We start from the raw sequence: 441,386 nt of genomic DNA, 5'->3' as shown, positions 1-441,386 counted from the left end.
AACCCTTTTGTGAGCTGTAGATCGACTTCCCCCCTCCCCTTAACCGGAGCGTGCGTCTGGAGTCCGTGGTAATTAATTACAGCTGGGATTAGCATCCCTTGAGTGAGCTCGTACGCGGAGTTTTGTGGTCGGGGCGGGAGAAGGCCGGCCGGGTTCGCAACCCGGAAACTAAAAGGGCGGGATTAAGGGGGCGCTGGGAAATAACACAAGTACACACGAGCTGCCCTCTTCATCTGCACGGACCACGAAACCTCGCTGTTAATTGTTCATTACCGCTATCCCGCCGGACGTTAACGTCTGCATGCGGGATACACACAGAATGCCTGAACGCACAATGCATTTCCTTCTTTTGTGTACGTGGGGAAAATACTCCTTTTAATCCTTACAAAGAAAAAACATTTTTCTGCAGCACTTATACAAGATTGGAAACCAATTGCCAAGAAAACGTTTAGTAATACTGCAAGAAATATGTTGTAACTTTGTAAAACACATTATGTTTTTTTTTTTTCATATGTGAAGTACGAAAATTGGGGAACAATTTTAATATTTTTAATGATGTTTCATTCAAGCACAATTTTTTAAATTGTGGAAAAAATATTCGAATATTCAATAATTGGACTTTATTTTTTTTATAATGCTTATTAATGCCGGGGTAATAATCCGAACCCAGTATTACTAGGAACATTATTTCGTAGTATACAATTTTTTTAAATGTAAATTTACAAATATACAAATATCTGTAATTCTACATGAATATTTCTGTCCCATTTACAAAAAAAATTACATTGCACAGACCTTAACCGATTGCGAGCTTCACAACGTGTAAAACTTTAGCTATTCGGGTATAGGTATACTGTTCCAGTAACTACGGTTGCAGTTTTATTTGTCAAGCTTCAAGCTGTGCAGTTAGTTAACTTGGTGCCGCTTGCCAAGGAAATCTTTCCAGTCGACGACAAAGGACTCAAAACACAATAAATATAGTTAAAAAAACTAAAGAAACATGCTTTTAAAGATTATCAAACTAAAAAGTAAAAAATAATTTTAAAATTTAATTTATGACAATAGTATATAAGCAATACTAGTATAAATGAGAAAAAAGCTTGAGGCGCTTTGTGCCATAATTTTTTTATATTAAGCGCCCCATGCTTTTTTCTCATTTATACTAGTATTGCTTATATACTATTGTCATAAATTAAATTTTAAAATTATTTTTTACTTTTTAGTTTGATAATCTTTAAAAGCATGTTTCTTTAGTTTTTTTAACTATATTTATTTTTAACTTTTTAGTTTGATATTCTTTAAAAGCATGTTTTTTTAGTTTTTTAAACTATATTTATTTTTAACTTTTTAGTTTGATATTCTTTAAAAGCATGTTTTTTTAGTTTTTTAAACTATATTTATGTATAATTATCATAGGGAAATGAGTTACCGACACTACCTATTACCATCTGAGATAATTATTTGGAGTTGCAACGTCACAAAGAAATGGTAAAGTCTCTCCGAATCATTTACAGTTAGATATATGGATATAATCTTAGAATTTACCGGGGAAAAAAAAAAAACACATTTTTTTTTTAGGCGTGGTTAAGCAAGCTGAAAGGCTAGCACAGAGGAAGGAACAATTGAAACTGGTAAAAGTATGTGCTTTGCAAGAAAAGAAAACTTAGTCGAAAGAGTTACAGACGGACAGACAAACAGTTACAGACGGACAGACAAACAGTTACAGACGGACAGACAAACATACAGGTGAAGCTAATATAAAGCATGTAATAAATAAGGTTTTCTAAGTGACATAGTTAATTCTCATAAATTTTTTCCACATGTTTATTGTGTTTATGATCAAGATGTAAACATTCGTCTATTGTTATGTTCTCGGTTGTCATAGATGTAAGGAACACATAGATATAAAGTGATCAAGAATCTTCATTCTCATCACATGGATAGGATTAGAATTTTGATCTAGAAAATCAGGATTTTTTTTAAATAATCCCTATTATTTTCAGAATAAGTGATTTATTTTTCTTCTTTCTTTTTAAACAGTGTTTCGTTTTCTTCTGTGTCACACGAAAGAGCCGATATGGCTGGAGCATGTAATGATTTACATTGTATTAAGGGTAACCTCACTTGCTAGGCGCCATTTTATGTATATTTCCTGTGTCAATAAACCACTTACTTACTTCGCAAACACAATGTCGTAACTACCCACATGAATACGCCGCTGGTTCAATGAATTTCAAGGCTTGATTTAATTGTGCCGTGTTTTCTTGATCTCTGTAATGCAAGTCCCTTAAGTGCTTTCAAGGATTTGTACTGGGCGTTTCACGTCTGAAAATTATTCTGAAAACACGGGTTTTAGCCGTATTTACTTTACTAAAATACCTATTAAAAACAAAATGCGGAAACAGAACTGCTCACCCACTTCAGCGTATTCTTAATTGTTTTTCTCAAACTGACATCAATCTGGTATCTTGAGAAGTTTTCAAAATAAGCGTGCATTCTTCTTAATCAATTAAATGTAGCCTAGGTATTTTCTCAATGGCAGCAGCTACTGAAGAAATCTATAACACCATCAAATAAAAAAAAAACACCATCAGGTCTGGCTTGCAGGTCATTTAACCGTGAGACGAAGTCTTAGAAAAAGTTCCTAGTTATACGGCACACGTACAACCTAAAGTCAAATTCTTCCCACACTTTGGTTAACACGTCCGGAGTAATTGAAGCAATCAACAGCCTCTTGAAGTCTGTGACTCAACTCTGGCAAATCATTAGGTAGCGGGGGAACGTAGACACGATCTTTTATAAAGCCCCAAAGGAAAAAAAAAAAAAGTATGGCGTTATGTCAGGTGAACGTGGAAAAGAGCTCTGTCGTCTCGAACATTACGACCAATCCATCGGTCAGGGATTTCGCCGTTCAGCCACTCTCGTACAAAGAGATTCCAATGGAGAGAGTTTCCATCCTGTAGCCAAGTAAAGTTTTACAGTTTCGCCTTCTACTAATTGGGAAAACAAACATTCATTCGCGCTGCCAGCGATAAAATAACAAAGCAGCACTCGCACATTCTCTTATCTAAAACTGTCGGAGTTACTCTTAAAATTGTGACTTTGAACCAGCACAACCAGCACCCTACAACGGTTACAGTTGATGCTATTAAATTTTATAACTTGGACATTCTTTAATGGACACACTGATTTTTGTTTGACGCCGCGTGCTGCCAAATCATTAATATTTTTTTTTTTCCCGCGAGTCTGTTGTTTGCAAAGCAGAAGAGAGCGAGAGAGTTAGAAAAGAGGGGGTGCACTAGAAGATTTTTTTTCCTTTGTGCCGTCACGCACGCGATGACAGCTGTCACTGCGCGCCGGACTGTAGCGACGAGATGTCAGCGGCGGTGACACGACAGCACGCACTGTGGCCTCCAGGTCATGAAGGTACCAACTCGAATTCAGCCAGTCGCCGACGATACCGCACTACGGTCAGGCTCATCTGAACGTTTTGTATCAACTCCCATGCACGGTATTTTTTTTTATTATTGGAACAAAAATATTCATGTAAAATTATATATATTTGTAAATTGGTACTGACAGTGTTTGGCTTATTTGATTAATTATTTTTGGTGTCCTTCTATATGGTAACTTACTCTAGGCGCTAACGCAAGAGCGGCTTACGTGTATAATTTATGTTATTTTGAAACTTCTGTATTTGATAATGCTCATTAAGAATATTTTTTTCTCATAATTTTTTTTTTTTTTACCGCTGGTCCAGTTTACGAGTGAAGAATGTGTCAATATTTAAGCATTTCGATAGCTTAGTTTTCATTTCATGTTCGCGCACGTACCATAATTTTTGTGGTTTGATGGCTGGGTGGAGCCTACCGTAACTTTGGCGACTGCTGTGCTACAACTTTGGGACTGATGCGACAATTTTCGGTGTGTTGTTTCGGCGCGCATGCGCGAAGAGCCGATATTCGCTCAGGCTGAGGGACACCTCGGAGCAGCCGCTACCACCACAAGCCAGAGACTCCACATCTGTGGCTGAACGAGCTGCCAGGGGCTTTGATGTGGACCGCGAGGCCCGACGAGTTCGAGTCTCCCTGTCAGAGCCAATGACTGCCAAGCAAGGCCGGCGCCAACGTTGTCCTTACGTCTGTGAACTTTTTTGCGATTCATCCCACAACCTTTAGTTGACCACAAGGCTAGTAACTTAAACGTAACACTCCTTTAACTTTTGGTTCAGCGAGCAGACAATACATACAGTACTTTCGAGGGAGAATCCCTGATAACCGCTGGCGAGACTGACTTTCGTTTACGTGATCCGTTACGTCTCGTATGGATTTTGAACAAGTGTATACTCGCGCAAGGTATACTCGCGCCTCTTCCTCGCCTGCGCGCGCAGCTCTCCGGCTCGCCCGAGCGTTTGACGGCAGTTAAGGGGCCCGCCTCGTCAGGGGTGTATGTATGTTAGTGAGGCGGGATTATAAGTGCGAAGCTCGATGGTATTTCTAGCGCGGTATCGCCTCTAAGCGCAAGGCTCTGAACTGGCGCGCAGTCTTCTCGTCGTCACAGGATAACTGTGAAATTTGAGAAGTGACCTTAACATTATATGGCCGATAAATGAAGATAAAGGTGTAATGAAAGTCCCTTAAGTGCTTTTAATAATCTGTACTGGTTTGTTTTACGGCAAAAAAATAACTCTGAAAACATGCGTTTTAGCCATTTTAACTCTTCTAGAAATACAGTTTAAAAACATGATCCAAAATTAAAAGTATTTTTCGGGCCTCAGCGAACTCTTAAATGCTTTTCGTAAACATACACCACTCGGATATCTTGAGTAGTTTTGAAATCGCGTTGTTTTTCCAGAAGCTCTGCGCACCGTCTGTGTGACCAGGTAGGCGGAGCCCTTAAAGCATTGCTAGTGTAACTGGGACTCGGCCGACACAACTGAGCTCTGGACGTGACCTTGCGGTGTGTGACGTCAGAAAATTACTCGTTAAAACTTGAAGCAATCATTACACAAACTCTTACTCTTGTCCGAGCGCGAGTGCACTGCGCTCGAATAGTTTTAACTGTTGTTACCATGTCTTCGCGAAGTAACTTGCGGGAATTTCGCCTCTGCGCATGACGGGCATTTACTCAAGTTCGTCAACTGCGAAGTAACTTCGACATTTTCTGTCAGTTACCAGAAAATCGCCGTCGTAGGATGGCAAGGCCCGGACATGTTTTGCAATGCTGCACTCGCCAACGCAAGCTCAACTTCAGTTATTTTGCGACGAGTTCGCGAGGCACAATAATTATTTCAATCAAGACCATACGGTACTCCCCCACAGTATAATCAAAGAGAACATTCTTTTACATACTCTAAGCATTTGGTTTAGTTTGAGCCACTTGTATTTATGCTGCGCGCATTTCATCTGAGATTTTTTTTACTACTGCTGCACTTTGTCAAATATAATTTTGTGTGATAAAATTTGTATGTGGAAACAGAACAAAGCGGTGGTAGTCACTTGTGAAAACCCTAAATAATATCGCTCCCTGTTACCTTTAAACCGTAACCCAAGTAGTTTTTGCAGAAAATATTGTATTGTTGCTATTTTTTATTTTTCACTTCTTTCTACTCACATCCTTAACTTCTGAATGAAAAAATCTGTTCACTACGTAAATATTCGTGCATTCAATTTGGAACAGTTTATCCTCCGTTTAAGTAAATTCGGTAAAATGTTTATTTTTTTCTATAAAACTAAACCTAATTCATTTTCACCATACAAGGGTTGTAATATTTTTTTAACGGCAAATATAATTTTGTAGTTTTAATGTATTCATTGTTATTAATAAATTTTGTGACTTAAGCTTGATTATATTCGGAGATATTAGTTTTCTTATATAACAACACATTACAAATTTTCTCGCCTTTATAAATAATTATAACACACCAACTTACCTCCTTTTTACCCCGTTAACTTTAAATTTCTAATAAATGAAAGACACAAAACATATATATGTGTGGGTGTAGTAAATGCTTAGTATAGTTACATTCGGCGATATGGAATTTCGGAAAATCAAATACGATTTTGGACATTTTTGTAATTTTATATTATACTTGACTTAACATTTTAGTAGATAGCATTGAAGATGTTTTTTTTATCATGCAACCATTAATAACCTTTTTTTCCGTGCTCTTAATCGAAAAAGTTATGAAAATATTTTTAAAAAACAATAGTTTATTTTTATTTTTTTAATAAAGATTCAGAAAAATAATATATTGTGGCACTTCGAACCAACAAAAAATTGGAAACAAGAGTTTTATTTTAGTTTTATACAAAAAAATTTATTTAATGTATATTGTCGGCAGTGACAAAGGCGTTGTTCGTCCGGGGGGCAGCACGTGACGTGACGTGACGAGTGTCACATGGGCCGCTATTCGCCCTGGCGAGATGTGACAAGTGAAGGCGGCTCCTTGTCAACCCGAGTTCCAGAAACACACACACACACACACACACATACGTATGCACGCACATGGTCGACCCCACCCCCACTTGCGCTGAAGTATAAAGAGCGAGCGGGATGTGAGGGGAGAGAGAAAAAAAAAACCGATGCCCTATGCGATGATGGTGAAGGATAGGGGGTGAGATTCGGAGAGCTAAAGGATGGAGTATTTGAGGGAAGGAGAAAACTATCAGGAGTTCTTAAATGGCCCGCAGCAACCCTCCTACAAACCAACAAACCCCGCCTCCCCCCCCTCCCCGCCATCAACCCAACCCATGCACACATACTAGTACGCGCGTCATCCGTTTGCCTTTGAGAAGCCCCTACCCCCCCCCCCTTTACGCCTTCAGGACTTTCACCTCCCTCCCCACACTCCAGCCTCCGGAGTTGTTAAGTGTATGCATCTGTTCCACCCTCCTTTTCCTTCTGCCTATTTACCCCGCTGGAAACTTTTTTTTTAATCTCCCTTCCCCCCTTTGCCGCCAAGAAGTTATGGAAAATGTTGTGGCGCCTTAAGGCGGAATGAAAAATGTGTGAGGATGGTAAAGTAGGTGGGGGGAGGAAGGTACCGGCTGCTTGCTGCATCGACCTAATGCGCCCGTCTTTGTCTCGTCTTCAATCCCACGGCACCCATAAACACACGTCAGTCAACCCTGATCCGAAACTAGCTTCCTAGTCCATTAATTTTTTGGTATCCTGGAATACTGCACCAGCGTTCTGATCTCAAGTTTGTAATGTCCCGATCCGGGTAATTTTTTTTTATATCTACGTTCCATACTATTAAACTTGCACACTTTTTGAATGGCTCGACTTTCACAAAATAAAAATAAAAAAAATAATATATATCGCATACTTTTTGCATAATTATCTGGCAAAGTTGCGTTTTCAACGTTTTTTGTGCAGTATGGATAAGGAGAGTGATGTGGATTATAAAACTGTAACTTTTAGGTTTAACGTTAATTTTACAGGTTGCTATGTGATAAGGTTAAATTTCTTTCAGAAAAACATTATTTATTTTTATCTAGACCTTTTTTTTAAATCAACACAATTATTATGATTTTTAAAAGCAAAATAAAATTTAATTATTTTTTTTTTTTAAGATTTTAAACTATACTACACAGTAGCCATTAGTATTGCCTTACCCAGTCATTTTCGGTTATTTATTCCATTCTACGAGTTTAACCGTGTTAAATGATAAAAAAATTAAAAATGGCCTGTAACGGGACATACACACATAAATGGCTACCACCCACGAAGATACTTAATATCATAGTTCTGAAATACTAGACAATTCATACACAGGCCTTATGACCTGCCAAATGTGCTTTAGTTTCTGGTACCAGGTTGAACTCCACATACTTTTACACGAATAACTGTTTTTCTATTGAAAAAAAAAATTTGGTTTTGAGTGTTTGCTTGATAAGCGATAAATATACTTATTAAGAAAGATTTGCTGCTGATTCTTATTTGCGACTTCATCAACTTTATATTTGTTTTCTTAAAATCTTTAATTTTTTATTATCCCATTTGTGGGCGAACAAGGTAAATTTTTTGAGTTCGGATTCATACCCGGGCATTTATGCTGTGTGTTTTCCCAGAACCTCCAATAGTTTTAAGTTATTTGTAAACCGTTCCCTGAATAGCTTTCCAGTATTAACTGCGTACATTAATAATCACAATAAAACAAAATAATGTCCAGCTACTGAATATTCGATTATCTTTTCCATGGTTTAAAAAAAAAAACCTTCCTTGAATGAAACATTAATTAAAATTTAAAATTATTCCCCAATTTTTTGTAATAAATACTGAGTATTATCTTTAAAAACTTATTTTATATGTGCAAAAATACAATATATTTCTTGTAGAATTACAAAATATTTCTTTGCAACTAGTTTTCATAGGAATGTATTTTTTGTAAAAGCACAGATTTTTTCCCCTGTTTGTACGTGACACACATCCCACGACTCCGATGACTTGGCACTCCGTGAGGAGAGAGAGAGATATATATAAAACACACAATAAAAGAAAAGTGTTTGTTATTTCCTTCCCTCTCCAGAGATCGTCCTCTTTCATCACCGGGGAGAGGCATTTCCTGCCCAGTTTTACCCCCGCGGCGCCCTTTCAGCTCCCCTCTCTGCTCTCTTGATGTCTTCCTCGTCTCCCTCCAACGTGGTTATAACCTCTCTCTCTATCTCTCTCCTCTGACGGGGTTTCCGAAGAAGTCTGGAGGCGTGCCAGGGCTCGCGCTGGCGCCTACCGGGAAGGTAACCTCTCTCCCCCCCATGGCAGCGGCTCCTCCAGCATCCAGCATCCAGCGGGATGAATGGTGTTTTGGGGCTGCAGCGCCGCGGCAGGAGGCGGTTTTGGAACGCAACCCAACCTCGAAGGGCCGACGGCCCGACGCGGCGCGCACGAGGAAAGGGATCGATACACAATACTGCACATACGCGCGCGTGTGAATACCGGAGTTGATGAAGGGCACGAGCCGGTCTCTCTCTCTCTCTCTCTCTCTCTCTCTCTCTCTCTCTCTCTCTCTCTCTCTCTCTCTCTCTCTCTCTCTCTCTCTCTCTCTCTCTTTGTTTGTGAGGCATTTAGCCTTCTGTCGGCAAGCCCTGGACAACCTCCATCAACAACAACAAAAAATATATGTTACGGGTATTCGGGCGTTTAACCGTGTACATCCAGGTCTACCAACGCTTACTGGGTAGTGTTAGAAAAAAAAATTCCAACTGATTGTTAAACATTAATTTCATTGATGCCTTAACTAACTAACCTAACTTAACCTTAACTGACGTGCTCAAAAATGATGCAACACTAAAATTATTTACCCTACAACTTTTTATATTGTTAAGTTAACCCGGGTAATCCTAGGTTTACTTCTTCTAACATGTGGCAAGATAAATGTAATGTTTGATCGTTTGTATTTGTTTGTTGTGTGGATGATAACCGCATGTTCACAATAAGCAATGGTCATCGAGAGAAACAAAGTGCCCAGGAAGAATTTTTTTTGGCCCCCTCCCCGTTATTTATTTTCTTTCTCAAACTCCGTAAATTAAAAAAAAAGCCAAAACATTGAAAACATTACCGTTTCCATAACTGAAAATTTTTCACGCATTGAATAACTTGTAAGGTTCCCAATTAATTTTATTGGCATTAGACTTGTAATTGCGTCCTACTATCAGGGTAAACTCATGCATCACAATCTCAAAACTCAAACACCCCCCTCCCCCCCATACATGGGAGTAGCCAGATTTTGTAGAATATGGGGGCCGAAGTTAGTTATAAGAACGTATTTTCGTCTAAACATGTTTCAGGGGTTTGCAGCGGGAGATTATGCTTGAAAACTTATTCAAACCTGAAATTCTTAGATACAAATGTCCACTTACGAAAGGGAGGTCTTCGCAGATGTGGCACTGCTTATGGTTGTTAATTCCTAATACGTGTTCAACGACATGGCTACTCTCTCATTCTGGATAAAAGAGTTGCATTGTCATTGATAAACTTTGTGGCCGTGGCACCCCCCCCCCCCTTGCCACTCCCTGACTACGTCACTGCCCCCTTCCCCTCCTCGCGGCGGCCATGACAGTAATGTGACCTTTGACTATGGGAGACCTAAGATGCACATTATGTTCTTGCTATTCCCGATTACACCCGAACAATTCACCTTCGGCCAACTTCGGGATTTGTTTTATTTTTGCGCAGGAAAAATTAATTCAAATATTAAAAGTGGTCGGTTAGGTTAGCTACATTAAAACACTATGGATGGTTAGTTAGGTTAGTATAGCTACATTAAAATAAACAGAGAACCCGAGGTTGGCCGAAAGTGAATATTCGGGTGTGTTCGGGCAGGGACAGAACTTGATGGACATCTTAGGCTTCCCTTTGACTATCTGATATTGTCCTACGCGCCGCACTGTCGCGCTATTGTAAACCCAGCATGATGGTCAACTTTTTGGTACGACATGTATACCACACACACGCGGGTTGAGCCTAAACTGACCGAACATCTTCGGCTGCAGGTTCAAAAATTACTTATATATATATTAATAATAAAACTGCTCGAGGTAAAACGTCTGCACGTTGGATGATAATGAGGTGCCTTGAACACAACCTCGTGTGTCTCTGATGTGTCGAATCTACTTCCTTGTGTTGTGCATGCGCTTATGTAAAACTGTTTGACTCACTCTTCAATTGTGGCCTTGAACCAAAAATTTTTACAACGCATACAGTTGATACTGTTAAAATTTATATAACTGGGACATTCTGTTATGGACATACAGTACGATATTTGGTATTTAAAAAAAATCTGTCAAAACCTTAATTAAAAAAAGCTATTTCTTGTACAGAGAGCTGCGTGCGAGACGTAATTTGGAGAGTTTTTTGGACGTGACGTCTAATAAATCGATGAACGTCGGCTGCACGCACGAAAAAGAGTCCCGTTACGCATATTGTTCCGTTACGCTGTGTCCCGTTACTCACATTGTTCCGTTACGCTGTGTCCCGTTACGCTCATTGTACGCTTGCGCCACTTCTATCTCTCTTCCACTCGATTGGCCTATGCGTCCGAGGAGAAGAAAGACAGCGGCAGCACAAAACTTACATCTACACGTGAACTGTTTCGTCGACTGTTTATAAAGTGAAGTGAAAAGTTAATGTGGCTTTCATTGCTTATTACAACAACAATTTTGGCAATAAAGGTTAATTATTCTTGCCTTTTTAAAATCTGATTACTAGTATCTATAATTTCAAGTATTTATTCTTTTATTATTAAAATAAAAATGATTCAATTTTATTCATAAAAGTATGCAATCATTTCATCAATGTTTTGTTATGACGTTGTCACGTTAAACTATCGTCCGTAAACCGACTTTACAGACAACCAATTTTTTTTTGTTCGGGCTATCAGTCCCGATGATGAAGCGTCGGAATGAATTCCTTCCAACCTATTGCGCATTTAGCCGGCCATTTGAAATCGGGATTGCGAAAAGTCCTCCCCCCCCCCGGCCTGGCGTGCACACCAACTGGCACTGCGATAATTAGGTTAGAATGATAATTAAGGCAGTTACCCGCTAATTGCCCAGCTCTGGCGAGCACGACAATCGACGCGGGAAGAGCGAACGCCACGCATCGGCACCGATTTCCGTTTGTGGTGGGGGGGGGGGGGGGGTTAAAAATGCGAGGGAGTCTTTCAGTACCCGCCTGAGATACGTAACACGTAACCTCGGTAACGAGCAAATACGCGTAACCTCACGTTCGGGAAATTAAGTTCACGGGCTAATTATTTTAAACCACCGTAAAGGAACAGTGGCAAAATATGGCTAGAAAAAAAATATCATTACTTGCGCTGTTTCCGTTTCGAGACACAGCGTGTACTTTCACTTGTAACAAACGTGGTGAAGGTTAATCTTAACGTTACACGTGTAATTTCAGTTTTGTTGGATAAGCTACACATAAAGTCGTAGTACTGCCGCATTAAAAAAAAAGTTTTAATTCAAACATTAAATAATTTTTTTCTACCTGATGTGTGAATTGGTTACATGTTTTCTAAGCGACAGTTCTGTGGTGTTATGGAAGAGAGGGTTAAGTCAAAAACATTAAATTTTAAGAGAGGTTGAAGAAAGTCTAATATTATTTTCACGATCAAATATTAGTCGTTATTTTATTAATTATTGATATCTTATACAGGCAACACAAAACTACAAACCATATAAAATGTCAAAACGGCATATCCTTCAAATAATCCTTGACTTTATTCCACCTCTCTTAAAATTTGATGTTTTTGACTTAACCCTCTCTTCCATAACACCACAGAGTTAATCGTTGTATTAGTTATGTTTTCTTAAGGCTTCATGTGTGAATTTTAAATAACACAAGTTTCATTTCGTAGTAAATGCAAATGCTGGTGTTTTGTATCTTGGATTAAGTAATGTTATATTTGCGAATCGTTACCAAAACTGAGTATTGTAAATGTCGCGTGCTTAAATGTTTACATTCGCGTGTTTTCCGATAGCACACGTAGGCACGAGCATGTAGCGTGACTGCCTAGTAACGAAGGAAACAATTAACAGACCACAGGAAGAATTTCCTCAGTAATAACATCCATGGGAACCATCAAAGAAAAAAAACTTTCAAAGTACTACGTGCTCCGCTTTTTAAACCGGCGGCCATCGCATTTGCATTGCAAAAATAATCAGATAGTTTCTTTCCATAACGAGCAAAAAATATTGCGTGAAATTAATTCAGGAGCGTCCCACAAACAAATAAAAGGGTTTCCTCGTGATCTCAGTTAGAAAAATTCAACATACGAAAACACCGATCACACTCACTACTATCAATGAACTCTATTCGCTAGTATATCGACACACGTGAGTCTTCCATGGCTTAACCGAGAGTTCAATCGGGAAGTTCTAAATTCAAAGTTCACGTTTAATCAACTCGATCCACTCATTAAGTGACGTGTGAAAATCAATTCGATAAATATTAAAATTTTAAGTTAACATCTGTTGGCGTTTACCGTTATATTACTACAAGTTTATGATTGTCAGTTGTTTTATAGGCTCCTTGTAACACAAACCTGGAACACAGTAATATTCTTCAGTCCAAGCAACACACGACATTATATTTTAGGTTCCAGGTATAAATGGCGTATCTCAAATATGTCAAGTCTTTGAATTCATCTAGATGATGCAGAAATATCAATGAACTTAAGTCCGAAAATGTGTATTGTGTATACGAGTATATACATAATCTATGTAATTATGCCAGCAGAATAAAATATGTAAAATAATACTATCATAAAACAAGTTTAGGCAAAACTTTAATGTTTTAAAATTTCGATTTGTTTAGTTTATATATAAATCAAAACAAATGGAAATTAAATGTTTTGTGAAACTTTAATATTGTGACATTCTTTCTTCTAAAGAAAATAATACAAGCATTTATAATGTTTTCTGTTACTCTTAGTTTATGGTTTGGCACTCCACATTATATTTTTAATCAATCGTTCTTAAATATTTTAGTAAATTTTAAAATTAGGTTATTTATATTACAGAAATATTTACTAGGCAAATACATCACGATCAAACCATTTAAACCGTTCAGATTACTTACGGTAGTGATTGCGAGTTAAGGTATGCTTTAAGATAATGGTTTGAAAAGGTTCCGTCTAAAATATGCAATAGTTTTCGAAACGTTATTCGCTATCTTATAATGCTGACACAGATTAATATTATTACTTTCAAAAAAATAATTGTATACTTAAATTCGATTATGTAAACTTCTCGTAAATTGTTTTAGAATTTCGAAATGCTATGACTCATGTGTGACGATAAACTGATCGAAACCGTGTCTGTACCTGCCCTTAAATAGAGGCCAGTCTTTTACTATAACTAGGAATCAGTGTTCTTCATTAAAACTTCACGTTAAAACTAAGTCATGTGTGATGAATCAAAAGAATTTTTTTTTCCTTGTACACATGAAAGTGAGAAAACAAAATTGTCGATTGATATGGTCGTAGCATTGAATAATTCTTACTTCATTGTATCTTTGAGTGGTCAGAACACTCCGAATCCTGAAGTATCCCTAAGTTAGGGAATTGGCAAGTCGTTTCCGTGGGCAGGCGAGTTTTCTCGGAGTACTCCGGTTTCCTCACAAATAATTCCGCCAATGCTTCATTCTCATCTCGTCACCCTTAACCGTCTCTAGTAACCACTATTGACGATATATTAAACCATAATTCATTATTCATTCATTTACCTCCACTCTGACGATTTTTAAACTTTTAATAAACAAAATTGTTTAACCTTGAAAATGAAAATTTTATTTTTAACATTTTAGCACTCGGTATAAGGCGTTTGGTAGGAGTAATTTCGGGCATGGAACGGAAATGTGTAACCACAGCCCTTCTATCTGTGGCGGATGATGCGATCCAATGTTCACAAAGCTAAAGGAAAACTTTATAGTATTATCTGTTTGATGAAGTTTAACAAGATGAGCAGTGTTCTAATAATTTCTTGTAGAAATTCAAGTCCAAAGCCGGGGTTTGAAATTTTTTCCAAATATTTGTTCATTTTATCGGAGCCATTTCATTATAAAGTTTAAAATTTCGGTCTGCTAATAAAATTATTCAATAGTTGACGTAACTTCTCCGACAGCGAATTCTAACGGCGGGTGCGGGAACTACGTGTGATTTTCGTCAAGAAATGTAGTTTAAAAACCCTATTTACATATAAATTTATTATTCGCGGTATCATAAATAGAATTCTACGTTAAATTTCGTGTCCGAGTTTCGTATTATTAGTGTATTCGCAACATGAAAACACGCGAATTCGCTCGTTACTGAGGTTAGATGATACACATCACTGGCAAGCACTGAAAAACTCGCACAACTGTTTTTTTAATTTGGCATACTTGTTGAATTGCTAGCAATAACTGTATTTAAAATCAAATCAAGCCTATACTGCTTTGTATTAAATAATTAGGTTAAGATGTCAGGGGCGAATGCAACCAGCAATGCACGGCAGCTGTGCGGTGATATATAGCGGATAGGGGTACTGAATCATGGATGCTCTCACATATAGAAAGTAAGGAAAAACATAGGCGTCACTTCCACGTTGGTAAAAGTTCCTTATTGGATAGTCTCTTTCGGGGATATTGGGTATTAGGTCTCCGTGTACGTACCAAACTCAGTCAATAAATACTGGGAACAAAACCATCAAATAATACGTAAGAAAAGAAGCATTTTGTTTGCTGAGGGGACTACAATGATCGAGCGTTACGAAAATTCCGACCGCATGAGGGGAATAGTTAGGTTCGTGGTGGGGGAACTGGTAGAGGAGGATAATTCGTCAGTGGCAATGCCACTCCAACTCATCCACTAGTGGTCAAATGGGAAGACGGCAAAAGGGGGGATAGGTACATAGCGTAACATGCTATTATGCTAGTTGTAACGGCCGGAAGGGGAGACGCCAGACGGCAAGTGAGAGGTATAAATGACATAGCAGTGATGCTACGGAATTCTCGTAACTCTGCTTGTATTTGTCTACTCATATTTTTTTATTATTTGAGATCATACCCGCATCCTTACTATTCTCAATTATTGTCTCTTGTTCAATTTAAAAATACTAATAATTTATCTCTATCTATACCTAATAAGCAAGTATGTAGTAGTGGATATATCCTAAATACTAATGTTCATAACTAAAATAATTATGTGAAATATTTAATGTCTTTGTTTTGTCTAATTAGATTTTATATATACACGCTCATAATTTTATTTTTACTGCCATGCAGGGCGGAGTTTTCGTTGATAATTTATTTTCTTGCATATGCCAATTATTTCCTCAATAGTGAAACCCAAAAACAAGGGCTTGTTTAATGGAAAAAGCTCTCTATAAAAAAATTGAAAGTGGTTTTATTGAAATATGTGTAAATCATACGAAATATATGAAGTAAAATAATTTAGGATACCGACCGCTTTAGCGGTTTTATCTTCGCAACGCGGAATCAGCGCAGCGCTCAGCAGAAATGTCGGTTTTAACGGCGTAGAATAGGGGGAGGATCGCCCTTTGCTCCTACTTTGTGTATTAGAAATGATCCGGTCCATTAGTCAGGCAGTAACTCTCTCGCAGGGAGCGTCCACCCCTCCTGCGATGCTGGGGGGTGGTACGAAGGGGTTGTAAAAAGGGGTTGGGGATGCCCTGGAGGAGGGGCAGGGGGGGGATCAAGAGGAAAACCGCCGCTAATCTCTTGAGGGCTTGCTAGTCCTCGACCCATCGCCGAAGATGAACAGCCCGCGGCGCGCGCGCGCACACACACACACATGCACACCACCCCCATCCACCCCTCTACACAACTCTTCATCCCTCTTGCTCCCGTCCGCGTGAACCCGCCTCTTGGCCTAAATATTATGTTCGCCTAATCCAGAAGGAAGAAAAAAAAAAGTACTGCCCGAGAGCCCACTTCACTTACTTCCAGCGCGCGCCTCTCTCTTCCCCTCTGCACAGAACCTCCATCAGCTCTTTCCCCATTATATTCACAGCCCATGATAGCATCAGTCTCGTCTTTTACCACCCCTTTTTCTCCTTCCTCTTTTCCTCCGCACGCCTAATCCTCTTTCCTTCCGCTGTGTTTCCTACCCCCCCCCCCCCCCCCCCCCCATTTGCCACGATTTATCCCTCGTGTGTAGTACATAAATCCGGCCAAAGTTCACGCCAACATATACATGTCCAAGGAAAGCTTTGTACAGCTCAATAAGATAGCATCTACGCATTTTTTTTAAGCCCTAGAAACTTACACCTTTTTTTTAGAGTGAGGTTAATTTTTATTTAATTTTTTTTGATGAGTCTTTTTGCTTATTCAAAGCAACTTAAATACAATGTTGGTATTTTTAGTGTACAAACATCCTCGAGTTCACTGAATAATCTATTTTTTCAGTTCTTTGTTTTTGCATAATTTGTAAGTATTTTGTACTCGTGTGATAATATATAACTGTATTCAATATATTTTAACATGAAAGAACGTAGTTCCATGAAATATTTTTATTTTTTAATTCACAATTAAGTGAATTCGTAGGTCAGTCAATTTATCTGTCTACCTATGTCGAACGCGTTTCGATAGAATTATTCACCAGCACGACAATCAATACTGACCCTACCTACGACTGAATTGTTAACCAGTTTAATTATCGATTATATCATGTTTCCGTAGAAAAAATAATACCTTATTTTCAGTGCAATTTTAATTTCATTTCGACTTAAAAACTTCAATTTATAATTGGTCATGTATAACAGTTTATGTGACATCTGTCATAGGCTTAAACTGTGGCGTAAATTCAAATAATCATCAATACTTTCATTATGGTAGTCTTCCGCGCCCCCCGTTACAGTAAATCAGTAAATGTACGTACTTCTCAACAAAGGATTCATTTCAAATGATCTAAGCTGTTGTTTTTTTTTTCGTATTGAAGATAACTGATAAATATGTCAACTTTTTATTGTGGTTTGGTTGAAGAACTATATAAAACTTAGTATCTGTACATGAACTAACTGGCAAACTAGTGGTCAATTTTGTAGAAATATTTTTTACGTAGGTCAATATAAAAAAAAATTATTTTCTGTTAATATTTTTATTTGAACTTTGCAGAATCGACGCTGGATTCAGACTTCCAAGTTCTGGGCCCATGTTGCGGAAAGGTTGAAACATGCTAAGCATGAGTGTGTGTGTGTGTGTGTGTGTGTGTGTGTGTGTTCATTTATTTTTTTTGCGGTATTGGATTACCCGTATAGATTTTTGTGAGCTCGTGTTCAAATTAAGGGTAATCCTATCTTTAGTCAAGTCAAGAAGTTATCCGTAAATTTAATGGATGTTTTGAAACCGTCGTACTTTGTTGATTTAAGGTGAAAATTTATTGTTAACTGTGCAGATGCGGGTTGTGACCAGTTAGCCGAGAATTGGGGGGGGGGGGGGGTTGGTGGAGGGGATTTCGGTCGGCATTGCTGCTGCCCTTGGAGGATTGGGAGTTGAGTTCTCCGCCCATGAGGCCGCGCGGGAGTAAGGCAAAAGGGGGTGTAAGAAGGGAAGGAGGGTTGAAGAGGGGGTAGAGGGGGTCAGGTCGAGTGTAAATAGAGTGGGCGTTGTTATCGCACCCGCGGGAGCGCCACATCTCATCGCGAAATATGAACACGTCTTGGGGGGGGGGGGGGGGCGGAAGGGCCGATGGGGGGGCCCGAGGCCCAGCACTCTCCTCCGCCTCCTTTCTTGACCCTTCTGTTGCCACACTCGGCGCCTGCTCCCTGGCCCTTAACATCAGCTAACACAGCGCCCGTTCTGTATCTTCATCATCCCTTCCTCCTTCCCCATATCTCTGCCCCCCCCCCCCCTCTCTCTCTCGAACTGCGGGCTTGCTCCATTGTTGCAAAAACCTTGTTTTATGGCGTGTAACACCTTGGCTCTCATTTGGTAGTCGAGTGATTACGTGAATGGAACGGAAATGTGTAGGCAACAGTGCTGCCATCTGTGGCATCTGTTTGCGAACCAAAGATCACAAAGACAAAGGGAAACTTCATTGTACCAACTTTTTGGTGAAATTTGACCAGATGGGCAGCACTTGAATAGAATTCATTGTCGAAGATCAGCTCCGAAGCTTAGGGTTAACTGTCTTTTCTAGTGTTTTTTTTTTTTTTTTTTCGCTTTAATCGGAGTCTTCCCATTATATAGTTTAAAATTTCGGATTGTGGAAACCGCGAGTGATTCTCGTACAGAAATGTAGTTAAAAATTACAATTTTCGTATTTTTATCACGCTCAGCAATACTTTAGAGAATTTTACGTTAAATTTTGTGTCCAAGTTTCATATCATTAGGTGTATTTGCAACATGAGAAGATATGAATGTGCTCATTACCGAGGTTAGATGTTACACATCACTGGAGAATACTGTTACTTATTTTTCATTCGTGACTATTTCGTGTATGGTAATCTAGTATATATGCAGTCTCGGATAACTATGAAACAATCATCTAATGCGCGCAAGGTGTTGTAACCATTAATATACTAATATAAATTTTTGTTAATGCTTTCAGTTTCATAGATTTATTCAGGAAATACTTATCTCCACTAGTAATTGTTTAAAGGAAAAAAATACTACTGTATGCAGTCTCTCCAAAACCGTGCACCTACTTGTATGTACTAAGTTAATCTGTGAAGTTGCTGATGAAAATCGTTTTAAATTACCGTTTCAAAAAAAATCTCACCTGAGCCTTGCACTGTAATACTTTTTTATCAATAAAATATTTAATTTTTTTTTCTAATTACATTGCCACTGTAAATTAATCCTGTTCTTTGTATAGAGAATAATAAATCTAACTTATCGAGCACTGTGTGCCTTAAGATTACTGTATCTACTTGGGTTTTTTTTTTTTAGTTTTCCTTTAGGAACCTCCGATTCATCTAGATATCGACTCGACTTGACATGTAAATGAATTCATGGGTGTAACTTTAAACTTTGGCATACTTAAAGACAGTCAGTGTATGATTAAGTTTTACACTCGTGTATCTTAAAGACGACACCCGAATTATTGTTTTTAAGAAAGCAGTAGGCGTATTGTAGACAGCTTAGGTAGAAATTGGGTGTTATCTGTTTTCGTTCACTACTCGCCCAAAGCAAGTATTACAGGAGGCTGTTTTTTTTTTCTGTGGGCAAACAGTTTTGCGGGTTTTGATGTTGTTTCATTTATGAAGGAAACGGAATCTTACCATTATTAGGGATGAATAATTTCTGCCAATACATTTTTTTTTTTACATTTAAGTTAACAATACACCGCCGAGAAAGACACGACGCCTGAGGTACGGTCATTTTCTGTGAAAGTTTCATTCGAGTACAGTGCTCACAATTCCTCGGCAGTATTTGATCTTGAGATACCGGCAGTATTATTATGTAAGTTTACGTTAGTTTATTTCACATTACGACTATTTTCGTTATGATAAGACAGTTTAAAGTTACAGCGGTTTAAGTCAATTTTCCAAATACTTGTACATGTACTTACATGTACGTAAGTCAATCTGTTGAACGCGAAATTAGCAGTTGAAATAGAGCTCTGACTTACTGCACGTTTTCTGTAAACAGATTGACTTATCTAGATTTTGATTCTGTATCTAAGCTCTTGGTTTGAAAAGGTGAATTATTCCACTGATTCTAACTCGTCGAATTTAATAATTGGGTTGATTACAGTATACTTAATATGTTATAACACTTAAAAATTCTTTCACTTAAATAAAAATCTTTTCATCATTCAATACTACACTTTTCAGATAAGTAAATGTTAATGGATCTTACATAAATGATGTTACAAAACCCATTTTTAACGCGAAATAGAGACAGATTGTACACATGGACCTAAAAAGCGTTACTAAGAGTATTTAGGCATGTTTAAACATCCGCTTAATGAAGCCACCAGTAGAGTCTGCTACCCATGGTAGATGTACGATGTGCATTAAGCTGACCTTGAGTAGGTGAGTCACAATATTTGAGGATAAAGTGAGCCTTAATTGACGTAACTCATGTCTCACCGAGGTTCGTGGAAGTAATTTAGTGCGTGGTTGTCCAGACGTCGTACGCGTAAAATGCGCCGACAACTAGACACTGTATAACCCGTGGTTTGGAGGCAATTAACATCATCAGAGACGAACCAACCACAGAGGAATTAAATTACAGCTACAGTTTTCACGTTTCTTTTGAAATAAATATTTTTTTCGCGTTCGTATTACGTGGCTCATGTTAAAATGTTTGTGAGAGTACTGGCTATCCCTCTTGCTGAACACACGCAAAAATAATTAATATACTGCCTAATTTTATCACACTCCGTTCCGCATGCTTATATATTTTTTCAACATCATGGTTTGATCGAAGTTCGCACCTCCTGTTCCATAAAAGAAACGTAAGGCAGAAATTGTTGGTATGATACTTTGGTACAAATAATAAATACGAATGTGTAGGGCTATATAAAATTTGAGTTCGATTAACTAACATAGATGAATCGGTAAAATATGTATGTGATTTTAAAATAACAATTTAAATTAAAAGAATTGCATAGCTTCCGTGAAAGATTATTCAAAATCACGTTATTTGTGAAAAATCACTATACGCGTATAATATTCAGTTTTTTGCAATAAATGCATCGTGACATACACAGGACACAGGAATGACCCCAATATTTTTAGTATACCCATGTATGTGCACTTGAAAATACATACTTTTTTTCTAACAACACCTCGAATTCAATGAAAATTATTTCGCAAAATTTTATTTCTAAGTAATTCATAATTTTTTTTGAGGAAGCAGTCATTTCTGTACATTATCCATCGTTAAACTGCGATAATCGACACTCCTTAAAAAAATTATTTTTAGACTTAGTGTTTTAAACGTAGCATTGAAAACTCAACTAACGTATAGCACACTAGTGTTTTGGTTGAAACACATTAATGGGAAGTTCCTTATTAACAAAGCCGATTAAAATTATTTTCACTACACCACGGGAATTATTTCTAAATAATACTTATGTTTCTATCGGCTGTGGTTGTTAGTGAAAGTAACCTTGCTTTGTAAATTATTATAATTAGTATTATAGTTATATAATTTTTTCCGATTTTGAAAATGTAGCAGTGCATCACGTTTTCACCAAAATTATATCTGGAACGTTAATTAATTATCTGAAGCCTTAAATTCCTTATTCGTACTTTCTTTTTTCTACAAAAACGGTAACTTGTATGATTAACAAAGCATTTGTTCGTTGCTTCAAACGATTATTTGGTCATGTTTCTATACTTAATAGCATGGTGAGAGTACCCATGTTAACTATATAGATATTTTACTGATTATATCTAACTTTTTCTTCTAACGTGGGCTTGATTATATTTTTTTCCCGTATGAATCAGCATTAATAAGACAACTGAAAACTTAATAGGCAATACAGAATCAATATTACTGAATAAATAGGTTGATATGCGACTGAGTTGTAAATGAAACTTACGCCGAAAAGTTAGATTTAATACCACATTTACAAAAAAATATTTCAGTTATATTTTATATGAAGCAAAATTGTATTTTCCCAACGATATTAATAATTACATCTTCATTTTATATATAGTAATCTACATTTGTTAGCTCTAAATTTATATTTAATTAAGAAACAACACTGTTATGTAAAAAATTAAATCTTCGAGAAGTATTTTTCCGTAAAAAGTTAACAACAGTACGAATTAATTTTTAAAACATAATAAAATACTTTTCAAACAAAAAAATAACTAACCACGTGTTAACAATCGCATTTCCATATTTAAAATTATTGTGATTTTTCAAGTTTGTTTAGTTTATTTATATTAGTATTCTTTAGAATTACCTTCCACTAGACATTCAGAAAAAAAATAAGCGTCTCTTTATTCAAAGTTTGCTCATAATATATCAGTTATGTATACAGTTGCCGTCTGCTATATTTTTATTTTGTTGCGCTCTGTTTTCTTCTCCGGCTATTTTTTCGCTTTCCGCAAACCTGCTATTGCCCTGGGGATGTTAAAGCGCATTAAACCAGTGGAAAGAAAAAAGTTTTTTTTTTGCTAGAATCCTTATACTTTCTTTCAAGTGGAAGACACTTGGCACAAAACTTCTGAAAACTCTCCCAATTCTTTTATACCTATATTTCCTGTTATCTTATCTCTTGATACTTCTGGATAGAAAGGTGCCAACTTTCCTGAAAATATTGTGAATCGCAAGATGCGGTTCAACAGACACGCATTGTGATAAAAAGCAAAGTGTGGAATTTCAGTGGAATTATTCTCTAAGAAAATTTGTTTCGGGAACACATTGGGGAAGAAAACTTAAACTCTCATAAACACTTTTTTTTTTAATGGATAGTTGTAGGGTAATGTTCTGTGGCCTTGATATCATTTTTATATCCATTTCTGTTGTGGCTGTTGGACGATGGCAACCTTAGATATAAGTGAGAAAGTTACGATTTCAGATCTGTGACCCCGCTTCGCCCGACACGACGCAAAGCCTCTGACCAATCAGAGCGAAACGTGCGGGCACGACCCCGCAGAGAAACCAGAGCATGCCATGAATCATCACTAACTTTCCCAGTGATTTTATGAGCATCGTCTGTGTATTTCGTGCTGAATCGTTGGCGGGGTTCAGGCCCGGACTTTTCGTGGATTCGTTCGACGACAAGTTGAAATCGAAACACTTGTGAGTTTTTGCGACTTTTTAAACTGAGTCATGGCAGATACCTGTAAAATTCTCGTTAATATTTAGAGAGAGGTTGGAATACTTAATAGTTAACATTTAAAGTACGTTCTCATTTGATCACGTATATGAACCCGGAAATTTCACGGAACCTTTTGGTGTCCAGTTAAAATTCACAGTTATATGTATACCCTACTCACACATACTTTCCTATTGGCTGATTTCTTACTGTAGAACCCCCTCTACTTTGGAGTAGGTCGATGCGATGATGGTTGGTAGCTGTCTGGCCCACAGTTGTAGAGGGTAGTGTCCAAACCATTGTGAACCAGTCATCAAAACAATTCAAAAAATAAGTATACATGTTTGGAGTCTACCTTGCAACCAAGAGAATCCGCGAAATTTCATGTCTCTAATCATGAACAGTTTCGACATTTTTGGAGGCCAAAAAACCAGTAACATGACCACATTTTTAAAATGATCTAATCGCATGCAATCCGGATTGAAAGTAATATTGTGGCAGCATGCAATTAATAGTTCGCACCATCTAATTTGCTTAAAAATGCGTGGAGTTTATCCTGGAATCAAACAATATGTTATTAGGCTATATTCGTCTGAAATTTCTCCGTGGTGGCTCACAGTATATGCATCTTTCGGTCTGACTGGGTAAAAACCAGTCATTTAACAGTCCACATCTTTTGAGAGACTGAGAACCAGGATCATTGGCCAGTAGAAGATTACAGTCGCCAGGGAGTTCTTATGTGAGAAGGAGCGAGTCTTTGGCCGACCAAACCTCTAGCTCACACCAACTCACTGTACTGTACTCCAGCCGGCCACACCTTTCCAAGACACCAGTCCGAGTCTCAGCCAGCGCCAAGAAACCAGTCCGAGACCCAGCCAGGGCCTATACACTAGTCCAAGTCTCAGCCAGGCCCAATACACCAGTCCAAATCTCAGCCAGCGCCAAGACACCAGCCCGAGACCCAGCCAGGGCCAAGACACTAGTCCAAGTCTCAGCCAGGCCCAAGACACCAGTCCAAATCTCAGCCAGCGCCAAGACACCAGCCCGAGACCCAGCCAGGGCCAAGACACTAGTCCAAGTCTCAGCCAGGCCCAAGACACCAGTCCAAATCTCAGCCAGCGCCAAGACACCAGCCCGAGACCCAGCCAGGGCCAAGACACTAGTCCAAGTCTCAGCCAGGCCCAAGACACCAGTCCAAATCTCAGCCAGCGCCAAGACACCAGCCCGAGACCCAGCCAGGCCCAAGACACCAGTCCAAGTCTCAGCCAGGCCCAAGACACCAGTCCAAATCTCAGCCAGGGCCAAGACACCAGTCCGAGAACAAGCCAGGGCCAAGAAAAACTCCTACGGCATTAAAAATATCACCTTAAATCTACGAAGAGTATTGGTAACAATATATCCAGGGAGCTTTAAAAATTTACGGGAGATGAGTTTGATTATTTTATAAATGAATTCAAAATTTTCAAGTATAACCAAATCACTATCTTCTCTCCACAAGCATGTATATATCCCTTTACAACTATTTACAAAATTACACGGAACTAAGAAGTTGGAATCAGATAACCTTGGATCCACAATAAACCACTATTTTTCTTCTTCTTTAAAACATTATTCGTTTAAAATCACGTAAATTTACCACAATTTCTATTAGTGTATCATAAACGAACGAGTGTCATCATTTCAAAAATATGGACGAAAAGTATTTGAGTAAAGAGTATCTGCAGTGAGAGTCATAATTTGAGTAAGTTAGCGGATGTTTACGGATAGTTTTGTAACACTTGTAGGCTGTATTCCAATATCTTGAGAACAGCTTTATGCCGGGGGAAAAAATATTCACGCTGTCCTCTCTTTTTAATGCTCCGCATGAAAATAAAATAGATAATCACGAATGTCCTGTAGGCAGTCTATAATGCGTGCAATGTTGTTACGAACTCAATTCTATTGAGCACATGCATACGAATCGCACTGGCAATATGGTTGCCACCAGGGTGGTGGCACAGCAAGGAAGATTATTGCATGACCAAAAAAAATTAACACGCTGTGTAGTTTTTCAAGAGGTTCTTCATTAAAAACAATATGGGTTCTTTTTTTATAATTTCATATATATGTCAGAAATAATTTTCATTTGCACAATATTAAGATAAATTTAATTTTTAATAAACATTTCCTGTGTATTAGATTTTGTAATATTCGTCATTTTTCAACGGGCGCCTGAAACGCTGTACAACTAACTAGTATTCACATAACAGATATAAAATATAAAATCCTTTCTTGTGTGTTTCTAATGTATGTGTTTCTAAGTTATTTGTTTCTAAGTTGTGTGTTTCTTAATAATGAAAGAAACCCCAATGTAAAAATTATTCCAATTGGCGTTCCCCCTGAAAGGTAGGCGTTGGCGGTTGTAGCATGCACCGCTACCTACATACCTACATATCAGGCGTGAGAGACTGTCAGATGACGATGCTTGGCGTGGTAATTTGACGAGGTTTCCAGCACAATGCTTCCTGGCAAAAATTTGTTCCTCTTAACACGGCCGGCACCCTAGTAAGCTTTGACGAGATGGTCACGAAAAATCGGGCATGACGTGTGATCATGGTGGATGCGCGCGAAATCATTGACCGGAGACGGGAGAAGTCGGGAAAATGTAATGCCAGCTGCAGACTGTCGAGGGTGGGGAGGGGAGGTGGAAGCAAAAGGGCAGTGAGGCATATTGGGAGAGAAGTACTGCCCGCAAATTTAACACAATTACTCAAACGGGATTACTGGCGAGCCCACCCTATAGAAGGGGAGAGGGGGAGCGGTTCCTGGGGAGGCCCGTCAAATCATGCTCTCATCCCCCCCCCAACCCCATTTCCCCCCTCCTCTTTCGGTCCCGATGCCCCCCACTGTCCCTTCTCCCATTTTCGCGGCCTATCCCGCGGCTGACAGGAATGCGACTGTGGGATCCCGCGTGAATCCAGCGCCTCTCCTGTTAATGTCAAGAACTTCGTTACCGTTCTACCCGAAGGGCTGGTTTGTTCCCCCGCCCGACGCTCCAAAAAAAAAACTCTTTTGAGGGTCATGTTTCCGAGTACCATTGGGGAAAGCGGGGAGAAATGCATCTCAAAACCAATCACTGCATATCATCGAGGGTTCAACATGTACGGGTACGGTTTGGAGACAGTGGTATGTTGCCAAAAGCCAAAAGCCAAAAGCCAAAATTCATCAATTTTACAGTCAGATAAGTAAGACCAATCAATAATTGTTAAAATTGTATTTTCTTGCGGATGAATTTACTACTCAAAATAAATAACATTATTTAATTTATCGTAACCAATCAATCTATGAAATATAAATCTATTATTGTAGCTGTTTACATTCTTACAAAACGTACTCTGCATAACTAAGCAAAATATTTCCTTCCTAAATTTTACAACGAAAATAGTCTCTGAAATGTCAATAATCCACTCATTCATTTTTGTAATTATTGTATTTTATACAAGTTTAAACACTGTATATTCATCTGTGTGCGCATCCGCGATTACTCACTCGCTAGGTATGGTGTCCAAACACACACTCGCCAATCCAACTGCACCTTATCGATGTTATTCTACTTCACCGCCGAACCCTCACTTTAAAAAAATTCATCTCGCAACGAAACTCACATTTTCTTTCACAGGTATAAAAATCACTTTCTCGTTTAAAAAATATTGAGTGGTCTGACTAGAAAGTTCAGCAAGATTCTACTATAACATGACCTCGGCGAGATTTTATTTTTCTTGAAAATTGGCATAGTAGTCTTAATCTCCTGACACCTTCCAGATGCTTCTTTTTTGCAATGGAAATCTCGCACTTACAAAAATTCGCACAGCTGACACCCACCCCAGATGATGCTAGAAAGTTCCCACTTGGTAAAGGTAGGAGGGTTGTCTATCAGCAAAGCATGTTAGCCCGGCGCAGATTACACCCTTCTCCCGCCTCTAATTAGCAGGTTCGGTATGTAGGCCAATGGTTTGCGGTAAAAATTATTTACAAATTAATTAGGCTAAGTAATCATCTTCCAAACACACTTAAAATTTCCTTTCTAAAAGTATCTCATTTGTGGGACTGGTAAAAACAAAAAAAAATTACTTTTCGATAGCTGGAAGCACACGGTAAGTTGAGAAATATGCTGGGGTGTGTATCGGAACCACGCTCTGCTACCAGTAGTTCTGATAAAACAGAACTTACATTACAAATAATTTTAAAAAAAAATGATATTGTAAATATACAAACAAGTAATTCAATAAATTTTACTTACAATACAATATATTTTTATATATGCCCCTTTATAAAAATAATTGATAAATGCGGGTATTTTACTTTTTGTAAAATGACATTTTCTAATTAATTTCAAAACTTTTAAGTTTTTAACTTCTTGAAACGTGCCTTGGGTTTCAAGTTCTAGCTCTGCTGTGTAGTTTCTGATTCCGTTTCACTTTCTGGTCTCAACTCGCTTCCCTTCTCGTGATTCTTGTGGAAGGTGTCAGGAAAGCAGGAAGATGATAAAAGGAAGGGGGGAAGAAGGCTCGGCACCTGAATGTCTGTAATTGGATCTCCGGGAGGTGGATGCGAAAGAAGACGTCACAGGAGCCTGATCACAGAGACTCCCTTGACGTCGTTAGCAGAGAAGAACGGGCATCCGGCGCCGGTCATTAAGGTGACGACACGGGGTGTAACGGGAAAGGAAAATACACGTGAATGTTTGCTTGACTTCGTTTGCCGTCTATGCACCGGTGTACATCACATTTGCTGGGGAAAGGTTCCAGCAAGCAGCAGTTCCAACATGCAGCAGACAATACCTTAACATTCGAGTCAAACCACATTATCTTCCGGAAATAACTTTCGACGCGGACAAGGGGAAAAATATATTATATGAATATCAACAAACGTCGCCATTTTTAAATGGTTTCAGTAAATTAGGCAAAACAATGTTATTAACCTTAAAGGTATTTGTCAGGGGCAGTTTTTGTCTTTATATGTAACTTTATGAAAACATTTAAGTTTTTATAAAGATGTAAGTTGTCATAGGAATAAACATTTCGGGCTCCACTGGTGAATAACAAACGGTCTGTTTAGTCTCTTAATTATTTGCCCTTAAATTCCGCAGGAATTTGGAATTGTTCTGTTTCTGAAACTTTGCTGTACATTCAGATTTCGTTATTCTTGAGAACTTGAACAGTGAAGATACGCTTAATAGAACGTACGATAATATCAAGTCTTGTTTTTATGAAGATTTAAAAGAAATACTACCTATTGTAGCCGTTACCATGGTGCGTCTTTCGAAAAATGTTTTTAAAGATTTTCGTTTAATGGTCCATCGACAACAAAACCATAGACTCAAAAGTTTATATGTATACATATATATCGAAATATTTCACAAATCACTTCCAAACTGATACATAAAATTTAATAGTGGAAAATCTCGGTCGAATTCGTTAATGAGTAATAGCCGACAAAAAAGATAAAAATGAGGAACTTTTTTTTTTGAAAACAGAAAAATCACTGTAACTCCCATAATATGCAAAATATTACATCCGTTTGAACGTATAATAACTCTTAGAAGTAATACCAAAATATAACGTCTGAATACGTTTTTGATACGACCAACCATAGCTACAAGGGGTTTAAAAAGCAAAGGTTGGAGGACAAAAAAGTCATAACTCCCTTCATAAGAACAACATCGAATTCGTGAAAATGTTGTATTAATCTTATACTTTTTATCTAAAACGTTTGTCTGAAACAATTTTTGATTAGACGAACCATTGCTGCAAGAGGTTAAAAAATGAGAGATATATTTAAAAATATATATATCATAAATCTCTTCGTAGGCACAACAATGAATTCTTACAAATTTTGTATTAATATTATAATTTTAATCTAAAACTTTTGTCTCAGACATTTTTTTAATAAGAAGAAATATTGCTGCAAGGTTTAAAAAATGGAAATTTAAAAATACATAAAATCCGTTCCTTTTAAAGTATTGAATCCATTTCTTTTTATTGTAAAACCTAAAAATATTATCTACAACTTTTGTCCAAAATTATTTTTTATGTGACCGACCATTACTGCAATGGGTGGAAGAGACTGGGATTGAAGACAAAAAAAATTGTAACACCATTAATATGCAAACTATTAAATCCGTTCCAATTGTTTGTAAAGCGTATAAATATTATCTAAACCTCTCTGCTGAAATAATTTCCCATTCGACCAACCATAATTGAAAGAGGCGGAAAAACAAGGTTTGGAAGTTAAAAAAAAAAATTATAACTCCCTTAGTAAGGACACAGTCATATCCGTTCAAATTGTTTGTAAATCTTATAATTTTTATCTAAAACTTTTTTCTGAAACAAGTTTTGTTAATACGAACCATTATTACAAGGGGTTGAAAAAATCTGTGGTTGGAATAAAAAAATAAATAAAACTTACCCGGTACACTATCGAATCCTTTCTTATTTTTGTTTAACTGTCTAATAATTGACTAAAATAATTCTTAGATCATTTTTGACTACCCAACTATTACTTCAAGGGGTGGGAAAAAAATTTGGAAGTAAAAAAAATAATAACTTTTTTTATATATAAATATATACTGTTACGAACGTGAGCAAGGCCGGGACACGTGCAGGTGCAGAGCTGGTTGGCGGCTGCCGCAACATGATATGCACCGCGCGCACCTGGAAGATAACAAGGATTGTCGCTTTCCCCCCTCCTTACCACCACTCCCCGCGCGGCGCCCTGCCTTTGACACGTAACTGAAACCTGACAGCTGCGAAGATATGCGAGCCGCCGACACGTGTTTCGAGAGATTTCTGCCGTCGTGTCGGCGCGGAATGACGCGACTGGCCCCGGCCGCGCTCGTGAGTTCCAGAAATGGCGGCTGATATATAAAAAGAGGACGTCGGCCTCAGAGGGGAGTTCAGAGAGTCAGTTCAGAGTTCAGGCGGGAGCTTTCCCGCGGCGGAGTTTCCGGGGCGATAGTGCCGCGGGTGCGGCAGAGTGGCGAAGTCCTTAGACGAAGGTTCCAGGGCAGTGTGTTCAGTTCCGGGCGATAGTGTCGCGGGTGCAGCGGAGTTCCGAGCGAAGTTCCGAGCGAGGCGTCGAGCGTATCCTCGGCGAAGGCAAGTGCGTCGCCGGCGGCGGAGTGCGGCCACGGAGTCCCGCGGCGGAGATCCACGAGGGGTGCTGCGGCGAGAGTTGTGCCAGAGATGCGGCCCAGTGAGTTGTGCGGTGTGTGAAAATGAGTGACTGAGGAAGCAACATCATTTTTAAGTGCATTTGATTATTTGCCATTTTAGAAGATTATTTGTAAGTGACATCAATAAAACTGTGTGGTAGTAAAATCTATTAATTGGGCTATCCTTTACGAATCCGCGGTAAATCGTAACAATACTAACATTTCCGTTATCATTTATTGTATGAATCCTAAATTTCATCTAAAACTTTGGCTCAAATAGTTTTTGATGAATTGTCTCATTACCGTATAAACATGAGTTGAAATTTTATAAATATTCAAAACCTTCTTAGTATCAATTTCGTTTGAATTTATTTAAACCATCTTGAATTTATTTTAAACCGTCTTAATATTATCTTAAACCTTGGTGCAAAGAAAAAAAAATTATACGACCACGTCATTGGTGTAAAAGATGAAAAATAATGCTTGACATCCTATTCTTTGTTTTGAATTTTTTTCATCTTCTCCACGATTTTATGTTGTTTTTTTTATGTTAATGGAACTTTATCCGGTGTTTTTACCGCAGTTTATAGTTATTAACATGTTTTCCTGAAGGCATGAAGTACATTAACAGTTTAAATTAATCAAAATCCTTCAATAATTTGCTTGAATTCGATTGTAGAATAAAAGTATTTTGCTGTCTGGCTTACAGAAAAACGTTATAGCGCCGGTCTTTTGACACGTTTAGGTATTTTAAAAGCAATTGATAATTTTTGTGTGTTATTACTGCTTATAAACGCGTAACAGGCGAAGTGGACTGTGTTTATAACGACTCTGTTCGTCCTGTTGTAGCGAGGCGTACACCCGTTTCTAGAATACCTCCTCCTTGGAGTTATAGACATCGTTATAGGGCTGATTATGGCTGAGAAAGTGGTAGGATATCGCCTAGAACACGCAAATTAAACAACCAGTAGAAGTCAGTAAAAGAGAAATTACAAGCAGTATCCAAACCTGGGCTAAGTGTAACTTTGCCATAAAGTCGGTAATAAATAAACAAATAAATAAATAAACAACGCTCATAAAGAAGGTTGCCGAACTGTATTGGCAAGGCGATCGTTCTGTTTAGAGTTCGCAGCAGGGACTTGGATAATGACCTGTTGCGGTCCGCTAAAATGTATTATTGACAGCGCGCCCGTTGGGGGTGGTATTAATCTCCATTATCCCGTTCATTTAGGTTGTGGGTCCAACTGCCGTTTTGATGCACCCACGGCAGACTGGGTAATGGTTGCCTGGTCAGGTGTGGTGCAATTATTAGTGTAACACGTAGATGTGTTTGAGCTCTGTTTGCTGTTTCTTCACGTGCCCCTGCCTTATTCTACAGAATAATCCCGGGTTTATAAACTACGCAAGACACGCAACATCACGCAACCAACGCAAGAAAATCACTGACGTCAACAATCTGACAACTGTAAACTGTTAAAACATTAGAAAAATAATTTCTTCCCCCGGCTTCTTATGTTAATACATGTTTATCATGAAAACATGCGAAATTGTCAATAATTTGATTTTAAATTTTATTTATTTCGTTGTTTGAAAGTGAAAACGTGAAAACGTCACGAATATAACGATATCAACCTCGTTGGATCCTACACTCATAACGTTTGCATCTTTAATAATTTTCGGAACTCTTCTATTCAAATAAGGAAGTGAAGTGGTCGGTGCGCGTCACTTGAATTTCGCGCCGCGCGGCGGACTTCGGCGCTCCTTCCCTTCCTACTTTCCCCCTCCTCTCTGCGTCCAGTGCTGTGTCTGACTTCCCCTCGTGAGGTGTCCGCGCATGCGCGTGGCGCCCTCTTGCTTAATTAAAACTAGGTGTAATGCCTTGAAGGCTCTTCTTGTTCGTTAGCAGTCAGTCGGTGCTGGTCGTGAATTAAGCATGTAGTCTGATACTTGCTTTAGAGAGAGTGTGTGACAGCGGGGAGAATGCACGTAAGTGTTGTAAGGTGGTGACCCTTACAGTAATGTAATCGGTATTTGGTAATAGCTGCACTATAAATTCTTATTTCGGCCGTCACCGTCTAAATTCTATTTGGCACTTATTGTTTTCCTTGATCGTTTTTTGTATTAGTACCATGCATAGTTTGTTTGACGTCTCTCCCCGTCTGGTCTACAGTCTTCGTTAGGACTTGTTTTTACGTAATGTATTTAATGTATTAATTTGTGAATTTTCCTTTTATATCATGCTTTATCATGCTTTACAGTAAGCTTATACCGCCTAGTGTGGGTTAGGCCGCGGTCGCCTGCATGTTCATTTGACGTTTTTTGTATTCTCTAATGAGGCATGTCATTATCCTTGTGTGTAAGCGTTAATACTTAATTGTAAAATTTCTTTCCATCAAGTATCTATCAAGTTAATATTATGTATTCTATCAAGCATTTAATTCTAAAGAAAATATAGATATGCGTTCACGTATTTTGCCGTGGCATGTGTACTAGCACTATCAGTATTAAGCAAGTATTAATTATATGTGAAAGATGTATTTGTATGATAACCACGTGAGGCCTTTGCCCATGATTAAACGAACTAAGTTAATGTAACTATTTGCTACTTCAACCTTTGCATCCATCCTTGGCTATAATTGTTAAATTACCCCTTTTTGAACACTATTTACTCAGCATAATTTATTCAGTATTTTTAAGGATAGTGTTACACGCAGTTGAAGGTTCACGTGAATGTACTTCACCTGTTTACACTGTCCCATGAAGCTCATGGAAGCCTTCAACTGCGCAACTCTGCTTTCTTATGCTGACTATTAAAGTTTTTGTTTGTCTCTTTTGTCTTGCATGCACCATGGGGTCACCGGTCACGGGATGGGTGTATCGTCTGCGCCGTGACGAGCTGGTTCAAATCCTCTCCGAGGAGGGCGTTTCCTTCGAGGAGGGCGCTACTGTTGCTGTTTTGAGGAGCCTACTCGTCCAGCATGTTCATAACTCCTGGGAATCGGCTGATGAGGTACCGTCTCGGCACTTCCCACCCCCTTCTGGCCCCGCCGTGAACTCAAAATTTAATACAAAAATATTTTTTTCTAACCTTAAGCTTCTTCCTCGGCTTGATAGCTGCGAGCCACGAGCTGTTTTGGATTTTTTAAGTGCGGCATCACGTCTTGAAGGGCTGAAATTAGTTAGTGAGGCAGAATTGTTAAAGGCCCTGCTGAGTCTCTGTGGAGCCGCATTTTTGCTATTACTTACCGACGCAATTACTCAGAATCTTTCTTTTGCTCAGTTCAAGAGCTCAGTTTTGCAATTTGCCTGTCCTCCACGTGTGCTTGAGAGCTGTAAACGGGACTTAGTATTTAGGTTTCAATTGCCTAACGAGCCCACTCTTCAGTTTATTAATTCCGTGGCCAATTATGCGGCCGTTCTTAATTTAAACCTCACAGAAACTGAGTTAGTACAAACTATATTAGGGAATGTCTCTCCGCTTGTGCTTCAACATAGCGCCATGCTTAGTCCTCCCACTACTTTGAATGCTTTACGCAAGTGGAGCTCTGAAGTGGAGAATCGCTTGCTCGCTGTTAGAAAATATAAGGAGGAATTCCCCATTTCATCTACATCGCGGTTTTATAAGCCTAAAAACTTAGAATTTAAGCCTGCTGTGAATGTTTATTCTCAGTCTGCTCGTGCTACGCGCGCGCCGCAGCTCGTTGACTGTGCGGTTAGTGTAACCGAGCCCCTTGTCGGCTCCGGCCGCGCTACCGACAGGCGCCCCCCTCCCACTAATGCGCCCGGCCGTAAGGCCAGCCGGTCTAGGTGTGCCAACTGCGGAAAGTTCGGTCACGCGGTGTCTGAGTGCACGCAGCCCGCTGTGAGCCGCGACTTACGCAAATGCTTTAGGTGCAACCGCGCAGGGCACTATAGGGATCAGTGTCCGGGAAACGGGCCCCGATCAGGGCGTATGAGCGGTCGCCGCGATCGTCGTCAGAGAAAAGCCGCCTTTCATAAATTTCACAATTTTGTTCATGTTAATTTGTTTAGTGATATTGTCCCGGCTTTAGTGGATTTCGGAGCCACTCGTTCTTTGTTGAGTGCTGATTTTTTTGATTCCTTATGTAATAAATTTCCTGCATTGCGGAGCCGTGTGACTACGTGCCCTGACGTCATTATTTGTGTAGCTAACGGAGAAGTAGTACGCGCTAACATGACAGTTGAGCTTCACATTAAAATTGCCGGATTTTCCTGGAACTGGCATTTTTACGTTATTCCTGGTTTGTGTCATTCACTTATCCTTGGTCTGGATTTTCTGGGGAAAACTCGTTGTTTGATTGACGTGGCTAATCAGCATCTTGTTTTTGGCTTTCACCCTTCATTAAAAATTAAATTAATTCCGCAGAATGCCGCCCCTGAAGTCATGTCTTGTCCTGACATGAGTGACGTCACCTTCAGAGACTCTCTGATTTCGGACGTTTTCAGTCGTTATCCTGACGTAATAAACAGTCGTATAGGTAGGAGTGATGTATTGCCCTACAAGTTTTATTTAAAGGATCGCACGCCTGTTAAGGCCAAGGGCCACAGAGTATCACCCCTTAAACTACAAAAAATGAAGATTATTGTTGATCGCCTCATGGAAGCTGGGGTCATTGCCCCATCTATTTCTGATTTTAGCTCGCCTAATTTTCTAGTTCCTAAAAAGGAGGCTGGAGAATTTCGCTTGGTTCACAACTTCAAATCTTTAAATGATAAGGTCATTCAGGACTCTTACGAATTACCGACGGTAGAGAGCGCTCTACAACACCTAGGAGAGGCAGCCATTTTTTCCGTCATCGATTTGAACGCCAGTTTCCATCAAATCCTCCTGCATCCTGATTGCCGTAAATACACCGCATTTTCTACCCCTTGGGGACAATTTCAGTTCAATAGGGTGCCCATGGGAGTTTCATTTGGTAGTCAGGCCATGAGCCGCGTGCTGGACCATATTCTTTCTGATTTGAAGTATAAATTTGTCTTTAACTATATTGATGATATTATTGTTTATAGCGCTAGCTTAGAAGAGCACAAACAACATCTAACTCAAGTGTTTGACCGTCTTCGAGCGGCTGGGTTAACTGTTAATCCTGACAAACTTAGTTTGGCCCAGGACCATGTTAAGTTCCTTGGTTACATTATTTCTAAGGGAAAGCTCATTATGGACCCTGACAAGGTTTTACCCATAGTTAATTTTCCGCCCCCTAAAAACGTCAAAGGAATTCAGAGATTCCTAGGCATGACAGGTTACTATGCACGCTTTATACCGGACTATGCTGCGGTCTGTGGTCCGTTGAATAAGCTGCGCAAGAAAAACACAGCCTTTGAATGGGGTGACGCGCAACAGAAAGCCTTTGATAATCTTAAGGCCCTTGTCTCTTCTCCTCCCGTTTTGATCCTTCCGGATTTTCAGCGTAGGTTCGCACTTCAGGTTGATGCGTCTAGCATTGCTCTAGGAGCCGTCCTAGGTCACCTCGAAAATGATAGATTACGCCCCATAGCTTATGCTAGCCGATCGTTGACAGACGGAGAAAGGCGTCTCGGCGTGTATGAGAAGGAGGCGCTTGCATGCTTGTTCGGCGTTGAGAAGTTCGCCTCGTACCTGGACTGTCAGGAATTTGACCTGTACACTGACAATCAGGCACTTAGCTGGTTATTTAACCACCCTAACCAGCTAGGGAAATTAGGGCGCTGGGTGTTACGGCTGTCCCGCTTTAACTTTAAGCTACACCATCTTAAGGGTAGTGACAATGTGGTCGCTGACACGTTGTCACGGATGTTTCCCCCTGAGGAGTTTGACACCAGTGCCTTGCCAGTATCTTGTTCTGAGCCGATTAGTGCCGCGGTGTGCAAGGTATTCCCAGAGTCTTTTCTTAGTATCCGTGATTGTCAGAAGGATGACCCGCTGTGCGTTCACATACGCAGGGATTTGCATCATGGCACTGTTACGCCCTACGTAGAGGAACAAGGTGTAATTTACACAGGGAAGTCTGGCAAGCAGAGGAAGGCAGTGGTTCCTGCCTCCCTTCGTCCGATGGTTCTTAAGTACTTTCATGACTCATTGTTGGGTGCTCACTTGGGTATCGAAAAAACGTTCCGCCGCATCAGCGCGCATCTGGCATGGCCCGAACTACGTGCAGACGTGCGTCACCACGTGAGGTCCTGTGTTGACTGCCAGGTTTCTAAACCCCCGCAATGTGCCAAGGTTGGCCTGTATTGTGCGGATCCCCCGGTTGCTCCATGGCACGTTCTGCATATGGATATTTTTGGCCCCCTTACACACTCCAAAAAGGGAAATATTTGCATTCTAGTGGTTCTGGACATCTTTTCCAAATTTGTGTTACTACTTCCCTTAAAAAATATGAAGGCGACTAGTATTGTTAAAGCCTTAAGAGAGCAAGTGTGGAAATTTTTTGGTGCTCCTGCTATGATAACCTGTGATAATGCCCGTTACTTCCGGTCTGTATTATTTAAGGATATGTGTTTTGAATGGGCTATTAAACCCATTTACAGTAGTCCCTATTGCCCCCAGGGTAATCAGTCTGAACGTGTAAACAAGGTGCTTAAAGCCACTCTTACTGCTTATTACAGGGATGATCAGTCGTTGTGGGACAGTGACCTTGAATTCATCAACGTGGCGTTTAATTCTGCTGTCCATTTGGCGACAGGGTTTCCCCCTTCCATCCCCTTCATGGGCCGTGAGTTGACCCATCCTTTGCTTAACTCCTGGGGACTGCCACCTCTGGAACTCGCCTCTGACAGTGATTCCCTGGAGGCCATGCTTGACGATGTGAGTTGTAATCTTAAGAAGGCCCGCGAGGCTGTAGCCGCCTCTTATAATGCTACGCGGAGACCACATGGTTTTGCTGTTAATGACTTGGTACTCTTAAAGAATTTTAAATTGCCAAAACTGGCTGATAATGTTAATTCAAAATTGATTTCTGCTTTTGTTGGGCCATTTGTGATTGATAAATTTTTGGGAGACAACACGGTCCTATTGCGTAACCCTTCTGGTTCTAGAAAATATAAAAAGGCCCATGTGGGTCAATTAAAGAAATTTCATCAATAACCATTTTTCCTTTTTTTGGACTTAGTTTTTTTTTTGTTGTTGTTTGGGTGTTCGTATTTCCTTCTCTTTCTTTTTTTTCCTTTCCTCCCACCGATGCTCCCGCCACGCCCAGAAGAGGACTTCGCGCCGCAGCGCACCCGACGCTCCTCTCCCTGCCCGAGATAGCATGACCGCAGCCGCCCGCCGGGTTCGTCGTGTCTGCAAGGTCACTTGCTTGCTGGGACGTTGGTCGCCGTCACGTCACCGATGAGGAGCGGTGGCATGGAGTCGCCGCCGTCTCCTGCCCGTGAGGGGCCGTGACGCGTGCGGAGACTGACTCTTCTGCAGCGGCCGCTTCGGACGGCCCTGCCTGCCAGGCGCCGAGCGTGGGCAGGCGGTGGGGACGCCCGCCGTTCTTGCCCTGGGTTCACGCTGGGTGAAGGCTTGCTACTCTGGGATGAAGAAGATGTTGTCCGATATTGAATTTATTAGGGACGTCCCGTACTCTAAACTTTCTCTTCAGCGCTGAAGAGTCTTTATTTCAGTGGAAACGCTGAAGAGTCTTTATTTCAGTGGAAACGCTGAAGACTCCTTATTTCTGTGGATACACTGAGACTCCTTACTAGGTGTCCTACACGGAAAATTATGCCAGTCATGAACTCACTTCAAGAAATTGTTATTTAGAAACATTGGTTGTATTTGTATACACATAGACATGTGTTGAACTCACTTCAAGACATTGTTATTTAGAAACATTGTTTGTATTCGTATACACAGAGAAATGTGTTGAACTCACTTCAAGAAATCGTCAGTTAGATATCAAGAAATTGTTATTTAGAAACATTTGTTTGTATTTGTACACACATAGAATTGTGTTGACTTGACATTTGAGTTACTTCAAGAGTTGTGACCGGACCTGCAGTTCCTCGTGTCCTTGTGACTTGGTTGGCGAGGCTCGCGGTTGCGTTCGTCAAGGGTGGGGGAGTTGAAGTGGTCGGTGCGCGTCACTTGAATTTCGCGCCGCGCGGCGGACTTCGGCGCTCCTTCCCTTCCTACTTTCCCCCTCCTCTCTGCGTCCAGTGCTGTGTCTGACTTCCCCTCGTGAGGTGTCCGCGCATGCGGGTGGCGCCCTCTTGCTTAATTAAAACTAGGTGTAATGCCTTGAAGGCTCTTCTTGTTCGTTAGCAGTCAGTCGGTGCTGGTCGTGAATTAAGCATGTAGTCTGATACTTGCTTTAGAGAGAGTGTGTGACAGCGGGGAGAATGCACGTAAGTGTTGTAAGGTGGTGACCCTTACAGTAATGTAATCGGTATTTGGTAATAGCTGCACTATAAATTCTTATTTCGGCCGTCACCGTCTAAATTCTATTTGGCACTTATTGTTTTCCTTGATCGTTTTTTGTATTAGTACCATGCATAGTTTGTTTGACGTCTCTCCCCGTCTGGTCTACAGTCTTCGTTAGGACTTGTTTTTACGTAATGTATTTAATGTATTAATTTGTGAATTTTCCTTTTATATCATGCTTTATCATGCTTTACAGTAAGCTTATACCGCCTAGTGTGGGTTAGGCCGCGGTCGCCTGCATGTTCATTTGACGTTTTTTGTATTCTCTAATGAGGCATGTCATTATCCTTGTGTGTAAGCGTTAATACTTAATTGTAAAATTTCTTTCCATCAAGTATCTATCAAGTTAATATTATGTATTCTATCAAGCATTTAATTCTAAAGAAAATATAGATATGCGTTCACGTATTTTGCCGTGGCATGTGTACTAGCACTATCAGTATTAAGCAAGTATTAATTATATGTGAAAGATGTATTTGTATGATAACCACGTGAGGCCTTTGCCCATGATTAAACGAACTAAGTTAATGTAACTATTTGCTACTTCAACCTTTGCATCCATCCTTGGCTATAATTGTTAAATTACCCCTTTTTGAACACTATTTACTCAGCATAATTTATTCAGTATTTTTAAGGATAGTGTTACACGCAGTTGAAGGTTCACGTGAATGTACTTCACCTGTTTACACTGTCCCATGAAGCTCATGGAAGCCTTCAGAAGGAGAAAACGCAAGCTGTAATGCAAGAAGTGGAAATTTGGGGATGCTTGCGTTGTGTTTTTGCGTTTTCCGTAGTTTACGAACGAGCATTTAGATAATTTATTATTGAACCTTTCGCATCTTGAGTTTCTTGCTTTGTTACGTTTCTTGCCTTTTTTTTGAACCTTGCTTAAGAAACGCTGTTTCTTAAACACAATTAATTAAAGTCAAAAATCACTATCATATATACAACGCTTTTTTTTGTAACATCTTATCTCTCGGTATACAGCATTTGTTTGGAGTAATTTCGTGAATGCGACGGAAGCGAAGGAACGGAAATGTGTAATAGATGGTGCTGCTATCTGTGGTGGATGACGCCAACCAAAGTTCGCAAAGCCAAAGGCAAACATTAGAGTATTAACTTTTTAATGCAGTTTAACAAAATGGACAGTAATTTAACAAAATTTATTGTCAAAAATCAGATCCAAAGCCGGGGTTTTATAATTTTTTCAAGTTTTTTTTTTTTTTCACTTATATCGGAGCCGTTTGATTATATAGTTTAAAATTTCAGTATGAAAATGGATAGTCAACGTAGCTGTTCTGGCAGCGAATCCTAGCGAGGGGTGCGGAAACTACGTGTGATTCGCGTCCAGAAATTTAGTTTGAAAACACAATTAGCGTATGTTTATCATGCTCGGCATTATTTTAAAGAATCCTACGTGAAATTTTTTGTGTCTCAGTTTCATAAATTACAAGTGAATTTTCTCGTTACCGGTGAGTACTAAAAGACTCGCTCGCTTATTTTTTATTTTTTTGAATGATATATTTCTGCGGTTCCCGCTGGTCTGAGTTGGTGGTGCTGCGTCCTCAAACTAGGCAAGAGACTATTGGATCCCGTCTCTCCGTCTGACATGGCCTTATCATCCTGTGAAGTGGTGAGATGTCTGGCGGCCTCAGCGAACCCTCAACCCATCACACATTTCCCCCTCAGCTTCTCGTTAATTGGTTCCCTCCCCAACCCCCCCCCCCCTTTTACCCTTCGCGCTGTCCTTGACCTCGAGAGCTGAGAGCTGTCAATCGCAGTAGCGCCCGGAACACGCCGGAGGCTCTGTTCCAGTCAGCAGCGAATGTTCTGGAAACACAGTGAAGTAGGTTACAATATCATTGCTTGATAACGCATTCCCATCCCCCCCACTCCGAAAATGTTTACAGCCTACAGGTGTACATATATTTATAAGTACCTATTTCTTACGGAAATATTTTGTAAACTTCTATAAATTAATGGAACATGTTTATATTCTCCAATATTACAAAATGATCGATTAAACATTTTTTTCTTCTCATTTTCCATGCAACAATTATTAATGTTTTAACTCAGTGAATCCAGCATTGAATAGCTTAAAACGAATTACACATTTCCTATGTCAACTATTATTCAATTTGTTTCACCTTAAATTTTTTTTTTAAATCCCTTGCACTAATAACGTGATCTTAATAAAAAAAATTCTTTTAACCAATTTTCAAGATAATATTAAGATGGTTTAGAATAAATTCAAACGGATTTGATACTAAGAGGGTTTTTTAATTTTAACCCATGTTTTACTATAATAATTCGTGTCAATAATTGTTTCAACCAAAGTTTTAGATAAAGTTTAGGATTCATACATTAAATTATAACAGATTTGAGAGTATGCTTTCAAACCTTATTTCCACCCCTTGCAGTAATGGTTGGTTAGATAAAAAAAAATTCAAAAAAGGTTTTGATAATATTTAGAAAGTTAAACAAAAATAATAATGTATTCGATAGCGTATATAGTAGTGACATTTTGTTTATTTTCTTATTCCCATCCCGGGTTTTTCTTACCCATTGCAATAATTGTTTGTATTATCAAAAATCGTTACAAAAGTTTTAGATACAAATTATAAGATTGACAAGAAATTTTGTAAACGAATTTTATGGTTTTCTTACAATGGGAGTTATGAATTTATTTTCGTATTTTGAACCCTTTTAATCCAGTCTTTGAAGAGGTTGGTTGTATCAAAAATTGTACAAATGTTGTAGGTAATATTTGTGGGGTTTGCAAACAATTTGAACGGATTTATAGTGTGCCTACTAATGGAGATTTTTTTTTGTCATTCAATCCCTGTCTATTCCATCTCTTTCAGTAATGGTAGATCGTATAAAAAATTATTTCAGACAAAGGTTGTAGATTCATAGTTTTGCAATAAATTAGAACGAATTTGATAGTGTAGCTACATGGTACAGAAATTATTACCTTTTTGAAATTCTACCCCTGGTTTTTTTAATCCCGTTTCTGCAATGGTTCGTTTTATCACAAATTGTTTTAGGCAATATTAGTACACTGTAAGAATTTTTTGTTAAAGGGCATTAAACATGAATTGGAAGTTATTTACCTATAAAACTGTATACGATATTAACCATACAAATATGTATACGTCATATACATTTGGCTTTGCTTACTAAACAAATTTATGCGAGATAGCTCACGATAAATTTCCCATTTAAATTGTATTACTTAATAACTCCATTTTTAGGAGTGTGGCAAGAATTTTTGAATGTACGTTGATTGGTTATCATCAGGACGTAGTATTGGGTTCTACGGCCCCATTTCCATTCGCAGAGTTTAGAGCCGCGTGTTTTACTTTAGTTTTTTTGACGTCATACGTCTTATAAATCGATGAACGCCGGCTGCACGCACTAAAAATTGTCACGTTCCACCTGAGCCGAGCGTGCAAGAACCGGCCAACCACCGTGCGAGAAAATCTTCTATAATATCAAACAGGTTAAGGCGGGCTTTTTAACTAGGTAATTGTTCGTGATTATATTTAAACAAATAATTTAAATTAAATTTTCAAAAACTGTAAATAATATTTGAAAATTAAAAAGTATGCAATTTTTCATGAATGTTTTCTTATGACGTTATCACGTAAAATTATCGTCCGTAAACCGACTTTACACTCAACTCCCTTTTTTTTTATTAATGATAGCCGTTTAGGAGTTGTTCTTGATATAGAGCTTTTTTTTTCCGGTGAGATGTCGTAGTTTCTGAGTTGTTGTCGGTATACGCGGCGGGCTGTTTGGGAAGTTCTGTCTCTTCGGGCCAGCACATGCAGAGGAACAACGCCATGTGTTCGTCGTTAAGAGACCCTTTAGTGCGTGTCAAGAGAGGGGCATCTTATCACTAATGGCATGATCCCCCGGGCACAAGGCATGTGTGTCACCCCTTCTGCTCCCTTCCTTCTCCACCGCCTGTTACCCACGCAATGAGTAGGTCCATAAGGGACCCCGCTTACTGCTCAAGACAACCGAGCGTGGTCTGTCTTCGAAAAGCATTTAGTAATCCGCTGGGTGCGAATAATTAGTTCGGTTTCCGGGTTTAAGTTTTTGAACTGTAGTTTTAGAAGAGTTTAAATAGCTATAAAAAAAAGCGTGTTCTCAGTGAAAATTTAGGCTCGAAACAACCGGTGCATGTTCTTGAAAGCACTTAAGGGACTTGCAATACACTTAATATCTCCATTTATTCGCAATATAATGTTATGGTTATCTATGAACTTCTAGAAGAAGACTGTGCACCAGTCCAGGTGGAGATACTGTACTAGAAGCACCAACGAGCGTTGCACTTATCATCCTGTCTCACTAACCCAGATACACCTCTGACTAGGCGGGTCCTTTAATGGGGAGATATATGAACCGAAATACATGAGATTGGCTTCAACACTTTTCAGGGCATAAAAATTTTATTTTTATTTTTTTGATATTAAAATTTTTTTCTTCGTTCAAATAACTTTTGTTTTACTGTGTAGTCAAAAATGTTTCTATGGGTCGGGCGTTTGTGCATTATTGACCGCAGTGAAAGTTTGGAAGATCCTGGGGTTGGTAACCAGTGACGCATGCGTCACGGCAATGGGGGAGGGGCGACAGTTTTCTCCGCCCATCCAGCTGCCAGCAAGGGGATCTGGCAACACTGGTCAGGGATTCAAACAAGGAGATGACGAGACCTGTCAATCAGGAGGGGCGCAGCTGTGGCCTGCGCGATGCGTCCAGTTTTCAATACCGCTAACCGTGTTTCGGGTTATTGGATTATGTCATTTGGTCCCTTTTTCGCGTCGCACTTCGCTCCGATTCCTCAATTACATATAACGCGAACAGCGCGTGATGGGGGAGGAAGACAAAACGGTGATCAGACGAGACTAAACTGCGCACCAAGGGGGGAGAGGATTTCTGGCCCCCTTCAGAAGTTGAGAAAACAAATAAATCAGAAAAAAATAATATCAAGAAAAAACTAATTATAAATGACACATTGCATCATCTGCAAGAAATCATATGAAATTCAATCTTACATTTACTCATACGATTTAAACTCTTACCGTTCGGCCTTTTTGTTATTATTAACAATTGTATAGCATCATTAACATTCCTTTCTTCCATGAAAATGTTTGAATTACAAAAAAAAACGTACCCCTCCCCCCTCAATTTTCCGTTTTCAGCTGAATATGCCCTTCCTGCGTACAACACAAAACTTTCAGATTGATTCGTAGCTCCAAGTGATTTAAAACTGTTTCACGCTGGATTACGATAGCGCAAAGGACAAGACGCTACAGTGAAAAATCTTGTCATTGCGAACGTGCGATCTTTACCCCAGCGCCCAGCGTCGCTAAAATGTGAGCGCGTCTTTTATAACTCTGCAGAGATGTGTAACATAAAACCTTGGTACTTAACAAATTAATGTGTTTCTCATTTTGCAAATAAACTTATAATACGAAATTCAGACACAAAAGTTAACGTAAAATTCTTTAAAATAATGCCAAGGGTGAAAATTATATACGGAAATTGTGTTTTCAACAACATTTTTAGTCGCGAATCACACGTAGTTTCCGCACCCGCTGCTAGTCACTGTATTAAGACTTTTTTTGGTTACCTAGACCATTTATTTCTGCAGATGTGTAAATGGTTGTTGTTTCAATTCCAATACATCTTAATTTAAGTGCCACAAGCTATAACCAAATATTTTAGTAGGCAAACATTTATTTCACAAATAAACCTATGTTCGTCGGTGTGTTTTGAAAAATCATTAAAAATATAAGCTCATGTGTTTTAACTGTAGAGTAAACATTTTCAATAGCAAGAGATAAATTCGGTCAATGTAGGTATTAAAACACCGAATTAAATGCGTGAAAAATAAACATCACGTTACATTATCACGTCAGCTATTTTATTCATACATAAATCTCCACCTAATAAATGTTAGCATTTAACATGATCCCACTAAAAGTATTCTCTCTCTGTCTCTCTCTCACTCACTCTCTCTCTCTCTCTCTCTCTCTCTCTCTCTCTGTCTGTCTCTCTTGATCCCCCTACAATGGCTTCGGCATGTATCTTTTTTTTCATTATTCTGTGCGAAAACCCTACGAACCAGGTACATAATGTTATAGGGATTTATCGCAGCTCTACGAGTGATAATTCCGCTGACAAATGTTTTCATCTGGCGTAATAGCTCCATGTCGCGTACCTATAGAAGCGGGGGTCGAGGGGTTTGGACTAACGACTGTCGGGCTGTCGTGGGCTGTCTCACCGAAATGTCCGGGAATGTATCACGGCTTGTAATTGGCTGGAATGTCTCTCCTTCCCTCCTACCCTCTTTTCCAACACCTAGCCACACTCGTCCAGTCGTAAAAATCGTACTCCTCCGGCCAAAGGCCGAGCTACATTCGAAGTAACCAAACCTGACATATTGATTCTGATCCTAAGATATTTCACTTTTTACAGAAATTTACCTAAAATATGTATTTTATTTTTTTAATGTTTTTATTTGCGTAACTTAACGTAGGTGTGTATTGTATATTCACGTATTTTAATTTACGAGAGTTTTCAAAAATAACTAGTCGACTACTACATAGTTCTGTGTTCGGAAATTACCTTTAAGTTTTAATCTCACGTGCTCATTGATCTGTAGCTTTTAGGAAGGAGATTGGCTACGCATAGAATCGTGCTTTAGAAAATTCGTCAGCTTGTTACGCTACTGTGCGTTGGTACCTCTTATTGCTATATATGGTTGCAGCAAAAACTATTGAAAAAAAAAAATTATATTATTGGAATTGTAACTGTTGTTTAGATTGTACCAAGACCTTAACTTCCTTCCCAAAGAGATAATTCTGAATAGTTTTTTTTTGTTGCTAAAAATTGAACTTCCTCATTGTATAAATTATATAATCAAGCAATCGATGGAGATCGAATACATTCTTGACGATATAATATAATTGTATGTCATGAATATACAAATTGAATTATTTATAATAGCTTCATCTAACATCCTTTAAAATTAAGTCATCATCGTGTATTTGTAAGTACATTAGATTATTAGAGGTCCCCGAGATTAATAACGTTTAGCAAAGTTAAGCTTTTTGTTTCAACCCGCATGTATCGAATGTTGTAAACTACACGTATAAATAAATGTAAAGCGTGTGACGATAGTATAACGCAATCCCTATCTAAATATTACCTTTCTTACTTTTTTATTTGTTATGCAATTTGAAGTAAGATAATTCACATAAACAAGGAAAACAGTGCTTTATTATCTCATATTGTTACGAGGACGCTAGCGAAGAGGCTAGCCTGCGGGGAGAAGCGCGATGCAGGTACCGCCCGTCTCTCTACTACCGCTACACAGCTATCCGATTAGCAGCGGTACCTTTCTACCTCTCTCGATGGTTCGGTACTTTCCCAGAACCCCAACTGAGTGAAGTGGAGTAAAGAAGACACCATGTCTTCCCGCGACTCCGAGTGTTTTAGTCAGGGATTCTGACGAAGCGACACTTCCGAGGGGCTACGAGATTTTTTTTTCCAGAGGAGATGAGATTTATATAAACGGGAAGGAAGACCTGTGAGAGCAGTGAAGTGAAGAGGGTGAGTGACCACCTTGGTGAGCGATAGCGGGCGACGAGCCACGGGTTTCGAAGTTCGGAGCATCGGGGACGATGTCGTGACGCGTGGAGCGAACGATCAGTGCGAAGCAGTGTGGCAAGTCACGCCTAGTGAAAAAAAATAAAGTGTTAAAATACTATTTTTATTTAGCATCGTGCTATGTTTGTTGATTGATTTTGCTTTATGTGAAGTAAGTCTATCCACACGTCTTTGTCCCTGCAGTTAGCTTAATTTTTGTCATAGTCAACTTGGCAATTTTTCCACTTGAGTTTTACATTTGAAATACAAGCTTGAGTGTATGTGTGTGCCTACGTTTTTAAAATGGGATATATTTTGTACTTTCGTTGCTCTTAACTGTCATCTATGCTAATTAAATTAAAAAAGGGTACGAGTTTTTTTTTTTTTTTTGTAAAAAGCAAACTTCAAAATTACTAGACCGTTTTCAAAAATTACTTCACTCCTATAAAGCTAAAATATTCCATATGAACACAGACTATGTTTTACTTGAAACAATATAGGTAATATGTATCAACATACAGCAAATCCAAATTGACTTCCATTTTATATTAGAAGGGTATACAATGTAATAAATCTCTAACGAACGTCCGCTGTGTTTCCCCATGCCCGTACGTGAAATGCCATTCTATTACCAGCCTGTCGAATTGAAACAAGCCAAGAGGGCATCGTGAAGAACAGCGATATATACTATGATTATGTCATGGAGTTTCGATGGGTCGAACACTTCTCAATATAAAGGGGGGGGGGGGGTGGCTGTAAGGTCGGTTTACGGACGATAATTTTACGTGATAACGTCATAAGAAAACATTGATGAAAAATTGCATACTTTTTAATTTTCAAATATTATTTACAGTTTTTGCAAATTTAATTTAAATAATTTGTTTAAATATTATCACGAACAATTAGTTAAAAAGCCCGCCTTAAGCTGTTTCATATTATAGAAGATTTTCTCGCACGGTGGTTGGCCGGTTCTTGAACGCTCGGCTCAGGCGGAACGTGACAATTTTTCGTGCGTGCAGCCGGCGTTCATCGATTTATAAGACGTTATCACGTCAAAAAAAATTATTGTTACTTTCAAAAGAAAACTTGCACGTATACAAAAACTAGTTACTTCACAAAATCAGTGTGCAAAATTCAACACTCCTGTGTTTCTGTTTCATGCACGCGCGGATGCATCGCCCTGTTGCGTTGTTTTTCCGCTCGGTTGCCGCTGTTGGTGAGCCTGTAATAACTGCTGCCACAGTGGCCAGTGTTTGTTCGCATTCGCCGTGCTGTGAGCGGAGTTGTTGATAATTAACTAACGACCCCCCGTGCTGTGCGAGGGTAACGCAGTTCCTGGCGCGCGCTCCTGTGGCTTGTGGCTCTCGACAGCGGGGAAAGTGCGTGGTAAAGTTCCGACTAAATGTACACACACGTCGGTCCGGCTCGCTTCGGAGCCACGGGTCGAGTTTACCTTCGTATTTCAATCACGTGTGCGAGTCTTGTGTCCTGTAGGAGTATCCGAGCTGTTTGTTGAGGCACACCCCCCCCCCCCCCCCCCCCCCTCTTTCAACCTACCCGGACACACATACGGCGCGCGGAGCTTCTGAAGGGGAAAAAAACACTCTCTATTTTAAAACTTCTCAAGATTTTTCAAGCGGTATCTGTTCACGAAAAAAAAAAAATGGCGTGTGGCTGTGTCATGGACACGGCCGTGTGTTGTACGTGAATACGTGTACGTAACAGGTAATATTTTCTATAAAAAAATATAAAATACGCTATATTTATTATATTCACTGTAACTATTTAACACTAATGTTTTATCCATTCAATCGATAGATTTCGACGAGAGCTGAAGATTGAAAGTCAAACGAACGTCGTAGCTACTTCGAGTCAAAAGTTATACTAAATGGAAACCTGGAAACGCAGAAAAATGACCTCTAAATGGCGGCGCTTCCCCCTACACCGCGCTCGATGCGTCTTAGTCCTCACTTAGCGTAACGAATTATTTGATCCTTTAGCTATCCAGTGGTGTAACTAAATTTTGTATGAAAATGATAGATATGTAGCTGCAATATCAAACTCTATCCCCCGATTTTGTTATCATTCGTTTTTTTTTATTATTTGCCTCCCGCCATTGAAGCAATTTTAAAGACGTATTTACGTCAAAAATGTGAGTGAGTATTTTAGTACTCGCAAGATATGTGCAACATCTAACCTCGGTAACGAGCAAATTCGTGTGTTTTCATGTTGCAAATAATACAAAAATCGAACACAAAATTTAAAATAATTCCGAGCGTGGTAAATGTAAGTAGGTAAATCGAGTTTTCAACTTAACTTCTGGACGCGAATCACGCATAGCTTCCGCACCCGCCGCTAGAATGCGCTGCCGGAGCAGCCACGTCGACTATCGAATCAAGCGATTCGCAGAGCGAAATGTTAAACTGCTTCGGTAAAAGTTAAAAAAATATATATACTAATCCCCGGCTTTGGGCCTGATTTTAGACAAGTATTTTAATTAAAATACTGCCTATCTTGTTAAAATTTATTAAAATGTTAATACTTTAAAGTAACTCTTTGGTTTTGTGTACTTTGGTTCGCACCATCCGCCACAGATGGCAGCGCCGTGGTTACACATTTCCGTTCCATTAAATAAATCACGCCTAACAAATGCCGCATACCGTGAGCTAAGATGTTAAAAAAACGCTGCAGAAGTTATAGATGCAGCGGGGGCAACGGAAGACTACCATACTGGAAAACTACCATAATGACAGTATTCCGCCTGGCATCTTTGAAAAAGGCGGAAAAGTACCATAACTGAAAACTGCCATAATTTCAAAGGACGAGGCGGAATTCTGCAATATTTTCTTATACACTCCATGGAATTAATAAAGCTGCTTTTCTCTCGACGTAGTGTCAAGAATATATCACTAGGTAGGTAGGTAGTTGTTTCTGAGGTTAACTTAAAAGGTTATAGATAGCGCTTCTGACGGTGACTAGTTTCAGTCATAAAACCACTCAACAGATCGCGCACTAATAGAAAAAAATGTTTCCAAAATTGGGTTATAGGAAGCAGCACTGTATACTTATAACCACGATCTGTAAAAATAAAAATATGGTAGTTTTCCATTACGGCACATTTCCTCCTGTTTTGACGGGGGCCGACGGAAGACTGCCATACTGGTAGACTACAATACTGGAAGACTGCCATACTGGAGGACTGCCATAATTTCAAACATAATAATTTAAAACAACAAAATTATAAGAAAAGTGAAATCTCTTGTAGGATATTTTTTGTAAAAAATATTTTTTGGGCGAAAATAAACATACACAACCATTAAATGAACTTTTAAAACTGTAACAGTTAAAACATGTTTTATACTATTACACATCCAAAATAAAAACACGGAATTTTAATTTTTGTTACAATTAAAATTACAAATAATTAAATAGCGATGTCACTGCGATGTGCACAAATATTAAATAAAAACTTTCTGTAATTCTGTACTAAAAGAAGTTCATGTTAAATAATCCCGATGATTTAATTACGTTTCTGAGGGTTTCATTGTATGAAATTAAAAAAAAACCTGAGGTAAGCTATTACCAAGAATTCTTATCTCAGGAGTACTGCAAGTTCCAATAAAATATAGTTGTATTCAAATAATGTGAATATTTGTAAATAAGTAATCAAATCTAACAAAACTAGTGTAATCTAAATAAATTCTTAGTCGATTTAAGGTCAGTACTATCATTACCTAAAATTCCGGCGATGTCAGGATGAAATGTATCTTTTCATTTGACATCTCCAACACTATCATTGATTTAGTACTTAAATTAATATTTTGCAAATGCATATTAGCAAACAGTTGTTTGAATAGGTTTCCAGTATTAGCTGCGCATGGTAAAACAAAACAAAAAGTTATACAACAAGGTTAAATTTTTTGTGGCTCTAAAACCAAATCAATAATACAATAACTTCATACTTGTAAGCAGACACATATTTTAACTAAACACACTGTTTTATTTTATTTCAAAATAACTTTACCTTCGACAGTACAAGCTCTTTGCATATTTTTTTACTAGTCTATAGTTCTATATAATTATTGTACAGCGGGACTGTAAGTTTGTTTGCAGAAAATCAACTGAAAAATTGCCAGACTAGTAATACAAATTATATTTCACTATTATGAAATTACACAATTCAGAAGACTGCAAGTATCCGCTCTACCACTCTGGTTCTGGGGTAGAGCGCCTGCCTTGTGACTTGTAGGACCCGGGTTCGCGCCCCGGCTCCTCCAAGGCGGATTGCCCAGACGAAATGGTGGCATTTTCTCTGGTAGGAATACAATCCCTTGTAACAAGTCAGGCTACCAAAGAAACGGTGGGTGGAACAGAAAAACAACCTTCCAGGTGGCTTCCAAATGGGGAGCCCGTTTCTTTTCTTGGGCTCCCCATGCGGTGGCCATTCCGGGGGTTTCTCCGGGGGAACGGAGTTTTGCAAAAATATTTTTTTTTTAGTTTTGTAGCGTTTTATTTTTTAGTAACTGTAAATAAAGCTAAAACAATCATTTTAAAATGTTTTGCTTTTGTACATAAAATATTTGAATTAAGTGTATCAGTCAGTGAGTTGGTGTATGCCGGATGTTGTGAGTTCAACCATTTAATGTATATATTTTTTGAAGTATTATTGACAGTTAAATTTTAGTCATAAACTATTGACCAATACCTTGTTTATTTACAGGCACATGCACAGGCACGTAGTTTTCAATGAGGAAGATCGTCTTTAACACACACAGTATTATGTATGTGTGTGTGTGTGCGAGTGCGCGCCAGTATGACATTCAGATATAAATAAAATATTCTATTTATTTCAATACTTGATAATTTTGATACTTTCCAACCCAATCTTATTATTAAAAAATTATCAATGTTAGGCCTCGTCAAGCAATGCATGGTATATATGTTTTAATTATCTTACAAACAGACGCTTTTCAGTCAAATTTTAAAATGCAATTTCATGGTATTAGGTGTTCCGTAAAGTATTAGTTTATCTCAACTACTCTTTAATATTTAATAAATGATATTACAACTGTAATCATAATTGATCAAGAAAAGATGCTGATGAAAAAAAAAAAAGAAATAAGTTTGTGAAACAATTCAGCAAGATATTTCAGTTGTCCAAATCTGGTTTTCAAGTTAACAAACGTCTCTGAATTACGATAGCATTTATTGTGTAACATTTAGTAAAAAAAACTACTTCAAATAATTAGAATTATCACATAGTAAGAAATGACATTAAACGTGGTATCCACTTTTAATACCTTCGAGTTATATTGGTTGCTAAGTTTTTATTTTTCACCAACATGTAGATAATACTATTTATTAGCTGCACTTGAAGATGTTAGGTCTTATTAAATTTATAACTTTCTCTGCATCAATAGCTGATTGTATACTTTGTTTTTCAAATTGATTAGCTATGTAGTAGAATAACTAATTTTGATGTATACAGAAAAAATTCTTAAATTAATATTTTAAATTTTTAGGCATTTAAATTCCTTTTAAATATTTCCATTTTTTATGTGCTAGAGTTCAATCTGTTATACACATTTTATTATATAATTACGTTTTATTACAATTTTTGATTACTCAAGACATAATATCTCGGTTTGGATTAAGAATTTCCACCTGCAATTATAGAATTAGTGACACTTTTAAAACCATCAGTAACTATCAAATTTTAAAAAATTATTTCTCTTTTTGAATAATCTAGAAACATTCATTGGTAAAAAACTTAAGCAAACGTTATTTTAAAATTTTATTATCTACATAGTTTCTGTTTAGAATTCTTGTTATAACCAATAAGTTACTATTAACTTTATCAATGTTTATCTATCTGTGTGTTGTGTTGTTTCGTGTTTTGTCGTAAAGTTATTTATATGTATCATTGTATGTCTTGTGTTAATGTGTTTTGGTTGTTATTCTATGTTCTTATATGGTACCTATTTTTTTTGTATGTGTCATAGCTATATCGTTTATAAGTGTCGTAAGGCACACAAAAACCGAATTTCAATTTGATATGAGAGTTTTAAAGAAGCAGGCTAATATGCTACGCATAGTAATATTTTTTATTTCGTAATAGAAATAATTGAAAGACTGCAAACCTGTCTAAAGCCCACCAACATTCGAAGTACGAGCCTATGTCTCCCTTAGAGTGCTTGTGCTGCTTTACCTGTGCCAACAAACAACACTACACAAAAATATTTCCCTCAAATTTCAGCATCTTAAATATACATTGTGTTTACTTTAATTTAATATGGACATATCTGAGATTTTTGTGTTCTATCACCCTAATAATGAAAACGTTACATAAGAAAACCCTTGAATATTTGCATTGGATTTGCACTCAATAAATATACATCTACAATTAATTCAATTATTCTAGTGTGCAAAAATGTAAATTCTATGAAGCTAGTTACATTACGATTTTATGAGTAAGGCCGTTTTCCTCATTCCGTGGAATGTATAAGAAATGTGGTCAGAATTCCCCTCCGTCCATTTTTGTTATGGCAGTCTTCCATTATGGTACTTTTCCGTCGCCTTCGTCAAAACAGGAGGCGACAGAAAAGTACCATAAGTAATGGAAAACTGCCATATGTAATTTTTTTTAAATCACCGTAATAAGTATACAGTGCTGCTCCCTAAAATATATTTTTGGAAAAATTTCTTCTCGTACGCGATCTGGAAATGATTTGTTATTTCAACTATCACCGTCAGAAGCGCTATTTGTAAGATTTAAAGTTAATCTGAGAAACAGCTAGAGGGTTGACAGCGCTATCTACCGAGTATTCTATGCACTACTTCGAGAGCAATGCCGCTGTACTCTTTCCATGGAGAGTAGTATAGGATAGTATGTCCGGGGACTGGCTTCTGGCTGTGAATTGCGATTGTCGGTCCGCCATCTTGGATTGTGACGTCACGGCGACCATTTTTGACAAGGCAAATTTCAAGGTCAAGGTCAAATTTCAAGGTCAAGGTCAAAGTTCAAGGTCAAGGTCGAAGTTCAATGTCGAAGTTCAGGGTCAAGGTCAGAGTTCAAGGTCCAGGTCAAATTTCAAGGTCAAGGTCAAAGGTGTGGTGACCAGATAATTATACTAACATGTCATCAGCACACTCTAGCAGACGAAAACAAGATGGTGATCTGCAGCGGGTGATTTCAAGATGGTGGCCGTCATGTAACATGTAACAGTGGTTTTAAGGATTTTTGTATTATTTAATTCGATTAGTTACTTTTTTTAATGATTTTTAAATTTTTTCCCGAATCTCTAGCATTAAAATTACGTATTTTCAAGATGGCGGACATGACGTCATACTAGGTGAAGATATATATACTTTGACATAAGTGGTGGGAGTCAGTATGCCAGCAGCCACCACGGGGGGAAGGATCGGTCGTCATTTTTTTTTTGCCCTCGTTGGGTTCGAACCGAGGACTCCGAGCTCTGTGTCGTAAATGTATGTTTTTTAAATATTTTTTATTAAATTGTTATTAATTTAATTTTTTTATAAATTTAAAAAAAATTCTATTAAAATCGGATAATAAATAAATATTTTCAAGATGGCGGGCATAACGGAAATTGCAACGGTGACGTCATAATTCAAAATGGCGGAAAAAACAACTCCGGAATGTTCGAGAAAACATAATGACGTCATCCAAAATGGCGGATCCAAAATGGCCGTCGAGGTCAAGGTCAAGTCCTGATAGAGGCTTAACTGAGGCTTGAGTTAAGGATGCTTAAGCCTCTATCAGGACATTTCTAGCCGCTGGGATTTTTAAGTACTAAAACGGGAAATTTTTCCTCAAAACGGAAATTTTTGAGTCATTTTGAGTCATTTTTGAGGAATTTTTGAGTCAAAAATGGTCGCCGTGACGTCACAATCCAAGATGGCGGACCGACAATCGCAATCCACAGCCAGAAGCCAGTCCCCGGACATACTATCCTATACTACTATGGAGTGTATAAGAAAGTATTGCAGAATTCCGTCTCGTCCTTTGAAATTATGTCAGTTTACCGGTATGGTACATTTCTGCCTTTTTCGAAGAGACCGGGCGGAATACGGTCTTTATGGGAGTCTTCCAGTACGGTAGTCTTCCGCGCCCCCGCGCAGCGGCGTCACGCCCGCAGCACTAAATTTTAACACTTTCTGTGTACAGTATTTGACGGGGGATGTGTCGAAGACCCTTAACAGAGTTCAGCACAGGGCACGGTATCCGGGGTTCTCTTCCGTCGGCCTTCCAAAGCACAACACGCTTTCGCGCCGCGAAGTTCGGCGCAGGAGACCACCGCAGGCAGTACGCGCCGTTTGGCGAGATGCTCGTTAGGCAACGGGGCCTCTGCGGGTGGAAATTAAGCTCTTTGGTAGCCCCTGTCCGCTGAAACCCGGCGGCAATGCCGTCGTTTTTGCGACCGACACACATGTTCCCCCGCGCGCTGCGCTTGTTTCGACCGGGATCTCTCGCTCCTTGCAGAAGACACCCCTTGTTGAATATTGCTCGTGCTATCGCTTAAAAGCTATAGCTAGAGATGACGATTTATATGAAACTAGTAACTCTTCCCGAAACGGCCTTTAGTCGTGGACGTTAATCCCAAGGGGGCAGGCATTCCAAGTCTCCCCCTCCCTTCCACAGAATTAAAAAACCCCCTTCTGAGGGGTCCCGCATGCTCTTGAAAAATCGTTACTGTAAAAAGGGAATGATAAACGTTATATCGCGGGCCCCTGGGAATCCAAAAGATTGTCGCCCATGCCTCTAGTTAATTCCATGCAGATTACTTCTTAGGGTATCTCGACGAACTGTACCAACTTCAATTTCGTTACGTAACCTATGAATGGTTTGTTCTTTGCAGTAATAAATATATATGTTAAAATGTTTAATTGAAAAAATCTAGTTGTGGTGCACTGATAATATTCCACATGCTTTCTACCTTCAAGTCAGTGGGGTTTGGATGAATCTGCCAACAGTCATATTATTACTTAAGTGTTTGAATTTGTCAGGCAGTTCTTAGCTTTGTGTGAATAAACTGTACCGGACTTAGCGAAATGTAAAAAATAATAACAACAATTGTTAGAATAAAAGGAATTTGCATTTATAAGCATTTTAAGTTTGATAACAAGTATATTAAAATTAAATAGTTTTAATATTTGGATATTATGTTTGGATTTTTTTAGAGTTTTTTTTTTTTGTTCAAGCTCCAAGCAAAGTTTTTAAGTCGTTAGAAAATATAGCAACAAAATTATAATGTATTTTCCAGACCATATTAAATGAACTATGTCCATAATAAATATTAATAGCCTATAACTAAGCCGAGTCAATACAAGTAAATTTGAACTATTTAAAACGAGCAAAGTAATTCTGTTTCGACCTTACGTATTGCAAACGTAAAATTATAGTACTCGAAGCCAGTAGGAATTCATCATTTGGAAAAGTGAATACCGCCAGATAACCCCATACCAGTGGCGTAGCCAGGATTTGTGTATGGGGGGTGTTAAGAAGCATGGCCTCACCCCCCCGTATTAAAGCGGGGGGTCCGGGGGTCCTCCCCCGGGAAAATTTGGAATTTAAGGTGTAAAATGGAATTTAAGGTGTAAAATAGTGCTATTTTAGCAGTTTTCGGTACTTAAATTTAAATATTGTAACGGTAAATTTCTTTTTATTAATTTAATATGAAATTTGTTTGAGTGATGAATAAGAAATTAATTAAAGATTTGGTGCTAAGGGGGGGGTTTGAACCCCTAAAAACCCCCCCTGGCTACGCCCCTGCCCCATACACATGTTATCTTTATTTTGCAATCATGATAAGCAAAGTTTTCAGACGTAACATAATTGGGATGGATGTATGGAAGTCGTCTTCACCCACTTTGTCCATCGGATCATGTTCAGCCACAGTAGAGACAATTGCGCATCGTTCATAGAGCGCGCCGCTTCGAATTTGCGTCGTTGCCGAAATCGTCTTACTCAATTGGCGCCTGGCACAGGGTTTTACAATGATTTGTCAAATCTCTACTTTCGGCTGTCTCTTGTACGGACTGAGGCAGACATACTTTCTTTTATGTCTGTAAAGTGAAATTCTCTTGCCGGCAAAATGTTTTTATGTTTTAAATAAGTTACGGATTTCTGTCCAGGACCTTTATAAAGAAGCAGAATAATATTCAACGCATAATTATATATTTATTATTGAACAGAATAATGTTCCACCCACAATCATTGAAAAACCTGTTGTAACAGATTTCATTAAAATATTTTGAGGTTGCATCCCTATTTCCCATAAATTTATTATTTTGGACGTGATGTTACCGCCAATTATACCAATGCATCTATTTTACGTCGATGACAAGTTGGTTCAGTATTTTAAATAATACTTTTTTGTTATTTGCAGAAAACCAGTTGTTCAACTAAAACTTCAACGAGGTACATTCAGCGCTGGAAGAACTTAGACCATGAGTAGTGTTAAATGTTTCCAAGCCATATTTTCGTGGTGAACCTGCAGCAGAAATATGTCGGTTGAATTCGGACACGCCCTAAATTGGCCTGCGGACTCGACGCGCCGTCGCAGAAATGTGCGGTTCCTGCAGAGGCTGGGTCACACTGGACGTGCTGATGCATGATGCTCGTGAACGCAACCTCATGAAGGAGCAGCCCCTGGTAAGCAAGGGTAGTTGGGGGTGAGGAGGCCTGTGGAAGCGTTAAAAAAAAAAATACTCTTCATAATGATCCTAACATCAACCCCCGGGGGAGCGGGGCAAACACACAGCCGGTTCATTTTATCGCGTGTGTTTTCCGTCTCTAAAGCAAGAACCGTTGGGGAGGGGGGGGGGGGGTAGTTGTGTTTTTGGATTAAGAAGACTGTGGAAAGGGAAGTTTTAAAGCAGGAGGAGAGAAAATGGAAGAAACGAAGGAAGGGGCGCTGAACCCCCCCCCCCCCCCTTTCTAACGCTCCCATAACACTCAACAGTGACTTAACGCCTAGCAAACTCCCCCCCGTTCATTACCACCGCCCGCTAGCGCGAGCGAACAATGGTGGCTGACGTGGTAACTGTGTGACTCGCGGAAGAAGCCCCTGTGCGTACAGTCGCGTGCCAAATAAAAATGACGTCGAATTTAATTATTTTCGCTCTCAACTATACCCGATTTACAAACGGGCCAACCTGGCATTTACCCAGAGTGCCAGTTTTTGAGGGGCGGGAGATTTGAGGTGCAAAAAAAAATAAACAGAAATTTTTTTATAGACGATATAAGTTTTTTAACGCTTAAAAATAACGGGCTCTAAACCAAATACTTAATAAATATATTAAAAACTCGTTTTATTATATACAGTATACTATAACTCGAGTTTGTTATGGTAGTTATAACTGCCGTATAAATATGCAACAACCATTTATTAAATTTAAATAAGAAAAACAATTAACTATGGATTTAAAAAAAATTATGTTTAGTTGTATGGTGGATTATTTTAAACCTGATAATTTCCTCGGAACATGTGTAAAAGAGCCATAATGGAAATCTACCATAAGGTAAAAGTACCAGGGGAATCATACCATACTTTTTACATGTCTTGGTTTTAAGGATACAGTGCTGCTCCCTATAACAAATTTTGGAAACATTTGTTACTTCTCGTGCGCGATCTGTTGAATTGACATATGACTGTAACTACAGAAAGCCACCGTCATAAGTGCTACCTGTAGTCTTTGAGAGCGATATCGCTGTACTCATTCCATGGAGTTATTAAAGTAGTACTAGCGCATGAGCTTATCTAGAACTGCTTATGATTGATACTATTAAAATATAATTTTTGTATATTAAGCGCCCCATGCTTTTTTCTCATTTATACTAGTATTGCTTATATACTATTGTCATAAATTAAATTTTAAAATTATTTTTTACTTTTTAGTTTGATAATCTTTAAAAGCATGTTTTTTAGTTTTTTAAACTATATTTATTTTTAACTTTTTAGTTTGATATTCTTTAAAAGCATGTTTTTTTAGTTTTTTAAACTATATTTATGTATAATTATCATAGGGAAATGAGTTACCGACACTACCTATTACCATCTGAGATAATTATTTGGTGTTGCAACGTCACAAAGAAATGGTAAAGTCTCTCCGAATCATTTACAGTTAGATATATGGATATAATCTTAGAATTTACCGGGAAAAAAAAAAAAATTTTTTTTTCGGCGTGGTTAAGCAAGCTGAAAGGCTAGCACAGAGGAAGGAACAATTGAAACTGGTAAAAGTATGTGCTTTGCAAGAAAAGAAAACTTAGTCGAAAGAGTTACAGACGGACAGACAAACATACAGGTGAAGCTAATATAAAGCATGTAAAAAGGGACATTATTTTATGGACATGCTCTATAAAAGAGCCTACTTTTCGTAGAATGGCCTAATGCTCACTTATTTATACAAAAAAAATCATTTTGAACGTTAATTTACTTGCAATTTTCTTGTGCTTCTAAAATATATTTTGGGTCTCTACATTTTACTTTACTTTTTATGAGACATCACGCATTCTAAGTAGACTGGCATAACAGTAGTGTAGGATAGCCGGTCCGAGATCAGGATTCAGGATGTGGATTGTGATTGTCGGTCCGCCATCTTGGATTTGTGACGTCACGGCGGCAAAAATTCCTCAAAATTCCTTAAAATGACTCAAAATGACTCAAAAATTCCCGTTTTAAGAAAAAATTTCCGGTTTTCGAGGGAAAAATTCCCGTTTCGAGGGAAAATTTCCCGTTTTAGTCCTTAAAAATCCCAGCGGCTAGAAATGTCCTGATAGAGGCTTAAGCATCCTTAACTCAAGCCTCAGTTAAGCCTCTATCAGGACTTGACCTTGACCTCGACGGCCATCTTTATCCGGGGACTGGCTTCTGGCTGTGGAGCCGGGTGCCGGTCAGCCATATTGGATTGTGTCGTCACGGCGGCCATCTTAGATGGTTGTGACCTTGACCTTTGACCCTGACCTTGGCAGAAGAGATTGATTCCACATCATGGAAAGATCCAAACATATTGGTTGACCGGCTAAGACTGTTGGTGGCATCTGTTCGTAGAGGAAACTACTCGCATATCGAGGAAGTATCGTCCATACTTAACGAACTGCGAAAAGCTGGCTACATACAATAATCATTTGTTTAACTGTCATGTGTGTACTATTGAAAAATAAATTAATTATTTATATTTTTAAAAAGTATGATTTATTTCTTGTATCCTGATGTCCAAATAAGCATGTGTTTCCGCTACTATATGTGCGATCATTCCGTTTTTTTCCTGTGTGTACCGTGTGTACGTTCCGATTTCCTGTGTGTACATTACGTTTTCCTGTGTGTACATTAAGTTTTCCTGTGTGTACATTCCGTTTTCCTGTGTGTACATACGGTTTTCCTGTGTGTACATACGGTTTTCCTGTGTGTACATTCAGTTTTCCTGTGTGTACATACTGTTTTCCTGTGTGTACATACTGTTTTCCTGTGTGTACTGTGTGTACATTTCGTTTTCCTGTGTGTACATTCCGTTTTCCTGTGTGTACTGTGTGTACATTTCGGTTTCCTGTGTGTACTGTGTGTACGTTCCGTTTTCTGTGTGTGTACTGTGTGTGTGCGTTCCGTTTCCTGTGTGTACTGTGTGTACGTTTCGTTTCCTGTGTGTACTGTGTGTACGTTCCGTTTCCTGTGTGTGTACTGTGTGTGCGTTCCATTTTCTGTTTGTACTGTGTGTACGTTCCGTTTTCTGTGTGTGTACTGTGTATGTGCGTTCCGTTTCCTGTGTGTACTGTGTGTATGTTCCGTTTCCTGTGTATACTGTGTGTACGTTCCGTTTCCTGTGTGTACTGTGTGTACGTTCCGTTTCCTGTGTGTACTGTGTGTACGTTCCGTTTCCTGTGTGTGTACTGTGTGTGTGCGTTCCGTTTCCTGTGTGTACTGTGTGTACGTTCCGTTTCCTGTGTGTACTGTGTGTACGTTCAGTTTCCTGTGTGTACTGTGTGTACGTTCCGTTTCCTGTGTGTACTGTGTGTACGTTCAGTTTCCTGTGTGTACTGTGTGTACGTTCCGTTTCCTGTGTGTACTGTTTGTACGTTCCGTTTCCTGTGTGTACTGTGTGTACGTTCAGTTTCCTGTGTGTACTGTGTGTACGTTCCGTTTCCTGTGTGTACTGTGTGTACGTTTAGTTTCCTGTGTGTACTGTGTGTACGTTCCGTTTCCTGTGTGTACTGTGTGTACGTTCCGTTTCCTGTGTGTACTGTGTGTACGTTCCGTTTCCTGTGTGTACTGTGTGTACGTTCCGTTTCCTGTGTGTACTGTGTGTACGTTCCGTTTCCTGTGTGTACTGTGTGTACGTTCCGTTTCCTGTGTGTGTACTGTGTGTACGTTCCGTTTCCTGTGTGTGTACTGTGTGTGCGTTCCGTTTCCTGTTTGTACTGTGTGTACGTTCCGTTTCCTGTGTGTACTGTGTGTACGTTCCGTTTCCTGTGTGTGTACTGTGTGTGTGCGTTCCGTTTCCTGTGTGTACTGTGTGTACGTTCCGTTTCCTGTGTGTATACTGTGTGTACGTTCCGTTTCCTGTGTGTACTGTGTACATTGCGTGTTGGAGCCGAGTAGACTTGTATCCATGTAGCTTCATAGACATGTAGTTTCGTAGCCATGCGGTCTTTTAGTCATGCAGTCTCGCAGCCATGTATAACTCGGAACCAGCTAGATCCTTTTAGACTCTTAGCCTTGTAGCCACGTAGTCTCTTAGACTCGTAGCAATGTAGCCCAATATCATTGGAGCTGTTGAAAGAAAAGGCAGTTGGAGCATTTGGAGCTGTTGGAGCTGTTTGGAGCATTTGGAGCTGTTGGAGCTAAGAAGTAGTCGTTGCACGTCTATGCAGGGCTAAATGTTTATATGATTGCTGGCTTTCTCAAGTGATTCTGTAGTAGGGTAGAAATTGTGTAATAAATATTATGTTTGTAAAAGACTTTGCGGTGTTTTATTTCTCGAACCTTACACTTTTCTGGTACTTTTTTAAAATTAAAGTTATTTTGTATCGGCCAGGGATCGAACCAAGGACCTTAGTCGATCTAATCAATCAGTATATAGATTACAAATTTATTTAATGAATTTTGAACTTTTTTCCGAATCTCTAGCATTACAATTACGAATTTCCAATATGGTGGTCTTGATGTCTGATAGGATGATGGTAGTAGAGGATTTAAAGTCTCTTTAAGAATTTTGAACGTGGTTTTTTGAAATTATTATTTTTTACATAAATTAAACATTATTGCATCGATCGGGTATCGAACCGAGGACAGGAGCGGATCGAATCAATATGTAAATTAATGAGTGATTTATTTCATGAATTTTGGAACTTTTCCCGAATTCCTAGCTAAATAATCACGGATTTTGAAGATGGTGGCCAAATTTCAAGATGGCGGGTGACACAGCAATAATAAATGATTACTGCACTCTAGCGGATAAGAATTCAACTAACATGGCGTCAGCGCACTCTCACCGACGATACAATGATGATGGCTTCCAGCATCGAAGACAAGATGGCGGACATGACGTCATACTAGGTGACGATATATATACTTTTGAAAAAAAGTGGTGGGAGTCAGTATGCCAGCAGCCACCACGGAGGGAAGGATCGGTCGCCATATTTATTTTTTTGTCCTCATCGGGTTCGAACCGAGGACTCCGAACTCCGTGTCATAAATGTATGTTTTTTTAATGTTTTTCATTAAAATTTTATTAAGTGAATTTTTTTATAAATTTGAAATTTTTTTCATTAAAATCGGATAATTAATTTAAAGATGGCGTTCGTAACGGAAATTTCAATGGTGACGTCATCATCCAATATGGCGGAAAACATCGCCGGAATGTTCGAGAAAACACAATGACGTCATCCAAAATGGCGGATCCAAGATGGCCGTCGGGGTCAAGGTCAAGGTCAAAGGTCAAGGTAACAACCATCCAAGATGGCCGCCGTGACGACACAATCCAATATGGCTGACCGGCACCCGGCTCCACAGCCAGAAGCCAGTCCCCGGATAAAGATGGCCGTCGAGGTCAAGGTCAAGTCCTGATAGAGGCTTAACTGAGGCTTTAGTTAAGGATGCTTAAGCCTCTATCAGGACATTTCTAGCCGCTGGGATTTTTAAGGACTAAAATGGGAAATTTTCCCTCGAAACGGGAATTTTTCCCTCGAAAACCGGAAATTTTTTCTTAAAACGGGAATTTTTGAGTCATTTTGAGTCATTTTAAGGAATTTTGAGGAATTTTTGCCGCCGTGACGTCACAAATCCAAGATGGCGGACCGACAATCATAATCCACATTCTGAATCCTGATCTCGGACCGTCTATCCTACACTACTCATAACCTTTGGTCTACCAAAATTATTCAATTTAAAAAAAATTAAAAATTACACGACAAAAATTTAAACTTACGAAACCTTTGTATATTTGACTTTACATTTAGTATTACAGATCAGGTACAGATGACAGAACTCGTCTACATTAGATCCCACGCTCGCTTGTATGCGTTTGAGTGTTCCGTGTCACCGTGGAGTTGGGAATTGCCAGGCGAGACGGCATGCTGGGACGTAGTTGAAGTCACTTTCCACCTCATCCAACTCACCATCGCCAATGATACAACTCCCAAAAGCATTGCGGGAATGAAGATTTAACCGTGCCTGATGATGGTCAATGATCGTAGGATTCCCCTTTGCCGAGTACACGGTCATCCGGTCATTTAAAACAGTTTTCCACGGCGCGAACACAGCATCACAGCCAATGTTTTTGGTGTGCTACAGACACGAGGCACGCAATCAGCTGGACCTAACACGGCTTCACGCAGGCATGGTTGCCCCATCATTGAGTGTCCCCAGTTATAGAGCTAGAAACGATGCGAAACACCCGTGACAAAAAAAAAATAGGAAGGGGATCGCAGACACACGAGAAATAATTTTCTGTACTTTTATAAAAATTCCTTTTAAAACCCGTTGTCAAGAAAAATTTTATAACACTGCAAGGAAGTTATTGTAACTTTTTACAACACATTGTTTCGGATAATTTTTGCATTTATGAAATACCTTCCCGTGATAATGCTGAGTATTTTTTTACGAGAATCGATGCATATTTTTTTATTTCAATTAATGCTTTATTTTTTTTAAAACCATGGAAAATATAATCGAATATTTAACAATTCGACTTTATTTTGTTTTACTGTGCTTATTATGTGCGCAGTTAATACTGGAAAGCTATTGAGGGAACGGTTTACAAATCGCTTTTAACTATTGGAGGGTACTGGGACAACACAAAGCATAAATGTCCGGGTAAGAATTCGAAACCAGTATTACTACGAAAACTATTTTGTAGTTTTCCTCTGAATTTACAATTTTACGTGAATATTTCGGTACCATTTACAAAAAAAAAGGTTCAGTGCAGGCAGCATACAAGATAAGTGCCCTCCCCCCTCCCCAAACCCTACCCCCAATCACTTTTCCCGGCTACATGGCGTTTGAATTATGAGACGTCGGCGGCAAAGTAGGGTTGTACGTCATCGTCTTCCTCCGAGGCGCTATCTAGAGGCGTCACTCGCTCGTGATGACGCAGACTGCGGCGGCAAGGGGCGGTGTTAGGTAATGGAGCATACGTGGCACATCGCAAGCGCGCCAGGAGTCACGGTGAGACGTCTCGTGGCTCCATTTCCCCGATGTATCCTGCCCGAGATCCGTGGAGCCGCGTGCCCTAGTTCACTTGAGAGTAGAGACGTCGCGCTCTCACAAACTACATTTGCGCCAAGATGTGCCCTATAGAAATGAGATTCATAATTTCTGTCCCACTGCGATTCATCGTAGCATCATCGGTTATAAGCAGAGAAGCCTATGATGTACATTCTGTATTGCACTGACCCGAACAAGCCCGAACATCTACCTTCGGCCAACTACGGGATAATTTTTTTATTACTTTACAAAATTGTGGATGGTTGGTTATGTTAGGTTAGTACAGCTACATTAAAAATACTGTCAAATCATTTTAATGGTTGTTTAGGAATTGGCCGAAGGTAGACATTCGGGTTTGTTCGGGTCTGTGCAATACAGAATGTACATCATAGGCTTTCCTTATAAGTAAGCGGGAACATAACCTCACTTAAATAAATACACTTTTTTATACATTAATAATTTACCTGTGCTGATTTGGCACTTACAAACGTACAATATTTTAGGCAATTGGAAGTGCGCATATTCCTGCCAAATATTATAAGATCTTTCTTAAAAACGTGTAAATAAATAATTTTAACGTTATAGTTTGTATGTAAAACACACAAAATATGTATTTTCCCACTAAATATGCAGCTACACACCCCATTTGAGTACAGGCGAAATCCCCAAGTGCAACTCACTCACTCACTGATCCATACAAATTTCCCACCACGCTGGTAGGTCTTTGTTCGTAACAGACGGAAAATTAAATTTTAAAAAAAATCAAAATTTCGACGCACCTTCAAGGTCGGTGTAGGCTCTTGTCAGGAGGTCCACTGTAGCGAAACGGTAAGAGCTATCAGAACACAGACTGCACGATATTGTTGGTTTTTCTTAGGTCTATAATGTCAGTACTGTGACGTTTTGTCGTATCTCCATCGGTTATACCTCAGATACAACAATTGTTTTACAGTAAGAGAAATTTTTGCACAATTTTAAATAACGAAACGAAACTACCATAACTTTTTGTCGTACCTATCTTGATGGTTTTACCTTAGTTTTAGTGTAAATTTCCACACTTTCTTATATATTTTTCCATACCTATTTTGTAATGAATCACAGTAAATTTACGGACTCTCCAACGAAGCATTCACCTGATATAAATAAAGAAGAGTTGTTCGTAATTTCAAACAACTGAATCTTCGTAGAAACCACACCGCATTTAGACTTCCGAATTGTATGTTCCGTTCTTAACAAAGGTGGACAGATGAAGAGTGTTCTTACGGTAGACTTCACAATTTTTTGGGAGTTTTGTTAGTGTCCCTTGAATATTATTTTGGATTCATGTTCAAGGTAAGTTAAGTCAGTGTCCGTAAATTTACAAAGATCCCTGGATCATTTGTGACCAGCGTCCTTCCTAAATTGGAAGTGAAGATATTTAAACAGTGCATGACATACTATAGGCTAACCATTAAATTTTACACGCTAGTGGTGGTTTACCAAAATGTGCAACCGCCCAAAAATTTTATCGAGTGGTTCGGAGCCGCTGTTAAACTTGAAACTGTTCTCCGAAGAGGAAAATACTGGAGTGGATCACGTTAAAACTGGACCTGGGAGTTGTTTCGCTACGCGATACGGAACGAAGCAGGCTGGGAGAAGGGGACTTTTCCACGGAACAGACTCACCGCTTCGTCTGATTCAACACTTTCATCTCTCGTTCGTCCATCTGTTTTAATTTCATTAGCTCGATTATTCTCGTCTCCTGTTAATTCTTTTTTTTTCTCTCTCTGTCTTTTTTTTCCCCATCCCGACTGTCGCCTTCTTCGTTTTATATCCACCCTCCGCGCGTAACTCAATTTCCACCCTGGCTCGCTGTATTCATCCGCTGCGCCCCACCCCCCGCCCCTATCTTCACCCTCTGGCCTCGCCGAGTGAAATTTCCAGCGTCCAGCCTTTTCCTTCGGCCTACCCAACCTTCCTGTAGTCAAATTTGGTTAAAAAGTTAGGTTCTGGAAGGGCGTGCATACTCAACCGACATTACACGCATATATGCTTACTTGGCGTAGTAAAAAAACTAACTTTAATTTTGCATGCAAATAACTAATATAAATAAAATAATGAAATGACGGGAGTGATATTTTTAATACAGTTGATAAAGTATAAATTCAAACAAATAAAAATTTTAAATGAATACTCATCATTCAATATAAATATAAACACGTGTATACAATTAATTATTTAATTTAGTAAAATAATCTAGATAAATTGTAGATACTAAAGAAAATCAATAAATATGCAGATAGTTTAATCTAATTTAATATTTTAATTATTTATTACTAGAATATAACGTCACTTATATATACACTTAAAAAAAGTATATAAACATAATTTTCATTACTAATATTTACAATATATAATAAATTGAATATCAATCACTAGAGTATAAGATTTAGAAGTACATATATATTTTTTTATTTGTATCTATCCTTTTCATCTCCTGTGAAAATTTACTTGCGTGGTGCATCGTAAAAATTTACTCCTAACATTTTTTTTCATAACGCGCCTAATGAATTACATCTTCAAATATTTTTTTGTAATTTTACAAATGAGTCCTTTGGAAACTAGTTGTTAGTTAATAGTGTGTAATACTACAAAAAAGATATTGTAACTTTGTGCAACACATGGCTATGGTTTTTTTCTTCATAACTGAAATACGTTTTTCCAGATAATACTGAGTAATTCTTACGAAAACTGTTCGGTCCAGTGCCTTTCAATTCTAGTACCTTTCAGTATAGTGCCATTCGTTTTAGAACATTTCGGTCTAGAGCCTGTTCTGCCTAGTGCCTTTCGGTTAAACTACTTTCTGTCTAGTGTCTTTCAGTCTAATGCCTTTCGACTTTTAGTCGTTTAGTTTAGTCGAAAGATTAGACTAGTGCCTTGGGGTCTAGAACCTTTCGGTCTAGAGCCTGTTTGGTCTAGTGTCTTTCAATTCTAGTACCTTTCAGTAGCCTATAGTTCCTTTCGTTTTAGAACCTTTCGGTCTAGAGCCTGTTCGGTCTAGAGCCTGTTCGGTCTGGTGCCTTTCTGTTAAACTACTTTCTGTCTAGTGTCTTTCAGTCTAGTGACTTAAAACTTAACGATATTCTGTCTAGTGTTTTTCTGTCTTGTGCCTTTCGGTTAAACTACTTTCTGTCTAGTGTCTTTCAATCTAGTGCCTTACAACTTAACGATATTCGGTCTAGTGCCTTTCGGCTAAACGACTTTCGGCCTATTGCCACGTCGCCCTTCAAACGAGACGGTAAATTTGGGAGTGAAGCCCACAACAAGTAGAAAAAAATCTCCCAAGGAGTAGGAGTTTAGGAGCTAAGCCACAATGAGTGCATACTTAGGTAATATTGCTCGTCATCACAGAAGTATTTTCGAACTAAACACACAATATAGTTGACGTACAAAAAGGATGCTCTGACATCAAGCAAACCTGCTGATCGCATGTTCTCAAGTTCTATCCTTTCTCTTCGTTTTTACCTTGGTAACCGAAAACACCCGATTGGGTCAAGGGGGGAAGCGGTTTTTTGGACGAACCGTCACAAGGCTGTCATGCAATCCCTAAAAGTGAAGAGAAAAAATGTTTTTTACGCTCCGTATCCTGGATTCATTCCAAAACTCTTTTATTAAGTCCTTCTACTTTCCGCCCCTATCCGACATGCAGCCCTGCTGTGTTTACCTTAACCTGGTACTCTCTCAGAGTGAGTGTTGAGTGACGGGCCAGAGTGAGTGACTAGCAGGAAATTAGCCTTTTCCTTTGTTAGCAAGCAGTTTGAGCTTTCGAGGAGGAGTTACGACTAACACAAGCAATACCACTAATCTATAAATGGAAAGTTTGGATGTTTGTTACTCAATCACGTCTTTAAAACAATACGGAATTCAATAATTTAAACAGAGGTAGCCCATATACTGTATTAACACATAGGAGTTATGCTATTAGCCCTTTTTCCCAAGAATAAATCACCTAGTCTCTCACGAAAAATTCACATCATGTTAGAAAAGTAAAGTACTTCTCCCTGATATTAAAATACCGACTTTTTTGCTTAAATAGAACATCCTTAAATTATTCGTTTAAGTTTTTATTAGGAAAAAGAACCCACAGCAGGACAGAAACATCTTCTCCAGATCACCTTAATTACGAAATCTACACCTAATTCATTGAAAATACATAAAAAAATTTGTTTTATAGTAAAAAATAACCATTAAGCTGAGACATGGTGTGTGAATAAATGATAAACATTCAAACAGTGGGAGTCCTTTCTTCGTCCGCCTAGCAAAACAAAACGTTTAGTAATGCTGTTGTTTAGACGGTTGAACCCAGCAATTGTACTAAACAAATAATCTCGACAATACAGCAACGGATTTACGAACCCATGGTGTGTGACCAAAATAATATTTAAAATCAGGCTTATTTGTACTCTACCACATTAGATAATCCAACCCTGAATAGTTTTGTAATAATGGAACATATAATTGCGTATACTGCTCTACTTCCCACAATACTTGTGCGAGCGAAGCCACGGGAGGTAAGCCAGTTCAAAAATAAAATAGGGCTTCGGCACATTTTTTACATGAGAGTGGTTATCATTTGTAACATTATATTCCTAAAAATATGCTTTAAAATATAAATCAAATAAGTTTCAAGGTACTTTACAAAAAATTATATATTTCTGATTTTAAATGGGTTTTTTTCACGAGAGATTTTTACGATAGTCATAAAAATTTTAATGGCGTAGATAAAACTGAGGTCTTTTTTGAACGTAGGTATGATTTTATTTCAATGATTGGTTGGTAATATGATAGATTGCAATGCTAATAACTATTACAGTTACTGTTAAGTCTATTTTAAAAAATCCCTTCCATTTTTTTTTATAATTTACTTGCCTTCTAATCTGGCATTGATACCTTTTAGTATCGTCTGTAAGGGAGGAAGGAGGCTCGAAGGATTGCGGCCAGTGGGTGGAGGGAAAATAAATCACTGAGGCTTCGCTTCAGTTCGTGTAAAAGGAGGCTGGCTGTGCAGGTATTGGAGAGGTTATGACTGACACGCGTGACAGCTCAAACAAGACAGGCCAGACAGTCAGACGCAACAAACTGTAAGAACTGGCGGACGATGAAGGGAACGTTGCCATGAGGATGATGATGATGATGATGATGATGATATTATGACGAAACGACATGCAGCGAGTGTAACGCGATCATGTGTCGAATGCCGAATCGCTAGTCGAGTTAACGGCAAACGCCAATTACTCTCTCTCTCTCTGTCCTCTTTCTCTCTCTCTCTCTCTCTCTCTCTTTGCCAGTTTCTGCTGCTTCCGTTTTCCCTACACGCTTCTATCCTTCCCCCCCCCCCTCCCGGGCCATTCTCAGTCCCTTTCTCCATCATCCTGCTACTTAATCCAACTCTCTTGAATTCCACGGGCCACACTTTTGACGAGCAGAAACTGTTGAAACTTCTGCCGGAAGTTTTTAATTACACGTCCTGGCACTTTTTTTTATGTCCGTAAGCAGAGAGTATAATGAAAAATAAAATAAAAATTGCTAGCCCGAAAAACGGATCCATAAAATGAGCGTGTGTACTGAAAGGAATAATTAGCTCGGTTCTCCGTGGCGTAGGCCGCCGGTGAATTGGCTTCACTCTGCCCCCCCGCCACAGGTTAATGTAATGAGTTACAAGTTTCACCTCGGCAACGTTTGTAAATTTTTAATATGAAAAAATTTTTTTCAGCGTAAGAGTGCGTGCGAATTTCCCCAGGCTTTGCAAGCAATTGAAAGACAATGAACGCTCGAAATTGGTGATAAAACCAATTTTCCTGCAGTAAATTATTTTGCAATATATCCTGATTAGGTAGCATTTAATTTTTTTTTTAGATTTTATTTGATAGATGTTTGTGAAAATTGTATTAATCTAATAGAAAATTAGGTGACATCAATAATATTAACAAATTTCATTGTGATTCCTAAAACAGTGTTCTCCATTGAAACTGACCAGGGTCTCTGTGTGATAGAAATTTTTATTCACTGTATTATAGGTGTAAAAATATGTAACTTAGCAGCCAAGAAATTTCAGCTACCTTCCCTCCGTAGTTATGTCTGTCAGAAATGAAAATGTGTAAAAACAAAACACCGATAAGGAAGTTTATCAGAGCTGAACCAGCAAACTTTAAGCTTTCATTCAAATATTTGTATTGGCAAAGACTGTGGGGAAACAGCATTGGAAAAATACCGGTTTTATGTTCTATGCTGATATTTACACATTATTATTTAAACAGTGAATATGCTGATGTATGTCTGCGCATTGATTAAAACATAATTATTCCACTATATCCACGCACCTCTTCTCTGTGCGTGTCAGCACACCACGGCGCGCGAACTCCTGTCCACCACTACTCTCTCACATGCGTCGCGTCACAAACAATACACTCGATTTCATTAAACTTTCAGCTACTTCGTTTTCCATTTCAAAGCAACCTAACACAACACTAATACAACAAAAAAAATTGGTTGTCTGTAAAGTAAGTTTACGGACGTTAGTTTAACTTGACGTCATAATAAAACATTGATGAAATGATTGCATACTTAATGAATAAAATTGAATCATTTTTATTATAATAATAAAAGAATAAATAATTGAAATTATACTAGTAATCAGATTTTTAAAATGCAAGAATAATTAACCTTTATTGCAGAAATTGTTGTTGTAATAAGCAATGAAAACCACATTAACTTTTTACTTCACTTTATAAACAGTCGAGTGGAAGAGAGATAGATGCGGCGCAAGCGTAAAATGAGCGTAACGGGACACAGTGTAACGGAACAATGTGCGTAACGGGACACTTTTTCGTGCGTGCAGCCGGCGTTCATCGATTTATTAGACGTTGTCACGTCAAAAAAGGTGCCCAAGACGAAATGATAAAAACCTACTACTAAAATGTTTGTTTTCATTTCTTTTTATACGTACTCATCGCCGAACTGACCTCGGAAGTTCAAGTTCACCAGCTCTGGTCAGACAGATCCGCTCCTGACGTCACAGGTCACGTGAACCAATCAAATGCAATAGTATCCGCATCTGCACCGTCAGTTACGACACATCAGACAGGCGTTACTCACTCACACGCGGTAGTAACCAGCAGACTGGTGTACAGCACAGTGGTATACGTTCGAGCGATCAGCACATACTGTTGACGGTTCGGCTAGCACGGTGCTGCGATTACGGCGCGGCAGGTTTTTACGTTCGCAGAGATGGCCTATGTCCACGTGGTGTCCGGAGAGGCGAATGGAGTCGCAGCAGAAGCGTTGCCCATTTGACGGCGCACACTTCCACGACAGGATGAGCCGAATGGGAAGACCTTCGCGCGCTTCGAACAGCGGCCGTCTGAAACAGGGATCATCTACACCACCAAATGGTGATGTACACCAGGCAGCTGGCGTATGGCCAGCTCTTACCTTCTGCTTGTCTTGTCGTCCGCTTCCCGCGGGAGCTTTTGAGCTCAGCCAGCGGAGTGCGGAGTTGCGCCTAAATGCGCGCGAAATTCAAATTCGCGCGCCACTGTTCGCACCTGTTTGCGTTTCCGGACACATGTTCCTATAACGAAAATTGCTTTTGACGTGACAACGTCTAAGAAATCGATGAACGCCGGCTGCACGCACGAAAAAGTGTCCCGTTACGCTGTGTCCCGTTACGCCCAATGCACGCTTGCGCCGCATCTATCTCTCTTCCACTCGATTGGAACAACCATCGATTTGACTCTTTCGAGGCACATTAAACTTGAAACACTCCCATTCGTTTCCTACTTTTCCTATCATCGTCCTATCCTTAATTGGAAGAATTTAAATAGCAAACATGAATAAAATTTATAGTTAAAATAATCTCTTCGTTAAAGTAATAAACATGTTTGAATTAATGAGTGTAAATAAAAGTGCATTTATCAATTAAATTGTAGATTTCATTTCACTCCTTTGTATCCATACAAAATAGTGATAATTCAATAAAAATGATTCAATTTTATTCATAAAAGTATGCAATCATTTCATCAGTGTTTTGTTATGACGTTGTCACGTTAAACTATCGTCCGTAAACCAACTTTACAGACAACCAATTTTTTTTTTTTAAATTCCCTGCCACAGATTAAATTTAAACCCAAAGATTTTCGGCCATGTAAAATTTTTATTTTTGTTCGGCATCTAGGTCATCCGTGGTGGAAACACGCGAGATACAAAACAAGGAAACTGCGGGAGTAAACCGTCCCCAGTACATGCCTGGAGGGTTTTCGGGTGTAACGGGTGTAAATTTAGGTCGTTGAGCGGAAGCTCGTTAGACCAGCGAAGAAGGAAGATCAACCCCGCCACTCAACATCGGTCTCCCGGAAGATGACGTCATCGGCAGACCACTTAGCCAGGAGGGGCCGCTGGTTGGTACTCTGTTCAAATGTGAAGCTGTGTTCCTGACCGCACCGACCAATCACGCTGGCGCGAGGAGACAATGCAACCATCGCCATCCGGAGGATCTAAGATGCACATAAAGTACTGCCATTCCCGATTACACCCGAATAATTCACCTTCGGCCAACTTCGGGATTTGTTTTATTTTTGCGCAGGAAAAATGAATTCAAATATTTAAAGTGGTCGGTTAGGTTAGCTACATTAAAACACTTTAAAACACTATGGACGGTTAGTTAGGTTAGTATAGCTACATTAAAATAAACAGAGAAATATAAATATATATAAATAAACCCAAAGTTGGCCAAAGGTGAATTGTTCGGGTGTAATCGGGAATGGCAGAACTTTATGTGCATCTTAGGCTTCCCTCGCCATCCAGACGATTATGCGGCTAGTATTAAACCCACGAGAAGTTTTGGAAAGGAAAAAGAGCAAAATGGGGGGTGGATTTTGCCCAGGCACGTAGGTATAAGTAGTTGGTCTCACGTCACTCTAAGAGAGGTATAAACCAACGTTGGTAGCAAGTTGAGCATAATTGAGTAATCAGCCAGTACCTTTATTTTAAACACGACTACCTAATGTAAAAACTGCGAATGTTGTGTAAATACAATAGTACTTCCATTCGACGAGAGTTTGTACTGACATAAAGTTCAACATTTTGCCAGGATGAATAGAAAGGCTACCCAACGTCAACTTTAAATTAAGGAATACAATATAATAATTAATTAACATAATATAGGAATATATTAAGAGTGTGAAAAAATAATTTTAAAGGAATTGCTGCTTGTGAGTAATTTATAACTATGTTGTTTAGCCAGTCAATATTTGATAACTTTCGATTGCTTTTTTCATAGCGTCATCCCCAGAAGGTATAGAAGGACTCACCAAGACGATTGAAAACAAAAAAGTTCATCAAATATATCTTGAATTTGTGTTGATAACGATAACCACGTAAAAATAATTTATTTTGGTGTCTCTAGTGCTACACCCTCTGTCCCTTTTTCTAAGTCGTTATCTTTGTGGGCAACACAACGTGTGAAACACAACGTGCTGAAACCAAGATCGCCTAATCGGCCCTTGCTCGATTGAGCCACTCATGGGAACCATTTCCGTGCGATGTGTGCTCAAACGGTACACTTGTTGGTAAAACCAAACCTATGATGTTTATTGCGTCTACGAATGGACGTAGAAAGGAAAGTCCCGAGTTATCTACGGGTGTATCTATACACAAGAGTGATTTTACTCTGTGTTAATACGTATTTAAACTCATATGGCACTAAAAAATAAAAGCAGTCTTCTATTTTTTGTGTTGTGATATGATTTATAACTGAACGCGATGCAATTACGAATTTTGAGTAGAGGTTACTATTCTTTTAGCATTCTACAAAAAAAAATGGTGCATGCCAACATGCATTTATTATAATATACTTCTAGATATTTGCATAAACCTCTGGAATATGTAATTATTATTTTAGTAACGTACAGAGCAATCATGTAATAATATGGAAATCTCCAGGTTTTGGTAGGCTATATCTCTTAACTCTTTGCATGTTTTGCCTAGCGGGCGCAGAGAAAAACCACCCCTTGGCCGAAAGTATACCAGCGCGGTTAAAGTGGTAGCTTTTGAAAAAAAAAATAAATCTTCGTATAACGGCTTCGAGAGTGATATTCATGCCATGGTATATTTTTAAGTTGTTTTTTTTTTCTCAGGCATAATTCATCCAGCAGTGCGGAGTAGTTGTATTTTCCTCTCCGGTTCTCAGGCAGCCAGACCCCCCAGCTGTTTACGCGGTATGTAAACAGCGGGTCGAGCCCAGAAATAGTCCGCGCGGTAGAGGCGGGCTGACGTAGCGGCCGAGGGCAGAGATGCGGTACGTCCACTATCTGCCCGTGTTGACGCCCGGGAGTACTCCCGAAACACCGGCGGTGATATTTCCACGCCGCGCTCGCCTGGTCTTGGTTTCAACAAGTGCTTCTCGGAGAGAAATAAACTCCGTATTTTTACCATTTTTTATGACGTGACAACGTCCAATAAATCGATGGACGCCGGCTGCACGCACGAAAAAGTGTCCCGTTGCGCACATTGTTCCGTTACGCTGTGTCCCGTTACGATAATTGTACGCTTGCGCCGCATCTATCTCTCTTCCACTCGACTGTTTATAAAGTGAAGTGAAAAGTTAATGTGGTTTTCATTGCTTATTACAAAAACAATTTCAGCAATAAAGGTTAATAATTATTCTTGCATTTTAAAAATATGATTACTGGTATAATTTTAAGTATTTATTCTTTTATTATTAAAATAAAAATTATTCAAATTTATTCATAAATTATGCAATCATTTCATCAATGTTTTTTATGACGTTGTCACGTTAAACTATCGTCCGCAAACCGACTTTACAGACAACCAATTTTTTTTTTTATTCCAGTAGGTGTAAGTGTACATGGAATGGCTGTTCGTGCATTACCAGTGGCGGATTCGAGAATTTTTTTTCAGGGGTTATTAGAAAGAAAAAAACGTGTATTTAAAAAAAACTTGGTCAGCAAAAAAGGGTGTTGGACTGTTGCATGATCAGTATCGACATTAGACACTTCCTGTGTAGCTTGTTGTTCCTGGCTTTGTGGCAGCTCATCCTTCGTCACCAAAAATAACATGCCGACTTCACTAACATATCACAAATTTTTCATAACTTCAGGGGGAGGGGAATATTTTCCCAACCTTCTCCCCCCGCCCCCTTACTTGCACCCAACACTGTACATTATACTACATGGATACTGAGTGAGACCTGAGATAAGCAAACTTGTGCAAATATATGCTAAAGCATGCGAAATAAGTTTAAAGTATGAGCAATTAGGAGAACCTATGGAAAGGCTGTACAAGTAGGTAAGCGAAATTAATCATTATAATATTGAAGTATGCGGAAATGTGAGTAAAAGAGAGAAAGCGTATCAATATGTGCGAAAGTGTGCAAAAATATGTTAAATATATGCGAAAGTAAGCTAATGTAGGTCTATGCAGAAATATGCGAAAGCATTAAAAGTTGAGAAAGTATGCGAAAGTAAGTTATTGTATGTAGAAGTATGGGAGAACATGCGAAAGAAAGCATTAGTGTCGGAAAAGCTTGAAAACTGTGCGAAAGTGAGCAAAAGTATGCAAAAGAGTACCAAAAGTGTGCAAATTATGGAAAAGTATGTGAAAAAATTAGTTTGTCTGGTAGTATATACGGAAGTATGTAAAAAGCAAGCCAAAGTATGCAAAATCGTGTGGAATTGTACAAAAGCGTGCAACGGTGTGAAAAAATTGCACAAATGTGCACGGAAGCGTGCAAAAGTATGCAAAGTATGAATGTGAATGGGAAATAAGAACGTATAGGAAAAATGTAAGATAATGCAAGAAAACTATGGGAAAGAAAGCAAAAGTATACAAAGGTATTAAATAATACATAATGAATTTAAAAGTTTGACGGGAAAAAAATCAACAAATTGTAAAATTTTTAAAATACTATTATAATTATCATTGATATACAAAATAATAATTTTAATGTTAACAACCCGGGTAGTGTTGATTTGGCAACAAGGGTGCGCAATTGGCTCTGTACCGCAATCTAAGCGTGATATGACTACAGACTTGTGCTCTCTCTTTTTGACGTGACAACGTCTAATAAATCGATGAACGCCGGCTGCACGCACGAAAAAGTGTCCCGTTATGCACATTGTCCCGTTACGCTGTGTCCCGTTACGCTAATTGTACGCTTGCGCCGCATCTATCTCTCTTCCACTCGATTGGAACAATCATCAATTTGACTTTTTCGAGGCACATTAAAATTTAAACACTCCCATTCGTTTCCTACTTTTCCTATCATCGTCCTATCCTTAACAGAATAACACAGATTGGAAGAAGTTAAATAGCAGACATGTATAAAAGTTATAGTTAAAATAATCTCTTCGTTAAAGTAATAAACATGTTTGAATTAATAAGTGCAAATAAAAGTAAATTTATCAATTAAATTGTAGAGATCATTTCACTCCTTCTTTGTATCCATACAAAATAGTGATACTTCAAAACAAATGATTCTATTTTATTCATAAAAGTATGCAATCATTTCACCAATGTTTTGTTATGACGTTGTCACTTTAAATTATCGTCCGTAAACCGACTTTACAGACAACCAATTTTTTTTTCTCTCTGGCAAGCTAGAATGAATGGAACTAGTGGCGCTGGTTGGTGTCGCTAGGCCCAGAAGTAAGGCTGATCCAGGGCACGCCCTTGCCAACATCAGTGTGGCGACCACCTGTCTGCAGCACGCACCTTGCCCTTTTCCCTTCGGCGCGCGCGTCATCAAGCGTGATGGATGTGCGTCAACCTCACAACACACCCTTCCCTTCTCACCTCTCCTCAGACACATGTTCGCGTCACGTGACGGCGCCTGTTTGAACTCTCGGCCCCCTGGCGTGCCGCGGCGAGTCAGCAAGGGCGTGGTCCTCGAACAGAGGGAGGGTCTACTAGAGACTTTCGCCCTTACGGGGGTCCCACCTCCACCAGGAATACGTGCGCAGAACTCAAGACATCAGAGTGCTGTATGTTTACGACAAGCATTTGTGAATACGAGCTCACTCAGCAGTATTCATATTTATATTTAAACACGCAAATACACTTCATTTTTTTTTTTCTATATTTTTCAAAGGTGCAAAAAATATATATAAATCTTACGCAAATTTGTGGCACAACTGTGAGAACTGTTTGAATAAATTTACAGGGATGACGCGTGAGATGATTCCACGCCACGAGTTTTGAGATCTCCTTTCTTCTTGTGCAACCTCCCCGCTACTTCACTTCCGCTTCGGGTCCGCCTTCTACTCTTTGCCTCGTCCTACTTTTCGCAACTTGCCGCAATTTCCTCCCTCGTCGCGCTTCCGCAGCCCCCCCCCCCCCCCTCAAAACACGGCCACGGGGTTCGCCCGCCAGTAGTTTCTGTCCGGGAGTACCAACTCCTTCGGTCGGACTCCCCGCGGTCATGTTCGGCGCATTAGCTTCGCCGCTGTTCCGTCTTGTCGGGAAGTTACATACTCTCTCTCTCTCTCTCTCTCTCTCTCCGGTGGTCAACTTTGCCGCTTCTCTCTCCCGCCTCCAACTCATGTCTGTTTGTTTTCAACAGTTAACTGTCCATGTATACATGTGTGTGTGTGTGTACCATCTTAGCTCTCGGTATACGGCATTTGGTGGGAAGAACTTCCGTGAACGCGACGGAAGTAAAGGAACGGAAATGTGTAAAAAAAAAAAAACATGGTGCTGCCATCTTTGGCCAATGGCGCGAACTAAAAGTTCACAAAGCCAAAGGGGAAAATCCATAGTGTTAACTGTTCGATGAATGTTAACAGGATGGGCAGTACTTTAATAAAAATTCCTGTCGAAAATCAAGTTCGAAGCCGGGGTTAGTACTTTTTTATCCCCAAGTATTTTTCGCTTCTATTGGAGCCGTTTTAGTATACGCCGAAGCTCTTCCGGCAGTAAATTCTAGCGGAGGGTGCAGAAAATACGTGTGATTCGCGTACAAAAATGTAGTTGAAAACACAATTTGCGTATATTTATCACGCTCGGCAATATTTTAAAGAATTTTACGTTAAGCTTCATGTTCGAGTTTCGTATTAAGTGTATTCGCAACATTAGAACACATGAATTTGCTCGTTCACGTGGTTTGATGCTTCGTATCTCTGACGAGTACTATACTCGCTAGCATTTTTTCCTTCAATTTTTATTAATTACGTCTTGTATCACTTCGCGTTTCCCTTGAGGGAAGCAGAGTTCACAGCTTAGGCCTGGTTTATAAACTACGCAAGACGTAGAATGTTTGGCAACCACAGTTTTGAAGTGGCGGTTTATAAACTACGCAAGTGTACCTTCTTGCGTTTTGACGGCCATATTTGAAGAAAAGTGTTCCGAAGAATTTTAAAGAAGTAGACGTTATGTGTATAAAAACCTGCGATGTTCATTTTTATCATGGGTAGACATCATGTTTACACTTGTTAAACTTCCACACAGAGATAGAAAATAACACTTTTAAATCAAATTATCGACAACTTATTTTGTTTTCGTGATAAACACGAATTTTAGAAAAGAAGCCCGGGGGTAATATTTGTTTTCAACTGTTTTACAATTTAAAGTTACAGGGTTTGTGACGTCTTGCGAATAGCGTGTTTCGTAAACGACTAGGTTTTTTTTTTTTTGTTTTGTTTTTACGTGTTACGCTGTTGCGTTGTTGCGGTCTTTGCAAAGTTTATAAACCCAGAATTAGCTTATCCGCCCCCTGGCCAGCTCTGGGTGGATTCATTCGCCCCCAGTGGCGTAGTGAAGATTTGTGTGTGGGGGGTGTTAAGAATCATGCCCCTCCCCGTATTAAAGCGGGGGGGGGGGGGGGGGTCCGGGGGTCCTCCCCCGGGAAAATGTGGAGTTTAAGGTGTATAATAGTGTTATTTTAGCAGTTTTCGGTTCTTAAATTTAAATATTGTAATGGTAAAAAATTTATTAATTTTAATATGAAATTTGTTTGATTGATGAATAATAAATTAATTAAAGAGTTGGTGCTAAGGAAGAAGTTTGAACCCCTAACCACCCCCCCTGGCTTCGCCCCTGTTCGCCCCGCCATGCTATCATCCGTACGTCCTGTCCATTTATGCATGCATGCTTTCGTCCAATAAACTCCCGTAAAATTTTCAGTTTGTAAATATATTCCTTCATTTACTATTAATTTCTCAGTTTATCTTACAAATCATCAATCTCCAATTATTATATTTATTTTTTTCGTTCCGTTAATCCTTCCTCAAGAAACGCATGCATAAAATCCATTAAATTCGTTAATCGATAAATTCATCATCCATTCTCCATCCTAACAGTTTTTGAAGTTTTGATAAAAATCTGAGTTGTATTTATAATGAAATAATCCATAAATTTGGCTTCGTCCTTACGCACCTGCTCAATCAAATGATGCAATCCTAGAAATTATTTTCTTTTTGAATTGACTTTAAGAACCCTTTTCTTTTTTTACGTTCACATACTGCGAGAGCCAGCAGAATATTATCATCGTCGGAATCATCACTCGAATCCCATGGTATGGTTCTCTCCAATGTCGCGAACTAGACTATCCTGTGTAGCCAGCTGGCATAGCATAGCATAGCTTTCCGTGTGACTGTGACTTTACTCGCCAAAGGGAAAACGAGATATGATTCTTGATAAGGTCCACATCCTGTAGAAGAACGTATAGAATAGTGATGTGTCGTTCGTGAACGATTCGTTAACAATGAACGAATCTTTTGAGGGAACGAAATCATGTGAATCGTCCGCGATGTAACGAGTCGGATCTTTCGAGAGTCGACTCCTTGAAAGCTTAACACTAGTCAGAAGAACGAAACGCCGAAATAACGAGACGAGAACCGTTCACGCGGCCATTCTGATTCGTTCCTTGGATTCGTTCGTGAAATGAATCATGACGTCGGGCGTGAAGAGTAATCGGTAATCTCTGCGTGAGCGTGTGTATACGCAAGAGCAAACGATACTTGGATAAAGTAAAATAGGGTAACGTGAAAAGTATCTACACCTGACAATTTCAACGGTTAAGTAGTAGTTTAAAATTTATTTTTTTACATACACAAATGCAAACTTTGGAAATAAAAAAACTAAAAAAAACATGCGAAATAAAAATAATAGGAAATGTAACAACATAAAAATGCATTCACATTGCTCGTACTAGCTTTTTAGAGCGGTCCTAAAACCAGGTTGTTTAGATGTTGTTTTTATCTTTATTAAATTATATCATATTAAGAAAAATAATATGAAAAAAAGTTTATTTAACATTGGTTTTTATTTCCGACAAAATTATATTAAAATTGTCATCAGCTGTCGAACTTATATGAATACTATTAAAGTAATTTTGCACACACTCGTTAGTATGTCATTATCTCATTTAAAGGTGCCTGATATGTATAACTCAGTGTATCCAGCTCCTGGTCGGTGAATTAAAGGTACAAATTTTGATTTTCGGCCGAATTGGGAATTTTCCACTTTAAAAAATTTTTGCACCCAGGACCAGGATAGGAGGTTGCGATTTCCTTTCACGGGAAACAATGGAAAACCATAGCACAATCAACCTGCCACAAGCATTACTTGGGGCAATCATACTTGGACACGTTATAAAGGAATCATCATGAACGCGAGGTTTTAATACCTAGGGGGTTTTTCATACCTAAAGTTTTTTTAATACAAGGTTTTTTCATACCAAGGGGTTTTAACATACCTATTCTTTTTTTTCATAAAGGGGGAAATTAACTATGTTTTTTTTTATACCTAGAGGATGTTTCATGCCAAGATATTTTTAAAAAAGAAAGGGGGTGTTCATCTCTAGAGTTTTTTAAACCTGTGGGGTTTTCATATCTAGGGTCAGAGTTCACACCTACATTTTTTTCATACTTAGGGGGATTTCACACACAGGATTTTTTTTTCTTATCTACTGTTTTTTTTCACACATGAGGGGGGAGGGGGGTATTCACCTAGGGTTTTATTTCACACCTGAGGGATTTGACACCTAGGATTTTATTGGGGTTTGTGTGTCAAACCTACGTAGATGTTTTATACCTAGGGAAGGATGGTAGATCATACCTATGTTTTTTACATGAATTCGATTAACGTCTAATGTTTTTTACAGGAGGTTATGATAGAATCTTGGCAACACAAAAATAGGATACTTTTAAATGTCTACTACAGCCAAACTAAACATTCGAGGCTAGTAATTATACCTTTGTAAAGCCCACTCTGACGGCAACAGGAAAAGCTGGTGCCAATGCTCCCCCCAGTGTCCAATGACGTAACTACGCAGCAGCGATAGCCAAAATTCATAGTAAACACAGCTAGCATTCAGTCGCAAGAAATCTAGCAATGAAAGTACTTGGTCGATTTGCTCCAAACAACTTTTATTCTTTCCTTTAGTGTGTAAACAAAATTTTGAAGGGAAAAAAAACCTCTTCAATATTTCATGCACAATATTTTTTTTATGTAAGCAGCAAGGAATAATGCCCAAAACAATAGAGAAAAAAAATCAAAGAAACGAGTGACACTCATTTCCAACCAGCTATCTATACTTACAGATGCAGAGAGATGGCAGCTCTATTGATTAAGAAAGAAGCCCAGAAAAATGCAACAGAATCGGCCCAGGTAGAACAAAGAGGAGAGCGAGCAACTACAAAATACGAGACCTCAAGCGCTGAAGCCGCCAACATTGGCCCAAATCAACAATAATGCATAGAATATAAAATCAATGGATATGGACAAACCAGAGGAATCACAAAATTACATCATCGCACCCGATCTTCATATTTTTTAAATTTTATCCATCGAATTCGCTCCAACTTTTTCATATCTGGCATGAGTGCCATAGCTAAGTTTTTTTATACATTTCGCCTTCATCTTATTTCTTTAAGGTAAAATTTTCATATGTTAACACTAATGTCATCTTCACACAACACTGTAAGCAGTTCTGCTAAGCAATAATGTTTTGCTACAATGAAAATAAAAAATAAAACAACCCTTATTTCATACAATAAACTTATATTTACAACAATAAATGGCACACGTTTATAACAAACTGTAGTTTTAAACAAAACAGGAACTGTACAAGTAGTAAAATTTTATATATATATTACTATTTGACATTTAAAAATAAATGATACATAATCATGTTTGTAACACAAATATTTCATGTCACTTGCCCTACATAGAACAATATATTGTGTTCTTAAAAGGTACAAATTGACATGTGTTTAATTAGGTAAGTTTGAAGTACAAGTTATATTTAAGAGGTTGGTCTGCAATTTATGCTTGTCGTAAATAATAGATTGTAAGCATATTGACAATCTAGTAAGCATATTGCAAAATTCACGTGATGTTCCAGCAAACAGCTGTAACATAATCAAGAAACTACCAAAATACTACGTACAAGTTTTACATTAAGTTTGTGACAAAACAACAGTAACTAGGCTAATGCCAAGAATTATCTGGTAGGCCAACATTTAAGGTGAAACACATCAAACACACATTATAACTTTATAACCTATTTGTACAATAATTACATTTGTACATTATGAAAGGAATATATGTACATACAATACACACACATAAATGAAATAAGAAATTTAAGTGTACGTAACAGTTGTTTTGTATTTACTTTTCACTATCACCAATACCTAGAGACAATTTTATGGTTTAATTTTTAGGCCGATTTCATTTTTAACAAAGGGGATTTTGGTGATATTATTTTTATTTTTTATAACCTCTGTTTATTCATTAAGACAGAAAATTTTTTAATAAATATGACTCTTACTTATTCACTGATACTTACTTCACCAAAACAGTGTCATTTTGACCGATACATGATGCACAATGTAATAATTTGTAAGAAACATATCTCACTCCTGGAAAAAATAAAAATAAACCAGCAGTGTATGTGCATTTGAAATAGTACCAATGTTGTAATGTAAAATTTATTTATATTTTGCCAATGTCATTATGTAAAAATTAGTTATATATAAGTTTAAATATAAAAAAAACATTTTTTCCAATCTATTTAGTACATACATTTTGGTATTAAGTCCATGCTAAATAATTTTCATTCAGTGAATTTAATATATTACAAGATTATGTTTTTGGAATCTGAGTGTCATTTTGATTCAATATGCTGATTAATTTGAAAGTTTCATGATTTTTTTTGTTTCATTTTGTGCTTTCAGGTGTATTAACTGCGTTACATGCTTTTCAGTGTTATTTCGGCTTTATCACAATTCAACAAATATTTATTTACGTATCATACTGATCATTCAATAATGATAAGCCTCAAAAACTTCCATTTATGTGCAACTGCATGCATTAGCAGATAAATAAAAAAAGAAACTAAAAGCACTTTTTTTTTAAAAACAACAATGGACTTTCAAACACTAATTACATCAGTCTGACAAAAAAACGTAAGCTAACGTTAGAGGAATATTCTGTATGTATAAACATTCAACACGCGTACAGATTTTTACATAGTGCATGATAAACGCACACTTTACAAGTCTTTGAAAGATTGCACGGACCAGCCAAGGATAAGCCGATCGAACCCACACGAGAAGAAGTTGCAGGAAAGACTGGAGCTGTCCTCCGCCCATGCGACAGAGGAAACCATTCGGCGATGCCCCTGAATAAAAAAAAAAAAAAATCATGAAAACAGCTTCAGCACACTCCGAATTCAGAGAATACTCATTATTTCGATGTGCAGGCATCTGAAATTGAATAGAACACAATAAATGTGGTTTCATAGTGGTATTTCTATGATACCACTTTATAAATATGTTACTATTTGCAATGTTCCAGTGTTATTGCCGAAATACCGCGCGTGAGTAAGCCTTGTGCTGCTATCTGGTGATCCTAACAAGAACAAGCAACATTGGCTGCTTTAATTTTTCCTTAAAAAGTTACACAATAGATTCTAATTTATTTTTAATATATTTCTCTGTGCCTCAAAGGGTTAAGTTTTGCGATGCTGGAACAGGCAGGGCCACGCACCTGGCGACTGGTCCTGGGCAGGCGCGCTATCCTCTGGCCGCCGAGGTCGAACAGCCTCACTTGGCGGTTGTCGTGCGGGATGGCGACGACGCCGCCCGGCGACACCGCCAGCCGGTTGGCCGCCGAGTCGGAGCGGATGGTGGCGAGCGGGGAGCGCATGTTGCGCAGGTCCCACACCTTGACGCTGCGGTCGTCCGAGCCGGACACCACCTTGTCCTCCCGCGTGAACACGGCACACGTCACCGTGCTGTCGGGGCGGGAGAGAAACGAGTTCACTTGCAGACTTCAAACTGCTCGGCGTCCGATTAGTGCCAAGGTGCCTTCACAGGGCAATTAAAATTTCACATATCTTTAAACACAGTGTACTACAGAACTACTAATCTAAACTAATCAAAATTCCTAAATGTTTGAACGACTACATCTTTAATAGCAGTGTTTAAGACTTAAAAACACCATTAAATGAAATATTGTGTACAAGTTTTTGTTAAAATATGACAAAATCAACATAAAAAAATGTTGAACGAAAGAATTTTCCTACCCATTAATAAGCAAAATTCAAATTTGATTCCAACACAAGACTGATACTTGCACAGACTAAAAAAATACAACATACAGGACCAGATAATCTTAAGTTGAAACTCACACCCCACTTTTGTTACATCAAAAAAGTGGTGTAACACAGCACCGATTATTTAATTCACTATATATTGTCTCATTAACATAATATATTAATAGTTTCAATAAATGCTCATAATGCATGAAGGTTATATCAATGTTAATAGTAATCCTATAATTATTCAGCATTGATTTGTATTTTTCGCATTAGAGTGCCATTATAAGATGAAATTCAATTTTGAAGTAGCCAAAAACAGCATAAAAAAAAGAAGGCTTTTATTCAGACCAATAAGGTCCCCAGCTGTAACTGGAATAAGCAACTTACTCCGTGTGCCCTTGGAACACGGATACAGAGTGGATTGGCTCTCGAAAGTCCCACAGCCTAAACGTAGTGTCCCGCGAGGAAGTCACCACGAGACGCTGCAAGGGATGGGACGATATGTGGGTTAGTTCGTGATCATGACCTAGAAACAAACAGAAGCAGGGTTGAGACAGAATGACAGGATAAAATTTTCCTGTTTTTTTACAGGTTTTCTTAACAAGAAAACAAAGAACTTCCGAACATTTAAAAGGTTGCCTACGAATTTAGCTAACATTACATTTCAGATTAAAATTTATAAGTAATGTCATTGTTTTCCTTAATTTTTTAATTTATCACTAAGACTTTTGACAACTTTCCAATTCCCTGAGGTCTATTAAAAATCTTCAATAAACCATTTTAAGTTTTATTCAAAGTCAGGTGTGCCATCTTTAGGCTCCTATTCTAATTTTTTGTTGAATATGGCTCTCCAATTCCTTCAATAGTGACATTGGTAAATGCAACATGATTCAAGGGGGTTGGAAACAGGGAATCGACAAGGGAGCGGGAGAGCAAGATGAAGACGGCTCGGCTCAGAGAGCTGGAAGAGGTGAGCCGTGAACGCACCGCTGAGCGACTGCACCAGCTCGCCCGTCTCGGCGTCGTGCAGCCCCGCCGTGCGGTCCCAGGAGGCCGTGATGGCCTGGTCGCCCCCCGGCAGCCAGTCCGCGGCCATGACGACCGCCGCGTGGCCCTTCAGCTCGCAGACCGGGGTGCGCAGGGAGGGGGCGCCCCCCTCCGGCCCGCTGTCCACCTCCTCCCCCTTCTCGCCGGCGTCCAGCTCCTCCTCCGACGAGTGGCCCTTCTGCGCCGACATCACAGCCCAGTCCTTAGCTCTGCGCACAACATCTAAGAGCACTGGAACACCACGCCAAGCGTGACCTTTGAATATATATACTGTATAGAAGTCTACATTTTTCAGGGGCGTACGATGAGCAGCTCGGGAACGTCACCGCTGCAGTGCGCTGCCATAACGTCCTGTATCGTCTTAGGTTGTTATTTACACGTTAGAGCGCAGCAGTCGCCCGCTGTCAATCCCCCGCAACCCCTCACCCATCATTCCCTGCAGCTCAAGGTAGTTCAACGGGAGGGGGAAGGGGTGTTTGAAGGAGTTCGACACTTGTCCGCTAGGGACCACCACAAGTCGATGCCCTAGAGATGGTGGCGATTGCGGCGGTGAATTAACCAACTACCTCAAAACCGAATTAGAAATTTTAACCTGGGCTCGCGACTTCTATACAGTATATATATTCAAAGGCGTGACACTGGCTAACACACCAAATGCCTCACAACCTTTATACGGTAAGCACCAAACCGAAGCTTGGGAAGCTTCTCTAAGATATAACTAGGACTTTGCGAATCATCCAAATTTTTGAATATGAATAATAAACTACATATTCATGTTCGATTTAACCTCCAATACTAACACTATTCGAAATGACAAATATTCGTTCCCTCACAAATATTCGACAAGGCATACCTCATGAGTTTATCGTAAACCAATGTTTATCATTGAGGTTAAGTCATTTGTGTAATATAAATATGTACCCTTTTTTTAATGTTTTATTGGGAAATCATTTTCAAAAACATGAATGATAAGCAACATTTTAAACATGCAACAAGTATTCAAAGTTTTTTTCACTACTGTCTCCCTAACAGTAACGGAAAAATTACGAGAAGATTTGGAAAAAAAAAGTCATATTTGTCTAAAACGGATACATTCAGAACAATCAAAATAAATTAAGCATTTATAGTTTAAAATTGAGTCCATAAGAGTTGCACAATAAATCAATATGAATTCATTTTTCTGATCCATGCACTTTGGTACAATTTTTTTGACAGGAAATAATGACATTCCTTAAATTTTATACATTAAAAGATTTCATTTTTTTATTTTTATAATTTGAAATAAGTTTTATTTAAATGCTACTTAATTCCATGATATAACTTGCATTTCAGTGCTACATGGTGCATTAACCCGCATTTCGGTGTTATGTGGTGTTTTGACATGGTTTTAGGTGTTATTTTGATTTTATCGCAATTCACCATGTATAATCTTGTCCCTGGTAATGGTGTATCAGGTCGGCACGGATAATTCAGAAGCCGGGTTATTCGCGACCACTGTGATGGCAAGGAAACGGCGAGAGGGACCCACCTGCTGGTCCCAGGTGACCACGGCCTGCCACACGTGGGCCGTCTGGTCGCCGCTCGCCGTCAGCACCAGGTCCCGGCTGGGGTGGAACCGGATCGAGTTCACCGACCCGCCGTGGCCTTGGTACCGCAGCAGGCAGCGCCCGCTCTCGATGCTCCAAATGCACGCCGTGTGGTCTGCGAACCAATCAACATTTATTATTTTTTGTTTGAACTAGGTTTTTTTTTTACCACATCAAATATTTTGGTTCTCGGCATGTTCAAATGAAAGCCACACAAAACATCCCGCTTTCTTGTCACTCATGTTGAACCAGAAAAGTTATAACATCAAAGAACTTAAAGACCAGCAAATCTGCACATCTGACTGGGACTTCGCCACAGAAAAGGTATTTCCCCACAGGAGGAAGATTCTCCATAGAACGGGTGTTTCCCAAGGGGATTTAGAGTACAGTCAAGGATTTACCACCAAATAGGATTTTTTTTTCTAATAATAAATTTATTATTTTTTTTTTACACTTTTGGCTACAATTTACTAATTAATTTAATTTGAGGAGTAGATGTGTTTAATTTACAACTTATTAAGATAATTTAACTGATAAGATGTTGATTAGTATAAAAAAATTATTTGTTCCTGTGAATCACAAGAAACCTTGAGCACACTATTGTTGTTATTAGAGTGGAATTAGACCTTTCATTAAAATGTATTAAAATATTATATTTAAAAATACATTAAAAAAACATTTGGTTTCTTAAAAAAAAAAAAAACACTTTTTTAAACCATTGTGGTTTAAATCTGCAAACCCTGCTGCAAACCGAGACAACCCCTCATTTCGCATTCCCACTTCCGTGCCGAACTTCCAGATGCTTGACAACACGCTGAGAACAGGACTGCAGCAACGCTCCTTCTTACAGAAAACAGTGCAACGGCAATACCAGTGAAACTCATGGCCCTAAAAAAATGAAGGTGAAGAAATATTAAGTAGTGCCTCACGTGACATCCTTGACGCTAATGGAAGAACTTACCAATGCATATAACATTGTCATGAGAAAATTAGGAAAATTCATTACATACCTACATATTTAGAGATATTCTTCCAAGTGTATTATTTTCTTTATCGTTGTCTAAACCTAACCTAATCATGAGAGATGGGCCAATCACATCATAAAAATACCATAAAATCTTCAGTATTCTGAACTGACATTCAAGGAAAAATATATTAGGAAAGGAAATTCAGGAATCCAAACACTAGCACCTCTGTCAATGACAAGGACTACATTATTTATCTCCACAGAAGCTATCAAATAAATTTTTGTGTCTGCCAGCACCTACAGTGCTCTCAGAATGTTGTTGAGCACTTCAGGGAACATTTTTGACAAAAAAAAGTTAAATCCTATACATGTGTTGTTACACACAAAATGTATTTTTTTAATATTAAAAATAAATATTTCATATGAATATGTGTTTTTATTGCTAAATTATTTTATTCCTGACTCTTGAAATCTGTATTGGGATATGAGCCATTCAAATTTGGATTCAAACAATTACTATTAAATATTTTTTTAGACACAAAAATAGTATTTTTCAGGAGATTTAAGTGCACGCAATGTACTAAGCTGCCAGAATAAATTATACCTAAAAGTTTTTCAAGACTCTGAAACAAACAACTTTTGTGTCTTGCTTTTTTTAACCGTGGTTCCACGCGGACTAATGTGTTTCGCTATGTAGAAGAAGCCACTTTGCTGAAATTTGCTGTACAAAGAAAAATGCCTGCCCCTAAGTAAGTCTTTCGCAAACACCACAGCTTAAAAAAAAATATCTAAATGCTAAAAGTTAGTGACCATAACTGCATACGCAATCTGAATCGCACCTGTGTTTCCGTACCATGTGCGTCTCTGCCTGAGGACGGGAGCAGATAGCAGTTCCCGAAACGTCGCTTGTTTCTGTTTTAGAAAACTGTTGTGTTTGTTTTGTCTTTTCGTTTGGTCGTGTTTTTATCTCGTTTTGACCGTTGTGCTCAATTTTTTGGGTTCAATATTTTTTGTGCTGTCATCATTTGTGGGGGTTTTTTCGTTTCTCTTTTTGTTTTTTGTTTTTTGGAAACTATTGTGTTTGTTTCATCTTTTCGTTTTGCTGTGTTTTTGTCTTGTTTCAACTGTTGTGTTGAATTTTTTGGGTTCGGAATTTTTGTGCTGTCATCATTTGTAGGGTTTTTTTCGTTCTGTTAGTCCATTTTTCTTTGTTTTTTCCTTGTTTGTTGACCATATTCCTGTTGTGGAATATTGTGTGGTGTTAAATCCTGACAACAGCAATTTTTGCTTAATTTGTGTTTTTGTCATTTGTGTTTTTTTGTAGTTTTCTTCTGCAGACATACATGTGCTAAGCAATGGCGTATGTCCAAAAGCCTACATCATCCAATCTGTAAAATATGCATAAATTACAAGATTGTCAATAAATTTTACAAACAATGAAATTATAATTTTTGTCCTACTATCAGGGTGAACACAAGCAAAAAAAAAATTCAAAAATTAACCGGGCCCCAGAGTTCTTCCCCCTTCCCCTGCCCCGTCCTATCGACATGTCGACGAGACGTGCTCACCGGCGGACGCAGTGCCGATGTACGGCTGGCCGGGACGGGCCACGCTGACCTCCCAGATGCCGTCCCGGTGGCCGGAGAACTCTCGCACCAGCGAGCAGCTCACCGTCGGACCCTTGAAGCTCGACACTATCTTGCTGGTCTGCGCTTTCAGCTTGTGAGCCGTCTTCACTTTCTGTGACGCGTTTGCTGCAACCGAGGATCCTTCATCAGGTACAGGGCCGGCGCGTCCACGTAGGCGAACTAGGCAACCGCCCAGGGCGCCAAGTATCTGGGGGCGGCGCAGCGCGACACACAACAGCTGATATAATATGTTTAACGATTATTGAAACTAGATGAAAATGGATTTTTGTAACAGTTTGGAATGTTTATATTGATATAAGTAATTATTTAAAGTCCACGGTGACCTATTTTTGATTTGTAATAAGTAAAAAAGTAAAAAAAAAAAACACAAGCCTGCTTACATTTGATTGCTGACAAAATCTTAGGCTTACGTGATGTATTGTGAGGCAAGGAAATTTTTTTTGGGGGTATCCGGTCGGGTTGGGGGAGGGGGGGGTGCAATTGAAGTTTTTCGTCTAGGGCGCCAATTTACCTTGCACCGGCCCTGATCAGGTATATTCATAAGATACACATTACTTCTCTAAACATCAATGACTACATACCCGTCCAATAATTCTAAGCCCCAAAAATATTGCTATAGCCATAAACATCAAATTAGACTGTTTATTCCACTCAAAAATTTTTCAAACTAATGTTGATTGTAAATATACTAAATACACATTCTGTAAGAAAAATTTCAATAGTTCAAGGATACCAATTCCTCAACTGGAAAGGAGATAAAACGCTAATATAGTTTTAGTTTTATGTACTAAGTATAACTAAATAAATAGATATAATATTTTTTAACTATCTTTTGAAAGAGTTTATTTCAGGATGTAAACATTTAACTCCACACGAAGATGACCAATGAATATTAAAAATTTGAGATATTTTAATTTACTCATATTAAGACCATTTTAAGGCACAAATAGGCCTACATTTGTCTATGGAGGGCTGTGAAATGGTTAATTTTATTTAAATAAGTCAGAATATATAGAATAGCAATCATGCTTAATGTTTATACTCTGAAAACATAACATTTTTTTGATGACTAAACTATTGCTTCCACTTACTTTTCACTTTGGGAAATCCCTTAGATGAAGTATTGTCAAAATCAGTAAAGTCATAGCTTTGCTTGTCCCCTAGGTTTGATTCTCGTTCCAAACGCTCGTTCAAGTTTTCGATTTTCTCTTGTACTGCACAAAAATCACAAAAAACTACAAGACTATTGATGTAAACTGTGTGCTAAGACTGTAAAGTACAAAAAATAACTTACATTCCAATTTGACAGTAAGTAACATAAAGCAAGTGACAATATTAATCCATGTATGGAAACAGACAAATTATTTACTTACAATTCACATTCTCCGAATACAATAACTCAAACTCCTTTTCAATTTGGGCAAAGAGATCTTGTAAACGTGACCTAAAATTTAAAAAAAAATCAAATTTTAATGGTGCAGTTATAAAAAAACACTTCAATATGTAAACAATGACTTAAGATTCTGCCTCAACAACCAAGTAAACTATTGCAATTTAATGTCACCATTTTTGCTTACTTAAATAAGTATTTTCTTTTATAGTTTGTTGCAAATTTTGTTGCCAGATGCACACTATGTTTTATATGCTATTTTAAGACAGGCAAGTAAGTTGTTTGAGTCACTCACTGAAAATTTGTTTTGCATTTTTCCACAACTGAGTAATGCACACAAAATTTCAAAATTCCTTGTCATAATGATCTATAATTTACAAAATAACAAAAATTCAAGGTGGCGTGTGGGGCTAAAGCACAAGTTGCAGGGGCCGGCCTGTGTACAAGTATCGGCCAAAACAAAGTAACCCTCACACATTATAATACCACAGAATCTTCAAAACTTATCTGAACCTGCTTGAGTTCAGCAACCCACCATCTATATCCCGTGATATTTTGAATAATTTATTTTTGTTAACATGTATTTATTTAATTACTACAAGTTATTTGGAGTACATACGTATTGAACATCTTATGTTAAAACACATACAACACAATTTGATTAAGCTCTAATAATTTGTGGCATGGTATTAGGTATTGCCTAAGCAATTTCACCTTCACACGAATCTTAATTCGCAACCGTATTTTTCAAAACGTCCGCTTTCATGACATGGGGGGAAAAAACCTCAAATCGTTCTCTTGGCCCATATGAGAGTTACGGACAGTTTTTTTTTTTTTTTAATTAGGTTCATTTGCTCCTAACTCTTACAATTAACTCCTAGGGAGCAAAAGGGACGATGAGTACATCAAACCTTATGATCTGCTTCAAGGTTAGCACATCATGGTTGTACCTAGAGTTTTGGCAGTCCTATCCCCAGAGCCAGATGCCAAACACTTGATTATTAAATAGCATGGCCAAGCCACAACATAGATTCATCACGATATTCACAAACGTCTCAAAAAAAAAATTTCACAAAAAAAAAATAATTACTAATACATAGTTTAAATGATAGATGCACATCTGCGGGAAACCAGAATAAAATGACTGAAAACCAAGAAAAGTAAGTCATAATATAGTTTCAATTTTGGACTGAAATAAATTTATTTAAGTTAGAATGAATTCTTAAGAAGTGAAAAAAAAATTATAACAGCACCAAAAACATAAAAAATTATGGAAATTAAGAATGTATATGTATATATCATATTGCCACTATATTAATAGCTATTCTTGAGTATTTGACAGCCTTTAGTCTGCATGATGTGACTTCTCTCAAATTTTATAGTTCTCTAAAGTAGTACCAATGGTCCAAGTATCCTCCTGCAACTGTTGTTGTCAAATGTGTTTGTAAACAACTCTGTGTGGTTGTCAAGGTTCGTAAACAAACATAATGTTATTGCTCTACAAGTTATATTTAGAAAAATGGGTGCCACTGGTACTAGTTTTGATAACTGTTTATTTTGAGACAAGTTATGTGGCACAGACTTTACCACAAACACTAAGTAACACCAAATTTGCACAGAATTAACTTGAACTATTCAAATTATGTATGCTACAACACTGTAAAATGCTTACTATACATCAATCTCAGATCTCAAAAAATGTACAATTCTTCACAAACACTTACATAGGACAAGTTACGTTACCTTATGGCGGGTGGTAAATTGTTTTCCATGTCAAGATCTGGCCTGAAATTTGAGCATTGGAGATTTTGAATTTCATCTATGTTGCTCTGAGCTCGAGGAATACTAATTTTTTTAGTTTTAGGCTTGGTAGTTAGATTCTGTAAATCCTGTGGCATTTCACTGTAAAACACAACAAAAAAAAAGTGACAAAAATTTAAAAACAATTTCTTTTCGATAAGCTCTGAGTTTTTTTTATTCCTATAAAAAAGTTGCACAATGTGTTTATAGAGACTGCAATACAGATAATTTGCACACACTTTACACTCAATAATATATTTCTCAAAACATTTTTGTCTAAAAAAATTAATAACAATGCTATGCAAATATATAATACTAACTTACTTAAACCCTAGAATTTCTTCATCACATAGTAAAATTTGATTCGTCGAAAGGCATTATTGGTTAAATAATCAGTAGCATAGTGCGTAGTTTAAATTTGAAGCCATCGTGGTTAGAGCAAGCCACAAGTATTGCATGAAGCACTGTTACAGCGCTTTGGTTGCTGAATATGCACAGTCTGTATTACCTTAGCTGCACGTACAACTCAGTTCTAAGTATTTGTTACCACAACCAAATTTAAAAAAAAATTACAATTCACTCATTAATATAAAGCAATAGAAAAAATGTATCACTGTTAATTTTTTTTAGAGATCTTCTTTAAATACAATAAAACAAAGTCACAATCCAAGTCTGTTCACTTACTTCTTTTACACTACACCATGGATTTTGATGTGGTTTTCACCATCATTTAGAGAATATCTTCTGAAAGTTTTAAATGTTAAGTTTGAAAATAGTAGAGAAAACTCGATGTTTTGTAACCAAGTCGTAAAAAGACACCTTTGGAGTGCTTAATGACTTACACTGACTTATACATGACTGATGTATTAAATTAATGTATACTACAGAATTGTAGGTCTTAAAAATGCCTACCGAAAAGTCCTTCATGGCATATGTCTATCTTATAAGGATAACTCACAGTAGCAATTTTTATCTTTCAAAATTGGTTCAAAAATAATTAGTTATATGGTAAGCTATTTTCACTGGCATTGTATTAGAGTATTTACCAGCATGTGGATAGCATATTATATGCAGACTTTTAGTTTAAAAAAGTGTAAGTACCTAGTGTGATTCTAATGTGAATTTATAACTTTGGGTAAAAAAAAATGTATAATTGCGGTGTGTCTTGAGTATGTGTGTAAATAACTCTCTTGTGTTGGTTTTTAATAAGTATGTTACGAATATGTATGAACTGTTTAGTTGAAATATCTGAGCAGTGCGTGAAAAGCACTATGAATGGCATGCAATGTGCCATGACAAAACTACAGCCATCGTTTGTGCTTTGAAAGTTGCACTTCAAAGCCCAGCATGTTACGTTCTTCAGCTCCCGCACGAATTTCTCGCTGACTGTAACATGCGTGCTAGTTTTTACAAAAGAAAAACAAATGGTAGCTTGCTGCCTTTTTTTCTATTCTGGAATAGGAAAGTAAAAAAAAAAATACAATAGCTGGGAAGGGATATACACGGCTGTCTTTTGATATAAGGAGGGGTCGTAAAGCAGTAGAGGTGAGAGGGAGAAAAGTAGGTGCAATAATGCCACCGCCTAACTTCCTCCTACAGTAATAAAGTAGCACAGAAAACAGACAAAAAGAGGACAGAGGGTTAACACCAGTACCCTATTTCTTACACACCAATAAGCTGAGACAGGGAACTTCTACTGTAGACAGATATATGGTGCGACTCACACATGAGGGCGACCTTTATGGAGAGAAAATTGTATTTTTATGACCCAAATTAAAGCTGCGACCCATATGCAGGGACGATTCTTCTGCGGGTAAATACAGTAATCCTTAATACGTAATTCATGTGAAATATTTAATATGTATAGATGACCTAAAGCAACCAACCTTTCATTTAATTTATAATTTGCCTAATATCACAGAAGCCACTCTTATGCATAATTACCTACAAGTGCTACAGAAGATGTTCAAGGTTGTCAAGATTGTCAAGGTTGAAGGATTGGGGCAAGCTAGAGGACCAGCTGCAGAGGGATAATTTTTTACAGAGAGGTACTCTTTTCTTTTTGCGGTCTGAGAGAGAGAGAAATGAACTTGAGGAGAAGGTGGTAGCTATCAACAGGCGAAAGGGGTGTGTGGGTATAAGAGATGATTCAGATATGTGAGTTTAAGGCGAAATCTGACATATTAAAATACAAATTGTTGGCTCCAGCAATAAAAAATATATTGAAAAATTTGTAGATTTCTCTTACTTGGGTCTCAATTATTTATCTGCCAGTTTATTTTAAAGTAAATTAAATATCAACCTATAAGTGTGTTTAAAGTGTATGTCTAAAATGTATTTTTATTTTAAATCGGTTTAAAATTTTAGTTCAGATCATTAAATTATTATAAGAATGCCAAATAACAAAATTCTTAATCAAATAGAATTTCCATAAATTAGAAGTGACATTACCTTCTCAAATAGCAAAATATGTAAAACTTATTTACCACAAGCACTCAAATTTTCGATTACAGTAACACCGCCCTTGTTGACGTTTATCATACACAGTGCTTCTACTTGCAGGGTCGCATAAATATTATGAACATTTTACCCAACTGTTAAAAAATGACATTTTGGTACTATACTCGATAACCAGTGAACTTTAAATCTCTTTACTCTATGAATCAGTGAATGGGTTCTTTGGCAGTAATTTTTTTTTGTCATTGTACAATTTTATTATTATAAATATTATTTGTAGCTGTAGAAGATATTTAAATTTCAATGCTGTATGTGGTAACAGGTAGAATATTTACTTATTATCAAAAGTATATGCTATATGGAACAGTATAATTTTGGGACCACGTTTTTGAACAAATAACTTTATATACCGACTCTACGCAATTATTAACTCTAAAATCTAAGTTTTGACTTTTTAAATTTTTTTTTCTCCTAAATTTTAATTCGCCATTCTTGTGTGCGTATCTTAATTGCGTAGTGAGTGCATTGACAATTATGTTATTTTACGTGTGATATTTTGACACTTGTGTAAGAGACGTGCTTTGAAAATGCTTTCATTTCAATAGATTTTGATAAGCTAAATGAAATTGTTTTTATTTTGAAATGTTACCATGTATTTAATTTCGTATTTTTTTTAAATAATATTTTTTTGTAATTGTAAATGCCTAATAGTTACTCGTATATGAGCAGGGAGATTGTGAGACGAAATAAGTAAAGAAGAAACTGACCCGTTGATATCACTTGAGAAATAGTAGCAGTTTGACTTATAAGTAAGATAGTGATTATTTGAGTTATGTAATTGATTGGTGTATTATTTTACCTTAGTAGATGTTAAAGGCCCTGAATTTTGTAACAAGTGTGATAAATATTCAAAATAAAATGTATCAGCATGTCAAGGGCGTCGCCAACCGATGGCCTAAGGGGGGGGGGGGGGGGGCAAGTTGTGGTAAAAGTATGTATTTTTTTTTGCATTTGGCTACATTTTTTTGAATCTCTAGGGCTCTAGGGGGGGGGGGCAACTGCCCCCCATCCCCCCCCCCCGGTGACGCCCTTACAGCATGTAGAAACTACCACGTTTGTTGAAGAGTTGAAAAACGACAAGTTGTTTTTCGTATCTTATGAAGGTTGTAGAGTCACGACTTTTAGAAAATAAGTCGAATAATAATGAGGTTACGTAAGCTTCATTAATATGTAAAATCTGTGTCAAAATTGTAATATCGGTGTTATTAATGTAGCTGTACTAACTTCTCAAACCTGGGAATGCTAACTTTATTACCACCCCTACATTTGTATGGGTCAAGTGCAGTAATATGGGGGTTTTAAATGGGGAACATTCACACACCTGTTTTTGCACAAAATGTGTATCTTAATGAAATTAGCTTTATTACTTATTAACCTGCAATTGGGCTTTCACCCGGTGGCAGGAACTCCCACTCACTCCCCTCTCCCCCCCCCCCCTCCATCAGCTTTCTCCTCAGCTCCCTCCCATCCCTGACCTCCACCATTTCCTCCCCCAGCCCATTCCACTCCCTCCCCGTCCTCACCAGGAAGGTGTTCCGCCCTCTCTCTGTCCGCCTCCACACCCTCTGGAGCTTACATCTGTGGTCTCTTCGTCCTCTGTACTCCCCTCTATGTACTTTGCTTCCCAATTGCCCCCATCCCCCTTCCCCCTTCAGCACCTTGAACATCCTGACCAACCTTTCCACTCTTCTTCTCCTCTGTAACGTTTCCCACCCCAACTCCTTAATCATTTCCGTTGGGCTATGCAGTTTCCCATCCTGCCCCTCCCTCCTTCTCCACATTCCCATCACCCACCTAGCCGCTCTGCGCTGTACCCCTTCCAGCTCGTTCACCTCAGTCACCAGGTAGGGGTCCCAGACCGCCGCCGCATACTCCAACATTGGCCTGACCAATGTGGAGTATGCCTTCTCCTTTGTCCTCCTCCCAGCTCCCTGCAGGGTCCTACCAAGCAACCCCAGCGCCTGCCTTCCCCTCCTGACCACCCCCTCTATGTGCTCCGCCCATCCTAGGTCATTTTTCAGTGTCACCCCCAGGTACTTATATCCTGCTGCCTCTCTTATCTCCTGCCCCTTCCAGTAATATACATTTCGTGTGACTTTCCTCCTCTTTGTAAATCTGACAACTTTTGTCTTACCAACATTCAAGGACATTCCATTTTTCTCCGTCCATTGCTCCAACCTTATCAAGTCCTCTGCTAAACATCCCCCTTCCCCCACAACCTCATACACTACACAGTCATCTGCAAATAGCCTCCATCTGGCTTTCATGCCCTCCCCCAGATCGTTTATCATAATTGTGAACAACAGAGGCCCCAGCACACTCCCCTGTGGCACCCCCGACGTCACTTCCCCCTCCTCGGAGCTTTCCTCACCCACTCTCACTCTTTGTCTTCTATTCCTCAGGAAATCACCCACCCAGTTTACCACCCTTCCATCCCTCACCAGCAACTCAACCTTTTCCATTAACCTCCTATGGGGGACCTTATCAAACGCCTTTTCAAAATCTATAAAGATTGCATCTATCTGCTTCCCCCCGTCCACCGCTTCCACCAGGTCTTCCAACAGCCCAGCCATCTGGGTCTCGCATGAAAACCCCATCCTGAATCCATGCTGCCTGTTATCCACCCACCCCAGATCTTCCATTTCCCCCTTTACGTACCTTCCTACCAACCTCTCCATCACTTTTCCTACACAGGACGTCAAACTGACCGGCCTGTAACTTCCTGGCTCCGCCTTATCATTTCCCCCCTTGTAGATGGGAACTACCACTGCCTCCTTCCATTCCATTGGTAGTTTCCCCTCCTCCAGAGACTGCTTGAAAACCTCCAACAGGTACTTCCCAATCTCCCTATCACCCAACTTCAAATGACTATTCCCTATACCATCTGGCCCAGCTGCCTTTCTCCCTTTCAACCTCCTGATCACCTTAATTACATCTGTCAGTCGCAGCTCAAAGGCCTTCCTGCCCATTAAACTGTCGTCCTCTTTACCCTCCCATGCCTCCCCCTTTGTAAATACTGCCAGATATTGCTCCTGCAGTAAGTCTGCCTTTTCCCTGTCCTCTGTATATTCCTGCCCCCCTCCTCCTCTGAGAACCCCTATTCCCTCCTCACCCTTCACTCTTCTTATGTATCTGTAGAGCTCCGTCCCATTTACCGTCCCCCCTTCCCCCATCAGCTGTTCCATGTAAGCATCCCTTGCTTCCCGCGATTTCCTCCCTAGTTCCTTCCCAAGCGCCTTCATTTCCGCCTCTATCTCCTCTCCCCCAAGCTTCCTTGCCCTCGCATGCAGCCTCCTACATTTCCTTTTCAACACTTTCAACTCCCTTCCATAGTAGGGAGGGTCACCTCCTTGGCCTACCCTCCTCTGAGGTACAAAACGTGTAGCCATCTGCAGCAGAATATTTCTTAAGGCAGCCAGGGGCGTAGCCAGGGGGGGGTTTTAGGGGTTCGAACCCCCCCCTTAGCACCAAATCTTTAATTAATTTCTTATTCATCACTCAAACAAAATTTCATATTAAAATTAATAACATTTTTACCATTACAATATTTAAATTTAAGTACTGAAAATTGCTAAAATAGCACTATTTTACACCTTAAAATCCAAATTTTCCCGGGGGAGAACCCCCGGACCCCCCGCTTTAATACGGTGGGAAGGGGGGGGGGGCATGCTTCTTAACACCCCCCATACGCTAATCCTGGCTACGCCACTGAAGGCAGCCCATCTACCTTCGAGGTCCTCTATATCTACCCATCTACTGTATTCCCCCTTCAGGAATGCCTCTGCCCCCACTCTATCAGCCTTACCCCAACAGTTTACCACGTTTCCCCTCCTTACCCTTTTCTCCCTCCAGCCCACGTCTAACTCCACTACTGGGATCCTGTGGTCACTGATGCCCTCCATTACCACACTTCCCCTGACCGCCTCCATTGGTCTCACAAGTACCACATCCAACAGGTTCCCGTCATCCTGCTCTCCTCTCCTGGCACCTTTTCTGGTGCTTTCAGTCACCACCTGCTCCAGTCCTCTGTTTGCCAGTTGAGATGCCCATCTCTGTTCCCTTGACCCCATCCCCTCCGGCCCCTTTTCCCATGCCACCCCTGGCATGTTCAGATCCCCCGCCACTATCACCCACTTGCCTTCCCCTAGCATGTCCAACCTGTCCTGCACCTCCCGTATGGCTTCATCCCCTTGCCCTGGTGGCCGGTACACCGCAATCAGCCGTACATTTTTCTCTCCTACCTGGAACTGCATCTCCAATAACTCCGCTCTCCCCCCAACCCATACAACCCTACCACAGAGTCCCTCTCGCATGCACACCATTACCCCTCCTCCATTCCTGTTTCTGTCCCTTCTAAATATTTCAAAGTGTGCTCTCTTCAGTTCCCCATCTCTAATTTCCTCGTCCAACCATGTCTCCACCGCTACAATGATATCCGCCCCATAGGCTTCCACCCTGCCCCAGAACTCCTCCACCTTCTTATATATACTTCTACAGTTTATAACTGCGACTTTTACATATTGGCATTTTCCCCCTTGCGCCTCTGTCCCTTCCGCCCTGATACGAGTGCCCCTTCCCCTTAGAACCCCGATTTCCAGCACTCTTGCAGCCCTATCCAACTCCACCCCCCTCTTTCCTCCTTCCTCGCTCCCCGTCCAACCAATCTGAGTTTTGTTGACTTTAGCTGTCACCTCCTCCCTAGCATTGCTATCAGCACTATATTCACAATCACCCCCCTTCTCTCCACCTTCCTCACTATCTAGTTGCTATCTTCTTCCCTGCTGCTCAAACCTTGCCCTTTCCAAATGGCCAGAAGTCTCCCTTCCTAGCAGGTCTCCTAGCATCCATTTTCCCCTCTCTGTTAGGTGAACCTGATCCCTGCCCACACAGTCCTGCCCCACCCATTTCCTGCTATCTACCAACATGGCTCCCAAGTCCCTACACACCCTCTCATACACCTCGCTGACCGCCGCAGCCTTGACATAGTTTATACCCCTCCTTACTAGTACCCCACTGACCACAACTCTGGCTACAGGGAACTTCTCCTTCACCTTGCCCACTAGCCCCCTCATATCCTCCTCTACTTCCCTCCCCACCACTCTACCAGCCACATCATTTCCCCCTACATGAACAACCACCACCTTAACTTTACTGCTTCCTTTCATGCTGCCTACCCCCTCCTCAAGTTCCTAATCTTTGCACCCCCAAACGCAGCTTTATATATACTTCCTTTCCCCACCCCCTGCAATTCTACCCCCTTCACAATAGAGCTGCCCAGGAAAATCACTTCGGGCTCCTGTCTAACTATTGTACCCCTTTTCGTATCCCTGCCCTCTTCATGCCTGTTCACATCTACGTTGCTTGTACCCACAGCCTTACTGCCGGCCTCCTCCCGCACCCTCCTTGCTACCCCTTCATTCTGCTACCTGACACCTGTTTCCTGAACTTCCCCAGTACATGCCTCTGCATATGTGGCCTTAACAGCTTGAGTCCTTACTTTCTCCCTCCCTTCCAGCTCCTCCACCCTCCTGCGCAGCCTATCTACCTCCACATCTGCCTCCTTTCTCATCTGCCTTTCCTTCTCAACTTCCTCCTTTGTCCTCTTCAGCTCGCACTCCAGCCTTTCGACCCTTACTAACACACTTCTCAACCCATCCTCCCTTTTTACTTCTTCCTCTACCCTCTCTAATCTATGTTTTATTTCCATCTCCTTCCTGTACAACACCTCACCTAATCCTTCTTCCAAATCGACTTCCCTCCTTGTCCCACTCAGACCCTCAACAATCTTTCCTCCCAGAATATCACCAATGAAATTGAGTGCCCAGTCCTTACCCACATCTACATTCCCTCCTTCCCTCTGAGTTCCTGACACCCCACCTACCATCTCCTGGCTACCACTGCTTCTTGCCATTGCCACTACACTTCCTGAACCCTTGTTATCCTTGTCACAATCCTTACACATCCACTCCTGCCCCAGACTACCCAGCTCCCCCTCCTCTAGTCCTGCACACTCCGTATGGACCCAGCCTTCGCATTTGTCACACCGTACACCACCCTCTCCATCTTTCCACACCTTTTTACAACCCACACATTTAAGCTTCGACTTACATTTCACCCTACCCATTTTGTCACAATTCACTATTCTACACTAACCTATTACCCAAATAACTTAAATAATATATAATCCTACTGTAATAACCAACAGATAATCCTACACCTTAGATCTTATTTCTACTCTAATTAAACGGCCACGTGGCGACCGCAAATCAACACAACACTACTACTTCCTTATGCAAAAGATTAAACACTAAAACCCTTAATTCTTATCTACATTGATACAAAATATATAATGTTACGCTGCTATCTTAGTATACTCCCTTCTCAACTCCTTTGTACTCCTATAATTCCACCATTTCCGCAGAGCTCAATTCCACATCACATTACTTGCCCGCCATCTTGCCTTAACTTCATTTACTATCAATAATACTCTCATGTATATTACTTTTCAATCAAAAATTTTGGCCATTCTACCATTTAAATAATTTATTATGAACAGATACTTTCCTCATCAATACTACAATCACAACAACTCATTAATTTTATACTCTATATTGAATTAATTTTATGATACAAAGAGAAACAAGTTTTCTTTCTCATGACTACACTCTTTACCACACATTACCAATTGACATCTTACTACCTACTTATTGAAACACTTACTATCAAGATAACCCATTTTACTTTTTGTGTTATATTTATATTCAAATTTTATTACTTCATTCCTACTTGTGATAAAATTGCTATTTTCGCTCCTAAACTCACACTATCATTCATATTTTATTTTCCTGATGATATTAAATTTAACTTAAAAGAAGTCAGTTCTTTCTACTAAATTTTCTTAATGCCAAAAATACACAGGCACTGCTTAACCATATCAAGATGTACAGTACAGCTGACCCACAAACCTATTACTATTCACCTTAATTTTCAGAAGCCAGGATTCCACTTCCTTCGCTTGTAAAACACTAATTGCAGTATTTCCATGCATTCATTTTTTTTTTAGCAAAACAATAGGTACATGGTATTAAGCCTAGATAACGATAAAATTTATTTTATTTTATCCCATTTAGTTCCAGTAAGCCACAATATTCAACAAATGCCACTGAATGTCCAGTAGTGTTCTGCTTATCCTAACTAAATGCAACTGGACCATGTCTGGATCACCGAAAGTCCGGATGAAATGGAATTTGCCTTCGAAAGTCCGGATGAAATGGAATTTGCCTTCGAAAGTCCGGATGAAATGGAATTTGCCTTCGAAAGTCCGGATGAAATGGAATTTGCCTTAAAATGCAAGTGAAATAAGTTTTAAATGGGTAAAACTGTATATAAATAAAAATCTGTGTTTTTTTAATACTGCTGTCTGTGTAGACTTAAGATTTAACCTTTAAAATGAAGTGGATTAACAAAACAATTTGATGAATTGAATTTAAATTTTTGACGTGACGTCTAATAAATCGATGAACGCCGGCTGCACTCACTAAAAGGTGTCCCGTTACACTGTGTCCCGTTACGCTTGCGCCGCATCTATCTCTCTTCCACTCTATTGGAACAACCATCGATTTGACTTTTTCGAGACACATTAAACTTGAAACACTCCCATTCGTTTCCTACTTTTCCTATCATCGTCCTATCCTTAACAGAATAACACAGATTGGAAGAAGTTAATTAAGCAAACACGTATAAAAGTTATAGTTAAAATAATCTCTTCGTTAAAGTGACAAACATATTTGAATTAATGAGTGCAAATAAAAGTAAATTTATCAATTAAATTGTAGATTTCATTTCACTCCTTTGTATCCATGCAAAATCGTGATAATTCAATAAAAATGATTCAATTTTATTCGTAAAAGTATGCAATAATTTCATTAATGTTTTGTTATGACGTCACGTTTAACTATCGTCCGTAAACCGACTTAACAGACAACCTTTTTTATTATTATTATTATTATTAAATCACATTGGGGTTTTTCGGAATGTCGGAACGAGCGGGGGTTCTGTTCCAGGGGGACCATGAACAGGTCGGTGAACTGGGACGGCGACGCCCGCCAGGCGGTCCTCGCCGGCCGCGACATCCTGGAGCGCACGGGGCAGAGCCTGGCCCGCTCGCAGCGCACCGCCGCGGAGACGGAGGAGATGGGCACGACGGTGGTGGCCGAGCTGGGCGAGCAGCGGGAAGCGCTCCTCAGGAGCAAGCAGCGCCTGTCGGAGACCAACGAGGGGCTGTCGCGCTCGCGCGCCGTCCTCCGCAAGATGGTGTGCCACGTGGTCACCAACAAGCTTATCCTCGTCGCCATCGTGCTGCTGGAGCTGTTCATCCTCGCCGCCGTCGTCTACCTCAAGTTCTTCAGCAAGAAGAAGTGATCTGTGTTGAAGAATAATCTGACTGTGTATAATTTGTACATTACAAGTTGCAAATAAAAATTTTGTATTTTATTGTTATCAAGGGGCTTTCTTATTTTATTTTACATGAGATTGCTAAGGAATTACCCACATTTCCAAGCCTCCCTGAAGGAAAAAAAAAAAATTCCAGTAACAGGGGCACAAATGCCGATTAGTCTGGCTTCACATGTCATTTCAGTTTAATTTAAGTTTCACCTAAATGAGGAGGGGGGAAAGGTGACAAAAACAAAATACCGGTGGCCTGCCTGATGCTTGGTGACAGTTACAGGTCTTTAATTTGACACATTCGGAACCACAGCCATTCCAGACTAGCCATTCTGCCTGATTATTGAATGTCCATATAGTTTTAATGAAAATGCCAAATGTATGAATACAGTACTGAAATCGGACAGTGAAAAAATTTGAGCGAACTGCAAATGCCGGCAGCCAAGGTCAACAACTGTAACCCATCTGAAAAACTCTAATGCTAGCGACTTGATTGGTGTCAGATTACAGAATGCCTATTTTACATCTGCTTAGTTTGCTCATTGTCATTGTTAATCTGTTTTTTTTTTTTATTATTTAGCTGTTATATCATTATTCTGTTTTATTGCTGGAATGCATAAATACATACAGGTGAACAAATCCTAACCTATGTGATTTAAATCTATGAGCTCTGATCAGAACCCACTCTTAGATCCTATGCACATGACCTTGAAATGTAAATTCCTACCTTTTCTTGCAGTCTAATCTGGTGTCTGGCATGGGTCAGGTGAGACAACTTTGTAAAATGGTCAGTAACAGATATTTGTTCCATGGCAGTGCAAAACCCATTTTTTACAAAGCATAGACACAAAGTAAAGGATGTGATCATTGACAAAAGCAGCACGGAAGCAAGACGGGGAGGGACTGCCTTTGCTAGCAGCCACAGGGAAGAGGAGAGAAATGAAGTACGAGGGGATCCTGCAAAAAACTGCATTAGCACCGTCTCTGCAGATTCCAAAGAGTTATCTCTCATCTGTTACACTGTAGTTTAGGAGCCAGAATAGGCATAAGTCAAACAGTATAGACTAGTGATGTCAGTTATATATTTTCCCTGGTTCTCAGTTCTGGCTATTAAAAATTGGTTCTAGGTTAATGCCCACACAATGTTCAATCACACAAAAGATACAATATCTCCTGATGGATGGTATGTTTATTTGTTCAACATGATTGTAAGTGATCTCTGTTCACAAAGAGGTTAATTAAATTATAAAAAAAAAAAAATTGTTAAAACCATTTTAACAGTTGCAGCACACCAAAGTAGCCAACTATAAATCATGGTAGTTTATTTTCAATTAAAGATTTTTTAAAGTACATATACTGAGTGTTATTTTTCCACAGGTTCATTACAAGTCGAAAAAAGAGGGAAAAAGGGTCGTGATGTCGGCACAAAAAACTCTTGTTTACGTTGGACACATCCCTCTGGTGTTAAGTTTCCAAGATTTACAGTCTACTGTATTTTTACCCCTGAAAGTTTTGGCTGCTAAGCTTTCATTTGGCGGTACCAGGGATTACGTTTAACCTGGACCAACCCCACCACTAGTTCAGATGCAGAGCGTGTAGTTTTCCAAATGAGCGATTCCCACATCCGAGTGAAGGGTAAGTATGACATCGGGGAACAGGAGCAAAGAATCACAAAAGCAGCACTTCAGATAGCAGGAATTAGGCAATGAAAATAAAACTATCTTGGATAACAAAATTTAACAGAGATACTGTACGTTCATTAGTAAATTCGCAACAGTATTTGTTCTACATATTTTCTCTCTGTTAGGCAGTTTTTTCAGATACAATGTTAAGATTTCGGAAGCTGTAGGAACCTAACTTCATAATTATTTCATCATAATTTGGTTGTTACGAGTTCTAGTACGTATATGATGAGTCGTGCCCATTACTGGGTGTCATGAGCACAGGCAATGCCGCGGCGTGACAGCCATGACGTACCTATTGTTGCCAAGGCAGGATGATTCTGCGGTGGCTTCTCTTTGCCTTCCACTCAATGAAGGTGAAAGGGACATCACAAACACCCAGTCCTGAACCAACGGAGGTGTGGTAAGTCCCTCCGCAGTTGAGAATTTAACCCGGTTCCCTTGGCCCACCAGCCAGATGCTAGCCACTAGATCAAGTGAATGGGCAGTACATACATGTTCAGCACAAAATTTTCTACCATTGCCAGATCTCGTAGCTATGAGTCCACTGTCTAGTTTTTTATAATGCTAAGGAACACACACTTTACCAGTGCTGAATGGGAAACATTTTTTCACATTCAACAAATTATTGGATGTTCAATGGCATGCCTTCATATGGGCAATGTCATCATAATATGCATACTTATTGTAGTAAACTGGAATAGTAGATTTACTTTTGGGACAGTTATTTTTAATGTACTGTAGTTACAATTATTTACTGCAGCTATGGTTTATTATTGAGTACAGGTCAATACAGGTAGTACACTTTATTAACAGCAGTGACAGTGGTACAACTTTCATTAAGTAATGAATCACGGACACAGGCAGATCGAATTATAATAACCATATAATTAACTTATTTCATTTTTATACTTCAGTATTAAATAATATCATTCCCGAAAAATTTGTTTTCAAAAATAATTATTTTAAAGCATGAGTAGTATTTCCAGCAGCCATTACCCTCATAAACACGTTTTTTTGCACCATGTTTTCCTGTCCCTTTAATAAATTGTAAAATAATTGGGGTTTCCAAAGTTACTAATTCAATGAAATTTACTCGGTTCCAATCTCTTGCTGATGCATTGAGCACATCTCTGTAAGTGCTGTCCCAAGACCTCATAAAATAAATTATTTTTCAGGAAAGGGACATGCTGTGGTCAGGAAGATGTTTTTATTAGTAGTACATATGTATACCACTTAACTCATGTACATCACAACAAAACTACACCATTTAAGAAAATAATTTTCTGCTCAGCTAAGTACTGTTGCAACAATCGACAGGTCTCCAGATCATGCATTCTTCGACTGTTGCTGACACAAAATGTGAAATACTAGCCACTTCCATTTAATAATGAGGACCATTGAAATATGCCACAGAACTTCAATTTTCACTATTTATTATTTTTGGCATTGATATTATTACAATTGAACACATACATCAAATAAATAATAACAGTAATGAAGAAAATAACTATCCATACAAATAAGGATTATTCAAAAAAACAGTCAGAACTCATATTTTACTGCAATAAACACATTCAAATCTTATCAACAAAAAAAATGCAGAATAACACATGATGTCAAATAAATTTTTCTCACTGCAAGTACACTTACTTGCCTACGTAGTTTAGATCATCGGCTGACTGTCAGTAACCTTTATAAAGACATAAAATAATTCTGATAAAACATGATCCGCAAAATGTGCACTTTGTTTAAAATAAAGCATTTATTAACATTTGATTAAAATTACATAGTTCATATAGACCCCACTGTATTTTGAAACTTAACCTAATACGCGTGTAGTGGTTCTACACTTCAATACCATAAAAAAAAATAAAAATTACTAATGAAATGCAATTATTTCTTGAGACAAACCCCCACAGTTAAGGAAACAAACTAAGTGAATCTGTAAGTGTCTTCCCTCTATGACTCCAGTTATCCTCGAGTGCTTCGAAGCACACGAAACACTACGTCCTCTTGGCAGGCCGAGCTTCACGATTTGGCAAGGCGCAAAACGTGCAAGATGACCTCGTCCACCGTCTGGTTGTTCAAGAGCGTCTTCACGGCAGAGTCGTCAATGACCACCGTGAAGAGCAGTTTGGCGTTCTCGCGCAGCCGGTCCGTGTAGCCCAGGTCATCCGACCCCATCGGCTGGTGGCCGCAGCGCTTGATGACGGCCTCCAAGAGACGATCAACCGGTGCATTGGGCCATCTGCGGCAAGAAAGCAAGGCTATGGCAGCAACTCTACACGGCACAACTGCTGATGTTTCACATAAAAACACATGACATACCAAATTTCTGAATTTATTTGATCATAATATGGGGTTTTCTCACAGTTAACGGTGACTTACATTAGCCAAACTCATGTTATTAGCCAAAATGTAGAAACAGAAGCGGCTAGGCATGTTTCAAATAAGGTAATATGTTGATTGTCTTAGGCGCATCTCGTAAATAAGCAAGTTTTTTCCCAACTAAACAAAAGCTGAAAATGTTATTCAAAAATGTTTCTACTGACATCTCTATGATTTAAAGTCAACTGTATTTTACATAGTTGTATGGTTATCGGTGTGAATTTTTTTTTGCCAATTTACCATGAGTCCATGAAACAATCTAGCAATTTTTTTTTTCCCCCAGCTAAATGTCTTGACTGCAGTAACTCATTGGAGATGGTAACTAATTCGGGGAAAAAAGATCCACCTTTTCGTAAAAAAGATTCAAATGGATTGCACAGTATTTTGCAGTACGCAAAAATTTTCTGGATCAATATGTAGAGTAGCAGGTTGTGGAAAATAAGGTGAATAGGAACTGAAATGAAAGATTGGTTGATTGTTAAGGTTAGGTTAGATTATGTTAGCTGCATAATTAAAATTAAAAAATTATTTCATAATTGAAATAATTTAACAAACATTTTCCATATAATTATTGTAGCTGATTTAACCAACCTTTCACATAGTATTAATTGTCTAATTTTCCAGAAGTTGTTACCTAATGTGGGAAAAAAATTATATCTGGATTCTAATTCTCATTTCAACAATTCTAATTTGATATTCGTATTACAAATAATTTTATATTCATATTTGATTTCAACAAAAAAACTTATATTCACACAGGTCTAGTTGTAACATGTCTACATACAGCTAAAAAGCCAAGGTGGTAGACAGCACACATTAACCATATAAACACAGCCAAGAATGAAAAACAACTATAACAAAACAATAAAAACATAAAGTAGTGAATTAAACCAAAATAAAATATAACAACTTTTAACAACTTCGGACCACTACAAAAGACAAACACCAGACAATAAACATAAGATTAAAAAATTAATAAATAGTTAAAAATAAAAAAAGAAAACAAAATGTCATGAGGCTTATATCAGCTGATTTCAACAAATGCACACCGGAATTGGTACATTCTCGGTCTAAGAGGCACGCAGCCAACAAAGACGGAAGGTCAGTGGATACAATTCAGAGAAACTGGAGAATGAATCATAAGTGGCCGAAAGTAAGTAACCATCCAAACATTCACCTAGGGTGATCTCGGATAGGCCAGGGATCCAATCCCAGGCTAACCCAAATACGTGTCCAACATTGTGCGGATGTGTAAGTAGGGTGCGCGAGTCTTGGTAGTTGTTTAGCGTTAGAGACGCTGTTACTAGCAGCTGCAAGTTTTCCAGTTGGTGAGGAAGAGGCAGTCGTTGGACCACGCGGCTCACCCGAATCCCTTGAGCGTGGCCTCGTCGACCAGCAGGGTGAGCAGCTCGCGCACCGAGTCTGCCAGGGCCTCGTCGCCCAGCACGCCCGCCTCTCCCGCCTGGGCGCCGGGCCCCTCGCCCTTGGCCACGCCCCGGGCGGGCCCCGCGCCGGCCGCCGCCAGCAGCTGCTGCTGCTGCAGCTTCTTCTTCTCCGCCTCGGCCAGGATCTCCTCCAGCATGTCGCGGTGCTTGGTGCGCATGTGGCGCAGCAGGCAGTCCTGCCGGATGAAGGCCCGGCCGCACTCCTCGCACGAGCGCGGCGGCTCCTGCGGCCCAGGCCAGGTTCGTCACACTTCCCAGACATCGCCCACAACCACCGTGACACACAGCAGAGAAGGTGAGGGAGGGCATTTTTCAGAACTTGGTCTCTTTTATTGACCCTGTGGGATAAAAGGTTAAATAACTTCTCACAGATGACTCAGGCAGTGGCGTAGCCAGGATTTGTGTATGGGGGGTGTTAAGAAGCATGCCCCCCCCCCCCCCCGTATTAAAGCGGGGGGTCCGGGGGCCGTCCCCCGGGAAAATTTGAATTATAAGGTGTAAAATAGTGCTATTTTAGCAGTTTTTTGTTCTTAAATTTAAATATTTAAATGGTAAAAATTTTATTAATTTTAATATGAAATTAGTTTGAGTGATGAATAAGAAATTAATTAAAGATTTGGTGCTAACGGGGGGGTTTGAATCCCTAAACCCCCTTCCCCCCCCCCCCCCCCCCACCCGGCTACGCCCGACTCAGGGCAGTAATCAAAGACATATGGGCAAGGTAGCGAACAAGCACTGCCTTGACGGGATACAACCAACAACCGTAACCTAAATCGTGGGCCGTATTCCAGAACGCGTCCACACCGAACCGCTGAGTTCACTAAATTTGACAGTCCGCACTCTTTCACGGTGTGCACTACGACGATAGTAATGCATTAGTCCCGGCTCAAGTTCGGGCCACGTTTAATTTTTCTCTCTATTTAAAGTTGTAATATTTATTGTGTAAATCACTCATACTGATGACAGTGGCAATAGAAAAGTTCTCAAGAATACCGCTCAACCATAAAGAAACCTGTTTTTAAGAAAATACCTTTTTGTTCATAATTTACTCCGCAAAAAGGTTTTATCTAATGCTGCATCATTTTCGAGATACTTCTCCTGAGAAAGTTGTGAAAACATAACATTTGTAAAATGAGAGCCTATTTTTGTAAGAATTTGTTTAAAATATGAAAAATATTAGAAAAAAATATTTTAACTTTAAAGCATCAGAAATGGTGTTATTTAGAGTTTTATCATGACCCGTAATCTTTCTTTTTATTTCATTATTGCCATGCAAGACTAAAGATCATTTATTGTTCTTCAAATTAATGAACAATTGTTTAACTGATGAAAGACATTTCTTTTGGTACTTAGTATACAACATAATTTGTAAAGAATAAACATTTTAAGAACTGTGAGTCAATCTTACCTTGGTGTGAGTCAAAAGATGGATTTTCAAGGAAGACTTCATAGCAAATGACTTCTCACAAATAGAAATGGGGCACTTGTGAGCTGGAACAAAAGAAAACCAAATGAATGTTAATTGCCATCAGAGCAAAGTTTTCTTTTCCCTCAAGGTACAGTAACCAGACACTGTTGAAGCAGACGAACCTTTAACGCCAGAATGCAGTACGTCATGACGAGCTAGATCTTCCTTGCGCACAAATGTCCGCTTGCATTTGGTGCATTCGAAAGGCTTGGCTCCCTCATGAACAAACTTGACGTGCAAGATCAGGCGGGCCCGTCGGTTGAATGCTTTCTGGCAGTGTCCACAAGTAAAACCATTCTCACCTGAAAAAGGAACATTTCATTTGTCTGGTTCTTAAATTACATAGCATGGTTGGTAAAGCTGATATTGTGGCCCATTCCTGATCATTTAAGATGATTACATCATAAAAGGACAATGGGGATCGAGTAATCAAATCTCACTTCTCACCAAAGCCATCCGGGTTGATTCTCGGCAGAGTGAAACCTGCCATCTGAAAACTTGTTGCGGATATTTCCGTCAGCTGGTAGGTTTTCTCCTCCACCCACTTATTCCATCAATGCATTACTCTCATCATTCCCACTCGTCCTCTATTGTCTCTAAATTACCCTAGTGTCGACAAGATGTAAAATCCAAATTCATTCGTTCATACATCATAAAAGCAATGGCCAAAATTTTTAGTCAAGTGCACTAAAGAAAGGTTTAAAACTGTGTTTGTATAAATCAACACAACAAATGCCAACAATAAATTGACAGAGACCTGGAAAATTGGCGATCACAATGAACTAGAAAAATAATGCAAATTCTGATACTTTGAAGTTAAAATGTGCTCTTTTAATTATTTTCATATTTTACACAAATTCCTACAATAAATAAGATACCATTTTACTTTTTTTACATTTTCACGTCTTTCTCGAAAACAGTAACTTTTGGCAAAATTAAACATTTTTTTATTTTTTATCCTGTTTTAGAAGAAGCCGTGTAAATCACTCAAACTAACAAACATAGCATCAGAAGAGCTCTTGTAAAAACCAGAAAGAAGCTAGTGTTAAAGTGCTCACTATGCTTTCATTTGAAGACTAAATTTATCATTGACAGTTAGAATTTTCTGCACAGTAAGTATTAAATGCAGCAAGCTGTGACATTTAAAATAGAATTTCTGTTAAGTTATTGTATATTAGCAGCAGGGTATGACTTTTTTTATTCTAAGTCATCAAACAAAAATTCATATAAAATAAAATGACCTAGTTTTTAGCTGTTAATTTTCTATAAGTATATAAAAAAAACACCATTACTTTCTCAGGTCTCTACCAACTGCCTATAACTAAGCACCTTTTAAACAATGGCTGTGCAAATTATCCTCAAATTTGGTTCAAAGTATCTTGCTGTATCTCAGAATATTAACCTAAGTAGGTACTACGACTAAAATATTTGTAGTACAAGTGTTCTCCTGTGTTACCAGCACTCCATACTCATCAGAACGCATCTTGGTTGGTAGAGAGGAAAAAAACAAGGGGGGAAGATAACCATGTCTCTAGTTGGAAGAAAAACTTAATAGGATATGCAGCTGCTAGAAATCCATTTCTATAAATTCCAACTGCTAGGCCCCAAAAATTTATAACTTAATATGTTAAGTGAGGAAACAATAATACAAAATAAATACAAGTGTATCATGAAATTGTAGAATCCATAATTTACAGTTTTTATTAATTTATTTAAGTGTATATAAAAGCTGATAGTAAAAGCTTAGCACGGTATTTTCCTTTTATCTTCACTTGAAAGTTTTTTGGTTCTCTTGTGAAACCGACAGAACTTTTTTTTTGTAGGTCAGGCAGAAAAAACTAAGTCCATAAAACAAAAACATGTTTAGCGATACTGCTGATGTTAGTTATGGTCCCTAAACAATCCCTTCTGGGATATGGGATAGGGAGGGTCCTAATTGAGGGATGCCTCTCCCCCCTCTTCAAATCACAGTAATTAAGCCGACAAAGAAGTACCGGCAAAACCAGTATTATGTTGCTCATGCACCAGTAACCTGAAATGCGGTACACAAAACAAACATTCCCCTTGGTATTTTCCAAGCAGCTGCATTATTGTGTAACCGATAACTGATATAGGTTTTTTTTTAATGATTGCCAATATTGAAAAATGTACTGATAATTAGAGATGGTGATTTATAGCATTTAAAATAATAACATTAAGCATTTTGAATTTGAAATTTAGCATTTGTAGCATTTTTAAAGACCAGATTTAGCCAATTGTCTCATTTTACATTACTGAAGAAAAGTATATTTTTAAAAAGCATTAAATAATACACATATTAATTATTAACAACCACACAAATAAAGATCTAGCACAACTACAAAGATAGCATATCTTGACAGGTTTCCAAACAAATTTTTAGCACTTATTAGTGCAATAAATTGAATACTTAAAATTACAATAAATATTTTTTAGCCATGTTCATGGCCATAGTTGATGTAGAGTGCACAAATAATGTTATTGAAACTCGTTTTTTCAAATTTTTTTTTTTCTTTCAATTTTTGGCTTCTTTTGGTTTTCGATCATGCCAGAAACCGTTGCTTGCCGTTTTACCAACTTTACTTCTTCATCCGATTTCTCGGTAAATCATTTTTTTGCAGCCTGATGTTCCTCACATTTAATGTGCTTTTCAAGTACATCTTTTTTTTTCCACTCCAGACGGCGATTACATAAATTGCACATTAAATATTTGTATCACTTTCGTAGAACTGTTCACTTTTGTATTCATTTATGCGATCGCGAATGAAAATTACGTTTCATCCCATTTTTACCACGAGAAATAACAGTATACAACACATTCACGAGTATGCACGTATTTGTAAACACACCACCTTCCACAGACTACACAAGAACGCGGCTTTCACGTGAAATACAGCCAGAAAATGGGATATACATTTGTTAGCGGGGCGAAACAGAGATATCACAATATGGTGGCCTAAAAACTTGTACTCTGCAAGATGACGGACAATCTTCCAGCTAGTTGTTCTTTGCTTTGTTTACAATCGTGAGGCGCGGATGGCCATTCTTCATTCAATATTTACGAACAATAGTTGTGAATGACGTGACAATAAGATGCTTGTGCTGAATACGCCATAAAATGATGGTTTATTTTGATACTGAACTGAAACGAAATACAATCGGTAAATAAATTGTGTAGAGTGAAGACGAATCTAAGTTTTTTACCTTGATTTCGCACTTATCTCGGAATAGTCTAGATTTCGTATTTTATAGCGGAAAAAATATAATTTAGCATATTTTTGAATCTGTTTCGCGAAAACAAAAAAATCACCATCCCTACTGATAATACATACGTATTTTACTAAATGTAACATGCAAATAGGACTGCCAACTTGAAGCTGTAACAACACGAAGGAAGAAGTCGCACCAGTGTGGTGGAAAATGTGAGCTCGCAGCTGAGACGCCTGGATGAAGCTCTTCCCGCAGTACTGGCAGGAGTGAGGCTTCACGCCAGTGTGGGTCCTGATGTGGCGGTTCAGCGTCTCCTTCGCCGAGAACTTGGCGAAACACTGCAAACAGCGGAGGGGCACAGCTCGAAACCAACGGCGACACCCACAAATGCTACTTCACACACACTCTCTCTCTCTCTCTCTCTCTCTCTCTCTCTCTCTCTCTCTCTCTACAGCACAAACCTTCCTTCACAACTTGAAAACAACAACAACAACAACAAAAAAAAAAATTCCATCTTACACCAGGAGCATACGCAAAATTTCATCTCGAGGAAGCTAGAACCCCTTTGCTACATAGTCAAAGATATAAAGATGCATGTAGCAAAACTTTTGTGTTTGTGCCAAACAGCAACACTAACATTTGACAGCAAGCCAATCCAAAATGACGTATTTTCCAGTATTTTAACATAAATTGGAGAAGAAACTTTTTTACTTTTTCAGGTAGTGTAATTATGTAATATTAACCGTACTTTGAGAAAATTGAAAAAATGATGATGATGTCATGAAGTGTTTACAAAATAATGTGTGATTTTATACTTGTTGCACATGTCAAATATTAATATGTCAAAGATTGTTGACTTTCGAGTCGAGTAAAGCCAGCTACTTATTAACTTGGCTAAAGTTTTGGAGTCTCGGCCCATACTTGAAAAATACTATTCAAGTATTAAATAAAATTATTTTTTTTCCTAATTACTCATGGAAGAAATAAATTTAATTGATGTGATATCTTAAAAAGCCAACCCAAACTTAATTAAAGAACTAGTATGTAATTGGTCAAGACCATATCATAACAGAGCTATACACTTGTTACTACAAATTGACAGTGAGGGAGAAAGGGGATAGATGCAACAGAAAATTTCAGTATAAATGTCTAAATAAATAAAAATAAAAAATCTCCAGTTCAGTTTAAAGAAAACAGCTGCAAATAACACTACTAGGAAAAATTCAAGTAGCTAGGACATGAAAAAAGAGAGGAAGGGTTTAAGACATAGAAATGAATACACATATCAAAACCAAGTTCCCTCACACCACCACAGACCACAGACCACAGTAAAAAAAAAATAGAACCATTTAATTTCAATGAAGGTAAACAGGTTACTTTTTAAACATGGTGTGCATTCATTTCATAAAAAAGTATTTATTTTAAAAAAGAACATGCAGTCTGTTTGAATAAAAAAAATCTATAAGAGCAGCATCATTTCAACAGTATAATTCTTAAAAGTTTTTTATAGTTGATACACAACATACCGCTGTTTTAGAAGTATTCAATATTCAGTCCACTATTCCTAGGCAAGCAGAAAAAAGAATAGGATTAGATTAGCAGTTTGAAAAAATTCTTATAAGCAGGTAATATTTAATTGTAACACATTCACAGGCTAAGAAATTGTACAGTACAATAGTCAACAAGTAATTTGAGCATAATGGGAAGACAAAGACACTACAAAATAACTAATGACTAAGAAACATTTCTTATTTACAGCATTTCAACAACTTCTTTCAGATCACTCATGGACTCCTGTTAGTTACCAAACAAATCCACAAATATTGCCAAATGTCCTGCAAAGGCAGAAATGTCAACATTAAGCTCATAAATGTACAACAGCGCTATATTTTTAATAGACAACAAGTAGTGGTGGATTGATAGCAAATGCAAGCCAAAGATTACACTAACCACATATTACGTACAAAGATTCTTTAAAAAGAGTTTTAAAATTGTATAACATATAACAAAATTCATCACACAATATTATTTGCAAAAACTTTAAATCCTCATTCTTATTTTCCCAAAACCGACATGGACAAAATCACCGTCCAAACACAACAAAAATTATAGATATTATGAAAGAATTCAAATTTAAATTATGTTACATCAACAGTAAAAAAAACAAGGAGATGTTTCTCAATAACTTAAGTCTGATACAATGCATTTTCGACTGTCAAAAATGTTTTCCAAGTGGAAGAAATTTATTCAGACGCCAATTACCGAAAGATTAGGAACTAGATATTCACACCAAGATTAGTAAGGGTAAAATCTCAATTTTTTTTTAATCCAATTTTCGAATTCAAATCCCAAAGAGTACCTCAAATCCAAATCTATGCCTCAAGGATCAAAAACAAAATTATATAAAATTAATTAAAAATATTAACTATGGTGTTCAAACATTCAACCCTCTAAATGTTTGTTTCACAAAATAAGTTTCCAGATATTTTATTTCTACATTACATGTTAAAAATTGTGCAATATTTTGGGGAATGGTAACAGGATAGGTATGAATAAAAAAAAATGAACTAGTAAACTTCAGAGGTTATCGTTTTGAATATTTTAATTTACTTAATTTCCACTGATTTTTTAAAACGTTTTACTTGATTATTAAATTTTTGAATATTAAGGATTTGATGGTATTTGAGGATTTCATTGGCCCATCCCTAACCAAGATGTACGTTCCTAAAATATCAGTACAGCATGCTGTTTACGTGTTTCAAATTAATTGTTATACCAAAATTAAATTCAAACCTGAAATAAACACACCACTGGTAAACTATTTTGTCAGTTAAAAATTCCAGTAAAAGCCCAGTGAACTGCAACTAGAGAAACACATACATACCTATTAGCAAAAAAATTGCATAGCAGAATATTTATTTTTCTTGTTTTTTAAAAAGAATCTTACAAAAAAAAATAATTTGAAAATGCTTCTTTTTTACCATAAAGTTTGCCTGTCCGACATTCTCATCAAGAGCATTTTAATTATTTTTACAGTAATTTAAGTATTCTGGTTAAATAACTTAAATGACTTTTATTGATGATAATGATAATGAATTAATGAGTAATGACCCTATTGAATTTTACCACATGAAGTTAGACATCACAACTTGAGACAGTTCACTTCTCTTTTATTCATTGGATCGGGGATACCAAATCACTTGCACTTTTTTCCCAAGCACTTCCACCATGACACTTATCAAGCCTTCAATTTAGGGAGGGGCAGTTTGAATGCTATGAAATACTCCCAAACACATTGAAAACCAACACATACCCCCACCCCCTCACAAAAATGAAGAAGCAATTTTAACACATTTTTGACACCTTGAAAAAAATTGTAGGAATTACAAAATATTTACAAAAAAAATAAATTGGACTTACTTCAAAGGTCAGTTGCAGTCTAATATCCCTTCGGTTTTTGAAGTGAAACATCTTTGCTGAAGGAGCTACAATTTTCGAGCGATACGAAAATTCTGATCGCATGAATAGTTAGGTACGTGGTGGGGGAACCAGTAGAGGAAGAGAGTGTCTCAACAGCGACGCCACTCCAATGCATGCACCAGCGTTCGAATGAGAAGACAGCAAGGAGGGAGGGGGAGGTACGTAGAGTAGCATGCTATATGGTAGTTGTAACGGCCGGAAGGGGAGAGGTAGAAATGACGCAGCAGTGATGCTACGGAATTCTCGTAATGCTGCTTGTGTTTGTCTATTAAGTTTTCTTTTTTAATTTGAGATTATACCTGGATCCTTGCTTTTCTAAATTATTATATCTAGTTCAATAAAAAATTACTAGTAATATATTCCCAACTATACCTAACAAGCAAGAAGTTTCACTTCTGTCATGCGAGGACTCCACCGACACACCTTTTTTAGTTATAGGGGTTTTACAGAAGACTAGGGGGAGGGGGGAATAATTATTATCCCCAATGCCCCTCTCATAGGACTGCCACTGCACTTACCAAATAGTACAGAAACAGTAAATTAATACACATCACACAAAGCCATAGACATTACACACATACACACATGTTCCCTTGTGGTGTGTGCACTCCACGGAACCTGACGTAAAGCTAGGTCACTCACCTCCTTGCATTCGTACGGCCGCTCACCAGTGTGCATACGCCTGTGCTTCTTCATGGCACCGCTCGACGGGAAACGTTTAGGGCAGAAATCACAGTGATACGGCCGCTCTCCTAGCAACAGAAAAACAAACCACGAGTGGAAGCAGCATCACCAACGAAAACAAATTACACAACCCATAAGCTTTGTTGGTCAATACTTGTAAAAAAAAAGTGAGTGTACTTATGTATGCTCGTTATTAGTTATACATACTTACTTTCATTTTGCACGCAAATAATCAATATAAATAAAATATTAAAAGGACTGAAGTGATATAAATATGGTCGGTAAAGTATAAATTCAATCAAATTATAATATTTGAAAAAATATTCGGTATTAAATATTAATATAAATGCATGTGCCAAATTAATTATTTAATTTAGTAAAATAATTGAGACGAATTTTAAATAATAATATAAATAAATAAATATGATGAATGTTTATGCTAATTTATTAATTGTAAATATTTGTTAGATAATAATGTAATATTTAATAGTTGATAATGCAAATAAATTATAGATACGGAAACAAACTCACGAATACTCCCATGAAAACGGCCAGGAGACTATTGACACTCCCTGCCAGAGACAAAGGAAGCTTACAAGCAACCCGGCATTGTTATACATACGGTAACATAACCTCACTTATATAAATAAAATACACTTGAAAATTTTTATAAACACAATTTCTATCACTAATATTCACAATAAATAAATAAATGTATAACAACCCAGATTACAGCCTTCCTCATGCAATCCAGTAATAATCATTTGTTAAAAATTTTTTGTCATATTTCAGGTTAGGTTTTCAAATTATGTAAAGCTTTTTGTTTTCAAAGTTATTGTGAAAATATTTCACCGGGTTTATTGTTTTTATTTTTAAAATTCATAAATTTATAATTCAAGTTTTTTTTTTTTTGCTGGCTTCTTTGTGTGGGAAGGCGTGCTGACATAATTCTCCTTCGTTTATCCACGACCGAGGCTTTGTTTCACACGCTAGGCGTGTGAGTCACTGTCACGGGAGTGCGAGAAAGAGACAAAATCGCTGCGTCGTGGGAACAGAAGTAAACATTTCGTGAAAGCCTCTGTTGCCATGCGCCGTGATTGGCTGAAGATTACGTCAGCGAGCCCAGAACACTGCCCGCACAAAGGGAAGGAAGGCTGTAAAATTCAGTCATTGTCCGAACACCGGACCAGGTAGTCATTGTCCGAGCACCGGGACGAGAGGTCATGGCCGGGCGATGGCTTAGTGTTTTATATATGTATATATTTTTAGGTATATTTAATTTTTATTTATTCTGTTCGAAATATAGTGTGATTTTTCAATGAATTAAAAAAAACAGGCAATACATTGAACATTGTGTATAAATTTCTTCTTTTTTCATGACCTGCAACCTCTATGTTCTACTCATCACCTAATTTGAGCTAGCCGGACGTGGCGAGTGGTGACAAAAATGTTTTTAATAATATGGACCAGTACTCAATATCAACCACTAAAGTATATGATTTAAAAGCACATACATATATAATTTTTATTTGTATGCCTGTGAAAATTTTGTTGCATGGTGCACGTCTTAAATTCGATATCATAATTTTATGACATGCCCAAACAAGTATAACTTCATAATCCCTAAAGTGTCTATTGCCTGTTTGCGAAAGCAGAGTATCTGGTGGAAAACGCAGAATGCAAGCCATATTCCACGAAACTAACCCTATTTAGTTTCAAATAGGGATTGATGCACTCAATTATTTCCTTCACGGGTGTTGCGGGAGCAAATGATGGAAAGTCGAGGTACCACAGCGGATGCTCCCCGGAGATGAGACGCCGAGCTGGAACTGACCTGTGTGCGTGCGCATGTGGATGTGGAGCAGGGTGGAGCCGTGGAACACCTTGTCGCAGTGCACGCAGGTGAACTTCTTCTTCTGCTTCACCTGGCCCGCGTGGGCGCGAAGGTGCTCTCGCAGGTTGTCCTTCCGGCTGAACATCCGCCCACACACCTACACCCACACAGACACAGCTCCTTGACACGAGTTTGCATTTAAATACTTCAAACATGGGCGTCGCAACCGGGGGGGACAAGGGGGACACGTCCCCCCCCCCCCAATAATAAAAGTCTTCAATTTCGTCCCCTCCAATAATATATTTAGTTTAGTAGTTTCTCCTGATGTTTAAATTAAATATTTTGTGTGGATATAGCACCAGCAGATATGTTAACTGTGTTTTTACAAATTTGTTCTCTGAAAATAATTTTCATAAAAAATAAATTATAATTTGCAACCAACTATAATTACAATATTTAGGAAAGAAAAATGCCTAAAAACCACCTTTTTGCAACTTCAAACACCAAATTTTCCCGGGGGAGGACCCCTGAATCCCACCGCTTTTTTTTCAGGGGATGGATATTCTTCAAACAACTAAATCAATTAAAGTCCCCCCCAAAAAAATATATCCTTGCGACGCCCATGCTTCAAACATAAATAGTAATAAAAATAAATATCTGAATGGTTTTAGTTTTTGTATTATAAACCATCAATAAAATTTAAAACATGTGTGTATCGTAAAATGAGTTATGACAAAAGAGTTACACAAATCTGAATCTGATTAGTGGTTGCCTTTCGTTATGTTGTATGCCTACATAACCTACTATTTTGTTTCAAATTTTTATATCTATTACTTACTGTCTTACTTTCAATTAAGGTATTATGTACTGTGAATTTGCCGCGGCAGTCTCGCTGGGACGTGAAAACGAGTTGGCAGGAGTCGGCCAGTGCCATAAACTGCATGGTCCGCGACGCGGTGAGGAATCACCAAGGAAATGGTTGAGATAAGCCTGGGTCCGCGAAATACACACAGAGTCTACGTATTATTAGTATTTTTTTGGCAATGATATTTTGTAAATAATTCTATGTAAAACTGATTTGTTCCATAGCCACAATTAAAGAGTATGAAATACAATAAACAAATAAACATAAATGAACATAAAGTGCTTGGTGTCAAAATAGTCAAGTTGGCAGGAATAAAAAAAAAATGAATAAAGGCGGAGTTCAAGTCAGCGCCCTCAATTTTTCATGAAACCTTTTTGACATTGCCATAGCGTTCCCTTTCTGGACTGGACTAGCACTGGACATTTTAGGCTTTTTGGATTCCTTTCGACGCAAACTTTTCTCAGACTTGCGTTTGCTATAATTACGAGCATATATATATACACACACAAGAGTCATATGAGATGACATCTTTAATTATAAATTTAATATAGATTTACACTTATATTCAGTGAATATTTATATGTATTTGGCTCACTTTGGATCCTAGTAGTGCTCCGAAAGTTCTTCACAATGAATGACACCCGAATCAATGCTCTAAGTAAATGTGTTTCCACACTACACCAATTTATATCTTTACACACAGCTAATTCGTAACAATCAAGCGCATGCGCCTACACTTGTACCGTGACATCACGGGCAAAACAAATACTGCGCGACAAACATGTACAGACATGATCTATCTGTTGTGGGCTCAACCACTGTTTACGCATTATTAGTCTCGTAGTTATTAATAATTCAAATCTAACTGTATTTTGTCACGCAAGAAAATTTGATCGACTATCACTGTTTCAAGAGAATAGACATTTTCACATCAAAAAATGTAATTTCTCTTAATTAACCACTAGTCAACAGTTAGGTAATAAGATATGGAAAAGCATTAAACAAATAATGAATATTAAACCAACCATACCAGTTACAGCGTTCACTTTTTTAGGAAAAAAAAATCACTATAAGGACGACTGAACCAAAATTCAAACCTGGGTCCTTTGGAATGGAGTCCAGATTTTGACAACTGTGCCTCCTTGCTCCGTGTCAGGAAATTAAGAATTAAATTTTTAATTCAAAAACCAATTAAGGTTGAATGAATATACTTAAATACCACGCATCAAAAATTGTAAAAAAATGAAAAGCTAGTCTTGACCCAGCATTAGTCACATAAGCAATATTTTCACAGCAGTATCAAAATTCTTCTTGGCCACACATGTGGTACATGCAGTAGGTAATTTAAAACAGCATTACAGTGAAAGTGATAATAGCCATGTGCTGATACTCGATACTGAAATCATTTACACTTGTAATTAAAGAACACGAATGTGCTTAGCAACCAACCTGACAAGGGTGTGAAGGTTTAGGGTTTCCATCACAGCCAGTTTGAATAACGTGACGCTCCAGGTGGTATTTCCGGCTGAACTGTCTGTTGCACCGAGAGCATGAATAAGGCTTTAAACCTGCGTGCACACAGAAAAAAAACTGATATCACACAAAACTAATAAAACACATTCAGAACACGTTCAAAAGGTAAATTAATTGGTTACACAAGCAGTTCTACACTTACCTATCACCACAAATATGTCAAATGTGAGTGATTGAAAGGAGATATAATTTTATAATTCTTTCTGCAGAGTGTCACAATTGCAGTCATAATAGCTTGCACAAACATTAACTGTTTTACACTGAATAGCCATTTGTTAAAGAGCTTTTTTAACAGTTCAGGGATAGGAGTGGCCCTTGGCTTTAAAAAAAGGTAAAATGTAGACTAAATCTTTAAAAAAGTAGACTTTGTAGACCATCAAATCTCTATAAAATATACTTTAAAAATCAAGCCTCAATCATCAAGAACGACAAAAATTAAAAATGCTAAGAGAAGATTTCTTTATATACCCCTACCAATTTGCCGGTTAAGACTAGAAATAATGTACATGCACTTTAAAAAAATAGATGTCAGATAATTTATTAATTTAATAAACACTAAAAATATATTTTATTTTAAAATAATTACAAATTTTTTTTGTGGAGTTTAAGCTTTGATTTTCATTCATTTCACTGAACATTTCATTTTTGGCTTTGGATGGGGATTGGCTGCCCTCCCCCCTCCCGGGCCCATCCGAAGAAACACCATTATTAATCTTAATTTCACAAGCACTAAGAAAACGGAACGGGAACATACAAAAAATAAAGATCGTGTAAAATATATTTCAAATACTTACAACAATGGATATTCCTGTGTCTACATTAAATATATTAATTTCATCCCATTTGTTTGTGTTATTGCTGCTGCATTGTTAATTTCATCCCATTTGTTTGTGTTATTGCTGCTGCTTAAAGTAAATTCAAAATATCAAGTTGTTAAATGTTAGGCCTATAACTATTTTTACTCAAGTTTTGAGGTTGACATTAACTACTAAAGTTAAAACAAAAATAATATAGTTAATGCTGTAAAAAATTGAAAATTGTTATTACAGCAAGCGTTGACTTGAAGAATAACTCCGTGTAGTTTTTTGTAAAATTTTACTTTCCCCTCAATTACACTTTCCTCTGAATTGCACAGTTTTCAGTTTTCCCCTCGAAAAGTTTAATTCAGGGGTTCCACTGTAGTTATAAACTTACAGTAAGAGAAAAATCGTGCTTAAGGTCAGCTAATGCCTATCTCCATCAACTGTTACCATCACTGGTTAGAAGGGATCTTCTCTAACCAGACTTATAATCCCTCCAACACATTATGTCATGTGAGATACACTGCCTGTTAATAATTAATACCACAACCAGGACCTCAACCAGAGGGTAAACTACTATATTACAACAAATGCAAATTCTCTGTAATGTAACTTGATACAAACAAATTTATTTAGATTTATATTGATTTCCATACAGTTATTGGTATGAAAGGTCAAGCATGCTCTGCATTCTGCAGTAATGTAGTATTTTGCAAATTAGTAATGAGCAAATTTATGAATATTTTAAAAAAATTTCAGTTTAAGAACAAAAAAGAGACAATGTAGACTGATTTCAGAAAAATAGAGACTGATAGAGGCTTTTTTTTAAAAAAGATACTTTTAGCTAGAAAAGAGACTCACTCTGATGCCTGCAGTAACACATAACTACACAAGTTAAAAACTAAATCATATGTATTAGAATAACACTATCTTATGAACCATAATCGTTAGTGGTACCACACTCAAAATAAAAATTTTGGAAAGATGGATTTAATACATTATGTAAATGAAATGTATATTATTTTTCTCCTGAGCATATGATTATAATTATTTTTAGCTCTGAATTAAATGTTTCTACTTTTTCCTTCAAAGGATAACTGGTTAAAAAATAACTGAATAATGGAAAAAGCTAGTGAAATTATAGTGACATCTAATTCAAAAGATATATATTTAAAATTTAAACAAATAATATGAATATTTTCAAATGAATCAGTTTGTACTTAAAAAGTAATAGGTAATAGGTTTTATGTAAGCCATACAGTACCAAGCATGCTATGTATGCATGATTCTAATATATTTCAACTGTCGTGCAGATTTTTCTTCCATCAATTTTTTTAAGTATTTTTTGTATACATACTACCACTTAAAACCTTTCACTGAATAATGGAATGGAATTTTTTTTACTTCAAGAAAACTATATAATTAATATTTCTGAAATACTTTTTAGTACTTAAAGTTTACTTGAAAATTAGCCTAGCTGCATCATGTGATGGTCGATTAAGGGCCCTGCCTAACAGGGCATATGTAGTGTGCAGAGCTTCAGAAAAAACACTAGATCTGGAAAACTGATCAAGATATTAGAGTGGTGTCTGTTTACGAAAATCATTTAAAAATACGCTGAGAAGTGATGAATAGTTTTTTTTCTTTTTCTTTCTTTCCAGAATACCCATAGATTAGGGTGACCAAACGTCCCGTAAAAACGGGATTGTCCCGTTTTTTAACGATCGTACACGGGGTCCCGAAAAAGTCTCCCGGGACGCCTAAATGTCCCGTGACTTGATGTAAGTTTTTGGACATACGCCATTGCTAAGAACTTTTTCTGTTTGAAGAAAAACTAATAAATAAAATAAATAAATAAAAATACTCAAAAAAAGACAAAAAACACACAAAATTAAGCAAACAATTGCTGTTGTCAACAAGGATATGAACACCACAAAATATTCCGAAACAGGAATATGGTCAGTAAACAAACAAAGAAAAATGTACTAAGAGAACGAAAAAATCCCCACAAATGATGACAACACAAAAATATTGAAACCCAAAATAATTCAGCACAACAGTTGAAGCGAGACAAAAAACATGACAAAACGAAAAGACAAACAAATACAATAGTTTTACCTAAACAGAAACAAGCGACGTTTCGGGAACTGCTATCTGCTCCCGTCCTCAGGCAGAGACGCACATGGTATGGAAACACAGGTGCGACTGAGAAGGGGCTGGAAAATGAGGGTATTTATCAGAGAAAGGGCTACATCTTGCTCAGCCAATGACAGACGAGCTGTCTCCCCATTGGCTGTGCACCATGTAGTTAAAGCGGATTGGTTATGGTGGGTTGAGTATTGGCTATTGTTTTGTGCTGCAGGGATGTTTCTCTCTTTATCAAAGGGATCCACATATTTTTTAATTCAATGCTCTGCTGGCTGAAAATATTTTTATTGCTAATAATGAAGGCTGATTCTTTGATTTTCCTTTTTATTTTATCGGATTCCTGTATGAGTGGTGTGGAGTCTTCCCAGAGAATTTTGTGGCTATTTTCCCATGTATGTTCAGCAAGTCTGGATTTTAGGGTTTCACCCTTCTTGCAGTTGTTTTTGTGTTCTTTGATTCGGGTGGATAGAGCTCTGCCAGTTTCACCTATGTACATGTGGCCACATTCACAGGAAATTTGATACACACAGTTGTGGGTTTGTAATTTTTCTGTGGCTGGTTTCACCTTGGTAACAATACTTTTAATAGTAGATTTAGAACGGAATGCTGTTTGAAGTCCATATTTATTTCCTAGGCGTCTTATTTTTTCTGAAAGCCCTTGAACATACGGAATAACTAGGGTTCCTGCAGGTTTCTCAGTTTCTGTGGATTTGAGTGTTTTGTTGGATTTCAAATGCTGTTTGATGGTGTTGACAGGGTAACCATTGGCTATGAGTTCTTTTTTTATATGATTGTGTTCAACCGCAATGGATTTCTCATCAGAACAAATAATCTCAGCTCGGTTGGTTAAGTGTGAATTATGCCAGTTTTTGTTGTTTTGGGATGGTTGGATGCAAAATTAAGGTATTGGCCTGTGTGCGTAGGTTTCCTGTATACTTTTGTTTCCAGGCTGTTGTTTTTTCTGCTGACTAGTACATCCAGGAAAGAAATGCTACCTTTGGTTTCTTTTTCATATGTGAATTTTATTGATGGCCTCAGAGAGTTGAGGTGGTTCACAAATTCCTCCAAAGTTTCAGGTCCATGTTGCCAGATAGTGAAGGTATCATCCACATAACGGAGCCAGATTTTAGGAGGGCTATTACTTTTGCTAAGTGCTTCTTGCTCAAAGTTTTCCATAAATATATTGGCCATAAATGGTGAAAGAGAAGAGCCCATTGCCATGCCATCGGTCTGTTTGTAGAAAATATCCTTGAACTGGAAATATGTTGTGGTGACACAGAGGGTAATCATTTCCATGATGGATGGGATTGGTATTATAGTTCTGTCCTTTAGGGTTGGATCAGCTTCCAATTTGGCCTTGACAATGCTGAGTGTTTCGGCTACTGGCACATTAGTGATTACGTTGGGTTGATGATACACTTTTGTCGCGCCTCTCCTCGGGCCGTCTTCCCCTCTCCTCGACAGTTGAATTTTTGAAGATATGCTAGTATGTGTTTGCGATCCCTGCCCATAATGGTAATACTAAAAGAATCTTTTCGCTTATGAACATTCAATGGACGGATGAAAGGAACAAGATGGGAGTGGATACCCTTTCTGCAATCTTGCAGGTACTCTACAATTTAAAAATGGACTGTTCTAGTTTTTACAACTTTATATTGGGAAAAAAAGAGGTTTTAAAATTGGCTGGAACGAAAGAAAAATATCCCCAATTGAAATACTAAAGATTTTTAACATAACTTTGACTAACAATTTTAGTTATCTTGTTAAATTATGTTTTGAAGTATGTCAATAATAAATAAGTATTCACTGCAAAATTGTTGTTTTTATTTATTATACACCTCACAATTTAAATTAAATTACATATTCATAGGTAAATTGAAAAAGATTTATAGGTCTCAAATTACCAAAAAAGAGCATGTTTCAATAATGATTACGTCTCGATGCAGGCCCCTCGGACTCCCCTTTAGCTGGAGGGTATCGCCCCCAAACCCTCCTTGGATGTGTCCCGTTTTTTCAAGTTTATGATTTGGTCACCCTAATATAGATCCTTTGAAACATTCAAGTGACATGCATTACACCTTAATCTTCAATTATCAACCATATAATGTTATGGGTACCGCTCAAATCACATAGTCCTATGCATGACGAGAAGACTGCACGGCGTTCAGAGCCCTGTGCTTAAGAGTCAACACTGTACTAGAAGCACCAGCTATGGTCATACTTATGACCCTGCTTCAACAACACAAAAACATCCTAGATTAGGTAACCAAAAATAATCTAATCCTCAAGCTAAAGGTCATGGGTAACAGATTGCTTTACGAAGCGCACACACAATAACCTGCGTCGCCCCTTACCTGTGTGGGTGTAAATGTGCCGAGCTAGAGTTCCCTTGTCGGGGCAGCGGGCACCACATTCCGGACACTCGTACGTGTCCCCTTCGAAGTGGATGACTCTGCGGTGCCTCTCAAGGCTGGACTTCAACTTGAAGAACTTGGCGCAGTCGACGCACTCAAACTCTCCCCCCTGCCACGGAACAGACCCACCATCAGTACAGAGAGAAACAAACAATTCTACACAATACATGGCCCTGGCTCTCATTTGAAGGGACAAAAAAAAATACCATAATAGGTCTTTAATCCAGCAAGGTTCGGCACACACAGTAATCGGGCACCAATCGAGCCGCACACATTCAAATTTCTTACGTGTGGAGATCGGTTATTGACCTCGACCACTGTGCTGCCAGCATCTATAGTTCTCAGAGTTTATCCTCACTATTTTCCTTTTAATGCAATTTCCTGTTTGCAAGTGGGTTACCTTTCACACTTAGCATTCCCATTTAAACAATGTTGACTAACGATATCAAAGTCGACCCCGCAATACTTCGACTCCCCCAATTCTGTGAAGTGTTGACCTTTTCAGGAATTAAAGGGGGTCAATGTAGAGGGGATGTTTTGTTTAGTCAACTTCTGCTACTTTTGACCACCGATGTTTACTTCAACTTGCTTTCACCTGTGCTCCTAACAATTTTTGACAATGTTGAGTAGTGTGGAAATACTTCAATATTTTCACGTAGACTAATCAAACATTAGGTTTTTACTGTTGAAATGTAGAGGAACACAAAATAGTGTTTAAATATTAGAGCATTTTTTACTAAAAACTGTGTAGTCTTTTCAAATACTTATTAATTTTATTTTAAAAGTATATTAGATAATAACTTGACTTCCTCAATTGTCACATGACACATGAAATATTGAGTAACTAACATCAAACTCATAAATTTTGTAAACCAGTGATCCAGGATCGTGTTGAACTGGGAGTCAAGGTAAGAACAAGAAACATCAGCATGGGATTTGATGAAATGTCTATATTTAGGTATGTTGACATGTTTAAAATTCACATTTGATAATCTGGCAAACTCGCTAATATGTCATGGCTGTGGTCCCAGACATGCTTGATTAAAGACTTTTCCCTGAAGTGTCTAAATTTTATCTAATTATTTACAAGAACAGCAGGCAGCTTGGTTCCATCTATGTACTCAACAGTGAGTATGTGAAACTAACTCATGTCGAATTCCCCACACCTGCAGAGGAGATTCACCAGTAAACTTAGCTCAAAAATGATACAAATAAAGCAGTTTGTAGGACAGCTGTAGTTTTTCAATTAAGCTGTGAACATTTGTCAAAAAAAAAAGCACAGAAGACTTAGAAATGGTTCATAAGTGTTGCAGTTCGTAAACAAGATGAACAGTTCACCTAACCTCTTTTCAACTTGCACGGCAAACAAATTATTCCCAATCAATGGCTCTCACAATTTTCCTGGCACCAAAAATAAATTCCCAGCCAATCAAGGTTTTTCCCTTTTTATCCAGTCTGGTGGCCACCAGTCTTGGGCAAGGTTACAAAATTAAAAAAAAAGAAGCCTCTAATTTACTATTAGAGTGATTTACTTACAACGTGTGCAGTCTCCAGATCCTCTCCACAGCAATGACACTTAACAGGTCCAGAGGCAGTAGTCTCATCAATCAGCTCATTAACCTTGCTCAGCATTACTCCTGGAGATAAGACCACATAATTAAAATCTTAAAAAATATTTTACTAATTTCATTCTTGTACACTGTATGTTTACTATAACATGGTTCATATAAAAATCAAAAGTTTTTAAGGACCCCTTAATTAATCGCCTTCACCACTCTCGAAAAGTAGAAAACCATTTGTAATATCACAAAATCTCTTAAGGAAAAAACAATGTTAAATAGTTAATGTACATAAAATAATTTTGTTGTTTGGATGAATTTTTACAGATTAACCCCACATCCCCTTTCCAATTGTTCAAAATTATCTCTGGAACATAGATCAAACCCAAACCCATCATTTAATTTGATCATAAAACTACATTTTTAGTAAAGGTGGTACACAAAAAAGTGAGAAATGTACTCAATTTTTTATACATAAAATGTAATCACATGACCTGAAATTCTCCAACTGTACTGGGTATGTGCCAAGCAATTTTTGCTGCCACTTAGAAACAAAAAAAATTAAAATACCAGCATGTATCCCTTACTTTCAGCTATCTGTCTTTATTATGGAGATTTTAAGGATTCTTAGTGAAATTTAAGGACTTTTTAAAAGCCCTAATCCAATTAAAGAAAAATTAAGGCCTTTTTTTTTTAGGATATTAAGGAGGTATAAAAACCCTGCATTAAGTAATCACAAAATAAATTGTTTTAAACTCAAGATTTCCTTTGAAAATTTTTTATCACTTAGCCACGCAATATAAAGATATGGGTAGCAGTCTTCTCGGAACAACGATGCATTTAACCCCAGGGTATGACAATGTGAACCACAGTATGAGAAAGAAGGGATAACATTACCTTTCATTTGGTCTCGCAGTGACATGTCTGCCTCCTCTGGATCATCCTCAGTCACCTCCGAAGATGCACCAGTGTCAACAGCAGGCATTTCCTGTTTAACTTGTTTCACTTCATTGGCTACTTGGCGATTCTTCTGACAGAACCTTAAATGCCTCTTGAGACCCTGGAAATCCGCAAACATAAAAAAAAACTGTCTTCGTAGTTATCAACATATATGCAACTTTTTAAAGCCATGATACTACACTAAGTGAATATCTGTTGAAAATATTTATGCAAGGGAGGTATCGAGTAAAGTTTTAGAAAAATCCATTAAAAAAAGTAATGACGAAAAAATGAAAACAATTAACATGGCATATAAAAACAATTAACATGGCATATAAAAACACTTAACACCTGGATAGTGTTTAAACAAACAAAGTTCTATTCAATCACTGTCGTAAAATGATTTTATTGGAATTATAGGGTGTAGCAACACTTCAGAAAAATGTATGGAAAATAACAGTGTTACCCCTACGTGGGCTGATGCCATCAAGGAATGGAATGCAATCAAAATTTAATGTTCCTATAACACGGAAGTGATTTAAGCCAAATGAGAAGTGAGGATATTTGAAATGGACAAGAGTATATTGAGAAACCCACTAGCTCACTGCTACTTTAGTCATATTTTCCAATTGCAAAAAAATTCCAGATTTTATCGTTGGCACAGACACAAGGTGTCATTAGAGACGGTAGTGCATCCCACAGACCAGGAATATCGGTGAAGGAATCTTCCATTGCTTACTTTAAGGAATACGTCCAGAGTTTGCCGGGAGTGATTACGGCAAGCAAATTAAAAAATAAAACTGAAATCAAGCTGGCTGGATGATGATCAACACAGTTTGATAGCATTCCCTTGAAATAGAATCTCAAGCATTGTCCTGCATATCCTGCCTTCTATATTCTTCCTTCAATTTATTCCATAAACATAGATAGTTTCGTAATATTTCTACTAACTTTTCCCATGACTTGACCATTTAGGTAAAACATAATTTGAGAGAAATTAAACTTCATAAAAAATCAAATGCAGAAGCACAATTCCCTGTGTACACAAATGTTGGTTTTATTATCTGTGCATGCACGAAGTCATCAGCGACGTTTAGAAAAATAGCAGAGAACCAAAAACTGAGCAACATCACCAGATAGCGAACATAGCAAATATAGCATGGTGTGGCCAGTTACATCCGAGATGCAGCTGGCTATATTTTACTCACGTAGCGAACATAGCACGCATAGCGCCTTGTGAGGCCAGACATATCTCGTAACAACTCTTTCCGGGTGTGCAACTTCCATCGAAAAGCTGTATTCGAACACAAAATCTTGCCTAAATTTAAGTTCTCGTACACACTAGAGAGAAGCTGATGATTAACACACTTACCGCTGGGTTAGCAAATGTCCTATTGCAATGCTCACACCTACTGTTGTTAACAATCTTGTTACGTTCTGCCGCCTGGGCTGTTCTCAAAGACCTCCTTGAAACAGGTGGCTCTAAAAAAAAATTAAAACAAAATAGTTTAAAAAAAAATCTCTTCAACGAGATTGGTAAGGAACTTTTAATAACAATTAAAGCTTAGGCATACCAATTTCCAAGGGGTCCATCTCTTCAATTTCATCTTCCATTGTGTCTTCAGCTAAATGAAACATAAAAACACTATTAGAAGATAACCAAAAAAATGTATGGGCAAATAGAGGTAATGGAGTGCAATGCACACAAAAATTTTCAAGATTTTTCTAAATTCAAGAACTTAATGGCCTATCTGTACCTACATATTTATAACATGTACAAGTATGTAGTACATACAAGTGACAATGGAAATATGGTTTCCCATTAGATAAAACAAGATAAACATAGATGTAAGACACTTTACACAAGAGTATGCTCTTATAATAAATTTACTGAAAATGTGACTAGAGGATGAACATATCCTAGATAATTTTTTTAAAAGAGATAGTAGCACTTAATAAATAAGAGGCCAAAGAACATATGTATTTATTAATTTATGCTAACTCTGCTAAAAATAAAATAACATTAGTGAAATGAGGACAGTAAATAATTTTAAAATACACATAAAGAAAATATTATCTTTTAGTTATTGGCTAAGTTATCACATAAAAACCTTTTCAGGGCTAAAAAGATTTTATAGAACCAATTTAAAACCTAATGTTATCTTGATAAGGAATTGTTTGAGTTTTGTTTCTTTTCCAGAATTTTTAACATCTCATTAGCTGTCATATCAATTGTATAAGATTTTGTTATGTTTTTAACTGTTTTTGTGCTCTCGGAGAGTTATTATATTTTTCAGTTTATATACTGCAATGAAACACAGCTAAATAAATACAATTCATAAGTAAATGTAAAAACCCTATAATCAAAACACAGAACTTGATAGCTTTATTTTTAATCTATTTAAAAAATATAACATTGAGTACTATAACATGCTGCAGTATAGTTTTGTTTAGGACAATTATTATTTTTTTTTTTACTAAATAGCTGCCCTATTATTTCTTCTAAGCCACTTTTTAGAAAACTATCCATACACTGAATTAGCAAAGTAAAAAAGAAATCCAGTTATAACTTTGCTAGACCAATTAAAAAACAAAAGAAGTGAAAATATATCTTACATAATAAGCTGAAGCGAATTTAGCAAGTAGCCTCTTTTGTTTGTAAATTTAAAAATAACTTGTTTAGCAAAAATGTTATTGGATTTTAGCAAAGGTTGAACGTTGTAATGTTTTGAAATTTTTTTTGAAATTTAGTTATAGCCTATGTATTCCAAGTGTTCGGCATTGCAGTTGCAAAACTAAGGTTGCCAATTTTTGTGATTTTATATTCTCAGTATACACATTTTTCGTGCAAAAATGTCCTGTGCCAAAATGCATTAAGGATAAATAACTAACTATTTGCAGTACCAGTACAAACTAAACCAAAATTTACAAACAAAAAGTTTGTTTCAGATTCAGTTTTCTCAACCTACTGGAAACCTACCAATATCTAAGCAAGAGATTTTTGTCATTCACCCCCCCCCCCCCTCACCCCCCCCCCAAAAAAAATTTTCAGTGATGTATTGCTTTATCTAAGGTTTTTCATATAGCCAATAGTGCTGGAGCATTAATGTGATGTCATCATAAGTTCTTATTTCCCCAATCCACAGGAGCCTCAAAACTGCTACTGCACTGAGCTTGCAAGTCAATTTTAGTTATTTATTTTTTAAATGTAAGTGGCCACTAAGAATTACAATATGCACACACTGGCTGCACGATTAACTCAATAGGTGAATACCAGAATGTTAACACGTACCTTCAATCCTAGTTAAGTTTTTTTTTTTGTTTAATAACTTATGTTTATAAATTGCCAGATAAGCCTGAATGGGCTTCAGAATTCATGTCACTCTTAATCACAATCCAAGTAATCTCATCTTCAACCACTGGGTCATCATTCAGGTGCCACCCAGGTCAATTACTTTCATGGTTTTTGGAACTTTTTAAAATGTTTTATTATAAATAAAACCGATTCTACCAATGATTTCACCTATATGTCTCAATATAAGTCAAATGTTAAGATGTGACACATGGGAAGTTTACAACTCAAAATGAGTATGCTAACTATTAGCTAATTAACTCTAAAGGAATCCCCTAAATTGATATCAATGTAGTAATGACATCAGGTGCCATTTTGTGATAAGAAAAATCCTTACTAGCCACATAGGCGACATCACCACCCCCCCCCCCCCCCCCCCCCCCACCCAAAGAGAGAGTCGCAAGTCAGTCTTCATGATTGTTTTTCACCAAGTGAAAGCCAAAAACAAATTAACTTGACAGCCTTCTGCATGTGATGCAACCTTTGTGGATGGATCCCATTTGACATGAAATATAGTTAAAAATAACAGTCAAAAAGTATGATGACTCCAAACGTGGACCTAGCTGAAGGGCACGGTTCATGTACCCTTCGCTTCTGGTGCTTCAAATTTACACGAGCTTTGGAATTGGATAATTACCAATAAGCAATAACAAATTAATTTTGTCTCAGCCTGCTACAAGCCAGAGTACGAAGAAAAAGGTAGGTTGAAAAAAAAAAATCCTTTTTATTTGACTTAAATTATTATGACAATTTTTTTATGTACTGAATCAAAACAGTAAGCACCATGTACCACAGGATCAAGCCAACAGAATCATGCCAACAGGATCAAGTCTTCAGGATCCAGGGACAAACTTCAATGTATGAAACAGAAGAATTAGGATATTTTTAATTCTCTATTTTTGGTTACAGTTGTACTAAACAAAGAGATACATGATTGCTGGTAAAAAAATGAATGGTGGCGACAGTGTGAAAACAACAGGTAGGAAGGAATTAAGGAACCATGTTTTCAGAATAAATTTAGGGACGTGTCTAGTACTTGAAAAACATATTTTCTGTTTTTATTTGCTTTTTGTTCCCCGAAGCAGCGATATCCGTTGCTGGTATCGTAATGAAAGCTAAAAACTATAATTTTTCACCAATTGGTAAGAATAAAGAAACCATCCCTTCAGGGTAAATTTAGGGACGTGTGTAGTGTGTGAAAACCATGTTTTCCAATTCTTTTCTTTCCGTTCTAAAAAGCCATGACATCTGATAATTACCCGATATTTTTTATAAATCTTTTGCTTAACTCTTTTCTGTAAAAAAGTTACTTATTAAATAAATATAATGCCAGTGGACTTATGTGACTTCTGCACTCACTTCTCTCATGCTTCTGGAAGCACTGACATTAATTTATCATTAAATACACAAAAATGGGGAATATAGCGATTTTAAATGGGCAATAAATAACTAAAATCACCCAAGAAAACTAGTAAGTTTTTTTTTTTTTTTTTCGTTTTAAAAGAAGAGCCTCCAACTCCACAGTTACGAATAATTGATTAGCCTATATAAAATTCTGTACATACGAAAACTGGCCGAATTAATATCAATATCAATAGAAACATAAACATCTCTGTATTTATCTCCAATTTACACGAAGAACAAATCCTAATACTAAACCCTAGGAAACGATAGCAGCATTTCATATTGCTAAAACTTACGAAAAAAAAAATTACGACTGCTTACTAACCAAAAAATTTCTGTAGACATAAATCTTTTCAAAGAATCCTTCTACCGTATATTTAAAGTCACGAAAAAAAGCATTAACCATGAATTTCAAAATACTTTAAATAAAATATCACGATAACGAGGAACGCATAATTAACACAAATAAGATTCCGAAATTTAAATAACTTCACTACCACGTATCAACTATGGACGGCTTTCTCACTTCTCTGTTCACACTCATATTAGCAACTTTTTTAACGCACTAGTATCAACGGCTACTGAAATTATTGTGAGATGGCGAATTTTTGCCTACCTTCAAAGGAGATTAAGGTCCGTTCTAAACAAACTGAAAAGCTCTACCATCAACAAACAAGGCCTCCGATTGGATTCATAAGTTCATTGCAAAAATCATTTCCCAAGCATTACCCGCATCCATAATACTTGGCGATTTATATTTTAAATAACATTTATCAAAAGGTAAACACACTTTTAATTTACACAGCACCAGTAAATACACTTGTAAACAAACTTCAATTAAAATTTGTCGGGCTTATCCGACTTTTTAAACTTACAAAATAAACCAACGCCCCTGATTGTCGTCCACCAAGGTGTCACCGTTACATCACAGAGGGACTACTTTTCAGGCGAAGCCAAGCTTCACAACAACTCATGTCCGTTTTTCATAAAAATTGTACCAACATTACGAGTAGCAACCTGCATTTATATTGAGAAAATCAAAGATATAAAAAGAACTAATCAAGGTATATAGTAAAATAATTCAAAAACCAATATATAAAGGTTCAGTTAAGATTGAAAATTTAGAATTAATAAAGAGTAGTGTGCATGAAGATATATCTATATGTATACTAATACAATATTTTTTAATAAATTTACAAATGAAAATAAGTCATTAATAAATATATCTGTAATTTTGATATGACTCTATGCATACTAAAATTTTGAAAGGGAGTGTTGACGCTAGAAAAAAAAATTAGAATTAAGAAATAGTCGTGTACTTAAAATATGACTCTCTGTACACTAGTAAAATGGTTTATGATTTATGCAGATAATTTTCTAATCTCTGAAATTACGACAGGACAAGTGCGAATCATATGATGAACAAAGACTTACTGAAGAATTAAAAGAAGCATCAATCAGAACACAGTAAAAGGAAGTCTTGCCACGAAATCATGTATCGTAGGGAATGCAGATATTATGTATTACAAAAAGTGTTATGACATACTGAATTACTAGCATCATGTTAAAACAAAAAGTACTTAGCACAAAATTTCACAAAAATTTCAAAAATATTCAGATTGGAATATTTATTTTGTTTATTTGGAAATCGATAATTCTGATTTTTTTGGTAATTTCTTTTATTATAAGCTGTCATCGTCCAGGCTGAGCCCCTGTAGCGAACTAGGTGCTCCGATTGCTCTGGGGTAGAGGAATTCGAGCCATGTGGCTGTGTCCTCCCAACTCCACCACGCACGCTCGCTCGCGGCCGACTACTGTGCCGCGCGCCCACTCCTTGCCTGCCCCCCCCCCCCCCTCCCCTACACACTGGCTACACTGCCGCCACACGCATAACTGGCATGAGGGGCATCGGCGCGTCATAATGGCCTGTAGGAAGCCAGGGCGGCACTTGGGTCGATGTCAAATGTCCCCCCTTCCGCGAGGTCGCTATGCGCACCGACGTCTCTCAGTTAGGCACAACACGCCGCACATGGGAACTCGTCGAACACTGTGGTAGTCGGATCTGGAAGGCCTACTTCACACTGCTCCCAGGAGGGTAGCAAGTTCATAACACTACACCTGGGTCTCGGCTTGTCGTGGCATATTGGCATGGTTAGGGTGGGACACACATAATCGCTCAGGTAGTAGGAGATCATGCGTGAACTTAAGGGACGTCCTGAAGGTTCGGGTTCGCTCCCCGCTGACCTTGTGAGTGCTGCCAGCGAGTTGAGGACCATAGACGGGCCCGTGCCCTAGAGGTGGGTGTCGCCTGCGGATAAAAGTCAGTGTGGGGTCGGGTTGTCAGCGATGCACTCGCTTACGGACTGCTGCCTCTCTGGCTTCAGGTAGTACCCCTCCTCGTCCCTTAGATTCGTCTAGCCATCCGACAGGTGGCACTCGGAGATGTCGAAGCCATTTTCAGAGATTGGACGCGAGAGGCCCTGTCCTTCCTCGGACTCCTCTCCTTATTCCACCGATTCCAGCTCCACGACCGTCACCCAGGACTCGTTCGTTCCCATCCAGGGCTCTGAAGGCGAAGAGGTGCCTCAGCTACCCACCCCTCACACTCATTGTCCCTGGGCTCCACCACTGATGGCTCCCTATACTCCCGCCGCCCCCCGGTCACTGGCGACCCGTCCTCAACATCCCGTCTCCAGATAGTCCAGGGTCATTTCCACACCTTGCCAAAAATCATGGGCACAAGGCCCCTGACATGCAGCCTCCCCTCTGGCCCTATGGGCACTCCCACTCCCGCAACCGTGGGCATCGAGTCCTTTGTTGCGTCAGGTGGTGTCAAATCCGGTGTGGTGTCTACTGGGGCAGAGTCTGACTAGTCCATGTGTTCCGCAATGTCTGTGCCAGAGGGCGACGGGTCCGTTTGGGAGTTCCCTGCCTCCCTAGGGGCCTGTGGCCATATCACCCTACGCGATTTTGGAGCCCTGGTTTCTGCAGAATGAGATGTCGTTGGTACAGTTGGTGGCTTGTCCTCCCCTTTGGACAGCCCTGTGTCCACCTCCGTGTCCATCATGCGCCGCAGGTCGTCCCTGTGTATTTTTGCCGCTTGGCGTCTGTACAAGGTAGGACGTAGGTCCAGCCTGATGCAGAACCAGTCGGGGCCCCGCCCATTTTGGCCCCAACCTGCGCAGAACTTCTTGGTGCCTGATGACAGGGGATGTTGGCGCACATACACCTGTTCGCCGGGCGGCAGCGTGGGTGGCGGCCTGCCCGTCTGTGGCGTGTGCTGGTGGAGGTATGTCTCCTGCCACAACCTGGCCTGCTCCCTCTTCTCTGCCAGCTCTGCCCGCAGCGACTCACGGCACCCGCCTGCTGTAGCAGCCGCCAACATGCGGCACTCGCCCGGCAGTGCCAAGATCTGCCCTTGGACTAGTTCTACCGGCGTGTACCCCGTGACCATACTCGTCCTACGTCTCAAGCAGTACAGGAGGGCCGGAATATGCGTGTCCCACTTGCTGTGGTCCTCACCCAACCGGAGACGGAGCTGCGCCTTGACCTCCTGGTTCCGTCTCTCGGTTGGGTTGGCCCTTGAGTGGAATATGAGGGTAGTGTGGTGGTCTACCCCCCACCTTCGACATGCCTGCTTCCACCTGGCTCCTGTGAACTGGCAGCTGTTGTCGCTGAAGACCACCTCCGGGTACCCAATCCGGGGGTAGACCTCCCCTTCCAACAAGGCTATCAGCATGCCTGAATGGACATTGGAGACGGGTAAGCCTCCACCCACCTGGTGAACAGGTCTGTGACAACCACGAGAAACCTTTTCCCCTTGCTGCTCTGGGGATAAGGGCCCATAATGTCTAGTGCTATGGTGTGGAAGGGGTACTGGGGTCGTCTGGGATGCTGCTGCTCCTCGTCACACGACCTCCTTGCCCTGCTGACAGTGAAGACACCTCCCCATGTACTCCCTGACATCCCGGGTCACTCCCAGCCAGTGGAATTTGGTGCGCAGCGCCTCTGCCATCTGCTCCGCGCCGGGGTGCCCCGCGAGCTGGTGGTCGTGGAAGTACGCGAGGATGGCAGCTCGAGCCCCCTCCAGGGCATAGATTCGCCACGACTCCATGTCTGCAGGTGCCCTACTCTTCAAGACCCCGTCTACCACCCTCTGGTACAGCAAAACCTGGGTGCCACACACCTCCACAGCATCCTTGGTGGCAGCGTCTCTCTGCTGCACCTGCTGAACTACACTGATGAGGTCGGCTAGGGTGTCTACTTGTTTGGGGCTGGTGTTCTTGGGCTGGTGTGTCACCGTATACAGGGCTGCACACCCGAACGACTCCCCTATGGATGAGGAATGGCCCTGAGGAGGAACCAGGTCCTCCCAGGAACCTTCATCCTCGTACACATTGGTCAGGTCAGGGTGCCAGGAAAGCTCATCAGTGAGCTGGTTCCCCTGCACATGCTCAACATGGAAGACGTAGTTCTGGAGGGTCATGGCCCACCTAGTAAATTTGGACTTACCCCCCTGCATTGTATTCAGCAATATGAGGCAATGGTTGTCCGTCCTCAGGGTGAACTCCTTGCCTTTGATGTAGTGCCTGTAGCGGCTGACCACCCACACTACCACCAAGCATTCCTGCTCATTTGCATCATAATTCCTCGCAGCCGGCCCGAATTTGGAGCTGGCGTACTCCAACACACTCTGCTCTCCATTGGAGCATACCTGGTATAGCACCGCCCCCATGTCCACCTTGCTGGCATCCGTCTGCAGGTACAGGGGCTCCCCTGGTTTTATACATGAGAGGATGTGACTCTCCCGGAACAGGCGCTTAACAGAAACCAGGGCGCAGTCTGCCTCGGCGGTCCACCTGTACTTCATCTTGGGCGAGAGTAGGTCTGTGATAGGGGCAGTCAACGTCGCAAAGTCCAGGATGAAGGAGCGCAGCCAATTCAAGAGGCCCATGAGGCGCTGCAATTCCTTCCTTGTGCGTGGGGCGGGTTAGGTCTCTATCAGGTCCAAGTGCTCTGGCAGTGGCCGCAGCCCTCCGCATTGACGATAAGTTGCAAGTATCGGAGGTCTGCCGCCCCGATGCGGCACTTACGGGGTGCACATGTTAGGCCATGCCTGTCCAACCGCTGGAGGACCATGGCGAGGTGTCGCGCATGGTCTCCCACGACTTGGACCAGACAATCACGTCGTCCAGGTAGGCCGTGATGAATTCGCCTACGAACCCATCCAGGATGCGGACCATCATGATCTGAAACGTTGTGGGGGTGTCCATCAGCCCGAACGGCATGGCGCAGAACTGGAATCTGCAGCCATCCGGGGCGTCCTCGAGTTTGACTGGGACCTGCCAGTAGCTGCACTTTAGGTCCAATGATGTAAAAATGTTGGCGTCCCCCAGCCTCGCAAGGGCATCTGTAATGTTATGAGGGGTGGAGGTGCAGGGATAGTTACAAAGTTTATGGGCTTAAAGTTCACACAGAAGCGGAGAGAACCGTTTTTCTTGGTGGCCATTACCTCCCGGCTATTATAGGGGTTTTCACTAGGCTCTATCACCCCATCCCTGAGCATCTCCGCAATCTGATCCTTATGGCTTTCCGCTCGACAGGTCCAAAAGTATGGGGCTTCACTATGACGGGTTTGATGAGGCCGGGTCGGGATAGAGTGCTCTGCCATCGTCGTTCGTCTCAGCATGTCCTGGATGCTGCGACAGCACGTGCTCGATCAGGGTGATGTACTCATGGGGCACGTCATTGGCAATGTCTTCCAGTCGGACCGGATTGGAGGGAAGGCCGGGAACCGCTCAACCCACGCCATACACCGTGCGACGGCCCTGACGACCCATGTGCAGCCTACCTTGCTGGATGTCGATGGTGGCATCCTCCTGGACCAATCATGGTAGGCCCAGGATCAGCTCATCTCAGAGTCCTCAGACGACGAGGGCGCTTGTCTGACTAGACTGGTCACGTAATGCCGTCGCCCGGGTTCTCGTGTTCGAGATCCGGTGGGGTTCCTAGCGGGAAGGCTGTTTTATAATGTGAAACATGTCCGGGAAGGAGCCAGGCTAACTCGGTGGTTAACCACGAGGTAAGTCGTTGGGTACAATTGCCCCTGCGTGGCCCAATAGGAACGGCGGCGGTGGTCGTGATGTTAGGGATCCCTAATTACTGTTGCACTACTGGCCCTACACAGCATATCATGCTGATCCCTAACTGGGTTGGGGAGGTTCCACAAATAACGTACACAAGTCTGTTTTGCACTGTTGTATACACGTCGCGCACAGAGTGGATGTTTAATTAACGTTGGCGATTACACTTGCGGTTACAGTTACACTATTTCCCTATACAAAGTACACTATGATTACACTGGGCACTCTGATGCGCCATCACTAAAATTAAGCTCTCACGCCAGTCGTGGTTGAGGGGGAGAGTTGATTGGAGTCGACCAATCCCATAATTTGCGAACGGCGATGCGCGGGCCCACCTGTGTGGACCACGGCTCACTATTAAATTAATTAAAGTCTTCAATTAGATGTGGCCAGTGCCTGTGCACTTTGGCTGTGCGGGAGTCGGCCCGTGCCGTATATTGCACTGCTTCGCGTAATGCGTGATGCGGGGAGTGTTATGTTTACGCGGCTGGGATAGGCCCTACACCGTAAAAGGACCGGGCGCACACGGGGAGTTGATTAAAAAAGGTTTTGGTGCGTGACTATATTTACCAGAATGAAGTTCAGTGAAGACAAAGGATGGTTGCTCCCCGTGGGATGTGCATCTGTCCCGGTCCGCGAGTAGCGCTGTACTAGCGTATGGCCCTGGCGCGAGGGGAGAGGTGAGCATCCTGTCGCGCCAGAGTTTCTTAAGTTCCGTTATTCGTAAAATATTATATTAATAACAAATTGTAAGGCGCTCTAAATTCACACATTAAAAATTAACAATTAACCTAATACATATATGTGTTTTGGAAATTAGATTTAACAAGTTTCTAGGGGCATCGGGCGACCGGGTGGGTCCGGACGCTCGTACTGGTGATGTGACACAGGTGGCTGCCGGCGATGACCCGCGGATGACGTCCGCTGGCTGGTCATTCCTATCTGCTATGAGTCTGGATGGAGTTGCTTGTCGGCAACCTTTCAACGGTGGTGGCACTACGTAGCAGTACCTACCTTGGATGGTACCCTAGAAAATCGAGTCCTTCTTCCTTATCTAGTTATCTCCAATAGCAGTTATTTATCATTTTTATGTCATCAAAGCAATACCTCGCACGGGACACATTATTTAGCATAACTTTGACGTGTCCTGGCAACAGCGTCCAGTGCTGGAGTGGCTTGAAGTGGGATGAACACCCTCTTGGGGTGTGATGTCCTCAGTCGTCACTGTCGAACAGCTCCTGAAGGTGGGCAGTCTGCCAGGCAGAACAGGGCTGAAAAGTGAAGGGAGCAGAAAGTAATACATCCAATTCCAGATTTCTGCCGTATTTCCTTAGATTTCTCTGGGGCCAAGGATCTAAGTCGGTTACATTAACATTACAGTCAATATTTACAGATTTAGCCTTTGCAGCAAGTTCTATAAGATGTGACTGACTGTTCTGATCATATGCTAATTTTTGACTCTCGGGATGCTCCCAACACGAGCAGAAGCCCGTTCCTTCCTTGAGTAATGACACAATGAATCTCACTTATTTACATTCTACAGCAGGCGCCATCTATTGGCGCTGGGTGCATCACCATCTTACAGGATAACTAGCATAGGCATAGAGATTAGGTAAATAATACCCTGCGGTGTCAGGGCAGCCATGTTTGTTTCAGGCATGAGCATGTAGCACTATCACAAGGGGTCCGAGGCCAAATGCAGGACACGACAACTTGTTTTACAGAAAATAATTTTTTTACTGTGATTTTTATAAATTTGATGTCATAGCTTCTTGGGGCAATATTTTAAGCTAGGTGTAGGTGTAGGTCTAGTTTGTTGTGTCTTGCAGCTGTCAGAGCACGCTTTGTGACAATTTATTACAGTGACCAATAATCACCCCCTTCTGTTTTGTGAAACATAGTTGTGTTTTAAGACTGTAATAATGGAAGAGGACGGAAATAATGGTAGAGTGTGAACTATGTATTTGTTTTTCAATATGTGAGTAAAACAAATTGGCTTCCAGATAATTAAATAGTAGGTGTGTTTGTCGTATGCTGGTCGGCGACTAGTCCCTGAAATGTTTCCATCCTGCCGGCTACTCAGGGTTCGGTATAGGGGGGTTCGGGCCGCGTGGCCGAGGGACTTAGTCTCCAGAATTGAAATTAGAACAATTCGAATAAAGTTTCCTGGTCCTTTATACTCAAGAAGATGAACACTTTACATGGGGCTGCCGCATTTCCGTCTGTGACTATTTCTATATCGGGCGAAGCCCGGTTCCGCGCACTAATATGGTAATGAAAATACGGGACGTCCCGCCCGTGACGAGTATTACTCACACTGATGCCGACCGCCAATGCTCCTCTATGTCGCATAGACCGCTATGCCTCATCAACGTCTCGCAAAAGCGTGTGCACCGAACGCGCTCGTGCGCGCAGCAAAGTGTAGTTCGTGCGACGAGGCGAACGCCATGCAACGAGTGCTGCGGCGGTGGAAGGATTCAGCCAGGTGTGGCATATCCTTCCGCCGCACTACAACAAATTAATTTATGTATATTTTTCCACAGGTTTTTATTAAACATTATTTATCATCAATTAATATTCAGTCCTGTCAAATTTATGTCTCACTGTGCGTTTTGTTCCGAACCTGGCCGGTTCATTTTCCCGCGAAATTCACACGTTTCCGTAGGAGGGCTGGCGGGGGAGGGGGGGTCGCGCGCGGCGACACCGTTAGTGTCCTTTAGGAGCTCCGACAGGCCGCAGCCTGCGCGCAACGCGGAACCATCAACCTTTGCTTTCACCGACATGTAGTTTCAATAGTTTAATATTTTGATAATCGTTTACGTACAGTTTCGCGGCCGGCCTCAATCTACCATGAGGTATTTCACTTAATTAAATCAGTGCTCCAAGATGAGTGTTCTACATAATACGTAAGTACTGTGGGGAGTCTACGAGATATTACTTCGGCGCTTCACACCCCAACTTAGCTTACCAGCTACTTAGTTTTGACCCGCACGGGGCAGCCAGAGGGCGACACGTGCCACCGAACGTACTAACGAATCAGTCCCTGGGACACATCTAGGTATCACGTAGAGTCGCCGAAGACACGGGCCTACGTGCCACTAGCCCAGTTTATTAAGTGTTAAGTAGTAGTGAAATGTTTGCTCGTCAAAGTGTAATCTGTCATGTTAGAGTTTAGGTATCACCGCTGCACCGTATCGTGCCACCAAATGTACTATTGAATCAGTCCCTGGGACACATCTAGGTATCGCGTAGAGTCGCCGGAGACACGGCCCTACGTGCTACTAGCCCAGTTTATTAAGTGTTAGGTAATAGTGAAGTGTATTGTTCGTCAAGATATTGTTCGTTATGTTAGAGTGTATTTTTGTAACTATCGCATCACGTGTACAAGTCCGCCCCTCACGTGCATTAAAATCGTTAGCCGCCACTGAGGAAGTGAGCTGCGCGTGTGACTAGTCGCGTCGGGAAAACCATTACGGCCAGAACGGGCAGCACCCTGTATAGGTCTGTGCCGTAATAAATTCACCAAATATCTTCCAGAAACTTTGTGTTATTCTTTAGGCGTCCCGAGTGGCCATAACAGCTCGGGGGGCCCTACTGCGTTAACCCCTACCTCTAGCCACAAGGCCGAACCCTCCCTCAGATCTCGAACCCAAGCAAAAATCACATAAAAATCATAGGAGGTAGCAGGGACGGCGTCAACACTGTAAGGAATATAATTCTCTATGACCCGCGCGCAATTGGATGCCTGTCTGACTGTACACCACAATGACCGGGAAGAAATGTAAAAGCACAGAACATACAACGGCGAATGTCCAGTTTGCAAAAATTAACCGCGACTCGCAAAAATTATGAGAAGAACACACGTGAGTAAAAATGACAAGATGAGAGCACACGACTGAATGACAAAGTAACAGACTCGAATGCAAAGCTGAAATTGCTTCCGCACGGCAAAGTCTAGAGCTACTGCAAATAGCGCGCCCGTTCAATCTCACCGTCCCGGTGCTACGTCACCAACATATCCGTTGCCTCTCATGCCGGGTCCATGACTGACTTCCCACTAGCGCGGAACGGCCCGCTTCCGTGACCGCTGCCACTCGCGTCTGGCTGACGACTGACTCGCTCCCCTGCCTGGCGCGCCCGAGATTCCGCGTCTAGCCCCTCTCCGCGAGGCCGCGGAACACGCTGATTGATGACAGGCGGAAGCCACGGCCTTGGCGCATGGTGAACAAATAAAACTTACACAAATACATAACCCTTCAATACAAAATTAATTATAATAAAATATAAGCAAAATATATACAAAAAACGTAAATCAAAAATATATTTACAATAAAATAATATGTCAAGTCCTGTACAGAAACAAAACGTCGCACATCACATACACTTGCGTCGCACTAAACACGCAAGAGATGGCACTGGCGAGGCATAACGGCCTGAAGGAGCCGGGGATACACTTTGGTCGACATGTTCATTTTCATAGATGTGAGTATCAACCGCTACCTTTACATAAATGTAGCTATTTAGAAGTTTGTTTTCCTCTTAAGAAGTTTTTCTTTTAATTTCGGGAATTTCCTGTATGTATTGGTGGCAGTTCTGTGCCATTATAATGGAGTATAAATATTAATGATTTATAATGTAGTGTTGGTGTGGTGTTCTAGTGTCATCATATGCTTATTTTTCGACGTTTTTATTGTTAATATGGGAAAAATTACAATTTATCGTTAAGGTTTGAGAGTTTATTTGTATAAGTATTCTTGCCTGTTATTGAAAGAGAAATTGAGGCGAGATTAATATGATTGTGGGATTGAATCATGCTAGCATACAGTGGCGGATCCAGGATTTTGGTTTGGGAGGGGCTTGACCCAGCTGAGGCTAAGCTTTATCAAGGCAAACACTAAAACAATAGTGGACCCAGATGCTTTTGGAGGGGGCTTGAGCCCTTTACCCCCCCCCCCCCCCCCCTTCTCCTTCTGGATCCGCTCCTGCTAGCATAGAGAAAAAATTATGTGGATATAAAATTTAATTCTACTAGCAAAAAAAATATTTCATAGTATTTACAATTTACAGAAAATCCCCTCTCGTGCACTTTTACAATAGTTATTGATAAATATCACCATTCTCACCTAACATACAGATGCACTCACTATTTAAAATTGTTTTTAATTGTAACTAATCGAACCTAACCATCAGTACAAACTAACTAGGATATCAGGGCTTTTTAGTACGGAAAGAAAAAAAAATCGGTAAACATGGTTTTCACACACCACACATGTCCCTAAATTTGCTCTGAAGGGATGGTTTCGTAATTCCTTCATGTTTGTGAAATATTTAAATGTTAATATCTTACATTTCAATACCTGTGCTTTTATGCTGCCACTGCCATTTATTGTTTACCTGTGAAAAATAGGAATATTGGTTTTCCATTTACCTGAGACATTTCTGAATTAACCCAGAAAGGAAAGTTTCTTAATTCTTGGTAGTTTGTAAAAAAAAAAAAAAACAGTTTACAGCTTACATTACAATACCTGCTTATTCACGCTATCTTCAACATTAGTTGTTTACCCATATGGTTTCAAATTTTTTTTAAGATCTTTAGTTAGTCAATGTAGATGTTGTAATAATGAAATTTGTTTGAATAACAATTGTGTTGCAATTGTAAGGAATTTTTAATTCTTATATATCATGTCTGTTGTTTTATTAGAATAAGTAATAGTATTACGAAATGTTTGTTTTGTTACATTGCATTTAAAGTACGTACTATTTTGAGTCATGTTGTAATGGACGAGTCTAATGGGAGGCAAAAATTTGGATAGAATTTTTAATGTCGTTTAATTTCTGTGAGGAATACATGTTGTGCATTGAAGTAGCAGACTCATTGAATTTTGCAGTATTTCGAAGGAATTCTTTGATTACAGCCGTCATATATTCTGTGTTTGATATGGCTGGTGTTTCATGTATCCCAGTTTATCCCTGAATCCTGATAGCATGATCGTGTTGGCTTTATTGTGTGGTATATAATCCTTGTGGTTTTAGTTCAGTAGGTACCTACCTCAGAAGATCATAATGGCATGATCCTTAGGTACATGATGCTTGCTGTTTTAGTTCAGTATGTCGGAAGATACTGCACATGAAAGTAATTGCAAAATAAGAATGAATTATGATTGTACGTTGAAAAATAAATATTTATTCTACTTATGATCCTAATTCATTATTACAGAACAATATTTTTTTAAGTACAGGATCTTCCAACGTACTGAATTAAAACACAAAGCATCATGTTTCACAGGATCAATGTATTCAGGATCATGCCATTAGGATCAAAGGATGTGCTTGTATACAAGTTACGAAACTTTTACCATAGTTTTAATATTTTGAGATTCATAACAAAATATTTATTTTTATTGCTAACATGTATAACATCCACAGTACATTAAGTTTTTCCTTAATTGGTCTTTGTTATTTACATTTTGCTGAATAATTGTAACCATCACGACAAACTTTCAACAAATGGTGGTAGCATTAAAAGTATTCAGATACGATCTATCCCTTAAAAAGGTGTCCTTTACATTGTGGCTGAATTTGCTAATAGATGTACATGGATGTGTGTGCTATGGAAGCTTCCCTAAGTATTTGGTTAAAGCCTTAACCTAAACCAAAATGACCATTGTAACAATATCATAGTATTTGTAATATATCAACCTAACCTATCATTTAAGTGGTAAAGTGCTTGAAGAATAACAGTGCCCTCTTAGAAAATGATAAAAATATGCATGGAAGTGAAAACATAATGGTTTTTTCTTTCAGAAAATAGCTTCCTTCAGAACAATAAAAAATTGAGCATTTTGATGATTGTGCAAATACTTTAAGTTAAACAGTTATTTTTTCTCATTAATGAAGGCTCTGGTAGTTTTTGCTAAGTGAGGCTTTTACATGCAAAACATGATTTGATGATGTTATTTTTTATTCCTTGATTGTCCTGCAAAACATTGTTTATTATTTCTAATGCCCATAACCACAAAGGACATTGTACACCAAACTGCTTATGGCGAACTCTAAACGTTTATCTCGGCTTGTTGCCTGCTTCCAGTGGAGTGATCAATGGTCACGGCACTGCTATCGTCCGTCCTCTTAGCCACTGGAAAAGTTCCCTGAAGCCCGCCAAATTCATACTTGCGTTCTACTGTACGCGCCCGTAACTTTGCAGGGTTTAGTTTCCGGACATATGTTCCGTGACAAAAATTGCTGGTTTCTGCATTCTCTGCCATTCATTTAATTTATGCCTTGCAATTTGTGAACTTACCATGTGTGTGTGTGTGTCACACATTCTAGTTCAGTGTTGGCAACCACTTCCGACAGTTCATTGCTAAATTGTAAAAACCTTTTTGAAGCATTTTGTCTTGTGGCTATTAGTCAAAATGTTATACTCTTTTGAGAAACAAGTTTTAGGGTAGAAACATTCTAGCAGAGCAGAACTTATACTACTCAGAAAGAGCATCTTACATTAAAATTTTGATTTTCATTCATTAAATAATTCTGTGGTAGATGTTTTAAAAAAAAAGTTGTTGCCAAATATAAGTACCTTTTGGCATATTTTTAATTTTTTGTTTTAGTAATAAAATGTTGTAAAAAATATATTTATTTATTTTTTCTATCTTTAACCTCACCACCTATTTTCCCCATATTACCTTGTTATTTTACTAAGGCTGTTAAAATACCTGAACCTTATGATCATTGTTGAAAACTCATTTTGGTAAATAGCATAATATGAGGATAGTAATTTATCCGAATGTTGTTTTTTTAGTTGAAATAGAGTTGAATATGGTACAGAATGGTCAGATATTCAGTAATTTTTAAAACAAAAACCCTTGTCAGTTAGAAATTTTTTCTTGAACATTTGTATTATTTAAAAGAATATTTTCATGCTAACATGTAAATAATAAAAGTTAAAAAAAAAAAACACATAAAACTATTTTTTTTAGGTGCTAAAATTAGGAAAATCTCATGATGGCTGCCACCCAGAATGTACCAGTATCTGAGATATTAAGGAATAAGAGCAAGTTTGAAGATGACGAACCAAAGAAAAAGTCTCGTGAAGATTGGAGGAAGGCAAAGGAACTTGAAGAAGCTCGAAAGGTAAGAGTTAGCAAATATAAGTATGTACTTGTTAGTTAGAAAAATATTATCACGAGTTTGTATTAAAAAAGTTTAGGTGAGTTACCCATACAGCTGTTAAATAAGTGTGAAGTTGTTGATATTGATATTAATTTTGTGTCATTCAGTATTGCAGGATACAATAGACCACATCAAAATGTAATAAAATAAAACATTAAAACAAATCAAGCAAGAAAGATTAGATTTGTTTTACTCGCCGTCTCCTTTGCTCCCTAGAAGTAAAGAGTTAGGAGAAAATGAATCAAGGTCAGAAAGAGTTGGTAACTCTCATATGGGTGAAGAGAAAGAGTTAAAACCTTGCACGAAAACAGACGTCTTGAAAAATGTGATGGGGAATTGAGAGATTCTACTGAAGGTGGAATTGCTTTATCATGACCTTATATCATGTCACAGATGATGAGAGCTTACGAACCCCGCCTACCTGGGATTACATACGGTGTGCAGAGCTTGAGAAATATCGTAGCAATTTGAAAACTGTTTAAGATATCTGAGTGGGGTCAATGTACAAAAAGTATTAATGTGGGGAGGGCATATGATTAGTTCTGTTTCTGTGTTTGGTTTTTAAACTGTATTTTTAGAATAGTTAAAATGGCTACAGTGTGTGGTTCCAGAATAATTTTTTTTGCGTAGAATATTTGGTGGAGGTTCTTGAAAGCTCTCAAGTGACCTCTAAAATCTCATAGTTTTCCTATTCAGTCCAGAGATTTGCGTTTAGAGGTGATACCATGCTTAAAGCACCAGTGAGCATTGCACTTATCATCCTGCCTCACTAACACAAATACTCCCGTAATGAAACACAAACATATTTTTAAGGATTTACAGATCTCTTTAATTTTACATTATTAGAAATTATATAAATATTCTGTGCCCTTTAATTGTTGATAATTGCCATTTCAATGATGTTAACTTCATTGAACTATTTTGGATGGCTTCTGTTTTTGTAAGCTAGTAGTTATTCATTTGGCTTTACTTATGATGTAAGTGTTGTTTTCAGTATTTTAAACCATATTTTACCTAACAAACTATGTTAAAGTTTTCCAAGCCTTTGCTCTGTAATTACGTATTGTTTTAAACACAGCATTTTTTTGTAACTTCTCTTCCTGGGAATTAATTTTTTGCCTTATACTTTTTTCTTCACTATATTAAGTGTTGGTTAAATTGATCAATTATCACGTTGGCCTAAACGTTTTGTCAACATCAGGGCCTTTAAGAGTCAACGAGAGGTGGTGATATGCTGATGGAACACCGATTCATGAGTGGTGGGGTAAAACGGGAGTACCCCAAGAAAACCAACCGGCTGACGGTGACGTCCACCATGTTTCCCTCCGGCAAAAATTCAGGTCCGACCCCGCCAGGAACGGAACTTCGACCGCCCCGGAGGCGAGTGATCCCACCGTTCAACCAAAATTGACTCCATTCCATATTGGGTTTGGGGTGGATGTTGTGACTTGCCTTCAATCAGCCCATCATATCTTCGTGGTTGGACGAATGAGTGTGCCTTGACTGGAGTGTTCTAGTTATTATTTATTGCATTCCTGGTTCTAGGCGGGCACAGCGCCTGCGGCGGTCGACGAGGAGGGCAAGGACATCAACCCCCACATCCCGCAGTACATCTCGTCGGCGCCGTGGTACTTTGGCTCGACAGGGCCCACCTTGAAACACCAGCGGCCCCAGCCGGAAAAGCAGAAGGAATACGATGACATAAACGAGTGGTACAAGCGGGGAGTAGACACGGTAACGAACGTTTGTTTTGTTCCAGCCTTTTGCTCTGTGTCCACTTTTTTTTTGCCTTGCGGAAAAAAGTTGTCCTTTTATTTTTTCCAGACTAAAGTTGCTATAAAATATAGGAAAGGAGCCTGCGAGAACTGTGGAGCGTTGACCCACAAGCGAAAAGATTGCATGGAGAGGCCACGTAAAGTTGGTGCCAAATTTACAGGTGAGAAATGCATTTGGTTTAATTTTTTTTCTTTAATGATGATTAAGGCCAATTTTTTTTTCCACGTGTTGCTGTTATTGGTACTATTATAATAATAGTTTTTTAATAAATCACATAAGATGGAAATTTATTGCAAGTAATTCAGGTAGTCAGAATCAAAAGGGTGTAAATGAATGTAGGATAGTTTTAAGAAAACAAGGCTCAGAGCCTTCAAAGAGCGTAAACATTTGAATTAGTTTTGCGAAAACTTGCAACTCATCGGCATAAATCTTAGAGTTCACATGTATCCCTTTGTGTACTAACAGTTTCATACTAACTTTCAACTAATCATGATACTTTTTATATTCTGTTATTTACACCCATTTGCTTCTGACCGTCATTTAAATATTTAAAATAAAGAGGGCCTATAGGCTAATGCTAATGTAGTAGACCCTAATGTAGACACTTAAAGGATTTGTTCTTATTGTACATGCAAATGTAAATCTTGTCACACCAGTCCAATAGATGGCAGAAAATTGTGGAATATTAAAATTTTGTTTGCTGAAAATTAACGATACCAACAGTATGATGGTAAAAAAAATTATTTTAGCCCTTTTTTAGTTTTATTTCCAAGCAAATAAATTTATTGTAAGAATAATTGTAAGAATAAACTCCAGTGATTCAAATTTTCCAATAGAATTGAAAAGTGTTTTTTTTTGTTAGCGTTAGGGTTATGCCACGCCACTAGGTTATTTGTCGCATGCATGCCTACATTGATAGCATAGAGCTACACAAGAAGGTGCTGGTTTGGTATGTGTCGATGTTAACAATGCGGCCTGCTTGATGTAATCCAATTAAACATGCTGGGGTAAGCTACATATGACTATTTTACACTACCGTGTAGAAAGATGAAATAAAGCGGATGTTTGTAGTCATTACTGCTCCCTTCATGTCAGCAACTGGCATCATGGCTCATTTGTGGCCATCTCCCTGGCAGCTGCCAATATGCTTATTCAGCATGGCACTTAAATAGCCATTGTTTACATTATACCCTCCCACAAGTCAACAGCAGGTTCAATGGGAAACACTAAAGGTTATAAAAAAAATAATATTTAATGTGGTGGTTAGCATGCCTACTGTAATTTATAGTTACAGAATAATCCATTTTAAAACTTTGCTTTTAGTTCAATTATAACATTTCACTAGAAGTATTTTTAGAAATTTTTTTTTTTGCTATATCAAATAAAGACAATACATGTATCATTGTTTTCTTTGTGTGATTTAACAGTTCAATGAACAAATTGTGTTTTGTTAATGCCATTTTACATGATCAAATTTTGCTTTTAACACCAATTTCCATTAAATATAATCATTTATTGGACACAATGGCATCACTAAAATTATGACCATTGTGGTGTTCAAAGTTTTGAATGCTCCGATTCCTTGAAAGATTTTCTTTTCAGACAGTTCTACAAATTTGTGTGTGTCCCGAAAGCAATTTTATTAATTTTGGGACATAATTTAAAAATTAAAAAAAAAATAGTAACCTAAAATTTATTTAGTAAATATAAACAAGTAATATAATTTTAATCGTCAAATTCGTTTTAGGAAATTATGTCAGTAAAATATAAATACACCAGTGCAAATAAAATTATGAAGGAAATAAATGTTTGTTTATAAAAAGTAGTAACTGAAATAGCTAGAGCACTTAATTAGTGTGTGAAATGCCTTTCAGTACAGATTTAAAATATTTAAAAATAAAAATATGCGTGATATCTGGTGTTTCAATGAATTGAATTGACTATTAAATTATGTAAACATACTGTATATATTTCATGGTGTTGAGTGGCCTCCAGTGACATGCGCGGAAGAGGCGAAAATAAGCCAACCTTGTCTTTGACTACGGTTGAAATCTGTGTTTTTTTTTTTTTTTGTTTTTTTCCCCCAATTCAGTATGTGACACTTGCGGTTCTTTCAGGAAGTAGCATAGCAGCAGACGAGTTCATCCAGAAGGACCTTTCCTTGGACTATGACGGTAAAAGAGACCGCTGGGCGGGCTACGATCCGTCGGAGCACAGAGCGATTATCGAAGAGTACCAGAAGATAGAAGAAGCAAAAAGGCAGTTACGGGCGCACAAACTGAATGCCAACATTGAAGGGGAAGCAGAGGTGGCTGAGGTATCGGTGCTTGCATGAAGTATAATCTAAATACACCTGGCCATTTGAAGAAACACCCTGATTGGTTCCAGGAAAATAGTGTGCTAATCAAATACTTTTTTTTCCATAAGAGTATATGTTAGTCAAAATAATCTATTATGCAATAACATAAGTGTGCTTGTTGATGAGGCACTTATTTAATCAATAAACTTTGCTCATTAAAATCAATTTATAGAAATAAATATATGTCTAAATACATTTTAAATACAGTTTCAAATTAAATTGCAGTGTAAAATAGAATCAGGGGGGCAGGATTGTTTACTTAACAGGGCTTGGGCATAACATTTCCTAAGTAGGTGCTGACAAGATTTCTTATTACATTATAATGTTATTAATATAGAAGATATGTTTCAATTGTAACAAGATTAACGTTTTGTCGTTTTCTATTAAAATAATTATTATCTGACATGTTAAAGTAATTCCTGACCCTTTTTAATTCAGTAAATGTTTTTTAGCCCATCGTGATTAGAACCACGACTAACATGGATTTCGCTGGATTATCAAATTTCAAAGAAAAATAACAAAGCAAAATTAACATTCAGTTAAATGATACTTAAAACACGTAATAATAAAAATGAAATATGAGTGTAATTGCTTTTAAAAGTGTCTTCTTAACCTGAATAAATCTGAACATAAACAACTCAATTGGTTCCGATAGCAGAATGAGTAGTACCTACTTTTATAGAGATTTTAATTCCAATTAATTATTTGGTACCAAAATTTGTAAATATTTCTTAAGGGGAGGTATACAGTTGGTAATATGAGTTTATACATTTTTCATTATTTTTGACTGTATTAGAAACTATCAGATTGTTACAGTACATCAGACATTTTTTTGTATTTTCTGATACCTCTAGAGTGTGTCTGTCCTGGCAAAATAAAAAATTAGAACTGACTTTTTCAATCAACTTTAAAAATAGGCTGTTGAAATTCATCATGTTTTGACGAAGAAAGCTTTTTTTTTTTTAAAATTAAATATTAACTATTTGTTTTGATACAGGATGTGCATAAAAATTTCTCAGTTTCATTGGTATGTTATAATGGTTTAATTTTAATTTTAGATAAATCAAGGATAAAATAACTTTTTAAAATTTTTTTAAAATTTTTTTTTATACAAATATTCCATATGTACTCTCTTAGTTATACGGTACACATCCAACCTAGTCCAACTCTTCTCACACTTTGGTTAATACTTCCTAAGTAATGGAAGCAATAGTCTCCTCAATTCTGGAAAATCATTACGTAGCGGCGAAACGTAGACACAATCTATTATAAAGCCCCAAAGGAAAAAAAAAATTGCATGGCGTTATGTCAGGTGAACGTGCAAGCCAACGAAAAAGAGCCCTGTCTTCTCGACCATTACGACTAATCCAACGGTCAAGGACTTTGATGTTCAACCACTCTCGTACAAAGAGATTCATATGGGGAGGGGCTCCATTCTGTTGCCATATAAAGTTTACACACAGGTTTAGCTCTACTAATTGGGAAAAGAGCCATTCTTTCACGCTGTAAGTTTGAAAACAACAAAGCACTAGCAGTTATTCAAGAATGCGCTTATTTAAACCTGTTTGAGTTACTCTTTAATTCTGACCTTGAACCAATGCAATGCTTAACATTGATACTATTAAATTTTATAACTGAGACATTCTTTTATATACCTACTGTATAATAAAAAAAATTCAAAGAGGACTTCAATCCCTCCCACTTAAATTTTACGGTGACATATCAGTAATGAATTGGACCACATTTCCTAACAGGTGGAAGATCAGGACAAGGAAGACGAAGACAAATACGTGGACGAGGTGGATATGCCTGGCACCAAGGTGGATAGCAAACAGCGCATAACTGTGAGGAACTTGCGCATCCGTGAAGACACCGCCAAGTACTTGCGCAATCTGGACCCTAACTCGGCGTACTACGACCCGAAAACCAGGTCGATGAGAGACAATCCATATGCTGGAGTCAGTGAGCAAGAGTAAGTACTTACAGTAGTTACCCGCTTATGGGTCGCAGATTTTATGCCGATTTTTGGTTAAATAAAATGTACTGCGATCCATATGCAAATTTTAAATTTTGGGTAAAAAAATAATATTTCACTGTTGTGTTTGACTATGTTCTTAAACAACTAGCCTGTGTTGATTATTAATAAACATGTCATGAGTTAATATTAATTGTTTGATTAAAATATCTCAGCAGTGTGCATCATGAACTGCGCCATTAAGCTACGTCTGCTGCCGGGCTGGCGCTTGGCAAGAGGGGAATATCTAAAAATTAACCAAGAGCAAGAAAGAGGGTAGGGGGGTGTGTGCATGTGTGCGTGTGTAAATGTCCGTGAACTGTCACCGTTTGTATCTCAACAGGTTTTTGTGATGCAACTGTGGCCAATCATTGTTTTCGCGTGAGATTTTCTACTCTTCCTACTGCAACATTTCGTTCCTGACAAAACTGCTGTAAAGGACATGCTTGTTTGTGTTCAAGAACTGACAAAAATAAAATAGCCGGTGTTCTTTTCTCTCTCGGGGGAAGGGGACAGGTAATAAATAATTAATAGATTGGAAGGGAAACTTGGGTATAAAAAATAGTATTCTTTTCCTTGTATTTTTTGTTAGATAGTGCTAAGGCAATGGGGAAGGGGGGAGGAATGGCCATAAAGGATGGAGAGGGGAAAGATGAAGGACATCAGTGCATGTCTTGTGTTTCTTACGCTGTAATAAGCTGAGACACAGTCCATAAAGACGATCCATATTCGAGGGTGACTCTTACGGTGAAAATACATATTATATTTTTTTTGCCCAAAATTAAGGATGCGACTTATACATAGATAAATACAGTAATTATTTATACAAATTTTAAATGTGATAATTTGAGTGAAAATCTTAGAACTAGTATTTTATTTATTTTTATTTCCCCATTGAACACCAGGTATATTCATACTATTCAGAACTGTCACTAAACCTCTGTCTATGAAAATAGTAAAAATAATAATATTCACCAGCTATCAAAAGTGTAACTAGTTTTACTGCTGGCATATGTTTATTAGTAACTGTTATATCTCACACCTCATCCAGAAGTGACAGTCCATGTATAAAAGTACGAACCATGGAGTACCATCCGTGAACAAACTCAACGAGGAATCATTTGCGTTAGCAGAACTTGACAGCTGTGTTTGTGCGCGGGAGACGAGAGCGGGTGCTCGGTTGCAGCGTGGACTACGCGGGGGAGAACTTTGTGCGGTTCTCGGGGGACACGCGCAAGCACTCGGCGGCGCAGCTGTTCGCCTGGGAGGCGTACGAGAAGGGCGTGGACGTCCACCTGCTGGCGGAGCCCACCAAGCTGGAGATGCTGCGGCAGGAGTACGACGCGAGGAAGGAGCAGTTCAAGAGCGAGGCCCAGCGCGACGTGCTGGGGCGGTACGGCGGGGCGGAGCACCTGCAGGCCCCGCCCAAGGAGCTCTTGCTGGCCCAGACCGAGGACTACGTCGAGTACTCCCGCTACGGCAAGATCATCAAGGTGGGTTCCGTGGCGGTCCCTCTACAGTGCTGCCTGTTTTGTCTAGAGACGCACCAGACTGTAAAAATCCAGATGAAAACGACACAATCAATGACGATGCACTCGCGAGCAACTCGATTGGCAGCAAGCGTGCACGATAGCACGACTTACCGCCATGATGGTTCAACAGCAACTGTTGCTTTGTTGCCGGAAGCTTGCAGGGCTGCCCGCCTTGGCAGGCGGCCAACTCGAAAAACTTGGTGCTGCTGGCAAGCAGCGCGGGAATTTCGAAATTCAAATGTTTCGAACACTATACACACCAAATTACACGCAATGTTTACAAGTCCAAACACTGCCAATCTAGGGAAGTACAGAGAGCTGTTTGTTCATCACAGGAAAAAAATCAACATTAATGACACATTCAAAATATTGTATCATTGTTTTATTCGCTTAATTGCATTCATCTTACCCTTGTTAAACTTATTTTAGCTTTTTATATACTAAGCAACTTGCACACGTGTGTAAACTTTAAATTATACAATGGATGAACTAGGTCATTATGACACAGCAGTGAGTGTCGATCATTTTGTAGTCTCTTGTCTATTGTTTGAATAAATGGATTGTGCCGGGAAGTTGGCAGCACTGTGTTTACTTGCTCACTCATTAAATGGACTTAACGACGTGTCGACAGGGAGGTAACATGCGAAGAAATGTTGTAAGATACAGAGATTTCAGGGAAACCATTCGAAAACCAAAATCAAACGGTTGGGTCAGGAATTGAACCCGAGCCCTCTGGTATGTGAGTCCAATGTCTTACAGCGGTGCCACATTGCTCCATGAGGTAGCCAGGGTTTCTTTTTTAACATGGTATAACTACTTATATATAATGAACCACTACATATTTTGATGGCATGCATGTAAACCAGGTAATTATGTTCATAAATAGTTTTAAATCAATCTTCTCTGCCAGAATCACTCAAAGAACTTGCCGATAAAATTTTAGAAAATTGGTTTAATTTCTGTTTTTTTTTTGTTATGTATGTACACTACGTAGATGTTGAGTTTACCTGCAAAATGATGCAGCCTTTTAATCAGGTTAAATGTTTTTAAGTGTCTTGTGGTACATACAGTTGTTGTGTATTTTGTTCTGTAATTTTGTTGAAGTGAAAATGTGATTTTCTACAAATTAATATATTTTTCTTTGCAGGGGCAAGAAAAACAAATAATTCGATCGAAGTACGAAGAAGATGTTCTGATAAACAATCACACTTCTGTTTGGGGCTCATTCTGGCAAAATGGGAGATGGGGCTACAAGTGTTGCCTCTCTTTTGTGAAGGTAATGTCAAGTGACCATGATTTATTTATTTTTTGCTGATTCCTTACACAGAGGTTAAGCTTGGAATGGATATTTGTTTTCTGCACTGTATTTTTCATTGACTGTGCCAGCAAATTATATAAGTTATTAATTGGAATAGCTAGAGGTAGTCAGGATTTCATTGGTGTATACAGTAGAACTCCTTTTTTACACTATTGAAGGGCGTGGGTGTCTGAAAATGTAAAATGCGAGAAAAAGTAAAAAAAATAAAAAATAAAGGGAAATGCATGAAAAATCCTATTTTTGCTCAGAGAAATGTGATATTATGTGACCTATTATGAGTGTCTGAAGTACAGTTAACCCTCGATTAGTCGGACCTTGATGTTCCGGACATCGGATAAGTCGGACAACCATTAAAAATAAATAAATAAATTTAAAAAATTTGCAACAGACAATATTAATTTCTTTAACGTATAAGGTATAAGACACCACAATAGCAATGGCGGTGTTCAATAATGTGCAAAAAAACAAAGTATGTACAGCGTGGTATGGGCCGATTCTTTGAAGGGGAAAAAAGTGGCAATTCGGATGTCATAGACTTGACAACGCTGCCTTGCCGGTGGAGACGTGGCGTCATAGCCGGCCGGCCGCTAGCTAGAATACGTACTTCTCTTCCCCTCTTTTATGAACTTGGCGGCTGGTGCACGGACTACTGTGCGTCACGTGCTGTTAAACAGCAGGTGTACATGTCAGTATGCGGCTTGCTTATTGTTAACACTCGTTACACTTCCCCAGTTCCGCACGCTGAAATTTTTTCGTGTTCTGAACATTCACATTTCACAATGGGGCCTAAAAGAAAGTGCCTGACTTTGACTGTTGCTGAAAAATTAAAATTGATAAAAAAACTTGAGTCTGGAGTTTCCATCATGTTCATACAGTAGGCCTAAGGTAAGTATAGTGTTCTCGATCCCGAAATGTGTTACTGATTCCTACAGTGATTAAATTGCTACTCATATTAAATGAAGGTCCGAAAGTTTGTGGTAGCCTAAAATTCACAGTTTTTATACCGTATATTGGTATGTATAAGCAGCGCCGATATTTTGAGCCTTCAAAATTGGATAAAGTTTAAATTTTTTATGCCCGGTGTTGTGTACGAGGTACGTGTGGCAGCTGAGTTGATAGATACGCACAGCGCGCCGACAGACTACTCTGACCTTGCGCGCGACCTTGCCTGGCCGTCTCGTGCTCGCTGCTCACGGTTGACCTTGCTAGCTGCCATACGCAGCTACGGACTTGTGTTTCGCTGCAGAACGTTTGCCGTGCATTACTTAAGACGCTGAATAATAAATTATGTATTACATTGCAACTGTCTTTAAACTGATACCACTTTGTATACTTTTATTTCGTAACACTGGTATGTAGTTATCTTTGGGTGTAACCTAAAATTATCCACTCGATAACTCGGACAACTTCTCCCCCCTTTTAGTCCGACTTATCGAGGGTTTACTGTATATCTAAAAAGAGTAATTATTCACTTAAGTTCCATATTTACATTCTGTAGAGTGTATAGGTAAGCATACAGCCCATGTACATACTGTCATACTCAAATTTTTTTGTTTCAATCAAATATAGAAGTATTCATGAATTTGGATATTTTTAAAATCATATTTAGACATACGTATATTGAAACTTTTTATTTCAAAATTCACAAAAGTACAATAAAATTTTATTAAAAATACAGTAAATGAAACCATAATAAAGTTGTTTAAAATGTGAGCAAATATAAAACTTGGCAATGCTTTTTCATAAACCAGTAAAATTATAAATTTGAAGAATTTTTGTTTATTAAACTGAATATATACTTAAAAATAGATTGTTTTAGTCAATGAAATCATAATCTCAGATTATTTGTTACATATTAAAAAAAAGGAGGTATATTGTTGCAGAAAACAAATACAAATTTCCCTCAAAATATTCTTAGCTTCTGTTTCTTTATTTAAATTAGTCTCACTTGGTGTATATATTGGTTGTGAATAATAATAAAAAAATATCAATTATTCATGAATACAAACAATTTTTTGAAGACTTGCAGATTAGAATTGTTGTTTTGGAATTTCTAATGCCCGATGATGCTGTCCAGAATTCGTACTGCACCGGTGACGCTGGGAAAGCAGCGGCGGAGACGTCGAGTGCTCAGGAGACGCAGTCCCTCAAGCCTCACCACAGCAACAGCGCAGACGAGTCGGAGTCCTCTTCGTCGTCGTCGTCTTCATCTGATGTGAGCATTATTGGCATCTTGTCTGAATCTTGGTGGTCACGCCAAGCCGGACTCTTGTAGTGTCAATAGAGTTTTAACTAGCGATGGGTCATAACTCGATTTCCTTGAATCTGAAAGTAGGATCTAGGATCAAGTGTCAAAAAAAAATATATATATATATAAAATAAATTAAAAAATATAAACTATGGGTGTTGATACATTATACCCTTTAAATTAAGTTTACAGAACTAACACCTATTGTAATTTTATTTATATAATTAAATGTTAAACGTAAAAAAAAACATTGAGGAATTGTAACAGGACAGGTATGAAGGAAAAAATGGGTGTAGTAAACTTTATAGGTTATCATGGATGAACGTTTTAATTTACTTCATCTCCCGTAATATTTTTCTTGAATAGAAAGGATTTATTTGATTCATCTGTAGTTTTAATGGGAATGCCAAATGTGAATTTATAACCTGCTAGAAAAAAGGGAAAACAGTACTTAATTCAAAGCGGCAGTAACAATAACCTGAGCGAACAAAAAACACCAGCAACACACTAATGTGGAACCATAGAATGCCTTATTAGCTTATTACAGATCTCAGTGTAGTTGACAATCAACCACTTATAATAAGTTGGTATTTTTTTTTGCCCATAAATTGTAAACCTAAAATTTTGTTCATGTTTTTTGTATGTAAACATTTGTGCATATAGTTAATGAACTCTTAATCAGTGTCCAGGAATTTGGGAGACCAGTCTTATCTCAATCTTTTAACGTCATCATAACTATTGTCACATCATTGATATAGCTGGGTGCAGAAAACTCTCAAGCCTTATGGAGCAATTGGCATGCTCTGAATGTAAGATTTTATTCTCTGTTTACTGTTAAATCTCATTCCATAGTTCCTCACTTTAAAGTACCATAGGTATTTACCCGCATATGGACGGGCTGAAGATTTTATGCTGATTTTTTGTTAAATAAAATGCATGGTGACCCATAAGCAAATTTTGCATGTTGTGTGAAAAAAAAATTAACATTGCACTGCTGCGGTTGACTATAAGCTTAAATAACTAGTGTGTGTTGATTTTTAGTAAATATGTCATGAGTAAATATAAATTGTTTAGTTAAAATTTCTGAGCAGTGAGTAAAGCATAATGAACTGCACCATTGTGCGAAGTCTGCTGCCAACCCTTCCGGCACCGGTAAGTAACATGACTGTCCGCTGCCTAGCCGGTGGTTGGCAAGAGGGACAACCTAAAAATAAACCAACCACAGAGAGAGTATGATGGGAGGGGAGTGGCCATGTGTGTGGCCAAGTAGCAGTGTTTATGGTTCTCCTCCTCCGTGAACTGGCATCATACTCAATCTGAAGCGGCAATAAGATGAGGCACGGACCTTTAAGACTGGCCTGACCCTTATGGTGAAAATGTTAAATTATTTGGCCAAAATTAAGGGGGCGACCCATACACAGAGTCTTCTGCAGGTAAAAATGGTATTTCTGACTTTTAAGTACATATTTTCAATAAATAACGATTGTGTATAGCGTACTTTAATTTTTAAGTATCACCGCTGAGGTTTAGATTCAGCTATGCTATGTTATATAATGAGATTTCACATACGATATATATATTCTTAATTCCAGGGTGGCTAGCTGCGTTGAATTCCAGGAAAAGCGAGAAACATGCATGAATTTTTTTCAATGGGAAAAAACCTGGAATTATGCCTGAATTACTTGTTGTCTCCGGGAATTTTATATATCTCTCTGGCTGATATTATGTCTGCTAGTTTTACAGGTTATGCCAAACCCAGACTAATTTCATTCCAAATTTAAAAAAAACTAGTAATAGTTTTTATGGTTTGCTAATTGGTGACACTTCTGTTTTAACGTGGTTTCATCAACTTTGATTAATATTAACAACGGCCATATAGAAAATTGGTGGCTGATCACCAAACAATTGAATACCTTCATCATCCTTGGGCATTCACATCATCAATATGGCAGTGTTTAGGCTTAGATGTTGAGTGAATATGATTTTAAATACATACAGAGGGCATTCAAATTATTGAGACCTGCTTATGAGTTGTTAATTTTACCTTTTATATATATTCTATTGATAAATTTGTACACAATCTCTCACCAATTTATGGTATAAATGAGGCCATAAATGGCCAGAATTTCCTTTCTGGTTTCAGTTACTACAGATGAGCTACTACATTGGAAAATAGTTGTAGTTTGTGAAAAATCTAACTTCACCAAAATGCTGTTCAGAAAAGTTATTCTTATTTCTGTGCACGATGATCAAGTTGAGACGTTTATCTGCTTCTGTGCCAATAGTGTTATGTTATGGTTTTGCATGGGTAAAATATAAGTTAAAGTAGTTTATTTCCGAAATTGTTAATTGCATACTTAACTTGCTCTATCAATACTGATAAATAAATATTTTCTTACCATATACATGTAAGAGTACAAGCTTTGTTTTTTTGTCGGCCTAAAATTATTTAAAGTCCAAGTACAATTAGTTGACCATCAGATGTGACTACCTGATTCTGAAAATGTATGTTACGTGATGTCACTCTGTACATGTTGAGATGGCCAACTTTAATATTTTGGGTCATTGTCTTGTGAAGTCATATTAACAAGCAAAGTATGTTGTTAAAACATGCTCAGGCACAAACTTTGGCTGGCTGAAAATGTGTTTGAGAGCATAAAGAAGAGTGTTTCATTCACACATACAGTCAAACCTCTCTGAAACGACCCCTCACGGTTCCCAGGAATAGGGTCTTAATAGAGGGGGGGTCGTAATAGATGTTTTCCGAAATTTTCAGTTGATTTCAACCCCCCTCACCCCCCTCCCACACCTCTACTCGCTAAGAAACCAGCCATACAATGGCAGGATGCTGTCACTCACAATGCTAGACGGCTTTGCTGTAAACCCACTTCAACCTTCATGACAAGTCCGTCGCTCTACATGCCACCTCTAAAGAAAATATGTCAAAAGACAGTTTATTTTTACTGGTTAGTTTACATGTACATTTTCTGCTTCCCGTAGTTAAATACACTAGAACCCCTATGTCACGAACCCCGGATTTAACGAAGCAGTGATTTTACGAATACATTTTCGGAAACCGTCAAAAAATTGGACATTTTGACCAAAATGTGAAAATCAGAAAAAAAATAATTAAAAAATAAAAATGAAATAAAATATCATTAAACTATGTTAATTTTAATACACAGCGTATTTTTGTGTCGGCTTTAATACTTCCAATAATGTAGAGGTAAGCTCACATAACATCTCAATCCATAGCAAGATTCCTTATAACCTACACGTATTGCCGGATGTTTTCAGCCTGATCCATACAAGTTCTTTAACCACGTTTTGAATTAAAACAACTGGCGGGCCAGTGTTGTGCCCTGTTTTCCGGACACATAAAGCTTTTATCAATTTGCTGACAGTTTTAATATATTTTTACTCTCGTTAAAATGAAGCAGATAATGTTATTTGTGGAATGGGGGTTGTCAAGCGCTGACAGCGGTCAACAGGAAGTGGTATCTATTTTTAGATATGCGCTGCCTACGGCAGTACAGCACTCGGCAAGAGAAACGCAGTAACACGCTACTCACCACAAGAAATTCATTTTCTGTCCGATTTTCTTCGGATTTTCTGCAATTTTTTCACGGTTCCTCGAAATCAGGTTGTAATATGTAGGGAGGTGGTCGCAATAAATGGGGTCGCAACAAAAAGGTTTTACTGTATTTCACTGTTTTATTCTGTATTTAATTTTGGTAGCATTTATAGGTTCACCTTCTGATGTTATATTTGTTGTAGGAAAGTGTTGCCCAGCAAGAAGTCTCTTCAAAGAAAAAAAGTAAAAAGCGCAAGAAGAAGAAGAAGAAAATGAAAGACAAGAAAAAGAAAGCAAAGCTTCAGAATGTGGCCAAAGAAGAGGATAAATTACAAGAGGTTTGGAACCTGGCATATTATCTTACTTTGGTGCATACTGTTTGTATGGGTTGCCTACAGCAACTGACTTGATGTTAATTATGTCATATTTAGATGTATATGCAATCATCATAGTGGGAAACGAATTGAAGGGTACGTAGGAAAATATTTTAAGATTTGAAAACATTTACAGGAGGACATACACAATGTGTGATTACACATTTGATTGCTATAATCATCTTATTTATATAATGTAATTTTTTAAGTACTTGTTTAGTGTACGAGAAGACATTTACTTTCGCAACGCCATATAAGAATAAGCTTCCATTTTAAGAAATGCCACAAAAGGTGTGTGTTATGACTTATGATATACACATTTATTTACATATTTTCTTAGCGAAGGTAATAAAAATTGTTGCACATTGTACACAAGTCTAAAATATGCTCACAATACCTATACCCTTTTATGTCGACACTCAAACATGTTCCTAAGTTTTACTATTATGAAGACTGTTCTTAAGTCAGAATCGGCCAAGTTTATTTTATTTCAAAAATCCTTTGTTGCAGGCCCTCAAGGAAGAAGAAATGAATCAAAAAGCAGCAGACAAATTGCTGGCCATGGATGAGCGAAAACGCCCTTACAATAGCATGTTCGAAGTGAAGAAACCTACAGATGAAGAAATAGAGGCATACTTGATGAAGCGGAGAAGAGATGAGGATCCCATGTCACAGTTCATGGGCTAGTTGTAATTTGTACTAAATTGTAACCCAATGTAAATTTTATTTTATTTTGTATATAAAGATAGTTTAAAGATTAAATGCAATTTATGTATTAGTTTAGTATTGATATATTCTGAAAACATAATATCTTACCAAGCTGAAATTTTAGTTTCATAGGAGGAGGTATTTAAGCAATTGTCATTGGAGCACAATAGATCACACTGACAAATTAGGGATTAAATCTTCATTATTTTTTTATGTATAATAGTATCATTCCAAATCTAACGTGCAGTTAGGGGTGCGTTTGTGTTAGTGAGATGAGCTGAGCTGATAAGTGCAACAATGTGGTTCTAAATGCAACATAATCTCTAAGCACAAAGCTGTAAACTGGTGCTCTAGGGCAACTGTGAGATTTGAGCAGAAACTATAACATTTGGTGGAGAAATGAAGATAAATGTGTAATTGAAGTCCCTTGAGTGCTTTATAGAATACATACCCAGTGTTTCATGCCTAAAAATTGTTCTGGAAACACGTATCTTAGCAATTTTAACTTCTTCTAAAAATACACTTTAAAAACAACAGATGGATACAGAACAACTCATCCGTCATCATTGTATTGTTAAATACCTTTCATAAACAGACACCACTATAATATTTAAAGCAGATATAACAATCCAGTTTACTTACCCCCCCTTATTTAAAAATAAATTTACTAAAGATTTATAATGTTGTTATAAATAGAAATGTTAATTGTTAGGCTTACTGGATGATGTACATAACAGCTGTTTGTTCCTTTTGAGAGGTATTTGTGCAATTGCAGTGTTTTCTATAAACATAATTAGCATTTATTTAATACTTTTGATGACTTGTTGAATTATGAAAAAGTTGATTGAAAGTATTTTTACCTATTGTGTTCTTGGTTGGTCAAGATTTAATGGGTTCATGTAATCTTATTTTATATCTTTTGCTATGGTTTTTTCTGAAAGTGGGCTGATGCAATTCTTCTAGCCACGTAAGAGTTAACAACAGAGTTCTGTAAGTGTGGGAAAGACTGGTGTTTTGGTTGAAAAGCTGCTGCCATGCACCAGTATTGGCTTTGTGATTCTTTGAAAATAAGTCACATAGTAACCCTTGTCTTTCTCGGAAGAGAAGTGTGTCTATGGAGTTTGTCATGTATGGTCGTGAACGGCTTGAAAATAACATAATTTGGTATGTAGTTGAGAAAACATTTTCATGGTTGCTATCCAGCGGGGCCAACTTATAAACATTTTTGGAATCTTTATTTAGAACTAGCTAATGCCTGGAATGTGTTGCAATGCCTCTTTAATTACTTTTGTAAATTTTATTTTAAGTTTGTACACACATACAAAGCATCCCTCTATATACCTATCTCTCTCCATATCATTGTAAAACCATATATCGGTCTATGTCTATATAAATATAGCTGTATCACTCTGTATATCTCTCGACTCGCATGCCACCATTATTTTTCGGACCATAGAAAAGAGGAACTAACATAAAATACTTAGTGATAATTAGAGACACGGAAATTTCGCGAATCGCGATATCGCGAAATAACACCGCAATTTACCTTAATTCGCGACAAAACACCGATTTCGCACAGCATCGAGAAATAAAACTGATAATAATGAATTAGACCACCCATGCAAGACATCGCGAAAAACAAGTAAACACGACGTTGACGGCACATCGCCATTTTTCTAAGTTTCAACATGGCCGCTTTGTAGTAATGAAAGTAAATAATGATTTACAGTATTCCCGTCACGTAATCATTACAATTTGAAACGAAAGCAGTAATTGCAATCATAAACTAATTAAAAAGAGAAAAATGTACCTGAGCATCAACACAAAGTTAATAAAAAATACCGGCGATGTTTTCAACACAATATAGCTGCCATGATTTTCAACCCGCTGTATTTACACATTAATCTTGTAGAGAAATATAAAATTTTAATTCTTCCTTTCATGTTGAACAGTTAACAACCTCATGCTTTCAACTACGTTTGACTGGCTTGGCAACCTACTCGTTAGAGCTGTAGGTGTAGCAAACCGTATGTATTCGGTACTGACTGAGTAACGGGTGCGCCATCTAGTATCGAGTAACGAAACGTTACACACGGCTGGATTTCGTTTCTCGCATTTTTCGTATGTTTTACGCATGCGCGCGCATATTCGATGAATTTACGTTACAAAGAACGATGTTTGTTTATTAAGTATAATATGGAAATTTGTCGTCCAAGTTTTTTACTGTTTATAAGAAAGTATTTTTTACAAATTAGAAATATGTATGTTTTTGTTATTTATTATCGCGTATTTTCACGTTTTTTGTTGTTTTTATCTTAAAAGAGATAATATAATAAAACCGCTCTAATGAGATTTAATTGTTTCTTGGTTAACAAAAACTGTTAATTATCAAATATTGTTAATTGTTTATATTCTATTTATTATTATTTACATGACGTCATACTGTACGCGTACGCAATACGACTCGATTCGTTGCTGCAACATAACATTGCATGTTATGCGGTATCAGAAGTAACGAGTAACGTAGCGACACGATAGTAACGAGTACTAATTGTTATAGTAACGAATACATACGGGTACACTTTTTTTCGTTACTTTTACACCTCTACTACTCGTAAACATGAACACATGGCACTACGCCGATTGATAAGCAAAATCAGTGACCTTTAACTGCCGTAACTACACTTCTCAGCAAATGCAATACGACCGCAGAGCAAGTGAATACGGCGTCAACGGGACAAAGAACAGCAGCAAGAAATATTAAAAGAATACTAAGTTGAGACATGCCGTGCCGAGGCAGCGCGCTAGGCGACACCGGGCCGTGCGCTAGGCGGCACCGGGCCGTGCCGAGCTGTTTCAAGCCTACAATTTTTATTTGCCAATAGTGTTGACTTTAGAGTGCAGTATACGAGTATACGCCGTGCCACTATTATTTAGCCAAGCAAAACTTGTAGGTCATAAAACCATTCTCAAAAGTTAAAGTAAACATGAAAAACCAAAACAGCGAAATAAAACCGAAATTTGATTTTTTCAAAACGAAATTTAAGGAAAAATAAAACCATTTTTACGGGACTCTAGTGATAATTATCCGATACTACTCGCGCAGCACCTTAATTTTTTCAGAAAAGTTTTGTTCTATTGAAATTGCACGTTAACAGTGACCTCCCTCATGTTTTAAACATGGTAGTAGTTGGTGTATACAATCCTTGCCATGTTAATACATGTATGTAGTCAAAATGAGAATGACCTTTAACCCCCCTCCCCTTTACAGTTTTTGGCTATAATGAAAATTAAATTAACCCTAATTTGTTGCAGAGTTTTGGTATTATGCTTGTTCAGCAATATTCATTATATAATAAAATCTTTAGGATTCCTTCTGGCGAGTTTATTTTAAACTAGTAAAATATTTTATAGCATATTAGCCATTATACAGTTACGATCTGTTTTGCAACCCGACTGCTAACCATTTAAGTTCAACTTCAACACACACATCCACTCCATGGTTTTAAAGGTGAAGTGTGCAAAATTTCATAGATTGGATGAACGATGAGTTATCAATGAAATGGCAAAATTTGATCAAGAAAAATAAAATTCTGCTTTAAGGTTTTATTTTGTCGTAATTTCACCTAGACAGTGACCGTCCCCTTGTTTCAAAGGTCAAGTGTGCACAGTTTCAACTGAATCGGATGAACAATGCACGAGCGCATAGAAGACAAACACACGAACATTGTGTATAAGCTGGAAAAGTGTTGTAGGGTGCATATGATGGCCATTGTGCTAGAATGAATTCTCGATCAAGGATAGTAAAACGAGTAATTGTGTCGAAGAGATTTTATTTTCACCGTGAACCATTTAGAACAACGTTCGTATGAAACCTGAAAAGATTTTCCAAGTGTTTTTATGTTTATGCAATCTAGATGATTCATTTTCTGAAGCTCTGCACACTGTATGTGTGACCGTTATACTCAGTGGAACCACCAGGCTGCAGGGAGGAAACAAATTAAGTATGTATTACGTAATATAGTAATTTGTTGCAGACATGTAACTGTTATTAATATTAGTGTTCATAAAAAAAATTGGTTGTCTGTAAAGTCGGTTTACGGACGATAGTTTAACGTGACAACGTTATAACAAAACATTGATAAAATGATTGATCCAGAAGAAAAGGAAATATCATATTCGGCCTGAGACTGAGCCGTAATAGGTTTTTGCAACCAAACCATTTAGGCATTAAAAATATTATATTCTTTGAGGAAGAATTTTTTTTTAATTTTTCTATCTTTTGTATGATAAAATCTACCTCTGCATACTTTTATGAATAAAATTGAATCATTTTTATTGAATTATCACTATTTTGTATGGATACAAAGGAGTGAAATGAAATGTACAATTTAATTAATAAATTTACTTTTATTTGTATTAATTATTCAAATATATTTATTACTTTTGAAATGTTATGTGCGCCGTATTTATTTTTACAAGTACAAAAAAAAATTTCGCACTTGCCGGAATTCGAAGCGACAACCTTACGATTAGAAGAAAGCGCCGCTGACCGCTCAGCCACGAAGCCATATTTGATGATTAATAGTTTCAGATGTTATATATACAGTTATAAAAATTTTGTTCACAGTAGGGGAATAATATTATTTCGTTTTTATAACTCGATTTTATAACAAATACATCAAACGTATTTATAATGTGTTACAATATTTTTTAAAACATTGTGCAAAAGATCCCGGTTGTAATTTGAATTATTATATGTAACTGTAAAACACCATTTTTGGTTCAAAACGTATTTGAATATTCAACATACTTTTAATTAACCGTACCGATTGTGCTGAAAATCGGTGGACAATCGTTAAATTACATAATATTAATATTTCAAACGACGAAAAAATGATTGAAAAGTCAAATCAATGGTCGTTCCAATCGAGTGGAAGAGAGATGCCACGCATGCGTACAACGAGCATTAAGAGAGATTCCACGCATGCGTACAATGAGCAAACAGTACACATCCGTAGTGGGACACTTTTTCGTGCGTGCAGCCGGCGTTTATCGATTTATTAGACGTCACGTCAAAAATGTTTCGTTACAAATGAGCTATGCTAGTTAAATATATTCTCTTTAAGCACAACATTCATTTCTGTATTTATATAGCAATATTGTATATGTTATTCTTTGGAGTCAAAAAAATCTGGTTAACATCTGGTTGGTCAGAACTTTTGTTTGGAGTGTCCTAGCAAGTTTTTTTTTTATTAAGCATTCATCAAACATTCATGAACACCAGATGTGCTTTAAAGATAAGCCAAGTTTGTTCTATTAAATCACGGTTAATACCCAAATAGTATAAAGGAAGCATGAAGAATATTTCCAAAGTACTAAGTTTATCAGACCAATTATTTTACAAAGCTATAAAAAGATTTGGAAATAATCTTGGGAAAATACTTGAAGGATTTCTGGACTTGATATTCGCAACGAACAAATTGGAACTTTCATATGTGTATTTTTTCCACCGAGAAACTTTGTAATACATGTTTTTCAACGGAAATATGGAATAATTATTTGAGGAATCGACAACCAGCTTGTAAGCTAAACTTAGTTCTTTGCAGTGACATCGGAACCATGAAGTCGCTTCATCTCGTGGCAACAAACACGGCTACAAGTGTTTGCTACGGCTTACCACACTTAATTGAGGGGCAGGAGCTTCAAAGGACCTTCACGACACCCAAACAGACAACCTTCTTCTTAGAAAGGACTTGTACTGAAGTAACTATGACAAGCACTATGACGTGTCTATAAAATAAGTAAATTGTTTAATTTGTTTGTGCTGTGTTTGGAAATATTAGTATTCAGTTTGGAGATATCCCGCTTGCAGAGGTGGATTTAGAGGAGAGTTATGGGGGCATGTGTCGCCTCCCCCTGGATAATATGACCCACAATTCTATCCTGGACCTGCCCTTACCTACTTGACCTTTTAGTTGCCGGATTATTTAACTTATTGTAATATCGCTCAACAATTGTTATAGATTGATTTGCAACTATCAGTTTAAATTCATGCCAGATGAGACCCTAGCCACATTAACATAGCATTTCTTAGCTCAAAGGCAAAACACATACTCATAGTAAGAATTGATAATTGCAAACTTGAATTTATATGTTGTATTGTCTAAAGGTTTAATGTAATCACTGTGCACACCATTGTCGAATGTGTTAATAACAGTTGTGCCGGTCTTGCTCAGTGCAACTCCCTGTGACACTAGTTATTGATTTGTTGAAACCAAAAATTACATAACTTTTGTTAGCATATTGTAATAATGTCTTATTTAACGGATACTTTCTTTGTGAGATTAATTAGGTAACTATTTGCTGGCGCCCATATTGTACATTAACCACATTTATTTTTATCGGGTATAGAAGAGATTATAATTTCTTCTTAGTATCAAGGTAGAAACTGGTAACCTACGAATTTAACACAATACACTAATACTGACTATGATTGTGTACAGTGCTTTCCAGCTAATCATATGCTTTTGTTACAAAATATTTATTGTCAGTAAATGCCCACAATTCCACACGTTGTTTCATACCTACTTCAACGGACACATCAGTTTCATGTTTAATGCATGTAAAATGTTATCATATAACAGATGAAGTGGAACCTATAACGCTATAACGAATAGGAAATACAAAGATTTGCTACATAAAGCCAGCCATTTGATCTAATGTTTATTATGACACATGGTCCTAGAGTAGTGCATGAATGTTTTTGTTTTCAATACGGAGTTAAAATAATCACAAGAAAATTCAATACCTACAGGTTCATGAGGCCAGTGGTGCAACTAAGAAAAAATAGTATATATTTCCATCACACCTAGTAATGAATTAAAGGAAATAATTATATATATATCATGCTCTTTTATCACAAACAAATAAAAAAAATCATTTCATTTAGGGCAATGCAGCCGATATTTTAATAATACATGTCTTATCGAGTTAAGAGAAATTATATAATGTTGAGGTTAACTGGAATGGAATGCACTGTAGTAACCCAGCCTGATTTATTTTGATTGTAGGTAATACTCTCACAGCTTTCCTATTCGGTGCCTATCTAGCCACAACCATTACCATCTTCATGAGGAGTACACTACCACAAATCTCATTCACGTGAAAGGTAAGTACCCATTTACTAAAGATGTGTGATGAATGAGTAATGTCCTACAACTACTCTTTATTAAGAAAATCTCTAGCAGAGATTATCACCTGCTAATGTTCTGTAAAATTAAGGTAATTTAATGACTGGGGGAAAAATGTAAAGGTAATTTTGGTTTGCAGTCCACCAGCAATGTGACCACGGTGGGTGAGTGGTCAGGTCACTCGCGTCCAATCCTGATCATATGTAATTGTTAATTTGGCAGACTTTGTCATGGTGGAACTTCCCCTACCACTCAATGGCACTCCATGAATACTTCAATTTCATTTCATTGCCCAACATCTGATGACAATGTCAACAAGACATTAACATGGAATTCTGTTTTTTTCTGTTGTAAACACAAAGATTTAATTGGGTTCCAATATTTTCAGTCTGGAGAAATAGACTCACAAATTGGGGAAAAAAAGCATGTCTTCTGTTGGTTTCTGTTTTTTTTCATAGTGTTTTTGATTGTATTCTGTTTGTTTACTTTGTCACACTGTTGGGATCAGCTGTTTTCTAGTATTTCCTATTATATTCTGACTCCCATAGGTTTCTTTAGTGTTTTGGTGTTGCAGTCTTTGATGAATACTGTTGGAAAGCAGGTCCTTGGAGTTTGTTGGTTTCTATTGTGTTTAATTGCATTTTAATGTGAAGTGTGGTTTTCTGTGACAAAGCATTATTAAGATTTTGAGTGTTTTAAATTGTATTATATTATTATATGTTTCTGATGTAAATCATTGTGTTGTTTCCTATTGTATTCTTTTGGTTTATTTTTTAAGGCACTTGATTGGAGTCTGTTGTCGTAGGAGGGATTTCATTATTTTCGTGACCTCTAGTTTAAACTGTAGAATTTGGTATGTTCTGTTGGAAACACCATTGAAATTTTCTATACTTTTTAAAAACATTGATGACATCTGCTGTGTCGCAAGTGTTAAGTGCTAGTGAAGCAAACGATAGTGTCTTGCTGTTCCGTGCAAGCTGACCTAGATCCGCACCCCCCTGCCTGCTTCATCACTAGAGAGTCGTAAGTGGTTCTACGTTTAGCGCGGTTGCACTCAGCCAGTTTCCTTCCAAATGGCATCTCGAGTGGCCGAAAGCTGGAGAATTCGCCGTTGTCCTGGCCTCCTGTACCAAGCCACATGGTGAGAACCCTCTCACTCCCTGAGTTTTAGGCTAGACGGCGCCCACGTCACGGTAGAGGAAAATTCGCTACAGGGGTCAAAGAGCCAGGTGTTTGCAACATTACTGGAATAGTTTTTTTCTGTACATTTTTTTTTTATCTTGAATTTTCGCGGGTTTCACTGGATTAATATATAATGGTTGGTATCTTATCTTAACAATTCCTACATAACCTAATAATAAGCCTATATAAAGCGAAAACAAATTGTTGTGAAATATTACAATATAAACAATAAAGAATTAAATTGACAAACAAAACTCAGTAGAAACTCCCAATATAATAATGCCATGGAATCCAATCAGATGTACAAATATACCCAACAAGAATACAACATAAATCAAAGAATGCTATGGAAAACCAAAACCAACAGAAAATCAATAAAATACAATGTTGGACACTAGAAAAAACTGATCCCAAGAGAGTGAAGGCACAAGAAGTTTTAATTATTCCACCAAAGATCTCAACAGAACTCATGTACTTTACAACAGAAAGTAACTAATTTCTGCATCAAATGAAACAGAAAATGTGGTAAATGTGGTAGGGCAATCACCTATCCATGTACATGCCTAGATATTGAACATTTTATAGTGTTAATGGTGGCAGAAGATGTTTAAGTGGAAATACTGTAACGTCAGATTTAGTTGCCGTAATTCACCGGTGTTTTAGTGAATTTAAAGATGGTTGCAATCTCCCTCCTATTAGTTAAAAACTACAAGATTAGCTAAACAATACCCTATCATCTGTGTAGCAGGCAAACAGATGTGCTAGTTTAGGCTGTCTAGTGGGACTTCTGCTGTAATTACTTTTAAATCAGGCTGCACCCCTCCTTATATGACTGTAAATAATCAATTGTCTAAATATCGATGGTGAAGTTTCACAACCTCCTATGTAAAAAAGTAGAACTTTTCAGGAGAGCAATAAAACTGAATTGTAATTCAAGAAAAATAAATATAGTATGGGTTATAGTTTATATAGGTAATACATTGTTAGTAGTTACTAGTGCTATGGAAACTTGTACATTTTACATTAAATTCCTTCCTTCCAAAATAAATGACATACAATTTTTTTGAACATTTTATTTTCCTGAAAGTAGTAGTGACACATGAGGTAATCCATTTTGGGTGGCAACTAAATAAATTTACAATTTTATGAATTGTTTATGTTTATTGTGCATTACTTTGCACTTCAAAGTAGTTTGTAATAAAAATAATAAAAGAATTTAGATACAAATAGGTAGTAGTAGCTACATTGTTAAAAATCAAACTCTAAAAAACACTAAACGAAAAGAAAAATTGAACATTGTGTAGCCTCAAAGCGACCGAAGTATTGCCATGTTCAATGGGGCAGGTTATCATAGAAGGTGTGTGTCTCTAGTGGGATAACTGATTTAAGGGCTTGAAGATGTTGCCATTTTATTTCCTTAATTTTCAGCCTATCGTTATAAAGTGGCAAGTAGCTGTTTATGTTCCGCACTGATGATCTTGGTCTGCAAGGTAGTTCTTGCTGAGAATCTTCAAAGTTTAATTTGTACATCAATGTTCCACTTGGGTAGTAGGAATACTGACAAACCTCTGATACTGTAGGGTTATTTACTTTGTTGCCAGGCCTGACTGAAGGGTATTTAAAAATGTTGCTTTCAAAGTTACTAAAAAATGTATGGTCAAAGTATTTTGCCTTAAATGGGGATGGTTTGATTCTAGCCTCCTTCGTAACTAAAATATAATCTGAAGGCAGGTGAATGTTGGATGGCGAAGTTTTTTCTCAATTGTTGCGTGGACTGAGTGAACTTCCATTTGCATGTGCCCCTTTTGCGGATACTTTTGGTGAATAGTGAAATTACGCTTAATAGCAAAGTTTAACAAATTATTAGAAAGCACCTTATTTTTATTCTGATAGCCACAACCATGAATCCAAATCTTAATGACTCGTGGTTTATTAACTGGCCAATCTTTAATTAAGGCATTGAGGTAGTCAATGAGACATGAAGTGAAATTAGATGACTTCAACTCGCCTTCGGATTCATTCCACCAATAGCACATTACTTCATGTGTCCCCAAGTCAAATATTGAATAATTGTGGCAGCATAGCTTCGTCTTATAATAAAGAGCAGATGCATTAAGTGATGGTGCCAGCTTTACAGCTTGAACGTCTGTAGCAATAGCTACACACAAATCAGATTTTGCCTCACATTTGTCTTTTTCTTCTTGGGCCAACTCTTTTCTCCACACGTGTTCCTGCCAAACATTATCGACAACTTGGGCCACTTTGTGTTGTACACTGATCGTTTTGGGTTCAAAAAGAGCTACATTTTGGTCTTGCAAAATGGTTGTAAATGTAAATCTACATAAAGCACTCTGGTCAACCTCTTTGCATTTTTCCAAGTATAATCTGTAAAGATGCTGCTGTGATTCAATAAGTGGTTCCAAATACAATTTCGTTGTAGACTTTCTACAATAATGACTTTCCATTTTGGGGAGATGCTCAATGTACTCAACAGCAAATTGTTTAGCTTTCACCTTGTCTTGCTTCTTCGAGCCACAATTTTCTTCAGTTGGTTTTCTGTTGGGTCTTGAAGTTGCACTTTGAACTTTGAAATTGGTAGTGCTATCTTGACTCATTCCATGCTGTCCAGTCTTGGCCTAGCATCGAACAGACCATTCACCAATATCAAATGTGTTTCAAAACATTGTTTTACACATCTCTTTCCTTTCATTTTCTACCCTCAGATGATAGTGCATGGTCATGCCTCTCCGGTCACCAGCCTCAACTCTCCTCTTCTGTTTGGGTGTTGCACTGTCAACAAGTGAAGCAACATACATTTTTCTTTCTTCCCAGCTGAGAACATACCAGAAGTTATTAAATAGTTATTTTCTAGTTTGCTCATTGATTTCATCACAGAACCTTTTGTTAGACTTCCTACAAGATTCCGCTCTGATCTGGACTGACTTGCTTCTTTCACTATAATACTATCTTCACCACGTCTTCTGACTTCACTAGTGTAAGCTTTGCCTTCTTTTCTCAGTTTAGAGTTTTTGTTCCTGTCCCACTCACTTCTGTTTGGTTTTCTTACTGGCACGAGACCCTTCAACTGGTGAAAATTCCTCCAATGTTCCAATTGATTTTTCATTAGGGGTAACCACATGTTCAACAGCTTTGTTTGCACCTGTATCATCTTCCACACCAGTAGTTGTATCAGACACAATAGGGCTGCAAAGTCCTTTAAATGCCTCGCGATTACAAAAGTTCACTCCAACTGCATCACTGTGAACTACTGAAGAGGATGCACAAGACAAAACATCTGCAACACGTCCTGCGACATCTTCATTTTCAGGTACGGTAGCAGTGATTTCATTGTTGAGTGTGTCAGTTGTAGAAACTTCAATAAAGCATGACACTTCACTCCATGTTTCCTTCTCTGCAATACCTAAAACAAAAAATACACTTTTATTAAAAATAACATTTTAAATTAGTAGTTCCTAGAACCATTCAGTTTTTATATAGGTTAGCTAACTCTTATAAGGCCCAGCAGTTCGTTGGTAGGATTATCCTCTATGACCTAATATAAAATAAAAAATTCTTGGATAATTATTACAATGTCTTTGTGTTGACTTAAATACAGTAATAATGCCAGTTCACATGATAACACCGCACTTCTTTATTCCGCCATCATTTTACACTCTTGTCTCTTTTTTTCTCAGTCATACCAACTCCAGCAACCGAACATTTTATTGACTTCTACACCCCCCCTCAATAAAATTTTCCTATAACACAGGCATTATGAACTACATGACCCTTGCAAAGTAGGTCACCTTGTACGACTAGAGAACCCAGTTTTAGTTTGACCACATTAGCTTTTCCACACAAGGTTTGTTGCTTTCAAACCACAAAACACCAACAACAACTACTACTACTTATTACATGATCAAAAGGGTTTACTCAAGTCCAAGATTACACACAAATTTTTGAAATAACGATTTGTTCAAGGCTTTGGTCAGTCCATCTGCCACCTGATTTTGGGTGGTGACATACTGCACTTCAATTACGCCTTCTTGTATCTTCTCCCTGATGAAGTGGTGCCGTATGTCCACATGTTTCAATCTCTTGTGACTCTCCGGATTCTTTGATACCCTTATGGCTGCTTGATTGTCCTCGTGTATTACTACAGGTTCTTCCGATTCTAACACACCAAGGTCGCTTAGCACTCCTCTCAGCCACACAGCTTCCATAGCCGCATAGCTAAGTGCCATATACTCGGCTTCAGTTGATGAGAGAGCTACTGAGGGTTGTTTCTTTGAACTCCAAGTCACTGTGCAACCCAGAACTAAGAACACAGATCCAGAAGTTGATTTTCTGTCCCCATCGTCACCTCCCCAGTCTGCATCCACATATCCCTCCACAGTTGGGACTGCAGACTGACGCCTGTAGACTAGCGTCAAATCCAACGTTCCTCTAATATATCGTAGGATTCGCTTTAGGGCTTTCCAAAGTTCTTGGCTTGCGCTATTTTGGTACCTGCTTACGAAACCAATTGTGGCACTCAAGTCCGGTCTCGTTCCTACCGCTGCGTACATCAAGCTTCCAATCAGCTGACGACATCTTGTTTCGAGTTCCCAGTCCTTGGGATGTTGGTCATCCTTCACTATCTTGATGGATGGGTCCATTGGAGTGGCAACTGGTCTCGAATCTTCCATCCCATATTTCATCAGTAGTGATTTCAGGAACTGCGTTTGGTTCAGTCTGAGTATTCCGTTCTTTCTGTCTTGTGCTATGCAAATACCTAGGTAGTTCGACGCTTCCCCGAGATCTGTCATTTTGAAGTGCTCATTCAGGTTCATTTTAACCCTTTGAACTTCCTTTTCTTCATTTCCCACAATCAGCAAATCGTCAACATACAGAAGGACGTACAACCTTGTTTCCAATGAATTCTTTACATACAAGCAATAATCATGTTTTGATCTCACAAATCCATCCTGCTCCATCACCTGGTTGAATTTATCATTCCAGTACTTGGGGGATTTCTTTAGGCCATAAAGGGACTTATTCAGACGATATACGGTTTTGCCATTACACTCCATTCCCTCCGGTTTGGCCATATACACTTCCTCCTTTATGCTTCCATACAGGAACGCACTCTGCACATCCATTTGATAGATAGGCAGACTTAGCTGATTTGCAACCGCTAGCAGTATTCTAACAGTCGCCAGTTTTGCTACCGGAGAATATATTTCTCCCAAGTCAGACATGTTGTTTTGTTCAAATCCCTTCGCCACTAGACGAGCTTTGTAGTGCGATTGTACTCCTCGTTCGTTGTTCTTTATCTTGGAAACCCACTTACTCCCAATAACATGACTATCTTTCGGAGGTATCACTTCGGTCCAGGTTTTGTTCTCTTCGATAGACTGCAACTCTGAATCAATTGCTTCCTTCCACCTAATACTATCACTTCTCTTCATGGCCTCTTGATAGGTGGTCGGTTCAGATGAAGCACAGAAGTTTGTTTCGTAACTGTCTAACTTCCGTGGTTTTCTCAGGCTTAGTCGATTCCTTAGTTTGCTTGTCTGAGGGTTGGTACCTTGCACTAACTGATCCACAGCTGATGGGTTTCCATGGTTATTTGCCATTTCTGCTGGATCCCCGGACACTGAAATTTCATACAGTTCGCGGCGTCCAGGTGGTATAGCGTTCCGTTGTATTGGCCCAAAACCTTTGAAATCTTCTTCGACTCCATCCTCTTGAGATGAAGTTGGGCAGCCTCCACTTTCCAGCCACATTTCACTGTTATCATTAGTCTCTTCGTTTGCGTCCCCTCCTCCCTCTTGGTCAACGTCTTTCACCTGGTTCTCTTCGATGTTTGCCCTTGGCTGTGCCTCTTCACACTGGAACACAACATTTCTAGCTATCTCTACCTTTCGCCGACTAGGAACATATATCCGGAAAGCTTTGGAGTTTTCCTGGTATCCAACAAAAAAACCTTTGACACTTTTAGCATCCCATTTCTTCCTCCTCTCCTTTGGGACGTGAACATAGGCTACCGCTCCAAAGGTTTGGAAGTGTTTGATTTCCGCTTCGGCATTGAACCACAACGAATAAGGGGTTTTGCCATCCACGGAACTCTTGCCTGCTCTGTTTATCACATGCACCGCCGTATTCACTGCTTCGGCCCAAAAACTCTTATTCATATTCTTGGCTTGCAACATGGTTCTCGCCGCTTCGACTACAGTCCTCATTTCTCGCTCCACCTTCCCATTCTGTTCCGGACAATAGGGAGCTGCTTTCTGGTGTCGTATACCCAGGTTTTCTGTCATTCTCACCATTTCTTGGCTTGTTAGTTCTTTGTCATTACCTGTCCTGAGAATTTTCACACTGTTTCCTGTATCATTTTTGGCTAACTGCAGGAATGCTCTCATCTTCTCTATTGCTTCAGATTTGTGTTGCAAGAAGTAAACGCTTCTGTATTTGCTAAAGTCGTCGACAATTAACAGGAAAAACCTTGCCTTTTCCATAGAGGGGGTCTCCATTGGTCCACATATATCTGCGTGAATGATTTCACATGTTGTCGTAGATTTGGTTTTACTAGGTGGAAAGGACTGCCTCTGGTGCTTACCGCTGACACAAGGTTCACAGAAAAAATCATTTGAGCTTGGGAGTGTTATCTGTCGTTCCCGGAGGAATGATTTTATATGTTGTACATTTTGGTGTGCTAAATTTTCATGCCACACTTGTAGCGAACACTTTCCTTTAGTACTAATCGCTGTGACTGCTGAGTTCAATGGTTCTCTAAATTTCATTCTGTACAACTTTCCTGCCTGGAATCCAACTGCACAAACTTTATTCTCTTTGATGAACTCACATTTTTCCTCGGTCCAAGTCATTTCGAATCCCCTTCTTAGGACCGCCCCGACTGAAAATAAGTTAAATTTCAGGTCTGGCACAAAAAGAACATCTCTCAGTTCTGACCGCTCCCACCTGTCTCCTGTGTAAGTTTCCACTTTAACTGTTCCTATTCCAATCGCTGTTAACTTGGACCCATTCCCTATTACAATTTCCCTCCTTTCTTCCAAGTTACTAAACTCTGAAAAAATGTTTCTCTGAGAACACATGTGCTCCGAGGCGCCACTGTCTGCGTACCAGTCCTCCGAGTTTAACCCTTCTCCTATCAATGCTGCACTAATGAATGCATTTACATTACTGCTCTGGGAGCCTTTGTAAGTCTGCTTGCCGTCCTTTGCAAGTCTTAACCTACAATCCTTTAAGAAATGACCCGGTTTCTTGCAGTAAAAACAAGCCCGACTTCCCTTCTCATTTCCTTCCGCGGTTTTCTGAGTTCTGTTTTTCCAGCAATTAGCCTTTATGTGTCCAGATTTTCCGCATGAAAAACATTTATGTGGACCTGACTCGGCTCTTTTTGTAAATAAAGCACCTTCTACATTGGTTTTTCCTACAGTTCGTTCTTCCTCGATCAATAGCCTTGAGGTTAATTCCGAAAGTTTCTGACCCTGAGCGGGTACCGACTCCCATGCCGAAACAAAATGTTTATATTTCTCAGGCAAAGATATCAAAATTTTGGTAATCAACATCTGTTCTGACAATTTTTCTCCGTGTTCTTTCAAACGACCTGCCAGTTCCTGCAGCTTCGAGATGAAGAGGGCTATACCCTCGCCTTCATATTTTACATTAAAAAACTTTTGTTGCAATTGGTGCAGACTCACCTCCGAACGATGCTCATATATAGACAGCAATTTCTCCCACATTTCGTTCGCCGACTCACAAGTAAGTAAGTGTGTCATAGGGCCCGCCTCCATGCGCGTAATTATTGCTTCCTGCGCTTTATTGTCGCGGCTACACCATGTCTTCAATTTCTTCTCAAAATCACTTTGTGAAACATCAGCTGTTTTACACGGTTTCGGATCCCCGCCCGACACGATATCAAACAACTCCTTCGATTTGAGAATCACACTTAACTGGAATTTCCAAATGTTCCAATTGTTTTCATCCACTAACTTCAGAAGACGACCCGAATTTTCCGATTCCATGACGGGAGTTACGATATACAAACGCGGCAAGTGCTTTTCGTCAACAGTTGTAAACACCGACTTTCATATTCATGAATTACCACTTTCTACACACATTCGTGACAAACTTTATACCGCGTTCGCTTATTCGGTTACTTATTCAATAACTCGAATCCACGCCGGGACTGGGCCCATAACCTGTTGACTTAAATACAGTAATAATGCCAGTTCACATGATAACACCGCACTTCTTTATTCCGCCATCATTTTACACTCTTGTCTCTTTTTTTCTGTCATACCAACTCCAGCAACCGAACATTTTATTGACTTCTACACTTTGTCGTAGGAGTATGTTGCACCCAAAGTGAAGTGAAGTGACATACAAGGATAACAGAAAAGCGCCAATAGTGACTGCTAGGTGAACTAAAATTATATGAGGTTTCTGCAGCAGATTCAGCGATTTTTTTTTTTTTTTTGTAAAATGTTCATTGTAAACACAAAAAATGAAGAAAAATTAACACACGAGGTTGCGGAACTTCACCGACGATATGAGACAAGTAATTTAATATTACATTGGGGTAAACCATTTTGATATAATTGATTAATTAAGCAAACACGAGGCTTAAGGCTTTTTCTATGTGCAAAAACGCTGCGAAATTATAGTTATCAATTTACACACAAGATACTTAGGTAGTACGAACGATCAGCGAACTTCGTTAATAATCAGGTTTGGCTTACATCCTTGTGAACTGGCTGTGATGCTCTAACTAATAACCCTTAAAGTTTATTGAAAAGTATTGCACAAATTAAGAAAATATCGTCACATCCTTATTTACACTATGGCACCGCGTACCTTGCGTAAATACAACAAGAATTACGGGTATAGTATGCTACGATTACTGGGCCGGGGGCATTTTCATTCCGGACGCCTAAGCCTAGGTACGTGTGAACCAGGCGTTCAAGAATATGAACAGCTGTCTTGTGTTCCTTTGTTTCAGATATGTCAACAAACTTTTGAAGTGGAAGTGATAAGTTTACGTCGACGTAACATGGTTGTTTTACACCTCTTCATAAATATAAAATAAGTTTTATAACCACTGGGTTCGAAATGGTATTGTATAATACGTGAATGATTACATGCAGATTTGTCTTTGTGTAATTATTACTCCTGTGTAACGTTTAAAGTGGACAAACTTGTTTGCGATGTTTAGGTTACACTACTATTTGAAAGTTAAATTCGATTATTGAGGGCAATGACGATATATTATTCCATAGCCGCCAGTATTATTTGTAAAATTATTTTAACACGACGTATTTTTTTAAATATATTTTTTTTAGCAGATGAAACACATTTGCTTTACTAACCAAAAAATCACAAAATTAGACTTATTTTAACAATGCTATTTGGAACAATAAGAGCAAAAATGTTTTTATAAATTCTGAAACCCAACTAATCTTAACCAAAAATAGCATTCATAGTTATTTTTTTTTTGCGACAAAAAAAGGAAAATGGTATTGTTAATATTACTAATGCTGCTTGATTGGGCCAGCAAAACAGCTCTTTTTACTATCGGACACTTGAATACCTGTTTGATAGCGTAAAATGCAGCGAAATCCAGGAAACCCCCATAAAACCAATTGGTGTAAAAAATTAAATGACAACAAATTCATGAATATTTATACATTTCTAATCTGCTCAGCCACACAATCTGTATATCCTTATACTCATCCACCGTAACCAACATTTTAGTTTAACCTTAATAAATGAAATGTACGCAAAATTTATCCGCTAAAGATATTAATGTTGGAAATAATTGAAGTATATCAACACTGATTCTGCAAATAATACATGCAAACAACCTAACATAACCAATCTTTCACATAATAGCTGATCACCTAAACATAAACACATCTTGTAGCTATAACCCCTACAAATCCAGAGAAGAGTAGTGTAAAATAATAATGAAAAGGGAAGGGATGCTCAGGTGACCTACACAAGGTGGAATATAGAGTAATTAACGGACGTCACTGCTTTTTAACATACATCCATACTTTTACTCGAAAGGGAAACTCTGTAATCCCCAGTGGTTCGTTTTAATACCAATAAATTCACGCAATCGTCGACATTCATAACTTACCCACACAGTTATTATAATATTTCCTTTAGAGGATATCAACGTAGGCATTTTATAATAAAATATCTATATCCTTCAATAATGACTGTAAAACATATTTAATTCTTTTATTCCATGTTTGCTGCTCCACCAGAATAAGTTTGTAGTACATTAAATGTAAAGCATGTACAATATTCAGTCACATTGTATGTAATAAACAAAAGTAATGGAAGCCAAAAATTGGAATTGAATTGTTAATGTTGTTTATTTTCTGTAAGGAATATGTGCTAAGCACTGAAGTGTCACAGAATGGTTCAGTCATTCAAGGAAAATCTATAATTACAACCACTGTATATTCTGTGTTTAATATGTCCACGGTTCCATGTATCCAACTTTTTCCCTGGACCCTAAAGACATGATTGTGTGGTATACGTTGAAAGATCCTATATTTCATAATGTAATGCTTGGTAATTCAGTTGAATACATCGGAATATCCTGTACATAAAAGAAATTGCGAGAAATGAAATAATTCGACTTACGATCACAAATCGTTATTAAAACAAGCACCCTACACCACAGGGTCATGCCACAAGGATCCAGAGATAAAGTTCAATATAAATTAAATTGAAGAATTAAGGTACTCTTAATCCTCCATAATCTGCTGAAGCATAATACACACATGTACTGAAATGTAATTTTTAAAAAATTTCTTAAAATCTGTTGCAAACAAACCCCAAGAAACAAATGGTTGTGTGAAGGCAAAATTTATTATGCTGGCAAAGTAGTGTAAGTTATAAACTATTGTCACAAACTGATAGGAATTAAGAGACTTGAGTAGACGTCTCTTAATTTTTACCTCTCTCCATACAGGCATATGTATGAAACACCTTATAATTTAAGTTTGTGTGAGCTATATATACCATATCTGTACTACATATAAATAAATATTTCTATTCAGACAGTATATAATAGACCTAATGTTTCTTTATTTACAGGCTCGTTACTTCAGAGAGCAAGATATTGATGGTAAGTTCTGTGTGAATTCCCCACGTATTATTCAGTTTATTTTATTACACGCAGTAGAAACATTTTAGTCTGTTCCTAAAAATGCTGAAGTGTTGTTAGATTTCATGAATAGCAAGGCTAATTTATTTAATGTGATCGAAAATTGTGTAGGGAAATGTACTTTTATGTGCCTCCCATCACTCTTTGTATGACAAATGCAACACCACATGACAGGTATGCACTTTCTTGTCAATCGGCTGGCTGACGTTCACCTAACGTCGCATACCTTTCCAATCATCCTTACTGACAGTGAAACTTATATAGTAGAACCTCAACACTTCTAGACGTAAAAAAATTCAGTCCTTTACACTCCATAGCCACAACTGATAGCGTAATCAGATCTGCGCGCACAACTCTTCCCGTCCACCCCTTTTGTTTACAGAAGTTGAAACAGACTACGTGGCTTCAAGTACAACTTCTTTCTGGTGCCTGCAATTTACACATGTATCACGTACCATCCAAATTGACATACGTAGGTTTAAATACTTAAAGTTAAAGGCAAGTGTACTTCATGTGGTTTGAAATAATCTGTTTTTGTAATACTGAAGTGTACTATATGTAAAGCAAATTTATATATGTGGAGAGAAATAGGGTCGTAAGCAATATTAATCATCACCTACCTCACACCTTTCCACACTTAATCACCACAACTCTCATGATCCACTCGAATTCCTCATCACACCACTTCGAGGGGGGTATCAGGCGTCACAAACTCTTCACTGTCACTTAGAATTATTGCCCATTTCGATCTGATGAGAGCATCATCTCAGCAGTCCATTTACCTGTGGAATTCCCCAAGACTACCCAGTGATAGATAATTCATGGAGAGTGAAGTGGTCCAGCGACGACCGTTACAATCTGGCCAAGCACGCGACGTTAGACTCGTGTTATATATTTATATCTTACTATTGTAACAATTATTAAAATGGGAGTTGTGATTTATAACCTAGACACTAAACATAATTGAGAAAAGTGATGAACTAAGAACACATAAGGTTTGTTTGTAATGAAAAATAAACCATTGAAAGTTTATACTGAAAGGCTGGGTGTAATATGCCATTACCACAAAATAGCTTGAATTAATGAAAAGTGAATACTTAACATATTATGCTACTGTATGTCAATGGTTCCTAATTACACATATGTGAAAACTTAGCATACCCACCAAAAATTAACAATTTATTTCAATCAATCGAGCATTATTTAAGTAAGTTAAATTGAAATACGGTTTTATGAGAAAATGCATAGCATACCTTGAAAGTTATGTGTGCCATACATATTGATTTCTAAAGTTAATAATTTTCACTTGTGTTGTGAAATTTCAAAGTTCTGTGTTATGAAATTAAATTAATACATTACAGATGCAGTGATAGAATTTCGTGTTGTCTTGTTTAGAGTTTCGTGAGTGCTTCTACCTGTTCGCACGAAGTGGGCAGATCAGAACTCTTGATGAGTTGACTACCATCATGCGATCACTTGGTATGAGCCCCACAATACATGAGTTGAAGAAATACCTTAAAGATAAAGGTATGTTCATTTGTTATACCTTCGTTTCAATACCAAAATATATTTGTAAAAAAAAATTTTAAATTGAATTTCAAGTGGTTCCTCATTGTGAGGAACACGAAACTTCACCATGTCACAATTTTAATGTTAACTTGAAATTAATCCTAATTAAAAAAAATTATCTCATTTAGCAAATGATGATGAAAGTCATCCTTACATTTTACCCACTAAACATATAAAATACTGTTCTTGTTAACCATAATTTTATTGTTTTACCATTTTATGTCGTGGTACATTGTCTACAGGTGGCAAGATGTCTTTCGCGGACTTCCTGGACGTAATGCACGGCCACAGCTGCGCGGAGGACCTGCCCCGGGAGATAGTGGATGCCTTCAAGGCGGCCGACGTGGAGAAGAAGGGGACGATTCCCGCCAAGCAACTGAGGCACATGCTGTTACGTTGGGGCGAGCAGCTTAGCAGCAAGGAAGGTGAGTGGCTCTACTCACCAGTAATCCAAAATAAGCATCTTAAAAATTAAAGAACATAAAATTCATCTATCTGTCATAATCTGTAATCTTAAAGTGGTATCCTTACAAAAATGTAATGCACGGGTCTTTGCAGGTTTAGCATGTCCAAACTCAAATGGGTTGAAGAGATATAGCACAGTTACTACAAGATCAGTACTTAATCTTTAACAAATTAAGACAAATAACCAGAGCACACATGATGTGATACACAACCGGGGAGGTCCACAAGGTGTAGCAGCTTAGGATGACGATATAGACAGAACACAACATGACCGCAGGAATAACCGCCATGACCAGTACCTGCAGAATAATGTGTAAGAGAACAAACCTTTATAACTAATTACATAAAAATTATACATATAACCCTAAATTAACCTTAGTAATAATGATACTCAATAACTATTGAAGTTTGAATGTCGAGGGTCCATGCTGGGGTTAGTGGTGGCAACGATTGTATAGGGCACTAATCTGAACGTCTCTTAACTACAACCAGGCAACCTAGTACCGTAATTTACATTTCTGTTCCGCGCAGTTCTTCTTCTCCTGCAAAATGTCTGCAGGTGGGGGAGGGCCACTTCTCCCTCACGGACAACGTACATGAACACACTTCACCAATGTGGCTGAAAGGGTTTCCCACTAACACAATAATGAAACCTACGTCCACTATCGGTAGAGCCAAGATTTTATGGTCTTATGAAAAAGGACTTTTCGTCATTAAGAATTGTGGATTTCGTCTTTATCGTCATAAAAAATTAAAATACATGTAATAACATGTACACACCTAGCAGAGCTGCCTTGATCAAATGCTTCAATAATTCGTGGTTAGAGACTTAAAATATGCACATTAAACAATACTATGTTGAGAGTACATAAAAAATTAACAACTAAAATATTCAGTATTCTTATGCAGGTAAGTACTGTTCCTGAGTTCAGGAGAGAGTCTAAATTAATTAAAATAGAAACTACAGTTAAACTTTTGTTCTATAAATGCAATATAATTAAGCTCAGGAAAAAGCCACCATTGTCAGCAGTTCAGCGTTCTCTGGTTTTAGAGATCTTCTTCTGTCACTTACAACTACAGAATACTTAGAAAAAGATCTCTCTGAGTCCACATTCGTTGCAGGTATCCATATTAACTTTAAAGCAGCAGCTGCAAATTCAGGATAATCCGCTTTCATTTTACATAGTATGTCCACCATGTCTATGTAGTTCACATGCGGTTTCTTCTGCTCTTGGGAAACCAGATTTTGGAGTGGTATGTAGCCTGTCGCTACAGAGGACTTCTGCACCTTGCAAAGGAAAGGTAGGTTCCCAATATGTTTCTGGAATTCTTTTTCCTCCACACGAATGTTTCCTACATTTTGAGGATTCATTAGAGTGCTGATTCCCAGAAATAGTTGACGAGATGGATCAGTGTTCACCAGATAAATCAGTTTTATAAGACTGAGTTTAGCTGTGTTCTTGAACTGCTCTTTAAGGGCTGCAGAGTTGACAGTTTTCATTTCAGCCAAAATGTCTTCAACATTTTCAGGAAATATTCCCTTAGCCAAGACATCAAGAGTAGTTTGAAGTTTACTCAATTTTGTGCACAACTGATGAGCAGTAGGATACTTTGTTCCTTCAAGAAAATTAATTAGCTCTACAAAGGTGTTACAGTTTTGAGCCACAAATGTAAGAGTGGCCTCAAGACATTGTAACTCTTCCTTCTGGAGTCCCTTGATATATTTAACACCAGAGTTATCTTCGCTAAGCTGCTCAAAGAATTCCACAATGTCGTGCAGATGGAGTGCGAGGTATGATACAGATTCAAACCATGTGTTCCAACGTGTAACAACTGGCATGGGGAATAACTTGACCAGAGCCTTGTTTTCTCCATGTTTCTGGAGAAGAAATTGAAGGTATGCATGCCTCCTCTTTCTGGTGTTAAGAAAGGCCATCTTTACCTTACAAACGAAGAGGTTCAGTTCTTCCAAGTTGTTTTGCCAGATCTGCCCAACAATGTTTACTTTATGGGCCCAACATTGTATGTGGTACATGTGGTCACCAAATACACCTTCAAGGGTGCCAGCAGATTTTGTCATGTACCTGGCACTATCTATAACATACACAATTATGTTTTCTTCCTTGACTTCATATTTGGAGCATACATCAATCACTGCCCGAGAACAACAAACAGCATTTGCTGCATCAAGGACACAAGAAGCCCCTAAGATAACATCTTGTTCAGCACCTGGTTTCAGAATTTTAAACAAGATGTTGAAAACACAATTATTACTCTTGTTAGTGGTTTCATCTGCGAGTATGACCACATCTGGCCCCAAGAGCTGCTGCTTGATTCCACTTCTTTTTTCTCTCTAAGTAGGGGAATGTACTTTTTCCTCATCCAATCCACTGTTGGAAGATCACCAGCACCACTTACATGCTTCTGAATCCATGCAGTCAGCTTGCTGTTGTCAAGTTTCTCAAGAGGAATACCTACAGCTACAAAGGCTTCAACAGTTTCGAGAAAAAAATCTTCCTTTTGTTTTTTTGTGCATATTTGCGCCACTCCTGCTTCTGGGATAGAAAGCTGTCGTTTCAAAGTGCATGGGGATCGTTTAGCTTTGACATGTTTGTCGCTAATTATGTGCTTGTTTACCGTGTCCTTACGTTCATGCTCCAAACGGAAATTACAATATTTACAGAAAAGTATTTTTCCATCACTGACATATAGTCCCTCATTCTTAAACTCGTCAGCACGTGATGCCGCAGTAGCAATATTTTTCGGCATGATTAAGAAATTTAGCTTTCATTTATGCACGTCATTTGTAAACAAAGCCCAGAGGTACCAAAAACTAGTATTTACTGAAGTTGTAGCGAAAAAATAAACCGCGGGAAGCCTACTTTTTACAGGCGAGAGAACCATATACTCAACCCGAAGGTAAAAGGTTAGGTTATGTCAGCTCAGTGAAATAAATTTTTTTATTTATTTTCCGGGAGGGTTGGGTAGGTAAGCGTTATTTTAAATATTTAATCACCGTAAAATAAATAAATCCTTGCAATATGGTGCTTTTTCATTAGCGATCGGAAAACTTTGATTATGTTACAATTTCGGCTCTCTCGCCTGTGAAGTGTGAAATGAAAATGAAGGCTTCACGGTAAACTGCTTATTCAACAAGCACACAAAATTGTGTTACAGTGAAATTTCATTAAATATCAAGGTTCGCTTTTGTTTTCATACGTATTTATTTAATGAATGCAGTTATTGTTCACGTGTATTTTTCAAAGGATACAGCAAACAAGGCGCTGAGATTTTTCACGTTGTGTTTGTTAACTTGTTTACGATCATCAGTTGTTATAATTGCGTGATCTCTAGTGGCTAGATGCGTTTAAAAACCCTAACCGAACTCCGATAACGATCTGTTTTTTTGTTCGTGAAATCGTCAATTTTTGTGATATCTTGTAATTTTTTAAGATGAATAATTAACGCATTAAATAACCACCACACTGCAGTTGGATGACGACCATTTCTTCTACAAACAGATACAGAATTTTTGTCAATCAAGAATCAACCAATAGTTGGTAGTTAACGATTTAAATCAATATTGAGGTGTTTATTTGTGGTTAGAAAACATTTCGCATTTTTCGCGGTTTGGGATGAATTTCGCGTGAAAATTCGCGATTTAGTATAACACCATATAATCTTGGCTCTAACTATCGGTAATCGAGGGGGAAAAGACTCCTGAAACATATTTTGGAAACCCTAAAAGTTATGAAAACTACATATTCATTCCCACTTCTCTATCTACATGAACATATTAATCAGATGCACAGGGCACATCTATAGAAGCGTGCATTTAACTCTTCTAAATACATATATCCCATTAATCAAACGTCACTGTCACCGATGAAAGTCTCGTAGGATGATGGAACCTCTGAGAAACAACTGCATGTCTATTTAGGGCATTGGACGTAAAAAGCTATACATTACATAAAGTGTCAAAGTATTATGTGAAACATTAAATTTAAACAAAATTGACAACCAAGTTGAATCAAAATGTTTGCTGTCAGGTATTAGTGCACCATTGCCCTTAATAAGTAATATTAATATATGAAGCCAATAGAACATTAATTCACATAGGCTATACATCTCAGACAGCTGCAAAATAACGTCACCTAGTCCGAGTCAAAGCTATGTGCAGTATCTGTTCCACTTGAATCTTAATTAGATGACGGTTGAAGGGTTACAATAATTTTGTCAGTTTTGATGTCCATGATTCGATCACTTTAATACGTTCAATGTTTTCCTTTTTGGTCCAATGAGTTACATGTTACCTCCGATATCATCTTGATGTCCTCCCACACTAGCTCGATCGGATTCAGATCCGGGTAGTATGGAGGCAATTGAATCAAGCCATGGCCATATTTGTTGACCTTAAATATTTTTGGGGGAATGATGCTGTTTCACCAAACGCAACAAATCTGCCTTATTCGTTCGTGTCAGGAGAAAACTGGAAGCTATTTTCCCTAAGCCAATTTTGTTGTAGCCAGAATGAAAAATTTGCAGTTCATATCATCGTGATAGTCACCCTCTACCAATAGATTCTGTGACCCCCAGTTCATGGCTGGGTTGCCAGCAAGAAATTACACTGTAAGTAGCGTGTAGATATGTTTCATATATATATATATACTATATTGTACCCTGCATTTCATAAGGACTTTGTCAAATTCTTTAATGTTGGCACACCGGCTGAAATGTGTGCCTAAACTCGTGAAATTGAAACCATAACGCAACACCGTATCGTGTAAACGCACAACCGGCAACTGATCCCCTCCGGGTCATTCCATGTCAATTCATCCAGGGCATGTAACCCATATTTTTTGATTTTAATAAAAATTGGTTCAATTGTTAGGTGACAAAAGGCCACTTAAAATCCAAAATTTTAGATTTTAATCTCAAATACTTCCTGAGAAATCGAAGGTTCCTGTGTAACCATTTTTGGCCTGAAACAGGTTGTAATGACAGCATAAATTTGTCAGTATCTGTTTTTCCTTGCTTTATAATTCACTGTAATACGTACCAATATTTCAGAATAAGAACACTTTTCCTTATGTAAAATTCTCTAGAGAATTCAAATTTTGCCACCAAATTGCTATATCTAGAATGGTTTGTAAATTGTAACAGAATTATTAACATGACTGATGTTTCATGTATCTGCATCCTTTATTACAAAATAGACTGTATCTCAAAAGGCAGACCGCACAAAAAAATGGGCTTGGTACTATGCGAAAGAGGAGGAAATTTTCAATAAGATACATTAAAAAAAATAGTGGCTTTCTGCTGGAGTATTGAAAAACAAAATGAAAATAACTTGGTGATGTAAATGGGGCCCCTAACAAAAGGCAACCAGAAGATGGAAGAAAAGAGGATTCAATATAAGGGTTGTGTATGCAGGGGTGCAGTCAGGGGGGGGGGGGGGGTTAGGGGTTCAAAATCCCCCCCCCCCCCCTTTAGCACCAAATCTTTAATTAATTTCTTATTCATCACTCAAACAAATTTCATATTAAAATTAATAAAAATTTTACCATTACAATATTTAAATTGAAGTCCCGAAAACTGCTAAAATAGCACTATTTTACACCTTAAAATCCAAATTTTCCCGGGGGAGGACCCCCGGGCACCCCGCTTTAATACGGGGGGGGGGGGGGGGGGGGGGGGGGGAATTTTTTTTAACACCCCGCATACACAAATCCTGGCTATGCCACTGTGTGTATGTCTTATATTTTCTGCATATTACACAAGGATTTTGTGCAAATTTCAAAGCCTCTAATTACCTTCCCTGTGTTATATCCAGAGCCATGTCATGTGACTGTACATATGTCATTTCTGCATGGAGTCTGCCTGCTAGCTATAATAGATGGGTTCTTTGATACTTGCTCTGTTCCCCATGGCATTGGTTTTTTTTTTTGCTTCCTCAGAGGTAGTTGAGAGATAGGCCTAATATCTGGGCTGTCACAGCAAATGCAGTATAGTGGCCCATGAACAGAGGGGCAAAGGGGAGGAAAGCAATAAAGATAACCGGGGTCAGAGATAAGGCGTGTGTCTGCCACCATGCAGACTACACTGTGTAGGCCAGTAGTCTTACTGCGCTGCCTGTGTATAATATTAGTGGAAAGTCTTAGTTCATTATAAGTTGGATGAGAACTACATGGCTACCAGTACTACTAAACTACAATTATGCTCTGTTGGGAATGTTATGCATGAAGAATGCCATAAAGAGCGTTACGTGTATTAAAACAAAGGGAATCAAAAGATTAGAATCACTTTTCAAAGATATTCAAACTCTTCTTGTGCTGAGAACAGGTATTTCTAAACATAATCTTCACACCATATGTTTTCATCATGAATTGTTTTGTATTAAGAAGTATGAAATGTTTCAGACATCATGTTGTGATCCTATGGAAGTGCATAGTATTCCAGTTAAGCGTTCTTTGCGCACAATCTCTTTACAGTGTTACAGAAAAGCAGCAGACAAGGTACTTTATTTAATTCCTGGTAAAAAATTATGCTCCTCATGTAGGAATAGGTTGTATAATATTCAAGAAGTAGGTGCATAGGTATCTTCAGAATCATCTGAAAGTGACATTGCAGAGGGTTTAGAGATTCAAGCATCAAAAGAAGAAACCTGTATCTTACTTGACAAAAGTTTGGAATATTTGCAACAGTCACCAATAAAACTGCATGCTGTACCACAAGTATTAAATGTACAGCTTCCAGCTACATCAACTAGTGAAAGTACGGAATTACAGAGGCATGAAGTGGAACAAAAGGCTGCCGATGTTGACCGTTTTGTAACTTTAATAAAGCAAAAGCTGCCCACAATGAATAGACAAAGAAAATTACAAATTCTTACCCTTATCCCTCAATCATGGTCCAGACAGAAGGCAGCACAAGAATTTGGTGTTTGAGTACATGGTAAGACAAGCAAGACAACTTACACTGGAAAAAGGAATCTGCGCATTAGTTCATCCCACAGGTGGGAAGAAGTTACCCGAAGAAACTGTGCAGGTCATTCAAGATTTCTATTAAGATGATGAGTTTTCCATACTTGCCAACTTTTACGATTTGTCCGTAAAATGTACGGATACGCAGTGTCTTTTACGGTTGTACGGGAGCGTGTGAGTTCTTACGATTTTTTCGGTTCACCCGACTCCAAAATAATAACCATTTATAAAACAGCGATGTTTAAATTAATTTACAATTCCATAAAAGCATGCAATTATTTTGCCAAATTTACAATATACCTACACTTAAATAATATAAACATGAGGTTTTTTTTGCATTGCATAACTTGATGTCGCCATTCGCCATGCATCGGCAATCCGCAGTCATTGGCCATGTAGCATGTCACTTGTCTAACTGCAAGAATTCCGAAGATACACGAGTGAGTATTCGGGTTTCTTCGGTCAAGTGACTCCGCTTTCTGTAGTTTTCCATCGTGGCCACGCGATGACGAAGTAGTTTATAAAAATGGCGATTAGGTTTTAGATGTTGCACGTGGTTATCAATGTTTGTAAAGTGTGAAGCTACGATTTTATGTTTTCCGTGTGTATTTTTGTGTTACAGTGTTTTTTCTAACGGTGTAATGATATAAAACCATTACTGAAATGAGTTGCGTAGGAAAAAAAAACAGTATTGGCAATCTTTTCGTGAAGATTATACAAAGGAATTTCCATTTGTTTGTAAGTCTGAAAAGGGCAGCAAGTTTGCCTTCTGTAGCATTTGCAGATGCGAGTTGAATGTGTCGCATGGTGGTAAAAATGACATTTCAAACTACGTGAAGTCTATCAAACATACAATCTATGTAAAAAAATATTGATTCTAGCCGTAAAATAAACAGTTTTTTTATCAGTACCGGGCACGGAGCCGATAACGTTATTAGAGCAGAGCGTTTGTTCACATTATTCTTGCTTGAGCAGAATATCCCGCGGGACCGCTGTTTTGCAAAATGTTCCCCGATTCAGAAATAGTGAAAAAATATGCTTGTGGAAGAACCAAGACAACAGCGGTTGTGGGAGAAATGGCTAGACAAATAAGAGAAGGCACTATACAACAGTTACAGAGAGTACCATATTCCGTGACAACAGACGGAACTAACGATACCGACTCAAAAATATATCCTATTGCAGTGACATATTTTGACAAAGATGTACAAAATATTGTTACAACTGTTCTATCTTTACCAGAATTACAGGATGATGCAATTGGCAGAAATATTGGAAATCTAGTTGTCAGTGAACTAGAAAGTTTGAATGTACCTCTAAATAATAAGGTGGGATTTTCTTCAGACAACGTGGCAGTTATGCTAGGTAATAAAAATGGCACAGTTCAAGTTTTGGTAGAAAAACAGAAGGGACTCATTGTCATGGGCTGCTGTCATTTAATTAATTTGGCTGAAGAAAAAGGCACTGCTTGTATACCGGTTAAAATCGATGAACTGTTGATAGATATATACTATTGTCTACAAAAAAGTTCCAAACGAAAAGACAGCTTAAAAAAATTTCAAGCACTCCATGGTGAAGAAACAAAGAAAATATGAAAACCTGTAAGTACCAGATGGTTGTCTCTTGGAAAATGTTTGAAGAGACTTGTTGAAAAATGGGATCCATTACCTTATTGAGTTTTTTCAAGAACCAACTGAGTGCACAAAAACCACATTCTTCTAACCTGTCATCTTTTGTAATTCCAAAAAAACTCGATGGTGAAATGAGTTACAGCTCGGAAGTAAAGAAGATTTCTCAGAAATCTAGAAACAAACACAACATACATTTCACTGAAAAGACAGAAGGTATCTCTAAGAAAAGAAAGTCAAGTGCAGATGGTGAGTCAGTTTCAGCTGGGTCTAATAAGAAAGTGCTTATAAATTCTGGGAGTAAAAATGTGTCAAAGCCTGCAGTAAGTTCAATGCAAAATGCATCTCGTGAGGAAATGATGTTCATAACCTGTCATCTCTTGTAAACAAGGCTGTCTGTTTATTTTTATTAAGTGTGATCCCAGTATTTGATAAATTTAATACAATATTGCAGTCATCATTTCCACTATTTCATAAATTGGACACACTGTTGCATGATTTCTTGAAGGAACTGATGTTAAGGTTTGTTCAACCAAGTGCTATGAAGAACTGTTCAGTGCTTAAAGTCAAGTACCATTCTGTTGAAATTCAGCGACTTGATGCAGATTTGTAAATCAGCAATGCAGCATCACAGATTGTTTGTTCATTGAAAGAAGCTGATAAGATGATGTTCTACTAGAGGTGGGACGATACCACACTTTTGATACTCGATTCTGTATTGTTTTTTCAGTTCGATACTTTCGATACTCCAGGGAAAAATAGTTTCCCATTAAGTAACAATTACTACAAATAACATAAATTAGTTTTAAACTATATAAATTCAATCTATCATACCAGCATTATGTGATTTTAAACCTAAATACATAATGTGTAAATAATTGCATTATATTAATGAAAGATATGAATTCATCATTATATATACATATAATAAAACCACTAGAAATGTAAAATACAGTCCATAATCAAGTAAAGCTGACATGAGAAACAGTGGCCTTACAAAATATTTGAAATCATTCTGGGAGGGCGGGAAAAGTCACCAAGCCTAAATTAGAAATAAAAAAATTAGGCTATTGTAAAAAGATAATCAGAAATTTTTGCTTATTTATTCATATTTAAAAACAACTTTATGCAACAGAACAAATTTCAATAAAATTTTAACTTGAGAAACATAAAATACAAAACAATCCGATCGTAAGAAAACAATAACAAACGGGTATATTCAGTTCAAAGATTAATGAATGCACAAAATATAAGATCCGTGCCTTGGTAAAGCGCATGCACCATTTTCATAATCATTGCTAGTTTGCGCCACTAGTCTCACTTGATGCTGGCCATAGATGCTATAACGGTTCATTATATACAAAATAAAACAGTTCAACGCCGATTGCAAAATTTGATGTTTTTTATTATTTTTATTTTTCTAAACAGAATGCCCGACGAATCCAAACACTTACAATAGTTCATTCACTCGTTCCACACGTATATCTGCCCGTCGAAAAACTGCTGGTAGCTCACATGACGTGAAATTACCGAAAATTAATAGCGTAGATGAAGTCCTTCAGTAATGTTTTACTGCAAGTACACGAAGATGGTGCAACCTCGAAGAGGACCGCACCCAGCGAAAACGAAATCCGCCCCAAGCCAACTGCCGACGAAGGTGGCCGCAATTTATAATTCATTGTCCGAAAAAAAATAAAACAAATTAGGTTGATTTAAATATTCGGCCTGGCTCCGACCACCAACGTGAAATTATCTATTAGTACATTACATTATAATTTGGTGAGAAGCCACCGAACGCGACCTACTGTGGCAGCGATCGACAGACGACTGGTGAACTCATGAACTCGTCTCCTCCACGCAGGGAGTAGACGTCACATGACCTCACCGACCAATCACACGCACGCTTCATTCACTCAACAGATATTAGCCAATCACAGAACAAGTTACAACACATGAAAAAATCTTGTACATACAGAACACTGGGCTTCCCCTGATCAGTCTCTTTTCAATTTCACATCGAAATCGGGGACTTCCATCCTCGTGCTGTCTCCCACACCGTGAGAGAGCAGTTATCACCCGGTTCCCATGCAGGGGGGGAATTACCGTCTTTATCTCGGTTGGCGGGGAAGCACTGTTCCTTTCTCACTCCCACTTACAGGCCTCTCATGCCTCTCTCTCTAACCATCACACCAGCCCATACACAGTCCCGTGATTTATAATTATATTACAACACGTTAATAAAAATTAAGAATAATAATTATAATACGAATTACTTTACAAAATTAAACTTATTTCGAAATAACCTGAAAAATTAGGCCTAAACAGGCAAAAATCTAGAACAGCGACTTCTTTGTGACTAATTACATAAAAATTATTAATGATAGAAAATGTCTAATAAAATAATAAATACCTTCTTAAAAACATAGCAAGTGAAAAATATCAACCCTAAAATATATAACAAACGGTAAAATCTCATTAGAAAGACTTTTTAAGAAATATTTACATTCATGAAAATAGTTTAAAAGAAAAAATATTTAATTAGGAGGGCTGGGTTCTGCAACATTACAATGATACTAGCGAAGTGCACAGTCCTCCTGATACTTACCATATCAATGGTGCGATAAAGTTATTTTCTTACGTTTACAAAGGTAAACAATAATTTAAACTTAATTTATCAGGAGGAATATAACAAAAAAATTTGTGAATTTTAGGACTTTTCCGCTTCGTAAAAACGTATGAAACGGGAAATTAAAGTTTTTATAAGTGTATGTTCCGGGAAAGTAAACCATTGTAAATATAGAACTTTCGGCGGGACCAAAATTAATCGGCGTATGACACGGGAAAATGTATGAAACGGGAACATATCATCGAGGTTCTACTGTAGTTGTATTTTTTACAATGGCGACTCAAAACTTAATTCATTAGAAATGAACAAGCATTCCGGTATCGAAAAAATGTATGTATTTCGATACTCGATACCATCAAGTATCAAAGGTATCGAAAATCCCATCACTATGTTCTACTCATCTGTGAGGAATTACTATGTAACCTCATGTGACTATATAGTACATAAATTTCCTTTCAAAAATGAAGTCTTGAAGAAAGCCAGTGTTACGGACCTTGAAAACATTGGCAATTCAAGTTTTAGATATGTCAAGTTTTTCATTGAAAGATTTCCATTTATTTTACCTGTTGGTGAGAATGAAACTAAAGACCAGGCATTGGATGAGCTTCAGAGTCAGTTTTCTATTCTTCAGGTTGAAGATATCTCTTCGTTTGTCAAGATGAAAGAGTCGAACTTACTAAGTGGGTCAAAATATCTTGTATTGTAGATATCGCAGGGAAACAAAAATTTGACAGTGTATTCGGCGTCATGCAGTCAATTTTAACTCTTCCGCACAGCAATGCGGAGTGTGAGCGTGTCTTCAGCCTTATAAAGAAAAACAGGACTGAGTTTCGCTCGCAATTGTCTGCTAAAGTTCTCGAAAACATGTCTGTTGTTAAATGCAAGCCATCAGGGGGAAAGTACTATGAGCAGAACTTCAGTGACAATTTTTTGAAGAATGCAAAGGTACAAACTCTTATGAAGAAGAATTAAATCAATGCAGCTGTGTTAAAAAAAAAAAAAAAAAACTGTAACTGTTAGTTACCATGTGTGTAAATAATTGAAGTGTAATACAAGCTACAAGACAGTCCAAAAGAGCTGAATTTATGAAATATAGAGGTAAGCGAAGAGTATTAATCATATTTTCTTATGTTTTTCGGGATTATTGTTTCTACATTGAAATTTAAATCTTATTCCAGGTGTATGTATGAAAGTTTTTTTAAAGTAATCTAAAATGTTGCACATATCTTGTTTACCATGAAAATTTGCTGTGCCTAATTCACGAGTTGTTAAATGTTTCACACTGATTTCAATTTGTAAAAGTTGGCAAGTATGGTTTTCCAGGGAAATACCAGAAATTAAAGATAAAGTTAGTATATCCAAAAATGTTTACAAACATAAAAGACTTTTGTTATGCAACCTGCATAAGCTGTATTGTTCTTTTAAGGCAAAATATTCATCTCTCAAGGTAGGGTTTTCAAAGTTTTGTACGTTGTTTCCTAAATGGTGCGTGTTAGCTGGAAGTTCTGGAACCCATTCCGTCTGTATGTGCACTATACACCAAAATGTGAATTGCTTCTTCACTGTCTTGGTGTAGGTGAAAAGTATAGTTCACTTATTATTTTGTATCTTGTATGTGACATTTTAAATCCTGCCTGTATGCTATACACTTCTCCAGATACTCTAAAGCAGCATCTATATCATACTTTAGACTGTGATCCAGATGATGTGATTGAATATCAACAGTGGGTCAGTACAGACCGAACACAATTACAAACCCTTACCTCAAGTGTAGAAGACTTTATGGAAATTTAGTACAAAAAATGGAACTCCTCATACCCCATTCCTATACCACAAAGAAACAATTGGACTACCTCAAGCAGCTGAAAGAGAAAATAAGTGAAAGATAAGTTATAGCTTTATTAGATTTCAGTGAAAATTTTTCCTTCGTTATCCAAATGAAGCACAAGGATACCATTGGACCAATAGTCAATGTACAGTTCATCCAGTAGTCATTTACTACAAAAATTCAGACAATGCTAATTTGAAAACAAGTAGTCATTGTTATTTGTCAAATGATTTGGATCATGATATTTCCATGGTATATAAAACACATACATTATTTCAGTGATGGTTCTCAATTCTCTCAGTACAAGAACTGCAAGAATATCCTCAATTTGTGCCACCACACACAAGATATTCAGCCCACAGCTTCTTGGTCATTCTTTGTCACAAGCCATGGCAAATTATCTTGCGATGGAATTGGGGGAACTGTTAAGCGACTAACATCAAAAGCTAGTCTTCAACGACCATTCCAAGACCAAATTACATCAGTGTCTAAGATGTTTACCGACTGCAATGAACACATAACAGGTATTATCTTTCATTACATTGACAAGAATGATGTGGATGACGTTCGTTTGGCTCTACAACAACAGTATACAATGGCAAAGACAATCCCAGGCACAAGAGGGTTTCACATTGCTTCACCAATATCCCAGTATGAAATAGGAATGAAGAAAACAAGTCAGGATAATGCATATTCCTCAGTTTTCAATTTCACCACAGCAGCTAGCAAAGACCCTGGTGGTACAATATCAAAACTGTATAATGGTTGCTATGTGTCTTGTGGGTATGACAAAAAATGGTTCATTGGTGTTGTAAACAACATTGATCAGTCATGTTAATAATTTCGTTATCACTTACAAACCATTCTAGATATAACAATTTGGTGGCAAAATTTGAATTTTCTAGAGAATTTTACATAAGGAAAAGTGTCCTTATTCTGAAATATTGGTATTACAATGAAACACAGATACTGACCTATTTATGCCAAAAATGGTCACAACGAAACCTTCGATTTCTCAGGAAGTATTTGAGATAAGAATCTGAAATTTTGGTTTTTAAGTGTCCTTATACCACCAAACAAATGAACCAATTTTTACCAAAATTAAAAAAACAATGGTTACATTTTCAATTTTTGTTGAATGAACTGACAGTCTATGAGAATAACGTGACTACCTGACACTGAGGTCAACGCACGTCGAAAACAATGTTTCCGGACTATACCCACAAAAATTGGCCCGAATTCTCTATTGCGACCATTCCGTTTATAAGTCCGTTTTTCCGGAAACCGTGAGGGGTCGCATGAGCGGGATTCTACTGCATATATATAACGCCCAGACACTCAACACCACTGGCTACTTCATAATACATACTACTATATGAATTTCCAGTTAATAACTAGACATCTGCGAATTGTGATTTATCATTTCGAATAAAATTCCAAAAAAATTCACGAGTTTAAAATTTTTTTCGAATCGAATTTGGAAATATTCATTAAAATTTTTTAACATACCACCTTGTCACATAATTCACAGTTTAAATCAAGTAACTAAAATTAAAGTGAGACTATATTGATGTGCACAACCAGATTCTCTAAAATTAAAAATTATATGTCTATAGCACTAACATAAATCACTTCGCAAATTATTTCAAATTGTCATGAAGAAATGTGAGTTCACCGACATGGTGCAGCAACAACAATTCTCTGCGGCTGGTAAATATATTGCCTGCTGTAGAGAAAACTCTCTCACTTGCCACCTTATTCAGCATGTTTGACTTTCAAAGATAAAAATATTAATAAAAATTTCACAGCATAAGGAAGTGGTTAAAAAAAAAAAATACTGTGTTTATAGTATAAGCATTGCACATTTTATTCTAAAATCAAGTTTAAAATTTAGGGGTGAGACCGTGGGTTCACTCTTAGCTAAGTTTTGAAATATACAAACACCGTCGTATCACTGCGCCGCGTCAGCAAGTAATAGACTGAATTAATCTTGCGCACCAAGCACTAGTTGCAAAACACTAACTTCAGTACAGTCGGTGCTAATAAAATAACGGAGAAGTAATATAACAGGAAGCACCGTAGCACTTTGTTCAGCGTAGGTGGTTCATTTGCGAAGAAATAACTATGCACTTTACGCCTAATAACCGTCTTTACAAAATCATCACAAGTTTTGATAACAGGATACTCAAGTTTCCTTTTCTTCCCGGGAGTTGTTAATGTCCCAGTGTCCTGTAATTCTGTCCTTGCACGAAGCACACTACTCTTCGAAACAGTTGTAAATTCCGCAGTTAAACTCGCAATATCGTTCACACAACAATCCGGATATTTGCCTGAAAATGTTTTAAAAACATTCAACAGAATAGTTTTCTGTGCACTTTTCAGTTCTGTGCTTTACAAAACTCAGTCCGGCATTAGCCATAACAAACCGTGCGCGCACAAATCCTAAATACAGTTGTTGCACCGGGCATCAACTGTACTGTCTGCTAACACATTAAACTGTATTGGATATTAATGGTGAAACGCTATAATGCTATATAACAATTATTGTTATAAAAAAGACAGTGTAAAAATAATTACAAATGGTACGTAACCAAGGAACTATTTCCTGCACACAAATAATGTGCGCAGTGGCCGGCAGCCAATGAAAATGTTTGTTCCGGAACTCAGGTAAATGTGAATGGAGAATACTATTATGCAAAAAAAAAATGTAAAGTAATCCATAAAAACAAAACCTATTCATGGAAAGTACGTATCTTTAAAAAGTAGACTTTGTGAAAGCAAGCTAAATAATTTAAATTAATGAGTGATGCAATAAAACCATTTTATTCAACGTAAAAAAAAAAAAGAAACCCGTAACAAGAACGTGATTTGTAACTATACGCATAACGATCGTGCGGGTTAACTCGGTTCCTAACAGAGCGCGCGCATGCAGTCTGTAAGCTATAGAGCTATCGATATCAATCTTAGACTACGTGCGCACTCTCTATAAGGTAATACAGGAATCAACACAACCAAACTGGCGCTGCTTACGTTTGCGAATCCCAAGACGTTAAAGATGAAGTTTTTAACTTTTAAAAATGTCTTTAAAACACGATTTACACATCAGACTACTTTATAATAAGATTAATAAAGTTAGTAAGCAGTTTTATCAGAAGGAACGGCGTAAACTGCATAAAGCAATTGGCACGTTGCAAACAACGGGAATTCATTGCACTACACCAAATGAAGTTAAAACGGGACAAATAAAATGGTTAAATAACGTGAAAACGTAAATAAGGGGTTTCGATGTATAATTTTTTGTAAGTGGAAGATGTTATCGCCCATTTACATTTCTCTTAAAAATGGGGGAGGGGGATTTCGTACATTAGTGTACCCGGGCCAGATTTTCCAAATCGAATTACTGTAAAATGAATTCAATTCGAAATTACGAATCGAATATAAAAAAATTCGAACATTCGCAGAACCCTATGAATAACTAAAATTTTCAGAAAGAAATTAAAACCCAACAGCAATGAAACTAAATCCTTGTTACCTGTACAATCCAAAAATGTAACTTCAGCAACTAATCATACACTGTAAACATAAAATCTTAACCCAGCTCAGGTTCAGATTGAGTGAATAGACTCGTAACTAAATAAAATGAAAATGTCATCAATAGTTACATTGTTTGTTGCAGTGGACCAAATTTTCCGAGAGGCAAATGTGAACATGAATGGTCACGTTCGGTATGAAGACTTCGTGAAGATTGCCTGCGCCCCAGTACCGGATTACTATTAACAATGTTTTGATTGTTAAAGGGAACTTTGTAATAATGGTGGAGGAACATCAGGAAAGAAAATATACATCATCTGTATGAATGCAATAAAAGGGTAATTTCACTAACTCCATTGAAGGAAATGAATAATAATATAGATACTCATGCTCAGATTGCAGTTTTCACACACTTCCTCCCCAAGGGATATCGCAATGAAAATCCAAAGAATATAACCACCACATTATACTGCAAAGAATAAAAAAAAAAAACAAGTAGATTTAACAAAATATATTATGAAATGTACCATGAATACTGAAAAAAAAAAAAACAACATTTAAATTGTCAAATAGAATATTAATTTTATATGCTAGAATTGGATGATGAAATGCCACCGTATCCTACAAAAATATTCAAAATGATTTTATTCATTTCCAAGTTGTACCCACAAATTTAGTTGGGGGAAGATGTAAAAATGCTAATCCCCCACAATAATAACAAAAAAAAAAAATATAATTACTAAGTCCCACCACCAATAATATAGAAGTATATTACTATTGCAAATGTATAAATATTATAATTGATATTTTATATGGAATTTCATAAGAGTAATAAAATTATTATGATTGATGATAACACACCAGTGTGGACAGCCTAATATTTTTTATATTTATCCCAAGAAATTCTATCAAATGAATTAACAAGAATACATTACGACAGAAAAATCTTGTTTCCTATTGCACCTGTTTTGTAGGGTAGTAATGTCATCTTATTCCTACACAAAGATGTTGAGTGTGATCTAAACAACTTAAATTAACTTACATCACCAACTTCCTACCACCCTTAAAATCAGGTCAATAACTATACAACATAAAATGCAAGGTAAAAAAAAAAAATGAAGTACCAGCAACTAAACAATTTTCTTGGCACGCTCTGCATTTAATTTTTATAAAGCAACAAATGGAAAAAAAAAATTTTTAGAGATAAAATATACATCAGATAATTGTACAAACTGTGATATTGGTTTGAAATGTTGTATCATCACAACAGCAAATTAGCACTTTCATTTGATTGCAAGCAACTTGTTTTATCCTTTCACAATTATAAAAGCCAATCAAGTACATAACGTATGTGCAAAAACAGTATATTTTACCTAGTCTATTGAAAATACCACTGCCATTTTCAGAATATAATTTATGTTCTTCTTAAAACAGAAAGAATATGCTTGTGTCTATTGGACACTAACAACACTGAGTGGCTGTCGGCCTAAATTCAGTTTTGAGAAACACTCCCATCACCGGTCACAGTGTACATTCAAGTAAATCACAGGTAGTTTTACAATCGCATGCACTGGTAGAACTAATTGTAGCTTGATCTTAATGTCTTCTCTGTGGCGTGGTTGTCGAAGCACGTGCCTGTACCTTTGCATTACATTGCTGTTCCATTGTAGAGCCTAACTGAAAATCATTCTTCACACATCCACCGAGTTCCCTCTAGGTCTATATCTTGCACTGATAGCACACAATCAACAATAAAATGATTCACTTTGTTTAGCAACCACAGGCGTTGCACTTCAAAGCTGCCTATCAATAAAAAATTCACCAAATAAATGCACTCAGGAATGAATACAGTGTATTCAAAACCATAAAAATATGTGAATTGACAATGATTTAGTAATTCACAAAATACAGTGTTTTAATACATAATTGTTGTAATGCTATTGTGGGGCTTTAAAATCTCGCATAAAATTTTGATCCTGCTGTTAGATTGTGACCTATTTGTGCAGGTAGTAAACATTACTTTTCCAAAGATCACAGGACAGTTTTCAAGTTGCAGTCTAGTATGGTATATACAATGGAAACATACTGAACTTACAGTAAAAATCATTAAGACATTCCCACACAATATGGTCAAATGTTTCACTCCCGCCATTTTCTCAATAAAATGTATGTAATATTTTTTCTTCCATATGCGATGTAACCCAAAAACGTGGTTTCATAAGAGAAACAATGTTTATGAAAATGTAGCTAAGCATTAGTTGGTGCCTGTGGCCTAACACTGATGGATTGCATGCAACGTGCTCTCTCTGTCCCCAGTAAACTACATTTGATAGCCCGGCCTGAACTCTTTCGTGGTTAATGTGTGCTACGACAGTTGTCCTATGTTTTTTAACTTGATACAATATATGTTTTTTGTTGAATGATTGATTAATTTTAATTAAATGTAATTTCCATGCAAACGTTTTGCTATCAAAAAAATAACCCTCAACAAAAATGCTTTTCAAACTTGATTTTAGCATAAAATGTGCAACAATTATGCAATGAAACACTGTAATTTTAAGTTTCCATACTATTTAGTATCTTAATGACTTAAACTCTTGTTAAGTAACATAACCATAAATTCCTGAATTTTTTTTACTAAAATTAATTAATCTATACAGCCTGTCAATATTGATCATATAGTGTTAAACAAAATGTAACAGTACAAACTGTAGATTGTGCAGGCAATAGTCCCGTCACCTAAATCCTGTGTACATGGTGTGCAAGGATATAAAAAAACCACAACTACCTTTTTTGTTTTTACAAACATGCCATTCAGTGGGCAAATTTCCTGCACTGGGTTCACATTCACTTCCTCCCTCCTTCACAAATATTATGTTGTTAGGTATTTTTAATATTTACATTTTTTTATAAAGACTTGCAGAAGTTGTTGGATTCACACTTAACGAATGCTTCCCTCAACTGTTCGACTGACGGATCTCGGCAATACGGTAGATGCGTCCTGAACGTTTGATTCACAAATTGCGGAACTGGACAGAACCCGATGCTCGGTTCATTTCTGAAGTTCGTCGCGCGTGTGCCTCTGTTACCACTGCGGAAGGTCACCAAAGCGCTCGGCAATGTCGCGGAGGGTCGTCCGTCTGAGCTGCACGTCTGTCCCTCACTCGCCGCACAGCCAGGCGAAGCATCATGGGCCGTGTGGGGAGCCGCACAGGATGACGGCGGTGGTAATGGCGGTGGTGAGCAGGAACACCCACAGCAGGAAGCGGTCACACACCAGCGCCACCTGCTTCCACTCGACCTCGGCCGTGTCGCGCCGCTCGCGCGCTGCCGCCCGCAGCTCGCTGCGCTCGATGGCGTGGCTCACCTTGTTCAGCATCCGCAGGAACTGCGCTTCAAAACTGTCTGTCAGAGGAACTCACTTACAGGTCCCGCGAATGTGTCTCAAGACACGCACAAGCCATAACAAATATTCCATATCGTCAGGTTGGTTGAGAAAACGTCGGTCCAGTTTCTTGTTGACCACATTTCTTATGGCACTTTCAACATTTTCCGATCCAATAATAAATTGTTTACTTTACGCTATAGGTATGATAGAACACAAGACTTCAAGAAACTGAACTTAACAACTTTTTCAACAACTGACACTACTGACGAGATGTGCACGTTAACTCACTAATAAAAAAGTACAGACAATATATTCACTGCTTTTTAACATATCTTTATTATTATTACTGAGTTTTCTGCTGCTATTTTAACTTTATAAAGTTTAAAATGCAAAATTTATTTTCCACTTTCATAATGCTCACTGACTGTATGAAGTTGTATTTCTCCTACAAATCCAGTTAGAAGTCTGCATTAAATTGATGAAGCCTTTGTCCGAGATTTCACCCCATCCCCCATGTATATCTATTTTCTTTTAGTGCACATATTTTGAAGTACATGTAGGGAGAGGGGAGCTTTGGTGATTGAATGGTCAGATTACTTACTTGTGGGGTTTTCTCAGAGTACTAATATTTCCTTCCACCCATTTGCTCCTTCATGTCTGATCTAAATTTTTACCAGGGACATATCTGAGGGGGAGGGGGGTGGCAGCTTGAACAAGGGGGGAAAAAAATATCATACAACATCTACTAATATTTTGCTTTAATGTATTCAACATCAATGATCATTTTTCTTTACAATGAAGATGTTTATTACGTATTTTCCAGTAACTTTGTAGAGCACGCTCAATTAATAACATGCTTTTTGGTATCTAAATATTAGATATAATTCTTAACTGGTTCTGAAATTGGGAAAAACCTTGGGAAATATGTGTAGTTCTGAACAAATTATCATTAACATATATCACGTGCATGTTTCAAATGAGTCTGAAGATGAAACACCTGTGTGTCAATATTGTAGTCTATGGTTTTCTAATATTGACTTAGCTCTTCGTACTTGCAACTAAAATGGAAAAGTGCAGCTACTAACATTGGTACCACAAACATTTAGTAAAACTGAATTGAAGGAAAAATTACCTCATTGATAAATGTCGCACATTTATAAAAAATAAGGGAATTTATGCTCAACCTGACCCCTATAGTGGACATCCTTTACCTACACAGGTACAAGCTCTAGCATTATCATATTACCTAGAAGATAGTAAAGACAAAGACTGTTCAAGGAAGAGTGCAAACAAAAAAGATGTTATTTGCATTAAAGATGGTAATGGTGAGAAAGTAAAAAAAAAGGTTAAAACATTCATGACAAGGTCAATCAAAGAGGCATACAAAGCACAAAAAAAGATAACCCTTCTATAAAAATGGGTCTTTCAACGTTTTATGCCTTACGGCCAAGGTGGGTGAAAATTCAGCTAGAACAGACTGTCTGTCCTTGTATTTACTGCAGTAACTTGCAAGTAATCTGTGTAGCTCTTCGAAATATAACAAATAAAAAAAATTGAGGAATATTTTCTACTAATGAAGATTGCGGTGACTGTCCTGGCACAGAAATATCGTCACGTGGCTCAAAATTATCATTAATTTATTTAATTATTTTATTTGTTGGAAATACAATTTTAAATTATTTTTTCTAGTTCGGGACTTGGTTTCCCTCACGCTCAGATGGTGTAACACCTTTGTTTGATTTGGGTCTCCGCGGGGCTGGGAGAGTGCGAGTCTTGCACGTATGTCTGGGGACGCAGGTGTGACCACGTTTCAGCCAGGCCAGCTGACGCGTTGTTTGCTGCTGTTCCAGAGAAACACGGCGCAGACTTGTTTACCGTTCTTTTGAGGCCAGCTGAAAACGAGGTTGTGCGCAAGCGCCTTGTGCAGGCGAGTGGCACAATCTGGTGGCTGGTTTTCTGACTACGTGTACATACCGGCGTAGGCAGCGCGCGGCCGGCTTGTTGTAATAACTTTACGTGTTTGGAAAACACAGGAAAACTTCCCATCAGGATGTTTTCCCCGTAGGGGTTTTGCGGCCAAGCAAATGGTTTAAAAGAGATGTAAAATGTTTTCCCGGGGCTGTAATCCTGTGGAAGGCTGTTATGCTGCCCGGCCGTGCGGCGACGTGGTAATGGTTAGGTGAGTGAAATTGAAATGGCGTCTTAGTGATGCCGGAGTCTTAGCCTTCCGCAACTTCATGTTTCTTCGTAGTTAACTTTAAAATTCTCGTTTGGTGTAGTAGTTGCTCTCTTAAATAATTTGTTTTAAAAACTTTGTTTTATTAACATGTAAGGAGTTGAGAACTAAAGTTTCCTTTTTATTTTCAAGTATAATCTCTGTAATTTGTTTGTATCGCGATTCTTGTCTTTTCATGTTTATGATGACGTTAGAGACTTAAACTAAATAATTTCTAAAGTCCTTTTCGTGGTAGTGAATGTTCTTGATAATTTTTATAATGAAGTTGTGGAAGAACTAATGACGTTTGGCATCACTAGGTGGCCTGGGGGAAATGATAAGAATAAATAATGTTACTGTGTTAGTTCCAATAATGGAATCATAATCTGAATGTTAGTAAGTTATTTCTTTATGGGTGTTTAAGGATTGTAGAGGACGTGGAAGGTGCCACATCATTTGTCAACGCTAATTATTTAATGGTTACCAATAAATTTTATGTGTTCGATTGTTTTTAGGTTTATCTTATTTTTCTCAGTATCCTGATTTTCTATTCTTGTATAAGAATACACCTACTCAGAAGATTCCAGTTATTGAAAAGCTCTATGGCTAGTTAATGTTTTGATTTTATAATTTATCTGAGCTACATTTTTAAGAAGAGAACCCCCCCCCCCTGAAAGTGAGACGTGACAATATTAACTGTTGAAAATTTTAGCTTGGATGAAGGGGAAGAAGTTACATTTGTGATTTGGGAACATGGTGGGTGACCTTATAAAAAAATTTCTGGAACATGTAAGGCATTGAGTTAAGAAAGCTATTCCTCACAGTTACATTAGGAAAATACAAAGTTCTGTCCAACAAAATAATGCTCTTGTTGTACATTTTGATTTTGCTGAGAACTGAACGGTTGTATTGCCTGATGAAATCCAAACTTACCACTGGCAAACTGATCAGCTTTCACTGTTTACCTTGTTGCATACTTTGGTGTGGAAATGAAAATGTTTGTTGTTGTATCTGATGATACAGCTCATGACTCTGCACATGTTCTCTGTGCTTTAGAGATAATGAAACGGGAAATTTCAAAATTTGGCCAGTTATAACTTTAAGAGTTCAATAGTGTACATTATAGGAGGGGTGACTGGACATTAAAAAAATAGTTTTCAACTGTATTAACTATGTATAAATACTCAAACTGTTGAAAAAAAATGGATCTTTTTCCTGCTAAAGGGCATGGTAAAAGTGCATATGATGCAATAGGCGGTTTGTGTAAACACTTTGCAACTAAGTTCAATCTTAGGGCAGTGTGTGTTAATGCCGTGATATATTCTGATTCGTTTGTTGTTGTCTTGAACCAAAGATAAATCTATTGACTCTTAAAAGTAAAAAACGTATAGGTCATGTAAGGAAAAAGAATAGGCTACTTTAAACCAGTTGTTGGAATACAATCAAAATACTACTGGCTGATTAAAAATGAGACACATGGGAAGTACAATTAAAGATAAAAGAAGAAGGATGAATGTCTGGAGCCACTACAAAACGTTTTGTTAGCAGTAAGCAATCCTACTCCACTTGGACAATCAGCAAGACTCCACACTTTTGACAAAGCTGAGTTGTTGAAGATCCAGCAGATCTACTGTCTAATCAGCCAAAAAATATTTTTGGAAGTTTGTCAATATACGTAATATATAGCTGAGGAAAGGTAAGCAGTCCAACTAAATTTAATTAATTAGATATAGGTATGATGGTTTCAATTTTATTTTGAACTTTAGGTTTTCATGCGAGTTCAAGTGCAGCATATATGTTAACGTAGTAATGAATATACGGACTCACCTTTTGTAATTCCCAAGGTTTACCGAATTTACGAATTACATCTCATATTTAGAGACCAACAAAACCTTAGAAAATGTAATAAATTACATTTTCAAAAAATTCTAGAAAAGGTTACAGGCAAAAACACACTATCCAACAAAGTGCACTATTAACAAAGGTTAGGACTACAAACTGACAAATGTTCAGATTTTTAAGTAATGGGGTTTTTGAGTAATTGTCAATCAAAAATGGGACTTATGTCAAATTTTGCAAAATTTAAAGGAAAATGTTAATAATTCTGTGCATCATAGAATTAAAAAAAAAATTCTGTAAAACTACTGTAATTGGTCTACATATTGCCAGAATTACTTTTTCTGAAAATTAATTATTCCATGTAAAAATCTTTTTGAAAATAAAAAAAATAAAAAGATTTCCCCCCTCCTTAAAGATATTGTCATGGGGCTCATTGGAACTATACCACTCTGCAGATCAATACAATATCTACAAAATTAAAAAAATAATCATTGAAATCCATTAAATAGTTTTCAAATGCAACTCATTTGAAAAACGTGTTTTTCCCCCCACTGTTTTTGATTATTGAACCAACTTCAAAAGGCTATAACATGAGTAAAAAAATTTTTTTGGGGCAAAATACTTTTAGCACACTTCTTGTCTCCAGTGGTTGTAACTGCTGTAATTTTTTTTAAGCAAATCAGTGATGGTGACATGACATATTTATCTTGCTAACTGCCTGAATTAAGGTGGAATGGCTCTGCTTGGCATGCTAGCATAGAAAACGTTGAGGCTAAAGTAATGAAGGTAGAGGTGTAGACACAGGCTCATGCTGGACAGTGAAGTGGTAGGTATTTGAGGGTTCAGACATCGAACTCCACACAACCGATGTGGGTTACTGAAATTGCTTCTCAATCTGATTTTTATCTTAATTTTTATTTATCACCAGTATGTCCAAAAAAATTCATGAGTTGAAAACAGGAAGAGTACTTCAGCAAGAAAAAAAAAGAAAACTCGGCAAATGTGGCCTTAATTTTTACATATAATGCACAGGAATGCCTGGTAGGTTCATTGTTAGGGAATGAAATGTAGGCACTGCACGGAGTCATGGTACCTTGCGCGGGTCCCGGGCCGGTCTCCGGGTGACTGCGCCGGGGCGGGAACCTGGGTGACATCTGCTGTGGGTCGAGGTGCTCCGTGTCCTCGGAGCCCCACTTGTCGGGCGGCCGCTGGCAGTCCAGGCGGGTCCCCGTCCTGGGGTTCACGTCCTGTTGCTGCAATTGGACAAGTTCCAGACACGGTCACACGCTTCTTATTTCCAGTATTTCTGCACCATGCATCGACTTATATTTAAAAAAATACTACTTTGACAAGAAGGTTAACTTGTACATTTACACAAAATTACAAATCACTTGACTAAAAGCAGTTTTCTAGGTTAATTATACTCGCAACATATTGCTATAACGCACTCAGAAGCAGAGTCAGTTGGCTTTCTTTGTGAGACTTGCGACGTGATTGTGAGATATAAGAGGTTTGTATAGTCGCCGCACGGTAAGTTCGTACTTTTGGGAAGAACTGTTGAAAAATGGAACTAAGAATATTTGGTTTACTATTGTGCAATTTGTTTGACAAATAAATAAACAAAATAGGACGACATCATTTATCAAGCTATTACGTTTCCGTACGTGTGTATGAATACTGAAATAATTTGTATTTGTTAATTTATTATGTAAGTTTTTAAACACGCGTGGCAACGATATTTATCGGTATGTTGGCTACACACTTGAAGAAATAGTTCCTTAGTATGTAATTTTGAACAGCTGAAATAACGATAAATATTGCTGAAAATGTTTCACATATGTTTACTTCCAGATCCTGGAGTAATATTGTTTAATATATACGAAAGTTAAGTTATTTTGTTTACAGATGACGTTGCAAGCTGTTGCGGATGAATCACCTACGTAACTGTGTGTCGGCCCGAGCCATGTTGAACGCTTGTTTTTGTTTGCTCAAAACGACTTCTGATTTTTCCGAAAACATCCAGTGTATTTGTGTACTAATTAATTTTCTAATTTTAAAGGGTTGTCTTAATTGTTACTTGTAGTGAACTATTGCTTTTACAGTGTAACTTTGTGTTAGTTATTACGGTTTGTTAGGTTATTAAAATGAATGTAAAGAAGGAGACAGCACGATATTATCGACGTGGCACGAAGAGTTACGATGTTAATAAATACAGGTCAACTGGAACAGGGTGATGTCGCAGAAATGACAGCATTTCTTCTAGATCTGGGCGTCACGACCGTGAAAAAGTGAGTGACTAATTAACACGTTATGAAAGTATGTGCGTGAAAACGTTCCGTTAGGTTGGGGCGTGTTTGTAAAATAGTGTAAAAGTACCTTCCTCGCAGCTTTCTTGTTTTGAATGTCGGGCAAATTACAAACAGACACGTTCTTATATTTTCGTTTATATATTAGGTAATGTCCCACAAGCAAAACATATTAAATGTAAGGGCATGTACACAGATACTAACCTAACATAACCTATCCTCAACCAACATAATGTAACCTAACCCAACCCAAATGAGGTTTATTTACATGAAAGTAGGTTTGGTAAATTTTGGTTAGGTTAGGAAACATAATTGTCAATAATTAGAATGCATTTTAAAAAACTTGAGTAGAAATTCAACTCTACGTAGGTTGTTGTCATGACTTTTTGTTAACACCTGTAACCATAAAAAAATACAGCATTTGAATATATGCTCAGGGTAAATGTGCTAATGTATGCTTTTTAATTACTGTACACAAACGTGTACGTGATGAAACTAAGATTTTCCATTTTTAATTACTCAGAACGTTATTCCAGGACTTAATACTAGGGCGCCAGAGGTCATCAAGAATTAAAAACAAAATAACACAAAAAAACTTATTTTATTGTTTTAATCATAATGAGAAACCTCGAGTCATGGAAATAATAACCAAACAAACAAATATTAAATAAAGTCTATGGGATGTCGTAGATAACCTGACTCTTGAAAAAAATACAAAATAAATAAAGTTCCTGAAATTATTCACTGAGTAAAAGTTTTGGGGTTTTGCTCCGGCTTGCTCGAGCATGAAACGCCTAACCAAAAGACTTCTGGACTTGTGTACATATAGTTTGTGCTAATGTGAGTAAATTTGCCGTTAATCGCCGAAAGTCAATGTTCTACTAATTTTATAATAATCCAAAGTTTATAAAATTACAGTTCGTTTACGTTGACGGTAAAATTTACGTCAATTTTATTATATAGCGATGATGCAGACCATACCTTAACTATAGATGCTTAATGTCGTTCGTAAAATACTTCGTCACTCACGTGAATTGAATGTGATTATTCTGCATTCAATTACAGGGCGTCAATTAACATTGCCCAGTATTTTGACGTAATTTCCAGACCAATAACGCCGAAATTAGCATCGCCATGAACAAAATATTCCCAGAGGGAATACACTACCACACGCACTAAATGGCGTCATTTTCCACTCTTTCTCTTCTCTCTTGCCGAAATTAAATTGTTAATTGAAAAGGGCCAATCACGGCCGCGACACGTTAGCGTCCTTTTTAATGAAGCCAATGAAATGTCAATATCAATCAAGCATAGGCTCGTTAAAGCTGTTCCGAACGCCGCGCGATTATTTATTTTAGCAGTTGTCATGACGACACAGCACGAGATGCGCGCGCCGCCATGCGTGGAACAAAACAAAACACTGCCGAAAGTATCGGGAAGCGGTATTAACCTCGAACGTAAAACAATAATAAACAGTTTCAGTTAGTCTGATAATACCGTAGTATTACAGTGCCGCTCCCGATATAAATTTATATTTCACTGTCCAAAAAGTTAAATTCAATTTAGATCGTTAAAACAAATAACTGGAACTGGTTACTTTACAAGTTGGCAACATTGCGATGAAAGTTGAAAAACGTTATTCTCTTGCCAAACGACACTACTCTTCGTAGGCTGGACAGTCGCACTGTTGTTTGTAAACATGATCTGTCTAAATGTTGTGGAGTATCAGTTACCTGATTAGGCGAAGCAAGGATGTAGAAGAAGGCTCACCAATCTCCATACATGGTAAGTGACAGCTGAGCAGAGAGGTCGACTGCGGTGTAAACCACAGTGCTGGGATGGCGGTTCAGCCAACAATACCCTGTTGTAGGCGATCGACGTCGTGAAGACTGCTGGACCAGTGTGCTGTTCATCGATGATCGCATCACCTGATGTCACCAATGACATCACGATGGATGCTGTGGTGTCGTGCTGATGCGGACCCACCGGGTGTGCGACGTGTTCGCTGGGGTCGTACCAACTGGTACGAGCTGCTGAGTCAAATGTCCAACACATGACTATACGTGTGCCTTGGACTACTGCTGCTGCTGCTGCTGCTGCTGCTGCATCTACTGCTGCAGACGGTGTCGAAGGGGACCGCAACAAAACTCGTTCAGTTTGTCGGCAATCAGAAGACACACACACGTTAATCACACGTCCTATAACAGTTCTTATCACTTGCGCGATATGAATATACAGCGTCCTGTGATCGTGCCTCATGCTATCACTAACCCCTCTTCTTCTCTTGCTCCCCTACTCTAACATAAATTAAATGACTCGAGATTCCTCAAACTCATAAAATTAATAATTCATAACAACTTAATAATAAATATAAACATTAATTGAACACATAATAACTCTGTTAAATAATAAGGCAATGCATAAATAAACAGTATTTGCAACAATAACATTGCATAGTGCTTTTCAATAACAACAACAGGTTATTGTTTACCTTTGTAGTAGGTGATGAATAAATAAAATATATTTTATGGATGTTATCAACATAATATCCTCACCTAGTAAATAATTACATTCAATTTCTTAATTGAGATTTGTCAATAATATTGGGCTTTCAATAACATATTAGCATATTTAATATGCTTCTCACATATCATATGTGAATATTTTCCTTCATCACATGTTATACAATAGCTACACTTATTTACAAGAAGAGACATTATTTGCTTCTCAGCTATGAAATAATGACAATAACCTCAAGATAAATATTATTGATTGAGTGCTAGTGTATAGTGTTTATGTTTTTAAAGCTGTTCATTAAAGACAATCTTTAAAATTCTTTATCTTTCATTTCTTCTTTTCTCAATATAAAGTGGAGTGTTTTTACATCCTATTCATAAGAGTGTGGATGAAGTTGATATCCACTTATAGTTTCGGGTGTCCTGTGGGAACCCAATTAAAGTGCATTTTTAACTACTAGACGATGAAGAAGCATAGGTAGGGGCAAGGCAGTAGCCTGGATCAAACTGTAAGTACTCATACCAACAAGTGTGTTCATTTAGTAGGATATTAGTCAACTAATCTTTAGGCCATTAATTATATGTAGTATTTAGTTGTGTGTTGCATTTGTTATACATTGTAATATGTCACATAGTGTTTGTACACATCTTATGCCAAATTTTATTTAAACCTCACGTGTATATCCATTGCTAATACGGTCGAACTCGACTAATAGGGTGATAATAACTGTGTCTCAACACAGTAACTGTACACACAGTACATAATATTAGGTATGTCCCTCTAGGACAATGTACCAAACCAACGCTCAGGCAACACATATGCTCCAAGCACAAATATCAGTTGGAATAAAATCATCAACTGACAAACACCCTAATTCTTCGAATATAAATTACCATATCGAAGCAATGAGGTACCTATACACCTGGATTACCTCTATCAACTCATGAGGATATATATAATTAAATTTCCTTAGTAACATAAACAATACAATGATTTTTTTAGCATAACACAAGTAATAATGGTACATATTTGGTGTTCTAATTCACCACAGGTGTTTTGTAAGGCCTAAGCTGACTCAAATTGTAATTCCCTACAATTTTTCCTGTATCAGGGTCCTGTAGAGTGTAGCAGTTACATTTCTCCACAGCTACTACTTTGTAGGGACCTGAGTACAATAAAAATAGCTTCTTCGCTAGATGTGCCCACTTGTTACTAGTTGGTGCTGTACGGCGTAGAACTAAGTCTCCTACAGTGAATTTACTGATCCTGGATGCTGGCTTCCTTTTCTTCCTAAGGTCGGCTTCTCTTGTTAATTTATCTCGTACCAGTTCTTCAATTTCTTCCTGAGTTGGCCTCTCCATGTCTTGTTCTGGTTTGTCGCATTCCGGTATTAATTTCGGTGGTAACACCTCCGATCTTACAGAGCATAGGGCTTCATGGGGGGTTATGCCAATAGACGAGTGAATTGTGTGATTCAGTACACACTCAATAAATTTAATTTGATCTCGCCATGACTGTTGCTTGTCGTGGCAATATATACGTAGCATATTGCCAATTGATCTCATCTGACGTTCCACGGGGTTTGACTGAGGGTGTCTAATGGAAGATGTTGTTGGTACAATGTTCAACTTCCTAATCCCTTCTCGCCAGGTATCACTGGAGAATTGTGTACCCCTGTCAGATAGTACCACAGTAGGTTTTCCTACAGTTTCCACAAAATCCTTCATCTTTGCAAGTACAGTCTTAGCATTAGCATTTACAATAGGGTACAATTTGGTGTATTTACTGTAAATGTCTAGGATTACAAACACATATTGTACTCCTGCCTTGGATTTAGGTAAAGGACCAAACAAATCGACAGATAGCTGTGCTAGCGGTCTGCTAGGTAGTATGGCTTGTAACTCGCCATGTAGTTTCTCGGGTGCATGCTTTGCTTGTTGACATAGCAAGCACGAAGCAGTCACCTTGGCTATGCTTCTTGACATGTTGTTCCAATACAGCTGCCGACGGATAGCTCCATATACTTTACTGGATCCTGCATGTCCCAGACTTAGGTGTAGTTGCCAAGTAATTTTATTCTGCAGTGACACTGGCACTATAGGCTTCCAGTGGTCTTCGAAAGTGTCTGCTTTCTCCCTATGATGGAACAGGGTACCATCAGATGATGTACAGAAGTATCTGTGTATCTTGTGCGTAAGATCACTGGATGCTAACTTCTTCCTAAGTTCTTCACAGATAGGATCTGTCTCTTGCAGTGTTTTTATGTCTTGCAGCATCTTCTTCAGTTGTTTGTTGTTTTTCCAGAGGGACTCTACACTCACAGCTGTTACCAGAAATTCCTTGTTTCTGTTGGATGTTGACACATCTGCCGCTCCATCTGGTGTAATTCTGCTAAGGTAGTCTGCTACAACATTATTAGAGCCTTTAATATGACTGATCTCAATGTCATATTCCTGCATCAGCAGGTACCATCTTGTTAATCTTTGGCCAAACATTTTTCCAGCCTTGAGGCATGTTAACGCCTGATGGTCTGTCAGGAGTTTGATTTTCTCTCCTAGCAGTAAGTCTCTAAACTTTTGTAGGGACCAAACAATTGCAAGTGCCTCCTTTTCTGTTACTGTGTAATTTTGTTCAGCAGAATTTAATGTTCGACTGGCCATGGATACTGTCTTCTCAATGCCGTCGTTGTCTAGTTGTGCCAATTTGCAGCCTAATGCTCGGTTGGATGCATCAGTGTATAACAAAAATTCACGTCCTTGAACTGGATGTGATATGACATGTTCTTTTAGAAATATTTGTTTCAGCTTTTCAAAGGCCAGTTGTTCTTTTTCGCCCCACTTCCACGTACAATCCTTCTTGAACAATGCAAACAAAGGTATGGCTACTCCTGCTACCTGGTTACTATAGTTCCTGTAGAAACCTACAACACCTAGGAAGGTTCGTAGTTGCTTCACATTGGTAGGTGCTGGAAACTCTTGAATAGCTTTCAGTTTGTCAGGTGCAGTCTTGATTCCAGTTGGTGTTAGGATATGCCCTAAGAACGGAAGTTCCTCTCTGCAAAACAAAGATTTTCTTATTTTCACTGTCATTCCAGATTCCTGTAATTTGGATAGTACAATGTTGATATGTTCTAAATGCTCTTCGAAAGTTGTTGATGTGATGAGAATGTCATCTACATATGCTTTGGCAAATGACTGGCATTCAGGTCCCAATGTGGCTGATAAGCATCTTGAAAATTCTGCCACCGCATTGCATAAACCAAATGGTAGCACCTGAAAAGTGTACTGTTGATTGCGAAAGAGAAATGCAGTGTATTGGCATGACTCAGGCTGTAGAGGTATTTGCCAATATCCAGCAGATAAGTCTAGAGTAGTCAAATATTTTACTCCTTGGTAAAGCCTTAGGATCTCGTTGGTCTGGGTAGGACTCTCTCTGTCCTTCACTGTGATTCGATTCAGTTCACGTGCATCCAGACATAGGCGCACCGATCCATCCTTCTTCCTCACGCATACCACAGGATTGGCATATGGACTGGCTTCACGCTTGATGACATTCCAATCCAGCATCAGTTGTAAATATTCCGTGGCTTCGTTCAGATACTTTGCTGGAATAGGATAAGTTTTCCTATGGAAGGGCTCCTCTTGACGTACTACTATCTTGGCTTGGTAGAATTTGTTGTACCCTGGCTTGTCGCTGAAAACATTGCGGTGTTGGCACAACAAGTTGTATAGCATCTGTATCTGCCTTGGCTGTACTGTCGAAATACCTTGAACTGCTTTAGTGAGTTCTTCGACAGATGCGATTAGGTCTTCCTTGATGTCAACATTGAAAACATGCTGGTAAAATGATTCTCTGGGCACTCGACTAGCGTAATTACACTGCAACTTCCATGGTCCAATAGTTACAGTTGTAGGTAACTTATTTTCATTGGACGAGACTGTTAGGTTATCAAAGTCCAGTGTCACACCATAGCGTGTAAGGAAATCAGTTCCTAGGATGAGTGTTTTGGCTAATCCTCTCACTATTAGTGCAGTGAGGTGTTTAACCTCACCTACGCCCTTGATCTGCAGTAGAATCTGTCTGTTGACAACAGGACTGGAACGAGATGTGGCACCTATTATCTTAATAGCAGGAACTGGCATAATGTAAGTTTTCTGCCCTATTTGTTCTAGGTGTTTGACAAACTCTTCATTCACGCAGGATATTTCTACTCCACTATCGAGGAGAACAGTAACTGTTTGATCATTAATGATTAGTTGTACCTCAGGACACACGGTAGAGAACTGTGTTATGGTGTCCTCACTGTACTCTTGGCTAAGGAATTCCCGTTCGCTTTCTTTCAGTAAGACTGTGGCTAACATAGATCGGTATGGCAAACAATTGTAACTTGGCATAACAATATTACCCCCTTTGCTCTGTATAGGGTCTGGTGATCGGGGTGTTACGTCACCAACCCTCTCTAGTTTGACGAGTTCGTATTGTTTTCAGTTACAGCTTGTGTGTAGCTGCAACTCGCAGTCGGCTGAGGCTGCGTTCCTGTGCAGTTGGGTGGGATCGGCTGCTGCCGAGCAAAATATCCTCGCTGCATGGGATACGATGTGGTTGGAGGATGGTTGAATGTAGAGAAACTCGCTGGTGATTGATTCACAGGAGCGGTGTCTGCTACAGGGGGATGCAACATATGCTGTTGCATATTGTTGGGCGGCTGACGGTTAGAGTAACTCCTGTACTCCCACCTGGGTGGCCTTCCATTTGGATCTTCAGGACGGTAATGCTTTCCCCACCACTGGTTTTGGTTGTGGGTGTAGGGTTTCTTCGGCTGGCGGTTTCCTTGATGTTGAGGTTGGAATTCCCTCCTGGTCTTCCACTTCCCTGTCCGGTACTGTTTCGCAGGCTGCCATGACGTGCAGTGGACGTTGGCCTTGCCGCCATCGTTACCACGCTGCCAGGGTGTGTAGAGTGGTGCTGCCTTCTGATGTGCTGGCTTGAGGTCTTTCTCCACCTCACTATTGTTGTTCCTGGACAGCCGCTCCAGCCGGTCGAAAGCGAGGACCTGTTCGCGGAACTCTGTGATATTGTTGAAGCTACGCCCTGTCAAATGTACTTGGTACTTGATGGGTAGCTGGGAGGTCACCATCGCCATGAACTCAATATCACCCATCTCTGGTTCGAGGTAGCGCGTCCTCTCGAACATTTGAGACAAGTGTGTCTCCAGAGTTCTGTTCTTCTTGCTATCATACCGCTCGGTATGCAGACGTGCCCTCAGTGTTCCCTGTATTTTCACATTCCAAAACTGCTGTTTGAAATGGCTTTTGAATTCTTGGTAGGAAGTGATGGTACTTTGTAATACCTCCCACCAGTAATACGCATGGTCTCTCAGTGCAGTTGCCATGCATTTCAGGCGTTCAGCATCACTTAGCCTGAACATGTCAGCGTATTCCTCGAAACGTCGAAGGAATCTCATTGGATTCTCTCCTTCATGGGCAGAGAACCTAGGCATCGCCTCTGACCATTGGCGTGCCGGGTGGTGCATCACTGCAACTGGGTCCAAGGTGGTGTTTGTGTTAGCTGGGTTGGAGCGTGTGATTGAGAGCTCAGGTTGCTCAACCTGCGGTGAGTCACAGCTACTGAGGATTTCATTGGCATTGGTGTTCAGGGCTGGGGCCAATGCTACATGGTGACTGGAGGTGCGAGTAAGATTGTCTACCCTCAACTGCAATACCTTCTCTTGTAGCTTGCCTACCTGTTGCTCTATGTCAAGTGAAAACTCGGTCTGCCTTTTCACTAATGTGTCCACCTGCTCCCTCATGTCTGTGGTGTGATTGATTACCACATTTTCAATCATGGTCTGGCATGTGGATTGAATTTGTTCCAGGCCACAGCTGTTCTGAGCAGCTTGCTCAGCTAATTGATTTAACCTGTCATTCAGCTGGCTGGTCTGGGTAGTTAAATCTGCTGCTAACCTAGTTGTTGTACTACTGCACTGCTGTTGTATTAGCTGCAACTGTGTATCAGTGTAACTTTCATGTTCTGCCAACCGCACAGAAATAGCAGCCACACTACTTTTGACTTCACCCATTTCAATTTTAAGGGTGCTGTCTATGACTTCCAGTTGTTGTTTAATGCTATCTTTAGTACTATTGAGATTCTCCTCCAGCCTAGCGTCCAATTGCTGTCGAAGACTCTCCTCCAACCTAGCACTAGTGTCCTGGAGACTCTCCTCTAACTTAGCACTAGTGCCCTGGAGACTCTCCTCTAACTTAGCACTCCTAGCACTTTGTTCCTGAAAACTAGCTTGCTGTTGTTGGTGGTTAGCTTTCACCTCCTGCCACATGCTCTGCAGCATGATGAGTAAGCTAGCACTTGTTTCATTACTTATGGCAGCTGGCAATAAAGGCAAAGATGTGTGTGGTGTGGTGGTAGCTTGGGGTTGTGTCACATCTACTCTAGCCGCTCCAGCATGTGTTACTGGGGTAACAAAATCTGTGTTAGGTACTTGGCTAGGTGATGTGGGAACAGACACATCTACAGAGTGTGTAGACTCCACACTGCTGTCCCTGGAGCTGTCCTGACTGACACGTCTACTCCTTCCCCTAGTTTCCATATTTACTGTTTTAATTTACCACACAAAACACAACACAAATATGCACACTATCGGCCCCACAGTTCGTGCGCCAGAAAAATGGTTTGTAATTTCTTATTCCCTTCTGTACACAAACGTGTACGTGATGAAACTAAGATTTTCCATTTTTAATTACTCAGTACGTTATTCCAGGACTTAATACTAGGGCGCCAGAGGTCATCAAGAATTAAAAACAAAATAACACAAAAAAACTTATTTTATTGTTTTAATCATAATGAGAAACCTCGAGTCATGGAAATAATAACCAAACAAACAAATATTAAATAAAGTCTATGGGATGTCGTAGATAACCTGACTCTTGGAAAAAATACAAAATAAATAAAGTTCCTGAAATTATTCACTGAGTAAAAGTTTTGGGGTTTTGCTCCGGCTTGCTCGAGCATGAAACGCCTAACCAAAAGACTTCTGGACTTGTGTACATATAGTTTGTGCTAATGTGAGTAAATTTGCCGTTAATCGCCGAAAGTCAATGTTCTACTAATTTTATAATAATCCAAAGTTTATAAAATTACAGTTCGTTTACGTTGACGGTAAAATTTACGTCAATTTTATTATATAGCGATGATGCAGACCATACCTTAACTATAGATGCTTAATGTCGTTCGTAAAATACTTCGTCACTCACGTGAATTGAATGCGATTATTCTGCATTCAATTACAGGGCGTCAATTAACATTGCCCAGTATTTTGACGTAATTTCCAGACCAATAACGCCGAAATTAGCATCGCCATGAACAAAATATTCCCAGAGGGAATACACTACCACACGCACTAAATGGCGTCATTTTCCACTCTTTCTCTTCTCTCTTGCCGAAATTAAATTGTTAATTGAAAAGGGCCAATCACGGCCGCGACACGTTAGCGTCCTTTTTAATGAAGCCAATGAAATGTCAATATCAATCAAGCATAGGCTCGTTAAAGCTGTTCCGAACGCCGCGCGATTATTTATTTTAGCAGTTGTCATGACGACACAGCACGAGATGCACGCGCCGCCATGCGTGGAACAAAACAAAACACTGCCGAAAGTATCGGGAAGCGGTATTAACCTCGAACGTAAAACAATAATAAACAGTTTCAGTTAGTCTGATAATACCGTAGTATTACATTACAGGTGTTCTGGATAACATGTTTAGTGATATGTAATTTCTCTGCTGTGTTTATATGTGATTCTTAAACATTGGTTTCATTACAGGATATAACATAATATTAATGGTAGTGATAATTTATTGCTGAGTTTCGATTTATTTAATATATTTATTTTATTACAGATTCTTAAGTTAAGTTTTTTATGGCAACAATTTCTTTTCTGCATTGTACATACTTAAGTGATAATAGTTTTTATATGAGACAAACCACATACACATAAAAATACACACTTACAGAAATGTTTAATGTATAACTTAGAATTTGAATTTAAAATTTATTCTGCTTGATAGAAAATAATGCCTCTAATTACAAAACACATGTTGGTTAGCCATAACCTTAACCGATACTTGACTCGGTTCGTAGTGCCAGAAAAGTGTTACTAACTTGGGTAAATATGTAGTTGGGCGGTATTTGCGAAAAAATATGTTAAAAATCCGAAAATACCTTTATTTTATGCTCTTCAACGTCCTCTTTTCATTAAAAGCGGCGGAGATAAGAAATTCCAAATACTTTAGGAGATATAGAATTTTTTAATTTTGCAATACAAGACCTGTGGAACCATTCGAGCGACGCCATTTTTGTTATTTTGCTATGTGTTCGTGAATACGCGAATCGTCAATGCGTAATTAATAAAATGGTTGATTAGGTCAGGTCAGTTACATTATTAATACTTTCAAACTAAGCCGACATTAAAAATAATGTGAATTAATTTTAATTATTCTTTAGTTTTAAATTATTTATAATGTAACTGACCTTACCTAACAAACCCGTAACAAAGAATGCACAGTAATAACTCACGTATTTTTTTTGTTACTTATTACTTGCGCAACAATATCAAAATAACAAATAAGACTTTAAAATTAGAAACGTTAAAAACTCACCTAAGTTGGAGGCGGTAATTAAACACCGTTTTAAACAATAAATGAACTAAATAATCACGTATTGGTTCGTTTGAATTCTGGCCTATCACGAACAATCACGTGACATCATTATCCAATAAAAAAAGTAGATACTCGTACGTAAACAAGAAACAATGATAATCGCCACATTAATGCACTGGTATTGTGATGAAATTTAAAAATTCGATATCATTTTAAAGTATTTGGAATTTCTTACCTCCGCCGCTTTTAATGAAAAGAGGAAGTTGAAGAGCATACAATAAAGGTATTTTCGGATTTTTAACATTTTTTTTTTCGCAAATACCGCCCAACTACATATTTACCCTAACTTGTTATTTTCTATTCACAAATTACCTCTCGATGTAATGGCAGTGATGTGCCTGGCACTCACGGCTTTAGGAAACTAACAGTTTAGATAGCTACCTCATACTGAACAATTTCTTAAAGTTAAATTCTTCATAAATGATACTGACATAATTTTCATGCTTTCAACCATAGCACTTTGTGATATAGTAATCTCGAAGCAGCAAAATTTCTTTTGTAAAACTTAACATCAATTTTTATAGATATTATGTGAAGACACAGCACCACGCTGGGTTTAAACTCTACAAATTTGCTTAGATTTTTTTATATTTAATATTTGAATTATTAAACATGGTGTTATGACATTTTCTACTGACATTTAACCAATTATAAAAATTGCAGTGTAATTTTATTATCCATTAATTACATCCCTATTTGACAGTTACCCAACCAAAACATTGCCATGTGGTAGTCACATGGTTTTCCACATGGCAATGTTATTGTTGATATTTGGCGGAAGGATACATAGTCACCTTGAAAATAGATCCCAGCTTGAAGCAGGGCTTCCTAAAAGTATGAACTTACCGTGCGGCGACTATAGGTGTGCTGTTAGAGCAGGTGACTGTAAAAGTTTGGTGCGCAAAAAGTTTTAAAAGTAAAGTGTAATGAAAATAGGGTAGATTTTGAAATGTTAAAAAAAATATAAACCTAGTTTAGTATATTTGGGTTGTTCATAAGTAGGTAGGGTAAGGATTTGAGCATGCACCATCATCAACAGTTTTTGTACATTTATAGGTCCCTATGAGTAATAGGCAAGTTTCTCAAACATTCAATTCCCGGGTGACTCAACTACTTTGAGAGCAGATATTGGACACATGCATTAAACAATTAGAAACAAATAAAACTAATATTGTGCAGAAAATAGTGAACTATTTAAACTATATCCAAAAGTTATAAATATATATATATATATATATATACATATACACACAACTGTTAGACAAAATTATGAAGAAAATAAAAATGTTGAGGCATATGGTGAATTTATACAATTGCAATTGTAAGAATTAACAACTGGAAGAACAGCTTGCGACGATTCCAAAAAGGTGCTAACTCACCGGTGCTGAACAGACCAGACTTTGCAGTGAGAGAAAGAAAGATAAATGGCGGATGTTGCCCGGCTTAGAATTAGTGCAGGCATTACCGATAGTGAGTAGCCTAAAAACTTCTTATCCTTCTTATTTGTGAATTTTCACTTCTAGCATGCATGACAGCCATGCACTCTTTTTTTTTACATTGCCATCGACAAATTGTAATGCCTAAAACAGTGTGGAAACGGTGCTTGATGACGACATTGGCTGGAGTGTTTCCATAAAATACAGTTTTCACAATGCAAACACCAACATGGAGACACATTAAGATGAGGAAAAAAAAAGTGAGCTAGTCTTTCAGCACTTGCCAGTGATTGTAAACTTCTAACCTTGGTAACGAACAAATTATGGTGTTCTCACTTTACAAATTGACTTATAATGTAAAATACTGACACAAAATTGGATTACGAATTCTTTAAAATAATGCAGGGAACAATAAATACAGGAAAAATTTTATGAAGGAACCAGAAATGCAATGAAGTAAGGGTGCAGTACACAATGCGGAAATTTAACAGGTTGAAACTCCAACGCGCATGTATGCAGAAACTGCTATAGCAACGAGATGAAGTTGTAAATATGTATCCAATAGATACATTAAAACAAAATTAACCTAAAACATTATAAAGTATATGTGTGTGCATAATCTTTTTTTCTAAACTTATCGAGTTGAATCAACATTTCAGATTTAACAGTAAAAATTTCAACACGGCGTCAAATTTATGTAAGTTAACAATTTCTTTTGTCTCTACAGTATCACGAATACTGCATTATCTCTACCTTTCAATGTTAGCTAAGGATTGTCAAAATTGCAATCGAGTTTTTTAAAATTGTCATATTTTTTGGCTTTTCATGCCAATAAATTTTAACATAAAAGTAATAAAGAATAGTAGTACTGTTAAAAAGACGTTCGCGAAATTACTGAGACCTCCACAGGTGGCAGCACTTTCATGAAATCGCTGCTACCGAATGACATGTACAGAGAGCTACCACTCACGTTGCTCGAGGCGGTCGCGAACTTGTCCCGCGGCTCGAACTGCAGGAAGACGAGGCGCGCCAGCTTGCCCAGCACCAAGGTCTTGACCAGCTGGGGGACCCCGGCGCCGCGCACGCCGCGGTGGTACACGTTCAGGGTCACCACCGACAGGCCCGAGGCGAACGACACCAGGCAGATGCTCACCCCGTAGTACATGCCTGCCGGACACACGTGCCGGCGACTGCGTGACCGGGGTGTCAAGACGGGCTGACAAACGTTCTATCAGGCTTTGAATATATATAAGGTTTAGTTTCGGTACTTTGACAAAGTAATCCATAGTAATTTAACAATGCAACACAATTAAAAATAATTTTTTTCTTTTAAAATTGGGATTTTATTGAAACAGGAACACTATATTATGTCTATAAATACAGTAAGTGAAATAAAATGTACACTTAAACACTGGTAAGTACACAGCATTGATAAATTTAACCTAAAAATTTTACATATTTACCTACATGGATAAAAAGCAATATGCTGATATTGATGAATTGATGGTGGTGGTGGTGGTGGTGGGGGGGGGGCGTGGGCACAATAAATACAATTTCTGCCACGGGTGAAGAAAAACCTAGATCCATTCCTGGATTGTAGGAGACAACCATAAAGACAAGACATACAGTGTTCGCTCATTTGTTGTATTTGAAAGGAGTGAGCAAGTGAATAAATGTGTAATGAAATAATGGTTTTTCATTATACCTGAAACAGGGCAATGACTCATCATTTGTATTGTGCAGCTGAACTTGCTCGGAAGCATTAAGGAGGTATCCTGAATTATTTTACTTCAAATACTTCCTGTTTATGCACATGATTTTAAATAAATTCATAATATTACCATATGAAGTTTTAAATAGACAAATAATTCTTACGTAATGTTTTTTAATGAATTTAATGGCAAACTTTCTGTTAGTTCTATTAGGTATGTGCTGAAAGCATGGAATTACGTATTATACAGTTTTGGATTAACCGTTATGTGTCCTTCAAACAGTTTATTTTTAGAATATCATTCATATCTCAGTAAAAACCTTTAGTATATCATGGTTTTGGGAAAACCTAATTTTTATTGTTTTATGGATGATATACTAAAATTTAAAGTGTTTAAGGGTTAAAAACTACATACAATCCATTAATCCAAAACTGCATACCATCAATTCCCTGATTTCACTACATGCTAGGAGTGACATAAAATTTTTTCTTTAAGTTATTAAAAACCATCAAATCTATCTTGCAATAAAATTATAAAAAATTTAATAAGGTTATATTTTGAGTTTATTTTTAAAAAATGTGGAAAGTTACAAATTATTAGAAGTGAAATAATTTAGGATATCACCCCGTCAGATTTATTAACTATGCAAAGACACGAGAAGTTAAATAACAACTTTACGTAGTGCCCGTTTATAAATAACGCTAGTTCCATCAGAAAAATCAATGCAATTATTGAGCCGATTTAAACTTCTTGCATTTCAGCTTGCATTAACAAAAAATTGGGAATAACATTAAAATATTTTATTTTGAAGTGTCCAATTGAAAATAACTGTTCCGAAATACCTCATTGCACTCATACGAAGATAGTTAAGTAACACTGCAATGTAACAAATTTTAAGTAAAGCTGTACTTTTCCTCATTATTATATCTGGAAAAATAAAAAAATAAATAAATAAACACCTAACCTTCATAACAAGCCAATCAATGTATTCTCAATTTGCAAATAAACTTATAATACCTACAAAGCTTGGACACAAAATTTAACGTAGAATTATTTGAAATAATGCAGAAAATGATAAATAAATATAATAAATAAGTATTAACTTTAAGGACCACAATGTAAAAATACTTCTCCATTTTGAAACCTAACTATAATTTTGTTTAATAATAAGAGGTAGGCCTACTATTGATTTCTCAAGGCTATCCCAAAAACAGGATACTGAACGTGTCACATGTAAATGCCTCACCGCAGAACCTTGTAATTCCCCATAGACAGGAATTTTCATTGATTGCTATACTTCTTTAGGTGCGTTGAGGGTGAAATATTAGTATGCACCAGAAATGGAATGAAATAAGTACGCATTACACAATGGAAATTTAACAGGTTGAAACTTCAATACACATACATGCAGAAGAAACTGTTATAGCCAAGAGCTGAAATCGTAAAGATGCTGGAATCACGTGTGTCAAAATGCATCTGTAAAAATTAACTTTCGCAAACATTCGGGGATGTACTAAGCATTTTGGCATGCCAAATTAAAATATATGGTAGTGAATAGTCGAAACAAGATATAATCTTTTAAGCCTGTTTTCATCTGCTAGTAAAGTTGCTCTTGCGACTTGAAAATTAGTAACCTTCTGAGAACTTCCGAACTGTTTGGGTATCGGAATGGAATTGTGTGAACTGGTTGCTACGCTATGTTGCTATTCCTAAGCAACCATTAAAAATATTTTACAGTATTTTTAATACGTTCTTTAAATGATTCATGCAATGGAGAATTTTGATTTAATGCATATTTTTTTGACATATGCCATTGCAGTTTTGCACTGTTTGTTATGCAAAAATTCCGAAAATAAAAATATGAAGATAAAAAATTCACAGAAAACAAGACTGAATAGGCTAATGTCGGACATACAGAACCAATGATGAAACTAAACAAGTATTATGGACAACACAATGACGATAGCACTGACTAACACGGATGATTTCCAATGAGAATACTTGTTTAGTCTCATCATTGGTTCTGTATGTCCGACATCAGCCGATTCGGTCTTGTTTTCTGTGAATTTTACATATCGTCATATTTTTATTTATTTTTATTTTCGGAAATTTTCCATGAAAAACAGTTCAAAACTGCAATGGTGTATGTCCAAACAACTGCATTAAATCAGTATTTTTAATGTAGCTATACTAACCTAACCAACCATCCACAATAATTGTAATTTTTATACAGAACATGGACAAATGCTGCCTTTGAATAGAATGTTGTGAATGTTAGTTTTGCCGATGGCTGTGTCAATGCATGGACATTGAAATGTAAACTATAAACTGTGATTTCTCAGAAACTAGTAGGTATATATAAAGATGCTGTGTTCAGAGTAAATACTATAAATATATAGTTTTAAAAAACATATTTAAGAATTTTACTATAAATTTCCAGAAAAGCCGCGATGTAAGAATAAAACCTATTTTCCTCACAAAAGCCAGGTGTCAATTAGTGATTTTCCAAACTTAAGGTTAAAATTTTCTTTAACATGTATTATGGCTTTTTTTTTTATTGGTATCTGTACCAGAATATTTTATCTTATACACGTCTTTAATTTTTTTTTTTTGATGGGCAGTTCAGATGACAAATACACTACTTAAAGTGTGTATCAGATGCATAGTGCTTTTAACAGGAAATAAAGTCATAGTTAATTTATGTTAAAAAGTTCATTTGGGCAAATTTCCTTTGAACAAGAATGTCTGCCACGCTTATCGCGTGGTGATTTTCCTTCCAAAAGTAACTAATACTTTTCGCTTATCAGTCACATCATACAGCTTTAAAACGGCCTCCCAACAAACTTGTACCTTAGTTTCATGTTGATTTATCATTAGGGGTGAATCTACTATCGGTAAATATGTAGAGTCGCGGTATATGCGAAAAAAAAATGCTAAAAATCCGAAAATACTTTTATTCTATGCTCTTTCACTTCCTCTTTTCAAATCAACCGGCGGAGATAAGAAATTCCAAATACTTTAGGAGATATCAAATTTTTTTATTTTCATCACAATACCTGTGTTATTCATGCGGCGATCACTATTGTTTCTTGTTTACAAGTATCTATTATGTTTCTTATTGGACAATTTTGTCACGTGACAGTTCCGTGATTGGCCAATATTCAAACGAACCAATATGTGATTATTTATTTATTTATTAATGTTCCGTCGGAGGTATCGCGACGTAGGTGAATGACTACATCATTTCCTTCTAATGACAAAGGAAATGTACCTGCCTCCAACTTAGGTGAGTTTTTAACGTTTCTAATTTTAAAGTCTTATTTTTTTATTTGGATATTGTTGCGCAAGTAATAAGTAACAAAAAATTTTTACGTGAGTTGTTAATGTTCATCATTTGTCCGGGTTTGTTAGGTCAGGTCAGTTACATCATAAATAATTTAAAACTAAAGAGCCATTGAAATTAAATCATATTATTTTTAATGTACGCTTAGTTTGAAAGTATTCATAATGTAACTGACCTGACCTAATCGACCATTTTATTTCCTACTGTTCATCCTTTGTCCCGGTTTGTTTGGTCAGGTCAGTTACATTATAAATATTTTAAAACTAAACAGCCATTAAAATTAATTCACATAATTTTTTATGTCCACTTAGTTTGAAAGTATTAATAATGTAACTGACCTGACCTAATCGAACATTTTATTGATTACACATTCACGAACACACGGCAAAAAAACAAAAGTGGCGATGGTCGAATGGTTTTACAGGTGTTGTATTGCTTAATTAAAAATTCAATATCTCGTAAAGTATTTGGAATTTCTTACCTCCGCCGGTTGATTTGAAAAGAGGAAGTGAAAGAGCATAGAATAAAAGTATTTTTGGATTTTTAGCATTTTTTTTCGCATATACCGTTACTCTACATATTTACCCTATCTACACACTAACCCATTCATTGGGAAAAACCACATCACTATACTTATCAGTAAGCTTCTCAAAACTACAACACAACTTACAATAATTTTAGCTTCTTACCTGCAAGGTGAAAGAGTTGATCTAGATCATTGCTGCTTTCCTCCTCCTCTGAGTACAATGTATTCTTTGCCTTGTAATTTAAACTTACTATTATTATAGCTGCAATTGGGTACAGAAGTGCCCGGTGGTAAGCATTGTCCCTACTTTCCCCGCACTCTTCTTCTGAACTGATCCACACTCCCAACCGACACTCCCCTCCTCCAGCCTATTCCATTCCCCTACTGTCCTCACGACCATCGCATTCTTTCCCCTTTCTGTCCTCCTCTCTTTGAAAACCTTCCTAGTATTTTCCTTCCTACTTCTAGGAATTCCCATTCCTATTATAATCTCTGTGGTAATGCACTCTCTGTCCATTATTCTCCACTTGCCCTTCACCCATCTAGATGCTCTCCTCTGCACCCCCTCCAGCTCCCTCTCAAGTACTGCAGTGTATGGGTCCCACACTGCTGCGGCATACTCCAGCATGGGGCGGACCATAGTTTTATAGGCCTTATCATGCAAATTGCTGCTTCCACCCCTGAGCACTCATCCCAGCATGCCCAGGGCCTGTCTGCTCTTCTTGACTACCTTGTCTACCTGCTCCCCCCATTACAGGTTACCCTGCAGCACCACCCTTAGATATTTATAGCTTGTGGCCTCACTTATTACGTCTACCCTCCAGCGATATTCCCCCTCTTCCTGGTAAACCTGACCACTTTTGTCTTACCCACATTTATTTTCATGCCATTATTTTCCACCCACTCATCCAGCCTTTTCAAATCATCCTGTAGCCCATTCCTCTCAGCATCCATGTAAATAGCCTGATATGCCCTTTTATCTCCTCACCTATATCGTTCATCATTATAGTGAAGAGCAGTAGGCCGAGCACACTGCCCTGCGGCACCGCTGACGTAAACTTATAGAACATTCCTTTTCCAAGCTTCTGGATTTTAATTCCTCTTTCGTGTTTTTAATATACTGTTTATAACTACAGTCATTCATTTTCGAAATAATTACCTTACTTACGCTACAATAACTTAACATACAAAACAAAAGAACATGGCGTTTAGTACTAGTGGAAAAATAAAAAAAGTAAAGAAAATAAATAGCGGTAGAAAACAACTTTCATGGCTACCAACGGTTGAGTGTTAATAGGGATCTGAGTCAATGACAGATAACTTTTGCCACACAATAAAGAAATAAGTAGAAAGAAATATACTCCACCTGAAACGTTTGGACAGTTGTCGTGATATTTATAAATCCTTAGGTCTTCTTACTATGCCCTGTATTTATATTTACAAAGTATTATTGTTTATTTATAAAAAACAAATTAATTTATATAAAAAATACTAATATCCATGAGCATTTCACGCAAAGTAATGCAGATTTTCATCTGCAAAGGGTTCATAAGAAAAAAACTTTACAGTCAGTTAGAAATGTTGGTATTAGATTATTTAATAAATTACCATCAGCTCTAAATACTATGGAGCAATATAATTTATTTAAAAAGGAATTATTTCTTTATTTATCACACAAGGCTTTTTATAATATAGATGATTATGATGCACTGTACTATGTGATATAGGTTAGATTGTGTTCTAATGTTGATAATTTTTACTGTAATTATGTATTACTTTTCTTTTATATATATAATATTATCTAAATAGGTGCTTATTCATGGAAGTGCAGCTGTTATATTATATTATTTTAATTTTGTAATGATTTTAATACTGTTCTTGTACCTGTTTATGTGTTTGTATTTATGTTTATTTGTAATTTTTTTACATATTCTATACCATTATGTATGGTCTATGGAATGCAATAGAAAATCAAATCAAATCAAATCAAATCAAATCAAAGCTTGACTGAGGTACGTTGAGATACACTACGAATGAAAGTTATCTTCATCGCGAATTATCATTGGCTAAAACTAACACATGAATTAATTTTTGATCTGATTTCGAACAGGTCGTGTGCATAATCTGCTATGCACTCGCTCATGTTTTTTTTTTAAACTGCGAAGCCAGCTGGTTTACGATACCAGCACCTCGTCGCGTGGCTGCGTTAAGAGGAATAACTCACTGATGAGCGGCGTCTTCTCTGTGGGCGGAAGGCTCTCCCGGATGGTCATCAAAAACACCGTCATGGACAGCAGTGCACTGATGCCAAGTGTCACTTTCTCCCCGGACTCCGACGGCACGTAGAACACCAGCAGAGCTACGGGCAACGTGAGGAAACATTCTTTCAACATGTAGCCATTGTAACGACTGCAATTCCAAATGCTGCAAACTGATTTGAAATGAAGCATATTCCATAATTTTCCATAAAGATATCTTAGCTGCGCAACCAGAGGAGGGCAATGTCCACATGATTATGTGACAACGAGGTGAAGACTTTATTATTCCCCCCCCAAGAGATAATGGCCTGCTCCATGTTGGTTACACACCCAAAGCATTGCTTGAAGTGTATTGTGTGCATTCTGGAAACAGTTTAAGAATTCTGTATTTGTATGGAAGTGACTGTTTAACGAAGGATATTATATTTCATACTTACTAACCTCCATCAGAAGTTGTAAAAACACAATTCCCGCAATGTTTTGTTTTTTGGTTGGAATAATATGGCGATGGTGAAGTAAAAAAAAAAAAGTAACTTGAACTACGTCACAGCCCACCATTTCCTGACCATTCATAACCCCATGCGCAAGAGGATTGCACGGCTCACCTATGCCGTTGATGAGGATGCACGGCAGGATGAGGTTGAAGACGTAGAACATGGGCCGCCGCCGGATGCGGATGACGTACGTGATGTCCGGGTAGGGCTCCGGGCAGCACGAGTAGAACTCGATGTGCTTCACCGCGTCGAAGCTCACCAGGTCAAACTCGCCGTTGGCCTGGTAGTTGCTGGTGTCGCCCTCCTCCGTCTGCTTCACCAGGTCCAGCTGCGGGACAACCACGGTGGGAACAGATCGTCGAAGCGCTTATTCGTCGATACAACTGTCCGAAATTTTGCATAGTAGCACAAACACAATTTCTGAGGTCACACAATAGTATACAATTTTTGCTTGTTTAATTTTCAGTTCAGAAAATATTAATGTTATTTCATGAATAGTGAACAGCTCAAATATAAATTTGAGCATTTAGGGCCAATTACACCACATTTTTGCTAAACGTTGCTTAGCTAAGGGTCGTATAAAAGTTACCTGACCTTTTCAAATGACTGTTAAACTTTTTCACTTCACCACACATTTCTTGTTTTTCACAAACTTCGAGTAGTTAAGCAAAGTTTAATTTTATTAAAGTTCGTTAGAAATTCAATTACAAGAAGTGGCCCCACTATTATATTCGTTTTTGGGTCATATAAAGTAAATTCTGTGAACAAATACAGGTAATAAAGAATGAAAAAAAAATATATTTTAAGTAACATACGTTATATTATTTGCAATTATTTATGTTCACAGACACTTAATGTTTATATATTTTTTCTAATGAGTGAAATTATAAGCTTTTTCTAATACATTCGGGTACCTAAAATTGTTAATATATACTACACTGGTGGTTGCTACAACTAACTAACCAACAATTCCTCATGGCGCTTTTAGCCTTATTTCCTGTTATTGGCCTTTGCATGTACTTTTTTTTTTTTTTACTGAAAATATAGTATTTGACAAAACAGGCACTCACAGCCTTTTTTATTTCCAGTCTTCATTTGTATAAATCATCAAAAGTGGTTTTTGTAACGTTTTTGTTTTCTCGCTCATATCAAATTATAATTAATGGACGATTTGGTAATACGTGTGTAACGACTATTTCTGTCAACAGAATAAAATTAAACTTAAACTTAGGCAGGCTTACATCTGTTCTATCTGACGTGTTAGAAAATATATTTACACATTTCAATGACTTCTTTAATGAAATAAATTATATATATCCTGGTAAGTATTCAAAAATGTGTTCATATTAGCTGGAACATCAGTCGGATCAAGGAATTCACAAAAGTTGTTATCACGCGAATCCATCTAACAATCTATGGAATTAAAAGAATCTACTAAGCAGATTTAAATACGCTATGAAGTTTTTTTTAATACTGCTAGAGAGCGCCATTTATGATTTTTTTTTTACCATAAACACATTTCAGTGTTCACGGAACATTTCTGTGAACCGTCGGAGGTATTCGTCCATTTTCTAAACGACAGCTGCGTAGCACGGCAGAAAAACCTGCCAATTGCACAGAAAAATACCGCCCGAATAACAGCTGATAATTGCGAAACCTAAATTACCAAACAATTGAATAAAGGAATCGCGAAATATACCATGTCTTGTCTACAAGGAGTGGGGAGGAGGGGGGGACCGAGCTAGGCATTTTCCCAGCCGATCAAGAGTAATTCGATTCCATTCCAACGCCGCTTCTGCTAAAAATTTGTTTCCCCCCTCGTCATTTTACGCTCGCATCCGGAAAACTCATTCTCGGATCTTAACCAACCTTTCAGACGCCCAAAGCGGATGGATGGCTCAAATAAATCAATCCGACTCGATCCCAGCGAAACCCGAACCCAGGTGGAAGAAACAGCCTTGAATAAATTGGCATTTTAGTTCGATAGATGCGTTTGAGTCTCAGGTTATTTTTGCCGGCGTGATCGTGCTTTTAAAACAAACAACACCCCCCTCCTTTTTTTTTTTTTTCAAACTAGAAATTATAACTAAAAGTTTTCAAGTCGAACAGCAACCGTTAAAAAAATGTTTGCTGCGCATTATTCTCCTGTCAAGCATTTGAAACACGTTCCCGAGAAAGACTACAGCAGCAACAACGTTCAAAAAGTTAAGTAAATGGATATCAGGAAATAATTGGCCTTTGGTAACTGTGAAGTGTAGAATCGTCACGTCTCTGATTGGCTGAATCGTTTATTGAACGTATTTTTTTAAAACCAGAAATGGATAGAAAACATTTGATAGTAACTCGAGTCATCCAACTTGTGAAAAAAAAGCTAGTGCCTCTTCTATGTCGACGCGGCCTTCCAACATAATTTGACCTACTTTACTGGAAGGTAAGATTGCAGGCTTTCGCGGCTATAGTCCAATAAACTACCGAGGCTTTCGAGGTTGTTGCCGTGTTGAGGTGGTAGATTGTATCGACGTTTCGCTCTGCATTGCAGTTGGCATCTTCAGGGCTGAGGAATCAACTGAGCTAGGATGTGTGCCAGGGGTCTTCAGGCCCCTTCCTATTGGTTCGGAGACCTGAAGCCCCTGACTGTATATAAAGAGTGTGTGTGAAAAAAAAAAGTCTATACGACTTATGGTTCTAAGTGCTTACCAAGGCTGGTGTACGCCTTTCAAGCTGGGGCTGACGAAAAATTTTACTGTAAATAATAGAGAAAATATTTAAGCGTCTGGATTATGTTTAACTGAATGAAATTTTATCGCTGTCGAAAAATAAAAGTGACAACTCTAATTATTTCAATAAAATGATTTTGCGATAGCAACAAAATTCGTAGGGGTTATAGAACTTCGTTAAATTAACCAAAATTCAGACGTTCAATGTTCCATCTGAAACTCTTTATTAATTTAAATAAAAAAAAAGTTGTCCAGTAACAACTTCAAAGTCCTGTAGTCTTGAGAAACACCATAAAGCTGCAGCTGAAATTTGTCGGTTGCATTCAGACCTTCCGCATCTCAGTTGATTCAACTCTGATGATACCTGCTGCTATGCAGAGCGAAACATCGCTACAACCAAGGAGTTAGGAACTGTCAGGAGGACGTAGGTGAAGTCACTTTTTAACCGCGCCATCGTATACTATTGTATACGTCCAAAACGTTGCTTAAATGGTGCTTGACCACGTCTGTATGACTTAGAATCTCCTTCGTTAAAAAACAGTCACTTCAGTAAAAAGAAAGTCGTTTAAAACTCTTTCCACACTGCAAAGGATACACTTCCGACAACGTTTTGGGCGTGTAACCAATAAGGCGCAACAATTAGCTGAAGGAAAAAAAAAAGCTTCACGCAGTGAGCATGTAACCGGGGAGCCTTATTTTCACAGACGAGAGAGCCAAAACCCGAAGTTCCCCGAAGTTCATGCTTTTTTTTCCGTATCTTTAATGTAGCTATCCTAACCAAATCAACCGTCCACGATGTTTTAAAGTATTTATAATGTAGCTAACCTAACCTAATTGACCATTAGTATCCTTTTATCAACACCGCCATATTTATTTACAATGAACAAAAAAAAACAACCGAAGATGCACGATCGGTAGAGACCCGTGAATTTCGCGGATTCAATGACCTCCAGGATAGACTCCAATATCCTCTACACACTCGGGCAAATGCCAACTGTTCATTGGCTGTTGACTTGTGAGTCGTCTCGACTGGGTGGCCTGTGATTCGACATCTCTATGAGTGAGGATCTCTAATTGGCCCTCAGTCCTCCAGATTAACAGAGAACCAATGACAGAAGCAGCACTAAGGTGTAATTATTTGAATTTTAGCATAACACGAAATGAATCCGCGAAATTCACGGGTCTCTAACGATCGGGCGTTTGGCTCTCTCGTCTGTGGAAAGCAGGCTTCCCGCATGTAACCATGCAGACATGACCACCCGCGGGAGATAGTGTCTGACGGCGCGGCGGGGGGCGCGCTCGGTGTACCTGGTAGCCGTCGTAGGTCCACGAGGACCACTTCATGTTGCAGCTCTGGATGTCGAAGGGGAAGTGCTCCACGTTGATGTCGCACGAGCTGCGGAAGATGCCGTGGCTCAGCCACACCACCTCGCCCGTGTGCGACACGATCACGTTCGTGTTGATCACCGCCGAGTTGTACTGCGAGTCGGCGCTGCCAACACACCGAACCCACACTTCAGCTGGACAACAAGTTCGCCTCCTCTACGAGTATCAAAGCACGGCTACGAAACACTATTGGTAAAAACAGGTTAAATGGGTTATCAACAATGTGAGGGGGGAATAGGGAATACACACACACACACACATATATATAATTCCCACCAACAGAAGAAAGAACATAATTTGAAAGAAAACAGCTGGAAAAGTGGTTGTATTCCCCCCCTCATCAAATGAAATTCTGTGTACTCTCATGATTATCCATGATAAGCGTCAATATATATATATATATATATATATATATATATATATATATATATATATTTTTTTTAACAACGAACTAAGATCTGTAGTTACAAAATTTGTAAGTAATCTTCACAGACTATTGGTCAAAATTTTTTTTATTTGTAACTGAAGTTTTACCTTTGTTTTTATTTATTATTGCATGGCACCAAGGACCACCCCCCCCTTCAAATTAAAGAAGTTTTGAGCAGGATAAGCCCTTAAGTGCATTGCGTAACTTGTATCAAATCTGACAATCCTCAGAAGTAATACCAGTAGTCTACGTATAATTTCGTCACGTGAATGTAAACAAAGTCCCGTGGTTATAAATGTTCGCGAAAAAACATCATACGATGCTTTGCGATTGACATTCGGGAAATCGGTAGCACTGGTACCAACTATTTTAGAGGATTGTAAACTTTGAGACTAGTTATACGACGAGCGTGAAACGTACAAAATAATGCCTATTTGTCTATTTTCCTCGCTTCTCGTTAGCAATCGCTTTTTTATTATTGGTCGTTTAAGTCTCTTTAATAAGTTGAATTACAATATCAAAATAACTAATCGTTTCCATTACAGTCCAAAACAATTTCTAAAAAAATTGAAACATGAATGCTGAGTGATTCAAAAGTAAAATTATAACTTCTTTAGAACAAGTATACCAGGTTTACTTACAGATGTCCAACTCTTTATTCGTAATTACTCCTTACACTCCTCTCACCACTATCGAGTGCCCCACTCCCAAAAGTTGTAATTTTATTTTTTCGTTACTCTCTGATGAGTCATCACATCCAATTTCCCTTCAAAATAAGGTAATTTTGTAAGCTAAATGTTTTGATAACTTTTAAAACAACCAGTTCATAAAACTAGACTTTTTTTATTAACAAAAAATGGAGGGGGGGGGGGGGGTTAACGACCCGTAAAATTTTATATAAAACGTCTTTTTAGAGAACTTAACTTTTGAAAGGCAGAAATTATCAGCAATTTCCCAGACACATTTCTTTTTTTAAATCTGTATCTGGCACTATGTATGAAACTATGTGGAACTCTGCAATAGCTTTTTGCTGTCGTAGTTTCTAACAGAAGTTAAATATGAGACAAATGTCTGGAAGTGGCAAGTATGAAACAATGCTATCTTCTTATAATATATTAGTGTCTTCTTCCCCCTCTTTGGAGAACCACGAGAAGAGAGAAATAATGAAAACTTGACTTCTGTGAAAATATTTTCCCCCGACAAGAGTTTTTGTGAAGAGCAAAAGCTCCTTTAATTTTGACAGTGGAATCTAAAGATTTAATATACTATTCAGGAAAGAAAATAAAGGAATTTTCTGCAGACTTGAAGTAATTTCTTTGTCATTATGAAGTCTTAAGAAAACTCATTTCTGCATTTGATGAAACTAATTTGGTTTTGATAAACCCATAAACATTTTTACAATTTGTCTGGTGGGAGAAGTTCAATTATTTTATATCTGAAGATGTTTAGCCGACTTGGATGGCGTACTCTTCAGTGTATCTAACTTTATAGCCCCGAGGTCACGAATTCGTGCCTTACTTCAGATAGCAGCGCAGTTAGGGTAAAATTTTTTTGTGGGAAACCTATCCTCCAACTAGAACTTGACAACAAGGGAAATGTATAGGCATATTTATTCCTTCTCTACCTGCACACCAAAAAAAAGGCTATAGTTCTAATTAAGTGAGTGATAGGAACTAAAAGATTTTATACCATTACATTTTTTAACGTTTGGTATTTAAAATTTTGCCTTTATTAAGGTAGAGATCACACACTTATATATTTTACAAGACCATAACATAGTATCTTTAAAGCTGTCGCAATTCCCTAAAATGAATTCAATTCCATAAACCAATTACGTCACAGGGGAAACTAATTGTACAAGTCACTCACTATTTGTTCCAGGCATTCCCAAGGTGAGGATCTAGACCCAGCCTGCACAGCCCCTTACTAGCAAACACCATGTATCTGAACAACTGGAAACTCAACGCTGTTTCTTTCTGTAACCGCATACAGTCACCGACTACACTGCCGTCTATGAATCTGCAAGTGAAGTAACGTGATCGAAAGTCCGTGACGATAAAATGTATTGAAAAAGAAAATAGATTGTGAACGGTTTACAGATATACCGGAGATACCAGATAACTTTCAGTATCACATAGATCAATGAGCAATAATAATAATAATAATAATACTAATAATAATGATAATAATAATAAACGCCTGAAGACTTGTTTATTACCAAAACGCTGAAATGTCTTTTTAAAATTATAAAACAGTTCTTTACATTATGGACTATATTATATTATATATTATAATTTAATTTTCTTCAGTTATTATAGAAGCTATCAGGAGGTAACAAATTACTGTTTAACTTACAATACTACTAAATAAAAAATATTATTTATTTCATACAATTAATTCCACCATAAACATGAAAATTAATACTTAATTATGAGTATTAATGCTCTCTGTGGATTTACAAAATAACTAGCTAGCAACAGTAGCGCTATCTATCGTGCCGATTATAAACATTCCTCGGGCACTTGAGAACTTGGCTGTCTGGCAGCCTGGCGGGAAACGATAATAGTCGCCCCCTAAAAACCAGTAATGCCCAAAACTCCCCAATGCGGACAAAAATGTCCAAGTGCCCGCCCTTGCTTAGTAGACTTTTTCTACTTTTCCAACTCTTCTTCCTGAGCCATCCTGTAGCCAACCCGTACGTAATTAATGCACGAAATTTTGCATCCCGCATGTAAGTGCCGAGGGTTTTCCCTGTGTCTATGCAGGTTTTACCTGTGCCCAACTTATCTAGTTTTTTAACCTAGAATAGTCAGTGAGGGGAGTTAGTCATGGCTAAAACGTCGCCATGGCTGGCCAATCCCCTCCTAGCACATGATGCATGCTTCCTCTTCTGCATGGTTCATAACCTGCATGCTTCGGCCTGAGACGCACTAAAGCTGGGTTTACGATTGATTTCCTTAAGAATTATAACTTAACATCGAGCACACGATTAAGTCAAAACTACATTTTCCAGTTTATGGTTGACATAGAAGTCGTTAATTCTAACCAATCACAGCACAAAACACATGGTCGGCCATTGTTCGAAACGGAGAAGCAGGTTTGAAATAGGTTATCGACAAATGGGATATATATATTTTTCGAAATGGATGATGATTACAAATGACAAATATACGAATTCTAACCCAAAATACTGCCTCGCTCGGTCCAATAATAAGAAATAAACTTCCGGTTGAAAGGTTCCGGTTTGTTGTGATCGGTCGCTTCCCTTAAGTGCTAACGAAAAATATAAAAATATAACCATTTCTGTTAAGTCTTAAGTCATCTTATGGTTCACACACGACAATCATAAACCATTCCACTAGTTTACATAGAGTCATGTGGTAAGTACACGACTAAGTCTTAATTCTTAATTTTCAATCGTAAACCCACCTTTAGAGTCTTCCCTACCCAGACCCCTCCCAAATACACTTAGTTATTAGTTAGGTTAGGAAAAAATAAAACGCACTTGTTGTAGAGGATGATGTCGGGCCGCCAGACGCGGTTGTAGGGCACCCGGATCACCCGGATTCCCGCGAAGTCGGAGACGTTCCACTTGAGGTGGTGGTCGGTCCAGATCTGCGTCAGCCAGCAGTTGGTCGTCAGGATCTGGTTCTTCTCGTCCTGCGCCGCGCCGGGGCAAAAACAAACATTTCGAGGTTCTTTTTCACACAAAAAATTGGTTGTCTGTAAAGTCGATTTACGGACGATAGTTTAACGTGACAACGTCATAACAAAACATTGATGAAATGATTGCATACTATTATGAATAAAATTGAAACGAATCATTTTTGTTGAATTATCACTATTTTGTATGGATACAAAGAAGGAGTGAAATGAAATATACAATTTAATTGCACTCATTAATTAAAACATGTTTATTATTTTCACGAAGAGATTATTTTAACTATAACTTTTTATACATGTTTTCTATTTAACTTCTTCCAATCTGTGTTATTCTGTTAAGGAAAGGACGATGATAGGAAAAGTAGGAAACGAATGGGAGTGTTTCAAGTTTAATGTGCCTCGAAAAAGTCAAATCGATGGTTGTTCCAATCGAGTGGAAGAGAGGTAGATGCGGCGCAAGCGTATAATAAGCGTAACGGGACACTTTTTCGTACGTGCAGCCGGCGTTCATCGATTTATTAGACGTTTCACGTCAAAAAAAAAAAACCGCAAGCGTCGTCCAACTCTCAACTTCTTGCGTTTCTGCCTTCCCATTGTTGAAGTAAAGTGTGTTCCGAAAACTTTTAAAAAATACAGACGTATTAGATTTTTTCTCACTAAATTATAGCACAGTGAAAAACAAAAATTCAATTACTAATAAAAAAAAATCTTGAAAAAAGAAACCCCGCTAAGAAAATGTTTTTCTACAGTTTTTCAGTCTTGTTGCGACTTGAGTGCGTAAGTAATTGTAGTAATAACAGGTTGTAACTCGATGTGAACTTATTCAAACCTCCCTAGACTCAGTTCGCAAATAGTTCATTGGAGGATTTTCTTGATAGTGAAAATTTCCAGTGAGACCCCTTTTATTATGATGTACTTAATATTTCCATAGCTTTACCGCCCTTGATTTCTGACGGAGTATTAGCGATATATTATCTGACTCACAGCTCACATTTAAGAAGACAGCCCACACGCCGACCATGGTTCCAAGATTTTGAATATACAGTGTGAGCACAAAAGAAGTATACAAAATCAAAAAAAATCATAACATCTAAACGGTACAACATACAGGCTTCGAACCTTATATACTTCATAGTTCATATAAGGTTTGAAGCCCGTATGTTGTACCGTTTCGATTTTATGATTTTTTTTTAATTTGTATACTTATTTTGTGCTCACCCTGTACTGCAGAACTGAACACGTACAAAAGGCACTATGTATCTCAGCTGCGCCAACACACGTGGGCACACTGCGCCACGGACGGAGGAGGCAATCTTGCACCAGAACAGCCTCCTGGTCCAGGAGACCTCCGCTGACGTCACGGCTCCGGGATCATGGCCTGCGGACTGAAGGGACCCCGCGACACGAGGGGGGGGGGGGGGGGGCGAATCACCCCGCCAGAAACGTTACGCAAACACACGCCGGACTGGAGTGTACGCCGCGGAGGGGATATGTTTGCGCCCTCTCGAGAACTCCTTCCCAACGAAGGCGAAGGTACGCTGTTTGCGTCTCGGCGCTGCCGTGTTTGAACAGAAACACGTCCCGGACGAACTGCGTCGTAGCGGGACGTCTGGAGGCGAGTAGTATATTTAAGTCGGTCCGAGTCCATAGTTCAAGGTTTTGCAGCCGTAGAGCCGGTCCGCCGTCTTGAATGACAGTAACCTTAAAAAAATGTGACATCTAGAGTGTAATTTGACACCCCCAACTTTTACGTTAAAACTCAACAAAATTATTAAATTAAATATTTCTTAAAAGTTTATTTAAAAAATTAAAAATATATGTTGTAAGTCATGGACTTTGGAGACCTGGGTTCGATCCCAAAAAGGGATTATCGTACCATGGACACTATCAGATTCGTTATAATAATAGCTATACCTAAATCATAAGACAACCGTTTAAGAAATAATTTTACACGTTTTATCATTGGGCTATTCCGGTGAGAATGTAATATATCTCCCCAGATCTGTGATGCGCAGTCTGGCAGTCTGGCACCATTTCATCGGTGCATCAAGGTTACGCATCAGCAAAACCGGGACCCAAACCTTCAGCTCCAGTTTGTGGGACGGCAGGTAACCCCTTGGCAAGACGTGACGGACGCATCAAACGACAGAGCGTTTCGAATCCAAGTCAACGCCATCTATGGAGGAAATTCAAAACTAACATTAGTGCCGTTAGTTCCCTAACCACCGCGCAGCGAGTTTCGCAAAGCGGGCGGGTCTCGCAAATGAGAATGATAGGAATTTTCAAGACCTTACATGACCATGTGGCGGACCTAGAGGAATGACCCACACTCACTGTGTGTCAAAGACTTATCTTATACAATCGAATTTACGCCTCCTTCACTCTCTTAGGGTTTGGATATAAAAATTGTATGATCCAATTATAGCCAGTCGAAATTCAAGCAATCCGTTAGCATGAAAAAAGTGGTTTTATTAGTAGTAGGTATGTAAATGTATGTCCGGCGCATGGATCCTGGGTGTGGAGCCGGAGCCGATGTCCATCATCTTGGATTCTGACGTTACGGCGGCCATCTTGGATGACCTTGACCATCAAAATTTGCCAAAATCGGAAAAATAAACATTTCCCTATTTCGAGGGAATAACTCCCGTTTTAGTCCTCAAAAATGTCAACACACGGAAACCAATGGATCTTCACGGTCAAGAAATATTAAATTATTTAATTGTTGAGATCCGAGATAAAACACAGTGTATTCTTGTATTAAAAAAAATATTTGTCACATTTTAAACGCAAAACATATATGGCTACCACCGCAGCTAAATACTCTGATTCTATTGGTCGCACGGATTGACGCAAACGGAAAAACTGAGCATGGCCGAGCTAATCCGCACGCATTCTTGCCATTGTAGATAGTTCGCTCCGTGTCATTGTATAACAGGCTTTAGGTAGACTCGGAAACAAAAGATAAAATTAAGTTAAAATACGAACGAAAGAAAACAATACTTGTATACTTGCTATTTCAAAAAAGGTTCCATAAATTTTGGAATAGTTGATTTTTAGGACTAAGATATAAAACAATTCGAAGTGATATTTATATCTTTGTTTGACGTTCTACAAACGTCCTGTAAGAAGCGAAACATTGTTACCATTGAAACCTACTACAAAATGAGTCACAATTTCTCACAGTTTTTTTAAGCAACGCGTAATGACATATATGTTACGACGTGACAGTGATACACATTAGGTTAAAAAAAAATTTGAAGCGGGATTACACATTTGTGTATCAACCTTATTATCCAAATGGCATTGAACTTCGGTGGAGCAGTGGACAGGACGTCAACTCCAGAAGCCCATGATTCGAAAGCTCGCAGTTCAAACCCAACTGTTGCCAATAGGAGGCAAGTTTTTTTTTTTTTTTCCACTACTAAAACCAAGTCCAAAAATCAAAAATATTGTTTTTAACCTCCATCAAGTGAATATTCGTCTCTCAATAACGCCATTTCTAATATTTAGGTAAAAAATTCTAACACAGCTAGCTAATTTCTTGGATTAACATAAAGGATACATATAATTATGAAATTAAACATCTAAGGTAGTGGCTGAATGACAACTTCGGAATATCAGTCGAGTTCGTTAATGGGCAATATCCGACTAAAGGAGGGTGGAAATGGGGAAGGCGTTTTGAAAAAGGAAAAAAAAAATTGCTATATGTACTCCAATAATATCATTATTATCACATGGCTTTGAACGTATTTTAACTGTTAGGTGTAATACCAAAATTTTTTGATACGACCAACCATAATTGCAAGGGGTGGAAAAAACAACGGTAGGAGGACGAAAAAATCATAATTCTGTTCGTATTCTCTAAAATTTTGCAAATCATATAATTTTTATATAAGATTTTTGATAAGATGAGCTGCAGGGATTGAAAATATAAAATCATAATTTTCGTACCATGGACACTATCAGATTCGTTATAATTGTTTATACACCTGCAATGACTGCAAGGGGTAGAATAAACAGAGGTTGAATGACAAAAATTTCATAACTCCCTTAGTAAGCAAACTATCAAATCGTTTGTCAATCTTAAAATTTTTAGCTAAAAATTTGTCTGTAAAATTGTTTTATAATAAAAATCATTATAGCAAGGGGTTGAACAATTTCCCTAAGATTTTTTTTGTTTAACTTTCTAAATATTGACTAAAACTATTGTTAATATATATATTTACCTAACCAAACTTTACTGCAAGGGGTGGAAACAACAAGGTTTGAAAGAAAAAAAAATGTTTATTTTTTAATCGCTATTATATAAAATCCGATAGAATTTATTGTATAAATCCTCAACTTCATCTAAAACTTTGGCTGAAAAAATTCCGATGAAAAGAATTCTTACCTTAAAAACATGGGTTAAAATAAAAACAAAATCATAACATTCCTTGTATAATATGTTTTTTGAATTTATTTTAATCCTATTATCTTAAGCCTTGGCGCAAGAAAATTTATATACGACTACGTTATTAGTGCAAGGGGAAAAAAAATAGTGTTTGAAAGTCACAAAAATTTAATAATTACCTTACTTGGCATTAATATGAAATTAATTCTAAGTTATTCAATGGTGGATACACTGAGTTAAAAATATTCGTAATACTTCCGCGGCATGGGAAATGAGCAAATATTTAATCGATCATTACGTAATACTGAAGAACATAAATATATTTCGTACATTAAGTTCTTAAAATGTCCCAGACGTTTCCAAGAGCGTTTTTATTAATTACATTTTTTTTTTAAATTAAAATTTTTGGAAAATAATTACATATTTTCAGTATGGCTGGCATGAAATCATAATTTAAAAATGGTTTAAACATTTTATAATAATTTCATTATATGAATTTTTTATTAGATTTAAAATTCCCCCCGATTTTTAGTATAAAAATACGGATTTTAAAATGGCGACCGTAAAGATCATTGCAACGTTACGACATAATTAAATATGACAATGGTCGACGTCATGACCTCGGGGAATTTAAAGCCGTTGACATTTTTGAGGACTAAAACGGTACATTTTTGTTTTTTCGATGCTTTGAGATATTTTCATAACAATTGGAAAATTTAAAGGTCAAGATCATCCAAGATGGCCGACTTCAGTTCCACATCTACATACTACTTTTAAAGTTATATCTCCGGATGCCGTCATTGTATCGAGATAAAATATACACCAGTTTTTAAGTTTAATCAGAAGCTTTTAAACAGAAAAGGGTTTCATCGAAATCGGTCCCTTAGTTTATGAGGGATGCTTGAACAAGCAAACAAAACAGAATGTAACGGTTTTATACTAATATATATTTATATTGATAAATAACGCACAATGAGGGCACGAAGACAACCGATTTGGCCCGTTTTAAAATGACGCAAAAACCGAAATGAATCAAGACCCACAAGATTTTACGTTTCACTATCCGCTTGTTGCTTCCATAACGCACGGAACCAATGGACCTTCACGTTCAAGAAAAATTAAATTAATTAATTAGTTGCGATCCAAGAGTAAAACACGGTAGAGATTTACATATAAAATAAAATTAAATCACAATATAATGATAGAACACTGTATATTCGTGTACTTAAAAAAAATGGTAACAAATTTCAAACGCAAACAAATATGGCTACCAACGCAGGAAAATACTCTGCTTCTATTGGCCACACGGAGCATTGCATGCCATCGTTCCTTGACATTATATAACAAGCTTTAGGTAGAACAAAAGATAAAGTAGTTATAATAACGAAAGAAAACAAAACACGGTTACATAGGTACATGCAATAAAACAAAAATTATATTTCGAAAAAAGTTCTATAAATTCTGGAATAGATTTTTTTGTGGCTAAGACATAAAACATAAAACAATTCTAACGACTCATTATGTTCATAGAAAAACATCGTGTAAAAACCGAAACATTGTTTCCATTGAAAGATACAATATGATGTGTCATCATTTCTCACAGTTTTTCTAAGTAACGTATGAGCACAATGTTACGACGTGACAATGATACACATTAGGTAAAAAAAAAAAAAAAAACTGAAGCGGGATTACACAACATAATTATCCTCAAGGCATTGAGTTTCGGTGGAGCAGTGGACAAAACGTTGGTTCCAGGAGCCAAAGGTATGATAGCTCACGGTTCAAAACCCACCTGCTGCCAATACACTGGAACAATTTTTTTCTACACTAATAATAATATAAGTCCTAAAACATGTTTTTTTTTTTTTAACGCAATCTTCTTTTATATGGATGCTTGGATATTTGTAGCTCAATCACGCCCTTAATAATGAAAAAATTTAAGTAGGCTAAGTATAGCCTCATTTCTTGGATTCACAATAAAGGCAACATATAATTATGAAATTCCTTATCTAAGGGAGTGAAAAACCGGTAAATTCAGAATATCAGCCGACTTCGTAATGGGAAAAGTGGGTAGAAATGGGGAAGGATTTTTGAAAATTAGAAAAATCGCCATAACTCCCATTATATGATGAATATCACATTCCTTTCTCTTAGAAGTAAAACCAAAAAAACCTTATTAATACGACCAACCAACAAACCATAACTGCAAAGGGTGGAAAAAATACAAGGGTTGGAGGACTAAAAAATTCATAATTATGTTTGTAGGCACACCATCGAATACGTTCCAAGTGTTTGTAAATCATTAACAATTGCTGTTAAAAAATGGGGGGGGGGGGGGGGGGGGGGAATTATCAGGGGTTGAATGACAAAAAACTTATAACTCGTGTAGTAAGGACACTATCAAATCCGTTCAAATGGTTTGTAAATCTTATAATTTTTAATTGAAACATTTGTCTGTAACAATTTTTGATAATACAAATCATTATTCCAAGGGGTTGAAAAATTTCCATACCATGTACACTATCGATTCCATTTTTTTTTTTTTTAACTTTCTAAATATGAAAAAAAGTTATTGTTAAAATATATTTTTAACTAACCAACCACTACAGCAAGAAGTAGAAATAACGTTTGAAAGAAAAAAAATTAATTACATTTTTTAATAGCTATACTATCAAATCCGTATTAATTTGTTGTATAAATCCTAAATCCAAAACAATTTCGATGAAACGAATTAATACCGCAAAAACATGTGTTGAAATTTTAAAAAATCAAAACTTTCTTTGTATAAAATGTTTTTCGAATTTATTTTATTTTAATCTTATCTTAAACCTTGGGGAAAAAAAAATTTGATATGACAATATTATTCGTGGAAGGGATGAAAAAAAGTGTTTGACGGTCAAAAAAAATTTAATAATTACCCTAGTTGGCATATAATGTCAAATTTATTCTAAGTTATTCGGTGGAAACATTGAGTTAAAAATATCTGTAATACTTTCGCGGCATGGGAAATGAGCAAATTTGTAATATTGGAGAACATAAATATTTTTTGTACGTTAAGTTCTTAAAATGTCCCAGACAAATACACCTATAGGCTGTGCCGAAAGGGATTTTTAATACTGTAAAGTGACAGTCTTTAAGGCACAGAATGCCAAAGAACATACCAGTGTCTCGCGGAACGACGCCTCTCAGCGCTGTAATGTCCACTAGAACACACGAACTGCAAGACCAGGCGCGCGGACGAAAACTTCACAACGCTGGTACGCCCACACAGTTTAAAACTACTTAAATCCTCGAAAATAATATCCCCTTACACTCATTTGATTTCGAATCTTTTACATGAGAAAATCGAAAAATCTTTATCCAAACATGCTACCGTCAAATAGAGCTGTTACAAAACTCACGGAATGATGTAACCTAATACACAAATCAGGAAAATGAATGCCAAGTCATTATTTTCTTAAGGTGAGTGCATTTACTTACTTGAGAAAAGAAAGGGTAATACAGAGTAAAACATGTTATATTTAACTAGGTAAAGATTAAAAAAAAAAAAAAAATAACTCAGTCGTCGGTTGCAATGTGAGAGTATGCTTTAAAGCCAAATTTATTGTTCTAGAGCAACTAAACAGGCTCTGTATACTATTAAAAAAAACCTGTGTAATTTTTCTTGCTTTAAGGATAGAGTACAAACAATATCTAAACACAAATAAAACGGTGCATTAACTCATATTTTTTTTTCTTTCATACGCGCCCTTTACTCCAATTATTCGGAGAATTTGCTCATACTCAAAGTATGAGTTGCTGAAGAGTTCTCACAAAGACGGATTTATCTACCCCTACTTCTCTCTCTTTCTTTTATATTGTTGGAGATGAGGCTGTAAATTCATGAAAAATTCTCATCTCTTACACTTCAGACGTTGTTATGAAAAAAAAATTATCTTTGCATGAAGTTGTGATGAGCGCATTTATTAAAAATTTCAAAGTTGTTAAATTTGTTCACGTTGTAGATTGTTTCTAATAAAAACTTTCAAGTACAGTTTTACTAGTGGCATGCAACATGCTAGACTATAGACGTGTTGTGTATACATCTTAAAATAAAATAAAAATATATAGCGATAACTTAAACGATTAAAAGAATCTCTTATGTTTCACAGAATATCCGCCAGCTATTTTAATACCAACATGTGACGATAATGACGGACAAAAATTGATCTTAAAAATTGGTTGTCTGTAAAGTCGGTTTACGGATGATAGTTTAACGTGACATCGTCATAACAAAACCTTGATGAAATGATTGATACAGAAGAAAAGGAAATATCATATTCGGCCTGAGACTGAGCCGTAATAGGTTTTTGCAACGAAACCATTTAGGCATTAAAAATATTATATTCTTTGAGGAAGAATTTTATTTTAATTTTTCAATCGTTTGCATGATAAAATATACCTCTGCATACTTTTATGAATAAAATTGAATTATCACTATTTTGTATGGATACAAAGGAGTGAAATGAAATGTGCAATTCAATTAATAAATTTACTTTTATTTGCATTCATTAATTCAAATATATTTATTACTTTTGAAATATTGCGTGCGCCATATTTATTTTTACAAGTACAAAAAAAACAATTCGTAGCTGCCGGGTTTCGTACCGACAACATTTAGTTTAATAGTTCAATTCAAGGCCATACTAAGGTAATGTAGTTTCAAATGTTATATATATATATATATATATATATATATATATATAAACTTTGTTCACGGGAGGGGTATAATATTAACACGATTTTATAACAAATATGCATCCAAAATACACCAAACTTATTTATAATGTGTTACAATATTTTTTAAAACATTGTGCAAAAGATCCAACAGATCCCGGGTGTAATTTGAATTATTATGTGTAACTGTAAAATACCATTGTTGGTTCAAAACGTATTTGAATTTTCAACATTACTTTTAAATAACCGTACCGATTGTGCTGAAAATCAGTGGACAATCGTTAAATTACATAATATTAATAATTCAAACGACGAAAATATGATTGAAAAGTCAAATCGATGGTTGTTCCAATCGAGTGGAAGAGAGATGCCACGCATGCGTACAATGAGCATGAAGAGAGATTCCACGCATGCGTACAATGAGCAAACAGAACTCATCCGTAGTGGGACACTTTTTCGTTCGTGCAGCCGGCGTTCATCGATTTATTAGACGTTGTCATGTCAAAAACAAAAATTACTTCGCACGTTTTCTTACCATTTTAAATCACTATAATATAAGTGCATATTGTTGTTGTGGATAGAAGTTTCAGAACACGTGAAACGTTAAATAGTTTGCACACGGAGCGGGAACAGGAACTTGCGCTGAGAGACTACATGTCTTGTAGATGAACAGTTATCATCTTCTGCCCCGTCTCTCCGCATATCCACACTGCAGACTAGCAAGCAATGGCATCAATGAAGTCATTTCCTTGCGCGGAAGCAACCATCTTGTATTTGTCTGTACAGAAAGTTGTAGTACGTATGTATTTCGTTCCGAGCTGTCAACCAGAAATGCGTTTGCGTTTACAAACGGTCGTTGGTAGAATTTTTTTTTTCTTGCCGGAGAACTTTTCTGATATCACTACTGGTACACAAAGCAGCATTCATCAGAACATAGCCATACAAAGTTTTGCAGTGATTTTCATTTTAACCTTAAATTTGGAGTAAACTACCATTCCGTTGCTCATAGTTTCACAATTGAGAATTTGTTTGATTATCGTTTCACAAAAACCTATTTGCAACTACTCATTTGTAAATGAGTTTGTAATAATTCACCAGTGGGTATTCTCACTTCATATAAACAGACGTTCGTTAAAGTTTCACACGTATTTTCCAAATCAAATATATTTTGGTAAATAAACAGCTTTGCATCACAACTGGTTTTTATCTTGCGGCGTTGTCAACATGGCTCTTTGAACCTACAGGCGAACAAATTGACAATTTTGAGAAAATATAAAACGAATTCGTAATGTATATAGGCCTAGTGCAGCTTAAAGTACTGAACGGTGTACGTACACTGGTACACTATCAGGTCAGATTTGTGATTGGTAAATAAACAGTTCGGTGATGAATTCAAAACATTCTATTCCGTTAGTCTACTAGCGGGACAGAAAAAAAAAAAGAAGTTATTCTTGCGAGGGTGACGTCACCCCGGAATTCCGACATCCGCAGCACTTCTTTTCTTGACATGTCCGCACGCTCGTCACACTGTCACGGCAAGCAATCTCTCTCTATCTCTCTCCCTTTCCTAGCCACGCTTCTCTTCACCTGTTGCCACCTCCATTATTCTGCGCCAGTTCTTCCCGACCTCGCCTTCCGCCACGCCAATCCCTCCGTCAATACGTCATTTCCGGTCGGTAACTCCATTACCGCGTGCGCAAGGCTCGCGGCAGAAAACTGCCGTCGTCGGAAAGTTGGTGCCCCTGGTTTCTGCAGGCGTGGCTTCCCCGCTTTGAGGGGGGGGGGGGGGGGTGAATTTTCCGCGCGATGGTCCGGAAAAGCGTCCGGGGGTAGCGCGTCTGCCCGCTTGGCTTGCTCACAAAGGGATTTATCCCCGCGAGACAACAGTTTGCGCGTAGGAAACATCGTGTTCTGAGGTTTCTAGCCTGCCGCCTCTGCCTTTCTGCGGCAATTCAATTTTTAACCTCGAAAAAAATGTTCCTGCTTCGTGGCTATTTGGATCAGATTTGTAAACTGAATTGGATCATCACGATGCAATTATTTTTTTGCAGGATGCTATATATTAATACGTACCTAGTGTGGAGAAAAAAAAATTTAAAACGTATTTTAGCAATGTAACACCCCTCGTGCCTCAAAATAGAATTATTTGGAATTAATTAAAAAGAGCCTTGGAAACTTGCTGGATACAAAAATAAGTTAAATAAATAAATTTACCAGAGGCGGCACGAGGTGGAGAACAAACAAAATTTAGGAACTTCCTGTAACAAGCAAGGAGGAAGTTGGTGTGGATCGTTAAAATCAATAAATAAAAACTACACGATTAACCTGATCTATAGTTTTCCTGTTTTATTTGCCCTTATGAATTATCTTGTTTCCATTATTTTACACACAAAAGGTTTAACAATTTTCAAAGATTAACGAAAATGGGCCGGCCCGCGCTTAAAACAATTTACATTCTTAGTTTGAAATATAAACATTTGGATTATAAGTTTCACACCCAAAGTTGGATGGATCCGATGATTACATTGATAATTAGTTCTATTTGTTCTACATTTTCTTGAGAAAAACACTGGTCGCTGGTGGGTTGGTCATCTGCTTAAGATAGTTCGTAGCTAGGTAAGGGGGAAATGTTGAATTTACATTACCACCCGGGGTCTTCAAAACGATCACGTCGGGTGGTAGAAACGTTTCTTCTAACGTGACCCACGGAACAGGAAGGGGAGGGGCCACGAGATGGGAGCACTCAATCTCTCCCTGTCATCGACCCTGTCAAAACAGGGGAGTTGCCCAGCATGCTGCCGTCGTGGAGTCAGCCCGGGTCTGGAGCTCGCGAATTGCGCGGCAGGACGCGGATGATTTCTTCATGAATAAATTTAAAAGAGAAAAATTTCTAAGGCAAATAACTAAACTATGCAGACAGACTAATCTACTAGAATTGACTTGAGGGATAGCATCCCTTATACAAAGCGACTACATAGTCGTTAGCGGTCGGATGAAGTCTTGCCGATTCGCCGATACTCGATGGAGGTCTGTCTGCAGACGCGACGCGAGTTGATCTGTCTCGCGGCAAACCGCGTCTCGTAATTAAAAGTAAAACTTGAATCAAAAGTGGAGGGGAGGACTGGGAGTCCGGACCGAAAGGTCCCGAAGTTCCCCGAGTGAGGGCCATAAAAAAAAAACTCTGATTGAAGTCTCGAAGCTGGTAGCATTGCGTCGACTTTAGCGCTACCTGTTGGGGGCTGTCTGAAATAAAAAAGAATCGACTCGCCCAAGGCGTCCATATAACTCAAGGGAAAGCAGGTGCTGCTCTCTGGCACCCTAGAGGGTAGGCAAGCGGAGAAGTTCGCGACTTGGTCGCTAGGTAGCGCTTGCTATCAGTTTTGGCGCACTCGTTTTAGCGCGGAGACCTTGAGAACGGTCACTGGTGTCCAGGGGGTTACGACCGGTCATTGGTCTTACTTGGAACTGAGAAGGGGGGGGGGGTGAGGTTAAAATGCAACGCTGATGGGAATCTATGTCCCGTCGTGGCTGCAGAGGGGCGAACATAATACTAATACGTGATGAAAAAAGCCAATCTCAGCTCGTCTCTGCGAACTGGTCGCCTGCAAGCTACAGGCTTGCCTATGCAGTTAGGGTCACGAAGAGAAATGATATTACAGGCTTGAGGCGTGACTGAAGGCGGGGGAAATGGTAAGCTGTCGGCCAGTCAGGGATTAGGCCAGCAAAATATCCGATACGCCGATGGGAAAGGGGCTTCAGAGCACTGAGACAAAGTTTAACTCATAGGAGTACACCAGACTAACAAAGTAAAATCACACTATAGTAGAGCAAATAAAATTTCCACACAAAAATTTAAAATCATAATAAAAATTTAAAATATATCGTGTCGAATTTACAAATTAACGGCACAGCAAGAGTAAAAAAAAATCTTCCATAATCTGGGGTATATTAGTGAATCAAAAATAAAGTATTTATTTCATGAAAATCTCACCAACCAATAAAAAAATCTATTGCAGACGCGTTGAAAATTGTGTACTTTTGTGGTAGTGTATTTTACTTACATGTAGTAGATTTGTATATATTATTTTATAAATAATCTTGATGGAAACTGATTAATGATATTTTTTTTAGAGCAACAGTGTACAATACACTTTTGGTGTGGAGTGTACAGGAAGCCTTCTTTTCACGGACGAGAGAGCCAAAACCCGAAGTTCCCCGAAGATCATGCTTTTTTTTCCGTATCTTTAATGTAGTTATCCTAACCAAATCAACCGTCCACAATGTTTTAAAGTATTTATAATGTAGCTAACCTAACCTAATTGACCATTAGTATCCTTTTATCAACACCGCCATATTTATTTACAACGAACAAAAAAACCCGAAGATGCACGATCGGACGTTTGGCTCTCTCGTCTGTGAAAAGAAGGCTTCCCTGGAGTGTACCCATGAACTAACTTGATGCTTGATTGTTACGTGAGAGTTTTGATAGCGACTGTAGACGTCAGCTTGTGTCTCGAGCAGGGAAGTCGGCTTGGCGGAGTATCTCCACGACCACGGGGTTCGTTCTTCGAGTTTGTCAGAGGCCCGGTTGAGTTTTTTTTTTTGATTGCGGGAAGGGAAAGGATAGGATATTTATATCGAACTATTCTCTCTCTCTCTCTATCCCCCCCCCCCCCGAATGATCCTGTCTGTATTGGAATGCAGTAAGTAAATAAGAAACATAACGTACAAAAAAAAATCCTTCTCGACGTCCTATCGGCCATGCAACGCACATAAAAAATTTATTAAGAGTCGTCGAAGAGAGATAGCGCGCACGCTCGAATTGAAGTTGTACGAGACGGAACGAACACAAATGACGTGAATTTCAAGCTGGGGGATTCGGTAAGAGGGTAAGGGAAGCCAAGGAATTTGCGAGACATGTTTTTTCTTTCTCTGACGACGCGTAGTACGCATTGGAAACCGCTCGCACGAGGAGTCTCTACCAGAGTCTCGCCCCGCATAATTTTCCCCCTCCCCCTTTATTTTTTTTTCTGGTTTGATATTTTCTTTGGAAGATCTCCACTCGGCGGAGCTCTCGCCGTATCCTCTGCCCCCTGCCTGCTCCTCTCCCCCCTGCCTGCTCCTCTCCCCCGTGGTGAATGCTCGGGATTACCGTGAGAATTCGGCGCCGCGTAGCACGTCGAGTGCGTGAACGAAGTCTGGGCAAGGAGGGGAATGAGGGTAGCTGCGGCGAGATACATTTCCCTCGAGGGAAGCGGAGACTCCGCCTTCAATGCTCGTGGCACGGCGCCAGCCAACTGGTGGCCTCGCTGAAGGTGGAGGGGGGGGGGGGGGGGGGTTGAAGACCGTCGACATCAGCCGATGCATGTTCCCAGACAAGACTCCCCCGTCTTCCCGGTGAACGGCGGGCCCCGGGAGGAATCCTCGCTCAAGAATCGCGCATGAATGAACAAGTGAACTGCGCACCATCGTCGACATCTGGGTCATTAGGAGACAGATGAGAATATGAAGGTTTGAAAAGACGGGATCAACTCGTGAGAAAACCACCACCCAACTTCTCGTTACATCCACATCAAGTTCACCACACGCGAAAAAAAAAAAAAAAAAAAAAACATTCTGGGTATGTTGTATTTCGTACTACAGTCGCTGAACAAGAATGTTGTGTGCGAAATAAATAAAGTAATTTAACAAAACTGATTTCGATTTTTTTATACGTGAATTCGATGACCGTATAACTGGACGGCCCCGCCAGAAAAATTGCGACACCAAACCACGACAAACTCACATAATCGGAATCAGAATCATCGCTATCCTGCCTAGCCAGTAGGTAATCCCCAAATAGCAGTATTAAAAAAAACTCCCAATGAATAACAAATAATGCAAAGGTTGTAGCTGCGTCGAAGGCGTAATTATATATATATCTACTTTTATCTAAGAAGAAATTTAGCTCATATAACGTTAAATTTGACGTGCAGACGTTATAACCTAAGATTAAAATACTGCCCATCTTATTAAAAATAAAGTTTTCGCACACGTTAGAAGTTAAACATATTATAAAACTAAATGTTGGTACAATAAGTCTGTAAATACTTCCTACAACAAAATTTTAACCTTATTGAAATGAAAACTTTAACCTTACTGAAGTAAAATATTATTAAAAATTATTATTATTAAAAAAAGTAAAAAAAAGAGTGACAGACACGTTAAAAACTCACAGGAGATATGTATTATTATCATGCCATTTTCATAATTTTTTTACTAACTGTTGTTGCTACATATAATTACTCCAACCATTTCAAAAATACAAATCCGACAAGTGTAAAAGTGACAAGTAAATTATTTAAAAAAAATTGAAATTTTTTGCAAAACTCCATCCGCTTGCCAACGGCTTCCGCAAGGTAGCGCAGAACAACGCTATACCGTCTTCAGCAGATTTTGACGTGACAACGTCTAATAAATCTATGAACGCCAGCTGCACGCACGAAAAAGTGTCCCGTAACGCACATTGTCCCGTTACGCTCATTGTACGCTTGCGCCGCATCTATCTCTCTTCCACTTGATTGGAACAACCATCGATTTGACTTTTTCGAGGCACTTTAAACTTGAAACACTCCCATTCGTTTCCTACTTTTCCTATCATCCGTACCACAAAAATTGCCAGGAAAGCGGAGGGATGGCAAGCGAACAGTGATTTCGTGGTTGTTGTTTGTATGGTTTGTTATCGTTACACTATCTTGTCATTTTCAGCCCACTCATGGCGAAAAGTTAATGAAGTACACAGCAATTTTATTCATTTTCGATATAAATTGTACCTATGCGTTATAATGTAAGTGAGAAATAAACACAGAGCGATTCGAAATTCACCTACTGTATGGGTATTGTTACAATACAGGTCTGGAAAGGATAACCCAAATTTATTAATTACAGTTTATTTATTATCTTATGTTTACATCATTGGTTAAATTATAATAATTTAAATGTCTGTCCACAAATTCATCAGTCCTCTATTTACTCTTCCCACTGGAGCTATGCTCGACAGTGTCATATCTCTAATGGTCGTCTCTCTCGTCGCTAGCAGCCTCGTAACAGTATTTTGACAGTTATATACGTAACACATAAATCACTATTTCCAAATATTAACGAGATATTTTCGACATTATCTTCGACAATGGCACTGTCCCTTAACATGAAACAGAATAGCAGTTATTACGGTTTTTAAGAAAACTTTGTATGATGAATTTTTTATCAACCTGTACTTCGTGGACGAGAAATGTATAAAATTATTTTTATTTTATTTAGAAACTAATAGTTAATACCGGAGGCGGACGCGTTTAATAATTAATTTCCCCTGCACATAGCAGATTTTCTGAGCACAAGTAAAGTTTACATAGGTATATTTTTATTGGTTTAAGCACCTGTTGTAATGTTTATTACATCCTCTTTAACAAGCAAACACTTTCCGGTCGATACTGATGTGCTCTGCCTTCAATAACCGCTGCAGCAGAATTTTTTTTTTTAAACCGATCATTATTCCCACAGGCGTAAGCACGTTGCTGTGGTTTTCACTTTGGTATCATTCTCTCTCTCTTTTTTTTTTTTTTTTTGCGGTTTTTCTTTAAATACGTTGGTGCCAGCAAAACATGTTTTGAAATGTCAAACGTTAACCGCTAGCATATTTAGTGTCACGTCTAATTACGTGTAGTCCTATTTCCGTCCACATTTGCAATGTTGTGATGTATTGTTGGCCAAATCATTCGCGTGGACCTTCTTCCAAACTCCGTAAAATAGAATCACTTCGCCTCCTGTGTCCTACACTGTAAAAATAATTGTGTAAATTACACAAAATGTATGTGGCTTTAGTCTCCACTGATGTTGGTGTAATTTTACACCTAATGTAAGACTATATCATAATGAATTTATTTTATTTGTCAAGACAAATATCTACAAATAAGTATTTATTTAGGTCATCTTTAAATTAATCTTCAATTATCAAGAAGACAAAGGTCTTTTTTGTAGGTATTGCAATTGAATGCGTCAGATATTCCAAGACATTCGAGTAACGTAGCGAGAATAAGCACTACCTTTTTGGGATACAACTTTAATCTATCTCGCAAACCATATTCCAGAACGTGTCCAGACCCAAACGAAAAAGCAACCGTTTTAATAAACTGTGCCCTGCACGAGGCTAGAAACTGATTCTGATTTCAATGCATTCTAGCGGACGTTTTGCACGCGAATTAAATTGTGTGATTTTAATTTCCTCAAGAACTTTAACAGTTGCGATTATTTGCTTTTTTCATTAAATTATTTTTAATATATTTGTGATCTTGATTTAGTAAAACATAGGTACGTGGGCTCACTCCTGATTATTCCTGGTGAGACTTCTGCTGTTGATCTCCGAGTCCTTCTGTTTATTTCTGAGAATACAGTCTCTACACGAAACATTTTTTTTAATGAGGCATGCAATTAAATTCAGAGTTTCGTTTGAATTGCTAAATCAGCACTGACGAAATTTTAATCAGGTTGAATGACTCAGTCAAATACTAGGCTATGCCTTACAACAGCTGAGAAACACTATTATGCAAGACGAACTTCCTTCTCCTTGATGTCTAGCGAAGCCCTTTTTCTCTTGCGATCGAGAGAGGGCATCCCACATAAAAACAAAATAATAATATTTACCACTGCGCAAAACATGGCGCCATCTGTTGTTGCACAACAGAAATACTTGCAACAAATTGTTTGTACGAGATAAAATAACTCTCGTTGCTGAATGGAGCTATTGGAGCAGTTAAAGCATTTGGGACAATTGAAATACTTTGAGCTGTTGGAGCCAAAGTCTTTTAGAGACTCAATGCATTATGGGGGAATTGGAGCAATTGGAGCTGTAGGAACAATTATCGGAGCTTTGAAGCATTTAGAGAAATTGGAGCACTCGGGGCTGTTGGAGTCTACCGTATATTGGCGAGACGAGATCATATCACACTACATTGAATTTTTCGTCCAAATGTGTTTCCTTTCTGTCAGACGCATGTACTATGTTTCCATTGTGTGTCCATTGCATTGCGTTTCCTGGGTGTGTTTTCTTTTGTTGAATGTGTGTAGTAAAATCTGTAGTAGCTCTTAATATTCACTGGTTCAAAACCACTTTGTGTTGATAAAATATCTTTCAGAAATTCTCGGTCCTTTAGTAAGCGTACAACATGTTCCGTTGGTCTAATTGCTTGTAATTGATTTTATCGACACGTTATGTCTGACAGTGCGAAAACTTTGTCTTGACTGCTTTAAATATGTTATATTAGCCATCGACGAAGAAGGTCTGACATTGGTCTCGGGGTCCGAAGACACTTGGAATTCACGTATAGCATTGTACATGAACTGTTTGGAATGTATTTCTTGCGTCGTGAAAAAATAGACTTCCATGTTAGGCAGCGCGACAACATATTCAATTCGTTGGACAAGTATCTTTACCAGAGTTTTTTTTTTTTTCATAGAGTGAATGATTATTAACTTCACGAAAGATAATGGAAAAAAAATTATTTAATTTTCTTTTAAGTTTTAGTTACGTTTATCACTGACTGTGAATCGAACTAAGGACGGGAATCGATTTATTCAATCACTATTTTAATGATTTTGGAATTTTTTTCAGAATTTGTAGCTGAATAATTACAGAATTTATGTATGACAGTCAATATGTCATCATTGTTGTACTGGAGACTGGCAGTAGAGGACATTTCACCATATTTATTGAAATTAATATTTTTTACATAAAATTAAATTTTTGTATCGGAAAGTATCGAACAAAAATATTAATCGATCGAATAAATCTGTATATAAATAAGTGTTTTTTATGAATATGAATTTTTTCCCGAATTTCTAGCTAAATAATTACGAAATTCCAATCTGGCAGGCATCACAGTAATAAATGATTACTGAACTCTAGCGGGTAAAAATTAAACTAACATGGCAGTAGTGCACTGTAGCAAATGAAAACAAGATGGTGAACGTAATGACGTACCTGCTGGCGATATATATACCTTAGCATTAGTGGTGGGATCGGTCGCCATTTTTATGTTCGAACCAAGGTCACAATGATGGAATTTTTTTTCTAATTAAAATTAATTTTTTTCCCGAATTTTGAAGATAGCAGCCGTAGCCGTAACGAAATTGCAAAATTCTAGAATCCAAGATGGTGGTTTGACGTAAGCAAGGATTTTTCTAATTGAAATGTAATTAACATTTTTTTAAAATTTTTATTAATTAATTACATGTTTAATCTCGCCGGAAATAGAATCGAGGATCAAAATCGATTAAATAACTTAACATTTGAAGTAAGCAATTTATATATTTTTTGGATAAAAAGTACAGAATTTCAAATTTACGTACAAGGTCAAGGTCAAAGCTACCCACTAGATGCTTATTGCTTATGCTTATTGGAGGCTTTAGATGCGGACTTTAAGCTTCTTTGAGCAATTTTGGATTTTTTAAGGCAAAATTTTATTGAGATATTATGAATAATTATTCCCTCGAAATGAGAAAAAAAAATTGGTGGAAATTGTTTCCTAAAAACCGGTTCATTCATGATGCCGCCGTTACGTCACAATCCAAGACTTTTATAAACAACTGATATAATTATACACAATTTAATCCAAGCACCTTATTTAATTACATAATTACGAAGAAATTTCTACTAACAGAATGAATGACACATTATGTAAAATTTATCTCATATTCCCGGCGAGAGTAAACATTTAATGTATGTATAAAAATTATTAATTACAATTTTTTAAAGATTTAATAAAAATTTCTTAAATCAAACCCGCCATCTGCGATTCTATAAACGACGCACTTTTCGTTACGTCCGCCATCTTGAAAATTCGAAAAATTTGTGCTAGAAAAACGAGAAAAAAAATTGAATTAATAAAAAAAATTAATTAAATAATATTCAGTTCTTGGATTATTACATCACGGCCGCCATTTTAAAAATTTGCAAGTATTATCGAACAGAAATAGGGAAAAAATTTATAATAGTTATTTGGTAAAATTTTTATTTAAAAACGCACTTACGTAGAGTCTTCGGTTCGAACCCAGCTAAAGTAAAAAAATAATTGTTACGGATTATTCCTCCACGGAAGCTACCAACAGACTGACCTCCAACCACCAATGCCAAAGTAGATATATTGCCAGCTAGTATGTCGTCATGTCCACCAAATATATTTTATTTTTTACAGTCCGAAATTTTGTGGAATAAAACGGGAATTTTTCCCTCGAAAAAGGTACATTTCTAATAAGTTTTAGTAGTATTCGTACCCAATATATATTAAAAAGCAAATCAGCCAAAAATGCTTTAAGGCATACACACACATATTATATATATAAATAACAAACAAAAAAAATTAATAAAGTTATAAATTTCAAGGATATAAGCATATTAAAAAATAGAAACAACTATTTTCGAAAGGTCAAAAGTACAAATTCACTAAAAGATTCCCTCTGATAGAAACTTGTATATCCAAAGAGGAAAAAAATTTCACCGTTTTTCGTTTATAGCTAAACTTTCTGAGTTATCAGCCTTTTTCTTCATGATAAGCATAGTTATTCGGAAGGCACCCTTCGAATAATGATGAATTTAAAAAAAATGTAATAACTAAGGCGTGTTCCATTATATAGATGTATTTCCAATGTTACACTTCCATTTTTTTTATACAAATCTCTGTGAAGTAGGCTAATATTTGTGGTTCATGATACACTTGTCTTAAAGACATACATATCTTTTGCGTTAGGAGTCTGTGATGAGCTTAACTACACATAGGATTATAAAATTACATGAATGTTACAAATTTCTTCGAGTATAAAACCATGCCTTACAATATTCTGAAAGAAAAATCCATGAGAAATATTAGACATATATCTTATTTAATTAATTTGCGATATTAACATATAAAATTTGACCTTTATAAAAGTCACTTATTAAGTTGTAAGACCCAAAATATGGATGAAAAAAATTAGTTTGATACCCAGTATTTAAATTAAACAAACGTATAGAGATAAAACCTGAAAATAAATATTGAAACTTATATCCTTATATTTACTATCCTAAAGTCTGTCTTATTATATTTTTAATCATGTGCCAAAAATATTTTTATATGGTTTGGGAAGTATGTCATTACTGCATTGGTGATTAAATTAACATTTGTTCTACGTCCAAAAAAATTTCGTAGCTGTTAATGTGCAAGTAATTCGGCGTTGAGTGTTTCTAAGTTATGACTGTTATAATTTGAATGTGTTTACTTCTAAGTAACATGTTTCTAAATCAGGACTGTTCTAAATTGTGTGTTTCTAAGTTACACGTGAATTCCCCCTAAAACCTGGATTTTCATGTACTGGTAAAGGACATTGCGCATCATCTGGTTTCATGCGACGAACCCTTACTGCAAGGAGTGACAGCTGGTTTAAGAATTTAACCCATTTTTTCCCCTCACCATACAGAAATATAAACTTCGAAAACTCCCGCGCCTGAGGCCGAGAAAAAAAAATTAACTCCGGAAACGTTTATCCCTTCAAAAACATCACAAGTATACTTTGTTTTGACCACAAAGATGAAATATTTATGTAACGTACAGAACTACTATTTTTTGAAAACTTTATAACCATTAATTATACGATCCTTACGTGGCTAGAATCCAACCCTCACCACGGCAAGCCAAACATTAATTTTAGTTTTGTATGTTTTAGGCACCATATGAATTTTTACTCGTCAACTGTCCAAATGGAACGCAAATACGTAAATAACCTAGCTCGTTGACTAATATATACTTGTTAACATTCACTTTCAGATACAAAAATTATATATTTTATAATAAGAAGTAAAAATATTAAATTTTTATACACAATGTATGTAAGAAAGTCTATAATGCGAAACTGGGTCAGGAAATTTAACGTAGAATACTTTTAAATAATGCCGCCTAGCGTCATAAATAACATATACGCTTTTGAAATAAAATTTCTACATGCGCAACACAAGTACTTTCTGCACCCATCGCTAGAATTTACTTCCCTCCAATAAACGAAACGCAGATAGCAGCTAGGTATGAACGAAATTGTAATTTTACAATACCAGTTATTATTGAAATAACTGGTTATTTATATGGTTATCAGTTATTGGACGGCATGAAGGTCTGTCTCATTGAGTATTCCAATTACAAACAGTGACTAAAAATCAAAAGTATGGCGTAATTTTACCATTGAAATTAAAAATAAAAGAACATTTAGTTGAGGATGTAATTATATATAATTTTATCCAAGATGAAAATTTTACTGAATGAATATAATTTAGCTAATATTACGCTTGACGTGCAATACCCATCTTGTTAAAATTCACTATAACGTTTTCGCATACGTTAGATAATCTCTGCAAACAAACTTTTTTGAAATGAACATTATTATCAAAAAGTAAAAAAAAAAAAAACTAAAATAAATAATTTTATAATATAATTTAATTATTTAATATTTTTTTTTGCAAAACTCCATCCGCCCCGGGGAGAAACCCCCTTGCCAACGGCTTCCGCAAGGTAGCGCAGAATAACGCGCTCCCTTGCGGAAGCCGTCTTCAGAGGATTTTTTGATTCCACCCATTACCGCTCCTCCCGGTCCGACTCAAGCGACCTGCGGATTTTTCCAGCGAACGAACCCGCGAAGTTCGTGTGAAAAAATCCGCGGGCGGCCGGGGTTTGAACTCCGGACCTGCCAGCCGCGAGTCGGACACTCTGCCCCGGAGCTACGAGGCAGAGCGGCTGTCAACGAGCCTCGTGAACGCTCACAACACAGTGCAGTGTGTCAACAAGTGTCAAATGAATCAGTGACCGGTTTCTTTGTCAGTAGACATACGTCAACGTAAAAAGTGCAAAATCTTCTCCTATCAAAGAACTGCAAAAAAAAAAAAAAAAAAAAAAAAATCACGTATATTGCAAGTAAAGTTACGACAGTGGTATTCCTTACGGTTGCGTGTGCAGTTGAGACGCTAGACTATCTACAATAAAGTCGTGTGTTCGATACTCGGCTAAATTATTATTATGAGTATGAATGCGATAAAAAATCAATCTAAGGTAGATACACATTGCACATCCCTGAAATTTGTGGTGAATATACACATTCATACATATGTAAATTTATAATTTATATCACATAGTAAAAATACACCCACAGCTATGACCTACTTCCCAAACCATAGAAATTGTAATTTTACATTTTTAAAAGTAATTTGACATTGGCACAAGGGTAAAAATACACTAACACCATGAGAATATTTTTCTTTGAGTCATGTGACTGTAAGATAGTAAATGCACATACAAGTTTCAATATTTATTTTATTTTCAGGTTTTATCTCCATACACATTGAAGTTAAATTTTAGGTTTCAATCTAATTTTTTATCCATGTTTTGTGTCTTTAATTTTAATTTATTTTTAACTAACAACTAATAAGTGAGCTTTATATAGGTCAAAATTTTATATGTTAATATTGCAAATTAATTAAATAAGATACAGGAGGTCTAATATTTAAAATATATTTTTCTTAATAATGTAAAGCATGGTTTTATACTCGAAAAATGACTCCTGAAATTTTTTTTTGTAAAACTGGTGTATTTTTATAATTCTATATGTAGTTAAGCTCATCACTGAGACTAACGCGAGAGTGTATTATGAAGCAAAAATATTAGCCTACTTCATAGAGAAAATGGAAGTGTAACATTGTAAATACAGCTACATAAGAGGAACACGCATTATTAAATTAAAGTGTTTTTTATATTCATCATTTTTCAAAGGATGCCTTACGAATAACTATGCTTATCATGGCTAAAAAGGCTTATAACTCAGAAGGTTTAGTAATAAACGAAAAACGGTGAAATTTTTCCCTCTTTGGAAATACAAGTTTCTATCACTGCGAATCTTCTAGTAAAATTTTGAATTTTTGTACTTATGCTCTTTCGAAAATCGTTGTTTCTATCTTTTTTTAAATATGCTAATATCTTTGAAGTTTATAATTTAATTAAAAGTTTTTTTGTCTTTTATTATATAATATATGTATGCCTGAAAGCAATTTTGGCTGATTTGCTTTTTTGTAGTTACGCCATTTAAACTTTTAAAATTATATGTTTTTTGAAACATTTTAAAATCTTATAGAATTAAAGCCGAAAATTTATTATGGTTTTCACATATTATTTTTATTGTATGTTTTGATGATGAAGTGCTCATTAATTTAATTTACATAAATGCTTTCGTCGGGTAACTCGAAAAAATATTTCAGTAAAACATCAATAAATTCAAGAGAGCCATTTCAAAAGTTCGCAAAGTGCAGGTTATAGTACCAATGCTGGTTAAAAATTATCCTCTAAAGATTTCATGAAGAACCTTAGTTACAAATTATCCAGGGATCTTCGAAAACTTGCGGATGCCGTCGTAAATTTACAAACACTGACGTTTATTTGAACATGACTTCACAAGAAGTATCAATTTGAGTATTTATAATACATTCAAAAATTTTAACATATTTTTTTTTTGGTTTACCACAAAACATGGAACTTGCAAGTGGAAATTCAAAGAAATTCCTACGAAGACAACATTTATATAAATGAAATGTTACTAACTTTTTCAAGACTTCTTTCGTAATTATGCCAAATTACTTCAGATTTATATATAAAAATAAGAAATGGAAAATATCATTATAGTTCGTTGATGGACAAAATTACATCCAAGGAAATAATTGGGGGGGGGGGGGGGGATGTTTGTATGTTTTCCGAGAAAAATATTGTAGGCTAGTTTTTCAGTATTCGCCAGTGACGTGTAAACATATAACCTCGATAACTAGCAAATAACTGTGTCCTAATGTTATTCAATTTGTAAATAAACTTATAATACGAAAATCGGACACGAAATTTAAAGTATGATTCTTTAAAATAATACTGAACGTGACAAAAGTATTGATCAATAAAATATTCGCTTTTAAACTACATATTAAATTTCTATAAGCGAATCACACACTTTCTTTCTGCGCCCTCCTAAATCATAAACGTTGATTGTAATAAAATACTCCGATAAAAGCGAAAAAGACTTGAAAAAATCCTAAACACCGTCATTGGACCTGATTTTGACAATGAATTTTATTACTAAACAGTATGTACTATAAATTTTTCGCACACGTTGGAATTTATAATTCTATGGAATTACTAAAATATTAACATGAAACATTTTATAAAACACGTATTATAACACTAAGTACCTGTTTGTATTTTTTTAAAGCTTAAATCAAGCTGTGAATAAATACTAAAAACAAACATTAACTTTATTGAGCTGATTCAAGATTATTATAAAACATTTTACTATAATTTTATTAAAAAAAAGTATTTTTTTTCATTGACGAAATCGAGTCCATTGCATATTGCAAGGAGAATATATATTATAATAACTGTAATGTCATTTTTCTTAGATATTTAAAATTTACATTACTATTTACTATGACTATTTTAGTTTACCAAATATATCCCGGGGTAGTTTCATTTGGCACACAACTACGTTTGGTCTGTACCCTAAATACGGGTTTACGCCGCTACACAGCTATAAGATGTTTACACTTAAAAAAAAAATAATGAAAAAATATTGCACCAGTTTGAAGTTATCACACTTCCTTGGTAAATTTTTTTTTTAGTTGCATTCTTCGTTGAAAAGTAAGTAAAATTTGCTTGTTATTTCTAACAGCGTAGCAGCTTTCCCTGACAATCAGTAGAAACAAACTAAATAAAACGCAGTGCTTGAGTTTCATTGGCCAGTGGAAAACAGGGCGGCCGGCTTGAAAAACTTGGAAAGGGGTGGGGGGGGGGGGAAAGGAAGCTAATTGCGAAATGCCTACGCTAATACGGAAAGGGTCGCGGAGAGACATTTAAGAGCTTGGTTGGGGTTGCGAAGGGGGGTGGGGGGGGGGGGGACCGGAAGTCTTCGGGAGTGGTCCGGCGCTCTTGACATATTGCATGCCTGCACGGCGCGGTGGGCGGGCCCCGCGCCATTTGACTTCCGCTTACGTCTGGAGACAAAGCGGACGGGAAGAGAAAGAAGAAAAGGGCAAATGAAGAAGCCAGGGGAGATGAGAAGGCGAAGGAGCAGGCAGCAGAGGGCCGGGGACGTTGTTTGTAATTTCCGCTGGCTCGTGCGCTCCTAGATTGGATGTTTCGAGAACAGATATTCTCGGGGACTCTCTCTCGCAACTATAGCAGTCTTTTCGTACGCACGCCTTGGAAATTCCTCTGTGATAAACCCACCCGTTGTTACGCTCCCTTCCGTCAAATTATGCTTATTTAATGTTTAGCACCTTACGCCTCACACCATCCATAAGAAATATTTTCATCTCAATACGGTTCTTCCATAATGAAAAGCCCGTGTTTCATTTATTCACAACTAGTTTCAGTCATAATTAAAAAAAGAGCGTGGAAGTAAAATATTAATTTTCAACATTTCCGTTTTTCACACTAACAGTCAAATCAAAACGGATCGTTCTAAAAAAAAAAAAAAAAAAAAAAAAAATGAAAAGGTATTTTTTTAAAATCCTGTGTTAAAAAATAAATATTACTTGAACTAAGTAGTACCGGAAATTACGCATCTCGATTGGATAATGCTAAAGGGAATTCGTAAAATATTCAGACGTAATTATTCGTACAAACACATGCATGAAATTGCCTGTATTTATTATTACTGCACGCACCGAGTGCACATGAAGTTCTCGCTGTCGGCATGTTCACACTACTCACTATAAAATGTTTTAGTTGTTACAACGCCCAAACATTTTTAGAGTAGATGAGTATTTATGATGATAAAAAATGCTAATGATTACAAAATAATTATATTTTAAAACCAATGAAAACCATATTTACTAAAAAAAAAGACAGGAAGTATGTTTTTGTGTACTAACTTTTTAGTCACATTATATTCAACCAAAATGCAAAACTATTATTAAATTATTTTACGATATATCTAAACAGGAAAAGAGTTTTTGTTGAAATTTGTTCACTTAAGTTTAAACAATATTATTTGTAAAAACTCTATAAATACTCGAAATTAAAAAAAAATTATAATAATATATTATAAGCATTATTTCCTGAGTTTTTTTTTTACTATATCCATTTATGGAAAAAATATTTTTTGTGCACTGTTGGATTGGTTTGGTTAGGCAACTATTGTGTACAGTTTTACTATTTACACGCTTTATATTAGCTTCACCTGTATGTTTGTTTGTATGTTTGTAACCGACTCCTTGGGTGCGATTTTGACCCACTTTAAACGGCCAGATTTCATTCAAACTTTGTAGATTTATCGAGGACCGATGACAATATACTAATTTGATAAAATTATTCCATTAATCAATTTGCAAAATAAGATTTTTGTCAATTTATATATTTGGTAAAATGAAGCAAAGACGTATTTGTAAATAAAACAATTTCGCTCATGTGCAAACTCTTTTCTTTCAGTTTGTCTTTGGCGCGGTATAAACAAAGCCTACTAAATATTGTGACATTTAATTAAATGAAAAGTGAGAGTGGGTTATGATTAATGTGAACAATATACTTTCTTGAAGAGAATATTATCTATATTTGTAAAAATATGAAGAAAAAACCTGAAATAAGGGCTTTAAATGTTGTTTCTTTCGTTAAATAGAGAAACACAATTATGTCTTTGTTTCATTTTACCAATTAACCAAGAGTGAAACATTATTATAAAACAACATTTTATGAGTAGTATATAATAGGGCATCCTGCGGCAGGATTCAGGTTGTGGTGTGTGGTGTCGGTGTCCACCATCTTGGATTGTGACGTCACGGCGGCCATTTTTGACTCAAAATTCCTCAAAAATGACTCAAAAATTCCCGTTTTAAGAAAAAATTTCCCGTTTTCGAGGGAAAAATTCCCGTTTCGAGGGAAAATTTCCCGTTTTATTCCTTAAAAATCCCAGCGGCTGAAAATTCCTAAAACTGGCTTAAGCATCCTTAACTCAAGCCAGCGTTAAGCCATTTATAGGATTATGACGTCACCGCTGCAGTTTCCGTTACGCCCGTCATCTTTAAATTTACTATCCAATTTTAATGAAATATAATTTTTTTTTAAATTTATAAAAAAATTCAATTAATAAAATTTTAATAAAAAATATTTAAAAAACATACGTTAACGACACGGAGCTCGGAGTCCTCGGTTCGAACCCGGTGAGGGCGAAAAAAAAAAAAATGGCGACCGATCCTTCCACCACGGAAGTCACCTACAGACTAACCTACCACCACCAATAACAAGGTCAACTAGTATGATGTCATGTCCGCCATCTTGTCTTCGTCTGCTGGTAGCCATCATCATCTTGTTATCGTCGGCGAGAGTGCGCTGACGCCATGTTAGTTTAATTCTTATCCGCTAGAGTGCAGTAATAATTTATTATTGCTGTGTCACCCGCCATCTTGACATTTGGCCGCCATCTTGGAATCGTGTAATTATTTAGCTAGAAATTCGGGAAAAATTCCAAAATTCATTAAATAAATCACTCATTAATTTACAGATTGATTCGATCAGTTTCAGTCCTTGGTTCGATACCCGATCGATGCAATAATGTTTAATTTGATGTAAAAAAATAATGATTTCATTATTCCATGTTCAACATTCTTAAAGAGACATTAAAACCTCTACTGTCATCATCTTCCTATAAGCCATCAACACCAACATATTGGTAATTCATAATTTTAATGCTAGAGATTCGGGAAAAAGTTCATAAATCATTAAATAAATTTCCAATCAATGTACTGATTAATTAGATCGACTTAGGTCCTTGGTACGATTCTGGACGATGAAAAAAAAATAACAATTTAACATAATAGTAACAGGTTCGAGGAATTAAACACCACAAGTTCTTTCACAAACATAATATTTATTACATAATTTCTATTCTACTACAGGATCACTTACGTAAGCCAGCAAATTTACAATCATTTAGTTCCGCAGCGGTGTGAAATGACTAATTCTTAGCTCCAATCGGTTTATACTAGACAGAGTCCAGCCAGAACCTTTACAGACATAGTTCTCCTCTTCTTGACAGAGTTTCTGGATACCGTTTTTAACAGTTTGCTTCACATCGTCAGAACTGTAAATTACTGCAGCCGATGTCTTGAATGCACACTTCTTCACTTTGTCATCTAACGGATACGGCTTTCCATATAGACAGTCCAACCACAAGTTATATTTCAAAGGTCCGTTTGTCGCTACGTCATCAGTAAGCTGATTGATTATGTTCTGTCTAATATCATCAAGAAAAGTACAAATGTCCTTCGACTCACCGAACGTATTTAGATAATAATAGTCTTTCAACGTTCCACGAAATGCAGAATGCGCCAAGTAGAAGCCATTATCGTTTACTTGTAATGCACCGAACACAGTCTTAGGTTTAGTTCCATGTCCAGACGTCATAGCAATCGGTTTCTGCACATCTGTTTTTTTTTGCTTGTACGCTCACGAGTCTCCAATCTAAAGCGAGGAGTCGAAATGTTGACAGGTAGTTCAGCAGGAGCACAGACTCCACCTTTACATTTTTTCCCATGATGCACGAAGACATGAGCGGAGCAAATGCACGAAGAATCCTTCTCGAATAAGGGGAGGTTTACCTCTCACCCTCTTCGCCGATGTCGCACCTTCGATCTCGGAACTCCGGAACCGTCGCGGAGGCCGGCGTCGCTGCGTAAGTACTAGTGGGTCGTCTTTCCAGAACCGACGAGAGCGGCTGTGGCGTGTCATCCCGGGCCGACCCGATGCCCGAACAGTCCAGAAGGGCGGCGTCCATTCGCATTATTGCATCGATCGGGTATCGAACCAAGGACTGAAACTGATCGAATCAATCTGTAAATTAATGAGTGATTTATTTAATGAATTTTGGAATTTTTCCCGAATTTCTAGCTAAATAATTACACGATTCCAAGATGGCGGCCAAATGTCAAGATGGCGGGTGACACAGCAATAATAAATGATTACTGCACTCTAGCGGATAAGAATTAAACTAACATGGCGTCAGCGCACTCTCGCCGACGATAACAAGATGATGATGGCTACCAGCAGACGAAGACAAGATGGCGGACATGACATCATACTAGATGACCTTGTTATTGGTGGTGGTAGGTTAGTCTGTAGGTGACTTCCGTGGTGGAAGGATCGGACACCATTTTTTTTTTCGCCCTCACCGGGTTCGAACCGAGGACTCCGAGCTCCGTGTCGTTAACGTATGTTTTTAAAATATTTTTTATTAAAATTTTATTAATTGAATTTTTTTATAAATTTAAAAAAAAATTCTATTTTATTAAAATTGGATAGTAAATTTAAAGATGGCGGGCGTAACGGAAACTGCAGCGGTGACGTCATAATCCTATAAATGGCTTAACGCTGGCTTGAGTTAAGGATGCTTAAGCCAGTTTTAGGAATTTTCAGCCGCTGGGATTTTTAAGGAATAAAATGGGAAATTTTCCCTCGAAACGGGAATTTTTCCCTCGAAAACGGGAAATTTTTTATTAAAACGGGAATTTTTGAGTCATTTTTGAGGAATTTTGAGGAATTTTGAGTCAAAAATGGCCGCCGTGACGTCACAATCCAAGATGGTGGACACCGACACCACACACCACAACCTGAATCCTGCCGCAGGATGCCCTATTATATACTACTTTTATGCAAATATTTCACGAAACATGGAAAAATTGAAGTTTGATTTTGCTGTGAAACCAACAGCAGATGGGAAATCAAACACCATATGCATAACCTCAATAGCTACACCTGATGGGCAGAATTTTGAAATTCCACTCGAACACCAACCTGCAAATCTACACCAAGCAGTTACAAATACTCCAAACTATGCCAAGGTCAGTAACTCATTAAATAAAAGACATCAAACACGGAAAATATGGATAAGTTTGACAGACGATATATCAAAAACATATTTGGATAGAGAGCAAAACTTACAGTTTAAGGATTTTTACCTGGAAGAAATTGAGGAAATAATTTTTAAAATAAGCTTAAAACAATAATGAATGAAAAATACTAGTATTATTTTGAAAAAAGCGTGGGGCGCTTTGTATCATATTTTTCGTACATCGAGCGCCCGATGGTAGAGCAGCCGACATGTCATCGGAAGGCTCCGGGTTCGAATCCCAGTCCGGTCTATCTGAATTTGGTAAATATGTAGTTGGGCGGTATTTGCGAAAACAAATTGTTAAAAATCCGAAAATACTTTTATTTTATGCTCTTTAACTTCCTCTTTTCATTAAAAGCGGCGGAGGTAAGAAATTCCAAATAATTTAGGAGATTCGAATTTTTAAATTTCATCATATGTAGTTGAGCGGTATTTGCGAAAAAAAATGTTAAAAATCCGAAAATACCTTTATTAGATGCTCTTCAAATTCCTCTTTTCATTAAAAGCGGCGAAGTATTTGGAATTTCTTACCTCCGCCGCTTTTAATGAAAAGAGGAAGTTGAAGAGCATCTAATAAAGGTATTTTCGGATTTTTAACATTTTTTTCCCGCAAATATCACTCAACTACATATTTACCCCAAATTTTAACACATATTGTATACACTCTCGTTGAGCAGGTTCTTTCCTCATCCTTTCTCAATCCTTATCCTTCCCAAAATTCCTGTTACGTAAATGTGAACGCTTCACGTAATAATTAATCCGTAACTCCCATCCTTTCCTGCTTCCGGTACACATCGTTTGCCCTACAGGCGTTTTCCCTAAACGTAGGGCAAATGCCTGCAGGGCAAACGACTTTAGGGCAAATGCCGTTTAGTGCAAACGACTGTAAGGCAAACGCCGGCAAGCACTTACGTTTTGGATTAACGAAACCACACCACCTTTTAGGGCAGACGCCTGTAGGGCAAACGACTGTCGAAAAACTTATTTTAGGGCAAACGCCTTTAGGGAAAATGCCGGAGCTTGGCCCAAATGGGATTATCAAACATTTTGTGCAAATGCCTTTAGGGAAAATGCCTGTAGTGCAAATGCCTTTAGGGCAAACGCCTGTTGGGCAAATGACTTTAGGGTAAACGAAGTTTAGGTTATTTTGGGTAATGAGGGTTTTTTTCAATTATGTATCGATTCAAACAGTGTTCTTGTAGTTTATAGTTCCTCCGCAGGTGGCAGTACCTAAATTAATGTTTTCCCTCTAAATGCAAAGTTTACAAAACCGTTGCTAGATGGCACTTATGTAAGCCTATATCGAGGTTTGGTGGGAATTCATGTGGTATGAACTTCCTAGATTCACCAACAGATTCCTAGATTCCCTGCGCTAAGTTCAATGTTATCGAATATTTTTCCTGTAAAATATTTCGGAACATTAGGTGATGTAAAGTCTTCGACCAAAAAAAAAATCGTATGATAAAAAAACAGTATTGGCGATTTAACAAAAATATCGCTGGAAAAAGGTTCAACTTTTTTTTTCCGGGGATTTGCTTATTTCAATTTCAGCTGTCAGACGCGCATTACACTATGATTGCTTAAAATATTACGAGCATATAGGTAAATAATGCGAATACTAGCTGTTAAACATTTTCTTAATTAGCATAATAGTACTAATGCGGTTAAACTCCTACATATTGTTCATATTATTTTATTCTGGAATGTATACACAACATACAGCTGAAGTACACAATGAAGAAGTATTCCAGTTCGTTTTGTTCTGGGTTTTCCATAATTTGCATTTAGTTTGTAATGTTTGTGTTAGATCATTTTGACGTTCAGTTATAAGAGTTGGCCGATAATAGTCATTGGTTGGCATGATTCTTAAAATAGGCTATATCCGTAATATAATATATATAATTAAATATATCCATAATATTTCCCATATTTCCATAGTGGATTCCACTTATATTCCCAAAATAAAATAATGAAGATACGTAATGGTATTTCTCAATAATAAATCAATAATAAAATGATTTTACAGTATTTTTAATGTAGCTATACTTACCTAATATAACCAACCATCCACAATGTTTTAAAGTATTTATAATGTAGCTAACCTACTGAATAATATTCTTTAAATTACTTCTTGCTAATTTTAAGAATGACATCGTATAAGTTAAACCCGCGCATTTGGAGAATAAATGCCCGCGAATTTTTTTTCCACCCAAATAAATACACATGTTGTGGTACGGAAAAAAAAAGCGAACATGAACTTCGGGGAACTTCGGGGAACTTCGGGTGTGGCTCTCTCGTCTGTGAAATGAAGGCTTCCCATCAATCAGCGGTCCCCGGAAAAAAGCGACGCCTCCGCTGGGGCTTCGCGAGCGGCGCCTTTGCATCGAGCGACGCTACATCGACATCTTCACACCGTCGGCGTCCGCTCAACGTTCGAACACTGGCTTCAGCGCCCTTTCGAAAACAAAAGAACTATGAAGAACTCTGGTTTTTACAAATAATCGAGCGATCTTCTCAAATTCCATGGACACATTCCCTATATTTACGCTAGGTTCCCGAACCCACGGGGTTCAGGTTGAAAACTCAACACTTAACATTTCCAATCTTGTAAAACACGCATCAAAATCGATATTGAATATATACTTCACGTGTATGTTAGCCTGTTCACAACAAAACCAATGTTCAAGATACTTCACGTGTACGTTACCCTGTTCCCAACAAAACCAACGTTGAAGATACTTCACGTGTACGTTACCCTGTTCCCAACAAAACCAATGTTCAAGATACTTCACGTGTATGTTACCCTGTTCCCAACAAAACCAATGTTGAAGATACTTCACGTGTACGTTACCCTGTTCACAACAAAACCCAGTACTCGGAATTCAAAAATTCGGCGTAAATTCTATGAACGTCCAGTTATGTGCTACTACAAAGAAATCTTCCTTAATTTATGGTTCATCCTGAAGTTGAAAAGTTTTTTTTTAAATTTACTGTAATATTTGACCTTGCAGTAGCGGGAGGCCAGATATCAATCTACGTAATCATTTTTGACCGTTATTTTATATAGTTTACAAATTATGAAAGAATCGTGTCTTAACGTCAGGTTAACATTGGTGTCATATAATAAGTATATGATAGAAACAAAGGGATATTTAACTTACGAAAAAAATAATTACAATAATTTTACGGGGCACGCGGACAGTTAAGTAAAACGTTCGTGTGTGTGTGTGTATATATATATATAATTATACACACACACATAATATATTCATTTACAATATGCAGCAATGCAAGGAATCAAATATGTAATTTTACATAAAACGTATGCTTCACCTTATCCCATTAAATACCTCTTTTCTATTTGCTTTGGACAAATTCATTAATAAAATACTTTATATCATTTGCGCACAACGATTTCACCAAGAAATTAATAATTTTTTCTGTGGTAACAATTTCTCGTGGGACCACAAGTAAACAATTACGTTACGACGGGCTCAATTCCGTCAACGTAATAGTGCGCGGTTAATAGTGGCCATCCATCTTTAAAAGCTGGCGACATTGATGTTTTTCCTTCATTCAGCGAAGGGGTGTGCCGGGGTCGAGAACTTTGGGGGCGGTGATGAAATATCGGGGAACTGCTTGCGAAGTTTGCTTACCCCCCACATCCCCCTCCAATTCAGCAATTAACGGGCGACGGAAACGCCCATAAAGCCACGGCGCTCACCGCGGTCAGGTTTTCGCACTTTAACCGTCCCAGCGTTCGCTCTGCTTCCTTCGCAGGAAAGGGGGGAGGGAGTTTCACGAGGGTCATCTAAGTTTGCAAGTCTAAAATTCGCCCCGAACAGGAAGCTGGGGGAATATCGTTCCCAGTTGCGGCCAGGGGAAATAATTCGATTCACGAAAAACAACCGTCCAGGAAATAACTCTATTTGAATGCAACACCGTTGCGGGGTTACACGTTCAGCAGCATAGGCCTACACTTGTGAACATAATATATGCTAATATTATAAAGACATTCTGAGTTCGTAATACGCAAACTGACGCAAACTGTAAAACCTCTGGGCAGATTTAAATAATTCTTTCGCTGTTAGTCCAGATAGACACCGACTACGTTTGATTAAAAACACAACACACACACACACACATATACTATATAATATATACTGTATATACTATACATACTATATAATATCTATACTTTTTTTAATCCATGGAAATTATAATCTAGCATTTAACATTTCGACTTCAATTTTTTATGTAGTGATTATATTAATGTCATATATATATATGTCTCCGTAATCTAGAGCATTATTTATAACATGAAACCGAGAGAAAACGATGAAATTAACTGCTGACTGGCATACGCCAATTAAAGCGTCACAGTTTCCTTTATCTATAATCGTGAAGTTCTAATAAACATGTTATTTAAATCCTTGTACGGACGTTACTATTAATATTGTCTTCGGATTCTTACCCGGAAATTTATGCTTCGTGTCGTCCCAGTACCTCCAATAGTTAACAGTAATTTGTAAACCGTTCCCTGAATAGCTTTCCAGTATTAACTGAGGACATTAATATAATCACCACATAAAAAAAAATGAAGTCGAAATGTTAAATACTAAGATTATAATTTCCATGGATTAAAAAAAAAAGTATAGACTTGTATAAAACGCCAATCAAAATTTACAATATTGTGCCAGTGCTCGTAAGCGTGACAATAACTCTTGAGTATTGTTGCAAAAACTTTTTTTTTACATATATAGGTACAAAAAATAACCTTAGCAATGTGTTGCATAAATGTACAATGCAAACTGTTTCTTGGCAACTGGTTTCCAAAGGAATATTTTGTAAAAGTAAAACAATTTTTTTTTCCCCTGTGCGCGGAGCCAGTGGCGTAGCAGGCGGGTGGCAGGGACTGAGCAGGAGGGAGGGGGGGGGGGGGTCGCTGCCGCGACGGTTTCGCGGTTACTGAACCCTCCCCCCTCTCTTTTAATCCAAGAGGGGCAGGGGGAGGGTTTAGGGGTTCAACCCCCCCCCCCCTTAGCAACAAATCTTAAATTAATTTCTTATTAATCAATCAAACAAATTTCATATTAAAATTAATAAAATTTTTACCATTACAATATTTAAATTTAAGTACCGAAAACTGCTAAAATAGCACTATTTTACACCTTAAAATCCAAATTTTCCCGGGGGAGGACCCCCGGACCATCCGCTTTAATACGGGGGGGGGGGGGGGTGGGGGGGCATGCTTCTTAACACCCCCCCCATACACAAATCCTGGCTACGCCACTGAAGAGGGGCCGCCATTTTCAAGTCTGGCCAGGGCCGCCGGTCGCCTTAGCTGCGCCGCTGCGCGGAGAGAGCGCGGGAATGACTCACCACGTCGATGATGTGGTGCAGCGAGATGCCGAAGACGACCTTGAGCGGCTCCGACGAGTTCTCCGCGGGCCTCACGGCGGGGTCGTAGTTGGTCATGAGGTACCGCGCCAGGCGGTACTCCTGCTCGTCGCTCGCGGCTGCAACACCGACACCCGACAGCACGCGTCAACCAACATGCTGAGGCATGACGTTCCACGAAGGGCGGGGTCTCTTACACCGTGGTATCAGACACACGCCATTGCTGGTTTGAACTGCGCGCCACAGTGAGATCCCAAAATCAGCTCATGTCAAAAACGTAAAGACAGAAGGGAGAATTCCCGCGGAAGGAAATAGTCAGAACAATATTACAACTTAGCAAAAACACAGTGGACTGACATCGACAAGACAGTTAAAGCAACAAAAAAAAAAAAAAAAAAAAATTGGTTGTCTGTAAAGTCGGTTTACGGACGATAGTTTAACGTGACAACGTCATAACAAAACATTGATGAAATGATTGCATACTTTTATGAATAAAATTGAATCATTTTTATTGAATTATCACTATTTTGTATCTATGGATACAAAGAAGGAGTGAAATGAAATCTACAATTTAACTGATTAATTATTTGCATTCATTAATTCAAAAATGTGTTATACATGTTTGCTATTTAACTTCTTCCAATCTGTGTTATTCTGTTAAGGATAGGACGATGATAGGAAAAGTAGGAAACGAATGGGAGTGTTTCAAGTTTAATGTGCCTCGAAAAAGTCAAATCTATGGTTGTTCCAATCGAATGGAAGAGAGATAGATGCGGCGCAAGCGTACAATGAGCTTAACGGGACACATCGTAACGGGACAATGTGCGTAAGGGGACACAGCGTAACGGGACAATGTGTGTTACGGGACACTTTTTTGTGCTTGCAGCCGGCGTTCATCGATTTATTAGACGTCACGTCAAAAAATTAAACTCAAAACCACTTTAGTTAACTCAGCGACGAACAGAGGAACGCAGAGAACGATGACAATGGACAAAAACCACAGACGATAATGTGACGCACACGCGAACCCAGCGATGAAATTAATATGACGATACAGCTACGACGGCACAGACGAACACAGTAAGGCTTCCCAAGACAAAAAAACAGATGCGACGTTTCGGTAACTGCAATCATTTTCCATCATCAGGCACAAACAGACTGATCTGTGACAAACTGTTCAAACTAGCGATAGCGTTTGTCCAAAATAATGATTTAAATAATTAGTTTCTCATTGCAAGAAACATTCAAAGAACTCACACACATTGTTGAGCTTTTTCTTTCATTTTCTCGTCGTTACTATTATTTAGTTAAGGGAAATTTCTGTAAATTTAACACTAGCCCTCTCTTATTATTCCCAGCAAAAAATATTTACTAAGTGAGGTTTACAGAATTGTGAAAATTATTAAATTCATAGAAAGAAGTTTAATATTTTATAGTTTTCCTAACCCTACATAGATTCTACAATCACTCAACAATGTATTATTGACAAATTAACTCAATGAATAGCACAAAAAATACTAATGTACATTTAATTGGCGAAAGAAACGTTCCTAGACTATACAATGTTTTTATTTTAGGGGGGAAAAAAATCACCTCTGTATTAGCTATGACATACGCGGAAGTGATAACGATTAAAAACTCTTGCGTAACTTTTTTCACCCATTTTATAACTCTTATTAAATATCCGTTGAAAATATTAGTGAGAAACAACAAATGCACAAGATGTAAAGTATTATTACAGAAAAAGCCCTTTAACTGTTGGTAATGACAAGAAGATGAAGAAAAAAATCAATAAAATGTTTGAGACCCCACCTTAATAGAGAAAATATTATACAGTGAATATCAATAAAACTGAAATAACAACGAAATTGAAGTCAATATATTGCATATCACTGAAATGTAAAACAAAACAAGAAATGCAATTAAATTCAAATTAATCGCCTTATTTTCTAAAATTAAATGAACAAATTTAATATATAAATATTTAGTTGCTTGGCTTCTGGGTTGTAGCCGCGTCTAAAGCAAATCTATCACCGACGTTTCGGTCGACTTTGCAGTAGCCATCATCAGTAGGTAACTTTTACCCTTCATTTAAAGAACACAACTTAATGTCTATTCACCGCTCTGTTACTTTTACAGCTGTAGTATTTTCCAGAAATGAACATGGGAAATTTTTTTTGTAGTAACCAGTACTATGAACTTCAGTTATTACAATAAATAATTAACAATGCTTTAACGAAAAATTATTATGCCCCGAAAAATATCTGAAATATTTGGGTTCATATGTCCCTCTTTCAAAGTGATAATTGAAAAATATTTTGTTGAAGGTCTGTTGGTGCATCACACACAAAGTTACAACTTCTCGCTGACGCGTCGCCCCACACATTCACAGCGGAACTTCACCACCGGCAACACTCTAAAAAAAAATCCCCAGTGGTCATAAAAATGCATGACCAGTGTTTGCTTTCCGCTTTGCGTGATTCCGCGGCAAAAAAAAAAAAAAAAGAAGAGGAAAATCAACAGCACCGTATAAACATTTCCGACGGCAGTACGAAACGGTCTCCTCTGTTAATTATTTTGCAACCACGAGAATGCAGTTAGCTCAGCCTTAAGTCAGCGCTCTGCAGTAACAGACGGGCGGCGTAAATATTTACCTATGTAGATCTCCGAGAGTATTAAACATTACACATACATTAAAACAAATTAGTAATATTTTATTTCCATGGGTAATTTCGTTTTCATGTCGCTTTTAATGTACAAAAATAAAATCGTCCAGAAATGATAAAGAAAGGGTAAAACAATAATGTAATCTAAAAGCTAAAAATTGTAGTAAAAGGAAACGATATTTTTTTTTCATACAACGAATATAATATGTTATAATGTTGCAAAGAGTGTCAGCGCATCACAGAAATTTTGTAACACATGACGTGGCACAAACATATGAGCTGGAGACCATCGGCGGATTTCGGATTTTGGTTTGGGAGGGGTTTGATCCAACTGAGGGCCTTCGTATAGAAATTTAAAATTTGAAATCATGCTAATTCTACTTAAAATGGATTAAGTAAGTACCTAAAAGTGATGAAAATTGTACAGTGGGTAGTGCTGTACTAAGAAAGTAGGATAATATAAAGTTTAATTTCATATTTGTCAGGGAGGGATCCAGATGATAATTCTTGTGGGGGGTGGGGGCTGCTACTGCTGGAGACTAAACATAGTAAGGGTCCCCTCTATGAATGCTATTTTAAAACACATCACTGAGATTTCCTAACGTGACGTGCCAAACAACGCGGCAAGGAGAAACAAAGTGAAATGAACTTTTACAAAAATGTTTGATTACATTTACTGCTAAAAACAAAGCCACATCCTGGTGAACAGTAAAATGGACGGCACAAGTAAACTAGTGACGCTAGAACCACAGCAGCGAGATGGACGCGACGCGAAGAACGCGATGCGACAGCGAAATATCGTTTTTTAAAAATGCGACAAACAAAAATTAAATATACATACTAACTGTTTATGGCCATTGGATATGCACCTCCCGTACGACAGGTAGCAATATTTTCTTTCTTAAAAATAGATCTAAGAGAAATTTGTTTAATCAAAAATTTACGGTCATTCGTAAAAAATACACTGTGCGTCAACACGTTTCAAAGATTTCACTTAAAAATGTACTAAAAAAAAGTTACGTATGAAAATATTACCGAGGCATCGTTCGGAAACGGCTTACGGTAACGTCACGCCCGCGACGCTATGTAAACAGACAATTTTCTAAATCGAGCGGGAATTTTGTCGCACCGACGTCACACATGTGTCGCGTCCATCGCGTAGCGACCGTCGCGAAGAAAGTACCAACAATACAACATTGATTTTAAACGCCCCCGCAACTGACTAAATCCTTTCTTAGCGGATGTCTACGTAACAAATGGAATACACGTGCCAAAATTCAAGTCTTTAGGTCTTATAGTTACTGCAAATTCGTAGTGAGTCATTGAGTGGTATTTAGCTTCATACAAACTTAACCACCTCTTTTCGCCCCTTTAGATGTGAAATTTAAAAAAAAAATCCCTCCTTAATGCACCCCTAGGGTACTCGAAACAACAAGGTCGAAGCTACACTGTCGAGAATGTTGAAAGGGAACTTAAAGAGATCGTTTTAAGGCGGTTTAGGCCCCTCCATCTTGCAATTTCAAATATGTTGATACCACTTGCAACTAAACTTCCGTGATATATATTTAAGTAAAAAAGAAAACTGCCCTCAAATTTAATTTCCCATCGAGTTTTGGTTTTTTGTAATGCAGTTTTTAATGACAAATACTTGCTACTATGCTGTTAACGTCTTGTTATAAAAAATATTCATCATGATGACATTCTTGCGAGTCTTCCTAGCAAGTTTAAAAAATACAAATAATTTATATTATTAGCCTTTTGACAGCTACGGTTTGTTTTGCTAACCCTATCGTCTTCAAATTTGGAGCAGATATTCTCTAGACAGACTTCTACCTTCATCATACAACGCCCACTAATAACACGACGGTGTTGGTGTGTAGTTGGATCTGGCAAGCCATCCCCAGGCTGAAAGCACCCTGTCTTTACGAAAGGGGGTACGTTTCTGGGGTATTGTACGCATTTGGTACGATATACTCCTCAGCAGATCCCTGGAATTTAATTAAGCTTTTGATTTCACGAGGAATTGAGTATCAAAGAAGTGCACGGTGCCAATACCATCAAATTAATCTGAACGTGTTGTAATCTCGAGTCACTGCTTGAGGTTTAATGAATTGTTTGTTGGTTATATATACAGACTAATTTGTTTGTGATGTGTGTAAATAAATATACGAATGTTCTTGGAAGATTCAGAAATGAGTTTGTCAAGAGTTTAAAATAAAAAATTAATTCTAAGAACTTGTAAATTGTCATGATTGGTGTTTCATTAATGATTTAATTTAAAAGAACTTAACGCGTTCGTACGATACGTTCATTTTTGTTTTGTTTTATTGTTATTGTACTCCCGGTAAGAAGATTTGACGTTCAATAGAGACGTGCAGCGCACCGTTAGAACGCGTTATTACGTCATAATAATAAAACTTAACTTTTTTAATTCCCAAAGAGACTAATTGTCTACTGAAAAACTAAAAGCTTACTCTCTGCCGAGTTTGGACACCGTATAACATATTTTTTGCAGGATTAAAAAAAAAAATTAAAAAAACTAATTTCGTTGTTTAGTTTTGACTTAAAAAAAATAAAAATACCTATATCTGTCTCATATGAGTTCACTGCCTTCTTTGTCAGAATAATGAAATGGTTATATCATGAACTTGTTTTAAGTGAGCTCTTAAATTATCCTAAGCCGATATGGTTGTTACATAGAGTATTTATAGATTATTCAAGAGAAAATTTCCTTATAATTATTTGTTGACAATTCATTAATTAAATATACTTTTATTCCAGAGAAAATTAGAAGCGCTCTTCTAAAACTCCCACTTTAACCCAAATTACTATTAGTGCAAAATTCTATTTTTCTGATGAGCGTCCAATCTTAATATTTTAGTTAGTTTGAATGTTAAACTGAAATTTGACCATACTTTTGGTATATTTTGGTAATTTTAACTTTCAAAAGTTAATACTATGACTGATTTTAAACATTAACGTTTTAAATTATATTTTTATAATGGTTTCGTTTCAAATTAGCATGAAACTTCAATCTTATGAGGAGAAATTAAAAATAAGCACGGACCTATTGTACTACGCATTTAAGTGAGTCATTGTTATGAAAAAAACTTAATTGGCAGAATATGAACAATGGACAGTGGCAAAGTCCACGTCTCCGCCTAACATTCGTTAGATTCTTCTTTTAATGGTTCGACTCGCTTGAATATGAATATTCATAAAAACATAAAAGAGATTATGTTAAGTCTTTGTAAAAACTATATTCACGTCTCTGGAAGAAAAAAAAACACTAGTAAACAATTGATACACTGGAAATTTTTTTTTAATGTTATTAGGGCACAAAATTTAAGAAAGAAGGCTATTATTTATGTATTTTCTAAAAAGTTATATATATATATATATATATATATATATATATATATATATATAGCTATTAGGAACTACGTTAATGGGGGTTTTCTCACGTACAATGAAAAAATAAGAACCATTTATTGGCGGTCTTTTGTTTGTAAAATCGCAGAAAAATTGATTTTCCCATTTAAAATACAACGAATGATTTGCAGAAACCAATCCATCTCCCCCTTCCACAATTCTCGTAATCTTTGCATTGTTATGATTAATTTCGTTCTCATTTTGCTCCCCTCAGGCTCAGAACTCACGAAATGTAAACACTCTCTGGTAAACGTAAACATGGGCAGAATCATCTCGTCCATGTAGCGCCAATGCAATAACAAATACCGTGCATAACATCAACAGCTATACACCAACGTTATGTGAATAAACGAAAAGAAAAAAATTGGGTATAAACATTGCGTCAAGCCTTTTTATGATACAAAATAATTGATAATTGCGTTTACTTAACTTTGGAAAAAAGTAAAAAAAAAAAGTACTCGCTAATGATGTGTAAACATCTAACATTGGTAACGAGGAAATTCATGTGTTATCATGTTGCAAATAAACCTGTAATTCGAAACTCGGACACCTAATTTAACTGATAATTCTCTAACATAATGCAGAGTGTGATAAATATACGAAAAGTTTTCATTTTAGGGAAAACGGTAAAATTTTTTTGCCCTTTATAAAACATAACTATAATTATGCTTAACATGATAGTACTATTTATTTCTCACAGCTAGCCAAACAATAGGAGTACCAAATGCGTCCCATATAAATGCCTCAACGTTGAACCTGTTACATTTCCCCTAGACCGGAATTATCATCGCCCGCGTTTTTAAAGTTATACTTCTTTAGGCGCTTCAAAGGTTAAATTTTAATATGCACCAGAAATGCAATGAAATGACCGGGAATTACAAAACGGAAATTTAACAGGTTGAAATTCCAATGCGCATGCTTGCAGAAACTACTATAGCCACGAGCCGAAGTCATCAGTTGGCGGACTCAAGTGTGACAACATGCACCCGTTTATATTGACATTCGCGAACATCGGGTATGAACTAAGCGTATTGATGTGCCAATGTAAACTATGGCTGTGAAACTATTCTAGAATACATTTAGAATACTTGAATAGTAATAACAAGATACAATCGCAACTTAAAAAAAATACCTATAATTTATTAGCCAGGAAAATTGTGTTTTAACAAACATGGCATCCAAGATATTTACATTTTGTTGGTTCTTTAAAGTATCACGAACGCGGCGCTATGTTTTAAGTATTTTTCACACTAAAAGTTCCAGTCCAATAGATGCACTGAAACTAAATTACCCTGAAACAATTTAAAACACATATTTTAACACTAAGTATATGCATGTATATTTGATTTTGCTTAAACGACCAAAATCGGTCTGCAAATACTTCGTACATACAAACCTTTACTTTATTGAGCTTATTCAACATTTAAGATTTCACAGTAATAATCTCATCACACAATTATTTTACTACATATGGCGTCGAATATATATAGGCTAACAACTTATTGTGTCTCTATAGTATGACGAACATTGCGCTATCTTTAAATTTCAATGTTAAATTAGGATTTTTAAAATTGTGATGCGTATTTTTTAAGTTGTCATTATTTTTTTAATACAGCGAGTTCACGGAAGCAATATATACGGACGAATCACGTTGGTCCGTCATTTTCGAGATTTATGATTTATAAATTGCAGTACTGTGTTTACACTATTACGTTCCAATCGACTTCCGTTCCATTCACGAAATCATTCCTACCAAATGCCGTATACCAAGGGCTAAGATTTTTACACATAAAAAACTTTGTAAAAATAATATCAAGTGGTTTAAAATGTTATCAACTTATATTTCCATTAGCTGACACAGGATAAAAAAAAATTAGTTTTTCCCCAAGTAATACCAAAATATTATCATGTAGTTTACAACTGGCCATTTGCATATTTACGTAGTTAACATACGTAAACGGTTTAGAGTTGTGCGGGGAAGAAATAATTTATGGGAATTAACTGTATTTTCGGTTACACTGTCACGTTACATATTTGATACTCATAAACTATAATTTTTTGTTATGTCTTTAAGCTATAGTAATTCATTTTTTTTAAATTTTTAAATTAATATATTTCTGTTGGTTAATAATGTTACCTAATTCTGTATTTTGAACAGCTACAATGTATTATTTATATAGTAACTTTTGTCTGCGTGAATTTGATAATTGCTTTGTGGGATAGTTAATATTATTAAACTCTCAAAATATATATTAAACACTTAATCTATGCATAGATAATCAAGGACCAAAACAAAAGTTTTTTGATAGATTTCACGGTTTTTCCACTGCATGGATCCAGAATTCCTTCGGCTTAAAATGTATATTTTGCAAAAAATTGTCAACTCCCTTCAAGACACCCATCCATTCCCAGCACGAAAATGGAAACACAAAAATTTTTGCTCTGACAAACAATCGTTCTTTGTCAGAGAAAATTCAATAAGGCATTCAAGCTTTCCGAGAATTCTTCGCAGCGGACACTTGATTGATCGAATATCCCGCCTAGTCTCGAAGAAAGGAAGCGTAGGGCAGACAGAAGTCCACTTCAATGCAAACACGTGAACACGGAGGTAGTCCACACATTTCTGTGAGTTCTGTTTACAATGGTTAATACATGGGAGGGGGAGAATGAGGCGGGAACATGCTCCCCCCCCCCCCCCCCAAGACAATGTTTTGGCCTTTTCTTTTTAAATAATTCCAGCTTAACGTCACTAACGTACGACTCAATTTATGGCCATTGATAAATGCAAAATTAGAGAGTACCTTTCTAAACACGTATTAATACATACCTACTCGTAAACAGGGATAGTGCAAGGATATAAGTGTCATAAGTGGCCATTTTTACCCAAGAAAATTTCAGGTTATTGAAAAGCTCTTGAAGATACTCAGAAAATGTACAATTATTATTTACAACATAAAAATATAATTTTAAATTTCACGAGAAAGAACACGTTACCCCCTCACCCAGCTTTCCTTTATTCCTACCACCAACAGCCCGAGCCCAATAAAAAGGAATATGCAAAACACATTCGCCCCTCCACCCTCCAAAATTCACACTTAAAAAAAATCCTGTTTTCTCCCATGTCTTTAACTTAACATAATGATAATATTAAACTATTTTCGCTTTCGTTGCTTAGCCGCATCAAAGAGGAAGATTATACCGACGTTTCGCTCTGAACTGCAGCAGGCACATCTTCATGGTTGAGAAATAAACTGGGATATAGAAAGTTGTAAAAGTATATATACACTGCCTTAAAGCCTTCTGAATCTCTGCTGAGCCAGTTGCAGGATATCTGAAGACCCCTGCTGAATATATATATATATATATATATATATATATATATATATATATATATATAGCCTTACCATCTTATAGATCACTGTTGAGCCAAAATGAAGAGGCCTGAAGACCCTTGACCTGTTTATATAGAGCATTACCAGCTTATATATAGCTGTTTAGCCAATAGAAAGAGGTTTTAAGACCCTCTGGCTGTCTATATAGAGCCTTACCACCTTTTAGATATCTGTTGAACTAAAAGGAAGAGGCCTGAAGACCACTGGCTTTATATATAGACCATTACAACTGTTTGATCTCTTGATAAAACAGCGGAGCAAAGAGATGTAACGCATTGACTCCTCTTTTATCTTCCACGTTTCCCGCATGCGAAAACTCAGAATTCAAACAAGGCGTCCCATTAATAAAATTGCTACTACCGAATTCCGTATACCGAGAGCTAAGATGTTACACATAAAAAAAAACAACAGTGGCAGGTTAGGTCTAACCATTGTTATATTTTTCATACGTGTCAAGTAACACGACACAGACTATATATCATCTGCGTTCTGCGAACCGCGCTTCTTATTTAATATTTCAACGGAGTTCGCGTCACTTTACTACCCGCCTGCCCACTCGGAATCAGGCGAAGAAATTCTCTCAGCCTACCTTGTGTCGCGCTGATGTCCGCTGATATCTGTCTGTGGACGTATTACGTCTGACCGTTGGACCGCATCGCTACACCATAATACACCAGAGACTAAAATGCCAGACAGATACAAGATTTTTGTGTGGAATCCTGGCGTTGCTGTCACGTCAGTCCGATAAACGGCAGTATGAACAACGTATGCGTTTGATACATATTGTACCAACATCATGACAACTAAAGTAACGTTCTTTACACTTGGAAAACTTTTAAAATCATTATTTAAATACGGTGAAAAATATACCTCCGGTGTTTCAAACTTCTTGATTAGAAGATAACCATATTTGACACTAGATAATATATGATTTAACAATTAATCCATAAAATATTCCTATAGTCACACCTCTTTCCGCTAGGTTGTTTTCACACTCTCCCCTGTATTGTTAGTATACAGCTGTCCGGTACTATTCTCTAGTGTATTTGGCTACACCAACGAGTCACAGAAGCAGTATTGACAGTTCCCCATGGATGGATCCACTAGCAAGTTGTGTAGGATTTCCGTATTTTAGAATCTCTTTTTCCGTTCACATGCAACTTCATATTAATTGCAGTAGTTTTCGTGCCACTGAAAATCAGACAAAATAATTTAATTTGTAATTTGTAATTTATGTTGTATATATACTTATAGTAGGTACTTAATATTCTTCTCTAAGAAAAAAAAAAACATATTCACCGTGTCAAAGATAACCTGAATAATACATAAAGACTGAACTTTCCGAAAGTATTTGTTATAGAACTGTGATATTTTTAACTGAGTCATTCAGTTTTATTTCACATAGATGTAAAACGTTATACTCTCTTTTTGGAGCATGTGTATTTAATATTTTAGTTTATCAGAGCTTTTGTAGTTTTAAACCTCCATTTTAAGAAAAATGCTATTACAAATAATAATTATTGTTTTTCATGGATTCTGATTGTTTTTGCTAAAAACTATTACGCGTTTCTAATAGAGTGTTTTTTTTTCTATTTAAATTACTTTATTTAAATTGGTGCACAAATTTTATTTTTCAACATGTAATTTATAATTTTTTCCTCTTCTATTATTTTTACAACAAAAGAATGGTGGGAAGGAGACAAGCCATTAATCTTATATTATATCAGAAGGGAGTTAAATACTGGAACATCAAATGAAATTTTTTGTTGTGTGTTAGAATCTAAGTGCCAACGTAAAATGCATGAAATACGGTATTGAGATTCAAAAACACAATAGAAAAAAGAAAACTAAAAAAAATCATCTACAGCAAATAACATTTTTTATAAAAAAAAAATACTCGCCATGATAATGTACAATAAAGAGGAAAAAAGTCAATAATAGCCTACGGATGAAGCTTCGTGGCAAAAAATAATAATTAAATTTACATTTAATATTTCCGAATATCAGCATGGCTGGGGGGGGGGGGGGGGGGAGGGGTTGTTTGTAACCAGAAAAGCACCACATGGGAAAACAGTCAAATGGGTCACGCCGTGTTGTGATTAGTGTATCGGCCGAACAAAGGCACGTCATTTCGAAATATCGTTCGTGTGCTTGCGGCGAGTACAAAAACACACACACATTTATATCTTGCACGGGTTTTGCCCGCGGCGACACGAACGGGAAAACATACCCTGTCGCTCAGATGAGTGGTTCCTCAAAGAACTTTTTTTTATTTTTTTTATTTGGACTGGCAGGTTAGAGATTGGAACGTGATGTGAATGTTTGCGCACAGTACTGTTCTGGTGCAAAACGAAATAATGAGTCAGGGAAATTAATTACTTTTGACAGCTTAACGAAATATATTTAAACTATTTTCGCACGGATGCGATTGAATAAATATGGCGTCATTTAAATTAAATAAGTTAGTACTTATAAGAGTCAAGTTCTCGTAAGTGACAAGTGTTTTAAAATATTTTATATATGCACTAAAACATACTGCCACTAACTAAAGAATTTATTTGCAAAGAATGTTTTTCTCATGAGTCACAGATATTTTTTTTAGAAGTCACACGTGAAAGGGATACATATAGTTGTCCATGAAAAAAAGACCTCAACGGTTAAATCTATTCCTTTAACACTGAATGTTTGAACACAGTGTTTTATTTATTGCCATAAAATAAAGCTTTATTGGCAATTTAAGTTTCTTACACTAAACGGTAGATCCATTGGTATTAATGGAATCCGCGGAATCAAGGTTATTTATCCAGTTCCACATCTGGTCAGAATTAGGCACTCATTTTTTACCTGCAGGCGTGAACCACTGCATAATTTATGCGGATTAAGATTCCGTAAAAAATTATAGGACACCCTACTTTTAACATTAGTTAATAAATACTATGTCGGTCAAAATAGCCGCAAATAACGCATCATTTTTTAAACCAATGTTTAAAGATAAAACTAGTTACTTTGAGTCATCTTTGGAAGATAGGCATTAGCTATCGCAGACTCCTATGCAGGTATTTTTAAGAGCTTCAATTCTTTGGATCATTTTTTTGACGTATCAGTCACGTATAGATAACACGGATTTAAAAAAACAATATGGCGGCAGTGAACACTATGAAACGAAAACAAGATAAAGATCTTAGATGGCTGATATAACGTTATACAAGTTGGCGTAATATATTTCTTGGCATTAGTGTGGGGGTTCAGTCTGCCAGCAGATACCATAGATAGGGGAAGAAAATTAATTTGTTTTCTCCCTCGCCGGTTTCGCACAGGACTTCTAGGGACATAACATAAGTGCATTTCTTATAAAAAATTTACTGAAATTGTAATTAAATATTTTTATTAATTTTAGAATATTTTCCGATTTTTCGGAGAGTAATTAGGATTTTCAAAATGGCGTAAGTTACCTACGTGGCGACATAATTCAAAAAGTCGGAAAGTTTTATAATCCAAGACGGAATCCAAGATGTTGTAAAGTACTACAATTCAAAATGGCGGCGGGGTTAAAGTTATAGGTCAAAGGTTACTGGCGGCTGGTAGATGGGGAATTTAAGCCGATTTGGTAACATTTCAAGCCTTCGACAATTATTGGGGAATAAAACTGCGAATTTTCCCTCAAAACGGGGATTTTTCTCTCGAAAAGGAAATTTTTTAATCATCAGAATTTTGAGATTTTTTGGTGGAAATATTTTCCTAAAAAACTGGTATTATGGGCCATTTTGGTGAATTTAAGGTCAATTTTGGTGAATTTTAAATCAACTTTGGCACAATATTATGGTAAATTTCAAGGTCAAAGCCATCCAATATGGCCGCCATGTATTCAGAATCCAAGATGGCGGCTGACATCTTGACATATCACCTTGAACCCTGGGAAAGGAGCCCCTAAAATATAATACTGACAATTTTTTTTTAAAAAACTGAAAAATACTTATGTACACAATAATTTTATAAAATTACACGAACTATTGGAAATGTCTGCACAACGTTTCACAGTCACTCATTGAATACATGATTACTTCTAAAGTGAAAACTTTTTGTTGTTTCCAGCGCTATAACTTCAGCACTTTAGCTTAGCTTAACTAATGCTTGTCGGAGAATTATGAGTGGGGCTCTCAATGTTCCATTCCCTTCTACGACATCTAGTGCCCCACTTCTGAGCGTTGTATTTTTTGTTGCGCTCTGATGAGCCATCTCTTAAGACTCAACCCTGCCGGCTGCAAAGAAGTTTCACTCTAAAAATAATTCAAGTTGGTGTTTCTTAAGTCCAGCTGTTTTGTGCAGAAAGAGAAAATTCGGGGCCAAACGCCACTTGACTCACGTATTCTAGAGGAACCGGTTACAAAGCCCGCTCCAGCCGTTCCGATATCGTTTTAACATATCTTCCCGATATCTCAGCAGGCAAAGTTTTTGATGGCTCCATAAAATAAGGCCATGGATGATTTATTACCCCAATATCTTGCGCCTGCGTCACCTTAAACGAAACGTAAGGTTTACGAAAAAAAAAAAAACTGTGCGTAGCAACCATGTACGTTTGAAGAGAAACTTTACAGACACGAGGATATGAAAATTTCTAGGGTACGCAGATGCAGAAATTTGAGACACGTGCTGGAGAGTGCAAGTATAAAAGAGTAGCGAGTGGACAGGTACCTACGAGAGTATACAGATGTGTCCAAGTATCCAAGTGCGGACGTACACTACTGAGCAAGTATGAAGGTGTGCAAGTTTGCTAGTGCGCAATTATATAACTTACTATAATGCAAACACACGTCATCAAGCGCAGTTGCTGCCATACCTGCTTTCGACAAGTGTTTTTTTTAGCTAATAAAGTAGACAGATATGAAGCACCTGAATGAACCTGAAAAAAGTCTTGCCTTTTTTTACTATCTGCTTTATTCGATTTTTTTTGTTATGATTACTTCATTGCGCCCTGATGACGTCATTTTTTTCGACTTACCCGACCGGCTGTAAAGAAGTTCTTCAAAAGAGTTAATTCGTGGTGCAGAATTAGTGGTTGGAACCGCCCCCGTTCTCGCCACACAAACGTGACCAACGAACGCACATCACCAGCGATATCACTGCAACACCAAAGATGAATGTGAGCTATGCTTAAAGTGGCCACCTCACCGGGTCGCCGAACGGCATGCAGAGTTCCAGGTGTTAACAAGTCATTTACAAAAAAAATTCTCATTCTGCACAGCCTACAGGCGTAGGTATTTTTCGAAGTTACTACTTATTCTGGATACTTCTATAAACGTCTGGAACATTCGTTATCGATAAAACATTTTCTCATATTCCATGCAGCGAAATTTTTAAAAAATGTTTTTAAATCAATGCATCTAGCATTGAATTGCTTAAAACGATTTTTCATAGTATTCCTAATAAGTTAGAAGTTAATTTTTTGACCAACAAACTATTTTTTTTATATCTTGCACTAATACGCAGGCGTATAAATATTTGCTTTAAAATAAATGATTTAAAATAAATTCGAATAAATTGATAGTAGGGAAGTATGAAGTTATTTTTAATTATTAACCACCCCCATTTTTTTTTCTCCACTCTTCGACTCTCTATTTCTATCTTAGTATCTCCCTCCGTCTTTCTATATATGTTTTTTGTCTCACTCTTTACTCTGTCTCTCCGTATCCCTCTCTTCGTCTCTGTGCTGTTAAATGACTATCCCATGCACAGAAAATGAATTGTTTTTATTTTAAATAACATTTTAATATAATTATTATTTGTTTATGTTTTCAAGTTATATGCTCTATGTTGGTGTTGGACGTATCTACGAGTGTTACACTCTATGACATAGTCCGAGTGACATTCCAGCAACAATTGACAAGACCCCTCTAGGGAACTATTGACTTTAACGGCAAATGAAACTTTTTCCACGTATTTTATATAAAAGGATTTTCTATGTTGGAAATTAACATTTTAAATTTGTGACATTTTAATGTTTTAAGATGTATTGTTGTAAGTCAGTATTTTGTTTTGAAGTGTAAATTACGTCAACGATCTTTGTATTTCGGTCAATGAGAGGCCGAGTTACTTAAGTTAAACGTGTTTAGAAGGAGAGTTAAGAATAAGTAATGGAATGGTGACGGCGTTGGCGAGATAGCCCGGGTTGAAATCCCCTATTAAATCAGATAATCTGACAAGCTAAATAGATCATCCAGGTGAAAGGATGTTTTGGATCGTCGTTCAAATATAAATATATGTGATTAATATAGGCACATCCGCACTGATGTGTATTTAGGTGTGATTCTGACGTGAGTAAAACAGACTCATAATTCTCCATTGTAAACGACCGTTTTCCTGCACCTAATGTACGTTAATCCTGCTAATCACGAATAAAAACATTGATTATTTTTGGTCAAACTAATTAAAGCCTTGCAGAGACAAACATTTTAAACCAATTACTATTCTAGTTACATATTCCAGTTCAGACCCAGAGGTGAAATGAGACAGAGTTCTCATGTTTGTTCTACCCATCCAACACACTGAATTAAGCCGATATTATTATTTTAAATTAAATGTCAACGGTAATAAACTATATTTTGATACACTTTCTTCGATCTAAGAGTGAGAGCAACGGACATAATAAATTTGATTAATGAACTTTTGTTGTATTGTCATGTGTGCAACATATTTCCTGTTTGTTTGAGAGACATAAGGGTATTCCACTGGCCAAGCCAAAAATTATATATATTCATTTTATTAAAGACTATTTGTGTAATCATATTTTTATTTCATAGTGTGTATGTTTTCAACGACCCTAAATTCTCCATGTTTTCACTCTACTGAAATATTAGATCTGAAGTGTTATTTTTTTCTCTCTTATGTATTCTAATCCACTTGTTTTCCTTGATAACAAAGTTAATGTATACATAGGAGTGGCGCCCAGAAACAACCATCAAATCAAAGAGTGACTCCACCCAAAAGAGGGACCATAATAAGAAGTAGACCTATGTAAACATATAATACAGCACATATAACTACTCAGAGAGCTTACTCATCTCTCTTTGTATCACTCTTTCACTCACTCTCTCCTCCTCCTCAGGAGCTACTGTGGTCGAGGGGTAAGGGCACTTACTTGTCTCTCACCAAGGCGACCCAGCTGGAACGAACCAAAGGGTTTTCTCCCGGTACTCCCAATTTTTCCCCCACCAGTTCTTTCTGTCAGTGCTCCATTCTCGATCAATCACCCTTCATCGTCTCTAACGACCTTTATGTTGGCGAGACGTAAAACTTAATTGATTCCTTCCTACATTATTTAATTAATTAACTATCTCACATTTACGAGTGGTTTCTCCCAACATAAAATACAGCGGAAGGGAAGAGACACACACACACACACACACACACACACACACACCGTCATGTCACGCGCCATTTTAAGAATTTTTTGGAGCGGACGAATCCGCACGTTTTAGGCTTTATCTAATTTATGAAACTTAACCCCAAGTTTATTGAAACAGTGTGTTCCTATTTTATCAGAGGAAAAAAAAATCCCCGCCACTGTAAAGTTATTTCGGTTTATTTATTTACCCTCGATTGGAGTTCAAACCGTTTTTTTTATCAAAGAATAATAAAACTAGTTTCTCAGGCGTTTTAAATTCGTCACGTAGGGGGGAAAAACGGGGCGTGTATTTATGTACGCGCATTGAAAGTTATACTTGGCGTTATAAAAAATCTAACTTTAATTTTGCATGCAAATAATTAATAGAAATACAATAATAGTAGTGTAGTGATATTAAAAATAAGGTTAGTAAAGTATAAATTAAATAAAATTAAAAAAATAAATAAATACCGGTATTCAATATTAGTATAAAAACGTACATACAATTCTTTTTTGTTTAATTTAGTAAAATAATCGAGATAAATTTTAATTAACAATTAAATTCAATAAATGTATTGAATTTTATTATAATTTATTAATTTTAATTATTTATTAAATAAAAAAGTAGCAATTTATAGTTTATAATGCAAATAAATTACGCATACGGGAACATAACCTCACTTATATAAACACACGTAAAAAGTTAATAAACACAATTTTTATTACTAATATTCACAATAAATAAATGTTTTTAATTATATGGACCGATATTCGATATCAATAACTAAAATAAAACATTTAAAGGCACACATATATATAATTTGTATTTGTATGTAGCCTTTTATTTTTCATCCTGTGAAAAAACGTTGCAGTATGCGCACGTATCGAAAAAAATTAACTAAAGGAGTACAACTTAAAAAAAACATTTACAACGAATGTTATACGTCTGGACCCAGGGCTTTCTGTCCACGGTCGCTAACTACTACTAGGGCCAAGTCCGTGGAAAATGACTGAGTTCCGACGTTTCGGCTTGCACGGGCGATTAACAAACTGAAGGTCTCGCGGTCTTGCACCAGAACTACGCGAGGTATTTACCCAACAAGGACGAGAGTCCGCAGTGTCTTAAAGGCTGTTCCCATCTCGAAAGACAGTTTGAAGAACTCGACGAGAAAATACCAACGAGGGCAATTTTTTTGAAGGAAAAACTGACCAAGCTGCCACGTTCGGGACGTCACGAGGGGAAGTCTAACGGGAATCGTTGGCGACACGCCCCTGCAAACTGCCGGCGGGTGGAACACAAGTACGGGCCGGCCGCTGAAGTGCTGAAGTGGCCGCTGAAACTTTCAGCGCAGCCGCTCGCCGCGAGGGGCGGAGAGAAAACGCGGTCGAGTTGCAGAAGGGGCTTTAACCCGGCCGCCCGCCTCGTTGTATTGGCCGAGACAAGGCACGCGCGTGGCCAGGCAGCTGCTCTTGATGGTAAGGGGGGGAATGAGGAGGGAATAAAGTAGTTTGAAGTGCGAAAAGCATACAGACGTGGGGGAAATGTTAAGGATCCGCGCAAACAACCACTGAGTTAACTCAGTTAAAAAAAAAATAATAATAAAAAAATGCAAGAGAGACATTATTATGTGTATCGCTTTAGGTGTTAACACTAAAAATAAAATTTTAATTTGACATTACTTTTAGTTACGGTGGAAAATAATCACGCGTAAATAAAACTGTATAATAAATTGTAGACAATACTTAAAAGAAAAACATTCAAGAAGGAAGGAAATTGCCACATTTTAAATTTAATCTTCCAAACAGTTTGCGGCTTTTTACAGGCATGAGTTCGTTCCTCAATTTGGCTACTTTGCAGTGTAGAAACTTCCTTAAAATATTTATTGTTTTCATGTAACCTGTAATGATTGCACAATTTTTTTAAATAAAAAAATATAATAAACAGAATACAACACACAATATGATTGTCTCATTCGTCAAATTTTCTGAATGCAAGAGTAAGAGAAGTACGCACAATCATTTATTTGCTTGCTTACACATCGTGATTCATACCATGGAAGCTGATGTCGGTGCTCCAATATTTTCTATTTCATATTGAGAGGAAAAAAAAACATATTTCCTTTAGGCTTGGTCTTGGATAATCGCTAGTCGTTTTATTCCCGCGGCTGTTATTTCTGAATATCACGTCAGATGTTTCAGAATATTTGACAGTTTAACACCTGTCCTGTTTGCACTCTTTACCAAGCAAATGCACCTTATGCTTTGTGTGTACATTTCATCCTAGTTACGTGCAGGATTAGTTGATTCTCTCTTCTCCCCCTCCCCCTCATTTCGAATGAAGGCTGGGACCTCGCATGTGGTGAAACAACTCATAGGCACAGCAGCCATTTTTTTCCTTCCAGATAATTTCTGATCTTGCTTCATCAACGCCTCACGAACTTTTTTTTCAGCCTCCGCATTTGCGTTTAACAACACAAAATGGGCGCGTGGCCGCGACGCGTGTTTGTAGTTAAACTTCATAGAATGATGGATAATAATGTATAAGAAAGAGTGCAAGCATGCAAGTACGCAACTTTTCAGTGCGCATATATGCCATCCACTTGACAGGGCAACCTTAATATATAAATATATATCCCCTTCAACTCTAGCCCTTTACGTTGCCCTCTTAAAGGTTACACTTTCATTACGCTCTGATGATGTCATCGTCTGGACTTACCCTACCGTATGTGTAGAAGCTTCACTTAGAAACAAAAATAGAACCAATAGAAATGCACCTCACATTTCTTCGACACTGCTGCTGCCTGTTGTCGCAGATTGGGAATGCACGAACTATAGTTCACGCGAGCTAAGATCTTGTAGTCCCAATATGTGTCGGCGCAGCGTTTAGTAGAATGGATCGCGGACGGAAGGACAAAATGGTGCCATACGCCATTGGTCTATCAGGAGTCACCCACATGGAACGATGGCAATAATCTGAAAGTGTAGTTGGGGCCTCGAGAATTAAAACAGAAGGCGGTGCTGGATCGCAGAGAGCGAGCTGTTCCAACCCTCGACACTGCTCGACGGCTGCAGATAATTGGGACGCACTTTGAAGTGGCTGGAAAATGGAGGGCATTTCAGCGGAAGGGGTCGAGCTGTTGGAAAGAGTTTCCTGCGCAGTGGCGTGAAGAGGCCCCTCCACGCAACTGAGGTAAAAAAAAAAAAAAAAAAAAAAAAAAAAAAAAAAAAAAAAAATTGGTTGTCTGTAAAGTCGGTTTACGGACGATAATTTAACGTGACAACGTCATAACAAAACATTGATGAAATTATTGCATACTTTTATGAATAAAATTGAATCATTTTGATTGAATTATCACTGTTTTGAATGGATAAAAAGAAGGAGTGAAATGAAATGTACAATTTAATTCATAAATTTACTTTTATTTGCACTCATTAATTCAAATATGTTTATTACTTTAACGAAGAGATTTTTTTTTTAAAACTATTACTGCTATTTAACTTCTTCCAATTTGTGTTATTCTGTTAAGGCTAGGACGATGATAGGAAAAGTAGGAAACGAATGGGAGTGTTTGAAGTTTAATGTGCCTCGAAAAAGTCAAATCGATGGTTGTTTAAATCCAGTAGAAGAGAGATAGATACGGCGCAAGCGAACAATGAGCGTAACGGGACACCGCGTCACGGGACACTTTTCCGTGCGTGCATCCGGAGTTCATCGATTTATTAGACGTTGTCACGTCAAAAAAACATGGTTTTAAGAACCAAATGACGGTACCCAAACTGATTTTCCAGACTTTTCAACAATGAATGAATTTCAACTAGCCGTAGGGTTCTCCGTAGCCCCAAATAACTGTGAAATCTACACTACTATTCAGACTTCAGAATTCTGTGTTCCGTTTCAAGGCGAAGTCTCACACGATATATTGATTTTTTTTTAAATTTTCTAGTCATTACTAATAGTTAAGGCCTATCTCGGTCAGTTTATCACTATACCTACCTGTATTTGTTGTCACAAACATTTTCAACTGATATTTAGTATGTGTTAGGTAATGTGTGTAAAAAAAGCCATTCGTGCGACTTTCTAAAGCAATTAAATCACACTTAGTAAAAACATTTTGAAAATATTTGTGAAAGAAAAAAGGCAAGAAAGTTTTAGTGTTAAATTTACAGAAATATCCCGCAGCTAATAGTAAAATCTAGAAAATGAAAAAAATTACACGCCCTGTGAAACCTCGCCTTAAACTGGAGAAAACTGCACGTGGAACGAATAAACTGTCTCTTGGCTGTATAATTTACAAGTTTTTGAAGGTTTAGTAAATATTAAAAGATGATTCTTGTGAATATACAAACTCAATGTATGGAAACGATAGTGATAGTAAATCTACGAAGATCAGCGGATAATTTGTAACCAGTGGTCTTCGAGAATTTCAAGTGAAAATTTAACAGTGTGCATACAGCCCAGAAAAAACTGTTAACATTGGGATTGTTAACACATGGTTGTTATAATGCAGCTGTTGCTGAAACACGCGGAAATTATAACCAAATATATGAATGTTGCGTAAAACAAAAAATTCTGATTTTAATACTGAAACTTGATTACTGCAATTTCGTTTACCGTACCGTAAAACTGAGTGAATAGAAAAGAGTCCACTCAAAGAATCTTTAATAACGAATATTCTTCAATCAAAATCATTCCAAATAATATTGGTAAACAACAAACAAAATATAAATAAATACATTTAACATTTTTTGTAACTGGCTCTTTTTATTGACTCCCTTTTAAGGTACTGTCTCTGGTAATTTTTCACAGTGTGCAAGCTCATTATAAAATGTCCAGTTTTTAGTCCTTGATTCGTTGTGATATTTCTGGAACTGTAATACATTAAGAATGTTAAATTTAATTCCATAATAAATTTTCAGTAATTTTTAAAATTAGTTCGTAGTAAGCATGTATGCGGTGTCTGAAATATTTACGATTTAATCGGGAAGCATTAAAGTTAGAACTTTGCTTTGTAGCTCTAATGTATCCGCCACTGAGTATGGTTGTGTTTTTTGAGCTGGTGTCATTTAGTGCGACACCGAAATAATTTTTTTTTAGAATGTGGGCTTTGATACGAAATATGCGTTCTGTTTAGTTACACTGTGAAGTACAGATAATATTCGGGAAGACCAAGAAGGTATTGTGAGTAATATTTTAATATGATTATCGATTAAGATGAGATTTTCTGGTCGATGGCGTCAATGGCAGAGGGAAAATGTAACATTTCAACCCCTCGCGACAGTTCGATTGTTCAATCAGTCACTTTGTTGATGGACTGTCAGTGTGTCTGGCAAAACAGTGGTGAGATGGGATTAATTTTTAGCCCAATTTTATTTTAAAACAAAGGATTGTAATGTTATTGATTTTATACTCATATTATGTTATTTTTTCGCATAAAGACAGTGTAATATTGAACTATTATGACACTAAAATAATTCCTAATAAATACATATTTCATAAAAACAGTGTAAGTTTCACTGATATTCATTTTAACGATAAAATAAATTGTAATACATAAGCATGTCTACGACAGAACTACTAGGGAAAAATTAAAATAAATCGACATACATGTGTATGTTCGTAAAAAAACACAGTATACTGGCGCCAATAATTTAAAATTTTTTTATATATAATATACATGGAAATAAAAACCTCTTCACTGTGGAGGCAATCGACATTATGAAATATGTATGATAAACTTTGGGTGATATTCCAAGACGTTCCGGTAAGGTAGAATAAGCACTGCCTTGTTGGGACACAACTGTAACCTATTACGCGGGCCGTATTCCAGGAAGTGTCCAAACCGAATATGAACCAGTAAGGGAACAGATCGGCAGCCGTTTTAACAAACGGTGCCCTGCGCGAGGCTAGAAACTGGTTTCAACGCATTCTAGAGGACGTTTCGTAACCATCGATACGATTGTTATGGAAAAAATAATAGAAATAGCAGTACCATAAAAAAACATTGGTTGTCTGTAAAGTCGGTTTACGGACGATAGTTTAACGTGACAACGTCATAACAAAACATTGATGAAATGATTGCATACTTTTATGAATAAAATTGAATCATTTTTATTGAATTATCACTATTTTGTATGGATACAAACGAGTGAAATGAAATCTACAATTTAATTGATAAATTTACTTTTATTTGCACTCATTAATTCAAATATGTTTATTACTTTAACGAAGAGATTATTTTAACTATAACTTTTATACATGATTGCTATTTAACTTCTTCCATTCTGTGTTATTCTGTTAAGGGTAGGGCAATGATAGGAAAAGTAGGAAACGAATGGGAGTGTTTCAAGTTTAATGTGCCTCGAAAAAGTCAAACTGATGGTTGTTCCAATCGAGTGGAAGAGAGATAGATGCGGCGCAAGCGTACAATGAGCGTAACGGGACACAACGTAGCGGGACAATGTGCGTAACGAGACACTTTTTCGTGCGTGCAGCCGGCGTTCATCGATTTATTAGACGTTGTCACGTCAAAATAATAGAACTTCCTTTCTACTGTTCTCAAGTACTTTTTTATTTGCGTTTATTTCTTGTTACGACCATTAAAGTATACAGAATGTAATCCAGGATAGTTTCGCTACCATAAAGTTTCATTTGGCACACCAACATGCTTGGTACGTCCCCTGATGATCACAAAAATGACTATATACGAGTTAATGGCGACAGACGCGGGTTCACCATTTGGACGAAATCTTTTGGTTAACCAAACGCGCCGAACTTTTAGGGCGCAAATTCCGTATTCCCTCTCCCACCCCGAATATTTCAGATTCACGTCCTTGTTTGGCCATATAAATAAAAAATTAAGCTGTGCGTTTGAATTAGGAGCTTGGAGTGACGCGCTGTCTAATCACAGGTTTTTTTTTTATCAATTCCCAAACCCATCTCCACGCAAATATTGTCACACGCAATGACGTATTCGGATGAGAATATTTCTTTACGTGATCGGAACCTCATTTCGCCGGATTATCGGCTTCGGTTCGCGGCCTCGGTTCCGCTCTTCACTTTCTTCGCTTCCTGCTCGCCCCATTTCGCTTCCTCTTTCCCTCTCTCTCTCTCTCTCTCTCTCTCTCTCTCTCTCTCTCGCTCTTCTGACGGCGGTGCCGGCTGCAAATGAGCAATCTGTAGTTAAAAAAAAAGAGGTTTTCCTCTCGAAAGTTTTCTTGCTAAAACACATTTAACTGGCGCAAAAAGAACAGAAATTTTCCTGCAAGCTCATCAAAGTTTGGTTCCAAACTCACGCACAGATCTCCATTCCGCTAACACTTAATTAGAAATTTCAGGGCCCGTTCGGGAATAAGTTATCATTTCACTATCGTTTTTTTCAAGGAGTATCCAATTTACGTAAAGTAAAAAAAAATATTTTTTTCCGATGGTTTATAAAATACTTATAAGAATTATAACATATATATTATAGGCTCAGATTTTCCATTTATGTGTTACATATCACTAACGCTAAAATTATGCACAGATTTGTAATTGAATATAAACTCACAGAAGAACATATTCTATACGTATATTTAACTCTCGGGTTCTAATGTGTATTACATAGGCTTCGAAAACTCAAATTTGAGAAAAAATCGTGATGTAAATATTCGATGTTATTAATTTTTTTAACTTGCGTGATTTAAAAAGTGACTTGTCAGGGAGACGTACGTAACACGTTAAATGGAAGCTCCTATAACACAAATTTAAAAAAAAAAACATTTCTGTAAAACTTAAATATAATTCATGTTTGGATGACTTCTTGGACATACGCCATCGATGGTTTGTACTGGCTGTCATATGACAGTGCCATCTATCAGTCTGTTTATGTCTGATGACGGGATCAGATTTCAGTTTCCGAAGTGTCACCTTTGTTTTGTCGTCACAGACAGCCGACTGATATCTCCTCTCTGCTGTCATCATTGTGTTGTCGAGATGGTCTGCTTAGTTTAATTGCTGCGTTCGTCTGTTTGTCGCATTGTTGCCCATGGTTGTTGTTTGTATTTATTGTTCTTGTTGCAACTGTCTCGTAGTTTTCAGCCCTATGCGTTCGTTCGTCTGTGCTGTAATTATTATTAATTTCTGACTGCGTGTTTATGTATTCATCTGTGTTGTCCATTCTTGAGGCTTTTCTATGACAACCCGTGTAACCAGTTATAACGTATGTCCAATAAGTAATTTTTAATTAAGGGCATATGTCCCGTTCCAGGTCATGATTTTAGATTTATATTAATCACTGATCAACTTTTAGACATTTTCAATCGTTTAACTTTTACGAAATGAAAAACATATATAGTTGCATACTTTTTGCATAATTAGCTGCCAAAGTTACATATTTAACCTTTTTGGGTTGTACAAATAAGGAGAATTTAATTTATTGCAGAACTGAAACTTTTTAGGATTAACTGCAATGCCACTGGCTACTTCAAGAAATGGTTTGCATTTCTTTCAGAAAATGATAATTAATTTTACCTGACATTTCAAAATTCTCAAAATTTTTATGATCTTGACAGCCAAGAAACATGAAATGAGTTTTTGTGATAGAAATTCAAACCATTTCTTGAAGTAGCCAGTGGCATTGCAGTTAATCCTAAAAAGTTTCAGTTCTGCAATAAATTAAATTCTCCTTATTTGTACAACCCAAAAAGGTTAAAAATGTAACTTTGGCAGCTAATTATGCAAAAAGTATGCAACTATATATATGTTTCATTTCGCGAAAGTTAAAAGATTGAAAATGTCTAAAAGTTGATCAGTGATTAATATAAATCTAAAATCATGACCTGGAACGGGACATACACCCTTAAATACTGGGATATTTCATTTCCTTAATCCATGGCCAATCCCTTTCACAATATCCCTGGTTGGTATATCTTAATATTAATGGTCTCTAATGAACTCGCTGTAGACGAGACGTGAAAGGCAAAAAAAAAAAAAAAAAATTAACACCGATCTCTGACTAGCTAATTTGGTTTGGCACGCAACAAATTTTCTAAATGGGGGCGCAGTTAGTCTCTGTTGTTGAAAAACTATCACTGTCACAAATTACATTGCAAAATAGGACAAAGGAAAAACTATGACCCAATAGATAAGGGGTGCTACAACGGAACAGAATGGTTGCAGGCTCTCGATAATTATTTCCTGTGTGGGATAACACCTAAAATGTTAATCTTCTTTCTAGTTGTTTATTTTAGTATCATATTAAGTGATTTGTTTGTGAAAACGTTTTGAAGTTGTTATTAATTTCTGATTGTTTAGTGTTAGACTTTTGAAACTAATACTATTTTTAAATTATTCTGTAATCACAAATATTTCTTCATATGAAGCATATAATGTTAATCAGGTTTAAGTATTTTCTATTTAATTAAATTTGAGAACGATTAAAAGTAAATATAATTGAATTAATTTTGAAATATATTTGTTAAGAAAACTTTTTTGCAGTTTTATTAAGGCAATATAAATTTTATGTATGGAGATTCCTCTTATTGAAAACTTATCATGTACATTTAATCATATTTGAAACAAAACTTACGGAGTATTTCAGAATGTGACTAATAACACAACTTAAGCACGCGTGTACATACAGTTATATCAGAGCAATTATCTGGGCATGAAATTCGTAACACAACATTTTTCTCCACATATTTGTAAATATTGTTCAGAAGAGTATTATTATTGTACACAGGCTAATTGTCAGTGTCCATATAAATTTATTTACTTAAATAAAAATGTTTGCACTGAGAGACGAAAATAACGTGATTTAAAAAATACTGCACTGTAATAAAGCAAAAGTGTATAAATTATATTCTTCGTACCTTTTTCAAGCGATAGCTGCCAGAATAGAGGAGAAAAGGGCTATGAAATTTAAGGCAAGATATTTTTTGACAGAGCATGAAAGTTTGATACTAATAGATCTCTTGATGTCATTGCTTTTCCATGCCATTTCCCCGACAATTTTTTTTTAAAGTTTGGAACACTGTTTTATGGCTTACTGGAAAAACGAAAGCAGCGTCTTACACGTCACGTGTCACCGTATCCAAAGAGAGTGTAGAGTGAGATGGAGAGAGAGAGAGAGTGTGTGTGTCTGTGTGTGTGAGAGAGGAAGCAAAAAGCTGATGGATGCGTCTTTGCATCGGCAGGCAGGGTTGGTTATTTTGAAGACTTGCCAAATATGTAACACTGTTTTCTTACAACTTCTGCATTAGAGTTTCTTTCGAGGAAAGCTGAAATGCTGTTGATAAAAGTACATATCTGCAAAAAAACTTGCTGCTAGCTGGGAGCTGTACAGAACTGGTCTAAAGATTTTGCTTCCTTGCGATATCCGACTTCTGACTTACTCTTTTACTGAAAAACCAAACCCAGGGATTTTTGTCACTGATAGCCACACTATACTCCCAAAGCTTCCTGAGTCTGATTAGAAAAAGTCATTGTCTTAAAAATGTATACCACTAAATATGTTTCACGTAGAATTAATTCATTGAAGGGTTTTCAACTGATTAAATAATATCGATACAGACACAAGTTGATACAGTAATTTAGAAACATTGGTTGTGAACTGTGCATAACCAAGCATAAATGAGAAAAACCATAATTATGAAATCATTTTGGTTGAAAATATTTTAATGTTTAAGAGTTTAACTCATTCTAATTCTGTAAGAAGGGTACCTTATATAGAATGTCGATTACAAAAGTTTCAACATTTTCCGTTAGAAAAATTAGATTTTTATCACATGAATCACGGAACATAGAAAAGTTTTTTCTGCCATATGTAATATTGTTCCTTTTCCGTAGTAATAAACTTAACTAAGTATTATAATCATTTAAATGCGATGAAACATAAATAATTTGTTCGCCTGCAAAAAAGAGTATGAAGAAGTCTGTTATAAAATTATAAAATCATACGTATTTGACGGGTTGGTTAAAATAACGTATTATAATAATAAATGTTGAAATTTAAAATATGTTAGTTAAGTATCGGGCTATTTAAATGTTTCGCAGTATCAACCAAAAGCAACTTATCTATACGAATTTCCCATTTAAAAAAATCGTACTTCATTATGTAGCAAAAACACACGGAAAAATATTATTAGTTGTTTTTATATGTTTCACGATTTCATACTATGAGAATAATGCTACCCAAGCCGTAATAAAAAAATAGTATTCTGCAACGAAAACAGAGAAAAAATCACAATTCTAAACCAAATACCGTTTCAAAATGTAACAAATAATATCTCGAAGATTGTCTCAACTAGTCAAAAACCTTCACGTGAATAACCCTCCCCCCACCCCCATCATTTTTTTTACCGGTGCACATAAGCCCTAAGTAGTTACTGTCGGAGATATGTGGAAACATGGAACACCGATACAGGCCTACGCCTGTCACTAATGGAACTCGGAATTACGTGCGAATGAGACAGAAGGGTTTAACAGTCATTACGGTTTAAAGTCCACTAAAACTCACTCAGAGCCGTGTGTGATCTCGAAGGCATTAGCTAGATAGCTAGCAACCTCAGTTAACGAATACAAGAATACAACTCGTCACTGCGTTGTAACACGCTGAAACACCTGCACACTACATGCAGCATTTTAGGTGGATTAAAAAAAACTACCTGTTACATTCGTTACCATGTTGCGACTTACAAAAATTTCTACCAAATTTTTTTTGTTTCATGGTCCCGAGACCTGAATCCCCTCGTCAAATCATGTGTATATACTTATGTATATCTATATATAGGCAAACTAATTTAAATGGACACGCTAACTGCCGTAATTTTGCACAAATTACTTACATACTAATACATAAAATACGATTTTAAAAACTGTCAGTCGAGTTCGTTAACGGGTAAATCGAAACAAGAAAAGTTTTTTTGTTTAGAAAAAAACAATCGGAATATCTCTGTAACAACATCAACATGAAAAAAAATAAGGCAGACATTTAAAGTTATTATGCCTCCTAAGATTGGTACGAAAAAGTTAGTTTAAAACGTTTTTTGATAACACCAACCATTAGCTCAAGAGGTGGAAAAAAAAAAGTGTTGAAGGACAAAACAATATTTCATAGCTCCTATAGAAGGCACATTATTGAATCCGTTTGAAATTACTACACACCTTCTAAATAGTATTTGTATGAAACAATTTTTGATATCACCCGATTCTTACTGTATGGGGTGGCCAAAAAGGACAAAAATGCATTACTCCTTAATGGAAACAATGTCCAGTCCATTTGAAATTGCTGTAACTCTTCTAGTTAGTGCCAAAATCTTTTTTCTGAAAACGTTTTTCTATAACTTTTTGCAAGGAGTGAATCAACTTCTCTAGTTTTTTTAAAACTGATAAGTTATTTTAATGAAATTTCAAAGTAGAGACGCAACACAGAACCTCACTATCTGCGCCGAACCACGCTGTAAATTATTTTTGTAAATATAACAGAAATATTCATTTAAAATCACAGATATTTGTAAATTTGCATAATTTAATGAAAACAACTGTATCACTAAAAAATATTGTTCACAGTAATACTGGGTTTAGATTATTATCAGGGAATTTATGCTTTGTGTTGTCCCAGTACCTACAATAGTTAAAGTTATTTGTTAACCGTTCCCTGAATAGCTTTCCAGCATTAACTGCACACATTAATAAGCCTTAGAAAACAAAATGAAGTCCAACTACTGAATGTTCGATTGTATTTTCCTGTTTATGCTTGAACTAAACATCAATAAAAATATAAAATTATGCGCCAATGTTCGTAAGAAATACTCAGTATTACCTCGAAAATGGTTTTGCATATATGCAAAAATAACCATAGCCAATTGTTGCAAAAATTTACGATACGTTTCTTGTTTATTGGTATCTGGGTTCCAAGAGAATCTTGTGCAAAAGTAGAGAACATTTTTTTTGACGTGATAGCGTCTTATAAATCGATGAACGCCGGCTGCACGCACGAAAAATTGTGACGTTCCGCCTGAGTCGAGCGTGCAAGAACCGGCCAACCACCGTGCGAGAAAATCTTCTATAATATCAAACAGTTTAAGGCGGTCTTTTTAACTAATTGTTCGTGATTATATTTAAACAAATTATTTAAATTAAATTTGCAAAAACGGTGAATAATATTTGAAGATTAATAATTATGCAATTTTTCATCAATGTTTTCTTATGACGTAAAATTATTGTCCGTAAACCGACTTTACAGACAATCCCCTTTTTTTTTCTGAGCAATGTCAAGCATATGGACATGAAATCTTACAATATTCTTGGAAATCTACGAAAATGCTTGATGGAATTAATATAATATATTTGAAAAATTTTGGCTACATGGAATACGGTAAAATATTTGATCAATAATTTAGTACTACCGAAAACTTGGTGTTTCGTAAACATAAAGTTTCCAGAATGATCCAGGATTTTCTATATGTTCCACAAGTTCAGAATATTCTGAAATAAACAAGAAAATTTGATATTTCAGAATATTCCGAAATAAACAAGAAAATTTGAAATCTAACTGCTCCTCAATTCTTTTTAACTTGGTGGGAATGACTCTGTGTGACAGCTTTTGAAAGTGGAAATGCTTTAAGACTTTTAAACAGTACAGCATAATAGTTAAAAGTTTCTACTCTGTCTTTAGCTGAAGAACTCGGCATACCCCGGGCCTTGCTCAGAGTGAAGAGACTTCATATTAGGTGATGGGGGTAGTTTTTTAAAATCGGATGTAGACAGTAATGTTCCTCTTATTTTAAACAGGGATGTGCAAAATTTCATCAAGAAGTAGCAAAATTCTGCTTTGATGGGTGACGTTTCTCATGTTTAAAAGGCAAAGTGTGGAAATTTTTATCAAACCTGGAGTAAAACAATATATTTTCATGAAAATAAAAACAAACACACTAACACTCGTATTTATATGTGTAGATATTTAATCCCAACCATAGTATGGATGTAATTTCAAGCTGGTATAATAAACAAAACTAAAATGTATATTTATTTAAATTATCTGAAATTAAATTCATTCACAATCTTTTGCGATAACAGAAAAAAATCTTAACTGCGCAACAAAAATGGCAAGTATGCGAATAAAACGTACAAGCAAGTACTGACATTTTACATAAAACTTAAATCTTGCTTAAAGTTTATTTCCTGTTTTAATAAAGATTCGAACACCAAGAGAGGAATAGATGAGTACATCATTCATTATTGTTACAAATCTGGGTTTTAGAATGAAAGGTATTTCCAAGTGCGCGACCAAAAAAAAAAAATTGAATTTCCAATAAAAACAATTTTATAAATGAGAATACAACAAGTAGAATGATCAATGCAAATTTCGCGTTGGCGCTAAAAAAAATCAATTTACTAAACGCAATACTACTTTTAATTATGCTGAAGCTAAAACAGGAATGTTATAAAGATAAACATAACAATCTTTAGCTTTTTTTTTGCGCAGAAGTTTAAGAAGGTGTTTAACTTAAAGGAAAAATAAAACTTGACTGTGTCGTCAAAAACCACTTGAAATGAGGATAAAAAACTAGATGAAAACGAAAATCTCTGTCATGTATCTGGTTATATTCGAGCTCCCTTACTTCTATATAGCGCAGACATGAAAATCGCAAACCAAAAACCCATTGGCTGAATTGTGAATCACGGAATCACAATTTTTTTTATAGCTTCGTAGGTTACACTTGATTAGAAAAAAGTTTTTACATTCGTATTTTTTTTTGGTGCGAAGAAGGTGATAACTCGTTGCCCTTTTTCCGATTTCATGGCGATATCGTCTGTTGCTTATGGCTAGCCATCATTTTTGCACAACCCTACCTCCGCTAACGGCGGGAAACCGAACTCCACAGGAGTTCATGAATTTCAGGTTCCCTGTTTTTATTGTGTCCTATTTCAATGGCACATTCGCGAGTGAATTTTTTATTTATAGAAATGTTTGCAGGTTGAATGCCTATTTGAACATTCTAGTGTGCGCAGCTGTTGCTTTAATTTCCAATAAAAAGTTGATTCGCACAATTTTTTTTTTGTGGAACAGGAGACAGTTTGTGTGGACGCTGCATCGCCGAAGAAGCTATGACAGACTTTCGGAACAACATTTATCATAAGGCCGTTGTTTGAAATGAATAAAAGCGGAGAAACAAGAGGCTATGAAAGTAGCGGGACATACCGCGATTTGCACCAAGCAGTAAAAAAAAAAAAAAAATACATGAGGTTCGCCACTCATGTCTGCTAGCGAGCCAAAGAACAGACGGCACAGCTCTTGAATTTATTGCTAAAATAATCATCAGGGATTTAAATAATATAAAATCCAACAAAATCAAGGACAAGATCGTAAGGTTAATGGCTAAGAAGTATTCAACTGTGTTCCGTAGGACCACAGTCTTAACGTTTAACTTCAAATATATCAACGAGTTTATTAAACACACTGCGAAAAAAAAGTGAGTGTGAAGAGTCAGCTAGTGCCTACTACACTGGGCGAGTAAAAATCGCCTACTGGCTAGTAATAGGTTTAACGTGATGATGTATTTTAGTTATTGAAGCAAGTTGCTTTCCAGCAGTTTAAAATTATTTTAAGACAGATTTCGAAGAAAGAATACCTATTACAGTCTTTACTGTGGTGTGATTCCCGGGGAAATTTCTACTTCGTTTACGTTAATCATGGTGCCTAGACACATAAACCATCGTCAACTTTAAAAAAATTAGTTGTCTGTAAAGTAGGTTTACGGACGATAGTTTAACGTGACAACGTCATAACAAAACATTGATGAAATGATTGATCCAGAAGAAAAGGAAATATCATATTCGGCCTGAGACTAAGCCGTAATAGGTTTTTGCAACCAAACCATTTAGGCATTAAAAATATTATATTCTTTGAGGAAGAATTCTTTTTTAATTTTTATATCTTTTGTATGATAAAATCTACCTCTTCATACTTTTATGAATAAAATTGAATCAATTTTATTGAATTATCACTATTTTGTATGGATACAAAGGAGTGAAATTAAATGTACAATTTAACTGATAAATTTACTTTTATTTGCATTCATTAATTCAAATATATTTATTACTTTTGAAATGTTGCGTGCGCCGTATTTATTTTTACAAGTACAAAAAAACTCGCAGCTGCCGAGATTCGAACCGATAACCTTTGGCCACGAGACCATATTGAGAAAAATTGTTTCAGATGATATAAATTAATATTATTCCACGCACAATATTTGTTTCAATTTCTTTTAACTAGCATATTCTCTGTTGGACTCGAAATATTTACACGCTCGTGGGCTCATAACTATGATACGGTGTGTGATTTAGTTGATCAAATAATAACTCATGACAAATAATTACCAATGTCAAACTAAAGCGTGAAAAATTATCATACCAGCAATAAATATTTAGTTACACAGCTAAAACAATGCTCATACAACACTGTTTAAATATACTGATTTACACTAGTAATTAAAATAATACTTACTTGTAAGAACGCCATTGTGGGACATCCGTAGTAGGACAATTTTTCGTGCGTGCAGCCTGCGTTCATCGATTTATTAGACGTTGTCACGTCAAAAGGCTTATACGAGTATTTATTAATATGTCTGCCGGAAGGGCAGTACCCGAGCCACCGCCGAGCTGGGCTCCGAGCCGCAGAGCCGGGAGACGGCGGACGAGCTAGCAGGAAGCCAATGGCAGTCGCGGCAGTGCACTTCTGCGACGCGCGACGGCGCAGAAGGCGAATGTGAATAAATATAGTTTGAAAAACTAAAGAAACATGCTTTTAAAGATTATCAAACTAAAAAGTAAAAAATAATTTAAAAATTTAATTTATGACAATAGTACATAAGCAATACTAGTATAAATGAGAAAAAAGCTTGAGGCGCTTTGTGCCATATTTTTTGTATATTAAGCGCCCCATGCTTTTTTCTAATTTATACTAGTATTGCTTATATACTATTGTCATAAATTAAATTTTAAAATTATTTTTTACTTTTTAGTTTGATAATCTTTAAAAGCATGTTTCTTTAGTTTTTTAAACTATATTTATTTTTAACTTTTTAGTTTGATATTCTTTAAAAGCATGTTTTTTTAGTTTTTTAAACTATATTTATGTATAATTATCATAGGGAAATGAGTTACCGACACTACCTATTACCATCTGAGATAACTATTTGGAGTTGCGTCACAAAGAAATGGTAAAGTATCTCCGAATCATTTACAGTTAGATGTATGGATATAATCTTAAAATTTACCGGGGAAAAAAAAAAAAAAAACATTTTTTTTTCGACGTGGCCGGGAGTAGATCCCACGATTGCTGAATCCGAAAGCTGATGTCACAGAAGTCGCGCGCCTTAGACCGCTCGGCTAACGAACGTAATGGAGTTGCTGGGACATTTTATAGTGATGTGGCACTCACTCTTAGTCGAAAGAGTTACAGACGGACAGACAGAGTTACAGACGGACAGACAGAGTTACAGACGGACAGACAAACATACAGGTGAAGCTAATATAAAGCATGTAAAAATAAAGGTGTTATCCCCAATTTTTTTTTTTTTAATGAAACAAATTTGTGACATCGACAAAATTCGTGTTCACTTCATTCAGTCGAACATAATCCAGGCAGTAGGCTAAGTGCTCCATCTTCAATACCTTTTTATTTATTATTTACAATAAAAAATGGTTGCAATACATCATCGACTTATTTTTATTTTATTGAACCTGGTGCCAAAGTTTGTCGGTGGAATTCAGACTCGTCCTGTACAGATGATCGTGAAACCGTATGGATTATCACCAACTACAGTGTTCATCATTCCGACCGCGAATTTCGGACCAGGCTTTCCGCAGGAACCAGCGGCCCAGGCAGCAACCACCCTTGTTATTCCGTGAAGCGGGTCCAGGGTGAGACCTGACGGGGGAAGGGTTGCGGCCGAACACTGTCCGCCTGCTAATTGCGTTCGGAGCGGTAATTAATTTCCGAACGCACCGGAGACCGAGAGACGCAGGCGCGTTGCAGCGCCTGGAATACAAGGCTATACGCCTCGGTGGCTCGCTGCAACAAAAATTGTACGGGAAATTTACTTACACCTGAGTGTGGAAACCCACGTAGGTTTCATTGGCCCGCGACAAGTTCCGAATATACCCGAAGTTCGCCTGTCCGACTTCGCGGTCGGATTAGAAACCACCGAACAAACTTTGTAATCCGAACCATCATTTGCATCCTGTAATATCCTACGATATTAATGCAAGCCCGTTGCACCTCGAGTGTCTTATGTCCAGGGTTTCCCCCGTGTCTGTGAAGGTTTCACCTGGACCCAACTCAACATAATTTTTATCTAGATTTAAGTCAGGGGAGTTAGTCATGGCTTCAATCACTGCCACGGCTGGCCAATCCCCGCACAAAGAATTCCTGCATGGCCCCAGCACGACCAGGAGTACAGGCTTCGGCCTGAGACGCACCTATGCCCCTCCCTTACCCGGACCGCTCCTCCTATATACACTTAGTTTTATTTGTTAGGAACAAAAAAAAAAGCCATTTTGCGATAGTTGATATCTATTCACGATTCTTCACCCACTACGAAAATAAGTGGAACTCTACAAAGTTAGTAGTGAGAGACGACCTCTCAAAAGGAAAATATTTCTAAACATTGTCTATCAGTTGTCCTTCGAGGGGAATCACGGCAGCTACAAACACTGAATCGCAGTCAGGAAAGCGACTTTTACACAAACATAAATTCACAGAGTAGCGGCCACGACATTAAACATAGACAAAGTTTTAAGTCTGATTCAAAATTCTCAAAGTGTGGCCACTACACACCAAACAGAACAACACTACAAGTGGATGGTTTGCCACGACTCACGACGAAGACCCTGGCTGGGACACTCTCTGGTGTTACCCTCCCCATTCGATTACCCCGCGCAGCATTTTGACATCCACGTACTGGAAGTATGACCCTACCCAGTCAATAGTACCTACCAAAGACAATTTATAAGATGCGTTCTAATGTATAGAAATAAACTCTTTAGTAAGTTTTTTTACGAATGTAAATTGATTTTTTTTTCATTTTATGGAATGGCTAACATTCCTTTTTTAAATTTAGTTATTAAGTTTCTGTAATATTTTTCTATAGGTGCTTTAATATTTAGTGTTAACCGCATATTTTACTTTTTATAATGTGTAAAAAATCACGAAAAAAATTGACAACCGTCCTAGTGCTGAATTTTGTTCGTGTATAAATAAATATAAATAAGTAAATAAAAATATAATAAATCCACTAAATTCTTTAGCTCCAGAAGCGGAGAGGCAAAAACAGTGGTAAAGGAACGTTTGTAATGCTGGATTCACAACAGAGTGATAAGCGCAATTCGAATAAAATAATTTTTTAACCAATCACATTCCAAATAACTGTGAATTCAGGCCAACAGAGTTCGCAGGGGCGACAGACTTTCCGATTTAAAAGTTTTTTTCTATTTACATCGCGTCGCAGGTGCGACGTGACCCAAGTGAGAAATAAGATACGTAATTAATTTAATATTACTTTAAATCAGAATAGAGGATGTAGGCCTACCTAGTATGAAATATTCAATTCGATGGACTGAGCTATATATTTAATAATACTAGCTGCCCGACCCGGCTTCGCACGGCTATACTAATGGAAAAAAATTAAGCCACATCTCCCATTTACAGTAATGGTAAATAGAAAAAATTCAGTGACAATTTATTACAATGCTGTAGGGTAGACTGGGTACGGTTGAAACATTTTAGCGTTTATCGTCCATTGCGTCGGGATTAGTTAAGCGAGCGATGACGGAAATATACTAAATAAAAGATCATATATCTGTTTACTTACGGGCAATGTTATTTGAGATCACTGTATTGTATTTAATGTGTAAAATCAAATAAAAAAAATGTAATTTGTTTCAACCGTCCCCATACCAGGGTAAGTTGAAACAGTGCATGGGGTCAATTGAAACACATGCAAATAATACAAAATATAATAAATGAACATGTTTTATTCATCGTGTAATAACATTTTACGACTCGTAATGACACAGTTGAACATCACAAATTTATTTTTATTAATATTCAAGTATTTCACGATACTTATAATCAAGTGCGTTAATGTGAATATGTGAAGAGTGGTTACCAATCACAAGTATGACTTTATGTGAAGGAGAAGCATTTGTATGTTTTTTTAAATTGTTCCAGGAAATGAATAAATGTTTCATCCTGCATCCAGCCAATTTCATAACATATTTTTTAGTTAGGCCAACATATATGTCTGCGCATCTTATTAAATATTTAGATAGCTCATGCTCTTGTTCCTGGTTAAACACTCGATTGTGAGTCTTATATAAAATTTCTTGATTTTCATCGCTACCAGTCGCATCTCGTTTATGTACATACCTCAACAGGGAACAGTGGTTCAGTCCATTCTTTTCTGCCGCTATTCTTAACGAAGACCCGGCTTTTACATCTTCATAGGCTTGCTTGTATGCTGGTAGGTCAGCCTGGCCTCTCTTAGTATTCCTTTGGCATACCATTGGCATCTAAGAAACAAGAAAACTAAATAAATAAACTGTTTCAACCGTACCCACAAAAAATGTTTCAACTGTCCCCACCCCCCTTCTAGGTATAAAACGGTTCACAGTACTAATGATAATAAATTATAATAAAAACTAATCAGACATATATATTCTACAAACTTCAATTAAAACGATAAAAAACTCTCAATACTCTAACTTTAATAAAACCATAATAATTGCAAAAATGTGCGAACAAACAATACTTACTTTTCCGTCACAAAACACAATGGGGCCTCCTATACACAAGCACAGTGCGCGAAGAGTGACGCACGACTAAAATTCGTGTTTCGACTTGTCTTCCGCTTCGTTCTCCCCTTGTACTCCTCACCGCATCACGCACGGTGTCGAGATATCCGCTTTGTTTCAACCGTCCACCGTTTCAACCGTACCCAGTCTACCCTATAATGTACCGGAGAGAAAATGAATAGCACCGATGGTTTCCCGACTCGTGCACGCAACGTACAACTGATGTACCCGTACTTCGCTACGGCAATCTACAGGCAGATCACTCTTGCGCCGCTCATTATACATGCCCCTCCTTGTGGGTACGCCACTGCCGCGTGATGCCCGTTGCCATGGAGACGCAGAAGGTATGAACAATGCAAAATCCTGTTCTCATGCAGACAAAGTACCCACTGTTGCCTGGTTTTAACCACCCATGGGATCTAATTTTCGGAAAATGTCATCCTGCGTAACATAAGGAACATTAATGTGAAGTTTCAAGTCTGTAAAATATATATAATTGAAAAAATGGGCAATAAAAACAAATTAAACACACAGAGAGAGGAAAAAAAAACAATACTTTAGGTTTGCGATTTAAAGTGATAAAAAGTATTTAAATACTAATTGAACTCTTATGAGGGTACTGATTGCTTCGTTGTTAATATCACACGGGTGTTTTTTACTTGTATGGGAAAATTAAGAATGATAAGGCATCTAGTGCGTGGCAACAATGTTAATAGGCAATAGGAAATAAACTTTAGCGCCTGCGGCATTGTCAACACACACTTCGTATATGTACTGCATGTTGTATCTAACCCCCTCCAACGCATTTGATTCTAAATTGTACTTTTAGTAAGGATCCCTAATGTTATTGATAATATAATATAGCCTATAGACTTCCTCGATAAATGTACTATCCAACACTGAAATAATTTTTCAAATCGGACCAGTAGTTCCTGAGATTACCGCATTCAAACAAACAAACTCTTCAGCTTTATAATATTAAGTATAGACTATATAAATACGATAAACAAATAAAATGTGTTATATATATGCTTAAAGCACAATATGCATAATCCAGTAATCTGTAAATAATTTAAAAAAAGTTGAAAAATTCAACTGTCAAGTTTTAAACCACGTTCGTTTATAATATTAACGGAGCACTATAACCACTGTGCTACGAAGGAGAATATGATAATAATGATTGTAATACCAGTATTCTTAGGTTTTTTTTAAAACTTGAAATCCCTCTTTACTATGATATTTTTTGTTTGCCAAATATATTCCAAGGTATTTCCACTATCATAAAGTTTCTTTTGGCACACAAGTACGTTTGATACGTCCCATAAATTTTATGGGTTTATGTTCAATCACGGGGGGTCCACCATCTTCCTGTGAACATTTCGTTGCATGGTGCACGCGCATCCTAAAAATTCACTCCCATCATTTTTCCATAACGCACCTAAATAAGTATAACTTCAAAAAAATAAACCTGTGAACATTTGATGGCTATCGTATGCTACGTGCACATCTAATGTCAAGAAACATTTTACGTATAGTTGTTATAAAATCCCCAAATTAAAAAAACAATGCGAAAATTTTACTGTACACGTCACGATATTGCGTTTCCAGCACAATTACATCTGGAAATCGTTGTTTTACACTCGACCACAATCATCCAGGATGTTCAGGGCCCCTCACAACAATAAGTCACACAAACCGGCTTAGCCTATAGCTCCGGCTTACGGTATGATGATTCATGGTTTCATATCCCGTGCGCTGGTAGGCATAACATTTTAACAGCAGCTTGGAGCGAATTCATAATCCAAGTCGCCATTCCTTCGCACCTCTGGATCAACTCCTATTCATTTTAGTTAACTGAAAGCAACGACCCTGTTCGCTATTGGCCGACTAAACGAGGGAAATGCTTGCACGCTAAAGTTACCGTATTAGGCCTATTACTTCTGAAATCAGCACAACAATGACTAAGCCCCCTCTAGAATTTTAACTGGGACATAAAGACCTTAAGGGTAGTTGATGAAGCAAGGAGATACTGGGTTCGTAGCCCTGAGAACCCGTTTTCGAAATCCGGTTTGGTCATTCTGACCTCGGTTTTCCATGGTTTCTCTAAAACACTTATTTAATGAACTTAGCTGTCAACGGAACGTTAAATCTCCCTTACCCCTACAAAAAAGTGATTGAGTCTTTCAGTACTAGCTAGAGATGTATAACATATAACCTTGGTAACGAGCATATTCATGTATTCTGATGATGTAAATACAGTTATAATACGAGACTAGAACACAAAATTCAAAGTAGAATTCTTTAAAGTAATGCCTAGCGTGATAAATATCTACGCAAATTATATTTTCACACGTAGCTGTCGCATTCGCAGCTAGAATTCGTTGCCGGAACAGCTACGTCGACCATCGAATCATTCGATTTCAGAGCGAAATTTTAAACTTTATAATGAAACGGCTTCGATAAAAGCGAAAAAGACATGAAAAAAATATTAACACCGGTTTTGGACCTTATTTATTAAAATTATGTCCGTCTTGTTAAAATCCATCGGACAGTTAATACTATAATGTTTCCCTTTGGCTTTGCGAACTTTGGTTCGCGTCATCCACCACATAACTAAAGGTGCAAAAATTGAACATTTAAAAAAAAAAAAAAAGGTTAGTTAACCTTCAATTTGATGTATGATTTGTTGTAAATGGTATAAATTAAACTGTTATAATGTACCATTGAAACTGGGACATACTTTTATGGCTACTCTATGTACTGGACACAATCTTGTATCAGCTGCTGCCAAATGTTACATGCTAAGACAACACAAGAAAATTCCTTAATAGGTATTAAGTCAGAAAATAATGACAGTACAGACAAACACGATATGCTGTCAACGACGAGTCGGTTGAAACAGTAACAGTAAATACAGAAAACCAGCAACTCCGGGCAACACAACTGCGCAAAGACGAACCTGTTAATGAAGCTACACTGTTGATCTGGCAGTTACAATTTTAGTTATAATTAAGTTTGGAATGTAAATCTAACCTGTTCCACATGAGTTCGATGACGCAGTGATCAAGGTCACCATGAACGCTGTGGTGAAAACAGTAAAAAAAAAAAGTAATCCATAGAATTATATTAAGAAATTTTGAGAACAGCGTGCATGAAGACCACGCGGTGTTGTTGTTGACGTCCAAAAATAGATATCGGAGACTGATAATGATTAGGTGTAATAAATAATATAGCATGATACTGGACAGATGGCAAAGCGAGTGGCGGATAATTTTCACTTTGACTCAAAATATAAGGCCTGGTTTGTTAACTACTCCAGAATGCAAAATGTTCAGAAATACCATTTTAGAGTACCAGTAATACGAGTTGTATCATGTTCCTACGGAGAAAAATTAATAATACTTAGGTAAAAAAACACATTTATGACTGCTTACTGTAATAATAATGCTTGCATGGACCTTTCACCTTTGTTAAGAGGTTTGCTGAAATGAGAATTGTTTCTCATAGAAAAATTTATTGGTTATAACACGTGGAGAGGACGTACAGTAAACAAATGCGAGGAACGTAATGCAAAAAAGTAAAAAAAAAATATATAATAGGTTACGAGGTTTGTTAATTAAGTCGATGGTATTTTATTAAATCAAATTAAATGTTTAATTAAAAGCGTACTTTGTGATTTTAATCATCTTTCGTTTCCAATAAGATCTCGGGCAAAGCAGTTTTCATTATTAGTATCGAAAAAAAACAACGGATATTGGATAAAAACTATTGTTCGTTTGTGCCTTTTGGTCTTTGGTAAAGCCACCCACAATCCTATTACCGATACACGTGCTATTAAAAGGGACATAACCTTGATTCCAACCAGTTAATCCTGTCCGAACATAAAGAAAAAAAATACAAGTTTGGATTAAACAATTTTGCTGCTCGTATTCAATGCAATCTACCCTGTGAAGCAAACATGTTATAGAAAGTGATCAACGTGTAATGTAATTAACATCACTGGAATGTTTATTATATCTTGAACATCTCATGAATTAAAAATAATCTATACTAATATTATAAAGATAGAGTTTTAGTTGTTTTGTTGGTAAGACGTAAAACTCGGACGCTACTGGACCGATTATAAAAATGTATTTCACTGTTGTAAAGCCTAATAATTTCAGATGGATACAGGCTACGTTTTTTATTTAAAAATATTTTCCGTCTTGTATCTTAAACGAAAGAAAAACGATAAAATGAATGGATTATTTAATTATAATCGCTTTAACAAAATAACCACGGAGAAGATGTGCGTTCGAAATATGCTATCATATGAATGCATCTTAAGTGAACACAATTTCCGGTTTTTAATATTTCTTTCATAATTTTTACCAACATATCGACACAGTAATGGTTGAAAAAAATGTGATATGAGGGAGAGATCTGAAAAATTTAAAACTTGGCATTAATTTTGATAAAAGTTTCTATAGTGATTCTTAAAAGAAAACTGGCTCTGGAAAATATGTTTATCCATGCGAGGCGGGTTAACACAAATATTATCTTATAATTAAAAAAAAATTCCAACTATTAAAATTTGTTTTAGTTAAAAAAAAATTGTAAAGCAGGTATGTCATTATCGTGAAAACGTGTTAAATTTGAAAATGTGTGGTATAAAAAACAACACGAACATCGCAGTTAAGGAGAGAATTCGAAGGTAACGTTCGCAACTAGGAAAACACTTGTTTTAAAAGAGAGGTACGTTCTTAAATGAATGTTGCAGAAGCCCTCACTTTAGATAATGATCCAGTAATCTGAGAATAGAAGGAACTGGAGTAACGTAAAATAGGGAATACTGACACACACTTCATTTAGGCTGGGGTGTGTTATCAATGACCAGCTGACATAATGTTTTTTGGTGACATTGACATTCGGAATTCCCAATTTTTGGCATAAAATAACTCAGAAACCCTAAAAAAAAAAAAAAAAAACAAGTGTCCCTTTTCGGCACAATAATGTTAAAAATATTACAAGTAATAGAGATTCCCGCTATCTCTTGCTCGCGATGATATACAAAAATAATTGTTTTGTGTGTCCATTATTGGTTTACGAACATTTTGAGTCAGCGTACTACGTTAGTTACTTAGTTTACTTAGGTATGGATTTAATCAATACGGAATATAACTAGGCATACTTTGGCATTCATATTCTAGCGTTATTGATAGATCAGATTTTAAGGCGTGCCCTCCGGTAAACAGAACTGACGCAAATACAATTTCCTCAATCAACCATAATCTGCATGTACAATTTATAAATTAGTCATACACTCATCCTATTATTAAATTTATTTTAGTTGAAATTTTATTTAGAATATTTAAAAGTTAAGTGCCTAAGTTTTTTTAACAAATGTTTTGTGATTCTTTTTTTCCTCTAAACTTGTGTTTCGCAACCTTATTTATATCATACCGAAACAACACAAGCAACAAATAATTTTACGCAGCAATTTTTTTAACACAAAGTTATTTTCTAATTATCTTCTCCTGTTTTTTTTTAATTTTAAGAACATCAATAATTAAAATAAACCTGTGTTAGCGTAACACATCCTCGTCGCTTGCTTCCCACCTATCGCCTGTCACGTGGATGGAAAATTTGAACAGAGAAAACTTAATAATCACTAAAATCGTTTATCCAAATTAATGTCCAATATTTTTTTTGTATTTAGCCTTAAAATTAAAATTTATTTTACCAATGCTACTTCGATATTATGGCTAAAATTATCACAGAAATAATTGGTTACGATAGAAAAATTACATAAAATCTTTTTTTTTCGAAATCACGTGTGAACAAAATGACGGCGCCACATGGTTATTTTGTTATAAACGCATGCAACGCTTGAATTAGCGTAAGCCAAAAATACAGTATATTTGTTCATATCTCTCCGGTTTTAGTTTAAAAAGTTACCGTGTCCTACGAGACCATTATATATATTTAATAAAACATAGCCTATGTCCATGCGAAATAATGTGGCTTTATTATTGTAATCGATCTATTAGTAATCGAGTTTACTTCTTACAAAGAAACTCACAATCTCTTTGTAATATTAGTATAAGATAAAATATTTTTTATAAACTTCAAAATGACGTGTCACGCCACAGTGGCTGGTAAATTCTGCTCATAACGTATCGAAAATACGCGCACTTGCCAACATGGCAAAAGGCGCGTACGTGGTAGGACGTCTACAAATAAGCGGGTAGCTGTTTTGGAATCTACCCTCCCCTCTCTCTCCTCCTCGGTCTTTTCCCCCTATTTTCCACTTTTTCTCTTGATCCAAATTTTAATATCATCATCCCCAAATTCCCACCTTTTTTTTTTGTCTCCACATCGCCTGGCCCCGGAGGAAGGCCCTTTGACGCTGTGATGGTCGGGACCTCCTGGTGCCCTGGAGTGAGGATAAGGCCGCCCGCAGCCGATCTCTGTCACCCGCAAAAACTACAGTTGGTCTCCAATTTTTCAAATTACTAGAGATAAGCTACTGATTCATGCGGAGAGTTGATGATTTCATTTTCATGGCGTTACTTTTCTATAAGGGATATTTCTGTAAATTATATCTCTATAGCTCTCTTGCATTTGTTGTCCGACACACACACACACACAAATAAACATACAACTGACATATACTAATTGGGTCGTTATCACAACGCCGAAATACCATAACGCCGAATTTCAAAATTGATCACAAAGCCGATAGCTAGAAAACTGCTGTGTACCACGACGCCGAAATAACAACTGAATGAATTTGTGTCTGTTTCTTAAATGTACCTTAACGCCGAAATACCACAATCAAACAGGGATGCCAACTTGGGGGTTTTACCCCCAAATTTGGGGGGGCGAACAAAGCTGCAATGCTGTTTTTTAGGGGGTAAATTTATTTAGGGGGATTTTTTTTAGCGGGTACATTATTTAAGAAAATTTTTGAGGGCGTGAATTTAAAGTGTATATCTTGAAAACAAAGTGAAGAAAGAACAGCAACACAAGTGGCGAAAATAATTTTAGCTCTCAAACAGAGTGTACAATAAAAACTTTAGAGGTTTTTTTTAAAATATAAATCTAGGGGGATTTGAAGTTGGTCCTAGGGGGAACACTCTGTAGGAGTTGGCATCACTGCAATCAAACTTAACCTTACCTAACCAAACCTAACCTAACCTAGCGTAATACAACCTAACTTAACCTAGCCTAGCCTAACCTAACCTAGCCTAACCTAGTCTAACCTAACCTAACCTTCGTGGCAGTCCTGCAATGACATTTTTCGGCGTTAGTGTATTTCGGCGTTGTGGTAATTCGGCGTTAGTGTATTTCGGCGTTGTGGTAATTCGGCGTTGTGGTACACAGCAGTTTTCTAGTTGTTGGCGTTTGGTCAATTTGGCATATCGGCGTTGTGGTATTTCGGCGTTTGGTGCGTCCCTTATTAAAGTTACATAATGGATGTAAAACGTCGCACAAATGTTGATAATTATCATCACTTGTGCAACTTTCGATGTACGGCATTTGGTGGGAGTAATTTCGTGAAAGAAACGGAAGTCACATGGAACGGAAATGTGTAACCACGGTGCTGCCGTCTGTGGCGGATGGCGCGAAACTAAGTTCACAAAGCCAAAGGGAAACTTTCTATTACTATGTGTTTAGTGAATTTCAACATGATGGGCAGTATTTTAATAAAATTCCTTATAGAAAAAAAGGTCCAAAACCGGGGTTTAGTATTTTTTTCAAGTCCCTTTTGTTCTATCGGAGCCATTTCATTGCATAGTTTAAAATTTTGGTCTTTTAATCAAGTGATTCAATAATCGACGTAGATGCTCCGGCAACGAATTCTAGTGGCGGGTGCGGAAACTACGTGTGATTCGCGTCAGGAAAGGTAGTTGAAAACACGCTCGGCCATATTTTAAATAATTCTTCGTTGAATTTCTTGTCCGAGTTTAATGTTATAAGTTCATTTGCAACATTAGAACACATAAATTTGCTCGTTACCGAGGTTAGATGTTAGTACATCTCTGGCGAGTACCGAAATACTTTCTCACGTGTGGTTTTACACCTATTATATTACACTCAGCAAATGCCCGTTGAAAATATTTGTGAGAGAACAACAAATACAAGATACCTATTGTACTAACTTGATGTAAGTTTTTGGACATACGCCATTGCTAAGAACTTTTTCTGTTGAAGAAAAACTAATAAATAAAATAAATAAATAAAAATAAAAATAAAAATACTCAAAAAAAGATACAAAAAACACACAAAATTAAGCAAACAATTGCTGTTGTCAACAAGGATATGAACACCACAAAATATTCCGAAACAGGAATATGGTCAGCAAACAAAGAAAAAACAAAGAAAAATGTACTAAGAGAACGAAAAAATCCCCACAAATGATGACAACACAAAAATATTGAAACCCAAAATAATTCAGCACAACAGTTGAAGCGAGACAAAAAACATGACAAAACGAAAAAACAAACAAATACAATAGTTTTACCTAAACAGAAACAAGCGACGTTTCGGGAACTGCTATCGACTGTGTTTCCGTACCATGTGCGTCTCTGCCTGAGGACGGGAGCAGATAGCAGTTCCCGAAACGTCGCTTGTTTCTGTTTAGGTAAAACTATTGTATTTGTTTGTTTTTTCGTTTTGTCATGTTTTTTGTCTCGCTTCAACTGTTGTGCTGAATTATTTTGGGTTTCAATATTTTTGTGTTGTCATCATTTGTGGGGATTTTTTTCGTTCTCTTAGTACATTTTTCTTTGTTTTTTCTTTGTTTGCTGACCATATTCCTGTTTCGGAATATTTTGTGGTGTTCATATCCTTGTTGACAACAGCAATTGTTTGCTTAATTTTGTGTGTTTTTTGTATCTTTTTTTGAGTATTTTTATTTTTATTTTTATTTATTTATTTTATTTATTAGTTTTTCTTCAACAGAAAAAGTTCTTAGCAATGGCGTATGTCCAAAAACTTACATCAAGTCATGCACTCCCATTGCACAAATCTTTTAAAGATAACACCTATTGTACTAATTTTCACGCGTACATATGACTCCGCTTATTGCATGCGCCACCAATACTTCTGAAAGAGAATAGGATTTTCAAGCGAGGATCAAAAACGTCTCTTCTGGACAGTCAATTTGCTAGAACTCAAACAGTGTTTATAAAATTAAGATTAATAGATTTTTTTTCTAATTTCAAACTCGTCCTCGTGATTTTGATGACATTAGTTATTACTACAGTATAGCTCGTCCAGTTAACGTTGTAGTTAATTTAGACTCAAATGTTTGTTAGTTTACTTAGGTCTGGATTTAATCAATTCGGAATATAACTAGGCATACTTTGGAATTCATATTCTAGCGTTATTGATAGATCAGATTTTAAGGTATGCACTCCGGTAAAAAAAAAATTATTTCAAAATAATTAACATAATATAAAACTATACGTAATATATGCGAACATTTAATTTTTCACTTATTTAAATACAATTCAATTTTTAAAAAAAACTTATACTTAAAAATCGTCACATGTTTGGTCATTTGCAACATTCGTTCAATACGTTAATAGTAACACTAAAAATAATCACAAAGTTACAAAAGGCAGGGGCGTAGCTAGGGGGGGGGGGTTTAGGGGTTCAAACCCCCCCCTTAGCACCAAATCATTAATTAATTTCTTATCCATCACTCAAACAAATTTCATATTAAAATTAATAAAATTTTTACCATTACAATATTTAAATTTAAGTACCGAAAACTGCTAAAATAGCAATATTTTACACCTTAAAATCCAAATTTTCCCGGGGGAGGACCCCCGGACCCCCCGCTGTAATACGGGGGGGGGGGGGGGGGGGCAGCATGCTTCTTAACACCCCCCATACACAAATCCTGGCTACGCCACTGACAAAAGGTGATAGAAAGGGGAGAAAAGTCGATTTTGCATAAAGCATATACATAGATACGCAATTTTAAAACACAAATGTTTACGTGGTATAAAGTGAAATCTTATAACAAACGAACTTCAAACCTTTGTTCCATCGAGGGGAAGTTTATTTTCCAAAAAGGAAAATTCTTCAACAGTGGCTTGACTTGCGTCGCGGTGTCGCTAGAACAAGTAGCACTATAGCCACATCGTCCGGCAAATTACCGGAACTCCATTCAACAGGATGTTGCAAGTATGGAACGAAGCAAGGAAGCTCTCACCTCCCCCCTACTTCCGGGAGAGAAAAGGAAGAGGGAGAACAAACTCGGTTCTATAAAATCAAGGCACGCTAAACAAAACAAAAAAAAGTAGCTAACGTATTTTTCAAGCAATCATTTATAAATTACACAAGACCTGTAAAACTCAACGCAATCACCGGGCAACTTTCAATTTATTACGGTTTAGTTTGCGTTTCCACCTTCCATATCTGAATTAAACGAAAACTTTTTAAAGGCGCAGTCGTAATGTGTATAGAAGGCTGCGAATTTAATTTTCTCTCTTGCATCACTTATTAAGTATCACACAGTGAGCAAATGACGCTTAAAAAAAAATTGTTGAGAATTTCGTTTTTTTTTTTTTCGTGGAAAAAAATATATAAATGAAAAGAAGCATGTTGAAGAAATATATTTCTAAAAATTTTTAACAGTTTCAAGTTTTGGGTTTGGTAATGTCTTTTAAATTATTTTTTTTTTATAAACCAATGTAGTTTTCCTGCGTCTGTCGCGCGTAGCGTTCTTACGCTCTTTGAGTTTTTATAAACCCGGCCAAATAAAAGGAAGTTGCTCTCAGCCACCCGGAAACGGGACTGCCGAATACAGCGCGACTTCTACGAAATTTACGTCGCGCTTTCCACGCACTTACGTCATTTCCCCTGTCTCTCCAGCGACTTACGACAATATTTAAATTTCTGCGCCGTCGTAAACAGAACGTCGTTATTCAAAACAAGATATTTATGGGTCACAACTTTTGCGCTCTCGAGACAAGTTCCCAGAGAACCACGGTATTCCAAGTTTACCGTTTGTGAATATCTCCATTCAAACCCGAGAAATAATTAAACAAGCGCATAGAGTAAATTTTTTTTGGAAAGAACTTAATTTATAAACTGAAACTCAGTAGTCAAATATTTTATGCAGGAAAAATTAAAAAAAAAATCTAATTTACTCGATTGTACGACTCGGAGTAAGTTACATGATTCTAGTACTTCAATCGTCATATCAGCATAAATGATTTGCGTGCCAAGATTCGTGTTTGAATAGCTAATGATAGCCTAGTTTACAAGAGAGATTTTCAATACTAAGCAACACTGATCAGGCATGACGGAGACAATTATCAAAATTGGTATTTTGATGGAATAATTATAAATCAAATTTCTATCTTACTCAAACTATAAAGAGGGTGTGGTTTTGTTAGTTTTTAAGACAAAGTTTTGCATCGACAAATGATTTAACCAAGGATTGAAATCAATATATTAATAAGTGATTTTTCGATGATTTTTGAAAATATTCCCGAATGTTTACATTATTAACTACAGATTTCAAGATGGCAGCCAAGATGACCGACAAGATGGCGGATGCTACAGGTAATAAATAATACTGCACTCTGGTGGGTAAAATTAAACCAATATGGTGGCAGCAAACTCTTGCAAACGAAAACAAAATGGCGAATCCAATATGGCCACCGTGACGTCATAATGATCGATAATAGTTTTTGGAGGTCAGTCTGCTGGTATCATTGGTGAACAACAAACAGACTGCGTTCTTGGTTATGCTGATTAAACCGTTACAGATATTACAAAATAACTGTGCTGAGCCGTTACGTGGTTCCACGTGTTTATATAAGTTATCTTATTTATGTCTCACAAGCGAACAAAATTTTCGGGTATTAATCCAAACTTTCTGTAATTATCTCTTCCATCATATCGACTCAGTATTGGTTGGATAAATCTGAATCTTAAGGCCACATACAAAAACCTAAATTAGAACTTCACATTACTATATACCAATATTTTAGTGATTCTTTAAAGAAAAAAATTCTCTGCTCTATATATGTATATATATGTTATATATACACACACACATAAACATTTGTGCGAATCAAGTACGTACAACATCTAGTTGTTTTAAAATGGGTTTTATACGCCAACACATGTACATAAATACTTTGATTTAATAAAGATAAATAAAGAACATGGGAAAAAAAAAATGAGGTAGTCTTTCAGTACTGGTCATTGATATATATCCTCGGTATATCCATATAACCTCGGTAGCGAACAAATTCACGTGTTCTCACATTGTAATTTAACTTATAATACGAAACTCGGACACGAGATTTAATGAGAAGTCAATAAAATAATGCTGAGCGTGATAAATAGCGTACCTATTACCAATTGTGTTTTCAATTAAATTTCTGGACGCGAATCACACGTAGCTTCCGCACCCGCCACTAGTATTCGCTGCCGGAGCAGCTACGTCGACTGTAAAATCGTTCGATTTTCAGAGCGAAAGGGTAATCTCTATAATGAAACGCCTAAGATAAAAACAAAAATAAATACTTGAAAAATACTAAACCTTGGCTTTGGACCTGATTTTCGACAAGGAATTTTCATTAAAATATTGTACATATGATATAAATTCATTACACAGTAAGTTTCCGCACACATTAGATGATTATAAATATAACATAAAGTATTAAGGAATAGTTGTAATATTTTAAAGTTAAATTTTTAATACCTATGCGATCTCTTGAAAATTAATTGCCTAATATACATCATTAATTTTATTTTAATTAAAAATAAATATATAGGTCTACCTGGTATGAAATAATCAATCAAATTGATTATTTATAATATTACAGCAAAAAGATAAACAAATAATATGTATTCATGTATATTAGCTTAAAGCATAATTTGTATAATCCAGTAATCTGTAATTTAAAAAAAATAGTTTTCCAATGACAAGGTTTGAACCACGTCAAAAATCTAACCCTTGAGCTTATCAACCACGCTTTCTGTAACTGCGCGATCGGAAAAATTGGGATTTAGGAAGTAGACTTTTTACTTTGGCTATTTTAGTATACCAAACATATTTCAGGGTAGTTTCACTATCATAAAATTTTCATTTAGCACACCAATCCCTTTGGTACGCACTCTAATGTTTACGAAAGTGACTAAATACGGTTTTATGCGTCTACACGTGGGTCCACCATATGTTTCACGCTTCTGTTCACCGACTTCCGTTCTATTTTCACGAAATCATTCCCACCAAATGCTGTATACCGAGCGATAATAGTAGGTGTACACAAAAGTTTATATCTTGTCATATAGCGTCTCTACATAAAATTTTTGTTGCCCAGTTAAAAAAAAAAGATCCTTGGTGATTCGTTGAAATATCGCACCAGCTCAGCTGAAATCATAACCCAGATTCATGCGTGTACTCTGAAAATGTTATCTTTAACCGCTGCTCCATCTTTCAAATGTCGTTATCATTTTCGCTCAAGAAACCTGGCACGAAATTTCGGAAAAAGTTTAAAGATCAACATGAATGTCTTTATGTTGAATAACAAGGCCCACGTGTAGTACGTGTCACATAAATTGTCTCAAATTTGACAGCCGTCTAAAGCAGTGCCAGTGACACCCGTTTCCCAGCTGTCACTTGAAAAGCAATCACAGTGTGTGTGTGTTTCCTTACACGGACAAGCACACCAAGTTGATGACGAACACTTATGACAGAACGACAGCGGCAGAAGGATACGAAGGCCGTTGAGAGCGATCAAATTTTGAGACAGTAACATGAAACAGACTATACGTACCACTTACACACTTCACAGTTGATGCAGTTGGCCATTTCAGAACTAGCCAATCGTGACATGTTTTCTTTAATAATAAAACGGGAAGTTAATTTTCACGTAACAATAATTCATCGCGGCGACAGAACAAAAAAAGAACCACGTGGAGCAGAAAGAGAATTGTTAACGAGCGCATTAACATATTAACGAGCTCGTGCTTATACGGAACACCGGGGAGCAGCTAACACCGTCTCTGCTTCGTTCTCTCACTCACCTGCTCGTTTACACAGACAAGAATTTTCTGTTCTTTTACCAAAGTTGGTTGCCAAAAAAAAATAGTTTTTACTTCTACAAGAAAAAATATTGTAGCTTTGTACAACACATGGCTATGGTAATTTTTTTTTGCTAATATGAAATACGTTTTTCCGAGATAACACCGAGTATTTCCTACGGAAATTTGCGCATAATTTTATATTGCAATTGACGTTTCATCCAAGCATAACTTTTTTCAAACCATGGAAAAGATGATAAAATATTCAATAATTGGACTTTATTTTGTTTTATTATAGATACTTATTAATGAGCGCAGTTAACACTGGAAAGCTACTCAGGCAACCGTCTACAAATAACTTTGACTGTCGGAGGTATTGGGACGACACAAACCATACATGCGCGGGTGAGAATCCGAGCACTATTTTGCAGCGGTACAGTAGTTGTTTTAATGCTAATATACAGATTTACAAAAATCTTAAGTTCGCGCGAATGCTTTTTAGTTTCACTTACAAAAATAATCGGTATAGTTTCTCTCTCTTTCTCTCTCTCTCTCTCTCTCTCTCTGGCAGCACATGCGGTGACCATGACCCCTGGGGCCTGTTTATTTTTATCTCAGTGTGTGAAATAAATATACACACTCGCTGTGGTTATTTTAAAGTAAAATGATTTTATAAATAAAACTTAGTTTGGATTTATATGAAACAGTAACCATAATTTTACCCAGTATTTTCAGATTAAATAGCATTCTAAAAAGAAAGTGTAGGTAAGAAATAAACCATGCAATTATAACGTAGCACGTGACTGTAATATTTGCTGGGTGGGGGGGGGAGGAGAAACGCCGTCTCCGATCCTGGGTCCAGGGCTGGTAATCGAATGTGGAGGCCATGGCGGTGACCCAAAGAGAGGCATTACGCACCCAGACGTCAGGGCGTCCATCCCACCGACGGGACGCCAAGAATAGACGCCGAATGATTCGCGCGCGGCCGGTCGATACGGCCTGATGAGGTACCTCTGACCGCGCGTACCGGCGCCCGTCTCCGATTAGGGAAGCCCAAGTTTCACTCACACCCGATCCGTTCCCAACGTATTACAAACTAGATTTTTTTTTACGTGACAACGTCTAATAAATCGATGAACACCGGCTGCACGCACGAAAAAAATTCCCGTAACGCACATTGTCCCGTTACACGGTGTCCCGTTACGCTCATTGTACGCTTGCGCCGCAATCTATCTCTCTTCCGCTCGATTGGAACAACCATCTATTTGACTTTTTCGAGGCACATTAAACTTGAAACACTCCCATTCGTTTCCTACATTTCCTATCATCGTCCTATCCTTAACAGAATAACACAGATTGGAAGAAGTTAAATAGCAAACATGTATAAAAGTTATAGTTAAAATAATCTCTTCGTTAAAGTAATAAACAGATTTGAATTTTTGAGTGCAAATAAAAGTAAATTTATCAATTAAATTGTAGATTTCATTTCACTCCTTCTTTGTAACCATACAAAATAGTGATAATTCAATAAAAATTATTCAATTTTATTCATAAAAGTATGCAATGATTTCATTAATGTTTTGTTATGACGTTGTCACGTTAAACTATCGTTCGTAAACCGACTTTACAGACAACCAATTTTTTTGACGTGAACAAAAATATATCGTTCGTTACAGTGATGGTTGGTCGAACCTTTCTTGCGTGAATGAAATACTCACCAGATTTTAATCTCTAACAACTACGAGACCAATAACACGTCAACGATGGTTTGAGCCGTGTTTGTTTTTTTTTGCTTGTACCGTCACTGTACCAGTGCGGGCACATGCTCGTGATTGTTACGAATTAGCTTTGCATAAAGTTATATAAATTTGTGTAGCGTGGAAAAGCTTTTAGCCAGGACATCGATTCGGGTGTCATTGTGAATAGCTTGCGAAGCACTACCACGACCCAAAGAGACAAAATAAAATATTCGCCAGAATATAAGAGAAAATCGGTATTAAAATGAAATTTACAAAATAATATAATCAAAGATGTCTCATGTGACTAGTAAATATGCTCGGAATGGAAGAAAATGAAATTAAGAGGAAAGCTCGCGTCCAAAGGAATCCAAAAACGCCTAAAAAAAACCCAATGCCGAGCGAATGCGAGAGCTACGGCAGTGTCGAAAAGGAAATGAAAAAAAAACGGCGCAAAGCTATTACGTAGTTGTCCCATCGGGCATACAGCGGCCAGCGACAGTCCAAACGCCTAAGGATCATGTGCAGGTGTCGTTGGAAGGCAATACATAAAACAGTGATGTGTTAAATTAATTATTAACACGAAACACTTATGGTTTTTATCCCAACGTTTTCACGAAATATCTAGATCGAACCCAAACTGCGCCTTTTGTATGTTTTTTTTTTTGGTGTGAATATTGACCACACGGGCACATCGAAACAAAAGCAAACAAATATTTAAAAATTATTTTTTTATATCAGTAGTTAGGAATAGCCGATCCGGGGACAGTGGTGCTTGGTGCAGGATTCAGGATTGGTGACCCTTGACGTCACTGTTATGACCTTTGACCGATGACATCATCACCGATTTCCTGGAAATTTCCCGATTTTCCGCCAATTTTCCTCAAAATTTCCCGTTTTTCCCTCAAATTTTCCTCAAAATTTCCCATTTTCCTACAAAATTTCCCTACAATATTTCCCCATTCCCCCAAAATACTAACAATCCCCCCATCTCCGGATAGAGGCTTGGCAATTTTCTAACAATCCCCCCATCTACGGATTGCGGGTTGGTATCCCCCTTACCTACCCACCCATATCCGGATCTTGGATTACGTCATTTCCGGCCACCATTTTGAATTCTAGAACTTTCAACCATTTTGTTTTCCAGTATTTAATATTATGAAGTCATAGCCGCCATTTTAATCACACCTGTTGCAATTTTCGTTACGATCGCCATCTTTGTTTATGACATCACAACAATCATTTGTTTTCGTCTGCTGAAGGCCGCCATCTTGGATGTTGTTACTATCGCCATCTTGAATTTTTTTCTTCTGTGCTGGGGCCCGCCATCTTGATTTCACATTATGTTCCGCCATCTTGGATTTCCCCATCTTTGTTTCTTCTGTTTGTTCCTAGAGAGCATCACCATCGCTCTATTCAGACACATAAGGTCGATATTTCATTACATACCAATGTTATTATGGTCTTTATCAATATATTAAAAATATTGTTTTTATACAAAATACATTCGGTACAGCTGAGATTCGAACCATCGTTCACACAGCTCTAACCTTTAGGTTGGAAAACATACGCCTTTAACCGCTCGGCCATCAAGACAATTACCGATCGAAGAATTAAATAAGGTATATATATATGTAAAACATTAACACACATATTCGGACTTGTAATATTTTTATTAAAAGTAATAATAGCATCATCTTTTCGAGAATTATACGACATATATTTTTATTATTGTTTTAATACTCGCTACCAGGAGCACTAGTGTCTAGCAGAGTGCGGCCGCCATCTTGTTTTCCGTATTCGCTACCAGGAGCGCTAGTGTCTATCAGAGTGTGCAGCGGCCATCTTGTTTTCAATATTCGCTACCAGGAGCGCTAGTGTATAATGGAGTACAGCAACAATCTTGTTTTCAATATTCGCTACCAGGAGCGCTAATGTATAATGGAGTACAGCCGCCATCTTGTGTTCAGTATTCACTACTAGGAGCGCTAGTATCACTTAGTACACACATTAACTGCCAGAGGGTGTTATATATTAGTTTAATTCTGCCCCTGCTGGAATGTAGTACTGTCTTGACCTATAACATCTCAAATATGTCCCTCACCTTGAACTTTCCACTATATTGGATTATAGCATTTATGTTCGCCATCTTGTCGCCAACACTATCTTGGCATCATCAAATTACTGTCGACACCCTGAACTTCCCGCCATCTTGGACTATATCATCACATTTGACTTATAACACATTCACACCACCACCATCTTAGATTTTGTTATCACCCACTTTAATCTTGGCCACCAACATATTGTATTATCACCTCATGTATGCACCCACCATACTTGATTATATAATCATACTAACTTTCATCCCCTGCTAGAGTATGTAGATTAATTATTCGTAATGAGCATCACGTGATCATCCCAAATACTAAGATAAAATATATATATTCCTAGTATTACCATTAAACTTATCACGAACCTTACACCAAAGTCATACTGCAGACTTGTGCACTGTAGCACTCTACTCAAACTGACTTACACAGCTTACATTTTCTTAACATGATTTCAATTGCGACTACAATTTCTTTGAGGGCTTTCATTGGCGCCTACAATTTCTTTGAGGGCTTTCATTTGCGCTTACATTTTCCTTGAGGGCTTTCATTTGCGCTTACAATTTCTTTGAGGGCTTTCATTGGCGCCTACAATTTCTTTGAGGGCTTTCATTTGCGCTTACATTTTCCTTGGGGGCTTTAATTTGCGCTTACAATTTCTTTGAGGGCTCTAATTTGCGCTTACAATTTCTTTGAGGGCTTTCATTTGCGCTTACAATTTCTTTGAGGGCTTTCATTTGCGCTTACATTTTCTTTGTGGGCTTTCATTTGCGCTTACATTTTCTTTGTGGGCTTTCATTTGCGCTTACAATTTCTTTGAGGGCTTTCATTTGCGACTACAATTTCTTTGAGGGCTTTCATTTGCGCTTACATTTTCTTAACATGCTTTCATTTGCGACTACAATTTCTTTGAGGACTTTCCTTTACACTTATGTTTTCTTTGAGTGTTTTAAGTTTCGCTTATTTTTTCTTTACATGCATTCCTTTGCGATTACATTTTCTTTATATTGTAACTCAGTATCTCATGTAAACAATATTTAAGTATCCATATATATCATTAATATTAATAGCAAATGTTATGGTCATGCATGCATCCTTATTTTTATAGTTGTCACCATAAATTAAGCAGGATAAATTAAGGGAAATAAAAAAAAACATAGTATGAATGAAAAATTTATTTAATTTACAACGTTTATTTTATACACAGTTCTACACAAAGATATATACATCTATTTATCTAGTGGGTCGAAATGACTAATTCTCAGCTCCAGACGGTTCACCGAAGTCAGCGTCCAACCAGATCCTTTACCCATATATTCTTCTTCTTCCATGCAGAGTTCTTCTATACTCTGTTTAACTGACTGATCTACTTCGTCAGAATCGTAAATTGCAGCAGCCGATGTCTTGAAAGCACGCTTGCTCACTTGATTCTCATGCGGTGGCGGTTTACCATATAGACAATCCAACCATAAGTTATATTTTAAAGGCCCATGCGATGCTGTATCATCCATAATCTGTTGTATTATATTCTGCTCAATATCACTCAGAAAAGTGCAAATATCTTTGGCCTCAATAAAAGTATTTAGATAATAATAGTCTTTCAGAACTCCTCCAAATGCAGATTGTGCCAAGTAAAATACATTATCATTTGTCTGTAACTGACCAAGCATAGTGTTATATTTATGTCCAGATGACGATGCGGGTGGTTGTTGCTGCTGATCTTCTTTAATGCTGGAGCCTGTGCACATGGGTACCTCTAGTTTAAATTGAGGAATCGTAACGTTCACATTCTGTTCTACAGACAAGCGAACTACACCTTTACAAATCTTCATATGTCTTTTCAAATTATCTCTGCGAGTAAACCATTGATTGCACCTGTCGCATTGAAACTTCACATGTGAGGGACTCTTCATACATTTACTTCTCTCGTGCTTTCGCGCATGATGAGCTAATGCAAACATCATGTCGCAGTAGTTGCAACGATGTATATTTGATGTGCCTTCCAAGACTTGAGCAGATGTGTTCGACGACGCAACACTTAAACTATTTGACACATCAATGCAACGCGGTTGCGGAGATATCATCACTAGTGACCACATAACTCTTCCTTTACATATTTCTTCATGTGTTTTTTTCAATTCTTCGCAGTGAGTAAATGTCTTCTGACATTCATTACAGAAAACAATAGTGCGAGATGGATTCTTCGCACAATTACTCTTCTCATGACGTCTCATATTAAAACTTGTTGAGAACATCATATGGCAGTGCGGACACCGATGCTTTATTGGTGGTGATGGCTCCATGCAGGATTTCGAAGAACTCGCGGTAGGATCCATACTCTCCCCAAATGCCTTTGTAGTTAAACAAGAAAGAGAGCTCCCAAGCGATGTTCACTCTTCGGAGTCAGGATGACAACTAAGCTACTAATTCCATCCACATCCCTACATATAAAGCCAACCCCTTCCCCCTACTACGACACTCTTCACATCATCAACATGTTTACTTAGGACTCAGCTTACATAGGGTCTCTCTCTCTCTCTTCTACTCCATATCATTCAACTATCCTAGAATTCTTGAAACAATCTAGAAAAAGCAGATTCATAACCTAACCAATGTAATCACGAGATTATTTCTTTGTATGGTAAACACAACTAAAATACATCTCCTCCAGCTGCCATGATCTATTATTAATAACATGCATCATATCCTCTTAAATATTAACATCTGTATAGGACTTTGCACGCCTCATTTAATTTCAAAACTCCCAGCCACTATATCTACGCAGAACCATAAATCATTAATACTATTCCAAATCACAGTCTTACACCAGCATGTTTGTGTAATATTATCCACTGTATTTTTTTTCGTAAAGTTACCATTCCAACATAACCTACTAACATAATACTTTGATAATGTTATGTAGCATTCCATACCATTTTATCAGTCAGTCGTAATCATGCATAACTATACTCTAGCCATTGTTCCAAAGCAGCCAAATTTAATACTATCAGTCCATCATTATCATACTACTTATTATAATTCCATAAATATTTACCATAAATAAACATTTACTACACCATATTAAATATGTACTTGGTCCGCTCAACAATCCAAAATGAATATCGGTCAAAAGACAGTTTTTTAAATCTACAAACCATAACATACATTCCTATTCCTCAGCCTCGCAGTACCCAACTTTCATCAGCTTACAAACTCTTTAAATTAAACATTTAATTATGTATTTTTTCTTTCATTCTTTGAATGATTCTTGCAGTAAAGAATTTTGAGTCAAATACCACTTACAGACAATGCAATTCACATCATGCCATACAAAAAATCACAGCATATCTCGACTTAACCACAGGATAAATCCATACAAGATCTTAAAAACCAACTAAATATAATACTTAAGATATGTACAAAGTCCTATCTGACATTCTGGTCGAGTCATTGCATATGAATACAAATATGAGGAGGGTACACACAAGCTAAGTCATTACATACGAATACAAATATGAGTAGGAGGAGGAGGGATCGTAGCTTATGGATACAAATATGAGGAGGGATCGTAGCATACATACATAAATCACACCAAACTTTACTCAAATACCAACTATATCAACCAGAAAGTAAATTATAAGAGGTATGTTTCCAATTTTAATTACTTTCCGATCGATCATTCAGAAACCCAGGCATAAAACACATAAATATCGTCTAAGATCAAAAGAACTGCAAAGTCAACATATAATATCACAGTCTAAGCCATAAGATCTATGTCCATCGCATTTATATCAACCATTTCCCTTATACACCTTAAGTGTACGAAATGTAAGGCCAGCAAAAAGAAATACCTGATACATATCACCCATTTTAATTGTCCTTTTTCACAATGAAAAATACTTGTAATGATTATGCGTAGAGATTCCAAACTTGTATTCATACTATTAATTCTCCATACCCACATACTCTAAACTTCATAAAAATTTATCAAGCAACATTTCTATTACACATTACACAAATTACATAGTTCAATATCTATGAACCCCCTCCACATAAAGCAATATATAAAAAAAACGTTAGTATAAGTACCTACTTATAAAATATCTGCAATAGGTGAACTTAACAGAAGCTATGTTTTACCAAACATTACTTTAAGTCTCTTAAAGGCATTTACCAAAAAATATATATATATATATATATATATTATTTCATACACACACAAACAACACAGTTAAGCCCCTCACGATTAATTTTACTATTAGAACACTTTCGATTATTATTGAAACCATTAAGCGTTAGATATGTCTTAATTCATTTTTTTTATTAAAAGTGTTTAAATAAAAAATTATCCAAATAATTCATCCTATGTAAAACTCATAATAATAAAAGCCATACTACCTCCTATTCAGAATCTCATCATGGGTATTATTATCATTATGAGAAAACACTACATTACCGACTACAGTAAATGATTCCAACAAATTATTTGTCAACGAAATAGTGCTGCTAAAATTAAACCCTTTTCACTAAGCCAAGTTACAAGCCCCAAAAAATTTAATACAAAATCACTGGCACAGCACCACTTTTGTTTACGTATAATTTTAAAAAGGAAAGAAAATGTATAGATACATACTTCCATTAACACTTCCTGTTTTAAAGCATATAAATAAAACTCTTTAAAGTCGAGTTTAATATCCTCCATCAATTAACTATAAGCTCTTAGGTTTACTTAGTAGTATAAATAAAACGCACTTAGATTTATAAGTTTTTATTCACTTAACTCACACTAAACAAATAACTAACGATGCAATATTGCATAAATACGCCCCAATTCCTCGAGTACAAATTGCATACGATGCAATAATGTCGTTAAAACAGTATCAAGTGATTCGGATAGATTCCTCACAGCCTGCAAAACTTCATCTTCTCCAACTTCATTATCTTCACCATCGTCATCACCATCATCATCATTTACGATAACCACATCAATATCCCGAGCAGCTGGAGCAGGAGCAGGCGCAGCCGGAGGATGCACAACCAAAGGTTGTATCACAGCCACTAAAGGACGCAACATAGGGCGCACATCCCTCACCTCTTCATTCGTCACCCCGTGATGGTCTTCCAGACGCACTAGAGGCGATCTATCCCGAAACTCAACAGGTGATGATCTCAACTCCCGGCGGGATCTACGCCCCCGACGAGCCACGTTTCGCGAAGCCATCACTATATTGCTGACAGACGAAGCAAATGAAGCTAAGTTGATTCGTTCGAAACTTATATACTAAACAGTAGGTACACACAGTTCCCCATGTAAACACATTATTAGTAACAGACAAACTATTCACATTGGATACCGAAAAGTTTTCTGATCAGTTCAGTGGCGCCACATCCATCAGACAGTATTTCTAAACTTTCCACAAATAACATTTCGAAGAGGGAGAAAATATGATACGAGAAAATACCACGAGATAATCATTTAGAGTAAACTCCAACAGAATTCTGTGAAGTGACAAGCTAAAATGTTTGCAAGTAATTTAATTTTAGGAATACCCCTTCAGGGGAGCTTCCCTCCAACATGATATAGGACACACTGATGAGGATTCAGCTGTTACAAGGACTGCTACCACTCAATTACCAACAAATAAACATTCTTTCTACGAAAATAATAAATTTCTATAATTTCAGCATATAATAATTTACTAATAAAAGTATGAAAGAATTATTTATATAAACAAAATTTATATACATCCCCTTATAAAATATATTCAAATGATAAATTGTTTTTTATTCCTCAAAAAACACATTTAGAATCTAAATTTATATTTATTATGTAAATGCTTTTTGAATGATGCTTTATTCCAAATATAACAATTACATATATAAAATAAATTGATTATTAATATTTTTCTAATTAATTTTGTTAATAGGCACCACTCTTTCATTCCCAGTTATAAATTTATCTCATTATAAAACAATTCAAAGTCTGTTACGTATTAAAATTTTCCTTCACAGCATAAACTTCTTGTTTATCAACTTATATTAAGAATAAAATATCTAAAAAATTTCCAATGATTAATTTTAGTATGTAGTAAAAGATAATGTCTTCAACCTAATTCCTTAGAGTTAGAGAAAATATGTTTTAAATATATCTAATACAAATATGCAAGCATAAAATATATGGTGCCCACCTACATCAGAAAAGAAATTGTCCGTCGTGGGAGATAATTTATTTTATTAAAGCTTGATTTTTCTTTAGCTGACTGCAGGCAGTTGTTATAAAAAAAAATTAAAAATGTTAAAAGCTGTCAACACACATTCATCCGCAACGACATATTCTAATACTCAAATACATTGATACATCTTCTTCTCCAATTTATGATTTTATTTATCTAAGTAGTAACATTTAATCTAGGTGTTGGAATTTTATAAGTCTACTATTAAAATAACATATAAGTTGTATTGGATGCAGAAGCTAACATGTATTATTTATCGCTACCAGCATCAGTACCGGTATGTTACCTGATCTTTTCCTTGAGAAAGAATTCTTCCCCCCTAGAGGTCTAGCGAATCTCTCCATCTCTTGTGATTGTGAGAGAGCATCCTACCTAATTATACACAAACTTTACTTTGACACAGCATGTGGTGATATATGTTAGCATGAAGCGAAACTACTTGCAACTTACATAATTTAAAAGAAAAAATTAGTTACCGCTGATGGCATGTTTAAAAAATAATATTTAAGTAATTGTTACAAATTAAAACTCCCAATATGCATCTGGTATTAGTCGTAGAAGCTGATATGTATTCTAAGTCGATGTCAGCAATGTTATCGAAATGACACGGGTGTGTGTATATTGCGACAAGGAATTCACCTTGAGAAAAATGCGAAGCGACATGAGAGAGCAGAGTGTACATTAAGTCCTTACCAAAATCCATTTAGTTGCAATCTTGTGTCAGAAATACTTTGGTCGAAGATATTTGTTGAATAAACATCACAAGATCTGTGCAACCAGGTTATCTAATGATAACGAGATCAAGTCTGCAACAGCAAAGAAGAGGAAAGAATATAAATTATAAGAACATTATTATGACCTCGGAGAAGGTGCTGGTTCTACAGACTCTAACCTAGATATCACTAATGAAATAGAATTGAAATCTAATGAAGAAAGTAGTGTTTTTATTGGAAATTAATAGAAATAATTCACACAAAAATTAAGTTGTCTTCGTCAATTTATGAACAAAATAGAATAGGCTGAAACTGACAAATTCTAAGATATCGGTGAAGCACTTAAAGCTGACTAGATCACAATTGTGCTTTGTTTAGGAACTTAATTTGTTAACGGTATACTTGAGACAAGCGAGATTTTCTCTAACTCTAAGGAATTAGGTTGAAGACATTATCTTTTACTACATACTAAAATTAATCATTGGAAATTTTTTAGATATTTTCTTAATATAAGTTGATAAACAAGAAGTTTATGCTGTGAAGGAAAATTTTAATACGTAACAGACTTTGAATAGTTTTATAATGAGATAAATTTATAACTGGGAATGAAAGAGTGGTGCCTATTAACAAAATTAATTAAAAAAATATTAATAATCAATTTATTTTATATATGTAATTGTTATATTTGGAATAAAGCATCATTCAAAAAGCATTTACATAATAAATATAAATTTAGATTCTAAATGTGTTTTTGAGGAATAAAAAACAATTTATCATTTGAATATATTTTATAAGGGGATGTATATAAATTTTGTTTATATAAATAATTCTTTCATACTTTTATTAGTAAATTATTATATGCTGAAATTATAGAAATTTATTATTTTCGTAGAAAGAATGTTTATTTGTTGGTAATTGAGTGGTAGCAGTCCTTGTAACAGCTGAGTCCTCATCAGTGTGTCCTATATCATGTTGGAGGGAAGCTCCCCTGAAGGGGTATTCCTAAAATTAAATTACTTGCAAACATTTTTGCTTGTCACTTCACAGAATTCTGTTGGAGTTTACTCTAAATGATTATCTCGTGGTATTTTCTTGTATCATATTTTCTCCCTCTTCGAAATGTTATTTGTGGAAAGTTTAGAAATACTGTCTGATGGATGTGGCGCCACTGAACTGATCAGAAAACTTTTCGGTATCCAATGTGAATAGTTTGTCTGTTACTAATAATGTGTTTACATGGGGAACTGTGTGTACCTACTGTTTAGTATATAAGTTTCGAACGAATCAACTTAGCTTCATTTGCTTCGTCTGTCAGCAATATAGTGATGGCTTCGCGAAACGTGGCTCGTCGGGGGCGTAGATCCCGCCGGGAGTTGAGATCATCACCTGTTGAGTTTCGGGATAGATCGCCTCTAGTGCGTCTGGAAGACCATCACGGGGTGACGAATGAAGAGGTGAGGGATGTGCGCCCTATGTTGCGTCCTTTAGTGGCTGTGATACAACCTTTGGTTGTGCATCCTCCGGCTGCGCCTGCTCCTGCTCCAGCTGCTCGGGATATTGATGTGGTTATCGTAAATGATGATGATGGTGATGACGATGGTGAAGATAATGAAGTTGGAGAAGATGAAGTTTTGCAGGCTGTGAGGAATCTATCCGAATCACTTGATACTGTTTTAACGACATTATTGCATCGTATGCAATTTGTACTCGAGGAATTGGGGCGTATTTATGCAATATTGCATCGTTAGTTATTTGTTTAGTGTGAGTTAAGTGAATAAAAACTTATAAATCTAAGTGCGTTTTATTTATACTACTAAGTAAACCTAAGAGCTTATAGTTAATTGATGGAGGATATTAAACTCGACTTTAAAGAGTTTTATTTATATGCTTTAAAACAGGAAGTGTTAATGGAAGTATGTATCTATACATTTTCTTTCCTTTTTAAAATTATACGTAAACAAAAGTGGTGCTGTGCCAGTGATTTTGTATTAAATTTTTTGGGGCTTGTAACTTGGCTTAGTGAAAAGGGTTTAATTTTAGCAGCACTATTTCGTTGACAAATAATTTGTTGGAATCATTTACTGTAGTCGGTAATGTAGTGTTTTCTCATAATGATAATAATACCCATGATGAGATTCTGAATAGGAGGTAGTATGGCTTTTATTATTATGAGTTTTACATAGGATGAATTATTTGGATAATTTTTTATTTAAACACTTTTAATAAAAAAAATGAATTAAGACATATCTAACGCTTAATGGTTTCAATAATAATCGAAAGTGTTCTAATAGTAAAATTAATCGTGAGGGGCTTAACTGTGTTGTTTGTGTGTGTATGAAATAATATATATATATATATTTATTTTGGTAAATGCCTTTAAGAGACTTAAAGTAATGTTTGGTAAAACATAGCTTCTGTTAAGTTCACCTATTGCAGATATTTTATAAGTAGGTACTTATACTAACGTTTTTTATATATATTGCTTTATGTGGAGGGGGTTCATAGATATTGAACTATGTAATTTGTGTAATGTGTAATAGAAATGTTGCTTGATAAATTTTTATGAAGTTTAGAGTATGTGGGTATGGAGAATTAATAGTATGAATACAAGTTTGGAATCTCTACGCATAATCATTACAAGTATTTTTCATTGTGAAAAAGGACAATTAAAATGGGTGATATGTATCAGGTATTTCTTTTTGCTGGCCTTACATTTCGTACACTTAAGGTGTATAAGGGAAATGGTTGATATAAATGCGATGGACATAGATCTTATGGCTTAGACTGTGATATTATATGTTGACTTTGCAGTTCTTTTGATCTTAGACGATATTTATGTGTTTTATGCCTGGGTTTCTGAATGATCGATCGGAAAGTAATTAAAATTGGAAACATACCTCTTATAATTTACTTTCTGGTTGATATAGTTGGTATTTGAGTAAAGTTTGGTGTGATTTATGTATGTATGCTACGATCCCTCCTCATATTTGTATCCATAAGCTACGATCCCTCCTCCTCCTACTCATATTTGTATTCGTATGTAATGACTTAGCTTGTGTGTACCCTCCTCATATTTGTATTCATATGCAATGACTCGACCAGAATGTCAGATAGGACTTTGTACATATCTTAAGTATTATATTTAGTTGGTTTTTAAGATCTTGTATGGATTTATCCTGTGGTTAAGTCGAGATATGCTGTGATTTTTTGTATGGCATGATGTGAATTGCATTGTCTGTAAGTGGTATTTGACTCAAAATTCTTTACTGCAAGAATCATTCAAAGAATGAAAGAAAAAATACATAATTAAATGTTTAATTTAAAGAGTTTGTAAGCTGATGAAAGTTGGGTACTGCGAGGCTGAGGAATAGGAATGTATGTTATGGTTTGTAGATTTAAAAAACTGTCTTTTGACCGATATTCATTTTGGATTGTTGAGCGGACCAAGTACATATTTAATATGGTGTAGTAAATGTTTATTTATGGTAAATATTTATGGAATTATAATAAGTAGTATGATAATGATGGACTGATAGTATTAAATTTGGCTGCTTTGGAACAATGGCTAGAGTATAGTTATGCATGATTACGACTGACTGATAAAATGGTATGGAATGCTACATAACATTATCAAAGTATTATGTTAGTAGGTTATGTTGGAATGGTAACTTTACGAAAAAAAAATACAGTGGATAATATTACACAAACATGCTGGTGTAAGACTGTGATTTGGAATAGTATTAATGATTTATGGTTCTGCGTAGATATAGTGGCTGGGAGTTTTGAAATTAAATGAGGCGTGCAAAGTCCTATACAGATGTTAATATTTAAGAGGATATGATGCATGTTATTAATAATAGATCATGGCAGCTGGAGGAGATGTATTTTAGTTGTGTTTACCATACAAAGAAATAATCTCGTGATTACATTGGTTAGGTTATGAATCTGCTTTTTCTAGATTGTTTCAAGAATTCTAGGATAGTTGAATGATATGGAGTAGAAGAGAGAGAGAGAGACCCTATGTAAGCTGAGTCCTAAGTAAACATGTTGATGATGTGAAGAGTGTCGTAGTAGGGGGAAGGGGTTGGCTTTATATGTAGGGATGTGGATGGAATTAGTAGCTTAGTTGTCATCCTGACTCCGAAGAGTGAACATCGCTTGGGAGCTCTCTTTCTTGTTTAACTACAAAGGCATTTGGGGAGAGTATGGATCCTACCGCGAGTTCTTCGAAATCCTGCATGGAGCCATCACCACCAATAAAGCATCGGTGTCCGCACTGCCATATGATGTTCTCAACAAGTTTTAATATGAGACGTCATGAGAAGAGTAATTGTGCGAAGAATCCATCTCGCACTATTGTTTTCTGTAATGAATGTCAGAAGACATTTACTCACTGCGAAGAATTGAAAAAAACACATGAAGAAATATGTAAAGGAAGAGTTATGTGGTCACTAGTGATGATATCTCCGCAACCGCGTTGCATTGATGTGTCAAATAGTTTAAGTGTTGCGTCGTCGAACACATCTGCTCAAGTCTTGGAAGGCACATCAAATATACATCGTTGCAACTACTGCGACATGATGTTTGCATTAGCTCATCATGCGCGAAAGCACGAGAGAAGTAAATGTATGAAGAGTCCCTCACATGTGAAGTTTCAATGCGACAGGTGCAATCAATGGTTTACTCGCAGAGATAATTTGAAAAGACATATGAAGATTTGTAAAGGTGTAGTTCGCTTGCCTGTAGAACAGAATGTGAACGTTACGATTCCTCAATTTAAACTAGAGGTACCCATGTGCACAGGCTCCAGCATTAAAGAAGATCAGCAGCAACAACCACCCGCATCGTCATCTGGACATAAATATAACACTATGCTTGGTCAGTTACAGACAAATGATAATGTATTTTACTTGGCACAATCTGCATTTGGAGGAGTTCTGAAAGACTATTATTATCTAAATACTTTTATTGAGGCCAAAGATATTTGCACTTTTCTGAGTGATATTGAGCAGAATATAATACAACAGATTATGGATGATACAGCATCGCATGGGCCTTTAAAATATAACTTATGGTTGGATTGTCTATATGGTAAACCGCCACCGCATGAGAATCAAGTGAGCAAGCGTGCTTTCAAGACATCGGCTGCTGCAATTTACGATTCTGACGAAGTAGATCAGTCAGTTAAACAGAGTATAGAAGAACTCTGCATGGAAGAAGAAGAATATATGGGTAAAGGATCTGGTTGGACGCTGACTTCGGTGAACCGTCTGGAGCTGAGAATTAGTCATTTCGACCCACTAGATAAATAGATGTATATATCTTTGTGTAGAACTGTGTATAAAATAAACGTTGTAAATTAAATAAATTTTTCATTCATACTATGTTTTTTTTTATTTCCCTTAATTTATCCTGCTTAATTTATGGTGACAACTATAAAAATAAGGATGCATGCATGACCATAACATTTGCTATTAATATTAATGATATATATGGATACTTAAATATTGTTTACATGAGATACTGAGTTACAATATAAAGAAAATGTAATCGCAAAGGAATGCATGTAAAGAAAAAATAAGCGAAACTTAAAACACTCAAAGAAAACATAAGTGTAAAGGAAAGTCCTCAAAGAAATTGTAGTCGCAAATGAAAGCATGTTAAGAAAATGTAAGCGCAAATGAAAGCCCTCAAAGAAATTGTAGTCGCAAATGAAAGCCCTCAAAGAAATTGTAAGCGCAAATGAAAGCCCACAAAGAAAATGTAAGCGCAAATGAAAGCCCACAAAGAAAATGTAAGCGCAAATGAAAGCCCTCAAAGAAATTGTAAGCGCAAATGAAAGCCCTCAAAGAAATTGTAAGCGCAAATTAGAGCCCTCAAAGAAATTGTAAGCGCAAATGAAAGCCCCCAAGGAAAATGTAAGCGCAAATGAAAGCCCTCAAAGAAATTGTAGGCGCCAATGAAAGCCCTCAAAGAAATTGTAGTCGCAATTGAAATCATGTTAAGAAAATGTAAGCTGTGTAAGTCAGTTTGAGTAGAGTGCTACAGTGCACAAGTCTGCAGTATGACTTTGGTGTAAGGTTCGTGATAAGTTTAATGGTAATACTAGGAATATATATATTTTATCTTAGTATTTGGGATGATCACGTGATGCTCATTACGAATAATTAATCTACATACTCTAGCAGGGGATGAAAGTTAGTATGATTATATAATCAAGTATGGTGGGTGCATACATGAGGTGATAATACAATATGTTGGTGGCCAAGATTAAAGTGGGTGATAACAAAATCTAAGATGGTGGTGGTGTGAATGTGTTATAAGTCAAATGTGATGATATAGTCCAAGATGGCGGGAAGTTCAGGGTGTCGACAGTAATTTGATGATGCCAAGATAGTGTTGGCGACAAGATGGCGAACATAAATGCTATAATCCAATATAGTGGAAAGTTCAAGGTGAGGGACATATTTGAGATGTTATAGGTCAAGACAGTACTACATTCCAGCAGGGGCAGAATTAAACTAATATATAACACCCTCTGGCAGTTAATGTGTGTACTAAGTGATACTAGCGCTCCTAGTAGTGAATACTGAACACAAGATGGCGGCTGTACTCCATTATACATTAGCGCTCCTGGTAGCGAATATTGAAAACAAGATTGTTGCTGTACTCCATTATACACTAGCGCTCCTGGTAGCGAATATTGAAAACAAGATGGCCGCTGCACACTCTGATAGACACTAGCGCTCCTGGTAGCGAATACGGAAAACAAGATGGCGGCCGCACTCTGCTAGACACTAGTGCTCCTGGTAGCGAGTATTAAAACAATAATAAAAATATATGTCGTATAATTCTCGAAAAGATGATGCTATTATTACTTTTAATAAAAATATTACAAGTCCGAATATGTGTGTTAATGTTTTACATATATATATACCTTATTTAATTCTTCGATCGGTAATTGTCTTGATGGCCGAGCGGTTAAAGGCGTATGTTTTCCAACCTAAAGGTTAGAGCTGTGTGAACGATGGTTCGAATCTCAGCTGTACCGAATGTATTTTGTATAAAAACAATATTTTTAATATATTGATAAGGACCATAATAACATTGGTATGTAATGAAATATCGACCTTATGTGTCTGAATAGAGCGATGGTGATGCTCTCTAGGAACAAACAGAAGAAACAAAGATGGGGAAATCCAAGATGGCGGAACATAATGTGAAATCAAGATGGCGGGCCCCAGCACAGAAGAAAAACATTCAAGATGGCGATAGTAACAACATCCAAGATGGCGGCCTTCAGCAGACGAAAACAAATGATTGTTGTGATGTCATAAACAAAGATGGCGATCGTAACGAAAATTGCAACAGGTGTGATTAAAATGGCGGCTATGACTTCATAATATTAAATACTGGAAAACAAAATGGTTGAAAGTTCTAGAATTCAAAATGGTGGCCGGAAATGACGTAATCCAAGATCCGGATATGGGTGGGTAGGTAAGGGGGATACCAACCCGCAATCCGGAGATGGGGGGATTGTTAGAAAATTGCCAAGCCTCTATCCGGAGATGGGGGGATTGTTAGAATTTTGGGGGAATGGGGAAATATTGTAGGGAAATTTTGTAGGAAAATGGGAAATTTTGAGGAAAATTTGAGGGAAAAAACGGGAAATTTTGAGGAAAATTGGCGGAAAATCGGGAAATTTCCAGGAAATCGGTGATGATGTCATCGGTCAAAGGTCATAACAGTGACGTCAGGGGTCAAGGGTTACCAATCCTGAATCCTGCACCAAGCACCACTGTCCCTGGATCGGCTATTCCTATCTACTTATATCCTTACCTTCTTCCTAATCACTGCGAAAATTTCATAACGATATTTCAATTAGCTACTGTAGAATTATTTTATAGTAGCATATTCATAAGAGGACATTATTTTCGCCGTGTTCAGTTCTTAGAATAGGACATTGGCATGTCGTTCGATATTCGAAAATTTTTTTTAGTATTTTGTTTCTGTTTTTTCAATACTCAAGCAAAACTTAATTTATAATATTTTAAGTTGTTTCCCAGTAGGCAAATGTTTTATTATAAACTTAAAAAAAAAACAATTTTTTTATGAACTAAGAGCATGTAACAGTGTTTTAATTAATCATTTGTGCTTGGCCTTTGAGATGTATTAATTATTGAGATATCATTCATAAATCAATAAATTTTTGAATCACCCAAAATCCTGAAAAACTCTGGTTTGCAGATAAGTCGAAATTTAAAAAAAAAATTGATTTATGAATGATATACAAAAAATTAAGTAATGCGCGTAATATCCTACACACAAATGATTAATTTAAAACTTTATACAAAACGATTACATGTTTCAGTTAATGCTAGGGTTGACATAAAAATTGGCCTATACGTTTATAAAAACCATAAAATAAATATTTATTAAATAAAAAAAAAACATTACAAAGAATAAGCGGTGGTTATATTATGAAATTGTTTAAAATAATGAGCCAAAAAACGCGAAATTATTGAAAAAAAATTATTTCCCAGTGGGAAGGGGAGGGGAGATATTAATTTGAACATTCTTAGGCTGTAAATAGCCCATTACATTTAGTTTCAAATTAACTAAGTACTACAATTATTTTCTTAATTTTATTGCATTAACCTTTAGTAGTTTCCTCAGGAAACTATCACTGATATTAAAACGGTGCGACTGGTTCGTAAGAAAAGGTTTTTTTTTTTTTTTTTTTTTTTTTTTTAATATGTAACGAACGAAATTTTCTTCCCCCATTACACGGGTAAAAGCGGCTCACCGAATTTAGATTTCTTTGGAGGTTGTGGCGATATTCCCTCACCGATGAATTTCCCGAATTTCTACAGCATCCTCGACTTCAATGACTTCTTGACGTGAACGCGGTTGCAGTCTGTGCGAAGACAGCGCTGCAGGAAAACCAAAAACAAAGAAAAAGCGCCGATGGGCGCTGTCCTGTCGGGACGGGTCATCCCACCACAGGCGATCAGACAAATGGGTCGCGGAAGGAAAACGCTCGTGTGCGAGCGGATCCTCGGAGGAACCGAAGGACTTGAAAGGATTTGAGATTTCGTGCTTCTTTCTTTCCATCTCCCCCCCCCCCCCTTTTTTTTCTTTATAGTAACTGGAAGAGGAAGCAGTGTGCCGGTCGATCAGAGATGGAAAAAAAAAAATCGCTTTCGTTCGAGGAATGAATGAAAACATACCTACAGAAGGCGGTGCGCTGTACAATGCCAATGTTTGCGCGCTAATGATCATTTCGGAAGAAAACCTAAAACCGAAATATTCGCTGCGATGATTCAAACAAACACAGGTATCATGAAATACAAAGCACTGAGACTGTAATGTTTAGTTTCAATGTATTTCGATACAATTTGTTTGTTTTTTTTTGCTTTGGTGTAACACTTTGTCTGGGTTAGCTGATTTCTTCCGAACTGGAGAAGTTACTTCTCCAGTATTTTTGAGATTAAGTAACGATTTCTAGTCGACCAGATAACTTCCGACTCAAACGTCTGCAAAAATGTTTTGGTGAAATTCCGACCTGGTGAAGTAACTTCGCTTGTCGATGTGTGAATAAACTCACCAATTGATGCTCGCTGGAAATCTCCCAGCAGGTGAGTCTTTTGGAAATGTTCCAAACTGGTGAATGTGCATCACCAGTCGAGTGCGTGCTAGCCCTTTAATTTTGGCTGGATGTATACAAAAGATTCAGAAAGATGGTGTTGGGCGTTGATTCAACCTGACAACTTCCAACTGCAGTATTAGGTCAGCGGAAGAACTGCCAAAAGACCCACCAATTTGGGTTTTTCTGTGTGGGGGGGGGGGGGGGGGGGGGGGGGAAGGGTCAAATTGGTCGCTTCTTCACACATCGATTAGTTCCTTCACCAGGTGTGAATTTTTTCCAAAACCTTTTTGCAGGAGTTTGAGTTGGAAGTTGGCCAGAGATCGCGAAACTTAACTTAAAAATACAGGAGAGGTTTTGATGCAGTCCGGTGACTTTCGTTGACAGCGAGGTCAGAAGAGACGGATTAACTCAAGGACACATTTTAAAGAAAATTTTATTGAATATTTGTTTTATAATTTTTAAATTTTTTTTCTATTTTTTTAAACAATAATTACGGATTTTCAATATGGTGGACGTGAGATCATAATGCAAGATGAATCCAAAATGGTGTAAAATTATTTATTTTTATTTATTTATTTATTTATTAAATTTGTGACATGCACACCAACAGCCGAAGCTTTGGAGGTGTGCACAGAACACAAGTGTACTAGAAATCATAAGATGACGATAGTGGTCAAGGTCGTGATGCCACCATAATCAAAAGTGCAACGTTCGTGAGTGGGGTAGGTACTTGATTCCAATATGGCGGTGTCATGGCGTCATGATTCAAGATTGCCGAAAGATCTAGAAAATAAAATGTTGGAAAGTTATAGAAGATAAAATGACAGAATCCAATATGGCGAAATTAAAAATGGTGGCCATGGCATTATCCATAATCTGAGAGACGTACTGGAGGCTGGTAAATGGGGAATTTAAGCCTTTTTTTAAAATATAAATAACCTGGGGAAAGAATAGGCCATGACCTGCAGTATTGCACCATCCCATAATTTCTCTGGGGTAATTTAGAGAGATCCCGGAATATCTAAATCATGGGGTCCGACCGGGATTCGAACCTTAGAACTTTGGGTTGCGAGTAAAACGTTTAACAACTGCGCTAAATCACCCCAGTACAAACATACGTGAATATTAAGCAAAAATGACACTATTGTCTTTAAATAAGTAACGTTAACTGAATATTTTCCTATTTATTTAGATTATGAAGATTACGAAACAATATAAGTATAACAAATCTTTATTTCCGTAAAATATGGACCCAAATCATCCTTTTAATAGCAAAACAAATCAGTCCAATTTGAAAATCAAAATTGCATAAACTGTAGTTTTTACTTTCACTGTCTGTATTTAAAATAATTTTAGATAATATTAATTAAATATGAAAAATGGACACGATGCAAGACAACGTACAAACACTATAATACTATTAATAAAAAAGTAATAAATAAGAGCCTTTATGTCAATTGATTTAGCAACATAAATTATCTGAACGGATTACTTGTTTGTATTACAACATTCTGTTTTTTACTTTCCAGGTTCCGGCGGTAAATGTAATTTTAGAACTAGAAGTGAAAGGGGGAGTATTCTGTAAAGAAAACAAGAACAAAAAATATAGCTTATCACGCTTTAGCTGTAGCATCAATGGCTGTAGAGTATTAAATTTTTTGTGTATTCAATCTACAAAATAAATGCAGAGGAAAAAAAAATAGTTGATTTAACCAGGCCTATGCGTTCTCAAGCGAGAGAGAGAGAGAGAGAGAGAGAGAGAGAGAGTCGTCAGCACGAAACACGAGCGGCATGTTCGACATTGAAAAGCGGCGTGTTGGTCCGCGGAATTCGAAATGCGATCGGCGGATGTGCGTAGGGAAAATGACCGCAGCAGAGAGGGAAAGAGAGAAAAGCGTGAAAGAGAAGGTTGGGAAGGGGAGAGTTTTGTCTCGGATTTCCATGCAGGCTGGTCAACTTCCCCGACCGCAGAACATATATTCCTCTTCCGTGATGAGATGTGATCACTGCTGAAGGGAAGGGAAGAGGACGGAATAAAATTCAGAGAGACGTATTTCATTGGCGCGAAATTTTTTTTTTACATTAATGGTCCCAATCAAAGACGAACAGATAAAACTACTCACCATATTTTTCCGAAAAAAAAAAAAACAGTTTTTCCCTACCATGATAATAATTGGTTAAAGAAAAAAAAGTTTATATTCGTGATAGAGCAGGATTCTAAACTATTCACTACTTTTTTCTTGCTGATGGTGAAAACGTTTCCCTCATTTCCAGTGCACCCAGGTAATTGTTAGAAAATAATTAATTTTGTACGTCCTGAAAAAAAAATCAGCAGAGAACCAATTGTATAATTCTGTAATAGGCTTACCAGGTAGCAGTGATAAACCTACAGAAACGAGAGAATAATTTTTTATACATAACATTGTAAACCAGTTAGTTACAAGTGTTTCGCGAACAGGCGTATTAAAGAAACAACTCATAAAGTAACTGTTAATATATTACATAATAGTACATACTACCTGTTCCGAATAACACCTCAAATGAACGTTTAGCCTAAAGGTTTCTTGTAAGGTGCATATTAAAAATGTCAGCCATTTTTGTTGACCTTCCAAACAGTTGCAAGATCCTTTAAGAATCACCAATGCAGCCTTACGTCCTTTCATTCCTTTATGGTTTCTGAGGACAACATTTTTAGTAAATTATTTAGCTGTATTCTGTTGCTTTAGCCAGCAAACTACTGTCTGAAAACAGATTGTGAAAAAAATTGTAAATGCCAACATATCACTTGCTTTAAAAAAAAAAAAAAAAAACAGTATTCTTTACGTTAGTGTCGAATTGGAGGACATTTTGGTTGAAGCCGCATCGCAAAAAAGTGAAAGTTGTGGGTATCAAAAATTTGATCCCAACAAGAAGAGTGTAATGTCTCAGTTCATAAATGCCAAACACTGGTAATCAATCGTAAGATTCAAAAGCTACAAAAAAAATCTACATCGTTAAAGTGATTTTTTTTCTCTTCAAAATTTCGCAACCGTGATGATTACAGATGTATTGAGGCTCCATTCGAAAGAGCGTCAGAATTCCAGCCAGACAGTTTTGTTGGGGTGTTGTCATAACTTAGAAACACACAACTTAGAAACACATAACTTAGAATTTTCTAAGTTATGACAGTTCTAAGTTATGACTTTCTACGTTATGACGTTTCTAAGTTGTATCGTTCTGCGTTGCGTGTTTCTAAGTTATGACAGTTCTAAGTTGTGTGTTTCTAAGTTTTGATAGTTCTAAGTCGTGACTTTCTACGTTATGACGTTTCTAAGTTGTGTGCTTCTGCGTTGCGTGTTTCTAAGTTACGTGTTTCTAAGTTATGACCGTTTTAATTTGCGTGTTTCTAAGTTGTGATAGTTCTAAGTGGTGACTGTCTAAGTTATGTGGTGTTCCCAGTTTTGTTTTCAATGCCCGTAGTTGGGCTGATGCCTCCTGTGCGGGAAACGGGAAGGACGCCACGGGAAAAGACACGCGCTCCCAACCTCCACCAGACGTTCCTTGACCGGGCGGAAGAGGAGCTGGGACCTCCGGAGCGGACTAGAGGACTCGGAGACCCGAGGACTCGAGAGGCGACGACGGCCCAGGAAGGGGAAACCGGAACTGGCGTCACGCGCGGGATCCCGAGGGAATCTCGCTAATCCCCCCTTCCCCCCCCCCCAGGGGGAAGCGCTCTCCACGTCAAACAGACCGCGTCGCTGGCTCCCGCTTTAATTACCAACTTCTGGGGCGCCCGGTTTCCGAACCTTAGCTTCGTCGACGTTTGACTGCGGGGCTCTTTGATTTGCCGACTCGTCTGAGCACTCCCGGGCAAAAAAAAAAATATATATATATATACACATACCTAGACTCCTAAACGGTACTCTGTGAAAACTTTTCACCTCAAATTTGCGAATAACTCTGGTTACGAATCATCCAGGGATTTTCGCGAGTTTACATTACTTCGAACACGAAATCGACAAGAATAATCTCGGCGTGTTAACTTATCTCTAGAGGAATTAACTCTATGGTAGAAAACACTCCTTTTTCTTTCCTTCCGCGTGTGTGCCTGTCTCATTACAAATAAAACACATAACTATTAAAAGTCGGAATTCGCGCAGTTTCTATTCAGATCTAGTCATCTATATCTGAAATTAAGAAGCGCTCTTCGATTGTTTGAGGTACATTGTTCGTTGAAAAGTTACTAAGTTTACTGTAATTTCTAAGTTGAAAAAAAAGGTCACAATCGTTTGAATTGTTCCCGAATACTAACAATGTACCCTGTAACAATGTAGCGTTCTCCAAATTAACTTGAATTTCAAGTTTACATTCAGAAAGAAACTAAACGCGAAAGAATATCAGAATTCCTTACACGCTAACAACATGATGCATCATAAAAGAAAATACTTTTTCGGCAGGCAATTATTGTTTACAATTTTTTTCACAGTCGTTTTTAAAGCAATTTTTAAGGTATTTTTTTAATCGTTCAGGTTAATCATTTGACAGTAACAAATTAAAAGTAAACGGCTTAATTCAGCAGTTGCCTCGGTAAGTGAGAGACCATCGTTATTATATATATATATATATAAACTATTTCTCTTTAGTTATTATATATATATATATAAAAACCTCAAAACCACAAGGATGCATGTAAAGATGCAAAAGACTCGTACTTCAACGAAAGGTTGCATCGGCGATTATGTAAGCATCCTTACAACTATTCGGAAGGTCAATTAAATTTTACTGAAATTAATTAAACAGCCCTTATCAAGTAAACTCTCAATTTTAAACATTATGAAAAAAAATCAGTTATATACTTAAGTGCACAAAAAAGACTTTTAATTACAGTTTTTTTTAAGTTATGTGAATAATGTCCACAGTACTTCTGCCTTAATTCTGTCTCGACACAACACAACACTTATTGTAATGATTTCAACGCTCACACACACTAAATGTGTTTATGGAAAACACGAGTAGCAAGTTTCAATGTTTGCGTAAGTAATGAAAAGCTACTTATGACCTGGTACTGGAAGATAATTTACGTCATCGTAGCTTAGTTATAATTAATCTGTCTCCAGTGACCTAGATGTTTGTCGGAGAGTTTCCGTTAGTGAGGCGAGAACTGAGTTGTGCTCACCATGACGTGACCTCTTAACGCAATGCTTTTGATTCTATGTTCAAGTAACAAGCGTTAACTCTATCTAGCACGGTGCATCGCTTTCCGGAAGAGCTTACACCTTCCCTTGGGAGCCCGCATCGCAACTTACCTGCGTGTGCTTCGGGTTGCCTGGTAGCAAGGAGCTAGGAGGAAAATGTAGAAGTACTTTGTGATAGATTTCTCTTTAGTTTATATATTTTTAAATTTTAAACTAGATATATTTTTTTAATATTTGTTGATGTAGATGTGACTTAATTTTTTTGTCAAGACGTGTGTTTATCAACACAGTTCTATTTTTTACTTGAGGCCAAAGATATAAATATTGAAATAATTTGTCTCTTGTCTGCTTTTATTGTATGTTATTTCTTTCAATTTAAACTGTATCAGAAATTAAAAAAAAAAATGGTCACACTTATTTTTATGCAAACCTATATGTTTTATTTCACCTCTTATTAAAACATTTTTCCATTTATTCATTTATTTATATTTTACTGGGATTATTCTTCCGTAAGAAAAGTGGTTCACAAACTGAACTATTATAAACTTGCAATTTAAAACGCCACACGTGTCAGTGCCCTACCCAGAAGATTATAACCAAAAAATACTCGAGTGGCCTTTCAACATTGTTATTAAATTAAATTTAGTACCTCGCCCTGACAAACTAAAAACATTTTTGGCAGTACCACCTAAGGCTCGGTCTCACACGCCATTTTGATTTTTCTTTCGTTTTTTCGTCAACTATAAAGTTATATATTAAGTTTTCGCGCCTGTTTACACGAATATTACACAAAATGAATATCTGTTAAAAATTTTGTGGTGGAACAACCGATGCAAGGGAGGTATTGAGTTGAAAAATCTGAGATAACCCTTAAATAAAATCGTTGACGAGAAAAAAAAATTGGTTGTCTGTAAAGTCGGTTTACGGACGATAGTTTAACGTGGCAACGTCATAACAAAACATTGATGAAATGATTGCATACTTTATGAATAAAGTAGACTCATTTTTATATTAATAATAAAAGAATAAATACTTGAAATTATACTAGTAATCAGATTTTTAAAATGCAAGAATAATTAACCTTTATTGCCGAAATTGTTGTTGTAATAAGCAATGAAAGCCACATGAACTTTTCACTTCACTTTATAAACTGTCAACGAAACAGTTCACGTGTAGATGACTTGTAATTAATTTTAAAAACTGGCGTTTAGCTATAAAGTTTAAATATAATTATGAACAAGTTTTCATATAAATAAACTGTAATCAAATATCTATCATCAATTATATGAATCACCATAATTTTTTAGTCAATTGTAACATGACCTATTATTACTGCACTCGCCGACAGCGTAACGGAACACAGCATAACGGAACAATGAGCGTAACGCGACACAGCGTAACGGCACAATGAGCGTAACGGGACACAGCGTAACGGAACAATGTGCGTAACGGGACACTTTTTCGTGCGTGCAGCCGGCGTTCATCGATTTATTAGACGTTGTCACGTCAAAAATTCAACATGGCAAGTCTGCAAACCTGTACACGGAGTTAAGTCCATCCTCAGCGTGGGTAACGTTGGTAGAACTGTCACGTCGTCGTCCGCGTCACGTGTCTCTCCCACGACCCAGCCGCGGGTGTCGGGTGGTGCAGGCATTAGCGCGCGCCACGGAGTGTAGGGAGGGGGGGAGATAGATGCGGCGAGGGAGATGTGACACGTGTCAGGCCCAGTGGTCCCACGCGCGAACGAGGCGAGAAATGACGTAACCGCGGCCAGCGGCGGAAACTTCTAGAGCCTCCAGCGGACAAGGAACGATTAGCAATTGGAAAAAAAAACAGTAATATATATAATAGTACAAGCCAATTTCAGTCTTTTTGAGGGCCACGTGCCATTTTAGAAACTAGTAAGTAGACCAGCCATTAATTAATATTGTTACGAGTAGAATACAAATTCGAATTGTTCTAGTAATTAAAATTACCTAATATTACACATCATTTTTTAATTCATTAAACATTAAATGCTATAAATTTTTCCTTTATATATATATATACTATCCAATTAATTATAATTTATTGTAAAATGTCTAAACTTCATCTACAACCTTTGGCTGAAACAAATTTTGATAAAAGGAACTATTGCCATAAAAACAAAGGTCGAAATTTAAAAAAAAAATTTCAAACGTTCTTAGTATCAAATTCGTCGAAAAATATTAATAACCATTTTAATGTTAGCTTAAATCTTTGTCCAAAAAACCATTTATACGACCACGTATTAGTGCAAGGGATGAAAAATAGTGTTTGAATATCAAAAATAATTGCATAACTACCTTAGACATAATATTAAATTTGTTAAGACAATAAATTCTGAATGCATGAAGCAAAAAAAAAAACATTCAAAATATTTTCGCTGCATAGAATATGAGAAAATGTTAAATATATTTTTTTTAATATTGGCGAACATGTAGAATGTTATGTAGGCTACATGAAGTTCTTAAAATGTTCCAGGAGTTTATAGAAGTTTCCAAAATATTTCCAAAAGAAATAGTACTTCGAAATCTACCTATGCCTGTAGGCTGTGCCGAAAGGGATTTTTTTAAACTGTAAGATAGCAAGCACTTTGACAGTGTGAGTTAATGGTGCCGATGCATAGGTACCATTCGAAAAACATCTGACGATGGAAACCTCCGATCTGGCATGTAAAGCTTTTCTTTATTCGTTCTGAGTTCATCGTTAAATGTTTTCTTCTAGGATTCGCGGATAAAACTTCTAAGGCTGGTATTTATAGTCGCATCTTGAGCAATGTCTTGAGACCATCTTGACGAAGACGGCCTTGTTTCTCAAGGCAGCGATTTCAACCTCCGTGTTTCATAGTCCGCGAACAAGACGAGCTTCATGAAGATTGCATGCTCAAGCAAGAGCTTGTTTGACGTACTTATGGCTTAACGAAGCACTTACTTGAGACAGCCGAAAAGACACGAGCATACACGAACGTTGCCGATTGAACTGTTTTCATTAAATATTCTGGTACTATTCACACCAAACACTGGAACCCCAGAATTTGAGGCTATTTATAGTAACAAGATTTAGTGAGTATATATCACTACATTCGAAGTGCCTTTGTACGTTTATGTGAGGAATTCGTTTATTGTTTTAATACTCTTGAATCACACATGGAAAAGTTGATGTTTTGCGACCACAAATATGCACACCTTCTAGTACATCTCAACTTGTGTCACTTGAGATGAATGAAATTAAGAACTTTATAGACTTTTGTCTTTCCTGTGCAAGTTAAACATTAAGAAATTATGTATCTAACGATTTAATAATACCCTTTTAACAAAATCATGCAGTAAAATTAAGTTAGTATCTTCAGAACTGTTAATACTGAATTACTACTTGTTTAAAGCTACTTGTCTTTACAGAATTATCAAAACATATTTCAGGTAGTGAAATTTTTGTTTTGTTTTGAGAAATGTCACTCTGCTTCAGCTTCAGGATAAGGTACAGTAAATGTTAGTTTAATAAAAATATCAGATCTAACTACACGGTAAAAGAAATTTTTTAATTTAAGTAAGAAAAACGTATGTTTAGAATTATAACAATAAGTTTGAACGAATCTGATAAGGCTACATAGTAAGGAACTTAAAATTTGGTAAAACTCTTTATAAAGTGTTTGTTTGTTCATCAATAATATAAGACATTAATTTCCTCATATAATAGGTTAATTTTTCTTGTTCAAGTTACTTGTGATTCTATAATTTAATCGTATTATAAGTAAAATATATAGAATACAGTATGTCTCAAAGCTTACTGCGTATGAAATAACCAAACCAATAAACTGAGCTATGTATTTAAATATATTATAACAATTAGATTTTTAAAAAAATGTAATAAAATTTCTCTTAAAGCTATATTTGCATTTTTCATTAACTGTAACTATAAAAAACGTACTGTCAGTGTCAGGATTTGAACCATATTCGTATTTTATACTCTATTTATGTCCTTGAAACCCAACTCCCTAACCATTACACTACCAAACCACTAACGGAATTTGTGGGAAATTACTTTATATCAACACTGTAATGCCACTTTTTCTAAAATTATTTTTAATGTGTTCTGGGTGTCACGAATGTAGAATTAAATTTTCTGATTGTGATATGTACCATCAACCATCATGAAACGCATCGTTTTCCACATCCATTGTACTCGTTCTGTGATCGATATGTAAATAAGCGTGTCTGTTTAGCACTTGAAAATGTAACCACTGGTCACAAAAAAAACACTAAACTCATTTAAAATACATATAAAATTGCTTCAGCACTTCATACAGGATTTATTTAACTTTAAAAATACGAGGTTCACGAGAATCCGCCATTTTATACATTGCGATCAGAACAAGCAATTGCTTGAGACATGCCTGCTGTGGTCTTGGCTAAGACGATCTTATTCGTGTTCTTAAGCACGGTCTCAGCGACTATGAAACATGCTTCTACGATGGTGTTCTCAAGCAACGACTATAAGACAGGAGAATGCCCTCTTCAGAAATAAGAAATATGGGACTATTATAAGATGGTCTTCATCAAGATTGTCTTGTTTGCGATCACTTGAGATCATTTCAAGCAACCACTATGGTACACAAATGTTTAAATAAGAATGCATATAAGAATTTCTTGACGAAGGAATTGCTCAAGACGTGATTATGAATACCACCCTAAGACTTGCACAATGTTCTTTTGATCTAATCTCGGGTGAATACTTTGAGTACTGTGTACCGTATCAAAGTCATCTCAATAAGAATATACTGGTTTACTCGGTTCCCAAGAGGGCCATAAAAACTGCATCTAGCAATTTTAAAAAACTGCACTCTTTGATCACGATATGAACTCAACAAATTTACTCATTCATTTTTTCGTTAATCATTGTGTATTATTTTAATTATAATATTTTATGCTGCAAAGTAAAACAAAAATACGTCTTGTAAAACAGCTAAGGTACCTGCTCACCAGATGTTTCAACTGTATTTTGGATTCGCATTTCTCTGAAGGAGAAAAAAAGTTCTACTGACTGTATTATTAAAACATTTAAGGACGGTATTACAAGACGTTTGGGTAAGGTAGCGAATGAGCACTGCCTTGTTGGGACACAACCGTAACCTAACTCGCGAGACGTCGTTCCAGAACGTGTCCAAACCAAATCCCAGTAGGGAAACAGATCGGCAGACCTTTTAATAAACGGTGGCCTGCGCGAGGCTAGAAACTGGTTCCCGTTCCACCGATACCATCCTAGAGAGAGCAGCATCATCGCACAAAAAAAGAAAGTGTGTATCAAACAACATTTTGAGTTTTTTTGACGTGACAACGTCTAATAAATCGATGAACGCCGGCTGCACGCACGAAAAAGTGTCCCGTTACGCACATTGTTCCGTTACGCTGTGTCCCGTTACGATAATTGTACGCTTGCGCCGCATCTATCTCTCTTCCACTCGATTGTTTATAAAGTGAAGTGAAAAGTTAATGTGGTTTTCATTGCTTATTACAACAACAATTTCAGCAATAAAGGTTAATTATTCTTGCATTTTAAAAATCTGCGTACAAGTATAATTTCAAGTATTTATTCTTTTAATATTAAAATAAAAATGATTCAATTTTATTCATAAAAGTATGCAATCATTTCATCGATGTTTCGTTATGACGTCACGTTAAACTATCGTCCGTAAACCGACTTTACAGACAACCAATTTTTTTTTATCGAGTCTTCCACAGAACAGAAACGTGAAGTGCCAGCCGGACCATCGAGATAGTGAAAGAGAAATGGCTTCTCTCCGTTCGTGACAAGACAGCCGAGTCCGGTGGGACAACCGAGGGAAAGAGTCGGTTTTTCTGCCGGACCGCGTCTTGCTTTCGCCCGCAGCTTCGACGCAGCACGGGACCACGCCAACTCGGCAAACAGATCGTCTTGTTACGACCGGCAGCTCATTACACGCGGCACTGTTCTTGCGGTCCCCCGCGGGCTAAGGATCGATGGATCGGGATGGAACCGTGTGAAGCAGGGGGGGGGGGGGAGGTGCGTGAATAGAGAAGGGGTTGACGCATGGTGCGTCAGAGGTGGCCTTGACATCGGACCACATCTGGCAGAGGGGGAGGCCACTTCCTTGGGACGGGACCATCCAACACGTTCCGCGAGACATGCCCGCCGCGAAACTATTGGCAAATTAGTAAATTGGCCCGCAACATCAATCACGGAGGTCATCGGTCTACCGGAGTGGGTGTCTGCATGGGCGCCGTCCTACGATGCACACGGGAAACGGGGACGTATCTCCCGGATCATTGCACCACCACGTTCTCCGCTTTCACAACGCACGGGAAACGTAACAAATAGCAACCAAAGAGATTGCAATCCAAGGTTACGACATATAATTTGAATTTGAAAAAAATTGGTTGTCTGTAAAGTCAGTTTACGGACGATAGTTTAACGTGACAACGTCATAACAAAAAATTGATGAAATGATTGCATACTTTTATGAATAAATTTGAATAATTTTTTATTGAATTATCACTATTTTGTATGGATACAAAGGAGTGAAATGAAATCTACAATTTAATTTATAAATTTATTTTTATGTGCACTCATTAATTCAAATATGTTTATTACTTTAACGAAGAGATTATTTTAACTATAACTTTTATACATGTTTGCTATTTAACTTCTTCCAATCTGTGTTATTCTGTTAAGGATAGGACGATAATAGGAAAAGTAGGAAACGAATGGGAGTGTTTAAAGTTTAATGTGCCTCGAAAAAGTCAAATCGATGGTTGTTCCAATCGAGTGGAAGAGATATAGATGTGGTGCAAGCAATGAGCGTAACGGGACACTTTTTCATGCGTGCAGCCGGCGTTCATCGATTTATTAGACGTCACGTCAAAAAATGTTTTTTTGCAAAAACAAATTAATAATAGAACACTAGATAGTATTGTACTGGAAACAATTTTTATGTACTTATAACATAAACAAGTACTTGGTTTCAATTGGTCTCACGGAGCTACGTAAACGGAAGAGCTTAGTCCGTCCGTACGTGTCCGTCTCCGTCTGCGTGCCATTGTAGACACTGTTCCGTAAGATCAGTCTCCGTGTTTACGTGTCGTTGGGGGGGGGGGGGGGGGGGCACGTCTGTCTATATGATTTAATGGCAAGTGTGTGAAGCCGTTGTCTTTTTCTTCAGATAATTGTTGCGCCATTTTAGTAACTCGCCCAAAGCATTGGCTGAAGTGTAGTGTTTCCACAATGAAAACAGTTTTAAATGACTTTTTTTTTTTTTTTTAAATGAAAGTGAATATTTTTTAAACGAGGACGATTATAATTCAAACTTACTAACCATCATTATACATTATCAGGTACCATTGACGCAATGTTTTTGGGCGGAAAAAAATAGCGATGGCGAGATTAGAAAAGTAACTTCAACTACGTCGCAGCACTGACTGACACTTATTAACTCCGTGATTATAAGGTTGACGTTACACTGGTTTGTAATTCGTCAGCAGAAAAAACCGTAGGTTTATAAAGGCTAGTGATAAAAGTTTGCTTAATAACGCGAAAGGAACTCGCTAGGAACAATTATAAAAATAACTTCATGAAGTGAGTATTGTACAAAATAAGGATCAGCGTTCAATTTCATTAAATTGTTTTGGCTTAAATTATTAACATTATATAGATTGTACACACCCAATCCCTTTAATTCTTACCTCCAGGTGATTTAACTGTATTTTCTTATAAATAATTGGTAACAGAACTAACTTTTTTTTTCCAGAATTTATATTTTTGTCTAACTCTGAATTTCAGCTAACCAAAGCAGTTAATAAAATATTATAATAATATTGTCGTAATTGGCATCAATTGGCACATCATACCAGAAAAATTTCTGGATTAAAATTAGAAGATGTTTAGATAGCACGTTTAGTTAAACTAAAGAGATCCATTTTTGTTTAAAGATATATAAAAAGGTGGAGGGGGGGGGGGGGGGTGTTTGTAAAGTCGGTTTACGGACGATAATTTTAAGTGATAACGTCATAAGAAAACATTGATGAAAAATTGCATACTTTTTAATTTTCAAATATTATTTACAGTTTTTGAAAATTTAATTTAAATAATTTGTTTAAATATAATCACGAACAATTAGTTAAAAAGCCCGACTTAACTTGTTTGATATTATAGAAGATTTTCTCGCACGGTGGTTGGCCGGTGCTTACACGCTCGGCTCAGACGGAACGTGACAATGAGTCGTGCTTTTTCGTGCGTGCAGCCGGCGTTCATCGATTTATAAGACGTTATCACGTCAAAAAGTGTTTGATGCGTCGAAGGTGGAAGATAGAAGCTGCCGTAGTATCGTTCTCATTCTAGTGCTTGCTTCGGTTTTTGTAAATGTCTAGACGACTTAAAAAAAATCTGCTTAAAAGAGATATCATTCTTAAAATATTTAAACCATCTCTAAGCTAGTATCAACATTATCCAACACGAACAACTGGTAAGTGGAACAAAAGGTAAGAAAGACAAAATACACAACGTTTTACAGAGAAATAAATTTTCTAAGAGGTTTAATTATTTCCTTGACTTGTTTGCGGACTTTTCACGTACACGGGAACTGCAATTCGGCTAAAGAAGCAGCAGTTAAAAGATCTTCCTACTGGATCAAATGGAGCTCCAGACAGGAAAAAAAAAATGGGAAAGAACTTAAAGGGAGTTTCAAGCAAACAATGAATCGTAAAGTCACACCTTCCGCAGCTCTTTCCCCCCGTCTTTGAAACAATCGAAGAGCGCGGCCCAGTTGGTTTTTGTTACTTACTGAACTGGAAAATGCAACTTTTTGCTCATTTCCGGCAATCTGAGAGGCCGCTGTATAATGCGATAAAGATTCAAATATAGCTTTGGTGATATTTTACTTTCCACACCCTTTCTGATTGTACCAGTCCGCTTTAGGATGTTCAAGGTGAATAAAAAAAAAATTCGATAACTCAGTTAAATATTCCTAAACTAACATCGTTCTTTTGATCATTTACAAAAAAAAAATTGATACACTGTAGACATTCGTCATCACCTAAACGCTTAAAAAATTCATAAGAAATTTAAGTATGTGTAATTAAATGAATTCCAAGTAAATTCTGACGTTCAGACTAACAAAAAAGAGGAAAAACATAAAAGTTTACAGCCACTTGAATTACATGTTACACGTTTTATTCACATTATAGTAGCGCATGTTTAAAATATTTGTTTTACCTAACGAATTCACCGTTACAGGTGTCGAACTCATGGTTAATTTTTAACTCTCAGCGAGAGGAAGCATGATGTAGGCCTATAAAAATTAAGACAGGTAAAATTTAAAGAAAAAGGGTAAAAGGGAATGAGAGAATTATTGTAATACAAATACGCCAAATTATTTTCAAGGGCTTTTTTCCCATTACTAATTTTGATTGTTTAATTTTGTAAATGTGCCTTTATGAATGCAAAGATCGCACATTAAGGTATTTACAAAGGCCATTACATATTGGTTATACGTACTAAATGCCAATTACTCAAACGCTAAACTATTTACATCAGATAATCACTATTAACTTCAGACGTGCCATTAATCATATACTATGCTTAAACAAAGTCAAACAAATGAAAAATGTAATGGCAAAACAATTTTGTAACGAATGTGGCGTATTTCGGTTCTTATCTCTCTCCCTTGATACGGCATAAACTGTCCATAAACTAGACAACAGTGCCGTAAGATATGGTCTAGAACGGCATTCCACAGGGCAGAACGAGCTACAGCGAAATTAAAGCTGCAGTTACGTATATGATATTTCTGGCGTTCGAGCGCTAAAGGCCCCCACACACGATCAGTCCAGCTCCCAGTTAGGACTGCTCAGTCCGAACTGACAGTTTGGACTAAATTTAGGGCCTCTGCACACTCAGTTCGGAACGAACAGCCTTAACTGTCAGTTTGGACTGAACTGAAGACTTCCCCCGCACACGATCGGTCTAGTTGCTGATGCTGTTGGATGTATATCTTTTCATGATAGAATATGAAAGAAACTTTGGATCAGTCCACCGTCCTTGCTCACACACGGCAGTTCCGACTGTAAGATCCATACTGATGAGTCCGAACAGACAGCTCGGACTGATGGTTTGTGGGGGGCCTTAAGGGCGACGATAGCTGGTGCAGCAGGTCCCGCATCGCCTCTACGTCCAAGGCTTGGAACAGCTGTGCAGCACACAGACACTCGGAGCGAGGGGTTCTGGGTCCGAACCCCGGGTAAGGCATACATGTAAAATGTCTGACGTAAGACGGCAACGAAATCGTCGACAAGCAAATGTATGTCAAATAACAAGTCTATGAAGATGGGCTGATTAGTTCAATCGTAATGTTTTCATTATAAATAATAGTAGCTAACGATAAAATGCAAGCAAACCAAACATTTATATACTGTTACGAACTGATAGCAGAGCCGCGACGCGTGCCACATAACTGAGCGGGCCCTCCAGTGGTTGTCTGGCCCGGGGCGTGTCTCACACGGCCACTGACGTCATGCTACCATTAGCGTGGCTTGACCTCGCCACCCCTCCCCCCTTTCCTCCGCGTCATCCTGCTTCGCTGAGCGGCCTTGGGAATTACACGGGCCACCGCGCGGAGTGGCGCGAATAAACACCGCATTTCTGGACTTTTCGGGCGTCGGTTCGGCCCGGGATGAACGCGACCCGTCACAGCCTCTCTCGTCGATTCGGGAAGGGTTGCCAAATGTATATAAGCAGCGACACCGGCCTCCGCGGGAGTTCGTAGCGAGTTCCGAGAGTTCGGAGAGTTCCGCGAGTGCATTGAAGTGCGACATCGGCGAAGAGGGTGAGAGACCCCCTCGAGAGTGGCGCGACGCGGAGCGACGGTATCGAGAGAGTGCGAACGAGTGGCGCGAGACTGTGTGTGTGGACAGGGTGCGAGGTAAGAGGCGAACCACTGTCGAGCCTAGCTCCAGTGAGGAGTGCGAACTGCGGAACTAGACAGACATTGAGTGACTTGCGAATATACATTTTTAAGTGCCAGTGATTGGTGATCAGACTTTTTTTAAGTACAATTATTTATTAGTAATGTAAATATTAGTAATTAATAAAACTGTAATAAAACTTCATTGGGCTATCCCTTAAGAACCCATTTCTCCCCACATAGGTCGTAACAATATACATATAATACATATACATACATATAAATACATATTCCCAATTTCCGGCAGGGTTTTAAACTGAATTTTATCGCAAGTGGGAACCGTGGTGGACGTTTAAGTGGAGTGTGGGTTCCTCCGTGTGTTCCTGTTTTACGCACCCATTCATTCCGTAAAGGCTCTATTAGCATTGCATAGCCTCTAACCGTCTCTTATGATATCGATGTCGGATATACACACGTTAAGCTCAATCCACTTATTAATTTTTTTTTCATTGTCTACTACTCTATGAGATCTCACGAAAAGGAATTTTTACAACTGAACACGATCGTGAAGAGACATGTTTTAGTAATTTTTTTATTTTTAACTAAACAGTAAGTATTATTTTTAATGAAGAGAGACATCAAGATAAGCATTTCTATATTGACAGTTTGTTAAATGATAATCGTTAGCAGAAGCCGCTGATAAATAATGGGTGATTTTTAAAGCCGTATTGAGAACTGGAGTTCTGTACATATCCTAGTGGTATCTCACGTTGAACCAGCCGTTGGAATGTGGTTGGAAAGGTGGATATGTTTGGATTTAAAAGACGTATGAATTAAAACATTGTTTGCCCAATATAACTCATCAGCGAAAGTTTACTATCATTTAATTCAAGTTTTGAAACAAAAAAAAACAACAACATAAAATTAGCTTATTTAGTCAAAAGACAGTAGAATATTCAACAAGTATGATTTTTTTTTAAACGTAAAGTAGTATGTTGGTTTACTGTGGGCATTAAATTGACAAATACCCTGTTGGTCATCATTTTGTTGAGCAAATGTTATATTGAAAAAAAAAATTCAAAAAAACCAGGAAATTACTGTTTAGCAAGTAAATATTGGACTAATCTGACTTCAACGCATTTTATTGGGCTCCCAACTTAAAAAAAAAGCAATTACGTTGGTTGTTCCAACATTTAAACGATGGCCCTAGGACGAACGTTGGGCCAGAGTTGGCCAAACAGCAAGAGGATTGCAGACGACTAGAATTTATAGTGCTTCATTACCCTCCCAACGATATCAACGAAGGAGAACGGAATTCAGAGTATTTTCTCATAAACCCGCATGTGTTCATTAGTAGGATGTCCGCAAGGAAATGACCCGTCCAATATCCATCGTGTAACCCTAAGTAGCACGTAATTTAAATTTCAAAATTAAATTCACTGCTGACCGAGGCGATAAGCTATACGGTCTTAGGACGAAAATTTAAATTTAATAATTCCTTCGTGTGTCTTTGGTGGGTCGTTGAAGTAACTGCATGTAAATTTAACAAGCATGAATTAAAGCTTGGAACTCATGCCACGATGCAAAATTAAATTAGTGTGAGCGAGTATTTCAGTACTCGCCAGATATGTGTAACATCTAACCTCGGTAACGAACAAATTCGTGTGTTCTCATGTTGCAAATACACTTATAATACGAAACTCGGATACGAAATTTAACGTTAGGCTTCTTTAAAATAATGCCGAGCGTGATAAATACATACGCAAATTGTGTTTTTAATTACATTTCTGGACGCGAATCACAGGTAGTTTTCGCACCCACCGCTAGAATTCGCTGCCGAGCAGGTATACGTTGACTATAGAACCATTCGATTTGCAGAGTGAAAATTTAAACTGCATAATGAAACGGCTCCGATAAAAGCGAAATGACTTGAAAACATAGTAAGCACAGTCTTTGGACCTTAATTTTGAAGAATAGTTTTGTTTAAAACTGCCCATCTTGTTAAAATTCATTAACCAGTAAATACTATAAAGTTTCCCTTTGGATTTGTGAACTTTGGTTCGCGCAATCCGCCACAGATGACAGCCCCTTGGACAAAAGCGAGTACTTGGATACGTTCATTAAATGGTTCTTGCGACGGGGAAGGTTGATTTAAGATGTTTTGGACATACGCCATTGCTGGTTTCACTATATGTCATAAGAAACCTCAATAGCAGACAAAAAGGTGAAACACAAAAAAAAAAAAAAACGAGCCAAAATCAGGCGATGTACAAAAAAATTAAAACATAGACAACACACAAGATTCAGTGAATGTAGTCAAAAATTATTACAGTGGGCTAACAACGACTAGATTACGCACATAGCAACAATAACAGTAAATAAATACAAAAAAAAAGACCTTGGGCAAAACAAAAACAAAAAGAAGAGCCAAACGATGGTACGAGGGCCGTATTTTGGAGACCCCTGTGTTAAAGCAATATAAGCCAGAACATACCGAAGAAAAATTAAAACCTAATGGAGAGAATCTGTAACCATGTTGAAAATCAGAAATGAAAAAAAATATATATGTAGGCTTTCTACAGTATGATAAACGCTGCGCTATTTATACATTTAAATATTAACTAAGGGTTGTTAAAATTGTAATGCCAGGCTTTTTAAAAGTATTTTAGTAGTCGTCATTATTTATGTTTATGGCACATTATAACATAAAGTATTAAAGGATAGAGATACTATTATAACATTTTATTTTTGAATAAGTTTGCGCGGTATAAATTCTGCGATGTTAACACGAAAGCAACACAACACGTACGAAACACGCCGGTCCTCCATTTTTTTTTTTTTTTTTTTTCGAGATTTATGAGAATTCCACATACGGCAGCACTGTGTCTACACATTTCCGTTCCAGCTGACTTCCGTTCCATTCGCGACGAAATCACCCCAACCAAAACGCCGTACGCCGAGAGCCGAGATGCTCGAAGGAAACTGGCGAACGCCCGTCGACGGAGCTGTTGAAGACGTGTTGAAACACCTGCCGATCGATACACATCAGTCAGAATGAAAGTGGCGGGATTCCTTTGCAGCGGCTGACGCACCCGTGAGACGCAGTGCGTCTGACGCAGAGCGCTGCTGCAAGGGAATGTGATGGGACTGTACTGAACCACTCGGAGAGCAGCGTACACGCAGACGCCCGAGGGAAAGGCACTGTTCACAGCTGACAACATGATAAATGGTTCAAAAATCATGCAATTGGCTTGCATTTTTTTTGACGTGACAACGTCTAATAGATCGATGAACGCCGGCTGCACGCACGAAAAAGGATGACTCATTGTCCCGTTGTGCACATTGTCCCGTTACGCTTTGTCCCGTTACGCTCATTATACGCTTGCGCCGCATCTATTTCTCTTCCACTCGATTGGAACAACCATCGATTTGACTTTTTCGAGGCACATTAAACTTGAAACACTCCCATTCGTTTCCTACTTTTCCTACCATCGTCCTATCCTTAACAGAATAACACAGATTGGAAGAAGTTAAATAGCAAACATTTATAAAAGTTATAGTTAAAATAATCTGTTCGTTAAAGTAATAAACATATTTGAATTAATGAGTGCAAAAAAAAGTAAATTTATCAATTAAATTGTATATATCATTTCACTCCTTCTTTGTATTCATACAAAATAGTGATAATTCAATAAAAATTATTCAATTTTATTCATAAAAGTATGCAACCATTTCATCAATGTTTTGTTAGGACGTTGTCACGTTAAACTATCGTCCGTAAACCGACTTTACAGACAAACAATTTTTTTTTACCGTGTTTCTTTACTGCTACAAGGACCAAACTGTGTAGGGAAATTCTTGGAGATAAAAAGCGATATTTGTGGATGGATAAGGTTTCGAAAAGTAAATCGTGATCTATGTGTTTATTAGATTATTTTTGGCTGCAATGTCACTAGTTATTTATAATAATAATATAATAATAAAGGATACGTTGAGTGAAATATACATAAACCGAACAAAATTGTATGGAAGTTATTTTTTTGAGATCGATAGTAAAAAATTCACCGTATTGTTTTATCTTATTAGATAATTTAAGATTGTGATTTTATACAATAAATGAAAAATATTTAAAATGTTCATTTTTTAACAAGAGTTGATTTTAAACAACCTCCTGAAGCTTTTTTTAAAGTGTTGTTTCTTCATTCCCATTGCTTATTTGCAGTAGAATTTCTTTATGTTAAACTTATAACATTACATAAAGAAACAAACCGCCCTCAGTCATCCTTTCAGGTGCGGACGGCGATTGCACGCGTTATAGGAATAGCCATCCATGCGTCATCCGCGTGCGTCAGACGCTGCATAGGAATCCCGCCTTTACACCGACAGTTCCAAGCCCGTGTCACACGATGCGTTTCTGCAGCTCCGGCTGGAACCTCCGCGGGGATTTCTTAGCGGAATGTTCATTCGACCGCTGTTTCTTAAGAGTGCACAATGCAGGTATATCGAGAATTCGCTGAAGAAAATGTTTCAAAATCGAATATGTCAACAATCGATCCATGGACGAAATCACAAGAGTGGAAACTTCGAAGCGCTCCGGTTCAACCGGAAGGTGTGACGCCGACCTGAAGACCTCGTCTGCAACTAGGTCATTAGCAGAGCTGTCAAGTGGGCTAGGAATTGGAGAGACGGGGTGGGATAAATCCTTTTGACCCGGGCACCAGAGTATCGGTTGGGTTTAAAAATTTCTGATGCGTAACTTCTTAGGTCTCGATATACAGCATTTAGCAGGAGTCATTTCGTGAATGGAACGGAAATCGCATGGAACGGAAATGTAGCAAACACGGTGCCACCATCTGTGGTGGATGGAGCGAACCAAAGCTCACAAAGCCAAGGGAAAACTTTATAGTATTAACGGTTTAATAAATTTTAACAATTTGGGCAGTAATTAAAAAAAAACATTAACCGTTGAAAATCAGGTCCAAATCATGGGTTTAGAGTTATTTTTTTCGTTTTTATCGGAGCTGTTTCATTACATAGTTTAAAATTTCTCTCTGCAAATCGAATGATTCGATAGTCAACGTAGCTGCTCTGACGACGGATTCTAGTGGCGGGTGCGGAAACTACGTGTGACTCGCGTCAAGAAATGTAGTCGAAAACTCAATTTGCGTACATATGTATCCGCACGCTCGGTATCATTTTAAAGAATTCTACGTTAAATTTCGAGTCCGAATTTCGTGTTATAAGTGCATTTGCAGCATGAGAACACATAAATATGGACGCCACAGAAGTTAGATGTTACACATCTCTGGCGAGTACTGTTATACTAGTTTACATGTATTTTTTATGCCGGAATTTACCCCGATGGTTGTCGAAAATTGAATGTTTATTGCTAACAGAAAGCATTGTAAACGTTACAAGATTTTCGAAGCGTGCAAGTTACACTACAGTTATAGCCACGGTAACGTGTGTGTAGAATTTAGCTTATTTATTTTATGATTGTGGTGTTTGAAAAGTTGTACTTTAAGTAATGGGGAGGGAGCCCGACAAAATTATTTGCCCCCCGGGCCCTACGCTATTACAAACGGCAACACTCGACTCAACACACATTGTAATTGTGACGTGAAACGTCTTTAAACACGTCACCGAAACATACGGGTGTACCACACCAGAAACTTGTACCTTAAAGAAGAGCTCTATATCGTCTTTTCTCAACAATTAACTAATTATTAGTCTTAGAGACGTAAGCCCGGTGTCATTATTGAACGTATAGTCAGCTCTTTGGCACGACCTTGAGTTTGCTTCGAGGAAGGGGCGGGTCGGCGGGGGAGGGGAACCGCGCGGATTGGTCAAAACCGGCGCTCTCGCTCCTTTATACTCAGCTCAGCTCACGACTCAGACGTGATGGCGCTGTGATTCGTGGTTTTTGTGTATTGAGATTAAATACATCGATCTACTTAAGCCAAAAACAGTGTATTTTGGACAATATTCATATGTAAAAATTTGAAGTATGCCTACGAAAAAAATTGTTAAAATACAATATGCCAGCCTCAGCCCGTGCAAGAGCCGGCCGGAAATATAAATCACGACTCTCGTCGGAAAGAGGAGGCTATGTAGTGACGCAAAGTTGCCACGGCGCGCTCAGTGGACATAACCGAGTGAAGATAGAACGACCCGCTGGCATAACACGTTTCACGTTAAACCAACGGCCGTGTGTTCCGACACAGGCCTACCTTTTTTTTTTTTGTAAATGGAACAGAAATATTGATTTCAAATTACAGATATTTGTAAATTCATACACTTACATGAAAACAACAACTGTATCAACTACAAAATAGTGTTCTCAGTAATACTGGGTGCGGTTTCTTACCCTGCGGGAATTTATAGTTTTTTTTTTTTCACAGTTGCCTCCAATAGTTAACGTTATTTGTTTGAACCGTTCCCTGAACCGCGCACATAATAAAGCACGATGCAACAAAATAAAGTCAGAATTTTAGAATATTAGATTATATTTTTCCGTGATTTAAAAACACGATTATGCTTGAACGAAAAACCAATTAAAATATAAACTTATGAACCAATTTTCGTATGAAAATTTTTCTGGATTATTTATTATTATGTATTTCATACATGCAACAGTAAACCATAGCCATGTCGCCGCCTGAGTATTGGAGTGTTCTGTGTCCACATTTTAGGTTTTTTTATGCCATGGACACGAAATTAATATTAGTATTCATTTGTACTACATCCACGCACGTCTACGCACATAAAAATGTTTGTTCTTAATTTAAGACCAATATTATTTTGTTCTATGTCATGATATTCATAGTTGTTTGAACTTTCAAATGCTTAAATCTCAGTTCCGACTTCAATGGACATAGAACACTCCAATTCTGAGGTGACGATGTGTTGTAAAAAGGTTTAAAATATATTATTTGTGGTATCGCAAACTATTTCTCGGCAACGGGTTTCCAGAGGAAATACGCGGTTGTTGAGGGAAGGAATTGGGCCATGGCGAATGCGGTAAGGAACCAGCCCAGCTAACTTGCCTGGAGTGTTCGGGGGGGGGGGGGGGGAGGGAGACGTGAATCGTAATCCGAAGGGGGCCGAAGCCCCCCGAGACTCACCTTGGTGGAAGGCGGCCAGCAGCAGGACGAAGAAGTGCCGCAGAGGACGCGGGCGACCCATGGCGGCGGCTTGTACGCGCCACACTGGCCGTGCGAGCGCCGTCAAAACCCCTCACACCCCCTCACCCGCTCCGCACTCTTCATGGACCACGGAGGAGGCTGCGATTCATCGACCCCCGATCAGGCCCGAACACCTCCGAGGTTTCGCCGCTCGCTCGTGCAACTTCGCAATCAAAATAAAATAAAAAAATGAGGGAGTTGTCTGCAAAGTCGGTTTACGGACGATAATTTTGCACTGATGAAAAATTGCATACTTTTTTAACTGTCAAATATTATTTACAGTTTTTGAAAATTTAATTTGTTTCAATATAATCACGAACAATTAGTTAAAAAGTCGGCCCTAACCTGTTTGATATTATAGAAAATTTTCTCGCACGGTGCGGTGGTTGGCCGGTTCTTGCACGCTCGGCTGAGGCGGAACGTGACAATGAGTCATGCTTTTTCGTGCGTACAGCCGGCGTTCATCGATTTATAAGACGTTATCACGTCAAAAAAAATGGGTGCGTGTACTTAGGTACGCGCGTGAGAAGTTATACTTCTTTGGCATCATTAAAAAATAGTTTTTAATTGCATGCAAAAATAGTGCGTGGAGTCCCTCCGCGCGGAAGAAGTGAAACTTCGTAATGTGGAAATGAAAATAGGAAGGGGTAGAAATTGATTTTTAGTGAAATCATATTGTATCAAATCAAACTAAAAAAAATAAATCATGAAATCATTCAATGATAAAAACTGTTTATTTAATTAAGCGGACGGGTTCGCCCCAAGGAGAAAATTGACGCGGCGAGACCTCGTGGACATAGAGAAATGACACACACTCACTATTTATGTGTCTATGAAACATGATTTTTTTTCTGCAATTTAAATTGTAATATACAAAAAGGGTATTGAAAATTGAAACAAATATGGTGACACCACAAACTGTCAGGATCTTTTTTTTTCTTACTCTCTACTTAGTTCCTTACAATAGCAAAATGCATTCACTCTCGCTCTGTCTCTTTCTATTCCCCCTCCCCAAGAGCGTTAAAAGCTTAACGCGCCTTGTTGGAAGTCGCATTAGAAGTATAACTTCAAAACTTACGCGTGGGCGAGTCTTTCGGTACTAGCCAGTGATTAGTAAACACCTAACCTCGGTAACGAGCACACTCACCTGCTCTCATATTGTCCATTATGCAAATAAACTTATAATACGAATCTCGGACACAAAATTTAAAATATATATATTTTGAAAAAAATATTCCGAAATATACTGATCAATAAAATATTCGTTTTTCAAGTATAAACCAAAATTTATAAACGATAAACCACACACACTTAATTTCTACGCCCGCTGCTATAATTTGCAGACTGAATCGTAAACGTTGCTTACCAACATCAACTGCAGATGTCAGCATCAAAGAAACAAAAATAAATTTTAAAACTATTACAAACGGCTCCGATAAAAGTGAAAAAGACTTGGGAAAATCCTAATTTCCTGCTTTGAACATGATTTTTACAAGGAATTTTATTAAAATACTGTCAATCTTGTTAAAATTCGCTAAAAAGTAAATACTATAAAGTTTCTGCACATTTTAAAAGTAATAAATCTAGAATTACTAAAATATTAATCGCAAACATTTTAACAAACATATATTGCAACACTTAAGTATGTATATGTATTTTTGGTTTTGCTTAAACGCTTGATGTTGTCTATATATAATTACTATAATTATATCCTTAATCATTTCAAGGAGAAAAAAAATACAGCTATGAGATTCGAACTACATCCCTCGAGGTTATGAAGTGAGCACTCTATCACTATGCTGTGAGCGCTCTTTCACTATGCTATTACGCCAATCGAAAATTGAGGAGGAGGATATGTATTATAATTAGTGTAATTATAGTTCACTTAAGTATTTTAAAACTTCAGATTATTTTTTACTATGTATGACTATTTTAGTTTACCCAATATGTTCTGGGGTAGTTTCACTATCATAAAAATTTCATTTGGAACACCAATACGTTTGATATGTCCCCTATTGTTTACGAAGGACTATATATGGGTTCAGGTCGTTACACGTGGGTCCGCCATCTTTATGCCACATTTCTGTTCAACGGCTTCCGTTCAATTTTCACGAAATTACTCCTACCAAATACGAGAATGCGAGAATTCATACTTTTTTTTTTTACGACATAAGAGTGTTTTCAACTTTTGCTGTCCAAGATTGATATGAAACCATTTTATGGACTAACCACACAGAAGAAAAACAAGCCAAAATTAGGCGAGGTCCAATGTTAAATAAATAGACAACACAGAGAATTCCGCGAAAGGAATTATATATATAAAAAAAATCACCGCACGTATGATCACAATGGGCTAACAACGACAAGACAGTAGATCATGAGAAAAAAAATAACAAACAGTGACAAGCAGCCAAACCCAATAATAAAATATAATCTGAACAACATGACGACGACACAGGTGAACACAGTAAGCTTCCTAAGACATAACAGTTGCGACATTTCGGGAGCTGACATATTTTTTCGTCATCAGGCACAAACAATCGTCATCACATCAAGAATCGTTCAGAGAACCTAACCCCAAACTTTCATTATAGTTACGATATCGCCTAGACGTGCGAAAACCTACTTTCGGAAGGAGAGAAAAATTAAAAAAAAAATCATATTTGCGAGGTTTTAAATATTTTAAAAACGATTTCAAGTATTATCTATGTAACTGACCCCCGAAACTTCAACAAATTAAACCAACCTTTCATTTCAGTTACGATAACCTAGGCATGCGAAACCTAACCTTTCGTGGAAGGGGGATGGGAGAAGAAATTTTGCGATAAAATGTTTATACAACATTCCCACCTTTTAATTTTACACCAGCAAATAAAACTCGAAGATGCACGAACACGGATAATTTGGGGGTCTGATTCGGTGTTAGTGAATCTTACTGTTTCTCGTGGACCACGCGGGGCGTCGTGGCGCATGCGCATTCATCCCCCTTCCCCTCTGCTTTCTCTCTCCTCACTGCGCGCGCCTCCACAGGCATCGTGGCCTGTCGTAAATTGGCGATCGTATCCTGCCGAGTTGAATGTTCTTCCTTTTCGTTAAAAGTGCGTAGTCAAGTCTGTACTATCGTCTCCCTCTGATGATATCATATCCATTTGATGAAATAGTATCCCTCTGAGGTGATCGTAACCCTCTGTTAATCGTATCTTTTTGATGAGATCGTATCCCACCGGATTGAATTTTCGTCAAAATGTGTGTCCTTTTTGTCAAATGCGCTAACAAATGTGCTTCCTTTTTTTACTGTGCTCCCAAATGTGCTTCCCTTTTGACGAGTGTGTGTCCAATTGTGTGTCCTTTATGACGAATTTGTGTCCAATTGTTTGTCCTTTATGACGAATGTGTGTCCAGTGTGTGTCCTTATTGATGAGAGTGTGTCCAATTGTGTGTCTTTTTTGACGAGTGGTGTCCAGTATGCGACCTTTATGAGGAGTGTATGTCCATTGTGTGTAATTTTTGACGAGTGTGTGTCATTTTTGACGAGTGTGGGTCTACTGTGTCCAGTGTGTGTTCTTTTATTAATTATGCATCGCCAAGTCTGTGGGTTTGAAAGGTATTCCAAGTATCGAAATATTATATATATTGGCTACTGACTGCATGTGCCTGTCCAACCCATATGATGTGTCATGCCACAGACTGGAAGTTTGTGGACAACAATTGGATGCTTCTGATAACGATTTGGTTGCGTCTGACCACCAATTGGATGTGCCTTGCCACCTACTGGACGCGTGTGCCTCACCAACCGACTGATGTGCATGGCCACTGATAGGAGGTGTCTAGCAAACATCTGAATGTATACCTATTCACCAACTGAATGTGATTTTAGGTCACCGACTGGACATACCTGGCCACAAACTGGAAGTACCTAACCAGCAATTGAACGTGTTTAGCCAGCAACCTGGCATGCCTAGTCGCTGACTGGACATGACTGGTCCCAAACTGAATGTGCCTGGCCACTAATTGGAGGTGTCTAGCCAACATAGTTTTGTGCCATGGTCACCAACTGGATGTGCCTTGCCACCTGTGGACGTGTTAGCCTGACCAACCCATTGGGTGCGTTTTGCCACCTACTGGACGTGCGTTCCTGGCCTCTGAATGGACTTGCTTGGCCATCCACTGGGCGTACCTTGCCACCAACTGGTAATGTTAGCCTGATCACAAACTGTAAGTGCCTAACCACCAACTGGACGTGCCTGGTTAATTGACTGTAATGCAGAACTGCCCTGAAAACACATGCCAAGACATGTAAAAGGACTAGCTTCGCCTTCTAAGAAAGCACTAGAAATTTGCTTTTTTTTTGAAACTTTTAGAAGTTACATGATACAATTTTTATTTGTAATTTTGTTATGTTTTCTCAAACCTAACATTTTTTGGTAAATTGATGTGATATTTAATTTATATATATATATATATATTGTATTGACCAAAGATATAACTTAGCATCGTAATCGGTCGAATCAACCACTATTTTAATAAGCAATATTTCATGTTTTTTAGAATTTTTTTCCGAATTTCTAGGTTATTTATCATGAATTTACAAGATGGCGGCCAAGAAACCCGACCAGATAACAGATGTCATGTCAGTTGACTGTATGATGATACTGCACTCTAGCAGGTAAAATTGAAACTAATAAGTCGGTTTCACATTCTATCAGACGAAAACAAATATGGGGGATTCAAGATGGCCGCCATGACGTCACACTAACTGATGTAATATCTGCCTTAGCATTAGTGGTGAGAGGTCAGTCTGCCTGTGGCTTCCGTGGAGAAAGTATCAGACGCCATTATTTTTTTGCCCACGCCGGGATAGAACCAAGGACTCTAAAAAAAAGTTCGTTTTTATTAAAATTGTATTAAAATTGCATTTAAATTTTTTTTATGAATTTTAAATTTTTTCCTATTTTGCAGCTTAAAAATTACTGATTTTAAAGATGGCGGCCGTAACGAAAATTGCAACATATAATTCAATATGGCGACCGTGACGAAAATCGAAACATTTTTATAATCCAAGATGGGGATTGTAACAAAAAACGCAACGTTTATAGAATCAAATATGGTGACCGCAACGAAAAGAGCAACGTAAGGGAGTGAGGCGCTCGATGTCAAGATGGCTAAATACTAGATGGTGAAATCCAAGATGGCCGCCGGGGTCAAGGTAAAATTACAAGGTCAACTGTCAAGGTTAAGGTCAAGTTAAATGTCAAGGTCAAAGGTAAAGGTCATGACGATCCAGAGGCTTGGGTTTTTGGTATTTTAAAGAATGTAAGCCTTTCAGATGAAAGTTAAGCCTCTGTGATGTAAATTAAGCTTCTCTGAAGGAAAGTTTTCCTAAAAACAGGAATTTTCCCCTCGTAATTAGGAAATTTTGAGGAATAATGATTAAGTTTGACATCAAAATGGCCGCCGTGATGTCACAATCCAAGATGGCGGTCTGGGTCATTGACCGGCTACACGCACCACAGACTTAGCCTAGCCTCGGAGCCCCTTTTACATACTACTCTTAACAAACCTTACAACCTATTTTAGCATATTATTAATGTTGCTAGTTAAGCCTAACCATGGTAAAAAAAAAGTTGAGCTACGTGTTGAAACGCAACGTACATTTATTAAATTATTCAAAAACATTTTACACAGAAAAAAAATGAATTTTGAAATTTTTAAATTTAATTTTATTGAGAAATGGCTTTGCTATAGAATTTCCGTAAACAGTTCGACTCTATTAAATCATTACTTGTCGGGAAACAAAATAATACCTGCTTGTCAGTGACATACAAGCGCAAACAACGACTAATCATTTTGTAATGTGTAGGTGAATCAGTTATATTTGTCGTATAAAAATAATCACATACTTGTCGCAATCACTATATGTTATGTTAGTAAGTTCTGATAATGGTTTGGACAGAAGAAGACTTTTCACTCTCAGGTTAAAATTTGTTCGCGACAATTTTCGCCGAAACATTAACGGCTGTTTTAAACACTTCCATTCTTTCATTGCTACTCTTCTCGCGGACACAACGTTTTTATGTTTTCGTATTTTGATAGAAAATAATTGAACTCGACATAAATTGTTTTACATTAGCTATATTTATGTTTTAATTTCACTGCGTCGGTCATTTTGCATTCAATTAAATGGTAATAGTTTCTGTTTCTGAACTAAATTGCCTGTCAGTACGCAGTGCCCTAGTTGTTTACTACAAGTAACCGGGACATAATAACACATCCAAAAGCCTCTTAGAACGTGAAGTGTGACTACTTTGTTGCCACGTTTATCATAACGGGCAGATAACTAACCCACTCGTTAGTAAATTGGTAGAAACAATATGAGAAGTATCGAAACACAAACCAATGGTTATATGGAGTGGTTAAAATTATCATATTGTTACTTAACCACTTCTTTAAACGGACATTGCAAAACCGACCCTGGAAATACGCGAAATACCTACACAGATTAGTTTACTCACATACGAGCGTACTTCACTTCCGGTTCCAACAGCTCTCTTGATCACTCCCGAGGACAAGTTTTATACTTCAGACGAAATCAGACACGGCCTGAAATGAATTGTGCTCTGTTCCCGCGAACTATGGCAACTCGATTCCTAGTTGACTATCACTGACTGAGCTGTTAAAGAACTGACTGTATCAAAGTAAAACTCTTTATGTGAACTAACTGACACTGATGCACGTCAGTTTTGTTTGTCAAAGTTTAAGCTTGTCACAATAAAACGGTGAATTATGTAAGAAAAATGGTGTTTAGTGTTATTATAAATTACTTTGCTGCTTAAAATATATATCAGGCTTGTCTTCAAACAACGTACGACTACTGAATGTTTCAGGAAGGCAAAAAAAAAATTACATTTTTTTTTTTGCATTGACCGAGTATTTGTGTAACTGTAATACAACAATTTTGTAAATTTGAACACAATTCTATATTTTACAGTTAAACAAGGTATGCTATAAATTTACAAAATTTTCCATGTAAAGTTACTAAAAAAAGGTTTTGTAACTAGGTTCCAATTTTTTTTTTTGTTAAATGACTATTTTTTGCGTTCTGTGTACGGTCGTAGAACTTAACTATAAAACATCTACAGACGATGAAACCTAAATGGCACGTTTCGTGGTTTTCGCTACCCACGCATCAAAGAGCTGATAACTGATTTTATTTTTAGATAACGCGATGTGGTCGCAATTTCTAGCACTTAATTTCAACCGACTGTAAGTTCAGATAACACGTAATTCTGATTTTAAAAAAAATAGTGACATATCATTCCTCCCGTGCGGTATTTGGCGTTTCATTAAAACCACACACCACGAACGCACAATTGTCTGGACGCAATATAATAAGCAGACTCGCGGAAGAGTCACGTGACCGTTAAATGCTCCCCGATATGCGAAATGGCGGGCCTGTTATGAGCCCCGATGCAGGTCCGGATGAGCTGACCACCAGTTACGCCCTGAATGAGATTGATTCGGTCACATTGATTACAACTGTCGCCGCTCGCTTAGCTATGGACCTTGATTTGGGGGGGGGGGGGGGGAAGGGGGGAGGGATACTATTCATTGACCCTGAGTCCGACACCCAAATAGATCGCGTTCGTGCATCCTCGTATTTTTCCATTACCACTGTTACGAACGTGGGCGACAAGGGCGCAACGCGCACCAGGTACCCGGGCGCCCGGTGGGTCCGCGCGGCCACTGACGTCACGTGCGCATACCTTTGGGTATTAGAGAGGCACGGCCTCACCACCCTCTGCCCCCGCACCCTCCTTACTAGGCGCTGTTATCTATCCCTTAGTGATCCTGGAATCCCGCGGGCCACCGCGCGGTGTGGCGTGAATGAGCGCCGCTGTTCTGGATGCTTCGAGCGTCGGGTCGGCCCGGGAAGACGCGACACGTCACAGCCACTCCAGTCGGTTCCAGAAAGACTGCAAAGGATATAAAAGCGGCGACGCCAGCCTCCGCGGGAGTTCCGAGATTTCGGTGAGGGGGGCGTGAGACACCCCCCTTTGTGACGCAAGACTGTGTGTGTGGACAGGCGTGAGGTATGGAGAAAACCACTGTTGAGCCTAGCTCCAGTGAGGAGGGTGAACTATGTACTTAATAGATATTTAGTGATTTGTAAACATACATTTTTAAGTGCGATTGATTTTTGAACAGACATTAAGTGTGGTGATTTAATTAGTGATGTAAATATTAATGGTAAATAAAACCGTATAAAAATTAATTGGGCTATCCTTACAAACCCGTTTTCCCCACTCGTATTTTTTTTTAAATAAAATTGTATGTTATGGTAGGTGTGTTACAAAAATCCATTCATGAGAGTATGTTTTCACACTTCTATGTGATCGTAACCCTGGACTCCCGCAGACACTTTAGCTATCCGCACATACTGCAGAGCCTTGATTAGTCAAATTACCTCGTTTTTAATAATTATTATGAACACTTATTTGAATATCTGTTTACACATGTTACTGGGTCTTTCATGATTTCTACCTCAAGTACCTACATGTGTTGTTTTCACCGTCGGTGATACAGTCCGTCACTTATCTGCAGATAAAAAAAAATATGAACGAGTCTTTCAATGATCGCCAGTGATGTGTACCTAAACATCTAATTTCGGTAATGAGCCAATGCATGTGTTCTCAAGTTGTTCAATATGCAAATAAACTTTTAATACGAAACTGGACACAAAATTTAAAGTAGAATTTTTTAAATAATGTCGAAAATGATAAATAGATCGATCAATAAAATATTTTATTTTCAAGTACACATATAATTTCTGGACGCGAATCACACACTTACTTCCTGCGCCCGCCGCTAGAATTCGCTGCCTGAATCATAAAGGTTTCTTGCCAACATCGTCCGCAGATGGCAGCAGGAAACAAACGGTAATTTTAAACTGTTTGAAACGGCTCCGATGCAAGTGAAAAATACTTTTAAAATATCCTAAACCCCGGCTTTGGACCTGATTTTCGACAAGGAAATTTGATTAAAATACTGTCCATCTTGTTGAAATTCACTAAACAGTAAATACTTTCATGTTTCCACGCACGTTAGGAGATATACTTCCATGACATTACTTAAATATAAACCAGAAACATTTTAAAACACATTATGATGACACTAAGTATATGTTTGTATATTTGTTTTTTTTTTAAACGACTGAAATCAGTCTGTAAATAATTACTGCAAACAAACCTTAACCTAGCTGAGCTGATTCAACATTATTATATAATGTTACTATATTTTGTTATTTAAAAAAACAAAAAAAAAAACCTTTCCAGTGATGATATTTGAACCACGTCCTTTAAGGTTAAGAAGCGCGCGCTCAACCGCTGTACTACCGAGTCCGTTGGATATTGCAAGGGAATATAAGAATATATTTAATAATGGCAATATCCGGTTTCTTAGGTATTTTGAAACTTGAGAATACGCTGTTTTAGTTTACCAAATACATTCCAGGGTAGTTTCACTATCATAAAGATTGATTTGGCACATCAATACATTTTTTATGTACCCTAATATTCGGGTTTATGTTGCTACACGTGCGTCTGCCATTTGTTTCCCACATTTCCATTAATCGACTTCCGCTCCATTTCCACGAAATGACTCCTAACAAATTGCGTATACCGAGAACTAAGAGCTTACACATAAAAAAATTTAAGTTTTTTTTTTTAGTAGTCTCTAAGGTGTCTTATGAACTTTTCACAATATCCTGCTGGCCTAAACGTGGGTTTACGATTGAGTGCGTTATAATTAACAGTAATAGTTTACATTATCCCTATAAATATAATTATTCATAGAATGTAATGATTTATGACCGTCGTGAACCATTTGTTTGTGAATAAGATGTAGCCTTAAGAATAACCAAAATGGTTATATTTGATTCTTTCTCTTAAGAGTTACGGAAAATCGCAAATCAGAGCAGTGTGAAAATGTGTTGTTGGCATGAAATGCTGTTTGCTTGGCGCAAAGAATTTTTTGCAGCATACCAATAAAAGATAAAAGAAATTGTACAAAATGTTAAACACAATTTAATTAGAACCTATATTTTTGTATTGTAGCTCTGGGAATTGATCATTATGATGTTTTTCTGGTAGGTATATTTTTGCACGAGTCGGTAAGTGCTACATTTCAAACTGTAGTAGCTGTGTTTTTCACACTTATGAACTCGGAATATAAATATAAGCATTACGTATGTAGTTACCTGCTATAGTTAATAAATACAAATTTAATATTTGTGGTTCTCATTCACCTTCAAATAATGAGAAACGAGCTAAATTTCTGCAAATCTAATATTCAGTAGTAGCCATAAGGCTGGTATTTCAAATACATAACCCAAGTACACATGAAGATACATAGCTATAAACAATTTATTAACAAGCAAAGATTCCTTACCAAAACGTACTTAAGAAATGCAAACAATACTAAACACAAAAATTTATTTTAATTTGGCAATTTTTTTCGCACGTTTTCATTGGCTGAAATTAACAACCACGAAATCAAATATAAATTGGAAATTTTGATAACCGTCTGTTCGTAAACCCACCTTAACAATTTGATGATAAACATTAAAAAAAAGTTTGGTTATTTGATAAGATATCGATAAAAAGGAATCACTGTCTTTATCGTTACATTATCATCCAATGCATTATTTTTAAGAAGAAAACTTGGCCAGCCATAGTAACATTTCATTCTGTGACACTGTGGCACTCATTTGAAAAAAAAAGTAAGTTATGAACATTAAATAATTAAATAAATAACAATATAAAAATTTTACTTGCAATTTGAGTTTAAGCATACATCTAATATTTTTAAGGTTCCTTATTGTGTCTCGATGGAACACGACGCAGTTTAATTAATTAATTGTTTATTATAATCATAAAATGTACGGTATAGTCCTAATGCTTCTGCGTTCAAAACAGGATGACTTTAGACGAATATTTCTGTCGATGAAGCGCTTGAGAGCTGAGAAACAGTAGCTCGGAATTGTAATGAACGTACAAAAGAAGGGTTATCAAAAATTAACATAAAATTGATTAACATAACAAAATTATAATATAAATGTTCTGTTTGATGTCTGCTTTAGGAGAAAACAAGGATTTGTTTAGTCGTTGAAAAGAGCTTTTTTTTTTTTTTTTTTCTTTTTACACAAATTTGTAATTCAAAAGGATTTTCTGACGACCATCAAGAGGTACATAGGGATACAAGACCGTAAAATTGAGTGATGGGAGTGTGGGTTGAGGTAATTTACCTTTTTATAATATTGATACTGAGCAAAATATGCGTATTTTTAACCTTTTCCTGTCAATTTTCAATGTGGGCGAGAAAAATTAAGTACAGTGCTAGTTAACTAGTTCATATAAATGTTTCTCATGTCCGTTACCATAATCACTTTTCTGCATCTGCACGTCCCTTAAGCGATGGCATTTCCATTTTTGTTGTTGTCATTCTGTCAGTCACGGCAATGCTGTATGTTGATGATTGGTTTGGTTGCGCCAGTCAACTGTCACAAGAATACAGGTATGTGGAGTCTGTAATAGTTTTTTTTTTTAATTCGGTTGTTTTTCATAATGACATCGCGGTTGATAAAACTCACGTTCAAACAATTCAATCACGGATTTTTCTGAGCATACGCTAATACAACACATAGGTGCACAAACACGACATAAACAGAAAGAGAAAAAAAAACCCCATGGATTATTGGCAGAACTTATTTGGTTAAATATTTGGACGGACGGATGAAGTGATTTTGTAAATCGATTCGCCGGATGCGTGGCGTTGACGAACATACGAGTGGCGGACTGGCGAATGTCGGACGGAGCCACGGGCTATTTGTTATTCCGGCTTTAACTACCAATTTTACATCTACAAATGAAATTAACTCTAAGAGCCAAGTGATCATCATGATTTTTATGGTCTTTCATGTTCACGTGTTTATATAACCGTGAAAATTTGCTATTGGTTATAGGTATAGGTAAATGCAAGAACATGAAAGATCACAATAATCAGGTGGATTAAAAAATTCTGCAGTAGGTACACAAAAATTTTGTAGACTAGCCAAATTAACTGCCTATTACTATGCGAGCCTCAAACAATAGCAGTGCTGTTTAAAATGTTTACCACTAGTTTGCTTGTACTGTATAGACTATAATGCGTGTTTCGTAGAAACCATTTCAAATGCAAGTTTTAAAATAAACTAAGTATAAAGTATCGTAAATTTGCAAAATACAAAATACCGAAGTTTAAACAGTAAGAATATTTTTTTTATAAGATTTTGTAAATATGACCATTATAATGTAAGCACTGTAGTAAATACGGCAAGAAAAAATTTATTGTTTGTACCAAACATTAACTTTTTTCAGTCATATGAGAACTCTCTTCAGATCATTAATATTTTTATTTCAATACATACTTATATTGGATTGTGCCCGTGATTATGTCTGCAAGCCTTCACGTTCACTTGCATTTTTATTTTAGCTGAGTAAGGCAGTCTTGCTGCAAGCTTTATTAATGCAAGGTATTTAGTCTCCGTTAGCATGAATATTTTTTTTTGCTACAATTTCAGACTTAAGCTCATTACACATTTTTGGCACGTCAATGCTACAGATAAAATACATTTAAAAATTTTTCTTTGTTATATAATCTAGTTACAGTCTTTAACAGCCTGGAGGAAATTAATGTACATTTCATTTGTGCAACTAGAATTTTCATAAGAATCACTTCACTCTTCGAATGTTGATTTTAATAAGCACTAAAGGCTAGGTCGTATGCAATTTCGAGCCAAAATAAAATGATGCAGTAGCTGTGGCAAAATATTTTAACAAAGAAATGGTTGGGACTAATCCCCCTTAATATTATAGCTAGATAGGGAGTGGCTATACATGCATAACTATGTGGCAACTGTGTGAAGCTCCTTTTTGTCAAACTGATGATCGAGCCATATTTATAAAACACCCAAAATGTTTAGCGAAGAGTAGAGTTTGCATTGTATAAACATATTAAAATGACTGCATTTTATGACAGTGACTGTTTTTAACACTGGAAATTCTATCTTATACTTAATAACCATCATCATGTTACCGTTTTAGGTAACTTTCTTTGCGATTTAGTGGGCTGTTTAGCCATTTACCTTTGGTTGGCCTTGGGGCATGAGTGTGGGGAAAAGTTGCTAATCGCACTGTTGCGGAATTTAAGCAGCAGGGCGGTTGCAATCAGGAGCAGTCCAAGAGCCATTTGCACAATGTTCTGGGTGTTGCAATATGGCGACGATGAGGCAGAAAGTGACTTCAATTATATGAGAACTTTACAGGAGTAACTCGTGTTTCAGCAATGACCCACAGCAGAGCGCTCAGGTCGCAGCGGGCAGCGCTGCTGCTGTCGCTGCTGGCGGCGGTTGTCGGCCTGTGCGCCGCCGACAGCGTGGTGCACGTGCACGAAGTGAGCAACGCCGAGTGCCAGCTGTGGTGCGGCGAGAACGAGTTCTGCGTGCGGACCAGCGTGCTCGGCACGTGCATGCATCTGCTGCCGCGCATCTCGTGCGAGGATGCGTGCCACGACAACGAGACATGCGTGTACCCGGGAACCCTGTGTTATCCCGAGCCCGGTTTGTACGACTGCCCCATCTACTGTCTCACCAGACTAGCCTAGTGACCAGCTTACTTCGCCAAACGACGTCAATACTCAATACTCACCAGTTTGTATAACACAAATGAAATAAACCTTCAGATGTAAGAATCAGTGGTATTTTATTTTCGCTGTTAGAATCTTTACAATCTTTAGAGTTGAAAAAAATAATATATATTGGTTTTTCTATCACCCATGGTCATGGAGTTTGGGACCCAGCGTGAGCCTAGTGAGTTGCTGAGAAGAATTATGATGTTAATTGTCTGGGGCACCATGTTCTCTAACACAAAGTTCTGCTATTCGTAAATTGTTAGCCCCAGTGTAGCTCACTAGGTTCGTAGGCTGTAGATTGCTGAAGAAAGCTATGTCTTAATGCTGCTCTCCCTGTACAATATAGCAGGGGCGTAGCCGGGGAGGGGGTTTAGGGGTTCAAACCCTCCCCCCCCCCTTAGCGCCAAATCTTTGATTAATTTCTTATTTATCACTCAAACAAATTTCATATTAAAATTAATAAAAAATTTACCATTACAATATTAAAATATAAGTACCAGAAACTGCTAAAATAGCACTATTTTACACCTTAAAATCCAAATTTTACCGGGGGAAGACCCGTGGCCCCCCCTGTTTTAATAAGGGGGGGGGGGGCATGCTTCTTAACACCCCCCATACACAAATCCTGGCTAAGCCACTGCAATATAGTACACAGATTACTGAGTGAATTCTTATGGGAGTTTTCAAATGAAAACTGTGATGATTTCAAAACATGTTTATATTCCATTCACACTACACATTTACGTGCTCGCTGGAGTCAGCCAGTCCTATAAATGTAATACTCCGCGGCATACTTGCATGGTGGAGTAAAGCTAAGATGGTCGGGTTAAGCCTTCCATTGTAAGCATGCTGACATGTGGGGAGTTAAGAAAAATGGTTAGGTCATTGAGAATATATTTATCAAAATGAAGAACAAAAATTAATGTTTCCCACTGCACAGAGTACATGCCCCAGCCGAAGAAGGCTGCTCGAAGGAAATAGCACAGGAGAGTGGATAACATCACCACAATGCCAAAAGCGTACAAAAACGATACATTATTTTATGCGATGACTTGAAGATTAAACACAATACTCTTGCCTTATGTAAATTACTGTATTGCAAACTGACGCCGTCCCCGCTACCTCTGACTATTTAGACGTGATTTTTGCTTGGGTTCGTGATCTCAGGGAAGGTCCGGCCTTGTGGCTAGAGGTAGGGGTTAACGCAGTAGGGCCCCCCGAGCTGTTATGGCCACTTGGGATGCCTAAAGAATAACACAAAGTTTCTGGAAGATATTTGGTTAATTTAATACAGCACAGCCCAATACATGGTGCTGCCCGTTCTGGCCGTAACGGTTTGCCCGACGCGACTAGTCACACGCGCAGCTCACTTCCTCAGTGGCGGCTCACGATTTTAATGCGCGTGAGGGGCGGACTTGTACACCTGATGCGATAGTTACAAAAATACACTCTGACATGACGAACGATATCTTGACGAACAATACACTTCACTATTACCTAACACTAAATAAACTGGGCTAGTGGCACGTAGGCCCGTGTCTCCGGCGACTCTACGTGATACCTAGATGTGTCCCAGGGACTGATTCGTTATTACGTTCGATGGCACGTGTCGCCTGCTGGCTGCCCCGTGCGGGCCAAAACTAAGTAGTCTGTAGGCTAAGTTGGGGCGTGAAGCGCCGATGTAAATTCTCGTAAACTTCCCACAGTACTAACGTATGACATAGAACACTCATCTTGGAGCACTGATTTAATTAAGTTAAATACCTCATGGTAGATTGAGGCCGACCGCGGAACTGTACGTAAAAGTTTGAAAATATATTACACTATTGAAAACTACATGTCGGTGAAAGCAAAGGTTGATGGTTCCGCGTTGCGCGCAGGCTGCCGGCCTGTTCGAGCTCCGGAAGGACACTCACGGTGTCGCCGCGCGCGACCCCCCTCCCCCGCCAGCCCTCACGCGGAAACGTGTGAATTTCGCGGGAAACTGAACCGGCCAGGTTCGGGACAAATCGCACAGTGAAACATGATTTTGCAAGGACTGAAATATTAATTGATGAAAAATAATGTTTAATAAAACCTGTGAAAAAACATACATAAATTAATTTGTTGTAGTGCGGCGGAGGGATATGCCACACCCGGCCGGATCCTTCCACCGGCGTAGCACTCGTTGCATGGCGTTCGCCTCGTTGCACGAACTACACTTTGCTGCGCGCACGAGCACGTTCGGTGCACACGCCCTTGCGAGACGTTGATGAGGCATAGCGGTCTATGCGACATAGAGGAGCATTGGCGGTTGGCGTCAAAACAATTGGCTATAGGCCGGAAAATTATGTATGTATTTAATTAAAAAGTAATTATTTCAAAGATATAAATTAAGTTGGAGACTGTTATTAGCTGTAAATACTCCATCTGTTAATACTGTTAATATGTATGTGCTAATATTCTTACATTTACGAGACCCACCCAGGCGACAGTATAAAAAATTCATGTTCGAGGCCACAAGGAGGATTCACTGTGTTCCTCGAACATAGTACCCATAAGGGGCTGACACATATACTATGGCGCACATTCCCTTGTGTGCAAGACTGGGGTTAGATTAATCTAATTACATTATTTTGATAGAGGTAGGGGACCATGGGTGGTCGGTTTACAGTAACACATAAAGCAGGTATTCCAAGCCAAAAATAAGGGTTAAGGTGTTGAATATCTTTACCCTGACAATATTCTTAGTACATGATAGGACATGGCCAGTCACTTATTTTTAGAGAATGGATTTTGTTGTCCTATCCATGACCTATCTGTAGCCTAAATTCTGTGCAAACACTGAGCTCACTTTTTCGTTTATTTTGTCCAGATGGTGAACCCGCATCTGACAATGTTATAACACGAAATATTTGAGAAAATCAGAATAATACAATTTAATTAGTGCGACAGAGTTGCTATATCTAAGATTTTTGCCTTAACAAATATATCGATGTTTGCCCAAGTCTATTAAAATGCGTTGGAATCAGTTTCTAGCCTTGCACAGGACACCGTTTATTAAAACGTCTGCCAACTTGACCCTTTAATGGGATACAGTTTGAACATGCTCTGGAATACGGCCCACATATTAGGTTACAGTTGTATTCCAACAAGACAGTGCTTAAAGACAATCTTGCAAAAATTTCTTTGAATACCACCCTTAAGGTTATTTGTTTTTATACATATTATACATATGGTAATGGCCTATAAATATTTGAAACCAAGATGGCAAAATTTGGTTTTAATTCCTGGCTTTTAAAAGCAATTCAAAACATAAATTCCTCTAAATGAAATTAATTTTAAACAACACCCACGTGTCCATTAAATTACGATATTTTTTCTTATGGAAACGCAGGCAACTTTTATTTTCGCTTTGCAGTCTCTGGCCGATTCACTCCTATATCTATCACATTTTAAAATTATATCTACATAATAAAAAATGAAAAAAAAACCATGGAAGTTCAATGCTTAAATCCTGTAATTTGTCAAAATAACATGACCGCACAAGTTTGGTTAACATACTTACAATAATAAATTATTAAATACATCTTGGTTTTATGGTTCGCTGTGAATTAAATTGTAAGTGTGAGTAATAGCACTATAGACGGGTCGTTACCACGCCGAATGTCAAAATTGACCACAACGCCGACAGAAAACTGCTGTGTACCACAACGCCGAAATAACAACTGAATGATACCACAATCAAACCTAACTTAGCGTAATATAATATAATATAATATAATATAATATAACCTAACCTAACCTAACCTAACCTAACCTAACCTAACCTTTGTGGCAGTTCTGCAATGACATTTTTCGGCGTTGTGGTAATTAGGCGTTGTGGTACACAGCAGTTTTATAGCTTTCGGCGCTGTGGTCAATTTGGCATTTCGGCGTTGTGGTGCGTCCCCCTATAGACTACTGTGGGTACCGTATTTTTTAGTAACCTAGGGTAGCCTACTTGCGCAGAACAAACTCTAATTCACAAGTCGTCTCAAGAAACAGAGGTGTTGGAAACTGTGTTATGATCAGATTGCACTTTCCTTTCTTGTAGGCTAGTGCTGTTTCCGTTATTCATCCTAACACACACAAACACCTCCTTCCCCCTCCCCCCCATTTTATGGTTGTAATCAGGAATGTAATAAATAAGAAGCCAATGGGAATACCAAGGGATGAATGTTTACAGAAGAGACTTGAAGGTCTAATCAGTTTCTGCAGTAATAAGTAAGTATTCATATTTTTGTATACCTATATGTAAAGTTACTGCAATACTGCACTACTCAAAAATGGTACAGAGATTAAAAAGTCGTAAGGCCTAAATTAATTTCTCTTGAAATCTTCTAGTTTATTTTGTAATAGTATCTTTTTTGAAAGAGGAGTAGGTAATATTTCTGTAAAAAAAAATTTATCATGCAATTATTTTTTGACATCTTTACTACTTTAATGGTTTGTTTGGTTATGTTAGGTACATTACATGTAGCATACAATTGCGAGAACAGTTGGTTAAGTTAGTTTAGCTACAATAAAAAATACTGTTAAATTGTGTGAACAGTTGGTTAGATTAGTTAGCCACGTTAAAAGTACTACTAAATGTGTGTATAAAGTTTGTTATGTTAGTTCATCTACATAAATTATTACAATTGTTGGTAACTATTTAGACTATTACACTGTGTTTCTAATTTAGCTAACTAAACCATTTGTTAAAATGGTAAAACTTTTGAAGTATTGCAACGTCCTCTTACAAAATGACTGGAAAACATCTCAGGAATCAAAACTTAATGTACCTATTTTGGAATTTTAAAAATTTATGAAAAATTCACTTTACTCTATGTTTTCCAAAAGCAAATTGATCACCAAAATAATGTTTATGAAGGGATTGTGATAGAATGTGATTTTTTTGATAAATAAAGGGGATTGTCTGTAAAGTCGGTTTATGAGCGATTATTTTACGTGATAACGTCATAAGAAAACATTGATGAAAAATTGCATACTTTTGACGTGACGTCTAATAAATCGATGAACGCCGGCTGCACGCACGAAAAAGTGTCCCATTACGCACATTGTTCCGTTACGCTCATTGTACGCTTGCGCCGCATCTACCTCTCTTCCACTCGATTGGTCTATGCGTCCGAGGAGAAGAAAGACAGCGGCAGCACACAACTTACATCTACACGTAAACTTTTTCGTCGACTGTTTATAAAGTGAAGTGAAAAGTGAATGTGGTTTTCATTGCTTATTACAACAACAATTTCGGCAATAAAGGTTAATTATTCTTGCATTTTAAAAATCTGATTGCTAGTATAATTTCAAGTATTTATTCTTTTATTATTAAAAAAAGTAGCATCTATCGGCGAGTGCAGTAATAATAGGTTAAGTTGGATATTTGATTACAATTTATTTATATGAAAACTTGTTCATAATTATATTTAAACGAAAAGTTAATGTGGTTTTCATTGCTTATTACAACAACAATTTTGTCAATAAAGGTTAATTATTCTTGCATTTTAAAAATCTGATTACTACTATAATTTCAAGTATTTTTTCTTTTATTATTAAAATAAAAATGATTCAATATAAAATAATGCAATCATTTCATCAATGTTTTGTAATGACGTTGTCACGTTAAACTATCGTCCGTAAACCGACTTTACAGACAACCAATTTTTTAATTTTCAAATATTATTTACAGTTTTTGCAAATTTAATTTAAATAATTTGTTTAAATATAATCACGAACAATTAATTAAAAAGCCCGCCCTAACCTGTTTGATATTATAGAAGATTTTCTCGCACGGTGGTTGACCGGTTCTTGCACGCTCGGCTCAGGCGGAACGTGACAATGAGTCATGCTTTTTCGTGCGTGCAGCCGGTGTTCATCGATTTATGACGTTATCACGTCAAAAATTGCTTAATACATATTGTCTTAAGCTAAGGCACAATAGAGAGTGGGCTGGAATACTTGGCCCGACATGACTAGACCGCACTACAGTGGCAATGAGCCACAGCCACCAGACCCGAGTGAACTGAAGACAGGACATCGCACTTCATTCTGAGGTAGGGGTGCGATCTGTCATGATGGGTGACAAGACGCGTGCATCTGGATCTCGGTTCAGAATACAAATCAGAAAATGAGAATTTGCAATTAGTATGTTACTAGTGAACAATACAAAGATTTGGTTAAGATAGTACAAAAACTATCAAGAATAAAAACAATGTAATCCTAAACTAAGAGAATAAAATATAACAAAAAATGCCTATGTAATAATACAAATTTTCATGTCAGCATACATTGTTGAAATAGATATCTACTGAAACAACACAACAATGAAAACATTAGTTAATAATTAGAAGTGATCATAATATAAAATGTCACTTATTGATAGTCCACTAATACTTTCACTGGTAGGAGTGATGTTTACAAAGTCTGTACAGAGGATGTTACATATTTTGGAGCTGCAGACGAAGACAGCCCTCATCTGGTCTTCAGCTTCAGAGACACCAGCAAACAACTTATGCTTAACACCCCTCTGAACGTTTGGTGTAAGTATTTTTGTTGCCTCCTACATAAGAGTCGAAAAACAGTTTTGACTATCAGGTGGTAGCATTAATTCACATTACCATGTGTCTCTTTTCGAGCCCTTGCCTCTCTAATTCTTGCTTGTTCACGAAGAAAATCAAGAGCCGATTCGGAAACCTTAGCTTTTTTTTTTTTTTACTTTTCGCTCATCCTGTGACTCTTTGGTAGGCTAAGATATAGCATCAGATCATGGCTGCATGCTGTTTCCAACTTCATTTGATATGGCCTCTATCTCCCTAAGTAGCGGTATTTATCCTCATTTGTTTGTCTGAGCCTATCTTTCATGCATATCTGTAGAAATGCCATTTGTTGTGAATATTTACACTGCTTGCAAGAAGCAACTTTGTTCCCACTTCTAAAAATTCAAATATTTTACACTGCTTTGATGCAGATCCTGCAATTTATCCCACATTGTTTTGGCCATATCATTTGAAATAAAAAGTATTACATAACTTACAACACATGTGGGTATTATTACAGGCCCGGATATTTTGCAGATTCATTGATTGTCAGGCTTAACATTGAAGTTGTCTGTAGATTCGAGATGTTCTCTAATGTTTATTGCCTGTTTTTTTTATTGTACAGGGAAGTCTCAGATTACACACAATTCTATCGCTCGTCTGAAAACTATTTATTGCTACTGTCTCACAGTCATCCAGGGCGTCACAAATAATTTTTGATCCAACTGTGAAAATAACACAGATGTAAACTTATCTTGCAATAATTTCTAGCTTGACATCAATTAAAGCTGCGATATTTCAGGCTTCAATGTGTTAATATCACTAAAAATAAAAAATATATATCCCTAAAGACCGGAATAAAATAACATTAAGTGCTCTCAAATAATAAAAAAAAAAGATGTCTACCCAATTCAATTCTGTATTTAACAGCTATTTCTGCCAATATTTTGAATTTTAGCATTGTGTAACAAAAATGTTTTATCATCTGTATCATACAGCACTTTATTATTACGCACAGCTACAATCAGAAGTTCTTCTGTTGAGTTCCTTCCGTGTTGCCGCACACCTATCCTGCCGACGACTGGCAAATGCACAGAGTGAATGGAGTGGGGCGCGACCTGAGTCTGGTTCGTTTCCGCCTGAGACCGGAACCACCTGAGCCCTGTCGCTCCACTCCGGTCGTGTCGAGACCTGTCTGGTCGCGGTGGCACTGCACCCGTACAGAACAAGCAGATGGAACTTCTTATTGGACTCGAGTTAGGCCAAGTCAACTCCAGTCGTTTCTCTACAGCACCTTAGCTTTATGCCCATCTGAGGCATTTTGCATCAGGTTTGATCATCATGCTAAGGTGTTGGTATTTTCTAAATAAAGAATCATTAACTCTATGACTTGTGTGTTTATTATTAATAAATAATTTTGGAAAAGTTACTTAAGTAATCATGCGCAAGAGAAAGTAATGAGTCATGTTTGCACGCGTTGAAAAATCGCTGTACCTACTATGACTGTGCTGTACTGTATCAAATATTTTTTTTTCTACTCTATCAATGTAAATGGGTTTTTACTTGTTTGAAAAATTTTGTTTTCATCTTTTATGTCAAAGTTGGCAATACTTATGAGTATGTGGCAGTCTACCATTTTGCTTGTTTGATATAGGTTTACTGTTGTAAATTGATGCAAATAAAAACATAATAATAAACATTGCTTGTTCCTTGATTCAATGTATTGCATAGGAAAAATGTTTGCTTCTGCTATACCTACCTGACATAAAATAAATTTATAATCTTTATTTTGTTTTTATGTTGCACTTTCCTTGTAATCTCCCTAAGGAGTGTTGATGTGCATCTTACAGTATGAGAATAAACACATAAATAACTATTAGATATTGTTCTATTTTATTTTTGTAAACAAATCTTTTAATGAAGATGTCAATCGTGAATGATAACGTGTGTAGTTTTGGATTGTATTTTATGCTACTTTTAATTGTTTGACAGCAGTTGTGAAATGCAGTAGCATATGTGCAGTATTACATGATAGAGCAGAATAATAGCAATTCATTAGCACACACAAAGTTTGTTTTACTCACTGTCTCTTTTTCTACCTAAGAGTTGTACGAGTTAGGAGTCAATAAACCTGGGCCGGAAAGAGTTGGTTACTCTCATATAGGCGAAGAGAACGAATTGGAGGTTTTTATACATATATTTTTTTACCTGGCACAAAAGCAGAAGTCTTGAAAAATACAATTGCGAATTAACATTTATCTGAAGGTGAAAGTGCTCAGGCAAATATGCTTAATATCGTGCCACAAATGATGAGATCTTAATAAAATAATGTCGTACGTGTTTAAACATCAGATCGTCAACTTTACAATACTCCACATAACCTGTAGTTATTAAACAAACACATGTTAAAATACTTTATTAAAAATGTCATGAGATATAAATATACAATCATAATTGTGATTTGAAACTTGATACCCAAGTTATTCATTTGCACTAAAAATCACAAAGACTGAACATTACAAACAACACAGAAGTAAAAACACCCAGCAGACGACTTGCTCTCGCAACTCTCTGCCGAGAGAAGCATCGAGGGCATGACCTGAGTGACCTGGGAGCATCTTGCCCCCTCGAGCGAAACGGCCCTCCACGATTCTGTTTCCGGCAAGTAAAACGCGCAAAGGCGCCCTGAGAGTTAAAGGTCAAACAAGAGACTTTGAGTAAAACAAACTTATACATATATATACCAGTATTCTCTTGCTACAGACACCATCTTGGTTCTACAATAAATTTCATTTAACTTCTGTTGTCTTTAACCTACTTCGAAAAGACTATGGAGGAAAACACTAATTAGTAATTAGTTAAAAATAAGAGTACACGAACAATATTCTGAGCATATAGACATGAATATATATTTTGTTTGATTAATGAAGTATAAGAAAGAAAATTTTAATTTTAGCGACAAGGTCTACTTTAACAGAGACATATTTCATTTTTTTCTGGATACGCACAAGAGTGGATGATATAGCAAGGAAATATGTATATATGTTTACGCTTTTACTCTGCTTAAAAATTTATTTAGCATGAAAGGTGCCATCTCTAAAATCACTGTTGCTGCTACCAGAAGAGGATGTACAGAACAAACACCACAGACTTTTAACTGTCCTTTTGGGGCACATCTGGAGAGCAGACTCCAAGGCAACCCTCCCTTTCTAACTAAATGCTGATATTAGAAAAATGTATACAGTAAGTCCTCGGTTTATGTCGGGGTTACGTTCCTGAAAACCGCGACATAAATAGAAACGACGCAAAATGAGCCATGTTTCATGCCATCGGCCGGCCACGGCCCAAGGTCGGCCGGAAGGGGTAGGAGAAAATGCTGTGTCGTTGCAGGAAGTAGATAACACTTCTACGTGCGAGATACGGTGGGTGGCAGAGCGGGCAGGCTGGTAGTATTGCATCACCGCGCGGAGAGCAGCGGAGAGCAGGAAGCGTCCCTCATGATGTATGATAAGATAAGGCGGTGAACGTGTAGCTTACGCTACATAGCATAAATTAACTACCGAAGGAAACAAAGAATTATAAACGAATTATATACGGTGTTTTGGTTAAAATAAAGATTTACGGTCATTGTAAACGACGTTATTGTGAATCGGCGACAACTTAAATTGAAACATGAGTACTCAAAAATTAGCGACGTTAATCCGAAACGACGTAAACCGGTACGACGTAAATAGAGGACTTACTGTATTTTTTAGGTTTGTCGCTGCTCTGACGAGCATAAAATACTTTTGGAAAGCCATTTAGCTAACGCAAGCTCCATGCTTAAGAGCATATATATGCAATTCCATTCGTGGGTGTCAGATGTCTGTGAACAGTTGGTTACCCGTAATTAAGCCCTCTGCTGCGCACACATTCCGACTTGGTTGCGGGTTAGAACATATTGACATCTTTAGGTCCCGAACGTCTCATTTAAATTTAATTTCAAGTAATTTTCAGAGTTTTTATCATACGTAAATTGAGTTTTTGCAGTTGTGATATCATTGATTACGACCAACTAGTCGGGATTTTGGGAATAACATAAGTGATAAGCAATTGAGTCGAAATTGCGATTACTTGAATTAAATTAGTAATGAAAATTTGAACTGAGAAACTTGTGCAGCCATTTGTATAGTAAGAGAGCTGACTGAATGCACGAACTTCCGAAGCTGCATAACTTTATTTGCTGGTAAATTTTTATCCATTTATTTAACTTGCATGGAAATTAGAAACATAACTTCTACCACAATATTTGGAGCTAGAACATTTTAATTTTATGTTATTTAACCAGAAATTTTATCAAAAAGTCTAACTTACCATGCATCCCCAGTCGTCCAATTAGCTAGTTTTCTATTCTCTTTGTTAACCCAAGCAACAACAAATTTTTTTAACGTTTTCTGACAGCTAAAATTAATTACACTACCTTCAATTCAAAATAATTGCGGGTTTTCTTCAATTATATATTATTTATAGAATTTGAATGTTGAAAAGTCACTCATATAAAGTACCTATCATTACTAATTTATTCTCATATAGTTGCAATGTGTTCAGAGTACTATATCTAGAGAACCTGTGTGAACAGTTTTGTTTGAATATAATAAACTTGTGGCATTTGTTTTTTATCATACTATCAGTTAATATTAACCACCTTTATTTTATGCGAGTTTCTGATGTTTTGTATTCCATGTATTCCAGTACCAAACAGAATATATAATTGTAATGATACTTAGGAAACACACACACAAATTTAATCTATATTGTCAGCAAAAATCAGTACACATATCTTTCATTCTTGTGAACCTTTATGAAAACATTTAGAATTTGGTAATCCGTATTTGTGTCATACATGACACCAATTTGGAAGTTCTGTAAGTAAAACAAGTAAAACGTTTAAATAACATTACTATGTTATTTTAAAATAGTGTAAGGTAGTGTGGGTGTGCAAGTGTGTGTATTCACATAGTCAGCTCTGAGTTCGTAGCCTCTCTGACAGCCGCCGCGCGAGGCGTGTGTTGTGCCATTGGCAGTGTAGGTGTCGAGAGGTCAATTGGACTTTTGCAGAAGCAAAGGATGAGAGCAAGAGTTATGTAGTAGCAAGAGTGAAAGCAACAGAAGACTTAAAAGACATACTTTACTGGTAGTATGTCAGATATACTTAACATGTACAGTGGGCACATACCCGATTACATTAGTGAGGATGTACTGCTCGCAGGTCGCGTACAATGGGGTTATTGAGATTAAGAGCATCCAGCGGCAAAAGCTGGAAAGTGCAGATCCGTGTCGAAGACAATAAATAGCTTGTTTAAATACTTGACCGATAAGTGCGAAGATTCATAATCCCACCCAATACGATCTTGAACTTACCCCTAGATAATATCCTACCCCCCCCCCCCCCCCCAAATCCCTTCCTTCCAGAGTTTACTCTGGTGGTGACAGAACTAAGACCATAACAGTAAGGTGTCAAAAATGATTACAGAACCCTCATAATACATAGAATATGTATGTATTTATATGCCCAAAAATTCAACTAAAAAGCATGTTTATTGACAAGACAACTGTTATGTGGTATCTATCCGGCAACTGTGCAGTAAAGGCAGCACACACGGGTGTGAAAAAATTACCAGTAGTGCTACTGCATAAAATATTTCACTTTCTAACTTCTTGCAGGACTGTCGCGACCCACTTCTCTCTGAGGCATTGGAGTACGCTGACACATTTTCTCTCTCATAATGTGTTGAGATAGAAATTATATGCGGTTTCCTAATGATTAAATATATCATCATAAGTGAGAATGGACTATTGAAAATTATACAAAGTAACTCTTCCGAGTGAAGTAATTTATCTCTCTGCATTTATACTTCAATATTTTTTAAATTTTATTGTGTATTTATAAACTGTTTTGTTTTTGTAAATTGAAGGTAGAAGAAATATTATAGGCAGAAAATGCCTTTTCCTGGTAGGATCTGCAAATTTCTGTAAACACGTTGCTGCAGTTTTTTTACTGTGTTAAAAATGAACCTATTATTTCAAAAAAGTGGGGAAAACGATGTTCTACTATAAATGAAAAGAAAAGTATTTTAAGGAAAAGTGAATAAGTAAATACACATTCCCTAAGACATCTAAAATATTCTTTACCCGCACCTACTGTTCTACTTTAAAATTAGATACAATTGTTAATATTCCATGTCCCTTGTGTCAAATCTTACAAGCAAAAACAAACCAGGAGTGTAACGCGACTGTAAAAGCATGATCAGATTTTTTTTTTGGCACAAACAGTGGAAATTTCAGAACTGATAGAAGAGTGTAGAAAAATAACTAAACAAATCTTACAAAATCAGAGTAACTGTTTGACTGCATAATTAGCTTTCGACCATTAAATTAGGAGGAACAGACATATTAAAAAAACTATGTGTGTGTTGGTTATGATAAGGCACTTAACATTTCTGAAACAACATGCGACCACCAGATTGTTCGGAATTGGTTCCATGCAAGAAAATCAGCATCTTGGCGAACAGAAATATTTTCACTCATAAGCAAATTTTTTTTTTTGGTAAAATCTCATTAATTTATAGTTGGAGTCGTGCACAAGTTGTGAAATATGGAAAACATATGGAATATGAAGCCATACCAATTATTAGAAAAAAAAATATATACGATGGGTAGAGACCTGCAAAATTCGCGGATTCATTCGGTGATAGGCTAGAATTCAAACACACATACCTCTTAGATAATTTTGCTATTGGCTTACTGTTCATCTGGACGAATCTCAACCAGTTATGAACCCTCAACCAAAGAAGGATCGAATCACAGACAAACCAGCTGAGATGACTTACAAGTCGGCAGCCGAATGAACTTGCGTTATTTGCCCCGAGTGTACAAGGGGTACGTGCAGTCTATCCTGAAGGCCATCGAAACCACGAATTTTGCAGGTCTCTAACGATGGGTGTGCGTTGCGGGCTGATAGTTCATGGCTTCATAGAAACCAGATGGTATTGACAGGGGCGTGGAGAGTACAAAACGCGTGGCAGATTCATGGTGCATAGCTGCTTACCGGGGCGTCAGGAAGGTCCCATGTGCATGCATGCGGCCGGAAGGCGAGCTCCCAATCCACCGCCCGCTGCGTGTGCTCGCTGCGACTTCCAGCCCCACGACTCGTGTCAGTCCCCCACGCGAACTGTTACAGAGCGTGGCGGCTGGTAACACAGGTGCGCCCGTCCCCGTGTCTTAGGGGTATCCATTACACAGGGGCGAAACCCCTGGACAGATAAGGATGTACAAGGTGCACGACAAACTTCACTCATCAATGTGAACATGTTGAAAACAATACGGCATAGCTTGCATTTAAGACGTTGATAGGTTTACTTATTTACTATTGTTTGTCAATTAGTGCACACGCTTTTGTCGAAAGGTGTTAACAAGTATGACATTTGCTAACGTTTCTTTTTACGACAACACTCTTCTGTAAGTAAACAAATTTCTAAAAAAATATTTTGAACCACTTTCACAAATATTGTTTTAAAATTTTATTTATTTTATTAATATTCACTTCATATTGTACCCACCATCTAAAAGTTCAAGACTGAGCAGCGCTTGTAATTGTGATCATGAAGCTTTGGTGTGATTTGCTAACAGCATCCAAAGAACCATAATGTTTAATGTCAACAAGCCAAAAAAAGGTAAAGTAGAACATTTTTGCTATGACCATGTTTATAACATGCCTAGAAATAATATAAAAAAAAAAGAGAGAGATTTATGAATTGTTTATCATATATAGGATTCTGCATTGTGTTAGGAAGTGTTCATCGTGTTGGAAAGTGTATATTGTTTAATAAAGTTTGCATTTTGTCAACCATAATCATCTAATAATTTGTTCGTCATAAGCCATTATTGTAATATTTTATAGTTAACGGCTCAGATTTCTTGCCAGAAGAATAAGCATATATTTTGAGAGAAGATTTTCACGATATAATTCTGTCGCCACTTAGGTTAATGTTAATATACTTTAGTAATAGAAACATGGCTAAAAAATTTAATTATTTACTGTAATAATTTTGATTAAAAATAGTTTACAGCACCAATTTACAAATCGAGTTTTGTTTGGTCATAATAAATTTTTATTTACATGTAACTGAAAAAAAGTAATTTACTACCTTTTCTTAGTTCAACAAAACTATATCATAAAATTGTCATTTTCAATAACTTATAAAGAAAATAAAATTGCACTGAAAGAAAACATTTACATAATTTTTTCTAACACTGTTACATATTATATTTATTTGGTCTTATATTTAATGATAAACAACATACATAAATAACATGCCATCTTATATCACAAACTGTGATGGATGCTATGCCAACTACTGCAACCATAACAAACCTTTTATAGGTCAGACAAAAAAAAACTGTGCTTAGTTACAAAAGTTTAGTGGTTGCCTGATCTGGCCAATGTATGCACAACATAGGTAGTTTTTCTTTTATTTCTGTAATTGTTAGTAGTTTTTCAAAACTTAAATTTTTTTTGTTTTCTTTTATTTGTAATGTTTACATTTGCTAAACAGATTACAAATAACATTTTAGGGTGGTTACTTCTGTTAACCACTATTCTTCTAGTATATAATGATGGAGAGGTTTTGGAATGGTTAGTGTTTACTCCAGTTCACCACCTTTACAATAATTTGGTTACAATGAAGTAAATTAAACCCACTTATTTGCAAGTTTAACAATATTTATTGTATATTATTTATTATTACGTACAAAAACATATGATTATTTCTTTTTATTACTATTAATGTATTAAAATTAACAAAATGTATTCCAGGATAGTTATGCCATCACAAAAATTTATTTGGCACACTTATACACCCCAATGTTCACGAAAGTGACTACATACAGGTTAATATTGCCACACGTAGTCAGTTGTCTGGAAAACTTTGGCTTGTGGGTATAGCAGAAACGCACATGAACATGCACATTAGACGTTATCATGTTAAACTTCCGTCCATGGTACACACATTGCACTTCTATTGCTTACTACTTTTCACCCTCAATGCAGCTAAGAAGTGTAAATTCAAGTACCTCAAAAGATTATCTCAACATGAACTTAATGAAATAAATGGACAAAAGCTTTTGTAATGAACATATGTTAAGATGAGATGACTAAAATGTAGAATATTTTTACAATTTTAACTATCATAATTGAAATGAAAGTATAAACTTCTTACAACTTTGTGTAATTGTTTTTAAAATGCAAACAAACAGAAACAAAAAAATTGGAGCCAACAATTGTTTTATCTAGCTATGCACAAATCTTTGTAATTTCTTTTTATGTTTACTGTTCCTTATGAATTTAAGCCCAGTGTCAAGTTAGTCATTTTTTTTTTTTTTTTACTTATATAGGTCCACTCATTAAAGAGAGGTAATAATATTTCATCAATTATGTTAGTAATATCAAAATTATAGAAAAGCTAATTTATTCCAAACAAACATTATTAAAAATAAAATTACATTTTAGCTTTATCTTATGCACTGACATGGGGATATCTTAAATATATTTGCTGACAGTTCTGAGATGTGTTTTGTAACACATCACCAAAAAACATTTCAAGAATTCTAATCATGTAGCACACTAAAATACAAAACTAAAAAAAATTTCATAAAGATTTTCAAAAATTGGTTGTCAGGTTTTGTGCAATAACACTACATAGTTTCCAAGCCTTGAAAGTGTTAATATAATTAACAACAATACTTGGCAAGCTATTGGATAATATACATAACAGATATACATTTAATATATTTTGCTGAATCTTTTTTAAATAAAAAATTATAAACTGTAAAAAAATACTATAATATGAGACTAGAAAAAAAAATGACTTTCACCACAACAAAGATTTAAAGAATATTTACGTTTCAGCAGCTTAACCATTACGATAGATTTGGCTGCAAATCAAGTAGAGTAAATTAATACAGAACTACTTAGTGTATTTTGAAATGTGTTATAGTTGTGTTAGTACTGTAATAATTTGTATTTATCAGTATTAAAAAAAAATAGTAGCATATTTAAAGCTAAAGGAATTCTGTGCTGACAAGTAAGAGTCTCAAAAATAACTGAGTTACTTTCTTGCAAGAAGTACGCCCTCTGCAATGATGAGATAACTCATTATGTATCGTAAACCTGGATACTAGTGTTCAGATATGTCAGTTGAAATGAGAAATTTTTTGCTCAATTTAAGTTTATTTTATTATTTTAAATAAATCTCATGTCAGTTGATGCTTGAGAATAATAATTTATTTTCAAGTTCAAAGATTTTTTTTTATGTCACAGACATGTTCGGCAAGTCTGGATGCCTGGGACAATAACCATAGAACTCTCTGGGACAATGCTGCACCACTCATACAGGAAGAACACACAATAAAAAAGAAACTTAAGGAATCAGCATTTATTGTCAACAATAGCAATATTATCAGTCAACAAAACATTGAATTAAAAAATATATGGATCCCTTAAAATAAAAAAAATATATATATATATACAACACAATTCAGTTGCAAACCAACAACCCTCACAGCAATACATCAGCCAATAATATCACACCTTTTGTGCGCGACCAATCAGGATATCCCTCGCCTGCCATTGACTGTGCAAGGAGAGGAGCTCTAACATAATATAAACCCATAGTTTTCCAGTGTCCAATATCAGTCCGTTTGTGCCTGATGATGGGTACAGATGTCAGTTTCCTAAACATCACAACTGTTGTCACTGGAAATTTTCTGTGTTCGTCAGTGCTATTGTCATTGTGTTGTCCATATTATTTGTTTATCTTCATTGATGAGTTTATATGTTTGCTGAGTTGTCCAGGTTTCTTGTCTGCCTGCATTTAATCTGTCTTGTCGTTGTTAGCCTTCTATGTTCGTCTGTGTTGTTTTGCATGACTAAGTTCCTTCAATGGAATTCTTGTGCTGTATGATATTGTTACGATCGCGCTTGGCTGCAGTGCTTGGCGTCGCCGCGCTCGTTCGACAGGACTCACGACGCGTTTCTGGACATTACGACGGCGAAGGTCGCGCGATATCTCGGAGAAATTCCCGATAATCTGGACGGGAACCCAAGTGGGGCCGACCTTCGAGTCAGTCTGAGACTGAGTGAGTTCGGAGTGTTCAGTTGGGAGCTCTCCCGCGGCGGAGATTCGGGCGATAGTGCCGCGGGTGCGGCAGAGTGGCGAAGTCCTTGGACGAAGGTTTCAGGGCAGGGAGTGAGTGAGTTCAGTGGAGTCGGGAGTTCTCCCGCGGCGGAGTTTCCGGATGATAGAGTCGCGGGTGCGGCAGAGTGGCGAGTCCTTGGACGAAGGTTCCAGGGTAGGTAGTGAGTGAGTTCAGTAGAGTTGGGAGTTTTCCCGCGGCAAAGTTTCCGGGCGATAGAGTCGCGGGCGCGGCGGAGTCCCGAGTGAAGTTGCGAGCGAGGCGTCGAGTGGGATCCTCGGCGAAGGCAAGTCTCGGCAGCGGCGGAGTGTGGCGACGGAGTCCCGCGGTGGAGACCCACGAGGGGTGCTGCGGCGAGAGTTGCGCCAGAGGTGCGGCCCAGCGAGGTGTGTGGAACGAGTGACTGGGGAATTGACATTTCTTTAAGTGTAATTAATTATTTGCCAATTTAGAAGATTATTTGTAAGTAACAAGTAGTGGTAATAAATAAAACTGTGTGTGTGAAAAAAAAATCTTTAATTGGGCTATCCTTTACGAACCCGCGGTAAATCGTAACATTTTGGTGTCAGAAGTGGGATAGCCCTAATTAATAGATGTAGGATTCAGTTACATTATTAGAATAAAAATTAAGAATATAATTTAGTTTACGAGAATATAGTTAGTGTTTAGTATTTTAGTGAATTTGGATTTTTCTAGAGTTAGAGTTTACTGTAGTCAGTGATAGTTTTAAATGTAATAGAGTTATTGTTAGTTTAATTAGAAGGTTCGGCTAGGTCATTTAAAATTAAGAACAGTATTAAAAAAATAATTATTATTTAGGTTGTTTAATTAGTAAATGCTTTAGAGAGAGATGGCTACTGAAGGGCTTACTGTCGAGCAATACAAGGTGATAAGGGTTGCCCTGGAAGAAATAAGAGCCACTTGGGAGAACTATAACAAAGAAATGTTAGCCAGTATGAAGAACTATACGGAAGAAATGGTAACCAAAATCGAGAACTTTACGGAAGAAATGAAGAGTGGAGGGAAGGAGAGTAAGAACCACCATGAAGAAAAGAAGAGCGGGTCAAATAATAGCCTAGAGGAAATGAAGAAGGGTCAGGATGAACTGAAGCATGGCCAAGAAGAAATGAAGAATGAAATGAAGACTGAAGTGAAGACAAGCATAGAAGAGAACAGCCAAGAGAAGAATAGCCAAGAGAAAAACAGTGAAGAGAAAAACAGCGAACAGAAGAGCGGTCTGGAGAAGAACAGCGAAGAGAAGAACAGAGAAATGAAGACCACCAATGAGAAGACCAGGCAAGAGGAGACCAGCCAAGAGGAGACCAGCCAAGAGGAGAACAGCCAAGAGAAGAACAGCGATGAGAAGACCAGCCAAGAAGAGAACAGAGAAGAGAATAACAGCCGAGAGTACAAAGAGAAGAACAAAGAGAAGAACAGCGAAGAGAAGAACAGTGAAGAGTATAACAGTCATGAGGAAATTAGCCAAGGAGAGGAGAACAGCCAGGACATGAAGATGAAAGAAGAGTTGAAGAAAAGCACAAAAGTAGTAAAGATGAGTTACAAAGTGAGGAATATTGAACAAGAAGAAATGAAGATAAACGAAAGAGAGAGGGGAAAATGTCAAGAAGAGCAGAAGAAAAGCCGAGAAGAGATGTACATGAGTCAAGAAGAGATAGAGAATCGCAAAGAAGAAACGAAGAAAAACCAAGAAGAGACACATACAAAGAAGAGGTGAAGAAGGACCAAGAACAAGGGAAGAAAGACCGAGAAGAGAAAATGAGAACACAAAGAGTGAAGAAGATGGTGCAAGGAGTAACTGAGTGCAGTACAGGCGATATTCATAAGAACGAAGAGGGAATGAGGAACCAAGAAGAGACGAAGAAGAGCTGGGAAGAAATGCTTTGTGAACGAGTAGCTACGAGAGAACAAACAGAGAGAAAAAGGGAAGAAACAAGCTAACCATTGGGAGGCAACGAGCAATGCTCTCAAGAGTATCGGGTCCGTCCAAGGCCACGGTCGGCCCGTCTCGGGCAGCTGGCTGAACAACATGGGGCATCTGCGATGCAGAAGTGTCGCCGGGTGACAAGAGAAGCTACATCTACTGTGAGAGAGGGTTATTTGGTGAAACTGTACAGCCCGCGATGGAGGAAAGGCAGGAGGCCTAAACTTCGAGTAGCATGGGAACCTCCAGGAGGAGATGCATTACCTGTTCGGGACGAACAGGTTTAAGGAGGGGGCAATGTAACGATTGCGCTTGGCTCCAGTGCTTGCTGTCTCCGCGCTCGTTCGGCCTGTCTGCGCCCCCTTCCACCCGCATCCTCTCCCTGGTATCTCGTGTCATACTATCTCGTGACATCCTGACCTTCGCAGCGCGCACCTGCCTCAGATCGAGTTACTTAAAAGAGGCCGCACTGCGGCATAAAAAGACTCAGACATGTTTATCGGCGCGTTTTGTGGGAACCCGATGCTTGTTGCGTTTATCGGCGTTCTTTGAGCAGCCGCCGCGTCCTTCGACAGGACTCACGACGCATTTCTGGGCATTTCGACGGCGAAGGTCGCGCAATATCTCGGAGACATGCCCGATTGTTCTGGACGGGAACCCAAGGGCTATATAAGGAGGTGGGGCCGACCTTCGAGACAGTCTGAGTGAGTGAGCGAAGTCGGGAGTTTTCCCGCGGCGGAGTTTCCGGGCGATAGTGCCGCGGGTGCGGCAGAGTGGCGAAGTCCTTGGACGAAGGTTCCAGGGCAGGGAATGAGTCAGTTCGGAGTGTTCAGTCGGGAGTTCTCCTGCGGCGGAGTTTCCGGGCGATAGAGTCGCGGGCGCAGCGGAGTCAGTGAAGTTCCGAGCGAGGAGTCGAGTGGGATCTCGGCGAAGGGTGTGACAAAGGTGGCGGAGTGTGGCGACGGAGTCCCGTGGCGGAGACCCACGAGGGGTGCTGCGGCGAGAGTTGCGCCAGAGGTGCGGCCCAGCGAGGTGTGTGGAACGAGTGACTGGGGAATTGACATTTCTTTAAGTGTAATTAATTATTTGCCAATTTAGAAGATTATTTGTAAGTAACAAGTAGTGGTAATAAATAAAACTGTGTGTGTGAAAAAAAATCTTTAATTGGGCTATCCTTTACAAACCCGCGGTAAATCGTAACAATATTTATATGTTAAACATTTTTGTTAATGTTTTCGTCGTTGTGTTGTCTATAATACTTGTTTAGTTTCATTGTTGGTTGTGTTTGTCCGACATCAGCTGATCAATATTGTGAATTTCTGTGAATTTTTATCTGCATTTTTTTTTTATTTTCATAATTTTTCCTTGACAAATAGTGCAAAACTGCAATGGTGTATGTCTAAAAAACTGCATTAAATTTAAAATTCCCCATTGCATGATTCATTTAAAGAACAGCTCTAGTAATGACTATGAGATTTTTTATTTTTAAGACATTATGTTGAATTTGTGAATAAAATATTATGATTTTATCTTAATTTTTTAAAGTTTTAAAATTCCATATAGATAAAGAGAAAATATATGTTATGGTTCTCTAAAAAATTGGAGAATATGTTTACTTAATATTTGGCTCGTTTCACTTGAAAGTCTGCCGACCCCTGCCTTAGGCGATTTGAACGGATGGCTTAGCCGGGAACATTCACGATTGTAACATGGGAAGCAACAAAAAATTTTTAAATATGAGACTGAGAAACGTATACGTTATTATGGGAAAAACAGTTGTTATGTTTTAACTGCACGTGTGCGATGCATGTAGGATTGTGTGGCGACTGTTTTTAAGATCTACAGATTTGTATTGCTCTGTAAATACTGATTCATCGAGAATTAAGTGTTGTTATGGCATCTCAGGCATCAGCAGTAAAAAGTGTCTTGAGCCATCAGCAAGAGACTGCAGTTCGTAGCGCCATGTTACATAATAATTATTGTGGGCATCGGGTCTGTGCACGGAAGTCTTGGACTTGGCTCTCTAAGGGTGAGGATCACGGAGCAACACGCCACTATGTATTGGGAGCGCTGTCCTGGAGACTAGCAGAATAAATGGGATGTTGGTGTTATCAAACACACCTTAATTCCAGCCTCCCGTAGTGAATACGATGAAACCAGTGTTTCCTGTTCTACGAGACAGATAAAATTAGAATCCCTTACAGTATGTTTAAAAAGGCAGTACTACAAGGCATTAACTGTAATATGAAAGAAATGTGCAACTGGGGCATACATACGTCCTTTTTCTCCCTAAATCCTATGGTATTAACTTATTAGTGAAAAAAAATTAAGCAATATAATATAAAATGTTTGTATATATTATATTGGTGTGCTTGGGATATGATTTATATTCTGAAAATAGTGAGACATATTATATTTTGCATGAAAATGAGTAAATTCACATCTAAAGAAAAAAGTAATTAACTGTAGGGTAACACTGCCACCCCCTAACAACAACAGTTATTACGGGGAACAACTAATTTACCCACAATGCTCTAGCACTGATATGGGAATGCCACCACAAATGAGTGATGACATGGGATCCTCAGTGCTTTACGTATGCAAGTCAGGGCAATAGTATTTAGGAATCAATTTCAGGACTTTTACAGAACCTTGTAACAAAATTATTCCATTTATTTTTCTTTATCCAAGCATGATTTTTAAATCTACAAACTAATTAAACATGTGCAAACATAATATTAAATTTTCTACAATTTACAGGAACGTACTGATTTTTTAGTGAGAAAAAGCTAAAAAAATTTTCAGAGATAATTTCCAGATGCGACTATAAAATGAAGTGAAGAGGGGAAAAAAAAAAAAAATTAGGTTGCTTTGTGACTTCCAGCATCACCGCTGCATATTTGGGAACATTTTCGTGACTTTTGAGACCAGTCCTTCAGCTTCGTTACTTCTCTGTGACTTCTACGACTTTCATGACCTGTAGACACACCCTGCTACAGTAAGGAACTATCCCAGCCTTTGCCAGGAGTGATTCTGGCAAACCCAGGAAAACAGAGAGTAAAGATGGAGGAACCGGGCATCGAACCTGGGGCACCTTGAATGCATGGCCAATGTTTTAGAGTTGCGTCATCTTGCTCGGTGGATGGTTTAAGTACATGCACACAGAAATGTTTGATTGCTCAGTTCTGATTTATGAATATAAAAACAAAATTCAGAGGAGTCATTTCATGACAATAATATACTAACAGTAGAATTTAACTGAAACAGTCTTGAGTAGGTACCTCTTGTGAATTCATCATCTTTCTGAAAGAATTCATCCATCCAAAATTAAAGCAGTATTCACTTGGGACAGTGGCTGAAAGGATCGGTGCCATCTGCACAGTTGTCTGGTCGTAGGTTGCTCGAGATGGCCACAACTGCAGCATCACCTGTGCAATGAACATCATCCCTATGTAAAACTAACTTGGGTAGAAGATCAAGCATCAGCAAAGGATCTTCACGTGGCTACTGTATTTGTCATCCGTAATAACAAGGTTTGAATGACTTTTGTACGCTTAATTCTTGCAGACTAGAAACATGTAGTGTGAGCCTTAATTGACTGGAACAAAGGCTAATTGGAAAAAAAAAAAAAAAAACATTAATTAGAAATCTAAATAAGATATTTTGGTTTATATGGAGTTAGTTGTTCTTCTAATAGATGAATTAACAGGGAAAAAAACTGCCCCCCCCCCCCCCCCCACGAATATTATAAACATCCTTTTACCTGTGAATAATTATTTATTTATATTTTGGGTTTGTTTTCTCATTTTATTGTACTTTTTCGGTAAATTTACATATCATACACAATCATTACCACCACAGAGGATAAAGTGACTATCATAGAGACTAAAATTAACTTGATCTAGAACTGAATGTAAAATTTACATTTCTGATACATTTTAAAATGTTAATTGTGTTTATTTCAAGTTATTTTAAAAACACTTTTAAAAATTTATTTTTAATATCTTTACCTCCCTGTTTCAATGTAGATTCCTTTGTTAAATAAATAGATGTTAATCATGAGTAAACAATAAAGTGTTGATTACATTGGACAAATTTACTAGCTTCTTGTCGGTAAAGCCACTCGCTGCAAACGTGCTCAGTGTGATCATACTGACGTCGACCGGGGCTTCGCCCCCTTAAGCCTGGTCAGACTCCGCTCCCTTTTTCTTCTCGTCTCGCCCCTAACCACTCCTTCCCGGCATTAGTACCACTGATGCATGTAGTCATGTGGGTTCAAACATTGCGCCACAAACTACCCCAAGAGGGCGCCCTAGCATCAGTGCTTTGTTACCTTAATTAATCGTAAATTATATTGTAAACCTTTATTATATTTGTCCCAAGGGTGTTGTGTTACAGCGGACTGGCAGAGATGGTTTTGTTTATTAATTTTTTATTTAATTATGCTACCAACACGACAGCGTAGAGCATTTCCGAGGCGGACCCGAGTCCAGCCGAAGTCAGAATTTAATACAAATTAATTACAATATGTTACAATATGTTATTAAGTAACCAAGCTGCGAGAAGGCGTACAATGATTCAGAATTTAATACAAATTAATTACAATATGTTACAATATGTTATTAAGTAACCAAGCTGCGAGAAGGCGTACAATAATTGTAGGTAACAATAATTTATGTGTCCGTTTCTCATTAACTCTTGGCACCTAATCGCAATAAAGTAATGGTACACTGGTTCGATGCGAAAAGCGCTATTTTGGTCGCGGAGAGCGTGCCTCTTGCCTCGGTCGATCGTCGTCACCGGCCGAGAGTAGACGCATCAGCACCCCGGGGATTTCAACGTATGTGAAAAGTAAATTAGTATTGCCGTATTCCCCTGATAATAAAGGTATTATAAGAGTTCAGTTGAACAAAAACCGAAAGCATCTTACCTACACAAGGCATTCAAAACTGGCTGACTATAGCCACAAGGACTAAAGTGAAGTTTTTTTTAATTTGTTAAAAAGTGCACCAATAACGAAAAGTACCTAGTTAAAATAGTTTTTATAGTTTTTTCTTGTTCACGCTTACAAGGTGGTAACATTTTACTCCTGTTTAAATGTTTGGAAGCAGCACAAACCAGTTAAATTTGTTCTGAAGCACTTTGGCAAAATATTGGCACAGTTAAATTTTATTCAGCCATGCCTTGGCAATAACCTTTAAATTTACGCATATCTGAAAGATGTTTGTAAGCATATTTGTGGATTAACAACAAAATGAAACCTTAATATAGGTACAACTTACAGCAACTCTCAGTAAATAAAAATAACAACAAAAAAACAAGAAAACACAAGAGACATAGCATTGTTTACACAGCAATTTTAAAATGCTGGAACATGATTAAGTTACTAAACAAGTGACCTAATGATCAAATGAAATTACTGTGTTACAGCATTGCTGCTTGTGTAAGGCTAACTCAAGAACGATAGTAGGATTCCCGCCCCTCCTGTGTTGATGTGCACAGTGAAATCAGAGAAGGCTCTTTCGTTTCTCATCACATGATAGAGCAAATAATTGTAGTTCTCACAGAGGATTGGGGAAAATCAAGTAGAAGAACACATAAAAAAAGAGCAAAGGAAAATGCATTTTGTTTGAAGTCAACATTATTTATAATTATTCTGTAAAGCAGCAAACCTATAATTAAATGATTTCATTACCAGAGAAAGAATTATTTTCGAATAGCATGTTAATGTAAGGATATGATTTCTAACATGTCTAATACTTTGAACAAGACATGCACATGTTGTGAGTGGCTTTAAGTCATTGAGATGGTGAGTTAAAGTTTCTTAATATTTGTAGTATAAGTGAGGCTTTGATTTCTTTAATATATATTTTATAGATTGCTGATTCTTACAAACAAAAGTTTTTCTTGGGTTAGGAGAGCTTCAATAATATCCTTAAGTAAGTGCTCTTCTGAACACACAGAAAGGTTGACGTCGTCCGGCCGAAGGCCACCCCAAAGACCGACCTGCAACCGCCAGTATCCGACCCCGCTAACGTAACGCACCCCTAGCCATGGCCCACCCGAGTCAGGCGAGCACCGGAGCAACAGGTAGAATCAAGGACCATGCCCTAATTAATCAGCCACCTCGACCCCAGTTCATTAGAAATCAGACGCAAATTAATGGTAACACCACTTTCTATTAAAAACCCCGCCCAAGGAAAGTGCGACGCAGGAATGCCCGGGTCACTCACGTGTGAAATTACGTTAATACATTTGTGAGTGTCTCCCTTGCGGCCTTCAGCCTAAATTAGAGTATTGTGTAACGTAATTATGACCTGCACGTTTTTTGTGTATAACTTGCCACTGGAGCAGTCAACAAGTGACGAACAGTCTCAGGTTTGACTCTTAATATTTAAACTTAATTTATGTAAAATTGTTAAACCTAATTCTTAGAGGGTATCTGCCAATTAGATTAATAATTAATAATTAATGTACAAATTTAGAGCCAATCTCAGTCTCTTGTTATTGAAATAAGAACTTTAAAAACTTTGGCGCGAGAGAACGCTGAGGCCTCCCCTTTCGCCAAGGGCAAACCCCAGTACCGAGCGACTCGCAGACCGGGGCGGACGTGCGTTCCATGGGGAGTCATCAACCTTTGTCTCCACTGAAATCCACTGCTGGTAACTATAGTCATTAAACTAAATCTTTTTTCGTGCGTGAACTCCCTGTGTGTCCCCGGTCCTTTTGACGGTGTAGGGCCTAACCCAGTCGCTTAAAACTCCCTGCACTAGACATTACACGGGGCAGTTAAACATACAGCACGGGCCGACTCCCGCTACGAGTGACTTTTTGTTAAACTTTGAGTGCACAGGCACAGACGACAGCGACGCATAGAACTTGCATCTAATTTAACTGCAGGCCGCAGTTCACACAGGTGTACCCGGGTGCCGCCGCATTAGCAATTTTCGAGATTGGCCGTCTCCAAACAACCTCCCCCTTAACCTCGACTGGCGTGAGGGCTTAGATTAGTAATAGTGCGTCAGAGCACTCAGTGTTATTTCAATGTAATTTCGTAGGGTAATTCAATGTACGTCGTGTAAGTGTAAACTTTAATTGTAACTGTTCGAACCGATTAAACGTCCACTCCGCACACTCAGTGCGCGACGTGTCACCGACAGTACAAAATCCGAATTTGTGTATGTTATTGTGTTGAGTCTCCCTACCCCAGCCAGGAATCAGTGTGTTATGCTGCACAGGGCCTGTGACATGTTAACAGCCAGGAATCCCTCCAACCGCAAACTTCGCCGACAGTCCTAGCGGGCCACGCAGGGGCAACGCACCCACAGAACCCAAATTTGGTTAGACGCAGAGCTAGCCTGGCACCCTCCCGGACACATTTTCACTAAGAGCCAGTTTTCCCGCTAGGACACACGCCTGGTCTCGAACATGAGAACCCGGACGACGGCATTGTACAGAAAATTGCTGTTATGTATTATAAATTTCGCTAACAAAATCAACCATTTACTAAAACAAATTTACAGTATTTTTTTATGTACTTAAACTATCATAACCATTTGGTCAAATGGTTTCACAGAATTTTTAAAGCAGCTAACCTAACCTATCTAATGGATCAAAATGGTAACCTACATGAAATATTGAAATGCTGTTTAACAGAATAATCAAATAGAACGAAAGAACATAAAAAATCCTATTTGCAGAATTTTAATTTTATTTATTCAGAAGAGCACCCCTTAATATATAAAATGACCAGAGCTACATTAATAAAACATTTTTAATGCAATATTTTAAATGTAATAAATGAAAAAGATCTAACCTAATTAACCATTCATTCATTTTTACAGTATTTTAAATGTAGCTAACCATTCCAACCAATCATTAAATTGATAAATTACCGGTAAACTACATGAAATATCTAATTGCTATAATTACACTAAATTTGATTTTTCAAAAATCTTTACTTTTTTTTTCAGATGAGCCCCTATCTTATAAAATTACCTAAATATTTTTAATCCAATACATTCAACAGAAATGTTTTTATACTATTTTCAAAGGATAGGTTTTTAGAGGTCTAGTGATTATAGGTTTAATGGATAGGAGCAGGCACTTTTGAAATATGGTAATATAATAGATGAAAATGCATACAAGTGCAGAATTTGTTGTAAATATTAATCTCCCCATCCATATAGACATAAAAATTTCAGAAATGGTATGGTTAGTTAAACAAACTAATGGGCAATATAATTTACAATGAACCACATTATTTTCTAATGTTACCTGTGGATGCTGAACCAAAAATCAATTTTGATGGTTAGAAAAGTGAAATTAATGAAATTAGATTTTACACCTCAGAATACTTTAAAAATTTCATGGAAATTAAATGTTTCCATCTTTTCTTCCATGCAAACCAATTCAAATTAGGGAGGAAAGAGGTCCGTAGATACTTGCAAGTATATACACAGTCACTGGAGGAGGGACAGCTGCCGAGGCAATGGAAGGAGGCTGTGGTGCCTATTTTCAAGAGAGGTGGAGATAAAGCAAAACAAGAAAATTACAGGCCTGTCAGCCTAATGTCGAGTGCAGGGAAGGTGATGGAAAAACTGATAGTGAGGTATATGGTAGGAAAAATTGGAGAGTTGGAATGGATGGATGAGAGGCAACACGGCTTTAGGAAGGGTTTCTCCTGCGAGACTCAGATGGCTGGACTGCTGGGGGACTTTGTGGAGGCAGTGGATGAGGGCAAACAGGTAGACGCAATCTTTATTACGAGATGGTGTTCAATAGGGCGCCACACACGATGGTGATGGAGAAGGTTGATAGTCTAATAGAGGACAGTAAGGTGGTGAATTGGACGGGGGATTTCCTGAGGGATAGAAAACATTGGGTGAAGGTGGGAATGAAATGGTCAGAAGAGGGGGACATTATTACGTCAGGGGTACTGCAGGGGAGCGTTATGGGGCCCCTGCTGTTCCTAATCATGATGAACGATGTTGGGGAGGAATTGGATAGCAAACTGAGACTGTTCGCTGATGACTGCGTGATCTATGAAACTGTGGGGAAGCTGCAAACCTACCGGAAGACTTGAAGAAGCTGGAAGTTTGGTCGAGGGCAAATGGAATGGGGATACATATAAAAAAAAAACGAAGGTCAGATTCACAAGGAGAAGAAAGGTCTTTAAGCAAATATATAGTTGGAAGGGGCAAGAGATTCAGGAGGTAGGGGAATACAAGTACCTGGGAGTAACCCTACAGAGTGACCCAGGTTGGGGAAAGCAGGTGCCGCGGGTGGTACAGAAGGGGAGGAGAGGACTGGGGCTGATTGCTAGAACACTAAAGGGGACAGGACAGAGAGTAAAGGAGAAGGTGTATTCAATATTGGTGAGGCCAATGCTTGAATATGCAATGGCAATTTGTGACCCATACCTGGGGATATAAATTAAGGAACTAGAAGGGGTGCAACATAGAGGTGATAGATGGGCGATGGGTATGTGTGGGAGACAGGAAGGAGTGAAGGGTGAGATGCATTGGCCATTGATAATGATGGAGCTGGAGGAAAATAGAGAGATATGCTAGGATTTTTAGTGACAAGGGCAAGGGGGAGGGGGGCTGGGGGACGCTGGAAGCCAGGTTGAACAAAGGGGTGTATAGAGGGAGGAGGGATCATGGGTGGAAGATTCACAAAGAGTGGTGAAGAACGGAATGAGGAAGGAAAGTATTCCTAGTGAGGACGGGGAGGGAGGATTGGGGGAAATATACTGGATGTGAAAAGAGGAAAGGACTTGAGGAAGAGACTTGAGAAATTGGGCGAGTAGGAGGGAGACGACTTGCCCCAGGACGGAAGCCCAATCGCAAGTGTAACAAACAATCACAATCAATTAATGTTCATTGGAGCTAGTGTGGAAAGTCATCGGCGCAGCAATTTGGTGTAATCATAACCAGAAAAAATACAGCTAATTAAGTATGAGTATTACAGTATAAGTAAAAATTTAAATTTCACGACAAAAAAGGAACAAATTCTTACCGAATACAAGAAAAACAAAGTGGGTTGGGGCACGCGATAGCATAATTTAAAAATGGCGGCACACTACTATGCAGCCTAAAAACGTCAACGTAGCCAGATTAATATACATACTGTCTTTTGTGTCTCTACCAGCCATAACTCTTACCGATAAAATATATCAAAGTTCTTACTCTATCTTAGGGTGGTATTCCAAGACATTCGAAAAAGGTAGCGAATATGCAAAACCTGTTGGGATACACCCGTAACTTAATTTGCAGAATTTATTCCTGACCTTTTCCAAACCTAATTCCTGTTAGGTAACGAAAAAGAAACCTTTTTAATAAATTGTGCCCTGCACGAGGATAAAGTCTTGATGCCGACCGCCAATGCTCCTCTATGTCGCATAGACCGCTATGCCTCATCAACGTCTCGCAAAGGCGTGTGCACCGAATGCGCTCGTGCGCGCAGCAAAGTGTAGTTCGTGCAACGAGGCGAACGCCAGGCAACGAGTGCTACGCGGGCGGAAGGATCCGACCGGGTGTGGCATATCCCTCCCCTGCACTATAACAATTTATGTATATTTTCCCACAGGTTTTCATTAAACAATATTTTCATCAATTAATATTTCAGTCCTTTCAAAATTATGTTTTACTGTGCGCTTTGTCCCGAACCTGGCCGGTTCAGTTTCCTGCGAAATTCACACATTTCTGCGGGAGGGCTGGTGGGGGAGGGGGTCGCGTGCGGCGACACCGTTTGTGTCCTTCAGGAGCTCGGAGAGGCCGGCAGCCTGCACGCAATGCGGAACCATCAACCTTTGCTTTCACCGACATGAAGTTTCAATAGTGTAATATCTTCTTAATCTTTTACGTATAGTTCCGCGGTTGGCCTCAATCTACCATGAGGTATTTCACTTAATTAAATCAGTGCTCCAAGATGAGTGTTCTACGTAATACGTAAGTACTGTGGGAAGTCTACGAGACTTTACGTCGGCGCTTCACGCCACAACTTAGCTAACCGGCTACTTAGTTTTGGCCCGCAGGGGGCAGCCAGAAGGCGACACGTGCCACCGAACGTACTAACGAATCAGTCCCTGGGACACATCTAGGTATCACGTAGAGTCGCCAGAGACACGGGCCTATGTGCCACTAGCCCAGTATAATAAGTGTTATGTAATAGTGAAGTTTTTGCTCGTCAAAGTATAATTTGTCATGTTAGAGTTTAGTTATCACCGCTGCACGGTATCGTGCCACCAAATATACTAACGAATCAGTCCCTGGGACACATCTAGATATCACGTAGAGTCGCCGGAGACACGGGCCTACGTGCCACTAGCCCAGTATATTAAGTGTTAGGTAATAATTAAGTGTATTGATCGTCAAGGTATAATTCGTCATGTTAGAGTGTATTTTGTAACCGCCGCATCGTGTGTACAAGTCCACCCCTCACGCGCATTAAAATCGTGAGCCGCCACTGAGGAAGTGGGCTGCGCGTGTGACTAGTCGCATCGGGAAAACCGTTACGGCCAGAACGGGCAACTATATGTATAGGGCTGTGCCGTAATAAATTCATCCACTATTCTCCAGAAACTTTGTGTTCTTCTTCAGGCATCCCGAGTGGCCATAACAGCTCGGGCCTACTGCGTTAACCCCTACATCTAGCCACAAGGCCGAACCCTCCCTGAGATCTCGAACCCAAACAAAAATCACGTAAAAATCATAGGAGGTAGCGGGGACGGCACCAATCTGATTGCAATATGGACAATTGGCAACAATGGTATATTTGCTTCGCCAAATTTTAGAGATAGCTGCACGATCGCGCGAATTAAATGGTGTCATTTAAATTTTCTCAAGTACTTTTAAAATTGCGATTAATTGTTTTAATAACCATTAAAGGGTTCAAAATGTATTCCAAGATACAATTAAGTTTAATTTGACACTCCAACACGCTTGATACATACCCCGATGATCATAAAGAGGACTATATAATGTCGCGGGCTTGTCTCCACAGGGAGTGTGGAGACATGGCAAACATCTCTCGGTAGTGTTACTGTTTGATGGTGTTGCCCAGCACACGCTCTTTCGAGAAGAGCAGTCTCCTGCAGGGAGGCAGGTGGTGGACTATCTGGCCAGTGTAGCTTGCTGAGGGACATCGCCCATGCTGAAGAATAATGTAGTGGAGGCTTACCTGAGGTAGTACACGTGTTATGGTCCATGGACACAACCCTACACACTTCTCCCGCACCCATGTGTACAGAACAAAGCCACTTGGATGATAAGGAGGCTGAGTCTTAAGGACTACTCATAGTTCAGAGGCACTGCAGAAAGTTCTTTATTCTAATACAGGGCACAAAGAATTGCCGGTACAAAACACATACCGGTACACAATACTCTGAAAAATGGTAGTTTGTATGTCACTTGCTCACCGTCTGTGACTCAAATACAGATACAAAAACACAAACGGTTAACGAAAAGAACTGCCATCGCCTGCGTTCTTGGGTTCGAGACCCAGGGTGAGCCTAATGGGGGCTGGCATTCCGAGAGGGCGCCAAGCTAGCTCTTGCTGCTAACCGATGATGTCTCATGGGTCGTCAGCCTCTGCGTTGCCCACTAGGTAGGCTGAGGTTTAAATTAGCAACTAAAAATACACACTAAGCCATCTGCATCACAGGTTTGACGCTGTCATCACTGCCTGTCTTAAAATTATTACATTTTAATTACGTGAACAAGGATTTTGACTCGAGGGCGGGGTTCTTTGCCTCGTGGCTGCAGGCAGGGACACGTCGACAAAGGACTCCCCGGGCTGTTTAGGCCACCCAGGATGCCAGAACTATTAAAAGCACACATAAGCCTATCTGGTTTTATTGACACTTCACACGATACAGTACTTCACCTGGTACAGTACATCTTCACGTAACTGGCCGTATCATCGTCAACCTTCTCATCTTCGCCAACACTGCCCTCGAATGGCGGTACTGAATCACAGTTAGCGAAATTCATTAGAGATACCCCACCGAGGGTCGAGGGCTATCCTGAGATGGCTAGTGGTGGCGATGAAGGCGCGTGGCATACCTAGCGACCATGGAAAGTGAAAGTCCGGACGGTGAAACAGAAGAATAATTAGCTAATCACTTTGACGACAGTCGTCGTACCCTCTCAGGTGAGAGGCCGTACCTGGCCACCGACGGGGGCCTGAGGTAGTGTGTTTTCCCCCAGAGAAGTGCGACGGCCAGGGACGCACCCGCGTGCGCCCTAGCGGGCCAATGATCCCATTGTGCAAGAGATGATTTTGTGTTTTGTATATTTTTTGTGTATATTTTTCAAATGGTCACGGACCTCAACGCGTATGTAAATATTGTGTATAATTTATTAATTCTGCAAACTTGGTGTGATTATTGTTTCGTTTAGCTGTAAATTTCTATGTTTCCGCATGTATGCTAATATGTAATTGCAGCCTGGCGCCCCGCGAGACGGGGCTCTCTCCCACGCCGGCCAATTTCCCCTCCCCTCCCCGCGGCCCGCGGGCGCCTTCCCGCGGGCGAGCGGGGAGAGTCAGTCGTGTTCAGGGCTCGAACGAGGACGGTCGAGTACGCCGCTCCGCGCTGCTCGCGAGGCGCGTACCCGGAGCTCGTGGCCAACCTTTCGTTTTCAGTTCACGAGTCATTCGGCAGTCAAGCTGCCTCCACGAGTCATTCGCCGCGTTACTGAGTTTACGAGTCGTCAAGAGACGTTACCAGCAGAGTACGACAGTCAAGCTGCCTCCGCGAGTCATTAACCGCGTTACTGAGTTTACGAGTCTCCGAGAGACGTTACTCGCAGAGTATTCCGGACCATACGTTACGTAACAGGGCGCACGCGCATAGCGCCTCTTCGTGGTGTAATTTAACGGGATTAGTATTACGTGTGAGCAGCCTCAATCTGTACCGGGACGTCATAATGGACCATACGGTGTTACGTGAGTCTGGGTCGCCGTGGGAGTGGAGCTGGTTCCGCGGTGATTTCGCCAGGCTGCGGCAGGGTCATAAATCGTTAATAAAAGGGGCTCGTGAAAATCGTCAATACCGAATCGTTATTGGAACAATTTACCAATATTCCTCTCCACCTAACTCCTCCTCCCTCTAGGTCCCGCAGTTCCCGGTCCCGGCCACGTTGGCCTGGACCCACTCTCCGCAGAGCAGTACGGGCATAACTGGACATTCACGCAAGCAGGGAACCGGGGGCCTCAAGCCGAGGGACGTCATTTGGCGCCCAACTAGTGTGGCCGTAAGCATACGCAAGCACACGCAAGCGCACGAAAGCGCGCAGGTGCAGGACAGGATGGAAGCAGGTGCGGCCGCGCGGCGTGGGAGCGGCGCGAACTCGAGATGGCGCGCCGGCGGAAGATAACGCGGCGCGGGAACGGCGCGAACACGAGACGTTTCGGCGAGAGATAGCGCGTCGTGGGGGCGACAGAAATACAAGACGGCAGCGCAGCGGTATCCCGGACTGAAGATAACCCGCCGGGTAGGATCGGATTGTATTACGGGGGAGATTGTGATCACCATCCCGGATCAGTAGCACGAGAGGACATGATGGCGTGGAAACAGGCGGGACAAGAAAGATACGATCTAATCAGTTTCGAAACAGACTTGCATGGGGAAGGAGACTCCGCGAAAATGGACGTAAAAGACGAAGTGTGCGGGTCCGGCGGCGCGGCCGAGGGCGCGAACGGCACGGACAGCAGGGGCAAGGACTGTAAACGGGAACAGGGGGACAGGCCCGCGGACGTGGAAGGGCCGGTAGTGCGGTACGTGAGCACGCAGTTCGAGTTGCCAGTGTTCGCGGGGAGAGACAACGAGGACCCGCGGGAGTTTTTGCGGGAGTGCGAACACCTCTTAAAACTGTACGAAGTGCGTCGGGCAGAGTGGGCGCCGCGAGTGGCGGGACAGCTCCGCGGCGAGGCAAGAAACTGGTGGTCAATGGCCGGGAGTTTTGATACCGAGTGGGGACATTTTGTACGTCAAGTCGAGACTAGGTTTGATAATGATCAGGCGCGGGCAATGTGTTTGCGGACATTTTATTGCCGGAACCAGGAGGAGGACGAGAGTGTGGAGCAGTTCATTTACGAGAAGCTGCGCATGTTCCGCCGATTGGGGACGAGTGGGGACATGAGTGCGGCGCTGTCAACCATTGTCGAACAGTTGCTACCAGAGTTCCGCCCCTTCATGAGAACCGCCGCTGGTCGTGACACGGAGGAGTTCGTGGCCCTCGCCCGCGTGATCGAACGTGACATGTTGCAGTGGAGGACGGCACTCAGGGGCGCGAGAGTTCCCCGGGTCCGCTCGGGGCCGCGGGGGGTAACCGTCACAGAGGCCACAGACAGTAACATGGCCGTGGTGTGCTACGCCGACGGCGCGGGACCGCGCAAGACGACAGACCATGGTGGCATCAGGGGACGTCCGGAGACAGCTGCAGGAGGAGGAGGACGTCACGAGCGGACAGAAACGTGGGAGAGGGACGAGCGTCCGCCGTAATGCCGTTTTTGCCCGGAGGCGTACCATTGGCATCGCCTGTGCCCCACCAGAGCCGCGGGGATGGAAGCGCGCGAAGGCAACACGTCGCATGCGGGAAATGTGGGACCGGGGGCGGAGGGACAACTGGGTGCCGCTCCCCGGCCAGCCAGCCACCGGCAGACCCAGTAACTGACAGGACTCGTCGACCACCGCCGGCGCCGGCCTCACCAACATCGTGTATGCCGCCAGGGAGCAAGGGGCAACAGGACTGCTCCTCGTCAGCTGTCCCCACGCCGGGGCAACCTCAGGAAAAGCCGAATGCCGTCACCACCACCGCGGCCCTGAAGCCGGTTATTCCAGGGCCGGACCAGCCGCCTCGTCGACATGTCGTCGGCGAGTTGGGCAACCGGAGCATCAGCACAGGCATCCCGCCGGCAGTTCCCGTGCAGGGACAACTGGATGCCGCCAGGACCACAGCGGCTCCGACGGAGGTTTTTCCGGGGCCAGACCAGCCGCCTCGTCGACCTGTCGCCGACAAGGTGTACCACCGGAACATCAACACGTCAGTGCCAGAGCGAGCCGCGGACTTCGCCGCGAGTTCCCCACGCCCGGACGGCCAGGAGGCCGGGGGCGGTGGGGGACAGACGACTGCACAGCTGGGGCAGGTCGGCCCCGAGGAGCCGGAGCTGCTGCAAATTCCCGTCCACGCTAACGGGCGGGAGATGCTGGCCCTGGTGGACACCGCCGCCAGCCGAACCTACATCGCAGCCCACCTGGTGAGAGCGGAGGCAGTGACACCGCGGAGGGAGCTGGTGCAGCTGGCCACCAGGGACGCCGTCGTCGCAGCAGGGGGCATCACTCAGGTAACATTGAGCATCGTTTTGTCACGTTAGCCACGTTGAGGCCTGGGTGGTCCCCGAGCTCCGCGAGGGGCTGATCCTGGGGTTCCCGTGGCTGTACGAGGTCGACGCCACCGTGGAAGTACGAGCTGGCCGGATGCACTTCGGCACCCGGGGGCGCTGGACGGTGTACGGCGTGCACCAGTTTCCCCCCAGTCCCCCTCAGTCAGTCATCCGCCTAGAGGACCTTCAGCACGGTGTCCCAGAGGAGTACGTCGACGTCATCAACAATGTCCTCGCCTCTCAGGCACAGGTATTTGCGGCCGCGGACCGGCTACGACGGACGAACGTGACTGAGCACCGGATACCGATGGTACTGCACCGCCCCCCCTTTGAGAAGGTATACGGATTTGGCATCCGAGAACGGGGGGCCATACAGACTCAAATTGACGAGATGTTACGTGACGGGGTGGTTGAACCCAGCACCTCCTCGTACAACTCGCGGGTGGTGCTGGCCACCAAGAAAGATGGAAGTCTACGCTTTTGCGTGAACTTCAAGGCAGTAAACAAACTGACCATTCCCGCCCCGGCCCCGCAGATCAATATCACAGATGCTCTGGCAGGACTGGGGGACGCCACTATTTTCACGACACTTGACTTGAAATCGGGCTACTGGCAGGTGCCGGTATGCCTGGAGGACCGCCCTAAGACGGCATTTACGGCACCAGACGGCCGACGTTACCAGTTCTGCGCCATGCCGTTTGGTCTCATGGACGCCCCTGCCACGTTCCAGGCACTGATGGTACGTGTTCTGGATGGGTACATTGGCGAGTTCGCCAGTGCCTATCTGGACGACGTTATCATCTGGTCCAGGACGTGAGAGGAACACGCGCACCATCTGGCACTGGTGCTGGAACGTATGGCCAGACACGGACTGACGTGCGCCCCAAAGAAATGCCACATTGGGGCCACCGAAATCGAGTTCCTGGGACACATAGTGACGGCGGAGGGGTGCCGCCCCCGACCTGAGCAGTTGGAGCTGATTGAGGGAAAGGGGGCACCGAAGACCAGGAAGCAGCTCCGGAAGCTGCTGGGGCTGCTCAACTGGCTGCGGTCCTTCGTCCCCGACTTCGCCACGGTGACGGCCCCGATGACGGACCTACTGTCAAAGAAGACTAAGTTCTGGTGGACCCCCACCGCGGACGAGGCCTTGCGACAGGTAAAGCACCGGTTCAGGAACTGTCACACGCTCTCACGCCTGGTGCCCAGCCGCCCCATCTTCATCCAGACAGATGCGAGTCAGGAGGGGATGGGGGCGGTGCTGTACCAGATGGATGACCGTGGCATGAGACGCGTGATTGAGTACGCCAGAGCCAAGTTTGGGCAGGCTGAGCGGAGGTATCATGTGAATGAGCAGGAGTGCCTTGCGGTAGTCTGGGCCCTGCAGAGGTACCGTCACCACATCGAGGGGCGCTCATTCACGCTGAGAACCGACAGCCAATGCCTCCGCTGGTTAGACTCCGCTCAGGGCCGGAAGGTTAAGTTCACTCGGTGGGCCATGCTGATCCAGGAATTCTCGTTCACGGTCGAACACATTCCTGGACATGAAAATCAGCTGGCCGATGAGTTGTCCCGGAATCCGGATCCTGAGAATGAGTTCCACGATGACCAGGGCTGGGAGGAAGTGCTCCTCCCTGAGCGTGAACGCGGGGTAGAGGACTCGGTGCCGCGACCGTGTGCGTTGTACGCGCTGACAAACTCCACTGCTCCTGCGCCCGACACGCGACCAGAGACAATGACTGACCTGCTCGCGTGGGTCCACGCGGCGCAGCTCCGGGACCCCGACACCCAGACACGACTGACAGAGTGTGGGGAGGGGGTGGTACCGGGCTGCCGAAGTCTGAACGGGGTGCTCCAGACCAAGGGGGCTCACAGGACGAGCGGGTGGCGGACCCACGTGCCGCCCGAGGCGAGGCGCTGGGTCATGAGCTACCTGCATGACCACCCCCTGGCGGGACACCTGGGTGCGGAGCAGACGCTACGTGAGGTCAGACGGATGTTCCGCTGGCCTGGCGACGCGGCAGAAGTGAGACGCTACGTGCGGGCCTGCCTGCGTTGCCAGGAGCGGAAGTCCAGGCGACCCGACGGCAGGGAGCAACAGGTCCCACGTCGGCACCAGGATCCCTTCCACACTGTGGCGGTGGATATCATGGGGCCGTACCCTCGCACGTTCCACGGCCGGCGCTTTATCGTGGTGGTCACGGACGTCTTCACCCGCTGGGCGGAGGCGTTCGCAGTACCAAACGTGAAGGCCGGCACCGTGATTGCCCTGCTCGAGCGCAAGTTCTTCCCGCGATACGGGTACCTCGCGGTCCTGCTGACGGACAACGGGGCGCAGTTCACGGGGAGAAGCTGGCGAATGTCCTGCGCGGGGTGGGGGGTGGAGCATTACACAACGCCCACCTACCATCCGCGCGCGAATCCGACCGAGAGGCGGAATCAGGACATTAAAACTCAGCTGCGCATCCGGTTGGACGAGGACCACACCAAGTGGGACCTGCACCTGCCGACGCTGCTGTTTTGCCTGCGCCGTCGGACGAACGCGGTCACGGGCCATTTTCCCGCTGAACTGGTGCAGGGCTGAAACCTCGCCCTGCCCGGGGAAGCGCGTACACCCCCCGACTCGCACGACATGACCGCGCACGATCTGCGCGAAGATGCCCGACGTCGCCAAGCTGACTACCTGACTAGACGCACGCCGCAGACGCACCAGCCCCCAGAACGTTTGGAGCCTGGCCAGCAGGTGTTTGTCACGTGTCACCACCTGTCGGCTGGCGAGAGGGGTTTTTGCACCAGTCTGGCTCCTAAGTGGGCAGGACCGCAGGAGATAGTGGACAGACTGGGGACTACCTCGTACCTCGTGCGTCGTGCCGACGGACGGACGACTAAGGTACACAGGGACGACATTCGACTGATAGGCAACCCGCACGACGAGTACGACCACGACGACAGCGGACCAGTGGTCGGTGACGGGGACGAGGATGATGGCACCGAAGGCGTACTGGTTGACCTCGGTGACCCCGTGGTGACGCCACCGGAGCTGGATCAGGGACGTCGACGGGGACACACCCACCCCAGGTCACAGCGGGTGGTAGGCAGGGGCGTTAATGGGGACGACGACACATGGGGCAGGACGTACGGGGACAGCCACGACGGTAGCGGACCGGTGGTCCAGGACAGGGCCAATGACAACGTCGCCATAGGAGTCCTGGTCGACAACGGTGACCCCGTGGTGATGCCACCGGAGCTGGATCAGGGACGTAGACGGGGACACACCCACCCCAGGTCACAGCGGGTGGTAGGCAGGGGCGTTGACGGGGACGACGACACACGGGGCAGGACGTACGGGGACAGCCACGACGGTAGCGGACCGGTGGTCCAGGACAGGGCCAATGACAACGTCGCTGTAGGAGTCCTGGTCGACCTCGGTGACCCCGTGGTGACGCCACCGGAGCTGGATCAGGAACATCGACAGGGACACGCCCACCCCAGGTCACAGCGGGGGGTAGGCAGGGACATTGACGGGAGACAGACGACCGACGGGGGGCTACGCTGCAGCGTGATGCAGCTCCTACCCCGGTTTGCCCGACACAGACGGAATGACGTGACGAACTCCGACGACCAGACACGTGGCCGGACGCGGACGCAGCTGCCGGTCTAGGTCGGCGTCGGGGGCCAGGACGGCCTCGGGGAGGGGGGGGGCATATGACGACTGTCGTCATACCCTCTCAGGTGCAGAGGCCGTACCTGGCCACCGACGGGGGCCTGAGGTAGTATGTTTTCCCCCAGTGAAGTGCGACGGCCAGGGACGCACCCGCGTGCGCCCTAGTGGGCCAATGAGCCCATTGTGCAAGAGATGATTTTGTGTTTTGTATATTTTTTGTGTATATTTTTCAAATGGTCACGGGCCTCAACACGTATGTAAATATTGTGTATAATTTATTAATTCTGCAAACTTGGTGTGATTATTGTTTCGTTTAGCTGTAAATTTCTGTGTTTCCGCATGTATGCTAATATGTAATTGCAGCCTGGCGTGCCGCGAGACGGGGCTCTCTCCCACGCCGGCCGATTTCCCCTCCCCTCCCCGCGGCCCGCGGGCGCCGGCCCGCGGGCGAGCGGGGAGAGTCAGTCGTGTTCAGGGCTCGAACGAGGACGGTCGAGTACGCCGCTCCGCGTTGCTCGCGAGGCGCGTACCCGGAGCTCGTGGCCAACTTTTCGTTTTCAGTTCACGAGTCATTCGGCAGTCAAGCTGCCTCCGCGAGTCATTCGCCGCGTTACTGAGTTTACGAGTCGTCAAGAGACATTACCAGCAGAGTACGGCAGTCAAGCTGCCTCCGCGAGTCATTCGCCGCATTACTGAGTTTACGAGTCTCCGAGAGACGTTACTCACAGAGTATTCCGGACCATACATTACGTAACAGGGCGCACGCGCACAGCGCCTCTTCGTGGTGTAATTTAACAGGATTAGTATTACGTGTGAGCAGCCTCAATCTGTACCGGGACGTCATAATGGACCATACGGTGTTACGTGAGTCTGGGTCGCCGTGGGAGGGGAGCTGGTTCCGCGGTGATTTCGCCAGGCTGCGGCAGGGTCATAAATCGTTAATAAAAGGGGCTCGTGAAAATCGTCAATACCGAATCGTTATTGGAACAATTTACCAATATTCCTCTCCACCTAACTCCTCCCTCTAGGTCCCGCAGTTCCTGGTCCCGGCCACGTTGGCCTTGACCCACTCTCCGCAGAGCAGTACGGGCATAACTGGACATTCACGCAAGCAGGGAACCGGGGGCCTCAAGCCGAGGGACGTCAACTTAATAAATGCCTTAGATGTAACACTGAAATTATACACTAAACATGATTGATGGCTGGAACTAATACTAACATTGAAACAATAGAAATTACGTAGTACTCCAACGACTTGTAGTCGAGTCAAACACATTTAATTAAGAACCGCGCGACACGTACGGTTGATTTAGGGCCGGCCGGGGAGTATATGAAAACGATTTAGAAAGTTACCTATTGAATCTACATGCTGGATTTGGCGTGAAGATTGCAGGCTTCCCGTGCGCGGAGCTGCTGGCCCTGGTGAGTGCTGGATGGCGACTGCCGAATCTCCCTGGCAACCCGGCCAGGGAGGGGGCGATTTCCCGCGGAAAAATGCGGAGCATGGGAAGATGTTGACGGCCAGTTTTATTATACAAAAGCATTTAAATTAACATTAAATAAATTATTTAAGACTATTCAATACATAAAAGGTTTTAGTTACTTATTTTAATTATAAATGCATGTGCACTATATCTTGGTTGCGCATTGCCACACCTGGCCGGGCGCTTTGCACAACACAGCCGGCCGTGACTAGCGTCACGCCGTTCGATGCACTGCTCTTCCTACTATACTTCGCACGCGCGGGCGTGTTCGTTATATGTGCCCTAATTCAGGTGTTGAGGACACATAACGGCCTGTGCTCTCAGAGGGAGCACCGACGGCGGCGTCAGGTTAAGCTGAAAAAGGTTCTTCGAATGATAGAAATAGTCGGGGAGAAAACATGTTTTTTATTACTGTTTGACTGGCAACAACACACAGTGGCGAATATTTTACAACAAACAAATATGAAAACTACACAAATTGAACACATTTCGGTTTATGTTATGCACTTCTGTTACATGGTGAAGTTTGTTACTGTCGAAGTTACAATTACACAGAACAAGTTGGAGAATTTCACATTAATGCTTACATACACCACTAAGAGTTAAATTAGGTGATGCACTTTATGCTACACGAGATGAGATCTGGCGACAGTCTTGCACAGGTTTTCCTGGATTTGGTGAGTACCAGTAATTGCTATGATAACTATAGCCTCCAGCTGGTTCTGGAAAGTCGTGAGTTTATGTTAGTAAGTACAGAGTCTGTTGATGTATGCTCGACTATTAATTAAAAATAAAAGGCTGGAGTTGGGTAGCACTGTAAGTTCGGGACCATGTGGTGGAAAGATCATTCATCGGGTGAAGTAAATGATGGCTGGGTTAAGCCCTGCACTATAAATAGTCCAGGGATGTGCGGAGGGAAAAAAGCAGAAATGTTTAGGATGAAAAAACTCTAATTGCCAGAATTACTATGGTCAGTAAGAACAACAGTGATGGTCCTCTGTGGGGCCTATTGAAGACTGAAGACTGCTGAAATGTGGCATGTGCTTGAGAAAAGGGGGGGGGGGGGGGGGGGGGGACAGAGTCATCTTCCACCAAATTATGTAAAAGAACTAATAGTAATGTTACGTGAAACTTACTAATTAAAAACTTCACAAATCACTTGAATAAAAAATATAATGGCAAATTAAGTGACCTTAAGGGGAAATACTAGCATTCACAGAATTCGATCCCCTTGAGGGGCCAACATGCCTGTATGATGCACATTGCACGGGAACACACTGATATTAAAATATAATTAACACAGCTGACCGCTTACCCAAATGCTGATTACCCTCCTTCTGTGTTGGCACAGTTGTGGTTTTGACTCGGAGTCTGGTACTGGTGGGGTGGGGACCGGGCCTTACTGCCACATGTGGTACATCAGAACAAACCATAAAACAGAAATAATAATAATAGGCCTAATAATAATAATAAGACAGCATCGCAGCGGACTAGAGTCCACGTGCACTGTGGGCAGCACTGGGACTCAGGCTTTAATTAAGAGGCACGGAGGTGCAACATCAATACGAATTCATGGTGACAGATGCGGTTTAGCCACCAGGAAGAAATAAACGACAAAGTGAGATCCGTGCATACGCATAATTTTGGCAACAGAATGGCAACATATAGGACACTAAAATACATTGCTTAAAAATAAGAGACTTGCCGTATCCTATCGTATCGTGCATTTGGAATATGGTTATCACAGAGTTGTTGCATATTCAACACCTAAACCCTTATTTTTGTGTCTTGGGATATCGGATTTAGGACCAATTTCACCATTATTGTTTAAGATTTTAAGCAGAGTTTAACAGCACTTAAGCTTAGTTCAGATTTATTTAGATAGGTATGGCATCTTCCTATACTTTATCTTGACATGTCTTGTCGGCTTAGTGAATCTCGCTCCCGGCAGCCTGCGAACTAAGGTAGCTAGTAGTAGCTGAACCTATCATTAACATAGTGTTAATTGGGAGCTGCATATAAAATATTATATTATTTTAATTCCATCTCAATTTTTGAATTTTTTTCCCAGATCACGTTTTGTCATTAGTTTGGGTGCTTGGTAAATGCTTAATCTGTCCGAATTTGTTAGTTAAGTTGAAATGTTATTTAGATATGTTTAAAGTTATTGTCAAGTTAGGGGTGTGGCTCAGTGGCCTAATGCATGGCCTGGCAATCTAACACTGATTATTATTACAGAAATTAATTATATTAAAACAGTTGCCAGACATATCTATATGACCATGGCCTAGTTTAATAACGAATTTCACCAAATATTACTCGAGTTTAAGATAGATACACAAAGATTAACTATTAACTGCTAATATCAGGCATTTAACTTCCTAACCGAGTTCAGCAGACAGCAAAATGGCTGAACAATTGTGTCAGCTGAGATTTAATGACGAAAACGGGAGACATCAACAACTTCCAATTTTGACGATAACGATTTTAATGATTGAATTTAATTGAATAAAGAATGTGCTAAAGGAAATTAAACTATAGCTAATGTTCCATCAAAAAATGTCGCATGCATGGATTCTCCCAGAGTCACGCAATTAAAGACACTTATGCGATTTGCATTACTTAAAAACTATTTAGACCCATAATTTTACACATTTCAGCCATGTCATCCTAACTATTTATTCTCGTGTAAGGAAAAAAAAACCTAATGAACAATACGATATTTGTATTTTAATAAAATAGAAAATCATCACGAAACTGCACTGTAACTAGTTCTCAGCCAGTCAGCTCTTTTCATTAGCCCCCCCTCCCCCCCCCCCCCCCCCCCCCAAAAAAAAAGTCCAGCCCAAAGAAATGTGTTTTATTCTGACTAAGTACATTTATTCAGTAGGATGTATGAAAAAATAATTAAATTGGTCCATTAATTGAATTTTAATAGCTTGAATTTTTTATTTACTTTTAAATTCAGTATTGTCTCTATCTTGAAAAATATTGGGTCCCTATGTAAAACATGTAATTAATCGAATTTCTTTTTGTCTAATATTAAATCTGCAATGCCACCTGTCATCAATTTCAGACATATGTAGTTTGCGCACAATATTATTATTTTTTTGTGAAGGTATCAGTGTTACGTCGCGAGTTTCTTCACTATACGTAGTAACAGGAGCGTAAAGTAAACTTATTATAACATTTACTTCACAAATTACATGGCTGTGGAAATAAATGGAAGTGTAATACACACACGATACTTTTTATTTTTTACTGTACAATACACGTTGTTTATAGTTGATGCTACTGTGAAGCCGAGATTTGTTTGTTACATGGTATTTTTCTTGTAAACATGCCTGCGTAATTATGTCCGCTAGTCGCGTTCGTCGGAACACGGGAGACCTAATGAACAAAACTTTGTCCGAGGCGGTGTACCAAGGTGCTCATTACTCCTAATTTGTCGAGATGAACTCGGGGGATCTTGCAGAGCCTTCACGCTCTCACCACTACCCCCCTCCCCCTCTTGGCATGATCACCCCCCCTTCAAGGCCTTTTGCACCGCCTGAGGGGCCCCATGCGGCCAGCGACCGCCAACTTCTGCGCGGCCCGCGCCGGCGAAATTGAGACAAATTTCTGCCCAAAATTGGGAAACGCATTAGGTTTCAGCCAAGTTTCACGCGCCGTCTTTTTTTTTTTTTTTTTTTTTTTTTTCACGGGCGAACATTTTTATCGGCGGTGATTTTTCAAGTTATCTAGCTACCTTTCGAACAGTTTCACATTCATTTTTTATTTGGTTGGAAAATTATGAGAGAACTTGGCCCACGTTAGGTAAAATGCATGGTTTGTTAGTGCGGAAAGTTTGTTTCGAGTTTTTTTGTTACTATTAACTGACTATTCAGCAATGTAATTTTTGCTCACAGTTTTTTTTAGTACATGCTTAACGATCTTTTACTGATATTTCTGTCAGTCTAGTCGACCAAGCGAATCGACGTTTGTATGTATGTATGTGATTTTTTCAGACGATAAAATTTGAACCGTTGATAGGATCTTAATTAAATATGGTAGGTAGGCATTTAGTACCAATATAATTTTACAGTTTGTATATAAAAAAAACAGTAATATAGAACATAGGCCATGTGTAATGATATCGAATAAACTGGTTCAAAACTAAGCATAGAATGATAGTGTGCATGGGAGGTAAATTATTCTATTTAATTTATGATACGGACACTTTGCGAAACAGCCATAATGAGAAGAGAAGGGTGGAATTTTGGCATAGTTGGACGTTTTGAATTATTTGTATTACTTTATCATGGGCTTAGTAATTACATAGTTACTGCATTACTCAGGTATTTAATGCTTTAAAAATTGATCACGTATTTTTTTTTTTTTTGGAAAATATTACGTAAAATAAACTATTTCTTGGTAAAAAGGAACTGCAAGCTTTAAAATTCGTAATAAAACTGGCATCAAAATGTTTAGAATACAAATATTCTTCTTGCAAATTTTCAGTAAGTTCGGTAGCACGGAGGTAGAGTACGCGCGTGTTAAGATCAAGGGCCAGTTTTTGACGTGGTTCAAACACCGTCACTGTAACATTTTTTTCATATTCTATTTGTGAACCTAGCTAAACACTGGGGAAAATAATTAGCGTGGCATAAAACTTCCGTGCCTATATCAGCCGCTATATGTAAGGAGATTAATAAATAGGACGTTGAACACTTTAAGCTCACATTTGAAGTCCTGCATCAGCGCATTAGGCCCGCAAAGCGAGTTCAGCGGTAAACGCGTTGGCCGCGAATCTCGGCAACGGATTTAGGTGAAAATTTTTGAGGAAGGAAAGGAGGGGGGGGGGGGCGGCAGGCGGGTGAAATTAGGTTCAGTTGGCCTTCGCGTAACCGCCAAACATTTCGCTCGTTGAGGCACTTACGCGACCGTTAAACAAATTAAACTACCGGGGAACGGGAATAGAGAACTTGCCGAGGATTTTATCCGTACGGGCTGGTCTTTTCGCGTCTACTCTCTCTCTCTCTCTCTCTCTCTCTCTATTCTCGTCTCTCCGCTATCGGCTGACGGGCGGGCGACGGCAGCGCGCCTGGCGGCCTGTTTGCCGAAGCTGCCGCGCCATTTCCATACTAACTGGCGGTTAATTCCAGCTCTGGCGGTAAAAGCGAATGGCAAAGAGAAGGGATGGGTGGTGGGTTAGGGGGAAGGTGGGGGCGGGAATTGTTTACAGATCGTCACCGCCGGAGGCGCGGCTGTTCGAACGTGATAACGGAAAGTACCCTCTCTTCACCCCCTCCACCATTCCCCCCTTTTAAGCGAACAGCCCGTCAAGCTGACATCACTGTCTCGTTCGCAACCACCCCTCTCCTCCCTAACCCTGACGCGATTCAGCCGATTGTTTCATCAATAACGTGTCGACGCACGTGACAAGTTGTCTCGTTCGCTGTGGGCGACGCGTGACGTCAGGCCCATCGAGAAGGAAATAAAGTGGTTAGGGTTGTTGGGAAAAAGGGAGTGGGGGAGGGAGCAGGTGGGGCAGGGAGAATATCCCTGGTGTCCGATCACCAGCGGGGCTCGGTTTCGAGAATTTTTTTTTTTTTTGCTGCCTGAGCATATCCTCATAGTATGACGAAAATTACAAGTATTTTACTAACAGGGTTTGGCCCTCGCAAACTGCAATTTCAATTATTTTCGCTTGCAATAAAGCTTCCGCGCTAGTTTTTTTTTTTCTTCATTTTTTTTTTGGCATAAGACTTAGCTTTAGCTACTTGTTGAAGTCACCAATTGTGAACTGGTTAGTGAATACGTGCTGGTTGCAACAAGGCATGGAAGGTCCGGGAGATATGATTCACACCTTGATATGCCAAAAATAGGGATAAATAGCTCAAAATTATAGTTATAGCAAAAAGATGGAATACAAGATTGCACAACGAGTTCCATATAAAGTTTTCACCAATTTGTTTCGTGGCGTATTGTTCATAATCCCATCAGTATTTTTAATGATCCATCTAGGATGACAAAGGTTCTAAATAAGGGTAAAAGGAGGGGGGAGGGAGGGGTAAGTGACGGAACCGACGCCACGTGGTGGCGCACAAAGGGGTTTAAGGTAACGGCAAACTCACAGATTACTTGATCACCGCGTCGGCGCTCATTAATTAACTATCGTTATCACGAAGTTGGACGTAAGCCGTCGCCCTTTGGAAATTGGAACTCCAGATTAGGAAAACTTGGAAGTTGGTCATAAACTTAACGAAGCGTATCACTACCAAAGGAGATTTAAATTTTACCTACTGCATTGCTACACGGTGTTGGACATTACAAAGAATTTACGGGACTTTTTTTTTCCAGCAAAGAATGAATCGACAAGTAAGCGAAGTTGTTCTTCGTAGTTCCTCATAAAAAAAAGGGGTGGGGGTTTGTCTGTAAAGTCGGTTTACGGACGATAATTTTACGTGATAACGTCATAAGAAAACAATGATGAAAAAGTGCATACTTTATAATTTTCAAATATTATTTATAGTTTTTGCAAATTTAATTTAAATAATTTGTTTAAAATATAATCACGAACCATTAGTTACATAAATAAACTGAAATCAAATCAGTGTCAATAAATTGTTAATTTGAAATGACGGAATTGGACAAATAAATAATTTTATTTAAATTGCTGCTTTTAAAAAGCCCGCCTTAACCTATTTGATATTATAGAAGATTTTCTCGCACGGTGGTTAGCCGGTTCTTGCACGCTCGGCTCAGGCGGAACGTGACAATGAGTCATGCTTTTTCGTGCGTGCAGCCGGCGTTCATTGATTTATAAGTAGGGGCAGGTGTTTTTCGCGAATAAATCGGATCGCTCGTTAGACTGCAAAAAGTTATGTTTGCGTTAGCGATTGTTTCCTCGCAATTGGCTGCCGTCTGCGAGAGAAGCCATTGCCCTGTTTGGCCGGGCCAGTCAGAACGTGTTTTGGCTTCCGCAATGAACGACTGTGATTTGTGGACCGACAGTAAACATGCAACGGAAAGAAACACAACCAATCACGGAACACAGACGATGCTACAGTGTTTTAAAACAAAGCTCGTCTATAAATCTTTTCGCGAAAACTACATGGCCCTATTTATAAGACGTTATCACGTCAAAAAAAAAATCGTAAAACATGCTGGATACTAACATCCGAGTTCTGCGAAACGTGGCGGCAGCGGGTTTTCTCGGGATACTCCTGTCTCATGCTCCTCCCAAAGCACTATGTCATCGCTCCATCTCATTGTGCTCACCCCTCTCCTGACTACTTTGTCGAACCTACCCGAGCACACATACCGTCTTCAGAACTTTAGGAAAAGCCACGCAATTTGAATAAAGCTCAAGATATCCCATTTGTGTATGTTTGCGAAAAACATTTAAGAATACGCTCAGGGCAGATGAGTTCCTGAAATTAGTTTTTAAACTGTATTTTTATGAGAGTAAAAATGGCTGATTAATCAGATTAATTTTTTGGCATGAAATTCCCGGTGGATATTTTTGAAAGCATTCGAGGGACTTGCATCACACCCTCGTCTTCATTTCTCCGTCATATAAAGATTACCAATCAAATCTCATGGTTCACTTATGCGCGGCGAGAAGACTGCGCTATAGTTCACAGCTTTTCGCTTAGAGGCGATATCGCGCTGATAGTACCAGCGAGCGTCGCACTTATCATCCCGCCTCACTAATACACTTAACTGACTAGACGGGCCCCTAGAACGCTAATACATCATCAAATGCGTGTAAAAGTTCTTAAAAAATTGTCTTCGCCTTTCATGTTCCTTATTATTTTTTATTTTTTGCATTTTATAGTCAGTTAATTTCTGAAGGTCTTTCACTACACAAAAATTGAATGGTAATTTTGGTGCAAGAGATATCATACACGTGATAAGCTAGTGATTTTAATTTTTGCTTCATTAATTACGCAATGATCAATCACCAGATGTACATTTTCTGTGTTGTTCACAACTAGGTTATGCATTTAAGTTTTTTTTCTATAGTTACATTAACCGAAATATCAAATAATAAATATTTGGAATTGAGAAAAAAACAAATAAAAAGGAATCCAACTTGGCAGGTGACGCAGGGAAATGAAGGCCTAGTCAAGAGTGTATTTGTGTTAGTCAGGCGGGATGGTTAAGTGCGATGCTCGCTGGCGCTTCTAGCGCGGTATCGCCTCTAAGAGCAAGGCTGTGGACTGCCGCGCAGTCTTTCTCGCCATGCAATTGAGTGGCAACCGTAAGATTACCTGTTGGAGAAATGAAGAGACATACTGCATGTGAAAGTCCATTGAGCGCTTACGAGAATCCGTACCGGATGTTTCATTCTTAAAAAAAATATATTCTGAAAACTCGCGTTTTACCATTTATAGTTTTTTAAAAAAAGTAACACAGAAACAGAGCTACTCATCCGTCCTCAGCGTGTTATTAAATGACAGGCACAACTCAGATATCTCGACCAGTTTTCAAAAAGCGTGTTTTTTTTTTTACTGAAGCTCTGTGCCCGGGTAGGCGGGGGCCTTAAGTCGAAGGCTATAATGAAACATTGAGCGCGCACGGGACTAAACGGGGTGAAGGGGGGGGGGTGGTCGTGTGGGAGGGGGGGAGGAGGGATCGCAATCCCTTTGTCGACGACGCGTTGTGGTCGATACACCTGCCGTCAACGGGGTGTTGTGGAGGAGGAGGGGCGGGTAATAATCGCAGCGACCGAGACCCGGGGAGGCAACCTCAAAGCGAGAGAGAGAGAGCAAACCTCCACTACATCAGACACGGCCCTCCTTCTACCCTCGGGGGCCCACCTGAAAACCGGAGCGTCGAGACTGTTAATAACGGCGGGCGTCGGTACTAATACACCGGTCGGCCAATAGGGATGCGCGCGCGGGTCCATGAAGGAGAAGGGGAGGGGGGGGGGGGGTAGAGTGGTGGCCTTTGAGAGCCGAGTCCAAGAAGAGGACTGACCGCTTATTAAACTGAGTGCCGAGGCCTCCTGGAGGGGAGAAGGAAGGCTACCTACTTTATTATCCGTCCATTTGTTTGGATTCCGCGTCCCGCCGGCAGCGAAAGGTAGATATATTCAAAGAAGAACTTGCGCCATCCCGTATTTTTTCTTGTTGTGACTCGGGCAAGGCTTTTAAACTACCAAACTATTGCAACTTCGCTGTCAACGTCAAGGAAATAACGGTCGTTTTATAAAGCACGCAAGTTGCGAGGAGTTACCAACCCTTTACTTAAAATTGTGAAAGAGTGGAAAAACAAATTTCTACCCCGGGCTTCTTTTGATAGTTCACATCAATCATGAAAACGAGAGATGTTGTCAGTGATTTGATTTTAAAGTGTTATTTTCTTTCACTGTGTGTAATTCTTTCATTACAAGTGAAAACGTTATGTATATATTAAACAGAACATCGTAGGCCAGGGATGGCGAACCTTTGTTGGTGAACGTGCCAATTTTTATGATGTGCCATCAAAGAATCTTGACTTAGTGATGATAATAATGGATAAAAATAAAAATAGATGCTATTTATTTAAAAACTCTTCATTTGCAATTCGAAATTTGTACAGCAATCGAAATGTCAACTATTTTATGTTTATTTAAATAAAAGGCTAGATGTTAAATATCTTATATATTAGGCTCGTACTTTGTTACTTTTAGCGATCAAGTACATATGCCTATATATTCTTTAATTATTGACACGCGTGCCATTGGTTAGCCATCCGTTACATAGGCTTTCATGCACAACACGTCTGCGTTTGCGGAACATTTTTCTTTCAATAAGGCCGTCGTAAACGCAAGACAATACGCAAGAAAGTTGGAAGTTGAACAATACTCGGGTTGCGTTTAGCTGGGTTCACAATAAAAAAACAAAAACATAAGCGAGTGCATAGCAAGCCAAACGCACGACCTGTGAGAAGTCGGTTAATAATTGAAACCTCACTGTGCCGGCAGCGTAACGTAAAATGCAGCACCGTAGAGTTGCTTCACTTAAAGTTTGTTCCGCTTGTCCCCATTTCCACCAACGAGTGCCCCAATCCTGAGCGTTGCGCTTTTGTTTATCTGACGAGTCATCACCTCGGACTTACGGCCAGTTGCACCATGATAGTTCAGGCGTGATCTCAAGTCATTTGCTGGTTTGGACGTCGTTCTACCACGTTTTCTGTTGCACCGTTGTGTCGTGAGCGCTGAGCGAAGATCATTAGGAGCTTCGATGTGAACTGACTCCCGGGTCGGTCCATGGCAATGATCTGGGATCGACACTGCGCCAGCAGATATGGCCGGCATTTTCACGGACTTTATGCAGGTTCATTTAATCAGACGTAAATATCAGAGTATTATTTAAAAAAAATGGCAGATTATATAAAACACTTGTATCAAAAAGTACACTTATCCTAATGGTACAATATCTTCTCACGCGAAATATCCATGTTTTAAATATTTAAATGTATTATTTCGTCATGATTACTTCCCCAAATAAAGTAAATGCGTTTTTTTGTTAATTTTAAACCTAGTCATATATCCGACTTACCTTTTTATATTAACTTTTAAACACCAGTAACTTGACGTATAGAAGGAATAAAAATATAAAAGTAAATATTGTATCCGACATAAAAATTCCTTTTTACGTCAAGTTACTTGCTATCGCACGTAACAATTAATCCTTTGCCATGCATCTTCTTTTTGTCGCCATGTAACCGCATCGGTTTTCTTTCATTCTACGATACTGACATACTTTTCCACTAAAGATATAAGTAACTCCGTTTCCAAAGCAAGAGAATTTCCGGATCGTGGCCGCTTATTTTCGTCCATATTGATGTTCGTTTACAATTTTCTGTAACCGAACCTTAAATGCTGGCCAAAAGTAACAAACGAAGGAAGCACGACAGCCAATCGCGATCCGATAAGTCATCGCCTGGTTTCCATATTTCCTTTAACCATTGTTTAGTTAAACACATGTTAAAAGTACGTTGGGAAACAGTCAAATGATAATCAGTACTTTAATGTCCTGTTGAAATTAATCGTTCGATTAGATAACCGAAACTTCAAACAGACTTTGTGAAATAGGCCCTAAGAATACCTATGGTTAGGGTACAGAGGTAGCATATTCAACACCTGAACTATTATTCTTGTGTCTTGGAATACCAGCCAAAGACCAGTTTTCATGAGGCTTTTGGTTACGAGAATTCCCAGAGGCTCTGAAAAATTATTCTCTGGGTCTCTGATGGATTCCTCTCGCCTCCCCCCAGGCACCATCCATCAACATCTACGGAACAGAGCAGAGCAGAGCGGAGGGAAGTCATAATACTGTTTTATTCCCGACTCTGCTAATCGCAGCTTTTCGGCTTTAACGCTCGAAAGCGGCGCGGTAAACGCGCGCGGTGGTTTCCCTCCCACCCGCTCTCGCGAAACTGCGTGAATTCGTGCGCGGAGGAGATTTAATTTTAGTGATTTGTAGGGGAAAGTGAGCGTGTGAAACTGTGTAAACTGGGAAGTTCAAAAGCCCTGGAATGAAATGGCAAAATAAAATAAAGAGAACTACGGTGAATCCGTGTCAAGGCATTTGCAAAAAAAAAAAAACAGTTAGCTAATAATTCTGGCCAGGCATATGTGGATTTCC

The 441,386-nt window shown here is 38.0% G+C and overlaps 7 protein-coding genes across 19 annotated transcripts; 4 read left to right on the top strand and 3 right to left on the bottom strand.

Moving 5' to 3' along the window:
- Positions 1–82,251: 82,251 nt before the first annotated feature.
- LOC134535945 (WD repeat-containing protein 37) lies at positions 82,252–95,830 on the bottom strand. 3 transcript variants are annotated; one of them, XM_063375360.1, is made up of 10 exons: positions 95,704–95,830; positions 93,196–93,354; positions 91,436–91,506; positions 91,154–91,297; positions 89,982–90,167; positions 87,389–87,561; positions 85,801–86,035; positions 85,201–85,339; positions 84,261–84,507; positions 82,252–83,892 (listed from the first exon to the last, which is right to left on the bottom strand). In XM_063375360.1, the coding sequence occupies exons 2-10, from the start codon at positions 93,348–93,350 to the stop codon at positions 83,764–83,766; spliced, it is 1,479 nt and encodes a 492-aa protein (XP_063231430.1). In that variant the 5' UTR covers positions 93,351–93,354; positions 95,704–95,830; the 3' UTR covers positions 82,252–83,763. The 3 variants fall into 3 exon arrangements, with proteins under 3 accessions (XP_063231430.1, XP_063231429.1, XP_063231431.1); XM_063375359.1 differs by having other exon boundaries at positions 85,801–86,038; positions 95,704–95,829; XM_063375361.1 differs by having other exon boundaries at positions 85,801–86,038; positions 91,154–91,276; positions 95,704–95,829.
- A 134-nt stretch (positions 95,831–95,964) lies between these two features.
- LOC134535944 (vesicle transport through interaction with t-SNAREs homolog 1B) lies at positions 95,965–104,268 on the top strand. Of its 4 annotated transcripts, none has more exons than XM_063375357.1 (2): positions 95,965–96,031; positions 103,833–104,268. In XM_063375357.1, the coding sequence occupies exon 2, from the start codon at positions 103,840–103,842 to the stop codon at positions 104,188–104,190; it is 351 nt and encodes a 116-aa protein (XP_063231427.1). In that variant the 5' UTR covers positions 95,965–96,031; positions 103,833–103,839; the 3' UTR covers positions 104,191–104,268. The 4 variants fall into 4 exon arrangements, with proteins under 4 accessions (XP_063231427.1, XP_063231425.1, XP_063231426.1 ...); XM_063375355.1 differs by having other exon boundaries at positions 96,030–96,518; XM_063375356.1 differs by lacking the exon at positions 95,965–96,031 and adding an exon at positions 96,161–96,276.
- A 2,378-nt stretch (positions 104,269–106,646) lies between these two features.
- LOC134535943 (gastrula zinc finger protein XlCGF57.1-like) lies at positions 106,647–136,424 on the bottom strand. 3 transcript variants are annotated; one of them, XM_063375351.1, is made up of 14 exons: positions 136,316–136,424; positions 132,259–132,309; positions 132,057–132,166; positions 130,643–130,805; positions 129,723–129,823; positions 128,127–128,295; positions 122,741–122,859; positions 120,427–120,583; positions 118,551–118,660; positions 114,625–114,766; positions 111,323–111,502; positions 111,141–111,223; positions 109,652–109,956; positions 106,647–108,147 (listed from the first exon to the last, which is right to left on the bottom strand). In XM_063375351.1, the coding sequence occupies exons 2-14, from the start codon at positions 132,296–132,298 to the stop codon at positions 107,928–107,930; spliced, it is 1,899 nt and encodes a 632-aa protein (XP_063231421.1). In that variant the 5' UTR covers positions 132,299–132,309; positions 136,316–136,424; the 3' UTR covers positions 106,647–107,927. The 3 variants fall into 3 exon arrangements, with proteins under 3 accessions (XP_063231421.1, XP_063231422.1, XP_063231424.1); XM_063375352.1 differs by lacking the exon at positions 136,316–136,424 and adding an exon at positions 136,057–136,308; XM_063375354.1 differs by lacking the exon at positions 136,316–136,424 and adding an exon at positions 135,766–136,029.
- Positions 136,425–146,059: 9,635 nt separating this feature from the next.
- On the top strand, positions 146,060–165,725 carry LOC134535942 (pre-mRNA-splicing factor Slu7). Of its 2 annotated transcripts, none has more exons than XM_063375350.1 (11): positions 146,060–146,157; positions 149,563–149,716; positions 151,301–151,489; positions 151,580–151,691; positions 153,649–153,848; positions 155,645–155,862; positions 157,091–157,397; positions 158,584–158,712; positions 160,832–160,969; positions 164,780–164,914; positions 165,461–165,725. In XM_063375350.1, exons 2-11 carry the CDS (start codon positions 149,585–149,587, stop codon positions 165,635–165,637), a joined length of 1,737 nt encoding a protein of 578 aa, XP_063231420.1. In that variant the 5' UTR covers positions 146,060–146,157; positions 149,563–149,584; the 3' UTR covers positions 165,638–165,725. The 2 variants fall into 2 exon arrangements, with proteins under 2 accessions (XP_063231420.1, XP_063231419.1); XM_063375349.1 differs by having other exon boundaries at positions 146,060–146,309.
- Positions 165,726–182,981: 17,256 nt separating this feature from the next.
- On the top strand, positions 182,982–204,202 carry LOC134535940 (calmodulin-like protein 4). 2 transcript variants are annotated; one of them, XM_063375347.1, is made up of 5 exons: positions 182,982–183,153; positions 185,152–185,182; positions 186,617–186,748; positions 187,033–187,215; positions 203,997–204,202. In XM_063375347.1, exons 1-5 carry the CDS (start codon positions 183,151–183,153, stop codon positions 204,095–204,097), a joined length of 450 nt encoding a protein of 149 aa, XP_063231417.1. In that variant the 5' UTR covers positions 182,982–183,150; the 3' UTR covers positions 204,098–204,202. The 2 variants fall into 2 exon arrangements, with proteins under 2 accessions (XP_063231417.1, XP_063231416.1); XM_063375346.1 differs by lacking the exon at positions 182,982–183,153 and having other exon boundaries at positions 185,119–185,182.
- A 787-nt stretch (positions 204,203–204,989) lies between these two features.
- LOC134535939 (neuronal acetylcholine receptor subunit alpha-7-like) lies at positions 204,990–418,309 on the bottom strand. Of its 4 annotated transcripts, none has more exons than XM_063375342.1 (11): positions 418,252–418,309; positions 411,513–411,659; positions 402,145–402,267; positions 279,260–279,396; positions 242,651–242,805; positions 238,641–238,824; positions 234,727–234,943; positions 234,088–234,222; positions 227,253–227,449; positions 212,387–212,546; positions 204,990–207,256 (listed from the first exon to the last, which is right to left on the bottom strand). In XM_063375342.1, the coding sequence occupies exons 4-11, from the start codon at positions 279,353–279,355 to the stop codon at positions 207,039–207,041; spliced, it is 1,362 nt and encodes a 453-aa protein (XP_063231412.1). In that variant the 5' UTR covers positions 279,356–279,396; positions 402,145–402,267; positions 411,513–411,659; positions 418,252–418,309; the 3' UTR covers positions 204,990–207,038. The 4 variants fall into 4 exon arrangements, with proteins under 4 accessions (XP_063231412.1, XP_063231415.1, XP_063231413.1 ...); XM_063375345.1 differs by having other exon boundaries at positions 204,990–207,252; XM_063375343.1 differs by having other exon boundaries at positions 204,990–207,239.
- On the top strand, positions 385,475–388,560 carry LOC134535941 (uncharacterized). The gene is made up of 2 exons (XM_063375348.1): positions 385,475–385,552; positions 388,154–388,560. Exon 2 carries the CDS (start codon positions 388,156–388,158, stop codon positions 388,471–388,473), a length of 318 nt encoding a protein of 105 aa, XP_063231418.1. The 5' UTR covers positions 385,475–385,552; positions 388,154–388,155; the 3' UTR covers positions 388,474–388,560.
- Positions 418,310–441,386: the final 23,077 nt, after the last annotated feature.

The sequence above is a fragment of the Bacillus rossius genome, chromosome 10 (assembly GCF_032445375.1).
Source record: "Bacillus rossius redtenbacheri isolate Brsri chromosome 10, Brsri_v3, whole genome shotgun sequence".
Lineage (NCBI taxonomy): Eukaryota > Metazoa > Arthropoda > Insecta > Phasmatodea > Bacillidae > Bacillus > Bacillus rossius.
The sequence above is the reverse complement of the archived record's forward strand: the minus strand, read 5'-3'. Positions and strand labels throughout refer to the sequence as shown.

What these genes read in the sequence shown, in the direction of transcription:
- LOC134535945 (XM_063375359.1), bottom strand. Translation starts at nt 93,350, where the DNA reads ATGCCACAGGATTTACAGAATCTAACTACCAAGCCTAAAACTAAAAAA. An exon ending in CATCGGCACTGCGTCCGCCG is followed by an intron (nt 87,562 to 89,981) that starts GTGAGCACGTCT and finishes ATTGGTTCGCAG; the next exon opens with ACCACACGGCGTGCATTTGG. An exon ending in GCTGGTGCAGTCGCTCAGCG is followed by an intron (nt 85,340 to 85,800) that starts GTGCGTTCACGG and finishes GTTTGTTTCTAG; the next exon opens with GTCATGATCACGAACTAACC.
- LOC134535943 (XM_063375351.1), bottom strand. Translation starts at nt 132,298, where the DNA reads ATGGAAGATGAAATTGAAGAGATGGACCCCTTGGAAATTG. An exon ending in CCACATGCGCACGCACACAG is followed by an intron (nt 118,661 to 120,426) that starts GTCAGTTCCAGC and finishes TTCTGTTGCTAG; the next exon opens with GAGAGCGGCCGTATCACTGT. An exon ending in ATCTTTTGACTCACACCAAG is followed by an intron (nt 109,957 to 111,140) that starts GTAAGATTGACT and finishes CCTGGGCCGCAG; the next exon opens with GAGCCGCCGCGCTCGTGCGA.
- LOC134535942 (XM_063375350.1), top strand. Translation starts at nt 149,585, where the DNA reads ATGATGGCTGCCACCCAGAATGTACCAGTATCTGAGATATTAAGGAAT. An exon ending in ACAAGCGGGGAGTAGACACG is followed by an intron (nt 151,490 to 151,579) that starts GTAACGAACGTT and finishes TATTTTTTCCAG; the next exon opens with ACTAAAGTTGCTATAAAATA. An exon ending in GGGAAGCAGAGGTGGCTGAG is followed by an intron (nt 153,849 to 155,644) that starts GTATCGGTGCTT and finishes ATTTCCTAACAG; the next exon opens with GTGGAAGATCAGGACAAGGA.
- LOC134535940 (XM_063375346.1), top strand. Translation starts at nt 185,134, where the DNA reads ATGTTTCTTTATTTACAGGCTCGTTACTTCAGAGAGCAAGATATTGAT. An exon ending in CAGAGAGCAAGATATTGATG is followed by an intron (nt 185,183 to 186,616) that starts GTAAGTTCTGTG and finishes TGTCTTGTTTAG; the next exon opens with AGTTTCGTGAGTGCTTCTAC. An exon ending in GAAATACCTTAAAGATAAAG is followed by an intron (nt 186,749 to 187,032) that starts GTATGTTCATTT and finishes CATTGTCTACAG; the next exon opens with GTGGCAAGATGTCTTTCGCG.
- LOC134535939 (XM_063375341.1), bottom strand. Translation starts at nt 374,776, where the DNA reads ATGGGTCGCCCGCGTCCTCTGCGGCACTTCTTCGTCCTGCTGCTGGCC. An exon ending in GCTGGCCGCCTTCCACCAAG is followed by an intron (nt 279,397 to 374,715) that starts GTGAGTCTCGGG and finishes TCGGTGTTGCAG; the next exon opens with CCGCGAGCGACGAGCAGGAG. An exon ending in GACATCATCCTCTACAACAA is followed by an intron (nt 238,825 to 242,650) that starts GTGCGTTTTATT and finishes GTGTGTTGGCAG; the next exon opens with CGCCGACTCGCAGTACAACT.
- LOC134535941 (XM_063375348.1), top strand. Translation starts at nt 388,156, where the DNA reads ATGACCCACAGCAGAGCGCTCAGGTCGCAGCGGGCAGCGCTGCTGCTG.